The sequence below is a fragment of the Muntiacus reevesi genome, chromosome 2 (assembly GCF_963930625.1).
Source record: "Muntiacus reevesi chromosome 2, mMunRee1.1, whole genome shotgun sequence".
Lineage (NCBI taxonomy): Eukaryota > Metazoa > Chordata > Mammalia > Artiodactyla > Cervidae > Muntiacus > Muntiacus reevesi.
The window spans coordinates 158547507-159124222 of NC_089250.1; the positions used below are offsets into that span (position 1 = coordinate 158547507).

Here is a 576716-nt window from a genome sequence, read left to right on the forward strand (position 1 = left end):
CACCCATAAAAAATAGGACAGTATTTCCAGTAATTTTTATGACTCATACAATTTTCTCATACATTTAAGAAATTCTTTATATAACCGCTTATCCAGGAAAAGGTATTTTAGAGAAAGTGGAATTTTAATTTAACTTTAAACTATATTTAATATAACTTAAGTTATCCAAATGACTGCCTTATCTAAAGTATTTACTTTTCAGCAACATGCTCAGTACTCTCTAGACAAAGTTATAGTCATCCTGTAAATGAAGAAAACAAATTGGCTTAATTATCTCTTACTGTGTTAACTGTGATTTTCCTTATGTGCTTTCAATTACTTGCCAATTATTTCTCATAGTCAAGTATAAAAATACACATATTTATTAAACTCAGACTTGGTGAATATGTATCATTTAACAATTAAAATATCAAATTATGTGTTAAGCATGTATTTTTAATCAGAGGTAAGATATTTTGGCCTAGAAGGGTTAAAGATTGAGTTTAATTAGAAAAAAATAAAATTAATTGTTAGTAAATTATGCAAAGCCTTATAGAAGCACAAATAAAATAGGAGAAGTTCATCAGAATAACAACAATAATAATAATAATAAATAAATCATCTACTCTATACCAGGCCCCATTCTACCTGGATTCCTTTATTTACTTCTCACAGGAGCACAGTGAGATAAGTTTTATAGCATCTCTATTTTATAGATGAGGAAATTGAAACACAAAGATCATTAGATTTCATTAGTTTTTCTATGATGAGCATCTGTGTGATTTTCATTGGATTTATCCTGCTTGGGGATTGTTGAGCTTCTTGTATGTATGGATTCATTTTTAAAAACTGATGTTAGACATTTTCAGCCATTATATCTTCAAATATTTAATTTAGCATCTTCCCCAGGATTCCAGTTTTGTATATGTTAAACTGCTTGTTATTTTCTCACCAGTCACTGCGGTTCTATTCAATTTTTCAGCCTTTTCTTCTCTATCTACTTCGATAAAATAGTTTCCATTGCCATGCTTCAGTTTACTGACCATTTTTTCTGTAGTATGCAATCTTTTGTTATATCCATTGTTAAAATTTCTATTCCTAACTCATATGTCCGTGTTTTCGTTTAGATCTTGAATATATTTATAATGTGTGTGTGTGTGCTCAGTCATGCCCAACTCTTTGTGACCCTATGGACTGTGGTCCTCCAGGCTCTTCCGTCCATGGGATTTCCCAGACAAGAATACAGGAGTGTGTTACCATTTCCTCCTCCAGGGGATCTTCCCCACCTAGAGATCAAACTCATGTCTCCTGCATTGGTAGGCAGATTCTTTACCACTAGCACCACCTGGGAAGTTATATTTATGATAGATATTTTTAAATTTTTATTTGCTAATTTTATTGTTTCCATTAATTCTGGATCTCTTCCTATTAACTGGTAAGTCATATTTTTCTGCTTCTTTGCATGTCTAGTAATTTATCATTATTGCTGGTCATTTATAATTTTACATTATTGAGTATATTCTTGTCTTCTACCAAAGAGAATTTTATGAGTTTAATTTTTATTTTTTAGTTGAAAGGAGCACTCAGTTAATTTACTTGCAAATCAGTCTAATCTTTTTGAAATTTGTTCTTATGTTTTGCCAAGATAGATTAGGATTAACCTTTATTCTTGGACTATGTTAGCTCTCCTCCTATGGCATGGGCTTTTGGAAAGTATCTATTGAATGCCTTGATCATTCAATTAAATCTCTTACGTTGTTATGCCAGATGTTTCCCAATTGTGTGTGAGCTGCAGGAGTTGTTCAGATTATAAATTTTCCCCCAAACAGTTGACCTTTCCCTAATCAGTTCAGTTCAGTCACTCAGTCATGTCTGACTCTTTGAGACCCCATGGACTGCAGCACGCCAGGCTTCCCTGTCCATCACTGACTTCCAGAGCCTACTAAAACTCATGTCCATCACGTTAGTGATGCCATCCAGCCATCTCATCCTCTGTCATCCTCTTCTCCTCCTGCCTTCAATCTTTCCCAATGTCAGGATCTTTTCGAATGAGTCTGTTCTTCACATCAGGTGGCCAAAGTATTGGAGTTTCAGCTTCAGCATCAGTCCTTCCAGTGAATATTCAGGACTGATTTCCTTTAGGATGGACTGGTTGGATCTCCTTGCAGTCCAAGGGGCTCTCAACAGGTGGCCAAAGTATTGGAGTTTCAGCTTCAGCATCAGTCCTTCCAGTGAATATTCAAGACTGATTTCCTTTAGGATGGACTGGTTGGATCTCCTTGCAGTCCAAGGGACTCTCAAGAGTCTTGTCCAACACATCAGTTCAAAAGCATCAATTCTTTGACGTTCAGCTTTCTCTATGGTCCAACTCTCACATCCATACATGACTACTGGAAAAAGCATAGCTCTGACTAGATCGGCCTTTGTTGGTAAAGTAATGTCTCTGTTTTTTAATATGCTATCTAGGTTGCTCATAGCTTTTTTCCAAGGAGCAAGCATCTTTTAATTTCATGGCTGCAGTCACGATCTGCAGTGATTTTGGAGCTCCCAAAAATAGTCTGTCACTATTTCCATTGTTTCCCCATCTATTTGCCATGAAGTGATGGGACCAGATGCCATGATCTTAGTTTTTTGAATGTTGCGTTTTAAGCCAACTTTTTCACTTTCCTCTTTCACTTTCATCAAGAGGCTCTTTAGTTCTTTTTCACTTTCTGTCATAAGGGTGGTGTCATCTGCATATGTGAGGTTATTGATATTTCTCCCAGCAATCTTGATTCCAGCTTGTGCTTCATCCAGCCCAGGCATTTCACATGATGTACTCTGCATATAAGTTAAATAAGCAGGGTAACAATATATAGCCTTGACCTACTCCTTTCCCATTTTGGAACCGATCTGTTGTTCCATGTCCAGTTCGAACTGTTGCTTCTTGACCTGCATACAGATTTCTCAAGAGGCAGGTCAGGTGGTCTGGTATTCCCATCCCTTGAAGAATTTTCCACAGTTTGTTGTGAAACACACAGTCAAAGGCTTTGGCGTAGTCAATAAAGCAGAAGTAGATGTTTTTCTGGAACTCTCATGCTTTTTCGATGATCCAGCAAATGCTGGCAATTTGATCTCTGGTTCCTCTGCCTTTTTTAAATCCAGCTTGAACATTTGAAAGTTCACAGTTCACGTACTGTTGAAGCCTGGCTTGGAGAATTTTGAGCATTACTTTGCTAGTGTGCAAGATGAGTGAAATTGTGAGGTAGTTTGAGTGTTCTTTGGCATTGCCTTTCTTTGGGATTGGAATGAAAACTGACCTTTTCCAGGCTTGTGGCCACTGCTGAGTTTTCCAGATTATCCAAGATTCAAGTGGATCCCCATGCCATTTTCTGAAAACTCTTCATCTGTATAGCTTCCTGCACTCCAGTACTTTGCTCTGCACCTTCTAACTACTTTAGGCTCCGTGAACTCTGCTCTTTTTCTCTTTGGCTCAGTTAGTCTGCCCTGCTCCAGCTGGAACCTCCTTCCTTGTGCTGAGGTTCAGGAAATGCCTCTAGGCATATAGCTAGAGTGATCAAAAGTCTCACCTCATTTGTTTTTCTTTTTACCCCATTTATTACCTATTTACCCCATTTATTACCTATCTACCTTTTACCCCATTTATTACCTATTACCTATTTACCCCTATTACCTATTTTACCCCTATTTATTACCTATTACCTATTTACCCCATTTATTACAGTCTTGCACTACCCATTGTTCAGTCTTTGCAAATCATTGTTATATTGTCCAAGCTTTTAATTATGTATGGTAAAAGAACAGTCCTGATACCAGATGCTTCATCATGACTTGAAGGAGAAATCCATTAGCTTATAATTTTTTAAGTGGATTTTGCCAACCTTAAAAGGTTATTTTTGGAATGCACATGGTGAGACAGCCTCTGGCTTTGCCTGCCCTTTGTCAGTTTCCTCAGATCTTTTCTAATTGTTTGATCCCCAAAACATCTCAGGTATAGAAAAAAAAGATTTTTGTACAAATGATTAGTTTAGTATTTTTCTTTATTTTTCTTTTCCTTTGTTTGTTATCTCTTTTTTGTCCCTCTTTCATCGTAGCTCTCAGTACCCAAGCTGTGACCTCTGAGTCTGTTGAATTTTGCATCTCTCTTCCTATTTGCTATTTCTTCCTGCTCAATGACATCTGCTGAATCTTGTTATTTCATTCTTTAAGTACCTTGTAGTTGCATCCTATTAAAACCTCTTGAGAGCTCATGTCTTGAAAGGAGTTCAGAGTGGCTAAAAAAAGGTCCAAATGGGTATGCAGCAAGGTTGGAGACCTCAGAGAAGCTAATCATATCTATAAAGTCTTACTTGAAGTAAGGAATATAGCAGACACTAGCTACACGTGGCCACTTGAAATATGACACATGTTGAAATGATAATATTTTGGACATTTTAGATTAATTAAGTTGTTAAAATATATTCACCTATTTCTTTATACTTTTCAAAATGTGGCTTACAGTACAATATTCCTATCAGGCCATGCTGATCTGGAAAGCACAGGGCAGGGAAAGAGGCTAAAGTTTTAAGAACAATAGTGTGGCCAGTCTGTGTTTTAAACCTGACTGTCAGGCAGTGTAGAGGATATACACTGTTCTTCTGGGGACAAGGAAAGCAATTAGAAGACGACTGTGATGGTCCAGGAGATAAATGATGATCATATTTAATATCACAATGGTTTTATTTCCATTGGAAAAAAAATTGCCATTTGCTGCATTAGTAGTAAGGGAGCAAAATACAAATAAAGCAAGTTATCCAAAAATTATGTGTTATTTTCTTTTGGAAAACAGATACCCAGTCTTATACACAAATATACACATTTAACATCTCTTACTGTATATACACATTTAACATCGCCTACTGAACCCATTCCTGACCATTTTTTATATCAACTCTAGACTAACACAGTCCTGGAGGGAACGTGGCCTTTTGTGAATTTACATAAGTCATCTGGGGCTGGAGGAAAGAAATTATCCCCAAGACACCTCTGATGCTTACCAGCAGCATGGGCCTGGAAAGCCTCTGAGTCTCACTGTCCTCATCAGTAAAACAGCTGAAGTGTCAAGGGTTCTGCAGGAGATTAACTACTAAAACTTCAGAAGTACGTAAAACTGAATAACTAATGCTCTAAAATTTTAGTTATGCTTGTTCTTCTTTTTCATAATGTAAACCATCTTCATGCATAACAGAGGAGGGTTAGCTATAATTTCAGTCCCTGAGTCTGGGAGACCTGAAACCCCTCACACTTGGCGGGACAGATGCTCCGGAAGGTTTAAGACACAGTGACCCCCAGATGACTGCCGGCTCCGTCTGCTCAGGGGGCGTCTGGCTTTGCAGGCAGGTGTGTTCTGCGTGCCGCTGAAGGCCTTGGTGGTGGGTGGAGCCAGATAAGGGAAGACAGGACAGGCTCTCTGAAGGTTAAGTAAATGAGACTGTTTGGCTGACATGCTGGTTATCTGGCCACGCAGGTGTCCCAGGGTCTTTCTTTCCCTCACCTGGAGTTTGGTGTCACGAGGTTGCCAGAATCAGATCCTAAACATATTAATATGTCAATATTTAACTCCTCTGCAAACATAGCTGCTGGCTTAGAAACTTCTAAGTTTGGATTTTTACATTTAAATGTCCAAGGCTTGAGGGTCAAAACTGAATCAATGTTATGTAGTGCTCTGCTGAATCCAGGAGAAAGGAGTGTTTTGAATTATTTTTCAATGAAAGGCCACTTCAGCGCCATACAATACCTGGGGAAAGGCTACTATGGCTCTGTCACCCTTCCCAGGGCCCACCCTGTAGCCTACAATCCCGAGATGTCAGGAGTAATAAAAGCTGGTGGAGAGCAAAGTTCTGGTGTTAGCTCCAAGCCACCTACCTATGATGTTTGAGAATTTCCTCTGTGTCCAGCACACCAAATTGCTCTAATTACACATAAATTGCATCTGGGGACCCAGGCAACATTGGTTGAAATTTTACTAAAACTCAAGGTATCACTTTGGCCTCAGATTGCTTTTGAAAACAATGGTCACCATCAGGGTCTGAATGGGAAAATGTCCATTAAAATTAAAATTCTTTAAAAAAGGAGTGAAGAATAATTAATTTTTATAATTTAGGAAGAAAGGAGTTTTTTTTAAAACCAAGAATTGGTAAATAATCTGTCAAAATATTAATGTTTTTCATCCAAATCTCACGGTAAAGTTTGCAGCCCAGGGTGAAAAATCCCATGGACAGAGGAGCCTGGTGGGCTACAGTCCATGGGGTCACAAAGAGTCGGACACAACTAAAGCTACTGAACACATACACATTCAGTGTTTGGTACCAAAGCTGTTCTTGGAAGTAGGAGAAATTATACAATAAAATAATCTCCATTAGTTAAGCTAATGCTCGTTGATATAACCTGAAATATCAGTGGTTTAACATAATAGGAATTTATTTCATGCTTATGTAAAGTTCAAAATGGGTGTTTGTGACTGATGAGCAGCTTTCCCCTAAGCAGGGAACCCAAGCTCCTTCCAGCTGTGGCTCCGCCAGCTTCAACTCGTAGTCTTCAAGGTCACTGTCTTTGTCTGCATCAAACAATGGGAAAGAAGGAGCATGGAGGGTCATGTGAGGTTTCTTATGAACAGGACTAGAACTGATACACATCTGTGCACTCACATCTTATTGGCCAGTTGGTCTTGTGGCACATCTTGCTGCAAGAGAGATTGAGCAGTAGAGTTTAATTCTATTCTCTGGGAAGAGGCGAGGAATCTCTGCTACAAACCCTATAAACAGCCATTCCTAGATAGCACTTTTGTGATATGAATGAAACAATATGGTTCACAAAATTTTACAACCCAACCAACACATGCAGCAAGACTGAATTTAAGGAAGCTATTCATCCAGAGTGGACTTGATAATCGACTGCTGATTATGTGCAATTCCTTTCTTAGCTTTTATAACAGTTTTGGAAATTGACTCTTCCCAAAGCACTCTAAAATTTGAACCTATGTCAGTTCATAAAAAATATTCTCCATGGACTCTATGTTTCAGAACTTAGTGACTTTTAGTCCTAAGTCTACAATATATACTGAACAAAGATCACCTAAATTATGGATTAAATTTGTACTATCTAAAATGTCTACTTAGAAATTCTGTATGAATTACTTGGTAATTCACACGGAATGTATTTTATTTTATAGTAAACTCCAGTGTAAAGAAAGCTGAGCACTGAAGAACTGATGCTTTTGAATTGTGGTGTTGGAGAAGACTCTTGAGAGTCCCTTGGACTGCAAGGAGATCCAACCAGTCCATCCTAAAGGAAATCAGTCCTGAATATTCATTAGAAGGACTGATGTTGAAGCTGAAACTCCAATACTTTGGCTACCTGATGCGAAGAGCTGACTCATTGAAAAAGACCCTAATGCTGGGAAAGATTGAAGGAGGAGGAGAAGGGGTCGACAGAGAATGAGATGGTCAGATGGCATCACCAACTCAATGAACATGAGTTTGAGTAAACTCTGGGAGTTGGTGATGGACAGGGAGGCCTGGCGTGCTACAGTCCAAGAGGTTGCCAAGAGTCAAACATGACTGAGTGACTGACTGAACTGAAACCCCAGTGTGAACTTTGTTTCCCCTACCTCTTTTTTTTTGTTTGTTTGTTTGTTTGCTTGCTTGTTTTAAGTTAAAAATCACAGTTCTTTACTGTGAGTTTGTGTAGGCAGTTGTTACTAAGCAATGATTCAAACTGTATTGTTTTTTGTATTCATTCCCTCATTTGTTTGGCCATTCTTTCAAGGGGGATGTGTTCAGGGACCGCTTTGTGCCAACCTGGCTAGATACTGAGATGTGACATGGCCTAGAGAATCCCAGCCTGGTCAGAGTTTCTGATCCACAGCTACTTGTGATGGGTGTCACGTGAGGCTAGGGGAAGTGTTTCTAGAGGGGAGAGGGAAACCAACCTCATCAGGTTTGGAAAAGAGTCCCTAAGGATGGGATTAAATGCTGAGACTGGAAGGATCAGTGGGACTTTGCCACGGCTCCCATCCATGGATTCCTTCCTTGCAACTTCTGTCCTGGTGTTCATATTTCCCTTGTTCAACTTTCCTGAATTTTCTTCATGCACAAATCATTTTGTGCTTTTTTCTGTATCTGTAAACTCTGCCAGGGAACTAGACTATTTGACCATTTTTGACCTACAAACGTGGCTGTTTCAAATCATTCAACCAATATCTGTGATGCTGTCAGGCCAAATGCTGTGGTATCTTAAAATTATGGTATCCTATCATAGTCTTTCTAAAATTAATTTTAAGCAATCTGTCACCCAATGAACACATCCTAGTTCTTTTCTATCAACTACTTCTCTTCCATATTTTTATTTCGCAGACCATTTTCTTCCAAGTTGAATTTGGTTTTTCTCTTATGGGTAATTTCATTTGGTGATAGGGTCACTGATTTCACCTCTATGTTCTTAGAAGTACCCCCAGTTCCTTTCATCAGTTCATTTATTCTGTCTTCCATGTTATTGTTGAGAAATAAACTATTCCTATGGACTATCAAAATAAAATATCAACAGCTTTCCCCAAAGAAATGAAATCTCTTGAAGAATTGCCTCTATTTCATTGTTTTGGAGGGTAAGGCAAGATTGTACGAAATTGCATGAGCTGGTAAGCTCTTAGTATTTGTTGTCAAGACTATGGCTGTCAAATCCGTGGAAACAATTTAATTTCATACATACCCACAGACCAGCCTAGAAAACTGTAAACTAAGAAAGGGACAGACCAGAAACTTCACTACAATGAACTTATGATGATTCTAACCGTTATAGTCCCATTAAAACAGAACGATTCATATCTACCGTTTTCTCATCTTTCGAAAACTATGGTGGAAAACTTTACCTACTCTATCAGTCGTGGTTTATTTATGACTAAAATTAGAAATACATCCTTGGAACCTCCTCTTTTCTCATGCTAATTTTCCATGGCACTGCTCAAAAAGATAAGATTTGCCCATAAAAGGACCTCTAGGTGCTATCTGGTTGTGCGCAGAACTCGACAGAACTGCCACGGTGAGTCTGAAGCATATTGTCTAATTTATTCACATTTACCCATTCAGACTTGTATTATGACAATCTTTTAAAAACTTACTTCCCTGGACTCAATTATATTTTAAAATTTTATTTAGATGCTGCTAATCTGGACATTTTCACTGTGGCTGGGAACAGTCGTAGGTAAGAAAAAATATTTATGTCATGCTGGAAGAGACTTACTGCTCAATACTTGGAAGAAAGGCTACAACAGCTGAATTCAAGCTACTATGAGGATGAGGAATAAGTGAGTAGGAGAGATCCATGATTAGGAGCATAGGTATTGGGAGTAAGGCTGCTAGGTGAAAGCTAAGATGTCCTGTTAAATGTGAATTTCAGATAAAACCAAGAATATATGCTACAGTCATATAAATAGTAAAATTTATCATTATAAAAAATAGAATTTAAGTTTATTGCTATTCTTACAATAAAAATGTATTGTTTATCTGAAACTCCAATTTAACTTGCATTTTTCTTTCTGAATTTAGCACTCCTAGCTTGGAGTCATGTGTAGAGTTTGAACCCGGGTTCCACCATCCACAACTGTATTTCCCTGATCAAAATTCTTAACCTCTCTGTGCGTCCCTATCTTCATCTGTCAACTGGGCACATAGTACCACCTCGCTGTAAGATAATTGTGAGACGTAGGTATGATAATGTATGTAAACCATCTTGCCTAGTACCTGACACACAGTAAGTTTTCAAGAATGCAGCCCCCACAACAACTGCTACTCCTAATGTTAATGGAATAACTCCTGGATAACCCTTCCTTTGTGTTGTTCTTTCAGAGGTTAACATTCAAGTGCAGAGTTATGTCACCCCATGGACTTTCTTTTAATTTTAATTAAATTAATTAATTAGTTAATTTCTGGCTGTGTTGGTCTTTGTTGCTGCACTGGCTTTTCTCTAGTTGTGGTGTGTGGGCTTCTCATTGCCGTGGCTTCTCTTGTGGAGCACGGGTTCTGGAGTGTGGGGGCTTCAGTAGTTGTGGCACGTGGACTCAGGGGTTGTGGCTTCTGGGCTCTAGAGCACAGGCTCAATAGTTGTGGTGTATGAGCTTAGTTGCTCCATGGCATGTGGAATCTTCCTAGATGAGGGATTGAATGTGTGTCTCCTGCATTGGCAGGCAGATTTTACCACTGAGCCACCAGGGAAGCCCCACCATGGGCTTTATATTTGATTATTAGTGAGCAGCCTTTTTCATCACAAGAATCTAGGATGCCCCTAAATGTATCCAATAGGGTGAGACCTAAATACTCACCCAGGTGGATATATAAAGCTTGGGCATTTGCATGAAACTTAAGCTCTCAACTCCAAACCCAAAGTCAGCAGATGGTTACAAGAAGGTAAGCACTTCATCCCCTACTCCAAGGCCTAGGGACACAAAGCTACTCCTTTCTTGGGCACCAGAGGCCCAAAGAAGACATCTGAGTTGAGAGTCTTAATCAAGCCCTAGCATGGGACCGGACAGGGACAGAAGTGGAGTGAGGCGGTCCTACGTGGTAGAAACGAGAAGCAGCAGCATGTCCTTAGCTGGGATGTTGAGTGTTGAAGTTGTTTTGTGAGTGTGTGGATAAAAAGGTATCTGAGGATGTGGAAGAAGAAAACATGTCGCAAAAAGTAATTTAACTCAAACATTGGCAGGGAGATCATTAAAAAGAGCATTCTGCTGAAACTAACACTGCTGTGTGATTGCAGGAAAAGAGGTCTGCTACGATAGACTTGGCTGCTTCAGTGATGATTCCCCTTGGGCAGGAATTATAGAAAGACCCCTCAAAGTATTGCCTTGGTCTCCAGAAGAAGTCAACACTCGCTTCCTCCTGTACACTAATGAGAACCCAGACAACTTTCAAGTAAGAACGCTCATTGTTTTCAGAACTAAGTTTCATCTGTTTTATATAATAAGGATACTGAATTTTGTCTTCTAAAAAGAACAAGTCACACTGTGGAGATTTTTAGGGCAGAGAGCTTAAGTATTATTTCATCTAACTTGTTTATAAAAGTCTCGTTTGGTAACTTGTTTAAAGTATCCATTTACTTGGTATTATTCTTATTCTACCTCTATGGTACATTTAATACCATATTCTAAAAATGGTTATTATATATAATCTCCAGATGTCATGTGTAATCTCCCAACATATTTTGTATCTATAAAATACATACATATGTAGTTTTCCATTGGTCAAAGACAAGACCCCACCACCAGTATTGTGTTGTTGTGTTCAGTCACTAAGTCGTGTCTGACTCTTTGTGACCTCATGGACTGCAGCACGCCAGGCTTCTCTGTCCTTCACCACCTCCCGGAGTTTGCTCAAATTCATGTCCGTTGAGTCAGTGATGCTATCTAATCATCTCATCCCCTGCCTCCAATATCATAGCAGACATATTACCCAAGTAGAGCAAATGCAAAAATTTTACGACATCTGGAAAGTAGTGACTTGGTAACGTTTGGAAATAGCTTGGTTGTAACGAGAGACTCTACTCCCAAGGACTCCGAGACTCAGTAGCCTCCTCCCACCTGCCACTTCCCTCCTCATACAGGCAGTCCTATTGGATACTCTCAGAAACTTGACGTTAAACATTTTTCTCCCCCAAACAGGAAATCGTTGCAGATGCATCAATCATTGCAAGCTCCAATTTCAAAACAAATAGAAAAACCCGCTTTGTTATTCATGGATTCACAGACAAGGGAGATGAAAACTGGCTGCAGAGTATTTGCAAGGTGAGACTGTAAATCTCTTAAGGAAGTTTGTTTCCAGGGTGATAATTAACAACATAGAAGGCAAGGCCCCACCCAGTGAGGACAGATTCCTGTCAGCAGGAGGTTGGAGTATCCTCTGACCTCACTGGGCCTGGGGTTCCCAGAGGAGGTCCAGGAGGTGACACAGGGTGGAGGTCAGACCAGCAAAGCTGGCAGGCACGTGGTGGCTCTAGATAATGATTATTTAGTAACTAATACAGAGATATTTCAAAATTTTCACAACAGATGCTGCCATATTGATGCAGCATTTGTTGCGTTGTCGATAGCTTTCATTTCTTCAATAGGCTTTGATTTCTGTGTGAAGAACTAAGATAGCTCATTTTGCCCAAACTAATTATTTTCCTGTGATTTTCACTTGCTACTCCTTGATCTCCTATGGTAGTGATAGCTTGAAAAACTGTGTAGATTTTCATTTCTGGCTTCTGTTGTTTCAACAGTAGTGATCCTATTTTCTTGAATTTGCCTTTGGCTATGTGCCCTGTGATAATGAAGATTTAAATGACAGAAAATCAAACAGAGTACATTTTCTGAGTAACTGCTAGTGCTGGAGGAACATTATTGTTGATTCATTTCTTCATCAAGCTTTTGTGGCCAACTGTGGCACCAAGATGCAGTCTTTTCTTTAGAGGTCTTAGTTCAGGCCTGCCTATAACTCAAGTTAAAGGCTGAATTAACTCCAAGAGTTTTGACTGATTCTGAAGACAGTTAAGGTTAGAAATAATCAGTAAAGTCACAACTTGTCTTCTAAAATACTTTATAGTTGATTATTGAGCTGGGGAATGAGGCAAGGTAAGTAATAGATTTATATACTACAGTGAAGAAAAAATAAGTTTACGACTCTCAACTCCAAAGGTATGTAGATTTTCAGATATATATATAGTTTATTTTTGAGATCCCAAACGCAGCTGTGCTTTTCTTGCATTTGATCGGCTTTGAGCATCAAGATGGAGGAGTGAGTATGTTAAATTAGAAGATCAAATGCCCTAAATTCCAGTTCTGACTCTATCCTTAGCTAACCAGGACACTAGCAAATTGTTTCCCCTCTTTGGATTTTACTGTCTGTAAAATGAAAGACTTGGAGATGGATTCTAAGATTGCTTCGTTCTCAAATTCTTCTTGGCAAAAAGGTGGGGATATGCATAAATACATACTCAAATAAACAAAATTTCTGCCAGGTCTAGCATTCATGAGACTATCACTGATCCTCACTTCCAGTAGATATCTGGAAGGTTGTATTTTTCTGTGAAATAACTTCAGTGATGTACAATATTACACGTTCATACAAAAACTTAGATTTATCTTTCCATCATGGAAAAGCCTATTCATTTGCCTTCAATATCTTTATTTAAAGGGTCTTAACACAGTCTTTCACTTATTCCATCATTTAGTAAATATTTACTGAATACCTACTGTATGCCAGGAACTATCTGAGGCACTGAGGATACATCAGTGAAAAAGACAGGTGATGTCCTGGGGTGCATTCTAGTAAGCGACAATGTAGTCTTGTGAAATCGATGATGTGATCATGAGACAAACCACTGTACCACATTTTATACACTTTTCCCCGAAACAAACATCCACGCATCTGTTGTTGTAGACATCCCAAGAATCCATTTCCCATTATGGCCAAACCTCTAGTTTAGAGCCCGTATTAAGCTTTAAAAAGTATTCCATAACTGTAACAGAAGTTTTGTTTACTGATTTCTAGTTAAAAAGCGAGCTTGATATTGTGTAGGTCAAGAAGAGAATTTATCCTAGTCTTCAAGTGTGTTAATTAGTAGTTAGTTAAGATCCTGAATTATTTACCTATTTATTGTGTCCCTCCCACCAGAACCTGTTTACCGTGGAAAGTGTGAACTGCATCTGTGTGGACTGGAAAGGCGGCTCCCGCACAGGGTACACACAAGCCACACAGAACATCCGGATTGTGGGTGCAGAGGTGGCATATTTAGTGGATCTTCTTAAGGTAAGTAACTCTGGGTTATATAAAAGCCCATGAACATGGTTCTCTGAATTCTCTTCCCCCAAAATTGCTGCGTGTATGAGAATTGATAAAATACTTTTCTATAGAGAGTTGCATTCTCCTTGATTGAAGAGAAAAATGCAAAAAAAAAATCTTTATTTAAGCTTCATCAATTAAATCAATTTGAACTTCATCAATTCATTGCCTGTTAAGTTAAAGTTAAACTAAAACCCACTGAAAAAAAAAAAAAAACTAAAATTTAAAAAAATAAAAATAAAAGAAAAATAAAATTAAACTAATTCTAAGTGCTATTATTCAAGCAACCAGGTAAGGTCTTTCTACTGAATTTCACTGTTAGCTCTTTTAACATAACCAGTTATTAAGCCAAGTTGACGTGATAATTAAACTAGGGGTTTCGTTTGTTTGTTTGAAGAGAAGCACAGTGATAACAAGTTAACCTGATTGGGTAACTAAAAACTGAGAAAATATGAAACTTGAAAATGCTTAAGTAATTGCTTTCATTATTCTTTTCTTGTCTTTCTTGTTTAATTTTTTTTCTTTTACTTTTTTTAAAAATTGAAGGAAAGTTGACACACAATATTCCATTAGTTTCATGTGTCAATATATATAATTGCAATATCTGGTTGGTGGAGCTAGCAGAACATTTATTGATTAAATTGACCATCCACATGAGTGAGGTTTGTGGCACCCCAAAACAATTACAGTAGTAATATCAAAGGTCACTGATCACCATAAGAAATACTATGATAGTGAAAATTTTGAAATATTCTGACAATTACCAAAAAGTGGCACAGAAACACAAAGTGAACAGATGCTGTTGGGAAAATGGCAGTTAGACTTGTTCAAAGCAGAGTTGCCAAACGCTGTAGCTTGTAAAAAACAAACAAACAAAAAAACCCACAGTGTCTGTGAAACACAATAAAACCGAGCTCAGTGAAACACAGTGTGTCTGTACCGAGGCTCCTTTATGCACCTGCTGATACACCCTGAGGTTGTTTCCATAGCTTGGCTGCTGCAAATAATTCTGCAATGAACACACGAGCGCACGTATCTTTTGGAATTTATGTTTTCATTTTCTTAGAAACAATACCCAGAAGCGGAATTGCTGGACCATATGATAGTTCTATATTTAATTTTTAAAGAACCTCCATACTATTTTCCATAGTGGCTGTATCAATTTACATTCCCACTGACATACTTGAGGATTCCCTTTTCTCCATATCCTTGCCAACCCTCGATATCTGTCGTCTTTTTGATAATAGCTGGTCTGACAAGTATGAGGTGTTGTCTCACTGTAGTTTTGATTTGCACTTACCTAATGATTAGTAACCTTTTTCAGTCAGAAATGGCCACAGTACCACACAATTGCACTCATCTCACATGCTAGCAAAGAAATGCTCAATATTCTCCAAGCCAGGCTTCAACAATACATGAACCGCGAACTTCCAGATGTTCAAGTTGCATTTTGAAAAGGCAGAGGAACCAGAGATCAAATTGTCAACATCCGTTGGATCATCAAAAAAGCAAGAGAGTTTCAGAAAAACATGTACTTCTGCCTTATTGACTACACCAAAGTCTCTGACTGTGTGGATCACAACAAACTGTGGAAAATTCTTCAAGAGATGGGAATACCAGACCACCTGACCTGCCTCCGGAGAAATCTGTATGTGGGTCAAGAAGCAACAGTTAGAACTGGACATGGATCAACAGATTGGTTCCAAATCGGGAAAGGAGTAGGTCAAGGCTGTATATCATCACCCTGCTTATTTAACTTATATACAGAGTACATTATGCGAAACACTGGGCTGGAGGAAGCACAAGTTGGAATCAAGATTGCCGGGAGAAATATCAGTGACTTCAAATATGCAGATGACACCACCCTCATGGCAGAAAGTGAAGAACTAAAGAACCTCTGGATGAAAGTGAAAGAGGAGAATGAAAAAGTTGGCTTAAAACTCAACATTCAGAAAACTAAGATCATGGCATCTGGTCCCATCACTTCATGGCAAATAGATGGGGAAACAATGGAAATAGTGACAGATTTTATTTGGGGGGGCTCCAAAATCAATGCAGATGGTGACTGCAGCCATGAAATTAAAAGACGCTTTCTCCTTGGAAGAAAAGATATGACTAACCTAGACAGCATATTAAAAAGAAGAGGCGTTACTTTCCTGACAAAGGTCCATCTAGTCAAAGCTATGGTTTTTCCACTAGTCATGTATGGATGTGAGAGTTGGACTATAAAGAAAGCTGAGCACCAAAGAATTGATGCTTTTGAACTGTTGTGTTGGAGAAGACTCTTGAGAGTCCCTTGGACTGCAAGGAGATCCAACCAGTCCATCCTAAAGAAAATCAGTCCTAAATATTCACTGGAAGGAAAGATGCTGAAGCTGAAACTCCAATACTTTGGCCATCCAATGTGAAGAACCAACTCATTTGAAAAGACCCTGATGCTGGGAAAGATTGAAGGTGGGAGGAGATGAAAGTGGGGCATGACAGAAGATGAGATGGTTGGATGGCATCACCGACTTGATGGACATGAGTTTGAGTAAGCTCCTGAAGTTGGTGATGGACAGGAAGGCCTGGCATGCTGCAATCCTTAGGGTTGCAGAGTCAGACACGACTGAGCGACTGAACTGAACTGAATGATTAGTAATGTTGAACATCTTTTCATCTGTCTGTTGGCCGTCTGTATGTCTGACTTGGAAAAATGTCTATTCAGGTCCTCCCTTCATTTTTTAATCAGATTATTTGAATTTTTTATATTGAGTTGTGAGCTCTTTGTCTGTTTTGAATGTCAGCCTCTTATGGAATATATAATTTGCAAATATCTTCTCCCATCTAATAAGTTGCCTTCTTGGTTTGCTGATGGTTTCCTTCACCGTGAAAAAGCATTTCAGTTTGACTAATTCCATTTGTTTATTTTTGCTTTTGTTTCTTTTGCCTGCTTTTGACACATCCAAAAAAATGTTGCTAAGATGGATGTCAAAGAATGTAGTTCCTATGCTTCTTCCGGGTATTTTATGGTTTCAGGTCTTACATTTAAGTTCTAATCCATTTTGAGTTTACTTTTGTGTATGGTTTAAGAAAGTGGTTCAGTTTTATTCCTTTGCATGTAACCGTCCAGTTTTCCCAACATCATGTGTTGAAGAATCATTATTTTCTAATCCAAATACTTGCTTCATCGCCTCAAGACAGCAAGTTCTCATACCATCAAAAGTTTGCTCTATGTAGTGAAACAATAAAAGAGAGTACTATTTCCACCAGTTTAAGCACTAAACCATCGCCATTTTCTATTATAAATGAAAAGAATTCCTGAAAATTGATTGTTTTGAAGGGGCAGCATGTCTTCTTAAAAGTTGAGTTTTCAGAGCTTTCTCTTTTCTGCGCATCTTGAAGTTTGCCAGTCTGAAAACATTCTGAAGGAGTTTTCTTTTCGACAGTCATCATTTGAATACTCACTTTCTGACGTCCACGTCATTGGCCACAGCCTGGGAGCCCACGCTGCCGGGGAGGCAGGCAGGAGGACCAGTGGGGCTATTGGACGTATCACAGGTAGGTCAGAACAGCAAAACACTGCAAAATTGGACTAAGTGAAGCCTACATGGGGTCTACAAGGACAAAAATTTGACAGAGAGACCTGTTTCTCACCTGAGAAGACAAGTTTTTACCTTTTCCGAATTAGGTCACAGGATCAGAGAAATCAGTGTGTTCTGAGACCTTATTAATTGTTTATTAATACTGATCTTGGGCCTACAGAGCCCTGTTTAGCATATAAATACCCACATGTAACTAAAACGTGAATTAAGAACATCTGGCGGTCTTATTCATATCTACTTTCTCTTTATCAGATATTCACAAAGGATGAGTTTAGTGAATAAAATAAATAGCATAAATAATAGAATAAATAGAATTAAAGCCAAAGAGATAAAAAATGTATTCATCAGTTATATTCTGCTTCACAGCAATTGGTAATTATTCTGATCTAATCAACCACAACCCAAGTGGTGGGGACAGATAGTCTGGGTGCCTGGGCTGGCAGAGCTCAAGCTGCTAATTAGGTCAACAGTATTATTTTATCGATCTCAGACTGATTGCATTTAGCCAGTGGAGTCACGTGTTGGATACCCAGGTCCTGCAAAAACCTTGTAACTTTCTAAGAAAGGCTTTGCTCTCCTGGATCTGAGAGGTGGCTATTTCAGGGTATGATTACTTATTCTTGCATCTTCTGACTCTGTCCCCAAACTCCTGATTCTCTTTTTTAATACTTCAGGTAAGCTGGTTATATTTGGATTGGTGAGGGCAACTGGAATATCTCTCTTTAATTTGTTGGAGAGAACTTTCCTCTTCACAGTCCATTAATGTCCAGTGGAACCTGCTCAGTCAGGCACTGTGTCAAGCTGTAGTCCCAGTGACTGTGAATGCCAAGATCCTTGCCCTCAGGGGAGTTAGTGTAGGTGGAACTTTTTTAGCCTGAAAGTCTCTTAGGAGTCCCGTGCTGTCTCCTGGAGTCTGGCCTCTTTTGTTGTAACTACGCTAGTGACGGAATTGACCCAGTGACTAAGTATCCATGAATATTCCATGGCTCAAGGAAAATTCACTTAAAAGCAAATAGTGAATTAGACATAGATTTCCTTTCAGAAAATGGTACGTTATGGAAGAACTGACTCATCTCTTTGCACACACTACTCATGATTACCACCTGTGCGTGCACTTGGGTATGTTACTGGCGAGAGAGGTAAACATGCCTGTCCACTGATAAGACACTGATATGATACATCCTGTCTGTTTTAGGGTTGGATCCAGCGGAGCCTTGCTTTGAGGGTACACCTGAATTGGTCCGATTGGACCCCAGCGATGCCCAGTTTGTGGATGTAATTCACACAGACGCTGCCCCAATGATCCCCAACCTGGGTGAGTCCTTAAATTCATCCTCCTGGAGTGTTTTTTGAATTTACACATGAGCATTTTAGAGTGTTTTGAGTCTGTATGTTGATGTCAACTTTCCCATATTTTAAAATTTCTCAGGGTTTGGAATGAGCCAAGTTGTGGGCCACCTAGATTTCTTCCCAAATGGAGGAAAAGAAATGCCTGGATGTCAGAAGAATGCTCTGTCTCAGATTGTTGACATAGATGGGATCTGGGAAGGTAAACCTATTTATTATGTACATAAGGAGATTTCCTAGGGGGCGGAATCTGTGTTTTCTTTTGGTAAGCATACTACATATTTTGATATGGTACAGGTGTCACATTTTCTATTACCAAAGGACTCTTCATTGTATCCCCATGATACACATTTTCACTGGGAGAAGTGGACATGAGCAGACTACAGGAAAGAAAATGTACTTGTATTCAGCTTTCCGAGAATCTAATTCAGGGAATATATTACTACATTATACTTGTATCTATATGGATGGATCTTTTCTTCCTAGAGTTATTTTTCCATTTCATTCATCTGAATGAACTATAGGCATAACTATTATAATCTTAACTTCTGATTGCATCTCAAATAATAACAACCCTTCATAAATGATTTTGTTCTGTGACTGCCAGGAGTTTGCACTAATTAGAGAAACCTATTCAACAACTATGTTCCAAACATGACATTAACTTGGAAAAATAACATCTGTCTCTGATGTGTAATCATGTCTGATTTCAAAGGAACGCGTGACTTTGTGGCCTGTAATCACTTAAGAAGCTACAAGTATTATGCTGACAGCATCCTCAACCCTGATGGCTTTGCTGGGTTTCCTTGTGCCTCTTACACTGCTTTCAGTGCAGTAAGTACATCGTCTCTTGCACCTGAAGGGTTTTGTGACCATCACTTCTCATGACTGGTGCGGTTCACCGCACCCAGTATGCTCTCAGTGAATGTTACTATATGACTGATACCTTATTTATGCTTTCAATCATATGTGTTTATTGTAATAGTGATAAGGCAAGGGAGAACTTTAGAGAATTGAACTTGTAAACTGAAATGCCTGCGTCCACCTTGTTCTTTATCACTTCTGTGTGTGTTGGGTAAATGTGAAAACTTGCTTTGGAAATAATTCGAAGGGCAGACATTGTCTCTGGAAACCTGAGCTATGGCCACAGGACACTGATGATCATGGAAAACCTGTCTTAAATGTTAACCTTACAAACGAATAGGATTGTGGGTGTGTGGACATTTCTGTGCAATCACGTAATTGCCCAGATTTTTTTTTTTTAATCATCTTTTTTGGTAACCTCTGGATATCTAAGTTCAGTCCAGTTCAGTTCAGTCGCTCAGTCGTGTCCGACTCTTTGCAACCCCATGAATCACAGCACACCAGGCCTCCCTGTCCACCACCAATTCCCGGAGTTTACTCAAACTCATGTCCATCAAGTCGGTGATGCCATCCAGCCATCTCATCCTCTGTCGCCCCCTTCTCCTCCTGCCCCCAATCCCTCCCAGCATCAGGGTCTTTTCCAATGAGTCAGCTCTTTGCATGAGGTGGCCAAAGTATTGGAGTTTCAGCTTCAGCATCAGTCCTTCCAATGAATACCCAGGACTGATCTCCTTTAGGATGGACTGATTGGATCTCCTTGCAGTCCAAGGGACTCTCAAGAGTCTTCTCCAACACCACAGTTCAAAAGCATCAATTCTTCGGCGCTCAACTTTCTTCACGGTCCAACTCTCACATTCATACATGACCACTGGAAAACCCGTAGCCTTGACTAGACGGACCTTTGTTGGCAAAGTAATATCTCTGCTTTTTAATATGCTATCTAGGTTGGTCATAACTTTCCTTCCAAGGAGTAAGCATCTTTTAATTTCATGGCTGCAGTCACCATCTGCAGTGATTTTGGAGCCCCCAAAAATAAAGTCAGCCACTGTTTCCCCTTCTATTTGCCATGAAGTGATGGGACCAGATGCCATGATCTTAGTTTTTTGAATGTTGAGTTTTAAGCCAACTTTTTCACTTTCCTCTTTCACTTTCATCAAGAGGCTCTTTAGTTCTTCTTCACTTTCTGCCATAAGGGTGGTATCATCTGCATATCTGAGGTTATTGATACTTCTCCTGGCAATCTTGATTCCAGCTTGTGCTTCTTCCAGCCCAGCGTTTCTTATGATGTACTCTGCATATAAGTTAAATAAGCAGGGTGACAATATACAGCCTTGACAGGAGACAGGGATCAAGACCATCCCCATGGAAAAGAATTGCAAAAAGGCAAAATGGTTGTCTGAGGAGGCCTTACAAATAGCTGTGAAAAGAAGAGAAGCAAAAAGGAAAGGAGAAAAGGGATTTCTAAGTTAGGATACTTAAATCTGATCTTGAATGTGTGTCTATGTGCTAAGTCGCTTCTGTCGTGCCCAAGTCTTTGCAACCATATAGACTGTAGCCCGCCAGGCTCCTCTGTCCATGGGATTCTCCAGGCAAGAATACTGGAGTGGGTTGCCCTGCCCTCCTCCAGGGGGTCTTCTTGACCCAGGGATGAAACTATGTTTCTTTTGTCTCCTGCATTGGCAGGCAGGTTTCTTACCACTAGGGCCACTTGGGAAGCCCTGATCTTGAATATAACATATCAGTTGCCTTTTTTTTTTTTTTACTATTGCTTTTCCTTTCACTATAATTTTTTCAAATAAAAATGTATACTGTGTGTTATTTAATATGTAACATATGTACATATTTACTATGTACAATATTTAATATGCATTTGTACATATTTAGACATGTAAATTTTCAAGTAACATGCCATGTGAAGTTATAATTATCAAGCAGATATACTTTAACAATGAAGAGAGAGGATCTGATTCCTAGTTCCACAGTTAAAAAGGTGAATGATTTGGGGCAAAACATTCAACTTCTCTAAATCACTTTCTTTATTTTAAAATGTAAATAAAATGGTAAATTCCATATATTTGGTAGGAATTAATAAGATAACATGTTCTAATTACTTAGCCCAGAAACTAAGATATAATAATTAGCACTCAACAAATGTTAGCTCTTATGTGTAAGGGAAAAGAGATGGGTACATATTTATTCACCATATAGCTTGCATGTACAACAATAACATCCTGGCTTCTTTATTTTTATTTTATTCCCAAACTCCATTTTCTAGGTAATGGGGAAAACAAACAACACAGAAGCTTTAAATTTCATCCAGTTAAAACTTAACCTGATTCAGTAATATAAACAGTCCTTTTAGGTGATGCTCAGACACCTTTATAGGAAAGCATTTTCAGTTTTGCAGATTTCTCAGCCTTTGGGCCACCTATATCCAAGTTGGTATTGGGCAGGATGATCTTGGTGGTTGTGGTGGTGGTGGTGGTGGTGGTGGTGGGGTGTGTGTGTGTGTGTGTGTGTGTGTGTGTGTGTGTGTGTGTGTTGGGCAGGATGATCTTGGTGGTGGTGGTGGTGGTGGTGGTGTGTGTGTGTGTGTGTGTGTGTGTGTGTGTGTGTTGGGCAGGATGATCTTGGTGGTGGTGGTGGTGGTGGTGGGGTGTGTGTGTGTGTGTGTGTGTGTGTGTGTGTGTGTGTAGGGTCAGAAAGGAAGACTTGGGAGATCCACCACATTGGTGGTGGTGGTGGGGTGTGTGTGTGTGTGTGTGTGTGTGTGTGTGTGTAGGGTCAGAAAGGAAGACTTGGGAGATCCACCACATTGGTGGTGGTGGTGGTGGTGGGTGTGTGTGTGTGTGTGTGTGTGTGTGTGTGTGTGTGTGTGTAGGGTCAGAAAGGAAGACTTGGGAGATCCACCACATTGATGGGCTCACTGCTGCCATCTGCAGGTGATATCTAGGCATGTCCACTCTTGCAGGTTGGGTATTTCTCCTGGACTGACTCCATTTCCCTTTAGCTTTCGTTGGATGCAGACCCTGAGATTTGGCCCAGGCCCCATCTGGTCCACTGATTCAGGAGTTCACCACTCACCTCTTCTGTGGGGCAGCCTTGCCTTTTCATAGTAGGAACTTCTGTATCTCTCTACCTGTCTACCTCCCCTGTTCATTTCTGTCCCTCTTTTCTTCCCATCTATTCTTGATCCAAAAAGAAAGGATATTTTCCTATATGATATCCATCTTCTTCAGACCTTCACCTCATGGCTAAGTCTTAATAACCAACTAGGACAATTTCCCTTCACACTGGGAAAATTCTGAGATTTGAATCTTTCAGACCTTGATATGCTAAATGGGAACTAAAGAAATTGAGAAAAATGACTTTTAAGTCTATTGTCCTCCCAGTGGATTCTATTTTGTATATCAGAAGCTGATTATCACCTCGCTCTTTCTTTTCCAATTTTTCTAAAATAAATTCTGACCACCTAAAACAAGAGGGGTGTCTTGGGGCAACGGAAGCAACTTAAGAGAGGCAAAGAGAAAAGGTTATATATATATATATGTATAAATTATCTTAAGTGGCTTTTATAATTTTTTCTTAATATTGTGTTATTTAACAGTGAAATAGCTGATTTATTGTTGTAAATAGTGAGACTCATTTTTAACCTTTGTTGAGACACCGTTAAAATCTTCTGTTAAAAAAAAAAAATCTTCTGTTACTGTCAGAACAGGATTTGGATTAGAGTATTTGAGAATTCAACAATACATAGAATAAGATAGTATGCTATTTTTAAAAAGCACATCCTTGTTCACCATTTGCTTATATTCCCTAGGACAAGTGCTTCCCCTGTCCAAGTGACGGCTGCCCCCAGATGGGTCATTATGCTGACAGATTCCCTGGGAAAACAAAATCAGAGGGCCAGACGTTTTATCTAAACACTGGTGATGCCAGCAATTTTGCCCGTAAGTTCCTATTTTATTTGTCTCAAATTCTCAATACTATGTATTTTATCATGTCCAGTGGAAATGTGTGAAATTGCTTTTCTGCACAAAAGTTTTAAACACTCCTCTCCAAAATGGAGAAACATTTCAATGCCATTCTTACTGTAAACATGGCTAAATTTGAGGGGCAGAACGGAATTTAGAGCCTGATCCGAGGTGGCACAATGGTAAAGAATCCACCTGCCAATGCAGGAGACATAAGAGACGCAAGTTCAGTCCCTGGGTGGGGAAGGTCTCCTGCAGGAAGAAATGGCAACCAACTCCAGTATTCTTGCCTGAGAAATCCCATGGACGGAGGAGCCTGGTGGGCTACAGTCCATGGGGTGGCAAAGAGTCAGACACAACTGAGCAGCTGAGAAGGCATGCATGCATGATATCAAAAGATACAAAAATAAATTTCTCCACAATTGATACTGGTGCTGAATTCAGGAGGCTTCCTCTGCTCCAGCTGCTTCATACTCTGTTAAAAGTTTAACTGTGCAAAATTATGAGGTTTTTTTACAAACAGAAAAGTAACCCATGAGAGAGATAGCAGAGATTATGGAAATGGAAAAGAGGTGACAGATTCAAGAGATATCAGGATTGTAGACGCCATGGGTGATGGAAATCAGAGGATGTGGGAATGGTGAGGCTTGGGAACAGACCCTGGGTTTCTTTTCTGGGGTAGTAGAGGAGGAAAACTATTTGTATTGGAGTTAATAGGGTTAACTGCATAATAAAAACTAAAGCTAAATTTTATTGCCTTCCCAATTTGGCCCAGGCCAGCTCTAAATGGCAAAAAATGGCAATTCACTATTGACTAGTATTATAAAATGATTACCATAAGTCAATACAATTCCAGTGATGATGGAAAGTTGACTTATAGAATATTTGAGATAAATGTAGATTATTTAAGACCAAAAGATGATAGTACTCTTAACTTCTGTGATCTATAAAAATGAAATAAACTGATGAAATATCACATTATCTTTTATTTTTTATTTATTTTTTTACATTATCTTTTAATATAAAGTTCTTTTAAGATCCAGAATACATTGTTAGATTTAAAAAGTTGAAAGCAAAATATATTACTTAGTCCCTTGGCTTGAAATCTTTTGACCTTGGGAAGAGTCTGTGTTCCTCCCCTACCCCCTATTGTTAGCCCTCTGAACATTTAGTTAAAGGAGTATCCATCACTATTTGATTAGAACTACCAAAACCAGACAAAAATTATTCAAAATTCAGCAGTAATGGAATCCTGTTTTCGGAGTAATTTTTCTAAAAGTTGATATTTTGCAAATATTTCCCTTTTGTAGGTTGGAGGTATAAGGTGACCGTCACACTGTCTGGAAAGAGAGTTACAGGACACATACTAGTTTCTTTGTTTGGAGATAAAGGAAACTCTAAGCAGTACGAAATTTTCAAGTAAGTAAGCTTGTTAATTGGAATCCTTCATACATACAATGTATGTCATAGACATAAGAGCTTATTCATTACCACATGGGAATGCAGGGAAAGAAAGTTTTTGCTTTACCTTTCTTGGCTCTTTGGCTAGTCTAGTAATAAAATTAACATAGGACAGATAACAGGAGAAAAGCTAATTTAATGATGTACATATGGGGCTCCTGTAATATGAGACCTACAATCAAACAATTGAGGCTTATATGCCACTCTGAGCTAAGGAGAAGGGAGCAGGGGTCTGGGACTTGAAAGGGAAGAAAGGAAGATGGGAAGACCAAATATCTGGTGAACAAAGGCTTGCTGTGCCGGACAGAGCCAACGGGACATGGAGAGGAATTTGGATCTCCAGGCCCAACCGAGCTCCCTGCCAGCTTATCACACCCAGGCCATATTCCTTGTTCTTATCTCAGGTGATATTTCTCTTCCTGAACCAGGCCTTCTATCTAAATTCTTTTAGGCAGGTAAGGGAAAAGCAGAAGTTATTCTTGAATCTGGCAAATCTTGATTTTCTTCAGCTCAAAATAGTCCACCTGCCAAAGTGGCACATTCTGGAGAGACTTGCTCTGAACCCCTTCAGAACTATAGAAATGCCATGTGTCATTAAAAGGAAGATATTATTTCACCCTTGTGTCTTAATATGTTTTAGAATGCTGGTCCTAAATTTTTTCCCTACTATTTCCTGAGAAAACCACAGTTATTTATTTTGATGTATGGCATCTGATTTATAATCACTAAATAATTATTCTACCCATGAAAAAACTGGAATGACATCATGATGTCATCATTTATTAAATTGTGGGAGGATTGTGACTAAAATATGTTTGAAGTTTTATCAAAGGAAGGCTGACTTTAAAGTAATATGAGTTATTGATGGCAAATGAACTACCACTGACTAAGCATACATGTCTATATTTATTCAACCATTAGACTGACAAATGTGCTATCAATCATCTTACTAGAGATACATTGTAAGATGGTTTTAGAAACATATATATGTGTGTGTGTGTGTGTGTGTATTTATGTATGTTCATGTATGTGTTTAACTTCACTCCCAAGTGGTACTCTCAAACCAGACAATACTGAATCCAGTGAATTTGACTCAGATGTGGAAGTTGGAGTTTTGCAAAAGGTTAAATTTCTTTGGTACAACAATGTGATCAACCCAACTCTACCCAAAGTGGGAGCATCCAAGATCAGTGTGGAAACAAACGATGGACAAGTGTAAGTAATATAAATCCAAAGAGATTGGAAGCATTGTCACATTTATGATTCTACTCCCACTGAAAAGCAACTTTAAGTTAAATAATCTGCAGTGGTTCTCCTCTGTCTCAGCAATAGCTGCCTCCTAACACCTTTTATTTCTTTGGGAGAAAGTGTAGAACTTTAGGAAAACAACTTTAATAGATTTCTGGATGACCATATGGGTTTCTCTAGTATCTCAGCTGGTAAAGAATCTGCCTGCAATGAGGGGGACCTGGGTTCAATCCCTGGTGGAGAATGAAACAACTAGCCACTCCAGCATTCTGTCCGGGAGAATCCCATGGACTATACAGATCACAAAGAGTCAGACACTATTGAGTGGCTTTCACTTTCATTGTGTGATCTGATACAAATTAAGTGTTAAATTGAGAATCTTGTTTCATGATCCTAACGTGAAAAGATTGATTTCATTTAGCAATTATGCTTTGTGCTATGTGTGTGCTTAATATGTGTATCTTCCCCAAACTTCCTGGATTCACCAAATCACCACTTCAATTACCAGGAAAACATGCAATGTATCAAAGAACACAAATAGGTTGTCCTGTATCATTGGCCCTTTTAGTGAAGACAAAGATCAACCCTTGGTTCTAATCAAGACTAAAGTGTGTGTGAATCAAAGGACATTTACCATAGTGAATCACCAGAAACAGTGAGTTGAGAATGACGATACTCATAAAAGTACCGATATCAGCCCAGTGTATTGAGTATAAAGCCCGATTCTGAGGTACGGGGTTATGTGGCTTCTTCCATCATATCATTCAGTCCTCCTGTAAGTCCAGAGAGGAGCTTTTGGTTCTGGAAAAGATGGAGACACAAGAGACCAGATTGACCTTCCCCCTGAAACAGACAGAAATTCAGACAAAATATATCAAACCACAGTTTTCAAGATACTGAACATTAGGCAACAAAGGGAAGTGACTGCTGAGAGATAATAAACAAATAATGTAGTCTTGAAATTGTCCTGGCTTACAGCCTTAAGAGAGTAACCAGGATGTCCCACAAAGAGGAAAAATTCAGGCAGAGCCCACTACCTGACCTGAAGAAACAGATCTGAGAATCCAGAAAATCCAAGACAAGTAGATTTCATAGGACTGAGTACCAGCAAGGAGAAAGCTTCAGAGAGGGAATCTCAGAGAGCTGGAAAATTTCCTTAAGTACTCAGTAGCCTGCTGATCAGCACACATATGTGAGGAAACTAGCCAAGGCTGTGAGTGGAATAGGATGGGAAGGAGAGATTGCAAAGGACAGGAGAAACATTTCAAAACACTGGTTATGTTTACGCTCTTGATGGTGATAATGGGAGGTAAGTGCTACTAATACCCCCATTTTACAGATAATTCAATGAAGGCTCAAAGCCACAATTCAGGGGCAGGAAATCTGACTTCCGCAAATTCTTCACTACCCCAAAAGAAATTCAATTCAACCTTATTGCTATTTATAGTGCGCTCTTCGTTTCTTGTGACGCTTTCAAGATTAGTTTTTAACTTTTAATTTGCTATTTGCACATCTGCTAGCCATTACATTACAAGGAAGAAAATGAAGAGAAAAGAGTCTTTTCTAAGCATTTTTTTATGCCTCATGCACTTTACATATGTTTACATATTTTGTTGGACTCCCCTGGTGGTTCAGATAGTAAAGAATCTGCCTGCAATGCAGGGGACCCGGGTTCGATCCCTGGGATGGGAAAATCCTCTGGAGGAGGGCATGGCAACCCACCCCAGTAAGAAAATGAGCCTCCTAAGTATCATTCAGTCTTAGTGAGCAAAATTATCATTTCAGTCGAATATTGAATTAAAATGAGAACACCTGACCAGTGTAACACCAGGACCTCAGGATTTTTACTCTGGCTTCTTTCTTTTTCCTTTTTTTAAAAAACTCTGGCTGATTTCTTGTCATTCTGTCAACCCTCTTCTTCCTCACTGCATTCACTGACAACATGCCATATTTAGTAGGTGCTCCGGGGATGTGACTGGTGGACCTTCCCTGTCTTTTGAGAGTCCAATAATATCTTTTCTGTCTGCTATTGCATAGTCACGGCCTAAAATTGGAAAGGAAAATGCAGTCCTTTATACCCAAGAGGTATCCCCTCAGCCAGTATCTAGTCTCAGGCATAAGGGGTCACACTCACTCAGACTGAGGGCAGAGAAGAGGCTGTCATCTCAGGTGACACGCCAACTGTGAGACAGGAAGGGCTGACGTCTTGTTTTCTCTCCCCAGGTTTGACTTCTGTAGCCAAGACACTGTGAGGGAAGAGGTTCTGCTCACCCTCAACCCATGTTAGGAACTGCGGCCATGTGAATACTGAATCTTACTGCTAATAAAGTCTGGTGGTAAAGCAATACATTCCTTTTTTTTGCTATCATGTCCATTATTTCCAGTGAAATATCTGGATAATAGGGTTAAAGATCCAAAATTTGGAGTTGGTCTGAAGAACCACAAATAACTTGAATCTTGCTACATGTTACTTGGCATTTGAACTTGGGAATATTGTTTACTCGATACTGGCATCATGCTCATTATTGATGTTACCGATGTCATTCTGATCACTTAAGGAAGACTTCAGGTCCAGAATGAGCCTTCTGTTGGTTATGGGCATATGTGATCAGTCTCCACCTTTGCCACTTTTTCCATCATCTTTAATCAAATGATATGTTATGTGTTGTGGACCATGTTTAGACAGAGGAGTTGTAGGAGGTGGGACTAAATGGGTCTTGATTGACCATTTATTCCCCCAAGGAGCACTTGTTGAGCACATACTGTGTGTAAGGCACTCTGCTAGGTACTAAGTATACACAATGAGCAAAGAGTGGACCCAGTGCCTGGTCCATGGCCATCAGATGATGAAAGACTTCCATAATGATGAGCAGAGACCCCAAAGGGCATTGAAAAAGGCAATGACTTGACCTGCATATGGGGTTTATGTCAGTCCCTTTGGTACTTGCACAGAGTGCAAATTCTGATCATGTTCTAATCTAAATCCTGCTCCACCTGGCCCAGAACTTTCCTACTCTGGGATTCTGAAAGTTGGGGCTGTTTTGGAAATTCTCTCACACCCTACAAAAGTTATAGACTTCGGGGCCTAATTTTCCCCAACTGGCACCAGGTCTACTGCTATGAGACTTTTACTTAGTAGTCAGTCCACAAGAACTGGTGGAACTCTACCAATGGCCATCAAGGGCTTTGGGAAGTCTTAAGATACACTCAGAATCTGAATTCACTTCCCATAGATAGGGCATCTCTGATAAAAGAAAAAGAAAGAAGTCAATAGTTGACAGATGATAAGGCAAAGTCTTGCACCCCACTTTCCTTTACAACAAACACAGGGAGAAATTCAAGCAGGTCAAGGGATGTTTTGAATTGTGATTCAAACAAATGTAGCTGAGGGTCCAGGCTGTGGAAAAGACTTAGAAAACAGATTTTTCAAGACAAAAACTTCTTTGAAATTAAAGGCCTCCTAGAACCCAGCTTGAACCAACCTTCTCTTCCCCTAAAACGTAAAGATCATTGTCTTATGAGATGACAAGATATCTATACGTAGTGAACTTGAAATTGAAGGAGAAAAAAAAATAGAGCTGATTGGCTGGAGGAAAGCAGTTATTTGGCTTCATCTGGACATGTGGACATGACAAATGATGGCTAACAACCTTATTCTCTGCCTTTGTGACTTCTAAGGAGTCATACATCTTGAAGACTGGAGAGTTGTCTGGTGAACTGAAGTTACATTTTCAAAAGAGATCCACAGATTCGTATGCCTTAAATCCCTGAATCTGACCAGGATACAAGTTCATTCAACATATTTCAGTTGTTATTCTCAGTTAAAAGCCCCAAACAGGAATCTTTCCATCTTGTTGTTCAGTCACTAGGTTGTGTCTGACTCTAATCTTATCTGGATCTCTCACATACTTAGGAGTCAGCTGGCTTTGAGCTGGTCCAAGATGTTGCTGCCATCACATTTAACAACGAAACCAAGTCACACAACCAACCAGATTCAAGTGGTGGAGAAACGGACTCCAGTAATTGATGAAAGGAGCTGCAAGATCATGTGGCAAAGGGCAGCTTCAGGAAGGGGAGGGAGTAAAGAACTATGACCATTTTAACAACCCATCCATCATCATTTCTAACCTATTTCCTCACTCCAGGGAAGCCTGGGGCTGGAAAAGGAACAGGTCAGGTGTCAGAAAGGTTTTCACAGCAATGGGTCAACCCAGGCTCCAGTCTTCTTTACCTCATGTAATTATCAGAAGTGAGGGTGCCTTTTATGTTCATTTGCTTTTGTCTTTTGTAGAATACTAAGTGCTCTAGTATAGCACACTTCTTCTTAGACAACTAATGCCTGTGAGTACTGATGGCTTCTTCTTAACACAATGCAACAGTACTGATCAACTTTCCTGATCAGCAAGTCCAATCTCCAGAGTTGCAAGTCACTCTCGATGGCTCAGTGGGTAAAGGATCCATCTGCAATGCAGGAGACACAGGAGATGCAGGTTCGATCCGTGGGTCAGGAAGAACCCCTGGAGGAGGAAATGGCAACTCACTCCAATATTCTTGCCTAAAAAAAAAATCCCATAGACAGAGGAGCCTCGTGGGCTAAGACTACAAAGAGTCAGACATGACTGAGCATGCATGCAAGGACAAGGACTTGACAACTCAAAATGAAGAGATGGTCCCTTTATTATTTCAAATTCTGATAAACACAAGCAATACTCTTAAAGAAATCCCCTACCCACGGGCACTGCCCCACCACCTGTGCACTTTGGTACAAAGTGAGTAGATAGTTGATATAGGATTGTTATTTAATTCTGCAGAAACACATACCTCTTGCAGTGGCTGCCCAGCTCACAACTTCACCTCCATCTTTGGGCATAAAACCAGACCTGCCCAACAGGACCCGTATCCTATTACTAATTAATTCAGGGACAGCTGCTGGCCTCACCAGACCAATAGTCTGATAGACTAAAAATTCTGGGCTGAGATGTTCAAAGCCAGGGAGACCTTGTAGCAGAATCAGGCTTAAGGCAGAGGGGCCCTGAGGACGATTTGCAGAGGTCTCTAGGGTGGCTCCATTTCTTGGTCTTGGTCCCTGGGTGTCACAGTTCAACAACTTCATGGATTCCATGAGGTGCCCCAGTATTCGTCCAACAAATATCTTCTTTTTTTAAAAAAATTAGCTATCCAGAATTGATTTCTGTTGCCTACAACTGAAAGTTTCACAACTAACATACCTCTAAAATGTTACCTGTTTAAATAGCGAATGGTCTCTCCTTCACTCTCGTTTCAGGAGTGAGGGGGAGAGAATAGGCAACATACACAAAGGTTTCTAGTAGAGTTATCAGAACATAGAAACAGAGTGGTAACAGCTAACAAATGTTAAACATACTATCTTTTGTCACTTAAATACCATATTTTTAGGAATTTACCCCACAGATACACCATCCATCCAGAAAACAATGTATAATATTCGTAAGGCTCTAATAGTACAAGATTGGAAACAACCAAATGTGCATCAGTAGAGAACTAATAGTAAATACCCAAATGTCAGAAGGCTATGCAGCTGGTAAGAAGATTGGACTTTTTATGCACCGACATGGAATGGTTTCCAAACGTATAGTTAATTTTAAAAATCAATTTGCAAAATAATGTACAGAATGTGTCAATCATTTATATTTTTAAATAAAATGTGATATATATATATATATATATATATATATATATATATACTCATAATGCATAAATAGACTACCTCTGGAAGGGCACCCAAGGATCTGGTGAGGCATCATTTTTTAGACTCTGTATTGTATCAGATATAGAAGGGCATATATTACCGATCTACAAACATGAAAGAGAAAAAAAATTTTAGGAAAGAAAAATTAAGCCCTAAATGCCCATAGTTCTACACTTGAGTGTCTGGAGTCCTCACATGCTCTCACTGCTCAACTGAGCGGCTGCTAGAGATTTAACCTTCCTTTCCTGCCCAGAGGATGTCACATCAGCTCTGATCACCTTAATGTAGTTTCAACCATTGAAGCCCTGACTCAGAGGTATGCATGGAACCCACAGATGAACTTGACAGTGAGGTGAGCTGAAAGGGAAGTAGGCAAGGGAAAGTAACCTCTGAGCAAACTGTGACAGATCATGTGATGATTGTTTCTCCTTAATCTAGTCAGATGTTTATATTCCTCTTGCTTTTCTGAAGAAAATATCTTTTTTTTCCCCACCTTAGAACTGTGCCTTCTCACCACTCCCAGCTATGAAATCCACTCTGAGAATAAGGATAAAATATCTATGAACTCTATTCATATGTACATTCTTTATTTCATTAATTCATAAATACCTGTATTGGTCATGGTTCTAGAAGCTGGGAGCACAGCAGTGGCCAAAGCAAAAGAGGTCTGTGTCCTCATGGATTGCATTCGAGATGGGAAAAGCAAGAATGCAAATAAATAAACAGAAAAACAAGAAAGATAATTATAACTTGTGATGAGTGATGAGAAGGAAGCAAATAAGGTGCCAGGGAGCAAGGGTCTGGGTGGGAGGCTAGCTAGGGAGTTTCAAAGGTGGCCAGGGTTGGCCTCACTGAAGAGGTGACATTTAAACTAACTTTTGAATGACAAGAAGGAGCCAGTGCCACAGAGGTCTAAGGCAGGGAGTTTCAGGTCAATGCAAAGGCCCTGAGGTGGGAAAGAACTTGGCAAGTATGACGGGGGCCACTGTGGTATGTGGGGAAGGTCAAGTGAATGGTAGGAAGAGAAGAGGTCCAGGGAACAGATAGAGTTATCCAACATCTCCTATATAAAAAAGTCAAGACATCATTTTACCTACAAAGTTCCAAAAACCAAAGATGTGGTTTTTCCAATAGTCATGTATGGATATGAGAGTTGGACCATAGAGAAGGCTGAGCACAAAAAGAATTGATGAGTTTGAATTGTCATGCTGGAGAAGACTCTTGAGAGTCCCTTGGACTGCAGGGAGATCAAACCAGTCAATCCTCAAGGAAATCAACCCTGAATATTCATTGGAAGAACTGATGCTGAAGGTGAAACTTCAATACTTTGGCCACCTGATGCAAAGAGCCAATTCACTGGAAAAGACCCTGATGCTGGGAAAGATTGAAGGCAAAAGGAGAAAGGGGCAGCAGAGGATGAGATGGTTAGAGAGTATCAGTGACTCAATGAACATGAATTTGAGCAAACTCCGGGAGATAGCGGAGGACAAAGAAGCTTTGTGTGCTGTAGTCGATAGGATCGCAAAGAGTTGGTCATAACTTAGGGACTGGACAACTAAAACAACAATCACCCAATTTACCTATTTTGCCCAGGTTTTATTATCATAAATCTCATCCCACATTAGCACTGCAACATCAAAGAAAAGCATTTGTCTTCTCCACAGTCTTCGTCAAGTGCTCTAGTACCTTCCTACATCATGTAAACAGATTTCCAAAGCTTGACATCCTCATCAGTCAGGTCAACCAGATGGTTCAAGTCTAGAATAGGGAGAAATTTATTTTCTATTTCAATTTATTCTATGTGAGTATTTCCCGTATTCTTGGCAGCTGACACTCAACAAATCTTATTGATAACTTGCTCAAAATAACTGATATTCAACAACTCCACATTTCATTCTGGATAGTTCTGGATCCAAAGCCCATTTTATCACTCATTGTCTGCATGATATTATAAGCATGATATTAAAGGCTGGTGCCTCAGTTTCCACATCTGTTTACCTACCTAATGAGGTTGTTGTGAAATTAAAGTCTCCATACATGTACTTTTCAAAGTACATGAAAAGTACTCTGACCACACATACTAAGCCTCAGTATGAGCAGCCAACTGTTGGCTGCTATTCCTTATTAGTCTAAGGGAAGTCCTTTCTGTTCTCTTCACAGGAAGGGGGCCCTCTAGCCTGTACCCAGTGTCCTGTTTATTCAGGAGCCGTGTGAACTTTGACAGTGAGATATATTTAACTTGGAGGTGGTTAGGATACCAAAGACTTGGCTGTGTGAACCAGCCAAGCTGCTCACAGATGCTTGGGTAAATGGGTAATTCATGACAGCTTCACAAGGTAATCTCATAGAACAGGTGTGCAAACTTCAGAGGCTCTGAGGAAACTCAACAGACATTTTGTGGTCTGGTGACATGGACTTTTATGGGCCCCTGAAGCCAGCTATTCCAAATTATAGCAGGATAATATGATTCCTCTTGTTTTAAACCCTTATGTTTTGGGTTGGCTCACCCCATAGCAATAGGTAACTGGAACACTAGTCAGTGGGGAATTGTAGTCAGAGGATATTATGGGGCTGTTGACTCTGTCTTCACTGCTCATATGCTCAAGTATTACTAGACTGCCAGAGAGAGACAAACAGGTTTTCTTAGACCCTTCCCTTTGCTATCAGCTACTTGCAAGGGCATTTCCATTCATTCTAAGTGAGAATGGGTTCATTCATGGTTAGTTTGCTGCAGTGTTCTTCCTGGGACTTGTAAAGTACTAGATGATCAAATAAAAAAAATTGGAAAATGGGGTCCACTTGGCTCATAATTACATGCGCAGGTACATAGGTGCAAAGTTAGACCTTTCACCTCCTTTTAATCAAGCATCTTTCATCTTCCTAGACTTATGGGAAGATTTGATCTCTGTTATTAATCTTGTTTTGTGTATTTGTGCAGACTGAAATATTAAGTGCACACAGCATGCTCTATCATTACCTGCTCTTTCTCTGAAGCAGTGTCCCAGTGATAAGACTTGAGTATAAGAAAATGGCCCAGGCACTTGATCCAGGGAGAAGAAAGGTCCAGAACATCCAAAAGGGTAAGTCTTCCCATAGCTGTGAAGCGGGGAGGCAGGGCCCAGAGCCTTGAATTCCTGAGTCTTTGCTTATTACTCTTGTCGTGCTTGGTGAAGCTGAGTGTCTGAATTTCTTGTTGGTGGTGAACATCTGGACAATTTCTCTTTTCCTGCTGGGAGCAGCCAAAGGTAAGAAACATCCCACCTGCCTCTTGGGAAGGATTTAAACTCATCATCTCAGCACTGGTCAGAGAAACCTCAGCCATGGCTGGGCTTCCAGCAGCTCCAGACAGCTCCAAGTTTCCACAGAGAGGTGGACGGGGCTGCCCCAGTGCCTGGGAGAGGAGGCAGTTTGTGGGGGACCTGCCTCAGAGCATTTCCCATCAGCGCACCTTTATGCCCAGGGTGCCTGAGGCCAGACTTTTCTAGATAAAGCATTAAATCCTTGTCTGGGTTAACATATTGACTGACCAGTGCCTGTTATCACATTAGTAGTCAAATAAACACATCTGAAGCTCTGGGGATAGAACTTTTTTTAAAAAATTCAAGGGAATTGCTTTCCACTGTGTTGGTTTCTGCTGTACAATGTGAATCAGCTCTCTGTGTACATCCATCCCCTCCCTCTTGCCGCTGGGTCATCGCAGAGCCCCAGGCTGAGCTCCCCAAGCCGTATAGCTGCTCCCACTAGCTGTGTAGTTGACACAGGGTAGTGTACATATCTCAACGCTACTCTCGAAATTCATCCCACCCTTTCCTTCCCCGCCGTGTCCACAAGTCTGTTCTCCATGTCTGCCTCTCTATTTCTGCCCTGCAAATAGGTTCATCAGTACCATTTTTCTAGATTCCATGTATATGTGTTAACGTACAATACTCGTTGTTTTTTTTTTTTTCCTGACTCACTTCACTCTATATAACAGGCTCTAGGGAACACAGAACTTTTAAGTTTTGCTGGTGGTTCGAGGCAGAGAGGTCTCTGTGGGATTCAGTGGGACAGGTCCCTAATCAGAAGATGGGCATGGGGGCCAGGCATGGAGACAGTAGATGGAGCTGAGGCAAGACTCTGCCTGGTCTTCAGCCTGTCCCCAAGCAGGGGAGTGACTAGCCCAGCCTTGGGAGCTAATCTCTGAGCAGAGTCATCCTTTCTGTCCAGTAAACGAAGTTTGCTATGATTCTATTGGGTGCTTCTCTGACTCCGAGCCCTGGGCTGGGACTGCAATCAGGCCCTTGAAAATTCTCCCCTAGAGCCCAGAGAAGATTGGCACCCGCATCCTGCTCTACACCAACAAGAACCCAAACAACTTTCAAGTGAGACCTCTGCTATTCTAATGTTGTTGTAAAGGAGTGCGCGGCTGTGTCTACTTGGGGACCAGAAGTTCCTTATCCCTCTACCCTTCTCCTCCACCCCATCCTACCAGCTGCTCCCCCAGGCCTAGCCAGACCTGGACAGAGTTGGTCTCTGGTTAAAAAAAAAAAAGGCTTGAATGAATGGTTCACTTTTGTCAGAACCTCTAGCTGGTTATGTGATTCTGGTCTGTGGCAAAGAGCTTACCAAAAAAAAAAAAAAAAAAAAAAAAAAAAAAACCTATGGAAGGCAGACCATGAGTCACAATCCAGGCCTAGTAGAGGTAATGATTGCTGTCTTGAGAAGGTGGGGCAGGGAGAGGTCAGGATGGGCTTCCTGGAAGAGGTGGCTTTTGGCTAAACTTTGAAAAGTTGTGGCATTGGAACAGGCAGAAATGGGGCAGAAAGAGACAGGCCAAAGTGACTGGGCTACAAAAACATGGAACCCTTCTGTGTTTGTCACAGATTCTCCATTCCTCTGATCCATCAACGATTGAGGCATCCAATTTCCAAACAGACAAGAAGACCCGGTTCATCATCCATGGCTTCAGACACAAGGGAGATGAGAGCTGGCTGGTGGCCATGTGCAAGGCAGGGCCCGGCTCTAACCCCTGTGGCCTGTGCCACAGGCATACGCCCTTCCTTCCCATGAATGCCTCCACCTCCCTTTATGCAATCTCAACTAGTGAACTTGGAAACGGGAAACCCTGACATATTGAGGTTTTACTATGCAATTAAAATGCCTCTTCACAAAAACAAAAAGCCCTTTCCACATCTCTGGACCGTGTCAGCAGCCTGAAGCAGTGGCATTTGCTATGTGAGAATCACTTCCACCCTCTCACTCCTGATTAGATCACGCCTGAACGTTGTCTGCTTCATTTCAGTGAGGCTACTTTGTGTTCCCATGGATGAGGGATTATGTTCCTGTTGTTCAAGTCTTTCCCACTTCCCTAAGAGTCAGGGACATGTGCTATGAGCGTTTATTTGAGATGCGAGGAGCTAAGGCTGCCCGGGTGCCCAAAACGGCGGAATGTGTGCGTGCTTCGCTGCTCACAGATTCTCGTGTCCAACTCTGCAACGCTATGGACTGTAGCCGGCCAGGCTCCTCTGTCCGTGGGATTTCCCAGGCAAGAATACTGCAGTGGGTTGTCATTTCCTCCTCCAGGGGATCTTCCCTACTCAGGGACTGAACCTGTCTCTCTTGCTTCATCACCTGGGAAGCCTTTGCACTAAACTGCAGAATAGAAAGTGCCAAAACCCACCGTAATAGAGCGTCTTTAGGTCAGAAGGATAGACAGTGGAACAACACACATGTGTACACATGCACATACACACATGTACACATAAACACAAGCGTACATGTGCAAAGGCACACAAACCACACATAATATACCATCCATCCCTTCCTTTCTTGTGTTCACTGATTCAATATGTTTTTCTGACGCCTAAGAATTTATCCTAACAGCCTGCCTTCCACACACACATTAATAACTCCAACCTAAAATGTCAACAGGAAAAGTTACAAACCCTGAAAAGTGAAATCATTCTGCATTTGACCTCGGTTTTTACCAGGTATTTAACTCTTAGTATCGCTTCTGTCCCATCATTAATAAGTATCTTAATGTGTAGACTGTAAGATATAGTTTATACTCCAAATTCTCCAAGTTTGTAAGAGATTCCTCAGGGCTGTTTTAAAAATAAAGGTCCTGAGAAAACAACTGTTGGTATCTGTGTGTGTGACCACACATACTAGTATCATGTATGTGAAAATATTCTTGATGGATTTTTAATTTATAGTACCATTTTAGACTCAGCCTGGTCCTATGTCTTCCCTGGCAGAACTTCTAAGCATATATCAGTTCCTGTGACATCCAGGAAGAAGTTTCCCTTTCAGAATTCTCCAATATATTTTAAATCAGTACAGTTCTATTTTTCAAATATCTGCACTGTGTCTTCCTTCTGTGAAATACTATGCTATCCTAACTCTAAAAATAGTGACCCTTCCCTCCCACCTTAGAACTTAGTTAGAGCCCTGTAGCCCGGGGTGAAGCAAGCCCAGGTTTTGTCAAGAGGCTAAAAGGACCCCTAGTGGTCAAATCCACAAAGTTAGTTAGACCCGGGCTTCCAGACAATGAATGCACTTGAGACCTTTTCTTTGCTCAACAGGGCTCTTTAAATGATGCCCTGGTTTTATCCACCTTACTGAATCAACCTTACTGAATCTAGTCAAAGAAAACCAGAGTGGTCTGCTTTTAATTAATCTACAAGCTAGAGAGGAAGCTAGTTTGCCTTTCTCATAACAAACCCCCCGAGGGATAATTCCTGCTGGCAACAAGATTCCTAACAAAGTCAAGTTCATCCCAGTGCCCCTGCTAGGAAGGAACAGAAAGATGGCCAGTGGTAACTCTCAGGGACTATTTCTGAGCCCTGCTTGGATGTGGATTCATAAGCCCCATGGTAACCCCCTGGGGTCTCTCCAACCCCAGAACATGTTTGAGGTGGAGGAGGTGAACTGCATCTGTGTGGACTGAAGAAAGGCTCCCAGGCCACCTACACTCAGGCCGCCAACAATGTGCATGTGGTGGGCGCCCAGATGGCCCAGATGCTGGCCATGCGCAAGGTGAGTGGTGGCCGGGCTGCAGAGGAGGCACGTGACACCCACTGGTCTCTGGATGAAGATGCAACTGTTCTGTGTTTAAAGAGGAAATATAATTGATAGCGCTCTCAGAGTCTTACTCCTAAAACTCACTTTAAATCGAGGCGCTGTGGATCTGTAGACCTGTAATAAATAAGTACATTTGGGTGAACATCTCTGAGGCCAGCAGGTGTGAACACTTTGAGCTTTGTGTTGGTTGTTTGTCCATCCGGTATTTAGGAGCACAGTGTCAGGAGCTCTGCCAAGATGTAAAGAGGACAACTATGGTCCCAGGCCCTGGGGGAGTTTACAGTGACAATAGGGTGTGATCAGGGTTCTGATGTGGGGATGGGGAGGGGGTAGCTACAAGGCTTTATAGGAGCACATGGGGGTCGGTGAATCTAGTCCCCATGTGTAATTAAGGATATCTCCCAGAAAGAGACATCTAAGTTGAGAGCTGATGGCTAAGCTGTAGATGACAACAGGAAGAGAAGTTGAAAACAGACCCAAATACAGCATATTTAAGGAACTGCAAGTTCCACAAAAAGTTTGGGTAGAAAAAGAGTCTAGAAAAATAGATGTTGAGTCAGGGAAGCTCTGAGGCTTTTGTAATGAGTTGGGTTTCATCCTAATGGCAGTGGAAGGTTTTCAGCAGAGGAGTAATGGCTTTAGGTTTGCAAAAACCACAGCAGAGAAATATCCTGACAATACAATCTTCCCTCTCCAGTTGAACTACAGCTACTTACCTTTCCACCTCATTGGCCACAGCCTGGGGGCCCATGTGGCGGGAGAGGCAGGGAGAAAAACTCTAGGCCTGGGCAGGATTACAGGTAAGACTCGAGGGCCAGGGCCCCAGGTTTTGTCCCCAGTAGCCCCAGGACATGGTACAAGACTCCCTAGCTTGGAGCTGGCCCCAAGGAGTCCGTCCCCTTGGCTGCGGCAGAGCTGGTTAGAATCTGCACAGAACATTTGGGAAGCTCCTCAGAGGCCTATCTTTGTGGCAGGGGAGGTAGTGGCTTTGTTCCCTTTGCTTCCTCCGCTCTTTCCGCATTCTTCCTCTCTAGATCCATGTTTTCTGTTGGTGTGGTTCTCTTAGCAGGACTGGGCACCCAGGAAGATGCAGAGCAAGACTGATGTGAACATGAGCAAACACAGTTAAGAAGGATCCATGTTGTCATTCTTTTTCCCCTTCTCTGAAATCAAGGGCAGAAGAGAACACAAAAAATCCACTGCCTTCATTGGCAGAAAAAATACCATCACCATCACACCAAAAGCATCCTTTTAACCCAAGCAAAGCCTTTAAATTATAACAACAAATTACACCAATGAAATATCATTATGAAGCTAATATAACTATTACAGTAAGCATAGATTAAGTGCCTACTTATCCCAAATACTTTGCAAAGTGCTTTACATTTTTCTCATTTAATCCTCAGAACTAAAGAAAAAGGCTGAGGGAAGCAAATGACTCACCCAAGGTCACACATCTAGTCAGTGATAGAACTGACACTCAATCCCAGTTCTCCTATCTTGTGGCTTAAGCAAGTCTCTGCCTTTATAAGAACGCTACCATTTATTTTCAAGAGACAGTTATGTTCTTGCCTTTACAGCTTCTCTGATAAAATCTTCAAAGACAACTGTTAAATCCAAGAGTCCTGTCAAGAAGGAGATATAGTCAGTAGTGTCCAACTCTTTGAGACCCTAAAGAGCCTGGAAGGCTTTGCCACAAGTGCCACCATATAGTCAGGGGAAAATAATACTAAATATTTACTTACATACCCATAACAACGTGCCAGTCACTTTGCCAAATGCTATATATCCTATCTCATTTAGTCTTATCATAGCTGAATTATTACCCCTATTTTATAAATGGGGAAACTGAGGCATAGAAAAGGTCAAGTGATTCACCCAAGGTCATGCAACTTACTCAAGAAATAGCCAAGCAGGGCTTTGGAGCCAGGCATCCTAGTCCCAGATGGCTTCCCAGATGGTGCTAGTGGTAAAGAACTTGCCTGCCAATACAGGAGACATACATGGGTCCAATCCCCCTCCATCTGGAAGATTCCACTGGAGGAGGGCATGGCAGCCTACTCCACTATTCTTGCCTGGAGAATCCCATGGACAGAGGTGCCTGACAGGCTATGGTCCATGGGATCGTAAAGAGTTGGACAAGACTGAAGCGACTTAGCATATACACACACATGCATGCATCCTAGTCCCAGAATCTGTTTTGAATCAGGATACTTACTGATTCTTACTACTTCTCCCCTTTTCCCTTCAAACTTGGGAAGGGAAAGAGAAAGTTGAAGAAGAAAGATATACAAGGAAGTGGGAGAATCTGTTGTAGAAAAAATAAATCCTTTCCTAAGCAAAATTTGAATTTCTTTTTCCATCTGCCCTTCTCTATCCATGCACTAGAATGTAATAAGCATCATAGAAACTTGATGGCTCCATATTTCATACCCTGGCCCTGGCACTGCACGGCTCCAGGGTATTCCTGGAGTAGTGCACAACCTGGGCAACTGTACAACCTCCATCTTGCTGGCACCTACAGTCAGACCTATTGTGTGCAGCACTGGCCATCTCTTTCAGGATTGGATCCTGTAGAAGCAAATTTCGAGGGTACTCCTGAAGAGGTCCGACTCGACCCCTCCGACACTGGCTTTGTTGATGTGATTCACACAGATGCAGCTCCCCTGATCCCATTCATGGGTGAGCCCTGCAATGTTCCAACTGCAAGCACTTTGCAATCGTGTTTTAAGCAGGAGAGCCCTGCATTAGGAAAAGCTCACCGCTGTTCTAAATATTTCAGGCTTTGGAACGAAACAACAGGTGGGTCCCCTTGACTTCTTCCCAAAGGGCAGAGAGGAAATGTCTGGATGCAAGAAGAATGTCCTGTCGCAGATCGTGGACCTAGATGGCATCTGGGCAGGTAAAGGCTGAGCAGAGTGGGGGAACCACTTTCCTGGGGGAGCAATGCCATTACCACAGCAAAGCTTAACAATGAAAACACACTGTTCTTTAAAAACAATCTCCCCTTCTAGACCTTATTCTTAAAAATACAGCCATGTGTCATTTGTAATATCTCAATTCTGTTGGTTGTTATTTCCTTAAAATATTGTTGTGGGTGTCCTGGAATGAACAAGCAACAGAGATTTACAAAACCATTTCTTAAAGCTGTTAACTCAAACAGTCAATTGATAGCTACCTAATAAAGGAAGGAAATACCATAAAAGTAACTATCCTGACTTGAAGAGAATTTTTCTACCAGTTCTTGCTTATGATATAGTTCACGCTTATGTTACTGGCTTCAACTCCATGGATAAAATGGGAATATTCCCAGTTGTGTTCATGGCAAACCCGTTTGCATGAGAGTCACTGCTCTTCTGTGTTGGGGCAGCAATAAGAATCAATCACAGGTAATGAAGTTTCGAGCAGAGACTTGCTACTCAATGTGGCTGTTCTTTATCAACAGTCAGCAACTGGGATTATGGGCCGCATTCACATACAGCTCTCTGTATCAGATAAAGTCAGAATGACAACGAATAGGTGAAATTTTCAGCCAGACTGATCATTTGGCCCCACAAATGATGCAATATTTTTATTGAATGTGAGCAAAATGACCTGGCAGGGATGAACACCACTGAAACAAATGTTAAGGCTGAGGACCAATGTGTTTGCCTTTCATGGCTTTATGAGGCTTTGAGAGAACAGAGGAGCATAGACTCTCCATCAGTAACAACCAAGCAAGTTCAGGCCAGGTCTTGAAGGTGTGCTATGATAGCTACCACTTGGCAAGAGTTTGTAGGGGCCAAGGAAGGTCCTAAGAAGGAGCAAGACATTGTGAGAGTGAACGGAGTGCTCACATAAAGCCACCTAAAGCTAGTCAACCTTCTTTTTTTTTTCCCTGAGTGTGTCATGAAAATGTCCTTGTCCTGCTTTTGTCATGTCTGGGAGGTCATGCCGCATCTGATTGTGTCCTCAGGAACCTTCAACCTGGTGCCTGGGACACAGGACAGCACAGAGGCTAGAGGCCTGGGCTCAAGCACCAGATAGGCCTGGGTATAAATCCCAGCTCCACCACGCCTAGCTGAAATCTGAAACCTGAGGCTGGAGTCTATATGACTTTCTGTAATTAAAGATGGTGTTGAATTTTGTCAAAGGCTTTCTCTGCATCTATTGAGATAATCATATGGTTTTTATCTTCCAATTTGTTAATGTGGTGTATTACGTTGATCGATTTGTGGATATTAAAGAATCCTTGCATTCCTGGGATAAAGCCCACTTGGTCATGGTGTATGATTTTTTTAATATGTTGTTGGATTCTGTTTGCTAGAATTTTGTTAAGGATTTTCGCATCTATGTTCATCAGTGATATTGGCCTGTAGTTTTCTTTTTTTGTGGCATCTTTGTCTGGTTTTGGAATTAGGGTGATGGTGGCCTCATAGAATGAGTTTGGAAGTTTACCTTCTTCTGCAGTTTTCTGGAAGAGTTTGAGTAAGATAGGTGTTAGCTCTTCTCTAAATTTTTGGTAGAATTCAGCTGTGAAGCCATCTGGTCCTGGGCTTTTGTTTCCTGGAAGATTTTTGATTACAGTTTCGATTTCCTTGCTTGTGATGGTTCTGTTAAGATCTTCTATTTCTTCCTGGTTCAGTTTTGGAAAGTTATACTTTTCTAAGAATTTGTCCATTTCATCCAAGTTGTCCATTTTATTGGCATAGAGCTGCTGGTAGTAGTATCATGATCCTTTGGATTTCAGTGTTTTCTGTTGTGATCGCACCCTTTTCATTTCTTATTTTGTTAATTTGGTTCTTCTCTCTTTGTTTCTTAATGAGTCTTGCTAATGGTTTGTCAATTTTGTTTATTTTTTCAAAAAACCAGCTTTTAGCTTTGTTGATTTTTGCTATGGTCTCTTTAGTTTCTTTTGCATTTGTTTCTGCCCTAATTTTTAAGATTTCTTTCCTTCTGCTAACCCTGGGGTTCTTCATTTCTTCCTTCTCTAATTGCTTTAGGTGTAGAGTTAGGTTATTTATTTGGCTTTTTTCTTGTTTCTTGATGTAAGCCTGTAATGCTATGAACCTTCCCCTTAGCACTGCTTTTACAGTGTCCCATAGGTTTTGGGTTGTTGTGCTTTCATTTTCATTCGTTTCTATACATATTTTGATTTCTTTTTTGATTTCTTCTATGATTTGTTGGTTATTCAGAAGCGTGTTATTTAGCCTCCATATGTTTGAATTTTTAACAATTTTTTTTCCTGTAATTGAGATCTAATCTTACTGCACTGTGGTCAGAAAAGATGACTGGAATGATTTCAATTTTTTTGAATTTTCCAAGACCAGATTTATGGCCCAGGATGTGATCTATTCTGGAGAAGGTTCCGTGTGCGCTTGAGAAAAAGGTGAAGTTGATTGTTTTGGGGTAAAATGTCCTATAGATATCAACTAGGTCTAGCTGGTCCATTGTATCATTTAAGGTTTGTGTTTCCTTATTGATTTTCTGTTTAGTTGATCTATCCATAGTTGTGAGTGGGGTATTAAAGTCTCCCACTATTATTGTGTTACTATTAATTTCCTCTTTCATACTTGTTAGTGTTTGCCGTACATATTGCGGTGCTCCTATGTTGGGTGCATATATATTTATAATTGTTATATCTTCTTCTTGGATTGATCCTTTGATCATTATGTAGTGTCCTTCTTTGTCTCTTTTCACATCCTTTATTTGAAAGTCTATTTTATCTGATATGAGTATTGCGACTCCTGCTTTCTTTTGGTCTCCGTTTGCGTGAAATATTTTTTTCCAGCCCTTCACTTTTAGTCTGTATGTGTCTCTGGTTTTGAGGTGGGTCTCTTGTAGACAGCATATATAGGGGTCTTGCTTTTGTATCCATTCAGCCAATCTTTGTCATGGATTGGAAGAATCAATATTGTCAAAATGGCTATTCTACCCAAAGCAATCTATAGATTCAATGCAATCCCTATCAAGCTACCAATGGTATTTTTCACAGAACTAGAACAAATAATTTCACAATTTGTATGGAAATACAAAAAACCTCAAATAGCCAAAGTAATCTTGAGAAAGAAGAATGGAACTGGAGGAATCAACCTGCCTGACTTCAGACTCTACTACAAAGCCACAGTCATCAAGACAGTATGGTACTGGCACAAAGACAGAAATATAGATCAATGGAACAGAATAGAAAGCCCAGAGATAAATCCACGAACCTATGGACACCTTATCTTTGACAAAGGAGGCAAGGATATACAATGGAAAAAAGACAACCTCTTTAACAAGTGGTGCTGGGAAAACTGGTCAACCACTTGTAAAAGAATGAAACTAGAACACTTTCTAACACCATACACAAAAATAAACTCAAAATGGATTAAAGATCTAAATGTAAGACCAGAAACTATAAAACTCCTAGAGGAGAACATAGGCAAAACACTCTCTGACATAAATCACAGCAAGATCTTCTATGACCCACCTCCCAGAATATTGGAAATAAAAGCAAAAATAAACAAATGGGACCTAATGAAACTTAAAAGCTTTTGCACAACAAAGGAAACTATAAGTAAGGTGAAAAGACAGCCCTCAGATTGGGAGAAAATAATAGCAAATGAGGAAACAGACAAAGGATTAATCTCAAAAATATACAAGCAACTCCTGAAGCTCAATTCCAGAAAAATAAATGACCCAATCAAAAAATGGGCCAAAGAACTAAACAGACATTTCTCCAAAGAAGACATACAGATGGCTAACAAACACATGAAAAGATGCTCCACATCACTCATTATCAGAGAAATGCAAATCAAAAGCACAATGAGGTACCATTACATGCCAGTCAGGATGGCTGCTATCCAAAAGTCTACAAGCAATAAATGCTGGAGAGGGTGTGGAGAAAAGGGAACCCTCTTACACTGTTGGTGGGAATGCAAACTAGTACAGCCACTATGGAAAACAGTGTGGAGATTTCTTAAAAAACTGGAAATAGAACTACCATATGACCCAGCAATACCACTTCTGGGCATACACACTGAGGAATCCAGATCTGAAAGAGACACGTGCACCCCAATGTTCATCGCAGCACTGTTTATAATAGCCAGGACATGGAAGCAACCCAGATGCCCATCAGCAGATGAATGGATAAGGAAGCTGTGGTACATATACACCATGGAATATTACTCAGCTGTTAAAAAGAATTCATTTGAATCAGTTCTAATGAGATGGATGAAACTGGAGCCCATTATACAGAGTGAGGTGAGCCAGAAAGATAAAGAACATTACAGTATACTAACACATATATACGGAATTTAGAAAGATGGTAACGATGGCCCTATATGCAGGGCAGAAGAAGAGACGCAGAAGTACAGAACAGACTTTTGAACTCTGTGGGAGAAGCGGAGGGTGGGATGTTTCGAAAGAACAGCATGTATATTATCTGTGGTGAAACAGACCACCAGCCCAGGTGGGAGGCATGAGTCAAGTGCTTGGGCCTGTTGGGCTGGGAAGATCCAGAGGAATCAGGTGGAGAGGGAGGTGGGATGGGAGACCGGGATGGGAATTCGTGTAACTCTATGGCTGATTCACATCAATGTATGACAAAACCCACTGAAAAAGAAAAAAAAAAAAGAAAAAAAAAATAAGCAAGTGACAAAAAAAAAAAAAAAAAAGGATGGTGTTTTACCCATCTCTGAAGAAAAGTAAAATTGTTAATTGCTCAGTCATGTCTGACTCTTTGCGACCCCATGGACTGTAGCCCACCAGGTTCCTCCATCCATGGAAAATCCTGTTTGCATGAGAGTCACCACTCTTGTCCATGGAAATCCCATGGACAGGCAAGAATACTGGAGTGGATTGCCATTCCCTTCTCCAGGGGATATTCCTGACCCTGGGATCAAACCTGGGTCTCCTGCGTTGCAGGCAGATTCTTTACTATCTGATCCACTTGGGAAACCCCTGAAGAAAAATGAGGGTTATAGGGACAATACACGTAAAGAGTTCAAAACATTGCCCAGCAATCAGAAAGCAGGCTTTCTATGTTAATTGTCATTTTGTGTCTGGATTTTGGGCTCATCTTAAATTTCTGAATATATAGTCCCATCCCACTTGGAGGGAGAGGCAGAGAAGTTGTCACGGGACCCCGGCCACCTGTGCAGACTTCCTCCTTTGCTTGATCGGGAACCCGGGACTTCGTGGCTTATGATCACCTGAGAAGCTATAAGTACTACTCAGAGAGCATCCTCAATCCCAAAGGATTCACCACATACCCCTGTGCTTGCTACAGGGACTTTGAGTCTGTAAGATGTTATCCCACCTTGAGTCCCACGGTGGTGCTGTTGTCCTGCTATGTTGGGGTCTGCAGTACTCTTCACCAGTTTCTGATCATCCCTTATTATTTTTTTTGGCACTGCTTGTCAGAGTTCAGAGTTCACGTGGAGTGAACCCCTCCATGGAGTGGAGGGGAAAAAACCTTTCAGCAGGAGGTAGCTACAATTCTAGAAGAGTCACGTGGAAGAGGAAGATTCTGGGAAATCAGAGAGTAGAGCAATCAATTCAGTGATCTAGGAAGGCTTCCTGCTGGAGGCAAAGTTTGAATCTTGCTTGGAAAATCATAGATTTTAGAAGGAGGAGGAGGAGAAGGAGTGCAGATTTCTGACTAAAGCAGAACAAAAATAGAATGTGTGAGAGAAGAATATACACACCAGAGAGAAGGAAAGGTGGATGCCAGGCTGGCAGCCAGGGGAGGGGGGTTGTGTCTTATGCAGCTGGCAGTAAGATAGACAGAAGAAATGATACACTGGAGCCTGGTGTGACCATCTCTCCCCAGCTCCCCATTCAGTGACATCATGTTGGTAGCCTGAAACTAGCCACAGTCAGAGAGTATTTATAGCATGGAAATTGGTAGACACTACGAAAGACTTTTTGTTCCAGTGTTGCCTATTAATCATTACCACTTGATAGAAGCCATATTTGATCTAACCTGGGGCCCAGGCATCAATATTTTCTAAACCTCCTGAAGTAGTTCTGATGTGATGTGCCTCAGGCTTGGGTACCACATCTTGGATGAAGGTAGTTTAGACACCATCGGTTCCAATCTCTTTCCAGTTATAAAAGAGGAAACTCAGACTATAGGAAAATTGCTCGTAAGATGGGTGGATCATAGAGAGACAAACATACCTTACAGCCAGATCCATCTTTCTCATTAGAACAAGTGCTTCCCCTGCCTAGATGAAGGGTTCCCACAGATGGGACACTATGCTGACAGATTTGCTGGCAAGACACGTGAGGAGCAGCAGAAGTTCTTCCTGAACACAGGAGATTCCAGCAAATTTGCTTGTAAATTGTGTTGTGACTATCCTGCCCTGGTAAAGAAGGTGTGATTTCTGTTTTACATAAATATAAATACTACATAAACAAAAATAACCTGAAATATTTGTGGGTACATTTTATCTTAGTAAGAGGACACATCCACTCAAACTACCCCATTTAAGACTCAACTGAGAATTTAGAAAGGGTTTGCTTTACTTCCAGTTTATTTCTATGGCATAAAATGAGCTCATGCAAATAGCATGGCTAGTGGGCTAACAGTGATTTACATGTTTCTGTGGCCATCTTCTCTGAATTTTTGCCACCCCACAGTCTTTTGTTCTCTTCATCATAAAAATTATCTCATCTACATCTGTTTTCCTATTCATTCAAAATTTATTTGATACCAACTCTTTGCTTGTCCAACCCACTTAGAAGCCCAACTCCAATCTCTCCATTTCCAGCCATCTATCCATGTGTCCCTCTTGATAATGGGTGTGGGGGAGGGGTGACTATCTGGTGGAGGGTGAATAGGAATCAGAAAGGGGTAATTTCTCTCCAAATTCAGCTGAATGAGCTCAGACAAAGTGTAGAGACGGGCATGTTTCAGCCACTTTGTGCCAACTTGCCCTATGAAAGTTTCTTAAGATGTTGCACTGTAAAAAAAAAAAGAGACACTGTGTATATACAAATACATAAATATAATACAAGTCTCATATAGTACTTTAAGTAAGGTTTGTTGAGATATAATTTATGTACAGCAAAAGTCAGCCTTTGTGGTGTATAGCTGGCTCTATGGGTTTTGATAAATGAATAGTCATGTAGCCATCTCCACAATCAAGATAGGGAATATTTCCATCACTGTATACATATTTATTTAAAAAGACGTTGATGAATCAATCCTTCTTCTGATGTGGTGATGCATGAAATACATGCCCATATTTTAAAACGACAAATTAAACATTCAAAAGCCATATATTATTCCTCAACTAACATTTATTTATGGACCACGGACTGTGTTAGACACAGGGGGTGCAGGGAGGATGTAAACACTCTAGTATGAAATTTATAATGCAGCAGAGAAGATGGAAACTGAGCAAGCAGCTCCAAGTGCATTGGGCTTGGCAGATTGCTGGCAGATAGCTGGGATATCGGGGGGACAGAGCACACAGCCTTGACCAGAGGAAGGAGCAGAGAAAACACCTCTGAGGACCTGAAGGACACGTCGAAGTTAGGCAAAGGGTGTGTGTGTGTGTGTGTGTGTGTGTGTGTGTTTACACGCCTGTGTGTGTGCGTGGGAATGTGTGTATATGAGTATGTGGGTGTATGTGTACATGTGTATATGTGTGTGCATGTGTGTGTTTATGGGGTTTTCCAGGTGGTGCTAGTGGTAAAGAACCTGCCTGCCAGTGCAGGAGGTATAAGAGATGTGGATTCAATCCCTGGGTCAGGAAGAGCCCCTGGAGGAGGGCGTGGCAACCCTCCTCCAAGAACAACCCAGTGTCCTTGCCTGGAGGATCCGTTGGACAGAAGAGCCTGGTAGGCTATAGTCCATAGAGTCTCAGAGACTCGGACACGACTGAAGCAACTTAGCAGGCACGCACGTGTGGGCTTATGTATGTGTGTGAGTGTGTGGTCATAGATGTGCAAGTTTGTGTGCACATGTCTGTGCTCCTGGGATCCAAGACAGCTCTTCAGGTATAAATCTTGATGACCTCCGTGCTGGAGACTGCTCAAGCCACAGAGAGGCCAAGGAAAGACAGACCTGGCCCTTGAGACTCTGAGGACGCATCCCGAGTTACCTTTCAAATGTGGGGACAAGCCCTCAATCCTTCCCTTCTCCCCTTCACTCACATCACTGTCCTTCCAGAGTGGAGCTGTCCATCAGAAGTCTAGTTCGTGGTGGAAATGCTCTGTGCTGTCCAGGGCAGCAGCCACTAACCATGTGTAGCAATTCAGCACCTTCAATGTGGCTAAGGAAACTGAGGAGTTTTTTTTTAATTTAATTTAATCTGAGTTTAAATTTAAGCAGCCACGTGTGACTAGTGGTCCCTTTACTGGGGTGGGGCCACTGCCAGATGTGTGCTTCTCCTCAGGGCCTAGCTTCAGTTGTAGGTTAACATGTAGAACTTTCTATCTCAATGCCTAGTGTAAGGAATGGGGAACAGGGATCTGAGATGTGGGTCCACTCCCTTGTGCATGAATAGACTGAACTCTTTTCTATGCCCCGTGCAGGCTGGAGATATGGCGTTTCTGTAACACTGTCTGGAAGAACAGCCACTGGTCAAATCAAAGTTGCTTTGTTTGGAAATAAGGGAAACACTCGTCAATACATGTCTTCAAGTAAATTTCCTTTTCTGACACCATCTCTCACTTGGTGATACACAGGGCTTTCATATGCATGCATTGACATGCTTGCATATTTTTCTGAATGGCTTTTAAATTATTTACTTTATGTACTGAAGCTAATTTCAGGCTTCTGCTAACAAGTGTTCTTTTCTCTATTATAAATCCAGGCATTTAATTCTTTCTCTCTCAATAGATAAGATTTTTTAAGATTACATCTAATGTTATCCCAGATATCATGTTTTCTGATTAGCCTAGTCACACATGTGTTTTGTGTTAAAATAAGTGAATAAGTTGTTATTCTACAAATAATTCGAGCAGAAAAATATGAAAGAATTACATAGTTTTCTATAACAAAGTTTTGAAGATAAATGAACTTACATTTGAAGAAATAATATTTAAATAGTAGTTTGAGGAACTTCCCTGATGGCCCAGTGTTTAAAACTCCTAGCCTCCACTGCAGGAGCATAGGTTCGATCCCGGGTTGGGAAACAAAGATTCCGTATGCCATGTGGCATGGCCAAAAATAAAATAAATAGTAGCTTGAGACTGATGGCATTGTAACTGAGTTTTTCATTTTTCTAACCTTTATCTGAAAGTTAGTTTGGAAAAATTACCTAGTTAATCTTGAGTAGAGAAAAGTGGCAGGGACTTACATGTTCATTAGAACTTATTGCAGTGAATGGGAATGTTTCTATTTCTCTATTTCAAGTGGGATTATCAAACCAGGCTCCACCCTTTCCAGTGAGTTTGACGCAGATATTGATGTTGGAACAATTGAGAAAGTCAAGTTTCTTTGGAATAACAACGTGGTAAACCCAACCCTCCCCAGAGTGCGTGCAGCCAAGATCACCATGCAGAAGGGAGAGGAAAAGACAGAGTAAGTGTCTTTGCTGGCTTGTTCCTGAGGATGTTTGTAGAAAGTTGCATTTGTCATGGAAACTCACCCCAGAAGGTCAGTTAGGGTTCAGCCAGGGTCCTCAGCACTCACTTTGGGAAGCATGGATGATAAGGCTCCACTTTCAGTGAAAACTGAGGAAGAAAAATAAGACAGATAATAAGAAATAGTTTCTGAGGGATACAAGGTTATAAATATGAGTTGGAGGATGACTACATGTTAAAGAGGGGACGACCCATGAAAGCTCAGAGTAATAGAAGAAGAAATCAGTTTTAGCAAAAGATATAAAATTTGAGATGAGACAAGAGAGAACTGAGATGGCCATACTTGCAGAATATTCATCCTGACCTGTGATGTCCCCAACTGTCCCAGCTGGGGGGCATACGGGGGTAATGACCAAAGCTCAGACCCCAAGTCCAGCCAAGAGGACATCCCTGTGGGGCTCGGCAGAAAGGGGCTTCTGGGCTCCTGGTCACTGACTGAGGTTTGGGAGGTCAGGTGGGGTCACTAAACTCAGGCCCCAGAGAATGTCCCTCCCCTGGGCAGAGGAACAGCAGGGTTGGCAGACCTCACAGCTGTCTCTTCAGGCTGGACAACCTCTGTGAGGTCCTCCTTGTCTCTCAGAAGGAAGGATGGAGAGGCTGGCCCAGGCGGGTGGTCAGCAGAACAAGACCCTCTCAGAGAGCACAGCACCAAGGAGGCAGGTGGGGAATGTTCGGCAGGCCGGGGGTGCAGCCGAGGCCTCCCCTGCCGACCCCACCAGAGAACAGTGGGGCTTGAAGGTCAGTTCCCCAGGCCCTGTAAGGAAGTAGAGCCATTGCCTGCATCCTGGGACCGTGTGGTTAAAATCAGGTCAGAAGAATGTGGTCTCATTGGAATCTTTACAACACGAGGCGTTCTCAGGAGATGACTTGCTCACAGGTACATCTGAGAAAGGAAAAAATACAAGACCGAATCAGCCAGGGCAAGGCACTCTACAGTGTCTTTCTGCACTTTCCAGAAAGGGACCAGAATATGCTTGAGGCCGTGCCTGAGGCCCTGAGTCCATCAGCTGTCACCTCAGCTCTCCAGAGGCCTATGTGCAGCTTCCCCACCTGCCAACTCCAGAGGGAATCTATCCCAAAAAAGCTGGATGGTGGACATCAGATATTTTAAATATAGGAAGATTGAACCTCACCAACTAGTCTGGGGAATAAAAATGCTGAATTCATTAACTTATTCAAATATTTTGCTGTTGGGAAAACAGCCAATAAGTAACATTTTAAAAAATAATAATAATTGGGAGACCAAAGAAAAGTAAGACTTTGGTCCAACCTCCTTTCAGATACCCCTCAGATTTTTTTAGTTAATATGTGGAAGTTATCATGGTTTCAAGTCCTACCAAGGAATCTGCTGACAGGAATTCCCTCCAATGACATGGTGTCAAAAGAAAGAAATGTAGTTTTCTCCCCTTTATTTCTCTCTCCGCCCAACACTGGCCTCCTCCCTCCCTTCCTCTCTGACCTGATTAAGTACCAGGTATGCCAGGAGTACAGGAGGGGATGCAAAGACAGAGGGGAAGATGCTCTGGAGGGTTCAACAATGTAGCTGTTGGAAAATTAGACTTATCATTGATGCAAAAGGTCAAATGACACAATAAGAACTCCCCATGAGGGGCCCAAAGAGAGTGGCTGGGAAGGCAGGCAGAGGGTCCCGGAGGATGAAATGGGCAGGGGTAGGCCAGGCTGCTGAGGGCGGGCCTCCCGTGCAGAGGGCCGGAATATGATTGGAGGTTAGGGTTAGGGCTTCCCGGAAAGACAAATGAAATTCAGAGGGAAAGTGGGGAGGGTCCATTGAAGGTGAGGAAAGAGGATGAAGCTTCAGAGGTCATAGGTGGTGAGACCTGAGAGAAGCCCGTGTTTCCTAGAAGAGCTATAACCATAACCACTTACATCTGCATTGTTTTTAAATTAATTATAAAGCTTTTTTACATGTATTGTCACGAGACATATTATTGACATGGAATTCTCACCAGTCATGGAAGAGAGCTATGCCCTCTTTTACAAATGATACCAGTGGTAAGACTCAAGTAGCCAGCTCCCTGTCATGTCGGGAAGACAGGAGAGGGGGAGCCCCAGCAGAGAGCCAGGCCCCCAACTCCAGGCTTGAAAGGCAAGGTCACGGTAGCTTTGGAGTTGACCCAACCATAGAAAGTGTGGGCCATGACGTCAGCTAGACCTGTATTTGCATCTTGGTCTTCCACGTATTAACTGAGAGCCCTCTGTGCCTCAGTTTCCTCTCCTGTGACGGAGGACTCGTGACAACACCTCCGCACACTTGTGTTCTGAGAAGGAAGTTCACGTCGCACGCACAGTGAACAGCTAGTGTCTTTGCAGCTAGTAGGAGCTCAGTCTACTGTAGCGACTGTATTTTCTGGAGCTACTGTAAGGTTGAATCGGGTCCTCAAAGTGACTGAGCCAAGAGTGAGTCCGTCTGTAAATCCATGTGCCAGGGTTTTGGGGTGCTCTCATGGGTTGTAGAGAAGGAGAGCTGTGAGGGGCCCAGTCCCTGCTTCAAGGAGCTCACAGTCCTGGCTGCCAGAGTGCCCAGAGACCATCCACCCCTGATTGTGTCCTGAGTCCAGGCCAGCCCCACCCACTGGAAGCCCCCAGGCAGTCAGCCCTCCAGGAACTGTTCGAAGCTACCAGCCTACCTCCACTGAATGAGTCCAGTTGCCAAATAAGGATGCCCAGCACTTAGAAAGCATTCCTTTTCTCTCCACAGACACAGATTCTGCAGCGAAGACACCGTGAGCTAATATGTCCTGGTCACTCTCGTGCCCTGTTAAATGCCAGGTGCGGTGCCCGTGCGTGTAACATCAATAAAATCCGTTCGTGCATCTATCTGCTCACCTCTGTGGCTGATGTCAGCTGCCCCCTATGGGACATTTGGGAACTGAATATTTTTAAATGTCCTGCACATTTTCCGTATATTTGGGTCTCCTGCCCTTGACCTCCAGTTACCACACCTTCCCCCCCAGTTTCCTTGGTCCTTGGGCCCACTGTCTTCTCCTCACCTGAGGGGGAGGCAACAAACAGCAGAACTAGAGGGTGGGCGTTGAGGGGCCTCCTCAGAGCTTCAGCCCGGCCCCTTCATCTACAAGCGAGCAAGGAGTCCCAGAGCGGGATAGGGGAGGGTGGCGGGGCGTGTTCGCTGTTCCAGCACGGAGTGGGTCCGTGTCCTGTCGTTGGGACTGAGGGTCAGGGCCCCTCCCGGCTGCCTTGAGGTCACGGAAGGCTGTGCTAGGACATGGCTTCTTTGTGGTGGTAAATTGGGTGGTGATGGGCCCACCTGGGAGCTTTGGCTCTTGGTGAGGTTAAAGGGGCTCTGGCTTCCAGAGGCTGTGGTGGGAACGTTTGCAGAGCATAGACAGTCTCCGGCCCCCACCCCGACCCCCGCCCCTCTGCGCTCCCTGGACCAAGGCCGCCTCAAAGCCTTCTGTCTGAGGGCTGCAAGGCTGCGCCATCCTAGGCAGGGCCTAGTGCTGAGAAGGGGTCCAGGGAACGGCTTCTGAGGGGAGTATCCAACACAGACCCTGTTGAGAGGGACTTTTCTGTCATGGGAGGGTGGGTATGACTCGGCCAACCGGACCTCACCGTGAGTCCTAACCCACAAAGGTGTTCTGTACCTGGCGGAGGGAGGGGTCTTCAAGGTGGTCCAGCCTGTTCCATGATCAACCCGAGGGGGGGCTCTGAGGGATCAGGAAGGTCCTTGCCTCCCCTGAGTACCTCCCCTCTTGGTCACCCAACCACCAGAGCAGTTTCTAACCCCTGGTCGCACGTCAAGTATTACTGAGCTTCAAACTTGCGGGCAGGGCTTCCCTGAATGACTTAGTAGTAAAGAATCCACCTGCCGAGGCACGAGACATGAGTTCAATCCCTGGTCTGGGAGGATCCCACATGCCACACAGCAATGAAGCTCCTGCACCACAGCTGTTGAGCCTATGCTCTAGAGCCTGGGGACCAGGCTACTGAGCCCTACTGAGCCCGGGTCATGAAGCCCCCACGCCCTAGAGCCCATGCCCCACAGCCAGAGGAGCCACCACAACGAGAAGCCCATGGACTGCAACTAGAAAGTAGCCCCAGCTCGTTGCAACCAGAGAAAAGCCCACTCAGCAACAAAGACCCAACACAGCTAAAAATAAATAAATAAAATTGTTTTTAAAAAACCCACAAAACTCGGGTGCGAGTGGGCCGCAGAACAGTCCTTAAAAGCAGAGAGTATGATGAGGATTTACTGAGCGACTGAAGTAGAGGCTTCATGGTAAAGGGCAGGGGTGTGGGGAGGGGGGCAGGGGGTGGTGCTCAATAAACAGTGTAATGAGGAGGATGGAGCGCTGAGCAGGAGAGACCCGGCCCTGGCCGTGAGCCTGCACTCTGGACGAGGCAGCAAATGCAGTCAACAGGATGGAGACTCTGCAGACACTCCTAATGCCAGCTCTGTGCCAGGCACTGGGCGGAGGGGGATGCGGACTGTGAGGCAGGGCTCTTGGCGCGCCAGCGTGTAAATAAACACACCTCTACTGCCCTCTGCCTGCCAAAAGCAAGGTGTATCCCAGGACAGGACCCAGAAGAGGGAGGAGCAAGACGGGGAAGGCTCCACAGAGCCAGGGGTTCTAGGCCCAGGCTTGCAGGAAGATGGCCTACTGAGACTGCAGGCTGGGAGGCCAGCGAGGAGGAGGAGGCTCCCGCAGACTTCCATGGGAGCGGTAATGAGACCCTCCTCGATGGAAAAGACCCTGATGCTGGAAAAGATTGAAGGCAGGAGGAGAAGGGTGGGGGACAGAGGATGAGATAGTTGGATGGCATCATCGACTCAATGGACATGAGTTTAAGTAAACTCCAAGAGATAGTGAAGGACAGAGAAGCCTGGTGTGCTGTAGTCCATGGGGTTGCAAAGAGTCAGACACAAGTTAGCAACTGAACAACAACAATGAGACCCTTGGAGAGTGGTGCGTGGAAGTAGGTATGATGGAGGGAATGTGAGAGGACCCCCTGCTCAAGGCCAGCCTTCCTCACCTGCTCCCCAGACTGACTGATACAGGCAATACCTTGGGGGGAAATGATTTTAAAACAGCAGGGAAGCTAAGAAGAGGCTGAAGATGGGGAAAGCAAGTTGCTGAGGATTCCTTAGTTGGGTACCATAAGTTGGCTGTACCATAAGCACACAGCAGAGGCTCTGCCCTGAGCCTCGGGTGACCTGGGTGACCTTGGACTTGACGACAGGTGCAGTGATGGCCATCCACCCCAGGGACATGGAAGGCAGCTGTTGGGGACCCAAGCTGGAACGGGGCCTCCAGGTCTCTCCACCCAAGTTCCTCTCCTAGAATAAGTGTAGGTCCTGTTATCAGAGATACTTCCTGAGAAAACTACCAGGAAGGCAGAGAACAGAAGGCCCCACAATTAATGCCATGGACACCGTGTGTGTCTCAGAGCCCGGTGATAAGGCCCGGTAAGAATCACAGATCTGGAGACACACGAAACCTGGAGTCCCTTCGTTAATTGAACACAAACAGCACACAACACAGCTTAGTCAGAGTAGGAAAGAGAGGAAAGGGAGTAAATGAAGCACTCTGAGAAGCTGGGAAGGAAGCATGTCAGCAAGAGCAGAGGTCTTGATCTGGCCACGGGTCTTGAGACAACCATGAGTGGGAAGTCGCCCCCTGCTCTGATAGGGCCTCAGGCAGCATCTATCTGCGACAGTTCAGCACCATGGGATCAAGTCCTCTGGCAAAGAGCCTTCTTTTTTTAAATTAACTTTTATTGAGCATAGTTGCTTTACAATGCTGTGTTAGGTTCTACTGTATAGCAAAGTACATGAGTTATATATATGTGTATATATACATCTCCTCTTTTTGCATTTCCTTCCAATTCAGGTCACCACAGAACACTGAGTAGACTTCCCTGTGCTATATAGGAGATTCTCATTAGTTATCTATTTTATACAGAGCATCGATAGTGTATATATGTCAATCCTAATCTCTCAATTCATCCCATCCCCGCCTTTTCCCGCTTGATATTCATACCTTTGTTCTCTACATCTGTGTCTCTATCTCTGCTTTGTAAAGAAGATCGTCTCTACCAAGTTTTGCAGATTCCACATATATGCATTAATATACGGTGTTTGTTTTTCTAGTTGCTGGACTCAATATTTCTTTTCAAGGAGTGCGTCAGTAGGCATAACTGTTGCACCCAAGGTATCCTTTCTGTATTGATTGCCCCTTCTGTTCCAGTTACAGATGTTGCCCATCAAATTTCTTATCTCCATCAAATTTCTAACCAAAAGTACTGCTCAGTTTATCACTCTAAGACACTCACAATTCCACAGCGAATGCTTCAAGACATCTAATACAGAAGTTCACGTTGGCCACTGTGACTCCATTTTGAACTGTCCAACATGGCTTAAATCCTGTAAGTTTCACCTAAAGTAAGTAGGAATCATAGCCCAGAAGAAAAGCCACATTATAACACCTTGGCTACTCATTAGTGTAGCTATGAAACCCCATTTCCTGTCATCTCTAGGGAGTCCAAGTTCTGCAGCACACATCCTTGATCCTAACACAAAGCCTGGGAGAAGGGTGTTCAGGGCTCCCCATGGTTACTCTGGGGCACACTTGCAGTGTCTATGTGGCTCTGGACATGTGTGTAAGTCACTTCAGTCATGTCTGACTCTTTGCCGTGGACTGTAGCCTTCCAGGCTCCTCTGTCCATGGAATTCTCCAGGGAAGAAGACCGGAGTGGGTTGCCATTTCCTTTTCCAGGGGATCTTCCTACTTAGGGATGGAACCCGGGTCTCCTGCATTGCAGGCAGATTCTTTACTGTCTGAGCCAGAAGGGAAGCCTCCCATGTGTCCCTAGCAGATGTGAAATACAGATTTCGGGGGCAGCATGGGACCAGCTTGATTAGACTTCGTTCCCTTTTGTTTTTTAACTAACAGAGGTGGTACGTTTTCAGAATGCATATGAACATGGCCTTTGGAACAATGAAAATACATCACATTCATAGTTAATGTGTTAACACATTGTGCTCAGAGGGACAGTCAGTCTGGTTGGAAGCAGCAAGAAAAGACACTGAGTCAGCAGTCAGGGTACTAGTCAAACTTCGTGACCCTGGCCCAGGACTTTCCACCTCTCTGGGTCTCAGCTTTCTCAACTGTAAAATGGAATGGAAGACTCCATCCTTATGTCAGTGAACTGTAAGATGAGGGAGGTACCCTATGGAGTGCGGCCAGTCTGACCCCAGATTCCGAGCTACCAGAAGGGAACAGGAGGGGGCTTCCCTAATGGCTCAGGGATAAAGAATCTGCCTGCAATGCAGCAGACGTAGGTTTGATCCCTGGGTCGGGAAGATCCCCTGCAGAAATGGCAATCCACTCCAGTATTCTTGCCTGGAAAATCCCGTGGACAGAGGAGCCTGGCGGGCTGCAGTCCCTGGGGCTGCAAAGAGTAGGACACGACTAGCAATTAAACCACCAACCACCAGAGACCCAGAGCAGCGCTTGTTAGGGTGGGGTTCTAGTTCACCCAACTCAGGTCTTGTATGCTCACCCCAAGGTGCAGGAAACTGGGCATCTAAGGGCGCACAGGACTGGTTGAGGAAGCTCCAGGAGTGCCAGGGGTATGCCATGCAGCCCACAAACCAGATCATCTGGGAGCTTGAAAAAACTGGGGTAGGGGGAGTGTAGATCCCAAGCCCCACCCTGTCCAATTCAAGAACAAGCCCCGGTAACAGAGGCCTCTTTATAAAGCCCCTCAGGTGCTTCTCCTGTGCAGCCAGGTGAAGCTCTCCCAGGATTCAATATTTCCTGACTCCTCTAAAGGTGAGTCTTCTCATCCAAGGTCCAGGTGTGCTTTTATCTGGGAATTTATTGTGTTTTCACAATGATGACAATTGATGATAATCTTATTTTTTTTTAGCCAGTTATAAAGTTTTCTCTTTGTTGTGGTAATTTGCGATAAGAGTCTTGTTTCCTAAATTGAACTATAAAATAAGGTCAATGGAGAACTTTCCTGGCAGTCCAGTGGTTAAGACTCTGTACTCCCAATGCAGTGGACACAGGTCAGGGAACTAAGATCTGACATGCTGTGTGGTACAGCAGAAATAAATAAATATGTAAATAAATAGATAGATAGATAAATAAAATGAAGCTAAGGGGAATGTCCTGGGACCAGGGGAGTGAGGGTGCAATGAGAATTTTTTGTGAGAATTGTGTCCCTGTCTTTACTCGGGTCTGAATAACCTTGGCGAATATAGTCTGGGACTGAGAATATGGAAGACACGTCCAGGGTCACAGGCTGTGGGAGCAGAGAGTCAGCTCTAAGACCAGAAATGGAGGCGTAAATGTGGCCAGGGAGGAGAAGGGAGGGTGGGGGAGGAATGAGCCTTGGGGTGGGGGCAGGGATCAGGGGTTCCTCGGCGGGGAGATACAGCTGACATCCCTGGCAGGGGACCCACGGGTGCAAAGCTCAGAAGAGGGGAAGAACAGGTTCATTTTCAGGACTGTGTGTCCTCCCACACAAGCAGAGCTTGTGGACCACACATAAGGTGGCTTAAACTGCAGAAGAGCTTCCCTGGTGGCTCAGATGGTAAAGAATCCGCCTGCAATGCAGGTGATCTGGGTTAAATCCCTGGGTCGGGAAGATCTCCTGGAGGAGGACATAGCAACTTACTCCAGTATTCTTGCCTGGAGAATCCCATGGACAGAGGATCCTATCGGGCTACAGTCCATGGGATTGCAAAGAGTTGGACAGACTGAGTGCCTAAGCACAGCACAAACTTACGATCTTACAATTCTGGAGGCTGGAAAGTCCAGGACCAAGGCATTACAGGGCTGGGTCCTTCAGGCATCTGTGAGGGAGACTCTGTGGAGACCCAGTCCATGTCTCTCTCCTTTTGGTGGTTGCTGGCCATCCTCGCTGTTTCTTATAGGAGCATCACCCAGATATCTCCATTTCTATTTACATGGCCTGTGTGCATGTCTCTGTATCCAAAGGTCCCCCTTTTCATCAGGACACCAGTTATACTGTATTAGGACCCACTCTAAGGGCTTCACTTTACCTCTATAAAAAGTCTAACTCCAAAAGGTCACATTCTGAAGTCCTAGAATTTAGGATTCATCATATCTTTTGGGGGAGAATACAGCCCAATTTATAGCAGCATGCCCGACTCAGGAGCTTGAACTCCACGTAGGTTGGATCCCTCTCCACCCAGAATCCCCAACTTTTCTCTTTTGTGAAAGCTCAGATTATGTGGTTCTGGTACAGGCCCTCATCAACGTGCATCTTTTCGTTAGCTCATTTTGTTTGCCATTGTGTGTTTATTTTGGGGAAGCAGCACCTGTGACCCAAGGGACCATCAGTCCCACAAAGTGCAGGGCAGGAGAAGGCTCTGTTTTCTGTTTTACCCTCAAGCTGGATGAGCAACCAGTACACTGTGATCATATAAAAATGAACATGCAGTGAGTGAACAAACACACAAAACAAGCATCTAATACTGTGGTAGCTGCAAGGAAGCTGTGGGGAGGTTGATGCGTCAGCCTAGAGAGAGGTGATGTCAGCCCCGCGGGGGCAAGGGCAGGGGGAGGGGAGGGGGAAGACAGACAAAGGAGGTGATGATGAGAAACATGTCTCAAAAGGCCTCCGGGTGCTGGCAAAGGAAGGCCCAAGCCACCCCTCCCCAGGGCAGCCGCTGGGCCAGCTGCACGACTCAGGCCCTGACCCTGCCACCTGTGGCCAGTGAAGGACTTTTCCCACAGGTGCTGGCCTTCGCTTCCTTCCCAGGGCAGATAGTTGGCAGGACTTCAGAACCTCAGGCATGCCTGCCAAGAGAAAGGAGGAGCTGAGCTGGCCCTGCCGTGGTGGGAAGCCAAGTGGGAGGCAGCCTGGGCCCACCTTGGGCCAGTCACCCTGCCACGGAGACCAGGGAGGCTCGGGACAGCTAGGGAGCACCCAGTGGGTCTGGCCCCAGTCACTGGTGACTGCAGCAGGGGTGCCCAGGTCCCCTGGGGAGCAGCATGGTGTAGGGACGGTGTTCTTCAATCCACCTAGAATCCCCCCATTTACAGGTCAGCAAACCGAGACCTACCGAAGGTGAGATCAACAGCAACAGCGCTGTAGGAGGTGGTGCCCAAGATCAAGGCCTCCTCAGGCTTCCCTGGTGACTCAGTGGTAAAGAATCCACCTGCCAATGCAGGAGACACGGATTCGATCCCTGGTCCAGGAAGATCCCACACGCCGTGGAGCAACTGAGCCCAAGCACCACAACGTTAGAGCCTGTGCTCTAGAGCCGGGGAGCCACAACTCCTGAGACTGCACACCCTAGCTAGAGCCCGCGCTCTGCAACAAGAGAAGCCACCGCAATGAGAAGCCTGGGCACCGCTCCTAGAGGGTGGACCCCGCTTGCCGCAACGAGAGAGAAGCCTATTCTGTAATGAAAACCCAGCACAGTCAAAAATAGATAAATAAAATCACACATGTTATTTATATGAATTATATATATATATATATATATATATATATATATATATATATATATATATAAAAGATCAAGGCCTCCTCTTCCATTCACCCTTAACTAAGCCCCTTGCTTCCCCTGCCTCTGACACCTGGGCTGTAGAATGGGAATACACAAGGCCCCTAGGAGCTCGAGCTACAATCTGATTGATCACTGCTGTTTCCTCTCAGGACACTTTTTGAACCAACACCACCTATTTCTCCTCTGGTACCCAGCTCTCACGTCCTCAATACCTCCTCTGGACACTCTTCCTAAGATGCATGTGTTCAGCATATTTCTCATGACTTAGATGTTGTTGCCTCAGATTGGGTGATTCCTCATCCACTTTGAAAGAGGGATGCTGTGCTGCCTCAGGGTGACTCTTGCTTAGATAGAAAGGTGAGTCCTTTCTCTAGGCTGCAGTTTCCCAAATTTCCTGTCGGATCCCAGATTCGAAAACAATCTTAGAAATAGATCACCGGTGTTGCCCCTCACCTGGCGCTTGGCTTGAGACGGCCACTCTAAGGGCTGATCAGAGGACTGTTTACAGAGTTGTGGACAGGGTCAAGGGAATCCACTAGGGAGGCTAAATCACCCAGGGATTAGCAGCCCCTGGAAGCTTCTACTTTCCTAGAATCTAAAGCTTAGCCAGAGGGAGCTGTCAAGAGAGTCTAGAAAGAGCTGGGGGCCAGAAGACAAGCTGCTTGAGAGGAGCTGAAGCTGGCAGGAGAGAGAGGGCGGCTATCACGGGATCACAGCACAGAAGGGAGTGAGCTTGGGGAAGAAATACCCCAACCTCTCCCTCCTCTCATCTCCTTCCCATTGATGGAGGCCAACCAGAAGGCCAAGGGATGTGCAGAGATGCTGTCCATTGAGACAGCTTCTAGGGCACAGAGCAGGAAGGAGAAGGCAGGAGAGATCTGGAATGTATTCAGCTCACTGTTAGCTTCCACTGTCCTATTCTTTCATCCAACAAGTGTTTATGGATCACCTCGTACCCACAGTGCATGGTTATGGGAGTGGTGGTAGAGGGATTCCAGGAAACTCGTGGCTGTCAGAACTGTTTTTCAATCTGGTGCATATGCAATTGTTTCTTGGTGGCTCAGATGGTAAAGAATCTGCCTGCAGTGCAGGAGACCCAGGTTCAATCTCTGGGTCAGGAAGATCCCCTGGAGGAGGGAATGGCCACCCACTCCAGTATTCTTGCCTGGAGAATTCCATGGACAAAGGAGCCGGGCAGGATACAGTCCACGGGGCTGCAAAGAGTCAGACACGTCTGAGCGACTACCACTGTGTTTCATCTTCATACATGTGTCAAAGTTCACTAAACTGTACTTGAGTTTTAAACATAGAATTTATGCACTTTGGAGCATCTAAATTATATGTCAATGTTTACAACAGTGGGACGGCACCTGGCTATTCACCCAGGATCTCCTCTTGGCTCTGAAGGAAAGAAAACACCTCCAACCTTTAATCTCTGGGTCTTAGATGATACTGTTCAAACAAAGCTGTATTTGAACAGTGTTTATTTTACTCTTTTGAGCTCCTCCAACTGAAGGGCTTTTATAATTCTGTCTGGGTTCTCTGGAAGGATGCTCCCTGCCCACCCTACCTCGTCCCTGCCCCCGCCCACCCCCGCCCCCAGTCCTTTCCTGAAAAATCCAAAGGATCAAACCTGGTTATAAAAAGCCATGACCGACCTGCTGGGCTGTGCGTGGAAGCTCTGGGGCCACACGGTAAATCACTTGCCCTGTGAGGGCAGGGAATGGGAGGGACTGGGGCTACTAGAGGGACCTGGCCCAGAAGAGGGGTGCTGAGGCTGAGTCCAGGATCCGAGAGAGGTACTACCCACCTCCCTGTGCGGGGAGGCTTCAGGGCTCCTGGGTAGGGCCCCGAGGGTACTGAGGGACACCTACCCTGTTCACCAGCCTCCTGCCTGTGCATCTGGGTGTCCGTGTGCGTCTCTGTCTTCATCCATGAAGATGCTGCCCTCCTGGACCATCAGTCTTCTCCTACTGGTCACAGTCAGAGGTGAGGATGTGGTCACCACCCCTTGGTGACCATGCCTGAGCTGGCCTTTCTTGGGGTGAGACAGACAAGAGGCATGATTGTCACCATTATCATCATGCTAATTAATAACATTATCCTTATTTCTTGATCGGAGAAGGCAATGGCACCCCACTCCAGTACTCTTGCCTGGAAAATTCCATGGATGGAGGAGCCTGGTAGGCTGCAGTCCATGGGGTTGCAAAGAATCAGACATGACTGAGCGACTTCACTTTCACTTTTCACTTTTATGCATTGGAGAAAGAAATGGCAACCCACTCCAGTGTTCTTGCCTGGAGAATCCCAGGGATGGGGTCACAGAGTCGGACACAACTGAAGTGACTTAGCAGTAGCAGTATTTCTTGATACAATGATCAGTACCATTCAGGGAATTTGACTCTATGGCAAACACAGGGCAGCCTGTTCAACACAGATGACCCAGCATCGTCCAGCTTGGTCCCATTTCTCCAGTGGCTGAAGTGGGTGGCAGGCGGTGGGGGCAGGTGGAGAGTGTGTGCGTGTGTGTGGGGTTCCTGTTAGGCCCCCAGTACCGTCAGTCCCTGGGTGTGGACAAGGGCACTTCTGCAGAATGAAAGGCATGGGTGTGTCCCCTTGAGAACTCCTGTCCTGGCCTGTCTCCTGCCTGGGGGAGATGCAGAAACCCAAGTCTTTACTTGTCCTAAAAGGACAAGTTTTACTTGTTTTACTTTACAAGTTTTACTTTACCTCCCAAAGGCCCCTCGAGTCCCAACCTGCTTATTCCCATCCCCCACCTCCTCGCAGGGGTGCCTCCCAGGCGCACTCTTTCCCACGCTGTCCCATCTTCCCACCTCCTGTCCCATCAGTCAGAACTCCCCACTGCCTGGCTCAGGCCCCCAAATCCTCCGGTCCTTTCAAGGGCTTTCTTCTGCAGCCAGACTCTTGCCCCTTGTATCCTCAGCTCATCCCCAGCCCCTTCTTACCTTGGCCTTGCAGCAAGACCCAGCCCCTGACAGCAGAGCCCTGGGTGGGGTCTGGCTGCTCCTCAGGCCTTTTGGACCCCTCGTTGGTCTCCTTCACTGGTCTGCTGCTTCCTCCTGCCCTAGGGGTGGGCATTCCCAAAGGTCACTCCCAGACACCCTCCTCATCTTTCTCTTCCTTGGGGTCATCCCCTTGCCTAGTCACTTCCAACACTCCCTTAGCCCTCCCAAGCTCCAGGCAGCTCCACCAGAGTCATGCCCCACTCCTCAAACTCACTTGTGCCAAACTACACTCAGCCATCACCCCCATCTCCAGCTCCCTACTTTTGCCTTAACTCCTATCAGAGGGCAGAACGCCCACACCCTCTCCAGGCCCACAGCCCCCCACACCCCAGGCTCTGCTGTCTCTCAGCCACTTGGCTCCTCAGAATACCACTGGGAGCACAGCCCTGCCCACCCCACTGGCCAGTTTGGCATCCCAAGCACTTCCCCACTATCCACCCAACAGCCCAGGAGTCTTCACCTGGCCTCGAAGCCCCCACATTTATCACCTGAAGCAAAGATGGCTTTAGTCTCCTTTGGCCCTTCAGGCAGGATTTTTCTCTCTTCCCACAGTGGATTCAACACTATCATTATTCCTTCCCAGTTAAATTTTCTCTCTTTCAGGGCAGGGTTTGAATCTTATTTATCTTTTGGTGCCCCAGCTCCTGGGGCTTCCCTGATGGCTCAGGCAGTAAAGAATTCCCCTGCAATGCAGGAGACCCAGGTTCGATCCCTGGGTTGGGAAGATCCCCTGGAGAAGGAAATGGTAACCCATTCCAGTATTCTTGCCTGGAGAATTCCATGGACAGAGGAGTCTGGTGGATTATAGTCCAGGGGGTCGCAAAGAGTCAGCCACGACTGAGTGACTAACACTTTCACACTTTCACACACACCCCAGCTCCTACCTTTATTCCCAGTTAAGTTTCTGGGGTTCAAATCATGGATCCACCACGGACTGTGATCTTGGGGAACTTTCTTGGTCTCTCTGTGCCCTGGGTTCCTCTTCTTTCAAACAGAGGTAAATTCTTTGATCATAGGGCTGTTTGGAGGCTAAAATGACTTCTACTGATAAAGTGTTGGTGTGGTATCTGGTACATTGTAAACAACAAGTATTAACTATCACCAGTTTTTCAATGAATGACCAACATTTGACATGATCAGTTGAGGAAGCCTAAGAGAAAAAATCCACCGTAATCCTCTAGATTTGAAATTATGTCACCCTTGGTTATACCAGGGGTGACATAACTGTGAAACTATGTCATGGACTGGAGAAGGACCTTCAGATTTAGATGGGGTCGTTTGAGTCATCAATTGCATATACTGAGCCTCTACTATATACAGTATGATGTGAAAACAAATTCTCTCTGTTCTTAGGGCATTTACTTTTTCAAAGAATAGCAGGGAAATCTGAAATGGCAGAGAATGATTTGAGGGGAAAAAGGTGCATTAAGGGATGACATGAAGACATGTGGATTGAACATATGACCAGGAATGCCTACTGTGTGCACGGCGTGTGCCAGATATAAGGGAGACCTCAAGACTCATCACGTAGCATCTCTGTGTTACAGGCATTCATAGGCACTTGATAAATACTTGATGAGTGGCTAGAAAGGGCCATCTGGGAGTTTCCTGGAAGAGGTAGTTTTAGGGCCAAAGATTCCCAGATTTCACAGGAATTCTCCAATTTGCCTGATGAACAGGGGAACTTATTAAATACAGTCTCCAGGGCCCTACCCCAGACCCTCCAAATCAGAATCTCTGAGGGAGGGGCCTGGGAGTGTGTATATGCTCATTCCCCCTCAGCATCCAGGTGGTTCTTATTACACAGAAGTTTGAGGAACACTGAAAGCAAAGATGAAGATGAGATTGGCCTTGGTCAGTCCTGGGCTGCACCCTGAAGAGTCCTTGCAAGCAGCTGAGATGACATTGCTCCTTCTCAGAACCTCACAAGGGTCCTGTTTGTTCCTCTTCCTGCCCCAGGAAAAGAGATTTGCTATGAACCTTTTGGTTGCTTTTCTGATGAAAAACCATGGACTGGAATCCTTCAGCGGCCTTTAAAGTTACTTCCCTGGTCCCCTGAGGACATCGACGCTCACTTTCTTCTATATACAAATGAGAATCCAAATAACTACCAAGTAAGAAGGGCGTAAAATGACTGTATAGTGGTGGTGGGGTGGGAGAGGATTTGGGCACCCACACTGGAGCCTTCATGTTTGTCTAAGGAATAATTCATGGTCTTGGAACTTTCCAGAAGGTGCTTCCTCCCCAGTGATAGAGTTAGAACTGTCTGAACTCTAGGGATCTGATGAAATCTATGAACGCCCAACCTGGAAACTGACATATTCACACACTTGTGCACAGAACTTCAGGACTTCCTAGGATTAGAACCTTGTTTGGGGGAGGAAGGGGGTATGAGTAGCTTTATGGAAAAAGCCAGGCCTTTGTGTCCCTGGGAGGGTCTAGCTTCTTTCTCACCAAGAAGTAAAGGAAGCAAAGCCCCTCAGGGACCAGGACACAAATCCTTCCTTAGAAGCTAGAAGGGAAGCAGGGGACATTTAATGACAAAGGAGAAAAGTTGGGGACCCTCGGAGCAATCTTCAGTTTCCCAAGAAGGCTGCCAGGTGAAGACCAGCAAGCTTACTCCAGGTGCTCAGAGGTAAACACGAAAAACCTGCTCAGAGATGTAGGGAACAAATGTGTGAATGCCAAGGAGGAAAGTGGGCCAGTGAGACGGACCGGGAGATTAGGGCTGACATATATCACTGCTATGCAGAAAGTAGATACCTAGTGAGAACCTACTGTATGTATAGCACAGGGAACTCAACTCAGTGCTCTGTGGTGAGTAAATGGGAACAACACCCAAAGAAGAGAGGATGTATGACTGATTCACTCCGCCGTATAGTAGAGACCAACACAACATTGTAAAGCAACTACGCTCCAATAAAAGTTTTCTAAAAATAGGGAATTAGACTGGAGCTCCCGAAGGTGTAAGGTCATGAGAGTCCTTCTAGAACATCAGGATGTATGCACTGGACCCACCAGGGAATGACTTTCCTAAGGCAATATACTTGATTGTGCAATAAGCGCTTACATGGAAAAAATAATTGTAAAATTAAGATTTTAAAAATTAAGAGAATTTGCTCAGAACTCAAGCAGCTCACAGCTCTGGCCCCAAACCAAGTTTGAGATAGCACGGTGTCTGGATATAGGTCCCCAGGGTCACCTACTGTGAGATTCTAGGTGACAAACCCCACACTCAGAGTCCCCATTACAAAAAAAGTAGATTAAAAAAAAAGAAATTTATGCCAAAAAAAAAAAAAATTCCTGAAAGGGAATGGTAGACGTCTGCAGATGGCCAAAGAGGTCCTGGGAGAGAAAAGCTGAGGAACCTCTGGGCCTGAAGCAGCAGGCATGACAGGAGATACAGATTCATGGAACAGAAAGAGCTTTAAATGCATAAAATAAAAAGCATTGGATACAAAGGAGTCATCTTCCCTTGTGGTTCAGGTGGTAAAGAATCTGCCTGCAATGCAGGAGACCCAGGTTTAATCCCTGGACCATGAAGATCCCTTGGAGAAGGGAATGGCTATCCACTCTAGTACTCTTGCCTGGAGAATTCCATGGACAGAGGAACCTGGCAGGCTACAGTCCATGGGGTCGCAAAGAGTTGGACATGACTGAGCAATTTTCACTTCACAAAGGATACTAACTATATTGGAAAACGGTTATCAGAACATTTAAAAAGACTAATGTGGGATATGGTAATATATGATAAAATAAGCTAGTATACAGTAATAATTAGCTGCTTTATTATCTCGCTAAATAACACAGTCTAGGGGTTGGTCTAATAACTTCTGTCATTTTAAATAGTAATGAGTACAAATGATATTTTTAAACATCTAAAACGGCTATAAAATTAAATGAAAATACCTGTGACTTCTGTTGGTGACAGAGTGTGGCTAAGACTACTGGGGTTTGTTGCTCATCAGTTAAAAAACATTGTATTTCAGTGTATAAAAACCCATAAACTTGGACATTCTGAATTCTATCCTCAAACCCAAATAGGTCAGGAACTCCTTTTCTAGCCTTACTCAGGTTCATGAGAGTTGAACCTGTGACCTCAGTCTTACGGGAATAGGCTCTAAAGCATCTGTGGCTTGGAAAGGCCAACATTCAAATTCATCTTTTCTCATTTAACCAGCGGATCAATATCACGGACCTAGCCACTGTCAAGGCTTCAAACTTCCAACTGGACCGCAAGACACGCTTCGTCATCCACGGCTTTATAGATGATGGGGATTCAGGCTGGCCTACTGACGTGTGCAAGGTAGGCGCCCACCCTCCTCATCTAGTGAGACAAACGCCACCAGCAGACAGAGTCAAACACTGCCGCCCCAAAGGCTGGGAAAGAGTGACCTTCAGGGAAAGACAGGTTCTTCCTAAAACCACTGAGGAAAACTCAGATTCTCAGAGGCACCCACTCTCAAGTTCTCCCAAATCACCAACCTCTAGCCAACATCTCCTTATAATGCTGAAAAGACCCAGAGTCCAGTCAGAAAGTCCCAGAGGTGGAGATGACAGTCAATTACCTGGCATTTGTCTCTGATGGTTTCTGTAAAAACCTCTGTGTGGCATAAAAAATGCATTATCCCCTACAGCACTGCTATCCAGTAGAACTTTCTATGATGATGGAAATCTATATCCGTGCTGCCCAAATCAGGAGCCCCTGGCCACCTGAGCTTATTGAGAACCTGACATGTGGCTAATGTGACCAAAAAACTGAATTTTATTTTTATTTTATTTTATTTTATTTTTTTAAATATCATTTTATTAGTTGGAGGCCAATCACTTCACAACATTTCAATGGGTTTTGTCATACATTGACATGAATCAGCCATAGAGTTACATGTATTCCCCATCCCGATCCCCCCTCCCACCTCCCTCTCCACCCGACTCCTCAGGGTCTTCCCAGTGCACCAGGCCCGAGCACTTGACTCATGCATCCCACCTGGGCTGGTGGTCTGTTTCACCATAGATAATATACATGCTGTTCTTTGGAAACATCCCACCCTCAACTTCTCCCACAGAGTTCAAAAGTGTGTTCTGTACTTCTGTGTCTCTTCTTCTGCCCTGCATATAGGGCCATCGTTATCATCTTTCTAAATTCCGTATATATGTGTTAGTATACTGTAATGTTCTTTATCTTTCTGGCTCACCTCACTCTGTATAATGGGCTCCAGTTTCATCCATCTCATTAGAACTGATTCAAATGAATTCTTTTTAATGGCTGAATAATATTCTATGGTGTATATGTACCACAGCTTCCTTATCCATTCATCTGCTGATGGGCATCTAGGTTGCTTCCATGTCCTGGCTATTATAAACAGTGCTGCGATGAACATTGGGGTGCACGTGAAAAAACTGAATTTTAAATTTTATTTCTTTGTAATCAATTGTGAAGAGCCATGAGTGGCTAGTGGCCATGGTACTGGGCAGTGCAACTTTAAAGTGATCATGAATATTGGTAATGAATTATTATTCATACCATCCATTTCCTGAACAGTTACCGTGACTCTGGCATTGTGCTAATCATTCCACAGTCAGTCCTTGTACTGTTTAACCCTCCCAGCCTGGCTGTGAGGTAGGTACAGTTATGGTTCTCACTCTATAGATGAGGAAATTAAGGCCCCCCCAAAAGTCAGTACTTGCCCAAAGTTGAATCCAAAGGTGGAATGCAAAACCAGGTCTTCCATGGACAAGATACCACAACTCTGTGTGTCTACAGCTTTAACTTGTAGGAGGTGCCCACGCATGGCTCTTAGAGGCTCAGGCTGCGCTGGGATGGACCTGAGCAGCTCCTTCTCAAGGTTCTCTGTTCCCCTTGGGCTGGATGTTCACAAGGGTCTCCTGAGGCCCAGAGGGAGGCTGTGTAGACCTGGAGATTGGAGAGCCTGGTGCATACGATCCACCATGTTGTCCTAACCTCCAGCCATCTCATCCCAACCTCAATGAACAATAATGAACAAAGGAAATAGTGTTCATTTCCTCTATGAAATGGAGGCCTTCCCAAATGAACAAAGGAAATAAAGTTACCCTCTCTGTTATTTGGGCTTCCCTGGTGGCTCAGATGGTAAAGTGTCTGCCGGTAATTAGGGAGACCCAGGTTCAATCCCCAGGTCGGGGAGATCCTCTGGAGAAAGAAATGGCAACCCACTCCAGTACGCTTGCCTGGAAAATTCCATGGACGGAGGAGCCTGGTAGGCTACAGTCCATGGGGTCGCAAAGAGTCGGACATGACTGAGCGACTTCACTTTCTGTTATTTATTTATTTGGCTGTGCTGGGTCTTCATTGCTGTGCGCGGGCTTCTCACTGCAGTGGCTCCTCTTGTTGTAGAGCATGAGCTCAGAAGTGCGGCCCACCGGCCTAACGGTCCCACAGCACGTGGGATCTTTCCTGAGAGGGATTGAACCCCTGCCCCCTGCATTGTCGGGCGGGTTCTTAGCCACTGCACCACCAGGGAAGTTGTTTCTTTTTCCTCCCAAGGGACCAGTATCTATGCTTGGATAATACCACATGACACAAAAGATGCATGTATCCGGTAGAGTGATATCCTACGTCTGTCTAAATGTCATCTTATCAGACTTGTCCCTCAATACAAAGCGTTGTTGGGAATATAAAAGCAGCCCCTCTGTGGCTTCAACTACCTAGTATAAGAGTCTGCAAACTTTCTCGTAGAAGAGCAGGTAATGAATACTGTAGCATTTGTGGGTCACATGATTGTCGTTCATATGGTTTCTGTTGTGGCTGTGAAGCAGGGGTGGGCAGTAGGTAAACAAATGGATGTGACTTTGCAATAAAACTTTTGAGCTTCCCAGGTGGCGTGGTGGTAAAGAATCCACCTAACAAGACAGGAGACACAAGAGACATGGGTTCAATTCCTGGGTCAGGAAGAGCCCCCAGAGAAGGAAATGACAACCCACTGCAATATTCTTGCATGGAAAACCCCATGGACAGAGGAACCTGGGTGGTTACAGCCCATGGTGTTGCCAAGAGTAGGACACGACTAAGTGCCTGAACACACAGTCATGAAAGCAGGTGGATTTCTCACTCAGGTAGCAGTTTGCTAATCCCTGACGTAGTAAATCATCTTTCTGACCTGGTTGTGGCAATGACCTTCTGTAAGACCTTAGACAAGTCACTTTGTTCCAGGCCTCAGTTTCCACATATGCTAAGTGGGAATAAGTATATTCCCAGTTCATAGAGCTGTGGTGTGGACCAGGACAAATGTGAGGAATATTAAAGTCTTGACACAAACAAGCTAGGTGCTTGATAGATGTGAATTCCTATCACTGGAGTGTGCAACCGGTGGCTATTAATAAACTGGTTTGTCTTCCCCAGAAAATGTTTAAAGTGGAGAAGGTGAACTGCATCTGTGTGGACTGGGAACACGGAGCGTGGACAGAATATACCCAAGCCGTCCAAAACACTCGGGTCGTGGGAGCAGAGATAGCATTCTTCATACAAGGGCTGTCGGTAAACCCCTGCCTGGGCCACATGCTGTGGGGAGGGGGCAGGGAGAGGGGCAGGTCAGCACCCCAGAGCACCCAGAGGCAGCCTGGGGACCCATGGGGTGAGGCAGAGCCTGGAAGCCAGGAGCCAAGGAAGGCCTTTGCTTCAGGAAGCTGCACACTTCTCCCTCCCCAGATGTCCTGAAGATCCCTAGCTGTGAGGCCTGGGGCAGACTAGCCTTTTTGAGCCTCAGTTTCCCCTTCTGAGATAGGCCTTCCTTGAAGATTGGTCTGGGAATTGGGGAACGAGCTGGGCTGACCGGCAGCTCTCAGCCCAGTGGAGTCTTCATCCTTAGGGAAGGTCCCTTACAGCCTTCGGGAAGGTTGATTCTGGAAAACCCCAGAGCCAGGCCCATGAACCACGCTCTGAACTGGCCCCTAAGGGCGACTCTGGGAGGGAGGCCTATGGTGGGGTGCGGATGGGAGTTCGCAGCGCGCACAGTCAGTCCTGGCCAAGGCAGCCTGCAGATGACACAGTGGCCGCTGGTCAGCACGGGTGCCCCCACAAGCCACCCGGACCCCGGGGCTGCAGAGTGCGGCCAGCGGAAGGCCGAGTCACGCTGTCCTAGGTGGCAGCCTGGAGCCAGAGGTCATTCCTCCCAAGCTTCCACGCTGGGTCCTGTCCCCATCCCCGCTCCCCCAGAGCCAGCGCATCTCTCTACTTGTTCCTCTGGTAACTGACGCTCCACCCCTCCGCAGACTGAGCTGGGCTATGGCCCGGAGAACGTGCATCTCATTGGCCACAGCCTGGGTGCGCAACTGGCCGCGGAGGCCGGCAGGAGGCTGGGGGGCCAAGTGGGCAGGATCACAGGTAGGGGAGCAGCGTGATGTAGGATGGGGTCGGAGGGGGAGGGGGGAGGGGGAGGGAGGGTAACCTGGCCAGGGGGGTGATTGTTATTATTTCCACTTTCCAAGTTCAGGGAGAACAGGCACTTTGAGCAGCACCAGCACTAGATGTAGGTCATCGAGTCCTGGATGCCCTGCTTCTCCCACCCTCAGCTTCTATTTGAAGATGAAATTGTCACGGCCCCTGCCTCAGGAAGGGATTCCCTGCTGGCTTAGCTAGTAAAGAATCCACCTGCAATGCAGGAGAGCTGGGTTTGATCCCTGGGCTGGGAAAATCCCCTGGAGAAGGGAATGGCTACCTGCTCCAGTATTCTGGCCTGGAGAATTCCGTGGACTGGATAGTCCATGGGGTCACAAAGAGTCGGAAAAGACTGAGCAACTTTTCACTCAGTGCCTCAGGAAATCCATAGTCTAGTGCAGGAGACAGACAACTAAGTAGGCAAATAAAATTCAAAGTAGAATTAACACATCAGAAGAAGTCTATACAATAAGGTGGGGGGATGGGCCAAGAAAGGAGAAGCCACTTGCTCCATGAGGAGTTGGGGTTTGAGGGGGTCTTGGAGGGGCGAGGTTTGGATTAGGGGAGAATGTGGGGAGGTGAGCTGCAGGCTGGGGGCTGCCTGAGCAAAGACACAAGGGAGCAGACTGTGGGACTCAGAGGCTGGGCAAGGACCAGGTCAGGCCCAGGAGATCAGGCTTGGGGAGTAGCGGCCCCACAGGAAGGAGTGAGGGGAAAAGGAAAAAGGGAGACGAGGGGAGCAAGGGCGCCACCCCGATCCTCCATGGAGCCAGACGGTGGGGACTTCTGGATGTTCTGTGATAGGCAACGACCCACTGGCAGCCTTCTGAATCCTTCCAACTGTGACTGCTGGGGTGTGGCGCCCTTTGTCCAGGGATCTCCGTGGATTTCGTGGGTACAGGGTTTAGATCCTGGTTGGTCTTAGAGCGTGGCCTCCCTGTCCACCTCACCCCCATTCTCAGGGCTGGACCCGGCACAGCCGTGCTTCGAGGGCACGCCCGAGGAGGTTCGCCTGGACCCGTCCGACGCCATCTTTGTGGATGTGATTCACACGGATTCTGCTCCCATAATCCCTTTCCTGGGTGAGTCGCCTCCCCTCACCTCGCAGGGACCAAGGCTGTAACTGACGGGAGCAGTTCCAGGCCCAGGCGTGCAACCCTGCCACCCTCCCCCAACCCCCCCACACACACCGCAGGGTGGTATACAAAACAGGCAACCACAGGCAACAGTTTGGGCACCAACCAGCCAAAATAGGTGTCAGTCACAAACCAACAGTTCAGTGCCGGTGATAACAACCCAAGGCCCCTGGCTGGACAGCAGACTTCTATAGGCCATGGGAGGCTCACTCAGTCTACAAACTCTACATTCTTCCCTGGGCTGCCCATATCGAGAGTGGCAGATGTATTTATTATTGATGTTTGACCTGTACTTGCAAAATGCAAAGTGAATTTTTGAATTTTTTTTCTTCTTATGGCAAAGCTTTGGTTAAAGTTTGTTTTGTGGGAGATTAAATATCATCCTTAATTCTTCTGAAATCAACATTCTTTTTGCAATATTTTCTTGCAAAACCACTCATGAAATGTGCCAATGAAGAATATGTTTTCATGATGCTATCACTTATGGAGGGTTTACCATGTACTGCATTGAACATTTTGTACACCTTCACTCACTAATCATTGTGACAGCCCTGGAAAGAGGGTATTGTTATTACCATTTCATAGCTGAGGAAAGTGAGGCTCAACAAGGTCAAGTGTTTGCCCAGGATCACAGATCTGTAAGTAGAACCAGAATGTGATCATGGGCCTGTGGGCTTCAAAATCCAAACCACCTACCACTATGCTCTGGTTCTCAATACAGCAATATAATTTATGTGGTCTCAGCATAACACTATAATGTAGAAACCAAAATTTTTAAATGAGTGAAGTCATAAAAATTACACTAGCCCTGACATGTGTCTTCTGGTGCATAATGGTATCAGGACACCGATAATAGTATCCATGTTGTTCAGAGTCTCTCCAAGACAGACAGACAGACAGACAGACACAAAGACGCATATGCCCACTCACCCAGAGCCTACCTTCCCCCTTATCTTATGTGCTCCATTCTCTCCTCCCTTCTTGTGTTGCCAAGTGCTCATCTCTGAGAACTTTCTGCAGAGCCAGAGACAGGGAGGCTGTGCCGAGGACAAAATTTGCCAAGAAGTTTCTTGCTCCTGCTGGAAGGAGTTGAATGCTTTCTGTAGCCACCACCTGACTCTGGGACCACTTTCCTCCCTGCTCCCTGTTCACGTCTGTGCCAATGTTTCAGGTTTTGGAACAATACAAAAGGTGGGCCACCTGGACTTCTACCCAAATGGAGGAAAGGAAATGCCTGGGTGTCAGAAAAATATCCTGTCAACCATCATAGATATAAATGGAATATGGCAAGGTACGTGAACGAGAGCAGCGAGCCCAGTTGCTCCACTTGGAGGGAAGGCAGGATGTGTGGTGTTGACAGACATTTTCACCACAGTGGCCTGAGACAGTTTTTCTGGTTAGCCCCATTTTACAGACGAGGAAACTGGCTCAGAAAAGTGATAAAAAGCCCAAGGCTGCCCAGTTTCCGGCTGCAAAGCCCAACCACATGTCCAGCCTGAGCCAAACCCCCTCCCTGCACCAGGATGCTGAGACATGGGCTGCCCTTGCCCATCGGCTAGGACCCAGTTCTGGTTTTGGTTCCCATGCTCTCTCCAGGGTCGGCCCCTTGAAGAACTGCAGGTTGGAAGCAAAGATGTGAACGGGTTTTGACTTTCTTGTCATTTGCTGTTGTCAGATGCTAGGAACTGAAAGGAAGTGAGTTGGCAAGAAGACAATGGGGAGGAGGAGGAGGAGGAGGATGTGCCCTGGGGGTTTGGAGGCACGTGTGAGGAGGCAGAGGCTGGGGGTCTGGGAGAGGAGGGCTAAACTTGTGTGTGTCTCTGCTTATCTGAGAAATCAGGCTCAGAGCCCCTAATGTTACATGACCTGAAATACCATCGCCATCAGCCAGCTATCCCTTTTTCTGGCTTTGGGCTATTCCTGTCACTGTTCAATGAGAACAGGCTTCCCTCTCCTCCATGAAAGTGGAGACTTTGAGTCTGTGATTATCTCATTTCAGTCTTTATTTTTCCCGAGCTGGGAGTTCCCCGAGGCCAGAGGCTGTGTTGTGGGCCATCGGGCCTCTCCTTGGTACCCTGAGCTGGCCCAGAGCAAGCTCTAGTCCACTCATTACCTTGAGTGGAGGGGCCTCCTGTAGCATCTTAATATTGCTTCTTGTGAAAGAGCAGAGTCTATAAGACAACAGCCAGCATCCATCACCAGTTGGTAGAGCCTTTGATCTCCTCTGTACTCAGCACCAGACACCTCCTGGGGTGGGGGGCCTCTTCTGCTGATCTCCTCCCAGAGTGAACGCCAGAGTCACAATGAGGGCTGCCCTCTCCCAGAAGTGACAGGCTGGGCACACATAATAGGAAGGAGCCCAGGTTTAATTAGAGAGTCGACAGGGAGACAGAGAACAGCCTAGATGCTGGAGTGGGTTTCTATTGTGTGCGCGCCGGTCACCCTGGCGCAGGCACCGAGGAACAATTACAGCCACTTGCTCCTCTATTATGTAATCCCTGGGTAGCAATTGTGGATGAAAGAAACAATTAAGTTTGAAACAGGTTCTGTTGTCTGGTAATGAGTGCTGGTGTGGGACACGCAGGACCGGGGGCACTGTGGGGTGATAATTCTCCCCCAGCACAAATGGCAACCTTCTTTCCCCCCCACATTGAGGGATAAAGCCCAGCAGACCTCCCAGAAGTGGCCACCAGGTCGGCCAGGGTCACTGTGGATCGCTCCATGGGAAGTTTGGTACCAAGTATTAATAGCTGGAGAGATTAAAAAAAGCAATTTCCCCCAACAAGAGGACTTCGGTTTAAAGAGAAAGATGGTCAATAAAATGCAGTGAGAGTGGTTGAAGGTCACGGTGACCTTGCCCTCTCTTGCTTTTACCTTGTGCCTGCAGGAGTAAGGAGGAGGAATTTCTCAGCCTGAGGTGGTAGACAGAAAAGCTGGCTTCATGTGAAAGGTGAAATATATATGTGTATATACACTCAGTCACGTCTGACTCTCTCTCTGACTCTCTGTGAGCCCATGGACTGTAACCCACCAGGCTTCTCTGTTCATGAAGTTTTCCAAGCAAGAATACTGAAGTAGATTGACATTTCCTCCTCCAGGGGATCTTTCTGATCCAGGGATCGAAACTGTGTTTCTCTGCCTCCACCTGGGAAGCCGAGAGAAAGAGAGAGAGAGAGCTAGCCACACCCCCAAAGCCCCCAAGCTTTTGTCAATCATTTACAATACATGCCTGGCCCTGGAGGATTAGATAAAGGTGCTTGTTAGAACTTCTCACTCCCCAACACTTGCCTAGCCCCGAGGAGGACCTCCCCAGAAAATGGACAGTACCAGGGAGAAGAAAGCAACTCCAGCCAACCACCACTACAAACAAGCCCCCAAATTTTCTACTTGCCAAGTATGTCAGGGTCAATGATAGAAGTTTTGAACTGTGGCCAAGGTGTTCAGGAGCAGTGATACCCACCTGTGAAATGCAGGGGTGATTCCTCTCTCAGTCAGAATGGTTCAGGCTTCAAAAGTTGAATGCCTCTTGTGAGCCTCTGTGGCCTTTGTCTTTCCCAGGAATCCAAGACTTCATGGCCTGCAGTCACTTAAGAAGCTACAAGTACTACTCAAGCAGTATTCTCAACCCTGATGGCTTCCTAGGCTACCCATGTGCCTCCTACGAAGAGTTTCAGGAGGTAGGGCACACCAGGGGCCCCGGGAAGATGGTGGTGGTGGTGGTTTCGTCCCTGTGACTTGGAATAGAGCAGAGATGTAACTCCATGGCTGAAGAGAGCCTTCCTCCCAGGAGTAGGATGGGCAAGAGAGGAACAGCACAGATCCGAACTGTACTGGGCTTGCCCTAGATCCCCAGCTTTTCATTCTGGAAAATTCCCAGTGGATGCATGGATGGGTAGATGGATGCAAGCATGCATGGATCAGTGCGGGGTTCTGGGGAGCAGGCACAGAATGGATACCTGGACGGAAGGATGGATAGGTAGGTGAGAAGATGGATGAAGGATGGATGGATGGATGGAGTAGAAGATGAATTGAATGATAGAGTGAGTGATGAGTCCAAGGCCTACGACCCACAGACAAACTGTTTTCTTTCACTAGGGTGGCTGTTTTCCTTGTCCAGAGGGAGGATGTCCCAAAATGGGGCACTATGCTGACCAATTCCAGGGGAAAAGCAGTGCAGTGGGACAAAGCTTTTTCCTGAACACTGGGAGCAGTGGTAACTTTACAAGTAAGTTTTCATTTTACAAATTTAAAAGTTCTTGCAAATAATTTTAAAGGTGTTTCAGCTTTCACAGGACCCTCAGTAGCAATTTAACGGAAACTCAGCTCCAACCATTTTAAGCTATAATGGAAGGTCAGTAGAATGGCATTTGTCTTAGCTCTCAAGTTCACCCTTTAACCAAAAATCCCGATCAAAGGAATAAAGTACAGTGATTGGCCCAAGCTGGGTTACAAGTCCACTCACCCCTGTGGCCAGAAGGATGGATCCATTAACAGAAGTAGAGCGTTCAGTTCAGTTCAGTTGCTCAGTCATGTCCGATTCTGTGCGATCCCATGGACTGCAGCATGCTAGGCTTCCCTGTCCTTCTCTATCTCCTGGAGTTTGCTCAAACCCATGTCCATTGAGTTAGTGATGCCATCCAACCATCTCATCCTCTGTTGTCCCCTTCTCCGCCTGTCCTCTATCTTTCCCAGCATCAGGGTCTTTTCCAATGAGTCAGATGTTTGCATCAAGGGGCCAAAGTATTGGAGCTTCAGCTTCAGCATCAGTGCTTCCAAAGAATATGCAGGACTGATTTCCTTTAGGTGAGGTGGGGCAAAGTCGCTGTAAGTCAAGAAGTCTCCCCACTAATTATATGTCACATCAGTCACCCTACATACACACAATCATATTGTGTTTTTGTTGTTTTGCCCAGTTTCTCATTTAAAAAATACCAGATAGTGAAATGATCAAGATTCATGTGTTATAAGTAATGGTAACCAAATGAAGAATAATTGTTGTTCAAAGGAGTTTCAAATTTTAAAATGTTATGTAGCACTTTATAAAACACTTCATGTGATCTTCACAATATTTGTCATGAAAGATCACAGTTCAGCAGTTTCTATAAAGTCTTACATGCATAAGACTTTAAACCAGTCACTCTTCTTCTCAGAATTTACTTAGGAAAAATACTTGCATGTGTGAATGAGAATATGTGCTCAAGAATGGACCCTGCAGTGTTGTTTTTAATACCAGAAGATTGGCAGTTGGGGGAGGCCAGGGAGAGCAACCCGAATCTTAGGACACCAAACCTCACTGAAGAAAATCATCATACATATTCACTCCTACCCCTCACCCACAGAGGACTCAGCTTGGAACAAGACTGCCTCCATAGGGTCATTTTTTTTCAACAAGATGAGTTAATTTAATGATTGCATTTCTTTGGACAGGTTGGAGATACAGGGTATCCGTCACACTGGCTGGAACAAAGAAAGTGAGGGGGTACATCAGAATTGCTTTGTATGGAAGTAATGGAAACTCAAAACAATATCAAATTTTCAAGTAAGTTTGATAGTAAAGTGAAATGACCAGACTTTCCATGGTAGATTATTCATATGAGATTAGGTATAACCTGCTTTATAAACCTAGCCATCTATGATACAGAACCATTGAATCCTGAAATGTCAGGATTGAAGTCTTAGATTTGGTTCAATCACCCCATTTACACACGAGAGGAAAGAGGGAGAGGAATCCTGAAATGTCAGGATGGAAGTCTTAGATTTGGTTCAATCACCCCATTTACACACGAGAGGAAAGAGGGAGAACTCACTATTTAACATGAGACAAGTGCGGACTTCTTTTGAATTGTCAGTTGTTGTTTCCTGACTTAGGTTTTATGAATATCAAATTCTCCCCAGGCCAGGCGCATTTGTGTGGCAACTCCCTCCTCACCAACACACACACTTCATCCCCTACACATCCACACAAAGGAAGCCTGAGGCCACCTTCTCATTGCTGTAGTAGCCTCAGAGCCTACTTCTGCTGGGTATACGAGGTGCTTGGTAAATGAATGTTGGACAAATGCGTAACAATTCTGTAAAAGGGCTTCCCTGGTGGCTCATATAAAGAATATGCCTGTGATGCAGGAGACTTGGGTCTGGAAGATTCCCCTGGAGAAGGGAAAGGCAACTCACTCCAGTATTCTTGTCTGGAGAATTCCATGGACAGAGGAACCTGGTGGACTATAATCCACGGGGTCACAGAGTCAGACACGACTGAGAAACTAATGCTTTCACACTTTCAATGCTATAAAAATAGATTGTTTTTTGCACAAAGTTATACATAATAATTTTCATGCTAAAGTTCTTTGACCACTTCCTGTGCTACATATGAGGTGATAACAAATGACCTCAGCTGACCCACAGGCATCTTTGAACATAAGATATTGCATTAATTAGCCTCGCAGTAAACCAACAGGGTTAATATGCAACCCCAAATATTTAACTTCCCTATAGGGATAAACTGTGTGTGTGTGCTTAGTCGCTCAGTTATGTCCGACTCTGCGACTCCATGGACTGTAGCCTGCCAGGCTCCTCTATCCATGGCATTTTCCAGGCAAGAATACTGGAGTGGGTTGCCATTTCCTACTCCAAGGAATCTTCCTGACCCAGGGATTGAACCCGCATCTCTTGAGTCTCCTGCATTGGCAGGCAGATTTTTTACCACTGTGTCACCTGGGAATCCCAGGGAAAAACAAAAACAGTGGAAACCTAGAGTCTAATATTTTTAAAAGTTGTATTGTTTACAAACACCTTTGTGATTTACCAGTCCCTGGGTGGGTACGAAGTTATACAATTTATTTGCAGAAAACAAGCAACAGTGGCTGTTGTTTGGAGAAACAATAGATTGCTATCAACCTATGTATTTATATATACACCTGATAAAATATTTTATGTCTATGTTTTCAGAGGATCCCTCCAACCAGATGCAAGTCATATACATGACATTGATGTGGACCTCAATATTGGAAAAGTCCAGAAGGTCAAGTTCCTTTGGAACAACAATGTGATAAATCTCTTCCGGCCCAAATTAGGGGCTTCCAGAATTACAGTGCAAGGTGGTGAAGATAGGACTGAGTGCGTATCTTTTATTCCATCTAAGTTTTATTTTCTATATTTAGTGGTCAATCTGTTCACCAGTCCATCCATTCATCCATCCAATCACCAACATACCCATCTATGCATTTATCCACTGATATATTCATCCAGCCCTTTGTGTTCATCCACTTATCTGTCCACTTATCTATCCAGCCATCTATCCAGACACCTGTTGTCTCATGCTTCTGGCCATCCAGCCAACTACCCATTCATCTACCCAACAATTCATCTCAATTCTCCATCTATCCATCAATTTACTTTTGAAAAATAAATAATTTCCTTAAGCCAAACTCACGTTGGCAGGAGCAAGGCATCAGTATTTAGGCATATGTTCAAAAAGGGCTGATTTATGTTGGTGTTTGGTAGAAACCAACACAATACTGTAAAGCAATTATCCTCCAATTAAGAATAAATAAATTTTTAAAAAAAGAAAAAAAAATCACATAGACCCATAAAAAAAGAAACAGGCAAATATGAAACTCTTTTATCTTAAACATTAAGGAAGACACCTGGGCAGCACTTGACGGAAACCTCTGAGTTAATTTCAGCTGGGGAGCAGTTAGGGATGTAAATTGCTTTGTTTGGAGACTATGGCATGTATTGGATCTAGCTCATAGTGGCAAACTCTTCTCATTCAGAGGGAACAGAACCTTACCTGGTAGGAGCTGGGAGAGTACCTAACTGTATCTAAAAATATGAAAAGAAAGAAGTCCACCTTAAAAGAGGACCAGCATTGCCAGGCTCAAAACCCTCTGGGTTTTTTTTGTTTGTTTGTTTGTTTGCTTTGCTTTTGCTATTTTATTTTTTTATTAGAGTATAATTGCTTTACAATGTTGTGTTAGTTTCTGCTATACAACAAAGTGAATCTGCTAGATGCATACATATACCCCTCTCCCTCCTGAGTCTCCACCCCACACTCCCACCCCACCTCTGTGTGTGTGTGCTAAGTCACTTCACTGACTCTGTGCAACCCTAGGGACTATAGCCCACCAGGCTGCTCTGTCCATGGGATTCTCCAGACAAGAATTATTGGAGTGGGTTGCCATGCCCTCCTCCAGAGGGGGTTCCCAACTTAGGGATCAAACTATGAGAAGTTTCCTACGTGTCCTACATTGGTAGGCAAGTTCTTTACCACTCATGTCACCTGGGAAGCCCCATCCCATTCCTCTAGGTCATCACAAATATCACACATTAATGCACATATATGGAATCTAGAAAAATGGTACTGATGAACCTATTTGCAGGTTAGGAATACAGACACAGATGTAGAGAACAGACATGTGGGGACAGTGAGGAGAAAGGGAGGATGGGATGAATTGGGAGGGTAGCACTGACATATATACACTACTATGTGTAAAATAATTAGTGGGGAGATGATGTAAAGCACAGAGACCTTGGTGATAACCCCCTGCGTTTGAAAATCCTTGGTCTGACCATTGATCCCCTCTCAGCTCATTAAAAGTGCAAGGAGGGGAGGAGATTCTTTGAGGGGATTTGCTTTCTGAGCATCACTTGGACTCTGCCTCATGTAGCAGAGCTTTTCAGTCAAAGGGGTCTGAATTCCAGTGGGTTAGCCAAGAACTGTTTACTCACCTGAAGTCACTTTTTAACAAGCAAAAGAGCCTCATGCCAGAAATGTCTTCCTTCACAGGTATAATTTTTGCAGCAACGAAACGGTGCAAGAAGATGCGTTACAAACCCTCTACCCTTGTTGAAAATGTGGTGCCTCCTATATCTTTGTGATAATAAAATTTCAATGGCCTAGTTTTGATGTTGTTAGTTTGACATTCTGCACGTTCTGGGTCACATTTTAGAAAAGATTTGGGGGACTGGAACCAACTTGGCCACAGATAATGTCCAAAACATCCTACTGGTCCACCTCCTCCACCATCTCTCTCTTCCGGGATACTTTGTGTGGCCCTAAGGATTTTATATCCTTAGACAGTGGAATTTTCTCCTGTTTGAAAAGGTTGCTTCCACATGTTGTCCACTCAGCTTGCAGTATCCTGGGGTAGAGAGCAGACCCCATGTAAGAGCAGCCTGTGGCATGAGTGACTCTGGGGGTAATCTAGGTGGAATCTGCCTCCACCATGGAGGGAGAGGAGCTTTAAAAGAATTTACTACATGAACATGGCACAAAATGCAAATGATCCAGAAGTGAGCTTTTCCCCAAGGCTCCTGTCCTTCCAGCTTTGCCCTAGGGCCTCTCACTTCCTCTTCCCAGAGACAACTTGAGTTCTCCCTGAAATATTCTCTGTATAGAATATTTGCACACCTATCTCACATATCCCAGCCCTACATCTCCCCCCCCCACTTTTTTTTAAGGATTTATAAGCTATGACAAATGTAGACAGCAACAAAGATTCCCCTAGTCAAAGCTATGGTATTTCCAGGAGGCATGTATGGATGTGAGAGTTGGACCATAAAGAAGGCTGAGCACTGAAGAATTGATGCTTTCAAATTGTGGTGCTGGAGAGGATTCTTGAGAGTCTCTTGGGCAGCACAGAGATCAAGCCAGTCAATCCTAAAAGAAATCAGTCCTGAATATTCATTAGAAGGACTGATGCTGAAGCTGAATCTCCAATACTTTAGTCACCTGATGTGAAAAGTTAACTCATTGGAAAAGACCCTGATGCTGGGCAAGATTGAGGGCAGGAGAAAAAGGGGGTATCAGAGGATGAGATGGTTGGATGGCAACATCAATTCAATGGACAGGAGTTTGAGTAAACTCCAGAAGATGGTGAAGGACAGGGAAGCCTGGTGTGCTGCAATTCAAGGGATCACTAAGAGTCAGACACGACTGAGCGACTGAACAACAAGTGACCTACTAATTTTTTCAGAAAAATTAAATTATCTGAAAAAGTATAAGTTCTAAGCATACAAGGTACTCATTCTTCTAGCTTTCATTTACTTCTTAGACGTTTTCATCTTTCTGGCCATCCAATGTTTTGTAAACCTCTTGGCATTTTGTTTTTCTTCTGGGATCCCCAAGCATTATTCAAAAACAGGGCTGCAGCCGTTTTTTGTTATTTTTTTTTTTTTTACCATTAACCTCTAGTTGCTAAGAGATGGGAACTTGTTTATAGTAGTTCTATTGGGTCCAGGATCATAGAAACAATTCTGTATGAAGGTTTTGCCTGCTTCTTGCCTTGAATCTCTCAAATCTTGGTCTTTTAGCCTTATAGCCAAGTAGCTTTTATTCCGGACAACAGTCTGTAGCTTTTGTACTTGTTTTCTTAGTCATTTCCCTTTTCAAACAAATGGAAGCACACAATACACACTGTTCTCACCTTGCATTTCTCACTAACAGTAAATTTGGATATTATTCTCTAATGGTCCAGAAAGAGTTTCTTCATTCTTTGTGTGGCCGCACAGAGTCCATCGAGGGATGTATGTGGTGTAGTTGTCCTTGCTGATGGACACACAAAATTTTCCTATTAGGAATATTCATGCAATTATCCTTTTATGATATTCTAACATGATATAAACTTGTCCAAGAAATGTTTAGGATGTTTAGGATCAGTGTTGCCAAATTGCATTCCAATTTACACGCTGACCAACAACATGATAGGCTAACATGATAGGATGTTAGGATCAGTGTTGCCAAATTGCATTCCAATTTACACGCTGACCAACAACATGATAGGCTAAACTGTATGAAATTGTTGCTCTTGGGAGCCAAAAAAGTCAAATATTGATAATTCCATATGGTTTGTTCTAACACGAGAGGGTTTTGCACCTTCACCAGCTTGGTAAATTGTCAAGCCTTTTGTCTATTAGGTGCCTGAAAGTGCTTTTCCCTATGTTGCAATTTGTGTTTTTTTGTGATAAATGAAAAGTGAATATTTTTTCAGTGTTTAGTGGCCTTCTTTGTTTCTTTTTCTGTGAATTGTTCAAATTGTGTGTTGATTTTAAGCTTTTTTAAATATAATATTTACTGTTAAGTGTTCTATAATACTAAGAAATTGGAGGACTTCGCTGGCCATCCGGTGTTAAGACTGCGCTTCCAATGCAGGGGTGAAAATTAATTCCCTGGTTGGGGAACTAAGATCCCAGATGCCATGGGGCAGGGCCAAAATAAAAGAAAATTGGAATGTTCTGTCACAGGAAGATTCTTCACCCAACTTATCCCTCTCCCTGGGAGAAAACCAGAAAGTCAGTGGGAGGGCCTAGAGCAGCCACTCACAGGGCCTGTAACTGCAGCCTGGCCGCAGGCCCTACAAAGTTTCTGCAGATGCTGTAACCCCGGGCTGCCCAGAGGACTCACCCGCCCAACCTCACACCTGGTCAGGGTCAGGTTTCAGCTTTCCTTCCTGAGCTGGCTAGGGCCTCGGCCCGCGTGGTCTTCATCCAAGGCCAGTGAGCGGATAGGAAGTCTGTGCCCAGAACTTAGGGGGCTCAGGGCCACCACGAGCAGAGCTGCCAGGACCTCAGCAGAGTGTGGCCCTTCTCTCTTGGCCTCCTGCCCACGCTCGGCCTCCCAACAGCCCCCAGCTGACCTGCTCACTCAGTGCTAGGGCCCCAGTGACTAAATAGGCTAGTGAGAGGAAGAGGGAGGCATTTTCAGGGCCTGAGGATGGCAGAGGAGGGCACACTTATTGGGCTGAGTGGGTGTAGCCACCACTCAGTTCTGAGAATGCAGAAATGGCTCCTTTAGCAATTTTGTGAATGGCATCATGGTCGCAGGGATTGGGGATTGAAGAGAATGGCTGGTGATTCAGCCCCTGAGATTCTGAGAATGAGGCCAGAAGGAGCCTGCCCCTCCCTTTATAAGATTGCCTCTCACTTGCAGCAGAACTAAAGGGTCTGAGTTCAGTACCTTGGGGGTTTTCTTTCATTCTCCTTTTTTCTTTGTATTTTCAAAAATGTTTTTTCTTGAAGCCCTATACAGCATGTATGCTCTCAGCCTGATACTGTGAAATAGGTCCTTGTCTGAGATCTTCTAGACTTCCTAGATCTCAATAAAACTACAAATTAAAGAACACAGGTTCTCAGCCTTGGCTACGTAGCAGCATTGCTCAGAGAGATTAAAAAAAAAAAAGCTCACATTCAGGACACACCCTAGACTAAGTAGAATTTCTGAGTTGAGGCCCAGCATCGGCAGTTTGTAAAACTCCTGGGAGGCGCACAGCTAAGCCTGAGAAATGCCATGTGTGTTTCCTTCTAAAAGTTTGTAAGGACACTTTCCCACCTTTCCTCTTGTAAGTGATACAGGACTTAAATGCCCAGCTCTGAAGGAAGGGTGAGTTGGCCTTGGGTTCCCAGCTCTCTCTCTGCCTGTATCACCTGGACTGACTCCTTCCCTTCTCAACCTCAACACACCAGGGGATAACAGTACCCCCTCTCCCCCACACAGGGTGGCTGTGACGATTAAATAAGACAGTTCAGTGCCCAACACATGATAAACAACCAATAAAAGAAGCAGGAAGGGCAGGCAGCCCTGAGCTATTCTGTAAAAGTAACAGAGACACCAAAGATCAGGGCTGAAGACAAGCATAGCCTCAGAGAAGGTATTTGAAGTGGACTCAACAAGGGATTAGTATTCAGAATACACGGAGGAAAGACCAGCCATATAGAAAAGTGGACAAAATGACATAAGCAGGCAACACCTAAAGAGACACCTGACTCACAAATGTTTGAGATTCATCTCCACTAGTCATTAGGGGGATACAAACGAATTTTTTTTTTAAGTACATTTAAGTGAAGTCACTCAGTCGTGTCCGACTCTTTGCGACCATGGACCGCAGCCTACGCGCTTCCTCTGTCCATGGGATCTTCCATGCAAGAGTACTGGAGTGGGTTGCCATTTCCTTCTCTAGGGAATCTTCCCGACCCAGGGATCGAACCTGGGTCTCCCACATTGTAGGCAGATGCTTTACTATCTGAGCCACCAGGGAAGTAATTTTCACCCATCCAATTACCCAAAATACAACTTCAGCAACAACAGAGAAGGAGCTGGGGTCCACATATATCACCATGAGTACATCTCCCATATGTTCTGTTGAAGAGAAAAGCAAGCATCAGGAAGATAGCATCTAGACACAGAAGTTACCAATTATACATATTTCTGTTCACAAAATACAGCTACTCACTGCAGATGTGGTTGTTACCGTTGTTTAGTCACTAAGTCATGCCTGACTCTTTGTGACCCCATGGATGGTAGTACACACTTCAGGTTCCTCTGTCCACTGTCTCCTGGAGTTTGCACAAATTCATGCCCGCTGAGTTGCTGATGCTATCTAACCATCTCATTCTCTGCCATAGATGTGGTCCCAAATATCAAAACAAGGCCATTTAAAATCTTTCTTTATCGGTGGTGTCATATTTTCAATTAACAAAGGGATTTGAAGCATGACAAAAGGCTTATCTTGGCTAATTCCAGGTGGTAATTACAATGGTGTTGGTCAATGTTATTTTTGGTAGTTTTCACTTTTTATCCAAATTTAAGAGAAAAAAAGGAGAGGGGAGTTACAATAATTTGGAGTTTGGGACCTGTGACTGGTAGGAGGGGTCGCAGATGAATGGTTTCTAAGACCCCAAGATGGTGCCCATCTGCATTTGGACTTGAACCCTGATTTATCTGTCACTGTTCCCAAGACACAGAGCAAGAGCCTTTCTCCTCTTACTCCTGGGGACCTGTGTCTGTTGCACCAAAACTCTGCATCATCAGCTTCGGCCAGTCTTGTCCTCAGTATTCTGCTGTCACCCCTTGCCAGTGGCACTGCTGATGAGGACCACATCCAGCACCCAGGCAGCACCCTGCTGGAGCCAGCCAAGACCACACTTAAGTAAACAGCTTTATTTCTTAGCATTTACCAGTGCAGGCACAAACCTCGTAATTCTACAAAGATCTCACTGAGCCAGGATGTTAACAGCAACAAAGATGCAGCACAAAGCCCTCCATTAAGAACCAACATCTTCATCCTGTCTTCTAAGCTTCACATAGGGGGAAAAATGTGAATACTTTACAAAGCTCTTTTGCAAGATGGTATGTTAAATGAACAACAAATTACATTTTCTTTGACTAGCTTTTAATGCTAATAGTGCCATTTATTCCTGACCTTCAGAAATATGAGATATTCTAAATGACAACGTAAAAGGAGTTCTTGTTTGAAAACGCAAGCTACTTTAGACTGTGTATTATTACTTGTAAGTATAGCATATGCCAGCATCACTCATTTCAGCATCCCATTTATATCTAACTGGTATATATTTCAGTTGACATTTATTGTTCTCCTGCATACGTGTCAAATTCCTTAATGATGACTCTGACAAAGGCAGAGACCTCGGTATATATAAATAACATTTGCTACCATATAATCAGTGTTATCTATTAGAATGCTATTTGTGACAAATCATGTTCCAAATAAAAATTGAATTGATTTTTCTGTTATTTTAATATTGTGCCGCTCGCAGCAAGCCTTTGATTGAATCTTAAACACTTTAATGCTCTGTTTTTGTTTGAGGCAGATCAGAAATGGAGTTTGCACGATTCACAAAGCTAAAACGATTTGTAAAACAACAAAATCAAATTTCAAAAAGCATCTTTATTTTCAAGCCAAGGGAATAAATTTGGTAAAGCTATCGTTGGAGGGTACACAGCCTAACGACGAAAGCCTCGCATGCATGGTTAATTTCTATGCATCCATTTTCATCTAAATTAGATTTTAACTTTAATGCAGGGTATGAAAAACCTCTACAGGTTTTTATTTCTACCTTTTCTCTCAAGCAACCACAAGCCTTCTCCTGACTAATCTGAGAGTGACATCACCCCTGTCCTATCCCTCTTGGGAGTGAGTTTGAATTACATTGTGTTTTCTGGGGCACAAGGGGATCGATCTGTGATCCTCCTGAGGGATCTCTCTCTCAGAAGGGCACTTGCTTGACCCATCCTGCTTATTAAAGAAAGCACTTACAACTTGATCCTGACTAGCATCAACCCTTTGGGTTAAGTTCTGGTTTAGAGCAGGGGTCAGTGACTTGGGGCCACAGGCTACCTGGTTTTGTACCGCCTGCTGGCTATGAATGATTTTCACATTAAAAATTTTTTTTAATTCAAAAGAGTAATCTTTCCTGATACATGAAAATGATATGGGATTAACATTTCAGTGTCTATAAATAAAGTTTTATTGGAACACAGACATACATACATTTACATATTGTCTATCTCGACTTTCCTGTGCAAAGAGCAGAACTGAATAGTTGCAGCAGAGAACATATGGCCTAAAATATTGACTATCTGGCCCTTTACAAAAAAACGTATTCAGCCCCCAGGTTTAGAAGGAAGGGCTGCAGTGATTTTTGTTCACTGAAAGGATGAGTACCCTCAGAGCAGGAGGCTGAGGTAGCATCAGAGAAAACACTATATTCATGGCCATAAACCTCATAGGAAGGTTTTTCAGACACTGGTTAATAGTAGTATTAGTCACTCAGTTGTGTCTGACTCTTTGTGACCTCATGGACTATAGCCCACCAGGCTCCTCTGTCTATGGGATTCTTCAGGTAAGAATACTGGAGTGGGTTGCCATTTCCTTCTCCAAGACACTGGTTAAGAGGTCTTCAAGATGTTCAAAAGTAGGTAAAAGGAGGAAAAGGACAACCAAGGGAAACAAAATGTTACAAGGTTGCAGATATGATAAATGTACACACAAATCATAAAATTAGTCTGAAATGCTCTTAAACTAATTTAAGAGCACCTGCCAAAATTGGGTTGAGCTTAAGCAAATAGGAGTGATTTGAGGTCAACTGAAGCTGGAGTCTGGGAGTGTGGAGGGCAGCGGAGTGTGTCCAACGCAGACAAGAGAGACCTGGGGAAAAAGCTGCCTTTGGTGTGACCTTCAGGGAAACACAAACGAGAAATAAGGCCTGAAGACCCTGGGGCTGGGTAACCAGCTCCTCTAGGTCATGGAGTGCCTGATGCCTGTTCCCTATGCTGGTCAGGAAAGGGGGAACGAGCACATGCTTCTCAGTCTTTGGAGAATCCAGACAAGCCCAGTTTGAATCCAAATACTGACATGCAACTTTTACTGGGGATGGATCAGCTAGCTGCCTTTGAACGGCCACCGGCAATTTTTTCTGGGAAAAATGGCCCTGAGTGAACTGTTTAACCTCTGTGCGCCTGAGTTTCCTCATCTGTTAAATGAAAGTATATATACTAAGTAGTATTAATTAAGAGCTTCCCTGGTGGCTCAACAGTAAAGAACCCACCTGTCAATGCTGCCAATGCAGGAGATGTGGTTCAATCCCTGGGTCAGGAAGATCCCCTGGAGGAGGAAATGGCAACCCACTTAAGTATTCTTGCCTGGGAAGTCCCATGGACAAGGTAGCTTGGCAGACTACAGTCCACTGGGGTAACAGAGTCTGACTGAGCGACCAAACAACGACAACAATACTAATTAAATAAGCTATTCCAGGTAAAGGACCAGAATCTGACGTGAGCAAGCATCTTAATGGGGTGGCTGCTGCTGTTTTATTTTTGGTCAATCACATCTGTTCTGCCTGCCTCACAGGGTTAGAATGCCTGGAAGAAAAGTACAGCAGTGAAAAGAATGCTTCATTAGGGGCCAGGAACCCTAGGTTCTGAACCCTCTTCCATTGAGAACCCAGTATGTGGACTCATCATTTGCCCACCCTCAATCCATGTCAGCTCTAGCAATGTACCCCAAGTTCTTTTACCCCAAAAGTAAGGGATAATATTTACTGAGCATAGGTGGGCCAGGTTTACATATCTAATCTCTTCAAACTCATGAAATTGGGTTGGCTCTTCTGTTATCTTCTGTTTCTATCAAAATAGAAATCTGGGTTTCCCTGGTGGCTCAGCCGTAAAGAATCTGCCAGCCGATGCAGGAGACACAGGTTTGATCCCTGGTCCAGGAAGATCTCACATGCCACAAGGCAACTAAGCCCGTGGGCCACAACTATTGAACCTGTGCTCGAGAGCCTAGGGTTGGTAACTACTGAGCCCTCATGTCACAAACACTGAAGCCCAAGTTCTCAGCAACAAGAGAAGCCACTGCAATGAGAAGCCAGCACATTGCAAGTATAGAATAACCCCCACTCACTGAAACTAGAGAATATTCCACACATCAATGAAGACCCAGTATGGCCAAAAAATAAATAAAATCATTAGTGTTTTTAGATAGAAATATGAAGCTCAGAGATTAAGGAAAATATCCAGAGTTACACAGCCAGGAAAAAAAATAAAACCAGAGTTGAGATCTGAACTCAAGGAGCCTCTGACTCCTGGCCACACGCTTTTCAGCCATGCTGGAACAAGGTTAAAGCCATAGCTGAGATCCTGTTTAGAGCCACCAGTCATGGGACGGGGACAGGAAACCCAGGCATCCCCTCCCAACATCCAGACTACAGAGAAACAGTCAATTCTCCCACAGAAAGAGAGAGAAGGGACCCTAAAGGAGCAATGTAACTGCCACAGAATTCAAACGAGCCCCACAAAAGGCCCTGTTATCGTAAGAAAACATATGAACCCATACCCTCCATTTCTTTAGCATTTCCAGATCCAAGGGATTTTGTCTCATCAGGTAATAGAATTGTTTTTTGGCGGCAAGAGTGAGCTCATTACGGATGCAGTTTGTGCTAATAATGATAATTTGCTATGCAGTAAAATCACCTCTCCCTCCCTTGACAGATGACGCTCCAGAAATTATAGGTTAGGGAGAAACAGAAAGGATAAAGATTAAGGGAAAGAATTGCAATGCGGAACTGTTTCAACAAAAGGAGTTTGATTTGCATATTGAACTTGGTGATCTTAATCATGAAGTTGTAGAAGAATTAGAAAAATACTATTAGACAATCTTTTAATTGCCTTTGTTCAATTTTGTTATTTCTGCCATTGGGTTGTTGGTTTTTGTTTTTGTTTTACTGCTCAAGTCATTTTTAAAGGTCAGTGCCAAATGAATTAGCTAGTGACTTCAATATTGACACGATTTGGTCCCGTGAGTGAAATTAAGATGAGGGTTGTTGCACAAAGTGGTTTCGGTCCTGAAAGTGTTAGTTGCTCAGTCGTGTCTGACTCTTTGTGACCCCATGGACTGTAGCCCACCAAGCTCCTCTGTCCATGGGATTCTTCAGGCAAGAATACTGGAGTGGGGTTGCCATGCCCTCCTCCAGGGAATCTTCCTGACCCAGAGATTAAAACCAGGTCTCCTGCATTGCAGACAAATTACTTACCATCTGAGCCACCAGGGAAGCCCCAGCCACCAGGTATGCCCCAGATTTCGGTCCTGGTATTTCTTAATTTTTAATAAAACATGGTCCACTGGAGAAAGGAATGATAAACCACTTCAGTGTTCTTGCCTTGAGAACTCTATGAACTGTATGAAAAGGCAAAAAGACATGACACTGAAATGAACTCCCTAGGTTAGTAGGTGCCCAATGTGTTACTGGAGAAGAGTGGAGAAATAATTCCAGAAAGAATGAAGAGATGGAGCCAGAGTGAAAACAACGCCCAGTTGTGGATGTGACTGGTGATGGAAGTAAAGTCCAATGCTATAAAGAGCAATATTGCATAGGAACCTGGAATGTTAGGTCCATGAATCAAGGCAAATTGGAAGCAGTCAAACAGGAGATGGCAAGAGTGAACATCGACATTTTAGGAATCAGTGAACTAAAATGAACTGGAATGGGTGGATTTAATTCAGATGACCATTATATCTACTACCATGGGCAAGAATCCCTTAGAGGAAATGGAGTAGCCATCATAGTCAACAAGAGAGTCCAAAATGCAGTTCTTGGGTGCAATCTCAAAAACAACAGAATGATCTCTGTTTGTTTCCAAGGCAAACCATTCAATATCACAGTAATCCAAGTCTATGCCCCGACCAGTAATGCTGAAGAATCTGAAGTTGAATCGTTCCCTGAAGACCTACAAGACCTTCTAGAACTAACACCCAAAAAAGATGTCCTTTTCATCATAGGGGCCTGGAATGCAAAGGTAGGAAGTCAAGAGATACCTGGAGTAACACAGAAGAACTATACGAAGATTTTCATGACCCAGATAACCACGATGGTGTGATCACTCATCTAGAGCCAGACATCCTGGAATGTGAAGTCAAGTGGGCCTTCAGAAGCATCAATATGAACAAAGCTAGTGGAGGTGATGGAATTCCATTTGAGCTATTTCAGATCCTAAAAGATGATGCTGTGAAAGTGCTGCACTCAGTACGCCAGCAAATTTGGAAAACTCAGCATTGGCCACAGGACTGGAAAAGGTCAGTTTTGATTCCAATCCCAAAGAAAGGCAATGCCAAAGAATGTTCAAACTACTGCACAATTGCACTCATCTCACATACCAGCAAAGTAATGTTCAAAAATCTCCAAGCCAGGCATCAACAATACATGAACCATAAATTTTCGGATGTTCAAGCTGGATTTAGAAAAGGCAGAGGAACCAGATATCAAATTGCCGACATCTGTTGAGTCATGAAAAAAGCGAGAGTTCCAGAAAAACATCTACTTCTGCTTTATTGACTATGCCAAAGCCTTTGACTGTGTGGATCCATTACTTATGCTTTACTGACTATGCCAAAGCCTTTGACTGTGTGGATCACAACAAACTGTGGAAAATTCTTCAAGAGATGGGAATACCAGACCACCTGACCTGCCTTCTGAGAAATCTGTGTGCAGGTCAAGAAGCAACAGTTAGAACTTGACATGGAACAACAGACTGGTTCCAAATTGGGAAAGGAGTACGTCAAGACTGCATATTGTCACCCTGCTTATTTAACTTATATGCAGAGTACATCATGAGAGACCCTGGGTTGGGAGAAGCACAAGCTGGAATCAAGATTGCCAGGAGAAATATCAATAACCACAGATACACAGATGACACCACCCTTATGGCAGAAAGTGAAGAAGAACTAAAGTGCCTCTTGATGAAATTGAAAGAGGAGAGTAAAAAAGCTGGCTTAAAACTCAACACTCGATGGAAGTCCTAAAATGGTGGAGGAATAGGATGGTGAGACCACTTTCTCCCCCACAAATTCATCAAAGGATCATATGAATGCTGAGCAACTTCCACAAAACAACTTCTGAATGCTGGTGGAGGACACCAGGCACCCAGAAAGACAGCCCATTCTCTTTGAAAGGAGGTAGGACAAAATATAAAAGATAAAGAGACAAAAGAGTTAGGAACAGAGACCCATTCCAGGGAGGGAGTCGTGAAGGAGGAGAAGTTTCCAAACACGAGGAAACTCTCTCAGCAGCGGGTCTGTGGGGAGTTCTGGAATCTCAGAAGGCAACATAACCGGGAAGGAAAACAAAACAAAACCCACAGAATACATTCCTTAACCACAACTCCCAGCGGAGAAATAGCCCAGATGCTCATGTCTGCCACCAGCCAGTGGGGGAGGCGCGGGTTGCATGCTTAGGGTAAGGATCAGGCCTGAATGCCCTGAGGACAATCTGAAGGAGCTAAAGTGAGATAGCAACCCAACCTGTGGGACAGCCAGAGAGTGAGAGAAAGAAAAAAAAAAGAAAGAGAGAGAGAACTTTCCTGTGAAGAGTTCTCACCTAAGTCACAGCCTGGCTGGCTCACAGAACAAAGGATTGAGCAAATACCAAAGGAGAGCTAGCTGGCTGTGGACTGGCCCACCCCCCCGCCAGAGGCAGAGAGGCAGGCGGGTGACAGCAGAGCTGGAAGGCGAGAGGCAATCTCGGCTCCAGAGATGGCATCCACTACCTAAGTGTGAGCAGGCTTCCAGTTGCTAACCAAGTCTTCCTGGGATCCTGGATGGTTGACATCTGCCAGGAGGGTTGCAGCCTGAGATCAGCTCCCCAGAGGAGACACATGGCACACCTGAGATGGCGCTCTTGTGGCGTGCCCAAGAAACTGAGCGGCTGGGACTAGGGCGGTAAGATGCACCGCACACCTGGGATAGTGCTCTCACCAAGCACACTGGTTGCTTGAGCTCCTTGGGCCTGGGGAGGGCACAAAATGCAAGCCCAACTGAGTCTGGGCCTTTGTGGAGTACCTGAGAACCTGAACCTGAGCAGCTAGACCTGGGAGGTACACGCAACCCAGGGCCCACTTTGGACAGTTCCCCTGCAGAGCAACCTGGAGCCTGAGCAGTGTAGACCAGGAAAGCACAGGCACTGTGAGCTGGGGCAAACCCAGTGTGGTCCATACACTGCGAGCACTCCCCACACACGCCAGTGATGTTTGTTTCCAGTGTTCCTTCCTCCCCACAGCACAACTGAACAAGTGAGCCTAAATAAGTGACTGCCTTCACTCCCTTCTGTCAGGGTGGAAATTAGACACTGAAGAGACTTGTAAACAGAGGAAGCCAAAATAAACAAAGAAGAGGGGGCCGCTCTGGGAGTGACAGGTGCAACAGATTAAAGTCCTGTAGTTAGCATTGACTAAGCATTGAAAAGGGCCTATAGAACTTGAGAAGAAGTATAAGCTGGAACAAAGAACTATCTGAAACTGAACTAACCCCACATTGCCCTCAACAGCTCCAGAGAAATTCCTAGATATGTTTTTACTATTATCACTTTTTAATTTTTTTTATTTTTAAGTTCTTTATTACTCCTTTAATTTTCATTTTTATAACCTACTATTGCCTTGCAAAAAAACAGACCCTATTTTTAAAGCAAATTTCACATATATATTTTCTATAGTTTTTGTGATTGATTTTGTCTTGTATTTTAAATATTGTAATTTTGATAGTCTAATCTCTACTCTAGATTTTTAATCTTTGCTTTTTTGTATTTGTTATCAATTTTATACCTTTAAGAATCTAATCTTCAGTACCCATTTTTACTTAGGGGTGTGATTACTGGCTTGATTACTGTCTCCCCTTTTGACACTCCTTTTTCTCCCCCAGGTCACCTCTATCTCCTCCCTCCCCCATCTCTTCTCTACTTAACTCTGAATCTCTCTGGGTGTGGAGAACACTTAGGGAACTGATTACTGGCTAGATTGGTCTCTCCCCTTTTGACTGTGCCTCTTCTCCTCCTGGTAACCTCTATCTCCCTTCTCCCTCTTCTCTTCTCTATGTAACTCAATGAATCTCTCTGACTGTTCCAAACTGTGGAGAGCACATAGGGAATTGATTACTGGCTAGACTGTTCTCTCCCCTTTTGATTCCCCCTCTTCTCCTCCTGGTCACCTCCATCTCCCTCCTCCCTCTTCTCTTCTCCATGTAACTCTGTGAACCTCTCTGGGTGTCACTCACCATGGAGAATCTTTTTTACCATTAACCTAGATGTTTTATCAGTGCTGTATGGATGGAGAAGTCTTGAGACTACTGTAAGACTGAAAGCCAGAGGCAGGAGGCTTAAATCCAAAACTTGAGAACTCCAGAAAACTCCTGACTCCAGGGAACATTAATTGACAAGAGCTCATCCAAAAACCTCCATACCTACACTGAAACCAAGCTCCACCCAAGAGCCAAGAAGTTCCAGAGCAAGACATGCCACACTAATTCTCCAGCAACGCAGGAACATAGCCCTGAGCATTAAAATACAAGGTGCCCAAAGTCACACCAAACCCATAGACACCTCAAAACTCACTATTGGATACTTCATCGCACTCCAGAGAGAAGAGATCCAGCTCCACCCACCAGAACACAGACACAAGATTCCCTAACCAGGAAACCTTGACAAGCCACTCATCCAACCCCACCCACAGGAAGCAACCTCCACAATAAAGTGGAACCACAAACTTCCGGCAAAGAGAAAAGCCACCCCAAACAGAACAATCTAAACAAAATGAAAAGGCAGAGAAATATTCAGCAGGTAAAGGAGCATGATAAGTGCCCACCAAACCAAACAAAAGAGGGGAAGATAGGGAGTCTACCTGAAAAAGAATTCAGAATAATGATAATAAAGATGATCCAAAATCTTGAAAACAAAATGGAGCTACAGAGAAATAGACTGGAGAGGAGGATTGAGAAGATGCAAGAAATGTTTAACAAGGACCTAGAAGAAATAAAAAAAGTCAATCAATAATGAATAATACAATAACTGAGATCAAAGGCACTCTGGGAACCAACAATAGAATAACTGAGGCATAAGATAGGATAAATGAGGTGGAAGATAGAATGGTGTAAATAAATGAAGCAGAGAGGAAAAAAGAAAAAATAATTAAAAGAAATGAGGACAACCTCAGAGACCTCTGGGACAATATTAAACACCCCAACATTCAAATCATAGGAGTCCCAGAAGAAGACAAAAAGAAGACCATGAGAAAATACTTGAGGAGATAAATAATTGAAAACTTCCCTAAAATGGGGAAGGAAATAGCCACCCAAGTCCAAGAAACCCAGAGGGTCCCAAACAGGATAAACCCAAGGCAAAACATCCCAAGATACATATTAATCAAATTAATGAAGATCAAACACAAAGAACAAATATTAAAAAGCAGCAAGGGAAAAGCAACAAATAACACACAAGGGGATTCCCATAAGGATAACAGCTGACCTTTCAATAGAAACTCTTCAGGCTAGAAGGGAATGGCAGGACATAATTAAAGTGAAGAAAGAGAAAACCTACAACCCAGATTACTGTACCCAGCAAGGATCTCATTCAAATATGAAGGAGAAATCAAAAGCTTTACAGACAAGCAAAAGCTGAGAGATTTTAGCACCACCAAACCAGCTCTTCAACAAATGTTAAAGGATCTTCTCTAAACAGGAAACACAGAAAAGATTTACAAACTCGAACCCAAAACAACAAAGTAAATGGCAATGGGATTATACTTATCAATAATTAACTAAATTATTTCAATAATTTAGTTATTATATCAATAATTAACTAAATTATTAACTAAACTTATCAATAATTAACTAAATAATTACTAAATGTAAGTGGGTTGAATGCCCCAACCAAAAGACAAAGACTGGTTGAATGGATACAAAAACAAGACTCCTATATATACTGTCTACAAGAGACCCACCTCAAAACAAGGGACACACACAGACTGAAAGTGAAGTGCTAGAAAAAGATATTTCATGCAAATGGAGACCAAAAGAAAGCAAGAGTCACAACACTCATATCAGATAAAATAGAATTTGAAATAAAGGCCATTAAAAGAGACAAAGAATGACACTACATAATGATCAAAGGATCAATCCAAGAAGAAGATACAACAATCATAAATATATATGCATCCAACATAGAAGCACTGCAATATGTAAGGCAAATGCTAACAAGTACAAAAGGGGAAATTAACAGTAACACAATAATGGTGGGAAACTTTAACACCATACTCACACCTATGGATAGATCAACTAAAAAGAAAATTAGCAAGGAAACACAAACTTTAAATGATACAATGGACCAGTTAAACCTAATTGATATATATAGGACATTTCACCCCAAAACAATCAATTTCACCTTTTTCTCAAGTGCACACGGAACCTTCTCCAGGATAGATCACATCACATTAATCTAGCCTTGGTAACGTCAAAAGAATTAAAATAATTTCAAGCATCTTTTCTGATCACAATGCAGTAAGATTAGATGTCAATACAGGAAAAAAACTATTAAAAATACAAACATATGAAGGCTAACCAACATGTTTCTGAATAACCAAAAAATCACAGAAGAAATAAAAAAAGAAATCAAAATATGCACAGAAATGAATGAAAATGAAAACACAACAACCCAAAACCTATGGGATTCAGTAAAAGCAGTGCTAAGGGGAAGGTTCACAGTAATACAAGCTTACCTGAAGAAACAAGAGAAAAATCAAATAAATAACCTAACTTTATATCTAAAGCAACTAGAAAAAGAAGAAATGAAGAACTCCAGGGTTAGTAGAAGGAAAGAAATCATAAAAATTAGGACAGAAATAAAAGAAAAAGAAACAAGGGAGACTATAGCAAAACTCAACAAAACTAAAAGCCGGTTCTTTGAGAAGATAAATAAAGTAGACAAGCCATTAGCCAGACTAATCAAGAAAAAAAGGAAGAAGAAGCAAATCAAGAAAATAAGAAATGAAAATGGAGAAATCACAACAGACAACACAGAAATACAAAGGATCATAAGAGACTACTATCAGCAACTATATGCCAATAAAATGGACAACTTGGAAGAAATGGACGAATTCTTAGAAAAGTATAACCTTCCAAAATCGAACCAGGAAGTAATAGAAAATCCTAACAGACCCATCACAAGCACGGAAATCAAAACTGTAATCAAAAATCTTCCAACAAACAAAAGCCCAGGACCAGATGGCTTCACAGGTGAATTCTACCAAAAATTTAGAGAAGAGCTAACACGTATCCTACACAAACTCTTCCAGAAAATTGCAGAGGAAGGTATACTGCCAAACTCATTCTATGAGGCCACCATCACCCTAATACCAAAACCAGACAAAGATGCCACACACAAAAAAGAAAACTACAGCCCAATGTCACTGATGAACATAGATGAAAAAATCCTTAACAAAATTCTAGCAAACGTAATCCAACAACGTATTGAAAAGATCATACATCATTATGACCAAGTGGGCTTTATCCCAGGGATGCAAGGATTCTTCAATTCTCACAAATCAATCAATGTGATACAACACATTAACAAAGTGAAAGATAAAACCATTTGATTATCTCTATAGACACAGAAAAAGCTTTTGACAAAATTCAACATCCATTTATGATAAAAACACTCCAGAAAGCAGGCATAGAAGGAACATACCTCAACATACTAAAAGCCATATATGATAAACCCACAGCAAACATTATCCTCAATGGTGAAAACTTGAAAGCATTTCCCCTAAACTCAGGAACAAGACAAGGGTGCCCACTCTGACCACTACTATTCAACATAATTTTGGAAGTTTTAGCCACAGAAATCAGAAAAGAAAACGAAATAAAAGGAATCTAGATTGGAAAAGAAGTAAAACTCTCACCGTTTGCAGATGACATGATCCTCTATATAGAAAACCCTAAAGACACCACCAGAAAATCACTAGAGCTAATCAATGAATATAGTAAAGCTGCAGGATATAAAATTAACTCACAGAAATCCATTGCATTCCTATACACTAACAATGAGAAAACAGAAAGAAAAATTAAGGAAACAATTCCATTCACCATTGCAACAAAAAGAATAAAATACTTAGGAGTATATCTACCTAAAGAAACAAAAGACCTATATATAGAAAACTATAAAACACTGATGAAAGGATTCAAAGATGACACAAATAGATGGAGAAATATACCATGTTCATGGATTGGAAGAATTGATATAGTGAAAATAAGTATACTATCTAAAGCGATGTATAGATTCAATGCAATCCCTATCAAACTACCAACAGTATTTTCCAGAGACCTAGAACAAATCATTTCACAAATTGTATGGAAATACAAAAAAACCTCGAATAGCCAAAGCAATCTTGAGTAAGAAGAATGAAAATGGAAGAATCAACCTACCTGACTTCAGACTACACTACAAAGCTACAGTCATCAAGACAGTATGGTACTGGCACAAAGACAGAAAAATAGATCAATGGAACAAAATAGAAAGCCCAGAGATAAATCCACATACCTATGGACACCTTATCTTCAACAAAGGAGGCAAGAATATAAAATGGAAAAAGACAACCTCTTTAACAAGTGGTGCTTGGAAAACTGGTCAACCACTTGTAAAAGAATGAAACTAGAACACTTTCTAACACCATACACAAAAATAAACTCAAAATGGATTAAAGATCTAAATGTAAGACCAGAAACTATAAAACTCCTAGAGGAGAACATAGGCAAAACACTCTCTGACATAAATCACAGCAAGATCCTCTATAACCCACCTCCTAGAATATTGGAAGTAAAAGCAAAAATAAACAAATGGGATCTAATTAAACTTAAAAGCTTCTGTACAACAAAGGAAATTATAAGCAAGGTGAAAAGACAGCCTTCAGAATGGGAGAAAATAATAGCAAATGAAGCAACAGACAAAGGATTAATCTCAAAAATATACAAGCAACTCCTGAAGCTCAATTCCAGAAAAATAAATGACCCAATCAAAAAATGGGCTAAAGATCTAAACAGACATTTCTCCAAAGAAGACATACAGATGGCTAACAAACACGTGAAGAGATGCTCAACATCACTCATTATCAGAAAAATGCAAATCAAACCACAATGAGGTACCATTACACAACAGTCAGAATGGCTGCTATCCAAAAGTCTATAAGCAATAAATGCTGGAGAGGGTGTGGAAAAAAGGGAACCCTCTTACACTGTTGGGGGGAATGCAAACTAGTATAGCCACTATGGAGAACAGTGTGGAGACTCCTTAAAAAACTGGAAATAGAACTGCCATATGACCCAGCAATCCCACCCTTGGGAATATACACCGAGGAAACCAGAACTGAAAGAGGCATGTGTGCCCCAATGTTCATTGCAGCACTCTTTATAATAGCCAGGACATGGAAGCAAGCTAGATGTCCATCAGCAGACAAATGAATAAGAAAGCTATGGTACATACACACAATGGAATATTACTCAGCCATTAAAAAGAATTCATTTGAATCAGTTCTAATGAGATGGATGAAACTGGAGCCCATTATACAGAGTGAAGTATGCCAGAAAGATAAACACCAATACAGTATACTAACACATATATATGGAACTGAGAAAGATGGTAACGATAACCCTATATGCAAGACAGAAAAATAGACACAGATGCATAGAACAGACTTTTGGACTCTGTGGGAGAAGGCGAGGGTGGGATGATCTGAGAGAACAGCATTGAAACATGTAAATCATCAAGTGTGAAACAGATCACCAGCCCAGGTTGGATGCATGAGACAAGTGCTCAGGGATGGTGCACTGGGATGACCCTGAGGGATGGGGAGGGAGGTGGGAGGGGGGTTCAGGATGGGGAACACATGTAAATCCATGGCTGATTCATGTCAATGTATGGCAAAAACCACTACAATATTGTAAAATAATTAGCCTCCAGCTAATAAAAATAAATGAAAAAAAAAAAAAAAAAGAAAGAAAGAAAGAAAGAAAGCTGTGGTACATATACACAATGGAATATTACTCAGCTATTAAAAAGAATGCATTTTCCAGAATAGATCACATCCTGGGCCATAAATCTGGTCTTGGAAAATTCAGAAAAGTTGAAATCATTCCAGTCATCTTTTCTGACCACAGTGCAGTAAGATTAGATCTCAATTACAGGAAAAAAATTGTTAAAAATTCAAACATATGGAGGCTAAATAACACGCTTCTGAATAACCAACAAATCATAGAAGAAATCAAAAAAGAAATCAAAATATGTATAGAAATGAATGAAAATGAAAACACAACAACCCAAAACCTATGGGACACTGTAAAAGCAGTGCTAAGGGGAAGGTTCATAGCATTACAGGCTTACATCAAGAAACAAGAAAAAAGCCAAATAAATAACCTAACTCTACACCTAAAGCAATTAGAGAAGGAAGAAATGAAGAACCCCAGGGTCAGCAGAAGAAAAGAAATCTTAAAAAATTAGGGCAGAAACAAATGCAAAAGAAACTAAAGAGACCATAGCAAAAATCAACAAAGCTAAAAGCTGGCTTTTTGAAAAAATAAACAAAATTGACAAACCGTTAGCAAGACTCATTAAGAAACAAAGAGAGAAGAACCAAATTAACAAAATAAGAAATGAAAAGGGTGAGATCACAACAGACAACACTGAAATCCAAAGGATCATAAGAGACTACTACCAGCAGCTCTATGCCAATAAAATGGACAACTTGGATGAAATTGACAAATTCTTAGAAAAGTATAACTTTCCAAAACTGAACCAGGAAGAAATAGAAGATCTTAACAGACCCATCACAAGCAAGGAAATCGAAACTGTAATCAAAAATCTTCCAGGAAACAAAAGCCCAGGACCAGATGGCTTCACAGCTGAATTCTACCAAAAATTCAGAGGAGAGCTAATACCTATCTTACTCAAACTCTTGCAGAAAACTGCAGAAGAAGGTAAACTTCCAAACTCATTCTATGAGGTCACCATCACCCTAATTCCAAAACCAGACAAAGATGCCACAAAAAAAGAAAACTACAGGCCAATATCACTGATGAACATAGATGCAAAAATCCTTAACAAAATTCTAGCAAACAGAATCCAACAACATATTAAAAAAATCATACACCATGACTAAGTGGGCTTTATCCCAGGAATGCAAGGATTCTTTAATATCCACAAGTCAATCAATGTAATACACCACATTAACAAATTGAAAGATAAAAACCATATGATTATCTCAATAGATGCAGAGAAAGCCTTTGACAAAATTCAACACTCATTTATGATTAAAACTCTCCAGAAAGCAGGAATAGAGGGAACATACCTCAACATAATAAAAGCTATATATGACAAACCCACAGCAAGCATCACCCTCAATGGTGAAAAATTGAAAGCATTTCCCCTGAAATCAGGAACAAGACAAGGGTGCCCACTCTCACCACTACTATTCAACATAGTGTTGCAAGTTTTGGCCACAGCAATCAGAGCAGAAAAAGAAGTAAAAGGAATCCAGATAGGAAAAGAAGAAGTGAAACTCTCGCTGTTTGCAGATGACATGATCCTCTACATAGAAAACCCTAAAGACTCTTCCAGAAAATTACTAGAGCTAATCAATGGATATAGTAAAGTTGCAGGATATAAAATTAACACACAGAAATCCCTTGCATTCCTATATACTAACAATGAAAAAACAGAAAGAGAAATTAAGGAAACAATACCATTCACCATTGCAACAAAAAGAATAAAATACTTAGGAGTATATCTACCTAAAGAAACAAAAGACCTGTACATAGAAAACTATAAAACACTGATGAAAGAAATCAAAGAGGACACAAACAGATGGAGAAACATACCGTGTTCATGGATTGGAAGAATCAATATTGTCAAAATGGCTATTCTACCCAAAGCAACCTATAGATTCAATGCAATCCCTATCAAGCTACCAACGGTATTTTTCACAGAACTAGAACAAATAATTTCACAATTTGTATGGAAATACAGAAAACCACAAATAGCCAAAGTAATCTTGAGAAAGAAGAATTGAACTGGAGGAATCAACCTGCCTGACTTCAGACTCTACTACAAAGCCACAGTCATCAAGACAGTATGGTACTGGCACAAAGACAGAAATATAGATCAATGGAACAGAATTGAAAGCCCAGAGATAAATCCACGAACCTATGGACACCTTATCTTTGACAAAGGAGGCAAGGATATACAATGGAAAAAAGACAACCTCTTTAACAAGTGGTGCTGGGAAAACTGGTCAACCACTTATAAAAGAATGAAACTAGAACACTTTCTAACACCATACACAAAAATAAACTCAAAATGGATTAAAGATCTAAATGTAAGACCAGAAACTATAAAACTCCTAGAGGAGAACAGAAGCAAAACACTCTCCGACATAAATCTCAGCAGGGTCCTCTATGACCCACCTCCCAGAATATTGGAAATAAAAGCAAAAGTAAACAAATGGGACCTAATGAAACTTAAAAGCTTCTGCACTACAAAGGAAACTGTAAGTAAGGTGAAAAGACAGCCCTCAGATTGGGAGAAAATAATAGCAAATGAAGCAACAGACAAAGGATTAATCTCAAAAATATACAAGCAACTCCTGAAGCTCAATTCCAGAAAAATAAATGACCCAATCAAAAAATGGGCCAAAGAACTAAACAGACATTTCTCCAAAGAAGACATACAGATGGCTAACAAACACATGAAGAGATGCTCAACATCACTCATTATTAGAGAAATGCAAATTAAAACCACAATGAGGTACCATTACATGCCAGTCAGGATGGCTGCTATCCAAAAGTCTACAAGCAATAAATGCTGGAGAGGGTGTGGAAAAAAGGGAACCCTCTTACACTGTTGGTGGGAATGCAAACTAGTACAGCCACTATGGAAAACAGTGTGGAGATTTCTTTAAAAACTGGAAATAGAACTGCCATATGACCCAGCAATACCACTTCTGGGCATACACACCGTGGAAACCAGATCTGAAAGAGACACGTGCACCCCAATGTTCATCGCAGCACTGTTTATAATAGCCAGGACATGGAAGCAGCCTAGATGCCCATCAGCAGATGAATGGATAAGGAAGCTGTTGTACATATACACCATGGAATATTACTCAGCTGTTAAAAAGAATTCATTTGAATCAGTTCTAATGAGATGGATGAAACTGGAGCCCATTATACAAAGTGAAGTAAGCCAGAAAGATAAAGAACATTACAGCATACTAACACATATATATGGAATTTAGAAAGATGGTAATGTTAACCCTATATGCAAAACAGAAAAAGAGACGCAGAAGTACAGAACAGACTTTTGAACTCTGTGGGAGAAGGTGAGGGTGGGATGTTTCAAAAGAACAGCATGTATATTATCTATGGTGAAACAGATCACTAGCCCGGGTGAGATGCATGAGACGAGTGCTTGGGCCTGGTGCACTGGGAGGACTCAGAGGAGTCGGGTGGAGAGGGAGGTGGGAGGGGGGATCGGGATGGGGAATACGTATAACTCTATGGCTGATTCATGTTAATGTATGACAAAACCCATTGAAATGTTGTGAAGTAATTGGCCTCCAACTAATAAAATAAAATTAAAAAAAAAAAAAAGAATGCATTTGAATCAGTTCTAATGAGGTGGGTGAAACTGGAGCCTATTATACAGAGTGAAGTAAGCCAGAAAGAAAAATACCAATACAGTATATTATTGTATATATATGGAATTTAGAAAGATGGTAACGACCCTATATGTGAGACAGTAAAAGAGACATAGATGTAAAGAATAGACTTTTGGACTCTATGGGAGAAGGCGAGGGTGGGATGATCTGAGAGAATAGCATTGAAACATGTATATCACCATATGTGAAACAGATCGCCAGTCCAGGTTTGATGCATGAGACATGGCGCTCAGGGCGGGTGCACTGGGATGACCCTGAGGGATGGGATGGGGGGGGCGGTTCAGGATGGGGGACACATGTACACCCATGACTGATTCATGTCAATGTATGGCAAAAACCACTACAATATTGTAAAGTAATTAGTCTCCAATTAAAATAAATTAATTAAAAAAAAACTCAACTTTCAAAAAACTAAGATCATGGCATGCAATCACATCACTTCATGGCAAATAGATGGGGAAACAATGGAAATTGTGAGAGACTATTTTTCTGGGCTCCAAATAACTGCAGATGGTGACTGCAGCCATGAAATTAGAAGACGCTTGCTCCTTGTAAGAAAAACCATGATCAGCATAGACAGCATATTAAAAAGCAGAGACATTACTTTGCTGACAAAGGTTCATCTAGTCAAACTTATGGTTTTTCCAGTAGTCAGGTATGGATGTGAGAATTGAACCATAAAGAAAGTTGAGCACTGAAGAAATGGTGCTTTTGAACTGTGGTGTTGGAGAAGACTCTTGAGAGTCCCTTGGACAGCAAAGAGATCAAAGCAGTCAATCCTAAAGGAAATCAGTGCTGAATATTCATTGGAAGTTGAAGCTGAAATTCCAATACTTTGGCCACCTGATGTAAAGAACTGACTCATTGTTAAAGACGCTAATGCTGGGAAAGATTTAAAGCAGGAGGAGAAGGGGGCGACTCTAGAGGATGAGGTAGTTGGATGGCATCACCAACTCTATGGACATGAGTTTGAGCAAGTTCCAGGAGTTGGTGATGGACAGGGAAGCCTGGCATGCTGTGGTCCATGGGGTCGCAAAGAGTTGGACACAACTGAGTGACTGAACTGAACTAACCCCTTAATTTCATGGGCAGAGACTTCAAAACTTTGGGTCTAGAACAGACATCTGCAAACTCTGTAGGTTAGGGAGAGTGGAACAGGCAGAATTGCCTCCTGTGTTCTTCATTTCTGAGGGGCCAGTACGCATGCAGCAGCCTGGACCACCAGCCTGAAGCAGATGAGGGATGGATCTCCTTCCCAGGACTGTGGGATCACTCTCCCAGGGTGTTAAAAAAAAAAAAAGCTGGAAAAGCTCCCAACTATTCACTGAACTTGGCCCTAGCCCTTGAAAGATCATGCAGCTACTTTCTATTGAGTTGTGGCCTTTTTCATTTAACCATGGAATCTCTAAAAGATTATGTATTAATCGCTTCAAAAGAGGATTTTACCAATTCAAATAAGGAAAATATTTTTTGAATGTGAAAACAATACCTGTTGGCTGTAGAAAATTGGGACAAACACAAGAAGGTAAAAAACACCAATAACACCATCAGCCAAATAATCACTGTTAGTATTATGGTTTAGCTCCCTTGGCCCCTCCGACCTAATTTTTAAACAGAAAAACAGAATTGTTGTGTGTGCGTGTGTGTGTACTCATGGGTTTGTTGTTTGCTGCTTTTTGCACAAACTATTACCATAAATATTTTTCCACAACAGCATTCTTCTATCACATTATCTTTTTAAATTAATGATTTATTTTTGGCTGTGCTGTAGATCTTTGTGGCTCTCTCTAATTTTGACAAACAAGGGCTACTCTTCATTTTGAGGCACAGGCTTCTCATTATGGTGGCTTCTTGTGTTGTGGAGCACAGGCTCTAGGGCATGCGGGCTTCAGTATTTGAAGCATGCAGGCTCAGGAGTTGTGGTGCATGGGCTTAGTTGCCCCACGGCATGTGGAATCTTCCTGGACCAGGGACTGAACCTGTGTCTCCTGCATTGGCAGGTGCAGTCTTATCTATGGTACTACCAGGGAAGTGCCATATTATCTTCTACTAACAGGATGCATTGTAATGTCACATCCCATTGGGTTTGGGGTGTTGTTTTGTATGACACTCATCTTTTACACACGTCTTCAGTTGTTCCCCAGGTAGGGTTCCTTTCCATTTCTGTGCTCTGCACCCTCTGGCTGTCTGGTGAACCTTGGACCTCTTCTCAGAACAATGTTTTTTTAATATATAAAGTATAATACATGAGAAGTATAATTAGCAAACTAATTATATTGAAATTCTATCAAGAAACCTAAAAGAAAAAATTTGTGATAAGTGTTTGCTTATATGTACACTGAAGAACAATGTTAGAGAATAGATACAGTATCTTCAATAACAACTATAATTACAAGTACTGATCAACATTATTTCAAGCTGTTTGCAACAAATGTCATATGATATGAAAAGATCTGGGATTTATATTGGGCCAAGGTGACAGGTACAGCTGTGGTTTGTTGCCTACATTCATCACCAAAGGAAATATTATGTGTCACTTGGAGGTTAGTGAAAACAAAGGTGTAACTTTTTTCTCATTCCAGTTCTTTATTTCCTATCAGAGTCAAAGACATGACTACTGATTTCTACCCATGGAAACTTGGGGATCCAGAGAGCCCAGGTGAAAATTCCCACCTTGGGGGAAAACTCCCAAGAGTGGCTCAGTTCATCTTATGCCCCAGCAGTTTTTTTTTAAAGTCTTTATTGAATTTGTTGCAATATTGTTTCTATGTTTTGATATTTTGGTTTTCTGGCCATGAGGCATACAGGATCTTAGCTCCCCAGGCAGGGATTGAACCCACAATCCCTGTGCTGGAATGCAAAGTCTTAACCAGGAAAGTTTCTGGCCTGGCAGGCAGTTTTGAATCTTTTGATATTAATAACAATGGCCTCATGACACCAGGAACTGCTTCTGATTTCTTCTTTGTGCCAACGGCTTCAGAGTAAAGTCAGTGAGAGTGCCTGTCAGTGATAAAAATTCAGCCAGTGTTAAGGGTTGAATTGTGTCTCCCCCTGACCCCCAGCTCCCACCCTCCCCCAAAAGGATATATTGAGGCCCTAATCACAGTACTTCAGAATGTGACTTGTTTGGAAATACAATGGTTGCCGGTGTAATTGTAATTAAGAGGAGGGCATACTGGAGAAGGGTAAGCTCTTAGGTAGTATGACTGGTGTCCTCACTAGAAACAGCCATGTGAAGACACAGGGACACAGGGAAGTCACATGATGACAGAGACTGGGATTATGCACCAAAGATCACCCAGGATTAACAGCCCGCCCAGGAGGTGTGCTCCCCAGGTAGCTCAGAGGTAAAGAATCCACCTACCAATGCAGGAGACACAAGAGACTCGGGTTTGATCTCTGGGTCAGGAAGATCCCCTGGAGAAGGAAATGGCAACCCACTCCAGTATTCTCGCCTGACGAATCCCACGGGCAGAGGAGCATGGTAGGCTACAGCCCTTAGGATTGCAAAGAGGTTGTATACTATTGAGCACACACATGCACGTGTGCATACGCATGTGCATGCGTGCGCACACACACACAACACCAGGAGGTGAGGAAAAGCAAGGAGTGATTCTCCCCTAATGTTTCGGAGGGTGCATGACCCTGCTAACACCTTGAAAGTGGACTTCTAGCTTCCAGAACTATGAGACAATAAATTTCTGCTGTCTTATCCCACCCGGTTTGTGGTACTCATGCAGCAGTCTTAGGAAACCAGTACAATGGCTTTCTTGGCCTGGGGTTCTGAAACACTGGGGTTGGGGGGGCACGGTTCTGTGCCCTTGTTGGGGACTGCCACACCATGACCCAAGGTGACTGATGGGGACCGAATCATTAGAGGGCTGGGCTAGAGCTTCAGCCACAATGTTACCACGCATACAATGTTACCCTGGGGTCAGGAAGAGACGGTCCCACCCATCAGGGTCAATGGAACCTGCAGAAAATCCACAGAAAGCTTCAGAAGGCTGAGCGGTGTTTCCTCTTTATACTCACACGAAGATAATAGGCCTTTATCAAGAATGACATATTATTGCCCAACGGTCAGGATGCAGGTGGCAGGGAAAAGGATTCTTAGGAACTTTCCCCTGTGCCTGTTGGGTGTGTAAAGCACTCTCGTGTGAGAATGGGAAGCTTCTGACCCCCCGGTAACATCCGCCTCTCCTTAGGAAGCTCTCCACTCCTACGCCTCCATGTCCTTTCCTGCAGACAGTGGCTCTAGATAAATCTTCCCGCCGCACCAAACACTTGGCCTCTGAGTACAGTCACACGTCATCAGGGGCCTGGGGTCCTCCATCAAGGCTCGGCTGAGGGTAGGACAGCTCACACCTGGAAGAGAAACCAGCCTCACGCACTGCAGGCAGGTGGTCCAGCGAAGCAGAGGGGCTACTGCAAACGTCTGGTCCCACATTAAAAACAGCAGGCCAGGAAAGAAAGTCCCCCCTTACCTGGAATAGAGAAATCTGGATATTTTGGCAGCAGCCCTTCATGCAACAAAACTTTTGGAGGAGGAGTAGGAGGAGGTGGTGTGGACTTAACTCCATATATTCTAAAGTAAGAACAAAAGTCTTAGTTATTCCTTTTACTAACGATAAAAATAAGTATAACCTATGCAGGTCCCATACGAGCATGGTATATTCATTTCTGATCCTGACGATTTACCCTCAAGGATCATCATCTCCATCTTACAGAAGAGAAAACTGAGGCCGCAAGCGTCCCACTACCAGCAGTGTCCTACCATCTCCTTTCCTCAGCAACCTTGAGCCTCAGGTTGCTTCCAGGACAGGGGGCCCTGTTGGTTTTTACTCCCAGCCTCTCCCTGCAAACCAGCAAAGACCAGAAGCAGGGTTTCTGGAGCTTGTTGGGCACAAGTGGGGGGCTGGAGGGCAGGACGTGGCTGCCTACTTGGGAGGTCCTGCAAATTACAAACATAGTCGCCTTGCAAAAACAAATCAGACACACAAAAAAATCAGTTCTAGCTTTGGGCTGGGGGCATCTGGAAACCCTGATCGGCTCTTCCCCTGGTTCTCGCTCTCTGCAATTACCACCCAAGCCAGACTTACTCCTCATATGGTTTCAGATGTGCTTGTTTGGCCTGCTCCACGAGGTCCAGGAAGTCCCTGTAGCAGTTTCTGGCCATGACGGTGTACCGTGTGGCGCAGCCTAATTCAGTGACCCTGGCTCTTGGCAGGTAGCCCGCCCAGCCGGGGATGGGGGGCTCATGGAGAGGTTTCTTTATGTTCTTGCATTCTATAAAAAAGATGCCATTCTTCCGTGAGGGCTTTGAGAAGCCATCCAGTGGGCAGTGCTCCCAAGCCAGCCAGCAGCCCAACAATCAGCCCTGGGGATAGCCCTAGGCTCCGAGCGTGATGAGGACAGCTACCACGGGTTGGTTTATTCTGTGTGTCTGCATTTGGTGGGGCTTTACATAGGCCCTCCTCTCTCTCTCATCTCATTATCTTACAAACTCTAAGAAGTCGGTGCTATTACCACCAACACTTTTGTGGAGCAGGACACTGAGGCCTCAGAGAGGTGAAGAGAATCTTGGCCGAGGTCACATAGCAAGGAAGTGACAGGGCCAGGATTTAGACCCGCGTTTCTCTGATTCCCAAGTTATTGCTCTTAAACGGATCCCACTCTTTTCTCAGACTAACAACAACAACACAAAAGCTTCAGGCATTTGCTGCTGACCTACAAGAGAAGCATGTAGGTCAGGAAAAGGCACATCACACCTAGCTCTGGCTGCCTGGCGGGTTGACCTTCGGCAATCTCACATTTGTGAGATAAAAGATAACTGCCTGCTTCTGTCTCCTCCAGTTGCTGTAAGAATTGAATTAGACCAGAGAGTCCCAGAACCTCAAAGTTGGAAGGCACCCTAGGGAGACTCTAGTCCATCCTTCCCTGCCTTAGACGAAGGAACTGTACCCGGAGAGGGGAAGCTACCTGCCCTACATCACACAGCAAAGAGTCACAGAGCTGGGCTAAAGCCCAAACTCTTAGGCTGGTGCTTCTTATAATGGCTGGGAAATTTCTAAGGCATGGCAAACATGTGAGTTAGCACGTGTTGAAAAGTCTCCAGATACAGTAATAATAATAAAGATAATCAGTTCATTATTTTTCCTGTTGGATGTTGGACCTTAAAAACCAGTTAGGATAAATCACTGTTTTGATGATTAACATTATACAGTCATATCATCAGTTGTTTTCTTCACTGTTATTATGGTGGTTATTCAGTGCAAAAGCCCTTCCTGCCCAGCTAGCACCTGGAGGAGCTGGGTTAAAACCCCAGGTCTGACCTCAGACAAGGGACACTATGCTCAAGTGGAAATAATAGTATCGACTTCATACGGCTGTCATGGGTGGTTAATGAAATAACGGTGCCAGGCACAGAGAAAGCAACTAAAAAGTCATAACTACTGAGGCCACAGGGGCTTCCCAGGTGGCGCTAGTGGTAGAGAACCCGCCTGCCAATACAGGAGACATGAGATGTGGATTCAATCCCTGGGTCAGGAAGATCTCCTGGAGGAGGGTGTGGTGATGCACTCCAGTATTTTCTGCCTGGAGAATCCCATGGACAGAAGAGCCTGGTGGGCTTCAGTCCACAGGGTCGCAGAGTCTGACATGACTGAAGTGACTTAGCACACACGCACCCTGAGACCACAGCTGCTCTTGGAACCTCGGTGATGACCACCCAGGGAGCTGAGTACCAACACCCTCTTCCCCAGCTGTCTCCCTCTCCCCCTGGAAATGTTTCCTTCTCCTTCTAAGCAACTGAGCCTCTCCACTTTGCCTAGATGCCTGGGGATCTGGAACGGTACTCTCGGCGGCTGCTCAACAAGCCAGCCAGGCCTTGCAATGGGGCCCAACGTGAAGGGGGGCCAGTGTTCAGAAGCCAGTACCCAGACTCAAGGGATGGTACTGCCGGTAATACTGGTGCAGTGTCCGCAGGACCGTCCCTTCCGAGCGGACAGGTTTCAGTTTTGGGGCAGCGGCCACAGAGCAGTGGAATTCCTCCAGCCGGTCTTTATACCGCTGTGTGTTCTCCTGGAAGATTTTCAGACAGTGGCCCATGTTGTCCTCGCTGGAGGTGCCCTGGCAGCTCAGATAGGGCACGAAGCCTGCAAGAGTCGAGGAGGGAATCACAACCTTCAGCAAGAGATTCAGATCCTGCACAAACCCCCAGAATCTCCGCCCAGCCCTGGCCATTTCTTCCTTGGCCGACAACACTGCATTTCCCCAAAGGCCATGAATACAAGCCGTGCTATTGTTTCCACTGCCGCTGGGTCCTCCCAAGGCCACAAAAAATGACCTTGGAGTGGGGAGGGAAGGCCCGTTTCCACAAAGGCGCTGACAGTAATGTTCTTTGATAGCAAAGCCCCCGATGTCAGTCCGAATGGCAAATGGGGAAAGCATTTAATGGGCCAAAATGATCGTCTGAGGAGTAATTGAAATTATTCATCTTTTTAGAGAGAAAGCTTATTTTCCTTGACACTTTCCAAATGCAATTTGGGATCTTTCTTGTCGGACCATCAGAAAATTGCGGGCTTATTAAAAGCTGAGACCTATTACACAAAAAGGTAAATTCATTATCTGTGAGACCCACCCTGAGCACAATTTTTCAGCATTTCCCACAAAATAACATATAATCATTACAATTAGTATGGGTAAAACACAACTATTTATTTAAACTGGATGCTGAATCCTAAGTACTATAATGCTGTCATAATAAGGCCATTTTTAAAAAGAACAAAGAATGGAAAAAAAAAACTGGTTAAAGCTTAGCTTTAAATTGCAAATAAATATATAAATATATAAGTCTCATTATTGAAGCTCAACATTTTTGCTCTTATCCCCAGGTAAGAAAAGCTGGCCTCAGAGTTGAAGGCAGTAACCCTCACCCTCTGCACTGGCAAGAAATGTGCTCTGGAAGACTCGAATTATTAGACTGTTCTTGACAGTGCTGGAAGCCTTCCATCCATTATCCAGGCTCCCAGTTGAACTTGGGAGATTAAAAGATATGCTGGACAATTAAAAGACAATTAAAAGATACATTAACAACATGGAGGAGACCCTAGACACCCAGGGACTTTATCACAGTGGTTCTTCTTCATCAGGGTCCACTTTGATCTGCATAGATTTTACCTGATTGCATATATGTATGCACACGTGTACACACACATACACACACACACACAGAAATACAAACAACCTTTATTGAGTCTTGCTAAGGGCCAAGATATTTCAAATGTATGCCAGCTCCTTTAGAGACAGATTTTATTTTCTTGGGCTTTAAAATCACTGTGGATGGTGACTGCAGCCATCAAATTGACACCCGGTTTTTTATAAAGAAAGCTATGACAAACCTAGACAGCATATAAAAAGCAGAGACATCACTTTGCTGACAAAGGTCCATATAGTCAAAGCTATGGTTTTTCCAGTAGTCATGTATGGATGTGAGAGTTGGACTATAAAGAAAGCTGAGCGCCAAAGAAGTGATGCTCTTGAGCTAGGGTGCTGGAGAAAACTCTTGAGAGTCCCTTGGACTGCAAGGAGATCAAACCAGTCACTCTTAAAGGAAATCAACCCTAAATATTGGTTGGAAGGACTGATGGCGAAGCTCCAATACTTTGACCACCTGATTCGAAGAGCCAACTCTTTAGAAAACATCCTGATGCTGGGAAAGAGTGAGGGCAAAAGGAGAAGGGGGCGACAGAAGATGAGATGGTTGGATAGCACCACCCACTCAATGAATATGAATTTGAGCCAACTCCAGGAGATAGTGAAGGACAGGGAAGCCTAGTGTACTGCAGTCCACGGGGTTGCAAAGAGTCAGACACCACTTAGGGACTGAACAACAACAAAGCTCCTTTAATCTTCACCATAATCTTATGAGGAATCTATCCCTACCCCGTATAGTGGGTTGAATTGATAGATCTACCCAAGTCCCACCCCCTGAAATCTGTGAAGGTGAACCTATCAGGAAATTGAATCTTTGCAGATGTAATTAAGGATTCAGAAATGAGATCATCTTAGATTTAGGGTGGACTCCCAAATCCAATGCCCAGTTTCCTTCTAAAAGAAAGGAGAGGGAGGTCTGAGAAACAAAGACACAGAGACACTGAGCAGATGGCCACAAGAAAAGTCATGGGAAGGTGGGGGCAGAGACTAGAGAGATGCTGCCACAAAACAAGATGATGCCACCAGGGGCCATCAAAGAGCGCGGTCCTGCCCATACCTCATTTCAGACTCCTGGCCTCCAGAACTGTGAAACAATAAATGTCTGCTGTTTTACACAATAGCCCTAGGAAACGAATATGACCATTTTATAGAAACTTCTCCTTACCATACAGAGGTAAGTAAACTGCTTACAATCACGTAGATAATGGCCAGGAAGAGACTGGAATCCCAGTTTATTAAAACCCAAAGCTTATTCTCTTAACCAACCAGTAGGACCTCACCAGTAGTGTGAGGATGGGCAACCTTGGAATATTCTCCATGAATCTCCCCTCCTGAGAATACCTGTATGTGAGAGCAGAGGGCTTCTGGGGAGCACTAGGTTCATCACCCACCGTGATGTGATTTAGTAAATTCTCAGTAGCCCAGAAGACCGAGAAGGAGAAGCCTTAGGATAGAGTGACTAGCTCTCCTGACTTGCCAAGGGCTGAGGGGTTTCCTGGGATGCAGGACTTTCAGTGCTAAAACTGTGACCATTCCCAACAAACCAGAGTAATTGGCCACCCTCCCTCCAGGGGACACAGGAAGACATGGGACCGTAAGGACAGCCCTAGTGCTTGAGAACAGCACAACACAGAGGAACAGAGCCTCAGTTTACCCATCTGTGTCTACCTAGGTCCAAATGCATGTATGAGACATGAGATAAGTGCTTCCTGGATACCAGGCCATGTCCTGGGGGATTTGAAAGTGAAAGTGAAAGTTGCTCAGTTGTGTCCGACTCTTTGCGACCCCATGGAACAGTCCATGGAATTCTCCCTAGATTATATTTCTCCACTTATCAGAACCCAGTGATCTGCCATCGTCAACAGTGGAGCACTTTCAACAAGTCTTGTAAATGCTAAAGTGCCTGTACTGGTCCATTAAACCGGTCAGACATGGACAATGGGGCAAGGAAGAGACAGAGATGGTCCCCCTGCCAGCCCCGTCACCACTTACCACTGTAGCCTGGTGTGATCGGCATCTGTCTCATGAAGGTCTTGGAAAACTCCATGATTTTGCTCTCTGTTAATGAAGGGAAGAGGGAATGAAATCACCTCATCAGAAGTCCCTTCCTAGAGAACTCACTGCACATGTGCCAGAGCCCTTGGCAGGGAATTGGGACAGAGAGAAAGCACCGGCATTAGCCAAGGATGCCACCAGACATTCAATGTGCAGGACATAATGAAGAATTAGAGTAAGCTGAGGCTGGAAAGGATCAGAAGTCTCTAAAGTTGGCATGGAGTCCAAGCTGGGGTTGCGGGGGTGGCGGGGTGGCATACCACACAGCATCAGTTTACATGGATGCTGTCTCCAGAGCCAGACCCCTTCCTCCTTCTGGGATGGCCTGTGCTTGCCTTAATACAGGCCAGGTCCTGCATCTGGCATCTACCCTGCCCAGCCAGTTCATCTCAAAAGTGATGCCTTTGTGGCCAAGACAAATGGCCTCAGGGGTAGAGGAGAGGGTCTCCATCACGGTACACTCAGCAGTGATGGGAATTTTAACAGTTCAGACATTCACTTGCTACCACACGACTGAAGACAGAACTGCATTCCTGCGATTTCCTTCTCCAGGGGATCTTCCCCACCCAGGGATGGAACCCTGGTCTCCAGTACTGCAGGCAGATTCTTTACCATCTGAGCCACTAAGGGAAGCTTTGTTAAATCCGCACCGCTGCCCTAAGGGTTAATTTCTGTTTCAGTCCCCATTTTACAGATGGTAAAATAAGGCACAGAGAGGTTAAGCAATTTTTTGAAGATTTCTGCGTCCAAGGAGGTCAGGCCGTCTAAACTCTGGGCGCAGGATTGGTGGTGGTTTAGTTGCTTACGGACTATAGCCTGCCAGGCTCCTCTGTCCATGGGATTTCCCAGGCAAGAATATGGGAGTGGGTTGCCATTTCCTGTTCCAGGGGCTCTTCCCGACCCAGGGATCCAACCCATGTTTCCAGCGTGGTAGGCGGATTCTTCACCGCTGAGCCACCTGGGAAGCCCGGTGGGGACAGAAGTGAGCGCGCGTGGTTGGGGAGAGGGTAGCGATCTGCGCGGGTGGATGGTGGGCTGCTCACCACGCCCTGAGGCCTGCCTGGAGGAGGCCTGCAGGGAAGAGGCTGGGGAGGAGCAATGCTGGGATGGGGCCGGAGAACCAATCAGAAAGCGCGGACACCCCGCCGCCCCACTCTTGCCCCACTCCAGGGTCCTCACCTCGGCCGGCCTGGGTCACAGCCCCACAGGCCTCCCTGCCCACGCCTGGCCTCCACCGGACCACCTGGCTCCCCGGCCTTTGTGCGCTCACCCCACCCGCGGGACGAAGGGAGGAGAAAGGGGGCGGAGTCGCACCCCCCGCCTGCCCCTCCCCCTTCCTCAGCTTTCTGCCTCTTGACTGGAAGCCCCCCCCGGGAGTCAGAGGAGACTCGCTCAGCGTCTGCTCTTGGGGTGAAATCCAGGGATTTTCCCAGCAAGATTTTGCCTCCGAAGCTGTTCTCTGTTCAGAGTACATGGTCTCCCGCAGGTGAGGCCTTTCTGGGTGTGGAAATTGGGTGGGGGCGTGCACTAGGGAATCCGGCTCAAAGCCAGCTTTTCTTATGTGGACACTCGGGAAGCCTGGGCTGGCGGGGAGAGGATTGGTGGGAACAGGCCTCTGCAGGGTTGGGGGGAGCAGCCTGGGAGGGACGGGGAGGCTCTGTCCAGGCGGCTTCCCTTGGGCTTCTCACACCCCTGCACCTGCAGCCTGGTGTCCCTTACTAGGAGAATCTCCAGGTGGACCAGGACAGTAAGCGTGAAAAGGGGACCGAGCACCCAGTGAAGGATGCTGGGCAGGCAGTACCGTACTCCTTCTGACCATCCTCATTTTATGGGAGCTGAACTTTCACATGGGTCTGAACGCAAGACGCCCACTGTGTGACCGGATCAGGGACTGCATGGCCTGAACAGACTGCCAGTTGCAGCTGTCCCCTCTACAGACGAGGAAACTGCATCCCGACGGCCTGATGGCCCTACTTTCACAATACACATTTCACTCCACCTCCCAGACTTCCCCACCCCTCCTCAGGGGCATTGAACTTCAGATGAAACTTCAGTGGAGCTACCCCCTAAGGAAGAACCCATACCGTGGTGCTGGGAAAGATTGAAGGCAGGAGGAGAAGGAGATGACAGAGAATGAGATGGTTGGATGGCATCACTGACTCAATGGACATGAGTTTGAGTAAGCTCTCGGAGATGGTGAAGGACAGGGAAGCCTGGCGTGCTGCAGTCCGTGGGGTCACAAAGAGTCGGACACGACTTAGTGACTGAACAACAACAACAGGGTCCTAGGGCTCACCTCTGACTCTCCAGAAGTTTTTAGAGCCACCTCTGGATGGAGGTTGACCCACACTTAGAGTCTGGAAGTAACACAAAACCCTAGATTCAGCAGCCAGCTAGGCGTGCCTGCTGGGACACCAGAGGACAAGCCAAGTCATCCATGCTTGGCCTCTTGCTTTTCTTTTTACATGACTTTCATTTAGGTGCAGTGGAGTTGTGAGTGGTCACGGTGGCTTTTCTGCCTTCTTTCTGGTGGGGCTGCTTTCTTTGGGCTCAAGAGAAAGGGGGCCAATGGATGTTGATGAAGGCTTGGTTTCCAGTAAACAGAGGAGCCAAGTCTTATTGGTGTATGTGTTTAGTCGCTCAGTTGTATCCAACTCTGAGGGACCCCATGGACTGTAGCCCACCATCTATGGGATTCCTAACTTGTCTGTCATTCAACATTTATTAATGCCTGCTGTGTACAAAGGAAATCCTTTGACAGTTCTTCTCAAAAACTTGAACCTCAGATAATATGCCAGGGACAACTGACTAACAGGTCAAGACAACAGACCTCTGCCCATGGAATTTTCCAGGCAAGAATACTGGAGTGTGTTGCTGTTTCCTCCTCCAGAGGATCTTCCCGACCCAGGGATCAAATGCATGTCTCCTGTGTCTCCTGCTTTGCAGGCAGATTCTTTACTCACTGAGCCATCAGGAAAGCCCGTCTGATTGGAGTGAAAGTTAAAAAAGCTTGTAACACCTAAGAAAGGACCTGAAAATCAATTTCCACCAGAGATGGGGTAGAGGGGAAGGTCAGTAATGTATCTATAATTCCATTTACAAATTTAGTGGGAAAAAAAAAAGTCCAGGCCATATGAGATCCAGAGTTTTGCTTTATTAGACATCTGTGAAGAAGAGTTTGCAGATACAATCAAATTGTGAACTGCTGCAAAGTTCTGTGAAGTTTTAATTTATCCTTTAGTGAACAGACCCCAATGGCTGATATTTTAGAATACAGTTCCATATTCCAAGCAGATGAGAGATGTGATGTTATGGCCAACAACTTTATACTAGTCATCCACTTAAGCCGTTTCCCAGCATAAATATGCAGTTTAATCACAGCTATTTCATCTCTACCATGTGTGATTCGATCTTTGACTAATAATGCATTTTGACTCCTGTTTATATTGGTGCATGCGATTCTTTGCCACCCTGGCAATTAACCAGACCTGGACTCTAAAAGCTAAACTTGATCTAAATAACATTCTAAGGGTAGGGCAGGCTCTGTAATCTGGACTCATCTTAGCCATCCATCTGCAAAAGCACTTGTATGTCTCCTTTTTCCTATCGTGTCTGTCTATAACTTGTCTGTCATTCAACATTTATTAATGCCTTCTGTGTACAAAGGAGATCCTTTGACAGGTCTTCTAAGAAACTTGAACCTCAGATAATATGCCAGGGACAACTGAATAATGGATCAAGACAACAGGCCTTTTACAAACTTTCTAAGATTAGAAAACGTGCCCCGATTGTACCTATCCGGTGCTTTTACTCTAGAATATTTCTGGGGGTGGGGGGAGGAGAGGGGAGGGATGGATTTGAGGATTCTAAGTGTGATTATTAGGACTGCATCACTGGGGACAGAAGAAAATCCAGTAAAATCATCACCCCCTCTCCATTATCTTTTTGCCAACATTGCAAATTTCAACCGTTTCCTTGAAGAGAAATAGTGGACAAGGAGACATCCTTAACAGAAGGCGGGAAAGGCCTTAGATTAGCCACAAAAAGGACGTGACTCTATTACTCACACTTAGTCCAGTAGGAAGGCTGAATCTGTGTACTACCCGACTCCTTCCTTTGATTCTGGTGTCCTGAAAACATCACCATTCTGCCCTCGGAGTGATCGCGTTGCCCCAAGAGGAGAGGCTGACAACCCTACGGGGCACATTTTTTGGCGGTTTCTCTGCACGGTCCTGAGGTTTACAGAGCCAGACGGTTCAGCTCTCAAAGACAGGACAGGAGAATCAATACATTATTATGCTTCTTTAAATATAAACTGTGAACCTTTGGGAAGGATGTGCATGTGTAGCAAGCTCTGGTGAAGCTGTCGACCCATCTGGTCTATTTCTTAGAGGACTCTGACCCTAGGCACCTCTGTCTATTGTTGAGTCTACACACACAGTCCATAGCTTAGCATCAGTACAAATGAAGCACAGTCAAGAAATGAAGCCATGGAAAATTAAAGGCAGCAATGTCATCAACAAAATTCAATGAGCATTTTCCCCTTTTTTCTTTTTTAACAAGAAAAGCACGTTGTAGAAATCAAGATTCTGTACAATTTTCTAATATTATATGTACATAAAATTATATTATAACTCAATTGAAAAGTCTTGTTTGTAGAGTATGGCTGGCAACACCAAAGAATGACCCAGAACATTAAGCTTTTGAAGCAGAGCAGGCAGCAAGAGGACCCTAGCGCGCACACCTTTGTGCCTGGATGCGAAACCCGGCTCCTAAGGATGTGACTAGCATTCTCCAGTTCTTTGCTGTGTTCGTGTTTCACATTCTAGTAGGGAATTCTGCAGCAAGCGATGTGAAAAAGGAGACGCGTTAAAATGAAATTGGAAATGCTATTTAAAATCTGCATATGATAATGGGCTGTGATAATGGGTTTGTGAATCCGACTTGTGTTCAAAGTTAGTGGCTCAACCATGTTCCCCTCTTTTATTATGCATGCCTTCAGTGATTTAAAACTGACTGAACTCCAGCAGGTGGAAAAGACAGCTTTGAACAGATCAGAAGGGCTGTGAGTCAGGTTCTGGATTATTTTCCTGCAGTTGGCTCCTGAAAGTGGAAGACTGGCTTTGCAAGTGGAGAAGGATGGGGAGCAGGCACACACACCAGTTGGTTCATCTGCCCCATTCTTCGGCTGCCCTTCTTCCAATCTCTTTCCTCCCAGGCCCTGCCATCCCCAAGCCAGGTGGAGCTCCAGCCCCACTCCCCAGAGGGCAAGGGGTGGGCTCCTGGCCCTTCACTTGTAGATCCTCTCCCTCAAGGAACCTAACCTGAGGCTGCAGTCTGTGCCACAGCTTTCAAAAAACCTAGTTGGGAATTTTCAGATTCCAATTCAGCCACAGTCCCCTCTGGCATTTACTAAACAATGCAGATTCGTATTCCCTCTCAAGTTCATAAAAGGGAGAGGATCCAAGAACCTGTTTTTAAGAAGCCCCCAGGCGGTTCTTGCATGGGAGATCCACAGATCTGCTTTGGAAAAACAAAAAAACAAAACAGCTTCATTCCTTCAGTATGGATCTCTGAATGCCTGTAGGTAGAATCTTCAGTTCAAGTTTAGAAACGGAAGATTTTAACGAAACATTTCGTAGAACAGATTCTCTGCCTGTGTATCACTAATGTAATCTTTCCAAAATGTGGAATTAAATGGCCAAAAAACTCTTAGGGAGATGAGGGCGAGCCGGGAGGAGGGAATTAGTTGAAAATGTGTGTGCTAGTTGAGGAGAGAGGCCGCTCCAAAGCCTGTTCCCATGTTCACACCCAGGCTTGGTGATGTGAACAAGGCAACCTGTGACTTCATTTCTCACACAGAATCCTACCAAGGTTAACTTGAATTACTTATGAATTCAGAAATCAGGATTTGGCCTTTGGGGAGTTCTTTCCCAGCATATAAATAACCTGGGATATGTCAGTAGCTTGATATCCATTTCCCTCGAAGCAAATTTTCACCTGTTGAAAATCTGAGGTGTCAGCGCTCCCACTCACAAATCCTAGCGGATTAGCTGAAGCTGCAGTTATTCTCCACTGAACCTATTTGGAAGTTAAATTATGAGAACCTAAAATAGTGCCCAGTGTAGGCAGGCTTCTCCCACCAGCTAAAAAAACCCTCCAAGCTCCCACTGAGTCACCACTTCCAATCACATGATGATGAAAAGGAATTAACTGCAGATGGATGGCATTTTATATGGACTGCTATCCAAAATATGTAAAAAGAAAAGTCTCAGAGAGATGAAGAGTCTCCTCTTGGCTCAAAGATCATATTTAAAATCTGGAAAGGTTGCGATAGGGCATCCTAAGTTTACGGAAGGGAGATCTCTTTCAACCCCAGCCCAATCACTGCTACAGAAATGTACTGATTCCCTTGTCAGGCGGGCGTTCCACCACTTTCACCTGTGAACACTAGCTGCGCTTCTAGGATGCTCAAACTTCCAATTCCCCAACCTCCATCTTCACTGCCGACAGTATTTCTGACTCCAGTGTGCCCTCAGAAACATCCCCTAATTATGTCTAGCCCTGGCTGTTCTCATCTTCCCCGCTGGAATTCAGATGGGTGATGGCAAGGGTCAAGGGCAGGGAAAGAACAGTCAGGGTTGAGGTCAGCAGATGCGGGTGAGCCGAGTCCACGGCGGGGACAGGCGGCGGGGAGGGTCGGTTAGTAATTTAAGAAGTCGATCCCAACCTTGACACTCTTGGAAGTGGCTATATCAACGGCCGTGGCCTTGATCTCGGTGTCCCCGAACTGCATGAGGGTCTGGATCTCCCTGCGGGCGGGCACGTTGGTACTGCTGGCCCCGGTGAGATCCAGGCGCAGCGTGCCGCACTTCTTCACCCCGGGGTCGGTGATGAAGCTCACGTCGTCCAGCTCGGAGCTGTAGATGTTGATGACGATGACCAGCTGGGAGGGCTTCGCCGGGGTGTAGCTGCGCTTCACCAGCTCGCCCAGGGCCACGGACTGGTCGGCGGAGATGAACTTGTCGAAGACGTCGGTGCACCAGCGGGTGCCGTCCTTCACCAGCAGCTTCTCGGGCGGGTGCTTGCCCTCCACGTAGCGGTTCAGCACGCCCACCCCGTAGGTGAGCGGGGACCGGCGCACCTTGATGACCGCGGGGTCCAGCCCAAAGAGGACGGCACCCTTGAGGATGGTGAGGCCCACGTCCTGGGGGATAATGACGCGGCACTTGTCGCCGAAGGCAGCCTGCACCGCCTGCTGCAGGAGGGGCGCCTCGGCGAAGCCGCCCACCAGGAAGAGGAACTTGACCGTGGACACCTCCGGCTTCTGAAACAGGTCCCCTGAAAGGGAAGAGGGAGGGACAAGCGACCTGTCACCAAAAGCCAAGGGGGACTGGGTGGCCTGAGGATGTGGGGAATGGACCAAATGGAAGACACTTTTGGTCTGAACTCAAACAGAATACTTTTGCAGAGCTAGTCCTTTAAGGAAAGGAGGTTTGATGGGCTTCCCTGGTGGTCTAGTGGTTAAGAATCCGCCTTGCAATGCAGCGGACACCAGTTCGATCCCTGGTCCAGGAAGATTCCACCTACCGCAGGGCAACTAAGCCCACGTGCCACAACTACTAAAGCCTGAACACTCTAGAGCTGCCCGCACACTCTAGAGGTTGTGCTTGGTAACAAGAGAAGCCACGGCCTGAGAAATCTGCATGCGCGCTGCAGCTGGAGAGTAGCCCCTACTCGCTGCAACCAGAGAAGGGCCTTCAGGCAGCAACAAGACCCAGCACAGCCAAAAATAAATATATATATATTATTTTTAAAGAAAGGAGGTCTGTACATCAGTATGCGCAGGAATAAAGACTCAAGCTACTGCTAAGTAGAAACCCATTTTCACAGCAAGATGGTGATCAGTTTAAGTAGTTCTTTGTTAGATGTAAGTGAATACCCCATCGCCCTCTCCAAACCTGCGGTTCTCTGAAGTGAGTCAAGGCAGGCTGTTAGAAATATTATTCTTTGGTTTTCATCAAATTCCCACCCCACCCCTGGGGGTTATGATTGGCTAGGTACGGAGTGGGAAGTGGAGGCCCTGGATACTGGAAGAGGCCCTGGTGAGTCTACTGTGTCCCCAGGTGAGGGCCCTGGTGTGTGTGTTGGGGGGCTGCTGCGGGGGATAGACCTTTCTTTGGTTTACACAACCATTCCTCCTTCCCAGCAGAGGTTATGGTTTCTAATTTATTCTGATAAACCAAGGATCATCCATTCACTAAGGCCTGTCACTCGATCAGAATATTGCTTTAGAGGTCCCAGCTCCCTGACTTTTGAAGCCAAACAAAAAGCCCAGGTGAGGAGGGGCTCTGGGCTGCTCTGCAGTACCTGTGGCCCAGCAGCTGCCCTCGTACATGCCCAGGCCCTGCCCACTCCTGCTGGGGCCCTGACCCATGGTGCCAAACTCTGGATCCCCTGCCATCCCGATTTCACATATACTGGTGGGTGATGCTGGAAACGCCAGTCCCCATTCTTGGCCCTGCCCCACGGAGTGGCCAAGCCCTGGCTGATCACTTACGGAGATGCTCAATGATGCTGTCGATAGTCGGCTTAAAAAGGGCATTCATGGCATCTGGACTCATCCTCAGCATCCCCTGTGAGGACCACTTGACAAAATCCACACTGTGGGGCAGGGAGAGAGAGAGTGAGAGTGTAGAAAGGATACCCAAGTCACGGGCCCTGGCAGAACAACTGTCACGTCTAAGGGGGCAAGGGGGTCTGAAAGTCCAAACACCCCATAGTAATACCCTAAACCACCAGGATCTAGACCCTTAGGAGCTTAAAAGCTAAGGCACAACCTCTTCCATTTCTTTTTACTTTGGGCTCTGGCCAACCCTCTCCTGATACAGTGAAAGCCAAAGTCTCATGCAAAAGACAGGGTGATAATTCATTCAACAAATATTTACTGAGTACCTACCACCTATGCCTCAGGTTCTGTTGTGGACACTGGGGACAAAGCAGGAGCCAAACTTCCCTGCTTTTGTAAAGCTTAACTTTTTAGTGCATAATCATAGCTAACACATGAATAGCACTTTCTAGGTCCCAGGCATTGTGCTAAGCGTATATGAATTCATTTCACCCTCACAGCAATCCTTTGAGCTAAGTGGAATTATGCCCATGTTCCAGATGAAAAAACTAAGGACCAGAAAAGTTGAGTCACTTGCCCAAGGTCACACAGCAAGTGTGTGAAATCAGAGTCCACACCCCCTTCCTCCCTCCCATCAACATGTTCTACCCCTGTCCTGAGCCAAATGAGAGCCCGACTCACTTGCTCTTCCTCAAGGCGTGCTCCACGCTGTGTCCCCGGAACTTCTTGTAGTAGTCAATGAAGGAGAAGGGCAGGGTGATGTTCAGTGGGTTAGTTCGGTCCGGGGCAGCCGCTCTTTTTCGAGACTCAAATGCAATCATTAAGTCAACCCAGGCTGCAGGACGCTTGATTTTAAATTGCTCAATAAAATCCTCTCCAAATATTTTACACAGAAGCTTTTCGAATTCATAGTCTACTCCTAAAGATCCATAGGGTCCACCTGGGTCAAGAACAAAATGGGAGACCACTCTGTTAAAAACAGAAACAGAATCTGAAGTCTGAGAAGCAGCCTACCCTGGGTTTTGCCAAAGACAGTAGCTCAAACATAGGCCCACTTAGCCCGCAGACCGCAGCTGTGTGTTTTTACTACTTATTCTTTAAAACCCTTAGGTTCTTCTTATTCCACATGGGAAAACTTTCCTATAGAAATCATCGTCAGCAATCAGTTTAAAATTATTTACATTTTAAATAAAATCAGTGCATTTAGCTAATTAGAAGCATCATGGCATTCCTGTCCAAGAAATCTAAGGACAGCATCTGGAAAGCCAGCAGACCTCACCAAGTCCCTGTGATCTACTAATTACTCATCCTTCCCATGCCCATTAAGAGGACGAGCACGTTCTTTGGTTTTGCTGGTCTCATCCCGCGACCTCCCTGGAAAGCTTAGCCACAGCACCAGATCACAGGTGATGATCATGGCCAGGATCTGAAACAGGCTCACTTTAGGCCCGGACCCAAGTTATGGCGGTTTGTGTTTAAAGGCCATTTAATGGCATTTTGCTCTCTGGTCTCACATATCCATACTGCTCATAATCCCACATGCTCATGGCATTGAATGAGATGCTGAGAGAAATCAGAAATGAGCAAAACAGCTCAGGTATGAGAAAATTAGCCATTTCCCTCATTTTCTCAGGCTCACCTGTTGCTTTGTACAGTTCTTTCAGATGTCCCTCTGGTAGCCGTATCTGATGGACTGTCAGGTCTACGGTGCCACCGCCACTGTCCACCACCACATACTTGTCACCTGATACAAAACAGCCATCCTTTATACAGACCACTTGTCCACTGTGTCTTGGAACAATCTGGCAGGTGATGACGGTGTACCCAGCTAAGCTCCATCAACACCCATTAATACAATGGTTTTGCTTATTAGCAGCACAGCGAGTGATTCATGACTAAAGAGAATGAGATAATGTCTGCCCAGAAGTGCTGGTTAGCATGGACTGTGAACACAGAATAATGAATCTTTAAGACTAAAGCATTCATGTCACACGACAGTGCATACCTGGCACATACAAGTCGCCAACTTCTGCCAAGGTAAGAGCACCATCGAATGACCTGCTGTTTAACACAAGGCTTACTCTGGAGCTGGTGAGTTCCAGCTCCTATTTTTCTTCTGAAGAGCCTATATGGTTTTAGAACGTGCAAAATTACAGCTCCAAAAAGAGCTCTCCCTGGGCAAGCAGGTCTGTAAGACCAACTGATTTGGAACATTTTCCAAAAGTGTAAAAGGAACAAATAGGAATGCATTTTTTGCAACACACACACACACACAAAATCCAGCAGGGGCAAACGACATTCAAGGACACTACCTTCCTCCAGCTCGGACCAGATTTCTCCTATGACATTCTCCACCAAAAAAGTCCGACTCTGCCGATTACGTCGTATGTGTTCCTTAGCTAATGGCCAACACAAAGAAAATAACAACGGGTGAGAAAGCATGAAAGAGCCACAGTCCCTGAAGTCAGTGGAGATGAAAGAGCATGGGAGGTTTGGGAAGAGAACATTCGGTGATCTTGATCAGAATGATTACATAAATACAACATGGGGGATGACAAAGCCAGCTCTTCCACAACAAGGAGCTATTGCCACCAGCCTCCATCTATTCATCTGCCTGGAGATAGCCAATGCCCTGCTGAAAAGCTCACTGTGGTTGAGATTCCCTTCCTCCAGGAACAGTTTCAGGGGAATAGAAATAAAATAGGTCAGTTTCCTGGCTCTGCTGCCCTAGGGAGGAAGCTGTCTGCCAAATGGCCTGCAGTGCGCTTGGTTAAATAATTTCACATCAAGGCACTTGGTCTGATACATGGAATGCGGGGTATGTTTTCCTAACTGGATCTGGGATAAACCGGCCAGGAGCCCTTTCCAGACCCCGTTGAAGTCGATATGTTCTTCCGCCACAAGGTGGCGCGGCCGAACCGAGCTAAGCCGGCGCCGCCTTTTCCCTGCACGAGGCGGGACAACCTAAGCTGGCTGGGGTACTTCGTGGCTGTGATGCCTGGCACGGGTATTTCATCTCCCGCTGGCTCCCGACAGCCCCGTGAGATGGACAGGGCCCAAATCGGCGTCCTGTGTTCAGACGAGGAATCCAGGTCAGGGAGGTCAAGGGACTTGCCGTTCCCACGACTCTGTCTTGCAGCCTGAAATGAAGCCTCAGACCGCCGACCCCCTGCCTTTGAGACTTAACAATTTAGAGTGAAGTCTGTAAAAGCCGAATACGAATGTTAAAAGGAGGGAAAGATGCTGTGGGAGGGAGTCTGGGAAGCACCAGAGCACAGGCACGATGGGAATTGGGGCAAATCACTTAACCTCTCTGCCTTCAGTTTCCTCATCCATAAAATGGGACGATACTGCTTGACTCAAGTTCCACGCAGGCTGAGCAGGGACTGGCCCTCGGATTTGTTGTCAGGACCCACTGTGACAACAGGCACACAGTAGGTGATGAGGAAAGCAAAGCACCTAGTATGAGACAGGGAACCCAACAAACGACCCCTACCGTGAACAGCTTAGAGCAATCCTGGTTTTACAGACAAAGGCTCTAATCCACCACTCACATTTTTAGTCCCTCAGCCCTACAAATCCATCTGCTGCTTGTTATCCAATAAAGGACCCTTGACCCTCCAGCCTCCTTCAGCAAGGAGCACAATGTTCACAAAAGAACATCTCCTCTGGGGATTAGAATGGCAAAAATCAGCATCGGGCCAGCCTTAAGTTCCTCAGGTCATCCCTGATTAAAGGGCTCCGGCAGGCCTGGGAGGGGTCCCCGAACTCAGGGTGTCTCCCCTATTCCCAGCTCCAGATGAACTTACATTGAACACTTTGCAGTGGGTACTGACTTTCTAAAACAGTCTAGGTGGCTAAGAAAATGGCATGTGTAAAAAACGGCCAAGTGAGGCTAATAAAATACCTTCTGAGCTCTCAAAAAATCCTGTTTTTCAGGCACATATGCCCAAGGTTGTGAAAAATGGAGCCTTTACTAACGTCCTTAAGTCTTTTTGGAGTCAAATAATACCAACAGAAAACTCTGCGGTGCTGGGGACAGAGTGCCAGCTCTGGTCTCCTCAGTGGTGGCCACTGGGCATCCATCAGGGAGGGGCATCAGAGGGCAGAGAATGGCAGGGGGGTGGTGCTCAGGCTACTGATGCCGTCCTGGGTACCCTGATTAAGCACTCTGCCAGGCCACACAGCACTCTGTCCTTCTGGAAGGGAGGTTCTCACCAAAAAGCGGGGTTAAGATGGAACCCCTGCCTCACCGACCCTCTGAGGGGTGGTGGCCAACAACATGAGGATTTCAAAAACCAAAGACACCCCTCTGAGCACAGAAAACAACAGCAAATTCCACAAGGCACAGACGTGGGGCAGTGTGGGCATGATAGGATACGTTAAAAGAAAGAGATACAAAAACTCTTGAGCTCTTGGGAAAGGCAAACATTCTAACAGTTCCCTCATATGTGAATGTTGTACTTAAGAAGTGTCAAGGAGAGCTGTGTTGAATCAGCTAATTGTGGCATGAGCTGCTATCTATGAACAACTGAGTAAGAATCAGTATATGAAATAGAGAGTCCAGTAAGACATTCCTCTTTTTTCCAATTAAAACAACGATCCTGAATATTTAAAACGTGAATGCATTGGGTTTAGTTAGCAGTGAGGCTAGCCTTGTGAGAAAAAGGCAAATCGAGCCCCGAGACTTGAAGGGAAGCCTGTTTCCGTTCATTCTGGGTGAATCAGATCCAGGCGGCAAACACATGGCCCTGGCAGGCTGAGGGGGCAGCAGCCTGGTGACAAGTGAGCTTCTTGCCACTGTCTCATGGCTCAGGTTCCCAGACTCCTCCATCCTAGGTTAAAAATGCAGAGCAGTGGCCGCTGGGCCAGAGTCACCTAGTAAAGAGGAAGAGAGCCCTGTCTGGGCAGGAATGTGCACCCGCCAAGGCTGAGCCTGGGGCCCAGCACCCCAGGCAGTGCAGAAACAGGCTTCAAGCTGAACAACAGGGAAAACTTGGGACCAACGGGTGACAGTCCTCACTCATGTCATCCCTCTCCTCCTCCAGGACCTGGGCCTTCCGGGGCAGGATGGAGATGGGCTGGAGTGATGGGGGGTGCTCTTGAAGTCCTCACTTGGGCAGAGAGCTCAGAGCTGGGGTGCACAGTGCCACCCCTCACAGCTCCTAAGCACCCGTGTTCACCCACGTGGCTCTGACTGACCCAAGGTTTCTGCAGACTCCATGGCCCTGAACAGATCTACAGAGCCCTGCATTGCAGGGGAAAGCAGTTCTGAGGAGCAAGCTTGTGAGCAACTTGGTATCAGGTTTTTTCATAAATTGTCACAGACTTTTTGGCCAACCCAGTATTGGAGAGAAAAAGGCCCTTAAAACGCCCATCCTGGATCTCCCTGGGCGGTGCTCCTCCCTAAATGAGCATCAACCCCTCAGGGCAAGTCCGCCCTTTTCATCACTACTCTCAGGTTTATAGTTAAGATTCACAATGAGCGCATCAAAGCGGCCCCAATGAATGAGTCAGCGATAAATCAACAGTCTTAATGGAGGCATTAATAACAGGCCAGTGGAATTAGATGAAGAATCAGTTAATAGGAAAGCTTTAAAAGCCTAAGTAAAATGCATGGCCAAGAGCCACTCTTGGACTGCTCTCACGTTCTTGGAGAGAAGGGTCCTCCCCTTAGGCACTTGGGTGGGTGATGAACTAGGGGAACCACTGCTGAGTTTACAGGGTCCTTGGAGGGGCCAGGTTGGGGGGAGGGTTGCTGAGCTCAGAGACACTTAAGTCCAGCCTCCTCCAGAAGCATCTTGAGGTCTCCTGACGGCACTGAGTGCCTTTGCAAACTCCGAGGCAGAGACACATGCAGGGGGCCGGAGGGGGACGGCAGGGAGGGGAGAGAGAGAGCAGGTACCCTGTGCAAACCCAGCTCCTACTGTGTCACTGGAGCTGTACCCGTTGACTGCGGCCTTGCTGCTCAGATCAGTCATCTGGTGCAGCCGCAGCTTCCGGCAGTAGATGGAGGCTGCCTCGGGCTCCAGGGCAATGATGAGCTGCTCCGAGTTCTCCGGGGAGGCCAGGCCTGCCTGGAAGACAGAAGGCAAGGCTGGGACCCGGGTTCCCTGGACGGGGCCCCTCCGAGGACACCCCCGCCTTGGGAGTGAGCACCCCCAAGGAAGGGGGGCTCGCGCTCTGCTTGTCAGGGAAACTCCCTCCACAGGCCCCTGCAGAGCCTAAAATCGGGGGTGACTGGGTGCTGAACCCTAAGCCAGATATCCAAACATAACAAAGTGGGCAAAGGAGAGAAAGAAAGTGAAAGTGAAGTCGCTCAGTCGTGTCCAACTCTTTGCGACCTGCAGCCTGCCAGGCTCCCCGTCCATGGGATTTTCCAGGCAAGCGTACTGGAGTGGGCTGCCAATGTACAAGTATTCTTGGCAAGTGCCAGGCTCTGTGAGCCTCAAGGCCGCCTGCATGTTTGGCCCGCTTGGCCCACAGCTGAGAAGCCCAAAGGGGCAAAGGACCCAAAACTTAGAAAACCAACCCAGGATGGAAGTCCGATGGTGGTCTGTTTCTGGTTCCAGAACTAAATGGTAGGACCAACACCTAGCAAACCCCAATGGTCGGTGGCCTGGGAAACAGAAAGGCCATCGCCGGGCCTCAGCTGTGTGAGACTCAGTCTGCTATGTGGGCATCTGACCTGTTATCTCCAGAGCACCGAGGCGGCTCTAGGAGAAAGCCCCTCACCCCCGCCCTGGAATCCACAGAGTCCCCAGGTCTTAGATGTGGGGGAAAGCCCACTGGCAGTTACCCTGTGCAAAGCCCCTCTCTTGTTCACAGAAGATGTGCTTCTGCCCCGTGATGCCTGGGTTGCTCCAGCCACAAACCACTCCAGAGCTCTTAAAGGGCAGCCAGGGGGCTTCGGGAACACCCCTCTGAGGGTGCGCAGAGACACAGACTGGCTTGGCCTTGACCTGGACACGAGGTGTGGCTTGCTTGTTGAAGCTGCCCAGGTGCATGGATGTCCCTGGTTGCCAACACAACGGGAAACTAAAAGTAGCTAGTTCCGGCACTGCTGTGTTTGCTGTCTTTGCTGCCATTTCCGAGGGAACCCAGGATGCTCCCCGAGTGCAACATCCACTTTGGAGAAGGCCCCCAGTTCTCCCCAGGCCCCAGGAGATACAGACTCATCTTGTCAGCCAGGGACAAAGGTCTGCCTAACATCACACTTGTAAATGACCCATGGGGAAGAGTCATCCTAGGGTCATGAGCAGAAAGGGCTTTGGAGGGTCAATTATTGGACAAGGAAGGGAGGGGAGTTGCGTTTAAAAATTACAGACACCTTTTGTCCGACTCCGTCACTTTATGCAGAAAGAAACCAATGCTTGGAGAGGTAGGGTGACCAACTGTCCTGGGTTTCCTGGGACACTGATCTCTCAGTGCCCAAACTGGGACAGTCTTAGGCTCCAGGGTAGCCAAGAGAAGTGACAGAGCCAGCGCAGGCCCAACAGACTAGCTCTTGAACTGGTTCTGAGCTCTCCTGCTCTTAGTAACTCCAGTTACTGAAGTGGGGCCCAGTCCTCCATACTTTGACAGAACTCCTGGGTGCCCCTAACACTCCCCTTCTGAACTGGTTTGAAGGTGTGATCTCCATTCATTTAGTCTGGGACAGGACTGCCTACACCTGCTGCCCTCTGTTCTCCTGAATAACCGTATTACCCAAATGAACCAATCAATTAGGTCTCAATGAGATACCATCAGCTGGCTGGTGACAAAGTCTCTACTTTGCCAAAACTAAATGTCTGCCAAGGGCAGAACCCTTCTGGAAGACTGTCCTTTACAAAACCAGATGGAACCGCACATGCCTTCACCCTCCACCGGAAACCTGCCTCCTTCCTGCCTTGGACCCTGGGTTGAGCCCAACCACACAAGCAGGATCTGTTGCCCATTGGCGGGGTCCCCAGGTCGAAGAGGCCAGGTCTGCCCTGAGCTTACACGGGTCAGTGGGTGCCTGATGCAGGGGTGTGACAAGATTCCGGTCCAGGGGATTAAAGTGCCCCCTCCGCCAGCCTCACTTTCTCGCAGGATCTCATCAGACATCCTCAGCAGAAAGGCAGCCGCGGGTTAAAATGCCTGATGAAAGATGCCACAGGTTACCCACGGCAAGTGACGCCAGGAACAGGGGAACCTCTGAACCTTTCTCCCCAGGATCCCAGAAGAAAAACTCCAGAGTGCCAGCAGGAGGAGCCCTGTCTACGGCACAGTGCTCGTGGCCTGGTTCTTCCATCCTCGTGGGTTCGTATGTAAAGCCAAGACCCTTCTAGACCAGGAGCTCACAGGCCCGGCTCCCACCACGTGGACTGAGGAAGAAGGAAAGATGAACAACAACGCAACAGCGGGCCCGGGATACACAAGCCTCTCTTGCAAAGCTCAGGATGGGAGGTGGCTGGGGAGGGCAGAGCAGAGTGGTGCCCAGGGCTCGGTGTGAAGGAGGAAAAGGCACATTCCTGTTGCCGCGTCCCGTCCGCCGGCCAGGCGGCGCCCACATGGCTGGTGAGAACAGCTGGTTCCAGGGCCTGTCTGGGGCAATGGGGACTGCAGGGGACAAAGGAGCAGAGAAGATAGACACCTCATTCCTCTCCAGGCCTTCCCGGAAATTCTGAACAGGCTGACTTACACGTGAAATATCTCCATGGAAAATCACATCAAGTCCAGAGGAGTGAGGAGTCTTGAGTAGAATGATACAGTTCAAGGGCGTCTGAGGGTCCCTGGTTTGTGACTGAGACCACCTCCCACCAGGATGCTTCCACATCCTGAAGATGTGAAAGACAAGCAGACTGATCTGAATCTGCCCCCAAAGAGCTGGGGCTGCACCCATTGGGGGACCATTCATCTGTCCCTCCCCAGCTAGGCTGGGCTCAGCTCCACAGCAAAAGCTTTGACCCATTTCTGTGAGGAGTTCCCCCACGGTAGCCGGGTGAGGATGCAGATGGAAGCAGAGATGAAGAGGACCCCAAACCAGAGGCGGGGGAAAGACAAGGTCAATGGGGGGGTAGGGGGCCGGCAGTGTCTGGGAGGCCCAGGACCAAGTGACCACACTCCTCTGCTTCAACCAGCCACCGTCCCCACTCCCCAGCGAGACCGAGGGGCCATGTCCCCACCAGCAAATGCTCAGGGAGGCCACAGGCGAAAAGAGAGGCCAGAGGAGACAGCTGTCTCTACACAGATTCTGTCTCCCCAGGAGGCTTCTCGGAGCTGCCGGGGAGACTCCGAGAAAAGGAGGAAATGCAGACATCTCCGCCAGCCTCTTACAAGCCCACATTGTCCTTCTGAGCAGAAGGATGCCGTTCCTTGAAATGTAAGCTTAGTTTCTCTATAAAACACTCCCCGTCCTTCTCAGCAGAAGCCCCCTGGCCTGGTGGCTACAAGAAACCCCGGGGGTCTTTGCCTGGGATCGGGTCAGGGTCAACCAGGGCGGAACAGCTCGCTCTCCACTTCTGGTAACTCTACCCCTGGAGCTGGTATCCCAAGGCCATGGTTCTGTTCGATGTGAGCTCTCCCTCTGCTCGGCCCCTGGCCCAGCATGTGGCATGTTCTGCCTCCGCACGTCAATCCATGAGGCCCTGTCTACCTCTCCTGCAAGAAGGGGTGTTTTCTAAGGGCAGCCGTCGGGTTGTCTTGCCCCGAAGCACACAGTAGGTGCTGAGAGGGCAGCTGCCAAATGAATGAATCACCCATGCCTCCAGTCAGCCTTTCTGCGATCTTCAGGCCACCTCTCAAGAGAGCTTTGCAGGAATGGCCTGAGGATTCTACAATCAGAAGGCCTCTGAACCAAGAGCAGGCTACTCCATCTGACTCTCCACATCTGGGCCAGCAACAGCTCCATCGGAGTGTTAGTTTTTAGAGCTTGGCTTCCTGGTCACAAGCTCCACTTGGGAGGGGCGGCGGGGTAAGAAAACCACACTCCAGGGAGGCCAAGGACGCGGCGGTTACCACCCCAACTTCTCTGCTCCTCGGCCCTGCAGTCAGCCAGGAAAATCCGCCAAGGGGCTGTGTCCACAGCTGCATAAAGGGGCCAGACCAGTTGAGAGCTTGGCTGGCCTGGCATTGAGCTGCAAAGAGCTACAGCTGCTGGGCTTTTGAGTGTCGCGGGGTTGGGTTTCTTTCTTGATGTGATTATCTTTCACTGCAGCTTGTTCAGAAAGGGAGGCAAATGCAAGTTCCGTGTTAGATGAGATCATCATGGGTATGGCAATATAATTTATTTAACAGGTTTCTGGAACCTATGAGAGCTACACATTTTAAGCAAAATTCATCTAGAAATACACTAGACTACTTCCTATGCATGATTCACGCAGGACAGAGTGGCACTATCTCCTATTCTAGCTCTTTTCTGAGGGCCTCAGAAGAGGCATCAGCTGTTCTTTCTGCTGCCATCTTTACAGTGAATGCTCTTAAAGGGTCTAAAGCTGCCCCAAGAAGGTGGATCAGAAAAGATGGAGCTTTAACCCACTTCTTCAGCAATCACTTGACACAAGAGGGGCTTGGGGGGTTTTACAGATGAAGCTGCCCCCACGTCAAGTGCTGGGCAGCCCTCACTGGCTGTGAATCACAGACCTGCAAGTTCAGGCCCCAGGCCCAACTTCTGCAGGCCTGCTTCTCCCCGGGCCTGTTTCTGTCTCTCACTTCATCCAGGCCTCTTCCTTCTCCACCAGACGGAGGGGAGGCTGACGTTCAGCCACGTCAGTGCCATGAACTTGGACCCAGGAGCCTGGAAGGAGGGGCTCCATTTGCCACATGCAAGCAGGGTGGGCTGACCAGTTTCCCAGCTGCCCTGGTGGAAAACCATCCTGCTCGCCCTGCCTGCTCATCTGCGTGAAGCCAGGCTGATGGGCCGCACTTCTGGTGGAAGGGCTGCTGGGAAGGCTCAGGTCTCAGAAGCTAGGTGAGCCAGGAGCTGTCCTTTTTGCTCAGGTTCTGTATTTGTCAGATTTCTTCAGGGAAACAGAACCAGTACAGTGTTTGTATAGGTAGAAAGGGGTTTATTATAAGGAGTTTGCTCACATGATTGTAGAGACTGACAAATCCTAAGACTTCAGTCGGCAAACTGGAGGCCCCGGAGGGCAGACAGTACAATTCCCTTGCCAGCAGGCTCAAGACCAAGGAAGGGTCCAGTTAGAGTCCAAAAGCAGGGGAAGCAATGCCCCTTTGAAGTTTGAAGGCAGGCAGGCAGGAGGATTTCCCTCTTATTCTATCCAGGAAGGTTCAGCCTTTTGTTCTAAATCAGGCCTTCAACTGATTGGATGAGACCCACCCATTTTAGGGAGGGCAACCTGCTCTATTTAGTCAATCAATGTAAATGTTAATCTCATCCAGAAACACCCTCATAGCAATACTTGGCATGATATTTGACCAAATATCTGGGTACCCCGAGGCCCAGTCAAGCTGACACATAAGATTAACAGTCATCATTCTCACTCTGTATAATAAATGGGAGGTGAGGAAGGAAGAGATGGAGAGATGCTAAGTTGGGAGAGTAGCAAACCCCACTCATTTTGTCCTGAAGACTCTTCCAGAAGATAGGCTAATGAGGGTGCCCCTAACATGCTACAGACCCCTTCCCAGAAGTACAAATGGCTTCAATGAGCCACTTGGATGTGAGTGATTTGAGAGCAGGGCCCCTGTTGCATGACCTGAGCACCTATTGCATCTTGAAACAGAAGGCTGCTAGCACAGGCTTGTTTAATGAATAAATGAAAGAGTGAACAAAGAATGAATGAACAAATGGTCCCTGCCATCTTCAAATCCATCCAGTGACTGTAAACTGAACATGAGTATCAGAAAGAGCCCCAAATTAAGCTGCACTAACAGGGCCCTGGACAAACGTTACCCGGTAAGGAGAGGACAGATCCATAGGCAGGGCATCTCCTGGCCTCAGGAAGCAAATCCCCCCACCCCTTCCACCCATGCTGGTCACCTGGGCCCTGCCCAGGAGTTGCTGGCCCTCCCACTGCCCGAGGTGTCAAAGCCCAGAGGACCACCCCCCACCCCCCCAGCCTGGCTCCCCCGTTGGCCTCCTCAGTATAAGGGGTCTCTCCCTACACTCCCCCACTACCCACCCAGAGAGGCAGCCCTTAAAGAGCCGGCCCAGGACTCCACAGCCCTGATGAATCTACCAGTCTCTGCACCTCTTTCTTTTTCAGGCTAAAAATAAGAACTGTCCCGATTCCAGGTCACATGTTTGCTGCTGAAGTCTTCCTGAGGGCTGGAAAATGAAAAAAGTCCAAACCATGAATCCTGAGGATCCTTCCTGGGAAAACTCAGGCCGCTGGACAGTGTCTCAGCAGACACCCGGGTCCCCGGGTCCCGTCTCTGGATCCTTGGACACTGCCTGAGGGCTGACACCTAGGAAGAGCTCCCTGATGCCCAGGGCTCCTGTGGGCAGTGAAACTGCACTTGGATCTCTTCCTCTTTAAAGAAGTTGTCTGTTTCTGGAACTTCCACCCGCTTTCCTCATCCCTATAAAAACAAATCTATTTTTGGCAGATGCATAGACTGAACCAGATTCTCACGATGAACAGAGGAAGGGGAGAGCAGAGGAGACAGGCTGGGGTGGTGGAGGGAAGGAGGGGAATGGGGATGGGGTAAGGAGGGGACACTGTTCCTCGCTGAACTGGAGTAAAGCCCCAGGCATGCAGGACAATTGAAGGTGCCCAGGGCCATCTGAGGAGAAGGCAATGGCAACCCACTCCAGTACTCTTGCCTGGAAAATCCCATGGACAGAGGAGCCTGGTGGGCTGCAGTCCATGGGGTCGCTAAGAGTCGAACACGACTGAGCATCTCCACTTTCACTTTTCACTTTCATGCATTGGAGAAGGAAATGGCAACCCACTCCAGTGTTCTTGCCTGGAGAATCCCAGGGGCAGGGGAGCCTGGCGGGCTGTGTCTATGGGGTCGCACAGGGTTGGACACGACTGAAGCGACTTAGCAGCAGCAGCAGCAGGGCCATCTAACTGTTTGGTGCTCAGTATGTGTGTTAGTTGCTCAGTTGTGCCTGACTCTTTGTGACCCCAAGGAGTGTTGCCCGCCAGGCTCCATCCATGTGATTTTCCAGGCAAGAATACTGGAGTGGGTTGCCATTTCCTTCTCCAGGGTTGGTGCTCAGGGTGGATTCAGTTGAGGTTTTTGAAAGGAAAGGTCCATCCTTTCCTTTGAGTCTGTGGTCACAGACCCAGCATTAGAGGTGTGTCTCTTGGGAGGGGCAGCTCACTCCGGGAGGCATGGCAGAGGACATCTATCACCTGGGTGATGGTCTTCAGCCCGCTCAGGTGGAAGGTTCTGGAAGCTGACTCCCAGGCCCCAGGGTGAGCTCTCACTTATTAACCCAGGGGACTAAGCACTGTCCCAGAATCATAAGAGCAGGTCAGTATGGCCGGCCACTCCGGCCATGAAGTCAGCCCCTCACGGGAGTCCCTTTGTGGCACAAGGTGTCTGCAAGTGTGAGGGGTGGAGGCCACGAGGGTTTGTGGCCCCAGTGATGCCCTCCAGCACCCATGAGGGATGGGCTGGCTGTCGGCACTGCTGGTGCTCCTACTGCCCAAGGTGCCAAAGCCCAGAGGACACCGCCACCCCACCCCAGAGCCTGGCATCCCCCTTGGCCTCCTCAGTGTAAGGGGCCTCTACCCCCACCCCGCTTCCTACTCAGAGAGGCAGCCCTTGACCTCAGAGAGACAGGCCTGGACAACAAGACCTGGAAATGAATAAAGTCAGAAAGAAAACCGAGTCCAGCCCCTCCCCTAGTCCATCAGACCCCTTATCCTCCCCCGGGAGGAAGCTGAGGAATGAGAAGGCTCCTGACCTCCTGGCTGTGGGTGATCTCTCGCTGCCTCCCAAGGAGGCCTGTGAATGCTGGGGAACAGCTGAGGGGGTGACGGCCGCCACCGTGTGTATTTTGGGCCCCCACCCACCCCCAGCCCCGCAGTCACCTGGTAGGCAGCTTGTCTCATGAACTGCTTGGCCGGCTGCTTCCAGATGGCGGGCACTGTGATGACCCATCTGACATCAGAGTTCTCGAACTCCGAACCTGCCTGGTCGCTCAGCTCCTGAAGCCAGAGAAAATGCAGCAGGTCAAGGGAACAGAACTGGTCTTCTTGCAGCTTCCCTGAAAATCCAGGTTTTTGACCACAAACTCTGGGGGCATCTCTTTCGCAGCCCCCTGAACTTTAACCAGTGTCAGGAACAAGAGTTTGTTGTCTGAATTTTCAGCAAACAGGGAGCTTCCAGCTCCTTCGTTCACTGGATGTGGCTGTAGGTGGAGGCGGGCAGATCTGAGGCCTTTGGTCACTTCCTAGTCCTGTGACGTAAGGCAAGTGACCACCTCTCAGGCCTCAGCTTCCTTATCTGCACAATGGGAATAATAATAAGCTCATATCATTGTTGGGAGGATTGATCATTTTCTGAGAGCTCCACTTCCTGACAGCTTCCTCTGCCATGTCAATCTTGTTAAGCTCCTTCCATACCTCCCCTCCACGAACCTATTTGAGAATCCTGTCTGGAAGAGGTAGGCATGCCCCCTTTTCTATAGATGGCAAACTAAGGCCTAGATGTGTTCAGTATCTCTATGATGACTGACCAGCTAGAAAGGAGCAGAGCCAAACTCTGCACCCAGACCCAGGTCTATCTTGACACTAAAGGCCAAGGAAGGTCTTAAAGAAATTGTTACTTTTGGTCTTGTATTGGAATGGTGCCTGGCCTACAGGAATCTTTAGCAACTGGTGGCATTTGTTATCAGAGTTGTCACTCACTCACCTTACTGCAAGCCCAGCACATCAGGGGGGTTTTCCTAGCAGGATGGGAAGGGTATGAACAACATGACCTAGCAAGAATGGTGCTGCCCTTGACTTTCAGTTAATGTAAAACCTATCTAAACATGGAAACAGGCTCACAGACACAGAGATCAGACACGTGGTTGACAAGGAGAAGAGGGATAGGATGAGGGATGGACTGGGAGTTTAAGGTTGGTAGATGCAAGCTATTACATTTAGAATGGATAAACGACAAGGTCCTGCTGCGCAGCACACAGGATGATATCCAGTCTCCTGGGATAAACCATCATGGAAAAGAATTTTTTTTTAAAATGTATATATGTGTATAACTTTGCTATATATAGCAGAGACTGGCATAACATTGCAAATCAACTATACCTAAAAAAAAAAAAAAAAATCAGTGAGACCCACCTGGATAAACAGGATGGGTGGAAGCATCAGAGGTCTCAACCAGGCCCAGGAAGGCAAAATATGTCTCTAGAAAAGTTCTCTGACTCAGTATTCCAGCCAGTAAAATGAGAAGAGTAACAGTAACCCATAGCATTACTGGCAAGAATAAATGAGAGGACACGGGGAACATCCAGCCCAGAGACCACACTGATCAACACTCACTACACCTGCCCCTGCCCTCCTGCTGCCACATTCACCAGACAAATCTGAAAACAAAGCTGGTGGTGGTGGTTTAGTTGCCAAGTCATGTCTGACTCGAGACCTCATGGACTATAGCCCTCCAGGCTCCTCTGTCCTGGGATTTCTCAAGCAAGAATGCTGGAGTGGGTTGCCATTTCCTTCTCCAGGGGATCTTCCTGACCCAGGGATTAAACCTGTGTCTACAGCTTGGCTGGCGGATTCTTCACCACTGAGCTACCTCAGAAATATATACATACGTGTATATGTGTGTATATGTATGTATGTATGTAGAGATATATATATACTTCTTCAAATTCTTTTCCATTATAGGTTATTATAAGACGCTGAATACAATTCCCTGTGTTATATATAGGTCCTTGTTTTTTTTTCCATTTTATACATAGTGGTGTCTGTTAAGGGCTTCTCTGGTGGCCCAGCTGGTAAAGAATCTGCCTGCAATGCAGGATACCTCAGTTCGATTCCTGGGATGAGAAGATCCCCTGGAGAAGAATTAGGGTCCCCACTCCAGTATTCTTGGGCTTCCCTGGTGGCTCAGATGATAAAGAATCTGCCTCCTGCAATGCAGAAGACCTGGGTTCGATCCCTGGGTTGGGAAGATCCCCTGGAGGAGGGCATGGCAACCCACTCTGGTATTCTTGCCTGGAGAATCCCCACGGACAGAGGAGCCTGGCAGGCTACAGTTCATGGAGTTGCAGAGTCAGACATGACTGAGCGACTGAGCAAAGCACAGCACAGTGTCTTATTAATCCCAAACTCCTAGTTTATCCCTCCCAACCCCTTTCCCTTTAGGTAATCATAGGTATGTTTTCTATGTCTGTGGATCTACTTCTGTTTTATACAGAAGTTCATTTGTATCATTTTTTTAGATTCTACACATATGTGATATATGATATTTGTCTCCAACTTACTTCACTTATATGATAATCTCTAGGTTCATCCATGTTGCTGCAAATGACATTATTTCATTCTTTTTAACGGCTGAGTAATATTCCATTGTATATATATGTACCACATCTTCTTTACCCATTCATCTAGTCAATGGACATTTAGGTTACTTATATGTCTTTGTTATTGTATAATAAATAACGCTGCTATGAACCTTGGGGTGCATGTATCTTTTAAAATTGCATGTATATTTTCATTTTTCTGGATATATGTCCAGGAGTGGGATTGCTGGTAAAACAGTCATTTTCTGTTTGTGTCTATGTTTGTGTTTATTTTTTTGATCATGTTTTATTTCCTTGAGGGCTTCTCTGGTGGCTCAGCTGGTAACGAATTCGCCTGCAGTGTGGGAGACCTGGGTTTGATCCCTGGGTTGGGAAGATCCCCTAGAGAAGGGAACGGCTGCCCACTCCAGTATTACGGCCTGGAGAATTCCATGGACTGTAGAGCCCAAGGGGTTGCAAAGACTCAGACATGATTAGTGACTTTCACTTTCTAACAGGAGGTCAAGATGGCAATCTTAGACTGCAAGGAGATCAAACCAGTCAATCTGAAGGAAATCGTGCCTGAATATTCATTGAAAGAACTGATGCTGAAGCTGAAACTCCAATATTTTGGCAACCTGATGTGAAGAACTGACTCCTTGGAAAAGACCCTGATGCTGGGAAAGATTGAAGGCAGGAGAAAGGGACAACAGAGGATGAGATAGTTGGATGGCATCACTGACTCAATGGACATGAGTTTGAACAAGCTCCGGGAGTTGGTGATGGACAGGGAAACCTGGCGTGCTGCATTCCTTGGGGTCACAAAGAGTCGGACATGACGGCGTGATTGAACTGAACTTACTTCTTTTTAGGTCTGCATTGGGCTGTAAAAGTAGGTGAGACTGTGATGGGTTGGGAGGGATGCTAAGCGTGCCACCTATATTAACCATCCAGCCTATTTTAAACTCTTTAAACAGGAAAAGCCTCAAAGATGAATGACAGGCTTTCCGAGGCGTATGGAAAATTGTCTGGTTGGGTTGTTTGCTCACCAGAGGGTGGAGACCAGCTTGGAAGGGAAGGAAGCTGGCATTGACTGGGCATTTCCTGTCATGGCACTTTCACCGACTGTCCCTCGTGAACAGGAGACCGCTCCAGGGATGTGGTTTTTGAAATAATCTACTCAAGCTTATTCAGGTCCAACATGCAGCAGTCCCCTGCTCTGAATCCACCTGCCCCTTGAACATCAGCCAGCCTCTTGTGAAGGACCCAGTTCCTATATCTCCTCAGACAGCTTTTCTTCACAATGTATTCCCTGCTGGAAGAAAGTTCCTGAAGGCTCTGGCTGAGCCGACAGGTACACAACCACCCTCCACCCACCCATATTGTGCCCAATGACCTCTGCCCCCTCCCCCTCCTGCCTCCCCTGAAAGATGGACTTGGACTGCTCAGGCCTGTCCTCACATCACGGTCAACCTGAAACACACTCCAAAGTCACAGACTTTCTCAAGTCCTACATTTTCCCTGAGTTCCTGTGACTTCTCGTCTTAATCTGGAGACACCCTGCCCACGGCGGCCTCCTCTCATGCAAACATCTTCCTCTGGACACTCAGTCAGTCCCTCTGGGATTCCTCTCTTCAAGCCACAGAGGGTCGCCTCCTCCCCTGCTTTGAGGCCTTCTTGGACCCACAGCAGTTCCTTTTCACTGCAGCCATGAAATTAAATGACGCTTGCTCCTTGGAAGAAAAGTTATGACCAACCTAGACAGCATATTAAAAAGCAGAGACATTACTTTGTCAACAAAGGTCCATCTAGTCAAAGCTATGGTTTTTCCAGTAGTCATGTATGGATGTGAGAGTTGGACCATAAAGAAAGCTGAGTGCTGAAGAATTGATGCTTTTGAACTGTGGTGTTGGAGAAGACTCTTGATGGTCCCTTGGACTGCAAGGAGATCCAACCAGTCCATCCTAAAGGAAATCAGTCCTGAATATTCATTGGAAGGGCTGATGCTGAAGCTCAAACTCCAGTATTTTGGCCACCTGATGAGAAGAACTGACTCACTGGAAAAGACCCTGATGCTGGGCAAGATTGAAGACGGGAGGAGAAGGTTGGATGGCATCACCGACTCAATGGACATGAGTTTGCATAAACTCCGGGAGTTGGCGATTGACAAGGAGGCCTGGCGTGCTGCAGTCCATGGGGTCTCAAACAGTTAGACGCGACTGAGTGACTGAACTGAACTTGACCCATGGTGGCTCCCTTTCCGTGGGTCCCCACTGGCCTCCCTGCTCCTGCATCTGGTGGGTCACCACCTGCTTCCTGAAGTGAACCCACCTCTGTTCTCCCTCCCACTTCCTTCCCTAGAGTCCTCTCCCCACCTCCTTTCATAGAAGGAACCACTCCCTCCCTCCATCACATCCTGTTCATCTCTTTGGTTTTCATGTTCCTCAGATGAGCCCGCAGGTGGAGTGTCAGCCTGGCCCTCAGCCCTCGGACCTGCTTCAGGGTCTGAGAGAGCTGCCAACAGGTCACTCTTCTCCCCCTGCGGGCCTTGAGGACCACAGTGGTCTCCCCTCCTCTAACACTATCCTCGTGGCCACTCACTGCCCTGAGCGAAGTCCTGTGAGGGCTCCCCACGACCCAGGAAGAATTCCTTCTCCTGGCATTTGAGACTGCACAACCTCGTCCCCCGCTGACGGTTCCCACTCTCTCTGCAGCCTCGCCCTTCGCCTGCTCCAAACTGCCTGCTCCCCCCAGCGGTTGGCTGTTGATTGTTTTCCTTCCCCTGAGCTGTTCCTGGGCCGTTCCACCAGGTGAAACACCTGCCCTGCCAGCTGCTGCGATGTCAAAAGCCCCTAGATGCTCTCCGCTGGGGGGATTCCCCACTGCTGCTGTTGGGTAGAATCTCTGCCTTCACTGAATCCTCAACACCCACCCATGGACTGCATACTCCATTGCACTGTTTCCACCCAACCAGAACTCGCACAGGACCTGGCCCACATGAAGTACTCAAAACAGAAGGTACTTGAATGCATGAAAGTGGTGTTACGTTCTCACTGCTTTGGCTCTTGCTAGCTCTATCTCTGGACTTCCCAAGTGGTACTAGGGGTACATAACCTGCCAATGCAGGAGACTTAAGCAATGCAGGATTGATCCCTGGGTCTGGAAGATCCCCTGGAGAAGGGCATGGAAACCCACTCCAGCATTCTTGCCTGAGCAATCCCATGGACAGAGGAGCCTGGCTGGCTATGGTCCATAAGGTCAGGGACACAACTGAAGCGACTTAGCATGCACGTACGCAGTCCTATTTCTAGAATTCTATTCTATTTCCAGAATTCACTAAATTTCTTGTTTGTTGTTTTGCTATTTTAGTCACTAGGTCGTGTCTGACTCTTGTCACCCCATGGACTGTAGCTCCTCTGTCCATGGGATTCTTAATGAAAGAATACTGGAGTGGGTTGCCATGTCCTTCTCCAGTGGATCTCCCTGATCCAGGGATCAAACTCACGTCTCCTGCTTTGGCAGGCAGATTCTTTACCACTGAGCCGCCCAGAAATTTCTTCTAGTGATCCCATAAGACCAAATACTTCTGAGGTTCCCAGTCCTTTTGAGACAGAGCTCAATACAAGGCTCTTTAATCCTGGGATCGACACCCGCTTGTCACCATGCCCATGGGAGGGGAGTCTGAGCAGACCGCTATATTCCACTGGGAAACTAGCCGTTTTCTTCATTTTGAGCCATCATTGAACAAGCCTTTGTGAAGGGCCAACCAAGGGGGGCTTATTCACCCGGTCAGCTTCTTCCATGGGGTCTGGGCTGGGAGCCATGGAGAGAGACAGCAACAACTATTTGCCAAGTGTTTACTCAGTCCTGAGCCCCATGGGAGGCATTTAACATTCAATCTTTCACTTATTATCAAATGACCCCCAAGGCAGTTACCTGCCTCCCTCTTCACATTAGATATGTGGGTATCAGAGAGGCTGAGCCCCTTGCCCAGGATCACACAGTTGCGACATGGGTCTCCTGTCTTTCTTTCTTTTGTTTGTTTTACTGAGAGATAATTCACATGCCTTAAAACTCACCTTTAAAGTGTACAGTTCAGTGGGTGTTAGTATATCACAAGCTGGTGTGCATCCCCACTGTCTAACTTCATCATCCCCCCGAAGAAACCCCTATCCCCTGGCAGTTACTCTTCACTCCTACACGCATTCCCCCCACACCTGGCTCTGGCAATCTCTCATCTACTTTCTGTCTCCATGGATTTGCCTCTTTGGGACATTTTCTACAAATGGAATCCTACACTAGGTGGCCTTTTGTATCTGGCTTCTTTCACTTAGCATCACGTGGTCAAGGTTCATCTGTGTCACGGCCTATGTCAATACTTCATTCCTTTTTAAGGCTGAATAATATTCCAGTGTATGGGTGGATCCCATTTAGTTACCCATTCATCCACGGATGGACGTGTCGGTTGTTTCTGCCTTCTTGGTTATTATGAATGGTGCTGCTACGAACATTCATGCACAAGTTTTTATGTGAATGTATGTTTTCTTTTCTCTTGGTACACACCTAGGATTGGAACCTCCAGCTCACTCTGTGTTTAACCTTTTTCTTTTAGTTAGTTAGTTATTTTTTGGCTGTGCTGGGTCTTCCTTGCTGCATGGTTTTCTTGCTCCTTGCAGGAGCAGGGGCTACTCTCTTGTGGTATGTGGGCTTCTCACTGCAGTGGCCTCACCTGTTGTGGATCATGGGCTCTAGGATGCGTGGGCTTCAGTAGTTTCAGCTCTCAGGCTCTAGAGTACAAGCTCAACAGTTGTGACACATGGCTCTTAGTGGCTCTGCAGCATGTGGAATCTTCCTGGACCAGGGATTGAACCCCCGTCTCCTGCATTGGCAGGCAGATTCTTTACCACTGAGCCACCAGGGAAGCCCCTGTGTTTGACCTTTTGAGGAACTGCCAGGCTGTTCTCCACAACAGTTGCCCCACGTTCCCTCCCCACCAGCAGCGCACATGGGTGCATCCTGCTTTCTGGATGAGAAGCCCACATTCTCTCCCCAGAAACTGTCTAGCAGGCAGGTGCCCCTCCACAGTACAGGCTCTGGTATGTACCGACCTTCAGTGCTTGTTCCTTAAAGTACTGCAGGGCGTAAGCAAAGATTTCAAGGGCTTTGACTTTCTTGCCGTTTGCTGCTGTCAGGTCTGTATCCATGGTGAGGTCCTGGAGGGGAGAATGAAGTGAGACAGGAAGAAGAAGAAAGCCTCCCTTCTGGCTTTAGGCACTGCCACGAGACCCAGGAATCCCAGTGAACCATGTTTGTGCTTCGTGCAGACTAGGATGGCGTGCCCCCAGACAGGGCTGGCAGCATTGCCCCCTCACTGTGTTGGAGGCCTGGCTCTGCCCGCCCAACCCCACCTCCACTGCTTCCCTCCCTCCCTCTTTTCTTCGCTCTTCTGGACCCTCTGGGAGCAGAGGTCTTGGGGCAGCAACAGAGCCCGGGAAGAAAGAAAAGGCAGCAGCCGCCACTCCCGGTGCAATTTGCATACTATTTCCACATATGGACACACATGGTCACCCTTGGGAACCCTCCTAATCGAAGCCTAGATAATCATGCCAACTCGTTGATGTGCATGGCGCTAAACAGGCATGAAGCTTTCACTACCCGATGAGCTGCCAACCAAGTCACAAAAATAGAAGGGCTCCTATTTTAAGACTTGTGCTGTCTAATCCACTGGGAGCCTAGCATTACTGCCTTCTTCCCGTGCCAGAAGCCACAGCAGCTGCTGCTTGTGGTCCTCGGATGAAAGATGCTCCGTGAGATGCCAGATGGACTGAGGTCATTAAAAAATGATGAAAATAGTCCCCAGGGGGTGGGAATGGGCAGAGCAAACATCAGGAGGAAGCCCCTAAGTCTCCTGGAACCAGCAGGCTTATCACCACTGGGGGAAAAAAATCAGTGTGGCCTCTGGATTGATCCAGGTTGGGTAATTAGCCTTTGCCTTTGGAGCGTGAAGGAGTATCAAGTGCTAAACTGGCCTTGTGGGACCTGCCCGTCATTTCAACCCGTCTGCACAAGCTCACTATTCCAACACCTGGGTTAAGCAAAGACACCCCAGCTTAGGGGTGGTGGCTCCCGGGCAGCTTCCAGCCACCAGGAAGACATGGGCTTGGAACTGAAAAATTCAAACTGAAGAAATTCTGGGCTTCCACTTGCACGAGACTGCAATAAGGCACCGAATCCCATCAGGTGAAACAGGAAGGACACTTTTCGAGCAGATGTTGGTCTGCTTGAGAGAGAGACCACCATGTGGATGAGCACAGAGCCCTGGAAGGCCAGGTGCTGGCTGCAGGATCTCACCAGTAACATCTGTTTTGTCATCTGCAAACCCTTAACAGTAGACAGATAAAAGCAATGCTAATAGAAGGTAGCAATTGACTTTAACTTGCTAAGGACTGGCATGGTTCTAAGTGCTTTGTGTATTTTGATTCCTTTAATCCTTACAACATCCCCATAAGAAAAGCATAAGTAGTGCCTCCATTTCACAGATAAGGTAAAGCAAGGCAGGAGAGGCTCAGTGACTTGGATTAAGTATCTCAAAGGTGGCAGAGGTGGGATTTAAACCCAGACCATCTGGCTTCAGGGTCTGTGGTCCTAAACCCTATCACCATCCTGCATCTCTAACTGTGCACATTAAGGGAAATTTAAGGGATAAGATGCTTAAACTGAAAAAATTCTATCCTATGGACCAACATTTCGATGACGCTCAGGGGAGGGTCCTAGTTGACTTGGCCATCTTACTGAACCATGGAAAGTAGGGAGCAAAATTGCTTCAGGCACTGAACCTTGAATTACTGGGGGGAGGCTTGATTTCCTGAGCCACCTCCTTCCCCACACAGAGGGTTAAATGAGCTAGGTGTTACAGGTTGTTACTTCCAAACTGGGTCATTAATAGCCACTACCCTGAGCCCCCAAAAGGACTCCCAGCCCCCAAGTCCTTCCTTCAGGACTCCTTGATCTCCCAACAATTCAGCAACTGAAGGGGGATCTCCCAGAACAGCAGGGAGCTGCCCCCAGCCCCCTATGCCTGTGCTCCATCCAGCCAGGCTGATTTCCAAAGCAAACAAGTTGCTAGATATTCTGAACATCTCCCTGTCCATGTGTGCATCAGAAAATGTACTGTGTGGTCCACAGAAGTGTGGCGTGTTCCAGGTTGTTTCTAAAATCCAGGTGGATGGACGTTCATTTCTGCTTGGGAGAAATCTGAGGGCCCCCAAGGGTCGAAAGGGCTGGAGGAAGCTCGGCTCTCAAATGTGGGGCACTCGGGGCCCCGGAAAGGTTGGCTCACCCCAGTCGTGTGCAGCTTCATCTTGAACTTCTCCAGATACAGCCACTGCTTGGCCTCGTTGGGATCCAGGTCGTGGTAAAAGTCCCTGGCGGCATACCCGAAACTGTGGAACTTCCTCTCTGGAGTCAACAGGATGGTGGTCGGAGTCTTCTGGTTGGACACCCCAGGGTCGCCTCCCTCCCATCGCCTGCCGCCAAGGAAAGGCAGAGGTTATGGGCCTTCTTGCATGACGTGAGCACCTACTGTGTGCAAGGCTGGTACACATGTGGGTGCTCGCAGTGGCTGCTACAGGTACGGGTTGTGGTATTGTGTTGAATTTTGGTGGGTCCTTCTTAGGCTTAATAGTATTTTTTATTTATTTGGGGGGAATGATGGTAGTTTTTGGTTATACAATGGCTATGGCTACAGAGCAGTATCATTTTAGCTGGTTGAGTGGTGACCAGAGACACAATTTGAGTTAACAAGCAAAACGGAAGGGACAAGGGCCAGGTTCTTGCTCAGTAACAAAGTCTGTTTTATCCTGTCACTCAGAGTTTACTGAGCATCTACTCTGTGCCAGGTGCTGGTGACACAGAGATAAAACATTTATGTTTCTGCCTTCAAATTACTCGCAACATAGTAGGTAACTGTGTCTGTGTGTGTTTGGTTTGCAGTTTGGCTTTTTAATCTGCAAGCACTCAATAGCAGATGTATCCTCTTTGAAACAGGCAGGGGAGAAAAACACACAGAAATACCTGCCTCATCTGATGGAGGTGAAGGGGAGAAAGCCCAGAGAGGTCAGAGGAGGCAGAGGTACCAGAAATAGGAGCCTTGGAAAGAATGCAGGGTTCAGGAAAGACTTGAAGGATGGACAGACAGCTGGATGTTGAAAGAGGGATGGACACTGCAGGCTGCTCAGAGGTGGGCAAGCATGGGGCATGTATGGGGAAAGCCAGGTGACTGTGTGGGTTGGAGAAAGCATGTAAATGAGGAGAGTGATTGTGTTCGGGTGGGGAAAACAAGATTGGAAAGGTGGTGAGGATCCTGAGGAGTGAGAGATTTAATTGGTGAGTAATAGGGAGCCACTAAAGGTTTTGGAGCAGGGCTAGGACAGAATCAGAGCTGTTATTGGCCAGAGCAAACTGGACTAAAGGGAAGGAGACTGGAAGACAGGAGGCTGAGAAGAGAGCTCAGGTCTCAAGGTGAAGGAGCTCGTACAAGGATAGAGAGCCCTGGGAAGAGAGAGAGGGGATGATGGGGGGGAACCGATGATGGTCCAGAAGGAGAACCGAGCCAAACAGCCTCACTGATGAGCAGGTGCCAGGGTGCCCCACAGGTTTCAAACTGGGGAGTCTGGAGGAGAGAGTGCCCCTCACAGATGCCAGCAGTCCCGGCCAAGAAGTAGGCAGGAGGAAACATGGAGGGCTTTATTTGAAAGTGCTGGCATTGAACTCCCAGGAGGGGCTTGAAGGTGCAAGCCAGGAAGAGATTCAGGCAAGAAATAGACCCGGGCGCCCCCATCCTGGGGTGACAATCACAGTGGCAGATGGATGAGAGCGCTGACGGGAATGACTCTCATCAGAACGGCTCTGGTGGAGGGAAGGGATCATACCCTGCGTGTCTGTGTGGTGAAGAGGAGCCAGAAGCCAGGAAGGGTGAGTACAGACAGACTGGAGGATGCGATAGGATTAGATCCTGGAACTGATGGGAAGTGTGATGGAGCAAGCAGCGGGTAGGTTGAGCCCCAGAAAAGCTTCCTTCCTCCTCACAGACAGAAAGAAGGAGAAAAGTAAAGAGAGTGGAGATGACAGGTGACTGGATGCTTCTCCCTTCCTTGGGGCCACAGCAGAGAAGCCCTGGCTGCCGGAAGGACAGGATGCTGTCTCCTCCACCAGGTCCTGGCTCAGCAGGTTGCTCCAGTCCTGCCACGCGACCCCTACAAGCAGTCTCTGGGGGAGACAGTGCACGAGGGGAAGAGCATCTTTCCCCCCAGCCTGCCCTCTGGGGGAGGTGGCCGCTCTCCTGGCTGGGCTCACACCGGCCGCCGCCATCACAGTTCGGATGGAGAGCCAACCTCCACCTAGACCTGCCATGCAGAAGGGGCCGGAGTCATCCCTGGCCGGTTTCCCGGTCAAGCCCCATCTACCCAGGGAGCCAAGTCCCCATGGTGACCCCACTGAGTTGAGGAGATGATCACCGTCCCAGGCAGACATTGGTGCCTGGACCAGGGATGTGTTCCACACACAACCTTTCAGAAATAGATTTTCCAGGACTATGAACACTGACATTTTCAGTAGGTAATGGACTTCCAGAGTTTTTGCCCTTCAAATATTCAATTCTTCATTCCTATTTAAATATAAAAAACTTAACTTTCTCATTCATAATTCTGTCAGTCTGGATCAAGGTGATATTAGTATGTTCTGGCTGAAATAAAATTCAGGTAGAACCTTCCTCCAAAATCTCTACAATTACTAAGATAACACCCCTAGAGACCCTGAACTCTGTGAAGGCTTTGTAAGAATTCCTCCCCAGCAAGTTCAAAGTTATTTCTGCTCCTTTCTCTTTTGCCAATTTTCACTGCATGACTCTCTCTTTAGAAATAAATTTTTTAAAACAACAATATAGAAGCCAATAAATGTTGATTCAAGTTTATGGGGGCTTCCCTGGTGACTCAGATGGTAAAGAATCTGCCTGCAGTGCAGGTTTAATCCCTAGGTCGGGAAGATCCCCTGGAGAAGGGCATGACAACCCACTCCAGCATTCTTGTCTGGAGAATCCCATGGACAGAGGAGCCTACAGTCCATGGGGTCACAGAGTTGGACATGACTTAGCAACTAAACAACAATAACAAAGCGCTTGACTGGAAGTCTCACTGCATTTGCACACACACTCTGAGGAGCAGGTACTGCGCTGTCCCCGTTTCACAGATAAGGAAACTGAGCTTTAGGAGGTTCATTGATCGCCTGAGGTCACACTGTAAGAGACCTGGATCTCCTCCATCACAAACACCCTGTAAGTCTGCCTTTTGCCGAGGCGGCGTGCTAGACGTTTCAGACTCACTCTCTAGGCCCTTCCCCAAACCAACTAAGTCAGAATTAAACCAATTCCTTTATAGACCAGGAACCTGGAGCCCAGAGATCAGAAGCAGCTTGCCCAAAGTGGCATGGTGAGATTAGGCCAAGCAAGGCCAGAATCCAGGAAAGACCTGCCTACTGAGTACCATTCATCTGCTCACTGGACGATTCCCTCTCCCCTCCCCCAGAGCCCTCCCCCAAGTCTCCATAGTGACAAGTGACTGGTGCTAACCCCTGCCCCTCTGATGGCTCACCTCATCACGTGGATGCATTCTGGCTCCTTGGTGAAGCTGTAGGCATAGCCGCTGGATGTGGTCCCAAAGTCAATGGCCACCACCACGAGAAACGTCTGCTGCTCAGAGACGTTCGGGTCGGCATCGTTCTGCAGATACACCAAGTGGGGTACAGGGCGTGGGTGGGGGCAGTCAAGCCCAGGTTTCAGGAAGGTTCCACCCTGCCCCGCTGTGCGCCCACTGCAGTCAGAAGGACATTGCACGTTTGGTTGAAGTCTGCCAGGTGGTGAGCCCTGGGGAGAGGACAGGCCTGCCTCCAGCGCCCCATGAACTCAGAGAGAAATGGAGGGTCCTCCTGAGTGGAGGGCTGGGCCGGGTCACTGGGGAGGGCACCTGCCTACACATGCGCACCTCAGCCTTTATCAACCACACGTGAGCGTGGCAAATTACAAAACGCTTCCACTGGAACCAGAAGCCCAAGAGTCTTCCCCCCACTGGCCTCCCCAGGCCCTACACAGACCTCCAGACCCTGGACAGCTGTGCCCTGCACACCTCCAGGTGACCCCTCCATCTGCCTGGGTGTGTGGGGCGGGGGTGCAGGGCTCAGCATACCAGGGACCTGCCCGGTCCTGCCGCAGTCAGTCAAGCGACCCTTGGGGCCCAGAGCCTTTCCTCATCTGTCAAGTGGGTAGGTCAAGTCATTCCAGATTTCCCAAAAACATTTTAAAGCAGAATAGACTTCCTTTTTAACACCCACAGAACTTCAAATTATGCCAATCAACTTCGGATCTGAAGAGTATTGATTGGTTAGAGCAGGGGGTGACAGCCCCACCTACCTGGCCTTCCGTCACACTGCGCGCCATCCCCTTAGGTGACCCTGAAGCTTTTCCAGGGAACCCTCAAGGTACAGAGTTTGAAAACCACAGGACCCGGCTCTTCGGTGCCCAAGCCTCTCAGTTTTCCCAAGCCTGAGGGAGTTCCAGAACGCAGGCCTTTCCATGGAAGCCAAGACAGTGCCGGGAAAACTGGGACAAGCTGGCATCCCTCCCTAGTGATGGCTCTGAAGTTCTCAGCAGTGTCTTCTTTGTGGGTCTGAGCAGCTCATATAAAACCGCCCTTCCCTCCAGGTACTTCTCTCTGGTTGGCTACGTGTAAACGCCTTGAACAGCTGCCCCACAATATCTATCTGGGGCAGCATGGGAACCAACGCCCAGTCTCCAGCTCCCGCCCCCGATACCCCCGACACCCCTGACCCCCCCCCCCCCCCGCCACCGCCCGGGTCTCCTCTCCTGGGCAACTTGGTACAGAGCAGCTAGAGCCACAGCTTTTGGTCACAGCACTTAACTGCCCTGGAAAAACCACTGCTTTCCACTGAGTCGCCCACTGGCCAGATGTGGCTGCGTCCTCCCAAGAGGGTGCCCCGCAGTCTCTGAGCCCTGAATCTTTAAAAAGCTGCTCCCCGCTGCCCGCTCATGTTAGCCACACCCGGATCAATGCTGCAGAAGTACCAGCCACACCACCGAAAGCCTTTTCTGACCCAGAGCAGGGAAAGCCGACTCAGGAAGCAAAGGTAACCAGCACACACATCCCGCCCCTTCCCCCAGCCCCCCCACACATACACATTTCTTACCACAATGTGGGAAGGGGACAGAGGTGTTATTCCTGTGTCCCCCAGGCTCCGGGCCGGAGAGGAATATGCAGACGTGGGGGCCGTTTCTGAAAGGAAAGACAAGTGCATCCTTAGAGGTGGTGCGCGCTGAGCTGGAGAGCTGAAATGAGGACTGCATGGCTTTGCTCCTGCGGGGACTGTTCTAACCCTTGGAAAGCCAGCTAACGTGGGGCCAGGCTGAACTGCATCCAGAACGGTAGGGGGTCTGATCTGGTTGCCCCGTATTTGGTATTTAAAAATTGACCAAATGAGACGCTCCTCTTCTCCCAGTGACCACCAAGCCTCTCAGTAAGTGCGGTCAATCTCTCAGCACTTAGCACAGAGGCTGCCCAGTCCCTAAACCTACCCTTCCCTCCAGGTACTTCTCTCTGGCTGGCTACTTGTAAATGCCTTGAACAGCTGCCCCACAATATCCATCTGGGAACCAAACCAGGTATCTGAGAAAGACCTGTCTGCTTCTAGGGAGGCACCAGGAGTGGCTGCATCTGTGTCTGCTGCCAAATCACTTTGGTTAATCCCACACGCTTACTGATTTATTTTCCTGCTTGGTGAGAACTCAAACAGCATCATTACAGTGGGTGCCAAATGAGTTGAGGAAATAAAAGGAATCATGAAAGAAGGATGTGAAGCCTCGAATCTGCACAGCCACCTCCCCACTCTGCAGGCATCTGTTCCCTCTCCTCCCGATGAGGCTCAGTTCCAACCTTTGGGAGAAAGGCGCAGAAGCAAGTTAAGTAAAAAGACCAAAAATCAATCTGTGAGGGAAAGGACTTAAACAGACATTTCTCCAGAGAAGATATGCTAATGGTCAATAAGCACGTGAAAGATGTTTAACTCATTAGTCATCAGACAAATGCACTCATTAGTCAATAGGGAAATCAAAACCACAATGAGATACTGCTTCACACTCACTAGGATGGCTATATTTTTTTTTCAAAAAAAGGAAATAACAAATGCTGGCAAAGATGTGGAAATATTGAAACCCCCTGTATATATCTTGTGGGAATGCAAAATGGTACAGCCACTGTGATAAACAGTTTGGTAGTTTCTTAAAAAGTGAGATGTAGTCTTAGCATAGACCCAATTCCTTTCCTAGGAATTCCACTCCTGAGTATCTATGCAAAAGAATTGAAAACAAGGATGCCTGTATGTGCACCTTCACTGCAGCATTATTTACAAAAACCAAAAAGTAAAAACAACCCAAGTATACATCAACAGATAAATGGATAAAAAAATATGGTACATCCATTCAATGGATTATTATTCAGCTGTAAAAAGGAATGAAATTCTTATAGATGATACACCATGAATGAACTAGAAAAAATTATGCTAAGTGAAATAAGCTGGACACAAGAGGACAAATATTACCTCATATCCAGAACAGGCAAATGAAATATAGATAGTCAATACAAAAGCAGAATAGGCAAATTCATAGAGACAGACAGTAGATTAGAGGAAGTCAGGGGCTGAGGGAGCATAGACAGATCGGGAATACAAAATTTCCTTTTTGGATGATGAAAAAGCTTTTGAGTAGTAATGGTTACACAGCATTGTGAATGTATTGATGCCACTGATTTGCACACCTTCAAATGGTTAAAGTGGAACATTTTATGTTATACATATTTCACCACCATAAAAAAAAATTCTTAAAAAAAAATCAACTTGCTCATCTGAGAGAGGAAGCTTTTTCAGGTTCTACTAGCTCCCTGGCTCAACGCTCTTGAAAACAAAATGGAGACATAAGCCTGGCTCCTGGACCAGCCCACTAAACTTCAGCTTCTTTGCTCATCACCCAGCACAGGGTACCCTCCTTCCATAAAAGCAAGGGAAGTTCAGCATCTCCACTAGTGAGAAGTCTGCCCCCACCACCCCTTGGGCAGGTGGCATCAGAGAGATGCCATCCTGTACCAGGAGCCACCCTCTCTCCACCTGCTACCTGGAAGGCCTGGGGCCATGTGTCCACATTTGCACAGAAGGTCTTGGAGGAAACCAAATGTCTAATTGCCCAGAAAATCTGGTGTTGGCAATTAGCAAACAAGCTATTATCAGCAGACAAACTATCCACCCCGCTGACTGCTTGGTTCTAATTATCCCATCACTCAGCCCTTCTCAGAGCATGGCCCACTGACTTGTAAAAGAGCATGTGTTGGGCTGCACCCAGAACACATGCCTTGGGCCCCAGGAGGACTCCAGGATATGTGAGGACAAGAATCAAGGATTTTTTTGGTTCTCCCTGTACCTCCTTCTATATCCCTCCCACCCTGCCTCTGGTTCAGTGGAAATAAATCATTTGACAGGATCCGCTCAGCCAGGCCTAGAGGCAATTGAACTTCACGGCTGTTCTCCATTAGAAATTAAAATGCAGCTACATTGTGTGATGATTTAAAACTGATTTGCATGGAAGGTATGGAGGAGTAAGATCTTTATAGACATTTGCATATGAAGCACGCCCATATCTGTAGCTCTACAGATCCCAAATCAACGATAATTCACCAGTTTATGTGCATCAATCCGCCACAGGAATATATAGAGTCTGCAGTGACGGCTTTGTTCTCCAGCTAATATTTCTTTATTTAACTATTTAAGATGTCAAAGAGGTGCTCAAAAATTCTTAGGGAAAAGAATACGGAAATGACTCCTTTAGCCCCTGAGGGATGTGTTAAGTTTTCTGGTGTGCTAATAATCCCAACCAATCTTTTTTCTTTTTTTTTAAAATGTATTTCTTTTTAATTTGAGGATAATTGCTTTACAATGTTATGTGGATTTCTGCCATATATCAACATGAATCAGCCATAGGTATTAGTATGTCTCCTCCCTCTAGAACCTCCTTCTCACCTCCCACTGCATCCCACCTCTTTAGGTTTACACAGAGCACTGGGTTTGAGCTCCCTGCGGCATACAGCAAATTTCCACTGGCTACCTATGCTTCAATGCCAACCAATCTTGAGAGCTTTCATTTAATAGGTGATTAAAAAGAAACACAACAGGGTCAATGGAATATTATCTGTTGTTCTGTGGATAATTGGCAGATCTAAGCTAATAGTAGGAGAGAGTTGATAACATGGAATGTCTAATGTGCAAGGTACGTGCTGTGTATTCTGGCTACCAATTAAACCTGGGCCATTATCTACAGTAAGAAACACCAACTGTCATTAATTGTGACCCTGTTTATGCTTCTCTGTAAAGCCTATATAATAACATCTGCTCTGAGACGACTCCCACCTACATGATATTCCAGTTTAGTAGACACGGAGTGACTTGGGCATTTCAGGAGCAGAAGAGAAAGGCAATGCTAAAAGCCTGGCAAGAATAGAGATTTTTAGAGTGCAGGCTTGGAAGAGAGAAAGGCAACTGATAAAAAGAAAACTGATGCCCATCTGCAGAAGTAGGGACAGGGGCTGGTAAATCAGATTAAAGAAAAAATGCTTTACCAGAAGTGTGGTCCAGGGCAGAGCCGAGGCATCTGGGAGTTCTAAGAAATACCTACTCCACTGTTTCAACTAGATTAAACAGATCCTCAAAGCATCTTCCATTTCAAGCACTAAGTACCCTGAAATGCAGTAACATAGAGGGATTTGATGATTTCACATCATGGAATCAGAAGAACACAGAATATTTCAAGAATGCGAAGTATCAGCCACAGAATTAAGCGGAGGAGGAAGAGACCAGAAGCTTTCTACCAGCAGGAAATAATCCTCAGGTCTTTCTGACATTCGTCATAGATGATTTACCATTACTTAGGTCATTAGTAAATGACTGTGCATCTTTTCTGATTTAGTGAATATAAAAATAAATCTGAATTTTCCTTTAGAGCTTGCTATGCAGAGTGAATCAAGTCAGAAAGAGAAAAACAAGTATCATGTATTAATGCGTATATATGGAATCTAGACAGATGGTACTGATAAACCTATCTGCAGGGCAGGAATAGAGACTCAGACATAGAGAACGGACTTATGGACAGAGCAGGGGCAGGAGAGGGTGCGACGAATAGAGAGCAGCATTGAAATAGTGATATATACATTACCACATATAAAATAGGTAGCTAATGCGAAGTTGCCTATAACACAGGGAGCTCAACCTGGTGCTCTGGGACAATCTGGAGGGGGTGAATGGGGTGGGAGGTGGGAAGGAGGTTCAAGAAGGAGGGGACATATGCATACCTATGGCTGATTCATGTTGATGTATGGCAAGAACCAACACAATATTGTAAAACAATTATCCTCCAATTAAAAATAATTTTTTAAAAAAAGAAAAATAATAAAAGAGTATCTGTAACATTTTAAATAAATAAATACAGGCGTTCCTAAGTTCACTCTTAACTTGTGACTCAGCCCCCAAAACATTCTTCAACCAAGTCACTTAAAAAATAATTTTTGCAGCAAAGAGGAATATATAAATAAGTGAAAATATTTATGCAGCCAAGTAGACGATATCAATAAGTAAAAATTGGACTCAACCAACAAGTCTCCTGCCACAGGATTTTTTAAACCCCAAAGCAGGTAATAGAGGAGGAACTAGTTGAACTTGTGAGGTTAATACTCATCACTTGCCTTAACGGTATAATAATGAAAATACAGGCTTCATCAGAGTTCCTGCCATAAAACACGAGACACGTAGAAGCCAGACACCTTTTTATTTGCTCCTGGCTCTAATGGCTTTAATCAAAGCAGACGCTCCTAAAATAAAAAATAGTCGACAAAAGAACCTCAGGGACAGCCATAATTCGTGAATGTGCTTCTTGTTGTTCTCTGCCGGAGACATTAGTCAGCAAATGGCCGTGAGCAGAATTGTGGACTTTCTGAGATACATTAAATCGATCCTGCTCCATAAATACATTTTAAAAGATGAAGACAGAACCATTGGGCTGACATTATTTTACAAGGCTCCAGGCTCATGCTAAATGACAGGTGGTCTCAAACAATGGTGACTCCCCAGATTTTTCAAACAGGCCTCCTTGCTAGCTTTCAGATTTATGTTCGATCACACAAATGCTGAATTCCCAAAGGAGTTTTAAGATCTAGTCCTTATGATTTCTAAAAATGCGATATATATGCTCATTTCTTTCCTCCTGATAACAGTGAGACAATAGGTATTTGCTGACAATCACCTAAAATCAGGCTCTTTGAAAAAAAAGCTCTCCCTTTCTCTCTCCCCTCCCTGTAGTATCATCTTTGAAAATTGATCAGTTCAAGGTCATGTGTAGGTTACTGGCAAATACCTTTTAAGAAGGAAAATAAAAATTTTTTATTACCCTATAACAGACTGCATGGCTAGCTGAACTAATGCATTATTACCGTAAACTCAACTTCCATTTCAGTAAATAATTTATGGGTTTTTTTTTTTTAATCACCATAGTTGATGTTCAGAGTAAATGGATATTTTATTGGTGTGAACCAGGAGACCCTCCGAGCTTCAAAGAACACTGAGTGTAAAATAGCTTCTCTCTAAATGCTGAATAATAATTACAGAAATAAGCATTTACAGTGGCAGAAAAAAACAGCATCAGGCAGAGGGGGCCTGCATCAACCCATCCTAGCACTGAGCAGCATTTTCCAGTTACCCTCCCCCTCACTAAATGGTTTAGGAGATGAGACGCCCCAGTGAGAGAGAACTGGGCAGTGAGGTTTCCCCAGAGGCAGTGAGATCCCCAAGTTCCTGCAACCTCAGACCATGAGTGGGCACAGTTCATAATTTCTTTCTTAGCCACAGGTTCACAGGCACATGTGTGTCCAGGCAGCTGCTGTGGGGAGGTGAGAAAATGCCTTATAAACCAACAAGCTTTCCTATTAATTTTCACGAATTATATGCAATAACCTCACAGCCCTTGCCCACTGGGACCCAGCATTTGGAGAGGCTCCACCAGATCACCCCATACACAGTATTAAGATACTTTTGTCCACTTGGCTTCTCTTTCACAGACCCTGGGCTTATCTGAGCAAAGCCATGCCTTCTTTATCTCTGATTCCTCAGCTCATGACTTGTCACAGGCACTCAGTATATGTTGGATGGATAAATGGTTGGATAGATGGACATACGGAAGAATGGATGGATGAATGGATGGGTGGGTGGTTAGGGGGTAGATGAATGGTTAGGTGGGTCGGTGGATGAGTAGATGGCTGAGTGGGTGGATGGATAGATGGATGACTGGGTCAGTAGATGGATGGATGGCTAGATGGGTGGTTGTGTGGGTAGATGGATGGATGAATGGATGGATAGATGGTGCTTGAGTGGGTAGAAAAGGGGTGGATGGATGGGTGGGTGGATATTTCTATGTGTGCCCAAAAGTGGACTCAGTGACTATCCATAGACTTAGAGGGCCACCGAGGTCTTTTCCAATTGAGGCATCAAACATTCCCTCCCCTGGCTCAGGATATTAGTAATTAACATGCTGAGTTACCTTCAACAACGTAGGCATACATGTGTGCATGTGTGATGAAATCCATCTCTCCTCAGATGTCCCCTCTGGTCAATGCAACCACCACAGATCCCAGAAGGGAGATCTCCTAGACTGCTCCTTCCCTTCTCACTGCACTCCCAAGCCCTGTCACTCCTACTTCTCAGCATCTCTCACAGGCATCCTTCCTCTGCAACCTCACCATCACAACGTTGGTCCAGACCCTGCGGACCCTCATCAGGGTTCCTGCACCACCTCTCTCTGTCTCCCCACTCTGAGTCCCTCCATCCAAGTCAGGATTCCCTGCAGTCAGAGGCCCCTGGTCAGAGCTGAGGTCTGCTCACATTACTTGACCAGGCTAGGGCCTTCTGTTCCCATCCCCGACAGGATAAATCTAGCACACAGCTCGCACCTGGGCCTTTAAAAGTCCACCCCACCACCCTCTGCAGCCTCACCTCCCTCCATCGCCCTCAGCCCTGACTCCACCTAGTCCTTTCACAGACTCTGAAACACGGGTGCTCTATCCAGTCTTCCGACCTTTGCACACACCGTTCCCCTGCCTGAAGTGCACCCCACTTCCACCCCATCCTCCTGGGAACTCCCCCTCCGAAAGACAGTCCGCTTTGTGGGAGAAGAGATTTCTGTTCTCTCCGAACAGAGGAGAGAGGAGCTTGCTCATCAGCACCTGGGGACTGACCCGCTAAACCCAGACTCGTGGACACACTAAGGACAACAGCCAGTTTTCTTCAGGAAATAAGTTAGAAGGAAAATACACAGGAAGGAAGGCGGGGAAACTATAGATCAGAGGGTCTCAAACTCTGAAGTGCATTAGAACCACCTGGAGCACTTATTAAAACATATGTACAGATCCCCCCTCCCCTCAAAGTTTTTACTCCAGTGGGTCTGGAGATGCTGAGTAAAGGTATTTCTAATGAGTCAGCAGGCCATCTGGATCAGCCAGAGAGATAGGCTGCCATAGCTTAAAAGAAAGACAAAGCAGCTCCAGCCACTGCAATGCTTGGGGCTTTATTGGACCATGATTCGGATGAACAATAAAATTTAAAAGACAGCTGGAAATGTAAAGACTGACCAGACACTGATAACATGAAGAAATTACTGCTAATGGTGGAATTATGTAATCTTTAAGAGTAGTTATCCACTAGCAAACCATTCTGAAATATTTACAGATGAAACAACACGGTATCTGGGATGCTCATCAAAATAATACGGGAGGGGAGGGACAGAGATTAAACGACATTGGCCACAAACTGGTAACGATTGACTCTGGTGCAGACTCGTGGGGGACTGAATACATTATCTGCCCTCCTTTTGTACACTTTAAACTTTGACAAAAGAGTAGGTGTTTTCATACACCAGTTTCATGTCCATCTCCCTCCTGCTGAGAAGGTGAGATTGATGTTTTTCTTATGCTGTGTTATCAGGGAAAGCACCTGGCCCATATACAGTGGGTGTTCCAGACATGTCAAGTGAATGAACAAGCAAGAATACATGTTCATTTAAACCTAAATATGTGGACTTTAAAGGCCAAGGAAGGCTTCAGACCCAGGTCACCAGTGGGTGAGGGATACAGGTCCAGATGGTTTCTCAGGAGCTGGGGCTGTGGGGACAGCCCTTGAAGGAGTCTGAATTTCAGCAGGTGCCACCCAAGAGCCCCTCGCAGGTAGCAAAACAGAGGTCCGGCCACCAGCTGAGTGGCTCCCACTCTGAAGTGGGCTGCAGCCCAGCTTCAGATACAAGGCCCTCCTGAACTAAAACAAGTTCTGCAAACTCAGGGTCTCAGAGGAGGCAGGGGGGGCTACCCCCTGCACACTTCCAGGTCCCTCCATGCTCTGAGACATCAAGAGCCACCCCTGTAGACAGGCAGGGTTTCTCCAAGCCCAGGACACAGCCTCTGAGTTGTGTTCAGACTCACTGGGCTCCCAAGCCTCCGTGAAGGCCTTGGCATCTCCTCCCTCCGCCTGAGGAATGGCCAGCAGCAATGCCAATGTCAGATGTCACCCTGTGACCCTTTGTACTAAAAGAACAAATGCCAGAAAGGGAGGGGGTGTCCCACGGGGATGGGCTGCAGGCAGAGTGCGCTCCATGTTCAGGCAGAGCAGTCAGCTTGGGCCACAGGCTCGAGGGCCGTGTCTCCCCAGAATCAGGGCAGCTTGAGAACAGGAGCAACGCTGAAGTTGGCTCCTTGGCCGCCGTTCTCAGAGGAAAGAAAGGAAATAAAATGGCTCCCGGTGAGGATGCAGAACACGGAGCAGCAAGTGGAGAGCTTGGACGCCGGCCTGTGAGCCTGGAGAAAGTACCTTACCTCTCTCAGGCACATCTCCTCTCCGTGAAGTGGAAATTCAGACTCAGGGCCTCTGTCACTATTACTTCAATGAACAAAGGAGGTAAACCCTTGGAAATAGATAACAACCGTCACTCACCATTAGCTGAACTCCTTCATGGAGTCAGATATTTATGTCTTTTTTTTTAAATTTAGACTATTTTGCAAGTTTATTAAACTCAAATTATTAATTTGAAATTATTAGACTACAAACTCAGAAATCTATTAGGAAAGCTCTCACCGAATGTGAGCTTCATGCCATGCTAAGAGCAGTTTTTAAAGGTGGTTCAGATGAGAAAGTCGCTCAGTCGTGTCCGCACTGTTCAGGTGCAGCCCAAAGGAATTCAGAGCTCACCACTCCGAGCCTGCACCTCTGCACCATATCCAGTACCAGGTCCCACACAGGTACTGTTTCTCTTGAAAGCTGAAACTATGAGAGAGGTGTTACCTTAAATCCCCATTTCACAGACAAGCAGGGGAAGTCAGGGGGTCACAATCACAGGGCACCTCCAAGGCCCAGCAGCTATCTCTGACTCCAGGCTCAGAAAACTGCATGGCTTGCCTTTCCTTGGGCTCCATAGCCACATGGGGCTCTCCACTTCAAAAGTCATAATTCTTCAAATCCAAATACCAGGGTGGGAGGAGCTATGATAACACAGAGGTTCAGAGTCAGGAAAGCCTGGCCTCAAGTCCTAGTACGGCTGCTTCCCAGAGATATGCCCTGAAATGAGCTACTGAGCCTCTTCAAACCTCAGTTTTCTCACCTGGAAAATGGAGAGGGGAGGGATCATGATGATGGTGATACATTTTGAGGATCACTGCCAAATAACACATGAATAAATGAAATAATGTCTACAAAACCTGGCGCATGGCATGCACCCAAGTTATAAAAGTGAAAGTCACTCAGTCGTGTCTGACTCTTTGTGACCCCCATGGACTATACAGTCCATGAAATTCTCTGGGTCAGAATACTGGAGTGGGTAGCATTTCCCTTCTTCAGGGGATCATCCCAACCCAGGGATCAAACTCACATCTCCTGCATTGCAGGCAGATTCTTTACCAGCTGAGCCACCAGAGAAGCCCAAGAATACTGGAGTGGGTAGCCTATCCCTTCTCTAGCAGACCCAGGAATCGAACCGGGGTGTCCTGCATTGCAAGCAGATTCTTTACCAACTGAGCTATCAGGGAAGCCCTACCTAGATGGTATTTATTATCCTTTCCACCACCATCATCAAAAAACAGCCATGTGTTTATACCAGGGGACAGGCAGAGCCCTCACTTATGCACAAGGGCAGCAAATGCATTTCCTTTACCTCAGGCTTCTCTGGGCTTGTTAATCAAGGATAAAATGTCTCACCAGACAGAAACTTGGCAAACAGAACCTTTAGGAAAGCTCATAATGATGGGAAACATGAGGGCTCTGCTGCCATGGGTGAGGGAGACTGTCTAGCCCTGACTTCCCGCTCAGGCCATCTGCTCATCTCAGGGGCACTTTCAGAACAATCAAGGAGAACTTTGGAGCCACATGGTCCTTTTCACCGGGCAATTAAACTCAGACCTTCTTGGCCTCTGTTGGGTTGGCCAAAAACTTCATTCGGACTTTTCATGACATCTCACGGAGAAACCCAAACAAACTTTTTAACCAACCTAATACAACAAAGCACATTTTTGAACCGACCACATTAAAAAAAGAATCACTCTCCCACCAAGGAAAAGATTCCATTTGCCTGGGCACCTGGAAGGCCAGGGTTTAGACTCCCCAGTTTCCATTGTGGAGAGCCTTGGGACAGCTCAGCCCACAGAGGCCGCGGCACAGCCGGCACTGACTCCCTGAGACTAGAGCCAGGGGCGACGGCACCCCAGCCTGCTGGTCTCCCCTGGACGGGCACCATTCACCTCCCAGACACGCACCATGTGTCCCTGGGGAGGGGAGAGAAGGGAGAAGCAGAACAGGGAATAAGGGTTGAAGAGACAGACAGCTGGCTCACGCCCTTCAGCTGAACCCTCTGATGTGAGAGAGCTGAGCCACCTCCAGGGGGAGGGTCGCCCTTAGCCCACTTGCTCCCCAAACCAGAACCCAAGCACCGCTGCCCTCTGCCGGGGTCTCAGAGCTGAGATTTGTGCACCTCACACACCCCTCTAAGGAGTGTCTTGAAAGAAGAAATGTCCCCAAACAGAGGCAGTTTGTGCCCTGCACAAAGGCACCCACCTTGGGGGACATCTCTCAAGCAGGACTACATCCACCCTGGGGCAGAGGTGCCGTTTCCTTACCGCAAAGGCGCCCTCCCAAGCCCTGCACTGAAGAGCTATGTTGCCCAGAATGAACACCTTATTCTAATTTTTGCACCCAGAGTAGATTTTTTTTCTAATTCATGAAAGGCAGCCATGGCACTTTATTATCAAAAAAGGGAAGGAAATTCCTAGAAAGTTACTGAATTCTGCATCACTAGAGGAGTTCACGGAGAAGGCAATGGCACCCCACTCCAGTACTCTTGCCTGGAAAATACCATGGACGGAGGAGCCTGGTGGGCTGCAGTCCATGGGGTCACCAAGAGTCAGACACGACTGAGTGACTTCACTTTCACTTTTCACTTTTATGCATTGGAGAAGGCAATGGCAACCCACTCCAGTGTTCTTGCCTGGAGAATCCCAGGGACAGGGGAGCCTGGTGGGCTGCCGTCTATGGGGTCGCACAGAGTCGGACATGACTAAAGCGGCTTAGCAGCAGCAGAGGAGTTCAAGTGGAAGCCAGGCAACCATTTCTCCAAAGAAGAGCAACAGAGGGTCGGGGAAAAAAAGGGCGTGGGACTGGGGAGGAGCAGATACCAGGCTGTATGGATTAAGGTGTTCAACCAAGATTCCCTGAGCACAGGACTCATTACCCACAGGGAGCTGCAGAAGCTCTGTGGCACTGCTGTGAAGCTCAGGAGTGTTGGACATGCAGGGACTGGTTCAAATCCCAGCTCAGTTACTTACTGACCTTGTGTGTACTGCCGCATCCACCCCCAATTCCATTTCTCCTTTCTTGCAAGCATGCTAAGTTGATTCAGTCGTGTCTGACTCTTTGCGACCTTAGGACTGTAGCTCACCAGGCTCCTCTGTCAATGGGATTCTCCGGGCAAGAATATTGGAGTGGGTTGCCAGGGGATCTTCCCTATCCAAGGATTGAACCTGTGTCTCCTGTGGCTCCTGCATTGCAGGCAGATTCTTTACCACTGAAGCACCAGAGAAGCCTCCCCCTTCTTAACTAAACACCAATTTTATATGACTGGGGGGAGGAGTGACTTCCCCAGATCCAGGGTAGATCCTGAGTAGTCTGAACCAGCCATGGGGACCCCCTTCCCCTTCCAGTGATGGATGTGGGAATGGGTTTGTGACCCACCATTCTGGCTGATGGAGAATGAAGGGAAGTCTGCTTGAAGCATGAGGCTTGGAACATGAAGGAGGCTCCTGGAAAAGAAATGCCCTGACCCTCAAGTGAGCCCAAGAGGCCAGCACCTGTGGCCACCATCTTGCCACCAGCCCAAGATGCAGCCAGCATAGAAAGAACCTCCATTTGTCCTTCAGAGGGAGTCTATGAGCTGCTGAATACCTGCTTCGGAGCCCACTAGACCTCTGAATTTTCCATTCATGGTGATAAATGATTTCCTCCTCTAGAAACAAGATAAAGTCAGATTTTTCATGCTTTGCAGCTAAAAACCAATTTATAGTGTGCAAGTTTGAACAAATTACTAAACTTCTCTGTGGCTCAGTTTTCCTTCCATATTAAATAGAGATAATAATAACTCTTACTTCCTGGAATTAATGACAATTCAATAAGAATAATGCGGGTCAAGGTCTTAACAAGTGCAGGTATTATTCCTTATGGTGTCTCATTTTATCTTTACAAACAACCCAGCGAGGTAAGAAATAGGTAGTCCCATTTACCAGCAGAGGAAACCAAGGCAGAGAGAGAGTAAGTATATCCCCCAGATCTCACAGCTAGTAAGTACCTGACTCCAATGCCCACGCTCCTTCTCTCCACCATGTTCCAGTCCTGAGGGTCCACAACCCCAGGACTGGCCCAAACCTGTACCACTGGTAACTTGCAGCAAAGAGCAGTGAAAACTCACAGCTCTGTGGGGAGTGGGAATTTGGAGGGATTGCTAATGGGTATGAGTTTCTTTCGGGCTTCCCAGATGGTACTAGTGGTAAAGAACCTGTGTGCGAGAGCAGGAGACCTAAGAGACAAGGGTTCGATTCCTGGAACAGGAGGATCTCCCTTGGAGAAGGAAATGACAATCCACTCCACTCTTCTTGCCTGGAGAATCCCATGGACAGAGGAGCTTGGCTGGCTCCAGTCCACAGAGTTGCACACGACTGAAATGACTGATCATGCACACATGAGTTTCTTTTGGGGGTGAAGAAAATGCTCTGAAATTTGATAGTGGGGATGGGTGCACAACCTTGTGAATATATTAAAACCATCGAAATGTTTTAAAGGCGGATTTTATAATGTGTGAATTATGTCCCAGTTAAAAAAAAAAAATCAGAGAGCTGCAGGAAACCACCTTGTAAGGACAACTGTCCCCTAGCCAGCCTGCCCTCAGGAGCACAACCCTCCTTCCTGGGGTGGCCATCCGCTGCTTCAGCCACCCTGACCACTGCTCCCTCCCTGGACGGAGGCCAGCCTCTCTGACAAGGCAGGGTTCAGCAGTTCTCCCGGGATGCCTGCTGACTACAGCCAGGCCAGGGGCGACAGCTGACACTGGTGTGTCCCCAGACACCCCGCTCTTTAGCAACCTAAGAATGTGGGCACAGAGCGGGGTCAGCGCCCCAGGTCACCGGCTGTGTCTTCACTTTTCCCCTAGATGCTCTGAAGCCGGCTGGCCAGACTCCCAAGGGCCAGGCATTCTGACAGAAAATTGCGGACAGAGGGCTTGCCGATGCTTCCCCTCAGATAAGCAGTTTCAAGGGATTCTAGAATAAACAGCAGGAGAGGTGCCCAATATCCTGCAGCCACACTAACCCTTGACAGGAGTCACAGCCTCATCTTGGCAAGAGGGCCAAGTGCACCAGTGAGAAAACAGTCTTCTGTTAACTATTCACAAGTGCCTGTGGCCTGGGCCTGGGTCCTGGGCGAGCGGTACTCAGGGAACTGTCTGAGAAATTCCTGCTTCCAAAATATAAAGGAAAAGAGAAGAGAAAGACCAAAAAGGGCTCAAAAGAGCCCCTGGGGAGGTCCAGCATGGCCCATCCACTGCAGCCTGAAGCAGGGCTTTCAAGGAGGCAATCAAATGCCCTCCAGCACAGGCAGCCTGGCACCCACCCATCACAGACCACTCCCCACACGCTGGGCGAAGACTTCATGTCAATTGGAGGGAGAGAAAGTCCTACCAGAGACTTTTTAAGACTAAGTGTAAACTCCCTAATTGTTATTTTATACAAAACCTTCACTGATGGATTGACATTCTCACAAAGATGGAATTAGTAAACTGGGACTTGAATTTTGCTACATTAAGTATACATGGCACAATTTCAAGAGTAACTATGCTTGAAAAGAGTTAAAATAGAATATCTAACTTCCAGAGCAGTCATGGGAGATTAAAAAAGAAGAAGAAGAACAAAAAACTAGTGGACAATTCCCCCAGGACAGAATTTGCTCACAAGTGTGTGTTAGTTGCTCAGTCGTGTCTGACTCTTCGAGACTGTATGAACTGTCCCCCACCAGGCCCCTCTGTCCATGGGATTCTCCAGGCAAGAATACTGGAGTGGGTTGCTATTCCCTTCTCCAGGGGATCTTCCCGACACAGGGATCAAACCCAGGTCTCCTTCACTGCAGGCAGATTCTTTACCATCTGAGCCACCAGGGAAGCCCCAAAGAATATAAAGACCAAAGAGTATAAATATTCTTCTCCCAAAGAATATAAAGACCATCTTTAGGTACTTTTCCCAAGAACGAGGCTTACTTACTTCCTCAGGCTACTCCACAGAGCAGCAGGGAACCCTATGGGTCTGCTGAGCACCCAGAAACTCAGAGGGTCCCCCAGAACACCCCATGACCCACATAAGGCCGAGCAGCTATGATGACCTGGCAGAGCCTCCCCACCGAGACACCAGAGCCAGCTCCTGTCCCAGACTGAGCAGGAGCTGACCACGGAACTTTGATCCATTTTCTCCTCTGAACTTAAAGCAAGTCAAATTACGATGAAAACAAAACAATAAAACTCCTGGTGTGAATTGCTGCAGCAGGGTAGGAGGAAACACATCACAGACTCCTGATAATCTCCATCCCGCCCCCACATCCCCCACCATGTTGAAATGCAAACGTGAGTCCTTCCAAACCCTCTCCTGAGCTGAGGAGGGGACAGCAAGCCTCGAAACCATGTGAATCCCAGGAAATAATACACATATTATGTTTAGGGGCCATGAGAAGGCCACAGAGAGGGCCCCGGATGCCAAAATACTCAGCTCCATGTCGGGTGCCCACACCTTGGTGCACGCATGGTATTCGGGCCACATGGCCTCCCAGAATCCCTCGTTCCAGTCTCTAGCGCCTGGGCAGGCAAGAACCAAGGGCTAAGGAATGGGACTCTGCACCCTGGCTGCTACCTATGGATGGCCAGTTGCCCAACCTCAGGCTTAGGAAGCTGTCCCACACTCCATAAGCCCAGAGAGGTTTCTTGGCTTTCCATCGCTGCTGCGCTGAGGGTCTGTCCCTCCTGGCAGGCACCCAGACCTGCTCACTGCACTAAGTCTAACCATTCACCGTGACGGCTTCAGACTTCATCGTTATCTTTAACAGCTCTGTCTGGAACTGAGTTAATCAGCGGCCGTCTCCTCTTCGGAGCAGAATGGTCCAGATGCAGAGTGACCAGCCTGCCTCCCACTCCCGGCACATCCTCGCCCACTGAGCTGGAATGTCTGAGCACAGGGCGGTGACCTCCGGGAGGTGCCCACAGGAATGCCTGGGGCGGGGAAAGTGGCAGCTGGTCACGGGGACATCCACACAGCCCGTGACCCCCCACCCCGCCATGTCTCCCTGCCCCTCTTTCTCCACAGACCTAATCCAGGAAGATCCCCAAGGTGTGGCCACAACTCTGGGGACAGTCTGAGCTAGTGAATGAGAAGACTTGCGAAAATTAAGCGTGCAGCAGGGAAGCTGGCAGGGGCCCCAGGGCATCACTTCAGCATCCCGGCAAGTCCATCAGTAGAGCAGACAAGGGCCCCAGACCCCTGTGTCTGCCCACACCCTCCCCCGCCCCAGCCCCACTGGGCTGCCACTCGTTTTATCCAGTGGTTACACATCACAGGAGCATTTAATGTGTGAGGATCCGACTATGAGTTCTCAGGCCTCTACAGAGCAAGTGATTTCCATTTAAAGGTTATAATTACGAACACTGGAAACTTCTATCTTGCTCATGAACTTTTTATTAGACACCATGGTAAGTGCCACGGGGGACTGAGGTCGGAGGGGGCAGGACCAGTACGGTGAGGTTCGACTGGCCTCTTGAAGGGCAAATTTGCTGAGTGAATGAGATGGGGGGAGGGAGCTCTAGGCAGAAGGAAGAGCACAAGCAATGACACAGCAGCAGAGAGCTTCCCAGAGGCCTTGCACCCTGCCTCCAGGCTGCCCACCCCCCCCACTGCATCACAACCACCAATCTCATCAGGTTACTCCCAGCCTCAGGCACCTGCCGTGGCTCTCCTCCGCCCTTTGTATTAGACCTAACTCTTCAACCAATCAGACAGCTCCATCAGCCCCTCATCACTGCCTCCCCCACCATGACAGCCCCCAGACAACCCCTGCAGCAGCTGGGCTGTGTTCTCTGCCATCTGGGAAGCCATCTGCCATTCCCCTCCCCCCGCTCTCTCATGCACCCGTGTGCAGGGAGAAAAGTCCCCACTAACCTTCCTTTAGAAGGAGCTGACCCTCGTGGCTGCCCTCCAACCAGGCACAGCTTTGAGCTACTCTTCCAGGGGTGGGAGACGGGATCAAGCTCACAGAGTTAGTTGGGCTGAAAAGTAACACCCGGTTCCACCCTCACCAGCTCTGCCACTGACAGGACTCTGCCCTGGGCCTCAGTTTCCACAGCTGCAACCTGGACTAATGACCACTTCTCATCACAGGGCTGTGTGGAGGCCACTAGGGAAGGCCTGTGAGAAAATGCCAGCCCCACGCTGGGTGTGGAGCAGTTGTGCGTGTGTGCTAAGTCACTTCAGTCCTATCTGACTCTTTGCGACCCCATGGACTGTAGCCCGCCAGGCTCCTCTGTTCATGGGATTCTCCAGACAAGAACACTGGAGGGGGTTGCCATGCCCTCCTGCAGGGGATCATTCTCAACCCAGGGATCGGACCCACGTCCTTTACGTCTCTTGCACTGGCAGACGGATTCTTTACCACGAGTGCCACCTGGGAAGCCCCAAGAAGCCCAGGCACACCCATCATCCCCAGGGCCAGGGCACACACCTGCTGGCTGAGGTTTTCCACCTGCATCTCCACCTGAGAGCCACTAAGCTTCCTGCCCTGGACCAGAGGAGGCCCGCCCCCACCATTGCACACCCCAGAAACCTCTGCAGGCAAGCGAGGTGGCCATCAGCCCCAGACCCAAAGGCCGGCTGGGCTGAGACGCACTTGTGCTTCACAGCCCCAGCATCTCTGCTGGAGCTGACCATCCCCACCCTGCAACCCAGCAACTCCACCACCCGGACTCTACCTGAGAGAAATGAGTCTATGTACACATCCACCAAAAGATCTGTTCCAGAAGGTTCACAGCAGGTTTTTCACCATCGCCAAAACCCAGAAACAATCCAAACATCCATTCACAGGAGAACAGATGAACAAAGTATGGTATGGCTGCGCAGTGAAATACTACGCAGCAATCCAAAGGGAGCAGAATCCAATACATCCAGCAACATGAACAAACCTCAGAAGCACTGTGTTGAATGGAAGACCTTGAATGTGAAAGAACAGATGCTCTAAGTTTCCAATCATATGAAGTTCAGGCACATGAAGGTGAAAGGTGTCATCAGAACAATGGTTAACTCACAGCAGAGATAGAGACTGGAATGGGACATGAGGGAACTTTCTAGAATGATGAAGATGTCCTCTGTCTTGCCTAGCATGGCAGTTATGCAGTGTATCTGCTTCCTATCGCTACTGTAACAAATGATCACAAACTCAGTGACTTCAAACCAGACAGTGCTGGAGGTCAGAATTCTGACACAGGTCTCACTGGGCTAAAATCAGTGTTGCCAGGACTACATTCCTTCTGAAGGCTCCGGGGGAAAATCCATTTCGTGGCTTTCCCCAGCTTCTAGAGAACACCTGCCTCCATCTTCAAAGCCAGAAGCAAAGTACCTCCCAATCTCTGACTCTGACCCTCCTGCTTCCTTTTTTATGTATAAGGACCCTTGGGGTTACACTGAGCCCATCCTGATAACCCAGGACAATCTCTCCTTCTCAAACCCCTTAATGGAATCACAACTGCAAAGTCCCTTTGGCCGTGCAAGGTACCACATGCGAATGTCCCAGGGGAGTAGGACATGGACATCTTGAAGGGCTATCACTGGGTGAGGGTTAGGGTTAGGGTACTGATACTCCCATCACAGGAGTATCGGTTCAGTTCAGTCACTCAGTCATGTCTGACTCTTTGCAACTGTAGCATGCCAGGCCTCCCTGTCCATCATCAACTCCCGGAGCTTGCTCAAACTCATGTCCATTGAGTCAGAGATGCCATCCAACCATCTCATCCTTTGTCATCCCCTTCTCCTCTCGCCTTCAATCATTCCCAGCATCAGGGTCATTCCCAGTGAGTCAGTTCTTGGCAACAGGTGGCCAAAGTATTGGAGCTTCAGCTTTAGCATCAGTCCTTCCAATGACTATTCAGGACTAGTTTCCTTTAGGATGGACGGGTTTGATCTTCTTGCAGTCCAAGGGACTCTCAAGAGTCTTTTCCCACACCACAATTCAAAACCATCAATTCTTCGGCACTCAGCTTTCTTTATGGTCCAACTCTCACATCCATACATGACTACTACTTGTGTATACCATACAAGTATATGGTGTGTGTATATATATGTGTGTGTGTGTATGTGTGTGTGTGTAAAAACCCATGAACTGCACACTTAACATGTGTAGGCTTACTGTATGTAAATTATACCAATAAAAAAAATAAACAGCATACAAGGACATCTGTAACCTGGGCTGTGGGTGTTATGTCCCGGGCATGGCATTGCTGGCACCATCTCATTTAATCTTCACACCTGCCCTGCATTATCAACTGCTTTCCAGAAACCAAAGCATGAGGAGACAGAAAACTTTGCTTGCAGCTGGCAGGGGGCAAAGCCCACTTGAATGCAAACTCTGCGTGCCCTCCAAGGTCACCAAAGACACCCAGGGATGCAGAGGGTGGAACTAAGGGGAGCGGTTGTCCTTTGATGACCCCCTTACTTACATGTGGGTACGAGAACATTCCCCTAACTCCGCTCTAAGGAAAACAATGGTGAGTGGGGTGAGAAAAGAAAACTCAAGATAGGGACTGTAGAGGTGATGGGAGGCCCAAACTGGGGACCCCAAGTGCGGTCCAGAGGGTCAGCCATGCTTTAACTGCACCCAACAGAAGAGTTAGAAACCCAGGTGGCTAGATGAAATCTCTCATGCATTCTACAACATTTTATTTATTTATTTTTGTTTGCTCTAGGTCTTTGTTGCTGCATGCGGGCTTTCTCTAGTTGCGGCGAGTGGGCTGACTCTCAAGTTGCAGTGCGCCAGCTTCTCACTGCAATGGCTTCTCTTGTTGCAGAGCATGGGTTCCAGGGCCTGAGGGGCTTCAGGATCTGCAATAAGTGAACTCAGCAGTTGCGGCTCATGGGCTCCATGGGCTCAATAGTTGTGGGACATGGGCTTAGCTGCCCCGTGGCATGTGGGATCTTCCCAGACCAGGGCTCAAACCTGTGTCCCCTGCACTGGCAGGTGGATTCTTAACCACTGGACCACCAGGGAAGTCCCTCTCTTCATTTTAATTACAGGCGATGAATTCAAATGAATGAGCAAACCTTTGTCCGCAAACCTCCAGCCCGCCACCTGGCACACCCCACCGTACCCCTCCTACCTGCTCCTCAAGGCTCACCAGCAAGCTGCAGCCTCATCCCCTAGAACTCTCTACGGGGAAACTGCCAGACAGACACAAACCTGCTTCTGTGAGAAGGGACCTGACTGCTCCTAAAGGGAGCCCACGAGGCCTCCTGCACTGGGGACACACACTCCAGACGGGACAAGAGGTCCCACTCCCGAGGTCCCTGCTGTTTCTGACACTAAGGCGCCCCCAGAAAGAAGGACTCTCAGGTGTGTTTGCCATTTTGCCAGATGCCCACCTGACAGCACCTTGCTATCTGGGCTCCGGGTCACCTATGTCCAGGTTCAGACAGCTCCGCTGAGCCACCCACAGCCCGGGCCCTTTAGGCAGCACAGCCCTGAGCTCTAAGAACAGAGAGCTTGGTCCCTTTTCCAGAACTCTTGCCCCTCATGCCCATGCAGAGCCTGCACCAGGGCGTGCCCATCTCCTCCTGCTCCCTGGATGACGGGTGAAAGGGACCTGAGGGGTCTTGTGGAGCAGCTTTCTGGTGGCTGGAGGCAAAGCACGTGAGGGAGTGTTAGAGAAATTATCCAGGACAAGGATTTTTGAAGAATACAAAAATCCAAGTTCAGAAACCATCAGGTCCACCACCCGCTCTCTCCCCACTGAGCCTTAACCAAGAGCCATATCCTTTCAAGCCTCTGTGTCCTCGTCTATAAAAAGAGGATAACACCCCTTCCCCACGGAGCTGGATTTTGTGAAAGCTCGTCTATTGGCTCTGCCTTGCATGAACTGGCAACTCTGGAAGGCTTAGCACCAAGGGGTTAACAGGGGCTGCCTATGGGCGTGTGGTCCTGGCTGTTTCCACCTTTCATCCTTTGGATTCGATTTTCCATGATGAACGTGTAACACTTTGTTAAGAGAACCAAAGTTATCTTGTTTTTTTCCCAGTCCCTGCCCAAGATACCATGCTGCTGCTGCTGCTAAGTCTCATCAGTCGTGTCCGAATCTGTGCGACCCCATAGACGGCAGCCCACCAGGCTCTACCATCTCTGTGATTCTCCAGGCAAGAACACTGGAGTGGGTTGCCATTTCCTTCTCCAATGCATGAAAGTGAAAAGTGAAAGTGAAGTCGCTCAGTCATGTCTGACTCTTCCGACCCCATGGAGTGCAGCCTACCAGGCTCCTCCGTCCATGGGATTTTCCAGGCAAGAGTCCTGGAGTGGGGTGCCATTGCCTTCTCCACAAGACATCATGAGGACAGAGGAGATGTTGAGGGTGGGGGTGGGGGTGAGGGGGGTGAGCAGGGTGCGAGGCTGGCTTCCGCCTACCTGGGGAGCCCTGCTGCTCAGCAAGGTACTCGGTACTCCCGCACGAATTCTCACCTACTCCTGTTTCCTGCATCAGGACCCCAGCCTCCATCAGCTCACAGTGATCACCCGGTTCCCAAACTCTGGGGGCCACTCTCTGTCTAGCAAATCTCCCCAGTGACCCCACGGAGTAAGCTTTATCTCCCAGCTCCACCCTAGAGATGAGGAGACAGAAGTGCAAGAAGGTCTCCAGGCCTGCCCAAGGTTCACAAGGAGTCTGCCGCAGAGCTAGCCTAGGACTTGAGCTGGTCCCATGATTCCACACTGCCTCCTCTCACAGCTGAGGGCTCAGCGCAGGGACCCGCCTGGAAGGAGCTCTTGAACTGCCTTGACTTCAGCCTCCTCCAGGCCCAGGACTTCAATAGGTATTGCTCTGGCACTAATAGTCAACCCCCTGTACATGGGTGTGTGCTAAGTCGCTTCAGTTGTGTCCAACTCTTTGCAACCCCATGGACTGAAGCCCACTGGGCTCCTCTGTCCATGGGATTCTCCAGGCAAGGATACTGGAGTGGGTTGCCATGCCGTCCTCCAGGGCATCTTCCCCATCCAGGGATGGAACCTGAGTCTCTGGTGGCTCCTGCACTGCAGGCAGATTCTTTACCGCTGAGTCACAGGGTAACCCCCAGTTAACCCCCAACATGTCCCCAAATAAATGTCCCCTATCTGAAGTGGGCCATCCTCGGTGCTGAGACAGACATCTTGCTACCCTGTAAGGGGGCAGGCGTCCTGCTTGGGTCCCAGGCCCCACCCTGGGTTCCTAGCTCCTCTGGGCTCCAACTTTTCCCCCAGCACTGCCCTCAGCTTTAATCAGTCACATCCGGGTCAGGATCCTGCTGTTCAGCTGTCACATTTGGGGACAAGCCTGGAGGTGGCAGTGTGCATGGAACGACCATACGGCTCCCCGTGGGCTCTGGCCCTGAGGGTTCAGCTAGGGGTCAGGGGAAGCAGAAGAGGGTCACCTTGAGTGGTAAGCATATTCACAGATGGAAACCAATCCACAAATTCTTCTGAGGGTGAACGGCAAAAGTAGGTGTGAGCATGGGCAGAGGTATGGACAGGGAGACACTTTGCTGGCAGAAGGAGGTGGGGGGGCTGCTATCTTGGGACACAAAACCCCTGACAACTCCCTCATGAGTCACAGGATGAGCCAGGCCACCCCTCCACCACGGTCATTATATTTTTGGCTTCTGTGTTTATGTTTTGCTGCTTATTTCAATCTCATTGCCAGTATTTTACTAGAAAATGGTCTCACTCTTCCCACTCCCATCCACTAAGATTTTTGAGGGGCAGTGTTAGCATGACCCCCCTGCATTCTTCAGCATGCTATATTCTATCTTAAGGTCTTACTCTACAGGAATACATGCCTATTTCATAAGATAGATAAATATATATGTAATATATATATATAATTCAGTGAGGAAGTCTGCTTATTCCATATAAATATTCATTCAATGCACAAGGCTTATATCAAAAAATAAGTAGGAGAAAGTGAATCCCAACTTTTCTACTGCATCATGGTACATCCCATCCTGTGGGCTCATCTTCCTTCCTGAGAACCTCGGGCTCTGACCCCAGCATGTAGCACTTAGGGATCTCACTGGTGAATGTTTGGGGAAGACCCAAGGAATGCAGTGGTGGGGCAAAATCAATGTCCACAACTAGCCAAGCCTTTGTAGGTTCATGTTTAATGAACCATACGAACCCCAAGGGAAGATCTACCAGAAGCTTCCACAGTCTCTCTGTTCCTCTGTCTCTGTCACTCTCCCTCCCTCTCCTCCATCTCTGTTGTTCCCTCTTCCTCTCTTGCCATACCTGCATGCACACACACACTTATGTGTGAACACACACACACACACACACACACACACACACACTCCCAGCAGCCTGTCCTGAGGCAGGTCTGGAAGTACTCAGAAACACCTGATCGACTAAGCACAGCACATCAGGTCTTTCCTGGGTCTCTGGCACCACTGTTCACCATTCCCCTTGGGACTAGACCATCCCTTCCCCCAAGTCCCCTCCAGGGCCCAAGCTGGGTGCTGCCAGCCCACTGTCCGCACCCTCAGCCTCCCGGTCCTCATATCTCAGCCCACACAAGCAGAGCCTTCCCTTGCCTTGAGCAACATCATGATGCTATCCTCCCACTAGGTCACCGTCTGCTCCTCACGTGGCTGCCACTTTCGAGGAGTCTGTTTCTTTATCAGGAAAACTGAAGAGGTTAGCTCATAGATACTGAAAGCCCTGTTGTACCCTCCAGCTTTAACCATTTCTCACTTTGATCATCAAAGTCACACTAACTAAGTGCTAATGGTTCCTGAGGACCCAGCAACTCCTCCCCCAGATCTCCACTAATTCTGGTTCCCCGATGGCTTAATTTACCAAGCAATAAAATCCCCCTATTTGGACCTAATAAAGTATTGTTAAGGTATTATTTTGCCAAGAACAGACATAAAAACTTTTTTTATTAAACCTATTATCTGCTATTATATTCAATCCATAAAAGAAAAGAAAAATAGGACTATACTAGTTATCTATTGCTATTAAGAAAAAATCTTTTTAACTCCAAAAATTTAGTGACTCAAAATGACAATCACTTGTTTGTACAGAACTCTGCAATTTGGGCTTTTCCCACCTGGGGTCAACTCATGCATGAAAGTCATTTGAAGGCTTAACTGGGGCTAAATGATCCAAGACAGCCTCACTCACTGTGTCTGATATTCTCCTGGGCTGCTGGGTGGGGAGGCTCAGTTCCCCTCCATGTGGCCTCTCCAGCAGGACAGCCCAGGTCTCCTACACAGCAATGTAGGAGAGTGAGTGAGTCCCAACGCACAGATGCTCATCAAATCTCTGCTGGCTTCATGTTTGCTGACGTCTGTTTGGCCCAAAACAAGTCACTTGGCCAAGCCCCAGTCAAAGCAGTAGGAGACTGTGCAACGATGTGGTTACCCTTAATGTAACAATCTATAATATCATAAGGGCATATCAGAAATTCTCTTATGCAGTAGATTTAGCCTCATGGAAACCTACGACACAGCCAACTGTGCAACTTCCTCACAGACCCATTAGGCTTCACCCATCAGAGCCATTTCCAGCCCAAAGGCTGGTATTTGGAAAACACAGCATCTATCAATTACCATCTTCTTTCCAATTAGACAGAGGAGGCCTCAGAATGTCTCTCAACACAGCATTCCAGATTCCTCCCAACTGATCAGAGAGGGCACACAAAATTCAAGTCTACTTTCCATCGCTAACCTAAGGGTTTTCTCTTCAGAGAAGAAGTTTTTGAAAGATGACACGGGAGAAGAAATGCTTAACCCAAAGGAAGATGGCAGCAACTCCAGGCACTGTGGCCAGGGTCAGGTGTGGAACCTTCCTCCAACCTCAAACCACAACCACTGGGACCAATCTTAAAGATCTCATGTGCCAGCCAATGAGCCTCGCGGACCCACACACCCCTGCACAGATGGCCATTGGCAAGCAAGACTGTAGGACCTTCACTTTGGGCCAAGCCATACCAGCCGTGGCACTTCACACAGATGTGGCCTTTGCCTCAGTTTGAGTAGGCATGTCAGCCTCTGCCTGGCAGCACTGCCCGGACCCGGGTCTGACCTCTGTACCCTGCAGGTTCCCCCCTCCCTTCTCAAAACCAATGAGGAACCAGCAGGGAAAGACCGCTGAAGCCCCACCACAGCCCTGGGCAGGTGACAGCCCCAAGGTACAGGATTGGGTCCTGCCAGTGAGATGACCTTGGGGGGGGTCCCTTCCTTAATGGGCAAGGTCTGGACCTTGGGGTCCTCACCAACTAAGGTGGGCCCCCCGAACCAGAAGGATCCTGTGTGCACAATTTCTGGATGACAAAATCTCCCCCACTTGAAAATACTCTATGTGTTGATGTGGTTGTGCTGGTGCAGAGAGGAAAGGTCACGCCTCAGCCTTGTTCCACCAGTCTGCTCTAGCATCCCCCGAGCGGGCCTTTGTGGATTTGGCCAGAAACATCCTTTTTGTTTTAGTTTTTTTTAGTGATACATCCCTGATGGGCCTTCCCACAGCTGAGTAATAGGCCTCTCCGGAGGGTCCTAACATCATTCCTTGTACTTAAGACAGAACAGATGCTGAAGCAAATGCGTCAGTTGATGTATTTGGCATCATTGGACAAATGATGTGTCCCTTCTGCTACATTCTAACTCAGGAAACCACAGCTTGACCTGATGCCCACAGTCCCTTCAGATGGGTTGAACCACGGCCCCGCGTGCACCAGGAAAACACCCCAGGAGTCTGCACTTCATTTCATGGAAAAGGCCCAGTAGTCAACTACTCCACTCATTATGAAATACTTACATGGAAGAAAGCAATTTCCTCCATGAAAGAAAAAGGAGTAAAATTTCTAGTAGGGCGTACACTTATTCTCCACCTGTATGGATGTATAGCCCTTACCTAGAAACCATCTCCTGCAGATGACTTATTTGGTTACCAGCACCATAACTACCTGTAGGAGGGTCATTCTCTGACCATATGTTCCCCGGCTCACCCCACAGGGAAGGTGGCCCTGTCCCCTGGCCAGGGCTAACAAGTAATCATGCCTGGACCTAGGGACCTCCTCTGGGAACCTGGATTTGGGAGAGAAAGACAGACTGGAGAGGGCATAAGCGGGCCTGCAGGGAAGGGAGCATGGAGGACATGCAAAGCAAAGCAGAAGTAAGAGATGGGGGAGGGAGAGGGGAGAACTCCAGGCTCCTATACCTGGCAGCAGTCCTAAGCTCCAGGAGCCATCCTAACATCCTTGCTATAAAATCTCCTTTTCGACTTCCTCTAGGGAGAAAAGGTTTGGTTACCTGCAACCAAAAGCCCTCCTCAACACACCTTTAAAGCAAACACTCTGCCAAGGACCAGGGCACAAAGGATGGGCAGCTGCCAATGTCAGCTGAGAAAATATGCAAGAAAGTGGAAGAGAAAAGGCTGTGGGGTGGCGACAAGTCAATAATTTATTAGTGGCAAAGAGGTCTTAGATCGGCATGCCATCTCTGACTGATGGAGAGAGGCTGGCTGGACTGCTGTGTTGAGGAGTGTCAACTGAAAGACATACAAACAACCTAAAAGTAGAGAGTCATGGTTTATTCAGCCGAGATGTTTAGGACTTCAAGCCCGAAGTGTGTATGTTCTTCAGTCAACAGGAGGGTTATGAGGCAACCTCTAGGTTCAGTTGGGAAGTGTGTAGACGAAGGGAGCGATCTGGATTCTTCTCCTGGTTTTGCCAAGTGTTTTGGGGCAGTCTCTTTAGCCCACCCTGACCTTTGCCCACCTATAAAATGAAGGGTGTAGGCCCAACCCAGTCATTTCACAACCCAGGTCTCAAAAGGCTGCAGAAGTCACCTAAAAACTCTGTTTTCTCAACAACATTCATCTCCGCTTTGGGAACAGGACTCCTGACATTTGTGCTGTAAACAGTTTCCTATTCCAACTGGCAGAGATGGCTCCTCAAGGACAAAGAGAAAAGGAACAGAAAGGAAGGAAGTAACCAGAGGAATTCAGCCTTTGGCCCACGGAAACCTGGGGGAGAAACAGAAAGAGGCCAGCCTGAGGCCTCCACATCAGAAGGCTCCAGCCCGCCACCCACACCTTCTGTGTCCCAAACGGGACCAAGGATCTGGGTTCGGAAATCTGTTCCCAGTCACTGAGAAACCAACAGGACCAGACGGTCTGGTTTACCAAAAACAGCCTTGGTTTTCCTGATGGTCATATTGGAACACAGTAGGCAAAACTACCCAAAAGGTAGGCAAAACATTCAAGAAGTAAAACAGTCTCCATTGCATGCATGTGCAACTCCAACCCTTTCCAACCCCGTGGACTGCAGCCCACCAGGCTCCCCTGTCCATGGGATTTTCCCAAGCAAGAATACTGGAGTGGGTTGCCATTTCCTTCTCCAGGGGCTCTTCCTGGCCCAGGGATCGAACCCATGTTTCCTGCTTGGCCAGCAGATTCCTCACCACTGAGCCACCTGGGAAGACCTAATATGCTCAGCAGTGAGGTGAAAATGAAAGCAGTGCGCAGAGGCTCTCCCTGTTGGCTGACTCCTTTGAGCCCCTCTCCACCACAGGGCCAAGATTTTTAAATCGACACTCATTCCACAGCAGAAATGAACACAGACATTTCTGCTACACTGCTGTGTATTTTCTCAAAAATCTTCACATTTGACAAAAATGCACACTAAAAATAATAGGCTGCAGGGGGAAAACGGGGTTGGCACATACCAGTTAACACCTACAGAACCTTGAACCCGAGCCCCTCCAAAACCACTCAGGGTTCTAGGGACATCCTGGTCCAGCAGCCGCTGGGCCCTGAACCCAACACCACCCAGTGAATAAGCCATTGGCTCCTGTTCCTCCTTTGAGATGAAGGACCTCAGGGGCACTCACTTCTTACAGAGAGCGAGCTCATCAAAATGAAAAGCCCCATCCAGAAGGCCACCTGCACCACTGATTTCTTAAAGGGACAGTGCCTTCCAGCTCCTTCATCTGCTCTCTGAGCTTCCCCATACAGTTTAAGGGAATGGAAAGATATGAAAGTGGCCACGACTTGCCCTAAAGGAAGGTGCCTCTATATATTTTCAATTTTGTCTTAATTCTGATTTATCTTTAATCATGAGAAAGCCCACCCTGATCTACCAAAATATAAACACACTGGGGAAAATTGCCAACAAGCCAACACAACTTGCATCTATATCCACATCATCTCCCCAGTTGTCAACCATAGAAATACATGCTGTAACAATTTCCACAGTAAGATAATTGGAAGTGGCTTTTAAGATCATTTGACTGTGAGTAACATCTGATTTATGGATGTGAGAGTTGGACCATAAAGAAAGTTGAGCACCGAAAAAATTGATGTTTTTGAACTGTGGTGTTGGAGAAGACTCTTGAGAGCCCCTTGGACTGCAAGGAGATCAAACCTGTCCATCCTAAAGGAAATCAGGCCTGAATATTCATTGGAAGGACTGATGCTGAAGCTGAAACTCCAATACTTTGTCCACCTGATGTGAAGAAATGACTCACTGGAAAAGACTGATGCTGGGAAAGATTGAAGGCAGGAGGAGAAGGGGACGATAGAGGATGAGATGGTTGGATGGCATCACCGACTCAATGGATATGAGTCTGAGTAGGCTCCAGGAGTCGGTGATGGACAGAGAAGCCTGGTGTGCTGCAGTCCATGGGGTTGCAAAGAATTGGACATGACTGAGCGACTGAACTGAACTGAACATCTGATTTACAAAGGGCTGATTTCTGGACAATTGGCATGGACTGACAGAACATCTTAAAAAGTGAGAAAATCTAACCAACAAGTTGTTTGAAAATGTACACGTTTTTAAGGTTTGTACTTTTAACATTTGAGTCAAGCTGACTCTGTTAGATTAAAAACAGCCACAAATTTTTCACAGCACCTCCTACTAAGAGGTGGAGTCTATTTCTCCACTCCTTGCATCTGGTTGGCCTGGCGACTTGCTTTCAGCACTAGGATGCAGCAGAATGATTTTATAGGACTCCTCAGGAAGCCACTTATTTTGCAGACATTTTATTAATTCATTATTAATTTAATAGTTTTCCCCACTTGGGCATAAGTCTTTCGTTCAGGTATCAGTGACTCTTTAGGCTCCTGAGAAGGATCTAAATGAGCCCCCGGAATGGCACTGTCTCCAAAGACCCTACCAGGATTTGTTAGAAGCCAAGGGCTCGACTTCCCTGGTGGTCCAGTGGTTAAGAACCTGCCCACCAATGCAGGGGACACAGGTTTGATCCCTGATCCAGGAAGATCCCACATGCTGCGGAACAACTAAGCCCTTGCACCACAGCTACTGAACCCATGCACCCTACAGCCCACCCGCTGCAGCGAGAGGCCACGGCAGTGAGAGGCCTGCACACCGAAAGAAGAACAGCCTCCACTTGTGCAACTAGAGAAAGCCTGCACACAGCAGTGAAAACCAACGCAGCCAAAAATAAAATTTTTAAAAAATGTTAAATTAAAAGAAAAAGCCGAGGGCTGACCAACAACCCAAACTCCAGGAGGGCATCGTTCTGCAGGTTCCAGAGGAACCCGACAGATATACAAACCAGAGGAGGAAAAGTTTGCAACATTCACGTTGCTCCTGGGCAACGCTGAAGGCTCTCTAACTAATGCACCTAAATCTTTCGGACTGCGGTAGACAGTCCCCCAAATGTGCCTATGTTCTAATCCCTAGAGCCTGTGAATATAGGAAAAAAAGGACTTTTGTTGATGTGATGAAATTCAGGATCTTGGAAGAGGGGGAGTGCCCTGGATTGTCCAGATGGGCCTAAATAAGAGATCCTTGTACAAGGGTCCTTATAGGAAGGAGGTAGGAAGGGCCGAATCAGGGAGAAGACATACAAGGGAAGCAGACTGGAGTGATGATGCACTTAAAGATGGAAGAAGGGGCCACAAGCCAAGAAATGCAGGTGACCCCTAGAGCTAAAAAACGCAAGGAAGCATATTCTCCCCTAGGGCCTTCACAAGAACACAGCTCTGCCAACACCTTGATTTTAGACCAATGAGACCCACTTTGGAATGACTTCCAGTCTCCAGACTATAAAATAATACATTTGTGTTGTTTTATGCCACTGTCTTTGTGATCATTTTTACTACGGCAATAGGAAACTAATACATTGGATAATTCTTCTGGGCTACAGGAATGTAACTTGGAACTATTATTCATAATGACAATAACAGCTAATAATAATACCTAATATTAACTTAATGTCTAGCTTGTGGTTGGCTTTAAGTACCTTTCTTGCATAAACTCATTTAATCCTTACATAAACCACATGAAGTTAATCTATAGTTCACAGATGCGAAAACTGAGCTTTTAAGAGGTTACGTAACTTGCTGTGTGTGTTAGTCACTCAGTTGCACTGGACTCTTTGTGACCCCATGAACTGTAACCTGCCAGCCTCCTCTATGCATGGAATTCTCCAGGCAAGAATATTGGAGTGGGTATCCATTCCCTTCTCCAGGGGATCTTCCTGACCCAGGGATCGAATCCAAGTATCCTGTATTGAAGGCAGATTCTTTACCATCTGAGCCACCGGGGAAGCCCCACTTGCTAGGGCCACACAACAGGTAAAGGACACAGCCCAGAGATGAAACCAGGCAGTCAGGCTCCAGATCCCATGTTTAGCCATTACATCTCCAAAATCACACCAACAATAATAATAATCAATTGTAGCCACTTCCTGAGCCCCCTCTAGGTACCAGGCTTATGCCCAGCCCTGGACATATCATCTCTCAATTGTCACAGCACCCCAATGAAGCAGAATTATTAATCATCCTTGTTTTCAGCAGAAGAAGCTGAGGCCCAACAATTTTACACCCAGATGTTAAACACATCTGAACCCACAAGTGGCAGAGGCCAAAGCACAGATTTAACCACACACCCTCCTGCGTTCCTCGTCCCACTTGAGGCCAAGGTGGCTGAGGAAAGGACAAGAATAAGTGACACGACCACATAATTCATCTTCCAAACTGAGATACTCAGAAAGTGAATGGAGTCATTATTAATACTGTCGCTGACAAGAGGCACAGAGAGGAACTGTCACAGCAAACCTGGACACACGGCGACCCTGAAGACATTGTTGTTATTGTTGGTTCAGCCGCCACATCATGTCGGACTCTTCGCGACCCCATGTACCATAGCACTCTGGGCTTCCCTGTTCATCACTAACTCTCAGAGTTTGCTCAAACTCATGTCCATCGAGTCAGTGATGCCATCTGACCATGTCATCTTCTGCTGTCCCCTTCTCCTGCCTTCAGTCTTTTCCAGCATCTGGGTCTTTTTCAAGCAGTCAGTTCTCTGTATCAGGTGGCCAAAGGATTGGAGCTTCAGCTTCAGCATTAGTCCTTCCAAAGAGTATTCAGGGTTGATTTCCTTTAAGATTGACTGGCTGGATCTCCTTGTAGTCCAGGGGACTCTCAAGAGTCTTCTCCAGCACCACAAATCGAAAGCATCAGTGGACTAAAAACAAGGCAAATACACTGTTGTTCCCCAGCACTGTTCCCCAGGAGGGGTGCTGTGGAGCAGCTGTTAACCCTTCCTGACATCACAGCTACCAAGACTAGGTCAAGGCTGGAAGAGGAGGGTGGTCCTGGCAGAGCCCAGAGCAGAATGTGCAAAGCTCCAGACTTGCGGCATCAGCACAGTGGGCCAAGTGTGTCCATTGGTGGTCTGGGAGTCCATCTGAGGGTGGGGAGCCCTGGCTAGGGTCCTGGATGCAAAGAGACCTCATTCCTCACAGGTGCCCCAGTCAGAAACCCTTGTGGAGCTCAGAGCCTTGGCAAAGGACTCAGTGGAAGCCCAAGCAGGGCCAGCATCCTAAGACACCAAAGCCGTGGTGGAGACACCAAAGTCTCCTCCAAAGTTGTGGGCCTGCTGGACAAGAAGCCACACAGCCTGGGGCTCAGGCTGGGTCTGCTCCTTCCCAGCACTGAGATCTTGGCGGTACCGCCTCTCAGCCCTCCTTTTCCTCTGAGCCTCCTGGGCAAAACTCAGCCTCTGATAACTGCCCGAGCTCCATCCACAGGATTCATAATAGTGAACAATAACAGTAGGCAACAGCAAACACTCACCGTGAGTCAGGAAGTATACTCAGCACTTAGCAAGGGTTATAGGAGTAAATAAAACCCACTCTAGAATAGGCACAAAGGTTATTCCCATTTTATAGATGTGGAAACTGAGGTGGGAGGGGGAGTAAGGAACTTGTCCAGCATCCCACTACTGGTACACAGTGAAGCTAGGATTGGAATCCAAGGTGACTTCCCCTGTAAATTCCCACTGGAACATTCTCTTTTCCCCACCTGGCCAACCCAGAGCCATACACTCCAATGCAGAGACATTCCCCCCCCCCCCCTCCAGCCCCCAGGGAGGGTCCCAATTTCCCTGGTGGCCAGGGACCTGGCAGTCACATTTCACACTAATTCTCACCCAATTATAAGACTCACTGATGGGCTGTGCAAACATATCCCCAGGCCCCATTTCCCTGGTGGGCCTAATTTCAGAAAATCCAGGAATGAGAATTCTAATGGCCCCTCCCCAGGTGATTCCTAAAGCTTTTCCTATCCTGTCCAAGTTCCCTGTGAGCCTGATTCTATCAAACAGTCTAATGATCTCATGTTCTTGACTGCCTGTAAAACTCTCTAGTCTCCCTCTGCCCCCAGAGCACAGCCTCAGCAAAAACCTTCTCCGGGCTGGAGGAAGCACAAGCTGGAATCAAGATTGCTGGGAGAAATATCAATAACCTCAGATATGCAGATGACACCACCCTTATGGCAGAAAGTGAAGAAGAACTAAAGAGCCTCTCGATGAAAGTGAGAGGAGAGTGAAAAAGTTGGCTTAAAATTCAACATTCAGAAAACTAAGATCATGGTATCCGGTCCCATCACTTCATATGGATAGATGGTGAAACAGTGGAAACAGTGGCTGATTTTATTTTTCTGGGCTCCAAAATCACTGAAGATGGTGATTGCAACCATGAAATTAAAAGACGTTTACTCTTTGGAAGAAAAGTTATAGCCAACCTAGATAGCATATTAAAAAGCAGAGACATTACTTTGCCAACAAAGGTCTGTCTAGTCAAGGCTATGGTTTTTCCAGTAGTCATGTATGGATGTGAGAATTGGACCATAAAGAAAGCTGAGCACTGAAGAATTGATGCTTTCAAACTGTGGTGTTGGAGAAGACTCTTGAGAGTCCCTTGGACTGCAAGGAGATCCAACCAGTTCATCCTAAAGGAGAACAGTCCTGGGTGTTCATTGGAAAGACTGATGTTGAAGCTGAAACTCCAGTACTTTGGCCACCTGATGCGAAGAGCTGACTCATTGGAAAAGACCCTGAAACTGGAAAAGATTGAGGGCAGGAGGAGAAGGGGACAACAGAGGATGAGATGGTTGGATGGCATCATCAACTCGATGGACATGGGTTTGGGTGGACTCCGGGAGTTGGTGATGGACAGGGAGGCCTGTGGCGTGCTGTGGTTCATGGGGTCACAAAGAGTCAGACACGACTGAGCGACTGAACTGAACTGAACTGAATGGCAAGTGATACAAGTTTTCTACTGTGGAAGTGATATAAATAAGACTCTTAAAATAAGTGTGTTAAAAAAACAGTAGGTCAATTTTTAAAATAATCATACAGTACATTACAGTTTGGGCGGTTGGTATACATGGTGGAATAAAAAACGGCGAACCTCAAGTGGCCGATAGAGAAGAAAATGGCAACCCACTCCTGTATTCTTGCCTGGGAAATCCCACGGACAGAGGAGCCTGGCAGGCTACAGTCCATGGGGTCGCAAAGAGTTGGACACCAATGAACGCACACTCACAACAACACACACAAGTGGCTGAAGACTGAGAAACAGTTCCCTGAGGATAGGAGGTGCTTGAGGAGGCTTTTCTGAGAGCCTGAGTTCTCTTCTAGTAACAACACCCCCACAAGCAACATCACGGGGTGGGAGGGATGCACTTAATTCAGTTCAGCCTCAGTTTCCCCTTGTGTAAAATCACCCACTTAATGGAGTATTTATGAGGATTAAATGAGACGTAAAAGTGAAGTGTTTAACACAGGGCTGGTGCTGAAACCTCCCTGCTGACTCAGACAGTCCAGCGCTGGGGAGTGGACCGTGTCAGCTGCTCCCTGCCCTCCACCCACCGTGTGCTGAAGTCCCAAGTCCGAAATGCAGACATGTGAAAACTCAGTGATTCTCAAACTTGTCTGCTCCCCCAAAGATGTTCGGATAGAATAGTTTCTGGGACGGGCATCAGGACCAGGGCAACAGGAATTTTAAAACACTCCCCAAGTACTTGTAATAGGCAGCCTGGATAGAGAACCACAGTGGTAACTAACACCAGGGGGTCTCCAATGGCTGAAAAGTGTGGCTCCTGACACCACCCGCTCCAGACCTGGAGAACAGCTGCCCTCATTCTTGCTCCCCAGCAGTGGAATCTGCAGTGTTGAGAAAGGTGTTGAAAGGCATTCAAAACAGCTTTCTGCCCACCTATGGTCTCCACTATTTCCACAACAGAGCCAGCAGGCATCATTTGCCCCTTTCACTGACCAGGTAAGGAAAGCTGAGTAGAACCAACCCGGAGTCTTAGGGCTCCAAAGCTACTTTGCTCCTCCAGCCCTCTGCACCGCTAGGGTACATCTGACCAACAGTGGGGACCGGGACTTATTTGCAACAAAAGGAACGCAGGAGGATTTGCAGAGTCCAGTCCATTGTGATGGGGTCAGGGTCGTTTCTGATCAGGGCTTGCTCTTCCTGGCCATCTCGTTTGCCCACCCTACTCTCCTGGCGAGGCCCAGACCCGGGTGGGAGGCGAGCGCTCCCAGCCACATGCTGTTCATTCATTAAAGCCCTGGTTCCTCCCTGCCATTCTAATTATGCGCCGCGACAATAAAGACGCTTTCTCCCTCACCAAAGAGGCCTATTTGTGTGAGGAGAGCATTTCGCCCCCACAAGATTGAGTCGTCACTCACAGCCTTGTTGGAATCAAAGTCGCATCTCTTCAGGGGTTGATGCAGCCCCACCCGCCTCCCTCTCCAGCTTCCGCCCACTGCTGAGCATCTGAGTTTCTAGAAGCGCCCACTGCCCTGTGGAGTGGGCAGGACTGAAGATGCCATTCCCTACTGCCATTCCCTCACAGCTTGCTGACTGAGATGCACTCGACACACAGTAGGGCATTTATTGAGTGCCTACTGTGTGCCCTTCCTCAATTCAGTTCAGTTCAGTCGCTCAGTCATGTCCAACTCTTTGCAACCCCATGGACCACAGCACGCCAGACCTCCCTGTCCATCACCAACTCTCAGAGTTTACTCAAACTCATGTCCATCGAGTCGGTGATGCCATCCAACCATCTCATCCTCTGCCGTCCCCTTCTCCTCCTGCCTTCACTCTTTCCCAGCATCAGGGTCTTTTCAAATGAGTCAATTGTTTGCATCAGGTGGACAAAGTATTGGAGCTCCAGCTTCAGCATCAGTCCTTCCAATGAATATTCAGGCCTGATTTCCTTTAGGATGGACTGGTTGAATCTCCTTGCAGTCCAAAGGACTCTCAAGAGTCTTCTCCAACAGCACAGTTCAAAAGCATCAATTCTTCGGCGCTCAGCTTTCTTTATAGTCCAACTCTCATATCCATACATGACCACTGGAAAAACCATAGCCTCGACTAGTTGGACCTTTGTTGACAAAGTAATGTCTCTGCTTTTTAATATGCTGACTAGGTTGGTCATAACTTTCCTTTCAAGCAGTCAGCGTCTTTTAATTTTATGACTGCAGTCACCATCTGCTGTGATTTTGGAGCCCCCCAAAATAAAATCAGCCACTGTTGTTTCCACTGTTTCCCCATCTATTTGCCATGAAGTGATGGGACTGAAACCCTTCCTAAGAGTACAGAAATGAAAGGCATAGTCCCTGCCCGAGTTGAGAGAAAAGGGATTGAAAGAAACAGCACTAGCTTTCAGGCTCTAGGACTGATCCCTACCCCAACTCTAGCATTCAAGACACCAAGTTTCTCAAAGGCCTCAACTGCCTCATCAACAAAATGGGTTAATAATAACAATCTCCAACCTCATAAGGCTGTTGGGCTGCCCTGGGTCGGGAAGATCCCCTGGAGGAGGGCATGGCAACCCACTCCAGTATTCTTGCCTGGAGAATTCCATGGGCAGAGGAGTCTGGCAGGACACAGTCCATAGTGTCACAAAGAGTTGGACTGAAGTGACTTAGCACACACACATAGGGCTGTTGGGGAAGTCAGTGGGATATTCACATGTAAAACTAAACAGTAGCTGGGATCACCAATGGCTAGTACCAAAGGCTCTGGACCACACAGCTGGGATCTCATCCGGACGGAGGAGTCTAGGAACGCTTCCTGAGAAGTGCTACCTGAACTGAGTTTTGAAGGATGAACAGAAGTTTGCTAGAGAAAGTGAGGATTTTCCAGACAGGAGGAACGCATGAGGGCCAAAGGAGAGGACAGGGCTCTGGGAAACGCAGGAGATGATGTGGCAATCATGCACAAGGGGTATGTCACAGTGACAGGGGACCCAGCTTCCAGGCAGGTATGGACATGGATGTGAATCCCATGACTACAGCCCTACCTAATGATACTCAGAGCATCACTTCAGCCTTTTCTCCGCTCCTCTGGGAGCCACAACCAGCACCTTCCACGTCCACCTGTAGTTTAGTGGCCACAGGAAAGTGGGGCGACTAGTCACACTCTATTAGTCACATACTCACTCACCCACTCAGTACAATTCCCTGAGGGCCCCGTATGTGCTGGCAGACTACCTCCTAATCCTCACTCAGCCCATTTCCAGCTGTGCCACGCTAACCTGGCAGATTTCTCCTCAGCAAATTGGGGGTAAAAGGGCCCCCTCGAAGAGTCATTCAACCAATAACAAATGTGTGTGCATGCTCAATCCCTTAGTTGTGTTGGGACTCTTTTTTTTTAATTCATTTTTTAATTGAAGGATAATTGCTTTACAGAATTTTGTTGTTTTCTGTCAAACCTCAACATGAATCAGTGATAGGTATACATATATCCCCTCCCTTTTGAACCTCCTTCCCATCTTCCTCCCTATCCTGCCCTTCTAGGTTGATACAGAGCCCCTGTTTGAGTTTCGTGAAGCATACAGCAAATTCCCATTGGCTATCTATTTTACATATGGTAATGTAAGTTTCCATGTTACTGTCGCCATACAGTGTCCGACTCTTTACGACCCCATGGACTAGAATCCACCTGTCCATGGTGGGCTCCTCTGTCCATGAAATTTCCCAGGCAAGAATACTGGAGTGGATAGTAATTCCCTTCTCCAGGGGATCTTCCCAACCCAGGGATCCAACCTGAGTCTCCTGCATCTCCTACACTGGCAGGCGGATTCTTTACCACTGCGCCACCAGGGAAGCAATAACAAATGTGATCAGGGCTAAATAAGATAATTCAGTACTCTCAGATTTTAGAATAAACTAAGTCCTTAGTAAATGTCATTATTTTAAATGGTTACTTTTATTATGATTACCTGTTAGGATGTGGGATTCCCTGGTGACTCAGACTTAAAGAATCTGCCTGCAATACAGGAGACCAGGATTTCATCCCTGGGTGAGGAAGATATCCTGGAGAAGGGAATGGTAACCACTCCAGTGTTCTTGCCTGGGAAATCCCCGGACAGAGGAGTCTGGTGGGTTACAGTCCATGGGGTTGCAAAGAGTCAGAATCCCATCTCCAAAGTCCAAAACACCACCTCCAGAGTCACCCCCAATCCTGGCAAAACTCCTGCTAACTGTGCATTTTCTTACCCACCCTCCCACCAATCCTGGAGCAAACTACCTGGTTTCCACTGACCACATCTAGGCCTGACTCAGTCACCAGAGGAGCTAGACCAGCCTCAGTCACCCCAACCCTGCTGCATCTCATCTCATCCTTCTAGGGCTCCAAGTGTCAACCAGCTCAGCTCTTGGCAGGGGCAAGATTGAAAGTCATCTCAGACTTTTTGGTCCAAAGCTCCAAGGGTTAAAGGGTGGCCCTTCTGATTTTACAAATTAACTAATTTAAATGTTCTATTAAGGAAATTTGCAAGCACATACGAAGCAAACAGAATAGTAATGAACGGTCATGTACCCATCACCCATCTTCAATTACTACCAACCTGATATTCTTGTTTCATAGTCACCTCCCCAATGCCGTTCCCACTTGATTTATTGGTAAAAGCTTTATGGCCAGCCATTCCAGCATACCCCACCACCCGGGGTTCCCACTGCTCACAGGTCCCAACCACTTTGATGCCTCTGGTACCAAGAGAAACCTTGAAATAATCCCCTGAAGGACAGTCATCTTTATGTCTCTAAGAGAATGGTAATCACTGGCCCACAGGGGCTATACAGGATGGTGGTAAAGGGCTGGAGCCCTGGAATCAGACGGCCTGGGTCCAAATCAATACTTATTAGATGTGTGACCTTGGATAAGTCATTCTACCTAGGCTTGGATTTCCTACCCAGTTAAAGGACAATGCTGGTCACAGGTTTCTGGTACAACTTCAAAAAATAAAGTAATACATGTTCATGCCCAGCACAGGATATACAGTGAGGAAGCCTTAGGAATAGATGTGTCAGGTGGTGGCTAAGCAGGCTTTGCTCTTATGAGATACTATTAATATCTCTCATTTTATAGATGAAGGGGTGGAGGCCAGAGAGAAGCAGGGACTCTTTCTGTATCCCAAGTCCATGTGCCTGGAATTGTCACAGTGCACTTTGAACCGCAGAGCCCTGAAAGTGAAGAGACACCCTAGAACAGGCAGGCAGCAGTGGCAGGTGGCCCAGCACACCCAGCATGTATCCACATCCTGGATGGGGAGGAGAGACAACTACACAGTGCATGTGTGTGTGTGTGTGTGTGTGTGTGTGTGTGTGCATGCAGGGTGTATGCTAAGTCGCTTCAGTTGTGTCCCTACTCTCTGTGACCCCATGCACTGTAGCCCACCAGGCTCCTCCATCTGTAGAATTCTCCAGCCAAGAATACTGGAGTGGGTTGTCATGACCTCCTCCAGATCTTTCCAATGTGGTGATCGAACCCTGAGTCTCTTACTACTTCTGCATTGGCAAGTGGGTTCTTTACCTCTACCGCCACTTGGGAAGCCCACCTGCAGGGTAAGGGTGCTAAATTCCATTTTTACCAGAGTGGGGTTGGGGGAGGTTAGTGCACATTTCTGTTCACTCTCTGATTGACAAGCCCTACGGCCCACCTTGCATTGGGTACAGCCATTCACTCTTCTAGCAGGAAAGGCAAGAAGCCGGTTCCCTAACTTAAGCTTCAGCAATCCTTAGCCTTTCTGATGTCCCTCCTTTTCATCCTTTTTTTTTTTTCCAATTTAAAGGAAAAGGGTGGGGAAAAGATAAATCAAACCAGTTGCTGAGTGATGTTCAGACAAAAGACATCCTCCAGCCCACTGCGGGCGTTTGTCACCTCCTCCCCAGCAAGGGGAGGGGAGGGGGGCAGATTCGGGATGCTGCGTTTGGGCCCCGCCTGGACTCTCCACGTCCCTCCCGGGAGTGAGCGGTGTCAGGATCTCCCTCCCCCCAGCGCTCCCCCACCACTGCAGTGCCGAGTGGGGAGGCACCTCCCAGATCCGCAGGAACAATGGGCTGGGGAGGGGGCAGGTGCGGCTCCGAGCGCAGCAGAGGGCGGGGGACACCGCCACAGACCCCAAGACTGGGAGGACACTTCTTGGGGCGGTTGTGCTGCCATCTGACTCAGTTTCCCCGGCTCTAGTGGGGTCCCCGCAAAGCCGGGCGCTCCTCCGCTGGATGAATTTTCTCTTATGCCTCCGGCATTTCAATTTCATCCGCGCTAGGAGGCTTGCCTAGTCGCTTCGGAAGCAGCCGCCGGTCTACGCTCCCCATCCCGCAGCTGCTCCTGCCGAGGCTTTGCAGGTCAGGGACGCGCGGCAGCTTCCGTGCGCCCAACTTTCCCCACTTGGGACCCGCAATCCTGGCCAGCCCATCTCCTTTACTGGCGAAGCCCTGATTTATACCTCTGGGCTCCAAGAGCTGCCCTTCTGCTTTCCCCTGCTTCCAGGTCCCGTCTCGCTCCTTACCCGCCCTCCGTCCCCCCACTTTCTGAGCACAAATCACGCTTCCCCCCAGAAAGCTGCCCTGGCACATTTGCGAAATGCGAGCGTCTGTCCTCTGCACCGGGCGCCGTCTCTTCCCCGCAATCCCGGGTGAGGGGTGGCAGCTGGGCCCCCGCTGCTTCGCTTCTCCTCGGCCCTGAGAATCCCCGGGGGATGGGCGGCGATTCAGACTGGGATGCAGCAGAGCCCGGAACTACAGCCCGCACTCCGGGCGCGCCGCTCCCGGCCTCTGCGGGGTGAGAAAACAGGTCCAAATCTCTGACTCCCCCTGGTTCCCACCCCCGCCTCGCTGAGTCACGAAAATGAGCGGCCGGGGACACCGTATTACCCGTGGCCGGCCGTTTAAATGGCCAGCGCGGGCGTCCCTAGCAGAGCACTCAGGAGATGGCCAGGGGAGACGACGCTCTCCCAGACTCGCACTGGGCCCCGCAGGAGGCGACATCCCGCGGCGGGGGCAGCGCGGTGTCCCGGAGGGGGCTGCGGTCCTCGCCGCAGTGCCCGCACCCCAGCCGGGAGCGGAGCACGTGACCGGCGGGCCACCTTCTAGTCCCCCCCGTCCCCCGGATCCCCGGCCCCGCCGCGGTGCTGCCCTCGGCCCTAAGAGGGAAGGGGGCTAGGGAAGGCCGGGATGGGGCCGCCTACTTTCCCGCGGCCCGCGATGGGGCTGCGGGGCGCCCGGCCGAGCGCACCCCCTCCCTCCCCGGCCCGCCCGGCCGCACCGCAGGACCCCGCGCCGCGCGCTCACCTCGGGACCCCGGGTCGCCGCCGCCGGCCTCCTTGTCCGCCATGGTCGCGCAGCCCCCGCCCGCAAGAGGAGCCCCCGGCGCGGCGTCCGAGCCCGTGCAGGTCCGGGTCCGTGTTCTTGGCGGCGCTCGGGCCGGGTCTGAGCCGCCGGGCAGCGGGAGCACTGCTCTGACGAGGCCGCCGCCGCAGCTCGAGCTCCTCCCCGCGCTCCTCCCGGGCCCGCCCCGCGCCCGGAGCCCCGCGCCCCGCCCCGCCCCGCCGGCCCGCTGGGGAAAGAAGGCGCGGCGTCCGGCCCAGCCCGAGAGCCCGGGGTCCGCCCGCCCGACCCGCCGCGCCTAGCCGGACCCCTCCTTTCCGGGGCTCGCCCCTGAAGCGGCCGCGCCCGGGGTGATGGGCGCGCCCCGGGCCCGGTAGCTGGCCGGACGCAGGCGCGCGCTGGGCGCTCTGATGGGCGAGCGGCGCAGACTGGATGTCAGGCCCCTTGGCCCCGCGGCGCGTCCGGCCTTTGGAACGGAAGGGTGTGAAGTCCTGCACCAAGCACCGCACAGGCACCCCACTCTCCAGGGGACGCCCGCTCCCCCAGGGTCCCAGAGGAACCGTCAAGGATCTGCGTGAAGGCGGAACCCGGCGCCGCAGCGCTCAGGCCGCAGGCGAAGGACCAGCGCGCGGGCCGTGCTCTAGGCATCACCGCGGGCATCAGCCTCCAGGCCACCTGCCGGACTCCATGGCAACTCGGAACCTGGGAGGCGCCTGCTGCGGAGGCTGAACCGAATCTTCCATATATGGGCTCCGCCCGGGCCCTCCTTACAATCTGAGAATAACGACATTAATAATTCAGGGATTGGGAGTCAGTGATTCATTCTCCCTCTCCTCTGGCTCCACCACACACGCGCCACCCGCACCTGTTTGATCCTGGCCAGGTGGCTTTTGAGTCCGCTATGCAAAGAGGCAACGAGGCTATGATAAGATTCTCATGATCACAGTTACTGGATCCTTCCCCTAGTGCCTGACACTATGCTAAGCCCTTAAGAGCCTTATCTCATTTTCTCTGGAAAACTCTGAGAGGTCGGGACCAGAGATCCCCATTTTGCAGATAAGGAAACAGATTTGAAGGTGTTAAATGATGATTCCAAGAACACACACAGCAAGTAACTGCCCAGGCTGGAATCCCACCCAGGTCAAAACCACCAGCTTCTCCGCCCTGAGATGGGCCACAGCTCCCAAAGGGCACTTAGCCTTTAGTCATCCTGCAATCGATTGATGGAGGATGGGGTGGGTGGGCAGAGGGCCACAGGGAGAGCCTGGAGACTAGGGTCTGCTTAGAAAGTAATGGTAGTGTGATGAGTTAAAAGGATGAACTTGTTATCTATCTGCGTACATTAAAAATCTCAGGCTTCCTTAGTGGTCCAGTGGTTGGGAATCCACCTGCCAATACAAGGGATACAGGTTCAATCCCTGGTCCAGGAAGATCCCTCATGTCAGGAGGCAACTTAGCCTGTGCACCACAACTATTGAGCCAGCAAGCCCTAGAACCTGTGCTCTGCAAAGAGAAGCCACAGCAATGGGAGGCTAGAGCACTGCAACTGGTTGCATAGTCACCACGCAACAATGAAGACCCAATGCAGTCAATAAATAAGTAAATAATTTATTTTTTAAAAACCCAAATGTATGGTCTCTGGCTGTGTATGAAACCACAGGAAAGTTAGTTAACCTCTCAGAGCCTCAGTATTTTTATCTGTGAAATGGGTACGGCAGGAGAACCCACTTCCTAAGACTGAAGAGGACTAGATGAGATGATGCATTTAATATGTTTCACTTGGAGTCTGACACATGATAAGCAGTCCAGTAAATATTAGGTATTATTAAATCAGAAGATTTTTAAAAAGTGGACAATGGCCAGTTGGGCAGGGCAGTGGGCAGTTAGGAGCATACGGAAGGGGGCTCCCAGAGTAGGGAACAGTGTCTTCCCCCAGAGAACTCTCCCTACCAAGGCAGCTTGCTTGCTGAGACTATGCCCCACCAGCTCAGAGGCAGACCCAAGAGATGATCTGGAGGCCAGGAGTATGTAGCACCCAAACGCAGGCAAGAGGAAGGGTTGAGGCAGCTGTTAGGGTGATAACCTGGACAATCAGACTCAGGATGAAGAGTGGAAGGGCTGTCACTGGCCATGCATCTTCCCCTTTCGACTCATATGTCTCCATTTCACAAAGATGGCCAGGCTGAGGCTCCTTGAGTTAGAATATGAGAGGGCAAGGGCAGCCTCCAGCCCTCTGTCCACTGAACATCAGTGTCGCATGGATACATGCCTGTGTAGTGATGCCAGAAAGCGCTTTCTATTAAACAGGGTTCTGACTGAGGCTCTCTTGTGCTCAAAATCATGCTGGGCTCCCCTCTTCTATAGGAAAGAAACCCTAACTCTTGAGAGAGACATTCAACACCTTTCACCATAGGGAGCCCAAACTTCCCCTTCAGTAGTCTCTTTCCCAAAAGACTTTCCTCCACCAGCCTTCCTCGGCCACGGTCACAAGCTGCCTCTATCTCTACGTTTGGTACCCCTTTCACTTCCCTCCTCCACCTGCACGTATCCAGACACCCTTCAAGGTCCCAGTCCAAAGCCATCAGTCCAAGGAAAGCTAGGACACCGCCCCCATCCCCAGGCTCCCATGGTATTCTACATATGCACACCTCTCCTTTTTCTCCCCCATCCACACTGTCTGCTGGGCTTCCCTGGTCGCTCAGTGGTAAAGAATCCGCTTGCAATGCAGGAGACTCAGATTTGATCCCTCAGTCAGGAAGATCCCCTGGAGAAGGAAATGGCAACCCACTCCAGTATTCTTGCCTAGGAAATCTCATGGACAGAGGAACCTGGAGTCCATGGGATTGCAGAGCCCGACACGGTCTGCTACCCACGCAGCTCAGCACTCAGGAGGCTCCTCCGTGTATCTCCCGACTCCCACCTCCACACACAGGGCTGCACCTTCCTCCAGGGTTCCAGACCTCCTGAGGGTCTCCCCAGGGTGTCTCCAGGCCCTTCCCACTCAACCAAAGCCCAACTCATCCTCTGCTGCCTCCCTCCCGGGTGCTGGGGCTCAGTAAAGGCAGCACCACCCACCAGTCGCCAAGCCACACACCTGGGCATCAGTTTTCATGGCTCCCTCTGCATCCAGCCAAGTTTGTTCAGTCTCCAAGTCAAGTGTTCCCTAGTTGACCTTGGAAATCTCCTCTCTGTCCTCATGGCCACCTCCTAGTCCAGGACCCATCATTTCTCACTGTCTATGGGTCTGCAGGGCCCCCTCGCTGGTCGGAACCCTAGCTCCTGTCCTGCTCCCTCAGTCCATTCTGCAGGAATCTGGTTTGCCCTGCTCACCTCTCCAGCTCCATTTTTCTTCTGTGACTTCTTTCAATCCCTCCCACTCACCCCTGCATCTCTTATGCTGGGATTTTCTTCTTGTTCAGTCGCTAAGTCGTGTCCGACTCTTTGTGACCCCAGGAATTGCAGCATGCCAGGATTCCCTGCCCTTCACTATCTCCTAGAGTTTGCTCAAACCCATGCCCTTTGAGTTGGTGATGCCATCCAACCATCTCATCCCCTGTCACCTCCTTCTCCTCCTGCCTTCAATCTTTCCCAGCATCAGGGTCTTTTCCCATGAGCAGCCTGTCTGAACCCAGAGAGCACCCTCTCTTTATTAAAGCAGCTTGTTTGCTGAGACAACGACCTGTCAGAAGCAGCGGGCAGCCCCCAGTTCCCAGCCTCCTGTCACCTGCTGTGGAAAGGCCTTGGGCGCCATCTGCCCTCTCTGCTGACCCCCAGCTGCAGTGACAGCAAAGCATGTGAGGAAGATGGCCGATGACATGCAGGCCCGTGCTGTGGGCAGAGAGCGGACTGTTTTGATTTTCAGGGAACGTGAAAGGCGAGGCACACGCTGCCTTGGGCTTGCCCTCGTGGCTTTAATAATCATCACGGTAATCAGGAATCGCCCTGGTGAGCCCGCTTAGCAAGCCAGGTACTGGACTGGTCTGCATGCACCACCTCACCTAATCGTGGAGGTGGCCCTCGCCGTTTTCCAGGAGGACATGGAAGCATACAAAGGCTGAAGCACCTGCTCGGCTTCCTCAGGCCGTGAGCAGAAAAGCTGGATTCAAGGCCAAGTCCGTTTTTTTTTTTTTTTTTTTTATGTGAACCATTTTAAAAGTCTGTATTGAACTTGTTAAAATACTGCTTTATGTTGTGGTTGTTTTGGCCCTGAGGCATGTGGGCTCTTCGCTCCCCAGCCAGGGATGGAACCCGCACCCCCTGCACTGGAAGGTGAAGTCTTAACCACTGGACCACCAGGTCCATCTCTTGTCACCGGTCTCCCTCTGTCCTCCCTTGATGCCCATGGTCTCTTCCCCAACAGCTGCCAGAACGAGAGCCATCACCCGTCTGTTGCCAACAGAGCCAACAGGAACTGACCTCCCAACACCTCTTGACTCTCACTCCTTCAGCTCTCTCTTCCCTCAAACCAAAACACACATGCCACCCATCTGAACACCCCAAATCTGGCCCCCCTTCGGGGCCTCTGCTCTCCTTGGTCACATTCCCCAAAAGAGTCACAGGCCCTGCTCCCTCAGTGACCTTGGGGGAACTGCCACCTTCCCAGCCCGTTCCATGTAAGCAGCTGCCTCCTCCCGACTAGGAGGGAAGGCAGCTCCATGAAAACAGGATGTTGAACCGAGGTGCTCACCTCTGTATCCCAGTGCCCAGAGCAGGGCCTGGCGTGGTGAGCACTCAACAAATTCTCAACGGTGGATGGACTGACTCAGTCAGTGAAGCCAGGCTCCGCCTGGCTGGAAGGACCAAGCCCACCTTTGGGATGTTACGCTGACTCCTGGGGGCTTTCCCAGACATTTCAGAGCATGTCCAGATTTATGAGAGGCTACTTGGTTGCATGGAGCCCCTTGGACAGCAAGGAGATCAAACCAGTCCATCCTAAAGGAAATCGAACCTGAATATTCACTGGAAGGACTGATGCTGAAGCTGAAACTCCAATACTCTGGTCACCTGACGAGAAGAGTTGACTCATTGGAAAAGACCCTGATGCTGGGAAAGACTGAGGGCAGGAGGATAAGGGGGTGACAGAGGATGAGACGGTGGGATGGCATCAGTGACTCAACGAACATGAGTTTGAGCAAATTCCAGGAGACAGTGAAGGGCAGGGAAGTCTGGTGTGCTGCAGTTCATGGGGTTGCAAAGAGTCGGACACAACTTAGTGACTAAACAATAACAATAACTTGGCGGCAAGTCCCATCCAGCTCCCCTCCCACAGCAGCCTCCATATGATTTATTCTCTACCCTCTGGGCCACTGGGGCAGTGATGATGCCCCCATTCTACCAATATCAATTTCAGGCCTCAGTTGGACACTTGAGTCCCAAAAAGAGACCCTGGCCAGAGCCAAGTTACCGCCTTCCAGCACCTTCATGCTGGTCACTCCATCCATGTGGATCTGTCCTCAGGTTTCCAAAAAGCCAATGTCTCCACCGGGAGCCCATTCTCCACTCATTTTGCAAGGCAAACCCCTCTCCTCCTCCAGGTCTCAGCTTAGATGTCACTTCTTCCAGGAAGCCTTCCAAGACAGCATGAGGCCCTCCCCTTTCTTCTGCATCTGAATCCCCAAGCCTTCCTATCCTCGCACTTGTCACAACTCAGGGCTCAGTATTATTGATTCATTGTATAGATGACAAAACCGAGGCCCAGAAAGGCCACCTCGTTAAGAAGCTCCTGAGCTGAGACTATAACTCTGAGAGGAGAATTCAGGTTTTTCCAACTTCAGGCTGCCCATTTCCCTCTCCAGCTGCGGCAACCCAAGGGTATGTGGGTCATGCCTACCACTGGGGATAGGCCTTGTATCTCCCAGGCTCTGGCACAGTGCCTGGAACAGATACTTCAAGACAGTTGAATCTTGAAGAAAAACAGCCTCAACTTCAGGTCCTCACCTTTCTCATCCTCTCCAAGACCCTTTTCACTCACCAACTCACAGACACCTCACACCCATAGCCTCCTTCTTTGTTCTTTGACCCAAACAAAGACATACCCTCCCTCCTTTAATATTAACTCATGCAAGTAGAAGCCGGAGCCCAGGGGCCCACCTAGCTAACCACTCCACCGGGCAGTCAGGATGCCCTGTTTGCCACCTGTATTCACCGCCCACTGTGAAAAGGACGTGACACGTGGACAGGTGTGGTGTGGGTGGCTGAGGGCGGTGGCTGAGTGCTCCAGGCCCACCCAGCTGAGACAGGACTACAAAACATTTGCTGATGGATCCTGTCACAGAGGGTGCCGGTCCTGTGGGCTCATGGGGACCCAGGACAGAGGATGTACAACTGGAGGAAGCAGAGTGGAGAAGAGCATGGTTCACAGGGGTCAGCCAGACCAGGGTCCAAATGTGGGCTGAGCTTCTCCCTGCCCACTTCAGGTGACCTGGGGACACACCTCCTTAAGTCTGTTTCTTCATCTGTAAAAATGCTGATAATCATCGGTAGGATAATTATGGGAGATAATACATGTAAAACATTCAGCATAAGGCCAGGCTACATCTGTTGCAGTAAATAGGAATTCTCATTATTTAATCTGCAAAGCTGAACTACAAAAATGCCTCTTCTTTGTGTATCATAAATTATAGAATGGATCTAAGCAAAATTTTCTTGGCTTGTAAAGACACACAGAAGATTCGGGGGTGAGTGGCTTTTTTTTTTTTTTTTTTTATGTTTATCCGAAAAAAAAAAAATTTTTTTTTTAAGTTTGAGAAACACTGACACTCATCCAAATCTGAGCTTTTATGTGGGAAGTTTCCAGTAAAAAGCTGCTTTGGATTTTATGATATGCCACCAGAATTTTGTCTACAAGCTAACTATCCTAAAAGTGACTCCTTTATAACAAGAGCAAGAGTCAGATGAGCTAAGACAACATAGAAACTCATGGGGAAAGCCTGGACATGTGTCAGGTTCTTGACCTCTGACCTTTAGTACATTTTAAAAATCCAGCCTCATAGTCGAATCACCATGTACAGTTTATACATCCTTTTCCCTTGGATTTCCATCCCATCTGGTGTGAATCAGTGCCTCCATTAACATTCCAAAACATACTTTACGTATACAATGTGGGCTGCTGCAAGACTCTTGCAGGAGAGAAATTCAAGGGCCAGAGGAAATGATCTCTCAAGATATTACAGTCACTCAAACCTGCAATGTAAACTTTAGAAATGCCAGCTCAGGTAATGAAGGGTTATCCAAATATTTTGGGTAAGTATTTTAAACAGGAGAACCAACGTCTGTGGTTACTCTCTCAGCAACATTCTCAGAACCGCTCATACCCTGGTCCTGCAAGTTCCTGGTTCATAATAAAATGGAACATTCGGGAAGACACATCCCAAGGGGGACAATGCACAGTGAAACAAGGCTCAGGGAAGGGAAACTGAAATGATGGCATGGCCAGGAGAGCTTTTGCAAGAGCTGCAAGGAAATATAGACTATTAGGGCCAGGTTTCCTGTTACAGAGAAAAACTACTTCTTCCATCTTCTCTAGCTCACATTCTAGTGCCTGGCTCACAGTAGGTGTACAATAAATATTTGTTGAAGAAATAAATAAATGGTCAAGTAAATAAAAAATGGAGTGGAAACTGGGGCTCTGAGATGCTAAATCTCTGGTTCAAAGTCACACAATTAGAGGCAGAGCTGGGGCCAGACTCCAGCCCCCTGCCTCCAAGTTCAGCTCAATTGCCACCCCAACCTCGCCACCCCACCCCGGGTTCCCCTCTACAAAAGGCCCAGGGACTTCTCTGGCAGTCCAGTGGCTAATCACTGCACTTCCACTGCAGGGGGCCTGGGTTCAATCCCTGGTGAGGAAACTAGATCCCACATGCCGCAAATAAGAGTTCACATGCTGCAAATAAAAAATCCTGCATGCCCCAACTAAGACTCAGTGCACCCAAATAAATAAATAAATTTTAAAAAGGCCCAGCAGGAAATGGTTCACTCTGATTGATTGGTCATGATGGACTGGGACTGTGGTAGAGGCACCAAGGCCCTTTCTGCTGCTGCTGCTAAGTTGCTTCAGTTGTGTCCAACTCTGTGTGACCCCATAGACGGCACCCCACCGGGCGTCCCCGTCCCTGGGATTCTCCAGGCAAGAACACTGGAGTGGGTTGCCATTTCCTTCTCCAATGCAGGAAAGTGAAAAGTGAAAGTGAAGTCGCTCAGTCGTGTCCAACTCTTAGCGACACCATGGACTGCAGCCTACCAGGCTCCTCCGTCCACGGGATTTTCCAGGCAAGGGTACTGGAGTGGGTTGCAATTGCCTTCTCCTGAGGCCCTTTCTAGCTCTGTCCAAAGGAGTTCGGTAATGATTAACAGTGTCTGTCAGTGTGGATGATGATATCCATGCTTTGGTACCTTGACCCCAAGGATCCTGTCTCTTTAACTTTCTAGAATCCTGTAACGGGCAAAGAGCACTCTGCACAGTGCAAAGATAAATCTGAGCGCATCCAGCCACCTACAGTCTCAAATGCCAGGAAGAGCCCTGGAATAACCAAGTCTCCGCTAATCATGGTGCTGCCTGGTCACCCAATATCCAGCAGCCGCCTATCCAGATGGTTCAACTCCATCCCAGGAGCATTTGCACTAGATAGAGGCAGGCTGGTGTGTCCTCTGGGTCTGCACAATCGTGCATTTTCTTCCTGGTGGCAGACTCATCATCACAGTATTTGTCTGGAAAAGAGACCTGAGAAGCACTGGGCTGAGAGGAAAGGAGATTCATCTTTGGTTCACCAAGTCCCTGAGTTGAGCCTCGATTTTCTCACCAGTGAATCGGGGAGGTTATATTAGGTGACTTTTAAGTCTTTCCCAATAACCCTTGAGAAGATATCCTTCAGTTCTCAAAGCCGTGAAAGTGTTAAGTCATTCAGGCATCTCTGACTCTTTGAGACCCCATGGACTGTAGCCTGCCAGCCTTCTCTCTCCATGGAATTCTCCAAGCAAGAATACTGGAGAGGGTAGCCATCCAGGGGATCTTCCCGACCCAGGGATTGAACTGGGATCTCCTGCATTGCAGGAGGATTCTTTACCGTCTAAGCCACCAGGGAGGCCCTCTGAAAGCCACAGACCTTCATTTACTCATTTCATAAATATTGATTGAGGTTTTACCATGTACCAGGTACTGTTCTAGGCCTGGAGAAAACACAACAGCCAAAATGTATACTCTTGGCCAGTGAGTCTCTTGTCTTTATTTGGGTGAAAGGGTGCCACAAAACCCTCTTGGGAAACTGAGAGTTGTGGTTCTTCTCCCCAGAACCATGCCCAAATATTCACCCACACCCCTACCCTCATACAGCTTCAGGGTCTCAGCAGCTTGAAGCTCAGCCAAGGTCCCTAGATGTCAGGTTAACAGCCAAACTCCAAAGCCTCTGCTGCTTAGCAACGAAACAAAACGGCAGCTCTTCTACAAGTGGGCTGTGTGGAGGAGGCTGCCTTGTCCGGGAAGCAGCCTGCGATGCCACTGGCTGGTGAGGGCTCTGGCATCAGACCAGCCTGGGTGACCCTGGGAAAGTTAGACCTTCTCAGAGCTTCCACCTCTCCCTGTAAAATATAGACAGTGATGGCACCTCACGTGGCAGGAAGATTGCTGGAGAGAGTGCAGCTGGGGACTCAAACAGTGCCTGGCTCAGAGCCAACGTGCCCACCCCCCTCCCCACACCACCACCATCTCCAGGCAGCAGCTGGGGCTGACACAAGTGAAGCCATTGCTCAAAGCTGGCCCTTCCACCTGCATCTCCCTCTAGTCCCAGCTTCTGAGATTTGTTCATCCCCACTCCTTTCATTGGAGAACTCCAGATCCACATGCTTGAGATGGAATTTCGATCTGGACAAAGCTCCAGGCCAAGTGGGAACGGAGCACAGACATCTTGACCTAAGTGAGGAGATGGAGAACTGGGAGGTGGCTGAGGACTTTGGGGGTTCACAAAGAAACAAGCTGTGGCTATCAACTGTCTTAAACCCTGTCTTCTTCTCCACATCTCCCTTCGGTTTTTACTTTCCCTTGGCCATTTTCCTGGTTAACAAGTGAGTGATGAGTGTCACTGCTCTGCACGGCCAGCATCAGCACACTGGCACAGACCACCTCTTTCCTCTCTCATCAGCTTTGGTCCCCCAGCCCTCCAGCCACTACTCTTGTGCTCCCTTCTGTTCATCTTCCTGAAGCCGTCTGGACAGATGGCTGGGAAGTTTGTAGAGATCCACTTCTCATCTGGCCGTGTCCCCCGGGAAAGGGCTTCCCATTGGAATTAGGGTCAAACCCAAACCTGTTTCCCAGGTCTATGAGGCCCTGTAGATATGGCCTCACCCACCCTGCCAGCCTCATCTTGGTCATAGCCCTGTCCCATTCTCCCGTTCCTGGGCCTCTAAGCCCAGATGACACATTTGTGACAATTGGAACAAGGAGCCTCTTTCTCAAGACACTTGACTTCCAACTGCTAGAAAACCGGCATAATATCCTGACTTGGTCAAAATAACACACTCGCTTCATGTGCTGAACAATAGAGGGAAGAAAACATGCAGACCCACAACGTCTAGGATGTCCCTGGGATTTTTGATCAGGTCACAGCCTGCCCAGCCTCCTGTGACCCTTTCAGCAGACCTAGCTCTTCCTGCCTCACCCTCTGCTGACCTCTGCCCCCTCTCTGCCCCTGTTTTACATCATCCTACTGATTCGCCTTAAAGTTCAGCTCCTTGGAGAGGCCCTCCCTGGCTTCATCTGTTGCTCCATGTCTTATCATTTCACACCATTTCTCCCCAGCACACATATACTTTAAAGTCATCATTTATTATGAGCCTGCTCCACTAGGCTATAATCACACTGTGGGCTGTAGTGATAAGAAACATTTATTAAGCACTTTGTGCTAGACCCTGATAGGCACTTTACTTCTATAGCCCCATTCAAACTTCACCGTAATGCAGAAGAAGGAACTACACTATGATTGTCCCCATTTTACAAACATGGAAACTGAGGCCTACCCTGTTACCCAGGGGTAAGTAGCAGAGTCAGAATTCGTACCTGAGCAGGCTGAGCTCAGTACAATACCAGGGTCTATCCTGAACCCCATGGAAAGTTGAGCAGGGCTGTGTCCCCACACCTTGCCTGGCACCTGGCACCTAGCAGAGCTTCAAGAAATGCTGAATGAATGAACAAATCATCAAATGTGGAAGGCAGAATTATAGTTTACAAAGTACCCTCATATCTCGCTTAAATCATAAAGCACTCAGAAGGAGGCATCACTATTCTCAACATTTTTAAGATGAAAAAATTGATGGCCTGGTGAGATCAGGAGTAGCCTTCGCTGAGATGGTAATTCTAAGGGGCTGCTTTAAGCCATTTCTTTATTTTGTGTTTTATTTTAAAACTGCATGTACACTTTGCATTCTATTCAATGATACATCTGCATTTGTTTTCTAAACAAAACTAAAATCTCAAATTTCTATTACTTGTTTTTAAAATGTTTTATTTCAAACATCAACACAAGTAGAGAGACTGTTATAATGAACCCCCAAGTACCTATCATCCAAATTACTTAATTTTTAAAAATGAGCTCTTTGAGTGAAATGGACTGTCCCAGGAAGAAATCACAGTAGCTGTCATTTACAGTTTTATATAAACATGCTCATTTAATGTTCTCAGCCCTCCCGCTAAGAAGTATAAATTAACATCAGCCTCTATTTACAGATGGGGACATTGAGGGACGTCAAGTCACATGCCAAAAGTCTTGGAGCTAGAAAGGGGCAGAGCCAGGAGTCACCCAGAACTGCCTAGCATTGCTTGGCAGTAAAGTACACGCTCTAAAACAAGTCAAGGAAATGGGTCCATCCCCTCTTTCTTTTAAAGTGTTCATTAAAATCTCACCATTTTCAAAAACATCCCACTGCCAATCAGTGAAGACACCTGGCTATCCATTTATCTTTTCCTGCCTTCTTTCCTATTTGTTCTCTAGTTCCATCAGACACGTGCAGACCCCTCACAAGCTGGGATGCAAAGTTCAGCCAGACATGGACCCAGCCCTCTAGGAAATCCTAGTATCAGTGGAAAGGAGAGAAACAGATAGGCACAACCAAAATTTAAGCAGACCTTGACTGGTACGCAGGCATGCAAAATTTATCAGGAATATGCTCTGGGCCTCATCTACCCTCTGTCTCCTCCATCAGGGAGCAAGGCTCTGGAAGGCAGTGGGCAGAGAGCAGAGTGGTTAAGGGGTGTGGATTTGGGAGCTGGATTAATTCCTTGGACAGAGGAGTCTGGCAGGCTACAGTCCAAAGGGTCGCAAAGAGTCAGACATGACTGAGCACACCCATGTGCACTGGTTTGATTCCAGCTCCATCCTTTCCTAGCTGTGTGGCCTTGGGTAAGTCACCTATCATCTCGAAGCAACTTGTAAAAGAGAATTGAAAAAACCACATACTCTTAAGCCACTGGAGCATGCATTAGATAATACTTAACCCAGTTTCTTCAACAAAGGAAGCTTTCCATCAATGTTGGCCATTACAATTGGCTTTTACATACAACCAGTTCCCAGTCATGAGTCACACCTTGCCTGAATGAGGCATCTTTCTAAAAGAGTATACACAGTTCCCAGTAGAATTTTTTTTTAAATCAGCCTCTCCTCAGAAAGTCTGCATATTTGGAAAATTAAAAAAAAAAATAAAACAAACTTCTCAGCCTTCCCTACTCAGCTGGCCAAGGATGTCAACCACTTTTGAGAAGAACAATCTGGTGGTCAGTGGAGCAAGGACAAAGACGCTGTGATGTTTCCCAGCCCAGCGCTGGCCCACATCCGTGAATCCACAAGCAAACCTATGACCAGCAGGCCTGGGTGTCCAGAGCCAAAACTTCAAACTCAGGCCATCCTGGGTCCCATCCAGCCTCTCTCCAGGATCTCCTCCTTGGTTGATAAGGACCAAGAAGACTCCAGGATACCAGACACACGGTATGCACTTTGCCAGCAGAGGTCATCACCATGTTAGCAATGAGACAGCACCAGACCTGGTCTCCGGACCCCCAGCTCCAAGAACCAGGGGCTGCACATATTTCCTGTGTGGCTTTGGGCAGGTCACCAAACTCTCTGATATTCAGTCTCCCCATTTGTACAGCACATAAAAATCATCACTTCTGTCTCATCCTGCCTGCCACAGACCTGGAATGGAATCCCAGCTTTGCCACTTTTGTGACCTTTGTTGCTCAGTCTTACTTTCACCATCTGTGAAATGGGAATAATGACTGCATCCACTCCTAGTGCTGCTAAGAAGATTAAATTAGGGAATGTGTGTAGAATGCTTGGCCCAGGGGCCGTGTGTGTGTGTGTGTGTGTGTGTGTGTGTGTGTGTGTGTGTGTACTCAGTCCTGTCTGACTCTTTGCAACCCCATGGACTCTAGCCTGTCTACCATGGCAGAATGTATGTCCATCTCCATGAAATTTTCCAGGCAGGTATACTGGAGTGGATTGCCATTTCCTCCTCCAGGGGATCTTCCTGACCCAGGGGTCGAACCCGGTACTCTTGCACCTCCTGCATCAGCAGGCGAATTCTTTAGCACTGTGTCACATGCGGGGGCTGCCACATAGTAAAAGTTTGGTGATAGAGAATGGATGCTCCAAGGTAAAGAATGCCTACAACACTGAGTTTCACCATCACTTCCTTTGTGTGTTTACTTATTTTATGCTGAGCACCAAGCCAACCATTTGACTTGTGATACTTCATTTCACCTTCACAGGACAGCGGGCCTCATGTATAGGATTGGAACAGCCTTCCTGGGCAACATGGTGAGCCCACAGGTCAGTCTCTTTCTGCCACACCCCTACATGGGTCAGCTACCTGCCATTCAGACCCCAATGGCTACAGGTCCAGGGCTTAAAACTGTCTCACCGAAGCCCTCCCAAGCTGGCAAGAGGTAGAAGGCAGAGAAGGAAGTAGGCTCCTCCCATAACAAGTCTGTCCCTGGACAGTCTTCACCCATAAAGTGAGGAGAAAATGTACTGTCTTGAATGCCTAACTCTCCCTGAGGATGGAAAGTGCTAAGGTCTAAGTAAAAGTAAGAAGGTATTATCTATTTTACCTTCTAAAAAGTCTGTTATTTTCTTCATTTTCCATTTTGTCTTGTGTCCTGATAAGCTTCTATGTTCAGAGCAAGAGAAGAAGTTAAAGGGAAAAAAAACAAAAAACAAAATATCAAACCTAAGAAATTGTTTCTGCTTTTCAGAAACAAAACAAAGTGAGGTTAGCAGGGAAAAAAAGATGAGGAAATAGTTGGCATTACATGTGATCTAATAGGAGAGTCAGTGTGTATGATTATTAAAGTCCGAGAACCAAATATGCAAATATCACCAAGACATATCCCCAAGGAGAAAGCAAACAGCTAAACACATGAAAAGTTGTCAATCTCATCAGTCATTTATACATGTATGTATATGGTTAAGGGCTTCCCAGGTGGTGCTAGTGGTAAAGAACGCTACTGCCAATGCAGGAGACATAAGAGATGCCGGTTCAATCCCTGGATGGGGAAGATCCCCTGGAGGAGGGCATAGCAACCCACTCCAGTATTCATGCCTGGAGAATCCCATGGACAGAGGAGCCTGGGAGGCTGCAGTCCAAAGGGTCACAAAGAATCAGACACAACGAACGACTTAGGATGCATGCATGTATATGGTTAAACACTTACTAAACATGGGGTAAATTATAAAACTGTGAACAAATAATATATATATATATACACATATAAATATCTGATAATGATGAGATTATGTTAAAATCTATACTTTCATACAAACATACAAACATAGTGCCATCGTACACCAAGTAGGTTCATACTTTAGAAAATTATTATGGTAACATTAAAAACACTTCAATCAATTAATCTTCATAGAAATGTATTCTTCATCAAAAGAAATAACTACTTTATCAATGCTCAGTCGCTCAGTCGTGTCCGACTCTTTGAAACCCCTTGGACTGTAGCCCGCCAGGCTCCTCTGTTTCATAGGATTTTCCAGGCAAGAATACTGGAGCAGGTTGCCATTTCCTCCTCCATGGGATCTTCCCAACCTAGGGATCCAATCTGCATCTCCTGCAGCTCCTGCACTGGCAGGTGGATTCTTTATCACTGAACCACCTGGAAAACACATATTTATCCGTGTATTTTTAAATTAAAGGAGTACAATTGAATGTATTTTTCATGCAAGGAGTACAATTGAATAAGATTACAAATATAAGGTGTAGCAACGTGGGACAATGTCACAATATAATATTAAGTGAAAAACAGCACATATACATAATGATTATAACCACTAAACTGATTCCTGAAAACAGACAGATCCTGGCATGCAGAAAAATCAAGTACTTTTATTAAGTGAATGGGTAGTGAGGGAGGCGTTAGTCCTTTTCAGATTTCCTTTATGGCTTTATCCTTCTTTTCTATCTCCCTCTTTCTCTAAATTCTGCCCTGAGACAGCCCTCCCTTCCTGGGAGGGGCGAGGAACCACACCCTGCCTCCATCTCTGCTCCAACCCTCGCCATTTGGTTTGGTTCCTAAATAGTGTTGCTGTTTCTTGAAACTGCAGTTCTCAAAACAAGCTGACCGGAGGGTGTGTGAGTTCAGACAGCAAACAAGCTCCAGCAAATACTTCATTAGAGCCAACACTTTCAACCTTGTGCTGGGGCCAAGGAATTTCACATCTGGACACGAAATGTCAGTCCGCACAAAAGGCCCTCTGAGGCCCCAGGAGTGAGCTCAGAACGCTGCCCTTCCCCGGCTCGCTGGCCGTGGTGCTGGAGGCCCTCAGGCAAGGGCCCTGCAGAGTGGGGGTTACTCTCCCCTGGCCCAAGGCTTGTGGCCACCTCTCAGCTCATTCTGAGTCACATGCCCCGTTGGGAATCTGCTAAAGGTTCAGAGTTTGCTAATCATTTTGAATTGTTCATAGATTTATATGTTGGGGGTTTATTCACTCATTCATTCACCCATTTGTGCACTAAAACAAACATATATTGAAAACCTAGTATGTACCAGGCCTTGAGGATCCATACAACGGTGGGAAAACCTGGTCCCTGCCCTGGAGGAATCACAGTGTCTACAAGTAGACAGACAATAAGAAAATGCAATTTCCAATGAATATAGGCTGGGATATTCTGGGTATAAAGTTATGCTAATATCAAAAGCTAATATTTACTGAGTGCTTATGAATGAGTTTCCAGGCTTGGTTCTAGACTCTCTATATTATTATTATTGGGGGTTATGTGGATTATTGTGGGTTATATGGATTATGTGCGTTATTGTGAATTATGTTTAATTCACTTATTCTCCCAGCAACCCCAGAGGAAGATACCAATATTATCTTATTACAAATGAGTACGCTAAGGCACAAGAAAAATGAAATAACTTGTTCTAGGCTAAGTTTAAGACCTGGGACCCCAACAGTGCTCAGGCTGATAACCAAGAAGCCCTTGTCACTCTCTGATTCACTCCGGCGCAGAAGGGGCTGATCAGCCAATGGAAGGAGGTCCACAGGAGGCCTTGAGCTCCTCCTGTGAACAGATGCCTTGGTGTCCTGGATTACGCCTCATTCCGAGCTGGATTAATAGCTGAAGCCTCCCTGGGAGAAGTCCCCTGGGAGGAGGGCTGACCCTTCCGGGTTCTGAGTGATGGGGAGAGGACCAGGCCCCAGAGAGGAAACTTCTCACCTAGGGTCATGCTGAGTGCACCTGTGTGGACAGCCAGGCTCCTCTCCTTGGGGTCACCTGACCTCCCTCCAAACACCCCTTCTCTTCCACAGCCCAGGGTGACTCCAGAATGAGACTCAGCAAGTCCACACATGCTGGATGAAGCTGTGCAAACACAGTCACATTAAGAGACAGAATGTTCTTTAGGCTGAAACTAGGAAGAAAGAATAGCAGCTAATAGAGGTCACAGGTTAAAACAGAGGCCTGAAGACCTCCCTGGTGATCCAATGATTAAGGCTTTGCCTTCTAGTGCAGGGGGTACAGGTTCAATCCCTGGTCAGGGAGCTAAGATTCCCACATACCTCTTGGCCAAAAAACAAAAAGAAAATAATATTGTAACAAATTCAACAGGGACTTTACAAATGTTCCACATCAAAGAAAAAACTTAGAGAAATTTTTTTAAAAAGAGGCCTGGGTTAGATACCTTACAGTGTGATTTTGGCATTTCTTGACATCTCAGATTCTACATCTCTAAAACAAGGATAATAACTTGTTTTATAGGAATGGTGTGAAGATTGAATGAGTTAATATATGTGCATAGAATAGGTGACTGGCACGCAGTAAGTGTCAACAAATGTCAGTTGCTATTGATTACGGATTGAATGATCATGCTAGCATATCCACATATCCATATAAATACAAATAATACAGGTCTACTTCTCTCTCTACAACAACTACATGTGCATTGAAATCACTGGAAGGAAAGACACATTACTAGTGGTGATCTCTACATGCTAAGATTATGAGTGGTTTTTTTTCACATACATTGCCCACATTTTCAGCGGATAATATCTTTTTCTTTTAGAATCAGAATTAAATTAATAGATGATTCTTTAAAACTGAATCAGTAGAAGTGGGATAGGTGGGTTAGAAACAGAGGATGGGTTGGAAAAGCATGTCTCAGCGCTGGGTGCCTAACATGGCTCAACATGGCTCAAAATGACTAGATATATGATATTAAATTGTAAGTGTGTATTGTCTTCCCCTCTCCTTGCTTCTAAAAGGATGCTTCTGTGTATGTACTTGGTATTGACGTTCTACGGTATTAATGGAGATAAAGGATAAATCATACACATACACACACAAAAAAAACTTGAGAAGCCAGAGACAAGCTGATGCACGTAGGAAAGAAAACTATAAATCTCACTGAAGTTAAAAAGAAAAAGAAGGGACTTCCCTGGTGGTCCAGTGGTTAAGAACCCACCTGTCAATGCAGGGGACACAGTTTTGATCCCTGGTCCAGGAACTAAGATCCCACATGCCGCAGGGCAACTAAGCCTGTGCCACAACTACTGAGCCCACACCCTCGAGCCCATACTCTGAAACAAGAGAAGCCACTGCAATGAGAAGCCCACACAGTAGCCCCGATCACTGCAACTCGAGAAAGCCTGCACACGGTAACGAGACACAGCACAGCCAAAACGAAATAAATAATGAATAAATAAACACTTTTTTTAAGAAAAGGAAAGGAAAAAAACAGCCCCAATCTAAAAGGTAAAGGTGGAAAAAGAAAAAGAACAGACTCTAAGAAGGAAGTTTGCAGATCTGGAAAAGGAGGAGAGAAGATGTTGGAGGCGACTGCCATGGATATGAGAAAATAAGAGTGGGGAGAGGCAGGCAAATATAACTGACCTTCTCTATATGCCAGACACTGCCGCTAGGCTCTGAATACACAAGCTCAGCTCTCTCTCTGAGTTTGTGATGCAGTATAAGCAACTGGCCCTTCCCCCGCCCCACTTTTCCATGCTGGGGGTCAGCAGACCCCCACAGATGCCCACATTCACTCGTCTTCAGCCCCTTCAGCACCTCCTCAGGTCAGGCCCTTGCCATCTCTCTGGGGATTAAACTCTGTCAATGGGCTTCCAGCCTCTAGTCCCAACCCCTCCCTTGAAATCCATTTTCTATGCGGCTGCCAAAATGTTTTTATTTCCCAAAATGCAAACCTGATCATGACTTGCCTCTATTTTAAATCTTTAAATCTTGACTTCCTCTTTACCCCTTACAGGAGAAGCCATAAGGCCCTCGGGATCTGACCCCTCTTCCCCTACATCCTCTGCATCTCATATTCTCAAATGTTCACACTGCCTGAGAGAGCCACCAGAGTCCTTCTTTAAACTCAGCTGGCCCTCACCCTTCTTCCCTGGGTATCGCTCACCTTGCCCCCAACTCAGACAAAGCTAAGCCTTCCCTCTCTAGGGCATTTCTCTCTTTACACTCAGTGATTTGTGTGCATCTGCACCTCATACTCAGCTGCCACCAACTTAGGGACAGTGATGTATCCTGGTCACCTTTAGCATAGCTCTAGGCATGGGGTGGAGGCATAAAGAAGCTTTGTTGCTGATGGTGACAGAGATGACAGGGTCAGAAAGACACATCGTGCTGTGAGGAGGGGTGGGTGGCACTGCCAACTTAGTAATTCCACTTGAATTTATGCATGGTGGAAACTTGCTGATTTGAATGGATCTATTTTTTTCTATTTCATGGCATATGTGGACCAAGAAAAGTCAACGACCTTCCAGCAAATGAAACATCCTCAAGTGACACAATGAAACATTTTCAAACAAAATCACCATAAAGAAGAAAATCAAAATCTCCTGGAACACACCACCTAGAAGTAACCACTACTGACATTCCTCCAGTGGGCTCTTCAGAACTCTTTCCAAGTGTGTGTTACATATGTCTGTGTAGTGTTTTATGATCCAGTCTTTCCCTGCCCAAAGCACCCCAGCTTCCCAGAACCTGGGTGGAACTTTCCCCAGTTAGTTGGGCCAAGGGACCTTCCATTTGGGGCTTTGGCCCTGGGCAAGGACATAGCTGGCCCCAGTCCCAACTTGGGGCCACCTCCAGGCCAGCACAAAAGGGGCATTTTTCTTTCCCTCGTGTACAGAGTGTGTTCCAGACTGAAAGCTTTTCTGGCTTATGAGATTCAACTCAATTAGAAAAGATCATTTGAGGTCTCCCAAGAAAGTCAGATGTAAAGACCGCACAGACTGAAGTTTTATTTTTGTCCAAAATAATCATGAATTATGAAAGCTGGGGGAACAGCTGGCTTTTGTGGAAGAAAAAAAAAGAGTATGGGTAAGATCTACCCACTGATGGGACCATGGAAATGACTCTGAAAGGACCATTGAGCTTTGGGAGGGACTCAGCAATGAGTCTCTGTCACTTCCTGGTATCCCCCAGTGGGGTGTTCATACAAGGAAATCTAGGACTGGAGGATATGTGTGAGTTAATGTTAGGATTTGCTCAATGCCATGGCTGAGTCCCACAAGACCCATCAGACATCCTCTGTTATGGCTGCCAAGGAAGTGATTAATTCCTTTATAACCTACTTTGGGGGAAATCCATCAGTTGGCACCACCCTATGGAAGCCATAACTACATATGGATTTACAACTTGACCCAGTAATCTCATATCTAGGAATCTACCTACACAGATGAAACAATGATATAAAATTTGCAATTGGTATTATTTGCAATTGCAAAATAATGAAAACAACACAAATGATCTTCCTAGATTAGCTGAATAGAAACTATGGTAATCCATTGAAAGAAATTCTGTGCAGCCATAAAAATGAGTGAAGAAAATACCTTTGAATTGACATGGAGCAATTTCCAGCATACGTAGCATTAAGTAAAACAAGTAAAAGGGGTGTGCCAACTAAGCTTATTAGAGTAACTACTTCACATAAAAATATTAAATTATGTTGTACACCTTAAACATACACAATGTTATATGCTAATTATACCTCAATAAAGCTGTATGATGTTAGTCACTCAGTTGTGTCCGACTCTTTGTGACCCCATGGATTGTAGCCTGCCAGGCTCCTCTGTCCATGGGATTCTCCAGGCAAGAATACTGGAGTGGGTTGCCATGCCCTCCTCCAGAGGATCTTCCCGTCCTAGGGAGCAAATCTCAATCTCCCTCATGGCAGGCAGATTCGTCACCATCTGAGCTACCAGGGAAGCCCCCAGACAGTGAGGCGCTTATGAGCAGTGCGGCTCCTGCCGTGACTCAGATCAGGAAACACCTCAATAAAACTGGGGGAAGAAAGATATTCAAATTTTATAAAAGTTGAAAGGGAAAAAGAAACATGCATGAAGAGAAGGACGTGTTAGCCAGATGTTAGCAAATGGGTCAGGAGAGCCCCAGTAGCCAGTTTTTCCCAGATAGGTGATAGCGCCCCCTAGAGGAGGGCCTTACAAGGTAAAGTCTTCGTGTTCTCCAGGGTTAACAGTTGTAACAGACTATTAGTGTCCCTGGAGAAGGCAATGGCACCCCACTCCAGGACTCTTGCCTGAAAAATCCCATGGACGGAGGAGCCTGGTGGGCTGCAGTCCATGGGGTCGGTAAGAGTCGGACACGACTGAGCGTCTTCACTTTCACTTTTCACTTTCATGCATTGGAGAAGGAAACGGCAACCCACTCCAGTATTCTTGCCTGGAGAATCTCAGGGACGGCAGAGCCTGGTGGGCTGCCGTCTGTGGGGTCACGCAGAGTCGGACACGACTGAAGTGACTTAGCAGCAGCAGCATTAGTGTCTCTACAGACAAGCACATACACATGTATCTTCCCCATTTTCTCACCCAGTGGGAATACACTATACCCTGTTATGCACCTTTGGTTTTTTCTTCCTGCAACACAGTACTTGGACGTTGTTCCATGGCCTATAGAACCGCTGTGTTCCTTTTGGCAGCTGCTTGTCATTCCATTGCATGAACAGACCATAATTCACGCAACCAGGTCCTGTATGAAGGGCACACACTCTCTCTCACGCTTTGGCTGTGTCCATCTCTCTTCTTTTCCCACCGTTCACCTCCTTACTGCCTTGCTGCACCCCTTGTCCGCACCCAGAGTTGGGCTTGATCACTAATGTCCACTCTGAACGTGTAAGGTGACTAGGTTGCCCTGGTTTGCCTGGGACTGTCCTGGTTTGAAAGCAAAGTCTTGCATCCCAGGAACTCCCCCTGTCCTGGGTAGACCAGAGTGGTTGTTCACTCTACCTGGCAGCAAAATGGCTGCTGGTCTCAGGAGAAGGCAAACCGTGCTCCCGGCTAGAATTCACCCCACTCCATAAAACTCCTCCAGACACCTCGGTTGAGGCCCCAGCATCTAAAGACCTATTAGTGAGAAAGGAACGCCTTCTGCCAGTCTACGTCTCCAGACAAGGCTGCCCTATCCCTGAGCCCCTCACCATGACTGCTCGACCCCCTTTCAGAGGCGTTCACATAAAAGTCCAAAGCTCCCCCAGAGGTTTGAATGCCTGGAAATGGCATAACAAATTAACCCAGATTGTCATTTCCTCCCCGAGATTCAACCAGCTTGCCCTAGCTCAGGGGAATCCCCTTGTTTTAATCATGTTTCTCTTCAAAATCATTCTTGCTAGGAGCAAGGGACGCCATTCACGTATCTTTGGTTGAAGTCATCTCTCACCTAGTCTTTCCTTATAATTTAATAAGCTAGTAATTTTATTGTGTGACTCACTTTAAATAATATGCCAGAGACTTAAAAAGGAAAAGCAAATGTTGGCAAATGTGGGTCCCCAGGGAAATAGGTTTGCCTCCACCAGTCATCCCCAGAAAGATCCATCAGGCTGACAGCCAACAGAGTACTGGGTGGGGAGTGAAGAGCAGCAGTGCCCCCAAGGACACATGCCAAGATCTGCTCCAGATCTGTGACCCTGAGATGGGCTCGGGTGGGGAGCAGAGGACTGCCAGCCTCTGGGGCTGGGGGTGGTGCCCTGCCCAATGTGTCTGCTCCAGAGCCATCTCCTCATCTCGTGATTGACCTGGAGGGAAAACTGGCTCAGGAGACACAGGTCCTTGGAAGGAGGCTGCAAAGACAAGCAGAGGACAGAGGCCTGGGACCAGGTGGACCTCACAGGCTGGAAGGGGCTGGAGGGCTGCAGGGGAGGAGGCTGATGCTCTGACTGCCCCCTCACCCATGGTCCAGGTCCGGTGTCAGCATGCTTTCCCCACCAATGATGGCGGAAATCTGCCCCCAGGGGGGCGCTGACGGGCACTGCTCTTCCTGTCACCCTTACCTCCCAGGGCTCTGTGCCAGCCTGGGCTCAAGTCTGTTAAGGAAGTTGTGCTCGGCCAGCTCAAGGTTATTCCCTTCTCCTTCTGCCCTGTCCTGGGACAGCTTCTCTTGGCTTCATTTTCCTTGTTATCGTTCTTTAGTCGCTAAGTCATGTCCGACTCTTTGCAACCCCAAGAACTGCAGCACGCCAGGCTTCCCTGTCCTTCTCCATCTCCCAGAGTTTGCTCAAACTCATGCCCATTGAATCAGTGACATTATCCAACCATCTCATCTTCTGCTGCCCTCTTCTCCTCTTGCCCTCAATCTTTCCCAGCATCTGGGTCTCTTCCAATGAGCTGGCTCTTAGCATCAGGTGGCCAGAGTGTTGGAGCTTCAGTTCAGCATCAGTCCTTCCAAGAAATATTCAGGGTTGGTTTCCTTTAGGATGGACTGGTTGGATCTCTTTGCTGTCCCAGGGACTCTCAAGAGTCTTCTCTAGCACCACAATTGGAAATTTTCCTTAATCACCCACTTTCAATACGGGGTGACCACCTCTTCTAAACTCTTAACCCCAGTATCTGACAAGCGGTCCTTGGACAGTTTGGCAGTTCCTTAAAAAGTTAAGCTGAGAATTATCCAATGACCCAGTAGACTTGCTTCTAGATGTACACTGAAAATGCATTTTCACACAATGAGTAGCACAGGAATGTTCATAGCAGCCCTACTCACAATAGTCAAGAGGTGGAAACAACCCAAATTCCATCAGTTGATGAATGGATAAATAAGATGTAGTTTATCTGTACAGCGGGATGTTATTCAGGAATAAAAAGGAATGAAGCCTGACATGAGCTACAGCATGTAGCTTGAAAATATATGCTAAGTGAAAGAAGCCAGACACCAAAGGATAAATATTGCATGATTCCATTTACATGAAATGCCCAGAGTAGGCAAATCCTTAGGAGAGAAAGCAGATTGATGACTGCCTGGAGCTGGGGGAGGGGCATAGGACTGGCTGCTAATAGATACGGGGTTTCTCTTCGGGATGATGGAAAGAAATGTCCTGGAATTAGACAGTGGTGATAACTGCACCACACAGAGAAAATTCTGAAATCCCACTGAACTGTGTTACTTAAAACTGGTGAGCTTTATGTTTTGTGAATTATGCCTGAATTTTCTTTAAGATTTGTTATTTCTTTTTTTGGCTGGGGTGGGTCTTTGCTGCTGCACATGGCCTTTCTCCAGTTGTGATGAGAAGGAGCTACTCTCTAGTCATGGTACACCGGCTTCTCATTGCAGTGCCTTCTCTTGTGTCGGAGCGCGGGCTCTAGAGCACAGGCTCAGTAGTTGTGGCACAAGAGTTTAGTTGCTCCCAGGCATGACGGATCTTCCTGGACCAGAGGGTCGAACCGGAGACCCCTGCATGGAAGGCAGATTCTCAACCACTGGACCACCAGAAGTCCTCAATTTTTTTTTTAAAGAAAGCAGTGCTCTGGGGTCACCCTGACTTTGACCCCTGCACTGCTCCATATTCCTGGCAAGCTTCTTCCTCTAAATGGTCTTGAAAGTCCCTGCGCCGCCCTCTGCTTCCCACACGCAGGCTCTCCTCTGCACTGGCCCAACCTACAGATGTTGCCTAGTTCCTCCCTGCCCCAAACACCCCTGCTGCTGGGGAGCAGACAGATTTGGGGAGAATGAGAGGGTGACATCCAGCAGAGTGCAGAGACAAATCAGACCACACCACGTCTCTATCCCTGCAAGTCTCCTGGCCCAGCCTCCAGCAGGGCCTCCCCTCTCCCCAGACATCACTCCAGCCACCCCCCAGCCCGCCTTTCTCCAGCCACCAATCTTCATGAAGGGCAGGCCCTCCATGCGGGACCATGAGGTGCAAGGTGTGACCTCAGGGGTCACTTCTTTTAAAAGATCTTTTCTTCCTTCCCTGCTACGGAATTATCATCGGTCCCTTGCTCTGGCCCACGAAGCAGAAACTTTGAGAAAGTCAAGTCACCCAGCTACCAAGAGTAGGTATGAGTCTCCAACATAGATACTTGTGGCCTCCCATGGTGGGAGTTGGGGCTTACAGGGGCCAAAGCAGCAGGGACTTGCCCTCAGGAGCCATGTCTCCAGTCTGGCTGTTACTTATACTTGGAATGATGCTCTGGGTAAGATCTGTCCACCTTCCTCCCTTCTTCACTGATTTGCCTGGCTCGGGCCAGCTTCGAAATCAATCCTCCCATCTAAGCCCAGGACTCGGAAGCAATTCGTGGCGCTGAAACATGTTAATTAGGTTTAGGCAATAGAGCTCGATAAATTAGAGTGAAACAGCTATTGATTCAGTTATCGACTCTGCCAGAGATGTACAAAGCAGGGCTCCAAAGACAAAAGGAGGAGACACAAAGAAATCACCTAAGAAGCCCATTTACTCCCCAAAGGTTTGGTTTCACAGCAAACTTTTTAAAGAAAATGTTCTCTGGGGGAAGACAACAAACACAGGCCTCAGCTTCTTGATTTAAAATTCCTTCCATCTCAACTACAGTCCCGACAGTGCCAGCTCGCGGGGAGAAAGCCAAGGGAGACAGTGGCCGCAGAGTCCTGAGGTCATTCAAGCCATTCCTCTGCCTCAGAGAGATGCTGAACTCAGACCTCCACCCCACCTCATTCAGAAAGAGGTGAACAAGCAGGGAGGAGCCACTGCTTTTATTGTGTGGTCCTGTGCAGGTACTCAACATGCTGTGTCCCTGTCAATCCTCAAAAGAGGCTGATGAACAAGGTGTGCGGTTATCCCCTCTTTGTGAAGGAGGAAACTGAGGCTCAGAGAGGTCAGTGACTAGTCCATGGTCACACGGCTGCCAAAAACCAAGTGAGAACCCCTGGCTCTCACATGGCTATTAAGAGTTTGGCTTACGTGGGCCCCGGTGAGCCCTCCTGGCGAAGCTCAAAGTACATCCTAGGACGAAGAGCTGCCTGCAGTACTGTCAACACAGGCGGCAGGAGCAGGCAGGGCTGGGGTGGGGGGTGGTGAGTCCTGTCCAGAGACCACCCTGTGTGCCCGTGACACCCAGCTCCCCGTGGACAGCCCTGGCTGGACCAGTCACAGCCCCTCTCCGGGTTTGTGAATTCACGAAGGAGGCAGAATGGCTCAAAGCCACGAGGCCCATGGCTGGGGGCGGGGTGGGGCGGCCGAAGGCAAGGGGGAGGGTGGAACAGGCGCCTGGGGCCAGGTGGGAGGAGCAGGTGGCAGAGAGAGATGGTGAGACCCCCCGGGGCCCACCTCGGAGCCACAGTTGGCATGTTGGAGGGTCCCATTTTCCTAAAGGCCCGCCCGGCCCGCCCGGGTGTCGCCAGGTTTCTCCCCCGCCCCCTCGCTCCGTGTGCCCACTCCCCACCAGCCTCTGTTTTCCAGAACAAGCAGCGCTGCTCTGGCAACTGCCCTTCTCACCAACCTTCTCTGAATCTTCTTCAAACACCCCAGCAGCCTGAAAGCCTTTCCTAAGGACACTCAGGAATCTCTCTGGGTGAGATTTGCATTTTTAAAGGGAAGAATGCTCCGAGCAGAGGCTCGGGCTCTGTGTATACTGGGAGAGGGGGCGGCTGAAAACAGACCGGGGCCTTCTCAAGTGTGGTCAAGGGGCCTGTAAGCCAACCCAGGGCTCCTGGAAAGCAGGGCGTGCGAGGGGGAGTGGCGGGTGGATGCAGGCTCGGGACAGGTGGTCCAGGCTCAGGACAACCCAGAGACGCCCTTTCCTACAGGTCAAAGGCTACTGAAATTTGTCCCCCCAGGGGACCTGGCTCGGCCGCCCCACTGATATATTCTCAGCCGAGGCAGATTCATAGAGAAAATAAAACTAGACGCTCACTCGGAAGGCCTGCTCATCCAAGCAGGGGGGCAGGGTGGACGGAAGCCCTCATGGCCGTTTGGGACAGAGGCCCAGACCGGAAACTAGGGATGAGCCCTGCCGCCAGGTCAGTGTCAGGCCTGGCGGGGCCAGCATCCTCTGGAAGCTGAAATGGGAACTGATGGAAGAAAAAGGGTTTTAAGCTACGTGGGTCCCCGGCATAAAGTGTAGTCTGAATCATTCCCAGGGCCTAGACAGAGGGGCCACCAAGGGTATTTCCAGAAGGAGTGAATCCACAGGGGTGGGGCTGCAGTTTTGAAATCCGGGCACGGGGAATCCCAGCCGGCCCCGCATGTTTGATGGGGGCTCTGGGGGAGGAATCCAATCACGGGGAATCCCAGCCCGCCCAGCGTGTTTGACGGGGGTTCTGGGGGAGGGAGGAGAGAAGGAGACAGGCAGTTTCCCTCTGCAGTGGACGGTGGGCCCCTCCCAGTCAACGGAGCTTGTCACAGGGTCTGGGCCCCCAGGTTGGGAGGGTGATGATAGTGAAGGGAGACTGTCCCCGGGAGTCTGGGGGCCAGAAACACAGAGCTGAGAGGCCTGTGAGAGCGGGGTGGTCCCTTCACATCCACACTGATGCCAGCACTAGGCTAGGCAGCCGTTCCAGAGGCTGCAGCCCCACCCCCCGGCCATACCCGTCCTGCAGTTCCAGCTGCTTCTGTTGACTCCACAAGCTGTGAACCCGCCACCGTGAGACCTCCATCCTTCTCTCCTTTTCCTTTGCAGAGCCAACTCTCAGCAAGGCAACAGCAGACCCACCCGGGCCCAGGGTATTTCCCCCACCTCTCCTCAAGGCCAGGACAAACTCCTGGGCTCTATGTGAGGCCTTGCCAAGGCTGAGCAGCTGCAGTGGTACAGAAGCAGGCCTTGCACATAAACTGCAAACAGCATGTTACTTCTCAAAACCTTAGCTCTGGCCGAGACACCTCCCCACCCCCACCCAGGCAAAACTAGCCCAGCAGGCCTGTGAAGGGTAGGAGACCTGGACAATGAGCCTTGTTCAGAGTCAGCCTGCATGCCTGCATTCTAGGCTCAGTCATAGCTGACTTTTTGCGAGCCCATGGACTGTAGCCTGCCAGGCTCTTCTGTCCATGGGATTTCCCAGGTAAGAATACAGGAGTGGGTTGTCAAGCCCTCCTCCAGCGGATCTTCCTGACCCAGGGATAGAACCTGCATCTCCTGCATTGGCAGGCAGATTCTTTACCATTGAGCCACGGGGAAGCCCCTCAGAGCCAGTCTGGTGAGTGAGAGTTGCTTTCTCTGCTCCCAGTGGGTTCCTAGGAAGGGAGCTAGGACACCTTTCTCTGTCACTTCTAAAACTTGTCTTCGCTCCCTGTCCCTGCTTATAATAAATAAGTAAACCAAAAACCAACTCTGACCCACCTCCTTACACCCCATTCAAGCCCTCAGAGGGTACCTCAGCCAACAGTCATTAATTACAGCCTGAGAAATTGGTTCTTACTGACCCACTCCAGGAAGGAATTCAACTCAGCTAACAGTGATTAAGCTCTATCTGGACTCGGGCCCTGGATAAGGGCAAAACTGCAAAACGGGCTAGCCTCAGAAATTTACAGTGCAAGGGATGAGGGTCACTATCATGGTGAAAGAGCAGAGGGCCAGGTTCTGGCAGAACTAACGGCAAAAGATGACTCTACCACCATTCAGCTGTGTGACCTTGGGCAGACGACTTACCCTCTCTGATCTGAGCGTCATTAGCTATGAAGTGCGGTGGAGGTGAGTGTGCAGAGAGAATGCTACGAGGATCCCAGAAGATACTGGCCCAAGACCTAGGTCAGTGGTTCTCAAAATGTGGTCCAGCAGCATAAACATCACTTGGGAACTTACTAGAAATGCAAGCTTTGGCCCCACTGTATACCTACAGAACCAGAAACTCTGAGTCTCAGTCACTGTGCTTTCATCAGCTCTTGTCACAGCCTGAGACCCTGTGGGACAGGAAACATCAATGGTACCCTCCTTGGTCTCTCCTTGTTGGGATTTGCCTTTTGAAACAGGGTCTTAGCAGGAAATACTGGAGAGTGGGAATTAAGTAGGAGATCTGTGTGTCCTCAGCCCCTGCCACCAGAAAGCCCAGAGGAGGCCATCATCTAATAAGCTCCTCCCTGGGGTCGGAGTCTCACCCACGTGGCACTGGTCTGGTTCCACAGGGCAGGTCACTCAGGCCTTGAGCTCCTTCTCCCCACTCCCCCAGCCCTGCCTCCTGGTCTGCTGCTTGGAGGCACTGCCCATGACCCAGGTCACTCTGATGCCCCGTCCTTCTCACCTTCCTTCCCCAGGGGTCTCGGGTGACCCCACCCCCTTAGCCAGCTTTCCACCACTGACCCCCTGCAGGCTCCTCTCTCTTAACAGTTTCTTATCACCTACCAGCAACTCTGCCCAACCATGCTCCTTCTTTGGAGGACTCCAGCATTCCCCGCCCCCTTCCTCCCATCTTGTGGACTGATTGAGTGCTGATTCACCCTTCATCCATGTCCTCCAGAAAGCCTGGCAATGGTCCCCTAAGGGGCTGGGCCAGAAGCCAATAACAGTAATTGCTGCCATCAACAGTGTACTCATCACAGCCAAGAATGTGAAAGTCCTTCACATCAATATCTCCATGATCATCAAACCTGCAAAGGGTCCTTATGACCCCATTTTACAGATGAGTGAACTGAGGCTCAGAAGGGAAGTGACATCCCCAGGGACACACAGTGTCACACAGCAAGCAAGAGGGAGGCGTGGGATCTGAACTCCTGCCTGTCTTCCTAGAGAGACTCTCTATAGCAGAACTAAGCAGTTTATCGGAGAAGGAAATGGCAACCCACTCCAGTTGCTTGCCTAGAGAATCCCAGGGACGGGGGAGCCTGGTGGGCTGCTGTCCATAGGGTCGCACAGAATCAGACACGACGGAAGTGACTTAGCATGCGTGCATGCATTGGAGAAGGAAATGGCAACCCACTCCAGTATGCTTGCCTGGAGAATCCCAGGGACAGAGGAGCCTGGTGGGCTGCCGTCTACGGGGTCAGAGTCAGACATGACTTAGCAGCAGCAGCAGCAGCAAGCAGGACATGTTCCAGAAATGGGAAATCTAACACTGACCGAGAAGCTGCTTGCTGTCTGTTTTGTATTAATTCACCCCTGCCCAGACCTTCAGGACAAGTCTGCTCCCCCAATAGCCTCTTGACCTTGGACTTCCAGAGCGCCTGATAAGAGGTGACAGCCTTCTGATCCCACCCCGGGCCGCCTTGGGGATCCCCAGAGTCCCTCGGATGAGCCTTGACTCCCCTCCTATCTCACGATGGCCCTGGGCCATTTCCTTTGATTGTTCAGTGAAAGGCTGAGCCCTGAAGGCCAAAGCCCCGGGGAATACCAGGGCTCAGATTTCAGTCCCTTCCTAGCCAGCCACTGACTGAGCAAAAAGCCTGGCCTTTCTGCAGCCCCATGGCCTCGTGTGGAGGGCAGAGCTGCGCTGCATGGGCCTCCTGGGCGTGTGCCTGTGTCTTTACCGTGGTCCCTTCACAGAACCCTGAAGACAGACAGGCCTGGGGCACACTCCCCGTGTGCTGACTCTACCAAGGGCTGCAGGGTGGTCAGCCAGTGCCCTAGAGGACGTGGATGCCGCCTTAGGGTAGTGCGGGGAGGGGCTGCGGGTGCACCCGCTGTCCTTGGGGTCCTCTCTGGCCTCCAGTGAGCTGTGCCATCCCACTATCCCTGTCCACCTGGCGTTTGAGTGCCCCCAGCACCCTCAGCCGCTAACCTGGGGCTCTGCCGCTGCTCCTGGCTCCCGGGTCCCCACTCACGGTCCCCCTGGCCCCTCCAGCCTCTGCCTGTCCCCCGTCATCCTCTCAGCATCTCTGTCCGTCCAGAGACACCTGAAGGCCCGGGCCTTCTGTAGGAGACACGCTGGTCTCAGGTGTGCACACCTGGGGCACCGCCTCGGGTTCATCGGTTCAGACACCCCTCCTCACCTCTGGGTTCTCTCAGAGCTCCTGAGTCCCGCTCCCCATCCCCCAGGGGGAATTCCCACGCTGTATCTCACCCCAAGACCTCTCCTGGGCAGGGCACAATACTCTTCTCCTTGGCCTTCCTGTCCTCAGGGAGGTTCACTTCCATCGTATCCTGAATTCTTTCTATTTGTGGCTCATAGTGAAACCCTGTGATCAAAACTCCTCGGAGATACTGACGCTTCATATTTAGAGGGAAGCTCTGGAATTTAGAAAACCTTTTTATCTCTTAACAAAGCCCAGTTTTCGAGACTATTGTTTTGCCAAGGAGGCAACACAAAATAAAAAAGTCGTCTTCGATTGTCAAAGCTGAGCAATGAATTTATCACTCTAGCAGAAACCTATCCATTCCCCGAAGCACTTAAACTCATTGATTCAATGGATGCCACAGAGCATCAGGATTTAAGGGCAATTAAAAATATATCCGTTTTATTCCTTATAAATTCCTTATTATCTCCGAATACAATGTTTACAACTCTACATACAACTCTACAAATTCATACAACATGGACTTAATGTAATCTTATTAGTTAGAATTATAAACAATATTTAGCAATATATATATTTTTAACAGGTATCTTTAAGTGCGATGCAAGTGTAGCAATTTGGGGGTGCAATGCATAATATAAATTGCTTAATGACTGTAATAGGAACCTGGACTGGATTCAAGAATGGGAGATGTGGACAGCTTGGACTTGGTTCAAGTTTGCTTTCAATTTGATTTACTCCCAAAGCATCAAAGAAGCAATGCAAGGAATAAATGGAAGCCAAGAAAGCATCTGGGGGGATCACTGCCCGTCACATCATCTCCTCTAGTTGCCCTGCGACAGCCCAGCAGCGGTAGCCGCCCACCAGGCTGGGGTAGCCAGGGGCTGGGAGCTGCAGACCAGCTCTCACTTCGGTGGTCCCCACGTGGCTGCCACAGCCCTGCTGTGCCGCGTTGCGCATGCTCCGCACTTCTGGGCCAGCACAGCAGTCTTTTCCATTTAAGCGGCCCCGGGCGCACTTTCTGGGGGCAGGTCCAGACAGGCCTGCCACCCTGACAAGTGGTCAAAAATATCTACATAGTAATAAAATAAATAACTTGAAATCGTTGAATTAAAATAGTTCTTGCTTCTCTTTTCCAAACCCTCCATTTGGCAAACATTTAGAAGATGTACTCAGGTGGCCAGAGCCGCGGTGCAGGGGGTCTGTCCCTCCCCCATCCCTCTAATGCTCCCACCATCACACCCTTCCTGGGAGCCCACCGCTCGGCTTCCGCCAGCCCAGTCCCGAAGGGGACACTTGCGGTCGGAGGGGATGCGCCCCCAAGCCAGCTGTCTCAAGGCTGATTGCGGAGTGTGCAGATTTCTGCGCTGTAAAGACCCCACCTGGCCCAGTTAGCTGCCAACGTGATGTCACTGAGCGGTGGAGCTGGGAAAAGATGTGCGGTGATACAGTATTTCCATCACACAAGAGACCTCCATAACGTCAGCGCATGCGTGCGGACTAGGCCACTTCAGTCACGACTGATTCTTTGCGACCCTATGGACTGTAGCCCGCCAGGCTCCCCTGTCCGTGGGGTTCTCCAGGCAAGGGCACTGGAGAGGGTTGTCATGCCCTCCTCCAAGGAATCTTCCTGACCCAGGGATGGAACCCGCGTCTCCTGAGGCTCCTGCCTGGCAGACGGATTCTTTACCGCTGAGCCACCGGGGAAGTAAAGTAATTCCTAAGGGCTGAACTCGTCTACCCTACTTTTGGTTCGACTAGAATCTATTCAGTTGTAATACTCTATCACTTAATTTTTAATAATAGCTGTTTCTCACAGCTGACCCAAAAAATTCCTGAAAATGTAGCAGTCAACTCTCAGGAGCTGCTACGAGACGGCTCACCGGGCTGCCGCGGGCGTCACAGCAGGTTGGAAAGGAGAAGGACCTGGCCCTGAGAGGAGACACAAGATGGTTCCTTGATATTTTCAAACCTTATAGCCTTAAATACGCACTTAATTTCACTAATGCAGAGAAGGATCTCCCCTCCAACCACCCCCGACCCCTCGCCGCTCCAAGCACCCTCGCTCGTGCGCGCGCGCGCGCGCACACACACACACACACACACACACACACACACACACACACACACATTCACATGCACTGACTCTTCTGCAAGGCAGTTAATTCCCAGGATGACTGGACGTTGATGGACTAGTCTCACCAAAGCCTCTAGGTGGCGCTCTAATAGCAGCCCTTAGATGGCTCAGAGAAGGCTCTAGTTCTTCAAAAGGCCTGGCACCCTCCAGAAACCAGTCAAAAGAAGCCGCACCCTGAAGTTTTGCGCTGTCATGTCAACACATGGACAAAAGAGTCTCCTGTATCGCCAATAATCCCCGTAATGCAAGCCTGGCTTCAGCCAAAACTCGCAGCAGAGTGGAAGGGTCCTTCTGCTCTTGGGTCACAGAGGTGCTGCATACGGATGGAGGTCAGTTCACTCCCTTCAAGTTCGGCCGCAAATCAGCCTTGTTAAAATGCTCAAACCAGCCGCCGTCACTCGCGGTGGTTCATGGTTTCAGAGCCATTTCAGGGCCTTCCCTGCTGTTGCTTCTCTTTGCAACATCGCAGTCACCAGCTCATGAATGAACTCTGGGGGCTTGGACACCCCGGTGCCAGAGCGGCACGCGTAGGTCTGCAGCACAGACACTTGGGGAGCGGGAGTAAGCTCGAGAAAACGTGGGCGAGAGAGACTCCCTATCCCTGGAGCACATAGACAAGGGCTAGCCTGCCCTCCCGAACCTAGTCCACTGAGAAAGCCAGACTCCTAATTAGGGAAGAGCAGGACCCAGAGTGAGCAGAAAGCATCAACTGGTTTTCACCCAAAGGGCCGGGATCCATGTCACCACAGGCCTGCGAAGCCTGGAGCACCGGCAAGAACAGGCATTCTTGCATTTCTGCAAAGCTACCACTCCATCTCCTCCACCCTCCCCACACACTTAACTTGTCTGAGAACGTGAGATTCGGCAGCTGACCTGTGGGAGGAGAGTCTTCACCCCCGAGTCTCATTTTCAACCTTCCCTGTTTCATGGACCCTTTAGTTATCTGGGGAAACCTATGGATCTCTCCTCAGAATCTTGTTTTTAAATACATAAAATACATCACATAGGATTACAAAGAAATCAGTGTTTGTCAGTATCAAAGGGACTTTCCTGGTGATTCAGACAGTAAAGAATTCACATGCAATGCAGGAGAGTGGGGTTCGATCCCTGGGTTGGGGAGATCCCCTGGAAAAGGGAATCTAATCCCCTCCAGTATTCATGCCTGGAGAATTCCATGGACAGAGAAGCCTAGCGGGCTACAGTCCATGGGGTCACAGTCAGACAGGGCTGAGCAGCTAACACTTTCATTTTTCACACATGATTATCAAAAGACATTTTAAAATGCTGTCATAGTAATTAGTATATGTGCTTCTTCATTAACATATTAACTACCAAAGACTTAGTAGATGTTTATAACAACTACCATCTTGAAGCAGATGTTTCAAATTATGTACAAAAAAAGTAACATGATGTAAACATACCTGTGATTTTTATGAGTGACAAGCCCCAGGCATTACTAGCACTGTTCGGCTTGTTGCCTGTGCTAAATTTCAGCTAGTGAAGTGAAAGTCGCTCAGCCGTGTCTGACTCTTTGTGACTTCGTGAACTGTAGCCTGCCAAGGCTTCGTGGAATTCTCCAGGTCAGAATACTGGAGCGGGTAGCCCTTCCCTTCTCCAGGGGATCTTCCCACCCCAGGGATCAAACCCACATCTCCCACACCGCAGGCAGATTCTTTACCAACTGACACAAGGGAAGCCCAAGAATACTGGATTGGGAAGCCTATCCCTTCTCCAGCAGATCTTCCCGCCCCAGGAATTGAACCGGGGTCTCCCACATTGCAGGCGGATTCTTTACCAACTGAGCTACGAGGTTAGTGAAAACAAGAGCATACATTTTTGTTGCCACCCCAGTTCACTGATGCCTTGGCTTGTAGCCTCCTTAAGACCTCCTGCTCTGGGCTGCCCTGTGGCCCACTCTCTCCACTGCCCAATCAGCGCCTCCGTGTCCCCATCAATTATTATTACGAAGGCTGAGCAGTCAGCCCTGAGTGACTTCACACGCACATGCTCAGATGCCCTCCTCACTCTGTAGTTTACCCTTCCTGGGAAAAAGATGCCTGTCACTATGAAATGTCCCAGTAGAGGCTGACGGGGTGGCAGCAGGGATCACGTGGCAAGGGGGCCAAGGTGAGGCCAAGGGGACAGGCCCTCCCGCAGCCAGAGCCAGTGTCTGTCCTCAGGAAGTCCTTTCCTTGGCCCATTCATGGCGATTGCTCAATAGTTACTGAAAGGATCAAATTCAAAGCACTCAGCTTCTCTCTGTCTTCCCCTCGCACCTCATCCAGGCTTTAATCAGCCTCCCTGCTGCCAGCCACACCGAGTGCCCCTGGGGCTGCCCCGGGCTCTGCCTCTCCAGGGGCTGCTCATGAGTCCTTGTCAAATCTGACTCAACAGAGAAAGGATTTCTTAAAACTCAGAGTCTGCAAATCAGAAAAGAATCTCAACATTTCACTATGATAAAATTAAGAACAGAACATTCATCAAAAGACACCATAGAGATGAAGGCAGGCCACAGACAGGGAGACGGTATTTGTTTCACCTATGACTGCAAAAGGACTGGAAGCCAGGATGAATGAAATGCCTACAAATCAATTTTAAAGAGACGAAGCACTAAAAAAAAAAAAAAGAAAGAAAGAAAAAAAGAAATGGGGAATAACTGACTGGTCACTTCCCAAACCAGTCCACACAAAGGGTAAAGAGAGACATCTTCAGGGATGCTCAAGCCCAGACATGACTTGCAAATTATGGCAAAGCCAGGCCGTAATGAGCTGCCAGGAGGTACCCTGACATCTTCCCTGTTTATTTATGGCTTACTGTCTTCCTCCTCCTATAGGAGTGTAAGTACCACGATAGCAGTAACTCCATCTGCTTGTTCATTTCTGTCTCCAGCACCCAGAGTGGAGCCTGGACACTGCAGGTGCTCAGTTACGATTTGTTGAATAAGTGGATGGATGAATGAATGATTGTCCAGCAGATATGCCTGGGGAGTCAGGTGTGGCTTGTGGCTGACGCCACTAAGGGTGTCCACCCAGCGCCCCTTTTAGCAGGAAATACCCCTCCCTCCACAAGGCTGCCCTTCGAGTCACCATGTCCTTAGAACAGGGCCTATGTCTCTTGTCCTGGCTGATCAGCTGAGGAATGAGTCCCTGACTGAGCTGGGCCAGTGCATCCCTTCCTGGGACCTTTGAGTCAAAAAAATGAGATAAACAGATGTCAACAGAGATGGACTCTCTCAGGTGCAGCTGAATCTGTCATGTCACAAAGGGTCAGGGTATGACACGGCCCCCAGAGCAGGGACCCAGGGAGGCCTGGGCCCTGGTGCTGTCCTCTCCAGGGCATCACGGAGCCCTTATACCCTAATTACGTGTCCCCTGTCTCCTTACACTGATTTGAGAAGAGTTTGTTATAATCAGGAGCATCCTGGCCAATCCAGGACCACCAGCCAGTACCAGGCTCTGGATGCTGAATCCAGAGTAGGCATTTCCTGGCCTTTGAGAGATGTGTCCTAAAAATCCCTCCCCCTGAACCCGGGCTCCCGAGTACTGACTGGTAGCTCCCTGAAGGGTCTGTGCTCATATGCCCATGGCTTTTATCTCAACAGAAGACAGCTCCCTCTCACCGTCAGTGCTTCCCCAGCCCCACTGCCAGCTCTGGCTCAGCCCTGAGGCTCAGCTCAGTATCTGACCCCAGGAGACCCCAATGTGCCTCCAGTTGAGTTACCTGTACACACCTCTGTACCATGTCACCCCCATCCTCAGAGTCCCCATCACACGGCACAGCCTTCTGAGGGCAGGCACATTGGGAATTGCCACAAAGTCCATAAAGGTCCCCTTACAGTGGGGTCCGGGCATGACCCATACAGAAAGTAAAAGTGTTAGTCACTCAGTCGTGTCCGACTCTTTGTGACCCCCGTGGATTGTAGTCGGCCAGTCTCCTCTGTCCATGGAATTCTCCAGGAAAGAATACTGGAATAGGTAGTTATTCCCTTCTCCAGAGGATCTTCCTGACCCAGGGATTGAACCCGCATCTCCCGCCCCACGTGGAGGACCGGGTTTTTCTGCAGGAGGACAGAGGGGATTCTGGAGCAGAGGCTTGTAGCTGGTGGGGCACAAAGTTGGGTGCAGGTGTGGCTTTAGGCAGAACACGCAAGGCCTGGGCACGGTGGGGGAGGCTGAGGAAGGGCTGGAAGGACGATTCTAGGCCTGGCCCTTAACCTGGGGCTGAGGAGGAGTCCCAGCGCCTGTGATCACCTGAACTGAGGCCAACAGACATGCACATTTTTTCTGGATAGAGGATCCAGTGCTTTTGTCAGAATCTCAAAGGGTCTGAGATCTAAGAAAGACCTAAATCACTGTTCTCAAAGGAAAATGCCCACCCTTATTTATAATTAAAGAAATGCACGTTTAAAACAATGAGATATTGCCCACCTATTATGGTGGCCTTCCTGCCTGCCTGCCCATTAAAATCTCCTGGGGAATTCTGTGCCAGTGCCCAGTCATCTGCTCCTCCCCACAAGGGTCCCCCCAACCCCAGACCGACACAAAACTGCCTGATTCGGATTTAATCGGTCTGGGATCAGGGATTGTAGCCCATGCATTGTGTGGGAGTCTCGACCAGTGCAAAAGGTCTTCGGAGAACAATCCGGCAATGAACGTGAACTTGACCAGTACCTGCACCCTCTGACCGGCCCGTTCCACCTTTAGGAATTGAGTCTATGGTAGATCTTGCTCCTGAGCTTACAGCTGTCCATACTAAACCATCACTGCCTGCAGCTCCTGAGAATAAAAGATTGGCAAGAGCCCAAACATCCCCTAAAAGGGGCAGTTCCATCAAGCAGGGTGCATCCAGGCGATAGAATACTCTGCAGCCAGTGTGAAATACTCTGCAGCGCTCTGTGAACTGATGTGGAAGGACTTCCATCATCACTGGTGAAAGCAAACCAGAAGCCAAGCTGGGGGTGTGGCTTGTGAACGCAGTCCACGCACATTTTCCATTTGCACAGGCACCCAGGCTCTCTGGGAGGGCGTACATTGCTAAAACCTCCTAGCAGTTACAGGGGAGAAAACCGGGCAGCTAGGACGGACGGAGGGGACACTTGGTTTTCACCTGCTTCCCCTCTTGTATTGTTTGAAATTTTGTCATGAATATGTATTGCTTTAAAAAGAATTAGAAGGTGAAAGAGAGAAGGGAGGAGAAGGAGGGAAAAGAAAAAGAGGCAGCTGCTTGGCACGCAGACTAAGACGCCGGTAGCGCTGGTCAGAAAACGGGGAGGGGGTGGCAGGCCCCCAGCTCCACATCAGCCTCAGCGTCTCCGTGTGGGTGCAGGTTCGGGGCCGGGGACCCTAAATCCCCCAGGCTGAAGTCAGGCCCTGGAGGCAGACATCGGGTGGGCCGGGGTGGATGTGGGGGGATTGACGGGGTAGAAGGGTTGTGGGGACGGCTTGGAGGGCGGTGCCACGCTGATCTCTCCCTCGTGTGCCACCTCCACGCAACCCCGTTAAAGGAAAAATGTGTATCGTGGCGCAAACTGGAAGTCACAGGACATACAGCTCATCTCTGCTCTGGTCACAGAGATGACATCCTGCAAAATTCTAGCGAGCTGCGGGAGGCGGCCATGCGCACAATGGCCTGCAAACACCGCCCTCTGGTGGTGTAGCCGATGAACTGCGATCAGGTCTACAATCGTGCGGCCTATGTGTTCCAAACTGGAGAAGGGAAAAGCACAATTTAATTAAGTGAAAAGAAGTACTCAAGGAGAGAAGTACAGAACCAACCAAACAAACAAACAAAACTCATGTTTTAAGCATAGTGCATGAACCAGCTACCAGTGAACTCTTCCCAAATATAAAATAGCTCCCCCAGCCAACAAATAGATATTCGAATCTGCACAGCAACAATACTGTAAAGCCTTAAGGAGAAGAAACACTTGCAATCATTAGGTTGTGACCAATAACTCCTGTTAGCATTTTAGTGAGCATCTCTCCACACTGTATGTAAATATATTCACACAGAGACATCCAAATTTACATCAATGGAAGGATGCAATAAAAATTATTTTGTAGCCTGATTTTTTTCTCTCCACAATACATAGTGGACACCACAATAAATACAGGCACCTGATGCGAAGAACTGACTCATTGGAAAAGACCCTGATGCTGGGAAAGATTGAAGGCAGGAGGAGAAGGGGACGGCAGAGGATGAGATGGTTGGATGGCATCGCTGATTCGATGGACATGAGTTTGAGCAAGCCCCTGGAGCTGATGATGGACAGGGAAGCCTGGCATCAGACACAACTCAGTGACTGAACTGAATCACCACATTTAATGTTTTCAATTGTACAAGTTGAAAAAGTATACCCAGAGAGTAACACAAATGAAATATATATGTGTATATATATTTATACATGAATCTTTTAATAACAGACTGATTGAGTGAATTATGATATATCCATCTAGTGGAATACTATGCAGCTATTAATATAGTGTACTGATGTGGCTATGTGTCAAAGACAGTTCATATAATGAAATAAAGTTATATTGTAAGATAATATTTACAGAATTATTTGAATATTTATAAAATTTATGGAATAGCTACAGAACTATTTTAGTTTAAAAGAATATGTAGATATATGAATCTATAGCTATATTTCTATCTATCTCTATGTATATGTATATGACTATATCTGGCTTCCCTGGTGGCTCAGATGGTAAAGAATCTGCCTGCAATGCAGAAGACCTGGGTTCAATCCCTAGGTCAGGAAAATCCCCTGGGATCTTCTCCAGTATTCTTTGCTGGAGAAGTCCATGGACAGAGGAGCCTGGCGGGCTACCGTCCATAGGGTCCTACCCCTGAGGAAGAAATGTTGCTTGAAGGATACTATAGAAACAATCTTAGGAAATATGATTGGGAATACAAAGGAGCTGTGAAATTTCTATCCTTCACTTTGTCTCTTCTGTATTGCATGATTTTAAAATATATTATCATCTTGATGATATTAGCCTGAATGCACCATGACTTATTTATATAATCTCCTATTGATGGACCTTTAGGTCCATGGTTTCCTACAAGGAACCATCCTGCATATGAGTTACTCATTGTGCATTTCTCTGATTATTCCTCTGGGCCAATTCCTGGGTGTGGGGCTGCCTGGTCAGGTTTTAAACAAGTATCGCCCCTGATATTTACTATCAACACATCACAGAGCAAATTTGACATGGCCGTCCTTGGCCTGATTGGGATTTTAAAGGCATGGTTCTCTGGCTACACTCTGTATCTCCAGAGGGTCTATTTTGCCAGACTATGGGTCAGGTTCACTGGCTTTTTTAGGCCCAGATGTCCCTCTTAATGCCCTGACTCCATATTTTGCTACAGCTCCACACCTTCTGTCATCCTTGTTCCCCTTTCCCCACAGCTGCCGGGGTGAGGCTCTCCTAGCAGACCCTGCTGTCATCCCCCAGGACTTTACTCCACACTAGCAATTAACCAAGGATGGTACCATGGCCCCCGAGTTGCCCCTCTACCATATGACCCTTCCAACCTCATGTCTGCCTCCTCCTCCTGTCTGTACTCTGCTCGGACTACACTGGCTGGCTTGCAGTCCCTGACGCCTCAAGCATACACCAGCCCCAGGACCTTTGCACTTGCTATTCCCACTGCTTGCTATAGCCATTTCCTAAATAACTTCAAGCCTCTCCCTCAATTTATTCATGTCTCAACTCACAGGTTGCCTTCTCAGAGAAGCCTTCCCAACTACCCTGCTTTAAAAGGCACCTCTCCCTTCCCTCCTTCATCAGTTTTTTTTTTTCCTCCTAGCCCTGAGACTGTATTAGACATCTACCTGTTCACTTGCCTTTGGTGTTTCTCCCTCACTAAGTTATAAGCTGCATGAGAGCAGGGAGCTGTCTTGCTATGTTCCCAGTACCCAGGACAGCACCGGGCCCATGTAGCTTCAGTGAGGATGTGTCATTTAGGAAACGTATGCATGCATGCTAAGCTGCTTCAGTTGTGTCCAACTCTTTGTGACCCTATGGACTACACCCCACCAGGCTCCTCTGTCCATGGGAATTCTCCAGGCAACAGTACTGGAGTGGGTTGCCATGCCCTCGTCCAGGGAATCTTCCCCACCCAGAGATCCAACCTGCGTCCCTTATATCTCCTGCATTGGCAGACAAATTCTTTACCATAAGCACCACCTGGGAAGCCTGAGATGAATGAATGAGAAGCTGATAACATGGAAAAGTGAAGTTTGAATAGCCTAGAGATGCCATCTCTCTCAACTGCTCCAGAATGAGGTCAGGTGTGTTTAAATCATCCTTTCAATCTCTGTGGAGCTTTATAAGGAAAATCTGACAGAACCTTTTTAGTGCAACCATTTGGGAGAAAAATTGCAAATGGGTTATTATTCAGGAAAAATACTTTCCCTCCAAACCAGAGCAGCACAGCTACCCCCACATACTTGCTCCTTCAGAGAAAAATAGAAAGGTTAATATTGCCCCATCAGAGGAAAGGAGCCAATTAGCTAGACTGTGATTCAGAAGAAGAATAGAGGTTAATTGCTTGGAGTCCACATGTCTCAAATGCCTAATGCTATATCATTATTTTTTAGCTACATATTATTCATTTCATACACTTAAGTATTCCACCTTATTACTAATTAGTAATTCCTTATCCTTAAATTTTACCCAATTCAGGCTGTCATCATAGAGCCCCCCGTTTTGCCCCAAGGTGTAACAAAATTGTGGAGAAAAAGCTGGCACCTCCTATTCATTCCCTGCCACCTCAGACTCCCACCAGTGTCCCCCACATTCCCCTCTCCTCTTTCACCGCCCACTGGGTCTCCTATCTCAGCTTCGGTTGGACCCCAGGTGTTCCTCTGCATCTTCCACATCCCCAGCACTGTTGTAAGCTATTGGGCAAAAGATGTAAATTTTCACAGTTCAAGTGACCTTGTTCTTTCAGAAAGACCCACAACTTGGCACCTTGGAGATGTTAACTGATTGCTATTTCCTGGGACTGTAATAATAAAAGCAGCAATTATAATAATGATGAGAGGTATAAAATGCTTTTTGAACATTTTTATGTTGCCAGTGCTGTGCCGATGGATTTTATATGTGTGATTTTAATCCCTATGAAGCAATGTACATCTGTATACATGGGTCATCTGAGCAAACGAATGGACCAACCCCAACCCAGTTTCAGTTCTGCAGCTACTCAGCCTGGGAGGGTGTGTGAGAATGTCATCTTCTCTTTCAGTTTTCCTTTCTGTCACACGGGCTGTCTGAGGCCCCCACTCTCCTGTCCACTGTCCTGCTCCTGTCTCGGGGCTAGTCCCAGGTGCTGAGGGAGCCTTGAGAGCATCCCTCTCCCTTTCGACTAGTTTATCTGAGATTGCAACCATGCTCTTCCCATTTCCTTGTTGAATAGACATGGTTGATAACACACAGGATGGAAAACAAGCCACAGTCCCAGTCCAGACTTGGACTTGTTAGGTGGCAGAAATGCTGCCTTAGGAAATGACACCATTTGGGGGCTTGTTCCTGGAAGCAGAGCAGCATGATGAGGCATATGATGTGGGTGTCCTTTGCGGGGTAAAGATGCTTCTGATGAAATGAACTGGGGCATAGTCTCTCTTTTTCCCACACTCTTAGACTACAAGTCAATCAAACTTACTAAAGAAAACAAAAAAAGGAGGGAAAATACACAGAAAACAGGAAAAACCATAGAGATTTGGAAAAGAACCAAACAGAATTTCTAGAATTCAAAGTTATTAGTTAGAACTTCTTGGATAAGAGAATCTTTAGTTAGATGTGAGGAAGCTATCCATTCAGAATACAGACCTGAAGAAATTATCCATGGAAGGACAAGAAATGGGAAAATATGAAAGGAGATTAAGAGACACAGAGTGTAGGATAAGAAGTTCTATAAGGAAAAGAGAGTGTGCAGAGGCAGCGTAAGAAGAGATAAGGGCTGAGAATATTGCAGCACAGATGAACACAGACATCCCCTGGGTTCACAAAGCCCAGTAAAACCAAAGCAGGAAAAGCTAAAAGAAACCCATGCCCTGACACATCATAGGGAAACTGCTGAATACCAAAGACAAAAGGCAGATCTTAAATGCAGTCAGAAAGGAAACACAGAAGGTTTTCAACAGAAAAACAGACCGAGGATTGATTGACTCCTTATCAGCACAAATGGGTTAGGAGAATGAAGTGATACATTCCATGCACTGGGAGAAAAACAAGTGTCAACCTAGAATTCTATACCCACTGAAACTACATTTTAAGAACAAGGTGAAATATAAACATTTCAAACCAACAGAAAACTAAGAGAATGTGCCACCCACAAAACTTAGTAAAGGAAACTCTAAAGAATGAATTTCAGGCAGAAGGAAAGTGATTCCAGTTTGAAGATCTAAGATGTAAGAGGGAATGAAATGCAGAGAAATTTAAATGAATATTGACTATATAACACAACAGTGATAAAGTCTTGTGAAACTAAAGAAAAACAAATGGAATCAAAAGATACTACAACTCTAGTATGTAAATGAGGAGATCAGACAGGGACCAGGGAGGGTGAAATTAAAATGTCTTGAGCCTCTCTGTGTGGCACAGAGGGAAAGTAAAACTATTCATCATCTTTAGATTCTGATAAATTAAGTTGGCATATTGTAATTTCCAGGGTAACCCCTGACCTAATGGAAACAGTACATAACTTCCAACTAGTAGAGGGGGAAAGCAAAATGAGAAAAAATAATTCAAAAGATAACAAGAAAAAGAGAGGAAAAGAAAAACAGCATAGAATGAGATGGTAGGTACAAACCCTAATGTATAATGACCACATTAAATGTAAAAGGGCCAGTGTTCATAGTAAAAGATAAAGATTCTTCAAAATTCAACCCTTTGCTATTGGTTGAACAGCAATATTCAATGAATATTGAGTCTCACAACAGAACTTAAAGGGAGAGATAGGGAGGAAGTAAAAGAGTAGGAAAAGATATACATGGTGAACAAACAGAACACTAGCAGAAACAATATATATTTGGGGCATAAAGCAAGTCCTAAAAAAATTATAAAGGATTGAAAACATGCCAGTCACATCTGTTCACAATTCTGATCTCAATTTACAACGCTGATCACAATTTGTAAACCAGAAATCAATAAAAAGATAAAATATTTTTAAAAATCCACGTTTGGTATTAAAAAACATATTTCTAAACAACCTTTTCAGAGACTTCCCTGGTGGTCCAGTGGTTAAGACTCTGCCTCCCATTGCAGGTTTGATCCCTTCAGAGAACTAAGATCCCACGGGCAGCAGGGTATGGCCAAAAAATAAAAATAATTACAATAATCCTTTCTTTAAAGAAAAGATGACGATCAAAATTAAGAAAATATTTACAAACTAAACAATAAAGAAAATATTCCATATCAAAACTTATGGGATATAGCTAGAGCAGTAAAGAAATTTATAGCCTTAAATAGCTCATACATTTTTTAAAAAAGAAGAAAGGCTGAAGACTAATGTACTAAGCATTCATTTTAGACACTGGGTGAAGAAAAGCAAAATAAACCCAATCATTCCTAAAGCAAGTCCCTATGGAGTACAGTCCACCCTCAAATCCAAAAATGCAAAATGGGCTTTATTCACCCATGGCTTCCTCAGGGTCCTTTCCTCTAATGTAGTATTTCCCCAAACATGTTACACTTTCTGCTGGTGCTATGGAAGATGATTTTTGATAGTATTCAGGCATATAGTTATTTCAGTTTTTTTAACATAGTTTCCTCCTACATAAGAACATGTAGTGTAGATTTCCATTTATAGTAGGAAAATAAGATTTCTTTAAATAATATATTCATTTAGTAAGAGGATTAAATTCAAAGGATAATGCTAAATAAATAATAGAATAATGTTATTTAGCAAAAAAAATCTCATTTCTAAAACAGGAATAATAATAGTTTCTGTTTTATCACATTGTTATGAGGATTAAATAAGTTATATACAATATAATACTTCAGGAATTAATATATCATTGTAAAGCTTTCTAGGGCTTCCCAGGTAGCACAGTGCTATAGAATCTGCCTGCCAGTGCAGGAGACACAGGAGACTTGGGTTCCATGCCTGGGTCGGGAAGATCCCCTGAAGGAGGAAATGGCAACCCATTCTAGTATTCTTGCCTGAAAAATTCACCAGGTACAGGAGCCTGGTGGGCTACGGCCCATGGGGTCACAAAGAGTCAGACAAGACTGAGCACGCATGCATGCCAAAGCTTTCTAACAGTTGCTGGTACTTAATGAAAACTTTGTAAATATTAGTTATCATCATAATATTTATAGTAATTATTATTTGAATGATGAGAATCTGAAAACCATTAATCCCAGCGGCTCAGTGGTAAAGAATCCACCTGCAATACAGGAGATGCAGGTTTGACCCCTGGGTGGGGGAGATTCCTAGGAGAAGGAAATGGCAACCCACTCCAGTATTCTTGCCTGGGAAATACCATGGACAGAGGAGCCTGGCAGGCTATAGTCCATGCGTTCGCAAAAAATTGGACATGACCTAGCGACTAAATAACAATGACAAGATCTGATAAGGCTCCAAAAGCCAACCTTGGACCAGTGACAAACTCTGCAGGGCAAAACGGAAAGTGAAGAACGCTGGTTTTCACAGTGACCTTTCCTCCTTCCAGGCACCCTGGTGCCTCAGACGGTAAATGATCTGCCTTCAGTGCAGGAGACCCGGGTTCAATCGCCTGGAGAATGGAATGGCTACCCACTCCAGTATTCTTGCCCAGAAAATCCCACACAGAGAGGAACCTGGTGGGGTGGCAACGAGTCAGACCCTCTGTCCCTGGCAGCGCTGGCCCCTGCTCTTACCATCCACAGCAAAACCAAGTTGGCAGGAATGCTGACATTCACACCACGGGACTCAGGATGTTCCTCCTTGCCTAAAATCTTTGTTTACAGGAGTGAAAGCCTTTATCATGGGGAGGTAGAAAAGTCCAGCTATGGCCTTGCAGCATCCCAGTTGAGGATAAGGACAGATTTGGAGGTGGGCCTCCCAATCTCGGGGCATCTCCTAGAGGGACATCTTCAGCCCAACCAACCTTCTGCCTGGGGTGGAGAACAGGGTCCCAGAGCCAAGGGCAAGTGGCCTTCATGATTTGATGAGCGTGATGTCTTTGGGTGTTTGAGGGCTTTCTGCACCAGGAGAACTTCCCGATTGTCCTTTTCAAAATAACTGTATCGTTTCCCCTCCCTCTTCAAAGATGATTCGCAGAGATACTTGAGGCTTCTCCACTGCAATGATTTTATTTTCCCTGAACGACTGCTCCTGCAGCTTGGGGCCTATTCTTGAGGTCTAGGAAGGAAACCCCAAGAGATGCGAAAGCCACTAGGGCAACTATTTCCTATTTCCTACCACCGGAGCAGGCTGACAGCACTGACTCTCCGAAGCCACCAGGGGGAGCTCCAGCTTTCTCGTTGGAGCCCAGGACCCCGCTGTCGGGCGTTCCTCGCTATTCAGTAAGCAGAATGGTTTGTAAGTCAAGGTCGCTCACCGTGTCCAGCTCTTTGCGACCCCATGGACTGTAGCCCGCCAGGCTCCTCTGTCCATGGAATTCTCCAGGCAAGGATACTGGAGTGGGTAACCTTTCCCTTCTCCAGGGAATCTTCCCAACTCAGGGATCGAATCCAGGTCTCCCACATTGCAGGCGGATTCTTTAACAACTGAGCCACAAGGGAAGCCCGAATGGCTTGTGGTACCCTAATAAGCACAGGGGACATGTCTGTGTCAACCCTATCTACTTCTACTTCTTGACTGTGCACAGAGCTGCCAGACCCTCGTTGAGGGATGCTACCTCGTTCGGGGCCCCTTAGGTGGTGGCCCCAAGGCCTTACAGTCTGATGGGCTTGGGGGTGGGTAGCAGAAGGATTCGCGGACCCGGGGGTCGGGGTCGCTTGCGGAACCGAACCTGTGCTGTGAACTCTGCATTTGCATTTTGGGTAAGTGGCCAGTGTCACAGGGACACACACACCACATCACGCAGTGGAGGCGCTAAGGAAGGAAATCATCATCTCCCTGGAAGGGCTGGACCAGGGGAAAGCTTCCCAGAGGATCAACCAGCTAGAAGCCCAGGCAGAGGACACCCCAGCAGAGGGCACCCCAGCAGAGGGCACAGTCTATGCAGACATGGTGTTTGCGACTTGGAGCTGTTTTGATGTTTCTGGAGCGACAGTGGCAGAGGCAGGGGAGATAGGCAGCGCCTTCTAAGAGGCTAGAAACCCTGGCTGTCATGCGGTGGTGGTGAGCCTTCCAGGGCTTTCTGCAGGGGAATGACGTGATCAGGCCACTCCTCTGCAGAGTGGAGGAGGAAGGGTCGGGGTGGGGGGACGGGGGCACTGGCGGGGGGTGGGGGGGAGGGAAGAGGCAGGAAGTCTAGTATGGAGGCCACTGCAGTGATTCAAAAGCTCGACTAATTTTTTTTATGACACCAGGGTGACCAACCAGCCTGGCTGACGCAGAACTAAGGGGGTTTCCAGGGCTCCAGATTTCCAGTTTAAAGATCCAGAAAGTCCTGGGTTAACTGGGACAAACTGGTCACCCCATTAGTCACTAGCCACTAATCAGTTGTCTCCCTCCCTCTTCTCGCTTGTGATCACAGTCCAGACTGGCAAATCTCAGATGAGTTTTAGTAACAGAGCACCATCGTTAGGGCTCCCCAGGTGGTGCTGGTGGTAAAGAACTCGCCTGCCAATGCAGGAGACGCAAGAAACTGGGTTTGATCCCTCTGGAGGGTAGCATGGCAACCTACTCCGGTACTTTTGCCTCGAGAATCCCATGACCAGAGGAGCCTGGCAGGCTACAGTCCATGGGGTCACACAGTGTCGGAGTCGGACGTGGCTGAAGTAACTCGGCACACACACGTGCACCGTCTTTAAACAGATCCTCACACGGAATTCATATAGGAAATAGTGAAAGGCGGAGCCACTTGCGGTGAAGTGGGGGATGGGATTGCAGGGTGATTAGGGACCCGCCTGCCCTTTTCATCCAGGCCTGACTCACCTCCGCAAACCACAGCCTCAGGCCACCACTGACCTCCACATCAGAGCCCGCCCACCCCCAGCTTTCTGATTCTACATTCACGTGCTGAACTCAAAGCCCAGCTGACCTCTGATCAGTGTTTCGATTCACTTACAGACTCTACTGAAGACTAAAATTTAAACCTACTCTGAAACTGGTTAATCTCTTTGAACTGGAATGAAATCCATACTGTTTCCCTAGTTATTGTCATGGAATAAAATCCAGTCTGCTCATGAACTGACCTTTACCCAAACAGTCACATCCTTCTGCTTGAGTCCCAGCCGGACTCGTCCACAACCATCCTCTCCGGCCTGAGCCTCGCTGGGCCTCACGCCACCCTGGGAGCCTGACTGCTCCCCCCCCACAGCCTGATCAGGGCCCTCACCTGTCTCCAAAGCTCCGTCTTCTCCCCCATCCTTACCCCACTCCCGCCAGAGTATCTAGGATGTCTCACTGTCCTGAATGTGAAGGCATCTGCCATTCCTGGCCACGGACTGGGCTGGGTTTGCCGTGACCCTCAGCCCAGGCCCTGGGGCATCTCAGAGGCTTGACAGGCCGTCGTTCCTGACACAGCTCTCGATACCTCCTCTGCTCACCTGCCAACCGGCTCAGGGCCATCCCTTGAAAGGCAGTGCTTCTGTTGGCTCATCTACTAGACAGCATCTTTGGACCCAGCTGGCGGATTGAACATTGCATTTGGAAGCAGGAGATGTGAGTTCTGATTCTAGCTTCCCGTGTAACGATGGATGGCCTGAGCAAACACACACACTCACACACACTCACTCATACCACGGGGTCTTTCCTCTCTTCTTACAAGGCCCGACTAAACGAAAAGGGGTCTAGAAACTCTTTAGAGAGAATATCAAACCCCTTAGCTTCCGGAAATCTCGTAACACACTGCCCCACTCCCCAGAGGTGGCCTTGCCAAGCCCATACCCGCATAGTAATGATCTCTTCACTTCTTTGTCTCTTCTCTAGGCAGCAGGCTCCATGAGGGCAAGGACTGACTTTTCCTCTCTGCCTCCAAGTGCTAAACATGGAGTAGGTGTCCAGCACGTGTTTAATGAATGACTCTCTTTCATTCTGTAATGAGAATTTATTATGGGCTGGGCACTGGTTTTAGGTGTCAGAAATACAACGGTGAACAGACAGCAAAAAAAAAAAAATCTCTCCCGACACAGCACTTAGATATCTCATGGGCAAATGGATATGTGGGTGGTGAAGGCTTCTTGTTGCTGTGGTTTTGTTTGCTTTGCTTTTTTTCTTCCCAACAGTATCCGTTAGGAAAACTGCTTCCTCCTACACTAATTCCATGCCTCCTTTCTAATACCTGCAATGGAAGAGGATGAAATAAGAACCCGCTCCTCCCAGCAAATGAAAGCATGGGAGCTGATAGCTGTGGGCGACTGGATTTTTGCTAACAGAGGGCTCCAGGGTAGAGCTATGTGTGGCTCTGGTTTGGTAGTAGCCAAGTACATTCTGCCAGCAACAAGCTGGTTTTAAAGGGAAAAAAGTTCCAGTGGAAGTCCCAGCCCTCCCACCCACTCACCCCCAGCTCTGAGAGCTGGTGACCCCCCTCCCCTGCTCAGCCTGCTCCATCAGGGGGCTGCTCACTGACACTCGAGGGGGTGTCACCCAGTTACAGGCCACCATCACAAAAGGGTTAGACTGGGCAAGTTCTACAGTCCTCTCCAGCTCCTAAGACCCCTCTGTGTCCCAAGAGCAGGGGTCTTGGCTCAGCAGGAAAGCCTTGGGCTGACTCATGGGAACTGAGGTCAACTTTTAGGGAGGGAAGAGGAAGTTGTGAACTTTCCAGCATTGCCCAGCTTTGCAACAACCCCTCCTGCACCCCAGAGCCTTTCTCATGGTCTTGACTGCCAGCCGAGATCAAGAAATTCAGAAACGCCTTTGCAGTCCACCTCCAGACCTGATTTCTTAGCTGGAGGTAATTCACAGAGGAAATTTACAAGTACTTGGCACCTCGCCCCACACTCCAGGCTGCCCTGAATTAAGTGATGCCCAGCACCTACTAGGTCACACATTTGCCCCATTACTTCCTCTATTCAGATGGAAGCCCCCGTGAAGACCTTGTTTGGAGACACAAGGCAAGACCACCATCAAAATATTGAGCCTTGAAAAATTCTCATTTCGCTCCTAATGCACCAGAGCTGCAATGGCGGGTGAGGTAAAGAGGGGCATGAACAGAGCACAGGTGCTTCCAAAGTCACACGCCCTTGCCTGGGACACTGCCCACCTACCATTTGCTCTGACTGTCTTTTTGTCTGTTTCAGAGAAAGATGAATCATGGTGAAACTCTACCAAATAAACAAGCTGTGTTTTAAAGTTTCTGTAAAATCTACAATTTTAGAAAGGCTTGATGTGGTTGACACTAAATTGATTTCAACACATGCTATTTCCGGTCTAACGCTGGGTTCTTTTCATCAAGAGCAAACATCCTCAATAATGGCTTGATTCTAAGTGAATGGACTCTGTATAAATACATAGGAAGCACAGGCACTCACATTAATTTTCTTCCTTTTTTAAATAAAATGAGATGGCATGTTTTACTTCCCCGAAATTAATTTCCCATAGTTTTCTTATAAACTCATTAAAGGTTTTCAGAGCCGAATAATCACCTTGCAAACTGAAAATCCTCTTTGAGTTTTCCATTTTAGCTAGCAGCAGAAGCCTGGTGCTTGCCAAGGTCAGGAGGTCATCCTGGGAGTAAGAGTCCCTGTCCTGAGAGTGTTTGAGGGAAAGCTGGGTTGGGTAAAGTGAATTCCTAGCATCTGGTCACCTCACATTGAAAACTGGACGGCCTGCTTGCACTGGATCTAGATTCAAACATTCCCACCATCATAGTAACTCAAAAGAAGGATGGAACAACCACAAAAATGAATTGCACAGAGGAAAAAGTTTTCTTCCTTATAAACAAACCTAATATTAATATATGTTCGGTTTAAAATGTCTGTGGCAAATCTGTGTGTGTGTGTGTGTGTGTGTGTACTCAGTAACTTGGTCACGTCTGAGTCTTTGCGACCCCATGGACTGTAGCCGGTCAGGCTCCTCTGTCCATTGGATTTCCCAGGCAAAAATACTGGAGCAGCTTGCCATTTCCTCCTCCTAGGAATCTTCCAAACCCAGGGGTCAAACCCAAGTCTTCTGCATCTCCCACACTGGCAGGCGGATTATTTACCACTGGGCCACCTGCAAAGCCCAGCAAATCTATATATGAGTTCCAATTTCATAAAACTATTCACCAAAAGAAAAAAAAAAGGTGATGTAAAAACTGGTGCAATCATAACAAGTCTTAGTTAATAGTATTGTACCAATGTCAATTTCATGCTTCTGATAACTGACTATAAACTATGGCTATGTAAGAGACTATCTTTGGGGAAATTGGGTGAAGGGGATGCTGATCATAACAATTTTGTGCCAAAAAAAAAAAGTACAATGAGTGGTTATACTATGTTGGCAATTTCTATGTCAAAACTAAAGCTTTTTAAAAATACATGGGCTGGGCAGAGTGAAACAGACATTTAGCCACACTGGTGACAGCACATAGTCTTCCAGAGAAGAATCTCAAAGAGTCCATCAGAATGCAAAATCTAATAACCTAGCAATGCCACTTCAAAGAATCCAACCTACAAAACTACTTGTACATGTTAAAATAGAACATTCTTTGCAGCACTGTTGTAAAAAAAAGGGGGGGGGAATTAAATCTCTGTGCAAACATAAAAAGAATAAGGCAGCTCAACACAGAAATATCTGCGAAGCACTGCTAAGTGCATGCGAAATTGTTTTAACCTTATAGCACAGAGATATCTGCAGTGACCACAAAAATGTGGTGCACAAAAATGTGGAAAATGTGAAAAATGTGACCACAAAATCATAGATATGGATAGAAAGATCCTGTTTACCTAAAATCTTATTTATGTGTGTATACACATTCTGGTTGTACAAATATGGAGAATGTCTGAAATGATACACCCTAGACAGTTCACAGCAGTTGCTTCTGGGATGGAAAATTCTTCACTGGAATGGCAAGAGTCACCTTCACTTTGTTGGAAGTATTGGGTTGGCCAAATAAGTTTGTTCAGGTTTTTCTGTACTATCTTACAGAAAAACCCAAAGGAAATTTTTTGGCCAACCCAATACATTACAAGGAAAATGTGTTGCTTTTAGAATTGGAACAACAACAATAGAAACATAAAAGAAACAAATAAAATGGAGGCATATTGGGAGGCCAGTGAAAGAGTACCAAAGCCTGAGTCTAGGAAAGGCTGACTTCAAAAGCCACAAGAAAGTGGTGGCTTAGCAAGAGTGACTGTAGCCCACCAGGCTCCTCTGTCCGTGAGAGTCTCCAGGCAAGAACACTGGAGTAGGTTTCCATGCCCTCCTCCGAGGGATTTTCCCAACCCAGGGTTCAAACCTGCATCTCTTGTCTCCTGCACTGGCAGCTGGGTTCTTTACCACTCGCTCCACCTGGGAAGCCCAGCCAAGGTGCTATGTACACCCAAATTCTAACTACCTCTTTGAGTCACTCATCTCAAAGTTTCTCCTGAGTGAGGTGCTGCACACAATACTGTTTTATCTTTTGTTAATCTCGAGCTGTTTGTTTGAGCTGCCTTGGGGGCTCAGTGGTAAAGAACCCACCTGCCAATGCAGGAGATGTGGGTTCGATCCTTGGGTCGGGGAGATCTCCTGGAGAAGGAAATGGCAACCCGCTCTAGTATTCTTGCCTGGAGAACCCACGGACAGAGGAGCCTGGTGGGCTACCGTCCATGGAGTCGCAAAGAGTTGGACATAAATTAGCAACTGAACAACCAATCTTCCGTTGGTCTAATTTAACGGGGCCCCAGATGGAGAACCTAGGAGGGGTGAAGCAAAAGGTTTTTTTCCCTCCAATGCAATATCATCTCTTGGGAAGACAATGCTCACACATGCAAAGATACAGGTACGCTTGCTCGGAGTTCATGGGGCAACGCAGTGCAGTGAGGAGAGCCTGCCACTGGCGATGGGAGGAGGCCCTTCAAGAAAGAGGATCCCACAGCCGTGTCTCAGCTATGCTTCTCTGGGTCAGCATCTAATGCCCACACACATGAACAGGCCTGAGGGCACTCTAATGAAGCAGGAAAGCTGCCAGCAACAGTTTAATCACCCTCCGCTTTAGACCAAGGGTTCCAAGAAAACACCCACCACCTGCGGTGCCTCTTGTTGCTGGGATGTGTACTGTCTGTACTGTGGGAGAGCCGTTCTCTGATGATACATCCCGTGTCAGCTGGAGATGATCAGAATCTGAACCGTATTTCTGGAAACCAGCGGTTACCCGCTTTGAACAAAGCACATCTTTGTGCAAAAGGCATTCTCTTAAAGGAGCCAAAGGGGTGTGAGCTGGAAGGGGGGTGTCAACACCAAGTTTTCTCCTCGCCGCTTCCTTTCACGGGTGACCAAGGCTCATTCCTAACCTGCTTCTTCCGAAGGCGTCCCTTGTAAGTTTCTTCTCCAAGTCTGGGCCATTTCTGTTTAAATCTTCTGGCCTCCCCTTTTTGAAAATGACACAAGTAAGCCAGGATTAGGTTTCCTCGGTAAAAGTTCAGACCCCTAAGGACATCAAGCAAAGTGTGGAAGTCCCTGGACCACACACCTCCACCCTCTCCCTGGTGATTCACACGCTTGTGCAACCTCTTGTGCCTTCACTCCCGAAAAGAGAGACACCAGCCTTCACCCATGCTTGGTTTTCTTCCCTCCCCCTTCCCTCTTTTCCTTCCACTTCCCCGCAAAAATGGGAAGCATGCATCTTTCTTTTAAACCACGTATGACTCTTCTTTTCTCCTCCAAACCATTCCCAGGACTGGCTTCCTGAAGATTTCCATTTCTTTGCTTGTCTGTTCATTGGTTTTGGCTATCACGGATGCTAGACTCATAAAACACCCATGTGTTGAGTTCTGTCAGGGGTCCCAGGGGTAAGGACTGAGGCTGGGTTTGCAGGAAGTTACTCAAGTCGGCCTGGGGCAGAAGGGGCACCAGACGGCTCCATCCTGGGATTTGAGGGGTTGAGCCTTGGGAGACCAAAGCTTGGGGGGTGTCTGTATGCCCCGAATTTCCAGAAGGGGCTGGAGAGCTGATATCCTGCATGGGATCTGCTCTCCCCGAGTCTCTGCGATTCCCAGCTGACTGTACTGTGGTCTCACTACCCTCATCGCCCCCCTAGCGCTCCCCATTCCCCTCCCCGCCTGCCCCTGCCCAGGACCCAGCAAGACCCCTCCGCTGAGGCATCAGGCATGTTTGTGGGAAGAAATGTTCCCGAGTGTTCCCATGCAACCAAATCAAGTGTGTGTGTAGGTGTTCTGTGTTTTTACAAACTCTCCTCCTTGGTTGTTATAAGATTAAAACAATTTTCTCCCTCAGTAAATGCTTCCCTTCAAAATCACTGGAAGTACATAATTCACCAGCCCATTTGTGGCTTCTATTTTCTTGAGGCTGGGAGGAAATCATGATTGCAGACCCTGTTTCCTTCTAAGAGGCTAGGGCTGAGCAGGTGATGGACAGGAAGAAGTAATGTTTCAATGACAGCTCTAATCAATGTTTCATTTATTTTTGAAGTTCAGAAAAGATAGGTGAGCATCGCAGGTCTTCTGGGAAGGCAGGGATAGTAGGTCTGGAGGTAAATTACTCTCTTATCCTCAGTAAATCTAATGGACACTTTCATTAAAACTGCAGGGAATTTTAAGGTAGTTCTATTCCTATTTTAAAACTATAGTTGAGGATTTTTTTTTTTAATGCTTGGATCGTTTTTTGCTGCTGAGAAATCTAAACATTTTAGAGATAGGGTGCATTTTATTTTCTTTCACAATGATGGGGAATCCGCGCACACCTGAGGACACAGAAATATTACTTAAAATCATAATGGGTTTCAAGGAAAAACATACACAAAGGGAGAAATTGAAAAAGCTGGCCCGGCGGATGTCAGGGGGCAGATGACAACTTGGTTTGTCCTTGGAAAAAAATTCACCTGTCAATGATCAACGGTGCCAGTTTTGCCAGTATGTGATTGAAAAAGCATTCCTGCTGACTGTAAAGGGCTCCTTTTACGTGACTGTTTACATAATTACACAGTGAAACATTGCAATCTTTCGGATTTAATACATGTTTTAACAAGCCCTTCAACTATGGTGTAGGCTTCTATAATCAAATCAAGTCTTTTCAATTAAAACACAATTAGAAAAGGTGTCATGGAGTCACTGTTACACTTTGCTGCATGAAAAGACTCAAGAATGGCTTGGCTGGAAATCTGAGCTGAGTTATTAAAGATGCCTGAGCTTAAAGGCCACGGTGGACCAGCAGGGAGGGCACCCTGGCTGTGGGCCTTTAGTCCTGCAGGACAGACGCAGGTCCTCAGCCTCGGGCCTCTACTTTGTCATTAACTGATGGACTGTGGTGACCTAGAGAGCTTGTGGATGTCTGTGGCTCTGAGCTTGATGCCCAGGTGCCAGCAAGCATGTCATGGGCAGGAGGGAGATACCTCCTGCATGTCACAGGGTTACCAGAGAGATACCCACCTCACCCTGGCATTAGCTGCAGCATCATGGGATTCCAGAGGTAGAAATTATTCCGTTGCTGTTGTTTAGTCGCTAAGTGGTGTCCAACTCTTTTATGACCCTATGGACTGTAGCCTGCCAGGCTTCTCTGTCCATGGGGCTTTCCAGGCAAGAATATTGGGGTGAGTTGCCATTTCCTACTCCAGGGGCCCCATGGACCGTAGCCTGCAAGGCTTCTCTGTCATGGGACTTTCCAGGCAAGAATATTGGAGTGAGTTGCCATTTCCTCCTCCAGGGATCAAACCCGTGTCTCCCGCATTGGCAGGCAGATTCTTTACCACTGAGTCAAAGAAACTATTTTAGGCATCACTTATTCTCACTGCTTCATGTAGAATAGGCTCTCAGAAGATCCAGAAAGCCCTCGGTATCCATGAGTTCCACATCTGCAGATTCAACTGACCATATTTTCGCAATATGGAAAATATTTAGAAAAAAAATTTCAGAAAGCTCCAAAAAGCAAAATTTGAATTTGCTGCACAATGGCAACTACTTACATAGCATTTGCATTGTATTTACAACTATTTACATAGCATTTACATTGTATCAGGCATTATAAGTAATCTAGAGATGATTTAAAGTATACATGAGCATGTACTTACTACACCATAAGGGGCTTGAGCATCTGCAAAGGTTGGTATCCTTAGGAGGGGGTTCTTGGAACCAATTCCCCCATGGATGCTAAGGGATGAATGGACATGATCTGCGCAAGGCCATAATGCTAGTCACTCTGTGAAACAAGGTAAGACTGTGCACCCTCCCCACCGCCCCCCACTTAAGGATCATTATCTAGTTAGAGCAGATATGCAAAGGAGCTCACAGAGCTTAAGGGTGGCCTTCAGGAGAGATGGTTCAGCTCCAAACTGACCACTGGGTAACAGAAGTCAAGGTTGGTATGGTGGGTTGAATGGTGACCTGCCCACACACACACACAAAGATACATATACATCAAATCCCTGGAACCTGTGAATGTTACCATATTCCGATAAAAGTGTCTTTGCAGATGAAGTTACAGATTGTGAGATGAGACCATCCTCGATTAACTGGGTGAGTCCTCATCCGATGATTTTGTTGTTCAGTCTGATTCTCTGCAACCCTTTGGACCGCAGCACGCCTAATCCAATGACAAGTGTCTTTACAAGAGACGCATACAGGAGACACAAAGGAAGATGATACGAAGACAGAGATAGGGATTGAAGTGATGCAGACATAAACCAAGGAACATCTGGAGCCACAGGAAGCCAAACAGGCAAGGAAGGATTCCTCCTGGAGCCTCCGGGGGTCCTGCAGCCCTGCACACACCTCATGAACTGGCAGTGCCCTCAACTCGCTGGTCACAGTTCCTCTCAGAGCAGCCCTACCCAAGGGACTCTGGGTCCCAGGACTGGCTCCATCCTCACCCTGCAGGTGGAGGCCTGTCTAAGCCTGGCTGCTACTAGCCTCGCATGCATGTGTGCTCAGCTGCTTCCATCATGTCTGACTCTTTGCGATCCTATGGACTGTAGCCCCCCAGGCTCCTCTGTCCATGGGATCCCTTAGGCAAGAATACTGGAGTGGGTTGCCATTCCCTCCTCCAGGGGGTCTTCCTGACCCAGGGATCAAACCCAGGTCTCCTGCATTGCAGGTTGATTCTTTACCCACTGAGCCACCCAGGAAACCCTAAAACTCTGCTCCTACCTTTGCAAACAGTCCCTTTATCAAAATGCCTTCAAGCTAATCAAGGTGAGCATGCCCTGTGTGCTACCAAGACCTTGTTTAATATGGTCTGTGGAAGTAGTGATACTTCTACATCCTTAGCAGTACAGTTATATAGGTCAGTGGATGATTACCATTCCTTTATGACACAGGGGTGGGGGGTGTGACTGTGCCACGCTGCCTGTGAGGCTCACAGAGATAAACTTAATTCATGATGGTCATGACACAAACGACAAATCTGCATGTCATGGTCATGAGCTGTTTCTTCTAGCATCACAATGGGCTTCTTTTATTTTGTTTTCCCCCTGGTTTGGACTCTCACTTCCCTCCTTAATTGTGAATCTCTCCGTTTACTCTCTAAGGTGAGGATTAAATGCTGAGCTCGTGGGAAGCACTCTTGAAATCTCTTGGCTAAAGCACCTGCTGCACGTCAAGCATTGTTCCCAGCAACCCACTCAGGCCCTCGTCCTGGTCCGCCTGCACCTCCGTGTACCTGACCTTTTGCCATTATAAACAGTATAAACACTATCAGTAGGTGTTAACCCTTCCTGATTGAGAAAGGGTGTTTTTTTTTTTATCCTTCTATTGCCTCCCCTCCCATGTCTGAAAGTAATGTTTCAAAACATCTCTTGCATTTATACATACTGTTTTTATAAGTACAACACTTTTTATAAGTACAACACTCTTCCATTCATTATTTCAATTTGATAAAAATTAACGATGAGTGCCTCAGGGGACCTTAGGCAGAAGAATCAAATCCAGTGGTTCTCAAAGTGGGGCCTCCTGACCAGCAACATCAACATTACATGAGGAATACAAAATTTCTCCAGACCATCACAGTTCTTCAGGCACCCTACTAGATCTAATCTCTTGAATCCATTCGTCACCTCCACTGTATAATCATAAGGGATTTAAGTCATACCTGAAAGGCCTAGTGGTTTTGCCTACTTTCTTCAATTTAAGCCTGAATTTTGCAATAAGGAGCTCATGGTCTGAGCCACAGTCAGCTCCCGGTCTTATTTTTGATGAATGTCTAGAGATTCTCTGTCTTTGGCTGCAAAGAATACAATTAGTATGATTTTGGTATTGGCCATCTGGTGATGTCCACGTGCCCAGCTGCTCTCGTGTTGTTGGAAAGGGTGTTTGTTATGACCAGTGTGTTCTCTTGACCAAACCCTGTTAGTCTTTGCCCTGCTTCATTTTGTACTCCAAGGCCAAACTTGACTGTTATTCCAGGCATCTCTTGGCTTCCTACTTTTGCATTCCAATCCCCTATGATGAAAAAGACATCTTTTTTGGTGTTAGTTCTAGAAGGTCTTGTAGGTCTTGTAGGTCTTCATAGAACCATTCAACTTCAGCTTCTCTGGCATTAGTGGTTGGGGCATAGACTTGGATTACTGTGATATTTAATGGTTTTCCTTGGAAATGAACAGAGACCATTCTGTCATTTTTGAGACTGCATCCAAGTACTGTATTTTGAACTCTTGTTGAGTATGATGGCTACTCCATTTCTTCTAAGGGATTCTTGCTCACAGTAATAGGTATAATGATCATCTAAACTAAATTCACCCATTCCAGTCCATTTTAGTTCACTGATTCCTTAAATGTCAATGTTCAATCTTGCCATCTCCTGTTTGACCACATCTAATTTACCTTGACTCATGGACTCAACATTCCAGGTTTCCAGGCAATATTTTTCTTCACAGCATCAGACCTTCCTTTCACCACCAGACACATCCACAACTGAGCATTGTTTCCGCTCGGCTCAGCCTCTTCATTCCTTCTGGGGCTATTTCTCTGCTCTTCCCCAGTAGCATATTGGACACCTTCCAACCTGAGGGGCTCATCTTCTGGTGTCATATCTTTCTGCCTTTTATACTGCTCAAGGGGTTCTCGCGGCAAGAATACTGGAGTGGTTTGCCATTCCCTTTTCCAGTGGACCGCATTTTATCAGACCTTTCCACCATGACCCGCCCATCTTGGGTGGCCTTGCATGGCATGGCTCATAGCTTCATTGAGTTCTTCACGCCCCTTCACCATGACAAGGCTGTGAGCCATGGAGGAGATAAGTACAGGACTCTTAACGTCCATTATTTCAATTTGATAAAGATAGATACCTCAGGGACCTGGTTCTCAAAGTGGGGTCCCCTGGCCAGTAACATCAACATTATATTAGTAATGCAAAATTCTTCATAGCTCCTGAGATTCTGGGCGTGAGGCTAGTTCTCTGTTTCTATAAATTTTCCAGATTATCCTGAGACATGCTCAAGTTTGAGAACCACTACGCTAACCACATTTCCTCTACAGTGGCTCCCTACTTAACAGATTTTAAAACTGAGACCCATGGTAATACAGTCAAAGTCATTCATTTACTCATTCAACAAGTATTCAACACTTCTAAGGATTAAGGGTGCATAATAAAGAAGACAAATGTGGCCCTGCCTCCATGGAGTTTACTTTCTATAAAGAACAAACAATGAAGATCACGATAGGTTGTGGTTAGTGCTGTGAGGAAAGCAAACATGGGGATAAGACTGAGGTTAACTGAGGAAAAGTTACACTGGATGAGGTGTTCAGGGAAGGCTTCCTGGAGGAGGTGATATTTGAGCTGAATTTTTAAGAATGAGCAGGAGGTGGTCACGGCAACAGAAGGAGGCAGCAACAGCTGATGCAGAAAGCTTGGAGTGAGAAAACGTTTGGTCTCTTCCAGAAACAGAAACCCAGGTTTGGCTACAGCTTGGTGAGTGAGGAGAAGGGCTGATGAGGGGCCAGGCAGTGGATGCTACAAAGAGGTAGAGAAATAAGCAGGGCTTCGGTTGGCTTTATGAGAATGGAGGGACAGAAAGGGAGGGATCTGTGGGGGCCGGGTTTCTTCTGGAGAAGCAGGACAGATAAGTTAACCCAACACACTTCTCACTTTCCCCTGGGAGACCCTTGCCAGCTTCTGAAACTGACAGAGGAGGCTGGAAAGCTAAAGCAGGAAGCTCTGAGATGCTGAGTGGAGTCTTGGGATGCCAAGACAATGAAGATTAAAGTGAAGGTCCTGCCATAGAGGAGGGGCCCTGGTGAGTACCCTGGGCTCAGGTGAAGGGCTCCTAAAAGGCATCTGATTCACCAATAGGTAAACAGAGCAAGTCCCTAACAGAATTATAGCAACCAGCTTCCACTTTATTTGTCACAAAGAAAAGGGGCCCATCTGGAGAGTCTTCACTTTTTTTTTTTTTTTGTCTTCACGTTTGTATACATAATGTCTGCTATCAATTAGAAATTACTGGAAATGTCTATTAACAGAAGCAAATGACCAAAATCTTAAAACAAAACAAAACAACAGAAGCAGATCCTCAGGTAATCTAGGCACTGGAATTAGCAGACAAGGACTTTACAATGGTTACACTAGATATATTCAAGAACACAGATGAAAAGATGGAGGAAACAGGTGAAAAGATGGAGAATTTCATCAGAAAATTAAAATTTATTTTTAAAAGAATTAAATAGACATTTTAGAACTGAAAAAGACAGTAACTAAAATTTCCTAGCAATCCAACAGTTCAGACTCTGCACTTCCACTGCTGGGGGCATGGATTCAATCCCTGGTGGGGGAACAAAGCTCTCCTTTGCCTCATGATGCACCTGTCCCCCCCAAAAATAAATCAGTAGATGACTTGAAGGGTAGATTAGAGTCAGCAGAAGAGAAGATCATGGATTTGAACATGTCAGTGGAAAATATTCAGACAGAAGGACAGAGGGGGAAACGTTGGGAAATCCAAAAAAGATGATAAGAGACATATGGAAACACATAAAAGGGTCTAACAGATAAGTGGAGTTCCCAAGGTAGAAGGAAGCTATCCACTGGTGAGAGTCAATTTGGGGGACCCTTCCTTCTGTCCACTTTGCCTGGAGCCCTGCCTCCCAATATCGCCCTATCTTTGCCTCATAGCTCAGCAAGTAAAAGGCCACACTTCCTGTCTATAAGTACCTGCAAACAAAGATGAACTTTTTCCCATTTGATTTTGTACTAAACTCTGGCTAATACGGGCTTCAAAATGCTTGCTAGCTGGTACAGATCTCTGCTGGCAGAGACCCTGCACCCATCCGAATGACCCCCAGCTGTATCCTAGTGGAAGGGTCAGACCAAACTTTGGAATAACTGCTTAGTGTCAGTAGGGGAAGGACAACTGGTCTACCACCAGATAGGGATGGCTGAGAGCACCAAAAACCAGGGGTCCCCAGACTCTGGGATCTAATACCTGATGACCTGAGATGGAGCTAATGTAATAATAATAGAAAAAAATTACACAAAAAATTTAACTTACTGAATCATCACAAAACCATCCCACCCCATGCCCCAGGTCTGTGGAAAAACTGTCTTCCACAAAACCAGTCCCTGGTGCCAAAAAATGTCAGGGAACCACTGCCAAATTGGTATCCTAACTTTTGCCACCTTTGCTTTCCTGTTGAAATCTAATTCTCCTGTTCTCTACTGAGAAAAGGTGATTGGGTTATGCATTTGCTTCTTGAGACTGCATTGTAGAGAGGGGAACAAATCGACTTCATCCAGAGCTGGGACTTAATTTCCTAAAACCCATCAGATGGGGAAGAAACCTGTAAGGGGTAGTCTTGCCTTCTCAATAAACCATGAAAAACTCTAAATTCCTTTCACACAGTCCCTTGTCCTGAGATTATGCAGTTTCTTTATGCAGCTGGCTTTTGAACTCAATTACAAGGCTTTAAGGAGCTTCCCAGGTGGCTCAGTAGTAAAGAAATCCACCTGTTAATGAAAGAGACGAAGGTTCGATCCCCGGGTCAGGAAGATCCCCTGAAGAAGGAAATGGCAACCCACTCCAGTATTCTTACCTGGGAAATACCACAGACAGAGAAGCCTGATGGGCTACAATCTATAGGGTCTCAAGAGTCAGATATGACCAAGCAACTAAACAGCAGCAGTGACACAGGTCTTTAAATGTTTCCCTATTCTGTTTTAATTATTAGCAGTTTCTACTTTAAAAAAAAAAAAAAACACTATTTATTTATTTACTTGGCTGCATCGGGTCTTGATTTTGGCAGGTAAGATCTTTGATTTTCACCACGCAGGATCTTCAGTTGCCGCATGTGGGATCTAGCTCCCTGATCAGGATTCAAACCCAGGCCCCCCTGCATTAGGAGTGCAAAGTCTTAGCCCTTGGACCACCAGGTAAGTCCCAGTAGTTTCAACTCTTTTCAGCCTTTTGGGACCCTTGTGAACCCAGTAGCCAATGAATTAGCCATCCTCTGCCAACTCTGGGTCACCTGTAAATCTGGCCAGAGTAAGGGATTTCCTCCGCTTCAGATACAAAATACAAAAATAAAACAAACAAGCCATCAAACAAAAACCCTAGGAGGGGACTGGAAGATCAGCTTTACACAAGCTGAGTCAGTTGTCCAAAATAATGAAGGCATGGTCAGAATCTGCCATTTTCCTTTGGACAGCTCCCTTTGGACATAGCCCTAAAGCTGCCAGTGATGAATTCTAACTTTTCAATTGTTCTGCCTGCTGCTCACCGTCTCCTGTGGACAATGCTGAAAACGAGAAAGCTTGTTTGTGGTTGGAAGGACTGCATTCCTAAGCGGTGCATGCATCTGACAAAGTTAACCCCATAGGATTCTCATTTTTGCTCCAGCTCTTCATTTCTACACTCTCCACAATGAAGGAGCTGGGCAATTTATATTAACAAGTATTTATCAAGTATTTACCATGTGCCAGGCACTGTGCTGGGCTCCTTAGGTTTATCATCTCGATCAAGCCTCTTACTTATCCTCTTGGGTGGATATTGTTTCTTCATTTTAGGAAGGAGGAAACAGGGGTTTAGAGAAGTTCAGTAAGTTACATGCTGGTGACAGAGGCAGTGAGTGGCATGTCCAAAACTTGACTGCCATCTGACTGCACGGTCCTCATGCTTAACTCCATTGGTTTAACTTGCCTAGATGATCCCTGAAGCCCCTTCCAGCCCCAAGCATCTTTTCTGAAACCTCTGTATCTTCAGGTGCCCAACAGAGGAAGAGCTCACTGTAAGAGTGTCTGTAAAATCCCCAAAACCAATGTTCTCCCTGTTTAGCTGGCATCCCCAGACACAGAAGGTGCCTGGCCCATTTCAGGCATCCCTGCTCTCGAAGTAGGGAATGTTGGCCACATGCCAGACTAAACAATGTTCCAAATTACAGTTTGATTCATGCCCTCTTCACCTTTTCTCAGAGGCCTAGAGATTTCAGTAGCACTCAAATCATTTCCCTGAAGGAGCAAACAGAGGAAGCTTTTCTGCCAGCCTCCTGACTCAGGAGTGCACAGCTGATTTACCGGGAGTAATCAGAAGCATAAAAGGTAACATCTCGCTCACATGAAAAAACTCTGATACCTGATTCAAATGGCCTGTGTGGCCAAGGTCTTCAGGAAAATCTGCTACTCGCAGAAACATTAAGTGGAGGGTCTCCCTTACTTTCCTGGTGATAAATCTTTTTAATGAGAAATATCCAGCTTAAGGTTGCCTCAAGTCTTCAACAGAATTTTTGGTACATGGCTTAAAAGACTCCCGCTGATGCTGGAGCTTGCAAAATACTTCCAACTACCCATTTGCTCAGTTTCTTTACTGTGACTGAGTTTTTGGTTTTTTATTTTTTCTAATGGGCTGTTTTAAAACAATTCTCAAATGGGTCAGTGAGGGGGAAAAAAATCCAGTCACCTGAAGAAAGCAGAATTGAAAAACTATTTCAGCCGTTCAAGACATGGTACCCACGTCTAATACCACTCCTCCATGTAAATGTATTGGAGAAGGAAATGACAACCCACTCCAGTATTCTTGCCTGGGAAATCAAGGAAGAAGCCTGGTGGGCTATAATCCATGGGTGCAAAGGGTTGGACATGACTTAGTGACTAAACAACAAACAACATACATATATATGGCATACATATTTAATATTTCTCCTCCATATGTATATATAGAAGGAAATGACAATCCACTCCAGTATTCTAGATACATATAAATGTATGGCTATCTCAACAGTACTGTTGAACATTGAAAATGAAAGTTATAGTTTGCCAGAATCATCTGGATTGCTAACTCTAAGCTGCATTCCAGAGTCAGGCAGGAATAAATAATTACTGGAAGCCATTCCCTGCCCCCACCACCCAGATCTGTTTATTTCATATTTAATATTTTTTTTAAGAATTAACAAGGGAGAACTGCCATCTGTCATTACTGCCTAGGGATCTGGAATTGAAACTTCCATTGCTAATGGCTTGTGATTTCCCCCAGCTCTCTAAAAGCTTCAGAGATCTAATTTTTTCTAACAGAGGCTTTGTCTATAGTGAATGAAACCCTGGCTAGGAAGTCGGCTAGGTTAAAACAATGGGAGTTACACAGACAATAGGAAAGAAGGTGCTGGCTTGGTGTGCTGAGTGGTAACCCCCACACAGCCATCTGCGGCGATCTGAGCCCAGCCACTCCTGACGCCGTCAAGTTCAGGGCCAAGCTGGTCTTCTATTCACTGCCTCCATGGCTCCAGCAGAGGAAATCCAATGGGGGATGCGGCATCCTTGTATCTACACATAACAATTCTCTGTTTAAGATTTCTCTGGGCTCCACACTAACAATGTCAGGCTGCCAACAGAATGAAGAGAGGGGAAGAGTCGAAACCACTGCGTGAATATTTCAGACTCGTTTTCCCCTCCCTCTGCACCTCCTCCCCGCAAAAAAACCCCTGCCTCAAAAGTGTGAGTCATTCGTGATAATCTGCAGAATATGAAGATGGTGCAAGATCATCTCACCGTTTTCCCTGTGGGAGTTGAAAGCAGTGGCATCAATTTCATCGCTCAGGTCAGACACCTGAAAGTCATCCTGACTTTCACAGCACATCCAACCAGGCACCGATTCTTGTTGTCCGACCTCCACAATGACCTTCTCATCTCCAGCTTCCTCTTCCTGCCCAGTGGCCCTGCCCTGGTTCTCACCGCCTCTCACCTGAGCTACTGCATCAGCTCCATCTGGCCTCCCTGCCTCACCACACGCTGCCATGGTGATGGTGATGGTTTAGTCACTAAGTCAGATCCGACTCTTGCGACCCCACGGACTGTAGCCCGCCAGGCTCCTCTGTCCGTGGGATTTCCCAGGCAAGAATACTGGAGTCGGTTGCCATTTCCTTCTCCAGGGGATCTGCCCAACTCAGGGATCAAACCCAGGTCTCTGGCACTGCAGGTGGATTCTTTACTGACTTGGCCCCCAGGAAAGCCCCAAGCACTGCCATGGGTTTCTCTAAACATAAACAAACCAGATCACATCTGTCCTCTTAAGAGCTTGGGTGGTTCTCCCTGATCTATGGAATAAAGTCTCAACTCCTTGCCCTGGCAGATGAGCCCCATCCTGGTTGGGAATCTATGAGCCTTGCTGTCCCACCTGGCCCCTTGAGGATTGAGAAACAGACGAGGGTCTGGGTTGAGACGAGGCCCATCCCTCAGGGGAAACCCAGCTCATCCACTCAATCTTTACCCTGCTCAGCTGCCCGACACCAACTGTAACTGCAGTGACATCAGGGAGAGGGACACAGACACATCTCCCAACGCTGCGCCCCTCCAAGGGGATGCCACAGCCTGCCCCCCAACACAGAAAGGCCTGATGTTCCAGAGGGAAACAGTGCCTGTCAGAGATGGGAAATGTCAGAGCAGGGAACCTGGCGGTATGTGATCTGTAAATCATGTTCATGGAGGGAATGTGAAAATCAAATTTCTCTTGATAGAAATTAAAAAGAAAGAAAAATAATGGATGCCGAATGGTGGAGAGATTATTCCACCACATCCCAGCGCGCTTCCCAGGGGAGAGTCCCACCTGCCGGCCCTCTGGGGTCTGCACCCTGCCCTAGTCTGTTAACCCTTTGCAGCCCTCAGCGCCCGGGGGTGCTCACTTCCTGTCTCTCTGGGCCTCTCCAGTGCTCACAGCTTTCTGGAACAGTAACATAAAGGACCCCCCCCCCCCCCGCCCAACTCAGGGACCCCTGATTTTTCCTCTTCTTAACAGACAGTTGCAACTTGGGCAGCCCAGACCCTGCATCCTGAGTCTCTACGCTGCCAACAGTGGCTATTCACTGGCTCCAATTTCACTTGCGCTTCCCAGCTCCAGATGGAAAAGAATCTGTCTGCAAAGCCAGAGACCCAGGTCTGATCCCCTGGAGAAGGCACTGGCAACGCACTCCAGTATCTCTGCCTGGAGAATCCCATGGACTGAGGAGCTTGACAGGCTACAGTCCATGGGCTCACATAGAGTCAGATACAACTGAGTGACAACCACCACCCGCAAATGTCTTTCATCCACCAGGGACCCTCCGACCTCCTCCTATGTACATGGTCCACTTCCTCCTGGACATACCCAGCTCCCGTCCCCAGCACACAGCACAGAACCAATTCCCATCACGTGTGACCTATGATAGGAAGGGTAATCCAGAGAACAGTGACAATATGGGGGACATCATTATCTTAAATAACATGTGTGTAGGAAATGTACCTCCTAAGGGAATTTGTATGTGATCAAACATGTTTAGGAATGATGAATATGTGTTTAAGTGGAAGAAATAGGTTGAACTGGATCAGTCATATTAAAATTAATCAAGTATGTCCAAGTTAGCAAAATGCAGAAAACTGAGGAAAACCAATACAGTCTCTGAATTTTGACAAACATCTTAGGAAGACCATTGTTGACACAGGAATATCAAAGAAGAAGAAACTCGTTTTGCCATTTTAGGGACCACAATAGAGACGGGAGGACCAGGGTGGAGCTGAGATGAGCCCAGAGGACAGTCGCTGGGATCACCTGGGGAGGGCTGCAGCCTGCATGTCACCCCGCCCATCGTCTCCATCACTGCCACGGCCACGAAGACCATGAGTACACGTCAGTTCTCAGTGCTCATCAGCCATTGCCAGCCAGCACCGCTAGCCATGGCGGCCTCACCTCCTCCTAGGAGACCTTCATCACTCAGCTTCCAGGGCCCAAGCTTTTCCTCTCCTTCACTCGCACAGCATCTCAGACTTTTCCATTTCTTCTTTCTCTTCTCCACAAGCTTCAAATGTGGGAGTACCCAAGGCTTTAATCGGCAGACATGTCTTTTCCATCAACACTCTTTCCTTGAGGAAGTGTCTTCCATCTTCTTTTTTTCAGCCGTGCCACACAGCCTGTGAGATCTTAGCTCCCTGACCAAGGATCAAACCCGTATCCCCTGCAGTGGAAGCGAAAAGTCCTAACCACTGGACCACCGGGGAATTCCCTCTTCTATTTTCTCGGCTTTAAACCCCATCAATGTGTGAAAGCTCCCACCTTGATATTTCTAGCCCAAGGCCCCCCCAACCTCCACTTGCACGTGTAATAGCTAACTCTGACAAACAGGCCCCCTCCCCTTCCTCCAGTCACATGAACCTCAGTAGCTGCTAACTTCATTTTTCCAATTGATTGAGTCAAAGATGCTGGCATCTTTTTTACTCATCTCTTTCACATCCTACATCTGGTTGCCAGAATCCCCAGACCCTACATTTCCCACTTCTCACCACCTCCACCCTGTTGTACTGACCCAAACCAGCACCGTCTCCCATCTATACCTCGAGACGGCTTCCTAACTGGTCTCACTGCTTAGCCCACTCCCCATCAAAGTCTCTTCTCAGCACAGCCATTGGGATCCTTTAAAAACCTAAGTTAGATCATGCCATTCTACCACTAAAGACCCTTACTTCCTGTCTCAGAGGTCAAGCTGGCATCCCTGACCGTGCCCTACGAGGCACTCCCTGGCCTCACCTCCTAGCTATGAGGAGGCCTCACCTCCCTGCTGGACCTCTAACACTCAAGGCAACACCTACCTCAGGACCTTTGCACTAGCTGTTCCATTCACCCAGGATGGACCTCCCTCAGATATCCACATGGCTTGATCACCCACCCTCCTCAGGTTGCTGCAAGTGTCCCTTTCTCTGTGAGGCCTCCCTGGACTCCCTATTTTCACCTTGAACCCCATCATTCCCTATCTTCCATTCAGCTTTTAAAAATTTTTTTAATTTATTTAAAATTTTTATTTATTTGTTTGGCTGTGCTAGGTCTTAGTTGTGGCACACGGGATCTCTGGTCTTCATTGTGGCAGGCAGGATCTTTTAGTGGTGGCATGAAAACTCTTAGTTTCAGCATGTGGGATCAAGTTCTCTGACCAGGGATCAAATCCAGGCCCCCTGCATTGGGAGCATGAAGTCTTAGCCACTGGACCAACAGGGAAGTCCCTCCCCCCATTCATCTTTATTTTTCCTCTGTACCATTTATCATCTGATATATTTGTCAAGATTTGTAAACACACAAACAGACAGACACACACACACACACCAGAATGTAAGCTCCACAAGGACAGGAATTTCCATGTCTTATTCACTGCTATATTTTCATGTCTAGGACAGATGCTAAATAAATATCTGTTGGCTGCTTTGCAGTTACACATTGGCTCATCTGTGTCACTTGCCATCTTGCCCACACAGGACCTCAGGGGACAGGATGACAAGTCACATCCTACCATAGTACCCACAGTGGGACTTGATGGCACTGGACTGACCTGTCCGCCTTTTCTGTGCCTGTTACATCTCAGGATTTCCAGAGCCTACCTGTGTATGTGTAAGTCACCTCGTTATGTCCGACTCTTTGCAACCCCATGGACTATAGCCCGCCAGTCTCCTCTGTCCATGGAATTATCCAGGCAAGAATACTGGACTGCATAGCCATTCCCTTTTCCAGGGGATCTTCCTGACCCAGGAATTAAACCTGGGTCTCCCGCATTGCAGACAGATTCTTTACCATCTGAGCCACCAGGGAAGCCCCTAGTTTTCTGGGGCCTGGAAAAAAAAATGTGAGTAAAGGCTTATCGAATTAGTGAAATCCAGATAATTCAGCTCAAAGAGGAACCTGAATTAAATGAGATAACAAGAAACCACAGATGTGGGTTAAAAGATCCCTATTCATGTTCTTCCCATCCACTGGTGTTTGCTCAGGCAACTGCATCACTATGTCTAGCACACAGCAGCAGTATTTCACTGTGGGTACAGGAAGCTGTCCACCTAAGTTTACCAAGGATGTGGAGTTCCTGAGTTTCTGTCCACATTCACACTGGCTCCCACCACCATCCACACATGAACTTTCTCCATCATGAGTGGAGGGGGCTCAGGATAAGTTATCATATGCCTTGAGTTCTAGTCTTCCCTCCACACTTACCAGACTTAAGTATGACTTTACTCTCTGTGATTCTCTATTTCTTCATCTGAAGTTAATTCTTTTACAATAAAAGAATAACTGGCTTGTGAGTTTGGGAGAAAAGATTCAGGATTAGCCGTTAAAGGAGATGTATGGTATATGAACATGTAGAAAGCCAAGATCACTAGGGCCCACAGTGGACTCCTAGAGGGAAAGCTCTGTCAGATAAAACTGTTCCCTTCTTTGAAGGGATTATTAGACTGTATAGAAATGCAGCAGATCAAAGATTTATGAATTCAGTTGATAAGTTCAGGGGAGGCTGACCAGTGGATTGAATGCAAGACTACAGAGCCAGGTGTAAGGAAGCTGTTTCTACAATATATAAAGAGCACTTACAAATAATAAAAAGATAACCCAGTGCTAAAATGGGCAGAGGATAAGAATAGGCATTTTTCCAAAGAAATTTTATAAATGACCAATTAGCAAATGAGAAGATGTTATCATTAAGCATCCATGAAAAGCAAATTGAAACACAATGAAATATCACTTTACACACGGGAGAAAGACTATAATCAAAAAGATAGATTAATGGCTGTTGGCCAGGTTGTGGAGGAATAAGAACCCTCATACACTGCTGATTGAGATATAAAATGGTGCAGTGGCTTTGGAAAACAATCTGGCAGTATCTCAAAAAGTTAAACACAGAGTTACCATGACCCAGAAATTCCACTCCGAGGAAGTAAAAAATGCATCTCCACAAAAACATGTATGTAAATGTTCACGTCAGCATTATTCACAACAACCAATAAGTGGAAACAACTCAAATGTCCATCAACTGACTAATGAATAAGCAAACTGTGACTTCTCCATACAATGCAATATTACTGAGCAACAAAACGTAGTCAAGTACTGGCATATGCTATAATATGGATGAACCTTAAAAACATTGCACTAAATGAAAAAAAAAAACACAACAGTTACAAGATGCCACATTCTGTATGATTGCATTTATATGAAGTATCCAGAATAGGCAACTCTTAGTATCAGAAAACAATGAGTGTTTCCCATCGTGGGGGTTTGGGGAGGGGGAATGGAGACTGACTGCTATGGGAAAAGGAGATTCCTTTTGGGGGTAATAAGAACATTTTAAAATTGATCTGGTGATGGCTGTACAATTCCATCACACGTATGGTATGTGAATTGTAGCTCAATAAAATTACTATTAAAGCAGGGGGCATATCAACAAACTGGATCTCAGAATGACAAAGGCTTTAAAATCACGTTCCAGGAAGAAAAGCTGAAGACACTGGGGATAAAACAGAAGATGCTACAGTCAAATATTTAAGGGCTCAATGTGGAAAGGGAATTAGGTGCTCGGTGTGGTCTCCAAGCAGACTCTGCTCCTCCTTCTGGATTGTTCACTGCCCTCCCACCCCCAATATCTCCTACACATTTACAAGTCTCAGCTTAACTGTCACTTTCAAGGGACATTCCCCCAACTCCCCTCCCCCAATCATCTTTGCTGTGCACACCTGCTCATCACATGTTTAACTTAACTACAGGGTTACAATCTGAAGAACTCAGTGAATTACCAGCTCCATGAAGGGAGTGTCTAGACTTTCAATCACCTTCGTCTCCCCAGAATTTATCACTGTGCCTAGCATAGATGAATGCTTAATATGTATTTATTAAATGAACAAACGAACAAGAAATATAACTATCAGAGACTACAAACAGTCTGAGAGTCTGAGTTGAGAGAGACTCAGTTCTCTAAAACTGATCTGGTGATGGCCGTACAATTCCATGATACACTAAAAATCATTGAACTGTACACTTTAAATGAGTGGATTGTGTGGTATGTGAATTGTAGCTCAATAATATCATTATTAAAGTGGGGGGCATATCAACAAACTGCATCTCAGAATGACGAAAGACTGTAAAACCAACTTCGAGGAAGAAAAGCTGAAGACACTGGGGGTAAAACAGCAGACGCTGCAGTCAAGGGAGAGTGGAGAGAGAGGGAGAACCTTCTGAGAGTCAGAGTTGCCAGCAGACTGGATAAGTTGCCCTAAGCACCTCTGCACCTCCCTTCATGGGACCTGGTCAAGCACGTGGGGGAGAGGCGTCAGGGAACAGAGTAACGCGCCAAAGAGATGGTTAGCTGGGATCTCCTTCCCTGCTGTTGGAAATCTCATATATAGTTCATGTGCTCCAGAAAGGTCCTGAAAGGCAGATATGTGCATGCTTAGTCACCCAGTCGTGTCCAACTCTTTGTGATCCTATGGACTGCAGCCCACCAGGCTTCTCTGTCCATGAGGATTCTCCAGGCAAGAATACTGGAGTGGGTTGCCATGCCCTCCTCCAGGGGATCTTTCCATTCCAGGAATCAAACCAGGGTCTCCTGCTTTGCAGGAAGATTCTTTACCAGCTAAGCTACCAGAAAGAAAGTGAAGTCGCCCAGTTGTGTCCGACTCTTTGTATTCCCATGGACTGTAGCCTACTAGGTTTCTCTGTCCATGGGATTTTCCAGGCGAGAGTACTGGAGTGGGTTGCCATTTCCTTCTCCTGGGGATTTTCCCAACCTAGATTGAACCCAGGTCTCCTGCACTGCAGGCAGACACTTTACCATCTGAGCCACCAGGGAAGTCACTAAACTACCAGGGAAAAAAGCTACCAGGGAAAGGCAGATAACAGAAGTAATTTGTCAGTTCAATCACCCATAAACTCTCTATCAAGCAGCAGCCACAGATAACAGTACAACCTTCTAGATGGTGGTAATGCAGCATTTCACATGGACAAATACTGCTTTAGTTAATGAGGGACGATGAACATTTCACAACCTCTCACATAGCTCATGCTTATTGGATGCTTAATGGGTGCCGGGCACTCTGCTAAAAATTTCATATGCATCTGATTCTCTTCAAATCCACTGAGGCAAATATGTAGTATCATTCATAGTTCATGTCACAGATGGAGAAACTGGGGTGTAGAGAATCATGTAACCTTCTCAAGATCACAGAACAGGACATGGAAAAGCCCATTCAGATCCCCTGGAACCTGAGTCCAGACTCCAACAAAGGTTCCACTGATGCCTGCTGAATGAACCACTGGATGAATGAATGAATGAGGGCTCAGCTTCCACCTGAGGAAGAACTGAGCTTTTCTTAACCAAGTGCTTTGTTCTTATCTCACAAATGTTCTATATCTTAACGTCACTCATCTCTATCTGGATTGCCCTATTCTAAGGCTAAAAATGGGGTCATTTAACAGCATTTCTTTGGCTCCAATTCCCACCTGCCACTGGAGGAGTCTTCCTCCAACTGAACTGAACTGAAGTCGCTCAGTTGTGTCTGATTCTTTGTGACCCCATGGACTGTAGCCTACCAGGCTTCTCCACCTACGGAGTTTTCCAGGCAACAGTATTGGAGTGGGTAGCCATTTCCTTCTCCGGGGGATCTTCCCAAACCAGGAATCAAACCCAGGTCTCCCGCATTGCAGGCAGACACTTTATCATCAGAGTCACCTGGGGAAGCCCCTAGGTCTTCCTCCAGGGGAGCCTCAAATACCTCCTTGGATGGGCCTCCTTGCTGTCTCCCAGGCTTCTGTCTTCCATGGAGCCGCTGTAGGGCCCTCATCACAGGAGGCCGAGCCACTCTGGGCCGCGGCCAGCCACCCCCGCCCCTTGGCTGAAGCTGACCGGCCCCTGCAGCCACGGCGATGCTGCTGCATGCACTTGGAAGGTGTGGTGCCGCCTCCTGCTGGTACAGGCGCTGCCCGTGCCGATGCCACCGCCACCGCCAGTGCTGGTGCCACCGCCCCCACGCAAGTGCCACCAACACTGCCAGCGCCGGGCTCACCGCCTCTGCCGCCGCATCACTGGAGCCACTGCCACGTCGCCGGGTCATCACCGCGAGGAGCTGGCCCGGCGCCCCCCTGCTCTCAGAACGGGAGGTACACGGGACAGCGAGGGGCTTCTGTCGTTGTTCGCGCAAGCCTATAGGCAGGGCTATAGGCAAGTGAGGGACAGACTGCGTGACATCAAAGGAGAGAAAGTGAAGTCGCTCAGTCGTGTCTGACTCTTTGCAACCCCATGGACTGAAGCCCACCAGGCTCCTCCATCCATGGAACTTTCCAAGCAAGAGTATTAGAGTGGGTTGCCATGTCCTTCTCCAGGGGGTCTTCCCGGGCCAGGGTCTCCTGTATTGCAGGCAGACGCTTTGCCGTCTGAGCCACCAGGGAAGCCTGAGTGACATCACGACAGACACACAATGACCCTCTCCTCTGAGAGAAGCATCACTCTGCCTGGGAGACGACTGGTTCCTCATGCAAACAGTTTCCTGGAAAACCCAACTCATGTTCCTGGTATCTCTGCATCCCACGGGGAAACAGTGGAAGCCAAGCTGGGACCTGCTGCAATCCCCTCCCCCTCCAGCTGCTGCGCAGAGGCTGAGACACACGTTTGTGGCTCATCTTTCAAAATCCACAGGACCTCACTGGTATGCATCTGTGACCTCACTTTATACCCTTGACTTGGCCCTGGTTCCCTTTCAGTCTTTTTTCTCGGGTGTATCATTCTTATTATTGTATTACACGTATGTCTAAAAAAGTCCCTTTTCAAGACAGGAGAGATTACAGAAGTGAAAAGAAATCAAATGAAGAGCAGGCATGAGAACTTGCACGCACATATTTGTAAAACGAAAGCCCGTTTCTAACTGTGGAGTGCTTCAGTGGGGAGTTCTTTCTGAAGAGTTCAAACAAGCAGAAATTCTTGGCACGCATGAATTTGTGCACGCATGCTCATTCGCTCAGTCATGTCCAACTCTTTGTGACCCCATGGACCCCAGAGGCCCGCCAGGGTCCTCTGTCCATGGGATTTTCCAGGCAAGAATACTGGAGTGGGTTGCCATGCCCTCCTCCAGGGGATCTTCCCCATCCAGGGAGTGAACCCGCAACCCCTGCATCCCCTTCACTGCAGGAAGATTCTCTATTGCTGAGTCACTGCAGAAGCCCAAATGACCTGGTAGTTCCATGTGAAAAACAGGGCTCTCTCAGGAAGACTTACTGAACATGAAATACAGAACAACTGTTCATACTTGTCCTCTGGAGACAGACATGAAGAACACTGCTGTGTGTGGCTGATCCCAGGCAAAGCTGGCCTTCAGGGCCCCAGCCTCCTTGACCTTACAACACCTTCAGCCTAGAACTCCTTCCCTAAAAGAGCACCGAGGCTCTCGTTAAGCCCTGGGTAGACCACAAGAGACAATTCACGTCCCTGCCACGTGCTGGCCCTATGCTAAGCGCCACAACATCAGGTGATTTAATAAGAGTGTCACCACCCTCCAGGGCCTCACCATCCAGAGAGGAGAAAACTGAAACCACACACCCAGGCTTATCAGCATGGTGGCTACTTATAACGGGAGGCAGCGTAGATGGGTGGTTCTAGGTCAAGGGTGGGTCATGCGTGTACTCCAGTCACACTGGCAGGACTGCTCCAGTCCTCTTTCAAGGCGTGTGACCTCAAACATGCACCTTGAGTGTCCTCATCAGTAGTGAGCACCCACCTACAACAGCAAAAGCACTAACACTTAGCTGGCAAACAGAAGGCCCTCAATAAAAGGGAACTTGTACCATGATTATACTATGATTACTGAGATGAATGTGAGACCCTGCAGGGGGATACACAAGAGAGAAAGGTCAATCTAACATGGGGGTGTCAGGAGAAGCTTGGTGGAGGAGGTGGCACAAGGAGTAGGTGGTTTGACAGGCAAACAAGAGGGAGAAAGGCATTCTAAGGATAAAGAAGAATCTGTTCAAAGGCCCTGAGGCATGAAACATCCTGAAATATCGATAGAACTACCAGTACATCAGGACGACCAGAGTAAGGGCTTAAGGTCAAAGAAAACAATGGAAAAACAAAATCAGATTTGCCTTTCAGAAAGGCTTAGGTAATATCTGTGCGTGCTAAGTTGCTTCAGTTGTGTCCGACTCTCTGCAACCCCTTGGAGTGTAGCGCACCAGGCTCCTCTGTTCATGGGCAAGAGTACTGGAGTGTGTTGCCATTTCCTTCTCCAGGGGATCTTCCTGACCCAGGGACTGAACTTGCATCTCTTATGTCTCCTGCATTGGCAGGTGGATTCTTTACCACTAGTGCCGCCTGGGAAGCCCCAGATACAGCTGAACATAATTCCAGTTTTCCAGGGTCACCACTGTAATGATCAGCTATCATGCATACAGTCGGGGGGGACTGTATGCCAGAGGACTTCTTGTAATTCACACTTTCTTTCCTCTGTTGGCAAGTTCTCAAAAGTGTTTTCTCTGTTTCAGTTTTAGTAACTAATTGGCTTATTGTTCCATGCTGGTTTAGTTGCCTCAGAAGGTTTTCTTTACCATTAATATCCAACAGAATGATTTTTAAATGCTCATCTTCCTAACCACAAGGCCAGTCTTAAGTGGCCACCTCCTGAGCATTCGTAAGAGCCAGAGAGCAATCATTTGCCCTCAGAGTACACACCCAGCTGCAGCGGTCTTGCAGATCAGGACTCGAGACAGACGCAGATGCAGGAGGCAAAGCACAGACAAGGGTCAGTACTGGGGCCAGAAGCAGAACCACATCCCAGGATAGAAGCGGTACAAGGAAACACAGGGAGCTGCTGAAGAAGAGGAAAAAGAGCCTGTGCTGTGGCACAAAATGGACAGACAAAATGCAAAGTGTATTCTTAAGGGAATTTAGTGACAAAGGGGGCTTCCCTGATGACTCAGATGGAAAAAAATTCACCTGCAATGCAGGACACCCGGCTTTGATCCCGAGGTTGGGAAGATCCCCTGGAGGATGGCATGGCAACCCCCTCCAGTATTCTTGCCTGGAGAATTCCATGAACAGAGGAGCCTGGCAAGCTACAGTCCATGGAGGTTGCAGAGAGTCAGACATGACTGAGCAACTAACACTTTCACTTTTCCTTTTTTCAGTGACAAAGGTGTTCCCTGGAGGCGAAGTGTGAGACGAGCAACTAAACTGGTTGAAAATGTCTAGATTCATCTGCTCATTCACCATTCATGAGGTCAGCCTATTAGTCAAGTCTATTAATTCTCTTTGTTCAAATATGTCCTGGCTATTGAGAAAATAACTTGACACCACAGAACAGCACATGGTCTCCAACCAAAAAGAACCCGGGACAGCGGGGAGGGAGCTCAGCGCCACCCGGCACCTGATATATGCCAGATATCGCCCACGGTGTGCTCGGTACACTGTCTCCTTTATTTTCACAACACTCCTTGATAAAACCAATAGACAGTCTGTTTTCTCTGGCCCTACTTTTCACTGTCCCACATTAGAGAAAACAGGGGCAGCAGGTGGGAAAGGCATCATTGCGTGAAGAAAGGAAGCTGCGAAATTAAAGTTTCAGACACCCATCACCTGAATCTCCCATCTCCTTCTTAGAACTGCAATCCTGGGGTCTGGGCTTTGATTTTCATAAGCATGGCTTTTTTAAGTTCACATTTTTCCCTTTAACACAGCACTGCTCCCAAAACCCCACTGTCTACCAGGTCTGCTAATAGGCTTAGTTAATGCGTGTGTGTGTGTGTGTGTGTGTGTGTGTGTGTGTGTGTGTGCGCGCGCGCGCGCAAGCACACACCCAAGGGCTAGTAGGTTGAATTCAGGCACAAATCGGCCAGGGTGTCAACCCCAAACTCTAGACACTGATGTCCTATTACTGTTACTGGACTGCCTTTTTGTGTCATAGTTGCTGTAGCCCAGGGCTCCAGCACCAGTGGTATTTTGCTTGATTTAAGTTGTTAAAAAAAAAAGAAAGAAAAAACAAAAAATAAGATAATCATATCACCCCATCATGTGGTATATCAACTTAGCACATATGTCACGGTCAACTGAGAAATTCAAAGAGCGCTGTAGAAACAATGAAAGCAAGCATGAGAAATGGGATCTCTATCAATCACTCTTTGCTTCTCAGTGATTTTTCTCCTGAAAAATCAAACAATAAATTATTTATTCAGCTCCTACTATGTGCCAGGTTCTCTATATCCAGTGGAACATGTTAGGATTTTTCACTGTTGTCTTTTCTTCAGTGAAAGATTAAAGGCATTGATTAAAGCACTGATGCTTTAGCTGTTTTCTCCTCGAGGAATTTTATTATTACGAATGTCTTCAGAAGCTTAATGCTTTGATGGCTATGCAGGGCTTTCTGGGTCTTTTTCACTTTGTTTTGTTTTCTCCTACTATTGTTTTTCACCTAAAACTTTTCTTTCCCTACCCTCCGATTTTTTAGGGAGAAAAAAAATCTAGCATCTGGGGTCTGAGACCACTTGAAATGTCTGGGCTGGGGATTGCTAATGACCTCCCAGAGATAACCCAAACTGCTGATTTAGCAAAGCCCATTCTTGACCTTGACACAAGACAAGACAGGCAAAGGGGAAGGACTTGGGAGGGAGCCCTGAAAGAAAAAGCATCATAGAAGCGCTCAGATCTCGCCAGGCCCCCTCCCCCATTCAGCAAACACCTGGCTGAGTTGGAAAACATGACCGGCCCAACCTTCCTATTGGCATCAATTGAAGCTGTCAGCTCTCGGCTTGTCACCAGTTGCACTGGGAGGCCCCGGGCAGCCACAAGAGCCCTAATTAGGCAGAAATGACACTTCTACAACTGACCTGCCAGGACCTTTGGCAAACCATTTAACATCATTAGTTAACATTTTTTAAAAGTGTGAATGTAAATGAACAGCCAGCAGCTTTCAATGGAGTTTGTCGGTGGCATCTCTCCCCCCTTCCCTGCTCACTCTTTCTCTTGTTACATGAATAGTCCGCTTGTTTTCTCCAGAATTGGGTGGGGTGGGGGGGTGCACTGGGGAAGAAGGAAGAAGAGGACCGGTCCTCTGAGAGGAGAGACGTGTTAAAGCATAAACAAGCTTGGATGAGGGGACAGACCATCTCTTCCTGCCTTAGCCTGGTGCCCGGAGAGCAGGGGGCCGGCATACACCAGGCAGGCCACACGGACGCCAAGTTCTGCTCCACAAGCCATGCTTGTGAGCGTGGACCCCGACCACCCTGGGCTTCGGGTAGGTGGGAAATGACTTCGTGAGCCGGGTGCCTGAGATCCTCTTTCTCTCACACCTCTCACCACATGTTGGAATTTTGAACAAGCCACTCTGAGCAAGCCACGATTTAGCAAATACCTTAGGACGATGTGTGCACAGATGTACGAGTACCTTGTCCCTCTCTAAAGGAATGGCGTCCTGGGGGTGACCACTTCAGACGCGTTTGATACTTACGCACATCAGCTCATTTCCTACCTGAAGCGGTCATCTCCCACCTGGAATCACACTTCATTTTGCTCTTTGCTGTACACCCACAGAATCTGTACACGCCAACACTCTCCATCTGTGGGAGGGGGGAAGAGAGTTACACTGTGAACACACCACTTCGGGTGCCTCCAGGCTGCTCTCAAAACTGTGCGCTCAGGGGGGCAGACAGGCTGAGAGGCAGCCCAGGGTAGAAGGGAAGCCACAGTTTGGGGGGGCGGGGAAGGGGCAGGGGGCAGTTGCTGTGGGCCTTTGACTTACCACCTATTCCTTGTGGGGCCCTGGGCAAGGTGCTTTGCCCTGAATCTCAGATGTTTTCATCTGTAAGATAGAGATAAGGCCTTACTACTTCAAGTGAGGGGCAAAAAACCCAACGACATGGAAATATCATGAGAACTGGAAAGTGGTGGGTGAAAGTAAGGAGTTCAGACGCTTAGGAGCTGCCAAAATCGAGGTTCTCATCTATCATTTATCTTGGAGATTTGAAATTGCCAGTCTGTCCTCTCGACTCCCAAGGCAGGCTCCACAAAGCCACAGCACCACCAGCTCCTCCCAGGTCCCTCCCTACCCCACCTCCACTCCTGCCTATTTTCAAAAGGGCTGCAAGTATCCAGTTAGCCCCAAAGTTGTTGATTTTTTCCTTAAGATGTTATGGAAAAATCCCAACCAACTTTTGGGCCAACACAGTACTACACAGAAAAGTGCATGGGTGCAAAACAAATGCAGCTATATTAGCCACTTCCTCTCTCTGCTGGATCCTTAAACAGTACAAGAAGGGGAGCACGGTCTTGTTCATGTCTGGGTTTCCGAGGGCCCCAAGGACAGTGGTAGGTTCACAGTTGTTTGCTGTTTACTTCATCAGTCCAGTCCAACTCCTTTGTCATCCCTGTGGACTGGGGCCTGCCAGGCTCCTCTGTCCATGGGACATGGCAGGCAAGAATACTGGAGTGGATTGCCATTTCCTCCTCCAGGGGACCTTGCTGACCTGGGGATCGAACCCACATTTCATCTCCTGCACTGAAGGCAGATTCTTGACGGCGAAGCCCTCAGGGAAGGTACTCAGAAGATGCACAAAAAACGTCTGCTAAGTTAAAACGCAATTGCCCTGTCCAGACCTGTGCTTAGGGCAGCCAGGATGCGTGCGCTTTAGGAAAGCAGCAGAGACCTTCAGTGTGGAGAGCTTTACTTGTCCCCGAATTAAAGACGAGTAAAATCAAGCGGGCAGCAGCAGCGTGTGGTGGAGAATGCCTGTAAGTAGTCATGAGAGAGGAGCGAAAGAAAACAATCTTAGTTTTGGGCGGAAAGCGAGAGAAAATACGGGGGGAAAATGTCCTTAATAACAGTAAATGGGAAAGGGAGAGCGCAGCTCGTCGTGATGGAGCATTTAGTGCTTTTAAGCTAAATACCTCAGCATATTAAGCAAATAGAGAAAAGCCGGCTAGTGGATGTCAGCAAATTGAACCGACGGGTGCGCAGCAAGCCAATAGGAGGTGGCTGGCGGTGACCCCTTTCCCCATCACGTGCCTGCTCCGCGCCGGCTTGTTTGGTGTTGCTCCGTCCCTCCAGCTGCGGGGCTTATTGAAAAGCTCTCGCTCCCTGCCTGGTTTTGGCACATTTTCTGCAGGTGCCTCCTACTGCGGCCACAATGGGCTGCTCGGGAGGTTTAGACCTGTCAACAGCGACCGGGGAGGGGGCGCGGGGGGTGGGGGTGGGGGGAGCGCGGCCATTGTCTTAAAGGGCCAGCGACATTGTGCGCCGCCGCTGCGGAGCCCGCAGCCCCGCACCTGCTAATGAGGCGAGTCCTTCTCTCCCCCCGCTCTCTCTTTCTCTCTTTAATGATTTAACTTGATCGCTTTGGTTCCTTTCTGGAAGGGGAATTGCTCCATTGATCATATAAAGTAATTGCCCGTAAAACATGGCTCTGCAACGACTGCTACTTCCCTGGCTGAAAATGTCACGGCAATTGAAAAGCTCTTAGCCCAGTTCAAGAATGGGGTTGCTCAAGAGAACAATCTTTGCATAGGTTCCCGCCCCCGCCAACCCCCCACCCCACCCGCCGCGCTGGCCTGTTGCGAAAGTTACAAGTTTTGGGTGCGCTGGATGGATCTGTAGGACAATTTCCCTTCCCTGTAGCGAAGCGTGATTTTGCCTGAGATTGTGGGACACGACCCAAACTGAGCTAAAATCAGCCTCAACCTGAATATTGGATGTATTCGTTCAAGCCCAAGAAAATGTTTTTCTGATTCACCCCTGGCTTTCTTTTTTCAGAAACCCTGAATTCCGGCGCGGGGGGGGGGGGGGGGCGTTACTGGGGGGGTGTGACACCCACGTGGGTCAAGCTGATTGAGGAGAGCATTCTTCCTCAGTTCCTGTCACCTAAGAAGACAATCTCTGTGTCTAGGGGTAGCAGGGGCCTTCGTTTGCAAAGAGGAATCGATTCTCTAATTGCTTAAGATTTGCTGATTTTTTCCAGAACTGTCACTTGGCGGCAGCAGTGACACATGTGGGAACGGGGAGCACACACTTAAAGGAGTTTTCATAATAACTTTATTAGTCATTGCCGCACCAATGTGAGGGAGTAATTCACCTGGGGAAAAATTACTTTGTCGTAGGCATGAAGCTGCCCGCGAAATAAACAGTGGTTAGTGATGGTTTCATTTTCCTCTGACAAGCGAAAGCTTAAGTTTATATCTGAATAAGAGAGAGAGAGGGTTATTTGCTCCCAGCCACCCCCACCCCAGTTGGTGGGAAGCACCACTTGCTAAATGAGATGCTGCCGAGTTACTAATTTGGGAATCAAGCTTCAGGTGAATCACCTTCCAACTGGATGGGCCAGGAATATTTTCTGTAGCTGATGACGGGCAGAAGACATGCTTGTTATTGTACTTAAAAAAAAAAAAAAAGGCAAAAACATCTGCCTGCTTACTTGAAAGAGTATAGGGAACTCGGCTATAAAAAGGTCATTTTAAAAGTATAAATCTGAAGAAAGTCATAGAACTTTTTACATCTAAACCCTCTAAAAGGTCGTGGTACAAGCTTCATAACTATAAACAAGTACAACACCTTTTTTCTTGGAATTTTGGATTTTAGACTTTTAAATCTTTTAATATTGTCAGAATATACATGATACCAGGGCAATTACACATATTACACCAAAATACACTATATATATAATAAAAGGTGTTTTCCCTTTATCTACACATATGAAGAAAATTTTAGAACTCTTTACATTCAAACCCATTAAATAAACTGATTCCTGCATAAGAAGAATTACGTTCAGAATCTTTCACCAGCAACAGGAATTTATTTTTCCTATGTGCTTATTATAAGGGAAGGTCTTTTTTTGGGGGGGGGAGAGGGTCTGTAAAATGAGGGGGTGGAAGTTCTGCCCGGCTCTGTGATTTACTTATCTGTAAGAATGATTCCTATCATGGCAAATAGTAAGATGAACACTAAACACTGATCACAGCTATTTCTAGCTGCTCTGCCTATTAGACAGGCCGTCAAGACAGGAGTAAAAGTGGGTTGAGTTTTAAGTAAGCCCCTGAGGCCAAGACCAGGAGCACCTGAAGCATCAAGGCCAGACCCCAGACACCCTTGTAAAGCATAGCAGGAGCAGAAGAGTGCTGGGAAGGTGGCGTTCGTGGCGGGGGGAGTGGGAGGGTGGCTGGCCTGGGGCTGATGCCCCTGCCCCGGTATCCTCTACGTGAACTCCTGGAGTGGGAGCCTGTTTGGACACTGTTAACACTGGTTCACCATGTTTCTGGAGCGGGGAAGAGAAAGAATATTTGAAAAGGAAGAAAATAAGCCAAACCAGCGCATCATCAGGGAATATCAAATCTGCCCGAAGCCAGGAATGGTTTCACTTTTGCATCTTCGCTGCAAGAGGTCTGCATAGAATTCCAAAGTTCAGAGACATGAAAACGGGGCTGCACGTCCTATTCCTCATGTAGATCTTCATAGAACATGTTAAACCACCTGACTTTACAAGGTAGAACTTAACCTTGGGATACATGTGTTTGAACTTCATACCAAAGAGAGCTTGTCGAGATGTTTGGCATGTGTTTGTTTGTTTGTTTGTTTTGCTTTTTGGTTTGGGGAGGGGTTGTTTCTTTTGTTTTTAGCCGTGCCATGCGGCTTCTGAGATCTTAGTTCCCCAACCAGGGACAGAACCTGGGCCTCTACAGTCAGGGTGCAGAGTCCTAACCACTGGACTGCGAGGGAATCCCCAGACTTGTGTTTAGAAAAAAGAAAAAAGAATGCATTTTAAAGTGCTACATCATCTCTACGTCTATGCACACCTATCCGATGAAAGGTACACGCTTACTGTTCTAAAAGGGAAGACCTAACATGCTTCATAATCAGATTCTGTAAATTTACTTTCGCAATGAAAGCCACAGGCTTCTCAGCCTGAGTCCTTTACTCAGTGTTCACAGATTACATCCACTAAAAGTTAACGCACAGAAATGTTAAGACCCTTTGTGCTTGAATAAAAAGTTAACACTAAACAGGTGGGTAACAGTATCTGTTGAAATGTTTGTATTCTCTATATAAGGTATGCTTGCTTTCCAGTTAGAAAAGGATGTCAGTTTGAAACTTGCTTTATAGGTCCTGAATTAATATAGAACCACCAGCTAAGGAAAGAAAAAGATTTTACTCTTTTATCCCTTGGTCCAATGCATGGGATCATCCAGACAGACACTTCAGCTGCAGTTTTTCATGACCAAGTCAGACATCACAGAAGCTATACGAGCAGGGACTTCACCCCCCTCCCCCATGAAAAACTACTTTTCTTGTGCCTTACAATTTCCTTGCTGCAAAGTTTCCTTCCTTTCAAAAGTCAGAAAGCACTAAATGCTCCCATACTGGTTTTCTCCAGTTTGTTTGATACAGAATCATGGCCCCTTTCCTCCCATCATATTCTTTCAGAGTTATAGCTTATTACAAAATATCTACTGGAAATACACACATTAGTCATCAACACAAGTATGATGGACCCACGGGACTAGTTCATTAAAAAAAAAAACTAAAATTTTATCTGTGCATTTTGTCAAAAATGGATGAGATAGGATGGGGTGAGCTGTACAGTCCTAAAGTCTAAATTTGGAGAGCAAGGTGAGTTGCTCATAAACATAAAAATCATGTAGGCTGACTCAGAGGTGGCAGCTGAGCCTTTACCCCAGAGGGTACAGGCATGAGTGTGTGTGTGTGTGATGGTCTCTGGTCCACCAGCCAGGGTCTGGTTTTATGTCAAGTAGGGTAGTGTGTTTTTATCTTAGCATCAAGGCTGGGAAAAGAGTGTGAAAAGTTCGAGGCATCCCCTGGTGAGTCACAACCAAACCCAGGCAACGGACACAGGGGAAGGTAAAGTGGTTATCCTCCTAGTTAAGAGAAAAAACACACATGGTGATTCCTTTTGTTCTCATAGGACAAATAATACTTGGAGACAAAAAGTCTATTGCAAATATAAATGAAAAGAGAGCTTACACTTTGAATCCTTCATTTTGATTGCATCTTGGCTTTTTTAGGTTTGTAATTATCCCAAAAAAAGAAAACTAATTTTCTAACATTAGGCTTATGAGAAATATACTGAAAAAATATTAATTGGATATCTGTATGTTTATATTTTTCTATCAATAGTCTTAGTTAAAAATTCAAAATGACTCTATTTTCAGTAAAGTAATAAATGATACATAGGACAATATTTATTCTAAGCTTATAAACTGATAAATACTTTACCTATTTCAAATATCATACATTAAAAGCTTTATTTTTGTTCTTATGCTATAAAATATACTCTTTCTTACCCTACAAAAGACAGCCTTTGATTTTGTATGCTCAAAACCAGCACAGAAATTCTATTTTTTCCTTATATCTTATCAGCTTGGCTATAAAGAAAAGAAAGCAGTGATGATTAGGCAACCAAAGTTCAGGTCAAATCCACAAGTGAATAAAAATTCCCCTAAATGCTGATATGGAATAATTTTACACCCCAAAAAAGGAAATCTGGTACTAGTTCTCTCAAACAGGGACTCTCATTTTAAAATTTTAGAGGTAGAAAAATTCCTTAGAAGGTGCAGACACCTACAGTTAACCGAGATGGCTCTTCTCTGTGAAATTCCCTGCCTCGTGAGTTCATTTCACAATCTTCTTCATTTTCAAATTCCCATAAAAGTCATACAAATATATGGCCATGAACTTTGGGAGAGACAGTTCCTTAGACAAGTTCAGGGACATATTAAGTCACTCTCTTGGTCATAAATCAACTCACATTCTTACAACAGTCTAACAGAAGCCTTTGAACAAGTGCAGCTCCTTCTGGGAGCCGAGGAGAGGGTGGACCCCGGATTACTCCCGATCCTGCTTTTGGCCACATCTCTGCACACAGAAAGAAATGGACACCAGTGGGCACCCCGATACTTCTATTCCAAACCTTACTTTTGCCTCAATTACTTATTTCAAATGCAAATACCATCATACAAAATCACCCTAATACACCTCAGCTCTTTATTTCTGAGAATTACTGTGTTAGATTTTCTTGCATGTTTCTTTTCCTTCTTTCCCCGATTGTATAGCATTTAAAATAGACTTATGCTGACTATAGCCCAAGACAAAGACAGGCATCACTAATGATGTACTAAAATTCCTTCCATTTTAGAAATAATATTTTAATTTTTCACTGTACTACGTCTCTCCTTCAAGTATTAATGGAAACAGTATTTGGTTTTCTGAAAAACTGATTCTGATGATTACTCTTTCCTTTCTATAATATCCTCCTAAGGTATTGAATGCACAGTCACAAAATGTAATAATTGTATTACTTAATTAAAAACAGGATCCATTATCCTTTGCTAATAGACAACACAATTACATATGTTTTTTTCTAAAAAAACTGTACAGGAATTTAACACATTAGATCTGCATTAGAGAGTCATTTGTAAGTGTCTCCTTAAATAACTTTGGAGACCAATGATAAAAATTTACATATGATTGTCATATATGAAAGAGATGTACTTACATCAACATTGAGGAATTTGCCTATTTTGCTCACTAAAAATTCATGGGAATTTACTCCCTCAAGTCACAATTCTTCAAGAAATAATTCTCATCGCATCTGTGCCGGTATTTTTTTTTTTTTAATATTCAAAGAACTTCTCAAACATGAGAAAAAAAGCAAATCAAGGAATAAAAAGAGAAAACAACATGAACAACAAACAATCCTATGTTTTGCCAATAATAAATATAAAGAGTCAAATCCTAAATTTTTGATAAGTGAATTTTTCAAATTTCCCAAATAATTTTTTGAAGGTTTAACATTACCATAAGATTCATGACTAGGCCTGTAGAAATCATCAGTTACAAAGGAACAGACAGTCTCTTGATTTTGCTACTATGAAATAATTCCTCTGAAGCAGATTAAAGTACATTTTCTAGAAAGCAAAAATTCCCTTCAGTTGGGTTCTTATGTTTAATTACAAAAGTCAAACTATTAATATTAGCTCTCACTCAAGTGCAACAACAAAATAGGCAGGCTCACAACTCTCAGGAGCCATGAGACAAACCCAATCAATATTTGTGCCAGTAATAAGAGAAAACATTTTTAGCTATAATTTGATAAAACATCTAGCTGGTCCTCTTAACCAGGATTCGTCTCTTCTTTGCTGCCCTCTATGTGGAAAATACATTTAACTTTTTCTTTGTTCATAATAAATGCAATTACTATATTTATTTTGCCCCTTTCATATTAAGAGAAGTACAAATTAGAAAACCTGGCCTTTGTTGAATATTTTATATGCATTCATTTTGCTTTATGAGCCCCATAATTATGTCACAAAAATACTCTTTAAGTTGTATCTATTTCTATAAAGTTAAAAAGTATCTATTTAAAAATGGCAAAATAGCTTGCTTAAAAGAATTTCTTTTGCCTGATTTTTTCCTTTTCTCCTTACAGTCTGTACTCTCTGGGTTAATTGCCGTTTCCAGTTTCATTCTAGCTATACAGAAATCGTGTGTCTACACCCTGAAAAATACCAATTAAACTGCCGGCAGCAGCATCTCCAACAGGATCTTTTGGTCTTGTGTCAAAGCCCTTTGAACAAATGACCAGAAGGCTGAATTGAGAACAGCCTTTGACAGGATGCCAGTTTTGAACACTCACTTTATGACTATGACTCCAGCTTCCTGCTACACTTGGGAAGCAAGAGAGAAATAACACATCAACTTTATAATTTTGTGAAAATGGTTAAGGTTTAAAGGCCACTCATATTGTTCTAAGGTGGGGGGGGGGGTGTCCCCTTATCATTTAATTCAATTCCATCTGAATTCCTGTAGAAAGCTAAATGTAGGTTTTCAGACAATAGCACCAAACTGCAAAAAATGCTACATTTTCCTTTTCCTTAGTTTCTTTGGTAATAATGACATCATTTACTATGATTGGGGCACAGCAGGAAGATGGTCACATGGATTTTTAAATTTAAATCATAGCAATTCTGAAGAAATGACAATACTTGTCAATGGGGGAAAAAAATGGGCTCAGAGAGGTTAAGTAACTTGTACAATGTCACACAGCTGGAATCTGGAAGAACCAGGACTTGAATCCATGGGGTCTGATTCAAGACCCAATACTTCCAGATCATCTTGACAGCATCCACTATCAACCTATTCCTGGGTTAAGCTGTAGTCATTCTCTTCATGACACAATCCATGAGGAAATCTTTTAGAGCAGTGGTTCTCAACCTTGGCTGCACATTAATATCACATAAAAAAAATAGATACCCATGCTTGGGTCCCATCGCTGGAGATTCCATTTTAAGGACCCAGGCATCAGTATTTTTCAATATTATAGCAGTGAATAAAACAGGTAATCCTTCTTGTGGTACTTAATTCTAATGGTGCTAAAATTCTAGTAGAATCTAGTAGAATCCCCAGGTAATTCTAGTGGATAGCCCTGACTGAGAACCAGTGATCAAGAGATTACCACCTTTACCCAGGCTCCTTTCTCTAAGCTCAGTGTGAGGAACCCAACTGGCTTCTCTAGAGAGGATGGCTAAGAGCCTTGCAAAAGATGACATGAGGCATCAGAATCTGCCTGAAAGTTCTAGATTTGAGAGGCAGTAGAGCACAGTAAGAAATGTGTGGGCACTGGTGTCAGCCAGACCTTGGTTCAAATTCCATCTCCACTCTTTATTCACTGTATGCTGTTTATTAACTGTGTAACCTTGGGCCAATCACTTACCTTTTGTGATTGTTCTGCAGATTCAACGGGATGATACAAGGAAAGACCCAGGCATATAAAAGTGATCCATCAATGATAGTTGCTGTTGATTTCTGTGGGTTTTGTTGTTGTTAGTACTATTACACTAGAGATGACTATTGCCAGGAGGCATCAGTAATGAAAAAATTGAGTTAGGAAAAACATTTTTTATTAGTCAAATCATTCCTACTTTGATTACTTAGCATTTCATTTACAGCTATTTATATTGCAATTAGCTTGGCAATCATATTTCTCATTTATGACAACTGGGTGAGGAAGGGTTACATTATTACTCCCATTTTCTAGATGAGGAAAAGGCAACATCTCCATCTATTCTGTCTCCAGCTCCTATGATTCTATGATTAAAGGCACCTGCAATCATGTTCATTAGTTCCCTATGAAAAGTGATATTCCACACAGATGGGAACTGCAGGAAAGAAGAATTAACAAGCACTTGATAGCAACCCTGAAATAACATCTAAATAATCACTTTTGAAGATTAAAGTCATGGCAAACAGGTTCTAATTTATATAAAGGTGTTGGAAAGGACTAAGGAAAAATGAACAAATACATCTTTATTCATCCCCATTCATTTAAGAGATGTCTGACATAGCTTAGAAAATCTTTTTGAAATGCAGACTGAAAAATGGTTAATTTCCTCTACAAAGGATCTTTAATTAGCAGATAGGAACAGACTAACAAGTCCTGGTATTTTATCTTGACTCAGAGCTACACAAGTAGTACAGAGCTGAGATAAAGAGAGCCAGTTCAGTGCTTCTCAATCAAGGTCCATAAGAAACCCGTGGACGTGGGCAAGTGGCCTGTAATTCCAAACGCACACCAAACACCCCCCCGACACTGAAGAATGACTTGCCTGTAAATGTATTTTTGTCATATGTACAAAATTTCCATGAATGAAATACAAATGCCTCTAGAGGGATCACTGAATTCATAGACACTATGACAATCACAGCCACTGTTACATGGGTTGTGGAGGGGGAGGGGGAGGGGGAGGGGGCTGTCTCAATTTTTTGTTGTTGTTTAAAAGGAGTCTTCATAATGAAAAAGGTTAGGAAACACTGATTTAGTTCAACCCTCTCATTTCATTCATGAGGTCCCAGAAGATCGTGGAGATTGCTGGGACTCCAATCTGAGTTTTCTAAATCCCGGACAAATGGTCCTTGTCCCACACTGTCCATCCTTTCCAATGAGGAAAATGTAACAATGGGGTAGCCCCATTCTCTAAAAGAGGAGAGTATAGTTCTACCCTCTCTTGCTGGATATGTTCCAGAACGTTCTATACCACCTGAGCTTTTTCTTCCCTTCATTTCCCTCCCTTCATGTATTCCCCAGTTTACATCTTTAGGGTGAGATGCACTCAATCTTTTTCAAGTTTTGATGCTCTGTAAGTGCCCTTGGACATTTAGTCTCAAGATGAAATGGAAATACGGTCAACAAGGTACTGACACAAGACGTGTTGTCTATAACATATGTATATGCATAAATGTATTTTACAGATATAACCCTAATATTTCTCATATCTATGGAAAAGAAGAAAATTGGAATATTCATGAATAATAATAGTATTTACTCTGGATCTGTCAACACCAATAGGCTATTAAACCCCCAGCATACCAACTTTTCAAAATGCTTTCACATCTATTATTATTTCAGTTCAGTGTCCCAATGGTTCACTAGGATGTAAGTGCTACTGAAGTGCCAACAGAACTTAAGTGGCGCGAAGAGAAGAAATGTTACCCATTTTACTCACTGTGTTTCCCCCAGGGCCTAGAACAGTGCCTGACACATGGTAAGCATTAAATAAATATCAGCTGATTGAGTGAATGAGGGAAGCAAATAAGGAGGTAGATTTACTTACTTATTAAGCCTGCCGGTAGTTTTTATTTGAGAAGATGGAATGATCCATAAGGGAAGAACTGAATTCCTAAAAGTATCTTTTGTCTTCAATTCTCCTACAACATTTGATCTAACATCTTTCTCTCAAATATTTTTAATGTAACGCCTCAAAGTGACAGAAGTGATACACTTATTTCAGGGAAATCAGACACTACCAATATATAAAAGAAGAAAATAAAAGACCCCATCACCTAAGGATGACACAATTAACATGCAAATGTATATGTTTTTAGACTTTAATCCGTGCATATGTACACACACATCTAACAGAGTCCCCAAATTTTCGGCACTAGAACCTGGGATGTGCACCTTTTTCTTCTTTTTTTTCTCTAAGTCTTTTTCATTTGTTCCCCCTGTCCTAGATAAATTCATTCCTGAATATTTAGGTCCTGAGTTCAAGATGATTGGTTTCTCTTTTCCTTCCAGAGGATTTATCTATTCTTATTAAACTGTAAATTCTTTGCGGATGCCTTATCTGCATCATCAGTCCTCCATTTCCTCTGGGATACCCCAAGCTCCACACAGCTAAAACCAAATGCACCATGTTCCCTTCATCAAAACTAGATCACTCTCTCACTTACCACATTTCTGTCGATCAAAAAAGAATTCTACAAGTTATCCTCTGGAGTCATCTTTGGTGCCCCAACCTTACATCCAACCACTCAGTGATTTTCATCCTCCCTTCCTATTACCCATCTCATCCTTCTCTTCCATTGCTACCATCACTGTTTAGGCTCTTACATCTATGTTTTTTGTTTTTTTTTTAATAACCACTCACCAAGCCTACCCACTTCTGCCAGTTAACCTCCTCCAACACCACTTCCATCTTGCCCAGTCTATATTTACAAGGTTGGGGGTGCTCCCCACTCTTACAGAATGGTATTCCAGTTCCTTCATGATCTCACCTCAGACTACTTTTCCATTCTTATTTCTCATTGTTCCTGGAAATAGGGGCTTTGCTCAAGCCAGCCTGGTGTACTCATTACTCACCCATTAACCACAAAACCTTTATGAGTTAAGTGTTTATTATGTGTAAAATACATCCATTCATTCAACACACTTACTGAGTATCTATCATGTCAGATAAAGTACTGATGCTGGAAATGCAATGGTGAACAAGACAAAACAAGTCCCTGTCCTCAAAAAATTAATAGGCCAGTAGGTCATAGAGGGAAGGCTCTGAGACATCATGGTCCCAGGTCAGGATGCTTCCAAACCTCCAGTGAGACATCACACAAGTCAAGACAGCCCTGAGGGCTGAACCCTGTGGCTCACACTGCAAGCAGGGAAGGAGTTCAGAAGAAAGGAAGGGCTGGCCACAGTGAGAGCTAAAGTGTGGGGCATGGCTTTTTTGAAGATGTGGGACTCAACAGGAATTAAAGGATGGGTGCATGAGAGAAGGGGGAGGCTTCCATCTAAAGAGATACGAGGAAAGGTGCATGGAGGAATGGGAACAGCAGCAACAGCAATAGCTTATCTGAATAAAAGTTCCCTCAACACCTATTCATGTTCTGTCCCTGTGGGAGACCCAGGCTCTGCTGTACTTGTGAAGACGACTCAGACTTGGCTCCACCATGGAGGAATTTCCATCTACCAAGGACAAGGTAGGCCCATGATGATCAATCACAACCCAGAAAGTGAGATGTTCCATTAGCAGCAGTACCCAACCTTTTTGCACCAGGGAGGGGTTTTGTGGAAGACAATTTTTTCAAGGACTGGAGGTGGGGGGATGGTTTGGGGGGTGATTCAAGCACATTACACTTATTGTGCACTTTGTTTCAATTATTACTATCTCAGCTCCACCCCAGATCATCAGGCATTAGATCCCAGACGCTGGAGACTCCTGCATTAGAGAACTGGAGAAAACACCCACAGAATTCAGAAGGAGGTACATCTCTGGGTTCCTTAACAGTATTTATATAATCACTTTATTTTTATACAAATACCGACCTCTTGAAAATAACTATCTTGTTTGAAAGTGTTTTCTCATTCACTTTCTCATTTTATTCTGACTTGTGGGTTAGAATAGTTAAGATTAGTTAGTAGTTAATAGCAGAGTAGTTAAGATTGTTTTCCAGATGAGCAAAAGTGAAGCATGAATCTTTTAAATGGTCCACTTAGGCCAGGAACAAGGACAGAGGGGAACAAGGACACCGGGTCCATCTCAGCCCTCATCTGCAGCAGAAGAATCTAGAGCAGAGGGCGCACATTAAGAAGCTGTGTAAGTGCACGGGACACCTGGCAGGTGTAATGAAGCCAAGCAGGCAGTCTGGATTTAAAAGGGGCAAGACGCAGGCAGCCTCTGAAGAAGGTTGTGGAGAAGGAACGTGACCCAATGACAGTTCTCCCTTCCTGCTTCTCCTACTCAAGGCTTTCCTGTTAACACCTCCACCCTAGGCCGGCCCTTAAGCACACCCCAAATTTGGGGGGGGCCCCACATTGCTCTTCCTTCTACGGTAAATTTCACCCCACTAGTCTCCCAGAGGAGGGCGAGTAGCCGGATCTCTCCTGGAGATCGCGGTATCCACAGCCAGCACACTGCACGGCTCAGGGCAGGTAAACATCAGCCCAACGAACGAACTGCGCGGAGTCCTCCGCAGGTTAGGGAAGGACACCCAGCGTTCTTACAACCTCCCCAGGAGAGGGGGCCGGCACACGCCGCCGCCCGGAGGAGCTCCCTGATCGCGAGGAACTTGGGGGAAAGTGGGGAAGGCCTGATGGCCCGAGTCCCAGGGCCACCCGAGAACTGGCGCCACCCTGGGTTCGAGTCCCCAGCTGGGAGCGGAGGGGCTAACCCTCTCTCACGTCTCCACAAAAAGCGCTTCGTGAGAGTGTTAACCATTTTCCCATCTGAAAACCGTCAAGGAAACACGTCCTGGAAAACCACGCCAGGAGGGCGCGTGTCTCAAGAGTAAATAAGCCCCAAACCCAGCGGGGGTCAAAGCCTTAGGGAGAGGGAGGGAGGAGGGCGGAGGAGCCATTCGCGTCAGCCGCAAGCGGGAAGAACCTAAGACAGGAAGCCTCGCGAGATCTGAGGTCGGGATCTCGCTGCGTTGCCTAGCGACAGAGAGGACGCTCGCGGGCCCCCAGGCTAACCCCCGCTTGTAGCCTTAAATCTCCTACCATGGGGGAAGAAGGCGGCGGCCGCAGATGTGGGACCACTAGGGAGCTGCAGAAGCTGAAGCAGCAGGCGATGGAGTATTACCGCGAGAACGACGTTCCGCGCAGGCTGGAAGAGCTGCTCAACTCCACCTTCTACCTCCAGCCTGCCGACGTCTACGGGCACCTGGTAGGGACCTGGGACCAGAACCCTCTTTCCTCCAGCCCCTCTCCCCCCGCCCCGCGCTGCGGCAACGCGGGGCTCTTGCGCCGCAGACTCGCGCACGCGCGCCGCCGCCGGGTCCCGGCTGGGTTGACGCGGCGCCGGGACCCTGAAGGGAAGAAGCGGAGCGGAAACCTGGCTAAAGGGATCTCGAGAAAGTGGTGGACTGGAAATTGCTGGAGGAAAGAGGGCTCTGGGCGGATTTGTAGCTACGGCGCGACAGCTCAGGGTCTGGCAGGCATCCTCACTACCTCTGGGCGGACCTGTCCGGCTGCCAGTTATCTCCGTTAATCACAGTCCTTCATACCTCGTAGCTTAGCTTACCAACCTTCAGCGGCCTTCTTTTGACCACGGAGCGAACGCCTTTGGCTTTCGCTACAGCGTAGTCTTCAGCCCACCCTGGGGCCTCTTAACCAGCAGGCTCCCATCGCTGCCAAGTTTTTGTCGATTTCAAACCTCAGCTCCTTGGCTTGTGTGCCCTGCGTGCGCTCCGGGGATGCCTGTCCCACCTGACCAGCTCGCACCTAAACTTCAAATTCAGATCAAAGTCTTGCCCACTTCGCCTTGGACTGATCGTCCTGCAGCGGCCTTGTAGTACCCCCTATTTTGTAATGGAAACCCTCCCCAGGCGGCTTGTGAGCTCCTGTGGAGAGGGGTAGGGTGGGGGTTCGCCTTTTCACATAGCTCCTCTGCTCAGCGCACCATCTGGCGCACATTTAGTCTTAAAGCCGTGGGCAGTTGAAACAAAGGCAGGCGTTTTCTCACTTCCAGACCCGTTAAGTACAACCAACACCCACCTTCTGAAAGGTATGGTTGGAACTGGTAGGGATTCTCACTACAGTGAGGCAGAATGACATCACCAAGCAGATGTATGTAAGTGCAGTGAGGAAGCAATGTGTCTACAGGGTTCAAAATCACATCTTGTCGGGGCAGTTAATATAGGGGATGTTCCACAAAGATTTGTTTTTCTCGGTCTTGGCCGATGCATCAACTCGGGGGAGGGGGAGGGGAGGTGTTTATTATGTGGTTCCTGTAACATCACTTCATCCCTAGGACCACGGTGAAGTAAACCTTATGATTCCGTATTACAAATAAAGGAACCGTGGCCCGGTGAATTTGGATGGTTTTCTCAAGGAACATTGTGAATGACAGAAATCAAACCAGGTCTGTGTCCCTAGTACCTAGCAGAGTCCATAGTGGACACTCACGATGAATGAGTGAATGCAACTCCCAATTCCATTCTCTTTCCACAGTCTCTTGCCAGGGGAATTCTTGAAAGTTAACTAGTCTAACTTCCTCATTTTAGGAAGACCCCAAGCTGTTGTCTCACAATGAATTAGTGCAGAAGTTAAAACTGGAAACTTGGACTCTTGCCCCCAGTGTAATGCTCTTCCCAGTCTATTAGGCAACTAGGACTTTGGTTGGCACAGCTCTTTGGGAACTTATACCTCAGTTAGGGACAAGAGCCACTGATACATAAAATAACTGGAGTAATAGATCGGGTAATACAGAATTGTGTGCCAGACTGAGGAATAGATCACTGTGTGTTTGTTAAAGAAACAGGGGTGGGCAAGATCCCTGTGGGCTGTAGCATCTGGGAGTTTTGGCCTGGGCTTTGACGAATGTTCAGCAGTTGACATAAAGGCATCTCCGTTTTCTCAGTTACTGCTCCAGTTCTTCTCAGTTGCTGCCCCAGTTCTGGCCCTCTTTATCCTCAGCTAGTCTCTCCCCCTCCCCCATCAAGTTCACCCCACTAATGCTGCCAGAGTAGTGTTCCTCATCCCATATCTGACCATCATTCTCTCACTCAGAACTCCCTGTGGTTCCCTCTTGCACGCTTAGTAAGATCCAACACATTCCAGTGTGTGTGACTCACATCGCTCGCCCCTACCTTGATACACAGGCTTATCTACGCTTCCCTCCCCTGCTCCTCTACATGGGCCCGCTGACTTATTTTAAAATGTGAAGTTTCCCAATTCCCTCCCCTTTGCTTATCCTAATCCCCCTACCTAAAGTATCTACCCCTGTTGTCTGCCTGTTGAAATATTACACCACCTCCTGTGTCCAGCTCAAATGCCATTTCTTCCATGCTTTCTTACATATTAGAGGAATTCAGGGATAGGAGAGATCCCTGTGGGCAATAGCAATACTATTTGCTCCTTCATAAAACTTATGATTAAGAGTTTGTGATTGGGAATTGGGCAGATTGGATTTGATCCTTAGCTCTGCTGCTTTGTAGCAGTAATGAACTGTTAAATTGATGGTCCCCAATGAACCACACCACCGGAATGAACAGTCTTATGGAAGTTCCTCCTATATTGACTGTGACTTGCTTTGATCCATAGGACCTTGGCAAGTATGATGCAAACAGAAGTTTGGTAAGGGCTGGCATGATGTATTCTTGGAATACTCCCTCTTGGAAGTTAGTCATGCTGAAAGGAAATCTGATTGCCCATGCTAGAGAGAGCAAAAGAGAGAGAGATCGTGTAGAGAGAGGTCCTAGCAGATATGAGAGACCTCCCAGATACGCTGTGAGAAAGAGAGATGGCCTGCCAGCCCCTGGATGTTCCAACCATCCTGGCTGAGACACTGCACATAAGAATGAAAGCATTTTGAGTACTCTGAACTGAGTCAAGTCTACAGATGACAATCTGTATAGGAGACCCCAGGCAAGATTAATCAAAGAATTGCCCAGTTAAGCCCAGCCTAGATTGCAGAATCATGAGCAAGTAAATGGCTTGAGCCACTAAGTCTGTTACAAAGCAGTAAACATCAGTTATTTTAAGACATTGGTTAGTGAAGACATTGGTTATTTTATCTTGGACAGGTTTCCCTCTGGAATTCAGTTTGCTCATCTGTGGAACTGAGCTGATAACCACCTTGTAGAGTTGTTTTGAGAAGTTAATAATAGAATGTATACTATGTGCCCAAGGTTGTGTGAGACAGGTTGTGTCTGGCCTTTATTAATGCATGCAGGATTCAAATTTTGTTCTTGTTCAGTTGCTAAGTCATTTCTAACTCTTTGCAACCCCAAGGACTGCAGCATGCCAGGCTTCCCTGTCCTTAGAGTTTGCCCAGACTCATGTCCATTGAGTCAGTGATGCCATCCAACCATCTCATCCTCTGTCACCCCCTTCTCCTCCTGCCCTCAATCTTTCTCAGCATCATGGTCTTTTCCAATGAGTCAACTTATGAAATCCCAAATATACCAGGCACTGTGGAATGTGATACAGTGATAAACAAGACCAAGTCACTCCTTTAAGGTACATATTAAACATTTTTTAAAAGTTAGTTCCATTTCCCTCCTTACACAATATGTGGTACATTATAGGTGCTCATTACTTGTTGAATTGAACTCACCAATACACAAAAGTTAAACTAGATAATATTTTTCTTCTCTGATTCTATTAACTTCATTTCGATACTTACTGTATACCTGGGCTTCCGAGGTGGCTCAGTGGTAAAGAATCTGCCTGCCACTGCCAGAGACTCAGGAGACTCCAGTTCGATCCTTGGGTCAGGAAGATTCCCCTGGAGGAGGAAATGGCAACTCACTGCAGTATTTCTGCCTGGGGAATCCCATGGGCAGAGAAGTCTCACGGGTACAGTCCATGGGGTGGCAAAGAGTTGGACACACTTAGCGACTGAGCACACACACACACACACAGGAATATACAAACTATCATCCTTAAAATGCATGGATGCTTGAAAATTGGCTTTTGCTTTAGTTCTGCTGGGCACCACCTCGGTACTGGCACATTGCTGATGGATGTGAGATGACTAGTTAGGTAGGTTGTGGTCATTGGATGTTGAACTGAAAGATCAGAGGCCTGGTCTGCTATGTGGAAATAAAGAGTGAATACTGTCTGAAAAGAGGGTGAGGGGGTGGGCCTTCTCTCACCCCTCTTCCTTCTCTCCCAGCCCTCTGCACAGGGGCACAGTCGTGAATCTTTTAATTTTTATTCGTGTATCTATTTGGCTGCGCTGGGTCTTTGTGGTGGCATGTGGAATCTTTTAGTTGCAGCATGTAGGATCTAGTTCCCTGACCAGGGATGCAACCTGTACCTCCTGCATTGGGAGCTCAGAGTCTTAGCCCCTGGATCAGCAGGGAAGTCCCTTGAATCTTTTTACTCAGGCTCCTTGGGAGGATTTTCTCCATCAGCTTCATTCTCTTTCTTCTGTTTCTTGGATCAGCTTCCAAATGACCTCTGCTCTTCCACATCAATGAAACCACTGTAACTTAGGTTCCAACAGTCTTCTTTGAACATGTAGTTCTATGCATGAACTGATGGTAAATGAAGTACAGCCTATGTATAAGTCTTCACCTTTTAAACTATCAGGTGCCTTGTTGGGAGGAATAATAATGAACCCACTTAAGGCTTCTTGGGTTTGAATGCATCGCAGTTTTCTAGAAGTCAATTGACTTCAGCATCTTGGATGGAAGGATAGGTTAGGGCTCATAAAGAATGAACCAGGACCTTTAAATAAAGACATGCCTGTGAGTTTCCGGTGAGAGTTCAATAGACAAATTGCCCCATGTACCAGAGGCTAAATCCAAGTCTGTTTCTGTTCCCACAGAGCTGCTAGACTAATCCCAGAATGAGGACATTCACAGAGAGGTTTAGTAGAAACTAGAGTAAATGTGAAGGACCTTTCAGAAATAAATTAGATGTGGTATTTTTGTGTTTTGTTTTTTTTTTAATGTGTGTGTGTGTTGAAGGCAAACTGCTTTTCTAAACTTGCAAAACCTCCCACCATATGCAAAGTCGTGGGGAAAAATGTGCTGGATGGACTTGGGCTTCCAACCCTCCAAGTGGAAATATTCTGCACCATTCAAAATTTTCCCAAGGTAGGAAGCAACTTAAACCTGTTCTCTTTGTCTTGGCTCCACTGCATTTATTAGCATTTAGTGTCTAAATAGTGGAAAATTAATGTTTTGAAATTCAGTGTCTGTGAAATACAAATACAGTATTTGTAGGCAGTTATGAACACAAAGCATGAGTCATACAATCTGCCATCATGGTTTATTATGTGCACTATTGGTACAGACCTGAAGGTGATCTGAAGATGGGGCAAAAATAGTTTTAAAACTCTGACACTGCTAATGTCATGAGTTCTATAATCTGCAGATAGGGTTATAGATTCATGTATTTACATAAAGATTTACCTAGATTTGGTGGCTCAGATGGTGAAGAATCTGCCTGCAGTGCAGGAGACATGGGTTGATTCCTGGGTTAGAAAGATCCCCTGGAGAAGGGAACGGCTACCCACTCCAGTATTCTGGCCTGGAGAATTCTATGGACAGAGGAGCCTGGCAGGCTACAGTCCATGGGTTTGCAGAGTCGGACACGACTAAGTGACTTTCACTCACTTACATAGAATTATAGATATGTAGACTGACCTACATGAGCAAAAATTCATTGTTATCCATGAAAATAATTATGATTAAATCTGTCTCCTTTTTGCTATTTTTTGGAGAGGCAATGATAAAAATGAAGTTCAATGTAAGGTTTTTATAAGAGTATTTTAACAAGGTAATAATTTTAAACATTCCTTGAAGTCGGGTTCCACCGTGTTTCAATAGCTATAAAAATATCTCAAAGAAAATTATAGATTCTCATTTTCTCTTTGAAATTGGTGATAAAATATCCTTAAAGTTGGATACATTCAATTTCCTATTTCCTGTGAAAGGCAGGGAAAATGTAGAGCACATTTATATTGTTTTCAGAACATATGTTCTGTGGTGATCTCAACTCACTTTGAAGTCCACGAGAATGCTTCACCTGAGCTAGTTGAAGCCAAGGAATTAGAAAGGTTGGATGCTGTGAGCACCGCAGTGCAGTGGGTCAACGAAACCATCACTGAGGAGCTGCAGGGCCTAGTGCCCTCCAACCAGGCTGAGGTGGATCAGGTGCTCAGGTAAGTATGAAACTTGGAAACCTAAGTGCCCAGTATAATTATGTACCTATTTTCTTTCCATTTCACCTGCCAGTGAAACAGGTGTGTCCTATCTACAGAGTACAGTTGGGAAGTCAATTAGGGAACATATGTTAAAGCATCAACATGTAGCATAAAATCTTGTTTTTCTTCTGAAAACCCTGCTATTAAACTTTTAGCGTGTAAGGCCACATAAGGCCTTTTGGCCTCTTTTTATGCATAGGGCTTTCCTAGGATTCAGTGAAAGTTTCTCTGGAAAAGGATGAAGAATTAAGACATCGTCTTTTCTCCCCTGTACATCCTCACGTGCATCATCCCCATGAGCCTCTCTTATCCTTTTATATGACCCAGTGAGTGGTGCTTCTGTTCTGATCTCCAAACACAGTCAAATATTCCAGGCCTTGCCCACAGGTTGACTCTAAAATGTGCAAACCAAGGAAGTATGGCTATGTGAGCATAGTTCACATAGCTAACCCAACCACGTGTGGGTTACCATTACTTTTCCTTTTGTGTGGATCAGTGCCACAATCCTCATGGCCAAGAAGGCCAACTGGATTCTCTCTCTTTAAGTTTTATCATTTGCTTAATTGCGTGTAACTTCACATTTTAGTTTGCATCAGAGTTGTATCATGACCTTATAAAAAAACTTTTGAATAGCTTTTTACAGGTTTTGAATGCTATATAATTTTGTGTAACTTCTAGTTATGTCTTTTATAAATGGCATGTGTGCGTGCATGTGCATGCACATGTATGTGCTCAGTTGTGTCTGACTCTTTATAACCCTATGGATTATAGCCCTCCAGTTTTTGAATGCTATTCCACTTCTTTGTGTGTGTTATTTGCTATTGACTGATCCTTAATTGTTTTCCTAATCTCTCAGTCATACCTTCTATTTCATTACATTCCTTTTTTTCCTGGAATTTTCCCTCCCAAATCTCCCGTCTTGAGTTGTTCCTCTCTAGACCTACTACAGAGATGCCATAAGATATCCCTTCATTGTTCTCCTGTTTCCTGGATCCCATATCTTCCTCTTTCTTGAATTGTTGGATTACATCCTGTGAAAGTAAGGATGAAGGCTTCTCTCGTGGTACAGTGGATAAGAGTCCTCCTACCAATGCAGGAGAACACAGTTTGATCCCTGGTCAGGGAAGATTCTACATGCTGCCGAGCAGCTAAGCCCATAAGTCCTGAGTCCAAGCTCTAGAGCCTGAGGGCCAAAACTAGTGAAGCCTGCATGCCTAGAGCCTTGGCTCTGCAACAAGAGAAGCCACTGCAAGAAGCCCACACACCACAAGAAGCCCACACACTGCAACAAAGAGTCGCCCTCGCTTACTGCAACTAGAGAAAATACTCACCCAGGAATGAAGACCCAGCACAGCCAAAATAAATATATATATATATTTTTAAAGTAAGGATGAGAAAAGAGTATTTGGGATATAAATTTTTGTAAGGGTATTCTTACATGTGTGAAAATGTTAGCATTTTGCCTTCATGTTTGACTGTTTAGCTGAGTATGGAATTCTCCTTTGAAATCTGTTTCTTTCAGTACTTTAAAGGCACAGCCTCACCAGCATCTGATGCAAATTTGATTCCCATATCTTTTTTTTTTTTTTTTGGCTTGTTGTTTTTTTTGCCTCTGGAAATTTTTAGCCTCTTTTTATTCCATGGAGTTGAAATTTTATTTAGAGGTACCTAAGTTGGGGTTCCCAAAAATTTTTTAGCTGTTCATTTTAAGCACCCACCTCAAATTTTAAAAAATGTTAGTCCTGCATATAGTGCTATGTATTTCGCTGTCTATACTTGTCTCATGTTTTTGTCTGATGGTCATTTATTCAAAAAGAAAATCCAGTAGCCCTTAATCAAATTGTTTCTTCAAATTTTACTTTAAAAATAATAAACAGGGCTCAGATAATTTTTAAAATGAGCACCCGAAATCTTTAAACATTTATTTCCAGGCCAAAATGATTTTCAGTTCTTGAACACAGTTTTATAACAGTGTCATTTTTCGGTCCTGGAAATTGAAGCAGATTTGTTCTTAGGTAGCTTAAAAAGCAGAGTTAGCTACTGAAATATTTTAGGGTCAGCACTAAAACGTGACGAAAGTTACAAGCGATATTCCTAAATAATCTCATTATAAATCCATACTTTCTTGCCAATAAGGACGTTCTTTGAAAATAAAGTACAAGAAGATAAGGAGAGAAAAGAATTGGAAAAGAACCTAGGAGACTCAACAGTGCTCTCATCCCAGCCACCACCACCCCCACCTCCTCCTCCACCTCCATCCAAGAAAAAAGGACAAAAGCAAGGTCAGTGGCTTATCATCTTGTAGAACCAACCATAAGTAACAAAGGTGGGGGAAGAAAGACTGAAGCTTGGACTATCTTTTCAAGTTCAAGTCTCTCTGCTTCACACCTGGATTGGGTTCCCACCAGGTACCATCCATCCATCCTCCATGCCATTTCCTTGCTTGAAGCTACAGTGTTAGGTCAGCACGGTTTTACCCCATCTTGCCCTCCATTTTTATTTATAAGATAAAAAATATTTTTTACCCAGATGTAAGCACTTAGTAAACAAAGTACTCTGAACTGTATTCTGAACAGTACTCTCTGCCCAAAGCAGAGAGGGTGGGGGGTGACATGGAGACCTTCAACTGCCTCTCAAATTTCCCATTAGCTCATCAGAAAGCCACTCCATGTTTTAAAAATTAATGGTGTCCTTTGATATGCATAACGAACATTTCTGCAGTCCCACATAACATATTAATGGAAACTGCCTTTGGAAGACTTTGCGATTTTAAGGCATATAATTGAAGTTATCATGGCCCTTTGCTCCATGCCTTCCAACATACTGTTAACCTCCGTTCCTCTAATATGTTAATTCCAGAGCTGCTGCTAGTGTTGTAACAGTGTTTTGTATGTCCATCCAGTTACAACGTGCTCCTTGAAGGCATGAATCATGCCTCGTTCAATTTAGAACTGCCAGCTCCTAGCATGATGCTGGGAATAGACTAAATACCAGATGAGTGTGGATTCCATTGAGTAAGAAAGCAGCAGAACCATGGACCAAAGAGATCATGAAGACAGGGTCTCTTATTTCATGGATTCAGATGCTGAGGTCCAGACAGAGGAGGAGAGTTGCCCAAGGCAGAAGAATCATGTTCGACCAATCTTCTGGAAGGTGGGGATGGCCACTGCTGAATCATAGGTAGAGACCACCAGTGGGTGTTCATTTGGTGGTTTCTTTTGACTAATAGAACTTGGAATGTAAGAAGGGAAGGAGTAGGAGGGAACCATAATTTGCTAAACATTTAATGTGTGCTGGGTGCTTATACATCTGACTCCACTTAGCTTACGTACCTGACTTAGGTCAGCAGCTGTGGAAAAGCAGAGAACAGGAGGGGAACGAGAGATTTATTATGGACACTCTGGTGCCATAATTAGTCTGACTAATTATGACTAAGTGGCTGAGAATATATGAGGGTGAAAAATGGATGGGGATTCTGAGTGGATGGTTAGATCTGGAAGGAATTCCGCATAGAAAAAGGCATCTGCTTGGGGTTGGCAAGCAAGGTAACCAGTTAGATATACACATGAGATGTTCAACACAAAGGTGGGTATGCAGGAGCAATGATGGAACACAGAAAAACAAAGGCTTTGGAATTCACAAGACTGTTCAGATGCTCTCCTTAAATTCACGTTCTGCTGAATGTGGGGCAAGTCTTTGAGCCTAAGCCCTCATTTAGATGAGATAACAGTTTCTACCCTACATGACTGTGGAAGGAGTTAATACTGAATATTCTAAAATTTCTTCGGCAAAATCCATGGCTGAGGACTTTTTGGATGTTAGAGACTATTGACATCAGACAGAAACTTCTCAGGGGTGGACGTGGTGAATACATTCTTCCCAGCCTCAGTTTTTCATCCTTTCTTTATGCTTGGCCTTTGCATCTGTAAGTAAAACATTGAAAAATACAGTTTTATCATAGTCACATTTTTGCTTTCTGGAAAGCAATCTTTTATCAATATTTTTTTTTCTCCAGGAAGGATGGAGACTGCTGCAGAAAAGCCAATTATACCTGCAGAACCTCCTGAGGCTGTCCTCTGTGGCAGCATGGCCATAGGGGCTGTGTCACTGGCTGTTGCCAAAACCAGTGCCATGCTGGACAATAATCCTCTCTACCTGAACATTGCGTTATTGAAGCACCACCAGGTTAGCGCCCATGACACACCTTTACGAGAACCATGAGTGTCTCAACACGAATGAACCGTGTTCCTCATTTCCTCTTGCTTCCCCTGCCCCACCGCCCCATTTCAGGAACAGCCAGAAAAGCTAACTATACCTCTTCTGATGGTGTCGCTGGTCAGCTGTGGGAAGTCATCACCTGGGAAGCTGAATTTGATGAAAGAAGTGATCTGTATACCCCATCCTGGATTAACAGCTAAACAAGTACCTTACATTATCTCAAACTACCTTTCCTTTAAAAAAAAAAAACACTTCATCATTAGTGAGTTTTTAGTGGATGCCCCCAAGGCTTATGATACCAAGGGAAAAGGAATTAAATTAAAAATGAGAAAAAAAATTTAGGAAATTAGAGAAGTGGGAAGAAAACAAGACCGCAAATGAAAGGGGACCACATTTAGACCACCTTGGATCTCTGACTATAATCTTGACTCATGCTAGAGGCTCACAGTTGAGTTTGAGCAAGCTTTGGGAGTTGGTGATGGACAGAGAAGCCTGGCGTGCTGCAGTCCATGGGGTCGCAAAGTGTTGGACACAACCGAGTGACTGAACTGAACTGAACTGAGAGGCTCACAGAGAAGCCTTGAGAGTGCTAGAAGGATGTTCTTTGGGACAACTGAGATATCTTTATTTACTAGTCTATGCACAATGGCTGCAACAAGAGGAAGCTGGCACTTTCCTAGGAGCCCTTCTGTTAAGTAGGAACTGCAGAGCCTAGCAGATTGCCTGCCATGTAAGAGAGGTTTAAGCACGTTTATGGAATATGGAAGGAAGGAATCCTAAGTGGCATGTTTACTACTCAGAAGTCTGTTAGTGTCTAACTGTTCTTCAGTGGCGTAAATGAGTCAATATGCCTCTTTATATCTTCATGAAATATTCTGCCAATTAGGCATTAGGGAGAACTAAGCATTCGTGTTCTGTAGTGGATGTTTACAGGAAAAGGACAGGAAGCTCCGTCTCCTCTGGGCAACATAGTGACTGATACTTTATCCAACCTAGTGAAAATCATTTTTTTTTAATCTCAAGATGATTTCTTTATGATAAAGAATTTATTTTTTTAAGGGGAATAGGCATTACCTCGCTTTTATCAGTTTTGAAAGACTCGGATTTATATCTGGCACACCATCTGTCAGATCCCGTGCAGATCGTGGCGCCAGAATCTTTCCTTCAGTTAATATCTGTCGTGCTATTTGGGTACCAGAGCATTTGGCATGCCATTCTTCATCTGTCTCCGTATGCAGATCCCACCGTCAGCAGAATATACATCCTCCTCCTTTCTAAGTGACAGTGGATTTATACTAATTCAAACACTGCCATGCAGAAGCCCTTGATGACCTGTGACATGTGTTGCAAGAAGGTTGGTCAGGAGACCGTGAAAGAGAGTGAATTTAACGTGACCCAACCAACTAAACCAGCCAGTTCTGAACAGTGAAGATAGGATAACAAGGAAGAGCCTCTCATTCATTTTCACCCAAATAAAAATGGAGAGTTGAAGATTAGCATTTAATCCTCTGATATTGTAGGCCATATGTAATTTACTACCCAGGATGTCTTATCAATGACCCTACAAATATTCTGAGTCAGAAATATTCATGTGTGGTATAAGTGTTTATATTTAAAATTTTAGACTACAGTTGTGGAGTGAAATGTGAAGTGAAAATTGCTCAGTCATGTCCCACTCTTTGCGACCCCATGGATCACACAGCCCATGGAATTCTCCAGGCCAGAATACTGGGAGTGTTCTCCTTCTCCAGGGGATCTTCCCAACCCAGGGATAGAACCCAGGTCTCCCACATTGTAGGCAGATTCTTTACTAGCTGAGCTATCAGGCAGTAGTGGAAGATCACAGTTCTTCTGCTTACAGGGTGTGGAGATGCTTCTGGAAATTCAGAAACACATCAACAAAGCAATTGAAATGGTATGTAAAGAGGATATATGGTATCTAATAACTGATGCTTATATACCTTTTGGTGTTGAAATTATAGTTCATTTTGCAATGTGATCAATATTGTTGCTACAGATAGGAAAACATACTCATTTTCTTTGGGTTTCCCCTATGATCCAAGCTCATACGTTCCCTCATTGGCTATGGGGCCAGTTTCTAATGGAACTTAATTATCTCATTTTGATCTCTGAGGCAGCTGACCCTGTGCAATGATTATGAGGGAAGGATCTGGCCCCTAGGATCGTGAGAGGCCGCGTGGTATGATGGTGAAGGTACAAGTCACTTGTGTCTGCTCAGAATCCCAGTGTTGGGCAAATGAGTACCCTTGACCAAGAAGCCTGTGAGGGGGATGTCATAGAGGCTGGATGGGGGCAGCTATAGAGGCACCAGGTTATTCCATCATACTCTTTATTATTAATTTAAATCAGAAGACAACTGCTTTACAATGTGTGTTGTGCCATTCAACAGTGTGAATTAGCTGTAAGTATACATGTATCCCTCCCTCTTGAGCCTCCCTCCCACCCCACCCCCATCCCACCCTTCTAGGTTGTCACAGAGCACCGGGTTGAGCTACCTGTGGTATGCAGCAGCTTCCTATTAGCTATCTTACATATGGTCGTGTATTTGTTTCAATGCTACCCTCCCAATTCGTCCCACCCTCTCCTTCCTCCACTGTGTCCACAAAGTGCCTCTCTCTCCACGGATGTATCAGGAATACATGTTCAGATGCAGGAGTGTTCTGACCAGGGTCATGCACAGTGAGGTGGTGGGCTGAGGGTCCCGATCCTTGTCTTTCACTTTGGAATAATACTGCATTTATAGAGAAGCTGCAGAGTCAGTACAGAGAGTTCCAAATACCTCCTCACTCCAGTTCCCCCCAGGGTTAACAGGATACATCACCGAAGCACATTTATCACAACTAGGAAACCAAAAGGCTAAGTTACTACTAACTGAACTCCAGGCTTTATTCAAATTTCACTTGTTTTTCCACTAATGTCCTTCTGTTCCAGGACTCAATCCTGAGCCCACAGTTACATAATGTGAGGCTTCTAAGCTACATGATTAGGAAGCACTTGCTGGTCCTCCTGCAGGATGGGGGCCAAGATGCCATCTCAGTATGATGTGAAGGAACTTTGACTCTAATGTGATCTTGCCAGCACTGAATCAGTAACGGGGGCAGGTGGCTGGGCCCATGCTCTGCAGTTGATCAGAATTGCTTTAAGCACCTGGCTGCCCACTCCAGTATCCTTGCCTGGAGAATCCCATGGTCAGAAGAGCCTGGCGGGCTACAGTTCACGGGGTCACAAAGAGTCGGACACCACCGAGTGACTAGCACTTTCACACATTCATACTGGAGCCAGTTTCCGGGGTGCTTTTCAGGAGGCCAACTTCCTTATGGGTGACCAGCCTACAGAGACTCAGACTTGACAAGTTAACCCTCACCTTGCCTTTTGCGTTGCCCCTTTACTAGCTGTGTGCCCTTGTGCCAATTACATAACCTCTCTGCCTCAGGCTCCTCGTCCACAAAATGGATATGATACATTGTGAGGAGTAAACAAGCTGAATATAGGCAATGTGCTCAGAGTTGACACTGCCATGAGCAATGCCTAGAGGTGGTGGTTGTCTGAGGAGGTGGAGGAAATCCAACTTAGAATATTAGAAATTCAGGATACTTGAGCTTTCTGCAGTCATCCTGACTTTCAAAATTTTAATTATATAATTTTAATTATACAGTTTATTTTTAATTATACAAGTAGCTCATGAATGTTATGAAAATTCAAATACTGATAGAGCTATTATCCCCCACCCCACCCCTGTGCTAACTTCACCTACCTGGACCCCACACTCACTACCACCCTCAGTTCCAGTTCCATCTCTAGAGCTGACTACTGTTAAAAATTGAGTGTGGTCTTCTAGCCTTTGTTTTGTATTTGTACACACAGACACCACACATACAAGTATATAGCATGATTTGTGTTTAAAATCATGTAAAATTCTGCACAAATCTCTACAGATTGCTTTATTTCTTTACCCTTTTTATTTGTGTTTATCTTTACTGATAATCTGGGAATTCTTTCTGTAATAAAGGCTTCAGTCCTTTCTACATGTGACATTAATACCTAATTTTTCCTACCACATTGCCTGCCTTTTTAACTGTATTTTATGAAACCATAGAGATATTTTTCTTTTTCAGCTTTGACAAAGTAAAATGTATCACTGTGTTCTTCTAAGGCAGTGCTTCTTAGTGGGGAATGATTTTGCCCAAAGGGCAAAACGTTCTGGGTTGTCCCAGTTTGAGGCTCTCCTGGCATCTAGAACGCTGAGATCAGGGATGCTGGTACACATCCAACAGTGGACAGGCAGCCCTTCAAGCAGAGGACCACCCAGCCAAAGTATCAGGAGTGCCACAGTTGCAAAACGCTGCTTTACGACTTTTGCCCTTGCTCAGCTCTGGGCCACGGATATGCCGCTCTTTACCTGGCAGGTTTGGCACTCCCACAGTCCCCCTCCCACCAGATATCAGATTCTTCCAAGTCCCCTTCCCTGACTTACACAGGGAAGTGCCCCAGCTCTGCACACCCCATCACACCGCCTTCCTCCTGGCTGTTACCTGCATCTCTGCCATTACCTGTCTGCCATCACTAGATCACAGCTTCCTGAGGCAGTGCCGTGTGTGTTTCACTGTCTCTTTTTCTCTTGGCACATCACTTCGCTTCCTATATTATTTTTATTAATGTCAATGAATAGAAAGTTCAGCTGACTCCATAGTGAAAGGAAGCAGGATAACTTCTGTCTTTGTGTATAATAGAGTATGAACCTTGTTGATTCTTGACAAACTTGCCCCCGCTTATAGAGCCAATAACTGCTGGGCATTAAAGTGCGTCGTCTTTTTTGGGGGACGACTGTGCTGGGTCTTTGTTCGTTTTGCATGGGCTTTCTCTTGTGCTGAAGCTGAAGCTCCAATACTTTGGCCACCTGATGCAAAGAATTGACTCATTAGAAAAAACTAATGCTGGGAAATATTGAAGGCGGGAGGAGAAGGGGACGACAGAGGATGAGATGATTGGATGGCATCACTGACTCATTGGACGTGAGTTTGAGTAAGCTCTGGGAGTTGGTAATGGACAGGGAAGCCTGGTGTGCTGCAGTCCATGGGGTTGCAATGAGTCAGACACGACTGAACAACTGAACTGAACTGAACTTGTTGTGGAGCACAGGTTCTAGGCACGTGGACTTCAGTAGTTATAGCATTTGGGCTCAGTAGTTGTGACATATATGGGCTTAGCCATTCCATGGCATGTGAAATCTTCCTGGACCAGGGATCAAGCCCATGTCCCCTGCATTGGCAGACAGATTTCTGTTCTCTGCACCACCAGGGAAGTCCTAAAGTGCATCCTATGTCAATACTGTAAACCGTGGGAGCGTCTCATTGGTAATTAGCTTTGCTTTTAATGTCACATGACATTACATACATCAGATCCGGCATGTACCTCATTTTGAGAAATGGTTTGAGGTTTATGAAGTTAAAGAGTGATTGGCATCGCCCGTGTGTGTGTGTGTGTGTGTGTGTGAGAGAGAGAGAGAGAGAGAGACTCGCAGCGTGACCAGCTTGGCCCCAGAGCAGTCACCAGGTCAGAGGACCAAAAGCTCTGCCTGCTGCCACAGATGTGTCTGAAAATCCCGAGTGACATATCTTTATCTTCTGTCTTGCAGTCCCCTCCTCCAAAGCCAGAGATGAAAAAAAGTCATGATGGAGGCAAAAGAGGCCAAGTAAGTAAATGCATTTCCCACACTATATGACAGGTCATTTATTCCCCACCCCCTCCCCTCTCCCATAGTCACTCTACTCCAGGACCGGGCCTCACATAAACAGAAATTGCATGGTGATATGCCTTCAAGGGGACAGTCTAGGCAGCCAGCACCCAGAGCTGGAATATCATTCCGTCCCTGCCTCTCTGGCAACAGGCTGCTAAGCCACCACTGCCCGCAATCGTCTGGCCCACTGAAATCTCAGACTTTGACCTTTCCCCAAGGTCATCTGGGTCATCACACCTTCTTCCACTGTTGTGCATCCTCTGTGCTGTGTCCTTTCAGCTGGAGTCTCCCATTCTTTTTAAAATAAAACCTTTCTTGAAGAAGAGTTACATTTTTTTAACTGACATTTTTACAGTTGTGTGGCACTGTGCTTAGTTGGTCGTGTCCAACTCTTTGAGACCCCACGGACTAGCCTGCCAGGCTTCTCTGTCCATGCTGATTCTCCAGGCAAGAATACTGGAGTGAGTTGCCCTGCCCTCCTCCAGGGGATCTTCCCAACCCAGCAATTGAACCCAGGTCTCCTGCACTGCAGGTGGATTCTTTACTGTGTGAACCACCATAGAAGCCCTTTTAACAGTTCAGTTCAGTCGTGTCTGACTCTTTGCAACCCCATGGACTGCAGCACGCCAGGATTCCCTGTCCATCACCAACTCCCGGACCCTACTCAAACTCATGTCCATTGCATCAGTGATGCCATCCAACCATCTCCCAGAATCAGGGTCTTTTCCAATGAGTCGGTTCTTCGCATCATGTGGCCTTTTAGCAGTTATATCCATCTAAAGGAAAATGGGACACAGGAAAGAGCAGGTCTAGAGGAAGAAGGCAGAGTCAGGGACAGGCAGGACAGACACTTACAGGGTCAGACTGAAGAGTCACCAGCCTGATGGCCATGGCTCAGGTCAGCCCGTGTTCAAGAGTACAGCCGACAGAGAGAAGACATGGACAACTAAAGAGAGAGGAGTGTGTTCCCAGGTCAAACTTGAAGACCTCGGGAGTAAGAAAACTATTCCCAGATACTGCAGAACACTCATCTGCCCAGAGGTCATGCAGACATGAGCGGGAACTAGGGACAGGGTGAATGCAGAGTCAGAGGACCTTGTGTTTGGAGAGCTGTGTCTGGTTATTAATTGCCAACCACCAGAAGCTCCAAGCACCTTAGTGTGCTGTATTTACATGCGTGGTTTTCTTGATCCTGCAGCAGCAGATCACCGGCAAGATCTCCCATCTTGGCTGTTTAACCATTAATTACGACACTATAGAGCAGCCACTGCTCCTCATACAAGGAATCTGTGCAAACCTGGGGCTAGAATTGGGAACAAACCTGCATCTAGCCATCAACTGTGCTGCACATGAGCTGATGGACTACGTAAGTTTCCACTCCAGAGTTTTTGCCTTTTGTTTCGGTCCCATTATTTTAAAATTAGAACTCAAAAGAGGAGCCTATCTGTTTATATTTCCAAACAAATTCTGTTTTTTCAAGTAATATCATGGAAGGGTCCAAATATAAATGGAATTTGGAAAGCCAAGTTAGTTAATGACCAGACAATGTGTTATGCTGTATTTAGTCACTTAGTTGCATCCAACTCTGTGGAGCCCCATGGACTGTAGCCCGCCAGGTTCCTCTGTCCATGGGGTTTCGCCTGGCAAGAACACTGGAGTGGGTTGCCATACCCTTCTCCAGGGGATCTTCACAACCCAGGGATCAAACCCAGGTCTCCCACATTGCAGGTGGATTCATTACCATCTAAGCCATAAGGGAAGCCTATAGTCTTTTTCTGACAGACAATAACATAGCCATATAACTTTAAATATTAACAGAAAATGTCATAATAGAGAAATTCTGTAATAAAAGTGACTAAAATGGATTACTTACATTGAAATAAGAACTGCTGAAAAATAATTTAACAAATTGGTATGTTCTGCTGAGTACATTCATTTGGTTGATGAATGCTGAATTGGTCAAGCATAAAAAGTGAGTCAGTTGTAACTGACTTGACAAGCTCTTCTAGACACATGGTTCTTGGAGTTTCTGCTGGTGACTCACTTTTTAAATGTAAAAAGTATTTCCAAGTTATTGAAGTTTTTGGAGAATAATTAGTAATGGTAATTAATGTCAAATTCAGGAGACATGACCAAATAGGATTCCACTTTAATTTGCAATTCTAATTTTTAACTTCAAAGGAAATCTTGAATAGTATATTAGAAACCTAAGTATCAGCTGACTTCTAAAGTTTTTAGTTTGCTAAAGAAACTAAGCACAGAAAAGAAAGTTTAACGTAATTTTCTATTCTTCACATAATGATTGGTTCCTAGGCATACCATTAAGAAAAATAATTGCATGTTTTCATCTATAATGTATACCATGAACTATGAATATGCTGACTGCTAGCGCTAACTAGACTGGATATTTATTGCATATATTCGGTAAAATGCATTAGCTAGATAGCAGATAATTCTTCTTATGTTAGTTCAAAGTCATTGAAAAAGTTAGTTCAAAGTTAGCTCAAAGCATTTCCTCTCTGACAAGACAAGATTGTGTAGGTTTTGCAGTATAGAAACTAAGAGTTCTTAACCACTTTTTAACGTGAAAAAAGCACAGAATCTTTTCAATGATGAACTTCTTAGGAACCTGCTTAATTCTAATGGAATCCATTCTGTTAGCAGCCACAGGAAGGCATTAGTAAACCAGAGTCATTCTGGTGCACTCCACCTCCTTCCCCGTACCTAAATGCCCCAGGTGCCACTGCTGGACACAGATTTGGACTGGACATAAGGGTGCTGTGTTTGCAGACATCATACTGAATTCTCCTGGTCCGTTCACTCCTGTACTTAAGTACCTGGGGGCATTCCAGACTTCAGATGAACAGGCTACACTAGAATTCCACTTCCAAAACAATAGTTACTACTAGAACATGCCTGCTTGCTTTCACCTAAGTCTCTTTACATTTCATATTGACTGTTCATATCTCAAAAGTCTAACCCTGCTTTCAAATTTAAAATATTCACAGTAAAGGAAGCAAGCTAAATTCATTCACTGTGAGCTGAACAATGGTAGTTCTATTGAGTAGGCAGGTTTGCACTGCTATTCTGTTTATGAATTTATGTGACTGCCCATCTTCCAAACTGCCAGGTATCTGGCATCACATCCTAAAACTGAAGTAAGGAATTATTCCTCTCCTACACTGCAGGCAGTTGTTTTGTGCAGAAGGTTTCATCTGAAGTCCATGGGAAGAGATGTATGGGGCATCCAGAGAAATGTGGACTTGATTTTCTCAGGTTGATATTTCACAGATATTTAAAGTAAATGGCACAGTTTTCTCGTGTGAGGGTGGCCTGAAAATAACCTGAAGTCTTTTATATGAAATGAATGAAAGTGAAGTTGAATTGCATCTTTAATGTTTGAAGAACTCATCATTTAGCCTTTATTTTAATATCTTCCTTACACTTATCAGAGTAAAGGAAAATATGAAGTGATAATGGGGACCTACAAAAATGCAGCTGAGATGGTTGACCTGTATGTGGATCTCATCAACAAGTTCCCTTCAATTATTGCCTTAATTGACCCTTTCAGGAAGGAGGTAACAGGATTCACCTTGAATTTTATAATAAAACAGAACAAAGTCTCATTCTTTTGGATCTGTAGGTTTGAAATGTAATTTGGGCTGGGATATTTTGTTTGGGCGTTTATGAGAAAAGGCACTTACCAGGCAAATGACTAGCAGAAACAGAATTACCTAGGAGTGTGCCCGTCTACGGAGTAAAACGTGTATCCCCCAGCTCTTCAGAGTACCTGTGTATTTACCAGCAGCCTAACTGATGCCTGATGTGCTCACTGGTGCTTCAGTAGGTTAATCACACATCATTTCCAAGTGCTCATAGAAACAGAACTTCAACTCGGCCAAATGTTTTTTAACCTAAATTCAGTTACTACACATGTACAGAAGTTAAAAAAAAAAAAAACATTTTTTTTTAAAAGATTTGAGATATTGGCGTTTTCTGACCTGTTCGCACTAATGCATCCGACAAGGATTGTCTGTGTGCCTACAACTGTCTTTTTTCCTAACCCACTTAAACTTCAAAACTTACATTCTTGATTTTATGAACTTGAGAGCCATTAGATACAGTAAGCAGCTATTCTCTTTGAGATAACTCAGCTATTAAAATTTGAGGGACAGACAGAGAGCTGGATCTTACTGGAGCCCCAGGATCTCTCAGTCCCATCTTTCTTTTCACAGCCTGGCTACATCCCAGCACTTGTGGAAGATGCTGAGCCCAGATCTTTCATTCCACCAGACATATCTTCTGCTTCTTGTCCCCAGGCTCTGGCCATAGCTCTTTTTTTTAATGTGATAAGATGCACCTGTATTGTCTGTCCTCATGGGACAGGTGGAAATCTAGTACAATAGCTGGGAAGACTGTATATTACTATTTAAATGAGCATTTCATTTCATTTGGTGGTCTCACCAATTAAAAATAAGGGTGTTGGGAATGAGGGTCTACAACCCTGCAGGCTCATTTCTTTCCATTGTCTTTTTATCAGAAATAACATTAACATCCTCCAACCAGCCAGTCTTTAGCAGCATCGTGGATAACACAGTGGGTGGGAAGAGCCTGTGTTTGAGGGATGTCAGAATCAACGTGGTGAAGAGCATTTAATGTGCATTAACATTTTACTCACTAGATCTTTAAGCTCAAATTTAATCACTTTAGGTTTCTGTTCCACAAAGCCTATTAACTTGTGTGGCTGTGGTACAGGCAGCATTCAGCTGAAATATGCAAAAAACCAAAAACTCCCCCTAAATCCCTAGCTTGTGTATCTCATAACGGTGTCTAACTTTGATTATCTACTGTATGATTCCTGTTGTTTTGTGATGATGCTCCATACACTGTAATGACCAATTCTTAAATATCCACCCAGGACTCTGAACAGTGGGACAGCATCTATAATGCTCTTGGTTCCAGGTGTTACATAATTGCAGGCACCGCATCCAAAAGCATCTCTAAGCTGCTGGAGGAGGGCAACGTCAGCATCCTCAAATGCAGCGGGCTGATCATAAAACACACCAACCAAACCACCATGTCAGACCTGGTGGAAATAACCAGCCTCATCCACGGTGAGTGGGAGCGCAGATCTGAATGACTCATGGTGAACTTAAATACGTAGTGTATTAGGTACTCAAAAGCATGGAATCCATCTTGGAAGGAAAAACACCCCAACCATTTGTGAGTGCTCAACAGCACTACTGATTTAGTTCATAATGTTCTAACAACAGCCCCACCCAGGAGGTCGCCCCTTTCAGGGAGGACTACCACAAACGCGTGGCTGAGGCCGCTGTTCTCTCAGCTTCACAGGACACCACAGTGATTTTTTTTTTTCAATCATTAGCCCACACTGTTTTTTTTTCTTTAGTTCCTCAAAAGTTTCAACTGTAGTACTAACCACAGCTTGCTCAGTCGGGTCTGACTCTTTGTGATCCCAGGTTTCCCTGTCCTCCGCTATCTCCCGGACATCAAACATGATCCCATCTATTGAGTCGATGATGCCGTCCAACCATCTCATCCTGTTTCCCCCCTTTCCAGGGCGTTCTCAGGAGTCTTGTTCACTTATGCACAGGGCCTGAAACATGAGTATTGTGAGTGGATCTCAGGAACTATGCAGAAGGCTAGTCTCAGAGCTGGTGCAAGACTCAGAGGGAGACTGGGAGCCAGGGGCCTGGGCTAGTGGCAGAAGATGGAATGAAATGCGTGTGGTCCCTTCACCTGCAGGCTTCCCCAGTCTAGGACCCAGGCAGGGTAGCTTGCAGGTGGTGGGAGAGATGCCCCGGGCCTGGCTTTTCCCCCTGGGCCTGGCACTCAGCAGACATTCTGTCCCATACTAGATCACTGCTATAACTCCTGCCTGTAAGACACAAGACTGTCACCACAGGAAGAACTCTGGATTGCAGTCTTTGTAGGTTTTGGCAAATTTTAAGGGGTTTTGAGATCTTTAAAAGTGATTAATTAAGTACTATTAACACTGCTCTTCTAATAAGTCAACATTTAGAATGACAGTTTTCCTTTGAACAAAATTTTACATGAATTGTGAAATCTGTTATTTAGGCATATGATGCCCTTGTACTTACCATGTATTTTGACTCTAAGATGCATGTTTTTCTACACTGAACATGGATGATTTTGTCTTACAGCTGTGGTCTGAGAAATGTATCAATCTAACTTGAGCATTTTTCCTGTTTAGTGGTAATAATGGCGCCTCTTACAATCGAGGGTATCTTATATTTGATGAAACATAGAATTCAATTAGTATTTATCTACACAGATAAAATCAGGGTACTAGAAATGCAAATGTATGGGTTAGAATTCTCAGGTGGTCAACAAATTGACTCTTCAGTTTTAAACCTCTGGCAAACTTTAAAGTTTTATTCTGGAGGCTTGTATCTGCTGATTAGATTCATACCATCTAAAATGAAAAGAACTCCTCTGCTTACAGGTAAGAAGCACATCGCTGTCTTTGGAAGCACAGAAGGAGAGTCGTCTGATGACAGCCTTGTCGACTTGGTAAGTGCTGAAAACTGGTCCGTTGCAGAATTGCCAAAACACTGCTTTTATCACGAAATGACGTCTCAGAGAACGGTGGACTTTGGCAGACAAAGTCATGTAACCTTTCATGAAAGACTGGCTTCCTCCCAGACAACTACCTTTTGCAAAGAGCTAATCTTTGAACTTGTAAAAACAAGAAAAATTGAAGTCCTGGGAAAAGGATGAGCATACTGAAATGACTGGGGTGTGCACTTGCAATCTTACCTTCTAAAATGAAGTGAGAAAGGCCAGAGTGTTCTTATATAAAAGTCAGCATGCTCACATGACTAGGAGAGCATCTGATGTATAGTCACACTATCTCTGTACCTCTGACTCTTCTCGGCTTGTAAGCAGGCCGCTTTACTGATGTAAGAGAAATTAACTTCAAGGCCGCTTTACACACATAAGATGAGAAACTGACTTGAGAGTAAACCAAAACAGCACACAGGGGCAGTGTCCCTTCTCCCTAAAGAGTTTAGTTGAGCAAAATATGACTCCATTTAAAATAAGCTGTTCCCCATCCCTCTAGGCTGTTGGACTTGGTGTCCGGTTTATCAAGTTGGGAGGTCTTTCTCGTGGCGAACGGGTGACCAAGTACAACCGCCTCTTTACTATAGAGGAAGAACTTGGCCAGAATGGAACACTGGGTATGTGCTGCTTTCTGCTTTGTTTTCCTTTAGCGATGAATAAGAGAACAAAGATTGGGAGAGGGAGGAATAGAAGTCTCTCAGCAGGAGGGCAAGGGAATCCAAGGACTATAAATAAGTGCTGACAAAACCAGGATGGCATTTGCCACAATGTGCATTGTTTTCTTAATGGATTATCTATTTACCTGAATGTTTAAAACTCTCGCCCTTTTTTTGATGCATAGGCTGTGTGATGCTTTTCAATAGACTTAATTGATTGGAATTTCCAAGCCTACCTTTTGTTATGGTCCAAATTATACTTAAGGTTTCTCTGCACAGCCCAGGAAAGTTAAAGACGGATGTTTCCCTGGTGGTTCTTGGCAACAATTTGTCCTACTTAAGTAGACAGCATGTTAATTTAATGTAGCTTGGAAAGACTACAGTCTCAAGAGAAATGAACCAGTCATTTATGACATAGAACTTTGTAAATCTGCATGGATAGAAGCAGCTTATGTACCAGCTACCTGGAGAGAAAACCCCCAACATGCGTTTTTACTCTTGATGTATTACTGTGATACCCAAAAGAAAGCATGCAAAGATGTCTAAAGAGACCAATACTTGTCTTTGCAAAATTCTAAAACTATTCTATTTTAAAATGGAATTGCCAGACTGCAAAAAGGGATGTTATTTAAGTAGTGCTGACATACTTGTATACCATAAATCAGGGGTCCCCAACTTGCGGGACCTAGTGTCTGATGATCTGAGGTGGATCTGATGTAATTAATAACAAAGGGCACAATAAATGTAATGCACTTGAGTCATCCCAAAGCCATCCCCTCACCACCCTCCCCCCGGTTCATGGAAAAATTGTCCTCCATGAAACCAGTCCCTGGTGCCAAAAAGGCTGCGGACTGACCACTGCCATAAATGTAACTCTGGATGAGATAGATATATTATAGGGAGCATTGTGGAGTAGCAAGGAAGTCCTGCTTTGTGACTCAATATAGGCACTTTTTTCAGGGACCAACAGAAATCGTAACTATAAATATGTCACATTTAACATATGTAATGACCTTGACACACATCCTAAGATTTATAGAAAAAAAAGATATAATGGGGAGACTATGTCTCAGTCATGTAAGGACAGTCCAAAGTTCGTATTATTTAGTGTGTAACGTGAGGGCTTTTTTTTTTCAAATGGGTAAAATTGTATGGCTCCTACCTGTTGTCTGATTAATTTCTGTCATCCTGACTCGTGGAAGCTCTAGATTCCCTAAATGACCGATCACATTTCCAACCAGACTTCGCCACAAGGGGAACAGCTGCTTCGGGGCATCAAAAAGGACTCTAGTGACCGGAGGCTCAGCTCCTCTCTGGTGACAGTGCCGGCCTGAGCATTCCGGAATGGATTAACAGATTAATGAGGATTTTGCTGACATTGGCAGTGGTCAATACACGTGAAGGGGGACCAAAAAACCTGGAAAAGCAAACCACTCCACTGAGAGGTTGTGTAGGAAATCTTGGCAAAAGCCCAGCCGTTAAAACACTGTTCCTGCCTACGGGGACCTGACTGCAACAGTCTGAGTCGACAGAGGTTGACGTTGGCATAGTTAGTTGGCAAAGGTTTGTCTTGTGCAGAGCACTGGCCTTCCCTCCAGTTCATCTTCCTCTCATCCTATGCTGCTCAGCCTCTGCCCAAAGTCCGCTGTACACCAAACGTTCCAGAATGTTGTCTAAGGATACAGTGCAAGCTGAACAGAACAAGTGTATTGCAGCTAATGTATAACCAATGACAGGCCCACTTTTTTGCAGGTCTAGAATCCTTTCTAATGGTGGTGTGACACCTCTGGACAGTTCTGAAGTTGCTCTCCTCTAAATCCTGTAACAAAGAGAAAAACTGGAACCAGGGGCTTCCCTGCTGGTCCACTGGTTAAGACCCTGTGCTTCCAACCAGGGGGCATGGGTCTGATCCCTGGTCAGGGAACTAAGATCCCACATGTCACATAGCCAAAAAAAAAAAATCAGAGCCACTGAATTAGTAAACTTTATTGTTGTCATTTTTAACAGGCTTCAATGAAGAACACACATTTTTCTACTGGAATGAGGAAGCTGAAAAGGCTGGTGAGCTGCCAGGGGTCCCTGAGCCCATCTTCCCCACAGAAGTTGCAGAGGAACTTGCTAAACTTTGAGCGTCCACCCACCAGGGTTGCGCGCACCCCAGCTGACAGCCACACCACTGACTATTACACTGATAGACCTGGAGGATAGCTTCATTCTGCTTTTGCTCCAAAAACTTCACTAATTCGTGTGCTTTTTCTTCCTTTACGTTCACTGTTTGGTGAAAAACAGAGAGATATTTTGCCGGAAGTTATACCTGCGAACCTGTCTCCCAGCTGTCTCATTTCTGTGGGGACCCTGTTTGTACATGCTCATGCTCTGGTTCCTGGAAAAACTGTCTTGCACATGTTTGTATATGTCCATTGGAGGGGAGGGGTCAGGACCCAGTACAACAGTCCAATATTTTTGCTACCAACTCCACACTCAGTTCAAACATCTCATACTTCACTAGTCAGAACATCTCTGAAAACAAACATCTTTTACACTGGGAGCTTTCTCTGTCAGGAAGAGGTATACATCTTCTCTTTTTATCTTAAATATCCATGCTAGAAAGCATGCACACAGTTTTATAGCCAACCTCGGGCAAAACTATGAGAGTTTCACGTACTGTTTTAAGAGCCAAACAGCTTCCTCTAACTTTCCTATCCTCAAATCCCTTTTCTCTGATTCATACCTCTTTCTAAATTTTAGTTTTTCATCTATCATTTATATCTCTGGGGAATCTCCTTAGAGCCTTTTTGGAATGAGTATGAGTAAGTAAATGAGTATAAATTCAGTACACTGAGTTTATTCATTCAGTGGATGAATACCCTTAAAGCCATTAAATGCATAACTATTTTTACTACAGCATCTAGTAGGTGATTAAAAATGATGCAGCATATACACTGTCTTTTTTGAAAGCTGGTATTGAGGTGATAGAAGAGAGCCAAAACCAACCATATTCAAACACATGCCTGTAAATATAATAATATCCAATGGCTTTATAAGATTTAAATTCTCGGTACAGTTACCATGTTTTTCCTCAAAACTACATAAATTGCTACATACTGACCTGCGAGAAAGTTGGCTAAGTTTAGATTTCTGGTGTATTCTCTAAGTTTTTCTGAGCACACTGAGGACCTCTCCTTTTGAAGAGCACTAATAGGGTGATGTCATGGTCTTATGGCAGAGCCAAGGCCTTGCTCTAAAAGCAGTGCCTTAAAATAGGCTCCACGGCAGATTCTTTCAAAGCACAAGGCAGGAGGATTGGTGGGTATCACTCTTAAGTCAAGAGAGCTGTGTCACAGCGTATGATTGTTGTTGCCTCCACGGCAGATTCTTTCAAAGCACAAGGCAGGAGGATTGGTGGGTATCACTCTTAAGTCAAGAGAGCTGTGTCACAGCGTATGATTGTTGTTGCCTTCCCTGATTCTTAGCAATAAGCGATGGGTAAGTGTTTGCATAACCTCTGCACATGTACCCCCCACACACACATACACACACACACACACACACACATGAAATATGGGAGATCATGTGAGTGTATGCCCTGAAACTGTGATACAAATTATAACCGAATGAAGCCGCAACAAAAATGTACAACTAAGTTAGTAACTGAATAACTAAATTAACCAGAGAGGGGATTTATTACCTCAACCAAGTCAACACTAATTTCAGTGCCGAGCACTGCCTATTCTCCTTTAACTCACTTGAGGACTGGGGTCACCAAATGGACATTAGCATTTCAAGCTTCTGAAAGTGATAAGCACTGTTTCTATTTATATATTTCCTCTCTCTCTATACACGTTACAGGACATATAAAAGACACAAAACATATATAAGATGTTACATATAAAGAGATGAAAGAAACTCATCATACCCCTTATAAGAAATGGCAGGGGGACTTGGGAATGTTAGTGCTCGGAAGACACTTCAAATCCAAGTAAGGGCTGCTTGATGACCTTCCTAAGGTCAGTGATGATGAGAGATGTTTATCCATTATCCACAACTTATTGCCACATAAGCTGAAGCTGTTCCATGATGAAAATGATTAAATATGTATTGGAGTGAGTTGCCATTCCCTTCTCCAGGGGATCTTCCCAACCCAGGGATCAAACCTCATGCATTGCAGGCAGATTCTTACTATCCAGCCACCAGGGAAGCCCCTAAACATGTATGGTGTGCATTTATAAAAATCATCCAAGCCTTGTTTTTAACATTCTGTGCTAAAGACTATCATTTACCTGACAAATATCCTAAAAAATGGCCTGGTAGGATAATCAACAGTAATCTTTACCTGCCCTACTCCATTTCTAACAGACATTTTACTGTTAACAAAAAGGTAAGGAAGGTGGAATTACTGGTGCGTAGTCTGAAGACAGTAAAGAATCTGCCTGCAATGTGGGAGACCCAGGTTTGATCCCTGGGTTGGGAAGATCCTCTGGAGAAGGAAATGGCAACCCACTCCATTATTCTTGCTTGGGAAATCTCATGGACAGAGGAGCCTGGCAGGCTACAGTCCACAGGGATTGCAAAGAGTCAGACACAACGGAAGCTACTAACACAGAGAGTCAGAGCCAAAACGTCCACTGTTTTCACTCAGGCCAATCAAGTTTGTGTGGTTTTAGCCGTTAACGCCATAGCAATTTGCACAGGAATGAGCAAGTGCTGAAACCAGTGGAGGTGAGGAGTTTATGAGAGACTAGCTCAGCTACAGAAAGGTACTAGGATTAATTTTATCAAAGTAACTTTAAATACTCTGTGATCATGGTGAAGGAATAAGCAGCTCAGAAAATGTAAGAACACTTTCAGAATACCAGTGACTACATGTTGCCTGGTCCAGGTAACACATTTCACCAGATGGTTGACTCTTTACCCTGGAAAGGGGGTGTGATGAAAGATGGAATTACAAATGTACAGAATTTTATATTTCTAAATACCTTTAAGACACACGCTAGCAGACAATATACACAGGAATGGGAAAAGCAGGAAGAAACATAGCATAAAATTCCTCAAAAGAAATCATTTTGTGGATTATTAAAAACTACTAAACTTATCAAGTCTTATACAATTATTTTATTAAAGGATGTCAAGTGTGGGGAACTAAACCAAAAATATCAATAGCCACAAGTGACCTTTAGTGGTAAACTATTGGTGCTTTTTAATAAATGTGCTGAGGAGAGTTCAAATCACAGCGTAACAGACCTTATTTTCGGTGAATTAATGCAGTTTGTAATTTGTATATCATACAGCAGTATTGTTCAATCAGGGGAAGTCACAGTTGAAAAACATTACATTTTAATTCCCTATGAGTGAACGGATAAGTAACTGTAAAAACATCACTGGAAGAAACATGGAAACAGCCAAGCCTTAACGAACCTACAGAAAGATAATTATCTCCAAATTTAGGAAGTACATTTACCTGCCTACCCACCTTTTCAAGCCTATGTTTAGCATACGTGCAAAAATAAAATACAACTACTGCAATTATTACTATCATTTTCTTCCGCCCTTAGGTGAGAAGCACCTGACAGCTTCATGCTGAGCTATGCTAACAAAACTAACCCTTTCACTTTCTTTAATAGTAAAATTACCATTACTGAATCATTGTCATAAGAAAATGCATTCAAGTACATTACCACTTATTTTAAATAAACACCAATTTTGAAACAATCAACTTTGAAAAGCTGCATAAGTCTTTTTTTTTTTTTTAAATCCCTGATTACATTTCTTTATTCACCGTGGTAGACTGAAGCATTGTATTTTTGGAGACTAACTACCACCTAATTTCCTTAAAAACAAAACAAAACAAAACAACAAATTTGTGTAATGTAAAACAGCAGTGAAGCAAGAAATTGTATGCTTGTCACTTATCTTCACTGTACGTAAGAACTGTGATAAAATATGGTACTTGTGCCGCACGAGTACATGAGAAAACACAATTGACTCACAGCACTGAACACACTGTTTACCAAGATAATACTCTATTATTAAATTCAAGCTCTGGACTTCACCTCAGTTCTGCATTCAGGTCACTAGGGCATTCCCTCCAAAGTCTTTGGGAGGCTTTGGACACAATCATCCCATAGTTAATAACTTGTGTAATTAACACTGAGTATGGGACTTCCCTGGTGGCTCAGATAGTAAAGCGTCCGCCTGCAATGCAGGAGACCCAAGTTTGATCCCGGGGTCGGGAAGATCCCCTGGAGAAGGAAATGGCAACCCACTCTAGTACTCTTGCCTGGAAAATCCCATGGACAGAGGGGCCTGGTGGCCTACAGTCCATCGGGTTGCAAAGAGTCAGACATGACTGAGCGACTTCACTTCAGTGGGGCCAGATGCCTTGATGGGACTGCTAGCTTGACATTAGCTCCTGAAATTTTAAGCTTATCTCAGTATATCCTAGAAAGTAATTTGTATACCACAGTGCCTAACAATTTCCATGCTACTGAAGTTTCTCCATCAAAAAAAAAAAAAGGATCAGATATGCAAAACAGAAGCTTCTCTGAGTTTTTTTTTAAAAATCACCTTATTAAGCTAGTCAGTTCTGTTTATCCAATTATACACAAGTGCTGCAACCTTTCATCATTACATTTGATTAGCGGTACACACATTACCTAAGAAGATAACATCTGAATTTTTTGTTATCTTCTAAAAGAAGTCACATTTAATACAGTAATTAGAAAAAAATCTTATCCCTATGAACAAAAAAAAGCTACAAAGAATGTGTATTTTGCTAAATAGCTTACTTATATTTATAGGTGAACTACTTACAAAAGTGACATCAGAAAAGAACCTATATTCTGAATACAGTGACAAGAACAGAGTGTCTATAGCCCTTGCCAATACACCAAAACTAATCATGTGCTCATTGCAAAAGGACTTCCGAACACGCCAGCCTTCAGTTTATGAATCAGCAGTTGGAGCTGTTGGTATCTTTCACTTTCTGTTTGTATCCTGGTTTAGTTTCACCTTCATCATCCTTGTGTTGAGCTGGATCTTTTTCAGCGACCTGGTCTTTGGTTTGGGGTTCGTGTGCGGAAACAGGATCTAAAACTACAACTGGTTTGGCTTGTTTTCCACTGCCAATGTATTGTTTCCTGTATCCAGTGTTACTGGGAGGCCTAGGGGGTGAACAGTTAAACAAACAAACAAAAAATTAAAAGCAGAGAGAGAAAACATTTATCTTTCCATATTCCTGGATTTAGAGGAGCAAAAAATCCCAAAACATTCTAAGTCTAATCAACATGCAAAAAGTGGTCTTTGAGGTGCCAGCCATTTAAAAAAACAAAGCTATTAGATTACATATTAGGAACACAAGGCCAGAAGAAAGGCAGAAAAAGTCAGAGCAATTAACTGCGGAAGTGTTAAAAAGCCAAAGGCACCTACCTGCTTAATCGCACACTCTTCTCATAGAAGCTCAAAGCTCCCAGGTGCTCTGCACACCCCCCACTGCCCGCTGCCCCGGCTCCTGCCCCACCCCTGCTTAGCTGGAAGGAGGCAGGGAGCTCTTCCTTTGTGCCCAGGGTACTGGGGGTGCAGATTAGCTCTGAGGAGACTGCGTGGAGGACGGAAATAAATCACCACCAACCCCCATGGGCAGCTGAGAGATGTGCCAGCTGCTGCCATTTGCTGGCAGGAACGACTCTGGGCAGACCTGGGGAGGAATGAGGGAAGGAACCAGGGCGGATGGGAGAATCTAGAGAGTCAGTTGAAATGCCAAGTTACCACTTTTTCTAAAAAGGAGAGTCATATTTGAGAAATTTCTTATTGAATTTCAAATGCAGTTTCTTTTTCCACTGCAGTTTCCTCTCTTCTCTTCTGATGTAAGAAGCTACTGCTTCTCCAGCTAAATAGGCAATAATTTCCTTGTGGAAATGGAGATGTCCTGCAACGCTCTTCTCTTGCCACGTGTCAGGAGATTAGGCTGTGGGCACCTAGTCCTCTCAGAAGATAGGATAGGAGCAACCATCTGAAGGGGCTGGACTGCTGATCTGATGCCTGGAGGTTGAGGGGTGTGTTGCAGGCAAGGCAGAGGCTATTCAGACTTATCTGGTCTTCCTGGTAGTTGCTAGAACGTTAACCATGACCCAGCACACCCCTGACCCATGTCCACCTCTGGATGTCAGGATGGGTACTGATGAACTGCTGGCCAGGTCTCCCCACTGCTCTACTAGTTCCCCTGATGAGTTGATGTCTATTATTCCCTGACCCGTAGGTCAGACCTGCTGGTTGACACTCCCTTACTGCCTCATACTGCTCCCTTGTTGGACTTACCACAGTTACAGTTAAATAACCAGTTGTTAAACGTCTGTCTCTTAAGTAAAATGTAAGCATCCACGAGTTGGACTGTTTAGCTTTGTTCATAGTTAAACGCAGCACCCAGAGCAGACCCATTTGTGGAGCAAACAAATGAGCGAATACTAATGAACTACCGTGTGTGAAAGGCTCAGAATGAATGCTCAGAAACCAAGGCCTCTGTGTGAGCAGGTCTAGATACCTCTGTTGTACAACAAAAGCAAACAAGAACAAATGATCAACTGTTGAGACAGTGGCCTGCACAATACATCCACAGGTAACAAAACTCCAACCCAGGGACCACAGTTTTACCACCTAGCACTGAGATCTGTCCAAATGCTTGAAAACTGCTACAGAGCTTTCCAGTTATACTGTGTGACTTGATTATCATCAATAAGTAACTAGCACATAACTGTCTTCTTTGGAGGAGTAAAAGCAGAGAGATGACCAGGGGCCTGAGAGGAACGTTACACTGTAGTGAGGACGGATTCCTTTATTTTTGCCTGAATCTGGCAACACCCTTTTCATTAGCAGACACCTCTGACACTGCCCACCTACTCTGGTCAAAGATCCACTTCTTAAGATATCAGTGTTTTGGCAATCACCATGGGATGAATTCACCCCAGTGGTATCTGGCTTGACCTCTGACCCAGGGAACACCTGAAAGACCGAATCCACGGTCAGAGAAGCAGAACCACCGTGAATGGCATTAGGATTCATTATAGGTTAGACCTCAGGCAATGGAGAGAGCCAGTCAGGCAGTCTATGTGAGTCTGTGTATGATGCTGGGCCTGAAATCAGCAGGTTGTGCAGGTGAGAAGCAGCAAGAAGCTGAGGACAAACAAGAGCCCCATCTCTCACAATCCCCAGTCCTGTTGATGCGGGTGAACTTCAGGGTAAACTTGGAGCCCTTCCACATGGAATCACACATGCATCTGGCCCAAGATTTGGGGATGCTAGAAGGGGAGAGGGAGGCAGCTGTGCCACATGCCAACTAGGTGACAACGTGCATGAGCAGTAAAAACGCCTGCCCTACACACACTTTCAGAGCATTAAAAAAAAAAAAAAAGACTATTATGTCACTTCCACTTTCTAAAGCTCGTGCCAATTTCTCTTGTGGCAAAGCCTAACCTAGAAACAAATGGGTAAGAGAATTCAAGGGAATTCTAGAAAATGAAGTTCCAGTCTAGTTAAACTGTTACAGTCAAAGTCACATAAAATCTGCCAGTCAAGTCCCTAGTCTGGTTCCATGACACTGGGTCTAAGCCCATTGCAGATAAGCCAGCCAGTCTGCTCGACACATGCAATGGAGGTATCCATCTCATTTCAGGTGAGCGATTTCTATCGATCCATACTGACCTTCACTCATCACTTTTGTAGAACTACCATGGGTGTTTTCATGCCCCCGTGTGTCTGCAGGTGAAGGGGTGATGAACATATCCTAAAAATGCTTTCTTCATCAGCTGAAGGCTGAAAACTTCCAGGAAGTGCTCTTGGGGCTCCACAACAGCAACAAATGATGTTGACCCAACTGGAAACTCAGAAATTCTGTATGGACAGGCTGCAATTTTCCTGGAATTGTCTCAGTCGAGAGAACTGCTGTTCTTTCCTGAAGTAGGCTTCTCAATGATAGATTAATCTATTATTAAGTCACCTGTAGACTCCAATTTGAGAACTCCTTTGGTTATCACTGAACTTGGCACAGTGGAAAACTTCTCTGAATCTATGTGTTGAGAATCAGAATTAACTAGTTTCTGAAAGATAATGAACACTGGCTTGGAATTCCAAAGGGTTGAAGCTAAAAGGGACTATTGCAATCGTCTAGTCCAACTGTTTCTTTTACAGATAAGGAAAATGAGGTTTGGAGAGGGGAGGAGCAAGACCTAAAATTACACAGCTTATCGGTGGCAGAACTAGGACAAGAATCAGAAGTTCCTATCTCCCTGTCCCTGATTATCCCACAACATCACATAGCTTTTTACCAAAGGCATCTTCTAGAAACACGATGATGATGCCACAGGCTAATTCTGGTACGTTTACAGATTTTTTTCTGAATCCTTGTTTTCACCTGTATCTTTCAGATTGATAAATATAAAATTCATCCCTTGGAACTATCCCTTGTTTTGTTTTTTTCCTTTGTGACTTAAGCCTAGTTCTTCCTGGTGTGACATCATTAAGTCTATCCCTGGTTCCCATGGAGGAGCTGCCCAGGGTTCCCTTTGGAATGAGGAACCCTGTTCCTCATTGTACCTCCAATCCCATCTTATGGGAAGAGCCAGAAAGCGCCCCTGGTGATGGTGCCTAGAACCCAGGCTCCTACTCTAGGCAGCAACAGTGGCAGGTTCTAGAAGGTTAAATCTGAGGCTTCTCCCCAAGGTGAAAAATCCCAGGTGCTCAAACACAACAATCCAATAGGAACTGCAGTGTACCATTGTTTGGTTCAGTTTTTCTACTTTAATTCGTCTAAGAGCAATGATCCCAAATAAGGAATTAAAAGTCAGTATTCATAAAAAGTATGGCAGACCTTCTCCTGTAAGATGCAAAATCTCGAACCAAAGCTTAAATTTTAGAGCTGACATGAAGACTGGAATCATGGACTATTCAGGCTGAGAGGGATTACTGACATGAACTAGTCCATCCTTCTCATTTATCAGGGGATGACACCAAAGAATAGTGAGTTAAATGCTTGTGTGAGTACACAATTTGTTAATAGCAGATAAGGATTAACATTGTGGCATCTTGACTTCCTGTCAAATATTTTTTTTCTTACCACAACAAAGTAGCAGTGATTTTTTGATCCATTCAAATAGGTGTTTTGTGAGTCATTTTCAATCATTTAAGTGCTATTCCAAGACAAAAAGAAAAACCAAGAAGCAAAATAAAAGCTAGGAGAAAATATACTAATCTATGCCACTCCATGAAGCCTAATGCCTAAGTATTGGGCAGGCCAAAAAATTCATTCGGGTTTTCCCATAACATCTTACGGAAAAACCCAAATGAATTTTTTGGCCAACTCAACACAACTTGGTCGCCCTTTCAGAAAGCAGTTACTTTTCCCCACCTGCAAGAGGGCCAGAAGGCTGGGGCAGATGGGGCCACTTGCTAGTAAAACGAAAAACCTGACTCCAGCTGATACTGGTACCAGAAGAATCAGAACAATTGCAAACGGTAATGCCCAAAATTGAACTTTATAATAAAGGGACTCTGATTTCTCAGACTGTGTTACAAGAGATGAAAGTGCAGCTTTCTAATTCTTAAAAAAGCACATCATTGTTTGCATTCAATGAAATTCCATTCAAAATCAACTTTCCACGTTCCAATTATATTCAACAACATTCTAGCTAACATTTCGGCTGCAATTCAAATTAACTAATGCCCCCAAAGAGCCCTAATAGACATGGTTCTGAACTCAATTGAATACAATCAAAGCTCATGAAATGAAGGGGGGAAAATGCTTATTTCATGCAAATTTTGCATATCACTCAAGCTTAATTTTACTGATAATATAAAGGTGGGACATTTTGAACATTACAGTGAACGAAACTTTTAAGCGGTGAGAGTTATTTTATAAAATGCTACCTCTGAAAAGCTGATTGCCAAACAGTATAAAAACGGTTTGAGGCATAAATGCCAAGTTCATTTCTATTTCACTTCTGAGGTAACTATCTTTCAAATCGCAACAGCTGGACTATTTAACACAATCTGGTGAATCAAAGTATAGTTCTTCTCTGGTCTCCCAGTGGGACGCCTGCATTAGCTGGTGGCAGCCGTCCAACAGATGACGCACAGCCGGACGGTCTGAACTCTGCTTCATTTACAATAAAAATGGATAAAGCCACAATCATATTTACCACCTTCAAGGACAGAAAACGGAAAGATTTAAATGTGTCTTTATAAAGTAGTTTCCTGGGAAAACTCCAAAGAGGAAGTCAGTTTTATATTTTCCCTTGTGTAAAAATAAGAAGTCTTGCTGCCCACCCACCCCCCCCAAACCCCAGCCCATCCCCAAGCCCTTTAATGAGTTGCTACAGCAGTCAACAGCAGTGGCACTGCAGCCAGAGGCAGTTTTGTTTCTCTTAGACGTCCTGTTTTTCAGGACATTTTAATACACTTGTTCAAAATTTCCCCAAATCGAGTTTCAAACAAGAGATGAAACTTTCTACTTTATTGCTCATTCTACAACTTTTACATATCGTGAAGGTAGAATGAAACTAATTCCTTTTGGCTTTGTGTACTTTTTGAAACTACACTTAAGCTCAAAGAATAAATTAGTTGGCCAATTTGGGTCAGCTTCTGTTTGAGGGGGAAACAGATATAGTTTTAAATTATGAAAAATAAATACTGTTAAGCAGCAGAATTCCACCATGCACGGTTGGAAATCTGACATCACCTTCTGGATGCTGATTTGCCACCAGGATTAACAAGAATCCCTTTTTAACAGAGGTTAACAATGCCTGGGCAAAGACTTCTGTGTCCACGTTGAGCCACAGTTTCTTTGGTGGAGTAACTGCAGCATAGCTTCTCAACGCACAGGTTACCTCCCAGACCAGAGTGAAAGCTACGAAGCCTTGTTCCAGTTCTTTTATTCCTCCAGGGTAAACTGGGCTCTGCGCATTTACGGATTCCAAATACACTGGCCCAGACAGCCCAGGAAACCAGACGATTCTCACCAGCAAAATCAATGATAAAGCATGAGCTAAGACTGATTGTAACTCAGGCAAAGATTCTTTTTTTAAATGTGTAAGGTACTTTGGGGGGCTACTTATAAAGATTTTTGTAATTCTTTACAACTTTTAAGTCACCATGGAAAACTGACTGAGATCTCAGCTATGAAATGTGAATGCTATCTAAAAAAGAAATTTTAAGAGACATAAAGTCTTCTACCAGAGTCATCATCTATAATGTGGGCACCTCAAGAAAGCTGTCATGCACAAAATGTTTGTATTTTCATTCATAATTTTCAGAAAAATATTTTTAAATTTTAAGAGATTTTTCTTTAAATTTACTATATTAAATACTTTAAACTCTCTTTTAAGATGGTAAGTTCTGAAGAATTCAGTGTGCTACTTTTTATATAGTTGCATGACAAAATATATTTCAGATGAAAAGCATTTATCAGGTTTCAGAAGTTAAATCAATTTATCCTCAGATCTGAAACTACACTTAACTTTTAGCCAGAACTTCTATTTGAATAAATTTTAAGTCCCCACTACTCCACTATACAAAAATAAAAGGAAACGCAAATACTGCAGAGACTACTGAAAGATGTTTTAAAAAAATGACAAAGCACCAAAAGCAATTTGGTTCTCCATGCCGAAAGGATATATTTTATGCTGAGTTTCTAAAAATCATAGGTGTTGGCAACTGGAGGCAAATGTCACAAGGCAATTCATTTTTTGAAAGAACTGAGAATTGCTCAGCAGCATTTTTAACAGCTACTCTGAGATTTACTCAACAGAATTTTAACACTGGGTATAACAGAGCCTCAACAATTAATCTGGAAGCATCTGCTGTCTGTGGAGCAACTCAGAACACCTGTGAGACAAAACGGACAGGCGGGTCTTCTGGGCAGTCCACAGGAAAACTCCTACGGAGGGGGCTGGAAAAAGAGACCAGCGAGGCAATCTCAACTTCCAGAACATCCAGTTGTTCTGCTAATTTTGTTGTTAAAACTTAATTGTCCATGCGCTGGCACACACGGAGAACCTTTGTCGCGGTGCTTAGCCGAGCAGAGCCGTTTCCTGCAGTGTCCGTACACAATTCAGGGGTACTAAGATTACAGTGGAGAGCACAGCAAATCCTTTAATTGTATAAGAGCATCAGCTTAAGCAGTAACGTCCATGCAGTTCATTCTGCTAGCTAGTCATCTCTTCTCAGAAACAAACGTTTACTAAGTACACGGAAGGTGCCCTCCTTTCTCTGCTCCGCACCACACAAGCAAACACATGCACACTCACATACACGAAACGAAAAGAAAAGAGGTGGGGGGGTGGATGGGAGTAACAGGAAAAAAAAAAACAAACGCACTCTGTCCACCCCAAGGACTAAAAGAACTCGGCTCTATTCTATCTGAACAAAATGTTGACTCGAAAGAAATAGCTGTATAACCAACCAAGCTAACTTCCAGGTGAGACTTGAGGCAATTTTATGCCAAGCATCCCTAAAATAAGTTGAGAATCTTAATTTCTATTTGGCAACATATTTCAAAAGCTCAAATTCTGCAGCTCCAATGCAAAAGAGCGATTTCATTTTTCTACATCAGTTTCACACTGGAAATAATGGGGAAAAACCTGAAGAGAGACTACTTAAAAGTCAATCAATCTTTTAATCCAAACCCAGAAATGGTAATTAGATTTTCTTTTTCTTTCATAGAAACATTTGACTGATTATACTAACCATGAGACATCTAAAATTTATCTTTTATCAACTATACTTTGGTAGTCAGTTAATGGCTCAAACAAGACGAACTCTCACAAAAATAAATCTCTGTGGGGCCAAAAGTCACATGTATTTAGAGACACCACAGATCTAGAAATTAAATGCAAATTGAAATAAAAATGGCTTCACTGGAAACGGTCATTTTTCTATTGAAATTGAAGGCCTGTAATTGCTACATTGGTTTTTGTTTTTTTAAATTCTTCTATGGGGCACAATGTGACCCGTTTTGACCTCCCAAACAAAAAAGACAAGCTAGCTGCCTGTCTGATGGTTAAAAAGGAAATTTTAAAAAGCCTGATAAAGCTTAGAGTTCGGGGGAGATCTGGGGTTGAAGAGAAGCATGATGAATTAGAGAAATGTTAACTGGAAGGGTCTCTAGCAATTGTGGCTTAAAAGCATCTTTGAGAATGGCCAAGAGATGAGGATACAGCTACGACATCACTGCAAATCACACCAGTTACAACGGAAACTGGGTTCTCCCCTGTGAAACAAGGTTTTAGATATAACTGGATGAAATGAAAAATCATCCGTGAGGTTGACCACTTTGTTTAGTTGTAACTCTCAGGAGGATATTCACCTTTCTAAAAGTAATTAATAGAAAAAGTGAACACAGATGAATAAAGCTCAGTACAGACAAGTAAGGCCACTTCCAAGATGAGACTGTTCAGAGACAAAAAGGCAAGCTGGCGAGAATACAGGAAACTCCTGGGCCTCTGACTGATTGTGCTGGAGAACTCTTGTAAGATCTGCTTACTTCTCTCTCCATGCTGCTGGCCCATTTGTCCAGGCTTTCTTTATAACTGCCCATCTTTCTATATGTAAGAGATGTCCTAAAATATGACGACTAATGGACACTACAGCCCAAACTCAAAGGGGCTAATGGGGAACTGATCAAAGGTGGAGCTGACTCACAGGGGTACAGCATGAAGTGGCTACAACAATGAAATTTATTTGGGGCTGGAGAATGTATGTTTTGTAAAAACAGTATTCACAGGGATTCATCTTTATATTGTCACATTATCATTTAGTAAAACATCTTTCAAATCCAATGGTTACAGTCAGATACGTTCAAGGTACTTGACTTCTGGGAATGAACTAATCTTCAGCATGCTTGAAATGTCAATAAAATAAAAAATTCATAAATGAAACGTGGGCTTCCCTAGTGGTTTAGTGATAAAGAGTCCTCCTGCCAGTGCAGGAGACACAGGTTCAATCTCTGTGTCAGGAAGATCCCCTGGAGGAGGAAATGGTAATCTACTCCAGTATTCTTGCCCAGAAAATCCCACGGTCACAGGAGTCTGGCGGGTTACAGTTCATGGGGTCACAAAAGACTCAGACGCAACTTAGGGACTAAACAACAACAAATGAAATTTATGCCAAAGACTAAAGGAGCTAAGGCTGGTATTCTAGTGTATTAATTTCCCAAGTTTACTTGTGAAGCACGCTCCTTTACTGGATGTTTGACATGAAAAACATTAAAACAATTTCTTTCCAAATTCATTTCCAGCTACTCTTTCAAGTCTTCTTGCTAATTCAGATGGACTCTGCTTTTCAGAATTCTTGGGTTTCACTGGGTGACATTTTCTTCCCATGGCAAAAGATATTTTAATTGTTTAGGTTAGCCTTAGAAAGAGGAAAGATTAAAGAGATTACACCATCTAAGAATATGCAGGGTCAGAGGAGCAGGATGTGAGTAACATAGGCCAAATGAACTGCATTGCTTCCTATAGGGGAAACCTTATAGTCATTTTCTTCACTTCCATTCCTAGAGCTCTGAATATGCTCAATGAATATGCTGTCATTCAAAAGCATGGGCTTTGAAGTTAGAATGAAAAAGGTTCAATAAAATCTGACCCAACTATGGATTAGGAATAGAATTTTGGGCAAGTTGTTTATGTCACTAAATCTCAGTTTTCTCATCTGTAAAGTGGAGATAATGCCCAATCTTCCAATCTGTACCTTTGGGAGAATCAAAGTAACACATGAAACTACTGGCTTAATAAATGTTAGTGAAACATGAGTAACAACAACAAAACATCACAGAAGCAAATTGCAAAACTCTGAACCTCCAAATCGGAAACTGGCACCATTACTCACAGCCTCCATCGGATCTCTTATGCTGCACTAAGCAGCTCCAGGTGTGTCTGACTCTCTCCAACCCTATGGACTGTAGCCCACCAGGATCCTCTGTCTGTGGGATTCTCCAGGCAAGGATACTGGAGTGGCTTATCACGCCCTCCTCCAGGGGATCTTCTGCACGCAGGGACTGAACCTATGTCTCTTCTGTCTCCTGCATTGGCAGGTGGGTTCTTTACCACTAGTGCCACCTAGAAAAGTCCATCAGGCATCTTGCCTACAGCAATTTAAGCACACTTCCTCTCAGATGAATGTTGCTATAATATGGATACATATTAATATATATTGATGAAGAATAATAGACAACATTAGCTTAAAAACAGGTGAAACATATACAATGGACAGTTATAAGCTTTCATTCCCAAATGTTTTCCCAATTCACTTCACTTATATCAATCAAGAACATCAGGCTTTCCCATTCTGTTGATAATAGAGCTAACGTGTCTCACGGGATAAAATGGAAGACAGCTTTACCCATACCTAGGTACTATACTGCATTTTCTCACTTATTGCTCAATTTATGTTTGCTACTGAAATATTAATTTCCTAGCTACCCTTTAATCAATGCCCCAGAATATGTAAATTTGGAACCAGTCAATCTAACTGGAGTTAAAGAAACACCCTTTGACTTGCCTGTATTGCACAGTACTTTTCTGTACATGTGGTTGGATGTCATGGGTCTGAGTCATATTTTTTTAAATGCATTTGTAATGGTGGCAAACGGATGGCTATTTCCAAATATTGAATCAGCTTGCAAAAGCCGAGTCATTTGGGAACATGTTGAACATGCAGTGGTGGTTAAAATGGATCATATAGGTTTTTTTTAACCAAAATGAACCATGACACTGATTCTCTTGCAGGATTCACTGCGTGGCTCTAAAGCACTCTACTTCTCATCTACTTTTTCCACTCCAAATTAAATGGATAGGAAAGACCTTCCAATTTACTTCCTCTGTGGTCAGATTATCTCTAATCCAAGTAGGTCTAAAAGCATCTGGAGCAATAGTGACAGAGTTGGAATGAGTATCCTGGCCCTGAAGGATAACAATCATTTCAATTTGGATTTGTAAGTTCCCCTGATATAGTTTAAAAAATTAAAATTTTTCAAGAAATTATTTCACATTTCTAGGTTTGTGTGTGTTTTCTATAAACCTATGTTTAGAGACATATTAGGAGTAGAAAATATGTGCTTAACTTTTCTTAACTGTGAACATCTTTATCTAGCAACCACATTTGTGAGGGATTATTGGGCTTTCCTGGTGACTAAGATGGTAAAGAATCTGCCTGCAATGCAGGAGACCCAGGTTCAATCCCTGGGTCTGGAAGATCCCCTAGAGAAGGGAATGGCTACCCACTCCAGTACTCTTGCCTGGAGAATCCAATGGACAGAGGAGCCTGGCAGGCTACATCAGTCCATGGGGTCGTGAGGACTCAAACATGACTGAGCGACTAGCACTTTCACTTATTGGGATTCTAGATTTGAAAGAGAATCTAGAAAATACCTCAACTATTTGCCTCAATTTTAAACAAGAAAAACAAAAACAAAAAAAACCAGAATAAAAGTTACATGATTTTCCCAAGGAAACCTGGTCCAGTCAATAGTCAGGTGTTCAATATCTAAGCTTTCAACTCTAACTTTTGTCTCTGATCATCCAGTAATGGCCCAGCATTATAATTACAATAGAAAAGGAATCTGTTGAAATACTTTTCATTATTATTTAATTTACATGACAACCCTACAAGATTACCCTCATCATCCACATGAGGAACCAGTCAATGGTTAAATAACTTGCCTGAGGCCATAAAGATAATACAGCTAGCAAACCCAAGATATCATTGTAGAGCTGGCATTCTGGAAATAATCTGAAGCTACTTGCCACCCTAAGCATATGTGGGAAAACACTGGTTTATAAACCCGACCATACTGCTTCCCTGTTACTCCTCGCCCACTCTACAGGCTTTTACTGATGAAAATACAACTCATTCTTGTTCATTTGACCCTGTGCAACATTCAGTTTATTTCCAGGTACTGTGGCTATCAAAAAGTAATGAAAGTTATCTTTTTAAAACTCTGTAATTTGGAATTTTCTCTATTTTATATTGACCAACATGGCCGTTGATTAGCTTGAATCAATGAGTCTTACTCTATCTTAACACGGTCAGTTTACTCTGGATCAGCTGCAGAGAGCATGAGAGCAAAAATAAAGCTTATACTCTTCATTTGCTTGGCCAGCTCTTTACCTCTCATAGTACAAAGGGAGGTTATAAACATAATTCCTGTCTGAACAATTACTAATCAGAATTAATGAAATTCAAATTCACTGTTAGATTTAAGATATTATTACCAGGTAGTACACACTTATTGGGCTTGCCAGGTGGTGCTAGTGGTAAAGAACCTGCCTGCCAATACAGGAAACATTTCAGGTTTGGTCCCTGGGTTGAGAAGATTTCCTGGAAGAGGACATAGCAACCCACTCCCGTATTCCTGCCTGGAGAATCTCATGGACAGAGGAGCCTAGAGGGCTACAGTCCACAGAGTCACAAAGAGCTGGACATGACTGAAGTGACTTGGAGCGCACATACAAACACACACACACATAATTATTTCTAATTATTTAATTAGAAATAATTAAAAGAGGACACAACTATTCCTAAAGCTATTATTAAAGGAGAAATAGAAACAATTAGGTTTCTCCAAGTCCTGATTATCTTCGTTTTCATTTTTGTTCAAAAAAACAAACAAAAAAAAACCTTGTTTGCTCAGGCTGGTGACAAGAATGTTAATTAATCCTTACAATGAAGTATCAAAGGTGCCTCCTGCCATTTCCTAAGTCCCTAAGAAATAAACCCATGTACCTCTGTCTCTACAATTTACCAAACAGGACTTACTCAGTTATTTGGAACACACACATATGATAATTTTTAGGGATTTATTAAAAGGAAAATAAACTTTCTGGAAAGAGCTTGATGCTATTTAATTTTCTGGATAAGTGAAGATCTTATGCAGAAAACATCTATGTTTCTTTCTTCACTTTAAAAGGTTTCTAAGAAGTAGGTAGCAAACTTTCCTTCCACTTGAGGCCAATCAAATGAGCACAGGCGAAACATTCTTTTACATCTGGGCATTCTGCGGTCTCTGCTCACTCTATCTTGTGTAGCTACAAAGATGCAGAAGACATGCACACCTGCGCTCAATGTAAATGACTGGGGCATTTTCAAAAGGTTTAAAAAACCAAAAAAGCACCCAAACAAACCAAAATATCTAAAATTTGGGTACACATATATCTGTATTTTGTGACTGTTGAATAAGGGGGTAATGTAGGTTAACCGAGCATTCTAATTAATTGATATTCTGTTTCACTAATAAAAAAGTGTATTCATTCATTCATTTAGTAAGTATTTCCTGAGAGCCTACCATAAGGCAGGAATTTCATCAGGTGTTTGAGATATATGAGTAACAAAAAATTTCCTATCCTCATGGAGTTTACATTCTAGGAGGGAAGAGAAAAAAATAAGCATATATATATATAAACAAAGTATATAGTATGTTAAAGTAACAGTTTTGGGGAAAATGGAGTAGGATAAGGGTTTTAAACTGCAAATAAGAATTGCAGTTTAGAGGAGTTGAGTTACAGTTTTAAATAGATGGTTAAAGTAGGTCTCACTGAAAAGCTGACATGTGAGAAAATAAATGATGGAGGTGACACAGTGCAGCGGCTGGAGGAAGGGCATCTCAGACAAAGGGAAGGAAAAGCAAAGAACTGGGGTAGAAGGAACAACACCAGGGCAGGGAGGCCAAACTGGGGCTCGGAAGGGAGCATAAGAGTGGCAGGGACTTGTGTGTGTGTGTGCGCGCGCACGCGCGCATGCATACATGTGCACAAAAAATAATGTTATGTATTAGAGGCTACTGTGATTGGTATCCTCCCTTGACCTTGACACTGCTGAGCGACTAACACTTTCACTTGACCTTGATTACTTGTCAAGAGACAATAAAGCCACTCATCTGAAATACACTATGGTGGTGTTGCCACAGCTCAAGATAATGGTGCCACTGTTTTTTCGTTTTTCAGTTGCTAAGTCGTGTCTGACTCTTGTGACCCCACGGACCGTAGCCTGCCAGGCTCCTCTGCCCAGGCAAGAATACTGGAGTGTACTGCCATTTCCTCCTCCTGATCTTCCCGACCCAGGGATCGAACCTGCTTCTCCTGAATTGCAGGTGGGTTCTTTATAGCTGAGCCACCAGGGAAGTCCTTTAACTGCTGATCTCACTTCAAAGTGACAATTCAGATCTACGAGGTAAGACATGTGGTTGCCTCCACCTTATGGCTAGTATAACAGAGTGAACCTATATAACAAAGCGAACCTATTGGTCAAAAGCCAGCCAGAAATAATCCAGGAAATAACCTTTCTCATTCCCTGTAGCTAAACCACTTTCAGGAGATCCTGAGAAATCACATGAGTTTTTTACTTTTCAAGCTCACATCCAACTACACTAAGTTAAACTTCTTTTACTCATTAAAAAGCTAGGTTTAAACACAAAATGATTTGAAGTGCATCTGTTTGGGAAGTGAATAATTACCATGGACATACACAAGATACTTGGATTGATTTGGATGACTGTACTTAAGAAACATTTTTCAGAAAGCCATTCTTCTTTGCTAAATGGCTGTCAATATGAAAATGCATGGCGTTGGTTATTTCAGCTAAAGCATGTCAAGAACTGAATAATCAAGCGTTAGGTTACAAAGTTTAAAAGTTAATACAGCAGCACAGAGTATTTGTATTAGTGCTTTAAGTAGATAAATTAAATTGAAATGTGTCTCTTAAGCAGTCATTGAACAAGCAAGATGAGAAATAAATTGAGCTTCACATAGGCCTTTATGGTGTCTAACAACTGTGTCTGTCAACACATGGATCCTTTTCACTGTCAATTCAGCACACATTTTGCAGACCTTGGGCCTGCAATTATTTCATTTCCTTTCTTGGAAATGTAATTTCCACTTACTTTTGGAGAATAAAAGGCAGACAAAAGGGGGAAGGAGTTGCAGTATTTTCTGATTAAGATTATCTGTGTAAAATGGTAAAGGAAAAAAAAAATCTATACACACACACACACTGAAGCATTTCTCAGAAACTAACTTGTCTCAGCCAAATTGCTTTTGTGTCTGGATATTGGTTCAAATGTAGCCAGACTGCTGATGTCAAATTAGGTGCTAAACAAATGTAATAGGAAAGATGAAGAATGAATATAGATCATCTTTCTGTTAGAACTGTTCAAATGACTCCCGTCAAAAGAAGGAAATGCATGACTGCAGGAGAAAATATATTTTTAAACATAATGAAATTAGATAAAACTGTAAATCAGCAAAGAAGGTCATTCATTCCAAAAGAAGGGGAAAAAAAGTTAATAGTACCAATAAGAGAAATACAAGACTGGAAGAAAATACCCGTTGGCAAAAATAGATCTAAACTGAATTTTAACTTCATTTGTCCAGGCTTCACCTTAAAACTAAGACAGGTAGAGTTACAAAAAAAAAAAAAGGATTCTTTCTTTCCTGATAGAACAGGAAATCAGAGGTTTAATTAACCGTGATTACAATATTCGCTGATCTGATTTGTCTCACCTCTTCCTCTTCTTTGTGTGACAAACCAGCTGACATCCTGGCAAGAGAACTAAAGCAAAACTAGACTAATTTCAAAAAGAGCTTGCCATTGTTATAAAACAAATTGATCCTCCACCAGAACTGTCTGAAACACATTCAATAGCAGGATTAACTCTTTAACAATCAAAGTGCCAGTTTTCAAGCCAGGTAACTCTTTACATAGCATGTCTTCAATCTCAGGACAGAGCAATATTAAGGTACATTTTAATTGAGAATCAGAAAATAAGGTTGTAAAAACATACCCTTCAAAGTAAGTTGGAAGACCTAGTATCTTCTGAAAGATCTAGTATCTTCTTTGGCCACTCATGAACCATTAAGAGGAATGATCTAAGTATTTAATCTTGAAAGAATGATTAAATGTCTTCTGATGCTGAATAAGGATCATCCAAGTCAATTCTTTGTGTAGAAGAAGAATCAGATTACCAAACCAGTTAGGGATGGAATTCTCTTTATATATATCTGCTTTGCATCAGCATTAGACCTCTAAAGCTAGGAGCCTGGAATCAAAAGTTGGCTCATCAAACAGAGGAAGAAGAGTATCTATTGGCTAACCAAATCAAAAGCTCTCTAAGAGATAAACAAAGCAAAGTAGCACACAAATTAGTCATCACAGATTTTTTCTACATACTACTTAGTAAAGAGCATCATTACTTACTGAAATGTAACCTTGGAACTTGAGCATCCTTCCCATTTACACGACCCTTCACCTGGCTCAGGTGTTGGGGGGGGCGGGCTGTTGAATTCTGCCTCCAGAGTTTTCTTGTTCAAGGCTGTTTTTGTTACACTGGATACAGAACCCAACACGGGCATGGATTTGGACTCTGAGGTGGCTAATATTCCAGTTGGACCTTAAAACCAAACACATACCTCAAGTTTAATAATTCTGTTCGATGCTTATTAATATGGAACCGAAAAACAGATTAGCTGAAAATCCCCGCAGGAAGAGAAGAGGCCAAGACTTGCTAAAATTTCAAGAGCATGCTGGAAAATCTTCCTACTAGAAAACTGCTCTGCTTGGCTGGCACCAATGCTTTTCAGGGCAGCAGGACCATGCTGAGAAACTGTGTACAGACTTTTAAGCAACTATAAAACCCCAGGCCATGGTTCGCTCAACTGATCAGAGTCCTTGGTAACACTGGAATTGTCAAGTCTTTACTTCTCACAGAATATGGCTTTCTGGCAGCCCTTCTTGAATCATTTGGCCTCTCAAGAGTTAATTCTTCCCCAAACTCAGCTCTGATTTTAAAGAAAAAAAATGGAACGATGTCAAAAAGCTGTTTTTAAGAAGCTCATGAAGGTTTCCTGAGCATTAAACAGTTTTTATGAACATTTTCATTTTAATGTGATTGAGAAGTAAGTGAATTTACTTCCTGTTAAAATACAGACACAGGATTATAAAAATTAAGTGGCAAAGAGTTTGGCTGTTTACCTTTTGGACTTTTCTACTCTTTAGATAGGATCAGAAAATTGTAATAGGGCTTGTTACTACAATTATTGGCATATCAATCTGAAACTTCTGGCACTGAAGCTAAACTACATCATTACTTTTTTTCTATCTTCTGTTAGGAAGATGCTTGCTATCCTAGACAGCTTTTTCAAAGCAAGATTCTAATATGTCTTTCCTGAAACTTCAGAAGGAATCCTTAGGTATTCTTTTAAAACAGAATAATTTATAAAATGTCACAAAGGTACAAATAAAATTAGAACTTCTAAAAAATTAAGCTAAAGAACAAACGTGAAAGGTGTCACTAAGAAGAAAACAAAACTTGGGAGTCTCTTTTTCTTAAACAATGTCAGATCGTCTCCTAAAATGGAAAAGTACTGGTGGGTACAATCCAAAATGTTACCTAATCCTTGATCACTAATATTAAGCTCTGGAATTTTATTCTTATATTTGTATATAAATGTGTCATGTATTAGAGGAGTATAACATATGAACTCCAAAAATGAAGTTCTAATTTGAAAAACTTGTATAAGAGAGGCTAGAAAATTGTTCAGCCATTCTGTGACTCCAGCTCCTTTAGACTTAATCCCCCTGGTCTGGTGGAAAGCCTCAGCTCACAGAGCATCACTGTCTGCCTCTCTCATTGATTTCTCTATACCATCGAAGCAGACAAATTTGTGACATTATAGAATATTCTGGGTCAAAAGGCCTCTCTCTCCTGCCTGTGGCAAGCCTCATGCTGCATGGCAATGAGGGAGTAAAGAGAAAAGGGCAGAAAGATCAAGAAAGTCCATTCCAAAAAGTATAACATCTGAAGGTGAGCTCAAGATTTGCTTCAGAGCAGCTCTATTCTGCTCTTGGGTAACTGCTGACTGAAACACCCAGTAGCTTTAAACAATCTGTCCCTGTAGAAAAGCAAGATCTAGTTTCTGAATATACACCAACGCCTGCTGCTTGTTCTGCAACTAAGCCAATTAAAAAGTGGGGAGGGTGGTTGAGCTGAGCCAGAACTCATGTTTTCGTTACATACAAAAGAAAAATATGAATAAAAATGCTTAATGTTTAAAATGATGATGATGTTTAATATTATTATTATTGCATCCTGTTTAAGCTGTCCAAATATTTTCTGAGGGGCACTTGGAGCTCTTTGAAATGTTCATTTTGTAGGCCACAAATCTAGGTAAATCAAGGAAGTACCAGTTAACCCCATTAAAAAAAGTCTAAAGGAAGAGCTGCTTCTCTGGCTGTTGGCAGAGATACTGACACACCTGAGCTATGAGTTCTGCCAAGCTCAGGCGGCCTCTGCCTCTCAGGATGCTTCCTCTCTACATTCTGTGACCTCACCTTCAGCCTTCCCGTAAGCCTTTGTGTGCAGCCCACAAGCCTTTGCGTGCCAAGGAAAAAACCTCAGAGGCTCAAATGCACCCGAGGAACAAACTTAACAAACTCATCTTTGTAATCTGCTCCCACCATGCAGCTGTGCTACTTCACTTCAGCTCCTTATTTGTTCCCCTGGAATTTCACTTTCTCATTCCGTGACCTTTATAAAAAGATTTACATAGTAAATACCTCTGCCAACTTGATCCTTCGAAAACAGACGAACTATGTTTAAAAAAAAATGGTATGATTTCTTTTACTAGGTGATAGAGATTGAAGTTTGTTTCCTCTCGCTTTTTTTTTTTCTTTTTTGCTTTGGCTACTCAAAAGAACATTTCTGCTCACCTACAAGCCACTCCCTTTAGTATGTTTCCTCTTTACCCTGCCAATTACACAGTTCTTATTTCTCTACCTAAATGTTAATGATTCTACTGAATCTCTTATTATAACTTGCCTCAAATGATACCTTGAATATCTGTATGCTGGTGGAATACAATCAATAAAACAAAAGATTCTCACCATGCCTATAAAATATGTTCCTACCTTTCTCCACATTTGAAATATTCAGCTTTCCATACTGACTAAAATGAAAATGTTTCCTCATTTCTCCCATGGAAAACTAACTCTGAAATAGCGAGTGCTGCATGTTTGACCAAGACATTGAAGTAAGAATGTTTCTGGAGGAACATAAAGGTCAGAGGCAAAATAAAAAATGTAAATGACAGAGCACTAAAATGGCATTCACAAAGTCCTACAAATGAATGACTATGAATGACGACTACCCGAATACTTTCAGGATGAAATGCTGGAAAAGTCATAGCACTGATTAAGTCGCAAATGAATAATAATTCATTGTGGAGGCTGGTGAAAGCTTGTAAAGCACATGTCAAGACAAAAACTCTTCTACGGTATCCTTTATTTTTCCTGAGACGTGGTTATTTTTTCTAGGGGTGGGGGTTGTTAATTCTTACAGGATATTAACAGAATTTCTAATCCAAACTAAAAACTGGATGGCTAATTTTTTTTAAGGAAGACTCTAAGGTTTCACTTTTTTATTAAAAAAAAAAAAAAAAAGGTTTGGCTGGTATTATGCTGCTTCTGGTTCAAGGAACCAAGTTACTCAATTGAGTAAATCCCTATATGCAAACTGGGCTTTCCTTGTGACTCAGCTGGTAAAGAATCTGCCTGCAGTGAGGGAGACCTGGGTTTGATCCTTGGGTTGGGAAGATCCCCTGGACAAGGGAAAAGCTACCCACTCCTGTATTCTGGCCCGGATCGCAAAGAGTTGGACACAATGGAGCAACTTTCACTTTCACTTTCTATATGCACACTAGAACTTGATTATCAAAACCCCAAATCCTTAATATTCTAGCAATTTAAACCTGATAGACATGATGGCAATGCAAATGTAAACTGTTGTGATAGACTAATTGGAGCTGATTTAACACAGTCTAAAAGATTCAGTCCATTAGCTATGGTCACTGTTAATACTAATTTATCGTGGTTTTTAAAAACTAGCCTCCTGGCAACAAGGGGGAAAACCTCACAAAGGTTCCTGCTACTTCCCATGACCAAGCTCATGGAAAAAAAACAGTAGACATACAAAGTGAGTTCTGGAACACACGATGACATACATGTATGTCATGACAGCAATGCAAACTGTGATCTCAAGATGCTCAGACGGTCAGTTATAGTGGGTGATAGAGCTGGACTTTCTCATTCACTTGGTTCACAGGCAGAGGCAATAAACTAAATGGATATGAAAAATAAAGACTGTCTCTCTACATTTGTAACTGATTTGTAACTACTACTATTATTACTAATTATGTGCTTTGTCCCAGGCATTGTGCTAAGCACTGATTATATATATTGAAACACAATAAATTGATTTTTGAAATAAGTCTATGAGGTAGTGCTTTTATTATTCTCGTTTTATAGATGAAGAAACTGAGGCACAGAGAGAGGTTGAGCAATTTGCTTGTAGGGCAAGCAGTGAATTAAACTCATGCCCTCTGGTTAGGGAGCCTTCCCTCAACATTGTTACCAAAGCCCTGCCTGAATGTTTTTAACCACAGGGCATCCTACATTCAGCAAGGCAGATCCATAAGACCCTGATTCCCTATAAATAACTAAACAAACATGCCAATAAATAAAAATACATAAGAGCTCTTATGAGATATCCCTAAGTACCTTTGCCCATCCAATACTTCTCATTCACATCAAAAAAAGTTTATTAATAATTTTAGAAAGATCATTTTCTGTTAAAAAAGAGACTGAAAGGAAGATGCTTAAGAGAGGAAGAGTAGAACTGCGGAGAATTCAAATCAGCTTACTACTGCTATCTGCTTCTGTTGTCAACTTTCTGCGGCGCAAAATCCTTTCTAACTCAGTTTCACTGTTTTCAGTGTGAAGGGATTTTAAGCTTCTTGAACTAGTGGATGTGTTAAGTGTCCCCTAAAGTGAAAACAAAACAAAAACAAAAAGGTTAATGTCTTAATACAATACACAAAAGAATATAAAAGTCAAACCACCAAAACATTACCAGAATTTGAATGGAATTAGGAACTAAAAATGAACTTGCTCTATATGTATTTTTAATGTACACATCTTTAACAACACATAGTGTTGGATCATTTAAGAAGACACTACTGATGATGTAAGATGTCGAGCTTTCGTAGCAAAAGAACGGCACAAGAACACCTCTCGATGGACTAGCTGTATGAAATTCAGCGGTGGGAAGGTACTTGCACATTGATGACTAAGATTCTGATGTGTGTTGATCAACCACGTGGAGAAGAGAACGGATGTACTGAACTCACCTGAGAAGGTTATCTTGATATGGCAGCCACGAGCTACTGAACCCATGTCCTTGCGGCACTGAAATACATGGCTGATTCTTCAGATAGAATGAGCCTGGCTGCACCTGGCGATCATGGTGTCGCGCTGCCAAAGGAGGCACAGAGTGCTCTCCGGTGGCTTACCCAAAGAAGCGCTGTACTGAACACACCTCCACTTCATTGTGAAAGAGGAAGGGTTATAACCACACAGGGAGGCAAGGAAGGGCCGGCACCGCCATCCCACACTGCTGAATGGAGGAGGCAGGGACTGTATTAGTTAGGACCCAGAAGACGCTGCAGGAAAAAACGAGACAGCCATAGAGCTGGGCTCCTGCTGAGAGCAGTGCTGACTTTCAAGAGGCCTGAGAGAGACCCAGGGAGTGCTTCCCTGCCCTGGCTCCTCCGGGAAGTAAGTTACGGAGGGAAAGCTATGGTTTCCTGGCTCCATTACTGATCAAGTGTTTGTATAGAACACTGGGTGACGCACTTCTCAGATTTAAGGGGTAAGGATTCAGCATCCCACCATTTCAAGTGGTCCATTTTCTTTTCTAAGAAATGCCCACTATTTCTTCGAAATAGCCCTCCTCAGCTGTGCCACAGGCTCGTGGGGGAGCAGGGATTAAAAAAAAAAAAACCCCAGTTGAACCACAATCTTCTGATCAGAGAAAATCAGAACCTCAAGTCAGGTATAACTTGCCAGACTTCATGGCAGAGTTGGAAGGCAGCCTTTGTCCACCAAGGCTAACAAACAGGCCAGCCTTTGTCATCTCAGCTCACTGTGGGTCTGCCTTAATCCTGCTCCCTGCCCCCTGCCAACTTCCTGAAGGATTCTAAGAATCCTACTGACTAAAATGGTAACTCATATTTCTTCTTTAGCCTATAAAACAAAAAAAGTAGCTTGTAAAATTAGGTAGTTGCAAATCTCACGATATAGGTTATTTACTATGCTGTTTTGTTTACAAAGGTGTTTTTCTCCACCTAACAGCACAAAATTATAGAAAAGCAGTCTGCTGTCAGAAAATTGACTGATAAGATTAGGAGATAATAGTCTTCTGCTGTTAGCTAGCTAACCAAAACTGATGGGTAAAATACATAAGGCTCACATTTTAACCAGGTATCCAACATTTTCCCTCTGGAAGAACCTCTTTCTCCTCTTGATTTATTGCAGAAATTCATAAAGTACATTAAAGGAAAGTCATATTACATGTAACACTATAATTATTTTATAATTTTAAAAAATCAGATAATTTTATTTATTTAACAGTTAATGAGGATCTATACCCACTCATCAAAGAGTTATACAGTAAGGCAGGATTGACACTGATAAGGTAATGAAAACAGAACTAAAACCAACTTAGATAAAATTTTTTTAATGTATTAGAAAAAATATTCCCAAATCATTTGTGCTGATGATTCTTAAAAGTTGTACCATTTGTAAACAGAAAAACTCATGGCCATTACTATTAAAATCACTCATAAAACTATGAGTGATATCCAATTTGATATTCAAATTATTTGAATATCAAGGATATTCTGCATGCTATTTCTAATGGCTGGAGTTAATTCAAGAAAAAGTTATGTGTCTGTGTATATGTGTATGTACACATACATACCCATACACCATCCAGGGACATTTTTTATTAAAGAATTTATCTTTTACAATATTCTCTATTTTTGTTTGGATAAAAGCATTATTTCCCCAAACTCCTGACTGTGGCAAGCTACCCTCTCATCATACCAGATACTTGAAGGAATCCATTTTCCAAGTTCTAATCCCTGAATCCCCAACTTCTTTCTCCATTCACTGACTGAGATGGTTGACTCAGTTAATATCTGAGCAAACTTTAAATATGGAGGCAATTCTGGAGGAAAGGTTTCTGCACTGATCTCAGCCGACATGACCCAGGAGCTCAGCTAATAAAGTACTGAGATTGTCTTAATTATCTATTTATATTATAATCATAAAATTAGAGAATCAGAAATTACCATGTGGTACATACAATTCCTTCACTTCACAGAGAAGAGAATCCCTAGGAGTTTGGGGCCAAGTCCCACAGTAAGTGGGTAATAGGGCTGAACCTTGAACTTGGCTTTTCTAATTTCTAGAAGAGTACTCTGTTTCTACTTCAAGCCACTTTCATCATTTACCAGTTTTAACATATTACTGACTGAGAGATTTTGCAAAAATTAATGCCAGTGGCCAGTGATTTGTTATGGGATACTGAAACATCTCTGGTCAATAAATTGTTAATCTTCATGTTAGTTAAATGTTCATAAAACTGACAAATCTAATTGTCAGGGACTAATTTGACAAAAACTCAAAACGTTCAAAAAGACCTAAAAGAGAATTTTTAAAAAGCTGGTTTTGTCTCTTTGATTTAGAGGCAACTGAACTTGAGACTTTCAGATTAATTTCTACTGATTCATCCTTTGGAAATCATCATCTTCACTTAAGAGTGACTTTTAAATGGCTGGGGTGTCTCCAGAGATTTCCAAAACCCTTGTGTGACTATGAGAAGTGAACTGTATATATTTCTATCCACAGACTACACAACTTTAAAAATTAAGTGCAAATAGACTTGGAAAAGTAAGTTCAGTCAACACTGAGACTTTTAAAAGTTGACCTGAAAAGTGTACGAAAGAGTGAGGTTTTCCAACTCCCCAAAACACGAGATGTGTTTTCTACCCATGTGCTAAGTTTCAGCAGTAGGCTTACAACTCAGGTCACTTTCGTTTCAGCAAAAACACCTGTACACCGAGCTCATTCCTGGTTTCTGTTCAGGAACAGAACTGAACCCAGTGCTTCTTGGTATCTCTTGGTACTAGTGCTCATGCTCCACTTCAGTACACAATCGGCAGACTTTTCCTGTTCTTTTCATGTTTGTTTCTCACAGGCCATGATTGTGAGGTTGGTTGCATGTGCTTTGCTTGGTACTAACTCCTAATAGTCTGAACTCCAGCAGGAAGCACCAATAGAGCCCCATCTAATGGGGGCGGGGGGGGGGGCGCGCTTCGTTTCTGTCCTAAAAGAAGTTGTAGGGTGTCTTGGCTCAAGGTGACTAGGAACTCCAAGTGATCTATCAGCCCTCAAAGGCAACTTCTGTAGTGGTAGTGCAAAGTTGTCATTTGGGCAGAGGAAACTAGGGGAGGGCATCTTGGGTTCCACTTCTTAAAAATGTAAGGAAAAGAACAACAGCTGCTAGTGATACACATTAATACCACGTAAGGAAGGGAAATCTAATGATATACCCAGGGCAAAAGAGGATGGGGTTAGGGTTAGGGTTTCTTTTCTACAGAAAAGAAAGGCGTTTTAACAGTTTTTATAAGTTGCAAATTACTCTACAAAAACCTGTTCATGAATTTCTCTCCTTGAAGTGGCACAAAACTATAGTGAGTATGAGAGTCTAGTGAACATGACCTTTAAAAGCAATGCTGTGATTCAGTAACCTTGCTACCATCCAGCATTATCAGGAAGCGGGATATCTTGGGTAATCAAATATCACGTGTGTTTCATGTTGATGACTGATTTTTTAAACCTAATTTTAACAACAAACTGAGTGCAGTTTACCTTTTCATTGAGGATCAGAACTATAACTGTAGAACCTCAGAATACCCTGAGGGTATCTTTACAAACAAGAATTAACAGTATAATGTAGAGACAACAAAGAAGACTGTCATAGGGCATCTTCCTTACCAGAACACTGGATAACAAAATTTTCTCCCCAAAGAAACCATTAGATAATAACCACCTATTTTTTCAATGATTTTATAATACTTTATTCTATAAGGAGGCCACCACTGTTAGCCAGTATTGCATACCTCTCGTAAGTACTAATTCCACTCACCTAAAAACTACAGCAAACTAATTAAGCTATTCTGAGTTAAGTCACTGTTTCATGCTTGATGAAAATAATTTTGTTTACCACAATTATGTGGATGTCTGCATGCAATGCATAATTAGCGCAGTAACAACAAACATGGGAATATTAGCTCTGTACCTCCGCCCCCATGTTTGTTGACTTACTGTGCATAATAACTGGTATTGAGACTGTAACAGGATCTGAGAATAGAGCTCTTAGCATCTGAAACATTTTCTAAGTGAGGCGTTTGTCTCTGACAGAAACTGTTGGACAGGACAGTATTCATTTATTCTGTTGGCAAAAGCTCAGACTTTGGAAAGAAGAAATATGATTAGAGATGGGCATTAAGCATGTTCTCCAATGGATGTGAATTACTTTCAGAAAATGAAATTAGTAACATAAAGAAAGGAACTTTTTATTTTATTCTCCAATTTACGATCAAATGACTTTTTTTAAACTGTGAGGAAAGCAGACTGTGACTCTGATGCTAACACATTTGGGTAGAAGCTCAGATTTATATTTAGGTGCCAAGAATTCTGCTTTCATTCTCCAAAGTTAAGCACCACTCATATGAGATACTACTATTCAATATACTGTTATTATCTACTATATTTATTGTAGACTTACTTATAAATAAATCTACTGTCATCTTTACAGAGATTTACTTATAAGATTATCTACTATATTTATACCTATCTACTATATGTATAATATATATACTATATTTCTGGTATCAACAAGCATGTGCTGATTCTCACATCTGGCCAGACACTTTATCTTCATGCTGCAATGCAAGGATTGGAGGACAAGAACAGGAGATAATGATTTGGGGGGAAGTGTACCCATTCTTTAGAATAGAAACAGCAGAGTACTGGCATATTATTAACACAACCAATGCAGGAGTTCACAGCACAACAGAGTGAACTATCACAAGTAATGAGGCTTATTGTAAATGGGATTAAAATATATCAAAATATATAAATATTTATCAAATATATATATATCAAAATATATAAAATCATCAAAGTAGAGCTTAAAAATATTCTTCCATTTTCCCATTAACTAAGTAATAAACTGAGATCTATTCTTACCAGCATTCCTTTTAGTTCATTCACTGCACTTTCAGAGCCTTTTGCAGATTCCGGCTACAATTTTAAAAAGAAGAAAAACAACTGAGTAATTCGGTTTTAAAATGCCAAACAAAGATTTTTACATGGCAAAGTGTTGGCAACTTATATTATATTGACTATGTGTTTTAATAATTAGGTCGATGTCTAACAGGAAAAAAAATTAGACATGTCAGTGCTCCCAAGGGGGCAGTTAAACAGAAAATTAGAGGTGCTAGTCAAAGCAAAAGGATTCGAGCCACTATTCGTCTACATGTTTTGTTACTTCTTGCTATTATCATATGTAGAAAAGATTAAATTTCAAATATTTAATTCCAAATAATTTAGAACATTTTACAACAAACTTGTCTCCACTCTCATTGCTGGACTTGAGCCAGCAAGCGAGGACCAGGAAAAGTAGCAATGCAGAGCAGAAAGCAAGCGACAGGGCAGAAAACCTCTCTCAGCTCCATCAGTTCCGGGCGAAGGCCAGCTCACAGAGGCCTGGGAGGTCTCATCTCATGAATTTCATAACAGGGATCAGCAAGGACCCGTATTATAGGAGAACGTTAGCACCACTGGCTCTCAAAGCAGTAAAAGACCTCAGAGGGTGTGTAGTCCAAGCACTTCATCTTTTTTAAAAAAAAATATTTATTTATTTGGCTGTGCCAGGTCTTAGTGTAGCATGTGGGATCTCGTTCCCTGACCAGGGATCGAACCCAGGCCCCCTGCACTGGGCGTGTGGAGTCTTAGCCACAGACCACCAGGGAAGTCCCCACTTCATCTTATTTATGAGGAAAGTTTCACCTTGAGGAATTCTGTATTTGAGGTCGGTGTCTTGATGACAAGTCCAGCTCTCATCTGGTGACACCATGAATAAAATCATTTGAAATGAAGTTCTGGGTAACACTTGCCTGCCCCACCATACCTAACAGTTTCTGTGGACCCCCCAACTGATTTAAGAGAAGGAAAATTTGGCATGAGGCCCTCAATGAAAAGACAACTGAAAAAACAAAAAGAAATCTCTGATTTTCCTTATACCACTTCCTTTCACAAAGGATAGAGGTAAAGAGAAAACCTGCAAGTCACAGTGAAAGAATGCCTCAGGCCTCCCATTCTTAGAAAAGAGGCCAGGCTAATATTGCATCAAGAAATGGGAGGTGATTCATTGCAACCTATCATCCTTTCCTCTCAAAAGGTAATAAAAGAGTAAGATCCTATTCTGATTTTTTTTAAATTGTACAGTCAGAAAAAGAGAGAGAGAGAGAGGTTTGCTGCTCATGTACAAATTAGACTAAAGCATCTGATTTCCGGAGCCTTAGTTTTCTGTGACGTATATACATGCCATCGGTGCCAATCAAAAGCTCTAAGACACTAATTTTAACCACACCAGCACCACCGAGAGCATCAAGGAATTCAGTAATATGCAGTTAAGTGAGTACCTTCAAGGCAGGCCTGACTTTTGCAGGTAAGCTGTTTGGTGAGAAGTTACGACTTTGGAACAAATGCCCTGGCTACAGGCAGACTCAAAAGTGCTGCTATGCCACTCAGGTTGCCCTCTGACTGCACAAGCTTTTTCAAGCTTGGACTGCATACTCTCACAACTGGTGACATGTCAGGAAAGCGCTGATGGTACTGGGGCAAGAAGTGTGGACTGCAGCATGCGGTGACCATTTGTTTTAAAGGTTACTGACCAGGTCATTCAGCACTATATCTACATAGTTTAATGATTACCAGCAGGAAAAAAAAAACCAACAGTTGTCCATTGATCCTTGCTCAGGTGTTTTCCAGGTTTTGAATTGACATTAAATAATGTGTAACTGTTGAAAGAGCCACGGCATGAAAGAAAAAGGACACAGTGATATTCTGAAAATGAAAGTACACACAGAACACTGATTGCTTACGATTTAAGAAGTTTTCAACATTTTTCTTTTTAAACTAATTTTGTTTCTTTTATGACACTGCATTTTTCCTCTAGAAATAACTTGGTTTTGCTATTCTTTCCAAAATAGTTGTGACATGAAAGCCATAAAAATGTATTCTCTTTCTAAGGTTCTACTTAGACCCTGCATTTTAAAGTGTTTTCACATTTTATTCCATTTGACCTTGATGACAACTGTGTGAGTCACAGACGGTATTCTGTGGAGAAGCAGCCTGGGAAACTGGGTGACCACATGCAAGTACCCAACTCCAACAACAGGGCCCTTCACTCACTAGACACTGGCACTGTGTGCTTACACACTCAGCTTCTTGTCAAGATGCACATTCTGTCTGCTTTCAGAGCACTAGCATAGGACTGAATTATTCCCCATAGCTGGCTGAAGCTGCACTAGATGTAAATCCTCTCTTGGAACGAAATATTCATTCCCTCTGCTCAGCCCCCTCTCCGTGGACCGCCCACACCATGGCTATTTCTGCCCTCCCAGCGATCTTGTCTGCTGGTGACAAAGAGGCAACTTTAAAAGCCCAGTAGAATTTCTAATGAACAGTCATGACACGCGAGAACACCGAAGCAGCTGAAGAGGGGGCATCCTTGAGAGTGAGAAAGAACCACAAAGTTAAGTTTAAAAGAAGAGGAAGACGAAAGAGAAATTTGCTAATACCTTATTTGGGTGAGGAAAGTAAAAAACATTTTTCAAGAAAAATGTCAAAAGCTCTATGATTGGGTCTATTTAAGTAGGACAGACATACAGGGGAAGGGAAAAGTTCTGAATCAGACGCTGGGTGCTTCCACAGTCCTGGAGCTCACTCTGGTCTAGTTTAGAAGATACAGATATATAATGAGTTTCTCCTTGAAGTGACCTGGAGTGGGTTTGTGAAATTAATGAGGTTAATCATATAAACCTCACTATTTTTCAAAAGCTGCCTGAGGTCTGTTCTGGTATGATTATCCTCGACACACGGAAAAGCAGCCCCAGGAAGGCAAGAGTCTTTGTCTCTTGTTCACTGCTTTATTCCCAGGGCCTAAGATAGTACTTGGCACATAGCAGATACTCAATAAATATTTGTTGAATTATACAGTCTCTCTCAAGTAGACAGCAGCACCCTGCAATCACAGGACTTTGGGGCTGGCCAAAAGTTCATCTGGGTTTCCCGTAAGAGCTTATAGGAAACCCAAACGAACTTTCTGGCCAAACCCATACTTCCTGGAGTGTCTGAGGTTTACCATGAGTCAAAGAGTCCTCCTGAAACGTGCTTTCATGGAAGCAAAGGTTTTTATGACACCTATGAGGTTAGGTTTTTATCCCTAACCTCAGATTTGACAGTCAATTCTAATGTAGCTTTCATCAAATTTTACATGTGAAAAAAGGAACATCAAGGGGGAAAAGCATTTAGTCATTCCATACCTTTGCATTGGGCCTAGCCGTCTGATTAACCGGCCTGAGATGAACTCCCTTTTTAATTCTGTCCATCATCTCTTCAACTGCTTGCCGCTTCAGGTCTGTGACTTCTTCAGCTATTCAAAACACACACATGTAAATCATCTTATGTTACAAGAAAACAATTATTTCCTGCTTCTGGTGACTTGGAAAGATTGCACTATGTAATTAACCACAGTCATTTTTCAGACACAGTCACAAAACACCAATAATTTACTAAGGTTAACAGCTCCCAGGTAGCAGTATTTTTTCAATAAAAAACCTTTTAATAAGAGGTTTGCTTTGAGAAATAAGAGTTATAAAACTTAAGGTCTAATTTTTAGCCTGGAAATCAATATTGGCTCATCTACGTTAAACAAAGTAGATTTTGTTCCGTTTGTCAACATAATAAAAGACCTGGATCTCTCCAGGTCCTCAAAAATCCAATTTTGTACCTAACTCCAAATAATCATTCATCTTTGCCTCAGAGATGTTTTTGTAATTTGTAGTATAACCTATGTAAAAGAAATTAGCCCAAAGCAGGAATAATCATCGAAAAGCCCATTAGAAAATAAAAGTTCAAAGAGATCTTTTTACCTGTTGAAAGAAATCCACAGTCAGAAGATGAGCAGCAAATAGATAAAATCTATTTTTAAATTGTCATCTTTTGTTTAGGAATCACATGGGAAGGAAACACTTAAGCAAACCTTTTTCAAGTCTTTTAAAACTGTCAATGTTGAAAGAAAACATACATACAGAAATGACTGCAATTAAGTAATTAAATTTGATAAAAATAATTCAGGGTCTATAGTTTAATCTTTACACTCTTTTGCTGAAAAAACAATAAAGTTGTGGAAAAATGTATCAAATAGATGAATACAACTGAGATGAACTAAGACTTGTTGGTCAGAATAGTGAGATTTGTCTCTTGCAGGACAGCTTGATCAAAATCACTGAATCATTTTGAAACATTTATCACTATTTACGCAGCCCTAGATTTTGTGTTTATCTCCAGCTAAATCATTGCATCCACTATGTGTAAGTTTAAATATCTCACAAAGACCCTCCAATTAGCAACTTAAATGGACTCCACACTGTGGGGCAGTCAAATGGTGGACACTCAGCAAGTATCTACCTATTGACTGACTTGCTAAAAGTTCAGGCTTCAAATGGCTATCCATAGTTTTATTACTTGAGCAGAAATAATTAAACCTCAAAAAGATGGCTTCTAGATGTAGGCAATCACAATTACTTATATATCCCTCAGCTAATTCACAGTGGTGTCAGGCTTTGCGCCAAGGAGGCCTAAATCATGGCTTCTTTTACTGCTACATGGCAGACTTCACTCTAACTCAGAGAAGCTACTCCTCTTACGCATGCTGGGGGAGAGGGAAGTGGGATCGACACAGGGAATGCAGAAGGATCCATCATCCTCTATTCTGCAACATCACAGTGACTGGATCACTGCTACATCCACCACATAACCTAGGTTTTCTCACATAGTCCTGATTTCAAATAGTTTTTGTGCACCCTCATAAGCCACTGAAAAGCTAGGAATTAAAATTTCTCAGTATCCAAACAGCATTTTACAGTTCTAGAAGTTAAAAAAAGTATCTTTTGCCAGACAACATGGGAGACATGGCACCAAAGTGAGAACGCATCCACCAACAGATGGATGACAAAACTGTAGAAGGATCAACGACGTGCCCTTAAGCAGTATATTTTAGGGCCACCTCTGCTCATGAACATCAACAAGGGAACAGACAAGAAAATTACTATGAAGAGAAATTCACTCACTCACTCAGTCATTCACCAACTCACTCATTCAATATCTAAATACCTACTGCACACCACACAGTGCTTTTGCCAACGCTTTTCAGAATGAGAGGAAGTAAGACCCATATCTGTCATTCAAGCACCTGGAGAGGGTATGGAATTTATTCCTGGGAATTAAAAAAAAAAATCTTCAGAAAATATTTGATATTCAGAAAGGCTGCCATTTTGAGTAAGACTTGGGAAGAGCCGCACGGCAACGGGAACACCGCCTACAAACAGATTAGCACTCTGTAAGGAATGATTGAAACCCAATTAAATGCACCATACAAAAACTAATTAAGGCAGACAGATGGAGAATTATGGTCAACACCATTCAGATCTGCTGCAGCATCTAACATAGCAGGAATTTAAAGTAGTTTCTTATTTTTGCTTGCCAGAATCATAGTGATAATTCAGAGAAGTGCCACTATCTGCATTGTGTACAGATGATAAACCAGGCTTTAATGTCTCAGGCTTTTTCAAATGTAAAGGCTTAATTGGTCTTAAGGAAAAGAAATCATTCTGATCAGATTCCCTACTCAGGCACAATATGAGACTTGGTTAGCTACACAAGCTCTCTCTCTCACCAACCCTGTTTTTGAACTAGCAAAAAGCAATCTACACGAACTTCTGAACTATTAAGCAGTTCTAATAAATCTGCAAGAATCACCTACAGAGAGCTCATGGTATGTTTTGTAATTCTTTTCTGCAATCACGCAGTTGGTAATTGTCTCACAAAAGCATGTAATCAGGGGGACAATAGAAATATGCAGGATACTGGAGATTAAAGAAAAGGGACCAACGAAGACAAGGGGTGTAATGTTATTGAACTGCCACAGGAAAATAAAATCAAATGTTCTTTGAGTTAGTGCTTCAAGGTCAGTCTTGGATCAGAAAGCTACATGTAATTAATTGAGGCTTAAATTTTAAGACCCACTTGAAAAATAAGTTAGCTCTTCAAAAAAAAAGAAAAAAAAGACTCACAGACAAACCACTACATTATTGCTCAGTAAAACCTTTTGTTACTACCTAGAGGAAACTAAAATGAATTTCTAAATTTCACCGGTTTACTTTTCACTTTCGATAACACTTTTTTTTTCGTAACATTTTTTAAAGGCATTTAAAAAACTTACGTCATCATGAGGAACAAAATTTCTAAAGAACACGTCATGGTTGAATAAGTTTCGATTTGATCTAAGATCATAAAGTTAAGAAAATTTCCTTAATGACAATGATCACAAGAGTCTGCCAAATGAGGACTTCTGCCCTTCACGGTGGTCGGTACCATGTCTGTATTTTTCTACTGAACATTTTGTGTATTTTCTATGTTCTGGGCACTACTCTAAATACTCTACCTGTGGCGAGACTCGTAATTCTCAGAACAATCCCATGAAATAGGAACTATTAGTCCCATTCTACAGATTAGCAAACTGAGGTAAGACAATATCAACAAATTAAGTGACCTAAATATCAAATATGATAAAGAGCAAGCATACCTCTCAAATCTCAGAACCTATTCAATAAATGCACTCTTATCAAAATTAGAGTTATTAACTGCAAAGTATGTAATGCTTTCTTGTATTGAGATCTTACGACTACTTCTAAAATATTTCAAAGGCCTTCCCTACAATCAAGCTTTTGAAGAGTCATAACCTAGCAAGAAATGCTTCTCCACTGCAAAACTGAAAAGCAGACCAACTGAACAGTAAGAGCCATAATATGATGCTAATGCACGAAAACACTGTGACAGCAGGGCTGGTCCCTACGTTCTAAGCGCAAACTCCAAAGTGGCTCAGCCGACCCCAGTGTGTGACGCGCTGCGTCCATCATCATGCATTTACTCACTGTCTATTCAATGACAATTTTTAGTGCAAATGATTAACAAGATGCCATAGACAACCACCTTGCCAGACAAAGCATGGATATGGTACCTATCATTAAGGCAGTATGATTTTAGGATGGCTCCAGTCTAAAAGTCTCCTGAGCAATGCCTTAGATGTCAGTAGCTACTTAGATTCCCTAAGTAACAAGTCAATAGCTCAAGGATGAGGGAGAAAATGCTGCCATATTTCATGAATCGTAAATGAAATATCATTTGCTTAAGGAAAATTGTATGGTTTCTAATATCAGAGTTAATAAGTTCCAGAACACTTTTATTTTCAATTTAAGGATGTTGCTGCGGTTCATCAGTTCAGTCCAGTCACTCAGTCATGTCCGACTCTTGGTGACCCCATGGACTGCAGCACACCAGGCTTCCCTGTCCATCAACAGTTCCCGGAGCTTGCTCAAACTCACGTCCATCAAGTCGGGGATGTCATTCAACCATCTCCTCCTCTGTTGTCCCATTCTCGTGCCTTCAATCTTTCCCAGCATCAAGGTCTTTTCTAATGAGTTAGTTCTTCACATCAGGTGGCCAAATTATTAAAGCTTCAGCTTCAGCATCAGTCCTTACAATGAATATTCAGAACTGATTTCCTTTACGATTGACTGGTTTGTTCTGCTAATTTGATAAGTTAATATTCAATTTATTGAGATGGGAAATTTATTTTATTCTGACTTCTTTCCTGACCCTGTAAGCCTCAACCAGTTTTCCCAAAACGGGATTGAAACAAACAGAATTTTAATCTTAATTACAAGTGTCAGGGAGGATTTACAGTCAGTAATCAGTAATCCAAGAGCAGGGCTGCCCTGCAGATCACAGAAACCAGGACTTCTAAATCCTGCAATGCCCTGGCAAAGCAGAATTTACCTTTTAGCGGCATTACAATGGGAAGCAGGAGGCAAGCCAAAACAGTCAGTCCACACAGATACAATCAAACAGCTTTTGTCTGTAATGGTGCTGCAAGGGGCTTGCTAAGAAAAAAAGACTAAGTCTAAACTTTGATTCAATCAATATGCATGAAAGCTGTGGATGGCTGCAGAGAGGAGTGAACCTTCACACGCTGCAATCTGCTCAGGGGGAGAGATGTAGAAATAACTCCAACACCTACAGCAGAGTCTTGGGGTGGGACATTAAATCCTTACGGGAACAAAATTTGAAGCCAACTGCTACAGCAACACACAGTAATGGGGCCATTCATTCTGGATTATTAATACTAATAAATAAGAGAAAAGGAAGAAGAGCCAGGGAACCCACCAGACAATATGCCTGGAATCTGATAGGAGACATGGAATTAGGACAGCACCTTGGTAGAGGGAGGGCAGGACGACAATTGTGGGATGAGGAAAGACAGGAACGAACGCACGGGGAACTTATAGGCAAGGGCCAGTCACATGGTAAAGTACATGCAACAGGAGATGGGAGTGAAAGTGTTGCTCATTCAGGCACGTGCAACTCTTTGCGCCCCCATGGACTGTGGCCCGCCAGAATCCTCGGTCCATGGGATTCTCCAGGCAGGAATACTGGAGTGGGTAGCCACTCCCTTCACCAGAGAATCTTCCTGACCCAGGGATCAGAACTGGGTCTCCTGCACTGCAGGTGGATTCCTTACCATCTGAGCCACCAGGAAAGCCTTATGAGAAATGAGGCTACACAGTAAAGGCAGAAAACCATCTCTAAGCAGACCACAGGGCTCTGGATTCTCTTCTGCCTCAGGGGGCAGCACAGAAATGTGGTAAGATGAAGGACAACTCTGTTAGACCCAAGATCTGAGAACACTGCACTGCAGAGGTATGAAAATGGCTGGAGTGGGGCTAGGAGATCCAGAGGCAGGAAAAGGGAGCAAAGAAGTGTCCGCTCACCTGGGCCTGAACCAGGCAAACCCACCATGCTCTGTAAGTAACGGGGGTTGAGCAAACATTGCGGAGTTTAACTTGGGTTCTGCAGTTCTCAGGCATAAAGGGCCAAGATTTGGCCCTGGCATTTCCAGCTTTTGATTTCAACGTGGCCACACATCAAACTACCCACAGCTCTGAGCTCTGACTTGGCACCTACCCACCTGGTGCCTTGGCTCAACAGGAAAGCTCTTCTCTCTCCATTCCCATCTCTCCCTATCCTCAACTTCTCTCTCTCCAAAGCATCAGAGTCCTGTGAATGTCACCTCCCTGAACAGCTCCTGAATTTATCCATTTCTTTCTCTCTCTGCTACCACCCTCATCTCAGCCCATCAATGTTTGTCCGAATAAGTGCAACAGTCTCCCCTCACCCGCTGTCACTCCTGTAGTCTTTTCTCTGTTCTCTCCTGTAGCCAGTGTGATGTTTCACAAAAGATGCATCTCATGGTACCCTCCTACTTAAACGTCTACTGTCCTTAGAGTAAGTACCAAAATCTTGATCACCGCCTCTAGAATCTGGCTCCTGCCTACCTAGCAGACTTCTCTTGCACCCAAGGTCTAATAATATCAACTTCTTTTTTCAGTTTCCTAATATGCCAAGCTCCTTGCCCACTCCGGACCTTTGAATTGTTGCCCTTCTGTGTGATCTATTATACTTTACCTTAAATACCCTGACCATCTAAGTCCACAACTACTCAGTTGAAACATCACTTGCTGACACCCAGCAGTCTACCTCTATAACCTCTTAAAACAGTACCAATAGTCAGTCCTCCACAGTACTGATTCCAAAACGTATTTAAATAATTATATACTGAATTGGTAATTATTGGTCTACTTCCTGCTTCCCTCACTCAAATGTGACTCTATATCTTGTATCTCCAGTACACAGCCCTGGAAGGTTCAGAGTAAATACTTGACAAAGTCTCAGTTCACTTGCTACCAACTGTAAAAAGCCTTTTCCCAAATCCCTCATCTGGAATTACACCCCAAAGTACCTCATTCCTTAGTGAAAACACATTTCCAGCATCCCTCACATTACAGTGACATGTGTTCATCTGCTCCAGATGGTAAGCTACACGAAGGCAATGGCTCTTCTTTTTCTTAACAACTATTCTTATAGTTGTTAAGTTCAAATTTCTCCCCAACAATCTGTTCATAGTCAAAGAGCTCAACAAGTACATCTATTGCTGAAAAACTGTATATCATCAACACCTTAAAAAGTGAACCCAGGGGGGTAGGTTAGAATTACTTGTTTCTGGTTGAGCCGCCTTTTCTTTCTTGGCACCACCGCTGCTGGAGTGGGATCGCTTCCGGATCATGGACATGAGGGATCTTTGGGAGAAAGAAAAAAGATTGATAGGAGATTAGCGGATGCCTTAAGAGCCAAGAAATAGAAGGTACAGGTTGCAAATAATCAGCAAAAATCCAACTCTTCTCTAAGTATGTGAATATAGAACTAGCAGAAGCAATATTATAACAAATTTTCAATAAAGACTAAAACATGGTTCATATATGTTAAAATCTTTAAAAAAAAATAAATTGGTAGCCTGAGTAAAGTGGAATGTCCTCCCTAATGTGAGATGGGCCCCATTCAGTTGGTTGAAGGCTTGAATACAACCAAAGGGTGAGCCTCCCCCAAGTAAAGGGGACTCCCAGGTGGTGCTAGTGGTAAAGAACTCGCCTGCCAATGAAGGAGATGAAAGAGACTCGGGTTCAATCCCTGGGTCGGGAAGATCCCCTGGAGGAGGGCATTTTAAAACCCACTCCAGTATTCATGCCTGGAGAATCCCATGGACAGAGGAGCCTGGTGGGCTATGGTCCACAGGGTTGTAAAGAGACAGACACGACTGAAGCTACTTAGCATGCACCCCTAAGTAAGATAAAAATTCTCCTGCGTTGAAACTAGGACATCTGCTCTCTCTTGCCTTCTAAGTCACGAAAACTGAAACACTTCCTCTTCCCGGGTCTCCAGCCTGCCGATCTTCAGACTGAAACTACACTGCAGGCTCTCCTTGGTCTCCAGCTTGCTGATTTATCCTGCAGACCCTGGGACTGGTCTGCCTCCATAGTCATGTGAACCAATTACTTGGGCCACCTTCTCTTTTTTTGCATACGATGTATATGTACACACGGACGCCATCCCCCCACTGCTTCTGTTCCTCTGGAGAACCGTACAACCCTACACACTAACACACCCTACTCTTTCCCCATGAGCCTGTCCTTCCATTCGGCTACTACAAAAGGACCAAGGTATGCTTTCTTCCTCTCTTATCTGTCTCCCATCCGTCCTCCTGGTCAAATGAGCAGAAAGTGGGACCGGGGGAGGAGGGGCCCAATAAAGCCCCTGAAAGAGGCCACAGGCCCTAGTCTTTTTTTCCCACTTTCACTTCTATCCAGGACCTACACCGCAGTAAAACAAACAGCTCAGGAACAACATTGGAAAACCTTGTGAAACTCAACACATATGCAAATATATTTGACAAGAAAGCACTCCTTACCAAAAAATGAAAATCTCTTTCTACTGAGAAATTCTCTCTTTGTCTTATACTATTTAAATTCACCTTAAAAGAAAAACCATTCATGTTATTCAACAAAAATTTTCTGCAATGGGCCTTACAAGAGTTCATGTTTTAGACATACATACTCTGCATTCTAGTTTCATTTCTCAGTATAACTGTAGGGTGCTCTTTGAGAAAATACTCTATTTAGGTTACAGTTTACTTTTAATTTGAAGGGCTCTCAAGATTTCAGAGACTAAAACTTAAAGGCCAACACAGTAGGATTATAACTGGCTTTTATTTTTATTTTTTTATTAATTTTTTTAATAATTGGTTTTTAATAGTTCCCTCTCCTCACAGACACAAGTGACCGTTCTTATCAAGCTCAAAATTCTAGACCTTAGCAAAAGATCAAAGTGATGATTTTCCTATTTTAAACGTCAAATTCAGAATATCTCCTACAGCTTTAGCGACCCAGGAGAGAAAGAATTTAAAATACCTGAAATTCTTTCAATTGACTCTTAGATCGATCGCGTGTAAAAATTATTTTGCCTTAACTACTTCAATGGCTTAAAGTGGATTATGTCATACCCTACTCAGTAAGGAAAACTAATGAGAATCTTTTTAAAAGGCAGAGTTCCATTTTCATGGTCGTGTGGGAGGACCATGCTACTTATTCTATTGAGATGGATCCGCAAAGGTGCAAAGTACGAATAAATGGCCTCTCTGTGTGAACGGATTAAACAAATCACATGAGTTAATGAAAGGCAAAACTCTATCAAAACTTTAAATTTCATTTGATCAAGAATAAACTACACACAAGTGGTTAACATCATAAAATGAGGAGGTAAACTGTCACACAGCAGGTAGGTTGTCTTATGTACACGGATGGCAGACTGAAGAACCACAAAAAATGCAGAATTTGACTAAAGATGTCCTGGGGTGTACTGTGCTTAACTCAAGCTCCCTGGCATCATCAAGTCACCTTTGGCTCAGAAAAAGCAAATTTTTGTCCGGATATGTGATTTCCTGTTGCAAGAATTTAAACATAATTTCTTCTTATGGAATGTAACTCAGTCAGCATTATTAAAGGTTTAAATATGAGGTTAAGGAGTTAAAAATAATTATACTTTTAGTTTAATTACTAGTTTACAACAATAAGAGCTGTAAGGTTTTTATTAGTTCAGTATTTTTATTTTTTTGAATAACTGAACAAACTGTAGCTTTTCAAATTAATGAGAGAAAAACATGAAACCATTCTGGAGAAGCTCAAAACTCCTTGATCTTCTGGTTAAAGGGTAAAAGAAAATCCTGATGACAAGGACTGAAAGTTTAAAACTGAAGTATCAAAAAAAGTTTTTTTATGTCTAGCTCCTCAGCTTGGAACACCCACATGAAACCGGAATATCTATAAGAAGAACACTGTAGGCCACAAGATGTCTTTGACAGGTATTTAAGACCATAAACATATTACAAGAGATGGGCTTCCCTGGTGGCTCAGTGGTAAAAAAAAATCTACCTGCAATGCAGGAGATGCTGGTTTGATCCCTGGGTTGGGAAGATCCCCTGGAGGAGGAAATGGTAACCTACTCTAGTTTTCTTGCCTGGGGAAAACCCATGAACAGAGGAGCCTAGAGGGCTACAGTACATGGGGCTGCAAAGAGTCAGACACGACTTAGTAGCTAAACAACAATATATTATAAGAAGGGAATGATACACTGGCCTTCAGAAAATTCTCTGAAACACCTGCTGATCTCTTTCAAACATTTTACCCCTGTCTAATGATGCATTCTAAGCCAGTATTCTTTAAAAAGGATATCAATAACACAAACTTCAGTTTCTCGGACAAGGACTAACATTTGACGCAGAGCAGTCTTCCTGGATGTGCTTACCGGATAGGATTGGGGGGAGGAGGGGGAGGAGGCGGTGGGGGAGGAGGTGGTGGTGGAGGCACTGAATTCTCAGACTGGTTCACCCGCTTCTGGAGCTCATCAACTGCACAGAGAGCAAGCATTCGGAAAAAAAAGGTGAAATCAGCAACTTAGCGCCTTATATACATGTAAAGGAAAAAAATCACCTCTTTCACAATCACATGCTTTCACTAGGGCAAAGTCAGAAATTCCAGTATGAAGCTGCAGAGCCTTTTAAACTTTTTATCATCAGTGAGAGACACCTTATATACATTACCAAGAAATTACCATCTTTTTGCTATATGTACAAACTATGGAAAAGGAAAAAAAAAAAATCAAGACAATGGCTGGATGGGTGGGAAGAAAGGACTGAGCAGGCTGAAGAAATATTTAAGAATGGAATATGCCACCCAAACACTAAGAAATTGTTAATATTTGTCTTTTAAAGTGTATAGACCAAGAATTGAATTAATTTTAAAGATGACATTTAGTAATGAATTTTAATAGCATACTTTCCTCCTCCACTTAATCTCCAGAGCTGCAAATCCTAGAGTTCATCATTTTAACCAGACTCAGACTCTCAAATGTCTAACTCAGAAACTTTTTGCTCTTTTGAAGAGCATTCTGGAAATACAATTTATTCATTCAGTTCATTCAAGCCATTAATAAAACAAGTACTGACTAAGCTCCAACAATGTGAAAAGAGCCTCTGCTAGGTGCTGTTTAAGACATAGTTCCTGACTGCCAGAAAACTCAATTTAAATTTATAGCAGAGATGTGAATGCCTCTAATTGAGCTCTCATGGGCTACAGGTACTGTTCTCAGGAAAAGCTCTCCCTCTATGCAGTCATTCTATTTTCCATGACTAATTGTACCCCAATGACCTGTCCATTTGTTTTTATTGCCAGCACTTAAATAAGCAGGCCAGGCTAGGTTCTCCAACACCAAGTATTCTCTAGTTATTTCATACACATGTGTCTATTTCTCTAAAGGGAATGAGATTCTCATGGACAAAAAAGCATGGTTTCTTTTCTTCTGTATTTCTTATAGCACTCCAGGGTACTGGGTATGGCTGAGTATATACATAGCAGACAAAAAGAATGAATTACTTCTTAATTTTAGATAAATTAAAAAAAATAAATTTTCATTGTGGATTAGAAAGCACTGAATATTTTTCAAAGGAAAAAAAGCCTACTTGATTCTTCTGTACAGATTTCAAAATTCTAGTATAAAATTAACCAAAAATATCTGAAGTGAATATTGAAGCTGTTATAAAGGGAACAACCTGACTCCTTAAATTACTTACTTTCCAACAGAAACTTATTATTTATCCCTGTGTAGTAATCTAACTCACACATTCCTGTTAAGCCTTCTAGAACTGAATGAATACATCATTTAAGTATCCCCTGGTGTTTTAAAGGTTTTTCCATTTAATATATGTATTGTTGCCCATTTTATTGATAGGTGTGATATTGAAGGCAGTATTTCATGTGTATAATTAGACATCAAAGATGAAGGTAGTATGAACCTGAAAAGTTACTTTTTAAAAATACACCCTAAAATGAACAAAATAAGTACTTAATGAACACTCATCTCTGAACACTCATCTCTGAAACCCTGAGAAATGCTGAAGTTTTGGTCTTCCTGTATTAATTGTATCTCTGTCTTTTAATTCTGTATGTGATTCTCACAAAAGCTCTGAGTCCAAAAAGTAAGTCTAAATATTTGTGAATCACCTGATTACAGTCGATCATTCTACTGAACTGCAATAGTCAGAAATGAGGGAATTTAAAAGAACGCTTGGAATTTTTCTATAGAATTCAGAGCATTCAGTAAATGTACTAGCCATGAAAGATTCACATATTAATACTAAGACATAATAGCCTACTCAGTGTTTTTACCAGAATGCTTTAAATTTCTAGCTTTCTCCTCAGAATTCTGGTATTTCAGTTCCAGTTCTTTCTTATCTTCTTCGAGAAGCTCCAGTTGTTGTTTGAGACTGTGAATCTCCTTGTGGAGAGTTTCATTCTGTAGCTGCTCTTCTAGTTCTTTGACCTATAAATTATAAATAGACTTTTAAACAGTGATAACAGTTTTTCCTTTGTCAAGGAAAACAAGCGGAAAAACAAATATTTCTCTTTTACTTTGCATTTCAGAGCAAAGAGATTTCAATTCATCTTTAAAAAAATCACACAAATCCCGGGACACAGATAATACTGGGCCTTCCCTGGTGGCTTGTTGGTAAAGAATCTGCCCGCAATGTAGGAGACTGCCCAATGTAGGAGGCGTGGGTTCGATCCCCGGGTCAGGAAGATTCCCTGGAAAAGGAAATGGCAATCCACGCTAGAATTCTTGCCTGGGAAATTCCACAGATAGAGGAACCTGGCAGGCTACAGTCCATGGAGTCCCAAGAGTTAGACATGACTTAACAAGTAAACCATCACCACCATCACCACCACCACAGATAATACTTATATTATCAGTAACGTGATTCATATAAACTTATTAGAGACTTACATCCCAGAAAATTCAGTTTTCAATATTCATATAAGTAAAAACTTCATTTAAAACAGATTAACACTCCTATGCCCATTTTCAAAAGAAAAACTCAGGTAATATTAAAAAGAGTCCTGGTGGGACAATTTGGTAACAAATAACAAAAACCATAAAAAAAAAAAAAATAAGGAAGGAAAGCCCCTTCGATTCAGTAATATTACTTCTAGAATTTGTTTTAGAGAAGTAGACAGGTGTTCAAATACATTCATTAGAGCATTCTCTGCAACAAGGAAATTTTGGAAATAAGCTACATGTCCACCAATATTGTTGATTTAATAAATTATAGTGTTCATTAAGTGAAATATGAATACTATGCAAAAATTTAAAATCACATACCTCACTATACACTAACATAGGAAGATATTAATATATTACCAATGGAAAAAAATCAGGTTATAGAACAATATGCTTGCAATGATCCCATTTAAACTATATTCATAAAACTATATTTACATAAAGTTTGGATATGCACCAAAATATGGAAGTTTTAATTAATCTTAGTTTTCTGCTTTCGCTTTTTCTATACTTTTAAGATTTCCTTATTATAGTAATAAAAACAACACAGTTGTGTTTTAAAAATTGCTGAATTTGCAAGGGAACTTATAGACAGGTAAGAAATATTTTCAACCACAAACCTGAAAGATTATTCAGAATAACAGTACAGTAAAATAGGTTTAGAAGTATTGATTGCTCTAATTTCATTTATAACTTATATATACTCTTCAGTACCCTACCCCAACAAGGTATACACCCAATAATTTAGTCCCATCCTCAATATAATTTACTAGGTTCTTGGCACACATTATTTAATGAGGTAACTACATGCAGAAGACTACATGCAGAAGACGGCTTCCCGGGTGGCTCAGCAGTAGAGTACACCTGCAATGCAGGAGGCTTGGGTTCAGTCTCTCGGTCAGGAAGATCTTCCGGAGAAGGAAATGGCAACCCAAACCCACTCTGCTATCCTTGCCTGGGAAATCCCATGGACAGAGGAGCCTGGCGTGCTACAGTTCATGGGGTTACAAACAGTCAGACATGACTTAGCAACTAAAACAACAGGCAGTAGATCATTTTTCGAATCAGAAAATTCTAGTAGTAAGGTAAATAGAAAAACATTCTTTCATTCTCTTTATTTGAAAATGTAATTCCTGCATATGGGGACAAAAAAAAAATGTCCCTTCCATCCTATCCCCCAGGGCACTTTCCCAGGGCCAAACACTATTACCATGTATTCATTTAGAGCTTCCCTACATATATACCAACATTCCTTATTGAAGAAAAAAAAATTTAACTCTACCTTACAACTCAAAAATACAATTCTACCTACAACTCCCGGTAAAAACTCCAGGAACATCCAAGGATTAAATGTCAACAGTGTTGCTAAAGAGACTTCCACAGGTGCCAGCAAATGGCAGCTAACAGCCTTTCCCTCACCAACTAGGGACACTGTAATAGCATGAATACTGATGCAGTTTGTCTTAAGTGGTTTCTTTAATTTGAAAGGCTTTGTTCCACCTGTTTGCCTCTCCTCCTCTCCGCCTCTCCTCCTCACCCACCACAATGACTATCCTTTCTGCTGAGCACACAGAGGCAGGCTGTGTCAGCTGGAGTAACTCTACTCAAACAAATTGAAATAACCACTCAGGAAGCCTTTAAACATATACATTTGTGCAAGTTTACAAAATCAGAAATTTTCTCTAAGCAAACAATTACTACTAACACGGACTTTTCCTCTCTCTTTGAATAAAACCTATGCCCTCTAACAAGTTCTTTGAGACCAATCATAATACACTCTCCCAGTGTATGCACTCTCCAAAAACACAATTGACTCATGGATTTCCAAACTGCATTATCCAAGCTCTTCTTGAGTTGTCTCTCTCTGCCTCCCTTCTTCTGATCCTTTGGACGGTTTAAAAATCACTATAAACCCTACTAGTGGCTCAGTGGTAAAGAGTCCATCTGCCAACACACAAGATGTGGGTTCGACCCCTGGGTCAGAAGATCCCCTAGAGAAGGAAATGGCAACCCATTCCAGCATTCTTGCCTGGGAAATCCCATCCCATGGACAGAAGGAACCTGGTGGTCTACAGTCCACGAGTTCACAAAGGAGTCAGACATGACTTAGCAACTAAACAACAACAACAATAGAGCCTACAACAGGGCACTATAAATTTTAGATGGGTACTATAAGTTCATTTGGTAGTTTTTTCCCTAAAAGGTGAAAACACTGGAAAGACAGTAACTCAAGTAAAATAAGGAACTATGAGCTTCTGGACCAACTCCTCTCAGTTTAAGGATGTGTGTGCATTAAAAACGCAGAAGAAAATCTGTTACCTTTTCTTGATGCTGAATTCTCTCTTTTTCAAGGAGCTGGACGAGCTTTGCATTTTCATCTAATGCGTTCAAAAGCTGTCGGTCAGGAGCAGAGCTCTGTAGTAGAAGGTGGCTTTGTCTCTTTAGCTTGTTCTGTTCTATAAACATCTACAAAAGTTAATTATAAAAATGTACATACCAATCATGCTCACAAGCCTCAATGGAAACTTAAGCAAAAAGAAAGGTGGAGTTTTCATTAAAAAGGTAAACGCGATTTCTGAATGGTAGCATGATGATTTCAGAAGTAATGAGTACTATGATAAGTTTTCATTCATAACTTTTCTATAATCTTTAGAACCTTTACCTTTGTCTCAGCACAGTATATATATAATAGTTCAGTCCTATACTGCAGTTTTTAATATTTTATTATTGCTTTAAAATATATTAATACTAGCAGTAGCAGCTAATATATATCAAGAACTTATGCCAGATATTCTACTAAATATGTTCTACACATTATTTTAATGCTTTACATCAATCCCTGTGAGCTGAATGCATCTGCTATAAGAAGCTAAAATATGTTCAAGACCATGGGATAGGTGTGGCAGCAATCATTTTACATGCAGTTTATCACCTAATCCTTAGAATACCACTGTCAAGTAGACACTATTATTATCCCACTTTTACTAATAAGATAACCAAGGCTCTGAGGAGTTAAGCAGCTTTCCCAAAGACACCAGTGAGTGGCAAAACCCAGGATTTAAACCCAGATCTGTCTGATTTACAGGCCCATGCTCTTCACCATCTGGCTAATCTCTTTCTCTGTTATTTACTAGACCTAAGATTTTTGTCTTAAACCAATCAACTTTTCCCAGTGACAAAAGTAGTTAACAGTAGGAGGGTAAAGAGGAGAAGGAAAATGGTATATTAATTAAACTAAGCATTTTATTACACAATTTACATACACTCAACCTAATCTTCACAACCTTTCATGATTGAAAGCGACATTATTTCCTATTCACCTATTACTTCTTTTCCTTAATATGCTATACAAGTCAGTCAGTGGGCGAGTCTGAACACAAAATGCTTTACAAATTCTGAAATCAGGCCCATATTATACTACAGCAACATTTGCAAGTGAAATTTACATTCTTCTTCCATCTGATGGCTGTGTAAGAACGGGAACAGAGGATGAGTAAGTATCCATGAGTGCACAAGTGCTGGGCTGGAGAAAGGGAGACGGGGGCATCCACGCACGAGGGAAGCATGAGCAACATTCCATTCCATCACAGTGTCCTAAAGTTGAGGCCAATGGTCTAATTGAAATGATTTGTTTCAGGTTACTACTGAATAATAATATTACAGCATTTTTTATACATTTTCCCCTCTTAAAACTTAACTGGTTGGAGTCGTATGTTGGTACCTTAGAAAATATCTCATAGCCAACGTGAAAGGCCAACAAATGCAACCAAAACAACTGAGATTCTCTGGCTCCCCAGCAAGTGAGGCCTTTCACCAAGGATACTCTGAGTCCGGGAGCAGACAGAGAGGAAGCAGTCAGCGGGGCTGACCAGGGCAGAGGCGAAGGGCCCCGCAATCAGACAATGAAGGGCACAAGGACCCCCGAGGCCAGGGGTGGCTTTATGGCTCGCCCTGCACCGCCTCTCTGTACTCTGGTTCTCTCTAGGGAAAAGGTATAGCTCTCAGGAAAACTTGCTTAACGTACATGATTATAAATTGTTTCAACTGTTATTTTAGAGAGAAAAGAATAAAGACTGTGTCTTAGGGATGTTAATAATATGAATTTCTTTTGCAAAGCCCTGTAACAATCCCTAAATTGCAATATAAGATGAAAAGAACATACAGAAAAGAATTTTCTTTCAATAACAATGGCAACTTGAAAAAAATTAGTCTTTAGACCACCTTTTCTAGACTTTAAAGTACTAAAATAAAACACTACATAATGCCTTTTTTCTAAAGATGTATTTAAAGAAAATTCAGTTACTGAACACTAATGAATTTGGCTTTCAGCTATGGAAAGAACTTCTTGGTTAAAGTTATTAACCTTATCCTTGGTTAGAGTTATTAACCTTGGTCCCTGATCAGACAAATAATGACATTGGTATCAGAATTTCAGAGAAATTTTCCTACATCTCTTCAAAGAATGAGAAGATAATGTAGTATCATTAATATATAATTCATTCTTTCAAAAATAACATTAAAATATTATCATCTCAGTTGTCTGAAAACAAAACTTATTATGCAACATTCCCTCAGTATATTAGGACTACATGTTGAAAAGGTATTCACATCTTTAAAAAGAGGAAAGAAAAACCACACTAAACAGCAAAAAATATACATTCAAAAAGTACAGGAAAGGTTTCAAGAGTTGAAATTATGTTGAAGAAATACAAACACTTAACATAGTTATGAGGACGACTGGCTGTTCCCTCCTTGTAAATGATCATGTTTTTGGTTTTTTAATTGGACAAATGTAGAAGTAAGGAACAAACATTCAATTTTGAATTTACACATTTGAGAATTGTTTGCATGTTTACAGGGTATATATCTTCCTTTTGCAGTTAAAAAAGGTGACCTACATTAAGTTTAAAAAATGATTTCTATGGCTCTGCACTATATACTCCACCAGGGCAGGAGTTGTATTTGCCTTCTTCACCATAATTTCCACTACCCACACTGTGTCTGGCTTGAAAGATATTTGCTGAATGCACTAAGAACAAAATGCAAAAGTGGTATTTCTCTAGTTAAGTCAAGTTAGATACCTTTTAACAGCAGTTGTCTGTTGAAAACCTGAGAATCTATGAACTACGTAAAAGGGAAGATATACCAGTTCTAATTCAGTTTTGTCTTTTCTTCTTACTATTGTGTAAATCAAGCCTTAGATATTGTAAAATCATCGAGCACTGTTGCAAATACTTATGCTACCAGCAGTGTGGAGTAGAAAATGGCATTCCACTCCAATATTCTTGCCTGGAAAATCCCATGGACAGAGGAGCCTGGCGGGCTACAGTCCATGGGGTCGCAAAGAGTCGAACATGACTGAGCGACTTAGCGCTCACGCACACACACACACCAGAAGGCTAAGTACCACCGCTCTAGCTTTCCCTCCTCAAACATCTCTCTCCTCATTCTGGATTAACCTGTCAGCACTCTTTGCACCAATCGCTACGGGTTGCATGGCAGAATGAATCATTCATCTTTATATTCTTAAAGAAATCTTACTTCTTCCATCTATCCTCTCTGTTACTGCATGGCCTTCGAGTTTTTCTCTGAGCTGTTTTGTATTCTAACATCATTCTGCAAACAAGAAATGGAAACTGAAAATGTCTCTCAAAATTAAGACCCTTGCATGCAGGTCAAAATCAGCCAACATTTTCAGTTTTGCAATGGAGGCATTTTCACATTCTTGCTACTCTGCCTCCCCTCAGCCATTTCTTTAGCTCCATTATTTATACACTGTAGATTTTTCCAAAGGGCTCTAACACACTTCAATTCTTTTTCCTCTTTTCAAGAAACAGGAGAATAAATATTCACTCACCTTTCACTAAACTCTCTGACTGAATCATAGTATTTCAAATTAGATCTTCTCAGACTAAACTTTTATAGGGTTCATTGCTACCACAGTTACCTTCAAGTATGGAAAAACTCCTGCACAAAACCATCATCTGATCTTCAAATGTCAGTCCCATAACCCTGCACTGTGTCTTCCTTCTAAACCTTGGATACTTCCACCTAAGAATGCTTACATTTCCTTAGCTACCTTCCTTGAACCCACAGTATGCACACAGATTCAAAATGTTTATACATGATGGAGAAGATCTCATGTAGGTCATATCATATTATGAGCTGTTAACACATAACACATCATAAGCTGTTACAACTCAGCCAACTGATGCCTCATCATTTCCCTGGAAACCAGTCACAAAGCCATGGAATACCCAAAGAGCACATGTCAACAAAGTTAACCCAGAGCATGAGAAGCTCAAAGCTTATCTCTAACACGAGAGGAAAGGCTCAGACAATGGATATATAGCATGTGTAACAATGTTCCACAGCAAGTGGCAGAATCAAGGCACATAATGAGAGCACTGAACAGTCACTGAAGACCAAGATGTTGTTCTTTCAGATGGTATCCTGGGATGTAACCTAGCTTCTTAAGGCTTTTGGAAATATACAGAAGTCCTCTACTCAAACTGGCCTTTCCATGTGATGGGATGGGTATCCCTAAATACAATTTATTTTCCCGTATAGCATTTTCTAGTTTATAAAATTCTTATGAAGACTCATGCCATTTGATTTTACAATACACTTAGTGAGGTTGGTATCATCACCCATTTTACAGATGGTGAAAATGAAGCCCAAAGAGGGTAAGAGCTGCTAGTAACAAACAACTACTACCCGAATGGCATGGCAAAATGTAAACCCAATCTCTGACACCAAGTTCAGTGAACTTGATATTATTCCATAGCTCCCTAGATCAGATGATCTTTATTCAGAGTGACAAGTGTTTGTTCAACCTCAAAAAATGTTTTCATATATCATCTGCAAAGCTCTTTAAAATATAAAACTAAAAAATGAGGTCTCTGCAAGACATTTACCTCTTGTGCAAACGACTCCGCTTTCTTTCGAAGGTCCTTCTCCAGCTCCAAGTTCACCTGCATTTCCTCATATTCTTCTACTGCTAGCATGGACACTTAAGAAGACAAGGAAAAGAAAATGGACAATAGGCCACACAGATTATCAGGCAAATGGATGAAAAAACAGCATCGAAAAGATTCCTTATTCAGGCATACAAACACCCACATTCATTGCTGGCTGGAATATAAATTAGATAACACCTTTTCAGAGAGCAATCTGGCAATGTGAATCAAAAATCTGAAACTATTCATACCCTTTGACTCAACAATTCCATTTTTAGAAATGTATTTATTCTCCTAAAAGAATGAATCATGAACCTACAGAGATCTAATTGTAAAGGTGCTCTCTGCATCATTGCTGAAAAAAATGAAACAATCTGGATGACCTAACATCGAGGGGTCAGTAAGTAAAGAAATATACAAGAAATATTCTGCCAACGGGATTATGTTGTACTGAGTGAGCTGCAGTGAGATGGATGAACCTAGAGCCTCTTATACAGAGTGAAGTCAGAGAAAAACAAATATTGTGCATTAATGCATAGATAACGGAATCCAGAAAAGCAGTACTGATGAACATATTTTCAGGGGAAGAATGGAGATGCAGACATAGAGAACAGATGACTGGACACAGCAGGGGAAGGAGAGTGTCGGATGAACTGAGAAGGTAGTGTTGACTTATATACACTACCACGTGTAAAACAGATAACTATTGGGAAGTCGCTGGACAGCACAGGGAGGCCAGCCTGGTGCTCTGTGATGACCCAAAGGGGTGGGATGGGAGTGGAAAGGGAAGCTCAAGAGGGAAAGGCTATATATAACAATTGATTTGCACTGTTGTGCACTATTGTATGGTAGAAACCAACATAACAACATAAAAAATTATATTGTAGAGGCATATTTCCTAAATGGGAAAGACCTTCATGATATATCTTTAAAATGAGCTCATTTCTGTTTCTTAAAAGCCACATGCAAAACACGTCAATAAAAGTTTCACAGAGGAGGAAATATGTAAAAGGCCAACAAACATCTTTATCAGTAACCAAGGAGATGGAAAGTAAAACCATAGCTATCTTTTTATACTCACCAAAGAGGTGACTGCCAAAAATTTTAAAGTATAGCTATATCAAGTTTAGAGAGGGCACAGAACAATGAAAACACACACACTGTTAACAGGTATATATAAACAGGTATATAAACAGGTATATAAACAGGTATATTACTTTTAAATGACTTTAAAAGTAATCTGGCATTATGTAGTGAAATTGATGATAAAATATTACATTTGGGGTGTACGTTAGTGAAACTCTTTGATATCTGCACCAGAAGACATGTGTAAGAATTCTTATAACAGGATGACTTGGAATAGCAAAAAACTGGAAAACACTCAAACATCCACCAACTGGATACTGGATAAACAAATTTTGGTATAGACATCAAATGAAATATTATACAGCAGAGAAAAGAAACCACAGTAAAATCCTTTAATATGGATGAACCTCACAAATGCAAAAAGTTGCAGAAGGAAACAGGCAAAATGACAGCATATATATCAATTCATGAAAAATTAAATAAAAAAATCAATTAAATTAAAAAAAAATTAAATAAAAAAATCAATTCATGAAAAATTAAATAATATGCTGTTCAGAGATATATACATAGCTGAAAAACTACAAATAAAAACTATGATAAAAATTCAATTTAGAAATACAAGTAGAGATTGATGTTCAAGGGCTTGTAAAGTACCAATGGATAAAAAGACTATCTCTTGAAAAAAAAAAAAAAAGACTATCTCTTTTGTTGGTTTTTTATTTATACTCCATATACATTATAGACATATTTAACAAACAATTTAAACTGTATTATATATAGGCTTTTTGATTGAAATATAGTTGATGCACAAAATTATGTTACAGGTGTACAGTATAGTGATTCACAATTTTTAAAGGTTATGCTCCATTTATAGTTATAAAATACTGGCTATATTCTCTGTATTGTACAACATATCCTTGTAACTTATCTTATACATAATACTTTGTACCTCTTACTCCCCTACCTGTAAATTGTCCCTCCCCCCCTTTCCTCTCGTGGAAGAATAAACACTAAAATGTTAACAGTGCTCATACCGGGACTATAGATTGAGATTTTTTTTTCACTTTTCCAATATGCATTTATACTTCCCACCAAAAAAAGTGTGCTACCTGAATAAAAAGAAAGAAAAATGTGTGTGTGTGTGTGTGTGTGTGTGTGTGTGTGTGTGTGTGTGTATTAGTTGTTTCAAAGTGTAATCCATATTTATAAAGAAAAGAAACAGGCTTAGCTCTGTAGAGGCCCAGAGTCAGAGCTTTGAATTAAAAGAATCTCTGTGGGCAGAAACCTTCAAAGGGAATATCCTGTCAAATAGAAGCAACATGAATTCTTTCCTGCTTTTTGACATTTTGTTAAATAATGATATAGATGGGACAGAGGGAGTGATGGCGTCATCACCAACTAGGTACCACATGGGTGGACAGTACATTGATCTCTCCATCAGATTCTGGCCAGGCACTCTCAACTCTGAGCTGAGTCATAGCAATAAAAAGCTTTAAAAGGGCTCTCTTAATGGCTGCTTTCACCAGCTGTTCCTCCAGGGCACTTCAGTCTTAACTGACTAAGGACTGGTTTGCTGTGTAATGACATAGAATTTCAAACTTTGTACTCGGTCAACCTACCGCCTCCTCAGAGGAAAGACTAACAGTCTTGCTCAAGTGAAGCAATGTAAGTGGTGGTTTGTGATGTGAATTATAGGTCCCTGAGAGCTAAATGATTCTCAAACCTATTTTTAAAAAGAAACTCTGCAAAGAAAACAAGATTATGACTATCTGAAGTCCTGGGCAAGATAATTGACTTTCTTTCCTATGACCAGAACACTATGATAAAAAGTGAATTTTCACATGTCCTGGTCCTCTTAGATTCTGAAAGAAATTGGATTGGTCCTAGTCATGTATTTATTTACATAATCTCTCTCTCTTCCTAGATAGGGGGCTCCCTGAAGGCAAGGGCCATCATACTAACCTTTGTAGAACCCTGTTTCTAGCACAGTGTATCATGACGGAAAATTCTTCTACACCATTTCTATCTTCATAAATGCACAAAGAGCAAAGGAAATGTTACAACCTAGTGCATCTCCCACACTTACTGAATAACTACCAGATACATAAATACCAATATGGCCATGGTCCCAGGATACATGTAGGACAAAAGAGGATTTAGGCCTGAAGTTTCTAAATGAGTGGGTTGTGAATTCCTTAAGCAGAAGCACTTTTAAATTTCTTCAGGCGCTAACTTAGGTGATAAAAGAACAGGAAATGAGACTCATTGCTAGATGTTAAGAAGACACAATATAGAAAACGTTTGCTACAACACTCTTTAGACACAGGTCTACAACAATACAAAGTATATATCAACAAAGAAAGTTATAGATTTGAAAGAAAAGACTAGAAACACATACCTCTATTGCATTTTTCTAAGACTTTTCTCTGTTCAAGAACTTCCGAATTTAAAACATCTTTTTCTTGTTTAACTTTATTTACCTAAATGTGATATTGTGAGAGGAGAAAACATCCAAAATTGTAAAACATGACATGATGATGGGTGACTTATACTGCTGTTCAATTTTCAACACGATGCTACATTAAAGCAATAACTGCCTTCACTGTGTTAGGCTTTTATGAAAGCATTTTTATAGCCTCAAAGTAGCTGTTTAATTTAGGATATATATCTGGAACTTCTTTACATATTCCAAATAGCATTAGCATTGCTTCTTAAATATGGCAATGTTCTAGTCATTCAATGTAAATGATTGACATTTTAAAAGGAAAAATCCAACTAGACTGCACCCAAAAAACACCTGAATCATTTAATCAGAGATACAATATTAAATTTTGGCATTCACTTAACACTTTGATGACATTTGGCTTACGTAAAACATACATAGATTTTTTAAAAATAAAAAATACTTTGACCTTTGACTTAAATAAAATACATATGAAAACCTCCCCTCAAAAAGACTTCAATTTCTGAAATAATTTTTGGCATCACAGGAAAAGAGAGTATCATAGAAGAGTTCTAAAAAAAAGAATATAAAGTTATATACAGCAAGTGGATAGATCTCAAAAGCATTATGGTGAATTTAAGAAGCAGGTTTATATAGTTAAAAACATTCAAAATACTAGTCATTGTAGCAGATATGTAAATATAATCACTGAAATCTTAAAAACCAAGTTCAGGATAATGGTTGTTTAGAGAAACAGGGCAGGGAGTCAGGAAAATGCACTCAGGGAGAGAGACACACAGGTTTCAATAATATGTTAATGTTTTATGTACTGAACTGCACAGTCAGCATATGGAGGTTCATTACTTTGTTTTTTATACTTTTCAGATGTCTGAAATAATCTTAAAAATACTAACTTCTGAAATGGCTTCCAATAATATCTCTAAGTGGGAAGGAAGAGAATCATCAATAAATAATTAAAACTGAGAAATGGAACGCATCAAAATGTCTTTCTCTCCTACGATGACACTCAAGAAACAAGCTAAGATGATGGTCCTGAAAGGGCCCCTGAATCCGTCAGCACTTCCAGAGAGTCTGTGAACTGGCCTTTTTCAGTAGAAGGTATACTACTGCTTTCTGTTTAAATTAGTAACTGGTATACCCTGCTCAGTGCTTCCAAAACATCATTCTCCTTCTTCCCACTCACACTTACTGCCACAATAAGTAAACAGTAACTGAGGCTGGGAGGTAGATGGGCACTGCTTCCCAACCTTTTGCACATTCTGGTCCTTAAGAATATGTGCATGGGAACTGGATGAGGCTGCTCACTGAAGGGACAAATACCCTGGGACACTTGATGTCACTGGCAAGATATCAAGGTGCCGTGACACATCAGTTGGGAAACCTTGGCTACAGACTCAGAACCACTGACACAAGTTAAATCGAGTCTGCAGAGGCAGATTCTTGAAGCAAAGAAGGCTAAGTACGTGTTCTTGCTTTTACAGACAATTCAGAGGAAAAAACAAAAAGATTCTCCAAACACCCACTTGAACCCATTCTACTATCTACCATATATGCCTGTGTTGGGAGGTACAGAGGAGGAGAGCCTTTCTCTACTGAGTTAGCTCTCGACTTGAGAAGTAAAAAATTATTCTTCACCAGCAGCAACAGTGAGTGATTTCAGATGCAGGTATCATTGTCACAAATCTACAAACAGTGAAACATGTGGGATAACAGGAAACACTTCAAGGCTATTTTAGTACATTATTTCCTGTGCGCCAGAGTGGGCGCATGAATGCTTATGATCTTACTTTCTATACCTTTTTGTAGGTCTGGAAGAGTAGGAACAAGAGAAGATTAAAATTGCTACATGGTTCTCATGTCAGAAATTAGCTTCCAACAGCAAGTTTTTGATGCAGCCCTTCCCCAAACATCTTAAAACACTAAAGGTCCTGCCTTTCGGGCCTAAGATACATACTTCTTCTGTTACTTCTACAAGTCTGCTCTTGAGATTTTCCAGTTCGATGGCTAGCATCTTCTTTTCCTCCTGAGCGGATACAATTTGATCTCGAAGTTCTGCATTTTTAAAGAAAAAATAAAGCCTTGTTTTTAAAAGAAGAAATCAATCTTGTCAGAAGAATTGAAAATACCAGTCCATGAGCAGTTTACCGTCAAAGGTTTTCAACAATTAGAGGAAAATGAAGCAGCAAAAGACAATGGAAATTTCACTTGTTCCCCTAATATAGCTATGTTTCTTAAATTTTCTATCAGGCATTCTCACTATGTTAAATGTACTAGATTATGTTTTCTCTGCATTGTATCAAACCTATATTCTAGAAACTGTCTGGCATTTTAGCAGTAGAATTTTTTAAGCTTTTAGCAAAACAAAATAAGGCATTGTACTAATTTCTTTTTTATTTTATAATGGCCATGGGCTCTTGTCACAATGCAATACAAACAAACGGGGCAGCTAACAATTTGGAGATTTTGATTTAAAGAAAAAAATCCTGATGTGCTGCCAATTTATAGCCCTTAAACATTATTTGAACTGAGTCAAAATATAACCTATTTGAAAAAGGGTTAATTCTAATAATTTTCTCTCCAGAGTTGTGGGTGTTTTGTTTCTTAATTTATTTCATATTTCATATTATTGAGATTAACTGAAAACTGTGTTACTAGAATGAAAATATTAGGCACTATAAGTGCAAAAGCTTCTGGTGCTATATTAAAGTTACTTCGACCACTCAAATGTTAAGAAAAAAAAAATACATGGACCAGCACAGTACTTAAATTTATACCCAGGCCCACATAGCTTTGCCACTTAGCTTTTAAGTGCTTTTAATTTCTTACCCTTCTCCAAGGATAATAAGAAATGCTCTATGTGGTTATTTACTAATAAATTAAATCAAACTTTTTACATGAACCCAGATTAATGAAGGGGCTCTCAAGAGACTTATTTCAAAACCACTTTCTCCACTGCCGGACTAATCTTGAAAAAGAATCAGAGACCCGTACCATCCAAGATCTAATAGAAGGGAGAAAGAGAAACAAAAGGAAAGCCTTTAAACCTCCTCTCCCTTCCTGCCAACATAAAGACAATTTCTTCCCAGGTGAGAGGGTAAGAAGGGCTTCCCAGGTGGCTCAGTGGTTAAGGAATCTCCCTGCCAAGGCAGGAGACGCAGGTTTGATGACAGGGTCAGGAAGATCCCCTGGAGGAGGAAATGGCAACCCACTCCAGTAGTCTTCCCTGGGAAAGCCCGTGGACAGAGGAGCCTGGCGGGCTGTGGTCAGCCCATGGCATCACAAAGAGTTGAATACGACTTGGCAGCTGAGCACACACAGGGTTAAAATGGCTTTCTTTTTACTTTCTTCTTTATATTTCCAACTGAAGTTTTATCTACCAAACCAACAAATATTATTCTTGACAGGTACGGCAAGTTAAAATGCTCCAATAATTACCAAGCCCCAGATTGTTTTCCTACATCCTAAACTATATGTGTAGTTAAAGAGCTTATATTAAAAAACTTAACGTGTACCTCGCAGATGTACTGTGTGGTTCGCCTTATAGAACTACTTGGGGACCAACACAGTTGCTTAATACTACATACTGCTTCTAGCTCATTGCTTGAATCTTAGGAGAAGTTCTTGGAGGGCAGAGACAAAGCAATTTCGGGAAGTATCTTCCCCAAAGATTTCAACAGAGCAATCAGACTAATAGAAGGTGTTGGCCAAATAAATTGTTATTCATTCTTTCTTTCATTTAACAAAAATATCTTAATACACAGTCCTATCCTGAAGACATGTATAGGTTAACTGACTGTTCCCTGTCAAGACGGTGCTTTCAAAAGTACCTAATCCCAAACAAGAAAGTAACTCATAAAGCTATAGTCATCATGATTCTCAACTAGACTACCCTCTGGGACAAATAATCAGAATTTTTTTCCAAAGAAGGACCCAGGCATCAGTATTTATTGAAATCCTTATGCAATTTCAATGTGCAACCAGGGTTGAGAAGCATTATCCTAATAGGAGTCAAAACCACGTTCAATAATTAAGCCAGGAATCCTACCTTTGATCTGCTTCTGACACTGTACTGAGACACAAGTCTTGGCAACATCCTCTGGGTCCATCGCTGAATCTTCATCGTCAATGTTAATCTCCTCAGTTATTACATCTGGCCCCAGCTTGGCCATATATAACATGCTGATTCTTTTCAATGCTTTATTTTCTTTATTTAACTAAGGCAAATATAAAGACAGTTATTTTAAGAGCAAATGAGTGTCTTGGATTTTTATACAATAGTCAAATTAAGCGTCTCTTTGTCTACACGTTCATCAACATTCACAGCATGAAACAGAAGAGTCACTAAATATTATCTTATTTATACTTTTTAACATTAAACTAATTAAGAAAGACGTATGCCTTACAGCATGTGAAAATGCTAGTTATAACTGATAAATACAAGAAGAATTAAGATAAAACATCAGAATAGATTATATCAAATTTCAATTTATCCAGTATTAATAGTCTGAATTTAAGACACTTTATTTGGTTTGATGCTGTGCTGTGAACACCTTTTATATGTTTGTTTGTCCCATACTCCCTATTTTCTGGACATTGCCACTGCCTCTTCATGTTCCACATAATTTCTGGAACAGCCAAGTTCTCCCAAAGCAACTCCTGTTCTCCTGGACAGGAACTCCTGTCCCTGTGTCTGGATGTACAGTAGCTACTGGCAACCACACCACACCACTCAACTGAGGAATAGAGAAAGGCAGTCTGCCGCAAAGCCAAAACGGAGCCAATGTGCAGAGACAGAGAAAGGCAACAGACAAGGGGTTTCCCACAGGGTTCCAGTCCATTCCTAAAATGCTACCAGCTCATGGATCCTATGGGATTCTCCAATATCCCTCTGAACAAACTCCTACTTTTTTTTCCCTTTTCTTGCTTAAACTAATTCAAAATGTCCTTCTATCTATCCCTAGAATTCTAATAATACACAATAGGAGAAAGTTCAAGATATGTTTCTATTATCTCTATGTCACTGCAGATAAAGCAAACCTAATTCATTGATGTATTTAGTACGCCCTTTATGTAAAAAATGAGCTGGTTATTAATTATCATTACCTTCTTCAGCTCCTGTATTTATGTGCATATAAATGTTAGTACAAAGCACACGCAAAGACTAAACTTGATCCAAAGTCCACTGAAGCAAAGTATGATTTTTCTTTATTCCCAAGACTATAATATGAAAGATCTTCTCTTATTTAAGTAGGAAGTGTTTAGTAGATTGCTTTCTCTAGTATAAAATGTAAGATACAGAAATGTGCTTGCATTTAGTAAGGGCTGTTGGCCATCAAAACAAGTTTTGAATTTAATAACTGACATTACTGCCCATTATACAGAGTGAAGTAAGCCAGAAAGATAAAGAACATTACAGTATACTAACACATATATATGGAATTTAGATAGATGGTGGCGATAACCCTATATGCAAAACAGAAAAAGAGACACAGAAGTACAGAACAGACTTTTGAACTCTGGGGGAGAACGTGAGGGTGGGATGTTTTGAAAGAACAGCATGTATACTATCTATGGTGAAACGGACCACCAGCCCAGGTGGGATACATGAGTCAGGTGCTCTTGCCTGGTGCACTGGGAGGACCCTGAGGAGTCAGGTGGGGAGGGAGGTGGGAGGGGGGATCGGGATGGGGAATACGTGTAACTATATGGCTGACTCATGTCAATGTATGACAAAACCCACTGAAATGTTGTAAAGTGATTGGCCTCCAACTAATAAAATAATATTAAAAAAAAAAATAACTGACATTGAATATAAATATAAATATGAATAGAAAAAATTCACTGGAAAGCTAAAGGCCCTTCTCTATGTAAAGCTTACACCAGAATAAGATGTTTAGTATGGCACTTTTCTGGCTTTGGTCCTTCATTTGTTGTCATGATTAGGACCCCTCAGGATTTCTCTCAGGGAAAGCTCAGCCCATATCACTTGGGGAGATCTGATTCTTATCCAAGTAATATGGAGGCTAAATATATCCAAGTAGCAAGGTCTGGAACACAAGAGGGTTCCCTGACCTCTCTGGGGAATCAGGAAGGATCACTCAGGAATGGCTATGAACCCTTCCCTGGATTCTTCCTGGGGAGGCTGGCGAGATCCATTCAAGGAATCAGGCACAGACTTTTACTCCCAGTCCCCAGACACAGTTCCAGCTTCTAGCTCTCCATATTACAGGAGAGGATCAGAGACACGATATAAGTCCCATGATTTCCCAATCCCTCTTCCTTCGGATGGACAATTCAAGTAAGCACTGGCGTGGCTTCTTTGAACCATGAATGCGAGGGCACAGCACCAGAGGCTCAAGGGTCACTGTCAGTTCTCAAAGGGTGACATCTTTTCAGAATGCAGGGAGAAAGAACAATTTAAGAAACGAGTGGAAAAACTCAAGAGCTAATTTGTAATTCTGCCTCCTAATAAACAAATGGTTCCCAACCCAGCACATTACAATCTGTAGAGTTAAAAAAAAAAAAAAAAAAATCCAATATGCAGGCCCTCCTCACCAGGCCAAAAATCTCTGGCAATAGAGTCCAACGTAGTACTTCTTCAGGGCTTCCCAGATGATTCAAACGTACTTCAATACTGAGAATACTTGACATGGAGGAATGCAGTACTTGGGTATATATTTCTATACAATTAGCAGCAGCAGTACTACAGCAGAGCTGAGAACACAGCTCTGCAATCAAATTCTATCTCTACCTCTAGAATAATCTTTCAGTGTTAGTTTTTCTCATTAGCTAACTAAGGATTAAAATAGTCTCCATCCCACAGTATGCAGATTAAGTGACATATTCTATATAAAGCATTTAACACAGTAAGTGACTGACAATAAAAATTCAGCAAATATTGCTAATAGTAACAAAAGAGATTTATTCTGTGTCTAATTTTCCTCCAGAAATCATTTATAAGCTAGTATTCTTCAACCAAGGCATTTATCTACACAACGTTCCGTTCCCCAGGATTCATGAAAAACTGAAAATACTCATTTTTGCCATCTGATGCTTAACATATTACTTCCCAGGCCGTCATCAAAGTAACATTTGATAACCTAACAGTTAACAGTTCTGCCCTCAAAAGAGTTTAATGCTCCTATCAAACCAGGCACCAATATCTACCAGCTATTTGGCTGTAACACAATTACTCTATTCAACAAAGTTACTTTCTCAAGAAAAAAGTCAAACATAATTTCAAAAGTCTTCTCTGGAAACATCATTTTCATATTCTGAAAGAAGAAAATACAAGATTTATACACATAAAATCTTATGACCATATGAAGTAGAAATTTTTGAGAACTCTGAATTCACAAATTGAAGCTAAGCAATGTCACTGCAGTTATTAGCCATCAGGTTATACAGGTTAATGCACGCTACTTCTGTTTCAGAACTCTTCTAAGTTAGAAGGCAAAAATAAACCTTTCACAACACTGCAGGAACAGAATCTTATGCTATATTCAAATTTAAACAGGGTTTTTATATAGAGCACAGTTTATTGGATATGTAAAATACAAAATAAGCATGTTAAATAGACTTGGATCATACGATCTAAATAACTGGTCTACATCTTATTGGTTTAACTTTCACATTTCAGCAAAGCAAAGTATCCACATTTGCTTCTAAGGAAACAATGTAAATTGCATCATAAGAATTAAACATTCCATTTGTCCTTAATTTGAGAGCAAAGACTTGGAAAAATAAGAACTTACAGAAACTTTGCTGTTTAGAAAATGAAAACTATTCTCAAAAATGACAATTAATACTTAAATCAGGATGTGTTACTTTCATTTATTGATCACACATATAATGAGGCTTCCAAACTTTGTATTCAAAGCTGTAGCTTCTTTCACATCTAACGAGCATATTGATAGTATTTAATTGAATAGATTTTTTTGGTTTTTTATTCTAATGTCTACATACACTGTATTCTAAAGTACACTGTAGCCTCAAAAACAAACTATTTGTCCATTTTCAAAAGGGCTTCTTAAAGAAGAGAAGACACACTCTACGTTAAGGGTCCTATTATCAACACTAAACTGTAAAAATGACCCCAGAGATTAGTAACACACTGTCATACACAGGGATGACTATACAGTCACCTGGCAACTTTTTCAACATTCACATGCCTGGGCCATGCTACTAGAGCAGTGGGTCTGGGTATTCTTAAGAAATCAATCCTGGTCTACCTTGAAAATTATGACATGATAATCGCAGGTTAGATGTGTGAATTCTTCCGCTCAAAATCAACTGTTAAATACAAAAGGGGGGAAAACAATAAAATAATTTTTAAGGGGACCAGTGACTAAAGTCATCTCAAACAAAGTCTGTCCCATTCTCACTTTAGTCCTAATTCAAGGTTATCCTGTCATTTAAGATGAGACAACAGCCATCTAGGGAACAGAATTAACCTGGTCAAAGTCCTATATGTCCAAAATTATATAACTGGTAATAAAACCTGTATATACTGCCTCCCAAACCATTGTTTTCCATAAACTGCCAGTCCTGAGAGATAGTCAGAGTTCTCACTTTGGGTGTATTATACCAACAGGAATACTTGTTAAAAACAAGAGAAAATACAGAAACTATCCTTAGCTGCTACAAGATTTAGAACAGCTAGTATGCTCCAAATACATTTTTCCTACCTGGAAAATGAAATGAACAAAAGGAAATGAAAAGAAATTCAAACAGTATTATGAACCTGTGAACACTAGTGATATACAGAATAGAGGCTCCATGTTATCATTCCTTTTAAAGCAATGGCCTCTATTGCTATAGATTCTTCGGACAAGTAATGGAAGAGAAGCTATATACACACATTAATATACTTATTTAGGTTCTGCCTGCGTATCTTATGAATTCTAATGTAGTGTCGTTATGCAAACAATTAAGCAAATACCTCTAGCAAGCACAATGCTAATGCACATAGATTAAATTGACTGATTGACTGTCTGATGTATAGAATTTCAGGTGCATCCAAAGAAACACTATGGAGGTAGGTGACAGTGGAGTGGGGAAAGAAACAAACCCAGCATCACTAATGAAATTTGGCTGAAAATTGCTGTAATCCATTTTCTGATGAAGTGGTTCAGATGCATTTTGCCCACCCAAAATATGTAAGACAGAGATAAAAATATTCCTTAATAATAATGTACTTCTGATGAGATAGAATATAGAAAATTACACACTTGGTAAATTCATCAGCTAGAAGCAATCAGCGGCATACTGGAGGTCACCTTTAGCATGCCCTCACTCTGCTTTCAAAAATAATCACCTGAAATGTACAGTCTGAGGCTGACTTTTTCATCTGATTCAAACAGGAAACACTCATTGCTTTTTGATGTCACTTTCGGTTAGTTTTAAACTTGGTTAGCATTTTAACCAAATGCACAGACATCTGGAAAATCGAGTTCAACAGACCACTCTGGGACTATTTTCACAGGCAAACACACACACACACACACAAATACTGAGACACACATATACAAACACTTCTTTTTTTATAATCAAAATAATCTTGGCATTAAGACAGATATTTACATAATCACATTTCAGGATTCTGAGACCTCTGATGAGGATCAGAATCAACTGATTAGGGAACTAGAAAAGCAGAAGAAAATAGATGTCACTATGCAGAAAAGCCAAGTTGAATTTTAAAAGCTCAGGTAGAATTCCTTTATATGAAATGTCTCACCTTTGTTGCCAAAGCTTCAGCACTTTCTCGACAAGTCTTCTCTATTTCAAGATGGTTCTGCATAAAATTCACTTCCTCTATAACCATGTGAGAAACTAGGAATGAGGGGGAAAAAGTCTTAGCATTCAGAGATTAGTCAGCTATTCCAGAAGCCCACACATCTTGTCCCATGATTAAGAATACTGTAATTCTTTAGCTGGCAAGACCTTTAGCCATCATGGAAAAAAAAAGTGTTGAAGATGCTGCTCTGATTAAATCTTAGCTAAAATTTGAATGTAGAAGGAAAAAAGAAAACAAAGAACTTTTATGGCTATTACACATATTTTAGGAAAGCTATTGAGAATTTTTTGAGTCTCTTTTCTATGTAGCGGTCTATATAACTACATACATGTCTGCTAATTTAAACAAAAGAACCTCTCATAAATTAAAAGTGGCAAATATAATTTCCTTTTCTTAGTAGAATGTAACTTATGCATCTCCTAAGGAAAACTAGCTAAAGATGTTTAAAAATAAATCTTACATATTGATCTCATAACTAGAATAACAACATGGCAGCTTAACTAAGTTGAGTATTTCAATAGTAGTCTTTATTACTGACAAAGTATTTCATAAACTCCAGGGCAGAAAACTATAGCAACAAGATTTTTGCACTAAGTGATAATAAAAGTTGATGGTAACAAATTGCTTCTCACATCACAGACTGTCAGGAAGATTAAAAAAAATAAACTTGACGTTTAACCAATGTTTCAAAAACAGCAATTCTCAGACTTTTTGGTAGCTGGTTTATATAAATGAGATTCAAAAGTACAAAATTATTGAGAACTTGAGTTATACTTTGAAGATCAAGTAAGAAAAATGCCAAATCCTTTTACCCATACTTCTAGTTGAAAAGAAAATGCTCAGAACCTCAAACTTAACTGTAGACATGTATATTTATTGATATTTATTTGGTTTAAAAAAAAAAAAAAAAAAAAGCAAAATTAAGGGCACCGAAATGTGAAACCCAACAAAGTTAGGCAAAAAGCACTGGGCTCACATAACACAAAGAGAGATTACTTTTGCTTCATTTAAGCTTAATTAACCTGCAATTATGATTAAACTCAGGGGAAAAAATTTCTCTCCAAATTAAATACAAAAATGTATTACTTCCTAAGTCCATCCAAAGTTCTTATTATGTTAATATTCAAATTCATAAAGCAGCACTAAATGGCCAGAAACATCTCTAACCTTGACATTTTTTCAGGGGTAATAATGATCCGCAGCAAATGCAGGCCAACCAAAAACCACTTAACTAATTAGTAGTTGCAGTCACCGAGAAAAACATGAATCAACACTGTTATTACAAGTGGCACATTTGAGTGGCATCTAATTATGAGTTGATGAGCACGATACTTGCATTATCAACATTACTACTGCATCCCATCAGGGCCTAAAAGCTGCTGATGGCACTGACTTCGAGAAACTCCCACTCAATGGTGCAGCAGCACCCAACAATCGGCTTGGCAGGGGCCCCCCTCACTAAATGACACGTTAAGCGTAATTACTGGTAGACATTGTAAATAAACAGGATTGGAAGTGAAAATTGTACCAAGTGCATAAGACACAATCTGACACATTGGAAGTGGCAGCCTTAATTGAGAGTTTCTTTGACTGCTCAAGATCATTTCAACTGCATTTCTCAGAGGACAGTGATTATAACTGTGGAGACAGACGGCATAATGGTATCAGCACTGCTGACAGAGCAGTGAATTAAATTGTATCTGCCGCTGGGTGAAAGCCTTGATGAGAGGTACAGATGCCGTAGTGGTCTTATCATTATAACACAATGGCTATGTTGTCATCAACCTTTCTGGCTCCAATTGAAAAGAAATGATTGTGTGTTGAAGCTCTCCCCCACCCCCCCACCGCACCCCCCCTTCTCCTCTTCTATCTCTTGTTCTGAATAGAACCAATTTTCAGAGAGCTATGAAATCACGCAATAGGTCCTAAAATGCAGCTGCTTGGCATACAAACGGGTCCCCATTAAACTGGAATCACACACAATATGTGTTTATGCCAGAAGAACAAATAGAAGCTGAACACAGGCCAAGTTTATTCACACACACAAAGACCATGTAGCTCTTCATCAATATAATTGCCTTTTATATTGTAGTTTAAATAATAGGCTCTATTATTTCCTTAAAGTCCTAATATTCCTGGCATTTTATCACTATGTTTACAAGGTAGGTTCTTCAAAACTGTGAAGGAAAGAGAAAAGAAACCCACACAATTTTTACAACATCAAATATTACTTCAAATTTTTAGCCTTAACTACTTGACACCTTCTACCACAATCTGGTATTTCTAACTATCATAACAAAAACATAAACACTCTGCATTTCTCATAAGAATTTGACTTTTTATTCAATAATATTCTTGCTCATGGAAGAGTAAGAAAAATCATTCCACACTAGAAAGGTTTAGCCCCAGTAAAGAGAGAGAAAACAACAACAACACTTATTTTCTAAACATTTTGTAAAAAGTTGCCCTGTAATTTAACTTGATAAACTTAGCTGGGCAACGCTAGTCCACATTTTCTCCAGTTCTGATACAGTATACTCCATCAGGTAAGTTTTTATTTCTTCTTATAAGCGGGAACAGTGGAAAATTTAAACTCTGCTTTAACTTTCAGTTTAAAAAATTATCCCAATGCTAAGCTGACACCAGAGAAACCTACTTACAAACTTTCTAGATCCAAAAGAAAGAAGCATATTTCAAAGGGCATCTATATCTTTACAAAGGATGATCCAATTTCTAAAACCAAAAGTCAGGTGATCTGACATAAAACAAATTTTTTTTTTTTATGACACTGCGTGGCATGTGGAATCCTAGTCCCTCAACCAAGGATCAAACCAGTGCCCCCTGCAGTGGAAGTAAGGAGTCTTAACCAATGGACTGTCAGAGAAGTCCCAGAAATTTTTTTTTAATATATAAGTTTATTTACTTTCAAATGATAAAGATTTTTAAAACTTTAATTGTTCATTTAATGATTTGCCTTACAGCCCTAAATTCAGGCTTTCCTCATAATATCCACAATCCATGACCAGTGCTTTACCTAAAACACCTATAATTTGGATGACAAAAAGGTTTAAAAAAGAAAAAAGATGAACTTTAAATAAAGTGACCCAACTGCAGTTATGTTTTTAAAAAGTCCTAGTATTTTAGAAATACATATTGAAATATTTACAGATCAAATGATATGACTGGAATTAGTTTCAAAATAATCTGAGGTCAGTGAGAACAGGTGTATGGATGTACAGAAGAAGGAAGACTGGACACAAACTGACAACTTTTGAAGCTGTGTGGTAGGTACATGGCGGGGGTCGGTTCATTATATATTTTTTACTTTTGTACAAGCTTGACATTTTCCATAATAAACATTTTTCTTAATGACTCTGAGAATTTGGAAGTATAACCTAAAAGAGTATCAACTGTGGCTTCTACCAGTCTAGTCGAATTAGCGAAGTCTGACTCTCGTGTTCTATGACCCCAAAACATTCTCATATACTTGCCATCATAGAATGTATCACACTGTAGGGGCACTGGGGTTCTTTTAATTTGCTTTGTCTTCTACTGAGTGAGCATCAGGGCAGAAAAATTCTTCATTCATGGCTGACTCTCTTGCACCCAGCACAATGCTATGTAGGTATTCATGTCTGTGTGTGTCTGATGACTGAAAAACTGTCTCAGGCCTAAGTTCACATGTGAACACCCCTTTCATAGGGATGTTCCCTGTAGCACAGAATGGCTTAGGAAACAACCACTATCACCGTTTATTGGGCCAACAATGTGTCTATTGTGTGCTGAGCCCTGCACATGTGTCCGCTCAAAGATCTTCAAGACAATCTTACAAGGTAGGTATTACCATAGCAGTTTTGTATTGGAGAACACCGAGGCCTGGAGAAGTTAAGGAACATACCCCAGATTACGGAGTTCTAACTGGTAAAGGCCAGCCAAAGCGATGTCTAGAGGACTCCAATGTTCTATGTTCTTTTCTAATTGCTCATATTTAAAAATGCCACCCCACCCAGGGTGCTGCTTCCTAAGCAAAACTCCTCTCCATTCAGTCCATTCTTAGCAATCTTTAGATGCAGGGTATCTCTAATGTATACGTGGCAAACATACCATAAATTCTCCTGCAGTATCAGATTACTTAAAAAGGTTTTCATGTAGTGAGAAAACAATCATGAAAACTAGAGGTATGCAGGAAAATTGGTAGGCCCTAAAAGAGAGCAAAGGATCTAATGCAGAGTGGCCTAAAAGACATGAAGGAATTTCACTTTTACTTTCATCTGCTTTCCAGGGAACACGGCTTTGCTCAGCAGTGGTGTACTTTGTCCAGAAAGACAAGAAGAGACTCAGGAAGAGCGGGCAGAGGGCCAAGAATCACAGGGAAATATGGGCAAAACCAGCTAGGAAAAGTATGCCAGGCTAGGAAGAGTTGATCCCGACAGTCTAACAAAGCTTTTCCTCACCCTCTTTTGGCTGTTCCTCCTACACTAAGGGAACTAGAACTAGTAGGGAAACATTACAGGGAGGCAGATTCCAATTTTGTACCAATGTGGAGACTATGCCCGAGCTAATTCATGGAGGGTAAATGATCTGAACTCTTAGTACTGAAGGGCAGTCAAGCCCTGGATGGCACAGTAAATGAGATGATGGTAGCAGCAACAACTAGTATTTGCTGAGTGCCATGCCAGGCACTGTGTTCAGCACGTTTTACATGGGTTATCTCATTTAATCCTCAAACAGCCTACAAGGTACGGTCATTTATCTCACTTTTACTAGTGCAGAAATTAATTGTTCGGGGCATACAGGGATTCACAGCAAATGGTACTTTTCACTGGTGAAAACTGCCTCACTGCCTTCCAAATCTGAATTGCTACCCTCTGTTCTAAAGTCAAGAACCATTTATCTCAGGCACAGTTTTTTAACAGATGAAGTTTTCTTAGTTTTCATTTTCTGTTCTTTTGAAACTGAGTGAAGAGTCAACACTGTTTTCCTGCCATCCAAACTTAAACCAGGCTGATGCAGTAAAGGTAAAAACTGAATGAATACAATATAAAAAGGTGAATTCTTTCAGGCTCTGAGTTGTTCATAAAGAGAAATGCAAATTTTTAAAACTATCAGAGATATTTAGAGGAAGAGAAAGGGAAAAGAGAAATTGTAGATGAAAGCAAAGTTTACATGTTACTCTAAAGGTAATTATTTTCTACATGTAAGGATGTCATACAATATCTTTCCTTCTTTGTCTAAAAAAAAAAAAAAAAAGATACAAATGAACTTACTTACAAAACAAAAACAGACTCTCACAGACTTAGACAAGGAGCTTTGCCAGGGAGGGGATAGTTAGGGAGTTTGGGATGGACATGTACACACTGCTATATTTAAACAGATAATTAACAAGGACCTACTGTATAGCATGTGGAACTCTGTTCAATGTTACGTGGCAGCCTGGATACAAGGGGAGTTGGGGGAGAATGGACATATATATGTATGTGGTTGTGTCCCTTCGCTATTCACCTGAAACTATCACAACTGTTAATCAGTTATACTCCAACACAATAAAAATGCAATAAATAAAGTTTAAAATAAAAAGGTTTTTAAAAGATAGAACTTAAGATTTCTTCAAGGGAAAAAAAAAGGAAGTTAATTTGGTAGAAATTTGTTTCCATTTTTTGCATAACACAAACGGCAAAATCTCTACTACCTACCTGGATCAAAACATTTTATGATAACTCCAATCATAAGAACTTGAACTATTCCCACTGCACACAGTAGGCCAGCCCAATATCAATAACTAATTCAAATACATTAACTTTCAAAAATGTCAATGGTATAATTCCTTCAGCTGTAACTCAGTGTCAGTTTGAGTGTAAGAAATTCCCATTAATCCTCTATTAGGGAAGGAGAAAGTCCTAAACAATTGCCATTCACATATTCACAGATAAAAAAATGTTTTCACCTATGGCATACTATGACAGTAAGCCAGCCATAGCATATTGGCCACCAAAGACAGGTTATTATCAACAATATCCCCTTTAGGTTTTCCTTGTTACAGCCAGACACCTGAAATAAACTAGCTACTTTACCTCCAGCAAGAATAAATGTTGAAATGTTTTGTAGTGTAGTTACCAAGTCAACGCTTTATGATATAATCAAACCACCTGACTAACGTGGCATCTGAGAAGGACGGAGAGAGGCCTTGCTTCCAAGTGGGAGGGAGGGTCACTTTCCCGGCTAAAGTCTGGCTTTCCTGGGACATATTTCCTTCTGAACCTTCTGAGCATGATCAGAATTTTAGGGGAATAAAGTAATAACAGATTTACATCACATAAAAAAATAACACAGCAAAAATTAAGAAATTATAGCTTTTGTGAGACTATCACTTTCCTTGGTGAAAGAGCTATTTTCAACCATTCAAATTCCTAAAATGTGTAAGTTCTGTAAACCTAGAATTTCCTTTCTATGAATTAACCTAAGGAACTAATCAGACCATTGTAAAGATGTATGAATTAGAATTCTTATTATGGCATTACAGATAATTCCTAAAAACCAGAAATCATCTATCACTGAAGAACTGTTTAAATAAATTATGGTACTATATTATGATAGAATACTGTGGGTAACACTAAAAACTGATATATTTCTCTACTAACATGCAAAGATGACCATGATATACTATTTACTGAAAAGAGTAGGCTGCAAGACTGAGTGCAAAACTTGACTGCATGTTTTTGTTGATATATTTCACAGATAAAAGATCAGGAAAGAAAGACTATAATACACTAATGTTGGCTTTTATCAGAGTCAAAGCAACAATTTTTGCTCTCTTTTAACTGGTATGCATAGTAAAAATTTTCATAACAAGTACAAACTGTTACTTTATATATATATATATAAATAACATACTTATGAAACGATAATGCTCAATCCATTTCTTTAAAAATCACGATAATGCCAGAGCATTTTTTTTTTTTTTTTGGCAAATGGGAAGACAATTCTTCCTTTCTTGGCTGCCCATTGCATCAGGAACTAAACACAGAGTCCGTGCCTACCCACATAACCCCAAAGCACAACTGTATGTGTTAGAACAATTCCACTGAAATGCTTACATACTTTTCTGAAATTCCTCCAGTTTTTTAACTGCTTCATCTCGTTCTTGCCTAATTTTGTCACACTGAAACGAAAACAAAACAAAAATGTTAAGTTTGTATCATAAGTTTGGAAAGACAGAAAGGGTAAATTTATAAACAGTTTTAGGAAAAGAAACAGAAATTAAAAATCTTTAACAAGCATTAATGATACATCCAGAAAAGACGAAAACTCTAATTCAAAAAGATCCATGCACCCCAGTGCTCACAGTAGCACATCTACAATAGTTAAGACAAGGAGGCAACCTTAAGTGTCCATCAACAGATGAATAGATACAGAAGGTATGTGAGATATATATACACACACACACACATATATATATGAAAGCTATGACAAACCTAGACAACATATTAAAAAGCAGAGACATTACTTTGCTGACAAAGGTCTGTCTAGTCAAAGCTGTGGTTTTTCCAGTAGTCATGTATGGATGTGAGAGTTGGACCATAAAGAAAGCTGAGCACCAAAGAATTGATGCTTTTGAACTGTGGTGCTGGAGAAGACTCTTGAGAGTCCCTTGGATTGCAAGGCGATCAAACCAGTCCATCCTAAAGGAAATCAGTCCTGAATATTCATTGGAAGGACTGATGCTGACGCTGAAGCTCTAATACTTTGGCCACCTGATGCAAAGAACTGACTCACTGGAAAAGACCCTCATGCTGGGCAAGATTGAAGGCAGGAGGAGAAGGTGATGACAGAGGATGAAATGGTTGGATGGCATCATCAACTCGATAGACATGAGTCTGAGCAAGGTCCAGGAGTTGGTGTTGGACAGGGAAGCCTGGTGTGCTGCAGTCCATGGGTTTGCAAAGAGTCAGACACGACTGAGCGACTGAACTGAACTGATATATATATGACCGTGTGAATATAGCACAACTTTACATTTTAATTCTACCATGTCAGATAAACATATCTGGGACATGCTTTGGGGGGCTTCATACCTCTGGATATATCCACAGTAAGGGAATATTACTCAACCATAAAAAAGAAATAGTCCCATTACAGCAGTATGGATGGACCTAGAGACTACCATACTAAGTAAGTCAGGCAGAGATAAATATATCACTTATATGGGCAATCTGGGCTTCCCAGGTGCCATTAGTGGTAAAGAACCCGCCTGTCAATGCAGGAGACATAAGAGACACAGGTTTGGGTTTCCTGGGTCAGGAAAATCCCCTGGAGGAGGGCATGGCAATCCACTCCAGTATTCTTGCCTGGAGAATCCCATGGACGGGGGAGGGTGGGGAGCTACAGTCCACAGGGTCGCAGAGTCAGACACAACTGAAGTGACTTAACACACACACACACACACACACACACACATGGAATCTAAAAAATAATACAAATTGATTTATTTACAAAACAGAAACAGACACACAGACATAGAAAACAAACAACTATGGTTACCAAAACAGAGAAGGAGAGAGATACATTAGCAGTTTGGGATTAAACAGATACACATCATGGCTTCCCTGGTAACCCAACTGGTAAAGAAACTGCATGCAATGCGGGAGACCTGGGTTCAATCCCTGGGTCGGGAAGATCCCCTGGAGGAGGACATGGCAACCCACTCCAGTATTCTCGCCTGGGAAATCCCCATGGACAGAGGAGCCTGGCGGGCTACAACCCATGGGATGGCAAAGAGTCAGACACAACTGAGCGACTAAGCACAGCACAGCATACAAAACAGATAAACAACAAGGACTTATTGTTGAGCACAGGGAATTAAGGGCTTCCCTGATAGCTCAGCGGTGAAGAATTTGCCTGCAATGCAGGAGACACAGGAGACGCAAGTTCGATCCCTAGGTCAGGAAGAATCCTCTGGAGAAGGCAATGACAACCCATTCCAATATTCTTGCCTGGGAAACCCCATGGACTGAGGAGCCTGGCAGGCTATAGTCCATAAGGTCACAAAGATTCGGACACGACTTAGCAACTAAACCATTTCAGCAACCAAACCACAACAATCACAACAGGGAATTACATTCAGTATCTTGTAATAATCTATACTGGGAAAGAAGACAGAATAAAGGAATCACTCTGCTCTGTACATGAAATTAACATAATACTATAAATCAACTATAGTTCAATAAAAAAAAGAAAACATATTTTTAAAAAGAAAAAAAATATGAAGGAAAAAGAGGCATTAATGGCCACATGGTATTTATAACCGCTCACCAGCATGATACTTGTACCATTTGTATCTGGCCAATTTTCTCAGACCTTCTAAGATAATGAGTCACCTTCCTGCTTATTATCTCCTCAGTAACAGACCAATTTAACATCCTTGAGTTAAAATGCATTCATTCTTTAAGAGAATATTTGTGCCTCTTCTCAAGCAGGTATTTTGCTGGCATAGTAAAAGCCCCACTCATTCACAGGGCAGATTCCTGAAACTGCGTAGTTTCAACTATCCAGAACCCTGGGGAATATAGGAAGTGGTCACTCACTACCTGGAGACAAACTCCTGCTCAACATCCTATGCCCTCTGTCACTCAAGAAGAAACCATCCTTGTATCCTTACAATTCTGAATAGAAGGAGGTATAGCAAATTAAAATTAAAACTAAAATCATGGCATCCGGTCCCGTCACTTCATGGCAAATAGATGGGAAAACCATGGAAACAATGACAGACTTTATTTTCTTGGGCTCCAAAATCACTGCACATGGTGACTGCCACCATGAAATTAAAAGACACTTGCTCCTTGGAAGAAAAGCTATGACCAATCTAGACAGCATATTAAAAAGCAGAGACATTACTTTGCCAACAAAGCTCCATCTAGTCAAAGCTGTGGTTTTCCGGTAGTCATGTATGGATGTGAGAATTGAACTATAAAGAAGGCTGAGCGCTGAAGGATTGATGTTTTTGAACTGTGGTGTTGGAGAAGACTCTTGAGAGTCCCTTGGACTGCAAGGAGATACAACCAGTCCATCCTAAAGGGAATCAGTCCTGAATATTCACTGGAAGGACTGATACTGACACTGAAGCTCAAATATTTTGGCCACCTGATGTGAAAAACTGACTCATTGGAAAATGAGTGGAATGTTGGGTTTTTTAAAAATTCATTAATACCTTCAGGGCCAGTTTAGACATGTCCATTTAGTCAGTGATGCTATCTAGCCATCTCATCCTCTGTCATCCCCTTTTCCTCCTGCTTTCAATCTTTCCCAGCATCATTCATTATGAGCACTGAATTCAATTCACCCTGAATTTCACAAAATAGGAAGTATATAACACATTTTAGGAAGATTTTCATCAAAAATGTCTAAAACTTTAAAAAGTGATTTTAGCTGTTAGAATGATAATTAAAATTTTAGTTGTGTGAGAATACTATTACACTATATATAATATAACACAACTTTATATTTTAATTCTACCATGTCAGATAAACATATCTAGGATATGTTTTGGGGGATTTCATACCTTTGGCTATTTACACTTTTAAATGTCATTGGCTAAAAATTATGATGTCACTGACAATCTGGAAAAACCAAATTAAAATAATGAGATCTTCTGACCTAACAGACTGGCAAAAACTGAAAAGGTCTGGTACCAGGAGTCGGAAACTCTCACATGCTGCAGGTGGAAATGTCAACTGCTATATCTACTTTAGAGATAAACTAGCAAAATTGGAATTGCAGGGACTTCCCTGGTGGTTCAGTGGTTAAGACTCTATGCTTCCAATGCAATAGGCATGGGTTTGATCCCTGGTCAGGGAACTAAGATCCCACAGGCCTTACGGCAAGAAAAAAAATTGGAATTGCATATACCCTATGACTCAGCAATTACACTTCCAGATTCCATCACTAGAATCTCTAGTAATGTGTACAAGATGACCTATACAAACATGCTATGCATTTATAACAACAATACACCATGGTATATCCATATAATACACTATAAATAAAGATGAATGAACTAATGTTTTATGTATCAATGTTTTATAATGTTTCATATCTATCAATATATGTAAACCAGATTCTCAAAAATCATAATGCAGAGTAAAAGGAGTTATAGCATATATATATCAAATGATACCTTAAACACACAAAAGTACTTCATATATTTACACTGCATCTGTATATTTCCTGATACATATGGTATATATATAAAAACATGGAACAGAAGGATATACATAAAATATATGAGAGTAGTTGCCTCTTAAAAGCCAGGGAGAGGGAGGGTCAAGGGTTGGGTGACACTGGGGACCTTCAATTTTACTTTTAAATTTCAAAAAGTAAGCTAATTCTGTGACATGTATATGTGCCATAATATTCTCTGCCCTTTTCTATGCTTTTAAAATATTTTTAAAATTAAAAAAATTAAGCTATTGTTCAGTTTTGTCTGTTAGTCTATCAAGAACTGAAACTTTTTAAGTTTTAGTTTTAAAAACCTCCGTCTATTTGGATAAACCCATTCTGGCTAGCATACACAAAATGAGTACACAGTGCTAAACTAGCAAAGTTATTTACTTAAATCCTGACTCAGACCCTCCATAAGAGAGATCATGCAGGACCATTTTCTAAAGGAAAAGGAATATCCTTTCATTAAAGCTTTCTTGTGGGAATTTAACTTCTGCTAAAAAAATTAAGTAATTCTAATACAGTGTCTAGTCCCAACTTAATGTGTAAACCAAATTCATTGTCTTTTGGTGTTTCAAGTTCCAAGCACTGGACTCCTGGATTCTCAACTAAGTTTATGAGATCCTTTCCCCACCAGATAGTGTAACACCTCGCTTTAGGAGCGCGCTAGCCAGTTGACTCGGGAATGCTCCTCTCGTTTTCCTGAATGTGGCACCTGTTTGCTTTGCACTTCCCCACCAGTCTGCCAATCTGCCCACCCATGCCCAAGCTCTTCCCTCATAAGGCCCAGGAAGACATGCTTTGGTTAATTACAGGTCTTAGCAATCACAGTCTCATCCCTACATTCAAGTAATGTGTTTCTACAGTCCACCTATACATTTTCACACTAACTCTACAGCCATCATCAGCAGCTTCAAAGCGGTCTCCCAACACACCAGCTGTGTTCTATCAGAGGTCTTCATGTTGCTTTCTATTTTCTGCAACCATATTATGATAGAACTGGCAGCCACAGAATTTACCATCTGCTATGGATACTGAAAGGGGTTGTGGGGGTGGGGAGGGGGGAGAGATTTACACATGCTGCAAAAGCAACTGATTTATTCCAAACCAGAGCTGAGCAAAATATGGAGGATACATCCGTTTACTAAGCAGAAATCCAAACATCTACTTATTTCATCATTTTAGGTGAACCCAGAAATATATCATGTAATCTTTATCTCGTTCCACCAACAGGAAGAAATGAGCAAAGATTCTGGAAGGATGTTACCTCTTTATGTCCCACAGAAGCCCCTCACCCATCCCACCCTGTCCTCTCTCCTGCTTGCGCAGCTGCACCAATTGCAGAAACTGCTTCTTTTTGTGTGAGAATTGCTCGTGAAGACTCTGCAATAGCAACAGATGTTCTTGGGCCCACATCACTTAATTATGATGCTCAACGATTCTCTGCAGCTCAAGGCTGGGGTAGAACCCAGCAGCATGAGTGCTGGCTGGCTGAAGCAAGCTGGGTAACATTACATCTATTCTAGAGTCTCTATTCTGGCACTTCGTGAAGTGGCGAATTGGCCGGTGGTTAGCCTTGCTGGTTTTGAAAGCTTTTAATATTAGAAGCCCTGGTTGTTGTCCAGAACTCTTCCTGAGGCTCATCCAGGCAGATACCTGGCTTCGGAAACTACACCAGCATTTCAAAGCACCGGCAGGCTGACTTACAGAGGAAAGTCTTTCCAGGGTGAACCGTGCTCCCTTCTCCTCCACCAAAATGGGCAGCTCTGTTCTTTCTGCCTCACATATTATCCAACTCCAGTTTATACTAAAATGTCTGCTCACTGGGGCTCGGCAGAAGTATAGATAACTGATTTAGACACTAAGATAGCTTTATAGTTTGCTGTGTGTATGTTTTATGCAAGAAAACCTCTGATGTTCTGAAATGCATCTAACTTCCACTGACATAAACATTCATTTTTTTTTTTTAAACATTCGTTTTTATCTCCATGATGCACAAACTTAACCAAGAGTTGTGAGTCTATAGAAACCCCAATTTGGAGCCCAAGAAGCGCACACATGCACTGCCTACACAGGACAACAGAGCAGACGATCTGGACAAAGACCACTCACTACCTTACGGTTGACTGAATTAGACTTCTAAGCAGGTATCTACTGTAATCACTGAAAGTCTTTATTTCCTTTCTCCAAGTACTGAACAAATTATTCATAAAGGCACTGAGTTAAGCAGGAAAAAAATACAGTGAGAAACATATCAGGCAAAGTGCTCTCATAAAAGTTATGATCAACCAAGAAAGATCAACAATGAAATGAGCAATTTATAATAACACTTGCTATAATGAGAGAAATACTGCAGTACAAGAACACACAGCAGAGGCTATAACATTGAGTCTGAAGAGGTCTCATCCCTACACCATTTTTTACTTATTTTTCTTAAACTTCATTCCTTTTTTGTCCAGTTATAATATTTAAAAGTTTAAACAGGCACAGCATTCGAATTGTGCGTATCTACCTGTTTTAGCATCTTTGGTGATGCTGTTCAAAAAACCATCATTTTTAATATAAATCAACAATTTTATTGTTCTACCTCTGTAAGTCTGGCTAGAACTCAGCTGAGCTTATCTTTAAAGAACATAGTAAATTAAATCATTCCCACTAGGACGGAATTCTTTTCACTCTCTTTCTCTTTTGCTGGTGTTCTTTCTTCCAATTCAAAGTTCTTTCCCTCCAATTTTCACAGGCAATAAAGTAGTAGCTGCCCCCTAAAGCTGTCTTACAGCATTCTCCAAATTCTAGGTATTGTGTGTTAGATGGAAACACATGTCATCAGAACAGAGATCCTTGCTCTTTGTTTCTGGATAGATTGCTGTTAATAAGAGACTCATTTTCACTTTCAAACTGCTAAGTAATTACTTTTTCTCTGGCACAACCACTTGCCCCTCTGTTCTAAAGAAACTGCATGTATGTGAATGTATTATGCATGAACAGTTAGCATAATGGGTGCATATCTTGCTCTGTAGAGTGGCTTCTTTATTGATTTCTTAAAAATAAAATACTTTGGGACCTTCACCTCTGAAATTTACACAAGATGAAGAAATTTTAACAATAGACAACGGAGCTAAGATGCAAACAGTATCATCTATCTTGCTTCTTGAAACCTAAGTCTTGGAAAGTGTCTGTCTCTTTCCCTTTTCATTCATTGTTCCTGGCAAGCTGACAGAACCGCCTGATGCAGGGTTACAGTAGCTCACCCAAACGACTTCTAATCAGCCACTTAAACATTTATTCATTTCAAAACTCGATCTCAGAACATAGTATTAAACATAAATACTTACTGTTCAAAGGCAGACATTCTTCTATTCTACAGATTTCTTTCTTTTTATGCACACTCCACACACACCCCCACCACCCTGAGAAATGTGAAAGCTATTCCATTAAAAGCTCAAAGAAGCTTTGCCCCCCCCCACCTCCGTATATAGGAAAAAACCACAAAGGACTATGACAAAGATCCTGAATGAGTCATAAAGGATGCCCTTCAATTGTAGAAGCATGACTAACACATTTAAATATGATAACAGCTTCACAAGCAGGGTGAAACTTCATTTGGTCGACTTCAAAATATATAGTCTTCTATTTTTCTTTTACCCCCAAAATAATTTGGAAGGGTTATTGAAATCAATGTGATGTGATTTCAGTTTCTAACATATTGTTGATAATGCTACTTAGGCAAAAAATAGTGGAAAGTAACCACCATTCCATCATTTACACCTATAATGATGTCTTAAAAAAAAAAAAAAAAAAAACTAATCCAACCCAAACAACTTACCTGTGCCCTATATAAGATTTTGATAATGAATTTTGGTTGATAAGATGTGATAAGTACATAAGAAATATACAGGTGTTTCATTACAAAGAAGCAACAATCTTGCTTGTGAGAGACTTTGAAAAAAATATTTAAGTGATATTTAAGTCAAGCATTAAGAGATAATAAGTTTGTCGCTTGGAATTGGGTAGGCATCTTGTCTCTGTTCTTTTTCCCATCCTACCCCCAAATTCTAAGCGTTCATGGATTCGCACAATTCATCACAGTCATTTTTTAACTTGCCTGTATCCCTCATTAGAGTAGTTTCATACTTAAGAGTCGGATATTTGCACATTTTTCTTTACATTCCTGTGCTCAGAAGGCATTCAGCAAAAAGTTTTCCTTTCAATACAAGGTTTCCTCATCAACTCAGATCCTCATTCCATCCTCAAAAAAATTGATAAAAACCAAAAGATGATCGTGTTACACTGTTCTTAAAAAGGGAGAACTGCAAAGGGAAAGCCCATTAAGACATTGGCCCACCATCCCAAATCTCCTACTCTGACCGTTGGATTGCACCGTGTCAGAATCTATACACACGCACGCACAGGCGGGCACACACGTGCAGATGCACACAGAAACACACACACACGAGAGTTTTTCTAATGTAAGATTGATCTGACATGTAACTTTCAGTTTTTAAATACAAACCAATATAAGGTACAGAAGGACTATTGAGTCTGATCATTTCTGGTGGAAAATCCCTGAGCTAACAATAAAAAATAAAGAATAAAACCAAGACTTTTGTGGGAAAAGTCAATTAGCTCCCCTAAGTTTACCTGCTTCAAAATGAGTATTTGTAGTCAGGATACCGACGTCTGAATCTAGACTCTGTTAAGCCCTGAAAAGGAGGTTGTGAAAGTGCTACGTGCTCAGTCATGTCTGACTCTCTGTTACCCCATGGACTGTAGCCCACCAGGCTCCTCTGTCCACAGGATCCTCCCAGGCAAGAATACTAGAGTGGGTTGCCATTCTCTTCTCCAGGGGATCTTCCCAACCCAGGGACCGAACCCAGGTCTCCTACACTGCAGGCAGATTCTTTACCTTCCACGCCACCAGGGAAGCCCATGCTCAGCCCTGAGGTCCTTATTCCTGGGAAACAAAGCTGGCACAGGGTTGTTGGGAGCATCAGATAAGGAAGATAAGGGGATGCACATGACCTGCAGTAGCTTCTTAAAAAAACAGTCTCTTCAGCAACTGCCTGTTCTGAAGAAATTCACATCCTACCACTTGTCTCAACAGAGGAGATTCCAAACAGGATATAAAAAGATCTACCCAAAGGAATCATATCCACTGTCTCTTCCCACTGATAAGGTTTGTGACCAGACAACACAGACGGTTAAACTTAACGTGGACACGTGGAAGGAAAAAACTTGCTGTTTATTTTTCTGGTCCCTTCCATGTCTGCAAAATTTGCCCACACTGAATTAACTACGGCAAAAGGAGTCTTACTTTAGACTCCTATCCTGGATGAATTTAACTGAACTTGTTCGGGGTCACGAAGTAAGAATAGCCATGAATATCTGCTGATGTGGACTGCACAAAGCTCACACAGCCAGGCAGGAGAAAGTGCTTTGCCAGAGAAAATGGTGTTCTCCATTTACCACCTCCAGAACTAAAGCTGCTTTTACTCGTTCTGTGCTGTATAAAAAGGCTTTTATTATAGGCTTCCCTCCTTTGTCATACAGCCCCCTTTCGGGGAAAAATCTGCAGTAATAAGCCTGCTAGTCTTTTAACACAAGATAAACAAGAGTGTGGTAAACTTAAAACCATCCTATTTTGTTTTACCCCATCACACAACATTCCATATCGCTTTCATGTCTTTTATTCCCACTTCTGTTAATAGTTATTTTTAAAGAATGAGTACAGGAGCAGGTCAGTAGAGATGTTACAAAACTTTCTGGACACACTCTGTGTAGAGAAACATGTAAACAGGTAAAAGGCCAAGTTAATTTTTAATCCTTCTTTTGCCAAATGCATTTTACCTGCCATTCACTTGTATTATAGACGGTTCACTTAAAAACTTGCTGCACAAAGTGGCTCGCCGTTAAACAACTTTCATCATCACTAATAACAGATGTTTATAGAATGTCTACTATTTTTAGGGCAATGCTAGGTCTACAAAAAAGCAGGGATTAAAGAAGGATAAGGAAAAAAAACAAAAATACTTGTTCCTCTTATGTTATTCATGTTCTCCTAAATCCTTCCTTCTCTGTCATATGGAGGCATGTTTGTTTTCCCTAGTCCTATTTTCTACATAAATCAGAGTTCTCCTGAATTAACTCTTCCTACTTGATTTGCTCTTTCACTCTTGGACCAGAAACATCTATGGAGGAGACTCAATTGCTAAATCTTGGCTCTTTCTCCCCGAGCTGGAAGATGGTTGGGTATCTTAAGGAAAGAGGCTCAAGCTATCTGGCTTAAGCATCACCAGTCAGCTTTGCTTTGAAATTATGGGGCATCAGGGACCCAGGATCTAGGCACACACTCCCCACCTGTTGGCAGACTTGGGACATTTGTGGTTTTGTTGTCTAATAACTGAGAACTAGAAAACCTGTCAAACTTTCTTCTGTGACCTTCTTATCATATGAGATGCATGTACCAGCCATCTTCTATCACAAATATTCTTATTACCCACCTACCATTTCCTGCACTGCCTAGTAAAAGGAAGAGAAGATACTTAAAATTTTATAGAACACCAAAGGTTTATTTAAAAATGAGCAAAGGGGCAAGAAATCTGAGTGAAAAATAATGATTTAAAAATCCATTATAATGTGCTTTGAACTAGAGTATTTACCATTAATACTAACACACTAACATCTATATAGGTGGCAAATTAACATGAGTTAAAAAGTTGAATGTTAAGAGCTTAATATTAAAAGTCGATTCTTAAGAACTCAATAAATACCCCCCAAATATGCCACAATTTATTATTTTACCCCTTCAAAATATTTAGCTCTCTGCCAATTTTCATTACATCTCTTACTCTGAAATTTTCAAGACAAGGTTGTATAATTTGTGGCAATGATAAGCACCTTCTTTAATAACCACAAAGAACCTGTTTCATTAATTTTCCACCACGGATGTTATGCTTTGAAATATTTGGTCTATCAAATTTCTAAAAATAGAAATTTTTAATTTCTAAAATAAAATTAATTTATATCTAAATAACAATAATATAATAAATAATGAACAGCTCTCTCTCTCTCTCTCCTCCTTTTTATTCTCTACTTAGTCCCTGTACTTCTTAAAACTTAGCCTTCCCTCCTATTTGTCCCTTCCCTAAACTTATAGGGAAAAGAAGACATATGCTAAAAAAAAAAAGAAAAAAAAAAAACTCATGAATCTTAAATGGGTATGTTCAGAGACACAAAGGTAAGTAGAATTCAATTATTTAACAATTAAAAAATAAAACTGCCAGAGCCTAGGAAAATATTCACTGGGCTCTACCATCTTCACATTGGGTGTTTTTCAATTTTCAACATATTATTCACATATTTAGAGGAAGCAAACATACAAAGAGTTTATGGAGACATTTGAGCTAAATGCCAATGGACTAATTCCAAAGAGTTCCCTCCAGATCTAAGATGCTTAAACCCCAAAGGTGAATGTCTCAGGCGTTCAATGCCATCACTAGAATCCCAAATCTGACTGCTGGAAAAAGTACACTTCTTGGGGGCCTGAGTTCCTTGGCCTGGTGCCTTGCTGCACATTTAGCTGTGTAGTTAATCTCCCAGAGCAGCGCCCACTGTGGCATGCCTGCTATTCTTTACCATCTGGAGCCTGGAGTTGATATTAGCCTGAACCACACATGCAGGAGAAAAGAAATTTTAAAAAGACAACTCTCATTCGCATTTAACTGAAATTGGTGGCAGAACAATGCGCCATGCTGTCTAGGCTTTTTACACATGTAAGAGAGCAAAGAACGGGTAAAATACAAACCTTCTCCTTTGTCTTCTGGTTCTCTGCTCTAAGGTCTTCATATTCACCTATCGCTAAAAGAAAAAAAGGAAAGAAATGTCACAATGCTATCAAAAGTTTACTGTGGAAAACCTGGGAACCCAACTAACCCTTACTGTCTATTTACTAGATTGGGGGTGGGGTGGAGAAGAGGCTACAGAAGATGGGCTCCTGCTTTAAAGAAAAAGGAAGAAAGAGAGACCAGAGCGGATGTGAGTCCCCTGAGCCAAATTTCAGTTCTCCTGGGTCACTAGGAAAACTTATGAGCCATAAATGCCCACGACAAGTCACTTCTCATCTCTGATGTTCAGCAATTGTGAAAGGAGACAGGTGGGTGTTCCTTGAAGTTCCTTCCAGCATGATCAGGCTGCGGTACTGTAATCAGAGGTGTATTTTTGAAAACTGACCTCCAGAAAATAAACTCAGTGTCACATATCTGCTCTACTCACAGACAAAAGTTTAGGCTATGAGCATTCAGCTAAGAACAATTATTTTCAGGCACTGCAAGATCATCAACCACGAAGCTATGACCAGATCCTAGCCAGATTCATTCCTCTAAGTTGCAAGAATATGGGAGTTGTTTGCAAATATACCCAACTATGTGGGGAAAGCAGCAGTTTTCTACTTAAAATCCTCTACTGCCAAAAAAATGATCAGAACCCCCGCATTCAACTTTTAGCCAAAGCACCATTTTTAGATATCCTCACAGTTGAGAATGTGATGTTCAGAGTTTATGGTGGGAAGAAAGAGAATGATCTAGGATTAATGATGGAGCAGAATGTCTAAGGTGGGCCCAGGAGAACTGCAGTCCACTCCCAGACCAGCACCATTTTGACTGGTACAAGAGAGCCAGGCAATAAGCAAGCTTGGATTTTTATACTTTGACTTAAAAAATTTAATTGGTGTTTATCTTCAAAACCTCAGTTTTGGTCTTCCTGGTGGCTCCGTGGTAAAGAATTCGTCTGCCAATGCAGGAGACACAGGTTCAATCCCTGGTCCTGGAGGATCCCACATGCCATGGAGCAACTAAGCCCGTGGGCCACAACTACTGAGCCTGTGCTCTAGAGCCCGGGCTCCGCAACTACTGAAGCCCACGTGTCTAGAGCTGTGTTCTGCAAAGAGAAGCCACTGCAATGAGAAGCCCATGCATGGCAACCAGAGAATAGCCCCAGCTCCCTGCAACTAGAAAAAAGCCCACCCAGCGATGAAGATCCAGCACAGCCAAAAATAAATAAATTAATTAACTTAAAAGCTCAGCTTTTCCTTAAAAAAAAAAAAAGAAAAAGACAGAGCTCTCTAAATCTACGAAGAACCTGAAGGCAGAAATTAAAAAATCTGAAACCTGTAGTTTTAAGGACATTCCAAATAATACAGTCATTAATGCTAGAGTGTATGATTCTAACCACTGGAGCAGACACCCCCAAAACAATTCATATAGTAAAGTACATGTCTGAAGAGTAGTTACCATGATGGCAGGACTGAAATCTTAAAATCCAATTCAAATAAACAAATATTTATGGGATTACACCATCAATGCCCAGAAGTTTTACCAACATTTCATCTAAATAAGAACTAACAGACAATTTTCATCAAAGCCACACCCAAAAAGAATCTTTGAAAATTAGCCCATAGATAGCTTAATGCATACATGTAAAGATATACCCCTTTTAAAAATAGTTTCAACAGAAAAGATTTGATTAATCATAGAGTGAAGCTCACCAGCTCCTTATCAGCTGCCATCATACAAACCCAAACAATGAGTATGAACTAAATTGTCCTCGGGTCTGAAAATTCAATAATGTCCCGTCCCTCCTTTTTTAACAAAAAGAAACAAGAACTAAGAGATTCTAAGACATTTGCACTTACATCACTGGGTAGTCTATGGTCATGGTCCCAAATCTTATTACTACATCTAATATTGTTTCAAAAAAAATAAATATTTTAGTGAGAGACTTTGCTTCAGTTTACTTGACATTCAAAAGTATTCTTAGATAAAGTTGAAAAATCAAAATTGATTTACTGCTCTATTCTTGATGACCTACATTACAGATATACAAAAAAAAAAAAGCAATAAAAAACCATGATCTCACACTGGCCTTAAGAAATTTTTTTTCCTATTTAAAACATTAGATAATGGCTTTAAAGGCCTTTTCAAAAAAACTGATACTGTTCTTCCATTCCACTGCCAATAGAGTCCAGACTTCCAATTACTGGGTCTTTATGAAAAGCATTAATTATGAACCCTTCACCTATCATATCTTAATGGAAACCACAGAAAATATGTTTTACATGACTGAATACAATTAAAAAAAAAAAATGACACCAGGTACCTGCCCAGGGGTAGAAAAAGTATGGGAAGAATTCAACCATTTAGTAGTGGGAAGGGGCACTTGGGGAATAGGACATAGAAACATTTACTCATATATTTCTATTTCTTTGAAATTAAAAAACCAAGCTCACTGCCCTAAACAATAGTCATATACACATATATCATAGTGGATACATATGCAACCCCATTTTAAGCAAAACTTGTAAACACTGTAGTGACCTACGTTATTCAGCTACTTCTTTTTTGGCAATGCCAAGGCATCACAGAGTAAGCCTTATCGTTTCACACCTGGCTCACAGCTTGAAAAACTTTTACCATGAATTGCACAACTCAAGTGATTTGATGACAGAAATCTTCCAAATGTTGAATTAATCAGCAAAAAAGAAGAAATTATTTTGACCAGCTCTTTCACGGGAAAGATACCTGCAGCTTGGGAAGACGTCATCCCTTAAAGTATATTTCACTATAAAGTCACATGGCACAGTAATTTAAAAGTGCAATCCAAGCACTTCACTTATCCACGGGCGTTGGGCAAATCGGTTTTTCTCTGAGTCTCAGATTCTTCATCTGGCATATAGGAATAACAACTGTACATCTGTCATAGTATTGTTACTAAGAGTAGGTGGACTAATATGTAAAATACAAGGACACTTGGGCATAGTAAATGTTCAACTGTTGCGACTTCCCTGGAGGTCTAGTGGCTAAGACTCCATGCTCCCAAGGCAGGAGGTCCAGGTTCGATCCCTGCTCAGGGAAGGAGATCCCACGTGCCACAGCTGAGCATTCACATGCATGCCTTAACTAAAGGACCCCATTTGTCACAAGTAAGATCAAAGATCCTGAGTTTTTGTTAAACCTGTTACTGTTACATCAAGGTATGTCAATCCTTACACAAGGTACGTGTATGACAAGAGGTTAGGATGCTCCCTAACACCCTTCAGTCTCAGGCTAACTTCTGTCATACGTGACCTGAAAGATGGCAACATTTCTGAAATGCTAAGTACTATTACCCTCCCCAAATAAAAGGAGCAGGGGAGGGGTGCTAAAGATCAATTGTAGTTTGTGCAGTAAGAAAACAGAAGGTGCCAAAGAAGTGTGGGCATGTCTGAAGCTGTACTTTTCAATCCTGGCTGCATGATAGAATCACCTGAGGAGCTTTTAAATCCTACAGCTGCCTAATGCCCTCTCCACCTACCCCCAACCCAAGATTCTGATTTAACTAGGTGGACCTTGAACAGCCATATTTTTTTTATAAGAAGTAAGCACCCCAGGTGATTTTAATGTGCAGCCAAAGAACAGACTCACTACATAGGAGAATGGAATGGAAGAAAAAGGAAGACGTGGAGAAAACAAGGAGAATATCAGGCAAAGCACGTGTTTCAAGAATCATGCTGGTTTTCTATTTTCTAACCCCCTAATGCCAAGAAAGGGAATTTTCTTTCCAAACTGCAGACCATGCCATAGCCATTCCAGGAAGCAGCTGAGGAGACTTAGTTGTTTGAGAAACATGACAACTAAAGTCATAATTACAGGCCACTAACACCTCTGGCTAGGATGAACGACAATCAGTTTGCCTGGACCTTTTCCAATTTTAGCATTTGAGAGTCCAGTGCCCCTCTCAGTCCCAGGAAACCTAACCACCCCATCCCAGCCTTAGCTCCAGATCAGTATTTCCAACCATTATGAAAGACCTGCACTGTCAAATCTGGTAGCCACTGGCCACGTGTGGCTACTTACATTTAAGTTAACCAAAATGAAATAAAACTTAAAATGCAGCTCTCCAGCTGCTCAAGAGCTACACGTGGCTAGTGGCTACCACTGTGGACAGTGAACACAGAACACTTCCATCACAGCTCGAAGTTCTACTGGACAGTATTTCTGGACATCTCTGCCCAAATACCTTACAAGCACCTCAAACTCAACATGTTAGAAAGGGAACTCATCAATTAAATTTTGCCCAAACACCCTACTTCCTGTATGCATGACCATCATCTACCTAGTTCTTAAGCTAGTATCACAGCACCACCCTTGATTCCCCACCTCCCCCTCACCACCAAAGGATCTTCGAACTGCTCAGATCTCAAAATGTCTTTCCAATCTGCCCTATCCTCTGTAGCCAGTGCCTCTTTCAAACTGTGATGCTGGAGAAGACTCTTGAGAGTCCCTTTGACAGCAAGGAGATCAACCCAGTCAATCCTAAAGGAAATCAACCCTGAATATTCATTGAAGAACTGATGCTGAAGCTCCAATATTTTGGCCACCTGATGCGAAGAGCCTATGCACTGGGAAGGACCCTGCGGCTGGGAAAGATTGAAGGCAGGAGAAGGAGGTGACAGAGGATGAGATGGCTGGATGGCATCACCAACTCAATGAACATGAGCTTGAGCAAACTCCAGAAGACAGCAAAGGATAGGGGAGCCTGGTGTGCTGCAGACCATGGGGTCACAATGAGTCAGACATGACTTAGCGACGGAACAACAACTCCTCTAGCCTCCATATATACCAAGTTCATTCTTTACAAAATAGTTAGCATTATAACAAAGCAATCTGGTTATTTCATTCTCTTGTTTAAAAGCTACCAAAGATGTTAGCTTCACATCTGGGACCCCCACTTTCCTCTCCTCTCTCCATTCAGAGACCACAACTCACTCAATCACCCCCAAACCTCCAACACTTCCCTAAACCCTCTAAGACCTTTCATGTGCTATTGTCTTTACAAATATTTTCCCCTCTGTCTACAAGGTCTTCCCTTCCCCATCTTCCCTACATCCTCCTTTTCAGTGCAATTCAACTGTCATTTCTTCTAAGAAACTCTCCCCATATACCATGGGCAAAAATCAGCATTTATAGTGACTTCCCAGGTGGCTCAGATGGTAAAGAATCTGCTTGCAATGCAAGAGACCCAGGTTCAATCCCTAGATTGGAAAGATCCCCTGGAGAAGGGCATAGCAATCCACTCCAGTGTTCTTGCCTAGGAGAATCCCATGAACAAAGGAACCTGGCAGGCTATCGTTCATGGGGTCGCACAGAGTCAGACACAGCTGAGTGAGTAACACTTTCACTTTCACCAGTGTATACTGTTCACATCTCTCTACTGGAGCATCCACATGCAACATCAATAAGTTGTCTGAAAATAGGTCTGTTTTCTTGCCTTTTCTCCCACTCAATTCACTGCTATAAACCTCACACTCAGCTGAATACCAAGCCAGAGTCCATACCTATATTGAATGAATGGCTGGTTCACATAAATCTATGATGTAGAGAAATTAAGCCAAATATTAACATCCGCTTTTTAAATGTGAAGATACAAATGCATAAAAAGTCAACCCCCACAGTAAGAAATGGTGGAAGCAGAAACCAGTTTACTGATTCACAAAGTCAGCCGTGCAAAAACCATTTCTGAGCGTTACTGTGTGTGATGTGCGCTGTGCTTAGCTGCACAGTCACGTCTGACTCTTGGTGACCCCATGGGCTGTGCCCGCCAGGCTCCTGTCCATGGGGATTCTCCAGGCAAGAATACTGGAGTGGATTGCCATTTCCTTCTCCAGGGGATCTTCCCGACCCAGGGATCGAACCCGGTCTCCCCCATTGCAGGTGGATTCTTTACCATCTGAGCCACCAGGGAAGCCCAAGCACTAGACAAGAAATAACCCTCTCGGGTGAAGACTGTGTTTTTATCCATCCATTGTGCCCTCTTCTAGCACAATGCCTGACATATAGCAGGCACTTGACAAGTGAGTGAGTGAAAGTCACTCAGTTGTATCTGACTCTTTGTGACCCCATGGACTATACAGTCCCTGTAATTCTCCAGGTCAGAATACTAGAGGGGGTAGCCTTCTCCTTCTCCAGGGGATCTTCCCAACCCAGGGATCAAACCCAGGTCTCCAGCACTGCGGGCGGATTCTTCACCAGCTGAGCCACAGGGGAAGCCCAAGAATACTGGAGTGGGTAGCCTATCCCTTCTCCAGCAGCTTCCCCACCCAGGAATCGAACCAGGGTCTCCTGCACTGCAGGCAGATTCTCTACCACCTGAGCTATCAGGCATTTGATAAATGTGTGCTAAATTCAGGAAGAAGGATGAACGGACCTAGGTCTTTACATGAACAACTTGTGCAAGAGCACATACTTTCCTCCCCAAACTAAAAGGGCCTCTTGCATCATATGTTACAACAAGATACTTTAGAAAAATGAAGCTTTAAAAAGCCATCAAATATAACCAAAAGGAAAAAAAAAAAAACACTGCCTCATGAGATCATCTAATATATACTCTCATCTGTTGAGTCTGCATCTCTGAAACCCACAGAGCCTTGAAACATCTCTCACTAATGGGGTATAAGGACATGAGTCATAAGAGATAATGTTCAATTAGGACATTATTCCCTTCTCCACACATCCCAATAGGTCCTGCTCTTAAAGACAGAATAGAAAGAGAAGTCATTTATACCTCAGTTGTCAACGAAAGCATTAGAAGAGCCAGGGAAAACACTGCTAGAAAACCTAATCAAAAGCAAAGGTGAGACATTTCATGTCTAAAAAGAAGTCACAGCAAACCTGAAAGTCAATCTTTACCTGACAGAACACGCAGTACAGCGCTCAGGATTTAATGGTGCTTAAGAAGTAATCTCAATAAACTATATTAAGGACTTCAAGTTAACCACCAAAAAGGAAGGAAACTAGGTAACTTTAAAATACATTTATTAGCCTGGTTTCTGGTCTGGCATTTAAGGAGCTTGTAAGCTGACACTGTGGTTCTCACAACAACAACCAAAAAAGCTGAATAAACAAAATCAACAACTCTTCTTAGATCCATGAGAGAACCGAAGACACGGGGCAAACTGCTACTCTAAAAATCAGAGATACACTCAGGGAGATACAGAGGTCACAGCCTAGTGGAGAGGCAGCCAAGGTACAAAATCCCCTCCTGGGCCAAGCCAGGGGAAGAAAAATCAAACTGTAACTGACAAACTGCTAGAGGTTCAGTTGCAACAAGTTTGAAAGTTAAAAACTCCAGGTGAGGGCCAGTGTTAGGAAGCCCTGACACTTCTGTGAGTTCTACCTCCAGGTATGCTACCGGGACCTCACAGTGAATACTGAGAAAAATTCCCTACTGGTTTTGGCAGGGGACAGGAAAAGTATCCATAATGAAATACGCCCAGAGCCTTCTGCTCTTCTTAACAAGGCCTTCCCTCAAGGGAAATTCTTTTATCAGAGCCTAACAGATTGAAGAGACTGTAATAACCACTTCCAACCCTTTGTAGTCTTGTCTCACCAACAGGGAAAACTAAAACTAGAAGCACTTATGAAAGTCGAAGCCTGGGGCATAACTCACCGAAGAAACACGGAGACCCTATACCAGGACTCTTCCCTTCCCCCTACCTCACCACCACATGAATGTTTACAGCCGCTTTATTCATAACTGCCAGAACTCAGAAGCAAACATCATGCTCATCAACAAGTGAATGGAGAAACTGACAATGGTACACCCATACAATGGGGTATTATTCAGTGATAAAGAGAAATAAATGCGCTCTCAAGCACAAAAGACACTTAGGAAGCCTACAGGCACATTGCTAAGTGGAAGAAGCCAATCGGAAAATGCTACATTCTCTACAATTTCAAATAAATAACAGGACGGAAAAAGCAAAACTGACGGAGCCAGCAAAAAGATGGGTGGCTGCCAGGATTTCCAGGGTGACGTAAGAGGAATGAACAGGTAGAACAGAGGAAGTTTTTGGAGCAGTGAAATTATTCTATTTGATAAATGTTATGATGGGTACATGTCATACATTTGTCTAAATCCGCAGAATGTGCAACATAAAAAAATAAACCCTAATGCAAACTATGGACCTTAGTTAATAATAATGCATCAATACCGGCTCATCGATTCTAAGAACTGCAGTACAGTTCTGTAGTACAACAATCTGTACTACACTAATATAAAATGATAATGATAGAAAAAAGTGGGGGGAGATAAGGGATTATGCGGGAATTCTCTGTACTTTCTGTTCCATTTTTCTATAATCTAAAACTGCTCCCCAAAGTCTTACGTAAAAAAACAAGTACATATACATATATGTGTGTGTGTGTATGTATGTGTGTGTATCAGTCTCAGAATTATACCCTGAATTACACCATACAGGATCTGAGATAGAATCAAGTAACTGAAAGGATCCTAATGTATTACTGTCCACTGTATCATACAAAAATTTCAAAACTCATGTTTTAATGTTTACAATACTTAGATATTTCAATTTAAAAAAATAAATGAAATAAAATGCTTAGCCAGCATGAGAAGCAGAGAAAACCAAAAGCAGTGTTCCTTCCACGTTTTAAAGCGAAGCTTGGCTGTCTTAACAGCTCTGAATAAAATCTACAGCACAACAAAGTTTAAAATACACAGACTTTGGGGATTTAACAGTTCCACTCCTGAGAATTCTTCCTACAGCTGCACTTACAGCTATATGTGTACAAGGATGTGAGCATTACTGTTTTTAATAAATTTTGATTTTATAAACTTTAGATCCGTAGCAAAACTGCCTACATAGTAGAGCTCCCATAAACCTTACACTCAGTTTCTCCTATTATTAATATCTTACATTATTGTGTTACTTTTCTTTCAATTAATGGACGAATACTGACACACTATTGTGAACTAAAGTCCATACCTTATTTCCTTAGCTGTTATCTAGCGCTCCACTTTTGTCCCAGGAGCACTCAGATGCCACACCATATCTAGTTGTCGTGTCTCCTTAGACACATCCTGCTGTTGTTCAGTTGCTCCGTCATGTCCGGCTCTGCAATCTCATGGCCTGCAGCACACCAGGCTTCCCTGACCTCTCCCAGAGTCTGCTCAAACTCATATCCACTGAGAATCTAGGCTGTGACGAATTTCGCAGACTTTCCTTGTTTTCGATAATTCTGACTGTTTTGAGGACCAGTGATCAGATATTTTGTAGGACGTTCCTTAACGTGAGATGTTGTCCTCAATCAACTTGGACTACAAGTTCTTAGGAAAGGATTACAGGTGAAGCGCCATTTTCATCAACTCTTATTAGAGGTACATACATACGATCCTGAATGCATGCTTAGTCATGTTCAACTCTGTGAGCCCCTGGGCTGCAGCCCACCAGGCTCCTCTGTTCATGGGATTTCTCAGGCAAGAATACTGGAGTGGACTGCCATTTCCTCCTCCAGGGGATCTTCCTGAACCAGGGATAGAACCTGTGTCTCTTGCGTCTCCTGCACAAGGTGGATTCTTAACCCCTGTGCCACTTGGAAATCCCCACTCCCACACACACACACAAAAAAAAGACTCCTTTGGAGAATATAATAAAGACTGGGAAACAATGAGTTATAAGGAGTAGGTAATTGTACTTTTCAGTCCATATGCTTTTTTCTTCTATAAGCATATGTTTACTCTTACATCTAACAACAACAACGAAAAGGTAAGACTGATCTACCTAATTACAGAGTTAAGATGGGAATACCAGACCACCTTAACTATCTCCTGAGAAATCTTTATGCAGGTCAAAAAGCAGAACCAGACATGGAAAAAAGTCAGAACCAGACATGGAACAATGGCTTGGTTCCAAACTGGGAAAGGAGTACGTCAAGGCTGTATATTGTCACTCTGCTTATTTAACTTATATGCAGACTACATCACGCGAAATGCCAGACTGGATAAAGCACAAGCTGGAATTAAGATTGCTAGGAGAAATATCAATAACCTCAAATATGCAGATGACACCCCCGTAATGGCAGAAAGCAAAGAGGAACTAAAGAGCCTCTTGATGAAAGTGAAAGAGAAGAGTGAAAAAGCTGGTTTAAAACTCAACATTTAAAAAATGAAGATCATGGCATCTGGTCCCATCACTTCATGTCAAATAGATGGGGAAACAACGGAAACAGTGACGGACTTTATTTTCTTGGGCTCCAAATGACCACAGATGGTGACTGCAGTCATGAAGTCAAAAGATGCTTTTCCTTGGAAGAAAAGCTATGATCAACCTAGACAGTATATGAAAAAGCAAAGACATTACTTTGCCAATAAAGGTCCGTCAAGTCAAAGCTTTGGTTTTTCCAGGAGTCACGTATGGATGTGAGAGTTGGACCATAAAGAAAACTGAGTGATGAAGAAATGATGCTTTTGAACTGTGGTATTGGAGAAGACTCAAGATCAGTCTTGAATATTCATTGAAAGGACTGATGCTAAAGCTAAAACTCCAATACTTTTGCCAGCTGATACAAAGAACTAACTCATTAGAAAAGACTCTGATGCTGGGAAAGACTGAAGGCAGGAGGAGAAGGGGACAACAGAGGATGAGATGGTTGGATGGCATCACTGACTCGATGGACATGAGTCTGCATAATCTCTGGGAGTTAGTGATAGACAGGGAAGCCTGGTGTGCTGCAGTCCATGGGGTCGCAAAGAGTTGGACATGACTGAACAACTGAACTGAACTGAACAGTGAAATTCTGACTAGACCATCTAGTTCCTCAGGCCATGCGGAATGTCCATATCAAGACAAGTAACCCAACTGAGGTCTCTTCAGCAGTGGCTCAAAAACTTTAGGAAAATGCCTTTTCAATATATACTCTGATTTACAAAAAATCATATGGCCCACAAAGCCTAAAATATTTATCTCTGTCATTTATAGAAAAAGTCTGTTGACCCCTGATCTCTAGTATATTAGCTTAAAATTTTTTTTTGGCTTATTCATACAGTGGATGAGCAATCTATCTTAGGGTTCTGGAGACCAGAAGTGCAAAATAGGTTTCACTGAGCTAAAATCCACGTGTCAGCAGAGCTACGCTCCTTCTAGAAGCTCGAGGGGAAAATCCATCTCCTTGCCTTTTCCATTTTGTGGAGCCGGTTCACAGGCTTCCCAGGTGGCTCAAATGGTAAAGAATCTGCCTGTCAATGCACAGGACATGGGTGACGTGGCTCAATCCCTGGGTTGGGAAGATCCACTGGAGGAAGAAATGGCAGCCCACTCCAGTATTCTTGCCTGGGAAATCTCATAGACAGAGGAGCCTGGTGGGCTACAGTCCATGGGGTCACTAAGAGTCAGACATGACTGAGCAACTGAGCACAAAGCAAACAAATGAACTACAACCATATGCAACAATATTAATAAACATCATACATATAATGAGTAAAAGAAGACAGAAGCAAGCAATACATACTGTATGCTTCCACTTCTGTAAATTTCGGAAACTTGCAAAACTTATGTTTGGTGGTATTGAATATCTTTGGTTAGAGGAAGCTGAAGGTATTTGGAGGGGTTATGAGGGGCTTCTGGAAATGTTCTGATTTAAGTGTTGTTAGAAACATATTTGCTTTTTAAAAGTAATTCACTGAGATGCTCATTTCTAATTTGTGGACTTTCCTCAATCTATACTTTGTTGTAAAAGCAAAAAGGTTAAAAATAAATCTTATAAAAATGTAACCAGATGAAGAAAAATAAATTTACCAGCCTTTTCACAGACAACTCAGTAAGTATGTATATTCCCTGGCTATTTCAGACACAGGTGGCCCCTGGACCACACTTAGTAAATAGTGGTATAAAGTCAAGTTTGCACTTGACACCAAGGCAACCAGTTAGTCCCAAACAGCTTTCTAGGGACTGACTTTGTATGGATCTGAGATTGATAATGCTTCAGTTTTGCACACTAATATGGTAATCGTGGGGACTGAAGACAACAGCTTCAGTCCCTTTTGTCAAAATAATGCTCTAGCTACTTTCTAACCTAGAAGCCAAAGGAACACTGGAAGAAGCCTCTTTTAATTACTATCTCAGCCTTAAGAATAAGCTTGACTAAATTTCCATCTGAACTTTGAGCGCTGGTTCAATAATTTTGGAGAAAATGATACCAGCTCTCAAGGTGAAAGGTTATCCTGCCTTAAAACCAGTTATCTTGCCATTTAAAAGCGTTAGTCCAAGACTAGCCCATAATTTTTATTTATTTGTTGGTGGTGGTCTTATGTCAGAACATCAGTTTTACTAAGTGGCAGTCATTCTCTACAAAATTCCTCCACAAGATCCAAATGATATGGCATTATGATGGTGACAGTTTAGTGGACATCTGCTGTTTGTGTCTGCCCAGCCTGCACGTCCCTCTTCTGGTAGTGGCACATCATTCTATTTTGGACTATTCCAAACCTTTGGTCTTTGTGGAGGCTGCCAATCAAGATGCCCTGCTCTTCCTTGGCCAGAGGATTTTAAATACATGACCCAAATGAAGCCACCATCTCTAGACTAGGAACTTGATGAGCACAGACAAGGTTTTTTGCATCTCTGATGCCTAGCACAGTGCCTGGCTATGAATATTCAGTGTATGTGGGCTGAATGAAATACAAAGAAAATCATGTACCTTAAACAAATGCTGAGCTAAGTCTATCATTTCCCAGCAGAATTCTGGAAGGGGAGCAAATTGTAACATGTTTTGTAAGAAAAATGTCCACTTTAGTAAGCTAGGAAATATGCATTGGAAATAGTATCCCAAGTTGCCATTTCTCAGTGCATTAAAGATGTCAATCAGTCCAAAAAATAAATAAATAAAGTCCCCCAAAAGACAAAAGGAGAATTACCTCATTACCTCAACATCTGCTTGAACATAAGCAATCGCACACTGGCTAATTTTTTTTAAAGGGACATAATATAACTTTCTAGAAAGACATAATATAGCTAATTATACCATTCACTAGAAGAGAACATACAATGTTTTGAAGTAATTCAGAAGAGGGTGTGATTTATAAGACATAGAGCTTAGGGAATGGTAAGTATAAATTAGAGATTGTTCGTATTATGACAGACTCCGTCATTACATTTCACAACTTTTGTCAAAAGCAACCTTATTCACCACACCACTAAAGGCTTCACATTAGGGAAGGCTGCTGTCAGCTCTGCCATTCACAGTGGATTAGAACTTTCTTTCTGAACACCCTCCTGAAGAATGGGTGCAAATTTCAGACTTAAAACACAAGGGAAGGAATGATACGATGAAACCTAAATGGTCAATAAACATGTAAAAAAAGATTTCAAACCTCACTAATAACCAGGTCAAACACATTTTTAAAGGTTTACCATTTTTGTTCATCAGCTAGGCAAAAATTGAGCAAACTGTCAAGATGTCAACAAAGACTACATTGGTCGGTGTTGACCAACACGTTGGAAAATGGACACTGCTAAGGGGAATGTGAACTGGTACAGTCATCTGAGGTGGGCAAGGGGGCATTTCTGCAATGTCTAGCAAAACTTTATATGTATATGCCCTCTAAGCCAACAAAACAGGTCTAAAAATCTATCCTAGAACAACAAACTTTTAATTGTACAAACTGATCTATATGATTATTTGATTAATGACTGTCTACTAGACATTAAACTTGTCTGTCTGGTTCACAATCTTCTCTCCCAGTGCCTAGTACATGGGCCTCACATGTGATAGGTACATGGTATTTGTCAAGGGAGTAAATGAATATGATTACTCAACATTAAAAAAAAAAAAGCTTTTAATCAATAATGGTTCTTGTTCACACTAACGAGAGGTAGTGGAATTATTCAAAATGTCAACAGGCAGTAAAAAGTACTGTTTACTTTCAAAAATAAATCACATACATCAGCTTACAAAACTGATCACAATATTGGTAACAGTCCAAACACCTAGATGCCTGTTTTTCCACCTCAAATCCCTAGCTTCCCAAGTTAGTTCTGTAGGTTCAACAGCAACAAAACACTCTTGAAACAAGTCAATTGCTATCGAAATCTATGGTGGGGTGATGTTAAGTCACTCAGTTCATGCCCAACTCTTTGTCCACTGACAAATAAACACCCCCATTTTGAAACGTATAAAAATTATACTGTGGGCTGTAAAAGAAATCCCAATATCTGTGTAACCGGACTCAATATCCTTTAAAAAAAAAAAAAAGTGTACTCTTTAAGAAACACAAATTTCAAAGTCCAGCTGTTCTACCCTCTCTGACGTGCCTTAATTGAAGAAATATATCCTCTAAAAATACAATGCACAGATTTCCCAATATAATTGGAAAAAGAACCAGAAACTTAAGAATCATTCCTTTTCCTCAGCTCTCAAATCCAACACAGAGATAGAGACGTGTCCCAAAATCAAATATAAATAACTTGTGGATTATGTGTATTGTTAAATTACTCTTGAAATTATATATAGAATAAAAAGAAGTGAAATTTTAAATTTTAACATTATTTGAAAACTGACCTTTCAACAAAAGATCTGATATCCACTGACAGATACCATTGTTAATAAAAGTTTCAACAGTCTAGAAAATGAGTTGAGACAAGTATGTTGGTGGTGCATGTGCGTGTTCAGTTGCTCAATCATGTCCGACTCTTTACGACTCTATGGACTGTAGCATGCCAGGCTCCTCTGTCCATGGGATTTCCCAGGCCAGAACACTGGAAGGGGTTGCAACTTCCTCCTCTGGGGGATCTTCTCGACCCAGAAATCAAACCCACGTCTCCTGCATCTCCTACATTGCAGGTGGATTCTTTATCACTGAGCTACAAAGAACCCCTTATGTTGGTGGGGGTTGGTATTATTAGCAATAAAATACTAATAAAATCCAGCCCCTCACTAAAACACTTGAGAAATTCCAGATGAAGGCATTGTGCCCACCCACTAGACTAATCAAGGATGGGAGCTGAAGGTACTAGGAAGGCAAAAGCCATTAACATGTATCCAGCACTTTTCAGATGCTGGATACCACAGAGAAATGTGTTGTGGAGAGGTTAAATAACTTTTGCAATGGAAACAATGATAACAGTGACAGACTTTATTTTCTTGGGTTCCAAAATCACTGCACATGGTGACTGCCACCATGAAATTAGAAGACACTTGCTCCTTGGAAGAAAAGCTATGACCAACCTAGACAGCATATTAAAAAGCAGAGACATCACTTTGCCAACAAAGGTCCATCTAGTCAAAGCTGTGGCTTTTTCAGTAGTCATGTATGGATGTGAGACTTGGACTATAAAGAATGCTGAGCACTGAAGAATTGATGCTCTTGAACTGTGGTGTTGGAAAAGACTCTTGAGAGTCCCTTGGACTGCAAGGAGATCAAACCAGTCAATCCTAAAGGAAATCAGTCCTGAATATTCATTGGAAGGACTGATGCTGAAACTCCAATACTTTGGCCAACTAATGTGAAGAACTGACTCAGTGAAAAGGATCCTGATGTGGGGAAAGATTGAAGGCAGGAGGAGAAGGGGATGACAGAAGATAAGATGGTTGGATGGCATCACCGACTCGATGGACATGAGTTTGAGCAAGCGCTGGGAGTTGGCAATGGACAGGGAAGCCTGGCGTGCTGCAGTCCATGGGGTCACAGAGTCGGACATGACTGAGCGACTGAACTGAAATAATTTCCCCAAGGTCACCCAGTTACTAAATAGTCATGATGAGATTTGTTTTCAGGAATGTGGACCCAAGAGGGATCCATTTACCCTATGAACAGCTTGTTTGTGGTCTCAGGAAGCAACAGGTCTTAGCATTGGACAGATCTCGTGACATCATCTGGTTTAGCTCTTGCCTGTAGTCAAGTAAGGCTTGGTTAACCATAAGATCCATAAAAGAGAAGTGGCTCTCCCAAGTTCACAGAGTTGGTGAGTTGAGTCAAGAGAAGTGAAAAAGCTGGGACTAAATACCAGGATTCACCACAAAGCAGGGCCCCTTCCACAACCTGGTCGTGTCAGCAAGTTATTTAGAAAAAAAAAGTATATTCCCACACATTTTTACTTCCTAAATTTGTATGGTTCCTCTCTTTCTTGACCTGTATTCTCAGGCCACCTTTGGTCAGGGACATAATCATTATAAGTTGAAAAGGTGTTCGGTTCACATGCGATCTTAATTTGGCTTTGTTCAGAGGTGTGGTGAAGCAATGAAAATGACTGACTAAAACTGTTACTTACTAGGATATTAAAATAGTTCTGCATCTAGTTACCCGGCAGTGTAGAAATGCAGGTTACAAGGCCTGGCTTTTCTGCGAACCAGAGCCAAGTCCTAAATCAAGAAGCCCTACACCATCAGGGTGCCGCCTCACCGGCGAATCCACTGCTAGAAATGGGAAGCGATAAAGCACACCGTGGCCTGCAAATCCCAGCTGGGGAAGGAAAGAGGAACTAGGCCAAGCCAGAATGAAAAGCTGGAGAAAGGCTGTCAAACCGCGCGGCAGGCCTCCCAGCGCCAATGTGCAAGGGTGGGGCCGGGGCCGGGGCGCCAGGCCAGCGGGGCTGCCCACACCGCGCCCTCTCCACGACACCCAGCCCCACTCGCCTCTCCCGCGTGGCACGGGGGGGACCGTGGGACCGTGTCCGCGCCGAACCCCCGTCCCTTCCCCTAAACCCCCATCTCCAGCTAAAGCCACCAACGGGGAAGCGCTTCCCGCACGGCCCGGCGCGACCCTCCGGGGCGCAGGCACGTTAACCCTCTGTCCCGGGGCTCGCCCAAGCGCGCGGGGCGCGGCGCACGCCTCTCCCCGGGGTGACGGTGGCGGCTGAGCCCCCTCCCGCCCGGCTCCCACCCGGCTCCCACCCGCTCCACACCCGGCGCCCCGGAGCCGTCCCCGCCCACGGGCCGCGGCCGCCCGCACCTGGCGGCTACGCGCCCGCCTACCTTGCTCCTTCAGGCTGGAGATGAGCTGCAGCTGCTTCTCTTCTTCCGAGCTGTTCATTTTGGCAGGTGGGGCCGGGAATAAAAGGAAAGGAGGGAGAGGAGAGGGGGTGCAGCGGGGGTGTAGAGGGGGAAGAAAAAAGCAAGATGCCGCTGGCGGGCGGCTTCGCTACCCGGAAGTTGGATTTGCTCCCGCTCCTCCTCCTCCTCCTCCTGCAGGCGCGGGGCGCGCGGGTGAGATCATCCCAGCGCACCTACTCCACGGCCTCGGCGGCTTTACCTGCCGGCGGGCGGAGAGGCGGGGAGGGGGGCGGAGACAAGCCGGCAGCCCCGGGGGCAGCGGGGAGGGGTGGGGACGCCGGAGGCACTCTCGGTGACCACGGGACTGTCCACCCTGCTAGCCCGCGGCGGCCGCCGACACTCGGCTTCCTCCGCAGCCCAGGCCGGCGCCGCAGGATGCGCGGGTGGGAGGGCGTGCGCGGGCCCTGCGTTGAGGTGGCGCTGACTGGTTCCTGCACCCCCGTCTCCGCCTGCATCCCCCTTGTCCGCCTCCACCCTCCTTTTGGACCCCCACCCCCACCCCGGGCCAGGAGCGTGTTCTGAAGGAAGCCTGCCCTGGGTCTGCAGCGTCTATGAGAAGCCCACTTTGAACGCTGTCAAAGGCCTCTCCCCACGAGCTGCCGATAATGTAGAGAGCGAGACGTAATGAGCTAATAAGCACCCAGATTCTTAGCCAGTTCTTGCATAGTGGACCCTGGGGGCGGGGGCTCCGCGTGGACGGACCTAGGGCCCCCCGCCCCGCTTCCCCCAGGGGCAGGCTGTGTTGTACGTTTGGGACCTTGCAGAGCGTACAGATATTGAAACAGACCAGACGGGTAAGGTACACAGTGAGCCAGGGAGGGCGTGGTAAATTAGTTAACTGCTCCTGGCTCCTGGGCTAGCTTCCTCCAGCTGCACTCGGTCTGAGAAACGCTCACAACTGAACCCTGCAGCCCACGGATCGCCAGGCCCTGAAAATTATGTGGTCTGTGGTGGAAAGATCTCTTCAGGGCAGAGGCCACTGCAGTCCGAATGCCTAAGGTCACACGGCTGCCTGAAAGCAGAGGCTGGTGACGTCTGACTACCTTCTGCTCTGTTTGAACCCAGCTCTGGGTTCGAGCCTGACCAGAAGAGGGGCGGTAGGCCTGCCGGATTTCAAAATGGCTCTCCCCTACCCGCAGTAGCCAGTCCTTAGTCAAGTTTCCTGATCTCTTTGAACTCCATCTGAAAGAAAAATGGGAATAATACGAATATCCACTCTCCCGAAGAGTTGTTAAGTGTTCAACAAGGAGAGGAAGATACACAAAACGCCACATCCATAATTTGACATATACTAGGTGTTCTTTAAAAAAAAAGTTTACAGTTCTGTGAACCAGGCGTTGTGGATGCTAAACTGGGCATAGGCACTTTTACACTAATCATTAAGCATACAAAGTAAATCCAATTGCAATTAGGCTCACTACACGTCTTGAGTTTTCTCACTGTCTCAAAGCTCTTCATGTGGGTTCTACACCTGCACAGTGCTTCTGCTCATTCCTCACTTGCTATTTTGTAAATACCCAACTCTGTTTACTGAATGGATCTCCATGATGGATGGCAGAATGCTAGAATACAGGTAAAGACTGTAACTAGTATCTGTCTGATACTCCTCCCAAATTCTAATTCAAAACGAACTGGAAAAAGATGGTAGCACTGCTTCCTCTTTTTCTAAAAAGGCAATATAACATTTTAGCATGAGTGATTTAGTGTTAGAATGATCTAAAAAAGGCAGCACAGTGTTTTTAAATAGAGTGAATTTTGAAACTTTAAAAATAATTTTGGCATGAGGTCTTATTGTTCAGTCCTTTACCTAGTTTTTCATAAGACAGTTTAAGAAATAATAATAACCAAATGGCCTTTGCCTTAAGATTACCCAAGATGGTATCTTAATCCTTGGAATTTAAAGAAGGCCCAGTAAAATCCTCTGAGTTTAAAGAAGATCCTGAATTGCTTCAGACTTAAGTACATGAAACATGAATGAAATGTGCTGCTGCCAGTTATTTTGCATCATGAGAAATCATTTCTTTTCAGAAAAAAAAAAAAGATTTGAGTAACATATCATGGCCATCTAGCTTTCATACTGAAGCCAGGAAACCTATTGTATTAATAACTGATCAGTCACTCTGCTGGATAATGCCAGAGGCCTCCTCCAAATCTAAATAATCAATTATTTTCTTGCATTAAACCAAATACCAGCAGAGTGCCTGCTAAATATTTGGGTTAGTTCACAAGGCTCCAGTTTTTAAATGGCTGATTTTTCTACTCCAATTATATAGTAATTTAGGTATCACTTTTGGACTTTAAGAATGAGTTAATTAATTATCAAATCTATAATCAAACTGAGTGCTTTGGTTCCACTCTGCACCCCCTTGAAATTAATCCTGTTTACCTTCCTTGAAATTAAAATAGCCTCCTGAAATACAATATGGTATTATCTTGAGGGCAGGGAATGAATTATTAGGATGGCTATTAGAGTCAATTATAGGGATTCAGCTCTCCCATTACACTATGGTTTATTTATATGATATGAATATTGATGGAAAGGATAGAAGTGATAATAATTAGTTTTTGTTCTATTTAATAATGCACATAGGGATTTATGTTGCAGGCATCACAATGGACTCATTAACCTCCATAAAATATATAATTAAAAACCTTTAAAAATATGTTTTTAATATATACTAAAAGAGGGGAAGGAGAGATTTTTCAAAAATGAGTTGAAATGATATGTACCAAACTCAGGATGATGGCTGCCTCTAGAGGTAGAGGGCTTCCCCAGTGGTTCAGTGTAAAGAACCCGCTGCAGGACACACAGGAGACATGGGTTTGATCCCTGGGTCGGGAAGATCTCCTGAAGGAGGACATCGCAACCCACTCTGTACTCTTGCCTGAGAAATCCCATGGATAGAGGAGCCAGGCGGGCTACAGTCCATGGGGTCACAAAAGAATTGGACACAGCTTAACAATTAAACAACAACATCTAGGGGTAGAAAGTAGAGGAACAGGCCCAGGGGCGAGGAGTGGAGTGGGAGAGAGCAGTGATCAGTAGATTTCCTCTTTAATCTTTGTTTGTGTTGCCAGGAAATTAATGTAAAATCACATTATTTATGTAATCTTTTGAGGTATACAGACAAATAAGACTGAAATACAGTAGGAAATGAAGGTTCATTTCCTTTTCACCAATTCCATATTAGGTAATCTACCCTAAAAGGCTTTACTACATTATTAATTATGATATAAAAATAATAACATTGGAACACTATTTAACAATAAAAAGAAATAAAAGTATTGATATATGCCACAGCATGGATAAAATTTGAAAACATTTAAGTGAAAAAGCCAGTCAGAAAACACCAGACATTGTATGATTCCATTGATCTAGAATGTCCAAAATAGGCAAATCCACAGAGAAAGTTAATCAGTGGTTGTCTAGGACTATAGGTGCTGGGGGAAATGGTAAGTGGCTGCTAGTACATATGGGATTTTTCTTTGGGGTAGTAAAATTTTTCTAAAATTGACTGTGGTGATGGTTGAACAACTCTGTGAACATATTCAAAACCATTAGGTTATACACTTCCAGTGTATACTTTGCATGGGAAATTTTGTGGTATGTGAATTTTATCTCAGAAAAGTTCTTATTTAAAAAAGGTTTTCAGAGGAAGAAAACTTTTACCTTAATAGACTACTTAAATAAGTGTATTAAATTTATAAGCTTTTTGTGTAAGTATTTTTCATTTTCAAATATTTATATATATTAATTCTACTTTTTACTAAACATTATGTCATATATATATTACCTTGCGTCAGTAAAGTCTACACACTTACTCAGTACCACTCCATTATATCAATGAATACTTAGCTATTCTCAATTCTTAGACATTTGACTTGCTACTAGTATTTGCCTCTATAAATAATACCACAGAATTAAGGACCACTCCTAGACATATCATAGTCAAATTGTGAAAAACTAAATATAACAATCAGGTCTTAAAAGCAGTCAAAGAAAAATACATGTTACATACATGAGAACAACAATAAAAGTGATAGCAGACTTATTATTTAATGTTGTAATCATTAAAGGATTACAACAAAATTCAACACTCAACAATATGAGATACAGATACATTGAAAGTAAAACAATGAAAAAATAGTCCATACAAATAGTAACCAAAAGAGAAATGGGGTGGTATACCAATATCAGAAAAACAGACTTTTAAGTCAAAAATCTATTACAAGAGACAAAGGAAGACATGATATATTCACAAAAGTGTCAATTCATCAAGTATATATAACAATTATAAGCACATATACAGCAAACAGACAACTCCCAAAACATACAAAGCAAACACTGACAGAACTGAAGGGAGAAATAGTTTAACAATAATAGTTAGAGATTGCAATATCCCAATTTCAATAATGGATACAAAATTTAGGTAGAAGATCAGTAAGGATGGAGAGGACTTAAACAACACTATAATATATAGATATATTAGATATAACAGACATACATAGAACACTCCAAACAGCAGATGCACAATTCACATTCTTCTCAAGTGCACATGGGAACATTCTCCAGGATAGATGTTATGTTTGGCCAAGAATTTAGTATCAATAAATTTTAAAAAGTTTAAATCATATAATGGTACAAAATATCTTCTTCAACCATAATGGAATGATACTAGAAAATCAGCAATAGAAGAAAATTCTGGAAAATCCACAAATATAGATATTAAATAACACCCTCTTCAATAAAGGTTCAAAGAAGAAATTACAAGGGAAATCAGAACACAGGATAAAAAATAAAGATATACAAAAACTTATGGGGTGCAGTGAAGGCAGGAGAGTGCTCCCAGGGAAATCTATAGCTGTAAATGGCTAACTTTACATGTTGAGAGAAAAGAAAAAGAAGAGTAAAATAAATCCGAAGTGAGCAAAAGGAAAGAAGTAATGAAGATGAGAATGGAGACAAATATAGTAACACAGATGGAAACACAATAAAATCAATGAAATCAAAAGTTATTTCTTTGAAAATATCAACAAAATTGACAAATTTTTGGCTAACTTTAATAATGAGAGATGATAAGAATAACTAAAATAAGAAATGAAAGTAGAGACATTACAAACAATACAAAAATAAAGAATTATAAGAAAATAATATGAATAATTATATATCAACAAATTAGAAAACCTAGATGAAATGAACAGATTTCTAGAAACATACAAATCATATAGACTGACTTAGGGAAAGAAAATCTCAGTAGACTTCTAACAAGTAAAGAGATTGAATCAGTGATCAAAAACATTCAAGTGAAGAAAAGTCCAGGATAGATGCCTTCACTAGTGAATTCTACCAAGTATTTAAAGTACAATTACCCTTTCCTCTAAACTCATTCAAAAAATAGAAAACAAGGGAACACTTCCTAATTCATTCTATGAAGTCAACATTACTGTCATATCAAAGCCAAATAAAGACATCACAAGAAAATTTTAGACCAATAACCCTTGTAAAGACAGATTAAAAAGTCCACAGCTAAATACTAGCAGCTAATCCAACAGAACATTATAAGGATTATACAACATTACCAAGTATCCCCAGGATATGTCATGTTTTTAGCCACAAAATGTAATAAATTTTAGAAGACTAAACCATATCAAGTATCTTTTCCAGTCACTGCTGCTGCTGCTGCTAAGTCGCTTCAGTCGTGTCCGACTCTGTACGACCCCATAGATGGCAGCCCACCAGGCTTCCCCGTCCCTGGGATTCTTCAGGCAAGAACACTGGAGTGGGTTGCCATTTCCTTCTCTAATGCATGAAAGTGAAAAGTGAAAGTGAAGTCGCTCAGTCGTGTCCGACTCTTCATGACCCCATGGACTGCAGCCCACCAGGCTCCTCCGTCCATGGGATTTTCCAGGCAAGAGTACTGGAGTGGGGCGCCATTGCCTTCTCCTTTCCAGTCACGATGGTAGCCATTTTGAAATATACCCAGAGAATTCTGTTATCCTTAACAAGGCCTGTCTTCAGGAGAAACTATTTTACTGAGATTTTATCAAAGCTTAATAACCCGGAGAATGAAAATACCCAACTGAGGCCTGGTCCACTCTCCCAGACAGGAAAGAAAAATACCCAACCCCAGTCCCTTCATGTGGCATAAGGGATTACCTAACTCCAGTCTTCTCATCTACCAGAAGGGGTAAATTATTTTTAAGGTCACAGCCCAGGGGCACAGTTTCACTAAAAGACCAAGGTTCAATCATAGGTCTATAGAATGCATCCCTTCCCCCTTAAACTTTATCATCACATCTGTAGCATTCCTATATAATAATAGGTGATTACAATGGAAAGAATTGCATGTCTAAGATCTTGAGTCTTTACAGAAACCCCAAAACACAGAAGAGACAAAACAAGGTCAGCAGAGGAAAATTTAGCCCCTGACATCTCCAGCTACAGCAAACAGTAAACACAGCTTACTGCCTAGCCAAATAAACGTAAAACTTCACAGTAAAGGCCTGTTTACCTCAGTTCTTTGGGCCCAGTACATCATGAACAGGTTTAAACAAAAAATTACAAGGCATACTAAAAGATCAAAAACAAAAACAGCTTAAAGAGACAGTAGTCTTCAGAACTGGCCTCAGATATGGCAAAGTTTTCGAAATTTCAGACCAGGAATTTAAAATGGCTACAAATAACATGCTAAGGGATGGAATAAAATAAGTGGACAATGTACAAAATGGGCAATGTAAGCACCGAGACAAAAACTCTAAGAAAGATTCAAAATGAAATTCGAGAAATAAACATTTTAACAGAAATGAAGAATGCCTCTGATGGGCCCATGAACAAACTGGAGACAAATGAGGAAAGAAACGTCCCAAACTGAAAAGCAATGAGGAAGAAAAAGCACCACACTATCCAAGAAATGTGGGACAATTACCAAAGGTTTAATATACATATAATTGATCTTCCTGACCCAGGGATTGAACCCTTATGTCTCCTGCATTGGCAGGTAGGTTCTTTACCACTAGCACCACCTGGGAAGCCCAACTGAAATACCAAGAGAAGAAAGAAAAACATCTAAGAAATATTTTAAGTAATAATGATTGAGAATTTTCCAAAGTTAATGACAAACACCAAACTGCAGACAGAACAGGAAGCTGAGAGAATACCAAACAGAATACAAAAAAATCTACATGATGGAATGTCATATCAAAAATGTCAAGAAAAAAATGGCCAATGAGTCATGAAAAAAATGGCCAATTTTACACAGGAAAAGATGTGCAAAATCATTAGTCATTAGGTAAATGCAAATCAGAAGCACAATGAAATACCACTTCACACTCACTAAGATGGCTATAATCAATAAGACAGACAATAACAAGTGTTTGAGAATATGTGGAGATATTGGAACCCTCATACATTGCCAGTGGCAATGCAAAATGCTGTAGCCATTCTGAAAACAATTTGGCAGCCCCTAAAAAAGTTTAAGAGTAACCATATGACCCAGAAATTTCACTCCTATGTATATACCCAAGACAATTAAAACCATATGTTCACACAAAAACTCATATGTGAATGTTAATAGCATTATTTATAACAGTCAAAAAGTAGAAGCACCCCAAATGTCCATCAGTTGGTAAATGGATAAACAAAATGTGGTATGTCCATACAACAGAATGGGAAGATCCCCTGGAGAAGGGAATGGCTACCCACTCCAGTATTCTTGCCTGGAGAATTCCATGGACAGAGGAGCCTGGCAAATTATAGTCTGTGGGGTCCCAAAGAGTCGGACAGGACTAAAGGACTAACACTTTCACTTTTTTCATACAGTAGAATAGTATCTGTACAGGAATGAAGTACTGATACATGCTATAAATGGACAACCTTGAAAACGTGCTAAGAAGACACATATTGTATGATTCTATTTACACAAAATGTCTAGTAATGGAAAATCGGAGACCAAAATTAGATTAGCGGCTGCCAAGGGCTGGAGGTAGGAGGGAATGAGGAATAGGTATGAGGTTTCTTTTGTAGTGATGAAAGTGCTCTGAAACTAGATAGCAATGACAGCTGCATTCTTATGACATCTGTTTTTAATATAGTAGAAACACTTTAAAACTGTACAATTAAAAAGAGTGATTTTATGCTATGTAAATTGTATCTTAAAAATAGAACTTTCTGACTATGTATGGTGATGGATATTAACTAAACTTTACTGTGGTGATCATTTTGCAATACATACAAATATTGAATCCTTGTGTTGTACACCTAAAACTAATATATATGTTAATTATATCTCAACTTTTAAAAAACCTAAAGCAATGAATAGACTGTATGATACTATAACAATGGATACATTTGTCCAAACTCAGAATGTACAACACCAAGAGTAAGCCATAATGAAAACTATGGACTTTGGCTGATTACAATCTGTCAATGTAAATTCATCAATTGTAATAAACATCTCACTTTGGTATAAGATGTTGATAATGGAGGAGTCTATGCATACATTGGGACAGAAGGTACATGAGAAACCTGTGCACCTTCCTTTCAATTTTGCTGTGTACCTGAAACTATTCTAATAAATAGTCTTTAAATATGGGGGGGAAGACTATTAAAATAATAATTTACATCATTCAACACTGAGAAATTATTAAACATGGGTCATGTACCAGATACTGTTAGACTTGGGTGATAAGAGAAATGAATATAAAATGACCCTCACGCTCAAACACACCAATCTGTTAATTAAATTAAGCAACTTAAATTAATTAATTTATTTATTGCTTAATTAATTAATTAAGCAAATTAAAGTCCATCACCAACTCAATGGACATGAGTTTGAGTAAACTCTGGGAGTTGGTGACGGACAGGGAAGCCTGGCGTGCTGCAGTCCATGGGGTCACAAAGAGTCAGACACGACTGAGGGACTGAACTGAAACTGAAACAACCTGTTTTCACTTTTATTAAAAGAGGCAAAAAGCAAAAACAGTGTTCAGTGTTTGTTTTGCAGCAAGCCCAATGGAACTTCAAGAGTGTCATGCCAAGCTCCTTCCCTGGGAACTCTACTCTGCATCAAGTTGCCATAGCTTTGAACTCTGTGAGCATCTCTGCTTATTTTGATATATTTTGTTCATATGTTAGCAAGATTCATTCTAAGGTAATTGCTTCTTTACCTTATACCATTTCAGCTTAGGAAAGGTTTCAGAAGGATGTTCTACATTTGAATAGTCATACAAAACCTGTACAGTATGATGGATTTGTGATGGTATCAATATTCAGAGGCAGTAAGTGAGATAAAGGAGGCAATGATTCACTCTCTTTGTTAGAATTAGGACATGCTTTCTTGAGGAATGGAATTTCAAGGCAGATCTTGAAAAATGAATTGCAGTTTGCAGGAGATTTGCAGAGAAAGAAAATCCAGACACTGAAAAAGATTATGCAAATATATGTAGGTTAAAAAAAAAACGACTAAAAGTCAGTTCAATGGTATAGTCTTAACCAACCCACTTGAAACAGAACTGAGTTGCCTTCCTTGAATTAGCTGTCATCATATCAGTGTGAACAATTTCCTGAAGATCAGGTTTCCCTGAGTGGAAATGCTTTTTACAACTATAAAAAGGGCGGGGCACAGTCCAGTGGAAGAGAGGGGAATCATACAAACACCGCGTGTACAAACAACCCTAATAGTAACAACCGTAAACAAAAGTGCACGACAGTAACTCTTGGAATATATAATTAACGTTATGAATAAGATTAAGTGGATCTATGTGCTGAGGTAATGTAAATATCCCCATCAACTCAATCAGACCCAAATAATGACTCTAGCTTAACTTATCTGGGTAAATAAAAGCTCTTATTGTTTTCATATTCTTACAACTAGATAATCAACACTCATTCATAAAGCGAACATAGCTATGATTAAATATAAATTCCAGATAGGAAAGATTCATTTTACAACTTTCCCAGCTGATTAGACACATTGGCACAATCCTGTTACCTACCCCCTTCTCTGAGGCAGACTTCATCAATCTGGAAAATGAAGGCAGGCCATTGATTGGAGGGCAAACCTGAAAAGGATTAAACACTTAGCATGGCATTCTAAAATACTGTAATTACAGTGCAATTAACCATACTGCATATTAAACGTGCAACTCTGAAATGTGTTCAGACTCCCCAATTATAACTAGTTATTCTTCAAAGAATTTTGCCGCCCACATTGAATTTTCTCTAGTGCTTCTTTGTTATAATTCAGGTGTGACAGTCACTAATATATCTAAGAGGACAGGTAATAAAAAGTAGGCATTCTTTACTGTAAACCTAACACATGCATGCCAGGTAATACCCAACTATTACCACTAACAATAATGTTTCAGACAGGCAGATCTCCTATACAATTGGACTCTGCCCTCTTTAAAACATATTTAATGGTCAGCTATGAAGAGGCTCTGAGATTGAAGCAAGAGTAAAGGCCTTAGGTGGGAATTTGGAAACTTGTCTACTTTTTTTTTTAATTTTTCCACTTAGCCTTTCTGAATCAATTTCCTCATCTGTCAATCAAGGATCAAAAGGAGAACTCTTTAAAAGTTGATCATCCCACCCAAATCTAAGGTGCTACTCTGTTATGGGTTCAGATTGTATTTTAAAAGAATGGTCGATGGAAAGGGGCAGACAGATATATTTGCGGTCATAGTTAGGCCAGGGAAGGTATTCAAAATAATTAACCACAGCCCTAACCAGTCACAAAGAAGTCAGCTTTGGCAACTGATAGAGCCTACAGGGTACAGATCACTTTTTGATCATCCTAAGTTAAAGAAAAGCAGAGACTTCAAAAACAGGGTAAAAAAAATTGCAGCACTTGTTGGAAAACACAAACACCTAATGGCATTTTAACCTAGCTTGTGTTAATGGCAGTAGATTTCTGTAGCATAGAAGATAGTGAGATAGTAGTCACCCTTGAAATTACTTGTTTAAATAGTTCTCTTCCCTGTCAGACAGAGCAATGAAAAGAGGGAATATGTCCATCTTAATCATCTCTATACTCCTAATAAGCACAATGTCTGGTATAGGAATTCAGTAAATGTTTGTTGAATGAATGAATCAACAAATTAATGAACTAAAAATGAATGAATAGGCATTCTTGTTCTATTATTCAATAGCCAGACCAATAAAGAATTCTGTTCTAGGTACCATGATTTAAGAGAGTTATAAAGGAGAGGGGCCACAGTTGAGGAAATGAGGGGCTCATTTAGCCTAGGTCCTGAAGACTCTATATGTAATAGGTATCTTAACATTTTTTCTGTATAAAAATACAGCTAATTGAAATATGTGGGACACAGCTAAGATAGTACTGAGAGGGATGTTTATATTGCTAAATGGTAACACTAGAAAGAAAAAGTTCTCAACTCAATAATCTAAATAACTATCTCAAGAAACTATAAAAAGCAGAGCAAGGTAAATCCAAACCAAGCAGAAGGAACAAAATAAATGAAAGTGAAGATGGGAAAACAAGACAGAACATCAATGAAACAAAAAGCTGCTTCATTTAAAAGATCAATTAAGATTGATAAACCTCTATGCAAGACTGAGAGAAATAAACAGAAAAGACAGGAGTCATCAATTTCAGGAATGAAACAGAGGATGTTACCACAGCTATTAAAAATAAAATAGGGGGTTAAATAACCAGTAGGTCAAAGAATAAATTACAAGAGTAATTGGAAAAATTTTTAAGATGAATAGAAATGAAAATACAGTATGCCAAAATGTATGGGATGTAGCAAAAGCAGGGCTCAGAGGGAAATTTATAGCTGTCAATGCCTAGATTAAAAAAGAAGAAAGATCTCAGATTGGTATTCTAACTGTGCATCTTAATGAACTAGAAAAAAAGAAGAGCAAATAAAACACAGAGCTAGCAAAAGTTAGGAAATAGTAAAGATTACAGTAGAGATAAAATAAACAACTAGAAAAACAATAGGAAGAAATAGTACAACCTAAAGTTAATTTTTTTAAATCAGCAAAATTGACAAACTTTAGCTAGAATGAAAATGGAAAAGAGAGAACACTTAATTACTAAAATCAGAAATGAAGACATTATTACTGAATTCAAAAGTAAAAAAGGATTACACAGTGAATTGTTGTATGCCCCAAAACAGACAATGAAAAACCCCCCGAAAAGAAAAAGTATAGAAAACAATTCCATTTATAATGACATCAAAAAGAATAAAATGCTTAGAAATTAATATTAAAATTTCATTACTATTCAAAGCAATCTGGGCTTCCCTGATGCCTCGGCAGGTAAAGAATCCACCTGCAGTGCAGAAAACACAGGAGACATGGGTTTGATCCCTGGGTCAGGAAGATCCCATGAAGGAGGAAATGGCAACCCACTCCAGTATTCTTACCTGAAAAGTCCCATGGACAGAGGAGCCTGATGGGCTACAGTTCAAAGGGTCACAAAGAGTTGGACATGACTGAGCATGAATGCAAAGAAATCTACAGATTCAGTACAATCTCTATTAAAATTCCAATCCCAATGACATTTTTAATAGAAATAGAAAAATTCACCCTAAGGTTTATGTAGCATCTCAAAGGGATCAGAAATAGCCAAAACAACCTTGAAAAAGAACAAAAATGGAGGATTTACACTTCTGATTTCAAAACTTACTGCATAACTCATCATAAAAATGTAGCACAGGCATAAAAAAAGACCAATGGAATAGACTTGAGAGGCCAGAAATAAATGCTCACATATGCAGACAAATTCTTTTTGACAATAGCATCAAGACCATTCAATGGGAAAGGACAGTCTTTTCAACAAATGGTGCTGGGAAAACAGTAGATTCACTTGCAAAAAGATTGAAGTCAGACCTTTAACTAAAACCATATTCAAAAATCAACTCAAAATGGGGCAAAAGCCTCATGACAATCGATTTGGCAATGATTTCTTAAGTATGGCACCAAAGGAATGGGCAACTAAAGAAAACAATAGGCAAATCAGAGTTTATGAACATTAGAAACTTTTGTGCATCAAAAGACACTATCAATAGAGTGAAAGGGCAGCCCACAGAATGGGAAAAAAATACATACAAGCCATAGTTCTGATAAGGGATTAACATCCAAAATACATAGAGGACTTCTAAAACTCAGTAACAAACAGGTCCCAATTTTTAACACTAGGAAAATATTTGAACAGACATTTCTCCAAATAAGATACATAAATGACCAATAAGCACATTATTGCTCAATGTGCCTTTAGGGAAGTGTAAATAAAACCACAGTGAGATCTCACTTCATATTCATTATAATGACTGCTATAACAACACAAACAGAAACTAGCAAGTATTGGCGAGGACGTGGAGAAATTGGAATCCGTGTCTACTGTTACTGAGAAGGAAAATGGTGCAGCTGCTGTGGAAAATAGTACAGCGGTTCCTCAAAAAAATAAAAGAAAAAGAGAATTATCCAGCAGTTCCATTTCTAGGTATACCCAAAAGAACTGAAAGCAGCGTCTTCAAGACAGATTTATACACCCAAGCTCTTAGAAGCATTATTCACAATAGCTGAATCTGTGCCCGTTAAAAAACCCATCCTGAAACCATGCCCCTTAGGGTCAGCAGAAACTGCTGACTGACAGAAATTCCTGAGCTCCTCTTACAGAACAGCAGGTAAAACAGCTTGTTAAAAATGCCTCTAAGCTCATACAACTCAATACCAGAAAAACAAACAACCCAATCAAAAAGTGGGCAAAAGACCTAAACAGATATTTCTCCAAAGAAGATATGTGTGTGCAGGTCGCTCAATCATGTCCAACTCTTTGTGACCCCATAGACTGTAGCCCGCCAGGCTCCTCTGTCCATGGGGATTCTCCAGGCAAGAAAACTGGAGTGGAGTGCCATTCCCTTCTCCAGGGACCTTCCCAACCCAAGGATTGAACCTGGATCTCCTGCCTTGCAAGTGGATTCTTTACCATCTGAACCACCAGGGAAGCCACAAAGAAGACATACAGACGACTAATAAAAACATGAAAAGATGCTCAATATCACTGATTATTAGAGAAATGCAAATCAAAATTAAAATGAGATATCACCTCATGCTGGTCAGAATGGCCATCATCAAAAAATCCACAACCAATAAATGCTAGAGGTGTGGAGAAAAGAGAACTTTCTTGCACTGCTGCTGAGAATGTAAATTGAAACAGCCACTATGAAAGACAGTATGGAAATTCCTTTTAAAAAACCTAGGAATAAAACTACCATATGACCCAGCAATCCCAAGACTAGGCATATACCCTGTGGAAACCAAAACTGAAAAAGACCCATGTACCCCAACGCCCACTGCAGCGCTATTTTACAATAGCTAGGACATGGAAGCAACCTGGATGTCCATCGAAAGATGAATGGATAAAGAATCTGTGGTGTATATATATACAATGGGATATTACTCAGCCATAAAAAGGAACGCATTTGAGTCAGTTCTAATGAGATGGATGAATGTATAGCCTATTATGCAGAGTGAAGTAACTCAGAAAGAGAAAACAACTATCGTATATTAATGCATATACATGGAATCTAGAAGGATGGTACTGATGAACCTATTTCCAGGGCAGCAATGGATATGCAGACAATAGAGAACAGACTTATGGAAATAGGCAGAGGGGAAGAAGGAGAGGGTGGGATGAATGGAGAGAGCAGCATGGGAACATATACACCACCATATGTAAAACAGAATGCTATATGACTCAGCGAACTCAAACCTGTGCTCTGTAATAACCTAAAGGCTAGGAAAGGGTGGAGGTGGGAGGGAGGTTCAAGAGAGAGGGGTCATATGTATACCTATGGCTGATTCATGTTGATGTATGGCAGGAACCAACACAATACTGTAAAACAATTATCCTTCAATTAAAAATAAATAAATAAAAAATACCTGCCCTTGTAACCTGCCTTTATTGACCGGGCTCACCTTAACTATTTGTTAACTCATTAATCACCACTATAGATAATGCCTTTGATATATCACTATAGTAATGGTGGAGATTAAGTTGTTTTCCAGGAACTTGATGTTGGCTCCAAACCTACCAAGACTGGTCATGACCAGACACTAAAACTGGGCCTGCTCAGTTGTCTGATAAAGGCCTGTTGACATCAGAGGCTGAAAAGTCCACCCTCAGATCACACTAAGGGCCTCGATTTTTGAACACACATGAATGAACAAGCATGTAGCTCACATCCCGGCATAGAACACTGATTACCTTACCTTTTCCCTGCCACCAATCAGGTTTCCTCATGCCTAAGAACCTGCTTCTTTATCTCATAAATATCTCAAGCCCCGCGCCTTTGGGGAGGCAGATTTGAGAACTCTTATGTCCTCTCATGTGGCTGCCTTGTGAATAAACCCTTTCTCTGCTGCAAACCTCAGTGTCTTGGTGTTTTGGCTTGCTGTGCACCGGGCAAATGAACCCAGTTCAATAACAGAAGCAGACCAGGTGTTCACCAACTGACAAATGAATAAACAACATGTGGTATATACATACAATGGAATAGTCAGTTTAGTTCAGTTCAGTCACTCAGTTGTGTCCGACTCTTTACGACCCCATGAACCGCAGCACGCCAGGCCTCCATGTCCATCACCAACTCCTGGAGTCCACCCAAACCCATGTCCATTGAGTCGGTGATGCCATCCAACCATTTCATCCTCTGTCATCCCCTTCTCCTCCTGCCATCAATCTTTCCCAGCATCAGGGTCTTTTCCAGTGAGATAACTCTTTGCATCAGGTGGCCAAAGTATTGGAGTTTCAGCTTCAACATCAGTCTTTCCAATGAACACCCAGGACTGACCTCCTTTAGGATGAACTGGTTGGATCTCCTTGCAGTCCAAGGGACTCTCAAGAGTCTTCTCCAACACCACAGTTCAAAAGCGTCAATTCTTCTTCAGTGCTCAGCTTTCTTCACAGTCCAACTCTCACATCCATACATGACCACTGGAAAAACCATAGCCTTGACTAGGCAGACCTTTGTTGACAAAGTAATGTCTCTGCTTTTTAATATGCTGTCTAGGTTGGTCATAACTTTCCTTCCAAGGAGCAAGCATCTTTTAATTTCATGGCTGCAATCACCATCTGCAGTGATTTTGGAGCCCAGAAAAATAAATTCAGCCACTGTTTCCACTGTTTCCCCATCTATTTGCCATAAAGTGATGGGACCGGATGCCATGATCTTAGCTTTCTGAATGTTGAGCTTTAAGCCAACTTTTTCACTCTCCTCTTTCGCTTTCATCAAGAGGCTCTTTAGTTCTTCATTTTCTGCCGTAACGGTGGTGTCATCTACATATCTGATTGATATTTCTCCTGGTAATTTTGATTCTAGCTTGTGCTTCCTCCAGCCCACCGTTTCTCACGATGTAGTGTGCATGTAAGTTAAATAAGCAGGATATCATACAGCCTTAAAAAGAAAGGAAATTCTGACATATGGTACAATATTGATGAACCTTGAGGATATGCCAACTGAAATAAACCAATCACTAACACTGTATAATTCCCCTTATAAGAGGTACCTACATAATCAGCTTATAGAAGCAAAAAGTAAAATGATGCTTACCAGGGACAAGAAGAGGAAGGAATGGGAGGTTGCTGTTTAATGGGCATAGAGTTTCAATGTGATAAAACAAAGAGTTCTAGAGATAGAGTTCATATTGTTAACACCACTGAAATGCATACTTAAAAACTGTAAAGATGGTAAATTTTGTTATATATATTTTTACACAATAAAAAAATTGGGAAAATAAACCCTCCAAAAAAAAAAAAAAAAGACAACACCAAGCATTAGCAAGGATTCAGAGAAACCAGATCACTCTAACACTGCTGGAAATTTAAAATGGTACAATAACTCTGGAAAACAGTTACACAATTTCTTATAAAAATAAACATTCAGCTATCATACAATCCAGCAATTGTACTCTCGGCATTTTTATCCTAGAGAACTTGAAACATGTTCACACAAAAACCTATACATAAATGTTCATGGCAGTCATATTTGTGATAGCTAAAAACTGAAAACAATCCACATGTCGTTCAACAAGTGAATGGTTAAATGCTCTGTGATACATCAGTACCATGGAATATTACTCAGCAATGAAAACTAATAAACTCTTGATACACAACAACTTGGATGAATCTGCAGGGAATTATGCTAAGTGAAAAAAGCCAATCCTAAAAGGTTACATGTGTATGATTCCATTTATATAACATCCTTGAAAAGACAAAATTACAGAAGTGACTACAGATTAGTGGTTGCAAGGAGTTAGTGGTCAGGGGAGGAGGAATGTGGCTATAAAAGGACAACAGAAGAGAACTCCCAGATGCACAAGCTGGAATTAGAAAAGGCAGAGGAATCAGAGACCAAATTGCCAACACACGCTGGATCACTGAAAAAGCAAGGGAATTCCAAAAAAAACATCTACTTCTGCTTCATTGACTATGCCAAAGCCTTTGACGGCATGGATTACAACAAACTGTGGAATATTCTTAAAGAGATGGGAATGCCAGACCACCTGAGCTGCCTCCTGAGAAAGCTGTATGCAGGACAAGAAGCAACAGTTAAAACTGGACATGAAACAACAAACTGGTTTCAAATTGGGAAAGGAGTATGTCAAGGCTGTATGTTGTCACCCTGCTTATTTAACTAAGAGTCAGAATACATCATGCGAAATGCCGGGTTGGATAAAGCACAAGCTAGAATCAAGACTGCCAGGAGAAATATCAACAACCTCAGATATGCAGATGATATCACTTTAATGGCAGAAAGTAAAGAGGAACCAAAGAGCCTCTTGATGAATGTGAAAAAGGAGAGTGAAAAAAACTGGCTTAAAACTCAATATTTAAAAAACTAAGATCACGGCATCTGGTCCTATCACTTCCTGGCATTTAGATGGGTAAAACGTGGAAAAAGTGTCAGATTTCACTTTCTTGGGCTCCAAAATCAATGCAAATGGTGACTGCAGCCACAAAATTAAAAGCTGCTTGCTCCTTGGAAGAATAACTGTGACAAACCTAGACAGTATATTCAAAAGCAGAGACATCACTTTGCTGACAAAAGTCTGTGTAGTCAAAGCTATGGTTTTTTCCAGTAGTCATGTATGCATGTGAGAGCTGGACCGTAAAGAAGGCTGAGCGCTAAAGAATTGACACTTTCAAAATGTGGTATTGGCAATCCCTATCAAGCTACCAACAGTATTATTTAGAAAACTAGAACAAATAATTTCACAATTTGTATGGAAATACAAAAATCCTCGAATACCCAAAGCAATCTTGAGAAAGAAGAATGGAACTGGTGGAATCAACCTGCCTGACTTCAGACTCTACTACAAAGCTACAGTCATCAAGACAGCATGGTACTGGCACAAAGACAGAAATATAGATCAATGGAACAGAATAGAAAGCCCAGAGATAAATCCATGCACCTACGGACACCTTATCTTTGACAAAAGAGGCAAGAATATACAATGGAGAAAAGACAATCTCTTTCACAAGTGGTGCTGGGAAAACTGGTCAACCACTTGTAAAAGAATGAAACTAGAACACTTTCTAACACCATACACAAAAATAAACTCAGAATGGATTAAAGATCTAAATGTAAGAGCAGAAACTATAAAACTCCTAGAGGAAAACATAGGCAAAACACTCTCTGACATAAATCACAGAACGATCCTCTATGACCCACCTCCCAGAATAATGGAAATAAAAGCAAAAATAAACAAATGGGACCTAATTAAACTTAAAAGCTTTTACACAACAAAGGAAACTCCAAGCAAGGTGAAAAGACAGGCTTCAGAATGGGAGAAAATAATAGCAAATGAAGCAACTGACAAAGAATTAATCTCAAAAATATACAAGCAGCTCCTGCAGCTCAATTCCAGAGAAATAAACAACCAATCAAAAAATGGGCCAAAGAACTAAACAGACATTTCTCCAAAGAAGACATACAGATGGCTAACAAACACATGAAAAGATGCTCAGCATCACTCGTTATCAGAGAAATACAAATCAAAACCACAATGACGTACCATCTCACGCTGGTCAGAATGGCTGCTATCCAAAAGTCTACAAAGAAAAAATGCTGGAGAGAGTGCAGAGAAAAGGGAATCCTCTTACCCTGCTGGTGGGAATGCAAACTAGTACAACCACTATGGAGAACAGTGGGGAGATTCCTTAAAAAACTGGAAATAGAACTGCCATACGACATAGCAACACCACTGCTGGGCATACACACCGAGGAAACCAGAATCGAAAGAGACACATGCACCCCAGTGTTCACTGCAGCACTGTTTACAATAGCCAGGACATGGAAGCAACCTAGATGCCCATCAGCAGATGAATGGGTAAGGAAGCTGTGGTACATATACAACATGGAATATTACTCAGCCATTAAAAAGAATTCATTTGAATCAGTTCTAATGAGGTGGATGAAACTGAAGCCTATTATACAGAGTGAAGTAAGTCAGAAAGAAAAACACCAATACAGTATACTAACGCATATATATAGAATTTAGAAAGATGGTAACGATGACCTTATATGTGAGACACCAAAAGAGACACAAAGAACAGACTTTCGGACTCTGTGGGAGAAGGTGAGGGTGGGATGATTTGAGGTGGGATGATGAACAGCATTGAAACATGTATATTATCATATGTGAAATAGATCACCAGTCTAGGTTCGATGCATGAGACAGGGCACTCAGGGCTGGTGCACTGGGATGACCCTGAGGGATGGGATGGGGAGGGAGGTGGGAGGGGGGTTCAGGATGAGGAATACATGTACACCTGTGTACATTCATGTCAATGTACAGCAAAAACCACTACAATATTGTAAAGTAGTTAGCCTCCAATTAAAATAAATTAATTAATTTTTTAAAAATGTAGTGTTGGACAAGACTCCTGAGACTCCCTTGCACCAGGAAATCAAACCAGTCAATCCTAAAGGAAATCAGTCCTGAATACTCATTGCAAGGACTGATGCTGAAGCTCTAATCCACCTGATGCAAAGAGAGGACTCATTGGAAAAGACCCTGATGTTGGGGAAAATTGAGGGCAAGAGGAGAAGGGGGCAACAGAGGATGAGATGGTTGGATGGCATCACTGACCCAAAGGACATGAGTTTGGGCAGACTCAAGGAGATGGTGTTGGACAAAGAAGACTGGTGTGCTGCAGTTAATGGGGTCACAAAGAGTTGGACACAACTTAGTGACTGAACAATAACAACAACAAATTGAGAGTCTTCTACATTTTGACTGTATCAATGTCAATATCCTGATTGTGATACTACAGTACAGTTATGCAAGATGTACTATTGAAGGAAACTAGGTAATGGATACCTGGGGATTAGGTATCTCAGCATTATTCTTTGCAACTGCATATGAATCTATAATTACTTCAAAATAAAAAATTTGATTAAAAATAGTTATTTTTTCATGTTAAAGTGTTACTTATATTAACATTTAGTGGGTGTGTTATTTTTAATGGAATGAAATAAATATCTTTCAATTTAAGTTTTAATGTCTAATAGAGTAAATGTTAATAAGTATAACCCACTTAACAAAAAGCTCTTTGGGTCCTCAATAATTTTTAAAAATGGACAGTTTTAGAACTGCTCCTGTGCCCTATAGCTAATATTAATAGATTCAGATTTCTCCATTCATGGCAAAGCATGAATAGTGATTTTTTAACTTGGAACTCAGGTGAGTTCAAAGATTTAAGAAACAGAGAGTAACTGATATGTAAGGTCTTTCCAACCTTGATTATCTATATAACAGCTGCCAACAGTAAGCCAACCAAGGCAACGCTCCAGAAGAGTACACAATACACATGAACTTCACCTTGAGTAGATAACTTGGAATACAAAGGCTAACAAATTTCAACCAGATGATACTGTTTTCGTGATGACTGTATTGCCTTGAGGTTTGTTTCACAGCCTAATAGTTCTTTCAAGAATTAGTGTTACAGAAAGTTGTGATGTTTTATTTTTTTACTTTCCCTTATAATTTTATTTGTTCTTTCACTGCAATATTTTTATTGTCATAAAATTTATACAACATAAAACTTGCTGTTTTTTTAATTGGAGGAAAATTGCTTTACAATGTTGTGTTTGTATTGGCTTCTGCAAATCAGCCATGATTATACATATATCCCCTCTCTCTCGAGCTTCCCCCCATCTCCCCATCCTGCCTCTCTAGGTCATCACAGAGCACCAGTCTGGGCTCCCTGTGTTATATAGCAACTTTCCGTATGAGAAGTAAGAGGAAAGGAAGGTTAGGAGTGGTCACATCTCTAACAAAATCCTGAAGTGATACAGTGCCTAGAACAAAACATCTCTGCTTGAATTATCTGTTAGAGACCTTGGTTTCTAATTTTAAAATAGAAGGAGAAGAAGAAGAACTAATATTGAATCTAGCAAAGAATCCAGTTTGGAAGAAACAACATTTTTAAGCAAATTGGTCAAGGTTTTCTGGCACTGTCCGTATGATGTTAATACATTATTATTATTATGGATATTCAAGATGAAATCCAGAGTTATTGTACTGCCTGAAACTTTGATATGTATCTGGATAACAGTTATCTTTTCTATAGATTTTGTACAGAAAGGGCAAGTCACTATACTTAAGCTTATGAGAAACCTAACAATCAGTAACAACTATTAACCTACTTCTGTAAGCCATATTCCAGGTTATATCTTAAAACAGCACTCCCTTACTAATGTGCACATGGTATTTCTCTCATCTGAACTTTAGGTAAAATATAATGGTATTTCATGTGTTTTCTTCAGGTTTAAATGAACTCCAAGCATTATTTAGCTTTTACATTGCTACTAACCTCAAAAAAGGGTCAGATGGTATTGAAAAGGAATTTAAGCTCTTCTTCCAGAAGAATTTTTTTCCCCTTCAATCACTGTGGCCTCATCAAAATACTGCAAACTGTTCACACTGGTCTATCTTAATTAAAGTTTGTGTTCTCAACAAAATAAGCATATTAAAAATCAAACACTGTTGAATATCATTTGTTGAATACCTACTATGTTACAGGACACAGCGTGTGAGCAGTCCCTCAGTCGTGTCCAACTCTTTGCAACCCCATGGGCCATAGCCAGCCAGGCTCTTCCATCCATAGAAATTTTCCAGGCAAGAACACTGGAGCGGGTTTCTATTTCCTACTCCAGGGGATTTTCCCGACCCAGGAACTGAACTGGCAACTCTTTCGTCTCCTACATTGGCAGGCAGATCCTTTACCACTCTGCCACCTGCGAAGCCCTACAGCACATTACATTGTCTCTTTTAATCCTCACAACAAACCTATAGAGGAGGGGAATAAATCTTTAGCATTTCTACTATGAAGAGAACTATATGACTAATGGGTAAAAGTGAGAAAATTTATCCCACAGTAAAAACAAAAATCAAAAAACTTTTTTGACGGTAAATTTGAAGTATCGTTAGTATAAAAAGGTAAGTCTGAGACACTAAAGATCCTGCATGGTGGGTCTCCTGCTCAGCTAACACAGAATTCCCGTTGGGAATTTTCTCACCAGTGAGAAGAATCTCACCAAAGAGAAAACTTACATTTGGAGGGTCATAGTGAGGAACTCATCCCAGGTCTAGGGTGGATACTGCTCTAGAATCGTAGGAGCACAGACTGAGTCAGAAAGTCCTAGTGCAAACACCAGAACAGCCACGTATTAGTTTCATACATTAGCTTCCCTCCTTCAGTCTCTGTCACCTCTACCAAAAAATGGAGATAATAGTGTCCGCTTTGTACGTTTGTTGTGAGCATTAAATGAGATGTAATGCCCTGTAATGCACTGTAACATACAGATACTTCACAAATGATATCTACTTAACAGGTCCTTTTGTAGAACTCATAGGTCTCTGTTGGAAAGAGAGTGTATGATCAACAGGCTTTAAGTTAAGCAACTGGGGAATTCACTAGATAATGTGACCCATAAATGGAGATGACATTGTGAGCCCTAGAAGGGAAGTTGTCATTATTATAATACACAATCCTTCTGCAATTCAGGGATTCTTACCCCTCCTCTCATTTAAAACTTGTACTGACTCACACTCTTATTGTCTCTAATCCATCATTTTCTACTCTTTTGAATACCCACTCTTTTCTACTCTGCTTCACAATGTTATGGCCAAGAGTTTATAAACTACAGTCTCCTATTAATTTCTACAATAGGACATAATGGGAGGAGAACAGAAGGCAAAAGGTAGGGGGAAAGTTCTCTCTTCTCTTTTCACTGTCTTTCTTCTCTCTCACTCTCTCTCTCCTGACAGCAAGTTAAGGAGCTCTGTCCTTTGGGGATTGTAGCTCCTACACCAAGGCCCTTACTCCATCCTACTCCATGGTCCTAACCACCTGCCACATGGCTCCTTTTGGGCACTCTTGGTTTCTACTACCACAGTTCCATGGGGTTGAAACCTCTAACTGTGGTACTTATATCAGGTTATCTCAAAAGAAACCCATTGCTTTTCAGCCCTCCAGTGGGGTGTAACCAATTTCCTTCTGCTGAAACTATAGAAAAGTTTCTGTAAAAGCCCAAAGCCCTTGTTGTGGCACCGAGGTCCTACATGATTGTATCCCTACCTACCTCCCAAGCCTCATCTATTGATCATCTTTCTCTGACTCTCCAAGGCCTTTTAATCAACTTCTTCAAATACTCCAGTCTCCATCATGCCTCATTATCTTCACCCATACAGTTCCTTCTACCTGAAATATTCTTCCTTACATTGTTCACCTGGGCAATGTTTATTCATCCTTCAGATCTCAGCTTAAACATCACTTTCTCAAAGAGGTCTTTCTTTCAATCCCAAATCAAATCAGATTTTACATTCTCACAGCACTCATGCTCCTCCTTCATAACAATTATAACAATTGTGTTCATATAATCTGTTGTTTACTTATTTGCTCAATATTTGTCTTCCTTTTATCAACTTTAAGGGACACAAGAACAGACTAGGTCTGTTCTCTGCTTTATATTTATTGTGCATCAAATAAAGTAAATATTCAATAAGTCTTTGTTAAATAATAATAAGTATCCTTTACTCATACTTAGAAAATGGTAAACAAAACATCTTCACAGCATTATCTCCTTTGATCTTTACAATAGCTTTGTGAGGTTAAATCAGGCAGATATGAGAAAAGAAGGAGCCCCAGTTTCCAAGAGATGGAAGCCAACGTGTAACTCAGTCAACCTGAAATGACCCAAATCTGACCAGACAGAGCTGTGGAATACTCCAGAATGAAATAAACATAGAGGCCACCGGCACAATTGAACACTTAAAGAAGAATAAAGAAAGTCTTTTTGCTCAATACTAAGAATCTAAAATGAAGAAGTAGAAACTGCTTGTTGACTACTCCCTACCTCAGGTCTCAGGGGAAAAAATTCTTATGAACCTGGGACTGTTCACAGCGGACAGTGCATATAATTAGGGACAATGACCCTTCATCCTTCCTAGATCAGAGCCCAGGTGCTGAGAACTTCCTAAGGCCTCTTCTGGAAAGAGCCAGAAATGTGGGCCCAGGCTCTGAGGCACCAACAGAACCCTGTGGTTAGCTCTACAACTAAGTCCCTTACTAACAGAAAGTATCTTTACAAGAGAGCACTTTTCCAGGGTCCTCTCATCTAGAGTAGTTGTATCGAAATCAGAGGCTTCTCTTTTATAGTCTTATTTCCTTTTATTTATTTATAGTCTTATTTCCTCCTAAGGTCCAATTAGAATAGCAGGATTATTACTTCATTACTTTATTTTTACTTTATTACTATTATTACTTCAGCTACTTCAACTCACTTAGAGGAACAAATTCAATAATTCAAAACACTTCTGACCAAGTTTCTCTTAGTGCCACAAGTATTTCTGATTCATTCAACATTTTACCACAACATGGAATATCTGATAGAATCTATAAAGCATCTACTAGAAATAGTGAGTTTAGCAAAGGTTAATATACAAAAATCAATTGTATTCCTATATACTGTCAACAAATCTTCAGAAGTTAAAACTTTAAATATACCATTTACAATAGCATAAAAAATATGAAATATGGATAAACATGGCAAAAGATGAGAAATATCTGTAAACTGAAAACTACTAAATACTGCTAAGAGAAACAAAGAACTAGATAAATGGAGAAGCATAGCTTGTTCATGGATTAGAAAATCCAATATATTAGGATGTCAATTCTCCCCAAATTGACCTTCAGTTCAGTTCAGTTCAGTCACTCAATCGTGTTCGACTCTTTGTGACCCCAGGAACCACAGTACGCCAGGCCTCCCTGTCCATCACCAACTCCCGGAGTCCACCCAAACCCATGTCCATCGAGTCAGTGATGCCATCCAACCATCTCATCCTCTGTCGTCCCCTTCTCCTGCCCTCAAATCTTTCCCAGCATCAGGGTCGTTTCCAATGAGTCGGCTCTTCTCATCAGGTGGTCAAAGTATTGGAGTTTCAGCTTCAACATCAGTCCCTCCAATGAACACCCAGGACTAATCTTCTTTAGGATGGACTGGTTGGATCTCCTTGCAGTCCAAGGGACTCTCAAGAGTCTTCTCTGACTCCACAGTTCAAAAGCATCAATTCTTCGGTGCTCAGCTTTCTTTATAGTCCAACTCTCACATCCATTAAGATGGGGTCACACTTGACGGGGGAAAGGGGACTCTGATGTGATGTGACTGGCATCCTTACAAACAGAGGAGATACAGAAAGAACACCATGCAAAATGGAAGCAGATTAGAGTGATTCATCTACATGTCCAAGAACTTCAAGGGTTACCTACAACACCAGAAACTAAGATAAAGGCATGGAACAGTCTCCCCTGGAGCCTGCAGAGAGAACATAGCCCAGTTGACACAATCTCCTGGCCCCCAGAACAATTGTTGGCAAAGTAATGTCTTTGCTTTTTAATATGCTGTCAAGGTTGGTCATAACTTTCCTTCCAAGGAGCAAGCATCTTCTAATTTCAAGGCTGCAATCACCATCTGCAGTGATTTTGGAGCCCTATATAGGTTCAAAGTAATCTCAGTTAAAATCGTTACAGAAGTTGACAAGCAGATTCGAAAATTTACATCAAAATGAAAAATGGAAAAGATCTAGAATGAAAATGAATTGAAAAAGAAAGGAAAAAGACCTAGAATCATTAAAAGAAGAACAAAGCTGGAGGGTTAACACTAGCTTTTTTTCAAGACTTTAAAAGCTACAGTAATTAAGTCAGTATGATATTTGATGGACATGAGTTAGAGCAAGCTCCAGGAGTTGGTGATGGACAGGGAAGCCTGGCATGCTGCAGTCCATGGGGTCTCAAAGAGTCAGACACAACTGAGCAACTGAACTGAACTGATGATATTGGCATACAGACAGACAAATTAACCAATAGCACAGAACAGAAATCACCCTTACCCATACAAGTAACTGATTTTTGACAAAAGCAGTGTAGAGAAGGATAGACTTTTCCAACAAATAGTTGGAATGACTATTTATTAATTTATAAATAAATAAAAATTATTTATTTATTTGTTTGCTTATTTTCATTGAAGTATAGTTGATTCACAATATTGTATTAGTTTCCGGTGTATGAAAGAGTGATTTAGGTATATATATACATATACATGTGTATACAGATATATTTTTTCAGATTCTTTTCCATTATAGGTTATTATAAGATACTAAATACAGTTCCCTGGGCTATACTATAAGTCTTTGTTGCTTATCTATTTTATGTATATTAATTTATGTATATTAACAAATGTTAATCCCATACTCCTAATTTATCCCTTCCTCACCTTCCTTTTCCCTTTGGTGACCCTTTTCTATGTTTATGAGTCTGTTTCTATTTTATATATAGATTCATTTGTATTAGTTTTTAGATTCTACATATAAATGATATATATTTGTCTTTCTCTGTTTACATCACTGAATATGATATTCTCCAGGTCATCCATGTTGCTGCAAATGGCAAAATTTCATTCTTTTCTATGACTAATATCCTCTCATATATATGTTTATGTGTGTGTGTGTGTGTGTGTGTATATATATATACACATATTCTTAAACCAATTGTCTGTTGATGGACACTTTGGTTGTCTCCATGTCTTGGCTATTGTATAAGGTGGCTTAATGGAAAGCATCCATCAAACAGTTCTCCACATATCCATAAGAAGAAGGAAAATTAGGAATAGTACAGAAAAAGGTTACACACAAGACCTCATGTCTAACTAATAGCAAGAATACAAAGGGTTTGTTTACTTTTGAAAAACATTACCCCTTAGCAAATAAGCTTGTCATTTTCTCTTATCAGTCCTGCAAGTATATCACCTCAGCTTCTATAGCAGTCATTCATTCTTTTTTCCATTATTTCAAGATATATTTATAGAGTACTTACTACACAGGAATGAACAGGATAGACAGGGTCCCTTGTCACCTTTGGGGAGAGAGAAAGAGGCAAAAGAACAATAAAGAAACAATAAACAGTAATAAGTGCTAGGCAGAGAATGAAAACTAGGATGTGTGATGGGAACCATGTGATTACATTAGACGGTGTGGTTAGGAAATGCCATTCTGAGGAGGTGATATTTATAGTTAAATCTAAACAACAAGGAATCAACTAGCTGAAAATATTCCAAGGTGAGTGAGTAGTTAGCCCTAAGACAGGAACAAGCATATGAACTGTACCCTACATTACCATTTTCCCATGTTTCAACTATTTTCTGAAAATTCAACTGAATTTTCTAAGGCCTTGAAGCTAGAGAAATGGCTATCAGATAATACCTACAACACTGAGAAACTAGTGGCATACTAGAAACAACTTGGGACTTAGAAGAACCACTGCTTCATGCAGTCAACTAAAATTTGAGTATTTGTCTGCTAACAGACACTATGTTTCCCTGATGGTTCAGATGGTAAAGAATTTGCCCACAATGCGGGAGACCTGGATTCCATCCCTGGGTCAGGAGACCCCCTGGAGAAGGGAATGGCAACCCACTCCAGTCTTCTTGCCTGGAGAATTCTGTGGACAGAGGAGCCTGGCAGGCTCCAGTCCATGGAGTCGCAGAGTCAGACACGACTGAGCAACTAACACACACACAGACACTATGCTTAACATTTAGACTATAACCACAAATAAAATATCAAATAAGCAGTTAGAAACCTATGGAACAAATGTTACAAAAGGAGTTAGAACTGAGTACCTCTGAGTACTCCAAACATCTGGAGACTGGGTACTCACTTAGACTTAGGGTGTGAGGGAAGATTTCCCAAAAGTATTGTTTAATCAAAGATGTAAAGACAAGGACTTAAATCAATGTGGAAAGGGTTGGAAGAGGAAATGAAAGAGCATTACAGGTAGAAGGAGCATCACATGGCCCAAGGTGAAAAAGGGCACAGAATGACTCTATCAGGGCAGAAAATGGAAATGGAACTGGAGACATTGGCAAGCACTGGGTTTTAAAAGCCTTGTATGTTAGAATTTATCCTGAAAACAAGAGAAAGCTATTTAAGAACTTTAAGTAGAGAAGTGATATTACCAAATTTACACTTTATAGAAAGATCCCTGGCTGTAAAGAACATTTGGAGGAGGCAGGACTAGAAATAGGGGGAACATTTGGGAGGCTGTTGCAGAAATCTGGGGGGAAATTATGGCCTAAACTAAGACAGCAGGGAGGATGGAAAGATGGACTGAAAAGATATTTAGGAGATAGAATTGGAACTATTTGGTAACATACTGGACACAGGAAGGGAATGAGATGAAACCCAAGTTTCTGACATGAACAACTGGGTGGACAAGTTATACCACTTACTAAGAAACGAGGCCCAAAATGAGGATCAGCTTTTAGGGATGAAGAGTCTGAAATACTTTTGAGGCCTTCAAATGAAAGTATCAAAGATTAGCTGGACACTTGGGTTTATAGCCCCAGAGAGAGGCCTGACTGGCAGGATTAGAAATGGGAACTCGCTTGAGAACCATCAATTCTTTTGAAGCTGGAGTCAAACAGAGAAACTATAAAAAAGATAACTTTGAGACAATCATAGAAGTTAAGGGAGCACTAGATGACACTAAGTTATTACTGTTAATTCTACTTAGGTATAGAAATGGCGGTTGTTTTTAAAAGCCTTTATGAAAGAGATTTGACATATTTACAGGTGAATGACAACATGTAAAATGTCAGTAACTATTGTAGCTGAGTGAAGGCCCATGGGCATTAATTAAGCTGTTATCTCTACTTTTATGTTTGAAAACATCTGTATTAGTTCAGAGAAAAAAGTCATCTACCTATAGAGGAAACAGTAAGAATCGGGTAATAATTGCTCTGGGATGAGAAGCAAAGGGAAGCAAAAGGAGAGTTGAGTGAGTGGACGCTGAAATTCTAAGGCATCTCATTATTTAAGAAAAAGCACAGGAAGAGGAATCACAGAAGAGACCTGAAGACTGACAGAGACACGGCAGAAAGTCCAGAGCAGGTGAGGCCCCCGGAGTCAAGGAAGGGCTGCGAGAAGGCAGGAAGAAGCAATGCATCAAACAGCACAGACTCAAGCACAGCGACTCAGCCAGGCGGCTGGTTGCACTCAGCGAGCAGATAGTTGCAACGCCCCTTACCAAGTCAGTCCAGTACCCTGGTGGAACCCGAAGCTCGATTCCAGTGAGCTGGGGAATAAATGAGACATGATGAAATGCTAAAAAGGGTACAGATCGCTCTCAAGCAGCTGAGCTCTGAAGAGAGAAAAAGGGAGTGGTAGCTAAAACTTTTGGGGCCTGAGAAAGGGATTGTGGGTCTTTAGATAGAAAAGACTTGAGCCTGCTAAAAGGAAAGAAAAGGTGCCCTCCATCACTCACTCATCATGAACTTGTACAAGTCATATCTGCAAAATGGGATAATAATTAGGACAACCCTTCAGGATTCAAACAAGGTAACATAAGGGAAGGTCTTCAGTAAACTGTCGGGGGTTATATATGTTACTATTATGAAGTAGGTAGATGACTACTATTAAATTTATAAAGTCCAAGCAGACTTCCCATTCTGCTTGCTTCCTCTCTGTAAGCAAAGAACATTATATCTTCGCCAGCATAGAGGGAAAGAGAGATATCACAGCGAAATAGCTAGTGAAGATAATCAGGAAATAATACATGCCATTTTTCTGTTGAGCATGGACAAGGTTATGATTTATTCTGCAAAGCAAATGAATCAGCAACCATTTTCTATTAATGGTAAACAGGAAAAATATTTAAAGCCTAGAAATATGTAGCCAACAGATTGTACATATTACAAAGGCAAATGTTAATAATAAAGGAAGTAGAGTTCTATAAAAATTAAATAATGAAAATGGTATTCAGAAACCCATTAGCAAGGAACTATGATGCAAGGGAAAGTAGCACTTTCAGTGTAAGCAAAGACCTTTGCTTTTAGAATCCTTAATGAAGATGAGTCCAAAAAACAGTACTAAAAGCTATGGGAAAGTCTTGAAAATCAAACTGTAAAAAAAAAAAAAGAAAAAATCCAGGCTGCTGTGTTGATGCCCATAATGGACCCTGAAGTCAATACCACGCATGTTAGTTAAATGGCTGCAAACCACCACTAAATGGATACGTGAAATACATTTTGTGTGTCTATTCTGGGGTTTTTTTTTCCCTTGTTTAAATCAAAGCCTATTGCTAGAACTAAAGAATTTCGAAACTTCAGATTCTGATTTAAAACTGCAGCCAGTGGAGGTTTACTCTGAGCTCCCTTTTGACTCTTGCTCTCTGTTCTTCCCTCTGCAAAATGCCTCTCTCTTCTTTCCTTCTCTTTTTTCTCCTCATCTTCTGTATCCCCAGCAAAATTACTGCCAAGAACTTAACTGATTTCAGTCATTTAATTTTCTATCATAAGTGTTAAGTCCTCTTTTCCAAGAAGCACTTGTATAAGGAAGTCTCCATATTCTGGCAAGCAAAAGATTCTCTTTGGGGGAAAGGCAGCTCAAGACCTTGGCATTGGGTCCCATGGGCTGCAGCACCCTGAGTGGATGCACAGGTTCAGTCTGGACGCGAAGCTCTCCTCTTGGCTCTCGGCTCACCAACCCAGATTTAATAAAATGGAGCATCAGATGCTTTCTCTTTTATGCTAAAGGTCCTCTACGCTGCCAGAAAACCACTGCAGTTGTCTTGAGGTTGAGAACCCTCTTGTCAATCCTACTGTTGTATATGTCATTGCAAATGTATTCGAGCTAACAAGGAGCTAATAGTATATAAATTCAAATCCCCTGTGGTTTTCTTACGAACAATAATCATTTGTTAGCTTAAATGAAATGCAGACCCTTTCTGAGATTTGCCATCTGTGAAATTAACAGCTAAGACCTTTTTCCTGATAAGAAGTTTGCAATTGATACTTAACTATGAATGCCAAGCCAGGATTTCTTACTGTCAAGTAATCATGACTACAATAAATGAAGACAGCGTTATTTCTAACACACAGGTGATTTTACCTAGCAAGAGAACCAAGAGAGTATCCCAATTAATGAGCTGTTCAATCAATCATTCATCTATGCATTCATTCAGAAAATAACTTATTAAATACCTACTATACACTAGGCGCTGTGCTAAGCCAACAGAGATATAATAATAACAGCTAATATTTACTGAGCACTTGACAGTATAGGAGGCGTTTTCTAAGGGCTTTACAAATAACATCTCATTTAATCCTCATGAGGAAATATTGGCCTATGTCTCCAACATGTGTCAGATTAGAAGCAAGGGTAAAATAGAGGATCCTGGTCAGAGTCCCCACCTGCAGCATATCTTTCACTCCACAAGGAACCTCGCAGCCATCAGTATACACACCCCGGCTCAAACATTTGCACTGTGCCCATCTTCCCTCTCTGCACACAGTACATCCTCAGTCACCATAAAATCTCAGCGTGCACACCAGTGACACAGACCAGCTCTGGGAGAATGGGCCTGGGGAAAAGCCCAGCGAGTCCTGGAGGCTTGCTTAGAGCTATCGGGGCAGGGAGCACTGGGATCTCAAGTATCGAAGTATGGTCTAGAAGAGGCAGACACAGACATGTGCCTTTAGCCTATGAACTGTTTGCCCATGAAGTGGGACACGGCTGGAAGAGAGTCAGAGCAGGATCCTCCAAAGCACTACCCAGGGCAGGAGCCCCAGCTGCCCGGATTTAAAGGATAGTATCAATGTGCAAGGTGGGAGAGTGGCACTGGCTTTTTTAAGTCTTGGCATTTTGAAAATATTAAAGCACACAGTTTCCCCCTTTAGCTGTCTTCAGCTAATTCTCCTTTTTCTAATTGTACATCCATGTATGTTCACTAAAAAGCTGATGGTATCCAAGCACTCTCAGCAACACCAACGGATCCTCTTTTTGTAGTCCCTAATAGGCTTTGGGCTGACACAGTATCATAAATTTAAAAAGTACATATCAAAGCATGTAATCACACTCTGATTGGCTACATGTTTTGGAAATATTTCATTTTTAATAACAAATTCATAAGCAAAAGAATCTCTGATACCCCTCACCCCCTGCCCCCTGTACCCAAATCTTAGAACTTAGGGGAGGTCTTCAGTAAATATATTCCAGCAGAGGCTCTTAATCCATAGTTTATGAACCTTCTGAAACTGTATGTAAAACTGTTAAGTGTGTATGTGTATATTTCTAGGGAAAGGATCTATACCATTCATCAGGTTCTGAAATAAAACACAACTTCCAAACAACTAAGAATTTCTGTATTTCAGTGATACCACCACAAATCTTTGTTCCTCTCTTATACAATTGTGATATGTGTATATTAATTTCTGTGTTGCTTGGGGAAACTATGAGGATTTCATTTTCAGTCATTCATGTCATTTCTACTGGGGCTAATTAGAAGAAAAGGGAACTGTGAATAGCGACAGGAAATGCAGTAGTTGGCAAGACAGGAATAGAACTTTTCACAACATCTTGAGGGAAATAAAGAAGTTCAGGAAAAATAAATCTGCTTTTGCACTGCCCTCCCGTGTCTGTAGGGAGGATGGGCAGACAGTATTGCTACAGCTTGAAATCATCTGGGTCAAAATTAAGGCTCTCAACTGGAGGATTTGAGAAATAGAGACATCCTCTCTGGGTTCAACTCCTCAACACTTCCAGGACATTTGGGGTTGAAAAATGAAGGTCTTATGAACAAAAAAACTTTTTGTATTTTCTAAAATAAAACAATATAGGCATAATTAACTGAATTTTACACATTTTAAGTTAGTAGAAATGGACACTGTTCTATTATTTTTCATCTACCTTTTCCCTGATTGGTAAGGAACATTTCTAGGATCTCCTTTCCTCAGAATTTCAACACAATATTCAGAAATCTGCATTGCCTCCTTGGAGATGCTCTGCATCCTGAGAGTCACTATTTCACAAGCCACGTAGAGGCGTTTCAGGTGTGGCGATGAGTCAGAGCTGTCCATTCCTGACCCGAGTTCCATTTCCTGGGTCTCACAGTGATGTGAAGAGCCGACTCATTGGAAAAGACCCTGATGCTAGGAAGGATTGAAGGCAAAATGAAAAGAGGGTGGCAGAGGATAAGGTGGTTAGATAACATCACCAACTTAATGGACATGAACTTGAGCAAACTCCAGGAGATAGTGGAGTTCAGGGAAAGCTGGTGTGCTGCAGTCCATGGGGTCGCAGAGAGTCGGACATGACTTAGCAACTGCACACCACCACAGTGATCTCTGTACAAATCACAGAATAATCTGTGCATTTGAGATGGTAATGGCTCTGGGTCAGCCTGTCATATAAATTACAGCTCCGGCATTCATCCATTATTTCCCAAATAAATCCTGGGCACCTTTTAATGTCATGCATTCTGCTAAGCATTGAGAATGCAACAGTGACCAAGACAAGCATGGCCTGATCCCTCACAGACCTTCCTATCTAGTGGGAGATATAAACTAATCATTAGAAGCAATTATCACAAAAGGAAAAGGGGGCAGCAGAGGATGAGATGGTTAGACAGCATCATCGACTCAATGGACATGAATCTGAGCAAACTCTGAGAGATGGTGAAGGCCAGGGAAGGCTGGCGTGCTGCAGTCCATGGGGTTGCAAAGAGTTGGACACGACTTAGCAACTGAACAACACAACAACAAAAGAAAAGAATGGGTCAGAGAAGAGTTGGAAGCACGTGACAAACACCACTTAGAGCAACAATAATACTAATCAGTATTACTAGAATAGTCGTGTAAGGGAGATACAGTAGACAGAGGGCCAGAGCAGTAAATCTGTGTAAGTCATGTTTAAAACCCGCGACTTTTTCTTGAGAGCAATAGAGAGGTGTTAAAGACTTCAAGCCAGAGCCTGACAGGATGATTTGTATCTTAGGAAGACAACTTTGGGTATCTTGGAAACAGATAAAATGGGCCAAGACTGAAGACAGAGAAACCAGTTACAAAGACAAAGGGAAGTAATGACTGTCTAACTAAGGAAAGTGACAGGAGGGGTAGGAAGAAGAGAACTGATTTGCTGCAGAGTTACATCCTTACATTGCTGATCTAAGGCCCAAGTTTTCTTGGCTTCAACTTTCTCTTTACTAGGAGTTTACTGGGAAGAATGTCACTCCTTCTCCAACACTTACTCACCTCTCTTCTCCATTCCCAAACCCATGATCTGATAAAAACCAACACTGGAATAGAAATTCTCAAGCTTGCCCCCAAAACACTGTGCAGAAATAAATATATTGCAAACCATGATTTCAGATAAGGTGACAAATAACTAAGTTTACTAAAGTCATACTGGATAGGAGAGATGAAAGTCACCAAGCAACTTCATCATTTCAAGCATCCAAAGTTATTCTGAAAATAAAGCTCTGACTCAAAGCTCGGAATTCTAAGGAAAAGTCAATATTAATTTTGAAAATCATTGAATGTGAAAAACATTCAACTTTGGGGAAAGAAAAGAATATCCCTCACTAATTTGCCAAAGGTCATATAGAAGTCTTGAATATGCACATTAGCAGTACTAAAGTGAAAAAGATGTACAAGATTCTGAAGAAAAGAGTGGCAAATAGAATATAACTGCATAGTATCCGTTATTATTAATATAAGATACATAAAATTTCCTTGGTGTTGTGTTTAGTGTGCTGACTTTATTGCTTTATTTTAGTGGAAGAAAAGTTTAAGGGCTTTCATTGTTATGCTCACACCTCAGTATCTCTCATTTTATTTTTTCATATTATATTTTGAGCTCCTCTAGCACAAAAGCCTTTACAGAAGTTGAAGAAGGAATGCAGTTACAAAGCTAAAATGCCTCACCTCTAGGAATAAGTTTTCTTAATTGGCAAAGGAGTTATGAGTTTCGAAAGGATTTTCTCCAAGCAGAAAGTGGGGAAGGATGTCCCTAATGACTGATTAGAACAGGTATTAAAGGAAGTGAGGTTCTAAAGAGTATGCATTCAACAGAAGACAATGGCGTTAAAGTGGAAAGACTTGGAATGTCATGTAATTTCTGATCTTATCGGTAGTATGTGTGTAAAGAACAGCTCCATCTGTGTATTTAAGGAAAATGAGTTTTTCATTGGCAAGTCTGTCCCTGGGAGAGAGGAAAACTAGGAATTTGGAGCACTCAAGCACTATAAAGCAATCATGGAAATCTTTAAAATTATGATTTAGATGGACAAGGTTCCACTTTGAAAGAACCATCAACTGTATTTATTTGATCACTAACTCTGCATGGCCAAAAGAAGAGAAGAACCAGTGGCAAAAGAATAAAAGTCCGATGGGGGACCGGGATGGGGAATACGTGTAACTCTATGGCTGATTCATATCAATGTATGACAAAACCCACTGAAAAATAAAAAATTAAAAAAAAAAAGAATAAAAGTCCAAATCATTTTCTTCTTGAACATGAAACACTTCATTCAAAAAGACTAACTATATTAAAATAATATTGATGCAAGAGGAGTTTATTTTTAACTAAATAAAAGTTAATGTTGCATACGGAAGAATTACAGCTCATAAAATAAGCCAAAAGCCAGAGTTTTAAAATCAAATTCTTAAACATAGAACTGAAGTTTCTGTATAACACAGGGAGCTCAGCCCAGTGCTCTGTGACAACTTAGAGGGGTGGGATGGAGTGGGGGGTGGGACGGAGGGGACACATGCATGCTTACCGCTGAAAACATCGTAAAGCAGTTATCCTCCAACTGAAAATAGAGCAAAAAATGTCTAAGTCATTGGAAAAAATACAGGTCAGCAATTTTACAGTCAATTTCATATTTCCATGAAAGCTCTACTTGAGAAGGCAAAAAGGAATCTCTAACTACATCTTCCTCAAATGACTTCAGTTGGTTATCATTATGAGGGAACAAAGTACGAAGGGAGAGAAGAAAACATTATTGAGTATGCTCCATGAATGAAAGGCATTATTTCCTTTAATTTCTCCAAAAGATAGATAAGAAAGATAAGAATATAACCATTTTATATACTAAATGAGGAGACAGGCTCAGAAAGATTATGTAATTTATCAAAGTGATATACCTAGTAACTGGTAGAGTAAAGATCTGTACTTTGAAATCTTAACTAAAAAAGAAAGTCTCTGAGGAAAAACTGACAAGAGGGATGAAGACAGATATCAAGTCCCTCATTAGCCAGGTTGGGAGGCTTATCGCTGTTGTTGTTATTAAGTCACTAAGTCATATCTGACTCTCTTGTGACTCCATGGACTGTAGTCTACCATGTTTCTCTCTGTCCATGGGATTTTCCGGGCAAGAATACTTGAGTCAGTTGCCATTTCCTTCTTCAGGGGATTTTCTAGACCCAGGGATTGAACCCGGGTCTCCTGCGTTGGCAGGCAGATTCTTTATAACTGAGCCACCAGGGAAACCTTTGTTTATAGACTCTAAGAAATGTCAGCCCTTTCACAGTAGGTCCACATTCATGTAACACTATTTCTAAAGACAAGGCTCCTTAAATAGTTAGAAAGTTACATATTTTAAGACCCTTCTGGAAAACTCACAAGATTCATTAGTACATCAAAAGAGATCAGAAGTCCCACATTAAAGAAACCTGTTGTACATGTATCCCAGCAGGAAACAGACATCACATCCAAACAGAGTAACTGAAGAAAGTTTAGTGAAGGACTGTTGACAAAGCTTAGGCAGAGTTCAGGCAACCAATATGGTACAAGGAATCACCCTGGGACTAGCAAGAGTGGGAAGCCTTTATAACCCCTGGGTTGGAAATGGCACAGGATAGAAACAAAGACCAAGAGGCTGATTCCAGAGAGGAGAGAACTGTGCAGAAGTCAGATGATAGCGTTTTCCCCCATGAAGTATTTGCCATATCTAGGTTCATGGAAAGAAGCTGTAATATATAGAGCAAAAGACTGCCTTGGTGGAGAGAAACTACTGAAGAATTGATGGATTCTCAACTATGAAAACCAGAAGCCAAAAACTATAAACAGAAGACTATGAAACAACATTTTTAAAGTGCTGAAGTAAATAACTGCCATCCTAGAATTCTATACCCAGTAAAAATATTCTTCAAAAACAAACCTGAAATACGTATATTTCCAGAAAAGCAAAATGTTGGGAGAAGCAGTCTGCCACGTATCCTGAAGATATCTGCACACCTTTGCTGTGAGGGTCAAACTGCAAGGGCAAACCATCATCTTGTCCTGGGTTATTTCAGCAGCCAGTCACAGGCAATTAAGTAGGACACATAACCATAGCATGACTAACATGCAACGGATCACTTCCTGTGAAAGGGGACTGGCTTGCTTATTGCTTACTACAAGAGATGCCGAGCCTTTGGGCTTCTGTGCTTCCACTGCTGCAAAAGGCATTGTGTGTATAGCCACCATCTTGATCCACTAGAGGATTCAAGGGCAGAAGAACCTCTACGATTAGTTGTATGATGTAGAAGTATTTTTGTTGCTGCTGTTGTTGCTCATGCTTTGCTGTCATATCCAAAAAGTCATTGCCAAGGCCACTGTGAAGAAAATTTTCCCTATGTTTTCTTTATAATATAGGTCTTATATTTAAGTCTTTAAGCCTTAATTTTGAGTTAATATTTGTGTACAGTGTAAAACAGGGGTCCAATTACATTCTTTTGCAAGTAAATATCCAGTTTTCCCGTGCCATTAATTGAAGAAACTGTCTTTCCCCCATAGAGTATTCTCGGTCCACTTTTGAACTGTGGAAGTGTGAATTGATTTCTGGACTTTGTTTCTGTGGTCTATGTGTCTGTTTTTATGCTGATACCAATACCATATTGTTTTAATTACTATAGCTTGTAATGTGGCTTGAAATCATAAAGTATGATGCCTCCAGATTTGCTCTTTTTTCTCAAGAATATTTTGGCTATTTGGGGTCTTCTGTGGCTCCATATAAACTTCAGGATTTTTTTCTATTTCTGGGAAAAATGCAGTTGAAATTTTGAGAGGAGTTATATCAAATCTATAGATCACTTTGGTAGTATTGATGTTTTAATAATATTAATTCTTCCTATCCATGAATGTGTGATGTTTCTCCATTTAGTTGTGTTCTCTTCAATTTCTTTCATAAGTATCTGATAATTTTCAACCTACAGATCTTTCATCTTCTTGATTAAATTTATTTATATTTCATTATTTCTATGCTATTATTAATAGAATTATTTCTTTTTCAGGTAGTTTGTCATTAGTATAGATAAATATGTCTAATTTTTGTTTATTTTGTGTCGTGCAAATTTACTGAATTCATTGATTGTTTCTAATAGTTTTTGGTGGCATCTTTAGGATTTTCTATATTTAAGATTATGTCATCTGCAAACAAAGAGAATTTACTTCTTCCTCTATGATTTGAATGACTTTTATTTCTTTTTTAGGGGGCTAAATGCTCTGGCTAGGGTTTATAGTACTATGCTGAATAGGAGTGATGAGAGTAGATAAAATGAAAGTCACTCAATCATGTCCAACTCTTTGTGACCCCCATGGACTCTACAGTCCATGGACATCTCCAGGCCAGAATATTAGAGTGGGTAGCCTTTACCTTCTCCAGGGGATCTTCCCAACTCAGTGACCAAATCCAGGTCTCCTGCATTGCAAACGGATTCTTTACCAGCTGAGCAACAAGGTGATAGTGGGTAACTTTATCTTATTGTTGAATTTAGAGAAGAAGCTTTCAACCTTTCACCATTAAGCATGGGACTTCCCAGGTGGTCCAGTGGTAATGAACCCGCCTGCCAAGAAGGAGATGCAAGTTCGACCCCTGGGTCGGGAAGATCCCCTGGAGAAGGAAATGGCAACCCACTCCCGTACTCTTGCCTGGGAAATCCCATGAACAGAGGAGTCTGGTGGGCTACAGTCCATGGGGTCACAAAAGAATTGAACATGACTTAGTGACTAAATAACAACAACATGGGTTTGTCATATATGGCCTTTATTATATGAGGTGTGCTCCTTTTACACCCAATTTATCAAGTTTTTAATCATAAAAGGGTATTGAATTTTGTCAGATGTTTTTTCTGTATCAAACAAAATCATATGATTTTTATCCTTCATTCAATTGATGTGATGTATCAAGTTTACTGACATGCATATGTTGAACCATCCTTGCACATCAAGGGTAAACCCTACTTTTCATACTGTATGATCCTTTTAATGTGCTGCTGAATTTGGTTCGCTAGTATTTTGTTGAGAAATTTTGCATCTATAACCCTCAGAGATATTGGCCTGTAGTCTTCTTTTCTTGAAAGTGTTCTTATTTAACTTTGATATCAAGGTAATGGTGCCCTTTTAGGGGAGGACTTCTTTTTTTAATTTTTAAAATTTATGTATTTTTAATTGAAGGATAATTGCTTTACAGTATTGTGTTGGTTTCTGCCAAACATCACTATGAATCAGCCATAGGTATACATATGCAGGGGAGGACTGCTTAAATGACTATATAGAGAGTCTGCTACAGAAAACACAAAGACAAAATACTCACATAAAAAAAGATAAAATATAAGAATATGCAGGGTACCAAAAAAGAAACACACCTGGCAAATGAACAAACGATAGAGATGCTCAGTCTTACTAGAATCAGAGAAATGAGAGTCAAGACCACATAAGAAATAACTTTTTTTGTTGGCAAAAGTAAAAAACTGACACTATTGAGTGTTGGAGTACAGTCAGATCTGCCATAATATTTGTCATGAAAAGCTGAATCTGTTCCAATGCAATTAATATATTAATGAACAATTTGAGCATAACATGAATTTTGTATTTCACTATGCACAATTTCATCCTGACGGATGCAGAAAACTGTATCCAGCTGAACCAAAACATGCAGGAATATACATTACACACACACCTCTATTAATAATATCTATCAATACCTCAGTTCACCTTGGATTATGAGCCATATCCATCCACATTTGGTGCTACAGCATTCCATCCAATTTCAGATAACTTTCCTTCCATCACTACACAATAACTCACAAACTCCCTTCCAAAATCCACTTCCAGGAGCAAACTTCAGGTCTTTTTCAAGGTAAAGGGCTATATTTATTATAATATTTATGTATTTCTCAAGTATGTAATGTGTATAAAACTCTGCTGCTGTTTTGAAATGCCACTGACAAAATTTTTGAGCATTTCCCCCAACTCCATTTTCCCCCATAAGCCCTGTGGTGTTTATTAGGTAATTATGCATAGCATGGTAACTTCTAGGACATAAGTGTTGTCTCATAGCAGAACTGACAATAGATGAATAATGGACTCACATGGGTGCCAGCGTGTGTGTGTGCTCAGTCGCTTCAGCTGCATCAGACTCTTTGCAACCCTATAGACTGGGGCCCACCAGGCTCCTCTGTGCATGGGATTCTCCAGGCAAGAATACTGGAGTGGGTTACCATGCCCTTCTCCAGGCCATATTCCTGACCCAGGGACTGACTCCATGTCTTCTGCATTGCAGGCAGATTCTTTACCCCTGAGCCACTGGGGAAGCCCTATACATGGGACACAATTTAAACAGCCATAATCACTTTGGAAAATAATTTGATGGTAACTTGCAAAACTGAACATTGACATAGCTTATAATTCAACAATTCTACTCCTACATATACAGCTGAAAGTACTGTAATGTGTATCAGTAGACATGTTCAAAAATATTCATAGCATCAACATTTATAATAGCAAAGATCTGGGAAGAACACAATCAACAAGATAACAGATAAAATGTGACACAGTCACAGAATAGAATATTATATGGCAATAAAAATAAATGAAGTTGAAATGGAATAGAAAAAAGCAGAAGACTGTATGATGTACCATTTCATAAAGTTCAAATATCTGCAAGACTACTGTTTAGGCAAATATACATTTATTGCTTATACAAATACATTGTTCATATCTCACAACTTAAAAGTATGGTAATGATAAACACAAAATTTAGGATTGTGTAAAAACATAAAATTTCTACCTCTGAAAAAGAGATGAAAATGGAATAAGAAAGATTACAGTGGTAATTAGGTTTTACTACTAATTTCTAGTTCTCAAGCTAACTTCATAGAAATTCATATTATTAATCTAATTTTGTTTACTTAGAGTCTAAATACAAAATTTTAGAAAAATATTTTATTCGAGAAACAAACAGCATATTCTAATGCTTTCTGATGAAACTAACATTTGCTTTTAACAATTATGGGCAAAAGTATTTAAAAGAAATGAAAATTTTTGTTTATCACAGCAAAACAGTAGCATTTATTTACAGGTGATTCAAATCTAGAAATATTCCACTATAAAACAGTGATTAAATCTTAATATTGATTAAGTTACTTCACCTAAAAACTATTTTTCAAATTACACCTCCTAACTTCTCTATTTCCTTTTAAGGAAATTTTCAGGCCATAAGGTTAGAAAAAAGCAGGCAAAAAAAAAAATTAATGTTTCCATTAGAAAAAGAAACTGAAATTATAGCTTAAAGGGAAGAAGCTGAGTCATTTCAGTAGAATGATGAAACACAAGCTTTCAAAGATGAAATTTCCTTTCCTCCTCCTAATTTGTCAATTTCATGGTTGTCCATTAAGAAGTCAAAACGTCTATACTCAGCAAGACCTCCAATACAGGTGTGCAGATGGCAGCACCTGTAATGGGTAGGCTGTTTATTTTTCTAGAATTCTGTCATTGGCATTGCTGGCTGTGTCTCTGAAGAGTCTTTGATCAAATTCACTCAGGTTTTGACTTGCCTTTAGGTCTGCCACTAAACATAGTTGTCTAAAGTCACTTTTAGAAACATTTCTTGGACCACACACACACACACACATCAGGGACCTTATCTGGGGGCAATTTCAGTGAAGCATACTTAAGTAGCTCCCAACAGATCATGAACATCTCACATGTAAAGAAACACGAACCATTCCTCTATGGATCCTTTTGACCTGACACATTATTGATGAGTTCTGGCTGTAAAGGCAAAATGAAATATTATATTTGGCACATAAACAGAGCTCTACAGACCCACCAACCCAGGTAAGCCCAGGGCCTAATTTAGAATTAGGTGGGTCAAAAACCGGGTGGTTGGGCTTCATCTTCATCTTCGTGTCCCTGTAAGTCCTCTTCCAGCTCTAAGATTCCAGGATTCAATGAGTTAATCCTACTGATTTTATCAGTTCCTATTAACTGATAAATCAACAAACACAGAAAAGTACCTTTAGCAGGTATTGTGCTAGACACTGGGTGACACTAAAAGATGTGGACATACTTTCTGTATCCAAAGAGCAGCTCAGGATTCCAGAATTTACATGGAAGTGCAAAGGACCTAGTCAATACAATTTTGAAAAATAAAAAAGTGGGAAGATTTATACCACCTGACTTCAAGACAATACAAAGCTATATAGCAATCAAAACACTGGAATACTGGTTTAACAATAGACATACATAGACTAACGTAACAAAAGAGAGTCTAGAGAAAGACCATGTATACATCAATTGATTTTCAACAAAGGTGCAAAGGTAATTCAATGAGTAAAAGACAGTCTTTTCAAGAAATATTAGTGGAACAACTGGATAATCAGATGCAAAGAAAACAACCTTTCAGTCATTACTTCATACCATATAACAAAATTAATTCAAAATGGAAACAGACCTAAATTTAAGAACTAAATTTATAAAATTTCTAAAAGAAAGCACAAAATTTTTATGATCTTGAGATACATAAAAATTTTAGAACACAAAAGGGGCAAGCCATAAAGAAAAGGTTGATAAATTAAACTTCATCAAAATTTAAAAAGTTCCACTTTTTATGACATTATTATGTCATTATTTAATGACATTATTAAGAAAATGAGAAGGATTTGAGGAAGATGGAGAAGTAGAAGCACCAGAAATCTGTCTCCCCACATAGAAAATAATCACACTGGCAGAATCTGTCTGATGGAATTGGTTTGGAACTCCGGAGTCTATTGACAGTTACAACTTCCAGCAGGACTGGACTGTGAATTGAGACAGTTTTAATCAATCTCAGTTTTTAGCTCAGTAGCAGCCACACATCTCCCACCCCAGCCATGTAGCAGGCAGCCATGCACCAGGAGCAGATTGCATACTGTCTGACTCTCAGCACAGAGACCATGACCAAGTGAGATTTGTTCCTGCAATTCAAGGATGGCTCAACATACAAAAACCAATCAGTATTATATACCACACTAATAGAATGAAGAAACAAACAAAAAACCTACATGATCATCTCAATTGGTGTAGAAAAAGCATTCGACAGGTTATAATGTAAACTACAAGATACTGCTTGAAAGAAATTAAATAAGATTTATATAAATGGAAACCAATCCTATTATCATAGATTGGAAGACTTAATAGTATTAAAATGTTAATACTTTCCAAAATGATCTACAAATTCAATGTAGTCCTATTGAGAATCTCAAGGGACCCCCCAAAAGTCAAAACAATCTTGAAAAAGAACAAAACCGGGAGGATTCACACTTCCTGATTTCAAATTTTATTACAAACCTCCAGCAATCAAAAGAGTGTGGTACTGGCATAAAGACAGACACACAGAACAGTGAAACAGAACAGAAAGCTCAGAAATAAACTCTTGCATATATGTCAAATGATTTTTGACAAGGGTGCCAAGACTGTTCAATGAGGAAAGGACAGTCTTTTCAACAAATGGTGCTGGAAAAATTGGACATCCACATGTAGAAGAATGAAATTGGACTCTCACCTAACACTATATACAAAAATCAACTCAAAATGGATCAGAGACCTAGAGACTTCCCCGGTGATCCATTGGTTAAGACTCTGTGCTTCCATTGCAGGGGGTACAGGTTCAATCCCTGGTTGGAGACCAAGATCCCACATGCCTATGGCACAGTCAAAAAACTTGAAGAAAATGAACCAGAGACCTAAATGTAAGGCCTGAAACTCTAAACTTTTTAGAAAACACAACAAAAGCCTTACAACATTGGGTTTGGAAATGACTTCTTGGATATGATGTGAAAGGCGTAGGTAACAAAAGAAAAAACAGACAAAAATTTTGTGGATCAACCACGTAAAAGACAAACCACACAATGGGAGAAAGTATGTGAAAATCTGATGTTTGAGATTAATGTCCAATATAAAAAACACCTGAAACTCAACAACGAAATCAAACATCTTAATTCAAAAATTCCCAAAAGATCTGAATAGACATTTCTCCAAAGAAGATAGGCAAATAGCTAGTAAACACCTGAAAAGATGTTCAATATCACTAATCATTAGGGAAATGCAAATCAAAACTACAAGGAGATACCACCTGTCATTAGGATGGTTACTACCCTCCCCCCCACCAAAAAAAACCCCAGAAGATAAATATAGGCAAGGATGAGGAGAAACTGGAATCCCTGTGCATTACAATAGGAATGTAATCGGCATAGTCACTGAGGAAACAGTATGAGTATGGGAGTTCCAAAAATACTTTAAAATAGAATTACCATATGATCTAGCAATTCCAATTCTGAGTATATATGCAAAAGAATCGAGAAGATGGTTTCATAAGGATATCTGTACATACATGTTCACAGCGTTATTCACAATAGTCAAAAGGTAGAAGCAATACAAATGCCTAAAAGGATAAATGAATAAACAAAAGGTGGTATATAAACACAATGAAGTAGTATTCAATCTTAGGAAATTCTGACACATTCTACAATATGGATGAAACTTGAGGACACCATGAAATAAGCCATTCACAAAATTACAGATACTGTATGATTCCTCTTGTATGCAGCACCTACAATGGTCAAATTCACTGAGATAGAAAGTAGCATGATAGTTATCAGAGCTCAGAGGAGGAGACAATGGGAGTTATTTAATGGGTGTAGAGTTTCAGTTTTGCAAGATGAAAAAATTCTAGAGATTGGCAGCACAACAATATGAATATCCTTAATACTATTGAGTTATACACTTAAAGATGATCATAATGATAAGTTTTTATGTTCTGTGTATTTTGTTGTTGTTTTAGTTGCTAAGTTATGTCTGACTCTTTTGCAGCCCTGTGGACTCTAGCCCACCAGGCTCCTCTATCCATGGGATTTCCCAGGCATTCCCCATTTTTCACAGAGTGGGTTGCCACTTTCTTCTCCAGGGGATCTTCCCAATCCAGGGATTGAACCATCGTCTCCTGCATTCCCTGAGCCACCTGTGAAGCCCTCTGTGTATTTTATCACGATTAAAAATAAAACAAAACAATGACCACTAAAAGTGCTCAGGTAGGAGAATTCAAAATGGGATGAGGGCTGTCTCAGATGGTTGTGCAAGGTGTCTTGCACAAGGGCACCTAGCCATGGGTTTGAAATCCAACCAATATTGTTCTCTAAGTCAAGCAACCTAACTTGTAAAGAAGGAAGGGTAAAGGGAAGGGGAAGGAGGAAGGAGGAAGAAATTGAGAGACAGTAAGAAAGGGGGGATGGAGGAAGAGAAAAAAGAGGGAGCCAGGCAAGCATAGAGGAGGAGGCAAGAGTGGAGGAAGGAGGAGGCAAGAGTGGAGGAAGGAGGAGAAGGTTCTGCCCAGTGGGGTGGGTTTGTTCTCAGGACTTCTGTTTTAAAAGCTTCTCATTCTGTGAGAAAACCACACCGGGTGGCTTGGAATTACTATTTAGGATTTGTGTTTCCCTTTCAAACTACAGAATGAGCAGCAGCACTCAATTTTCCCCTAGAACATACGAATGAGAGAACTGGATCCCCTTTTTCTAATTCTCTCACTGACCTCTGTTTCCAGGCAAATGATTATGCTGAAAAATCCCACCATTTCCCTCAATTAAATGCTGCCTCCTTCTGAATGGAAATATTCTGGGAGTAGTTAACATATCAATATTAACATTTATTGAGCTTTTTCTTTGTTCTAGGGACTGTTCCAAGCACTTTACATATATTACTATATCACTGAATCCTGCAAAATCCCTGATGAAGTAAACACTATTTCTACACAATTTTTAATTTTATAGATGAAGAATCTGAGATACCGGTTGCTGTTGTTGTTTAGTCATTCAGTCCTGTCTGACTCGGCAACCCCACGGACTGCAGCACGCCAGCCTTCCCTGTCCTTCACCACTTCCTGGAGTTTGCCCAAATACATGTCCATTGAGTTGGTGATGCCATCCAACCATCTTATCCTCTGTCATCCCCTTCTCCTCCTGCCTTCAGTCTCTCCCAGGATCAGGGTCTTTTCCAATAAGTCAGCTCTTTGCATCAGGTAACCAAAGTATTGGAGCTTCAGCATCGGTCCTTCCAATGAATATTCAGGGTGGATTTCCTTTCGGGTTCACTGGTTTCATCTCCTTGCTGTGAAGAACCTGGCAGAGCTGAAATTCTTCAACAACTCCAAGGGCTTCTCAGTAAGCTTCATAATTAGCAACAAAACCAGCTAATTATTTATATAGCACTTATTATGTTTCAAATTCTGTGCCATGAGCATTAAGTAAGATAATGTGCATTAATAAAAAAAAAAAGCACAGTGCCTGGGACTGAGCTCTACTTCAATAAATGTCAGTAGTTATCATTATGTCTATTATAATTAACATTACCACCCTCAGTTCACCTACTCCTCCCAACAACACAAGAGGTATATATCTTTATCATCCCCATTTACAGATGAGGAACTAATTAACCTTAGGCAGGTGAGATAACAACCTCACAATTGGAAATTGAGCACACAATTAGAAAACAGGTGGGGTGGGGAGCACAGCAGAGCACGAGGCAGGCAAGCCCTAGAGGGCAGAAGGTACTGGTGTGGTAGCAACGGTGTGTGTGTGTGTGTATGTGCTAAGTTGTGCACGACTCTCTGCAACTCCTTGGACTGTAGCCCGTCAGGCTCCTCTGTCCCTGGAATAGTCCAGGCAAGATGAATGGAGTGGGTTGCCATTTTCTTCTCCAGGGGATATTCCGGACCAAGGGATTGAACCCTCCTCTTTTGCGCCTCCTGCATTGACAGGTGGATTCTTTACCACTGTGCCACCTGGGAAGCCTGGTAGCAATAGTAACCACTATTTCTACTACAGCTACTATAGGTGATCCTGTGCTGAGCACGTCACAGTCATCCTCTTCAAATCTCACACCAACCCTGCACGGCATTATTGTACCTTATAAATATGAGGAAACTGAAGCTCAGAAAAGTCAAACCCAAGGTCTCATAGCTAGTGAGAAACAGGCCAAATTTAAACTGAGACCGACCTGACCCCAAAGGCTATACACTTTTCCATGACACTGGGCTTCTTTGGCCATAAGTTGTGTTGTAATGCATTCCCTAGGAAACCACTATGGACACTGTATTGGGCCACCCACACACTGGGCAATCACCAAGCGGACTGCGTATGTGCATGCTCGGTTGTTCAGTCATGTCCGACTCGTTGCGACCCCATGGACAGTAGGCTCCTCTGTCCATGGGATCTCCTAGGCAAGAATACTGGAGAGGGTTGCCACTTCCTTCTCCAAGGGATCTTCCCAACCCAGGGATCCAACCTGCATCTCCTGCGTTCCCTGCGTTGGCAGGCAGGTTCTTTACGACTGAGCCACTGGGAAGCCCAAAGTATTTGCACTTTGCAGATACTGTTGTGAAGACAGCACAGGGGAAGAAGCCACGAACTGGGCTTCCCTGGTGGCTCAGCTGGTAAAGAATCCGCCTGCAATGCAGAACACCCCGGTTCAATTCCTGAGTCAGGAAGATCTGCTGGAGAAGGGATAAGCTACTCACTCCAGTATTCTTGGGCTTCCCTGGTGGCTCAGTTGGTAAAGAATCCACCTGCAATGCGGGAGACCTGAACCCTGGGTTGGGAAGATCCCCTGGAGAAGAGAATGCCTACCCACTCCACTATCTTGGCCTGGAGAATTCCATGGGCTATATAGTCTATGGGATCACAAAGAGTCGGACATGACTTTCACTTTCTTTCATGAATGACTCCAAGTTCAAAAACTAACGCTTCCAGTCAAGGACATTTGTGTACTCAAGTGACAAAACTGGATAATAAAAGGGAAAGAAGAAACCACGGGGCTTTCCAAGGAAAACTGCATGGGGAGAGGTTAACTTTTCAAAGACGGTTATTTTTGGAATTCAAGTTTGATACAAATTAACTAAATGTGGAACTGAAGATAAGTGGGCTTCCCCTACTCAAAAGCTTCACAGACAATAAACAAGCCACAGAATATCTCTTCTCCAATACACAGCTGTGTTCCACAGCCACTGTGGCAGGCATCACATTGCTCAGATGGGAAAAAATAAAAGAACTACCCAAAAGAGACCTAGAATATATTAAAAGGAGCAGAAACTACAGCTTCTGGCTTGACTTATGTTGGTATCATATATGTTGCTGCAGAGTACAAACTGTATGATGGTATTTGCTGATTACAAAGTTATATACTTCAGTTTGGACTGATGTATCACCAGTTATGTCCCTGGAGGAGAACACAGAATACTGTTACAGTATTCTTGGCTGGAGAATCCCCATGGACAGAAGAGCCTGGTGGGCTACAGTTCATGGGGCTGCAAAGAGTCGGACGTAACTGAGCGACTGAGCATAGAACAGCATATCATCAGTTCTGTAGGAAACTACAGATCTTACCTTGTAAAAAAAAATTTTTTTTTTAATTTCAGTCCAATTTGTCAGTTCTTCCTAGGGTTTCACCTCTCCCAGTTTTCCCCTCCTCAGGAAAAAAAAAAATCTTTAAAACCATTTCATAGATAAAAATAGGTTTGGAGTTTCATCAGTAAAACCTTGTAATTTTGTGCTTCTGGGTTATTACTATGTGTTCCTTTAGAACACTTGGGTCAGTTGTCTATTTTGAAAAACTCTAACACCCTAAAGAACTTGTTCTCTTGCTACTTAACATACACATTAGAAGTTTCGTAGAAGATAAGCAAACTTTGACATTCGTTTCCCTGGTTTGAACTCAAAAAAGAAATGTAAATATATGTTATCATTAAGTGAGTTGTGATTTTTAATCACTGAAAAATGTTATTCTGGTAGGGATGATTCCAAGTGTAATAAAGATAAAAGCTGTCAAAATTAATTAAGCACATATTCATTAAACCCAAGGCAGCTTCGGTTTCTTTACTGCACAAATATAATTAACAGTTAATCTGAATCTCGATAAGTTACATAATCATGTGACTCAAAATAAAGGGAGGCTACAACCTTGGCCTTCTCCGTTTTACATGGGAAAACATTAATGACGCTGACATCGGAGACAATTAGACAGTGTCAGCCAATTGTTTTTAGCCAGCTTTCTCTCACATCTGTGGTGTCTACAAGCAAGAAGGCTCATTGTTTTCACAGGCCTCCTTGGGGCCTTGCCTTTTTGTGTAAACCGTCAATCTTTTGGCGAATATCAAAGCCGTGAGGAAATTAGAACAGACCAGCTCCGCTGCCCCACACTAAAGCTTAGCAGGGTGCATCCACTATGCTACTAATTAGGCAGTGACCAACAAAATAACCTGTCAAGGTCCGCTAGCCATTTCCCACACACCTGCATTTCATACCCTAACAAGCATACAGCAAGAGAGGAAAAGGGATAACTGCTGAAGTGTGAAAAATGAACAAAATATAACAATGTTTCCATCCCCACCTATACTTCTGGCAATTACCATTTAACATTAGGGGGACTCAACACGTCTGAAGACTCACAATACAGTATCTGAAACTAAAAGCCAGGGGGGAAGCCACACACTGAGACTGTATTAAGGTTTGCTTCGAAAATATCACACTAAGAAGAATCTAGAGTTATGTATAAAACCCAGGAAACTGAAAATGACCATAATTTAGATTAGGGACCAAGAGCCTGACTCTTTAAAAACATTTTCCATTCAAGCCGTTGAAAACGAAATGCATACTATTTTCTTCATCGTTTCCTTCCATAAAACAAAACTATATCGCTGGACAGGAAGTAGGTTGTCACATTTTTCCTACATTCCAGGCTCACTCAATAAATGTGTGATCACCATCATTCTTTTGACCAACCACATATTAATTTCTTTTCCAGGTCTCTATTTTTTCCCATGGATTCCCACTGTAGGCTCTGAAAGCAGCATTTTATTTTCTAGCATTTTCAATCATAGGAAAAGCTACATGCCCTGGCAGTTGAGGAAGCGAGAGGGTGCAGTATTAAATGGTTTCAAAGTACTCCTCCTTTACCCCGGATCTTTAAGATATATTTTAAAAACTCTCATCACCCAGGTGTATAAACAGGTTCCGTTACATCTTTAACAACATTATCCTTAATCCATTCCAACTGGATTTCTATTTAAGATGGTTTCCACTTAGTTAGGTCATAAAATCTCTAACTCTATTATCTCCATTGATTCCGGTATTTCTGAACTCAAAAGTACACTCGATCTAAAAAAAAAAAGTTTTTAAGAGAAAAAATAAAAAGTGTAACAATGTGGTTATGGCGATTAAAGCAAAAACAAAAACTGGACCCCTCTCAAATTGAAGGGTTAATAAACAAACAAACTTTGCACAATGGCTCTCTCCACTTTATTTTGCCCTAAACAAAGATTTTGTAGTACAGGTACCCATACGATAGATGTATCATGAAAAGGCTACTGGCTTTTAAGACCATATATCCATTGGAGCAGCTCCTTTTTGTGCCCAGGGATCCAGCTGTACTTTTTTTAAACAGAGAACAAGAGAAATGTAAGGACAAAATCGTTATGTGAAGAAACATCACTCCAACTCAATATGTGCCAAGAAACAGGCTATATTGTGAGAGCATCCTTGATAGAATCACGTACAATATAGACCAACATTCAAATGGTATTTGTTAGATACTTCTGAGCACTACTTTTCTTTTCACGAGACTTTATCCAAAAACAGCATTTTCAATGATAAATAAAAACTTTCTCCACCTCTTCCTACTTGAACTCAAGTACAGAAGGCCCCTATTTAAAATGCAGCCCTGGAGCCGCCACCAGCCTGCCTGTTCAGCTGCCAGTGGCTTTTGTGTACAAAGATGTTAATTGGTCCTAATCCCCTCCTAGAAGCTGTTTTGGTAGCCTGACCTGGCACCCTGAAGAAGGACACCTTGGTGTGAAAAACTAAAGGGTCCATTGAGGAGGTAGTGAAAGGCAGCCAAGCATTCCAACACATTTTAATTTCAGGAATTAAAAAAGAGGAACATCATCATGGAAATCCTAGAGAAATCTTTTACAAAGCTTTAATAACAGTGAAGTAAGTCCTACAAACACCCAAGCTACACATACACCACACACACACACACACGCAGAATGAAGCCCCAGAACAGGGGCAAAAGGATATTCATATTCTCAAATTATAAACATCTTCAGCTTATCAACTCATTCTCTGAAATTCAAAGACTGAACTTGACTAGTTGAGGCACTTATTTTATTTTCTATCTTAATTTACCAAATTGATATGCTTATGAAAATCAGATTCCCACTCTGTTCAACCCACCCAAGACTTCTGCTAGAATACATGGTCTTATTTGGTGGAAGTATAGTATCTGTCTCAGTGACTCCATTTATACTGTAACTCACAATATAATATAAAACTCACAGTTTCTAGAAGAAAACATGAAGAGAAGAAGAGCAGAAATTCTTATAGCAAACTTTTAATTCACTCTATTACATGTCAAATAAACGATCTTCCCTTATCACACTATAAAATACCATCTATATTAAATATCAGTTCAAGAAATTTACACCCTGGGTGGCAAACTATGCTAATAGATGCATGATCTACAACTGTAGGGTTTTGAATTTTTTGACAGAGCTCACAGATCAACTTCATGGGTCAAAGGAGTTTGACCTGCATCTGATAAAAGAAGAAAGATATGAAGGTTATGGATTACTAAAATTGCACCAAATACCGAATAGTCAACCATGGCCTACTTTATATTTTAATATCCCACACTGGTTTCTGAAGGTTGTCTTTTCTCCCATTAGTACATCAGGGACAGACAGGGCAAGAGAGTCCATGAGCTGCCTCTAGCTAGAGCATCTGCAAGGCACATCGTTTATAATGGAGTTGAATGCCCTCAAAAGTATCGAAAAGTCACAGAAAGGGAATGGACAGTTTTTCCGGCAGTGAATGGTCATTCTAGGAGCAGAAGGTATTCTAGTGTGCTTTTAGGACTGAAATTTGAGATGCTCTAGCCCACAGAACGGGCTTCCCCTATGGCTCAGAGGTAACAAATCCACCTGCAATGCAGGAGACGTAGGTTCAATCCCTGGGTCAGGAAGATCATCTGAAGGCAGAAATGGCAACCCACTCCAGTATTCTTGCCAGGAAATCCCATGACCAACAACAACCACCTACCAATATCTCTTCATTTGTTTTTTCTCAGGATTCTTATAATATAACTTAAATAACTTACCCAAAATCAAAGAGCTGTTAAGTAGTAGAATTTGAGTCATGCTTGATTCCAAAAATCACTTTCTTTTACACCACACCATGACACCATATGCCTCTCCAAATTATTTTAAAATCTCACTAGGTAATTAGAGAGAAGAGAAATATAAAGATGCTAGTCTTTCAAATGTCCAGCACTACCATAATCATATGGTAGGTGTTCAATATATATTTGTTGAATTAAACACAAATGAATTTATTTACAAAACAGAAACAGACTCACAGGCTTAGAGAATGAAGTTACGGTCACCAGTTGGGGGAGGATCGGCAGAAGAAACAGTCAGGGAGTTTGCAATGGACATGTACACACTGCTATATTTAAAATGGAAGACCAACAAAATCCTATAGTATAGCACACGGAACTCTGCTCAGTGTTATGTGGGAGCCTGGATGGGAGTTTAGGGGATAATGGATACATGTGTATGTATGGCTGAGTCCCTCGGCTGTCCACCTGAAACCATCACAACATTGTTAGTTGACTATACTCCAATACAATATAAAATGTTTTTTATTATTAGATATTTTTTCTCTTATCTTTGAGGCCCAGGTTCAAAGGTTCGAAGTAAGGTTAGAATCTTACTTCTTTGTTTTTCTAAGCTGGGTGGCTCTAGACAAGCTACTTCACCTCTGTGAGCCTGTAAAATAAATAAACAACTGCCTATCAGATTGTCATAGAGTACATACGTACAAAGCGCTGGCACTCACTAGTTCGGGGCCTGGGAAACAATCACTGGCCGTCTACCACCACCTGTTTTGTCACTGTCAAGTTCTGCTGGAACACTGCCACACACATTTGTTAATGTACTATCTATGGTTGCTTTCAGGCCATAACAGCCAAGCTGAGTTCAATAGAGACTGCATGGCCCACGAAGCCTAAAATGTTTACTGTCTGGCCCTTTATGGGATAAGTCTGCCAAAACCTGAAGTAGGTAATGACTAAATCTGTTTCCTTTCCTTTACTGAGTGAGGTTACTTCAAGTTGAATGAACTACATTTTTTTTTAAGTTTTTAAACCCAAGTACGTTGCCATCAGCACCCATGCCTACATATTCAGCCTACATAACATAAGACCTACATGTAAAACATATCAGTGGAAGGAACCACAGAAGAGCTGAGCACACCTCTGAAGTGAAGACTGGAGGGCTGGATTGTGCTCATCTCCAGGACATGGGACTCAGTTTGCCTGCCACTCATTTAGCCAGGGCATTTCTTCCAGGTTACAGAAGAGCTTCTTGAAGAAATCATATCTGAGCTGAAATCTAGAGATTATCAGCTAGGCAAAAATGGAGGGGATAAGCATCTGAGTAAGTAGAAACAGCCTATCAAAGATTCTGAAGTGGGACAAATCTTATGAAACAGCTAGTGTGACTGAAGCAGAGTGAACAATGTAGAAAAAGGTAAAAATGAGGTGAGGGAGGCAGGTAGTCAGGATGGAGTCCCATCTTGGAAGACTTTGTACGTCTCAGTAAAAACTTTGGATTTTAGCCCAAGATCTAAGTGGGTTAAGAAAACATTGCAGGATTTTAAGTGATATAATCCAATGTATATTTCAAGATCACTTTGGTATTTGCATATTGATTAAACGAGTAGATGGGAAAGTTGAAATAGGAAGCCTCTATGACTGAGAACAGGCTAAAATTCAGAGAACAGGCTAAAATCCAGGTCTCCTAACTTCCAGTTAATTTTATTTTTTACTACAGTGGGCTGTTTTAGAGAAAGCAGCTCATACAACATCTGAGTCTTTTCCAAGCTTTGATTCCTCTGGAAGGGGCTTCAGGGACAGGCAGCTACATAGGTGTCAAGACTTAAAGGACAAGGTGATAGACAAAAACTCTTTTGTCACAAACCTCAGGAAATTAGCCAAATTGGAGAAATATGGCTCAGCTGCCCAAGAAATAAGAGAACAGCTATAGAATGAAGAATCAGAACCTTGGCCTAAAAAACCAACATAGGATTGCATCTAGGATGAAAAAGGCAGGCCAAGAAAACATCTGAATTCTTAATTCTGAGAAACAAGTGAAGAAATTTCAAGTGGCAGACAGAACTAATTTATTCTCTATGGTCCCAAGAGGATAAAGCAGGGCCCATGGGTTAAAAAAAAAAACTCATGGAAGACATGTTTTCATCGCATGATGAGGCAGAACGTTCTAACATAAAGTTGCCCAAAGGGAGAGACACCCCTTCCTGACGAGCTGATTCAAGTCACTTCCTCACTGGTATACCATACTAAGTACCACAGTCAGTTCCCCATCACTGAATGCTTTTGGACTATTTGGCTGAGCCAGGGGACTATAACAGTCCCTTCCAACAGCAGTTTGGGCAGTTGCCACAAAACTTGAAAGCGCCCCTGTGTTAAAGTACTCTGTTGCTGTTCAGTCAGTAAGTCGTGTTTGACTCTTTGTGACTCCACGGACTGCAGCATCCAAGCTTCCTTGTCCTTCACTATCTCCCGGAAATTGCTCAAACTCACGTCCACTGAGTCAGTGACGTGTTAGAAGCATCTGCTGTGTGCTATGCTGGGCTCAGTCACTTCAGTCCTGTCCGACTCTCCGTGAGCCAGTGGACTGTAGCCCGCCAGGGTCCTCCGTTCCTGGAATTTCCCAGGCAAGAATACTGGAGTGGGTTGTCGTGCCCTCCTCCAGGAGATCTTCCCCCAACCCAGGGATCGAACCCCGGTCTCTTACCTCTCCTGCATTGGGTGGTTCGTTACCACTAGTCCCACCTGGGAAGCCCGTGTTAAACATACTTTTCTTCTACTTCCAGCTGGACTGCCCTGATGGCTCAGACAGTACGGAAACCGTATGCAATGGAGGAAGCCTGGGTTTGATCCCTGAGTCAGGAAGGTCCCCTGGAGAAGGGAATGGCTAGCCTCTCCTGTTATTCTTCCCTGGAGAATCCCATGGACAGAGGAGCCTGACAGGCTATAGTCCATGGAGTTGCAAAGAGTCAGACTCAACTGGGTGACTAATACACTGCTCCCAATTATAAAACAACAACTATTTTTAAATGAAAGAAGTAAAGCCATCAGTAAAGTTGAAACTTTGTCCCTTTTCACAGTGAAAACATTTTCTGGAAAAACCACCTGTCTACATAGCAAGACTAGGATGCTGGCTTTCTCACCTCCAGCTAAGGCATAGTCACTGCTGTATCCTAAGAAACAGGATGACTTGCTGTTTGCTGTAATCAGAGCACCCAGTGTGACAGAGGAACAACCAGGGAGGTTTACATCTCCAACAGGACAGTAAGACAACTGTCCTTTCAGATTCCTGTGATCAAAGCTCAGATACTGAGGTATTTCGAATACTTTCTTGAGTCTTGGGCAGAGAGTAAGATTAATTCTTTATTAGGCGCTACAAAGACCTGGGCATCACTCCTCAAATCTTACAAGCTGAAATTAATTCAGTCCAAATGTTCCGGGACTTATTTTCCTCTCACTTCAAATACCTGAGGAAATGGGCTGCCACTGAAAAGCCTTGCATTGTTAGAAAATCCGAACCACGACATGCTTCCTGGGATCTGAAAATTAGCAGGAGCTCGCCCTCCAGCTTCCTGCCCTAGTGTTTTCTTGCCTTTTTCCCTCAAACAAGTGGATCTAGTTACATTTGTTTCACCTCTCAGATATTTCGGCAATTCTCCTTTTTGAACAGAAGAATTCAGTTCCTTTCTTCACAAACAGTCCAAGCAGGAAAGGCAGGTGAAAAAGTTAACTGAAAAAAACTAACAGTGCCGGTACCATAATTACCCAAGGAATATAAAGCTCTATTCTCTCAGTGATGAAAAAGGGGAATTACACATGTAACTTCCATTAACATTAATGGGACTTACCTACATAAATCCCTTAAGCATCAGTGGGAAGAATGGACTCAGTATAACTATTGGCCCGGCTCCTTCACTCTTTCAGTCATTTCTATTATACGATTAAAAGGCAAAGAGATGGGTGCTCTGCAAACCAGAACCAGACGAAGTTTTACTCCATAGAATTCATCGTCACCTGTTTCTTCAGGGCCACTTCATCAGAATGGTTATAAAAACTGAGGTCTTTATTTCATTTTCTTCCCTTTTTTCATATTTGACCTGATAGAAACCGAACCTAATATGCCACATACAGTTTTTCACATGAGCTTTCCCTTGGCGGTTATGGGTTTTAGAGTTAAGATTTCTGCCCCCAAATGCAATTATCAGCAAACCATGATGGAAAACAATGCTTAGCTAGATATACTGCTGAGCAATGGCTTAGTGGAAGAAGACACGCTTGTACCCAAATCATTAAGACACAAAGCAGAGATGAGGACTAGTCCTGTGCAAACACAAATTTAAAACGCAGAGGGCATCCCTGCTGGCTCAGTGGTAAAAAGAATCTGTGCATCAAAGCAGGAGACACAGGTTCAATCCCTGGCCTGGGAAGATCCCACATGCCACGGAGCAACTAAGCCCCTGGACCACAACTATCGAGCCTGTGTTCTAGAGCCCAGGGGCTGCAACTACTGAACCCTCTGCGCCCTGGAGCCTGAGCTCCAAGCCAAGAGAAGCCACTGTAATGAGAAGCCTGAGCACCGCAACTAGAGAGTAGCCCCCCACTCGTTACGAGAGAAAACCCCACATAGCAACAAAGACCCAGCACAGCCAAAAATAAATAAAAATTTTAAAAAATTAAATGTTGAGGAAAAAAACACACTTTAATGAGGATGAAGGGGAAATGTTATGAAACAGGTGGTATTTGAATTGGGCCTTGGAAGGACCTTGAATAGGGCTTCCCTGATAGCTCAGTTGGTAAAGAATCTACCTGCAATGCAGGAGACCCTGGTTCGATTCCTGGGTCAGGAAGATCCGCTGGAGAAGGGATAGGCTACCCACTCCAGTATTCTTGGGCTTCCCTTGTGGCTCAGCTAGTAAAGAATCTGTCCGCAATTCAGGAGACATGAATTCCATTCCTGGGTTGGGAAGATCCCCTGGAGAAGGGAAAGGCTACCCACTCCAGTATTCTGGCCTGGAGAATTCCATGAACCGTATAGCCCAGGGGGTCGCAAAGAGTTGGACACAACTGAGTGACTTTCACTTGGAAGGCCAAGTAAAATAATCTCTAACACCTCAAACCAGACACGGATACAGGAAACACTTAAAGAATAGACAAGGAGGCATAACACAATAGTAAAGATAATGGATTTAGTGCCAGATAAACCGGGTCTGACTTTAGGTTTCACTAGCTGTGTGACCACACCAAGCCTCAGTTCCCTCATCTACAAAGTGTGGATAATGACACCTATTTCATAAGGTTGCTGAGAAAAGCAAGTGAGGCAATTGTGGAGTTTACTGGAAACCTCAGCCCTACGTCTGGTTGTATGAATTCACCATTCATTTCTTACTATTACCATTACAATTACTTGTCTTGAAGAGCTTCCAAATTATTTTAGCATTAATAGGTTCCATAGTAAAAGTCTGATATGTCTGAATATCCCTGGAATAAGAATTCTTTTTCTCATTTATACATGAAGTACCCAAGTCCAGTTACTTCCCTAGTAGCTCAGTGGTAAAGAACCCACCTACCAATACAGGAGCCTCGAGTTCGATCCCTGGGTCAGGAAGATCCCCTGGAGACAGGAAGGGCAACCCACTCCAGTATTCTTGCCTGGGAAATTCCATAGACAGTGGAGCCTGCCAGGCTATAGGCCATGGGGTTGCAGAAGAGTCGGATATGACTTAGCAACTGAACAACAACAGTCAAATCCAGAAAGGTCAAATGACTTGCCCATAGTCACGTAGCTAGTTTCTGGCAGAGCTGGGATAAGAATCTCAGTCTTCTGTGTACCAGTCCCATTTCTCACAAGCACAGGACTTTAGTCCAACTTAGTCCAGGGATGAACCAACCATGAATTACAGTATATTTTTTTAAACAAAGTAAGAACAATCACACATGTGATTGTTTTCAGGTTTTTTTAATTTGGATTTATGACCCTAAAATGATCCTGGTTTTAAACTACCAAATCAACTAAATTAAATGACAAAAAGTTCTAATGATGTCCTACATTGAGACCAGAACCAGCGAGGGACAGTAGAAACACAGCCGTCCCTAGGACTCTACACCTTGTGCAACCTTCCTGGGCACAAACCTTTACGACCAACAAACAGGGGAGACAGTTGGGGATAGAAGTTGAACATTCAGCTGCTATAGGGTATAATTCAGGCTCCCTAGCCTGACATTTAAAATCAAAGAAAAGTTCCCAACTACCTTTCAAACCTCACTTCTACTACTCCCTTACTTACAGATGTGGGGGAAGGGGGTGTGAGTCAAGAGATTAAAGAATTATATATATTGCCACGGATACAATCTATTAAATCAGTGGACATTAGAAAAGTAACACTAATAGGGTGAGGGAAGTAGAGAGGTGAGATACACTTGATCTTGTATAGACCTGGGCTCATATTCGAGCTGTACAAATTTTTCACTGTAGTATACTTTGGGTGTGGGCTTCCCAAGTGGCTCAAGTGGTAAAGAATCTGCCTGCCAAGGCAGGAGATGCAGGAGACATGCATGTGATCCCTGGGGTGGGAAGATCCCCTGGAAGGGGAAATGGCAGCCCACTGCAGTACTCTTGCCTGGAGAATCCCATGGAGAGAGGAGCCTGGGGGCATCAGTCCATGGGATTGCCAAGTTTGACATGACTAAGCGTGTGAACACATGCATACCTTGGGCAAATTATTTAACACAGGCCTCATTTTTCTCATCTGTGTGTATATGCAGTCTCCTTCAGAGACTGTCAAAGTGGTCCCTGGACCAACAGTGTCAGCACCACTTAGGACCTTGATAGAGATAAAAAATCTCAGGCTATACTGAAAGACCAGTAGAATAAGAACTCTAGAATGAGAACTCAATACTCTGGTGGTGGGCCAGCAATGTGTTTTTACAAGCTCTCCTGGTGCTACTGAGGCACACCAAAGTACTAGAATCAATGTCTACCTTAGAGCAAATTTTTAGCCTTGACTGTACATTGTAATCATCTAGACAGCCTTTTACTTTGCTAACAAGGGTCCGTCTCATCAAGGCTATGGTTTTTCCAGTAGTCATGTATGGATGTGAGAGTTGGACTACAAAGAAAGCTGAGTGCTGAAGAATTGATGCTTTTGAACTGTGGTGTTGGAAAAGACTCTTGAGAGTCCCTTGGACTGCAAGGAGATCCAACCAGTCCATTCCTAAAGGAGATCAGTCCTGGGTGTTCACTGGAAGGACTGATGTTGAAGTTGAAACTCCAATACTTTGGCCACCTGATGTGAAGAGCTGACTCATTGGAAAAGACCCTGATGTTGGGAAAGATTGAAGGCAGGAAGAGAAGGGGATGGCAGAGGATGAGAAGGTTGGATGGCATCACTGAGTTAATGGAGATGAGTTTGAGTAAATTCCGGGAGCTGGTGATGGACAGTGAGGCCTGGTGTGCTGTGGTCCATGGGTTTGTGAAGAGTTGGACACAACTGAGCAACTGAGCAACTGAACTGAACTGAAACGAACTGAAGACAGCCTTTAAAAAATACCAATGCCCTGTTCCCACCCCCAGAGGTTCTGATATAGTTTCTGAGGCATGAATCTCCTATTTCTAAAGACCACCCCCAACCTCTGCTCCAGTGACATTAATGTGTAGTCAAGGTTAAGAATCCTTGCCTTAGAGAGTTGCTATAAAGATTAACTGGTTTAAAACATCTTCAGCAATTAGCACAATGCCTTGCACACAGTAAACACACAGTACATGCAAGCTGCCCTCAATAGAAAATATCCATTTCACAGTGATTTTGTAAAAATTTTAGATCAGAAGGAAATACACCAAAACGTTAACAGTAATCTTCCCTGAGTGATGGCAGTATGGGTGACTTCTTAAAATTTTCTTTTATACACTTTTCCAAATTTTCCAAAAGAATTAACATGTATTATATTTACATTATATTACATAATAAAATTAATGAATTTATTGTTGTTGTTGTTGTTTGGTTTACTTGCTAAATTGTGCCCAATTCTTTTGCAACCCCATGGACTGTAACCCACCAATTTCCTCTGTCCATGGGATTTTCCATTCAAGAATACTGGAGCGGATGACAAAAAAAAAAAAAAAAAGAATATTGGAGCGGGATTCCATTTCCTCCTCCAGGGGATCTTCCTGACCCAGGAATCAAATGTGCATCTCTTACATCTCCTGCTTGGCAGGTGGATTCTTTACCACTGAGACTCCTGGGAAGCCCCAAAATTAATGAAGTTAAATTTTAAAAGAGGAAAGAATCCTTTTTATGAGGCTCTTATAAACATGATCTTATAGTTATCCTGTCTCTGTCAGTTAATCAATGGGGAAATTACATTATTTTCACTTTACAGTTGGAAAAACTAAATCATAGAAGTGGAGTCTACCTGAGTTTACACAGGATTCTGATGATAGTTAAGGTCAAAATAGTTAATATTGATGATCACAATAAATTCCTCATTTCTTGAACATCCTCACATCCCTCAGAGTACTGTCTCTTGGACATCAGCGCTGACCCTGCTCAAGTTCCTTTGATCCCTTAGAACTACCTTGAGTCTCCACCAACACTTCCAACCTGTTCATGTAAACCACTCCAACTTAAAAAACAATCCCAGCTACTGCTCTCACACACTGCTGCCACAATCAAAGAAGTGACCACTGCTATGCAACTAGGTTTTGTAAGAACCACTGCAAAACATGGGATCATGGAAAAGTCAGCCAGAAAATCTGACTGTTTTGTAGTCCTCGCTCTCAGATACGAAAAGCAAAGTAGCAACAAATACTATTCATGCTACGTCCCAGGGACGAGGTTCAGCGTTTCACAAGCATTTACAAAGTGAGTCTAGATTCAAGTGGTGGATCTCAAACTTTAGAGTGTGTTAAAATCACCTGCACGGTTTGTTAAAACACAGTTTACTAAACTTTAGCCCCAGGGTTTCTGATTCAGCAGGTTCAGGATAAAACCTAAGAATCTACATTTCTGACAAGTTTCCTGGTGATGTTGATGCTACAACTTGACCACCCTTTGAGGACTATTGGATTAGATCATCTGCAGGATACTGTCCCGCTTTGATATTGGGTTTGAACTCAAACTCCAATTCATATTCTAAGTCCCCACACTAAGACATAGAATCGAACCCTTATCTATGAGACAGAATCACAGATGTAGAGAATAGACTTGTGGTTGCCAAGGGGGAAGGGACTGCAGGAGGGATAGAGTGGGAGGTTGGGCTTAGACATGTAAGTTATAGAATGGATAAATAACAAGGTCCTACTGAACTGCGCACGGAACTATATTCAATATCCTATTTAACCATAATGGAAAAGAATATTTAGAACAGAATGTTTTGATATATATTTTCCATATACATATGCATGTATCAGTTCAGTCACTCAGTTACGTCCAACTCTTTGCGACCCACGGACTGCAGCACACCACGCTTCCCTGTCCTTCACCATCTCCCAGAGTTTGTACAAAGTCATGTCCATCGAGTTGGTGATGCCATCCAACCATCTCATCCTCTGTTCTCCCCTTCTCCTCCCACCTTCAATCTTCCCCAGCATCAGGGTTTTTTCTAACAAGTCAGTTCTTTGCATCAGGTAGCCAAAGTACTGGAGCTTCAGCTTCAGCATCAGTTCTACCAATGAATATTCAGGACTGATTTCCTTTAGGATTGACTGGTTGGATCTCCTTGCAGTCCAAGGCACTCTCAAGAGTTTTCTGCAACACCACATTTCTTTTTTTTAATTTTTTTTTATTTTTAAACTTTATTTATTTATGGTCACACTGGATCTTCGTTGCTGCTCACAGACTTTTTCTTTTTTCCTATTTTTTAAAATTTATTTATTTTAATTGGAGGCTAATTACTTTACAATATTGTATGGTTTTTGCCATACATTGACATGAATCAGCCATGGTTGTACATCTGTTCCCCATCCAGAACCCCCCTCCCACCTCCCTCCCCATCCCATCCCTCGGGGTCATCCCAGTGCACCAGCCCTGAGCACCCTGCCTCATGCATCAAACCTAGACTGGCGATCTGTTTCACATATGATAATATACATGTTTCAATGCTATTCTCTCAAATCATCCCACCCTCACCTTCTCCCACAGAGTCCAAAAGACTGTTCTATCTGTGTCTCTTTTGCTGTCTCACATATAGGGTCATTGTTACCATCTTTCTAAATTCCATATATATGCGTTACTATACCATATCGGTGTTTTTCCTTCTGCTTTAACTTCACTCTGTATAATAGGCTCCAGTTTCATCCACTTCATTAGAACTGATTCAAATGCATTCTTTTTAATGTCTGAGTAATATTCCATTACGTATATGTATCACAGCTTTCTTATCCATTGATCTGCTGATGGGCATCTAGGTTGCGTCCATGTCCTGGCTATTGTAAACAGTGCTGCGATGAACATTGGGGTGCACGTGTCTCTTTCAGATCTGGTTTCCTCAGTGTGTATGCCCAGAAGTGGGATTGCTGGGTCATATGGCAGTTCTATTTCCAGTTTTTTAAGGAATCTCCACACTGTTCTCCATAGTGGCTGTACTAGTTTGCATTCCCACCAACAGTGTAAGAGGGTTCCCTTTTCTCCACACCCTCTCCAGCATTTATTGTTTGTAGACTTTTGGATAGCAGCCATTCTGACCAGCGTGAGATGGTACCTCATTGTGGTTTTGATTTGCATTTCTCTGATAATGAGCAATGTTGAGCATCTTTTCATGTGTTTGTTAGCCATCTCTATGTCTTCTTTGGAGAAATGTCTGTTTAGTTCTTTGGCCCATTTTTTGATTGGGTTGTTTATTTTTCTGGAATTGAGCTGCAGGAGCTGCTTGTTCTTTGGTGCTCAGCGTTCTTTATGATTGAACTCTCACATCCATACATGACTACTGGAAAAACCATGGCTTTTGACTATAGCCGGACCTTTGTCGGCAAAGTAATGTCTCTATTTCTTAATACGCTGTCTAGGTTGGTCAAAGTTTTCTTCCAAGAGGCAAGCATCTTTCAATTCATGGCTGCAGTCACCATCTGCAGTGATTTTGGAGCCCAAGAAAATAGTGTGTCACTGTTTCCATTGTTTCCCCATCTATTTACCATGAAGTGATGGGACCAGATGCCATGATCTTAGTTTTCTGAATGTCAAGTTTTAAGTCAGCTTTTTCACTCTCCTCTTGCACTTTCATCAAGAGGCTCTTCACTTTCTGCCTTAAGTGTGGTGTCACCTGCATATTGCAGGTTATTGATATTTTTCCTGGCAATCTTGATTCCAGCTTGTGATTCATCCAGCCCAGCATTTTGCATGATGTACTCTGCATATAAGTTAAATAAGCAGGGTGACAATATACAGCCCTGATGTACTCCTTTCCAAATTTGGAACCAGTCTGGTTCTGACTGTTGCTTCTTGACCTGCATACAGGTTCCTCAAGAGGCAGGTAAGGTGGTGTTCCCATCTCTTGAAGAATTTTCCACAGTTTGTTGTGATCCACACAGTCAAAGGCTTCAGCATAGTCAATGAAGCAGAAGCAGATGTTTTTCTGGAAGTCTCTTGCTTTTTCTGTGATCCAGCATATGTTGGCAATTTGATCTCTGGTTCCTTTGCCTTTCCTAAATCCAGATTGAACATTTGGAAGTTCTCAGTTCATGTACTATTGAACCCTAGCTTGTAGAATTTTGAGCATTACTTTGTTAGTGTGTGAGATGAGTACAATTGTGCAGTAGTTTGAACATTCTTTGGCATTGCCTTTCTTTGGGATGTATGTGTGTGTGTGTATATATATATATATATATATATATATATATATATATACACACACACATACACACACACACACACACACACACACACACATATATGTATAACCTGCATTCCCTGGTGGCTGAGATGGTAAAGAATCTGCCTGCAATGAGGGAAACCTAGGGTTCCATCACTAGGTCACTAAGATCCTCTGGAGAAGGGAATGGCAACCCAGTCCAATATTCTTGCCTGGAGAATCCCGTGGACAGAGGAGCCTGGCGAGCTACAGTCCATGGGGTCACAAAGAGTCGGACACAACTGAGCAACAGATATATATATGTATATATATCTGAATCACTTTGCTATAGAGCAGAAATTAACATGACATTGTAAATCAACTTTATGTCAATTAAAAAATAAAGACCTGAACCCTGAAAATTCTCAATGTACTTGTTACAATCCCCCTTAACTTCAAGTTGATCCAAATGAAAGTTTTCTCTTTAAATGCAAATCCAGCAAAGTCAACTCAACAGCCCCTGAGGCGTCTATGGTGACCCTCTGCAGTGGGGAAGGCACAAAACAAGTTCTAGCTCCCCAAGCATACAGCAATTTTCTTAATAATAAATTCCTGATCATCAGAAGCAGGGCTACCAGTCAATCACAGACACATTCAACAAAGCACCCCAGCCCTTCATTACTGTTTGTCTTTTCACACTACACAAAGGCTAATGTTGTTCATTAAAGCCTTTTCCTCTCACCACCAACAGAGGGCCTGACCTGCTATGATGAGAAAAGACAGCAAAATACAAAAATGCATTAGGACCTTACAGGGCTTTAAAATTTACAAAGTATTACCACACCCACAGTTTCATTCAGGTTTCATAACAATACTCTGAAATAGGTATTATTATCATTTTATAGCAGAGGAAATAAAGGCTCAGATAGACTTGGTGATCTGGCTAAAGCCCCACAGTTAATGAGAAACAGAACTGGAACTAGAACTCAGTTCTCCCACCTCCCAGCCTAGGCATACTTCTACTGTCTCTTGATCCAAATTAGGGAAAATTTCAAATTAAAATTTATCTTGATCACCAGCCCAGGTTGGATGCATGAGACAAGTGCTCAGGGCTGACCCAGAGGGATGGGATAGGGAGGGAGGTGGGAGGGGGGATCAGGATGGGGAACACATGTAAATCCATGGCCGATTCATGTCAATGTATGGCAAAAACCATTACAATATTGTAAAGTAATTAGCCTCCAACTAATAAAAATAAACCAAAAAAAAAAAGATTAAAAAAAATAAAAATAAAATAAATAAAATAAAATTTATCTTCCCGACTCCCTTCTTCCTCAGCATATTAGCAAGAATGAATCATTATGGGTAACTACACGAAGAACTCTAATTGCAGGTCTCTGAAAATGGAGAAGTTTAATTACATAGCTACATATGTGATTTATCAACCAGTTTTGATCGTTGACAATTCTCTTTAAAGAATTCTTTTCCTCTAAAAATTAAAATAATATATTTTAAAATCTGCCTTGGGATGCTTTGTTTTCATTCAAATAAAGAGATGACTCTTTCTTATAAGTGTCATGATTTCTAGGCAATTGGTCTAATGTCAGACAGGCATTAACTCCTGGTAGATTTGTCATGATTAGGTCTGAAACTGCAAGGCTTTATCTAGAGCAATAGTCATTTTCTGAACAAAGCTAAGTAACAGAAACTTGTCTTAAGTGGAAGGGGGCACTTTTTCAGAAACTCTGAATATTTCATTCCTAACTCTCTTTGGGCAGGAATCTCCTCCAAACACCACTCTTCTTGAATGATGCTGGCCTGAATTTGGTTTTGCTTGAGGGAAGGAAAAGCTGGTAAGCCATCATGTCACTAGACGGAAAAAGCCAAAATTCCCAGTGCTACTGAGGCAGACCAAAACTGAGGAATAAGCCTAATGTTCTACAAGAGCAAGATCGGGGCTTTGAAGCAAGACTGGGTCTCAGGGACTCTGACCAACAATCTTCCTCCGAGTTCCCCAAGAGGGCTGTGTGCATGCTAAGTCACTTCAGCCATATCTGACTCTGCAACCCTATGAACTATAGCCCCCCAGGCTCCTCTATCTGTGGGATTCTCCAGGTGAGAATACTAGAGTGGGTTGTCATGCCCTCCTCCAGGGGGTCTTCCCAACCCAGGGATAGAACCGATGTCTTTTGTGACTCTTGTATTGCAGGAGGATTCTTTACCTCTGAACCACAGGGGAAGACCCACCAAGAGGTTTAGGCTCCTGCTAATCCTTTCCCCCAAGGTCCCAAGAGGGCCAGTCCTGACCATCATTGAGACTTTCTCCTGTTTTCTACTTTAGCAGGTAACCACAGGCATTATTGCTCAGAGGAGTTAATTTACTTGTTAAAACAGTACAGCTTATTCGTGGTAGAATGAAGACTCAAGCACAAGTAAAATCTCATTTTTTAGTCCACAAACACTTGCTTAAATTTTCCAAGTGCCAGACTCTGAGCTAGGTGGTGGACAGAATAAAATGAGCCTTAAAAGTACACTCGGGGAGGGGAGTTTGGGGGAGAATGGATACATGTATATGTATGGCTGAGTCCCTTTGCTATTCACCTGAAACTATCTCAACACTGTTTGTTAATTGGCTATATTCTAATACAAAACAAAAAGTTTTTTTTAAAAAGTGAAGTTGGGGGGACTTCCTTGGTGGTTCAGTGGTTGAGACTCAGTGCTCCCAATGCAGGGGGCCCAGGTTCAAACCCTGGTCAGGGAACTAGATCCCACATGTCATAGCAGAGGGCATGCCTCAACTGAGTTCAAAAAAGATCCTACATGCCACAAGGAAGATCAAAGATCCTGAGTGCAACAACTAAGACCCACGGCAGCCAAATAAATAAATATTGTTTTGAAAAGTGTAGTTGGAAAATGGAAAAGGGACTGTGGTTGTAAGCTCCGAGGAAACCAGAGCTGCCAGCAGCAGACAGAACATGGAGCAGATAAAACACCACTCGCACTTCCTTATGTTAAAGCTGTTCCCGCATGCAGACAAAAGTTTCTGTGGGTACGAAAAGCATCATGTCCTGATTTTTCCCCCTTCTGTTACATCCTCTTCAAACATGACTTGATTTGCCACAGTCCAGGCATGGTTTCCTCTACCCGGGGGAAAAACTATGTACTAGGCAAGAAGCAGGCCCTTGGAGAGGTGGGTTGCTCTTCTACACTCCAGAGCTTGTTTTAGAGCAGTCACTTACTAATGGTATCCTATAAAGTGCAATTTACCAAATAGGACTAATTTAGAGCCTGGTGCTTGAAGAGTCAACACGCCTCCCTCCAAAGGTGCCTAACTGACTTCGTGCCAAGATGGTCTCAGAGGGGATCTGTCCAGGGCATTGCCGTTCTTCCAAGCTGTTCAAGACTTCTGCTGCCTTCATAGGAGGTACCAGAGATGGAGATGCAGTGGCCTGGGGCGGGGACAAGGGGACCGGGTTCTTGTGTTGGCTCTGCCACTTGAGTCACTCTGTAACAAATTCTTTCTTCTTCTTTCTATGCCTCAGTTTGCCCAGCTTTGACATGAAGGCAGCGGGCTTTTAATTTTTAAGTATCCTTCCAACTTTGACAGTCTAAGACAGTTGTTCTTCTCTTTTGGGGTCACAGATTCCTTTGAGAAATCTACTAAATCAGTGGTCCCCAACTCCCTGACTATGGACCAGTATCAGTCTGTGGCCTGTTAAGAACTGAGCCACATAACAGGAGGAGAACTGACAGCAAGTGAGCAAAGTTTCATGTGTATTAACAGCCACTCCCCATCACTTGCATTACCATCCCCTCCCCAATTCATGGGAAAATCGTCTTCCACAAAACCAGTCCCTGATGCCAAAAAGGTTGGAGACCAGTGTGCTAAATGATAATCTCCCCCACAAAACTATGCCTATAATTCCATGGAAAATTCATCGAATTCCTAAAGTTCAAACTAATATCCTCAGTGCAGTATGGACTTTGAAGTCAACTAGGTCTGGGATGGGACCTTGGAGATATCCTCCCCCACCCCCATCTCTTTCCCTCCTCCTTCCATGGATGAGTCTCTGACCTGTAAGCCTCATCCAGAAAAATGGCACCAATAACACCTACCTGGCAATATTGCTGTGAGCCTGAGAATTAATTATAGACAAGTGTCTGTTCATACAAGGTACTAAAAAAAAAAAAAGTAGGTAATGGTACCTGTCATGGGTGCTCAGAGAATGTTAGTTTTCTTTCTTTTCCACAATAACCAGCAGTTATCTGTGCATTTCAGGTGTTCCATAAGTGCTGCTGCTTGACTGTCAATGTTATCTTAAAATTCCCTTCCCTGTCAAGCTGTTCTACTGATGGAACATCTTTCCTTACACTCAACTGGACTATTTCAAGTCTCCAAACACCTCTCTGTGTCTTGTCTCACCTTCTAATATCTCATCCTACTCAGCACTGTCACACTAAGCTCCCCAAAATGAACACTTTAACCTGACATACTCCACAGCTCATAAACTTTTAATAATCTACCATGTTTTTAAACATTTCACTAATTTTCTCAAGTGAAATAAAAATGGTGACTCACTTTATTGAGCTCTTACTATATGCCAGCCATTAAGTGAATACATTATCTCATTTAATCCTCTAAACAGCCCTACAGGCAATTTAGTATATTGAAGAGTAAGAGTATAATCTCTAAAGTTTGGTTGAGCTTGACTCTGATTCCACCACTTACTGACTATATAATCTTGGCTAAATCATTTAACCTCTGTGTCCTTCATTTTCTCATGTAGAATCAAGATAATTATAGAAAATGGCTTGCAAAATATTGCAACAAATTGAATGCAGGAGCAGACATAGAATCCAATTGTCATCTATAAAGCCAGACATGACCATGATTTGCAAACGTATTTTTAAAATGCCATTACTGATTTTTGTTTTGGATAATATACTTACTTTTCATAATATTTGGATTTAACATGTAATAGGTTTATCATTGCTTAATGAACCAATAAATCTCATTTTGAAATGTCTGCCTTTTCATTACTAGTAAAGTAACTGTCAATAGATATAATCCATGTAACTAAAAATCTCTTTGGTGTACTCAATATTTTTTAAGAGAATGAAAGATTCCTAAAGCAGAAGATTTAAGAATCACTAGCGTGAAGTATAAGAAAATGATCGCTAGCAACATTTTGATTTCTCAGTCACACTTTCTTAGGAAGATCTCACAATCTTGGGCAAATGCACATTTGTGCCTGAAAGGACAAGATTAAAACTGCTGTGCTGAATGTCATTGGAGATCCCCGTGGGTGGTGTTGGGAATCATTAATCGACTTTCTGAAGATCCACAGGAAGTGACTCTCCATAACAAGCACCCTTTACAAGCGACTCACTGGTAAACTTCTCAGGAAAGGGAGGAAGGGAGGAAGGGAGGAAGGAGGAAGGAAAGAGGAATGGCTTTACAGAGACATGAAAATCAAAGAAGACACTAGATAGGTAGGTAGATAACTTATATATAAAATTTAGAATTTAGAATCTGCCACATGGCAAGAGCTAAACAGATATGAGGTTTCAGTTCAGTTTAGTTGCTCAGTCATGTCAAACTCTTTGCAACCCCATGGACTGCAGCATGCCAGGCCTCCCTGTCCATTACCAACTCCCAGAGTTTACTCAAACTCATGTCCATTGAGTCAGTGATACCATGCAACCATCTCATCTTCTGTCATCCCCTTCTCCTCCCGCCTTCAATCTTTCCCAGCACCAGAGTCTTTTCAAATGAGTCAGTTCTTTGCATCAGGTGGCCAAAGTATTGGAGTTTCAGCTTCAGCATCAGTCCCTCCAATGAATATTGAAGACTGATTTCCTTTAGGATAGACTGCTTGGATTTCCTTGCAGTCCAAGGGACTCCCAAGAGTCTTCTCCAACATCACAGTTCAAAAGCATCAACTCTTTGGCACTCAACTTTCTTTATAGTCCAACTCTCACATCTATACATGGCTACTGGAAAAACCATAGCTTTCACTAGATGAACTTTGTTGGCAAAGTAATGTCTCTGCTTTTCAATATGCTGTCTAGGTTGGTCATAACTTTCCTTCCAAGGAGCAAGAGTCTTTTAATTTCAAGTCCTATCATCTTGCTGGGGCTTCTCTGCCCTTGGACATAGGTTATCTCCTCACAGCCACTCTAGCGCTGTGCAGCCACCAGATATGAGGTATAAGAGCTATTTTTATTCTGCTCATTTTACAAATAAGGGAACTAAGTCCCATGTAAGTTATAAAGCAACACTGCCTAAAGTCAAATACTTACCCCTCCAAAACTGTGTATTGGAGCCAATGTCTGTTCTGATGGTTTGAATCATTTGCCCTTCATTCAGAGCCTTCCAGACTCTAACTCCAATTTACATTGTTGGGTACTTACATAAACTTCTTTCCTTCCACTTAAATTTATTCTTCAACTTCTGAAAGGTGGGGCATTTACTCCTCAAAAGTAGAGACTGGGGGGATTTTCCTGGTGGCCCAGTGGCTAAGACTCCATGCTCCCAATACAGGGAGCCTGGATTCAATCCCTGGTCAGGGAACTAGATCCCACGTGCCACAACTAAGAGTTACTAAAGAGTTCTCCTGCCACAATGAAGATGGATGATCCTACATGCCGAAACTAAGACCTATGCAGCCAAATAAATTAATTAATTTTAAAAAGATATTCTCAGAGAAATAAGAGAGTGCATTCTTGAAACAATAATAGGATATTACATTTTTAAAATAATTTAGAGCAACACTGTCCAATAGAACCTTCTGTAATGATGGAAATGTTCCACATTTACATTGTCTAATATGGTAGGTACTAGTTACATGCGACCATAGATCACTCAAAATGTAGTTATACAACTAAGAACTGAATTTTGACTATACTTAATTTTAATTTAAGTAGCCACATGTGACTAGTGAACGCCACACTGTACAGCTCAGATTTAGCAAATCAAACACAGATCTTGGATACTGAAAATGCAAAATGCAATAGCCAAAATGAAAATCTTGGCAGAAAGAAGTTTTCTAATCTTGTATTAGAAGATAAAGTTGGCCAGGCACTGTTCTAAGGACTTTATAACATATTAACTCATCCAAAACACCAAGTGACAGAAACTAGGAAAGAAAATTACAAGATCAGTCCAGGAGATCCAATAGCCAAATAACAGAAATTCCAGGAAAATGGCCAGAGGAAAAAGAAGGAAAGAAATTATCAAAGAAATAATGCAAGATAATTTCCCAATGAAGTGTATGAAAGACTCACTGAGTACCAGCATAATGACTATAAAAAGGCCTACTCTAAGCACACTTCTTTGAAAGTTCAGAACACCAGGATAGAGAAAAGACTCCAAAACCTTCCAGAGAGAAATAACAATCACATTAAAAAAAAAAAAAAACAAAACTATAAGTCAGAAAAACACTGGATTTATCAGCAACACTAGAGCTTAGAAGGCAATAATGTCTTCAAAATTCTGAGAAAAGGTAGTTCCAACCAAGAATTCTATATTCAAGTGAATAATCATGTAAGTGTAAAGGTAGAATAGGGCCACTTTCAGACATGCAAACTCTCAAAAATTACCTCCATGCACCATATCTCAAGGAGCCAATGAAGGAAATGCCCTATCAAGACAAAAGAGTAAATCATCAAAGAAGAAACAAAATCCAGGAGACAGAGCTTCCAACCCAGGAGGAGAGGATGATCCCCAGAATAAAAGCAAAGAAAGATTCCAGGAAAACAGCTGTGTCACCAGCTTAAAGGGCCAGCATTCCTCATTAGAGCAGGACAAAACCACCAAGAAAGATGTCTCCACAAAGAAGGAACTGGGAGAATATTTGATGCATGTGAACTAACTGTAAGATTTACACTCACGGCCGACTTTGAAATGAATTCGTGTAGTACACAGAGAACCAATTAAGCAAAAAAAGTTTAGGGACTTTCTTGGTGGTCCAGTGGTTAAGACTGGACTTAAGACTGGACTGGAAGTTAGGACTTCCAACGCAGGGGGTGAAAGTTCAATCTCTGACTGGGAACTAAGATCACACCTGCTGTAGGGTGCATGCAAAAATTAAAACAAAAACAGATCAGGAACTCCCATTTGATAGAGAATCTCTGGTTTTTCCACATTTGGGATGAACCCCTAGAGTAGGAAATGGCAACCCACGCCAGTATTCTTGCCTGGAAAATTTCATGGACAGAGGAGCCTAGTGGGCTACTGTCCAGAGGGTTGCAAAAAGTCAGACATGACAACACACACACATGCCATGTGTAAATAAAAAAAAAAGCGCTATTCCTAAGGAAAGTGTTCTTCCTCATCTATTCTTACATTTGAAGAAATGTTTAAAAAATGACTACTTCCAGGAAAAACAAAAGTTGCATGCAAACAATGGATTCATAATATATATAGTAAACAGCTCAACTGTGAATAGGATTTGTTTGCCATAATAATGTAAATGCTAAATGTTGGTCTAGCCACTCCCTCCTAAAAATGTTAAAACTAAACTGAGCATTGGAGGGGAGTAACTATGGACATATAAAGGAGATGAAGGGGAGGAGTTAAAAAGTGAAAGAAAAAATTCAAACAAATTTAAGGTGGTTACAGCTTGAGAATGAGGGCAGGGGGCTGCTCTTCTATGAAAAGTCTTGACACTTTAACTTTTTATCCCTTGAAAATAAATCTGTTTAAAGGAGATCCTAAATGATCTACAAGATTAATAATCAATCCAGAAAAGAGAAGAAGCAAGCTATTTTTTGCAGTACATTCTGGGTATTCATGTTGTATGTAGTTTCAACACCAATTATTTGAGAAGTTAGCCTATAGAAGAGTCTCAGATGGACCATATCCAGGAATGTGCTTAGTCATTCATTCAGTCGTGTCCGACTCTGTAATTCCATGGACTGCAACCCATCAGGCTCCTCTGTCCATGGGGTAGAAGTTAAACTACCCAGACTAACTTTCAAAAAATTGTAAGTGGGAATATATAAATAAATTTGTTCAGTCTTTGAGTAGTACCTATTGAAATTATTAAAACACATATTGTTTGACTCAATCATTCCACTTTCAGAAATATCATATAAAATATGATAAATATTTATCATATAAATATCATATAAATACATGCAAAGGCACAGTAATGTTCTCATACATATATCTGTAAAGGCAAAAAAAAAAAAAGGAAAACAAATTTCCATCTGTAAGTGATACACCCATACTGTGAAATTTAGAGAGGTTAATAAAATAGACCTATAAGCAATAACATAACAGGATCTCCAAGATATGCTGTTAAGTGAAAAGAAAGTTATAAAACACAAAACAATATGTACAAAATGAACCTGTTTATGTCAAGGGAAAACAGAAAACGTAACAACATGTATGAGTGAGTGTGTTTGTAAAAATGCATAAAAACTGCTCTGCAGACTTTTCTGGTGGTCCAGTGGTTAAGAATCCACCTTGCAATGCAAGGGACACGGGTTCCATCCCTGGTCCGGGAAGATCCCACATAGCTCAGAGCAACTATGCCCGTGTGCACAGCTCCTGAGCCAGCGCTCTAGAGCCCTCGAGCCAAGACTACTGAGTCCACGAACTGCAACTACTGCAACCCGTGTGCCCATGTTCTGCAACAAGGGAAGCCACCTCAGTGAGAAGCCCGCATATTGCAAGGAAGAGTAGCCCCTGTTGCCACAACTAGAGAAAGTCCACATGCAGCAACGAAGACCCACCAGAGCCAAAAAATAAATACATAAAACTAAACTGCTCTGGAGACACCAAAATGTTGAAAGTGTATCCTTTGTTCTACCAATTTGCAAAGAGGACTCTCTTATTCTATGTCATGTACTCCACATCCAGTATCTCAGTGAATCTTCACAAAGATCACAGTTACAAAATTTTCCCCAGGTGAAAATCTAGTCAGAAGTTGATGCTCAAGACCTAAAGACAAGGTTATGTTCAAAATGGAAAATAAGCAGCTGATCAATACTTGTTGAGCTCACAGTTGGTCACTATGTTAAGTACTTATGCTTAGGTTGAAAAAGTAATACATTTCCATTTTATTATTTATTTATCCATCTATTCTGTAGATGAATATTCTGATTGAAAGGGGTTGAGTAACTTGTCTAAGTTCACATGGCTAAATGAAAGGCAGAGATGGACTTCAAGCCCAAGTTTTCTTAATATGGCCAAATTGCAGGGGTCTGTGATGACTGGGATGCTTGCTGCAAGCCCTCACCCCTGGGTTACCTGGAATCAGCTCCCCACTCTACCATGACTTTCCAGGCTAAGAAAAACCTACTGAGCCAAAACTGGACCCAGCTCCTCACTCAGAACCTAGAAAAGCAGCCTGAATTTTGCAATTCTCAGAATTACAAAAACAGCTCTGATGGCTATGGTAGACATCACTGATGATCAGCACACTTTTCCAACTGATTGTTGATGAGGCTTCAGAATCCTCTGCAACTTAGTGTGAAAGGCAGCCACCATCGATCAATCTAAGTTAGCACCAGAGCTGAAACTTATTCACCACCTTCCCCCTTGTCTCTGAACAGAGACATTCATAAGAAAACCAGGAAAAGAGCCTTAAAATAAAATAATGCTTTTGTTTAGGAGTTTTGGTATCAATGTATTGGCTTAACCCTAGCCTCCATCGCTGATAAGATCAAAAACATTAACTCCTACCTACTTTCCATTCTCCCCACCTGCAGCCTAATTTCAGCTCTCAATACCTAACTTCAGGATTCACTAATATTTCTCCTCTGTCTGCACCTGCCTGATCCAGTTTTCCACTCATTGCTAGACCTTTCTCGATGGAGCTACTTTTCCAGCCTCATCTTTCACCTCTACTCACTGTGTGTCCCCGACACCTCCTTTCACTCTGTTTCATTTTATTCCCTTCCCTCTCCAATTTCTCCCTGAGCTGTTTTTGCGAAGGCCTGAAACACCTTCCTGATCATCTCAGAATCCTACAGACCTTCCTGATAAGCTCTCTGCTCAACCTAACCTAAGAATAAACGTCCTCTCACCTCTCTGGGCTTGCTCTGCCAAGCCCAGAGCATCAACTGACAATTGGGACAGAAACATTAAACTTGCATTTAGCTCTTCCTTGGAATGGAAAGTCTGAACCTAAGTACAATGGGCTAGATGAACTTCCCTACTGACCACCTGTCTAATTCAGTTTAGTTCAGTCACTCAGTCATGTCCGGCTCTTTGTGACCCCATGGACTGCAGCACACCAGTCTTCCCTGTCCATCACCAACTCCCGGGGCTTAAATCAAATTCATGTTCATTGCACTGGTGATGCCATCCAACCATCTCATCCTGTCATCCCCTTCTCCTCCCATCTTCAATCTTTCCCAAAATCAGGGTCTTTTCCAACGAGTTGGTTCTAGGCATCAGGTGGCCAAAGTATTGGAGTTTCAGCTTCATCATCAGTCCTTCCAATGAATATTCAGGACTGATTTCCTCTAGGGTGGACTAGTTGGATCTCCTTGCAGTCCAAGGGACTCTCAAGAGTCTTCTCCAACACCACAATTCAAAAGCATCAATTCTTTGGCACTCAGCTTACTTTCTAGTCCAACTCTCACATCCTATTTAATAGATGGCAGTCTCACTAACAAATGAAAGAAAACGAAAATAAAGCAAAACCCAGGCACTTACTATTGGGCATTTTTAGCAAACTCTGCATCCCTGTTTCTCTTCTTCCAAGCGATGAGTGAGTCCAGGACTGGGGTTCAGCTTGTGTTGCTGCCCAGAGCGCTGGTCTGCAGACTGGAGAGGTAGGGGCCTGCCTCACGCTCCTCTTTCATGAGCTGAGCCGTCAGATGGGGACAAGGGGCTTCAGGCTTGGAGGCCACACCTCCTCATGCCGGTGATGCTCCGCAGACCTGGTCACTGCTTACCTCTTCAGAGACCGAGCTTCACGGAAGGCGTTCCCATTGCTTATTCCTGGGCAGACTGACAACAGGGCGCCACGGTCAGGTTCAGACTAGGTCAAGGCAGGAGGTCAACTCTCCACTTCCTTGGCAGCTGGCACTTCATGTGAGTGCATACTACGCCCCTCGGGAGGGGAAAGGGGTGAGGGGTGGGGGTCCTGGCACAGGCGACTAGAAGCGCAGTCACCCCTAGAATCCTTCCGACCCTCCGGCCGCTGAGAAGCAGTGCCTCGTGTGCACGCCAGGCTTGTGCAGAGGGCGCATGCTCCGTGACCTTCCTGCCCTTTGACCCTCCCACCGACGGGTCCAGGGCTTCCACCGGAACTCACTGCTGCCACTGAAGTCTTGGGGGCTCAAACCCTTCTGGGATTCACGGATCTCATTGCTTCCATGACTCAAAGAACGTAATTTCAAAGTTCCCCTTGAGCCAGTCTTGGAATGAATGCCACCACCCCGTGACCTCCATTTGATGACTAAGATCTGTTTATTTAAACTCAGGAAATACCTTGAACCCATCCTCTTTTCTCTATTTTTGCTGCTACTGCATCAACTGATGCTGCCGCCGCCCTGCCACCCACCGTCGTCGTCTCTTGTCCCTCTTGCCTTCAACTCACCAACCGACCTCTGGCTCAAGAATCCTTGCGTTCCTGTTTCCGTATCATCCCCTCAATTGCCAAAACATCTTTCAAAATATAGACCGGCAACTCACAAATACAGAAAACGAACTGGTGGTCTTGGGGCTGGGGACAATATGGGGGAAGGAGGAGGAGATGAGAGATACAATACAAACTAATGTGTGTAAGATAGGCTCAAGGATGTATTGTACTACATGGGGAATATAGCCAATATTTTGTAATAACTGTAAATGGAAAATGACTTAAAATTATATTTTTTAAAAATGTTAAAAAGAAACAAAATACAGACCTGCAATGATTTCACGATCCCCTTGGGAGAAACTTTCAGTGACTCCCTATCACCTTAATGGTCAAGTCCAAATATGGTTAACATGGTATGCTAGGCTCTGCTTATATTTCTGCCTCTTCACCCACCATCTGCCCTCAGTCACTCTGTGCTCTAGTCCTCAGTGTTTCCTCTCTGTTTCCACCACTCAACCTACTCTTCCCCATGACATTTGATGCAAGTCAGCTTCCCTAAAAGTGGAGAGACTGGCATGTAGGAGGTTTTTAGGAGTGCTCCAAGTGCAACAAGGGAGGGAAAATAAGAAGGCAGTATCGGCCAGGAGAGGTCAAGCTGTACTGAAGTCTCACCAGAACCAGATGGGATGGCCCTCCAAAACTATCCAAAGTTGGAGCATGGACCAGCACGCTTATCCCCAGGTCTCTCAGTCTTTGGAGGCCACCCTGGGAAACTGGGGATGACCTTGGGCAAGGGGGGGTCTCTGGTTCTCTTCAGCTGAGGCAACTCCCTAAAGAGGCTTACCGCTGAGGCCTGCCTGACAACTGACAGTTGAAGGCTGTCTACCAAGTCATTAAAATAATAATTTAACACTTTTGGTAAAAAGTGCTGTTCTTACTGATGGCTATGGTGTCCGTTCTAAAGGCAGGGAGAGTAAATTCCATTATGACTGACTTAACCACAATTCCAAGTCTTTTCCACAAGTCAGGACTTAAAGCCAACCTCCTCACTGTGGAGATGGGGAAACTGAGGCCTGGAGAGAGTCTCAGAGCATCAGCTACCACAGTAGCACAGTCTTGTAATAAATAGGTAATATTCAACTGTTGATACTAGGTTGTACCAGATGCTTTAGATGCCTTATCTAATTGACTATTCATGAAAATTCTATGAGGAGCTACCATTATTACCTCCATATGACATATGTAGACACAGGCTTAACACAACCAGCTGGGTAATGTGTCCAGGATTACACAGCTACTAAGTGGAGGACCTAGTATGTGAACCCATGTCACTCTGACCCTGGAGCCCATAACTAGTAACCACTAAGATGCATTACTTTCTCTTAGTGCAGCAAGTCACCATCCTGAGCCTTGTGAGATACTGAGGAGTGTGTGTGTGTGAGTGGCTGCTCTTTCGAAGAATGGATACACCACTACCATGTAAACAACATTTATTTTCTGTTTTCAGGCTAAGAGGATAAGCGCATATGCTTCTAGATAGAAAATAAGTTTCTTATCAACTAAATAAACCAGATAATGTGGTACTCGTTTTCAGCTTCCATGTATATTCCATGCCAGTTCCTCTGGACCTGGTGGCCTTGCTCCTATCACAGCTCTGATGTCTCTCCAACTGACACCTTTGGGTCCCGTCAAGAAAGGTATGCACCTGAGTGTATTTCAGCAAATATGGAGGGCTCTCCTTCTGTCCTCCCCAAACTCCCAGGTCTGATCAGGAGCAGCCCAACAAGATGGTCCCAGTTAGGTTAATAAAAGACCTTTGCTCAGATTTGTTCTTGTTGTTCTCGTTGAGTTGCTAAGTCGTGTCTGACTCTTGTGACCCCATGGACTGTGTGACCCACCAGGCTCCTCTGTCTATGGAATTTCCCAGGCAAGACTACAGGAGTGGGTTGCCATTTCCTTCTCCAGTGGATCTTCCTGATCCAAGGATGAAACCTGCGTATTCTGCATTAGCAGGTGGATTCTTTACCACTTAACTACTGAGGAAGCCCCACGCTTAGATTTGAGATACCACCAGAATCTGTCCATCTTCCTCTCCTGCTTCATTAAAATGAAATCTACTTAAGTGAAAAGACTCTGATCTGTAAGGATTTCCCAATGTAGAAATGGTGTTAAATTACAATAGTATGAGGTGATCCAAGAAATTGTGTCAGAAAATGTGGATTATTGTGTTTAATAAACATGCATTGTATTCCTACCAAACACCAGGCCCTAGGCCGGATGCTGGAGGTCTCTGTGAGTTTGCCTTTGAGTACAGGAATTCTCAACTGTTAGAGTGGATAAGAATCACATAGGAAGCTAGTTAACAATGCACATTCCTGAACCCACCCCCAGAGTTTCTGATTATTAGATGGGGCTGAGGTTTAAGAATCTGCATTTTTACCAGTCCCCAAGTGATTTTATAGCAGGTGGTTTTCATTTGTATCTTGAGAAACCCTGAGTTAGTAGACAGTACTGACCAGGTATTTAAGTCAACCTCAGGACTGCAGGAGATTGGAAGATACAAAGTGTAAGGTAAAGAGGGTAATGGACATCATTTCAGAGAGAAGTAGAGGGAAGGAGTTGGGTACTGGCAGGAAAAAAAAAGAAAACATAAAGAAGGGAGAAATTCGCATCTCTTGATGAAGGCACCAAGTTAATCCTCAGCAGCTGGTGTAGTAGAAAGAGGACTGGAAAATAGGAGGTGGCAGACATGGATGCAAATAGGCTAAAGAGTTCGGCTAACTGTGAGCCAGACACTTCGGACACAAAAGAAGGGAATGAAGGAAAGGAGGGAGTGAGGGAAGGAGCAGGGCAGGAGAGAGAGGGAGAGAAAAGGAAGAAATAGAAAGAGGAAGGCCCTGAACCTAGGGGGAGCTTATAGTCCTGCGGTTCTAACTATGTGGTCATAAGCAAGTCATTTGAGGGCTCCCCGGGGTGGGGGTGGGGGGGTGCTGTATGGAGCTCTTTAAAATGAGGCTAGACCTCTGGAAGTAAGGAGAAATAGAGGTGGTGTATGCAAAGTCTGTTTTGTATAAAGAATTGCTAAATGCTGCTCATTACAAATTGATTCTGGCTCAGTTAGGCCAACTGCAAGCACGGATGTAATCATGTCTGGTTCAGCTCCTGGAGTGACTTCCCTCGTCTTTACCACACCTAACCACCAAAATCACAGAAGTTTAGTAAGATGTTTTCCCTTTTTCTTCTCTGCTCTGAGCTAACTTGGATATGGCTTTGTGCAGGCCTGGGCATGAGATTCCTTTCAGCACGCCCACCTCCAGCTGTTCTCCTTGACCCCAGAACTCTTCCACCTTCTCCCCAAAAAGGGCCAGCTGTTGTCCCAGAAGCCACCAGCCTCCTCCTTGGCCTATGAGTAACTAGTTGGGGGCCAAAGGCTTCACTGGAGGATTCCAAGGACCAAAGCAACTGACTGGAGGCCCTTGGGGAGGGAGAGGAGACAGGGCAGGCATTAAAATGAAATTAATTGTCTATAAATATTTTTAATTAAAATTGTAATTCTTATTCTGTGCAAAGGAGTCTAAGAACAACTTTGCTCCAAGTGGCAGGCGAAATGCTCAGCAGCTCTCCCAAAGCCAGGGAGGGGAAGGGAGGTGAGAGCAGAGAAGAGATTCCTTAACTGGTTCTTTCTCCTTTTAGGGATAAAAAGCAAAAGGAGAAAGGCCAGGGAACTGGTAAGGGATATTCTTGGTGACTCCCCAGGCTGAGGCTCCTAGGGCAGGGGGCTGAGCTTCTTGGGGGCCCTGAAGCTGGAATTTTTGCACTTTCCTTTGTTCTATAAAATTATGCCACCTTCTCACTCCCTTCTTCCCCCTTGCAGGCCCCCGGCCACCAGCCATGAAACTGCATTAAGAGCCACCCACGCATTGGCCTGGGGGCCACCCGGGCAGACAGAGGGATCAGAAAGCAGGGAGAAAGAGAGAGGGAGAGGGAGAGACCGGGGGCAGTGGAAATCTCCAATTGGAGACTGAGTGGAAGAAGGGAGAGAGACAGTCTGGAGAAGCGATGGAAAAGGGTGGAAACAAGAGGGTGGAGACAGAGAGCCCACCAGAGGAGAGAGGTCCTTAGAGAGAAAGACAAAGATACAAATCAGGGAGGAGGGAAAAGAGGGGAGGAAGAAAGGACAGGGAGGGAAAAGCAGAAAGGTAGCAAAGCTGAGGGGTGTGTAGGGACCCTGAGAAACAAAAGTCTAGGGTTTGCGGCTGCTCTGAGCCCCTGGGAGGGGGTGGGGTGGAATACCGTGAGCTCACAACGAAGGTCCTAAACCCGTAGAGAGCAACTCACACTCAGCTCAGGAACTCCACCGGCCCGCACTGTGCCGCCGCCTTATTTTGGATGCCTCAAACTTGCGGTTTAGGCGCAGTACACTCGTGGGGGCCCGAGGGGCCTCACTTGGGCCATTTCCGCAAGAGAACTGTGAGCCTCCCGTCCCGTTCCCAGCAGTTCTGAAGCCACGAAGAGAGGGCTAGGGTTAGGAGAGTGTGCCCCAGGGTACCGTCCCCAGGCCTCCTAGCTCTCCCAGATTTCTGACTGCAAAATCTACATGGGTCACCATTGTGTGTGTAGTGGGATGGGGTGGAGGTGGGGGCAGTGGAGAGATCTCTGCAAGAATTAATATCTATTTTATTCTCTTGCTCCTTCAAAGTTTCTCTTTGGCAGCCCATCGACTTCTTGTAAGTCAGAAGAAAGGCAAATCTTCCCTCTTCGGGACCCTGTGATTGCACAAATCCAACATACTACCACCATAGAGTGGCGGCTGGAAAACTCTAGAAGCTGGAAGCGTCGTCATTAGGCAGGAACTCCAGGGTGTCCAGAGACAAATTCCTAAATAAGCCAAGAAACATCAAAGTGGGAGATGGAGGAGAGAGGGACTGAAAGTCGGATACCACTGGGACAGAGGGCCGGGAGAGTGAGACCCTCATGGAAGCCGAACAAACACCGGTGGCAGGCTCCTCTGTCTGAAAACCTCTCTCCAAGAGCTCAGGGTACCAACTGTAGGGCCCGGGGTACCCGCAGGGCAGCCACCCTCTGCCCCAGACTCATCATTGCTGAGTCTTTTCTCTTCTGGTTTTTGTTTTTTTTAATCCTTCAAATACAAGACAAAAATACACCTCATTTATCATCATAGATATATATATTTCACTCTCACCACATAAATACAAAACATTCAAATATCCAAAACATTCAGAACAGTTAGTAGTCAGGATTCAGTAACACCTACCCGCGTGTGAATCGTTCATTATTTTCTTAACTATTTGCCTAAAAAAAAAAAAAAAAGACAGAAAAAGAGAAAAAGAAAGAAAAAAGGAAAAGGGGGAAAGCTTCCGACGTAAATAATTCACAATAAAATTACTATTTTTAAAATGCTCTGCGGCTCACTTCCGATGGAGGAATACATTCTTAGATGCTGCAGCACCCGCGGTCTGGGTCTGTGGTTTTGGTCAAAATACGCGTGGTCGTGGGGATGGGCGTTGTCGCGGGGGAAGGGGTGAGGCCGCGACCGAGTGGAGGTCCGGGTTTCTCACTTGGAACCGTGGAAATTCTGTTTCTGTTGTTGTTGTTTTATAGGGAAGGAGGTGGGAAAGGATGCTTTTCCTAACCACGCAGGGAACTGATCCGGATGCGGAGACTACCGACAGAGGAGGCCGGGTCGCCCTGTTGTTCGCGGCTGCCTTTCGGACGTTTCCAGCGTGCTGGAGGGATGTGTGAATCCGGGGGGTGGGGGAGAGGGATGGGCACTGATTTGTTTCCAAACCTAGCAGTGCTGCCCAGGAGCCACGGATCCGGGAGACGGTGGGGCGGAGCGGCCGGGAGCTGCGTTACTCTCTCCTGGAGGAGTGTGATGCCGTCGGTTGTCTCCCACAGCAGCCTCGGAGAAGATCCTGAATTTTCCATCATTCGCGGCATAGGCATTTCTTTTGCTTTTTTCCCTTTTCAATTCCTGTTTAAAGTCGTAACACCCGTATCTTTAATTTTGCAATGCCCTGGATGCATTTTCTATCCCGAATTTTCTTACGGCTTCCTAACTCCATCGCTATGAGTTTTTAAAAAACTGCTTCCACTCCACTCGGTTCTGTATGGTAATTACTCTCCTTTTATTGCTGATTAGATCAAACGTATTACCACCGTCGCCTATCACGATGTTTGGTTTATTGTCTCCTGGGATCGGGGTTGGTGGTGATGGGAGTTTTTCTAAAGGGGAGAAGATTCGGCACGATTTGTCCAGCCAGGAAGCTGCGTGTGCGCCGGCTCTCCGGAGATGTCCGCAAAGTGGGGCCCAGCAGCTTCCAAAAGCCCTGGTTTCTCTGGCGAGAGGAAGGAGCCTCCTCCTTTTTGGTCTAACAAAATCTGTCAGCCTTTTCAGCTGGGGTCTGCTTGCAGCTTCCCTTTTTCAAATATTCATAAGCATAACGAACGGCAGCAGCGGCTCGATCTAAAGCAGATGTCCTGTGCTTTGGACTTAGAACCAGTCTTTCCCTCCAGGGCCAGGCACTGGTTGGGGCATCAGGTTGGTTTTCCCCCCCAATTCTTTGGATTCTCCTGGATTCAGAAGGAAGTTGGCGCCGGAGGGTGGGTGTGGGAGGACACAGAGGAGGGGTGGGGTAGCCCAAATAGTAGCAGAAACTGGTGGGGAAGGAGAGCTGTCAGAGGCCTCTTGGGAGCCGGGTGCCCAGCTCAGGAGCCCCGGCGCCTAATGCTCGTGAGTCCATAAATATCACCACAATAGATACTATAAATATAAATACAGGGAAACACTTCAAATCAGTCCAGCGCTTTTTTCTCGGCCCCTTCTTTATTGTTGGTCCGGGAGTAAGGTTCGAAGGCCGAGGAGCTCAGGTATCGGGCGGAGAGTTCTTGTAAATTCCCGGCTAGCGAACCGGCCATTGTCAACGGGGCGGAGGAAAGGCGGCTGGCGACGGAGCCGAGCAGCGAGGGCACGGGCAGGCTGAAGAGGCCATGGCCGGCGGCCGGTGCGCCCGCGTGCAGTCCCCCGGGCCCGGTGGGCCCCGGGCCGGGAGCGCCGCCCACGGCTGGCGGGTGCGGGGATGCGGCGCCGGCGGGACCCGGGGCAGCGGCGGCGGCGGCGGCCGAGCCCGCGGCGGCGCCCGCGCCCAGGGCCGGCAGACTGGGCCCGCGGAGCGCGGAGCCGAGCGCTCCCGTGGCGCAGGGCGGCAGCAGCGCCGGCAGGCCTGGCGGCGACAGCAGGCGGCCCTGCTCCAGCAGCCGCAGCACGCTGCACGTGGCCGCGGTCTCTGACACCACCGAACGCAGCTCCGAGTCCTTGCCCTGGTCCTTCTTCTGCTTCGTGCGCCGGTTCTGGAACCAGACCTTCACCTGCGCGCCGGCCGCGGGAAGGGTGGGAGAGAGGGAGACGAGCGTCAAGGCGAGCGGGCTCCCGGGGCGCAAGGGCTCCGGGGGGCTTCCCCCAACTCCAGCCAAAGCCCCGATCCCAACCCCAAACTGGAGCCGGAGAAGTCGGGCCTGGGAGCAGCGGGGCAAGGGCGGCGGGAGTGGGGTTGCGGGGGGGACAAGGGCCGCCAAGAGGGGGACACAGCTCCCATAGGCTGCGCTTCCGGGTGGGTCATAGAAGCAGGCCTAGGCCGACCCCGGTTACAAACAACAAAGAAATAAAAATGTCCATGACCCTAAATGGGAAGATCAGAAGTTACTTCACTGGGCCACCGCACTACTCGCAGGGGGACTGTGGATCAGCGCTTCGTAAATGCCCGTTTTTCCATGAGAAGGTGTAAGGCCTAAAGGGAAGTAGGAAGTGAGCGTGAATGGGAAGGAGTATTGCCCTGTCTTTCAGGACCCAAGCCCCTGGCCACAAGCGGCTCGAATTTAGCCCCAGCAGCACTAATTCTGCTGAAGGCTACAAGAGGCTATTTCTTGCTTGTTAGGGTCAGATGGACTATCAACTAACAGCAAGCAGGGAAGATGTCTACACATAGAATCTGTGCAGGATCCATTTTATAAGCCAACCTTTCTCCACCTCCTCACCAGTCGCTGGACTGGAGGGTCTGAATGATGTCCTTAATTTATAACATAACTCTGCTGCTCTCTATCATGGACTTTGGAGTGATGGGAGGAAGTCAGGAGGCTGGGGTAAACTAAGTACTCTCCATCAATCTCCACTCTTACTTCCTCTTCTTACTCTGTCCCTCTTCAGGCCTAACTGGTGGCCCAGAATGGCATTTGGCAGCTTTAGGGAAAGGTTATTCTGTCCAGATTTTGTAAACTAAGAGGATGGTAGCAGAAAGAGTAGGGGTGAAGCTACATTCCAACTCCAACTCAAAATCGATATCCAGTATGCTCTGTCCTTGGGTCTCAGCTCTCCCCAGATTCCATATCTAAAATGCTCCCCATCTGTTTCAGAGCTGGGCATGGTAAAAGGGACTGGTCCTCAGAAAGAAATATGCCTTACCTAGGCCAAGCTGGAAGTCATGTCCTGGGCAGGTCCTAAATGACCTCCACAAGGCAAAGTTCTTGGGCCCAGAGTCCATATGACCAGTCCCAGTAAAATATGGATTTTGAATAACGGAGAAGACCTAAAGCACAATTGTCAGTGCTGGCTCCCAAGGGCCCAGATCTGTTTCCTATCCCATACCTCACACATCACTGGTACTGAAGGTGCCCAGAGTGGATGGTTGGGGCTGGGAATGGGGCTGAGTCCAGTTCAAGGCCAGCAAAAGCATTAAGGATCAGGGCAGCCTGGTAGGCAAAAGCAGATCTCCGGAATGTACACCTTTTTAATCCCTGGTTGTCACCCACAGCTCTGAAACAGGGGTCTTTGGTCCTAACCCCATTCTTGCTGAATGAGCCTGGGTGCTAGGGAAGGTTTCCATCTACAGAGAGGGTGGTGCCAGGAAATCTGGCCAAAATGGGGTGGCCAAAACAGGGGCAAATATAGGTTCCTCCTCAAGGAGAGGCAAGCAGGGAATTCTCAAGACTAGGGTCTAAAAAGAAACCAAAGGACAGGATTTGGGGGCCTCCTGAGCTAAGCCAACGTGGACAGAACATGGGCCCTGGAAGATGTGGGGTGTAGGGGGAAAGGGATGGCTTAGAGAAGGGAGAAAGCATTCACCCCTTCTTTTCCATCCTCCCCAATTCTGCCTCCCGTGGGAGGCTCGGTCCAGAGTCAAGCTAGGTGGTCAGGAAGAGCTGCTAGAGCTGGATGGGGCTGAAGGGGAGGGAGGCTGATGCAAAGAGCTGTGTGCGGCCTGGTCTCTGAGTACCTGCGTCTCGGAGAGGTTGAGCTGCCGGGCGAGCTCCGTTCTCTCTCGGCCCACCACGTACTGGCAGCGCTGGAACTCCATCTCCAGGCGGTAGAGCTGCTCGGCAGTGAAGGACGTGCGTGTCCTCTTGGGCCGATCCAGGTCCAGGCCTTTGGGGAGGATGATCTCTCGGATGGACCCCTTGGCATCTGGGGAAGGGGAGATGTCAAGCATCAGAACCCACCCTCTTGCTTTCCTCCACCTCCCCTAGCCGGAGTTGGCTTCTGAGCCACAGTCCGGAGGCGGATGGTGGGGGTGGTGGAGGTAGTGGGGGTGCAGCCACAGCCGGGAACCAAGGACCCTACGTGTGTTTGGGGGGTGAGGGGACTAACTCCACATAGCTGATGGGAGGGGGAATCGGTGTTGGCCTTTGAGAGAGCCCTTCGGACAGGGGAGAGAAAAAAAAAATCAAGTGGGCTGACGTTCGTTTCAGCCTGGGAGCCTCGGCTGCATGGACAGGATCCCCTGTAGTTTGAGGGTCCCAGCGCTGACCAGTCCAGGTCCTGCCGGCCCCAGCTCTAGAGCAGGCTGAACAGACCGTACTCCAGCGGTCCCCACCCCCATCCCGGGGTCTCCTTCCCTCCCGAAGCCGGGCGGCGGAAGGAGGAGGGACCGAGTAGCAGCCTGCAGGGCCTGGCGATCGGTTGGCGGGGGCGGCGCCCGGCTGAATCCGGAGCCGGTCCTCCCCACCGCCACCGCCGGAGCGGAGAGCACCCCGCGCAGCAGAGCGGGGTCGAGCCCAGCACTAAAACGGCATCCGCGGCCCGGCAACCCCGCCTGGCCGCTTCTCCCAGCGGCGGCGGCGGCCAGCCTGGAGCACGGCGCCGGGCTCCCTTGGCCCAAAGCGCCAGCTGGCCGAGCGGTTGCCGGCGGTCCGCAGCTCTTCTCCAGCTCCCGCGTCCCCTTGGGTGCGCTCGACTCGCAGGGCGCGGGAGCCCCCAGGCAGGCTCCCCGCATTTCCTCGGATCCGCCGGACGCAAACACGTCCTCCAGAGTTTCTTGCCGCCTTCCCGGGTCGGAGGCCGCAGCCTGGAGCCTGGGCCCGCCCAGTCCCTCGGCTCTCCCCAGCAGCCCAGCCGGCGGGGCCCCTCGAGGCTTGGAGGAATCGAGGCTCCTGGAGAGCGTGCGTCCCAGGTGGGAGTCCCTAGTGGCGGGCGGGACCCCGGCCCCGAGAGGGCCAGCAACTTTCACCTAAGTCCCGGGCGGCAGACCCACCTCGCCGGCCGGGGTAGGTGGCGGCGCGCCTCTCCGGTCCCAGAGTCGCCCCTAAAGAACGCCCCCCGCAGCAGCCCTGCTCCGTTCCTACCTCGGACCAGGATCCGGCGGCAGTAATCCGGGTCGGCTGCTGAATTGGCTTTACTTTTGTTACAATCTTCCTGGGCGCCCGACGCAGAGAAGGCGCCTTGCGGCTCCTTGAGGAAGGCGGCAGGGAGGTTCCCCTCCGCGCCCTTGCTCTCCCGGCTCTCCTTGTGCGCGTTCTTGGAGACCCGGGCGGCCTCTGTGTCCGAGTGGCACCGAACGTCCATTTTGTCTGGTTTCCCGAACATAGGAGAGGCACGAGCAACAACAACAAAAAAAGGCGAGGAAAAAAAAAAAAAAACAAAAACCAGGGGGGACAAAACTCCTACACTACAGCCCTTACGCTCGGCCCGGAGAGAGGCAAGCGGCACGAATGAATGTCCCCGCGGGGCGGCCGCGGGCGGGTCAGCGGCGACCGCCGAGTGGCGCGCTCGCCGAGAGGCGGCGAGTCTGGTCCAGGATCCCGGCGGAGCAGCGGCGAGGCCGCCTCGTCAGCGCCCGCGTCTTCTGAGCACGTCCAGTGTCCCCAGCTTGGCGATCAGGTAGCGAGCAGCGCAACTCCGGATTGCTGTGGCTCCCGCCTATTACTGAGACGCGGAGTTGCAGTTGTCCGACACCCGGGGGGGACGCGCACTCGCTGTTGCAATTGATTACGGGTAATTTCGCAGCCCCCACGTTTCGGTTACCTCATGAATACACTAAATTGTTTGGATAATATATCAGATCGTAATGGATGGTTTCTGTCCTTGTCCCCAATCAAGTAGGGGTTTAGCCAGTGAATAAACGGAAATGATTGGTCTTGCTTTCAGGAAACACACAATCAAAGACCCATACTTCCAGAAAAACTTTTGACAAGATTCATCCTGAATTGTTAGTACCATTAGCAGGCATTATTAACTTTCCCTTTGCCTTTGACCCTCCTGCTCACACACCGGCTAGAGGGGCTTTCTCCACACTCGAAGGACAGAGCTGAATGGTGGGGGGGCGGGGGGAGGAGAAACAAAACCCCTTACACACCCTCAGCAGAAGAAAGCAGTCGCCTCCAGGAGGGGGGAAAAAAGAAGGGAGAAGAAGAAAAAGTTTTCCCCAAAAGTATCTCCCCCACACTCTAAAAAGCCAAGCTTTCCTCCCAAACAACTCCTTAACACACCTCGACGCTGACAGCCATCTTAAACTGCCACCTCTTCATTTAGTTCCAGTTGGATTTTTTCATGCCTGCACCTCCAGCAGCCCTGAGGCAGCGCATTCAAAGGGCAGCTTTGTACTCAGAGAGTCCAGCAGGAGAGAGAGGGGGAGAGGGAGAGAGAGCCGCGAAAATCTCAACTGTGAGATCTGCTTCAAAAAAAAAAAAAGTTTTCCCCTAGCTATTTCATTGTCTCTGCTACAATATCTTTGAGAAAAGCAACAGCCAGTAATCCAATAAGAGCATTGATTAGGCCACAATGATTCAATTCAAGCGCATGGCCTTGTGCAAGGAGCATGCTCCAGCCCTTCTCGTCACCTTGCCGGGGCAGAAGCCCTCTCCACGCCGCTCTCCCCATTCATTCCTTTATGGGAAATACGGAGCAAAAGGAGTGAAAGATGGCAATTATCTAATTGGACTATTAACAAACAGTCCTCTGAGTGCGGCGGTCTGGCGTGGCTCCTGGGCGGGGGAAGGGCCGTGTTCCTGCCCTCATTCACAAAGAGTGCAGGGGCCGGGGAGGAAAGGGGGTTTTTTAAAGGGAGTGGGGCGGGGGTGGGGGGGAGAGGAGAGGTGGGAGGTTTGGCTGAGAATTTTTCCACACAATTCCAAGAATGGGGGCGGAGGCAGGCAGGCGGGCGGGCAGGCGGGCGGGGAAGGGGAGGGGGCTGGGGCGGGGGTCACGGCGAGCCGGCGGGAGAGGGGGAAGGCAGGGGTACGAGTGTGTGCGGTGGGCTCGGCGGGGCTCGGGCTGACCGCGAGGCGGGCTCTGCCCGCTCCACCCTCCCGCCGCCGCGGTCGCCGCCCAGCCGGACTCTGGCTAACGTCGGGGGCGGGGACGGCGAGGGGCGCGGAGCCCGAACCTTCGCTCTCACCCGCCGCCCCGGCCCCTTGGTCCCCAGCCTCTCTGGCCCCCAGGATGAATCCACGCTCTGTCCGACTCCGACCTAAAGGAATCGGACAGCCTCCTCTGTCACCGGAGGCAGACCTTGGGCTTTTACTTTATTTCATTGGTTGGGGGTTGGGTGTACGAGTGTGTGTGTGTGTGTGTGTGTGTGTGTGTGTGTGTGTGTGTGTGTGTGTGTGTGTGTGTACGCGCGATTGTCCCGAGCTCCTCTCCCCGTGGCGGCTGGTTTCCCGGGTCCCCAGACGACAGGTGGCCTGCCCGTCCCCTTCTGCACCGGCGCGACCCTCCAAACTCGACGCCAGCCCGGCCTCAAGTGAACAGTGTCTTTGAGTCCGCGTCTCGCGGGTGGGCTGGTAGGGGCGGGTGGGCGTGGAGAGGAGGAAGAAGGGTCCTTGCGGCGGCCCCGTCCTGAATATGTTGAGCAGGCTTGAGGCAAAAATCCAGCCAACCCTCCGGGGACCTGCGGCAGCTCTCTGTAAACCCCTGGGTTGACGCTCCGAGGCCCCCAAAGGGCTTCGCTCCCTCGCGGGCCGAGCCGACGCGGGGCGCCGCGGCCGGGACTTGGCGGTGCCGGGATCTGGGTCCTCCTGATGAGGATTCGGACGGTGGATGGGGCCCTTGTTTCCCTGCAGAGCTCAACCAGTCAGTTCTTGGGGCCTCTGCGGGCTGGGAGATAGTGTGGTCCCAAATCCCTGCCCCCCACCCGCCCTTCCCCTCCACCTGGCGGGGTGGGGGGCCTCGAACCCTCCCGCTCCTGGCTGTGGCCATGCCCCCCCACCCCGACCACTCCTGGTCCCTTGCTCCGGAGGATTCGGGGCCTTCTTCTTCCCTCCGGAGACCTGCGGGCAGCAGAGAGTCAAGATCGCAAGGACCCTCCCCGGCCACACCCACCTCCAAAGCCCGCAAAAAACGTGTCAAAGGTCCAGAGGGAAATCTTTAAAAATAAAAATGCCCCACCCACCACATCTTAACTTCCCCGGTGGGTGGCTCAGATGGTAAAGAATCTACCTGCAATGCGGGAGACCCGGGTTTGATCCCTGGGTTGGGAAAACCCACCGGAGAAGGCAATGACTACCCACTCCAGTAGTCTTGCCTGGAGAATTCCATGGCCCGAGGAGCCCGGCGGGCTAGAGTCCATAGGATCCAAAGAGTCTGACACGACTGAGCAACTAACATACATACCACCCTTCTTATTTTAGGTCTTGGAGGTTGAACTGGCAAAGGAACAAAACTACTGCCCTGCCCGTAGTAAGGGCAACACGGTGGGTGTCCCGGGGTGGTGGTCCCGGAGATCCATGGCCGCATTTCCCTGGCACCAAAGAATACACCCAGCTGTAGCCATGTCCCAGTGTGAAGCTGGGCCTCAGACAGTCTTCCCCTCCTTCTTCTTGTAGGGGATAAAAGTGGCAGCTATTTATTGAGCAGTCACTTACTGACCAGGCATATAAATTCATTTAATGTTTTTAACCTTCCCATCAGGGAGATAATAATATGCCTGCTTTGAGTTTTCAGAATCTGCCAGTGATGGTGAGGTACAGTGCAAGGACCTTCATGTTAATGCCTGGAATCCTGAGTATTAGGCATCAATTCTCATGAATTTTATACAGATTGCATGAAATACAAATGCAAACATGAAATTCTTGTTTCTGATAGTGCTGTTTGTTTCTAACCATGAACATTTCGTAGTAGTCCATCACCCTCCTACATCAAGCTGCCCTGGATTGAGTGAAATGTAGTTTTATTGGCTCAAAACCACTGAGTGAACATCTGAGAGCAGGGTCCTAGAATGTACATTTCTAGTTGCCTCCCCAGGGAAACTTTCCACAAGTTAAAGTTGGAGAACTACACCTTTTAAAGTTAGCTTAAGTTGGGAGACTGCTAAACTTCTTGAGGACAGGGTTTTCCCCCTCCCCCTTATTGGAAATGCAATACTTATTGGGAAAGGGAAGAAAATGGGGTATTATGGGGAAACAACCAATTTAAATTAAGCAGCCAGTTACCAAGAGTCCAGGGTTGCTACTAAATCATATAGGGCTTCTCTCCACTGCTTCAAGGACAAACCCTTAACTACTGGCCCTAGCCATGGCTCTGAGCTGGCAGCTCAGATGGTGCTGTGAATGATGCCCTGCTATGTTCCAAGTCATTGGGAAAAAAAAAAATTCAATAAAGAAACAGTCAACCCATAACCTGTTTTTGCTTTTTGTTATGTATAGCACTTTTTTGTGACTGGATTAAAATTCTATGGGCATCCATCCAGAAAAACCATGACAAGTTTCTGAGAGAACACAGGGAGACGGAAGCCCTGGGATGGAAATTTCAGAAAAGCAGCTGCTGCTCCCAGAAAAACTAAAGCTGTGTGTCCATTGGCAACGGAGGGAGAGAATCCAGTCAATTATTTGGTTAATCTGAGACAAGCCTGTCTACACAACACATGAGGATGCAGGGCTGCCCCAGGTAAAAAGTGTTTTATTCTCTTGACTAAATGTGCCCCCCTCTTCAGGACCCATCCTGCCCCCACACCACTGTCTGCAGGTGCAGACAGACCCAGAATAGAACTGTAGAGCTGGAAGAATTTTTAGAGATCATCTATTCCATAACCTTCATCTAACTTGACAGATGAGAAAAAATGAGCCTGGGAAGACAAAGTGACTTGTTAAGGATTAGGCAACTAGTTAGTGGGGGCATCTGTGCTACAATCCTTGTCTCCTGACTTAAAACTGCACTCCCACCACCATCCAGACTGCCCAGAACCTGAACAAGATGAATGTGCTCTCTGGAATTGATGAAACAATGGCATTTAAATTAATTCCATCATAATCTGGACCTTGGAGGTGCTTTTCATATATCCTGCCTCCACCTTGTCACTGCAACAGAAAGCAGGATCAGAGGTACTACACATTGCTTCCTTTTCCCATCTTCATTTTTTATTTCAGAAAGAAGTAGGAGGGAAAAGCAAGCTGGCAGAAAAATCTGAGATCTTCTTAGGTTATGAGTGACTTAGGGATAGCATAACAATGTCTGAGACATAATTTTAAAAAGAACTGCACCAGAGGAGATGATGCCACCGGAAATTAAGTTTCTGTAACAATAAACCAGAGTACCTGATAATAATGACTAATTAAAACCAAGAACACCTATCAACGTTGCAGTGTCATCTAATTGTCATTATCCTCATTTCACAGAAAGTAGTCAGGGCACTGGGCTTCCCTGCTTGCTCAGTGGTAAATAATCCACCTGAAAAGCAGGAGCCATAGGAGATGTGGGTTTGATCCCTGAGTCGGGAAGATCCCCTGGAGGAGGGCATGGCAACCTACTCCAGTATTCTTGTCTGGAGAATCCCATGGACAGAGGAGCCTAGTGGGTACAGTCCATGGGGTCACAAAGAGTCGGACACAACCGAAATGACTTAGCTTGCATGCAGGCAGTCAGGGCACTGGAGAAGCAATTGAATTGAGAACTGGTGCTGAATATCCAAGGTGAAAAATACACGCTTATATCCAGATATTTCTTCCCCATTTTAGCTAAAGATAGAGTATTAGCCCAAAGGCAGAGAGTTAAGTTCTGAATTATTCTGACCACATGTCCAGCAAATATTCCCAGGAGATTCCATTTCTCAATTTTGTATTTTGTAACAAGAAACCAAGTTCTTTCAAATACTTTATATATTTTGTAGGTAGAAGCAACATACAATTTTTGAGTGGGAGGGGGTCTTAAATTGGTGTAATAAACGGGGTTCTGGGGGCAGCCAAGCTGTCAGATTCATATGTTCTTAGCTCCACTACTTACTAGGTATTAGCTTTAGGCTGGTTACTTTGCTACTCTGTGACTCAGCAGTCTGTCTGCACAGTAAGGTTAGCCCTAGTACCTATCCACCTGCAATGCAAGAGACCTGGATTTGATCCTTGCATCGGGAAGATCCCCTGGAAATGTCTGCCCACTCCAGTATTCTTGCTTACAGAATTCCATGGACAGAAGAGCCTGGTGGGCTAGGCTCTTCTGTCCATGTGGTTGTAAAGAGTCAGACATGACTGAGTGACTAATATTTTCACATTTTCACAGTATCATGGGAGGCAGGGATGAGCCGTCCATGCTGAGCCCTGTCCAAATAACATAATCTTGAAAAGAAATACAGTTGCTGTTGTTTTAAACTGTGCTTTGAGTGGGTTTGTTATGCAGTAATTGGCAACAGAAACACCCATATTTTGGATGAGAAACTGAGGTTCAGAGAAGTTAAGCAACTTGATGTCACAAGTAGACAGCGGTATAGCCTGGATTCAAACCCAGGGCCATCCTATACCCAAATTCATGATCTTGACCAATGAATTATGTTGTACTTCCTAGGGAATAACCAACTTCTAAAGAATAATTTATTAGTTTATTTTTGTAGTTTCTCTATTTCAGACCTTAAACATTGGACTAATAAAAGACATAGCTTGTCACTCTAAAGACCAAAGAGGATAAAAGTGTTAGAGCTAGAAATGGACAAATGATTGTGGTCTTTGCCAAGTTCTTTATCACTTCTTATGAATTGTGTGGGGCTACTTCACTGCATATACCTCAGGGTGCAGAGTCCTAAATTACTTAAAAAAATATATAGATGCAAATGAACATATTCTGTTCTCACCTTTAGGAAATCAGAGACCCATTTGTACTTAGGGTGATAAATGGAAAATGACAACAGTTTCTTGCTGGCTGTGACATTCTCCAAGTGAAGCATTCTGGGAGAAGGAAAAGAAAGGTTGATTTTATTACATTTTCTGGGTCAGGGAGAACTTTGAGGTTTTCCAGGAAGCCTGGCTTATAAATCTGTATCTTTCTAACAGGAGTACATTTGTGTTTCAAGGCATCTTTAAACCCATCATTTTCTAAAATGTCTGGCTGTCTGAATAGCTGCTGGAGCCATTTATTCAACAAGCAGGTACTGACACCTACTCTGTGCAAATCTCTAAGAACTTCCTGTATCAGAACTGTAAAGTGCTTTTATTTCAGTGTGTAGGAATGCTTGCCCGAGAGTCACTTATATTATAAACCTCACCCCATCTAGAAGAGAGCCACAACTGAAAAAGAAAGAAGGCAAAGCCATGGAGTCGCTAAAAGGTGTGTATCAAAGAATGTAAATTACAACCTGGGTTCTTGGCTTATAGGAGACCTGCTCAGTCCCTCATTCAAAGCCAATTTACTTTCATTTTAGACCCAATTCTACCAAACCCAACTCTCCTATTTCCTAGTCTATAGAAGATTAGAGGCAGCAAATGGGAAGGGAAAATACTGCTTGGAGAGAGGGAGAAAACAGACCAAGTAACTTGAAAAATATCACAGACTGGGGTGACTTTACTTGGACACAAGTAACTATAACCTCAAGTGCTCTTGAGGGCATGAAAACAGTGGAATGCAACGTGACAATGCATATCCAGGGAAATGACCCTCAAAAGATTACATCGTGTTTTTGTTTAAGGGCAGAGAAGCACATGAAACCTCTGAGAAACATTTTATTATAAAATAAACTCAGAAAATTACATACATGTCACACTGTATTCATTTATAATAAGGGAGAAATCACTGTAAGTTTGAAAGGAAAAATTATATCAGTATGAAAGCAGTGCAAGGACCGAGGACTTCCCTTCATTCTCAACTTAAAGCTGACAGAGGTGAGAGCATTAACATAGGAAGACAGAAGTGAACATAGTTTTATTCCAAGATGTTTTGTGTTACATCTCTACAACAGACCAAAGGAATCAAGAGAAGCGGCAAGATGAATTGACTCGCCCAAGGTCACCCAGCAAAAAACATTAACCCAGAGAAGAAAAGAGGACCCAATGGGAGGGAGTGCCTGGTACAAGGTGGGCACTCAGTATTTGCAGAGAGGAAAAGAAAATGAGAGGACTGTTGCCTGTTTTTGAAAGACGTTTATTCTGAGTTTACCAAGACTCTCAGCTGTGACGGAAGGAAAAAACTCAGGGGGTCTCAGGTGGCTGTAACTGGCCTGGGACCCCAAAGTGACCCCAGAAGGAGACAGAAACACTCTCCAGGAATGAATTATATAATGGTCAGAACTAACACACACCCAAAGAGCTGGAAAGGATGACATTTACAACCAGGAGATGTTATCATAAAGTGAGTTGAGTAATTTCTAATACTACTTAGTCCTTCTCCAGCACTTTCCTTCTTCAAAAGTGCTTTACAAACATTCACTAATTAAACCAGCATGACTTCTGGAAGGGAAAGTTGAACCTCTGTAATCTGCTTGAGTTCTCTGAAAAAGCAAATAAAACTAAGGTGTAATGTTCATGAAGAGGAGTACACGGAACTGTAAACAGCTTTTGTAAGGGATTAAATATGGAGGTGTGATGGTGGCATTTGATACTCTCAGAGGCTGTTTATGGCAACATTATGTCACTACCACAACACCATCAACAGAAGACCAAGTCCAAACATGGAAGATGCTCTCTTTCTTCAAGCAGCCTGATTATCTGTGGCTGGCTGTGGTCCCCTCTCCTTTCAGTTCTTTCTGTGAAGGGTTTGTCTGAGCCCTGGGTACAAGGAAGGAGGAGGAAGCCTGATTCCTGGGTAAATCAAGCTCCATCCACCATCTCTGCAGAAAGGGCCTCGTAAAGAGGTGTGGGGAGCAGACACTCTCGAGAAGCCCAACACCAGCCAGGTGCCAAATATCTGGTGCAGAGTAAGACACTCAGCCCTATCCCCACCTCGTTCAAATATTTGATCCCTGCTGCCCAATACACAAATGCTTTAAAATAGTCACAGTTTTGAGATTCTAGAGCATTTTCCCCCACTACATTTTTAATCTGGACAAGTTCTTTTGCCTGTTTTTACATGTTGCCATGCTTTTCATAAAAGGGGGATGTTGTTACTTTTGGTGAAGAAATTCGGCAGCGATCAAATGAAAATGCACATTGGAGCATTCTGATTTGCCAAATTAGAGGCCCCGGGATTCTGCATCCCACTCGCTCTGATTTTGACTTCAGCTATAAAGAACGAACCACAGTGCTGGCCACTCATTCAACTTGCCTTTCATTCTACAGTGGCTTGAAATCCCAGTGGCTCAGAAGAATACTAGTTCTCAGGAAACTGTTGCTTGGGGTTGTGTGTGTGCTAAGTCATTTCAATCATGTCCAACTCTTAGCGACCCCATGGATTGTAGCCCACCAGGCTCCTCTGTCCATGGGATTCTCCAGGCAAGAAACTGGAGTCGGTTGCCATGTCCTCCTCCAGGGGATCTTCCCAACACAGGGATCAAACCTGCAGCTCCTGCTGCCTACTGCTTTACAGGTGGGTTCTTTAAATCCACCAGGGAAGCCCAAGTTTGGGGTTGAAGCAGTGACAATTATTTTATAGTAGGAAATGGAAGCTCTAAGGAAAAAGGAAGGAAATAGGACCAGGGGTTGGGCTGCTCCAACTAGTTCACTAAAAATTTGAATGATCCTAGGCAAGACCCCACTCCATCTAACCTTAACTTTCTTTCTTTTTCCAATGAAGAAGGAGCAAGAGAGGATCAGTGGCCCAAGGAGAGCTGGTGATCCCAGCTCTCACATCCTCAGACTCCGTAGTTATACATGTAACCCTACGGGAACTGGGTACTTAGGCAGAGGCTACTTGATTCATGACAGACTCATCAGGCTATCCAAATTTGACCGCTGCTGGGTATTTAGACAAGGCCAAATAAAAACACAGTGTGTGCGCTCAGTCGTGTCTGACTCCTTGCAACCCCATGGACTGTAGCTCATCAGGCTCCTCCGTCCATGGGATTTTCCAGGCAAGAGTACTGGAGAGGGTTGCCATGTCCTATGGCAAATAAAAACACAGATAAGTCACAAAACAGCTCCACCGAGCATTTACCAATATGCTCACGTGGATTACTTGAAAGCAGAGGCTCGAGACCTGAGCCAAATCCAATCTGTGATTTTGTGTTTTGTTCACATTTTTAAAGTTAATTTCCAATATTTGAAAGATAAGCAATTTCATCTAAAAACCTGAACTCCCCATTTCTCTTGAAAAATCAGATGACTGGCTTGCACTGGGCTTGTTTTTCCATGTCAATAGTCAGCTGGAGGTGAGAAGTGACTACCTTTACTGGAAGGGACATGGGCTCCCCAGTTCTTCACCAGGTGGGCTCTTGAATCAAATTCCTTGCTTGGGCCTAGAGGCATCTGAGTCTAAGAAATGCTGTAGGCGTCAGGTACTGTAGACAAATCTGTCCAACCGGGTTGCATAAGAAGCTGGCAGTGCAGGCTGCCATCGCTCCAAGTAGCAGACACAGTGGGAGAGCCTCAGCCTCTGTCGGGTTCTCCCTGCTTGCTGGTCCTAAAACACATCTCCCAAAACTGCCCGTTGGGGTTTGCACCATCCACAGAGTACTTAGAACCCTGAGTCACATCAGGGAAGTCCTACATCAGGTGAATGGCCCTGAGGCTGACTAGGGCCCTCCCTTCCTCCTCCCCAGTCCAGAGGCCCAGCCACCATGAGGCTGGAGAAAATGAGAGAACAAATGACAGGCAGCTGGTGAAAACAGTGAGAACAACCACATCCGCCCGGAATGTGACACCTCCACAGGCGCCTTCACATCAATCTTCCCCCACTGTCTGTGCCATTTTACAGATGGGAAAATGGAGGCTCTGGGTTCCCAGAATGACAAGCCTAGAAGCAGAAACAGAGTCAGGATGACCAGCCTATGTTTTTCACTCCAGCACCCACGTTCCCTCTCCTGCACCCAAAGAGTTGGTGTCAGAGACTGCAGGCTGGCGTCTACCCTGCCAATCACGGAGCAGGAGAAATCACGGGCTCGTGTCCGTGGGTGCCAAGGCTGGTCCTTTAGCTCTAGAAGAGGAGAGAAGAAACATAAAGGCAACATGAGACCCAGAGTTTCAGACCCCAACCCTGCACCAGGTTCTGAGGATTAAAAGCAATAAAACCAAACCCAAAAGAATTTCTACACAGATCAACTCACTTGACAGTAAAAAAACATTCTAGTTAAATTCTCTTTACAGGGCAAATCTTCGCATGCCAGAAGGTGGGGAGAGTCAGACTGGGGACTGTGTTGCCCAGTGGCTAATGTCTCTCTCTATCAGGACATTGATTCTGGTGGGTGTTTGGAGGAAAACAGGAGAAGCAGAGTGTGCTGAGGAAGAAAGAGCATGGTGCCAAGAAGGGTGAGAAGTGACAGCTGGTGACGGGCGGGCCAGCAGGGCCTGCTGACAAACCCGAGAAGGTCGGTAAATGGAACGGAATCACCAGTGATGCAAAACACTCCCAGAACGTCTGCTGGCTTCTCCCTTGCTTTGAAACACTGGTGTTTTTGTGCAAATAAAAATGGAGCTCTCTTCTCTACAGACTCTTTGCCCAAGTCACATTATACTGTTTGCTGCCCCAGGACACATCACTCAGTTCTGCCTCCCATCCCTGTCTCCCCAGAGTTTCTTCTCGTCCTCCTCTGCTCCTTTGCATCTGCCTATTTGTCTGGGACCTCTCCAAGTCACTTCTTTCTCCAGATGACATTTTCTTTGTCCTACTTGGGAGTTCTAAAATTTTGCATGATTGCTGTCATTCATGAAATTGACTGGACCTGCTATTACTAATTCACATAGTTACTATTAACATAGTATCCTATATGATCAGTTGCAAAGTCATGTCTGACTCTTGCGACCCCATGGACTATAGCCCACCAGGCTTCTCTGTCCATGGGATTTCCCCAGCAAGAATACTGGAGCAGGTTACCATTTCCTTCTCCAGAGTTCTTCCCTACCCAGGAACTGAACTCAGGTCTCGTGTTGCAGGAAGATTCTCTACCATCCCTTACATATATTAACTCACTTAATCTTCATCACAATTCTACCTGGAAGAAACTATTATTAGCTCCATTTTACAGGTGAGGAAACTAAGGTACACAGAGCATATAAGACTGGTGCAAGGCCAGCCAATTAGTTAGTAACTGTGTATATTTTAGTTTACTAGGGCTTTCATGGCAAAATAGCATAGACTAGGTGACTTAAACAACAGAAATTTAATTTTTCACAGGGCTGTAAACTGGACATCTGAGATCAAGGTGCTGTCTAGGTTGGTTCTGATGAGACCTCTCTTCCTGTTTTGTAGATAGCCACTTTCTCACTATGTCCTCACATGGCCTCACCGCTGTGCTCATGTGCGGAGAGAGAGACCTGGTGTCTCTTCCTCTTCTTATGAAAACACCAGTCCTTTTGGATTAGGGCCCTACCGTATCACCTCATTTAACCTTCATTGCCTGCCTAAAGTCTCTTTCTCCAAATATAGCCACAGTAGGCATTAGGGCCACAACATACAAATTTGGGAGGGCCAGAATTCAGCCTAATAGTGTGATATGACTGTTTTCATTCATTCATTTACTAGTCGCCAGTCTGTTAAGTATCTAGAGACAGAGCAGTGAAGAAGGTAGGGGTTTCCCTGGGCTCAGTGGCAAAGAATTCACCTGCCAATGCAAGAGACATGGATTGGATCCCTGAGCCGGGAGAATCCCACATGCCATGGAGCAACTAAGTCCATGTGCCACAACTCCTGAAGCCTGTGTACTTAGAGCCTGTGCTCTGCAACAGGAGAAGCCCATGCACCACATCTAGAGAGCAGCCTCTGCTCGATGCAACTAGAGAGAAAGCCCCTAGAGAAAAAGCCTGCCCAGCAACAAAGACCCAAAGAAAGTGAAAGTTGCATCCGACTCTTTGCGACCCCATGGACTATATAGTCCTTGAAATTCTCCAGGCCAGGATACTGGAGTGGGTAGCCTTTCCCTTCTCCAGGGAATCTTCCCAATCCAGGGATTGAACCTGGATTTCCCACATTGCAGGTGGATTCTTTACCAGCTGAGCCACAAGAGAAACCCAAGAATACTGGAGTGGGTAGCCTACCCCTTCCCCGGGGGGTCTTTTTGACTCAGGAATTGAACCAGGGTCTCTGGCATCGCAGGCAGATTCTTTACCAACTGAGCTATGAGGGAAGCCCCAACAAAGACCCAGCAAAGCCATAAATAAATAAATAATCTTTTTTGTTTTTTTAAACAGAGAGGTTTTAAAAAAGAAAAAGGCAAACAAGGGCCTTGCTTGTTAAAATATAAGCTCCCTTTCATCAGTCCCCAACCTCTTTGGCACCAGGGACCAGTTTTGTGGAAGACAATTTTTCCATGGACCAGAGGTGTGAGGATGGTTTTGGGGTGAGTCAAGTGCGTTACTTTTATTGTGCACTTTATTTCTATTATGATTACATCATCTCCACCTCAGATCATCAAGCATTAGAAAAGAGAGATTGGGGACCCCTGAAGTGGCAATAAATGAGGAACATGTGAACTTATTAGCCAACTAGATAATTTCAAACAATGATAAGTGCTATGAAGAAATAATAATAAGGTGTGTTATTGGACTAACTTGGTCAGGAACGATTAAGTATCTATTAAGCATTTATTATGTGTAAAATCTATTTACCCACTCAACAAATATTTACCGAGTATCTATTCTGTGGGATAACATACTGATGTTGGAAACATGGTGGTGAACAAGACAGGTCAAGTCCTTGTCCTCGAGAAGTTTACTGGTGAATGTGTTATAGAGAGCAGACTCTGAGACATTATGGTCCCAGCCCAGGATGCTTCCAGTCTTCCATTAAAATGTCAAGTTAAGACATCCCTGAGGGCTGAATTCTGTGGCCCACACTAAATGTCAAGTTAAGACATCCCTGAGGGCTGAATTCTGTGGCCCACACTGCGAGCAGGGAAGGAATTCAGAAGAAAGAAAGGGCCAGCCACAGTGTGAGCTGGAGCGTGGAGCATGGCTTTTTTGAAGACGTGGGACTCAACAGGCATCAAAGGATGGATGCGTGGCGGGGTTGGGGGGGGTTGGTTTCTATCTAAAGAGATACAAGGAAAGGTGCATGGTGGGATGGAAATAGCAGTAACAGCAATAGCTTATTCTGAATGAACTTTCGTTCAACACCTATTCAGCACATGCTCTGTCCCTGTGGGGCCCCAGGCTCCTGCCTTCCAGGTATTTCCATCTGGTGAGGATAAGGAAGGCCCCTGATGACACATGATACCCTAGAAAGTGAGATGCTCCATTAGAGAGCTGGGGAAAACACGGAGGGACACGAGAGGAGTGGATCTGCCTTTTGTGTATAACAGTAGCTGTAGAAACTTGTATGTACACCTCCCTATCTGTACATACATGCATATACAAAGAACAATTTAAACTTTCAAAGTGCCTTCACATTTATCCACATAAGTGCTTTGTTAAGTAGGTGCAACAGGAGGGATGGTGACTTCTATTTCCCATGTGCATAAATGCAGTGCTTTCTCAGTCAGGACCCAGTCAGGAGACCTGGAACCCCAGCTCTGCCCACTGCGACACCTCCTGCTCTACCATCAGTTCAGAGCTGCTGGGAAATGCACGAGCACACACATGGGCAATGGCCATGGGGGGACTCAGGACGTAGTTAGAAGGCTGAACTGGCAGGACCTGCTGGTGGGCTGAGGGTAAGGGTAAGTGAAAGAGAGGAATGAAGGATAACGAGATTGACAGAAGATCAAGGAAATATAGATGGAGGGGGAAGGGAAACAGTTAGGATATTGTATAGCACTAGTTTAGCTACTGAGAGGCTGTTTGATTCCAAGCAAGCATTTCTTTCTCCAGGTCTCAGTTTTCTCATTTGTAAAACGAAACTGTCTAGGCCCAATAACTAAAGTTCTTTATGTATGTATATACATATAGTATATACATATGAATATATGTATAGTATGTAAATATTTCATATATACCAACATTTATAAAAACGAGACAGTGACCATTCATGTGACCACCTCCAACACAACACATAGATACCAACAAAAAAGATAAAAGACACTCTTCGCACAGCCTTTTGAATTGTACCCCCTACCCTTATCCCTACTCCAGATAGAACCATACTGCCATGCTGTTGAATCTGGCATCTGTCATTAAACCTTTTATTGTTTAATAAGAATTCTGTTATTTTCCTGCATCTTACACTTTAACTATGCTCACTCTTCTTCTGTACAGTTGATTTGTGGTTGACGGAAAGCTTCCCAAATAGACATGTCATCTGATTTTCACTGAAATTCCATGAGAGGGGCTGACCTTCGAGGATTAGCTCCAGTTTTTCAAATGAGCAAAGTGAGGTTCCAAGTGCAGTATGCCATAGCACTTATCATCTTGACTACATTTTCAACTCATTCTTGCCTTGCTTTCTGCTGCTAGTTATCTTTTCATGCACACGTGTCCCCATAACTAGGCTATAAGTTCTTGAGAGCAGGGATCTCTTCCCTGAAGCTGTGGCCAGTGCAGTGAGATTATGGGACTCAGGCTTTAGTCAAAGAAACAATGATAAAGGGAAAGCAGCTCATGTGATGGGGAGGTTTCACCGGTAACACAGGAAGAAAGATATAGAATTGGATCTAAAGAGAACAGAACCAGTGAGGCCCAACCCAGTAATCAAGAAAGTGCTTAAGAGATCAGAACCCGTGACTTAGCATTCTAGGCACAGGTTTGCTTAAAAATCAAAATAAAGAAGTTTTCAGAATAGTTGTAAGAAACCATAGGGGTTATCCAGCGTGCTTGTTGGCATAATCCTGGACTTCCTGCAAATATAACATATGTCTAGTAAAATGCAATGGGATCATATTACAAACCAACCAGTGTAGTCAGGAAAGCATGACCTTCTAAGTATAACATTTCAGAACCGGTAAATTTAGGACTAAGGACTGCCATGGAGAAGGGTAGGAAAGATAACCATAACCTTACAAAAATTATCTCCCCAAAAGCTGGAGGGTATTTCTTTTGTTCATAGGCTTCTCAGAGTCTCAGCCCATCAGTAAGGAAATGAAAACTGTTTGTACGTCACCAATCAGCTCATACAGCAGAAGTTAGTGAAAAAGGTCTCTCAGATTTCAAGCAGCCCTTATGAAGGTCAAATTTTGTTACATGACTGGCATTTTAAGGAAAATATGTTGGTTTCAGTGATCTCACCTCTTGGTCAGTCTTGATATACTCCACTTGAATACTCCAATTTATTCCTGCTTCAAGGTTCCTATCTATAAAAACTAGAAAATCTTGGATTTCTCAACTCTCATAAAAATAGAAGAATCAAGATTGGGAAGACTACTGTGTTTGCAGAATGTGTCCATTAAATGTATAGGCCAATTAACGTAGCTTTATTTGTATATGACAAGTCTCTTGTTGTCTAGGAGTAAAATATGTGACCACAATATCCTTAGAATTGACAATCTTTCTAGGGACAGGGACAAGACTAGAAAGAACTATAGGGTTGGGTCTTGGCTGCTCAGTGTATACACAGATAATACTGATGATCACTAACATTGAGTGCTGAATGCTTTACATGCAGCTTGTCATTTAAGCTTTCTAATAAACAATAGAGCACTTTTATTTTCTCTATTCTTAAAAACAAGCAACAGAAGCTCAAGAGTGGTTAGCAACTTATTCAGAGTCACCAAGAAACAAATGGGGGAGTCGTGATGCAAACACAGGTCTATCTGTCTCTGAAGCCCCAACTTTTAAGCATTTTGCCATCTCATCTCCTTCAATGGCTCTCTCCCTTTCCAGTAAGACCTAGGCTCTGAGCTGTTTCTGTGCTAGCCATGTGAAGGTAGGTTTGCACAGATCCACCCTGGGGTTGCTGGGGACAGGGACTATTCATTACCATCTCAGAGCAAAGTAAATAAGCATACGATCTTGGCCTTATTAGCATGAGGTTCAATCTCCTCAGGTTGCCTGTCTTGGCCAATTATACTTTTATTATAAGCAGCTGTTATGTTTAGTGCTTCCCAGGTTACTCATAGCTAAACACGAGTAATAAATGGATAACAACTACTGGAGCAATGCCGACAATTAGCTTGCCTCAGGTCCAAGGGCAAAACAGTCTTAAGTGTCCTACTGACTCTTTAACTCCAGGACAAACAAGTCTTTCTGCCACTAGAACTGCCTTAAGCTTCATAACACTTTCCAGGTGAAAACACTTAGGGCGATAGACCTGTGTGGGGATATGTGAAAAGAGAGATGCCTCTGGCAGACCAGAGGGTTTCTTTCTATTCTGTGGGCTTGTTTCACTTTTATAGAAGACCTCAAGTATGATGAAATAGCTCCAAAGAGTTAATATTTATCAATGTTTGTCATGAATGTTAGAAATCTTGACATATCATAATATTATATATCTATATATACATGTACACACACAGACATATATGTATCTGTGTGTCTATATGTATAAAGTGAGCAGAAAGAAAACACTATGGCCCAGTGGAAAATATTGGAGATTCTGTGGTTTCTAACCTTTTGGGGTTTGATATTCAACAATACAATATTAGAAAATCTTTTAGGGGTTTGCTATTCAATAATACAAAACAAAAAAAAAAATAAGACAACTATAAATAAATCCTATCTAGCTGATTTAAATTATAGAGCCCATGCAGCTTGAGCAAATCTTCTTCCTTTAGCCACGGTGTGATTCCTCTTGATTGAGAATCGAGTTTCTGGGCTGTTCTCAGAGAATGAAATTACAAAACACAAGACTGCAGATTTTTAAAAAATTTGTCCCCAGGTATCCCTGCAGAATATCAAGTGACTAGGTCAGAAACTCAGTCGGAAACTTTGCTTCAGGAAGAGGAGAGCAAATCCCTCTCGCCTGGGAGGCCAAACAGAGCATTGTTTTAGTTCTGCAGGAGATGATGACAATGGAATAGGACATTGTCCCCGGTAATGGTCTCCTGCTGCTGGGGAACCGTGGAGGCTAAACCGAGGTGCTCAGCAAAAACAAACAAGGGGCTGAACTACTACCTTCTTTTTAACGCAAAAAACTGTTGATCCTGGAACCCAGCCCCTCCCAGCAGCTTTCCTTTGGTTAGAAAAGTCTTGCTTTTGGAGGCTCTCTGGGCTGGGGTGTCGCTGAGTGGGGAAGCAAGCTCCGGAGGCTAACTGGCTCTCCTGTTTCTGAATTGCTGGCTTCAGAGAGAGGCTTTGGGGACCATTTTGAATTTCACCAGCTGCTGGACAAAACAGGCTTTCCATAAAAAACAATCCCTGCATCGCGCGTCGGTACCAGATGAGTCCTCCCTGCCCCCACATCCCACCCTCACCACCTCCCATTCCAGGGCTGGTGATCACACTGGTGGATTGTGCTAGCAAAGTTCCTCGTGTGAGAACACCTTTATTTTTTGAGTATTAATCAGAGATGCCTGAAGACAAAAACCAATAACTCATTTCTCTGGCATAGAAAGTCAGAACCTTCCCTTTCTCTCTCTCTTTTTTTCCCTTGTAAAATAATATTAAACGTAGAGAATCTCTAATGTGCATCTCAAAACGTAATTTTAAGCAGATAAAAAGTGGAAATGATGGAAAATTGGACATTTTGGAAAATAACAAATATCCTTGCACATTTGAAACCAAAAAAATAAATGAAAATTCAGGGTCAAAGTCGTCCCTCAGCCAACTGAAGCTTTTGTAGCAAATACAGTTCAAACTCTACCACACAGATGGAAAATAGTCTGTCTGAATGCAAGCTGGCATTATTCTTTCAATCCACAAACTTCTACAATCTCCATTAAAGCTGCATGGCATTCAAAAGTTGCGGTCCAATTCATCTTCACTGTTACTGAGACATTTTACAAGCGTATTTTTTTTCTTGGGAAAAATTTTTAAATTGGGTAAAACAAATGGGAAGTGGATATTTAAAAAAAAAAAACAAACCAAGTCCTGCCTGGTCTGGTGATTGACTTGCTTAGAATTCTGAGCAAGCATTTCATTTCCCGAGAACAGCCATTTCCACTCCCATCCCCAATTCCCTCTCCTTGGGACAGACACAGATCAAGGAAATACTAATTTGTTCTACTGGAATTCCCTTCAATTGTTTCAACAAGAAAATTATTTTGTATCAGCTGCCAGGGTGTCCTTCCAACTTTTCCTTTTCCTCTATGTACAGGTTTTCCTACAAAGAAGGATGCCAGAGATTGTCAGTTATAGGAACGAGGCATTTGGGGTTAGACACTCAACATTTTGATGTTTTGCATGGCCACTGTTAATGTTTTATAATGTTGCCAGTAGAAAAGAACTCTGGACGTGAATATCCAATGGCAAGTGGCAATTTACATTTGTCTAACAGTAATTAATCCAATATTTCTAATTTAAAGACCTCTTTTTTTAAAAACCTGAAGGAGAAGATGTTTTTGCCCTCAGTCACTTGTTTATGATTTTCTCATTTTTCTCCCTTACCTTCCTGGGTTGACTAGGGCTCCTTGGTTAAATGATACTTCAGTGGGTGAGAAAAGGCATCAGTTAATTTTGAAAGTGTTTTGAAAATGTGTTCAGTAACGTAAGTCACCATCATAGAACCCTCAAGTGAGAAAAGAATAAATGGGGAAGAATAACAAGCAAGGAGAGCTAGTCTGAAGTACAGGAGTAAAGAGGGGGAAAGTAAAAATTTGTAGGGACAGAAAAACTCTTTAATTTGAAGATACAGTTGTTAAAGAACAAAATCAGAGTATAAGCATTTGGATTAGGCAGACTCAGTTCAAATTGTTACCAACAATATAGGGAGAAACCAAAGCAAACAGTTTTCTGGTGAATCCGAGGTACTCAGAGCTGGCTAAACAAAACGAGCTCTGGAAAAGGAATGAAAATTGGTAATAAACAGAAAGATACAAAAACACCGAGGACAAGTCTGATCTCATTGCCTCTTCAGTATCTGAGTGCATCCTGTAAAACAAGGGATTACTGGAATTTTGTCTTCATCCTCCATGAATCTGGCTATATCTTGCATCTTCCTCATTTTGTCAGCATGTCCAAAATATCGGCTGGATTTTATGCTGATGTCAAATTCAAAATCTTGTCCACCCTACTGGGCAAAAACTTGCATTTCTTCTGGACTTGCCATAAAGCAGAATTCTCCAGGAAGGCAAAACTTCCCTCCTGACAATTCTGCTTCCAGAAGAGGAAGGTCCAGGAACCCAGACATGCTCAATTCAAAGAATCTGGCAGGAAATTGATGGTTGTGAAGGTTGTGCTCCAACTCCTGTTTTTTAAAGAGTGCTGCCAGAAATATTATATTTAAGGTGAAATTTCTCTAAGAAAAAGTTCATGAAAATTGTTTTAAAGTTTTAGGAAAGTCTATTTGGTAAAGGCAGAAAGTTTTCAACTTCAGAGGCTTTTTGAAAAAAGAAAACAAATTTCGATCACTTTGATATACATTTTAAAAGCGATTTCTGATAGCTGTAGCCTGCCTGCCAATGCCTAAGGAATAGGGTGAACTTTCCAAGTTGAAACATTCATCCTTGTATTTGGGAAAATTCCTCTCGGCAATTCTGACAAATATTTAAAAATATGGAAGCAATTGTAAAATCACTTTAACCTGTGCAGTATCCTTTATTTTTTTTTCATGGCCGTGTCCAAATTATATAGCTTGGGTTACAGATTTTCACATAGTTTCATTTGTGGTAGTTATGTGGCTGAAATTCCAGGCTGCTGTTTCATTCTATTGAACGATTCAGGGCTATCTTTGCCCTCTCTTCCTTCTGCTGCTTAAATCGGCCAAGAAAACACCAAGAAACTAAGAGGAATGGAAAACAGGAGGTAGAGATCATTTTCAGAGGACTGAGATCCATCACATAACAAATATTAAGTGGATAATAGTTGGGGTTACCTCCCAGCTCCAAGTCCTCCATCTGTGCAATGGGCTAACGTCCCTGGGCTGGGGATGCCTGAGGATGAAGAAAGAAATCCTCAGCGGCTGCAGAGATGCTAAGAAAACAGCCAACTGTCTCCAGACTTAGAATGTTTCAAAGCTTTCTGGCCTCTCAGAGGAAGCCGACCCAAATCCTCCCGGTGTCAATTTGCCTTCTAGAAGCAACAGGATTCGCACAAGGATCTGGGCAGGACTTACATTTTTAGTTTATTGGCTTTATGAGGGTTGTTTGGGGCTCTCTCTGCGATCTGCTGCAGAGTGGGGGGCGGGGGACAAGGTGGGGAGGAAAGGAGTCGACGAAGAAGAGAGTAAGAGAGAGAAGCAGGGGGGTGGAAACCCCAGGAGGGAACGGGAATGCCCAAGGCGGAGAACGCAGCCAGGGGAGGGCCAGGGAAGAGGCAGGGCGGCACTCGGGCTGCGTCCGGAGCCAGAGGGCCCGGACCGGGCTCCGTTCGAGCGCGCGGCTCAGCCCGGGGCCGCGCCCTCGGCAGCCCAACTGGGTCCCCTGGCTCGGCCTCTGCCCACGGCCCACCGCCAGCCCCCTTCCCTCCCAGGTGGCGGCCTCCGGGAGGCAGGAGCCGCCAGGATGTTGAGTTCTATCCGCCTTCTTCGCAGGCTCGATCGGGGATCTGCACCAGCCGCGGAGACTGAGCCGCGGCGGGGGCAGCCCGCGGCCGGGTGGCGCTCCAGGCTGGATGGGGTGACCCGTTTTACCAGGAGCTGGTGTTTGCAGGAGGGGAGGAGGCAAGGCCGCTTGGGACCTCCCCGACCCCTGCGGGTCGGGCCGGGGAGCCGGAAATGAAGATGCAAATCGAACTCCAGGTTCTGCGTGTCGCTGGCCACCGCCGGGCGTGAACTGCCCTCCTCGGCCTCGGTCCCGGCCCGGGGGAGCTGCCCCCCATCCGCACTCCCGGTCCTGAGTCGCGACGCTCTCCGGGACCTGGCGCGGATCGCCACGTGGGACCCGGGCGCCGAGCGGAGAGGGAGGCGCTCTGTGCGCCTCGACTTTCCCTGCGCGCCGACGGCTCGGAGCGCCGGGGGGCCCCTCGCGGGCGAGGGGTGCCCGCCCGTCCGCCCTCCCCGCGACCTCACCTCGCCGTCGGGCCCTGCCTCGGGCCGCGAGGATAGAGGCCGCGCGCCGGCTCCGCGGCGGCCGCATCCCTAGCCAGTCCAGAGGCTCCTTTTCGCCCTTTCCTCCCCAAGGACCTAAACTCCCCAAACCCCGTGCAGGGGGAAGCGGGGTGCGGCGGGGAAGACAGAACAGTCCAAGTTTTCCGCCAGCGGCGCCAAAGAAACTTATTGGGGGGTGCGCTCCAGGTTCGGGGGTGTCGCCTCCCCCGGTGACTTGCCGAAGTGGGTTCCAGGCTGGGCCTCTTGACAGTTTCATCGCTACTTCTAATGTCTCCTTCGGTTTGCACTCGGGGAACTAGCCCCTCCTCTTGGAGAAGGAGGCAGCGCCCGCATCCAACGGGAATCCTCAGGTGACCGGGGGCAATGGGGCCGTCTGCCTGGGTGCGCGACCTGGGGCCAGGAGTTGGAGATTTCTGATGCATCTGAGAAACACAACGGCGTCAGGGGGAATAAACTTATAGTAGGGCTGGGCCTAAACTTAATTTCTTTTTTAAAAAAAGGTCTGAAATTGTCCAGTTTGTCTTTTTGCTTCTACTGAAAATATTACGGGATTGAAAGGTGACCGATGGGTCACCCTGTGCGTCTAGTTTGCCTTCATTTGCTTCGTTTCTCCCGCAGTTGTCCACATAAAATATTTTCTTCCGTCGAACCCTTGCAACAAAATCGGATTTTCTATTTGGATGGTTCTACGTCAAAGACGGTCTGCAGCGGCACCGACTTTGCCCGTGATTAACGGAAGGACATTTCCTACAATAAGGTAGAGTCAATGCGGTGCACCCAAGCCATTGATTTCCACCCCTGTGTCGTCAGCTTGTTGTTCACTTTCTCCTAAGATTATGGCAGCAATCATCATCATTATAATAACCAGGACACAAACAGCTCCTGAGAAGTCGCTTATAACTACCTCTTCGAGGAGGTGAGACCCAAGCACACCACCCTGTGGACCTATGTTTTATTTTTGCCAGAGGAACAGCAGAATTGCCTGAGTTTTTAAAAAATGATCTATTTACAGACTTGCTAATGCCTCTGCAGAAATCCTGTTTATCGGTCCAATAGTTGTGATGGGGTTAGAAAACCATTTTAAACTGTTAATCGGCCACAGAAAGGGTCCCAGATTGACGCCTTTCACTTACCTTTGAAAGGCTATAAAAGCGATGCTGTACATTGGGATGAAATTAGACAGCAACAAAATCATTACCTTGACTTACCACAATAAAGACAACCTTAAAGAGGGGCTATTGATGGTTTCAAATTACATAACGGTGGTTTATAAGTTCTTCCTCTGGGCTCACAGAAAGCAATTTTAAAGTATGAATTCTTCAAAGAGCAAGCAGCCACTAGCATTCAAACGCTGGCATGCAGCTGCCTTTTAATTTTATTTATTGCAAAATGGCTATTAGTAAAAAAAAAAAAGAGAGAGAGAAACACAAAAACAAAAATCCCAGCAAAAGCAGGCCGAACCCAAAGAGAAAACCATGTTCAACGTTGTATTTCACCAAGCTCTCTGGGCACACACTTGGCCAGGGAGCGCCCGGGGAGAGACCTTTTCCTGCTCCACGGGAAAGGGAGTGAAATTCACAGCCTCGGGAGTAGGAAGAGCCCCGCGAGTGTCACCGGGTCCTGTCTACCCCCTGCATCTGCAGGTTTAATCCGAACACAAGCCTCCTCTAGGCTGGAAGGAAAGACATTTTTTCCAGCAGCACAGAATCCGGGGGTGGGGTGGGTCTGAGGGCTGGGTCCTGGGCTAAAGATCAGCCCTTCCACCCTCATCCCTCTGGGGTGGCTCCAACCTGACCGAGGGTGGGACTCCACCTCTCAACTGACCTTTACTCAGACCGATTTCTACCTAAATCCGGGAGGAGTTCGAAAGCTAGCGGCCCTTTCCTTTGCTCTCAAAGTGGCATCTGAATTTTTTGCGGGCTGCCCACCCCCCCACAACCCCAACCTCCTTGGTTGACCTGCAAGGCCTGCAGAAAAACCCGATGGGGCACCCCGTTGCCCCAGCTTACGCTTCTTGGGGACCAAATCAGTGGTGGAAAACCAACCAGGTGGAAGGGTCTTTACCGAGCAAAGACGGCGCGCGGAGGGAGAGGGGCGAGCCCTCAGCGTGTTGCGGCGAGGGGCCTCTTGGGGTCAGGAGGACTCTAGGTGCAACTTTGCAGCGGATTTGAGAGACTAGAGGGGAGTCGGAGAACTGGCGGCAAGCTGGGGTTCGGCCACATTCGCTACGCAGCACTGCCCCCTGGTATCCTGCGCCAAAACTGCCCCGCTAGGCGGTGACGATCTCCCTGCTCCGCGGCCGGGGATAACCTTTTTTCCTTTTTTTTTTTTTTGGCCACAAGCCCTCTTCTAGAAGCTCCCTGGGAGGCCTCGAGAGAGTTCTCCTGCGGAGCTCTAAAGCCTTCTTTCCCGCCCTGCCCCAAGCACTCACCTCCCCAAGGAGGACTCTCAAAACCAGGCCCCCGGTGTGATTCTGGCACCCAAGTGCCCGCTGAGATGTGAGGGCTGCCAGGAGGCCTCACTGCCGGCCTGGGTGAGTGGGGAAGGCTTGTGTACACGAAGACTCATTTAAGATTGGGATGGTTCGTTCTTTTAATGAACACCAGTTCCCTGGGCATTTTTGGGGGGAGGGGTATCTGGGCTTTCTGTAGAAGAAAGAAAGGGGAGACAGGGTCACAGTCTTCTTTGCACCCCGAAGTGGGAGAGATGAGCAGGTATCAGGTGACCCATTTGGAACACCAGGGCATGGCTCAGCAGGGCGAGTCTTGCCCAGTTTATCCCCTTATTATGGGTTCCCCAACAGCCTTGGCTTCCTTTGGGTGCCCGGAGGAAGACTACCCTCTTCTCCAACCCATACTGGACATCTGGTGCTGGGTGTGGGTACCAGTCTCAAGACACCCACCACCAACTGGAGGACTGGTCCCATGCTTGAGACAAGGGCTTGGTGAAGAGGTAGGTGTCTAGATCACTGGACACAGAGGAGTTCAGACTTCCAAACCTGGTCCACTCTGGGTTCCAGCTTGGTCACCTGCAGATGGTGTGACCTTGAGAACTTCAGCCTCTGTACATTTCTTTTCCTTGCTACTTTTTCAGGGAGGTTGTGAGAACTGAGATAATGTTCAAGGGCCGGCATATGCTCACAGTCACCATTAGTGACTGTGGGGGTTCCCTGAAGGAGAGTGCCCCAGAGAGCACCCCATAAGGGGGGCTCCTGCAGCACCACAGTGGTGCTAACCCCGGTTTTCAGGAGAGGTGGATACCGAGCAGTGATAGCCCTGAAGGGGACCCCAGGGTCCCCACGCTTCCTGGGTGTCTTCCACCAGGGCCCAGGCTTTGCTCGAAGGGAGGACTTAGCTCACTCCTCTCAGCTCTGGGAAGCTAGTCATCCTCGTTTATGACAGCATCTGGTGTTGAGAACCCTGGCCTAACCCACATGTCACACACCCAGCCTTAACCTGCATCAGACACAGGGCTAAGAGCTGCGTGTTCACTATCCTATTTCGTCTTCACAGTGATGGGACAGAAGTAGTTAAGTTTTCAGATCTCCATTTTACAGAGCAGGCAACTCAGCTCAGAGAGGTGGGGTAACTTGCTCAAGATCACACGGCTGGTTTTTTCAGAGGCTAAGCCCTTTCTGGTGTGACATTAGAAAGCATAAGCTTTCACTCTTCGGTTTTCACTCATTCTACATTCTTTAAACTGCAGTTTCCTTTTCCCTGCGTTGGCACCTGCGGATGCTGAGGCTGACTCCGGGGAATCTCGGGCCTTGACGCGAATTTATCACTCAATTAATTAGTTCTGGGGTGTCCACAGACCTTTTGATGGAGTCCTCTTCGGTATCTAGTCAAAGGGACCCACCCGAGCATCCGGACAAAAGTTCGGGGAAGAAACTTCTCCCCTCCCCGGAAGCTGAGATCAAGTGGTCCAGACGGTGCAGAAAACAGGTGAGGCCACGCCTGTCGAGTCCCCGGGAGGCGTAAGCGCGGATCCGGGCTGCTGGGATGCTTCGGGACTCCTCCGGGTACCCACGCCGCACGAAACCTCCCTCGCTGCCTCACCCTAAACCAAGCTCTCAGGACAGGGGGTTGGAGTGGGGGGAGTGTAGTGCGTGTAACCGGGTGTCGCGGGGCAGGACACCGACAGTCAGCTATGGAACGGACTTGCACATGAGGTTCCCGGGCCAGCGGCTCCTTGCGATGGGAGTCCCCGAGCTCCCGAGTTCGTAAATATCCAACGATTGCCTACTGGGAGCCACGCCCGGCATCCAGCCCTCCCCGCCCCAGTCACGGTCAATTTCCAGGCCGCCCCCAGGAGCCCCCACTCTCTGTCCTAGCCCCTGCCCTCCCGTGGGGCCGAGTTGAGGGCGCCAGCAGCGCTGGTCCGAACGCGCTTTCTGGTGGGGCCCAGGCTTCGTTGGATCGCACGCACCCCGCCCACCCTTTCCCCAGCTGCTCTCCGCGGCGCCGAGCTCCGGCGTCGGCAGCGCTGAGCGAGGGGCCCCCTGGCGGCAGGAAGCCGCGCACACTCGTCCGCCTGGTGGCTCAGGGCTGATCCTTCCGTGCTCCGGGTCCCCTCCGCCGCCCGACCCCCCGGGCGTCCTCGCCCGCCTCGCCCACTCTTCCGTCTCCACGGATGTGGCTGTCCCCAGAGACGGCCCGAGAGACGCTCGCGGCTTTCCTCGACTGGCCCGGGCGCGCCCTTGGCCCAAGCCCCCTCCACGTTCCCCAGCAGCGGGCCTGGGCCTCCCTGAATAGAAACCACTGATGCCAGGTAACCCCCACCCCACTGCCGGCCTTCACTGGACGCTAGGCCCCTCGGAGGCCAGCGCTATGCTTGAGAAAAGAAAAAAATCCACCCATCCACCTAATTCAGAGGTGAAGGAAAACCGTCTTCATCTGGATTTTCAAAAAGAAAACGCCCGGAACAACCTCATGTCCACCGCCCTTTGCCCGGGTTTTGTGAACCAGAAAGGCAAATATTCCCCTGCCTTCTCGTGTGTCCCCGATGCTATCTGCCCACATCTCTGTGTGAAGCAGTTTCTCTCCCTTGAAATCCCACTGGCAAGACTCCATGGAGAGAGATGACTCATTCGAACAAGAATCTGGAGAAAAACGCCCCGAGAGCGTTCAAAAACTCAGCAAGCTGCATTTTAGCCGAAATTCCTGGTTAGAGCTCCCTGGGTTTCCTGTGGGTTTCAGGTCTGGGGTCAGAATGACCTGAATTTGAATCTTGATTTGGTCACCTAATAGCTGAATGACTTGAGCAAATTACCTTCTAAGTACCAGTTCTCTCTGTTACAATAGAGTTACCTCACAGGTTGTCATTAAGATTAAAAAGTCATTCATGTAAAGAGTTTAGAGTAGGCCAGGTAACTGTATCTTGATGATTTCTCCTAAAGCCGGAGTTAGATGCTTGCTAAGCCTCTTCACTTGCAGGCCTGTCTCATTCTGCGACCCTATGGACTGTAGCCCACCAGGCTCCTCTGTGCAGGGGATTCTCTAGGCAAGAATACTGGAGTGGGTTGCCATGCCCTCCTCCAGAGGATCTTCCTACCCAAGGATGGAACCTATGTCTCTTACCTATCCTGCATTTGCAGGTGGATTCTTTACATTAGCACCACCTGGGAAGCCCAAGAGTTCAATGAGACTTTAGCTAGTGAAGGTTTGAAAATCGGATCTGACTTGGACTCAAGGATGAGACTGGGAGCAGAGATACTGCTATAAGGTGAGGCTTTAATCCTGGGAGGGCTGAACTCACAAATGAGCATTCGGTGGGGGTGGAAGCTTGCCTCAGTGAGAGTCAATAAGGCACAGAGTTGGGACCCTAGAGCTCTCCAAGGACCTTCCCAAGCCTAAGTGTTTTCTTATACCTGCCTTGGGGCAGGGCTGGGCTTTCTCCTCTGCACTCTTACACCCAAGAGGCAGCCAGGTACTCAGGGTCCGTGCTGGCTGCTGAGTGAGTGGATTTGGTCATCCCAAATGCGGCCTTACGCAAGTCATCTTTCTCTTTGCTTCGTTAACTCCTGCCTTCTCTGAATAGGCCAGATTCCCCTGTCAGATGCTCTCAGAGGACCATACACTCTCTCTTCATGGCAACTTATCACTGTTAAAACTTCACATTTATTCATGCAATCATCAGATTGTCTTCCTTTTGCTGTGAGCTCCGTGGCTGTTTTCCTGTCCCTGAGTTGTTCTTAACAGTTAATACAATGGATAACGGTTGAATAGCAACGAAATGGCTTTTTTTGTAGCTAGATTCAGAAAGTGGTTTAACCCTACCCCTCACCCTAATTAGCAGTCATAGTAGGTAATTCACAATACACCCTTTCAATATGTTGTAAAGAAATTAGCCTCCAAATGCACTACCAGGCAAGCTATTCTAGAGGTGACAGAATAGAAAGGCACACAGACCAAGTTAAGATGCTTGAATCTCACAGATTATTGGATAAATTGAAAACACACAGGGAGAAGGAAGATAAAAGAGATGGGGTAGGTTAGCAGCAATATGATCAGGTATAAGAAGGTGGGAAATCGTGGGTTATGTAATATGTCATGTTCATGTCCCCTTCTCCCTCCCCGCTATAGTAAGTTCAGTTCAGTTCAGTTGCTAAGTCATGTTCAACTCTTTGCGACCCCATGGAACACAGCACGCTAGGCCTCCCTGTCCATCACTAACTCCTGGAACTTGCTCAGACTCATGTCCATCAAGTCGGTGATGCCATCCAACCATCTCATCCTCTACCGTCCCCTTCTCCTCCTGCCTTCAATCTTTCCCAGCATCAGGGTCTTTTCCAATGAGTCAGGTCTTCGCATCAGGTGGCCAAAGTATTGAAGCTTCAGCTTTAGCATCAGTCCTTCCAATGAATATTTAGGACTGATTTCCTTTAGGATTGACTGGTTTGATCTCCTTGCAGTCCAAGGGACTCTCAAGAGTCTTCTCCAACACCACAGTTCAAAAGCATCAATTCTTCTGCACCCAGCCTTCTTTAAGGTTTAACTGTCACATCTATATATAACTACTGGAAAAACCATTGCTTTGACTATACAGACCTTTGTTGGCAAAGTAATGTCTTTGCTTTTTAATATGCTGTCTAGGTTGGTCATAGCTTTTCTTCTAAGGAGCAAGCGTCTTTTAATTTCATGGCTGCAGTCACCATCTGCAGTGATTTTGAGGCCCCCCAAAATAAAGTCTGTCATTGTTTCCATTGTTTCCCTATGTATTTGCCATGAAGTGATGGGACCGGATGCCACGATCTTAGTTTTTTGAATGTTCAAGCTGGCTTTTTCACTCTCCTCTTTCACTTTCATCAAGAGGCTCTTTAGTTCTTCTTCACTTTCTGCCATGAGCGTGATGTCCTCTGCATATCTGAGGTTACTGATATTTCTCCCGGCAGTCTTGGTTCCAGCTTGTGCTTCATCCAGCCTGGAATGTCACATGACGTACTCTGCATGTAAGTTAAATAAGCAGGGTAACAATACACAGCCTCATTGTACTCCTTTCCCAATTTGGAATCAGTCTATTGTTCCATGTCTAATTCTAACTGTTGCTTCTTGACCTGCATGCAGGTTTCTCAGGTCCCCCCTTGATGATGTGGTTACAAGGACTAGAGCTGGGGGTGGGTCCTGAGATGATAGACAGAAAGTGCCCAAGGCAGTGACACACACTTTCACCATCAAGTTCACCTGGCTAACAGCAGGAACTCTACTGTTAGTCTGCAGAACACCTTCAGGTTTAGCTGTGCATCATGGGCAGAACACAACCGGGACCATGATGGATGTTACCAATGAGTGGCTGATTTAGAGGATTACATAACTGCCAGCTCTGAGGTGGCATGATCGTACCTTATTACTTGGTCTTTTCATCTCTATTTGTACTTAGCACTCTGGTTTGTTCTACACTATTTTTTTTTCTCTTCATCTTTACCATATCCTGCATATTGCTGATTTATCCACAGGTGAATTCTACCATGTCCCACAAGCTACTTGTGACCCGTGCTCTAGAATGAACACTTCCTATGAATTTTGCTTATATTTCATTGTCTACTGACTTGCTTACCATCACACTTCTTATGAGTTTCATCCATCCATTTCTTTTTCCTGTCTTCCGGGACACGATTCAGTATTCTCAAATAACACAGCACACACATAGTGTATGTTTACTAAATGCTAAGCATCATGCTAGGCAGCCTTCTAGTTAGTGGAAAGACACAATCAGTCCACACAGTCATATGGAATGGGACAAATGCCAGGCAGCTGGCGCAGGGGAAGGTTGGAGAGATCTGCTGTCCCAAGAACCTGAGATGAGCAGTCAGGGAGAGCTTCCCAGAGGAGGTGGCACTTGAGCTGAGATTTGCAAGGAGAGCTCCATAGTCCTGAGGTTTCTGAAATTCCTGATAAATAAACATCAAGATCTATTGCTTTCCCTCAACCCACTTTTGAATCATATCTAGCATGTTTTCCCTTTGACTTTCCAAGGGAACACTAACCTGTTCTAGTCCCCCAAATGCGCAAATGTTATGTTTTACACAACAATAAGAATGAAACACACCTATTGGCAAAAGACACCGCAGAAAAGTGTTTAGGCTTATAAATGGTTCTAACTGGGATCAACAGCCTATAATTAGACTTTAACAAGCCAAGAGAGGAGTAATGTGCACCCTGCAGGACAGATTGGCGTCTTTTTCTTTAGTTCTGCAGGTTTGGTGGGTAGATTGGCCCCCGACGTGCCTCCTACAATAACTGTCCCACCGAGGTAAACATGTCACAAACAAGAACAATGAGATCACCAATAATATAACACTAATACTATAAACAAAAGGAACACCACCTTCGGCTCTGGTGGAATGAAAAACACAATGTGGACCAACTAACAGGGCTATTTAAAAAACAAATTACTCACGGCCAAGCTTCTTAGCTCTCCAAACGCAATTTTCCGGGAACCTCGGTACAAGAAGTTTTTCCTGAAAGGGACCTGCCTCCGCTGCTTTCTGGATAGCATTTGCTTACAGATCTGAGGCCTCAGACAAAGAAGAAAATGCCCCACACAGACCCACCTTGATGCTTATTCTCATTTATTTCCCCCCAAATTGAGACATTTCTAGGGTCACAGGTTACTGTAAATGGAGAGTCTGTAAGCACATCCTCGTCAGTGACATTTTCCAGAAACCTCAGGCTTTTCCCAAATGCCAAAGCCCGCTGATCACAGGCCACACTTCCTTGATAAGGACTGTTTCCCATATTCTCTTAAAGAATGTTTAAGTGGGTAACAGGATATTAGGTGTAGTGGATCTTTTAAGAAATTATTTGGTCTGTCCCTTTCATTTTGAAAACAGGGCAACGGGCTCCAGATGCAGACTGGAGGACATGACAGGCCTTGCCGTGAAGAAAACACAGTGTACCCTTACGCAAATAAATGAGGATCAAGCAAGATGCCTGGCTGGTTTCACCCGGGGTATTGCAGTTTGCCCTCATTCTATGAATCAACTCATTGGGCCAAGGGATGAATAGCCAGAGTCCTCAACTAACTTCCGTGTGATTGGACAAGAAGGACAGAGGCAAAGCCCACTGTCTAGAAAAGGAATGTGTGCGATTATAATGGATGACTGGTAGTTGTAGTAGAAGGGATGTTACATTGGATAGGACCTTTGAGCCAACTCAAAGCTGACCTAAGAAATGAAAGGCCTTTATGGGACCACATAACAAAAAAGTCTAGAAAAATACTCATTTCAGACATAGTTATCTCCAGAGACCAATGGTATCACACTCTCTGTTTCTTGGGTCCCTCATGGTGACAAGCTTGCTGCCAGATACTCCAAGCCTGCATCCTACCAGGTTTAAGTACTGTGAAAGAGAGTGCCTGTCCCTTAATGATCACAGCAGGAGTCTCAATGCTTCTGACTGGGCCACGTGCTCATGCCTTAACCAATCACTTGGGCCCAGAGAAAGCAAGGCTCGAAGTGCTCAAGTCTGAATTGCATGTCTTTTCTGGACACAGGGGAAACGTCATTCTGAATGTGAGAGACAGTGGTCACTCCTAGAAAAATCGAGGCATCAGAAGGAAGCAGACAGCGTGATAGATAGCAAAACCTAAGGCATCCACCATAGATGTGAAATTGAACACAGGTATTCCTGAGAGCATCAGCCTTCTAATGCAGCACCAGGCTATGTGGGCTCTGGAATCCAGGTACTTACCCAGAGAGTCTTGCAAGTTCAAGCACAGCTCCTTGATCAACATGAAGTATCTCAGATTAGCATTATCTCCTCCATGAGGTAAGCTTGTAAAATTAATACTTCGACTTCAGGACTTCCACTTCTACAGATTTGTAATGTGGTTCCTGATTCACCATACTTTTGGATGCTGGCAAGCCTCAGTTTCCTCATCTGTCTAATGGGGATAATACAGTGACAGTGAAAGCATTTTGCAAACCATAAAATCCCATTCAGAGGACACGAGGGTGGCTAGGAAAGTCAGGATTCCATGGCTACAATCCCAAAGCATGGATGTTCCAGGCCTTTTCAGAGGAGGGGCAAGCTGATGTGTGGGTGAACACTGGGTTAAGGGATCCATTCATTTCTGAACCAAAACCCTGGGTACACTGTCTCAAAGAGAGTCTGGGTTTTTGACCATGTGCAAGAAAGAAAAGGAACTCAAATGCCCTCTTTATTCACAGAGCTCTAGAGGGCGAGAGTGTCACACCTCAGGTGTGAGCCGTGAATATCACCTGAGGCCTGGGGGGAGGAATGAGACCCAGGACAGTAGCAGCCCGCTGCTGGTCCTGTCACCTGACTTGGCAGGCACACAGAAGGTGCTTCTTGGGGAGCACGTGCTGGGGCAGGCCAGGGGGGTGTTGGGGTGAAACTAGACTGGTGGTGACAGTTACCTCTCAGCCTTCCAGGAGAAACCCAGGCGACATCTGTCCTTGGACGCCTTTCCAGATGTCTCCAGAAGCAATTGCCACTCTTCTGTCCATGGAATTCTCCAGGCAAGAATACTAGAGTGGGTAGCCATTCCCTTCTGCAGGGCATCTTCCCGACTCAGGGATCGAACCTAGGTCTCTTGCATTGCATGCAGATTCTTTACCATCTGAGCCTTGAAGCTCAGGGAAGCTTCACAGGGTAGTCATGCACCCCTCTAATGTCTTCTGAGAGCAGGAAGAGTGCATCTGATCATGTCAATAAACCCACTTCCCTGTTGACCTACGGCCTCCTTCAAGTGTGGCACTCACAACAGCAATCTGTGCTGAACCCCCAAACTTGAGTGTCAGGGCCATTTCCCTCTGCCGCCCCCCACCCCTCGCTGCCCTTCTGGTTGCCCCTTATGTTCTTTCTGCACGATAACCACAGGTGCATGGGCCCACGGGAGCATCAGTCCTTTTCACAGTTCTGTCTCCAGACACATTTTTGAAAAGGGAACCTTCTGCAGGTGCAAAATAATCTTGAGGAAAAAAAAAAAAAAAAGCAGGTGCGCATCCTCATGTGGTAATACGGATGATAACCTTATGAACACCAACTATTCTAATCAACAAGCGATCTCAGGTGGGGTTTGTTGTGCTGTTGGATGTGGCTGCTGCCTCTCCTCCCTGGGGAGTCTCCTCACGTCTTCCTGGAAGCAGAACACCACACTGCCGTGTCCCCATCCCAGCCGAGAGGCGGACCTGCAGTCAAAAAGGAGGCACGTGGAATCAAGTCGCTGGAAGCCATGTCCACTTTAGTTCCAAGGCCTGGCTAACACAGTCTGTCACATCAGTGTCATCATATGTTCGTGGGAGTAGCTTGGTAAAGAGGGCCCCTGAGGGGTGGGGCTGGCACTCCTGTTGCTGTTGGAGACAGGATCTGGGTTTGATTCTGGTTGGGAGAGCAGTTCTGGAGGCTCTGAATCCAGACAGTGAGAAGGCTACCATCTGATCCTCTGGACAGTGCACTCCAGTGGAGTATCAGGGCAGGACTTGTGCTTTGGGGATCGTTTGTGTCTGAAATATTCTTGGGAAACCCACGGGGGAGGGCAACTGTTCTGTAAATCTACAGATCCAGATTCATTTTGCAGTGTGTGCCTGTCATAAATTCATAGTGAAGTAAAACCATTAGAGGGTTTTCACTGGTCCTTGGGACTTGCTGAGAGCAGAGAGGAGCATTTTCCCCTCTTCCTTCATAAACACCAAGAAAGCAAAATTCAGACTTGTTCTTAGAGCGCCCTCTGGTGGCAATTACAAAAAATCCAGCTCTGAGGGTTGTATTTTTTTGGCAGGACGTGGGGGTGGGGGTGGGGGTGCTTCCCTGAGAGCTCAGTTGATAAAGAATCCACGTATAACGCAGGAGACCCGGGTTTGATTCCTGGGTCAGGAAGATCCGCTGGAGGAGGGATAGGCTACCCATTCCAGTATTCTTGGGCTTCCCTGGTGGCTCAGCTGGTAAAGAATCTGCCTGCAATGCAGGAGACCTGGGTTCAATCTATGGGTTGGGAAGATCCCCTGGAGAAGGGAAAGGCTACTCACTCCAGCATTCTGTCCTGCAGAATTCCACGGACTATATAGAATCAGACATGAGTGGCTCCAAAATCACTGCAGATGGTGACTGCAGCCATGAAATTAAGACACTTGCTCCTTGGAAAAGAAGCTATGACCAACCTAGACAGTGTACTAAAAGGTAGAGACATTACTTTGCCAACAAAGATCCGAAAAGTCAAAGCTATGGTTTTTCCAGTAGTCATGTATGGATGTGAGAGTTGGACCATAAAGAAGGCTGGCTGCTGAAGAACCGAGGCTTTTGAACTATGGTGTTGGAGAGGATTCTTGAGTCTCTTGGACTGCAAGATCAAACCAGTCAATCCAAAAGGAAATCAGTCCTGAATATTCATTGGAAGGACTGATGCTGAAGCTGAAATTCCAATACTTTGGCCATCTGATGTGAATAGCCAACTCACTAGAAAAGACCCTGATTTTAGCAAAGATTGAAGGTAGGAGGAGAAGCAGATGACAGAGGATGAGATGGTTGGATGGCATCACTGACTTGATGGACATGAGTTTGAGCAAGCTCCGGGAGTTGGTGAAGGATAGGGAAGTCTGGCGTGCTGCAGTCCATGGGGTCGCAAAGAGTTGGGCACAACTGAGCCCCTGAACACGTGGCACAGAGGGGCTTCCTGAGGCCTCAGCAGGTAAAAAAATCCAACTGCAAAGCAGGAGGTGCAGGAGACACAAGTTCCATCCCTGGGTCAGGAAGACCCCTTAGAGGAAATAACAACCCACTCCACTATTCTTGCAGGGATAATTCCATGGACAGAGGAACCCGGTGAGCTATAGTCCATGGGGTCACACAGAGTTGGACATGACTGAGTCCAGTGGCACAGAGGTGACCTGAGTTTTCAGTAAGAAGCTATAGGAGGAAAGGTTCTCTACCTTTCCAGTGGCATGGCAAAAAGTCCACAATTCCCTTCTGTAAGGGGCTGCCATTCGGAGCCTGAGGAGTTGAAATTCCTCCGGCTGTCTGGTCCTGTTGATGTGCGTGTATCCTGGCGTGAAGGATTCTTGCAGGGAACTTGGAAAGCTGCTCTGGACCGCTTTGGTGCTCGTCTTCTCATTTGTGCATGCTAAGTCGCTTCAGTCATGTCTGACTCTTTGCAACCCCGTGAACTGTAGCTCGCCAGGCTCCTCTGTCCATGGGATTCTCCAGGCAAGAATACTGGAGTGGGTGGCCATTTCCTCCTCCAGGGGATTTCCCTGACCCAGGAATCAAGCTGGAGTCTCATGTCTCCTGCATTGGCGGGCAGGTTCCTATCCCTCGAGCTTTCCTATGTTGGTCCCCATTTCTCCAGCAGATCAGCTGTTTCTCCAGTGCTGAGATGGCATCTTAATCACCTGTGAAGGACGCCTTCCTCCCTCCAGCATCTAGCAGGGGGCTTTGCCGATGGGAGGGCTTCCTGGGAGATGCTGGAGCCTAGGCCCGTCACGGGGTGAACAGTTTTGTGCCTCTGAGGCTGATGCTCCAAGCACCTCAGCTGCTTGCCTGCCCTGTGTGGGCTGCGATCTCATAGGTCTTGACAGACGGTGGTGGCTCTGACAGCTCGTCAGCCCCGTGTGGATGCTCGTCCACAGTTGCTGCTCTTGCACCTCCAGCTCTGATTCCGAAAGCTGGGCTTTTCAGCTAATGCTTTTGCCCCGGGAGATGGGGGCCGCGGGCAGCGCGGCGGGAGTTTGAAGGCAGCCCGTGGCGTTGGAAGAGACTTGCTGCAAGAAATCAGTGAAAAGTGCTCCTGCCAACGCGCAGACCTCGACTTGCTCTGAAAGCTCAAGAAAAGGCTGAGGAAAGCTCGAGAGCAGGAGGCCGTGGCACCAAGAGCCTCAGAAAACGCTAGACCTGGGTTCCAGGCCTGACTCTGTGGCTCTGGGCTGCTCACGCGACCCAGTTCCTACTGGGTTTCTAGAAGCCCAGTTTCTTTGTATAAACTCGATAGAACATGTTTCCCAAAGATGCTTTTCCAGATCCAATATTCTTTTCAACAAACCTACTATATATTTTTATTAAACAAACAAACAAACAAACAACCAAGGTTTATTTTTCACTCGTAGTCTGTGATCATCACAGTTTGGCTGGGAATACCATCCTGTGCCTTCATCCTTCCAAGCTATTAGAACAACCACTCTCTATGCATGCTGTCACTAAGTCAGGTCTGACTCTTTGTGACCCCATGGGCTATAGCTCGTCAGGTTCCTCTGTGCATGGGATTTTCTAGGCAAGAACACCGGAGTGAATTGCCATTTCCTTCTCTAGGATATCTTCCCGACCCAGGGATTGAACACAAGTCTCCTGCATTGGCAGGTAGATTCTTTACCACTGCACCACCTAGGAAGCCCTTTACTATGTATTTTTCAATAGCTGATGATGTTTTCAGTGACCTGGGGATATTTGCTACCACTTTCAATGATGAAAACTGGAATCTGCAGCTCAAGAATTCTAACTTGTCTTTCTCTTAACAGGTGGGGCATTTCCTGAACACCACTGCCCCCTTGTGGCAGTGAATCTAATCTTCTAGGGTGGTAAAGACAATTTGTAAAGCCTTAGAAACTTGAATTGGGTGGGCGTCTCAGGTGGAGCTAGTGGTAAAGAATCTGCCTGACAAGCAGGTAGATGTAAGAGACGCGAGTTTGATCCCTGAATCAGGAAGATCCCCTGGAGTAGGAAATGACAACCTGCTCCAGTATTCCTGCCTGGAAAATTCCATGGACAGAGAAGCCAGAAGGGCTACATTCCTTGGACTTGCAAAGAGTTAGACAAGATTGAGCACCTGAGCATGCCCACGAGCATATACACAAGCACAGACACACAAACTTAGATTAATAAAGGGGGTGTAGATTGTCCCCCAAACTTTACTCATCCCTGGAAGGAACATATACTTGTAACTAGATGAGGTGCTTAGGTCATTCATCCCCTTAATGCCTTGGCTTTACTTCAAGATGGTATTTTAGAGGCAATCATTAAGTGGATTTACAGCCAGATTATTTAAATCCATTCATAAATCGATTTGCAGATTAAAATTTGCAAGCTTCTGAGAACTGTGATGTACACTCCTGTTTCACAGTGGATTCATTGAAAAGAGAAATGACACTAAGCCCTGGTAAACACTTGTAGTTATTAAGCATCTCATTTGTATGAAGACAACTTTTACTTTTTCTTGGAGTAAGATTTTTTTTATTGCTGATTCGTCTCTACGTTGTGTCCGGCTCTTTTGTGACCTCATGGACTGTAGCCCAACAGGCTCCTCTGTCCGTGGCGAGAATATTGGAGTAGGTTGCCATTTCCTTCTCCAGGAGATCTTCCGGACCCAAGGGTCAAACCCGCGTCTCCTGCATTGGGTGGATTCTTTACTGTTGAGCCACCAGGGAAGCCTTGAGATAAGGTTTACATAACATAAAATCAGCCATTTTTGCAAATGAAGTATAGTTCATTAACATTATTGTATTAGTTACTGTGTACAATAAAGTGATTCACACATGTATATTCTTTTTCATATTCTTCTCCATTATAGTTTATAAAATCAATCATTTTAACGTGAACAATCCAGTGACATTCAGTATGTACACGATATTATGTGAATATTATGTTATGTGAATGTTATGTGAATGTGCTAGTTCCAAATGTGCTACTTTCATCATCTCAAAAGAAAACTCCTGTACGTCTGCAGTTAGTCCCTACTTCTCTGGTACCTGGAAACCGCCAATTCATTTTCTGTCTGTATGTGTTTACCTTACTCTAGCAAATGAAATGGAATCGTACAATATTTGTCCTTCTGTATCTGGCTTCTTTCACCTAGTGTGAGGTTTTTGAGGTTCATACAAGTTGTAGCATGTAACACAATTCCATCCCTTTAAGTGGCTGTATGATGTTCTATTATATATGGTACCACTCATCCACTGATGGCCATTTGGTTTGTTCCCACCTTGTGGCTATTGTGAACAGTGCTCCTATGAACATTCGTGTGCATGTATGTGTTTGAGTCCCTACTCTCAATTATTTGGGGGTATGTATCTAGGAGTGGACCTTCTAGGTCATATAATAATTCTGTGTTTAACTTCTTGATGAACCGGGTCTTCAGGTAGAAGACATGTTCTAGCATCTAACAATTCCTGCCACCTGCTCATCTGTTCTCCTGCACTGTTTCAGGTTTGCCAGCTGGCTGGCATGCCTTGGCTTGGGTGGGAGTGAGGGGTTCTGGTTGGCTCTGTGTGTCTGGAACAAATAGCTCTCAGAGATGCTCTTCTTACCATGCATAGCAGAAGCCTAACCCATCCATGCAAACACATTAAAAAGCCTTTTATGGCATCATAGCTGCTGTCTTTTCATTGTCTAAAGTTGCATAGCCAAGCTCAACTTTAATGGAGAAGGGATGTAACTGTGGGAGGCATTGTAAAGTCACAGGGCAGAGGGTGTGGCTGAATTGTGGTATTAGAGGCACAGAGTAAGGAATGGGAGAAATTACCCTCCTCAACTGTCTCTGATAAGATTTGTTTCTTTTTGTACTGGGATGATTTTCAATACTTAACTTAGTTTTTCTACATCATGTTTACATTGTATCAAGGACATTCATGGTCTTGATGCAAATGTGTTTGCACTGTGGGATGTTTATAGCCAACCACAGCTGTGGAGCATCCTGATTGCTGGAAACGCCTCTGGGGAAGCTGGGCTTGCTCTGGGTGGAAACCTCCAGTCTCCTTTAAGATGGGCCTCTTAAGGAATGTGCATCAATAAGTGGCATCAATTATTCACCTCCAGGAGCATTCTCAGAAATGAACAGCAGGCTGCAGAAATGACCAGCAGGTTATTCATGCTTTTCAGTGTTTGAACCTGTTCACCTTCTGAAACCCGGGGCATTTATGAACTATTAAAAATTCAGATTTCAGGATAGAATGACTCTACAGTGTGCTGAGATGTCAAGGCGACCCTGAGTTTCCTTTTCCACTTCTTCTGCAGGGTCAGGGAAATGAGCATGTAGGAGCATCTTGTTCGTGGGAGATGCCACAGGCCCCTCTGTGATGTGACTTCAAGGCTGCAGAAAGGGTCTATCCTCTGTTGAGAAAGGCCTTTGCTGCCTGTCTGCCAAGATAGCAGAAATTCATCCCCCTGGCAGTTCAGTGGTTAAGACATTGCCCTTCCAATGCAGGGAGTGCAGGTTCGATCCTTGGTGTGAAGTGAAAGTTGCTCAGTCGTGTCCGACTCTTTGCGACCCCATGGACTATATAGTTCATGGAATTCTCCAAGCCATAATACTGGAGTGGGTAGCTATTTCATTTTCCAGGGGATCTTCCCAACCCAGGGATCGAACCCAGGCAGGTCTCCTGCTTTGAAGGCAGATTCTGAGCCACAAGGGAAGCCCTCAATCCCTGGCTGGGGAACTAAAATTCCACATGCCACGTGGTGTGGCCCAAAAAATACCTAAAACAAAACACATTAAAAACCATTCTGAGGGCTTTGCCTCTTTGGAAGACTCCTTTCAGAATGCAAAACCACGGAGGGAAGGGAAGGAAAATTAACATTTATCAGACATCTAAAATGTGGATGCATCCTCACCCACAAGATAGATATGCTTTGCAGATTGCTTTATTAGTTTTTCCTTTTAAATAATGAATACCTCACAGAAATATGTAATACTGGGAAAGTTTTTTAAAAAAGGAAGAGTCTCTGCATTCCAGCCCTCAGAGATAATCTCTGGCAATGGTGCGGTGTATAACTCCCCAGTATTTTCTTTATGTTCTATATACTAACATGTATTTGCATCTCACTTGACCCGTCAGCAGGCTTCCCTGGTAGTTCAGCTGGTAAAGAATCTACCTGCAATGCAGGAGCCCCAGTTCGATTCCTGGGTCAGGAAGATCCCCTGGAGAAGGGATAAGCTATCCACTCCAGTATTCTGGGCTTCCCTTGTGGCTCAGATGGTAAAGAATATGCCTGCAATGCGGGATCCCTGGATTGGGAAGATCCACCGGAGAAAGGAATGGCTACCCACTCCATCTATCTCCTACATCAGCTATAACATTTTGCATTTCCACCAGCAACAGATGAGAGTTCTTGTTGCTCACCAGCATTTGGTGTTGGCAGTTGTTCCAGATTTTGGCCATTCTAAAAGATGTGTAGTTGTATGACATTGTTTTTTTTAATTTGCACTTCCCTAATGATGTATGATTGCATACTTGCATTCATGCTCAGTCGTGTCCGACTCTTTGTGACCCCTCAGACTGTAGTCCACCAGGCTCCTTTGTCCATGGAATTTCCCAGGCAAGAGTACTAGAGTGGGTTGCCATTTCCTACTCCAGGGGATCTTCCGGACCCAGGGATCAAACTTGCATGTCTTGTGTCTTCTGCTTTGGGAGGAGGATTGTTTACCGCTGAGCCACCTGGAAAGCCCCATGATATATGATGCTGAGCACCTTTTCATATGCTTATTTGTACCCGTGTAGATATATCATTTATATATGTCATTTGAAGTATCTGTTCAGATCTTTCGCCCATTTAAAACTTTTTTAAAAGTTACTTATTTACTTAAGGCTGTGCTGGGTCCTTGTTGCAGTGCTTGGGTTTCTCATTGCAGTGACTTTTTTTGCTGCTGAGCATGGGCTGTAGGGTGCATGGGCTTCAGTAGTTGTGGCACCCGGGCAATAGAATCCTGGCTCAGGAGTTGTGGCAAAGAGGCTTGGTTGCCTAGCAGCCTGTGGGATCATCCTGGACCAGAAATCTAACCTGCGTCCCCCTGCAACGGCAGGCAGATTCATAACCACTGGACCACCAGGGAAGGTTTTTCTTGTTAAAAATTAAAAATATTTTATTTTCCAGCTTTATTGGATGTAGTTGACATATAACACTGGGTAAGTTTAAGGTATACAGCATGTTGATTTGATGCTCATATAATATATTTCAAAGTGAGGTTGTTCTTCTTCTTGAGTTTTAAGAGTTCTTTATATATTTTAGATAAATCATTTATCAGGCATTTCTTTTGCAAATATCTTCTCTCACTGTGTCTTGTCTTCTCATTTTCAGTTAGCTTTAAATTTCATATTGTTAAATTTTAAATTCTAGAATATCAATCAGCTCTACCAACAGTCAGCAGCACTCTGGTCCTCATGGAAGAGAGTGCGGTATGAGGTGGATTACAGCCTTTTCCTGAAGCCCTCCAGGCCTGGAGGCTAGCAGAGTCTTTGAGGTTACAAGAATCATGCACCAGAGGCTATTTCTCCTTGTTTCAGAAAGATGAGGAACTTGATCAGAAGAGTGAGATGTTCACTCTGGAATTCTCTCATGGGACTCTCCAATTAAGTTGTTGTGACGTTTAATACAACCCTCGTGATTTATGAGAACTCAGAGAATTCTGTTTTTTTGTGTGTGTTATTATGAGTAGAGACACTGGAAATGTTTATGTACAAGTATTAGGTTAAGAAAGATTCTGAGGATACATCTTAACTCATCACGAAAAAGAGCCAAGATCAATTGATGATACCTGCCTTGGGCAAAGAAAGAGGAAGTGGCATGGGAGTTCAGATTTGAATAAGAGGAATGGAGTAAGGGTGAACTGAGAGAAGGATTGGACTCCACCAAATGAGTACATCATGCAAAATGAGGGTTGGACGAAGCACAAGCTGGAATCAAGATTGCTGGGAGAAATATCAATAACCTCAGATATGCAGATGACACCACCCTTGTGGCAGAAAGTGAAGAAGAACTAACGAGCCTCTCGAAAGTGAAGGAGGAGAGTGAAAAAGTTGGTTTAAAACTCAGCAGTCAAAGCAAGGTGAAAAGACAGCCCTCACATTGGGAGAAAATAATAGCAAACGAAGCAACAGACAAAGGATTAATCTCAAAAATATACAAGCAACTCCTGCAGCTCAATTCCAGAAAATAAATGACCCAATCAAAAAATGGGCCAAAGAACTAAACAGACATTTCTCCAAAGAAGACATACAGATGGCTAACAAACACATGAAAAGATGCTCAACATCACTCATTATCAGAGAAATGCAAATCAAAACCACAATGAGGCACCATTACACACCAGTCAGGATGGCTGCTATCCAAGAGTCTACAAGCAATGAATGCTGGAGAGGGTGTGGAGAAAAGGGAACCCTCTTACACTGTTGGTGGGAATGCAAACTAGTACAGCCGCTGTGGAGAACAGTGTAGAGATTCCTTAAAAAACTGGAAATAGAACTGCCATATGATTCAGCAATACCAGTCCTGGGCACACACACCGAGGAAACCAGATCTGAAAGAGACACGTGCACCCCAATGTTCATCGCAGCACTGTTTATAATAGCCAGGACATGGAAGCAGCCTAGATGCCCATCAGCAGATGAATGGATAAGGAAGCTGTGGTACATATACACCATGGAATATTACTCAGCCATTAAAAAGAATTCATTTGAATCAGTTCTAATGAGATGGATGAAACTGGAGCCCATTATACAGAGTGAAGTAAGCCAGAAAGATAAAGAACATTACAGCATACTAACACATATATATGGAATTTAGAAAGATGGTAACGATAACCCTATATGCAAAACAGAAAAAGAGACACAGATGTACAGAACAGACTTTTGAACTCTGTGGGAGAAGGCGAGGGTGGGATGTTTCGAGAGAGCAGCATGTATATTATCTATGGTGAAACAGATCACCAGCCCAGGTTGGATGCATGAGACAAGTGCTCGGGCCTGGTGCACTGGGAGGACCCAGAGGAGTCGGGTGGAGAGGGAGGTGGGAGGGGGGATTGGGATGGGGAATACATGTAAATCCATAGCTGATTCATGTCAATGTATGACAAAAATCACTACAATATTGTAAAGTAATGAGCCTCCAACTAATAAAAATAAATTCTAGAATATCTTCTTGATGGTCTTTTAGAGATTCTCTGTTAACATTACTCATTCATCCATTTGTCAACCTTTTCTCTTATTTTCTTTATCGTGTTAGTTACAGTTATGTTAAAGTACTTATCTCCTTATTCTAACATCTGGATCACATGTGGGTCCACCTTTGTTTTTTTTTCCCACTTGATTATGTTCACAATTTCCTGTCAATATGTCTATTGTGTTTTTTTCTGGGGAGGTTGCTGAACAGGCAGAATGAAAAGGGTAGGAACCTCCATACCTCTGCGTTCTGTGCTATGTGCTAAGTCGCTTCAGTCATGACTGACTCTTTGAGACCCCATGGACTGTAGCCCACCAGGCTCCTCTGTCCAGGGGGATTCTCCAGTTGAGAATGCTGGAGTGGGTTGCCATGCCCTCCTCCAGGGGACCTTCCCAACCCAGGGATCAAACCCAGGTTTCCTGCATTGCAGGTGGATTCTTTACTGACTGAGCCACTAGGGAACATCCTAAAATAATAAAAGTCACAAAAATCCCCAACAAAAAAGCAAAATCCCCAAATAAGAACATCATCCCTTGAATTTACACAGTGCTTTAGACTCGGGTTTGATTCCTGGGTTGGGAAGATCCCCTGGGGGAGGAAATGGTAACCCACTCCAGTATTCTTACGTGGAAAATCCCATGGAGAGAGGAACCTGGTGGCCTACAGCCCATGGGGTCACAAAGGCATGACTGAAGCAACTTAGCAAACTTAGAGTTCCCAAAGCACTTTCAAAACTGTTTATCTTTTGACTTTTCTCATTCTTCCCTCACCAACCAGGATAATTAACAGCAGGTGATAATAAGAAGTCATCTCCATAAGGAGGTTTTATGAAAGCGCCTGTCAAAGACTCAGATTTGTGTGTTTCCATCCACAGGAGGGGTGACTTAGCCGCAGATTCAGGATATCTTGCCCCCTGAGTGTGGTTTTGGTCAATTCTGTGCTCCTAATCAATCCCCGACCCCTTCTTCCTGGGCAGTTGCCACCTGCTAGATGCTTGGCTTACATCTTCTGGATGACCTGGTGACTCAGTGTGAGGAAGTCTTCATCAACTGAATGTCAAGTAGAAGCGATGTGTACAATTTCCATCTCACTGACGTTAGAGAAATAGCTGTCATCCTGACTTACCCTTTCCCTCCCCTTGAGATAGGATGGAGATGAGCCTAAGAGTCTAGTGTTTTGTTTTGTTTTTTTTTTAAATAAAGTGATCAGCGAAGAATCAAAGGTATTTTTAAATTTATTTTTGGCTGTGCTGGATCTTTGTTGCTGAGTGGGCTTTTCTCTAGTTATAGAGAGTGGACGCTACTCTCTAGTTATGATATACAGGCTTCTCATTGTGGTGGCTTCTCTCGTTTCAGAGCACAGGCTCTAGGGAGCACGGGCTTCAGTAGGGTGGTCACGTAGGCTCAGTAGTTGGGGCTCCTGGGCTTTGGAGCACAGGTTCAATAGCTGTGATGCATGGGCTTAGTTGCTCTGCAGCACATGGGATCTTCCCGGATCAGGGATTGAACCTATGTCTCCTGCACTGGCAAGCAGATTCTTTACCACCGAGCCACCAGGCAAGCCCGAGTCTAGTTTTAAGCGTGCAGCTCGGGTTGATGTCTTAGGCAGTGCTTCTCAAACTTTAATGTGCTTTAGCATCACCTGAGGGGCTTGATCACAACACTGGGTCCCACCCCCAGAGTTCTGAATTCAGTAGGTCTGGGATGGGGCTCAAGAACTTCCATTTCCTATAAGTCCCCAAACAATGGTCATGCCGCTTGTCTAAGGGCTGCATGTTGAAAACTACTGCCCTGGGATATCATAGGGCAACAAGATGGAAAGACTCTGGTGCTTAATGACTGTGAGGCAGGAGATAGATGTGCCCCAGCCTGAGCAGCTGGAGTTTGTCCCCTGTGGACAGTTACTCCAAGATGAAGAGGAGGAGCCCTGCCCAGATAAGAGACCACATTTCTCTCATTCTCAAGGTCATGGAAACCTTCCCAACTACATCTGTGCAGAAAGGCTCCTTGGGGATCAAAAGGGAGGGGGTGTCACCTCACAGTAAGATGTCAACCTGCCCACGGGCCTCTTCACTAGAATCCATCTTGGCCAAGACATACACACGTACTCATGGGAGGACCCTGAGATAAATTAAGAACAAGCTCAGAACCAGGCAAAGCAAGATAATTGGCCAAAGGAAACCTGGAAGAAATGCCCCCAGGTAAGTGATTCAAACAACAACATGGACACAACTCTCTCTCCGAGTCCACCCGTGTATCTATCCACATGTATTCCTTTCCCTCCTAATAAACATTTAACTTGTCTCATGACTTTCTCTATGTGGAAATTTATTTCTACAAAGCTGTCAGGCTAGGGCCTGTCACTGGTCACTGGTCTGTGGCTGGGATTCAGAGCTCTCACTGCCTCAGCCTAACTTCAGTCTCTGTCTGGGAACTGAAATCCTGCTTCAAGCTTCTGCAGGCCAAGGCCACCTAAGATCAACTGGATGAAGCGGAGCTGCTCCAACAACAAGGAGCTCCTGCTTCCAGACTGTTATGTAAGAGGTCGGTATACGTCCATTTCTTTTAAGCCACTCTATATATTTTTGGTCCTCTCATTAAAGCAACTTCGCCTTTATTCCCATCTAGGACATAGGGTGATGGCCAAGAAGGGAACAGTGGACTCCAGGCAGGTGTTTGGTCAATGATGTCCTTAAGGTTTAATTTCCTCTCTGGGCCTATGACTTCTTCTGAAGGAATCATTCTTTTCCCATACGCCCTGCAATGTGGACTGCAGGTCACATGTCCCCATTTCCATGCCAAAGCCTTACAAGTTGATTGTAACATAGCAATTTGATTTTAGGGACCAATGCCATGTTTAATGTAGAAGTGTAATCGGCTTCTCATTATTTCTACAAGAACTGGTGGGTTCTTTGTGATTGAGAAGCCCACTCCCTGATTGCTCATCCTTTCTTAAGAGGGAGAAATCGGGACTTCCGTGGTGATTCAGTGGTTAAGATTTTACCTCCCAATGCAGGGCGTGCAGGTTCAATCCCTGGTCGGGGGGCTAAGGTCCCACATGCCTCTCCACCAAGAAACCAAAAGATAAAACAGAAACAATAAAAAAAAAAGAGTGAGAAATAGATGCATGCACACAGAGACACACACACAGGGAGAGAACCCTGAGGCCACGTTTCTCTCCAGGGCAGCCTGTGGTAGGAGAACGCACAATGGCCAGCGTGGCGCGGCTGCTCACTTGCTGTCAGTTTGGGGCCGATCCCAGGGTCCTTCTCTAGCCAGCAGTCTGTCTACCTCTAGAAGGCACACAGCATCGTGATACTCATCACGAAGGGTGATGAGCACACAGGCTCTGTTATCCTCTACACTCTTCTAGACCTTTGGACTGTGTCTTCTGGAAAGACTTACAAAGAGGAGTACAAATACACTTTTTGACCTCTACCATCTAACATTTTCAACCATTAACATTGCCCCCAAACACATTAAATAGCACTCAGAATGCACCACATAATAAATAACAAATGACTTATGCATTCTCATCTTAAGATGTTGATTCCTGACTTGAGTAAAGAATGACGGGAGCACCCTAAGGCAGTATTCAAAAACAATGGCCAGGAGTGACATGCGGTGTTCAAGGACTGGGGGTTTGACAGAGTCTGGTGTCAAGCCTCCCCACATTGTTCTATGGGTTTATGCAACCGCTATCAAAATCCCAGTGAGGTTTTCTATAGACAAAGGTAAGATAGTTCGAAAACTTACATAGAAGGGCCTTTTTTGCCTTCTTTTTAAATTGAAGTATGGGGCCTCCGTGGTGGCTCAGTGGTAAAGAATCTGCCTGCCAGTGGAGGAGACTCGGATTTGATCCCTGGTCTGGAAAGATCCCACATGCCAAAGAGCAACTAAACCTATATGCCACAACTACTGAGTCTGTGCTCTAGAGCCCACAACAAGAGAAGCCACTGCAATGAAGGGTAGCCTCTGCTCCCCACAACTAGAGAAAAGTCCACGCAGCAGTGAAGACCCAGCACAGCCAAAAATAAGTACATAAATAAAAAGGATATTCTAATTAAAAAATTGAAGTAAAAAAAAATTGAAGTATAAGTTGATTTACAATTTCGTGTTATGTTCGCATGTACAGCAAGATGATTCAGTTATATATATATATTTTTTTCAGATTCTTTTCTCTTGTAGGTTATTACAAGATATTGAGTATTGCTCCTTGTGCTATACAGTATGCCTTTGAAGTAGAAAGGCCTTAAAATAGCTGAAACAATCTTGAAAAAGAAGAAGAAGGTAGGAGGAATCATTATACCTGATGTGAAGGTGTTCACACTGCAGGGGCAGGGAGAATATGGGTAGTAACGGGGAGGGGGGGGACCCACTTCATATCCGTGTCTGTGAATGGGCAAACACAAGCAAGTCTGACCTGGAAAGGCGCAGACCTTTCAGGAATGAGGATTTGGGTCTTGCCATTGGGAAACCCACTGAAAGCAGCAAAAGAGGTGGCAGAGGGCAAGGAAAATTTAGAATGAATAGTGAAATAAGGAGGCTACGAATATCGGTTGCTGTCCTGAGTCCAACCACAGTGGAAGCTGTGCTTTTCCTACTAACCCCCCTTTCTAGGTTTGCCTTCGGGGGATCAGTGGAACTTCCCAGTAACTATCTACACTTAGTAGTAGCCTTAGTTGCTTAGTCATGTCCAATTCTCTGTGACCCCATGGACTGTAGCCCACCTGGCTCCTGAATCCACGGAATTCTCCAGGCAAGAATACTGGAGCGGGTTGCCATTCCCTTCTCCAGGGTATCTTTCTGATCCAGAGATCGAACTTGGGTCTCCCGCATTGTAGGCAGACTTTTTACTGTCTGAGCCACCAGGGAAGCCCAATTTATACTTATCCTTATATTTATCATCCTTCCCCTATGTTTTAAAATGCCTAGGTTGTTGCACTTGTACACCATCCCAGCTCACCACTGACAAAAGCTGAGCAATTGCATGGCGATCTTGAGCCAAGAACTTTCTGCACACCATCTCCTTACCAATGGGTATTGAGCCATCCTGCTCTCTCAGATTACCCCCGATGCCTGCTACTGCAGACTGTATCCCTTGTGAAACAGACACAGATAGAGTAAGGCATGCAAAAGCTCTATTTATTAGCAAGTAAAGGAGAAGGGGGGAGGATCGACCCTGCATATTCATTAGAAGGACTGATGCTGAAGCTCCAATACTTTGGCCACCGGATGGGATGAGCTGACTCATTAGAAAAGACCCTGAGGCTGGGAAAGATTGAGGGTAGGAGGAGAAGGGGATGGCAGAGGATGAGATGATGACATCACTGACAATGGACATGAGTTTGAGCAAACTCCAGGAGATAGTGGAAGACAGGGAAGCCTGGCGTGCTGCAGTCCATGGGGCTTCAAAGAGTCGGACATGTCTTAGAGATTGGACAACACAATATGCAAAAGCTCTATTTATTAGGAAGTAAGGGAGAAGGGAGGAAGCAGGATGCGACAAGGGGAGCCTTGAGATCACGATGCAGACCTGACAAAATCTCTGGTAGACCAAGGGAGAGCAAAGATTTCAGGTTGGAGGAGTTTGGCAGGTGACAGAAATGGTTAAGCTCATGTTCCCCTGATCTTGCTCAGTCATTGGACAGGGGTTTCCCAGAGAACACGGCCTGAAAGCTGAGGCAAAACTGGAAGGAATGAATGGCTGGAGGCTGTCAGGAACCATGCTGCTTGGAGCTGCACAGAGAATCCTTTCGTGCAGGGGGATCTGAAGGCACACGCGTCTCCACGTCTGCCACCCGCGGCACGTTTTTACCCTCCTAGCAGAGACAGGGCACGGAGTAGCAGGTGCACTTTACACTCACATTTCAGGGGCTTGCTTACATCACACCTGCTAACATGTGATTGACTGGAGCAAGTCATGTGGCTTAGTCCAACCCTAAGGGCTGGGAAGTCTGCTCCACCCACCTGAGGCCACGGCGAGGCTGGGGGTATGCTACTGAGGAACGAAGAATTGGGACCAACAATTAGATCCACACAGGATGAAGGCCCTTTGTAAACCGTGGAGCTCTGGCCGCGCTAATTACGATTATTTTGACCTGTCCAAGAGTCATACCCAGGAAGGACCACCACTTGGCTAAAAAGCAAAAGCCACATTCGGTAGCTGGAAGTCAAAAGTGCGGCTTCGGAATGGGAAAGGCCAAAGCAGCAGACAGTCTTCGCAAAGCCCCTGAAGGGCAGCTCCAGGACTGGCCAGGCTGCTGGGTGTGCGCTGGCGCGGTGGATCAGTCTGGGGCACTGGGGAGGGGTGGGCCCGGGAGGGGGGTGCGCTATCCGAGAAACTCTTAGGAACTGAACGCTAGGAGTGCCGGCTGCTTCCCGAGTCCTCGGGGGGAAACCCTGGCACCAACCACTTAACGCTGGAGCCGGGCCATTCTCAGGGCGCTTTCCTCCACCCACCCCGCCCCCCGCACCTCCTCCCCGCCTCTGGACTCCGGCCTCTCCAGCATTTCCTGTCCTGCCCACTGCGGGGAGGATGGAGGCTGCGGGGCTTCCCCAAGCGAAGAGGTGCTACTGGGAGGCCCTGGAGAGGCTCTCCCCTCGCCTCTGTTTTCTCTGCTCCCTGGTGACCTACGCGCTGGTGGGCGCTGCGGTCTTCTTGGCCATCGAGGGCAGCCAGGACCTGCGGGCAGAGGACCCGGAGTTTGAGGAGTTCTTGGAGAAGCTCTGTGGCATCCTGAAATGTAACAGCACAGGTAGGTGCCTCACCTGGTGGGCAGGCCTTCTGTCTGTTACTGGAAGCAGCCCCCAGAGAAGAGCGGGTTTGGAGGAGGCTTGATCTGGGAGCCCTCTGCCTGCCTCTTCCCCATCCCTGGGCAAACTTAGGCAAGTGACTTCTCTCTGAGTCTCTGTTTTCCCTTCTGCAAAATGGGCGAGAAGAGTGGACGGCCTCTCAGGGTTGTTATAAGGAATGTAGGAGAAGCACTGAGCACCCAGTAAGTGTTCCCACCCCTTTGCCTCAGCTTCAGCCCCACCCAGACTGGCATGCTCAGATTTGACGAGGTGGGGTGGCATGGCTGGCTGGCCAGATCTGGAGCCGGGGATTCCTAGGCTGGTCAGGTCTGGAGCCGGGGATTCCCGGGCTGGTCAGGTCTGGAGCCGGGGATTCCCGGGCTGGCCAGGTCTGGAGCCGGGGATTCCCGGGCTGGCCAGGTCTGGAGCCGGGGATTCCGGGCTGGTCAGGTCTGGAGTGGTCAGGTCTGGAGCCGGGTATTCCTAGGCTGGTCCCCAGAACTGCCTGCCCCACCCTGATTCTGTTTACAGGGATTAGAATTCAAGGAACCATCCAAATTGGATAGGCCCGGTCTGCCCCTCTGGTCTTCTACTTTTTGTTTCCAAAGGCCTTTTTTTTTTTCTTTTTTTGTGGTTCAACTCAGGGAAGATAAGAAGGGTCCTGAGAAGAACTTGGGTCCTGGTTCCAGGCCAGGTGCTCTCCCAGCTCGCTGAGTGATCTGCAGCAGAGTAATGACCCTCTCTAGGTCTCAATCTGCCAGGGAGAAGAAGGCCCACAGTCTCAGGTCTGCCAAATCCCGGGGACCCTGTGGGAAGCAGATGAGATAATAGACGTGAAGCCTTTTGGAAGGTACAGGGCGCTGTACGTCTATCCTTATCGCTTTTCACTGGTATTTGTCCATTATTTCTATTCTGTTCTGTCTCCTAAAACTTGCAAAGATGGATTCAATAGAACAAGATAAAATAATAGAGAGTGAAGAAAAGACAAAGGAAACACAGACTCTAAAGTTCAGAGGAGTAACAGGGTCCACAGTACGACAGGTCCTCAGCCAGGCTGTTAATGACTCCTCTGACCTGCGGGAGGTCCCCTCAGTGGGGGCGGACCAGAGGCTGCTCACAGGTGGCAGAGTCCTTCCTCGGTGGAGGGTCCTTCTCTCTGCATCTGGGCCACTCAGATGACCCATGAGATGCCATCAGACACTGCTCCATCACTGGAGTCAAACTATCAACAATTTCAGGGCTTTCCAAACCTGGCCACACATCAGAATCATCAAAGGAGCTTGTCTCAAATGCACATTCCCAGGCTCTTCCCCAACCCACTGAAGCAGTATCTCCAGGGCTGGGCTGGGAATCTTATTTTTGAAAAGTTTCCTGGGTGATTCTGAGCGCAGAATGCCATGGGGAACAGAGCTGGCCCACCCCCTGATTTTCACTGGAGAAATTCCTGGTAAGCGCTGGATTCGTGCAGCCCCTGTGCCAAGTGTTTTTCATGCACTCACTCAATCCTCCCACCAACCCTATGAGGTATGGATTGTCCCCCTTTTACAGACCAGGTAACTGAGGCACTGGGAGTAAAACAACTTGCCCAAGGTTACTCGTGAGAAAAAGGAGCCAGGGATTCAATCCGAGGCATTTAAATTCCTAAGCCAGAACTTTTCACCTTGTCATGCTTCCTCCCCGATGGGGAAACAGGCTCAGAAAGAAGCCTCATGTCCACAGCTACGGGAACTAGTCAAGGGCAGAACTGGGTCTAGACTGCAGGCGCCTGGACTCCCAGTTCAGTGCCCATTCAAATAAGGATGGATTTTCTTTCATAAAATTATGAACTATTTCACAAAAATAAGAATTTTCTTCTGTGTGCCTGACTGTGTGATCTCCTCTTATAACAGTGCCAGCTGGCAGGCAGTTTCTGGGATCCCCAAATCCCCTGAGTGCTGGGCCAAGGGAACCATTTGGGAACCTCCTTGAGAAACCAGGGTTCCCAAGCTGGCCTCCACCCAGGCTTCCCAGATACTCTCAGGCAGTTGATGCCAGCCTGATCCCCATGCTCAATCAGACTTAATGGTCTCCGGGAGTGGGGATGGTTTGCAATCATGCAACTCCTCGCATGACTTTTTCATGAAAGCCTTTTCCTTTCAGTTCTCAAGACCCCAGTAAAAGAGACAGAGCAGAAGTTAGTAAGCCCCTTTGCAAGGCTCAGAACATTCAGAAAGCCCCCAGGGCACTTTCATGATGACCTCAGGTTGGTGGGCATCTCTCTCGGGTGCTGGTCACACAGGTTTACATGGGCTCCTGATCCCTGTAGCTGCTGGAGCAGGACCCAAACTGCAGAGACGTTGAGCAAAGTGCTCCGAGAGCCCCCATCTTGTGTTGATGAGGGCCACAAGGCAGGGGGCCTGGTCCCGGGGGAAGACACCCTTTCACCTGGGCGGAACCTGTTTCAGAGGGTGGGACCTTCTCACTCACTCCGGTCCTGTCTCTCTGGAGTTGAGGAAGGCCGGAAGCGGGACCTCGAGAAGCTGCTGCAGAAGGTGAAGCCCCAGTGGTTTACCAAGTCTGCCGACTGGTCCTTCCTCAGCTCACTCTTTTTCTGCTGCACGGTCATCAGCACAGTGGGTAAGTCCAAGTGCAAGGGTGGGCTTGCAAGAGAAAGCGGAGGTGGGGGTGGGGGAGCCCTGGCAGGGATGCTGAAATGTTCATTTAGTGCAAGAAATGAGTGTGCAGCGCCTACCCTGTGCTCAGAAAGGTGGCAGTGAGTGAGGCGGCCACTGGCCCATTTGTGCAAATCAGGAAAGCATACCCTTCCAGTTCAGGCTTCCCTGGTGGCTCAGATGGTAAAGAATCTGCCTGTAATGCTAGAGACCCAGGTTCAATCCCTGGATCAGGAAGATCCCCTGGAGAAGGGGATGCCAACCCACTCCAGTATTCTTGCCTGGAGAATCCCATGGACAGAGGAGCCTGGTGGGCTACAGTCCAGGGGGTCACAAGAGTCTGACATGACTGAGCGACTTAACGAGCACCACAACCTTTCCTTCGGGTGGGGGCAGCCCCATGCGGAGGTCCCAGTAGGCAAGGTGCAGGCTGCATTTCAGCTTCTTCTTTGTCTCCGGGTGAGTGCTCTTGTACAAAACATAACCTGCCATTATCTGCCTGCCCCGGTGCCTGGACTCAGGGGCAACCAAACGTGGTCAGTGTGATGTGCTCAGGGTAACGCGAGAGCGCAGCCGCTCCAGCCTTGGGGTTTCAGAGTCACCGGCACACTGATGGTGGCTGACTCCGAAGGAATGGAGGAAGGCGCTCGAGGAGGGCTCGTTGTGGAGAGGGAGGACAGTGTGCGAGGGCAGGACTGGAGCACTAGCCGTGAGACAGAGGAGGAGGGGGAGCTGCAGGGCTAACGAGAGCTAACAGCTGCCTGCAGGGGCTGTGCTAAGCCACCTCCTTTAAGGCCCACAGGGAATCAGGTCAGGGAGCCTGAGCCCAGAGAGCGGATGTCAGGAGCCAAGGTCACACAGAGAGTGGAGCTGGTGCCCGTGACAACTGCTGAGACCCCAGGTCCAGTGCTCCTTCCCCAAAGGAGGCTGCCGGTTTGCAGGTCTGTGGGAGCTGCTGCTCAGGGAGCCCCTGGGAGAGCCTGGCTGTGCCTGGGAAGCAGGGACCCCCTCGGATTCCTGCGTCCAGTTGGAGTAGATGACGGTGCCCGGAAGGAAGGGGCTTGCAGAGAGGAAGGAGCTGGCCTCACCCTGTTCCCTGAACTTGCTGTATATGTGTCTCCAGCCTCGGAGCAAGGGAGAGACTTCCGTGTGAGTCCTTATCCCGGGGATGACCCTCCCAGAGCCCCGGCAGAGGAGGGGGTGTGGGCACAGACCTGCCTCCACCCCACAGTGACCACTTGCATGTTTAAAGATGGACTTGTTGACCCTCAAAGCCGCAGACTCGCCTATCGATGGCTGCACAAAGGGTGGGCTCGGGGAATGGCAATCCACTCCAGGATTCTTGCCTGGAGAACTCCTCGGACAGAGGGGCCTTGCAGGCTACAGTCCATGGGGTCGCAAGGAGTCAGACACGACTGAGCAAGTAGCATTTTCACTTTTCACTTTCCTGGGTGACAGTAGACACTGGAGCTCGGCCATGGAGATAGCCTTTGCAGCCTCCCGTCTCCCCCTCTTCCCTTCTTTCCTTAATGGACACATACTGAACGCCCATGACTGCACCAGCAGCCGCTGCACTGGCTGACACATGTGTATTTACGACTGACCAGGCTCGAGTCTAAGTTCTTCGCCACGATTAGCCTGCTGAAGCCTCGCAGCAGCCCTGAGGTAGCTGCTGCTGTTCGTCCTGCTCTCTGGATGGGGACAGGGAGGGAGGGCAGGTCCGCCCTGTTTGCAAGGTGACAGCTCACGTGTGTCTGGCTTCAGGCTGTCTGGGTCTTAACCTGAGACCCCACTGCTTCTGTCCGGGCCTGACTTTCTCTGCGCCCAGCACGGGACTGAAGTAGGTAGATGCCTCCCACCCCGGTGTGGCTCAGAGTCTAACGGACGGAGGAACAGTGAACAACTGAGCATGCAGACGAGCTCAGAGGAGAAGCTTGGACTGTGGAAGTGGGTGGAACAGGATGTCGGGGTGATCCTGATGGGTGGGGAGCAGGGAGAGGCTTGTCAGTGAAAGTGGCATTGGAGCTGAAGGATCTGTGGAGATTAACCAGGCGAAGAAGGCTGAGAGAGCTTTCCAGCCAGACAGCAGGGCAGAACTCTGAGGGAGAGGCCACCGAGGCTGGCGGGCTGTGAGGGATGGGGCTGGTCTTGCATTCAAGCACCGTACCCCTAGGCCAGTGTCGGAGGGCCTCCTAGCATCTGGGCCCATACATTGGCCACCTGATGCAAAGAACCAATTCATGGGGAAAGACCCTGATGCTGGAAAAGACTGAGGGCAGGAGGAGAAGGGGATGACAGTGGATGAGATAGTTGGATGGCTTCACTCACTCGATAGATGTGAGTTTGAGCAAACTCTGGGAGATGGTGGGGGACAGGGAAGCCTGGTGTGCTGCAGTCCACGGGGTCACAGAGTCAGACACGACTGAGCGGCTGAACGATAGGAAGCTTCCCTTTGCAGGGCAGCAGCAGGAAGGGCCAGGTGAGAGCGGCCAAGCCAGAGTTGTCAGGAGCCTCCCCTGCTGGGAGCAGGGGTCACCGTAGTGGAGGTGGTGGAGCAAGGAAACTTTTTCCGAGAAGCCTCCCACCCCAAGCCAGTCCCTGGCAAAGGGGGTTGGATCACGGGGATGATTTAGACGAACTGGATCTTTCGCTGAATCAGATGAGGGAGCAGCGGCCTTCCAGGGAAAGACGGGGGAATGGCTGTGGGATGGACAGCCAGTGTCTACTGTAACGAGCTTGTATAAATGGGCATGTGCTTGTGTCCAAGGGCGCCCCCGTGTGGCTTCTTTCAGAACAGCTCCATTCACCTGAATGCTGATACAGGCAGGGGCAGGTAAGGGGCGGAAAGAGGGGTAGTCGTTGTTTAGTCGCTAAAGGAGTAACAGCAACTTAATAGCTGTGCTACTGAGCACATGCCAGCGTCAGGCATGGTGTCAGCATGTTTTATACGCATGATTTTATTTAATTCTCACAACAGCTCTACAAGGTAGGCGCTGTGACTGCCCCTTTTGGGACTGACCTTGGGCTTTGGCATGGCCGATGTCTTAAACTAAAGGATTTTTTACGGTGGGGGCTGTTCTGTGCAGTCATGGTGGGATGTTTAGAAGTATCCCTGGCCTCTCCCCACTCTGGAAACCCAACTTTCCCCCTGCTTTCTCCACCAGTTGTGAGAGCCCAGAATGTCTCCAGACATTGCCAGATATCCCTCAGGGAGCAAAATTGCCCCCTGTTGAGAACCACTGATGTGATGTAATCATTATCAGATCATGATCGAGTCCCTGGACCAGTGGCATGACTATCGCCAGAGAACCTGTTAGAAATACAAATTAATTCTCAGGCTCCATCCTAGACCTACTGAGTCGGAAGCTGTGGATGTGGGGCCAGTGAACTGTGTTGCAACCAGCTCTACATGTGATTTTGATGCACAAGACATTTGAGAAACAGTCTCCTGGGACAAGTGTTCTCAGGCCAGGCTGCACATCAGAATCACCAGGTTATCATTTACAGGCGCGCCGCCCCACCACCGCCATGCCTGGACCCCACACCAATCAAGTCAGACTTACTCGGGACAGGCCCAAGCATCAGTGTTTTTCAGAGCCCTCCAGGTGATTCTAATGGTAGTCCAGGCGACGAACCACTGATCTAATGGAAATGCATTAGCTTGGTTTAAATCCCAAGAAAACAATGCTCCCACTCATGTCCAAGTACATTAGGACATCAGGCCATCCAGTAATTGCTACCGGAAGGGGATGTTGGGGCAGTTTCTGCACTGCCCGTAATCAATAATGGCCCTGCTGATAATGCTGCTTGCTGCCCTGCATCTCTGGGTCACCTGGAATGCATCTGACTTTATGCTGAAGAAGGGATCCTGGGCAGGTATGAGGCTGATCAGTCCCCAGTCAGCCAAACGGATCAGCCCCCTGGGATTTGAGAGTGCATGGGCTGTTAAATCCTCATAGACTAAGTGAGGTGAACTGATGGCATTAAAATATACGCCTGCATTATAAGAAATGATATGATTTTTCCATTATGTGTTCTAGCATTCAGTAATTGGGGAGGCAATCCATTTCCTTCACAGGGGTCTGTGCTCTGAGACTTGCCTCTCTGCCTTGCGGCCCGTCCTCTGGATTGCAATCATGTTCCACTCAGAGGCGGCCACAGTGACTTTGTTTATGATCCACTGAACTCGCCTTTGCCAAGGACAGCATGTGGGTTGGGGGGAGGGGACAGAGGTCTTTGGGCGAGGGGTGCACATGCTTGTTGGCTGTGGGCTGGGTGACCCCACGTGAGTCACCTGACTTTCCGGTTCCTTGCCCATTGACATGCAGTAATAGGGGTGGTTAGCAGCATTAGGGGTTCTGCTATGCAGGGAAGTTTGACTCTAAAAGGCATTTTACTCCATAAATCTGGTAAGAAATGTGATATTCTTTTCTTTACATAGATCTCACCTTAGGACCCCATCCTGGAGGCTGGGGGGCTTCCACTGGGAGCTTTTCCTGATTTTCCTATGAGTGCACGAAAGCTGTGCATAAGTCCCGAAAGCTGTGCATAAGTCCCAAAAGCTGGGGACTTATGCAACATCTGGAAAATGGGATGACTCCCTGCTTACGGGCCCCACTGCTGACATCTTTTAAGAACTGCTGGCCCTGAGGGGCCCGTAACAAGCTCGGGCATGGGAATCTTTGTTGACACCTGGGTCTGGACCCCTCCAAGTCTCCATCCATGGCCTCTCTGAACTCCTGTCCCCACGAGGGGCTCTGGGCGCCCTCTTTTCTCCTCTTCCCTGCCCTGGAGAATCTCTCTGCCCCCTCCACACTCACCCTGGCTCCAGAGAGCAGCTCCTTGGCGTGGCCGAGGCTGCCCTGGCTTTAGCACTTAAGGGTTTTACCGGAACAGGAGACCCTGAGTCCTGGGCACATGGGACAGTTGGTCTTCCTATCCAGAGCCCCCTCTGTTCCCCACTCCCTCCCTCTCCCTGAGACGTCACTGCACCCCCACCTCCTCAGTGCTCCTGGGCGGTCATTGTCACTGAAGTACAGATGAGAGGCTGTCTTGAGGTTCCTTCCGCCACCTCCTCTCCCCGAGGGGAGGGCTGAACTGCTGGAGCCCCGCAGGGAGCAGAGACTGGAGATGCTGGGCTCCCTCAGCAAGTCCGGCCCCTCTGAGCAATCCTGGTGTCTGATGGGAGGTTTAGCCAGGGAGAGCTCACTCCTGCCCCTGGTGCTGTTGGGTCCTGCTGGACACTGAGGGAGTTGAAGTCATGGCTTTGCTTTTCTCTCGACTAGGAGCTCCTGTAGCGCATGACCTCTGCCCGTTCCTCACTGTACCCTCAATACTGCCCACAAAAGCCTGGCACAGAGTAGGTCCTCAATAAATACAAACACAGCTTGGATGCCTTTGCTCCCATCTAATGTGTTGTTGTTCACTCGCATGGGCTTCCCTGGTAGCTCAGTTGGTAAAGAATCCACCTGCAATGCAGGAGAGCCCAGTTCGATTCCTGGGTTGGGAAGATCCCCTGGAGAAGGGATAGGCTACCCACTCCAGGTTTCTTGGGCATCCCTTGTGGCTCAGCTGGTAAAGAATCCACCTGCAATGTGGGAGACCTGGGTTTGATCCCTGGGTTGGGAAGATCCCCTGGAGAAAGGAAAGGCTACCCACTTCAGTATTCTGGCCTGGAGAATTTCATGGACTGTATAGTTCACGGGGTCACAAAGAGTCGGACATGACTGAGTGACTCACTTTCAATCGCTAAGTTGTGTCTGACTCTGCGACCCCATGGACTGCAGCACGCCAGGACAGACCTCCCTGTCCTTCACTGTCTCCTGGAGTCGGCTCAGATTCATATCCATTGAGTTGATGATGCTCTCTAACCATCTCATCCTCTGCCCCCCTTCTCCTTTTGCCCTCAATCATTTCCCCATTAGGGTCTCTTCCAATGAATCAGCTCTTTGCATCAGGTGGCCGTGGTTTTATGACTCTACTGATCACCACGTGTAATTGCATAGTCACTGTGCTTAGTTGCTCAGGCGCGTCCGACTCTTTGCAACTCCATGGACTGTAGCCCACCAAGCTCTTCTGTCCACAGAGACTCTCCAGGCAAGAATAATGGAGTGGATTGCTATGCCCTCCTCCAGGGGATCTTCCTGAGCCAGGGATTGAACCCAGGTCCCCTGCACTGCAGGCAGATTCTTTACCTTCTGAGTTTCAGGGAAGCATACTCACTGGGGTGGTCATTTAATTCATATCTGCCTCCTCCACTAAACCAGAAGATCACTGAGATTGGATCCCATATCAACACTAATGTAGAGTTCACTGCTCCTGCCATCGTATGGTACCTCGTGGAAGCAGCAGGGTGGCGTGGAGTGCCCTGGGAGGGATGCTCACTGAGGAGACCAGCTGAGGGCCTCCCCCAGGACCCCAGTGAAGACGGGCAGCCTGACCGCCCGTGTGTGCCTGGAGGGCAGATGCTGAGGCCAGACTGTGCACAGGAAGCAGTGGGCCTGGAGGAGGTTTGGGCTTAGCCAGCTTGTCAATTACCTTCCAATTAATTTACATAGTTGGGCTGGGGCTTTCTGTATTAATCATCCTTTAGGACATCAAAAATTAAACACAGGCATTAAATACAGAAGCTTCTCCCTCTTTGTGGAAGGCACTGAGCTTGCCCACTCCAGAAGATCCAGTGACTTGCACTGTGGGATTTGGTGTCCCTCTGCTTCTAGGCCTCTGTCGACAAGAGAGGAGGATGGAGTGATGGAAGGAGGCAGCTGGTAAAGAGAAGGAAGACTTCAACCTAGCCCTCTGTTTGCTTGGCTCACCTCCTTGATGGTTGGCGTGTCTGGCCCCTTTGGTGCTCCTGACCCAGTGGAGAGAGTTGGCTCGGGAGCCGGATGGGATTTCCAGGCATCCATCCTGGATTGGCATTTATTGAGCACCTACTGTAGGCCAGGTTTCAATGCTCTGACCCCCAGCTTCACAGTTTATCACATGTATGCTCTTGGTTAAGTCGCTTCACTTCTCTGAGCCTCGGTTTCCCCCTCTGTGATGGTGATCACCATAGCTACCAATGAAGGCTGGTTAATACCTGGCCCCCAGTAACTGCTCAAAAAGCCAGCTGTTATTATTAGAACGAGCACATCGACCGCCTGGGAATGACACAGCCACTGCGTGTGAAGCACTGGTCTCTTGTAATCCCTCCACTGGTCAGTATGCAAAGCAGGGATGGGCCTCCCCACTTTAGAGATAAGAAACCTGAAAATGTGAGCAGCTATATCACTTTCTAGTAAATGGTAGCACTGGAACTGGAAATGAGGCTGGCAGGATTCTAGATGCTGGGGTCCTCAGCTCTTCAGTGTTGTTCACGAACAGTCGACTGACCCACTCAACTACAGCTGGCTCTGAAGGCAGTAGTGGTATGTTATTCACTGTCCCTCTTCCTGCCATCCCAAGTACTGTGGCACTGCTTACGCCAGAGGCACGTAATTGCCTCTTATATAGACACAAACCTTATATAGAGGCCCAGACATCCCAGAAAGGATGGGCGTGGCTTCTTAGGAACTGCTGCCTTCATGGAGGATGACGGAAGTGATGGGTTTGCTTGCAAAGCCACCACACCCTGTCACCTGCGTTCATCCCATCTTTCCAGGTGCGCTGGGCCCATCCTCTTTCAGAAGCTCAGAGATGGCAGAAAGCAAGGCAGTCAGCTCACTCCCACATGCGGGCTTGTCTCCTGCCAAGGGCATGAGTCGTCCCTTACCCTAAAGATAAGCTGGGTTTCACCTCCCGCTGCCCCAACCAAAGCAGACCTAACGTCAGACAAGCTGATGAATGTTTTAAGATGAATATTTTAAAAATACGTGGTGCAAAATGTCATGCCAAGGAAAGGAAATGGCAGAAGGTCTCTTTAAAGTTTTGTTTTGGTTTGGTTTGGTTTTTTGCGGGGGAGGGGGAGGAGCCGCCGACCATCCAGCTCGATCTTCTTTTTCAGGTTACAGCCACGTCTACCCCGTCACCAGGCTCGGCAAGTACCTGTGCATGCTCTACGCTCTCTTTGGCATCCCGCTGATGTTCCTGGTCCTCACCGACATAGGCGACATCCTGGCCACCATCTTATCCACGTCCTATAATCAATTCCGAAGACTCACCTTCCTCCCCACTCCCCTTCCCAAGTGGTGCTCCGGACGCTCCTGCAAAAGCCGACCGGACTCCGGTCCCGCAGATGAAGTCGTCCCGCACGTGGTCATCCATGACCCGGAGCCCCCGGCCCCCAAACCTGCCCCCGCGGCCCCAAGCAGCAACATGGAGCTGTTCGAGAGACTTCTGGCACGGGAGAAAGACTGCACCCTCCAGGTGCCCCCTCTGGCCATGGAGAGGAGCACGTCGTGTCCCGAGCTGGGGTCCGGGAGGCTCTCGAGCTCCATCGTCAGCAACCTGGATGAGGTGGGGCGGCAGGTGGAGAGGCTGGACGTCCCCCTCCCCGTCATCGCCCTCGTGGTCTTCGCCTACATTTCCTGCGCGGCCGCAGTCCTTCCCATCTGGGAGAAGCAGCTGAACTTCGAAAACGCCTTCTACTTCTGCTTCGTCACGCTGACCACCATTGGGTTCGGGGACATCATGCTGGAACACCCTCACTTCTTCTTGTTCTTCTCCATTTACATCATCATTGGGATGGAGATTGTGTGCATTGCTTTCAAGCTGGTGCAGAACAGGCTGGTTCACCTCTATAAAATTCTCATACTCTTCTTTGCAAACGGGAGGTTTTCCGGTCCTGTCGAAAAGTGAAGGCTCCATTGACTCGGGTTTTCCCATCTTGTTGACTCTCAGGTGACGCCGCCGGCCAAGCTGGTTGTCTCGTCCTGTGTTTGGGGACACTCTAGTTAGACCTGGTGTCGCCTGAGACCTTGGAGTCACATTCCGACATGATGTCTGATTACAGTCTTGAGGCCCTGCAGAAAAGTGGCCAATGTCCTTCCTATCAGGACATTAGAAAAAAAACTGTCACCATCTTCTAAAGTCCAATTAATTGCCATCTCCATTTTTCAAAAGCTCCCCAGATGTGGATCGAACCACCTCACAGATGTCACTGGTTTTCTTGTAACAGGAGGAAAAAAATTACCTTTGATTTTGCCATTTGTACTTTCAGCTAAATTAAAACCTCCCTGAGCCGCTCCCCATTTACCCTTGGTGAAGCAGAGCGAGTCTGAGCCACCGCTTTTCTTGAATGACTGAGTGAGTCGGATCAGCCCAATCCCCACCCTTGTAACATATATCAATGGCACTAAGAGAAATTGTCACCTGTGTTCACAGGGGCCTGGCAGATTTCCTGATTGCTGGATTCAGTATAGACCAGGGCTCTCCCCAAGCGGCACAGGATCGCATCTCCTGAGTGAGCTGGCTTGTGAACATGCTGATGTTTATGGATGGGTACAGAAAAGGGCTGGTGCTCATCTGGCGGATGTGAGCTGTTCATGAATGACTGGCATGTGAATGGGGAGGTCTGTGTGGCATGTGGCTTGGTACGCCAGCTCCCTTTGCCGGAGGACCTTCTCTGGCCACCGAAGCACAGGCATGCGCAGGGCAGGCTAGAAGTGCCAACGGGTTAATACTCCTGGCCACCTCCCTGACCGCCGACCGGCGGGAGTGGGCGGACGTCTGGCCACAGCTTCTTGCCCCTCCCATGGGGTAACTTTGGAGCATGTTCAACACCGTCTCCCCAAGTTCCCCAGAGCAATCGAGCCTGCTTCATTTCTCTGTCTCACATCTCCTCTCCTCCTGAGATCGCCCCTCGATAACCCACTTGCACACAAGCCTTGTCTCAGAGTCACTCCTGGGGGCCCCAGCCCAGGAGAGGAAGTACCAAATCTGTGTAGAAAACCGGTTGGCTCGTGCGTGGAATAACATAAGCCACACTGTTTCCCTAGTCACTTATTGGAAGTGTCCTATTGGAGAGAACCAAAGTTTCCTGAATGCTTCTTTGAGAGAATCTTGGAAAAATCAACTCGTGTCCTGTGATTGGCTAAATTGGGTAACCAGTGAATTTTGCTCCAGGGTATAGAACAAAATCCCTGAGTCAGGAAAATCCCCTGGAAGAGGAAATGACCACGCTCCTGTATTCTTGCTTGGGAAATCCCGTGGACGGAGGAGCCTGGTGGGCTACAGTCCACGGGGTCGCAAAGAGCTGAACACGACTGTGCGCCTGAGCGCCCAGGGAGAACAAAAGTGGCAAGAACCGGTGAAACCTGGCAGTGGGCTCCAGTCTGAAGTGAAAGGAAGTCAGCTCCCAGTGGGGGGTGCAGGCCTTGCTTTCTGAATCTTTCCTTCTCTACCCTACTACTGTTGTTAATGCAAGTTAACAATTTGCAAGTTTCTGTGTCAGACACAGAGTGACAGGTTTGTGTTAGTTGCTTAGTCATGTCCTCGATTCTCTGCGACCCCATGGACTGTAGCCCACCACCGTCCTCCGTCCATGGGATTCTCCAGGCAAGAATACTGGAGTGGGTTGCCATTCCCTTCTCCAGGGGATCTTTCCTGACTTAGGGATTGAACCTGGGTCTCCTGCATTTCAGGTAGAGTCCTTACCGTCTGAGCCACCAGGGAAGCCCAGAGAAAGCTTTACTGCAAGGCCATGCAAGTAGATGGGTGTTAATGCCCTAGAAAGCCCTGAGTTCCCCAAAGGATTTCAGCAAAGAAACCAGATGAGAAAGAGGGGTCGCAGGGTCTGTGATCAGTTCGTGAGAAATACTCTGGCTGATGGTGTCACATGGTGATGGTGGCAGGGTGGTGTCACAGGGGTTAACATTATCAGTCCCCAGGATTCAGGAGGCCTGGGGCTAGGTGCTCAGGGTTATCAAGTAATTAACATCTTCCATTTTTTGGAGAGGGGGAGGGTTTTGGTTTTTTTGTTTTTTTTTTTTTGGCATTTGCCAAACAACTCAGGAAATGTGCATCAAATACTATCTGGGTACTTCAGAGGAGCTAAAGCAGAGGATATGAGGGGAGGTCTGTGCCTGGAAGGTCCCATAGGGCCCTCGGTTACACTGTTCAGCTTTCTGCCCCTTTAACTCTTTAAGACCTACCTCAGGAAAGGGAATTGATACAGTGTGAACAGGAACCACTGAAAGACATGGAATTTTAGGCAGCAGCCACTGGGGCGAGGGTTTTTGTGAAGTCTCCCCACATCCCTGAAGTCACAGTTGCCCAGTTTGTATGCAGCAAAGCTGCTCAAACCCAGAGGTGATCAAGACTAGCCACTCACGTGAGAGCACATGATTGGATTCAAAGTCCAGTTCAGCAAACATTCATTGAGTGCTTGCTGTTTTCCAGGATCATAGAGGATTCCAAAGATAATCAGGCATATGCTCAGAAATGTGGAGGTGATTACTGGTGATATTCAATCTCTCCATGGACAGAGGATCCTAGAGGTCTATAGTCCATGGAGTTGCAAAGAGTCAGACATGACCGAGCGGCTGACACTTCCACACTTCCACACTTCCACTCCCACTGAATTGCTCAGTCCCTCCCTTTGTAAGGAGAGTCCTGTTCAAATGCAAACAGAGTTTGTCAGGGGTAAGTTTTATACAAATTAAAGATTTGCTTATTTAATTTGCTAGTGGGTGTTCTTTTGTGGTTCTGAGAAAATAGAAATTCTTTCCTCCAAGACTTTTCTTGGTGGTTCTCAACTTTGCCTGTACTCTGTTGACTGAAAAAAATATAGAGTCACAACCTGAAATTAGAGGACTAAAATGACAGATAGCTGTGACATACTTGTTTATTGATATGGCAGGAGAGATTCCATTTCATGATATTCCAGTCATGTATGGATGTGAGAGTTGGACTATAAAGAAAGCTGAGTGCTGAAGCATTGATGCTTTTGAACTGTGGTGTTGGAGAAGACTCTTGAGAGTCCCTTGGACTGCAAAGAGATCCAACCAGTCCATCCTAAAGGAGATCAGTCCTGGGTGTTCATTGGAAGGACTGATGTTGAAACTGAAACTCCAATACTTTGGCCACCCGATGTGAAGAGCTGACTCATTGGAAAAGACCCTGATTCTGGGAAAGACTGAGGGCAGGAGAAGGGAATGACAGAGGCTGAGATGGTTGGATGGCATCACCAACTCGATGGACATGAGTTTGAGCAAGCGCTGGGAGATAGTGATGGATAGGGAAGCCTGGCGTGCTGCCGTCCATGGGGTCGCAAAGAGTCAGACACGACTGAGCGACTGAACTGAACTGATTCCATTTCACAACACGGACACCTGGGGGTTCAGAGAACTCCTGTGTCTGCCCACGTCCCTCCCCTTGAGATTCAGAAGTCATTGGTCGAGGTGCCACTCGGGCTTTTTAAAAGTTCCCCAAGTGATCCCAGCATGTGGTCAAGAGTTGAGAACTGCTCATTAGCTGCTCTCTCACCTGAATGCCCTTCTCCTTCTAGGACTGGTGAAGACTTAAGTTCCTGCCTCAGCCCACACGTCCCCTCCTCTGGGTAGTGTCCCCTGACTCCTGGTCTCCCCCATGCTCCCACTGCACCCACCGTAACCCCTTCCTCTGTGACAGGATTGTAGCTAGGTCCTCTCCCCGAGGAAAATGATTGTGTCTTTTTCATTATCGTTGTTCTTTGACTCCTCCCACCCATACATCGCCGTGTCTACCACAGACAGGCGAACTCTGGGCAGAACTTCGGTCCATGAATGCCAAGGAGAGCAGGCACCTGCTGACCTGCCACCTCCAGACCCCAAGCTGAGTCCTTCCCCGAGTGGCCACCAGGTGGCGCCGCCAGACCGCGCGGGCCCCGCGCTCCCGGGGCCGGCAGGTGGCGCGCCTGCCGCCCGGAGCTTCAGAAGAAGGGGCTTCAGGAGTGTTTGTCTCCCCCGAACCCCACCCCGTAGTCCCCACCCTCCTCCCACCCCTCCACGAAGGGGAGAGTCAGACTCCTGTCATCCTCTGAGAAGGGACGCCTTGGACTTCTCTCCGCGGACACCGGGGGGAGCAACACGTGGGCGCCTCGGACGTCTGTCCCGCATCTCCGAAATCAAACAGCTTGCCCAGCTCGTCAGTGCCTGAAATGTTACTTCTTGAGTTTCAGCCACTCGACACGTGGGGTCCTGTTAGTAATCCCGCCGGTAGCTCCCTTTCATCCTGGATGTTTTTCTGATCCACCAGCCTCACTGGAGAGCAGGGCCCCCCTAACACTAGCCCCTCTCCAGTTTGGATGGATCAGGCCGAATACCAGAAGGTATTGCTTGCAAGAAATGATCAGAGACTCCCAGTGACTCAGATGATGGTCAGTGTGTTAAAAGCAGAGGTGATCTACCTGGAAACTGATGAAGCTTAAGCTCAGGGTCCCGTGGCTCACCTGGGACCTCCTTTGGCTGGGAGATATGCTGACACTGAAGTTCCTCAGTTGTATTTTGTATTTACTGGCATTTTAATTTGTTGTTAAATGTTAAACACTCTAGAAGATTATTCACAATCAAACCCAGTTTTGAATGGGCAATTTTGTATTGTTTTCTTACAGAAGCCCCTTAAATTGAATCAACATCCACAAACCTGCTGCTGCTGACAGGGACTCAACAGAAGGAAATGCTGTCTAGGGGGACACCCCCTTTGGCCAGCCTCCTGCTGATCCAACGTCCTCCCACAGACAGAGGTCCAGCCACTTTGTCACTGGCCACAAGGTCCCCTCTGGCCACATCAGCCTCCGCGCACACAGGCTTACAGTAAATAACATTAGGAGGAGCCAGGAACTAACAGGATTTATGCTCTGGTTTCTGCCTTGTGGTAAGACTGCCCACTGTCCAGAGATGCCCCCCAAAGAAGGTGACTGATAGAAAGAGTCAAGAGGAAAGAACTCGAATGCCAGCCCAGAAACTTCCCCGGGAGCACCTTCAAAGTGCTGACCAGGAAGAGGCAGGGCCAGGCCAGCCCTGATCCAAAGGGGCTTGGGGAGACCTAGTGCATCCTGGAAAGGCTGCTAGGGCCGGAGGGACGAGGAATCAGGAAACCTGGCCAGACCAGCAGTCCTGGGTGTGCCACTGCTTCTGAGTTCTCCAGAGAGGAGAGGATCGCGCCTGTGTCCTGCTGCTTTGATGGGTGGAAAGTAGGAATGACCAGTTCCCTGACAATGAAACCTGGCCAGCCGACACAACAACAGTACTGATCTCAGTGGGTTATTGTGAGGATCAAACAAGATAATCCACGTGAAGCGCTATAGCCCTGTGCCTACCTTTGCATGCGTGCATGCTCAGCCGCTTCGTTATGTCTGATTCTTTGCAACCCTGTGGACTGTAGCCCAACAGGCTCCTCTGTCCGTGGGATTCTCCAGGCAACAATATTGAGTGGGTTGCCATTTCCTCCTCCAGGGGATCTTCCTGACCCAGAGATCAAGCCCATGTCTCCTGCATCTCTTGAATTGCAAGCAGATTCTTTACCACTGAACCACCAGGGGACACCCGTGCCCACCTTTACTAGTGACTAAAAAAATCCTATGTCCCCATTACTGTGATTAGGAGGCAAAAAGTGCCAGGTTTCCTCTGTCTCCAGCACCCCCTCACTGATTAGGGGAAAGGGTTCGTTAGTGATCCCTGGCTGATTCTAGGGTGGTCTTATTCCTGCGGGTCCAGGCAGAATAGGCAACCCCCAGCCAGACGGGGCACCTTCAGTGGCTAACACCCCAGCACACCTCCTCCTTGGCTCCCCACTGCATGCCCTGAAGTCCCCAGACATGACTAGATCCTTCTTCTCCAGCCTGCGTTTGTCCTTTTCTTGTGGCTTCTGCACCACCACATTGCCTGATGCTCTCTTTCTGATGGCTCGGGTTTCTGCTGGGCCCTCCTCATGGGGCTCCAGGGCTTACACCTCGGACCATTTGTTTCTTCCCTGTCTTCACTCCCTCCCTTCTGTCTCGTCCATGCTAATGAATAAAAATACCACCTCCAGTCCTGGCTTCTCCCCAGGACTGCAGACTCATGACTTCTTCCCCAGCACCTCTCTGTGGACAAGTCCAAGACACAGCTCGAACCTCTCCCCGGTTCCTGCTCTGTCCCATCCACCCTGGGAGTGGCAGCCCCAACCTGCTAGCTGCTCAAGCCACATGCCTGGGAGGCTGTCTCGCCCCTGCTTTCTTCTCTTGCCTGCTGTGACTTGAGAGGCACTTATGCAGAGTTTATGAAGCCCCCCCACCACTCCAGCCTTGAGCGATTCTGCTGTCGCTGATGTCAGGAGGGGCTCAGCATTTGCATATTTTAGAAGCTCCCAGGTGACTCTGGCTGTGTCTTCATGCACTTACTCATCACAAGCTTTTGTCCAATGACTGTGTGCCAGGCACCGAGGCAACAGCTCTGAAGGAGAACACTTCTGACGCCCAGACACACAGCAGGTGCTCCTGTGATTGAGGTGGAGGTGATGACCCAGACCTCCCCCACAACAGAGAAGGAGCAAGACGGCTGGATGATGGAGGGGCCGAGCTGAGCAGGTCATCAGACTCCCCACGGCCTGTTAGTTCTCTGTCTCCTCCCACCCCCAGTTTCCTGGAGCTGGGCTGTCGGAATTGGGTGGGCTGGGTGGCTTGGTTGTTACCATGGTGACCGATGTGCCTCTGTCTGTTTAGCAGATAACTTTGAAGTTGACTTAGGTGCGGGGACAACAAAGGGTACCTCCATCTTGGATGCAAATTATGGTTTCTTTTCATTCTCCTGGGCTCTTTACTGTTTTGCTTTTGTTCTTGCCATTTAGATCAGAAAATGAAACCCTTTCAAATGCTATAAATTCAAGACACAGGCAATTAAGGGGCCTCTCTGAGGTTCGAGCCCCCTCTTTTAGTCTCTTTGGAAAGTAATCTTATGTGTAGAACAAGAGATGACCTCACAGAGACAGCCTTGCTTGTATGTCAGTATCCAATAAACATTTACTAAGCACCCACTGTGTGCTAGGACTCGGGGTGGGTTGGGTGCTGGGGATTCAGTATGGTAAAAAACCAACCAGGTCTCTGCTTTCTCAGAGCTTATGGTCAGGACTGCCTCTTCAGACCTGTTTCCCAGAGTACAAGGGGGCTGAAGGAGCCTAGGTGTTTTCATACGGAGGTTTCTGAAACCCAGGTGAAGATCCCAGTCACTTACTTTGCTCCATGTTATATATTCCACTTCCCTATAACATGTCATTTGAAGAAAGAAGTCCATTAAAAAAAAATGACTTCCTTGGTAGTCCAGTGGTTAGGACTCCTCAATTCCACTGCACAGGGCACAGGTTTGATCCCTGGTCGGGGACCTAAGATCCTGTAAACCACACGGCAGGGCCAAAAAAATCCCCAATTGAAATGGACTGCCTGTCACTGTCTAAGCTTTAGGGAGGTCCTTCCTTCTGGGTATGTGTGGGGTTCAGTGTCACCAGCAATTCTGCTAACCAGCCCCTCCCTCATCTTTGGGGAGAGATGAGCTGTGGGGAGCAGAGGGGAATGTCAAGACCTGAAGCAGGCTGGTTGGTCAGCACACATGCACAACATTTCCATTTCACCTTCTCACTTTTTATTTGCTGCTGCTGCTAAGTCGCTTCAGTCGTGTCCGGCTCTGTGTGACCCCATAGACGGCAGCCCACCAGGCTCCCCCGTCCCTGGGATTCTCCAGGCAAGAACACTGGAGTGGGTTGCCATTTCCTTCTCCAACGCATGAAAGTGAAAAGTGAAAGTAAAGTCACTCAGTTGTGTCCGACTCTGCGACCCCATGGACTGCAGCCCACCAGGCTCCTCCATCCATGGGATTTTCCAGGCAAGAGTACTGGAGTGGGTTGCCACTGCCTTCTCTGTTTTTATTTGCATAAAGACCTTAAAAAAAACTTAAAATTAGCAATATGTAATCATGTAAAATATGTATTCATGCAATTTTGGAAAGCATTTGACACTTGCTGGGAAGGATGACGCTTGGGTATCCCATGAGCCAGCAGTTCCAATCCCAGGCACAGACCCTAAAGAAACTCAGGTCACAATCTCCACAGCAGCATTGCTAAAAACAGCCCTAAATGTGGGACACCACAATGTCCATCCACAGAAGGAACAAAGAAATTGTGATATAGTTTTTAATGGAATACTATACAGCAGTGAACAGGAATGGACTTTAGGTATTCATGAAATGGATGAACATCACCAATGATATTGGTGAGATGGAAAAGGAACCAGAGAAAGAAAGAGCATCCACAGAAGGATTCCACTTATAAAAAGATAAAAAACAGACAAACCTCAATTATATTTTTAGGGAAGCACCGTAGGTGGTAGAATTATTAAAAAAAAAAAAAAAAAAAGAACAAGGAACAGAAAATCTAAGAAGTCAGGAAGTCTAGAGGAAAGGAGGTGACTGTGATGGAGGAGAGGCCCTTGAGAGCTCCGGGGCTTCCAGACGGGTTTTATATCTTGACCTGGGTGAGGGTGCATGCAGCTCACTGAATGATTACTTTTTACTCTGTAAACAGTGGCTTCCCTGGTGGCTCTGTCGGTTAAAAAAAAAAAAAAAAAAATTTTGCTTGCAATGTGGGAGACCTGGGTTTGATCCCTGGGTTGGGAAGATCCCCTGGAGGAGGGCATGGCAAACCCACTCCAGTATTCTTGCCTGGAGAATCCCCAAGGACAGAGGAGCCTGGTGGGCTACAGTCCACAGGGTTGCAAAGAGTTGGACATGGCTGAGCACGGCATGGGTGGGGTAGCATGTGGCTCACCAGACAATTATTTTTTACTCTGTGAACATGTTTTGTGCTCTCCTTTGTATATACAATATATCCCATAATGAAGATACGAGAAAGAAGCAATAGAAGCTGTGCTAAATAGTACTTTTAAAAAATTGGAGGGACATAAAACTACCCATGGAGAGGAAAAATCTTCACCCTCCAACTCTCCTCTTCCCCCACTATTTTCAGTCCCTGGAACTAAACACAGTAACTACCATTGTGGGTTGACCATCAGCCATCCAGAACCAACCTGTTTTCTGCATTTTGCATTAGTACGTGTATGTAAAGCCTTTTGGATAAGTTAACTTACTTTCCTAAATGAATCACAGCAGACACGCTGTCCCTGTGAGCTTTGGTTTCACAAATCAAAGAATGAAAAATACAGAATGAAGAGTGTCCTGGGTACTTTTCCATGGTAACCCTTGTGCTACCCCATCCTGTTTAGGGGCCACTGGGTATTTCACGGTCATGACAACCGCCGCTTACTTTCACAGGCCCCAGCATGCAGACACTCAGGAGACTTCCAGTTCTCCCCTATTGCAATTTTAAAGTCACACAAGTGACTTGACATACAAATGTCTTAACTAATTTTCAAAAGACTTCTCATTCCTAAGTATTTGGTCTCATTGGGGCTGGGGGAGGGAGGCGGTGGTGAAGTCCTGCACTTGCAGAAGACACGCAGTCTCTCCATGCCGCCGTTTTAAAGGGATTCATCCTCTGTTCTCCGTAGAGGATTAGGGCGGCAGCATCTGGACTTCAAAAATGAGACCCAGAGAGCCAGCTATGTGAAAGCAGCTCTGGTCACCTGTGTGAAAAGGGTGGAGCAGAACCTTCCCAAAGTCTCCTAGAAAAGGGCTAACTCTCCCGTGTGTGTGTGTGAGTATGCATGTGTGTGTTTATGTCTATGTGTGTGCCTGTGCACGTGTGCATGTTTATATGTACGTATGTCTGTGAGTGTATATGAGTATGTGTGTTTATGTGTGTATGTGTGTTTACATGTGTGTGTATGTGTGTGCATCGGTATGATTATGTGTGTCTGCGTGTGTCCATGTGCCTGCATATGTGTTCCTGTGAATGTATGTGTGTGAGCGTGTATACGTATGTGTGTCTCTGTGTGTGTGTGTGTGTGTGTCCCTGTGACACCTGAACACTGGTTTTGCAGGGAGACGACATCTTCAACAAGACAACAACAGTCAATATAAATCCAATTGGCCGTAATGACTGGATTTCTCTCCCCCCTTCAGACATGGTGACCATGATTGCTCAGATGCCTTTTAGTTATAGACAAGTTTCTGTACAAAATAATTAGGTTTGGGGCTTTGCAGTCTGCCCTATTGGACTATTGATTATCCACTAAAATCTGCTGCCCTGCGGACATCCGGGTGTGCAGTCAGCATAGCAAGTGGGCGAAGACAGATCTGGGCAGGGGGTGAGGAGGTGGGGGCGGGAGCCTCCACACAACTGCACCCCACGTCCCGCCCAGCATCCTCTGTGGCCGAGGACCGTCTGTGGGTACCCACCTGTCAGCCCCTCTTGGGTCGCACGTCAGCCGCCCCGAACCACGAAGGCCCAGAAAGCAGAGTTCCAGCTCTCACAGCTGTGGGACCTCGGGCGGGGCTCTGTCTCTCTCTGAGTCTGCTTTCCCACCTGGAAAGGCCGCCATTAGACTCAACAACCTCTGAGGCCCCTTCCGGCACTGAAATTCTGGCCCCGCACTATCCTGTAGGAATATAATGTGAGCTACAAACGCCAGTCGCATAGGTCATTTCAT

General features: G+C 44.4%; 9 protein-coding genes across 13 annotated transcripts; 5 read left to right on the forward strand and 4 right to left on the reverse strand.

Annotated features, from left to right (window-relative positions):
- The first annotated feature begins 9170 nt into the window (after positions 1-9170).
- On the forward strand, positions 9171-28597 carry PNLIP (pancreatic lipase). 2 transcript variants are annotated; one of them, XM_065920128.1, is made up of 12 exons: positions 9171-9216; positions 10771-10940; positions 11672-11794; positions 13665-13799; positions 17261-17372; positions 18612-18731; positions 18846-18965; positions 19479-19597; positions 23448-23577; positions 24912-25020; positions 26113-26277; positions 28534-28597. In XM_065920128.1, the coding sequence occupies exons 1-12, from the start codon at positions 9171-9173 to the stop codon at positions 28595-28597; spliced, it is 1413 nt and encodes a 470-aa protein (XP_065776200.1). The 2 variants fall into 2 exon arrangements, with proteins under 2 accessions (XP_065776200.1, XP_065776201.1); XM_065920129.1 differs by having other exon boundaries at positions 10771-10925.
- A 6469-nt stretch (positions 28598-35066) lies between these two features.
- Positions 35067-54444, forward strand: PNLIPRP1 (pancreatic lipase related protein 1). Its single transcript, XM_065919228.1, is given in 14 exon segments — positions 35067-35118; positions 35212-35283; positions 36245-36399; positions 36901-37026; positions 38922-38961; positions 38964-39055; positions 39798-39900; positions 41663-41782; positions 41883-41998; positions 47242-47364; positions 48274-48403; positions 50609-50708; positions 51432-51599; positions 54381-54444. Coding segments are annotated over 14 exon segments (1461 nt in total).
- A 9682-nt stretch (positions 54445-64126) lies between these two features.
- LOC136158334 (pancreatic lipase-related protein 2) lies at positions 64127-83613 on the forward strand. The gene is made up of 12 exons (XM_065920130.1): positions 64127-64178; positions 67175-67329; positions 69396-69521; positions 72594-72728; positions 73463-73574; positions 74591-74710; positions 75936-76055; positions 78323-78441; positions 78860-78989; positions 80192-80303; positions 81710-81877; positions 83550-83613. The coding sequence occupies exons 1-12, from the start codon at positions 64130-64132 to the stop codon at positions 83611-83613; spliced, it is 1410 nt and encodes a 469-aa protein (XP_065776202.1). The 5' UTR covers positions 64127-64129.
- A 28059-nt stretch (positions 83614-111672) lies between these two features.
- On the reverse strand, positions 111673-116838 carry SPMIP5 (sperm microtubule inner protein 5). The gene is made up of 3 exons (XM_065920131.1): positions 116784-116838; positions 113513-113731; positions 111673-111863 (listed from the first exon to the last, which is right to left on the reverse strand). The coding sequence occupies exons 1-3, from the start codon at positions 116836-116838 to the stop codon at positions 111673-111675; spliced, it is 465 nt and encodes a 154-aa protein (XP_065776203.1).
- A 3149-nt stretch (positions 116839-119987) lies between these two features.
- Positions 119988-288351, reverse strand: HSPA12A (heat shock protein family A (Hsp70) member 12A). Of its 4 annotated transcripts, none has more exons than XM_065923401.1 (14): positions 288296-288351; positions 273737-273796; positions 273467-273554; positions 154121-154206; positions 152512-152639; positions 149205-149391; positions 146974-147078; positions 139449-139565; positions 131381-131552; positions 127788-127874; positions 127115-127219; positions 126157-126415; positions 125407-125510; positions 119988-124187 (listed from the first exon to the last, which is right to left on the reverse strand). In XM_065923401.1, the coding sequence occupies exons 3-14, from the start codon at positions 273552-273554 to the stop codon at positions 123550-123552; spliced, it is 2076 nt and encodes a 691-aa protein (XP_065779473.1). In that variant the 5' UTR covers positions 273737-273796; positions 288296-288351; the 3' UTR covers positions 119988-123549. The 4 variants fall into 4 exon arrangements, with proteins under 4 accessions (XP_065779473.1, XP_065779472.1, XP_065779471.1 ...); XM_065923400.1 differs by lacking the exon at positions 288296-288351 and adding an exon at positions 287769-287907; XM_065923399.1 differs by lacking the exons at positions 273737-273796; positions 288296-288351 and adding an exon at positions 287769-287816.
- Positions 287770-314432, forward strand: ENO4 (enolase 4). The gene is made up of 14 exons (XM_065923403.1): positions 287770-287934; positions 292688-292816; positions 293696-293886; positions 296065-296210; positions 297944-298113; positions 298219-298350; positions 300008-300061; positions 303803-303859; positions 305103-305270; positions 307357-307482; positions 308823-309018; positions 310392-310459; positions 311010-311127; positions 313174-314432. Exons 1-14 carry the CDS (start codon positions 287770-287772, stop codon positions 313293-313295), a joined length of 1842 nt encoding a protein of 613 aa, XP_065779475.1. The 3' UTR covers positions 313296-314432.
- Positions 314433-314867: 435 nt separating this feature from the next.
- Positions 314868-416837, reverse strand: SHTN1 (shootin 1). The gene is made up of 17 exons (XM_065923404.1): positions 416608-416837; positions 399615-399667; positions 387695-387755; positions 380537-380631; positions 374846-375014; positions 372755-372852; positions 370735-370816; positions 367209-367303; positions 362611-362757; positions 359622-359775; positions 357703-357805; positions 354562-354644; positions 347712-347821; positions 344350-344403; positions 338895-339015; positions 334396-334588; positions 314868-318326 (listed from the first exon to the last, which is right to left on the reverse strand). The coding sequence occupies exons 1-17, from the start codon at positions 416663-416665 to the stop codon at positions 318116-318118; spliced, it is 1887 nt and encodes a 628-aa protein (XP_065779476.1). The 5' UTR covers positions 416666-416837; the 3' UTR covers positions 314868-318115.
- Positions 416838-500652: 83815 nt separating this feature from the next.
- On the reverse strand, positions 500653-504712 carry VAX1 (ventral anterior homeobox 1). Its single transcript, XM_065920132.1, has 3 exons — positions 504472-504712; positions 503127-503314; positions 500653-501225 (listed from the first exon to the last, which is right to left on the reverse strand). Exons 1-3 carry the CDS (start codon positions 504710-504712, stop codon positions 500653-500655), a joined length of 1002 nt encoding a protein of 333 aa, XP_065776204.1.
- Positions 504713-554334: 49622 nt separating this feature from the next.
- Positions 554335-566020, forward strand: KCNK18 (potassium two pore domain channel subfamily K member 18). The gene is made up of 3 exons (XM_065920133.1): positions 554335-554554; positions 557079-557207; positions 565227-566020. The coding sequence occupies exons 1-3, from the start codon at positions 554335-554337 to the stop codon at positions 566018-566020; spliced, it is 1143 nt and encodes a 380-aa protein (XP_065776205.1).
- The last annotated feature ends 10696 nt before the right edge of the window (positions 566021-576716 follow it).

Bases quoted from the DNA above. Each gene is read 5' to 3' on its own strand.
- PNLIP (XM_065920128.1), top strand. From the start codon at position 9,171: ATGCTGCTAATCTGGACATTTTCACTGTGGCTGGGAACAGTCGTAG. The intron at 13,800-17,260 runs GTAAGTAACTCT...TCTTTTCGACAG, and splicing joins ATTTAGTGGATCTTCTTAAG to TCATCATTTGAATACTCACT. The intron at 23,578-24,911 runs GTAAGTTCCTAT...TCCCTTTTGTAG, and splicing joins TGATGCCAGCAATTTTGCCC to GTTGGAGGTATAAGGTGACC.
- LOC136158334 (XM_065920130.1), top strand. From the start codon at position 64,130: ATGCTGCCCTCCTGGACCATCAGTCTTCTCCTACTGGTCACAGTCAGA. The intron at 72,729-73,462 runs GTAAACCCCTGC...ACCCCTCCGCAG, and splicing joins TCTTCATACAAGGGCTGTCG to ACTGAGCTGGGCTATGGCCC. The intron at 78,990-80,191 runs GTAAGTTTTCAT...TTCTTTGGACAG, and splicing joins GAGCAGTGGTAACTTTACAA to GTTGGAGATACAGGGTATCC.
- SPMIP5 (XM_065920131.1), bottom strand. From the start codon at position 116,838: ATGGAGTTTTCCAAGACCTTCATGAGACAGATGCCGATCACACCAGGC. The intron at 113,732-116,783 runs GTAAGTGGTGAC...CGACTCTTGCAG, and splicing joins GATCACACCAGGCTACAGTG to GCTTCGTGCCCTATCTGAGC. The intron at 111,864-113,512 runs GTACTGGCTTCT...TCTTTTTTATAG, and splicing joins GTACCATCCCTTGAGTCTGG to AATGCAAGAACATAAAGAAA.
- ENO4 (XM_065923403.1), top strand. From the start codon at position 287,770: ATGGGGGAAGAAGGCGGCGGCCGCAGATGTGGGACCACTAGGGAGCTG. The intron at 298,114-298,218 runs GTTAGCGCCCAT...GCCCCATTTCAG, and splicing joins CGTTATTGAAGCACCACCAG to GAACAGCCAGAAAAGCTAAC. The intron at 311,128-313,173 runs GTATGTGCTGCT...CATTTTTAACAG, and splicing joins TGGCCAGAATGGAACACTGG to GCTTCAATGAAGAACACACA.
- HSPA12A (XM_065923399.1), bottom strand. The intron at 127,875-131,380 runs GTACCTGCTCTC...GTTGGCCATTAG, and splicing joins AGGAGCTGGGTTTGCACAGG to CTAAGGAACACATACGACGT. The intron at 126,416-127,114 runs GTGAGCCTGAGA...TTCTTGACCCAG, and splicing joins AGAACTGTACAAAGCAACAG to GTGGACCCTATGGATCTTTA.
- SHTN1 (XM_065923404.1), bottom strand. From the start codon at position 416,665: ATGAACAGCTCGGAAGAAGAGAAGCAGCTGCAGCTCATCTCCAGCCTG. The intron at 372,853-374,845 runs GTAGGATTCCTG...TTAAAAATGCAG, and splicing joins GTGTCAGAAGCAGATCAAAG to AACTTCGAGATCAAATTGTA. The intron at 339,016-344,349 runs GTAAGAATAGAT...TTTTCACTTTAG, and splicing joins ATGAACTAAAAGGAATGCTG to GGGACACTTAACACATCCAC.
- VAX1 (XM_065920132.1), bottom strand. From the start codon at position 504,712: ATGTTCGGGAAACCAGACAAAATGGACGTTCGGTGCCACTCGGACACA. The intron at 503,315-504,471 runs GTAGGAACGGAG...CCCCTTCCCCAG, and splicing joins CCGCCGGATCCTGGTCCGAG to ATGCCAAGGGGTCCATCCGA. The intron at 501,226-503,126 runs GTACTCAGAGAC...GCCGGCGCGCAG, and splicing joins TCAACCTCTCCGAGACGCAG to GTGAAGGTCTGGTTCCAGAA.
- KCNK18 (XM_065920133.1), top strand. From the start codon at position 554,335: ATGGAGGCTGCGGGGCTTCCCCAAGCGAAGAGGTGCTACTGGGAGGCC. The intron at 554,555-557,078 runs GTAGGTGCCTCA...GTCTCTCTGGAG, and splicing joins CCTGAAATGTAACAGCACAG to TTGAGGAAGGCCGGAAGCGG. The intron at 557,208-565,226 runs GTAAGTCCAAGT...CTTCTTTTTCAG, and splicing joins CACGGTCATCAGCACAGTGG to GTTACAGCCACGTCTACCCC.